Source organism: Cydia amplana, chromosome 25 (assembly GCF_948474715.1).
Source record: "Cydia amplana chromosome 25, ilCydAmpl1.1, whole genome shotgun sequence".
In the NCBI taxonomy this organism is placed as follows: domain Eukaryota; kingdom Metazoa; phylum Arthropoda; class Insecta; order Lepidoptera; family Tortricidae; genus Cydia; species Cydia amplana.
Genome location: NC_086093.1, coordinates 98,736 through 602,228, shown reverse-complemented (window position 1 = coordinate 602,228; position 503,493 = coordinate 98,736). Strand labels below are relative to the sequence as shown.

Here is a 503,493-nt window from a genome sequence, read left to right as displayed (position 1 = left end):
ATTGATTAAATGTAGAGGCAGACAACAGGTGGTCTTATTGCTAAATCTCTTCCAGACAACTTTGAGTTAACTAAGAATCGAAGTTACTATGAAATTAGAGCGAGTAGGCGTTTTACATACAAAACTTCAACTCGCTCTATTGCAAGTCGCACATTCTTACCGCTACGCCGCCATACCAAAAACAAAAAAAACACAATTTTTACAAAAATATATACCTCATTTTGTAAAACAGCTGACACTTCTCAATCCACTGGAACGATATTTTTATCCAACAGAGCTAAGAATCACTGCAAGGAAACTTGCTTTCACGCAAAAAAAAAACCGCACGACTGGCGCGCGTCACCACTCAGCATTGAGCGATCAAGCTCGTATCAAAACCAGTAAGAATCCATAACAAATTTGCTAAATCTGAATCGGACACTAAGAGTACTTTGATGCAGTAATACAAGTCACTACAATACTTTCTGAGAGCGAGCTGTTTTATTACAGTCGCCATCAGATATATCGGAGCGGCCAAGGTGTTCACAATATCTGAACACGCACTCTAACGCCTTGACAATAGAGGCGTGTTCAGATATTTGTGAGCGGCTTGACCGCTCCGATATATCTGATGGCGACTGTACGTATCAACCTATCATCAAACTTCAACCTCAAACTTCAACATTTATTCAGCAAATAGGCCACAAGGGCACTTTTACACGTCAACATTGAATTTACATACAAGCAAAAAAAAATCAACAATAATAAAATACAACTAACAGCAACTACCAAATCAAACTAACGTATTACAATTACTTAGAGATGTATAAGGTCTCTTAATGTCGAATTACATAAAAAACTATAATATAATAATATTATTTAAAAAAAAGATACATGGAAAAAAAAAATCTAAACTTATTTAGAGGTGTAAATGTTTCTAAGTGTCAGAACTAGGTATAAGATAATATAGTTTATCGAATAAAGGCGGAGTGTACTTTTAGTTACTGACATAAATGGGTGGTCAAACTATTAAACAAAGATAAAATCATTAGTTTTGTTATTATTAGCTTAATGGTTATGATTATGATGGTCTTAAATAAACGTAAATTATCTTTTGTATTAGATATGGCCTCTCAAACGCAAAGGTGAGTCTCAAATGCCACCGATAATTGCACTGCATGTATTTTGCAATGCGTGGCGGCATTTGATCGAAAGATTGAATTCGGTGGACCAGGAAATCATCTAAAATATAGTTTGTCAAACCAAATATATCAGTAAATAAGAACAAAAAATACTATACTCATCCTTTTCTTTTGGGTGCTAGTACTAGTGTAAGACGTTACAAAGATAGTATGATTCTCATAATCATAATCATAATCATTTATTTGCACATAAAAAGGGTTTTACATACAGGTGTTATAAAGTTACATTTCCAAGCCTTTTCTCGCTGTCTATGTTTGAATTAACAAACTATATCGTACCATTTTGCAGAAGTCTTTATACCTATGTAATGTTCACCAATTCTATCTTCGCAAGATATTAAGCCGTTGCCTGAATATACGTGTTGGACTGTTCCGAAAATACAAACGATGACCCCACAGTCTTATACGCGATAAAATACCTAATTAATTAATAATAGTGTATAAATTTTCCACGCCACGCGATACATATAGCTAATCTAAAATTCTAAAATGAATTCTTTTTTAAACATGATAGTGTTAAGTATTTTTTCATAATTTAATAATATTTTGTCCTTGATTGAGGGTGCTATTAACTCAATCCGTCACCCCGACCACATCTCACGCTTATCGATACCAAATAAAAGTATCGATACCTTTATTCATGCCCCGCGCAGCAATAAAAACTTAAAAATGGAACACGCAATCCGTCGGGCCCGAACAGGCGCAACGTCAAAACAGTTTCGTATTTCGAACGTAAAAAATTAAAAACAAACCTTTGTTCGCTCAGAACGATTCCAATTTGAATTATCGCTTTTGTTCTTTGTTTTAAATGTGGCCGTTAATAAAAGACGGTGTCGGTTGGCATTTTGTTATTTTATTTATTGCCGTGGGTAGTTAACACTTCTAATGGCAGTAATGACGATAAGTTTCATTAATTATTGACAGCGTTTTACACAAAAATAAAACGCTAATTAAATAACTTACCATATTCGGAACCTAAAGTAATATATTGAGAGTGGCAACACTGTAGTTAGTCGTATTGTCCTTTTCTAGCATATACGTCCATCTCTCTCCCACACCCCCACCACTTCAGGCAGTTGCGTTTGACAATTTTGACAGTTAGAAATAAACGCAAATTACCTCATTGTCTCAAAATTATACATATTTACACCAGGCAGGATTAAAACTTTAGGTTCCGAATATGGTAAGTTATTTAATTAGCGTTTTATTTTTGTGTAAAACGCTGTCATTAAACAACTGTACCGATATTCGGAACCTAAAGTAATATATTGAGACGTGTTTGTTATCGCCTGGTGGTGGGAAGACGCCAAGCCAATGTGATTATACATGTACTTACATATTATGTATATGTAATATTATTATATTAGGAGTGTTTAATTAATTAATAAATTATGTAGTACACCCTTTATTTTAATACATGTGAGGAGAGAGGTATTTAGTAAAGCATACAATTTTATATACCATTATATTATGATACTAACTTTCCATTTTATATACGTATTTAATGTAGGTACTTATAAATTTTCAACGAAAATAAGTGAGTCACCACAAGGGTGCTATAGTACTTAATTATATGTATGTGAGACTATGTAAAAGAAGATAAGTCAGTCTACTCTTCAGGGAGCATACAACATCTGTGATATGGAGTGATGTAATTAAAATATGAAAAGATAAAAATCATAAAGTACTCGAGTAGTTTTTATTTATAACTCCCAATTATTGACAAATTTGATAATAATTATCTAGTAAGGTAAGCAGTTGCAGGATATAACAAGGACAAGACCTTTCTTATTTCCAGAATCCCTCAGGATTAAGTAGACGAATATTTTAAATATTCGTTATATCACTATCACTACCCACAAAGTTGATGTCTGACTGTGAGCCAGTGTGAGCTATTTATTTGGTTATAGCTATAAAATGCATTTAATCGTTTGTACGCTTTACTAACGCAACGCGAGCTAATGGACCTAAACAAACCTTACTTAAAATTGTGAAGGTTACTTTGAGAGCTTAAGCCATATCATAATACTCATGTGGGCACTAGTTACGACGCTTTTTGGTGCTCTTGGCGTTCAAATGGTAAATGTAGAATTGCCACAGAGCTTTATCAATGATATTTGTATAAGTGCAGCTCATTCTGCTTATATTCATGTTTAGCTATCATCAAGTGACCTTAATTGTACTCATTATTGTCTATATATGCAGTATGAGTAGTTTACCTTATCTGGTGCCTACTAGTAGACATAAACTTGATTGTTTCTGAACGCTAAAGTGGCTTAATTTATGTAAACCATTCATAGACATAGCTTAATTCTGAATATTCAGTCTTCTCTTTCCAGATTAAGAATAAGGTACTTAATTCGAAACCTTAGCTCATCGCATATGTGTTTTTAACCAAAATGAAAATTTGTGTTTATTTTGTGATTTTACATTATTTGCAATAACTGTGCGGAACCATGGGGTCCCCGACCTTTTGCCGGGCACCCGTGGGCCCAAAGCCAACAGCGCAGATGCCGTTTAAGAGGAACCTATTTTATCCAATGCTAGGGTCAACACTTTGTCGAATATATTTGATATTTATGTATATTTATCCTCCTTATGACCTAAGGGTAGGTAATTGTAACTTTTTGATATCAATTATACGCAGAATAGTCAATTATTTTGTATTCTGAAGTGCATATAATATTACTGGATTTGGGCCAGTGTGCTTTTGTATACTATATCTCTGGCCTACTATATAGGCTAGTCTATTAACATCCCGCCTCCTGGAAGGCAGTATACAGACTTCTTAGATATATTCACGGTAGTGCTAAGAGTGTGGACCTGGTTTTCCGACACTTGACTGCATGAGATTATTTTTTCAGGTCTCGAGCAAGAAGGGTGCCTAGATAGGTTGAGGTCCTCAACTTGTGGATTTGGTAGGAGCAAGACACAGACGGGGTGTAAATTAGTTAATCCACCATGTTTCAAGAGATTCATGTGCATTCATGCCTTCAGGTTACACTGTAGAGACAGACTAACACTTTGGCAGAGTTTTGCTAACATATAATAAATGATTGCATTTGTTTGGGTGTACAATTACATGTTCCACACCAAAAACATAATTATTTATATATTTCAATCTATTTTTGAAAGGTTTGCGTTTCAAAATAGCTTCGCCTTTTCGCAAAGCGTGCTCCTGTTCCCCTATTTTATTGTGCAAAGCGAACAGTATCACAATGCTATAATTTTGTATAAATTGAGAACTAGAGGGTCATGCCCTAGACGTGACCGCCCAGAAACTGTGCTAGAACCGTTCGTGCAAACCATTCAGTCACTATTTTTAAAAACCTTTTGTAGTGGGTACATTCCACGGTCTTAAATTTATTAAACGTGTAGTATCAAACTATGACAAGTCATGATAAGTGAAATAAGTGATAACAGTATCTGGTCCGTGCATAGAAGCACTTGCCCTTGAGGTTAGGGCATGGGTAGTTTATTATAAACTTAATCCGTGCATAGGAGCACTTACGATACAGGTGGTTTAAAACTTCCAGGGTCACAATACAGACACAAGGGTGTAAAATACATAATTCATAAACGCCCGTTAGGCCAGTTTTGTATATTTTATTTCAAACATGCTTGTGCAGCACCGCCAGCACATGATAATTTTCCTAATATACCATGGCAGTCAGGGATATAATAATTATGTAAAAAGGTAGGTAACCTTGGTCATGTCGTGTACATAGGTAGGTACTCGTAAACATGTTAACTGAAAGACAAGTGCTCTCCAGCCAAATGTAATTTATGCATCTGTGAGCTGCTCTTACATTGGGATCATATGTATTTATTTCTAGTCTGTCATATTGTAGCAGGCCTAGACTTCAAAGGTTTGTAGATGTTTATAGGGCCGTTAAACGGACCCTTTGTACACCTTGAGCAGGCTGTTTGTTTCACACCATGGGTAATATATATTGTAAACATAGCTTATTTCAGAATGGAATCGTAAGCTCTGTCGTGTCGTGAGCTTACCGAGCCTGATTTAATTAGAGTCCACAGATTGTATGGACCTTGGAGGATTGACCACTCCTTATTCTAATTATCAATATTCTGCCTGGGCTTATAGTCGAAATTAGGTGACTAAATCTCTTAGTATTATCTATGCCACCCAAGTTATGAGGCTTAGCGTCTCCAGACCACAATTTTATATTAGGGTGCAAAGATTTTTTCATCTTTAAAATAAAAATGAGTCGAGATAGGCCTGGAATCTTAGGTTTTTATTTTACCTATTATAATCTTAGAAATGTTATGTAAATGGAAAGCAGTTTTCACTTTTACCACAGTTAATTAGCCCAATTTCGGGTTTAGCCAATAGGGTGTTCAGGACCCTTGAAATAGATTGGTAAACAAAAATGAAAACTCTAATAACGAAGCCTTGCCTATTTCGACTGATTTTTACCCAAAACATTATTTTAAACCATTTTTACTTTCTCTAAAAAGAGATATTTACAACTTAATCTTTGTAATATTTTTGTGATTGTGGTCTACTCGCATGCCTGTGTTATGACCATATCATTTATATTTCTGTGAATATGTCTGACGTGCCTTGCGCAGGCTTACATAGGTTATAATATCATCATCAATAACTTGACGTCAGTTTGTGAACGAATCAAAGATTCTTTTGGCACACCTTACGCAGGTGTAAACATGGCAGCCTTGCGCAGGTTTAGATAGGTACATAATATATTGGTTTCATCACAAATAACTTGACGTTAGTTTGTGAACGAATCAAAGATTCTTTTGGCACACCTTACGCAGGTGTAAACATGGCAGCCTTGCGCAGGTTTAGATAGGTACATAATATATTGGTTACATCACAAATAACTTGACGTTAGTTTGTGAACGAATAAAAGATTCTCTTAGGCGCACCTTAGCAGGTGGAACCATAACAAACGTAAGTTTAAGAATAAGTATCATTCAAATCAAATACCCTGAGTTTATGGGTAATATTCCCTAAGTTACGGGTTCCTTGCTCGACAAGGTGAAAGGCTTTACGCAGGCTTTAACAGGCACTTTTAGAAAGTGTCATTCACGGTGACGTGCAGATTTGCCAAAACTAAACTTTAACTCTACAGTTAACTAATATAATTTGACAATATAAACCAAACCATGCGTCTTCGTCAATGAATCAATCTAAAGATTCCCGTATCGTTAATGCCCTTCCATGTCACAGGCTTCCGATTTTATTTGAAACGTTTAATTTAAGTGTACTATTTATGTAGGTAGGTAAGTAGGCTTAAGAATTGACCCTCTTGTATGTAGTTACGTATAGAATTAATAATCAAGTTATTCAAATTCAAAATAACACAAGCACATATAGCACCTACATGCAAGAGTTCTTTTCCTTAACCTTTAAAGCTGTAAGTACCTGCTAAGTTATATATTTAAGTAGGTACCTACCTACATAAATCAAAGATCTAGTTGGAGAGATATAAGTTGATAGATACAGAGTGAAATACTTCACGAATGCGCATGTCATTCTTGCGCAGAGCCATGCTAATCTCTCTCTATGAGTCAGATTTAAGTTTATGTACTGCCGAAGTACTCACTTTCCACAAAAATAAATGCAATGTTTGCGATGTAGGTTTGTTCGTTACCTTGTGTCCCTTAGAGCGGAAATATCGTCGACTCCTATTCGGGTACACGTTATTTATCAGCAAGTTTATTACCAAAAAATTAATTTTGCAATATTATATTAACCCGGAACGGGATAAAAAGATAAATTGCTGATAGATACTTGGACAGATAAAAACCCTACACGTCTATAAGCTGCACGCTTTACCAGCTCGATGTGTTTTCTACCATGTGATTTTAGTATTTTCATTGGCATAGCCACGGTGCGCGCAGGCAGCCTTTGAAAACACTTGCACATCACTATTCCGGATCATTTTTATTTGCTAGATAGTTTAACGGACAACTAAATTTAAATATTTATTTCGAACGGCAAAAGCCGTTAGAAACTGTTTTTCAATATAGTCAGCTAAACTGGGGTACAAATTCAAAAACTCACCAGCAGTTTAGCTTCACGACCTTCCAGATGGAAAAACAGCAAGCCAATGAGGTAATTTGCGTTTATTTCTAACTGTCAAAATTGTCAAACGCAACTGCCTGAAGTGGTGGGGGTGTGGGAGAGAGATGGACGTATATGCTAGAAAAGGACAATACGACTAACTACAGTGTTGCCACTCTCAATATATTACTTTAGGTTCCGAATATCGGTACAGTTGTTTAATTCTCTATAAAACTTAAGTATAGCTCTCGCATCGAATGACGGTCGCTATGACAGTTCATTTTTACAAGCTTTTATTTAACTTTCAATGGTTTTCGGGTCAAATCTTGCAAGCTATTAGTTTAGTATCGTATAATTGGCCGGATTTAGGTATAGACAAATTGTCTACTAGCATATGTGGTATTTATTGATTATGTTACCGTATCTCCTTGTATTTCGTATGGTAGGTGTATAAGGTTTAGATTTGTGTATTTTCAAAGTTGCAAATAATATGTAGAGTTTTCTTACTGTTAATACATCAGAAAGCTTACTTAGGTCTACATATTACATAGCGTTACCTAAGCTAAATGTTTATGAAATTCAACCTAAGAATTACCTTTAAAAAGAAACCTAATCCGCACTCTCCGCTCGACACCCGAGCGCTGTCACTTCAACGGCTCTTAAAATACCTTTTAAAAAACGAACATCAATTAAATCGACAAACAACGAAAATGCAGCGTAAACACAACCCTAGAGCCCTCAAATCCGAGGGGGAAGCGGAGATAGGGCACGTTCGAGCGGCGGCTGTGATTGGTCGAGTCGTGAGCTCCGCGCCCCGCCGGCGACCAATCGGCGCCCGCCACCCTGGGGTGCGAGGATTTTGAAAATGTTTGTCGTTTTAATTTTTAAAGGTGTTCTTTTTATGACGGGTTATGCTGGGGACACACTGCGTCTTGCGCGATTTTCTTTAATGTTATCCGGTTATCCACTGCACTTTTTAGGGTTCCGTACCTCAAAAGGAAAAAAACGGAACCCTTTTAGGATTACTCGTACGTCTGTCTGTCGGTTTGTCCAACATTATTTCTACTCAGACGAGCTCTTTCAATGCTAATAGGAAAAGAAACTGTCCCAAAACTACAACACATTGTTCAATACCTTGTCCCCTGTCATAGTCTATGAAAAATGGTAACGGAATGGAAATAAAAATTTTGGGGCACTTTTTGTCTTCTATATGTATACCTAACCGAAAGGGCTCTAATCACTTGAGGCTTCCGTACCCTAATAAAACACAGCAATGTAACAGTAGTCGATTAGATAACGTTGACAGGTGACAGGTGTCAAAATTGTGACACTGACACTCACGTGCCAGCACTTCCGTATCGAGGTCGATGTTCTGTGTTCTGTTCTTACAAGTGTCCATCGATATCGATAAAAATTTGGCTTAGCACTATGGGGATTTCAGACCATTGCGGTTTTTGCAGTTAGTAATAATTTTTGAATGCCAACAAAGCGTACAGTTACACTAGCTTTTCGGTGAAGGAAAACATCGTGAAGAAACCTGCATACAATCGTAAAGAAATTAAATCAAATCAAAAAATCAGTTAAATCAGTGAAATTTTAATGTGTAATAGGGTATTTGACTGTATTTAACCTCTAGCCGCCGGCAAGGTTTGACCTTGCCAACCAAAATGAAAGGCCGTGGCAGGATAAGGGACCATCTTGTGCCTTAACAGCTTTTCGGCCTAATTTTTTTTCTGATGATGGGTCACGCCATTAGTAAGTGTTATACTAAATTTCAGCATTAGCCTCGTCATATTTTTGAACAAAAAAAATAAATAAGAAAAATAAATTTTCATGAATAGTTCCGTTTAAATGTAACGAATTACTTCATGCTTTGCACATATAGTACACTTAGTTAATACCCGGCATTTGTCCATATAAACCGGATAACACTCCATATAAAAAAAAAATGTTGGTCATCATTTTTCAATTTTTTTTTCTAACTTGTGAAACAGAGACACCTCCAATTTTTTTATTTATAATAGGCTTTTTAATGAGCTATAACATATATTTAATTCAAGCTTCTAAAAATGGTGCATCACAATGAAATTATTTATAAAAGTTGGTAAGTCTCCTTGACATAATTAAAATTGAATCTAAAAAAAAATACATATGGAACATTAAATAAAATAATAATATAAACTAAATTAATTGAATTAATTTAATCATATTAAACCTTCTTGCAAATGTGTATCAATACTAAAATACCAAGACCAGCCGAGAAATTAAGCAAGCTTTTTAAAAATGACTTAAGACGAAACAAGAGCTGAGATTTAAATATTTTAGGTAAATATACCCGTCTCGCTAACGGAAGCGGCTCCTAAAAGTAGTGCGATAAGGACAAGGCGAAAAATCCTGCGTAAAAATCTCAAAAATCGAGGTTTCGTACTCGACTGTTTCCTCCTCCAAAACTTAAAAAAATCGTAACCAAATTTGGAAATCTAAATGATTATTAAATTATCTGTGGCGGACCGTTTTGCTTTTTTGGCTAATTGATATCAGTATTGAATACCACGCCTCTCATTGCGGCATAGTCAATTAGTTCATTTTGGCCATTTTTGAAGGGCTCTAGCGACTTAAAAAACAAAAATATCAAAAAAAGCAAAACGGTCCGACACAGATATTGACAATATTAATCTGTGTTAAAAAATCATTGCTCTAGCTTAAAAACCCACGGAGGAAACAGTTTGTATGGAGAAATGACCACTCCTGTTGGCTCTTAAAGATAGTAATTCATGAAAGTAGTGATGAGGACGATTGAGTCTAGTCTTACTTTTGTTATGATGCACCATTGTTAGAAGCTTGAATTAAATATATGCTATAGCTCATTAAAAAGCCTATTATAAGTAAAAAAATTGGAGGTGTCGCTGTTTCACAAGTTAGAAAAAAAAATATTGAAAAATGATGACACATAAATTTTTGTTTTTTTATATGGAGTGTTATCCGGTTTATAGAGACAAATTGCGGGTATTAACTAAGTGTACTATATGTGCAAAGCACGAAGTAATTCGTTGCATTTAAACGGAACTATTCATGAATAATATTTTTTCTTATTTATTTATTTTTGTTCAAAAATAAGACGAGGCGAATGCTGAAATTTAGTATAACACATACTAATGGCGTGACCCATCATCAGAAAAAAAATCAGGCCGAAAAGCTGTTAAGGCACAAGATGGTCCCTTATCCTGCCACGGCCTTTTATTTTGTCAACACAAAGTTCAAATTAGAATGGAACAGGAGACCTTTTTATAGGTCTCTGGGCGGCTAGAGGATAAAATAAATTATTTCACACCATCTATGATGAAATAACGCACCAGATAATTACTAGAAAAACATAGATAGCAGTTATTTTTAAACACAAGTTCTATTTAATAAATCGGATAGAAATATAAAAAGTAGGCGAGTTAACCGTGACGTCACTGTGCAAATGTTTCATATATACATTCCATAATAGCAAAATCGTTTTGACAGTTCGATAATAATAGAAACCCAATATTGGAAAAAGTGGAAAATTTACCGTCTCGAGTGAGACTTGAAAACTCACGGCCTCTGAATATGCATAGTTGACCTAAGTTGTTGACAATTCAAACCAGTTGTTGACCAATTATTAAATAGTGTTTGTTGAGCGGGATGCCGGTTTTATTGATTGGTTTAGATATATTCGCTTACCTACTTGGGACAATATTTGAAAGATGGCACGCGCCTAAGTGGTCTTATAATATGCTCAGCAGAATCAGAATCAGAATTGTTTATTGCACTCATATTCAGGGCCGGATTAAGCATGTCGGGGCCCCTAGGCAGTGCAATGCTCGGGCCCCCTTGCAGTTAATTCTGCATACATAAGTTCAGTTGTTCAGTACAGGGAAGTAAGTTTGCGGTTTTAATTTCAACCTTCAGGTGTCGGTTGAGCCGATCCGAACATGCCGAACGATGTCTTTTTCGCTCTTGCGTGGACATAAAGGTTTTTTATATTAGTTTTTGCTGATTCCTCCTTGCGTCCAGTGTGGGGAGAGCTCTTTTTTTCTCAATAAATAGTTAAATATTTAGCGAGGCTGAACAGCGGTTGTCCAACCATACCAGCCACATAATTAAAATTAACCTAATAATATAAATAGGTATTTGACATGTGTTTAAATGATTATTCATTAATCAGTCAAACTAGCATGTGTACAGGGTAAATCGGAGAAGCAATAAAAATCGCGAGCGCAGCGCGCGCGAAATGTTTTGTGAAAAAATTGTGAAAGCGTGTTAAAAAAGCCTAAAAATCCGAAGTTACCCAGTGAGGCGAGCTTTCATGCGAGGTAAAAGCCGTGCTTCAGGGTAAGCTCAGCTAGATCACAGACGCCAACCAATGTCCATTGTATTAAAAAGCGAGACCGCAGGCCAAGCTTGGCGCAGCGAGGCCAAAGGCTAAGCTGAAGAAGAGATTTGGTAGACGAACCAAAAATTGAGGTAAAAAAGTGAGGCTGAAGGTCGAGCTCAGCAATCTCCACATTACTGAACAAGCCCGAAACGTACTTATAACCAGCGAGGTGAGCTTTCATGCGAAGCAAAAGGCTATAAGCTTCTGAAATCAATGTTTATAAATTGATACGAACCAATCGTCAAATGTTACTCAACAATAATATATTATATGTGTCATACAAGAGTTACTCGGAGGGCCGAAGTTTCATTAATGAGGTTTTAGGTGCTCGGGAGCCTGAAATTCGAGCTCGACTTACAGACTTTAAAAGCGATAAAATAACATAATTTACATAATCATTTGATGATTGTGTGTCTGAGAAACTGATATTGGACATTAGGTATAAGTAGGTACCATAAAAAAATATTTATGAATTTTGGCCATATGAAACACATTTTTTTTGGCGCGCGCGGGGCCGCCGGGGCCCCCTAGCAGAGGCGGGGCCCCCTAGCCGAGGCGGGGCCCATAGGCAGTTGCCTACTCTGCCTTAGGGTTAATCCGGCCCTGCTCATATTAGTATACCTACAGATAGTACAGATCTTAAAAACTAAAGCATGATTGTACGAGTATTACTAGTTGAGGGGTTTGTTTAAAGAATCTATAAAACTTTTTTGACCGAGCCAAAGCAAACGTCCATTTCAGCTTGGGCTTAAAATACTTAATTGTTTTTAACTTTTCTGTTGGATTCAACAATAAACCGAGGTTTCATGAACAACTGTAACACAATTAATTTTCACTAATAAAACTTATTAGCGTTAAATCATTTCGAAATATTTTAACATACCTATTCATGCCTAGTTTACTAGATAAACAAACAAAGTTTATTTTCAAGATAAAAACTGTAATTTATTAAACAACAACCATAATTTACAGTAATATGTACTTATAATAATCATGAATTTCGGTGGCGCGGCGCGGGTAGACATTTGCAATCGATGTCAGGTGCGGGGCGGTGGGCGCGGCCCTGGCCCCGCCCCGCGTTTAAAAAGTAACCTGGCCTTGTCTATGCGCGGTCGTGCGTTGTGGATGCCGCTTAATGCTTTTGAAACAATATTTGTCATTGAAGGATTTATTATAAATAATAACATCAGCCTTTATTCGATGTCTTAGGCTAAAATTTTCTAATTATTTCAAAACTAGGCAAATATGATTTTAAACAATTATCACATAAAATTATAGCTGTTAGTAATATTATGGAGTTTTAAATGTAAATATATATATGTAAACATACCTACTGAGTTAACATAACATTTTTTCAAGTCCACACAATCTTCACAATTCACATATGCTTTCTTTTTAATTAGCTAGGTATTAATAATTAGTATTCGTAATTCAAAAAATATAAAATATATGCATATCAAGAGCAGCTGTTATGTTGTTACAGGGGGGAGGGGGGAGTCACAAACTTTAACTTATTTAAATTATTTAATTCGCTGTACAGTTCAATAACAAGTTTTTGGAAAGATAATAATTTTTATTTGTTTAATTTTCTTTCCTAATCAGTTTTGGGTTATAAAATGACTAATATTTTTTTTATCAAAAATATTTTGATAAAATATTAATAATAGGTACAAAAACCTACTTCGATTTGCAGATTTCGTTGAAAAAATGTGACGTCACACCAGGGGGAGGGATTTGCCAAATGTGACCAAGTGTGACAATGGGGGAGGGGGGGTAAAAAAACCTAGAAATTCGTGTGATGTAATTAATGGATGACCCCTCAATGCATGATTTTTTGTATAATTTCCTAATAAATTGAAATAGATGGGTAATGTTGTATAGATTGTGGGAATAATAAAGAATAAAATCGTATTACCTAATAAAAAAATAATATCCGCATATGAACCACGGGCCATCAAAATATACGATGTAGATCTACATCATAATGCATTTAAGGGTAAAACTATCTACCAATGAGGCTTAAAAATATAGCTTTCCAACCCAATTTTTAAATTTTAGATCGTATCACATTTACCGCAATTAAAAAATGACGAGCACAGACAAAACCAGTTTATTTTTTAATCGTCGTTATCCATAGTGAGATCGTAAATGCACACAATGCCGTGCGTGCGGCCGAATAATGCGCCGTAGCCGTGACGTTTGCGAAAAAAAAAACAAAGTTTCGACCTCTTGATAGCAATGCGCCAAAGAGAATATTCAAAAATTGTAAAGTTCCCATGAAATGTTCTCGTTTTTTTATCTGAAAGTTTATTGCCACACCTTCTTATACAGTAGGTTTCAATTTCTATACAGGGTGGTCCAAACCACGACGTCTAAAAATTTTTTTTAGATTCCTCACTTCGTGGGCTATCAGAATCTACCCCATGTATGTTATCCGATTTTTCGTAGTTTTCGACTTATGAATTTTTGAACTTTTAAAAAAATTCCGGGATGAACCAATTAATTTATTGAAAAAAAAAACTATAGATTGTTTTTATTTTTCCTTTTTTTTAACATAATCCTTTCCAAACGGCTAAAAAAATCAGCATCCTCACTTGACTGCGAGTTGAAAACAAAAAGACAAAAGTCTAAGTTTTACGTTCAAGCATGTAAAGTTTAGATTTTGCGCTTACCTAAATAAATAAAATTACAAGCGATTTCAAGAACTTTTGGTTATTTTAGAAACTGCTAGACCCTAAGTTATTTTTAAAAGTCAAAAAAGTGACACTTAATAGTCATCATTTGTCATGCTTGAACGTAAAACTTTGACTTTAGTCTACGAAAAATCGGGTAACATATATTCTGATAGCCCACGATATGAGGAATCAAAAACAAATTTTTGGACGTCGAGGTTCGGACCACCCTGTATATGACAGTTGAAAATGTTGAAATAGACGCTAATTAGCTCGGCTAATTAGTGACGAAAATGTTAAATGAAACAGTCGTCTACAGTTGAGAAAATTGAGTAACAATCCCTAATCTGAACGGGAACTTTTTACCTGCTTGAGAATTTTCAGAAATTGTGGTTTCATGAAATGAGGGTACTCCCATCTTAAAGGCCTGCAACGCACTTAGAAGTATATCAAGAACGGCATTTCGTAAGCGACACTCGTGGAATGCCTTAACACGTAACAGTGACATCTACCGGAACAGTATCCAACACCATTCTATACAAGGGTTTCACGCCCCCGCGTGGGAACTGTGCTGGCCATTGTCTCGTCACGTACAGTACAGGATACCCCTCCAGGGGTCCATGTGACTCACTCTTTAACGATGCTTCTCATTTGTTTTCTACTAATTGACGATATTAAGCGGGTAAATCGGAAACTAATACGGCCTTGCGGTAACGGTAAGAGCGTGCGACTTTCAATCTCCGGGTTCAAACCCCGGCTCGTATCAATGTGTTTTTACGGAACATAGGTATGTACGAAATATCATTTGATTTGATATTAACCAGTCGCTTTTGGGAGAAGGAAAACATCGTGAGGAACTGGACTAATCTCGATATAAGGGCTTAGTTTACCCTCTGTAATATTTTTTATATAAATTTGACATTAACGATGACTGTACATAAGGCGCATGACACTCTTCTATACCAAACTAACTATCTACCCCTGCCCACAAAGCGAGGGCGTGACATTTAACACATAACTAATCACATTACATACATTACAAAAGGCCATACACGTTCCGTTCATTCACATCGCATTAAAATGGGACAAAACACCGAGCGATAAATCAGACTCAGTACAAAACTGCCGTGCTCACTCCAGCAGGCTCCAAAAAGGTTGCACATCCCTGGCGCATGTTACTTTTTTAATTTAGTGGCGGGAAAAGGTTCGCGGTGCGTGCCGTGGCAAGCGCGAGCCGCATTATTGTCTATGACCCATTTCGTTTTGGCGGGAATCGATAGTGACGTAGGCAATCCGATTATGAGGTTTTTTTGGAATGAGTCGAATCGAATAGTCACTGCGCGTAGCGTAGAGAATGTTGAGGGCTGGGGCTCATTTCTCAAAAGCTTGTAACTTGTAATACAAGTGGAAGTCTCTTTCTAACAAAAGCTGTCAAAAAGTGACATTCGCTTGTATTACAAGTTACAAGCTTTTGAGAAACGGGCCCCAAGTCTCAGTTTCAGGCGATTTTATCGATGAATTGTGAGCTTTGTATGAAAAATATCCAGGTGTTTTAAACAATTGGAAACGTAAGAATGTTTTTTTATGAGGAACTTTAACGCGGTAAGGGACTAAAGGATAACTCACGCTAGACGGGTCCGGGGCCGGGCCGGAGCTTCTGCGCTTCGTTTTCTGTGGAAAGCATACGTGATCACCGATCACGATCAACCTTCATAGAAAAGTACATGTCGGACGCCTCGGTCGGTCTAGCGTGAGTTATCCTTAACTCTAAAAGAAACCTAATGAAACCACACAGTAGAGATGCCCCGAATAGTGGTTTTGGACGAATACCGAATATTCGGCCCCTCTCTCGGCCGAAGCGCCGAATATTCGGCATAACAAGTCCATATTGACCGTTTGGAGAGAATTCAAAACATTTTCTTAAAATCGTTAAGTTATAGAACAGGCACTTATTTTGTAAATTCTGCCTTGGCTGCAAAACATATTCGTGTACTTACCTTCCCTTTCTAACCGTAGGATATACTTGGACGTTAAGTTTATGTTTAAAATTCTTAAAAATATTATTAATTGTCCTAATCTCCTAAGATTAGTTGCTTTCAGTTGTCCGCATCACCCCTTACGCCCTCGATCGCTGTTTCATATTAGTTTTTCTGTCAAGAACTATTCCAGGCATACCTTTTTCAGACGAGTTCCTAGTTACACTAATATAATAAACATCTTTCGGAAATAGATTGCTTTCAAAATTCGATGTCTAGTCTGAAAACCATAGTTAAACGTAAGTTGTTTTAGTACCTAAGTATTGATAGCAGTTTTTTTTTCTATCTGATATGTCTATATGCACTAGTTATAATTGTACTTACCTACACAGTTAACATAATTTATAATTTATGAACCCCAGGTCTTTTTTATTGTACCTTTTGTTGCAGTACATCTTTTGTATTGTAATTTTGATATGTTTATATGACCGTTTGGTTTTCTAAATAATAAAAAAATAAAAATAACATTTGTACATTTTGAGTCACATTTCGCTAACAAGGCACAACGTTTGCTAAGATTTAATTTTTGTTGCTCAGAACTATCAGAGTCAATATACATATAAAATCGAACCCCTGATAAAAAATAAAATTATTAGTAACCAACAAATGCTCAAAAAAAATCGTATTTAACTACTTTCCAAGAAAACAATTTAGTGGTCTGCGGTTATTTTAATTGTGTAATTTATCTTTTTAGGTACATACTTAGGTGTAAGAGATATTCGGTATTCGGCCGAATAGTAGGCAACATTCGGCCGAATACCGAATATTCGGCAAAGTGGCCTAATAGGCCGAATACCGATAAGTTGCCGAATATTCGTGGCATCTCTAGAGCACATGCTTTCTAACTGGGTAATATTTCTATAAATTTTTATATTAGGTAATTTACACTTAACATGCCTCTACTCTACCTCTTGAAATACCTAGTGAAATCCCCTGAAACCCTTTGAAAATACCCGCTGTCCTCTCCATAAATACCTAATAGTAATAGGTTACAATTATTAAAACACAATAATATGGCTTCAAACGTTGATAATGCCGTATTTCCGCATAGGTACTATTGCACAAAGATGATTAATAAAGAATTCCGAGCATATATTCACTATACCATTATTGAGGGCGGCAGTTCCATTGTGTAACAAGTGCTGACAATACAAAACTCAGTGACATTGGTTAAGATTTGCAAGCTGGATAATCTGTGACACAGTTTTTTCAATTTGCTCAAACATCTCGGTGCGTTTAGACAATGCGGATTAATCGGACGTTCGGTTTTTGAAAATTTAAATTTCGTGTTAAAGCGTTCCTTTGTTTTTGGTTGTGAGTGTGTTTTGGTGTTGTGTAACGGTTTCGGGCAAATGAAAATGAAAATGTCGGGTGAGTCCTAATGTTATTCAGTCAAGCAGAGGGTTAGACGTTGCTAAAGTTTAAATAATTGGTTATTGGTAAACATAAATAACGTAGTTTGATACAAATTAACTACTTTAAGTGGCAAACGTAAGATGGGTGCCAAAAACGATTAGCTTTTAAGCGTAAATAACACACTCGTAATGTGAAAGGCGCTCTGCCCACGAGTTGCCATTTAAAGATTTTTGGGTACTTATATCCGAATGCTGAAAATAGGGGTAGGTAATTCCGAAATTATACCCTATTTCGATGGAGTTGAGGCTGACTTTCGGGTTTACTCGTGCGGACTTAGTGTGGACTGCAAAAGTCCAGTTGACTTGTAAGTTGTTTGCCTTAAGGTTGACTGGTAGAGAATGCTTTTGGCATTAAGTCCGCCTTTTGTACGATAAGTTTTTCTTTTGTGCAATAAAGTTTAAATAAATAAATAAATAAATAAATAAGTTGTAACCTAGAATATATTGATGTTGAAAATGATGAAATTCTAAGACATATTTTCTAGAAAAAGAAATACATGTTACTGTTGGTTCTGGTGCTATTATCTAATCTAGATTATGCATTTTATTTAACATTTTACTTTGTATAATGAAACCAAGTCCATGCATTTAGACACAATGATTTATAACTATTTTATATAATATCATTGTTTAGACATCGGTGTTTCGTAGCACTTTGCGACAGATGTTGCCCAATGAATCTATGAAATTAATAGTAACTGCATAGACAAAGCAAAGCTTATCTTTATTGGAGGTATATTAATATTATATGTTATCGTAAAACCCTGTTTTAGGTGTGTTCGCGTTTTACCTTGTTGTTAAAACTAGTTTTCCGTAACGCCTTGGTGAAAACGCATTTTCAATAGATTAAACTAGTTTTTAGAAACGCCTTAGTGACAACTGCGATTTTTCAGTCAAAACTACATTTGAAAAGTGGCTTCGTGAAAACTAGTTTTGTCTAATTGTTCAAAATTTATTTCAGTTAATAGGTACTAGTTCACATAACACATTTTTTTTCTAAGTTTTCGCAAAATGCCTTGGAGTCGCGTGGTATTTCTGGGCTGATACGACCTTCAACCTTCAAGAAAAGTTCGTTCTCCCATATCAAAGGCTATCGTCGCACTTGCAACCCCTCGCCCTCTAGTGTTGCAGATGTCCTTAAGAGCCAACAGGAGCTAAGATTTAAATATTTTAGGTAAATATACCCGTCTCGCTAACGGAAGCGGCTCCTAAAACTAGTGCGATAAGGACAAGGCGAAAAACCTGCGTAAAAATCTCAAAAATCGAGGTTTCGTACTCGACTGTTTCCTCCTCCAAAACTTAACCAATCGTAACCAAATTTGGAAATATAAATGATTATGACATTATCTGTGTCGGACCGTTTTGCTTTTTTGACAAATTGATGTCAATTTTGAATAGCACGCCTCTCATTGCGGCATAGTCAATTAGGCCATTTTGGCCATTTTTGAAGGGCTCTAGCGCCTTAAAAAACAAAAATATCAAAAAAATCAAAACGGTCCGACACAGATATTGACAATATTAATCTGTGTTAAAAAAATCATTGCTCTAGCTTCAAAACCCACGGAGGAAACAGTCGAGTACGTTTGTATGGAGAAATGACCACTCCTGTTGGCTCTTAAAGGGGCCCACTGATTACCAGTCCGCCGGACGATATTTGCCTGTCAGTTGTTCGGAGCTGTCAACTTTTTGTTCTAACTGACAGGCCGATATCGTCCGGCGGACTGTTAATCAGTGGGCCCCTTAAGGACCATAAGGGCCGATTCAGACGGACTGCAACCCGACTGCAATCTGTATGGGAACTGCACGCCAACTGCAACGTCTAGGTGGCGGTATGCTAAACATCAGGCGACTCGTCTGTTCGTTTGTTTTAAACGGGGTCCCTTTGTTTCCCATAAAGTTTTAAGTCATAATGTATTGTTTGTCATATTATCATTAGTCATAAAACTGAAACCGTTAACTTTTCAGGATTTTCGTAAGGTCCTATAGATAGGTCAGGTTGGGTCAGGTTTATTTTATGGCAATCCTGAAAAGTGACGCGTTTCTGAACCAAATGAATGATGACTGACGAAAATGCGGGCAAACAATACAGACACGAAACAATAGACACACGTTTTATATCATTAAAAAAATTATACACACTAACACGAGCTATGAGTAACGTAAACTTGAATCTTACAATCTTACAACTAACCTACTCCACTTTAAACTGGGCTACGCGCCACCGAAGTCAGCACTATACCCACAGCCACCGAGGTCAGCAGAAAACCCGTCAACTGTCAATTCTCACCATGCGTCACACCTCACACCACGCGGGCACCGAAGTCCGCGCTATTACGTAATAAAAGTTTGTAAACCATTTACGCAAATTTAAAATGGCTGCAATGACTATACATGTCTGTGTTTTTAGGCATATCCTACTGATCAAATGGTAACGTGATTGACTTAAAAAACAATAAATAAAAAATATTAATATGCTGTGTGCCGTGTGTGTGTGTGAAGCGCTGGTGGCCTAGCGATAAGAGCGTGCTAGTTGCGACTTGCAATCCGGAGGTCGCGGGTTCAAACCCGGCTCGTACCAATGAGTTTTTCGGAACTTATCTACGAAATATCATTTGATATTTACCAGTCGCTTTTCGGTGAAGGAAAACATCGTGAGGAAACCGAACTAATCCCAATAAGGCCTAGTTTCCCCTCTGGCTGGAAGGTCAGATGGGAGTCGCTTTCGTAAAAACTAGTGCCCACGCCAATTTTTGGAATTAGTTGCAAGCGGACCCCAGGCTCCCATGAGCCCTGGTAAAATACCGGGACAACGCGAGGAAGATGATGCAGATGCTGTGTGCCGAATGTCGCTCGAGTGACTAAAAAACCGTATATTAGCTTAAGTTATGATTTCACTTAATCACTGAAACAGGTATAAAAATAGGCCTATAGGCCTGTATTTTATACTTTAGGTACAAACAGAAAATCAGGTGTGGGAACCCCTTATTACTACACCACTGTTTACTAGGTATAGCTAATTATATAAGTTATGTAGAGCTTAAATTATACTAAAAGTCTTTAATTCATAGTAGAATCACATAAAAGCAGTAAGTATGTACCTACTCTAAAAGTTAATGGACGAATATAAGACGTAAGTACAAAGCGGATAACTATGTGTATTACCATAACCGGTCACTTCGTCCAGTTAAACTCCGAACACCCTCTATAACAGCTCACACACAATTTTAAACCGTAACTGTTAATGTTACGGTTTAAATTACTATGACCATAATCCTGTTAAATGTAAATGTGAATGGTGGCCGGTTTATTATTTTGAACGTTAATGCGAAAGGGGTAGAGTAGAGATTCGAGTGTCGAGGCTGTGAGGGCCAAAGTTTACAAACCATTTCTTTCCATTAGCGCTGCGATCAGAATAATAACAATAAAGGGGTTTTAGGGTTCCGTGCCACTAATATGGAAAGCGATTTTTTTAATCGTATGTGCTTTTGAGCTTATAAGGCAATCAAGATTATTTTTTGGGATAACTAACATGTCAAGAGTTGGGTAATAGATACTAAAAGTTTTTTGGTAGGTATTAAAAATTTGTACCTAAGTGTTCAAATTAAGTAAATCTGTTTTATATGTATAAAAGATTTATTTTACCAAATTGTGCAATATTTATTAATAATGGCTACAATTAATTGTTTAAAATTCTAAAAGTAATAAAACAAATAATAAAAAGCCTTCAAAATAAAAATTACAAACTAAAATTAAAAACTAGAATTAAAAACTAAGCATAAAAATAAACTATAGAAAAAAAAATTTGGCCCAAATCGCCGTCCATTGGCAGCACAGACTTGTAATATTGGCAGCGTGCCCAGAAGGCTGGCAGCATTGCCATCCGCTTTACCAAATATTTAAAAGATTCCAGTAGTAAAATGGGATGTTTTTATGTAGGTATATACACAGTACACATACGAGTATACAGGATGATTCTCTCTGTCTATGTTTCACTGACAAACGACTTTGGTTCTGTCTGTAGAAAAGGGCAAATAAAATGTAAGCAAAATTTTGAGTTTTGTGCCTTGTTCTACTGACAAAGTTGGCTTGCCAGAGTTAGGTATCACTTAGGTACACCTTATAAAACAAAGTCCCCCGCCGCGTCTGTCTGTTTATTAAACAGGTAACTTAATCGTATTTAATTAAATCTAGAAGAATATATTTTAATAAAAAAAGTTTTGAGATTGTTACTAACCGAATTATTTATTAAGTACGTTGCGAATGAACTAGGAAACAAATTAATTTTGAAAAAAAAAAAACAAGTAACAAACAACAAAAACCCTTAAAATAAAATTTAAAAACTAAGCCTTCTGTTTATTTGTTTGTATGTTCGCGATAAACTCAAAAACTACTGAACGGTTTTCATGTGGTTTTCATCACCTATCGATAGAGTTCTTGATGAAGGTTTGTGTATAATTTGTTAACCCGTGCGAAGCCGGGGCGGGTCGCTAGTATAAGTATATAACCTGTATCAAACTATAGCACAGAACTATGACAGAACCACAGGCAATAAACTCTTTTTTAAACCAAAACCAAACCAGTTCGTTGAGCAAACTCACGCCCGGTAGCAATATGGCGGCCGGCGGCGGACCCTTTCCGAGAAAACCAACTTGTTGTTTTGGACACAAATGTTCCGTTCAGTCAACAGACCTGGAAAGTAGGCAAATAAGACTGATAGCAGCGGGGAGACACTCCTGACTCCTGACTTCGGGCAAACTCGGCTCCGTTCGGCTCAGAATTGCTCCGAGCAATTACATATTAGGGTTGACTAATGACTTGAATTTTAACAACCCTAAACAACCGAAAGGGATAGTGGCATAAGTTAGAAAGGGATATCATGATTGGACCCTGAATTGCTGTCAAACTTCGGTTTTGTAGGAAGTATCCTTTCTGTACGGTAGTACTATTACTTATTCTGTGGTGATAGAACTGTGTCCTGATACAGGTTGCTCAAGATCATAACATTCGCTAGCCCTTGTCCCATTCACTTGGGGTCGGCGCAGCATGTCTTTCTCTTCCATACCTCTCTGTCACCCGTCATCTCATCATTCACTTGCGTTCGTTTCATATCATCTGGCTATAGAGAAATAAGCTACGGCGTACCACAGGGTAGTGTTTTAGGCCCGCTTCTCTTCCTGACGTATATTAACGATTTGCCTAGAGCTACAAATCACCCAATGGTATTGTTTGCCGATGACAGCACAGTTATATTTACAGAAACTGACATAAATTTACTCCAGACCAATATAAATCAGACATTGCATATTATAATTGAATGGCTTCACAAAAACAATCTTCATGTTAATCTTGAGAAAACGAATATTATGAACTTTAAATTACGGACCAATACACCTGATTTAATTATCACTTATCAAAACCAAAGAATTAATGAAACTGACTCTACAAAATTTTTAGGATTAAGCTTAGACAATAGTTTGACATGGAAAAATCAGATTGACAATATATGTAAGAAACTGAATCAATTTAGCTATGCGTTGTATAATTTAAGGAAGGTTGTAGATCAAACAGCAGTGCTGACTGCTTACCATGCACATGTAACGGCTACTTTAAGATATGGTGTAATGTTTTGGGGAAATGCCACTGATCGTGAAATGGTGTTTTTGAGTCAAAAGAAATGTTTAAGATCAGTATGCGGTATTCGAACCTTGGAATCATGCAAAGAATTATTTATAAAACTCAAAATTTTGACTCTACCATGTTTGTATGTGTATGAAATTTCAATGTATGTCAAATGTAATATGAACCAGTTTACGACATTCAATAGTTTGCGGCAACATGGGAAAATTAATTATAAATTTTCTAGAACCGCTTTTGTATCAAAAAGTATATTTGGTATGGCACCACGAATATTTAATAAATTGCCAATTAATATTTTAAGACTAGAAAACATTAATGAATTTAAAATTGCATTATATAATTTTTTGACATCCAAAGCCTACTACACCATTCAGGAATATCTTAATGACATATATTCATAGTTATAAGAACTAGTTAGTAAGTACTTAGATATTAATTAATTTCATTTAAATATGATGCATGCGACACACATGACATGACATCACACAATATTTGCATGTCTCTATGACCAAACATGTAGCTCTATTGTATTAGTATTTAAGACCTGTATATACCATGTTTAAGCAAATAAAACTCTGAATCTGAATCTGAATCTGAATCTCTCACACAGTCCTTCCACCTTTTCCTCGGTTTTCCTCTCCTCGTACTTCTCTCCACATCACCCACTGACTGGTTACATAGAATAACCATGGTAGAATGGTTATTCTATGGTGGGTCTCTATTGTTTCCCATAAAGTTTTAAGTTATAATGTATTGTTTGTCCGCATTTTTGTTAGTCATAATATTGTTTTTTCAGTAACGCGTAACTTTTCAGGATTGCCATAAAACAAATCTAACCTTACCTAACCTGCCAGCCTATTATGGATAGCTTTATCCATCTTTATCCACGTGATAAAATAACTGTCACTGTTTAACACCGTGGGAAAGAAAGTGACGGACACCGTTTTATCACGCTGTCACGTAGACAAGAACGACCATCATATCCGTACTGAAAAGTTAACGGTTTCAGAATTATGACTAATGATAATCTGACAATCATTACGTTATGACTTTCAATCATTATGTCAAACAAAGGGATCCGTGATTACACACATGATTGATTTTACATGACTATGGTTGTCTGCTAAGCGAATAAGAACCTAATTGCGCTAACCGACCAAATGAAACAAGGCATACAATTGCTTAATCTCCATTCCACATCTACTCCTATCTATTTCGGTCGGTTAAATCGCGAGGCCGTCGGATGCCGACGGACGCCCCGCGGCCCGCCTGCGCCACGCTCCGCCCATCGGACGCATATCTCAGGACGATCCAATCTGAAGATCCACCATTGACGTATATCTCACGGGCCCTACGGGCAATAAAAATGGTAGTTCAGCGGCGTCACTCAGGAATTCAAGCCAATCGTGCAGTCTAAAGCAAGTAGTTGCGACCAATCGCGCGCATGATTAGAACTCGTCAACTAATCGCGTTGTAGCCTTATCACACCGCTGTACTGGCCATTCATGCCCCATTCTTATTGCCCGCAAGGCCAGTCCACACCAAATTGTTTACAATATACACGCAAGGCAATAAATCATATTAATATAATCAACCAGCGACCCGCCCCTGCTTCAATCAATCAATCAATCAAATCTTTTATTTCAGGCAATGGTACCCATACATAAATGTGCTTCGCACGGGTTAACAAATTACACATAAACCTTCCTCTTGAATCACTCTATCTATTAAAAAAAACCGCATCAAAATCCGTTGCGTAGTTTTAAAGACCAAAGCATACATAGGGACAGACAGACAGCGGGAAGCGACTTCGTTTTATACTATGTAGTGATTTTTTAAATATTCTAGAAATCTATTCGATACGCATGGACTATAAATATGAATAGGTAACCATGAAACATAACTAATGTAATTACATTAAACCTAAACCCAATTGATGGTTAAATTTATACTACACAATGCATTTAATACCAGGTATACCACTCACCATCACGTACACCCATATAAGTATCAACCGCAAAAAACCCACTCGATCCTATTTTTCTAACACCCGCTAATCCTATAACAAAATAAATAGTCCCATTAAACAATTAAGAGCCCCTACGTGCTTCCACCGCCCCCATAAATAGATCATAGATCATAACGCCAAAAAAAGATCGAAAAAATCCATGTAACGTCACGCACGAAAACGATCTATAAAGATCCAGTGCGCGCGCGACGGTTTTCGGGTATTTTTTGTATTTGAGTCTATATTTGATTTTATTGCAATGGAATGCATTCAGGAGGCACGGAGTTGCCATTAGCGACTTGCAGGAATGTTTACGAGTAATGGTGGCGAATTGCTTTCGTAATGTTGGCTGCGTGACGTCATTTGGTTTCTAATACGTGACATTTTTCTAAGTATTGTCCAAACACTGCCATTTGCCAACATACTAAATCTATAGCTCATTGTATCTATTTGATGCAATAACTATAATACAGATGTAGTGTATAATTATTTTCCATCGAATTTTCACGGAAACGTGCGAACGTGTCTTGCTAGGTAAATTTCAGTCAGTCTCGGCACAGAATAAATAATAGTACTAAGTACAGAAGACTCACTCTCTAACAAAACGCGTCTGTTACGATCAGCACAGATATGGCCGCTAGGTGGCGACAGCGCCACGCGCGGCTTATGGCTTTCCCCAAAATTGGGGCCGAACGGATGTACTTTTAGCTACCTGTAGCAAAGCGACGAAATCTCGGAGTGAGACACGCTTGAGTCTCGGTTAAAGTACATAAAGTACTGAGGTTGACTGAAGAATAGTAAGTTGACCAATACGATGAAAATACGATGGGAAAACAATTATGCACTATAGGTGAACCAGGATCTATTGAGGGTGCGCCATGTTGCGGAATTTCACTGGAACTAATTTTTTCATACTACACTGAATTGTCACCCTATACATGAGAATAACAGCGCCCTCTTGACAATTATCATATATTACTGGTCAGGCTATACATCTGTAACACAATTTGTGATTTTAAATGTATAATTTTGTAATTGTAACCTTTATTGCAGACAAATAGTCCATATTATACACATAATAAATTAACAAACAGTATTTAAAATAAATAATTAATCATAAATTCATAACACAAGTAACACAACACACACTAAGTTAAATAAATTAAATTAACACTTAAATCGTAATAAATAAAATTATTAATTATTAAAATTCAAAATCACAAAATTAACATATGTATAAACATTACAAATTTAAGATTTAAAACTATTTAACGTAGCTTTGACAATATAATAATAATAATAATTTGACAGCTGCCACGCAAAAATTTTTTCACATATTTAAAATACATTTTAATTTGTAAATATTGAATAATTACAACAAATCAAGTCTCAGGAAACAGTCTTTACGAAAATCATCTGTGTTAAATAGTATATCTTTGTGAAAATATTCTTTTAAAATGGAAATACGCTCCGTGTTATAAATTTGGCTTGTGACACTCAAACGAACAATGCAGGATTTCTGCACTACGGTTTTAAATTGTATCACGAGTTCACGATCATATCGAAGTCACTGTTTCCCGATGTCCCCGAAGCTCCTGTAAAGAACTAAGCCTGCCGTTTGTGCCGGTTTTCGCCTTTTCATCTGCCCAAAGACCAAGACCCCTTTCGACGCCCCGTCTCTGCCCAGCGCTCCGGCTGATCGTGACGGTACACCGTGCACCACACATCGAAAGATTATCAGACTCATCAGTATCGTGCAAGTCTTTAATTGTGAAATTGTTTAGTTTTATATACTGTGGTTTTTTGTTTGTTAATTTATATACCTAAGTATCTGATTTACTATGTTGTTAGTTAGCGATGAGTTCTCTGTCTGAGTCGACGTGCCCCCACTGTCCTGACTCGTCGCGTGTGTTCACGTCCCGAGGTCTTAAGTCCCATATTACTCGTAAACACAAAGATGTCCCCCGCCTTATACTTCCGCAACCCACCGACGATACCTCTGTTGGCTTTAATGTCTCTCCACCAGCTCCAACTTCACAAACATATAGCTGTAGCCTGGAACAACTTGCCTCTTTTAAAGGTTCGGTGCGAGTTCTTCGCCACATTCCAAAAGGGGCGAGGAGTATCGCCGCTAGTAAGTTATGTAGTATAATTGACAATTGCATTTCAATTAATGGTGTAAACGAATGGTTCGCCCTCCTTTCTTTTTCCTACAGAGCTCTACGAACTCCTGAATCGGAAAAAGCAGGATCTCTTACCGCTAAAGTTAAGGCCAATATAGATGCTTTCTCTTACTTAGCATCCGCTGAATGTACGGCGGCTCACCGGTCGCTCTCACTAACTAAGTTGATTGAAGCCAAGGTCCATGAGGGCGATTTGAGAGGAGCTGTCCGAATACTTATGAGTGAAGACACAATCGCTCCTCAAGGACCTGACACTCTTACAGCTCTGCAATCGAAACATCCGACTCCATCTCGTCCTCTCTCTTTCCCAGCGGAGCCAGATATGAACTGTCAAACCCTGTCAGTTAAAGTGGACGATGTGACTTGGGCTATAAACTCCTTCCACAGTGGATCAGCAGCAGGCTTGGATGGCATCCGGCCAGACCTGTTGAAGGAGCTGACATCTGGCTCGGCCGGAGACAGCGGTGTACGTCTGATGGAGTCCTTAACCAAACTTTGTAATTTTTTACTTAGCGGAAAGTTACATGCCGAAGTTTGTCCTTATTTGTATGGGGCAACTCTTTGCGCGTTAAAGAAGAAGGAGGGAGGGGTGCGTCCAATAGCAGTAGGGAGTACTTTTCGCCGACTCGTCGCTAAACTTGGGTGCCGCGCGGTAAGAGAGCAGATGGCTTCCTACCTTCAGCCAGTTCAGGTAGGTTTCGGGACACCGTTGGGTTGCGAAGCGGCGATACATGCAGTGCGTAGTTTTGCTTTAGATCCAGAAAATGCAGGTAGTGTGATAGTCAAACTGGACTTAAAAAACGCCTTCAACTCGGTTGAAAGGGACGCCTTATTAAACGAGGTAAGGGAGAATATTCCAATTCTCTACCCCTTCCTCTATCAGGTCTATCACCTTCCTTCCAACCTCTTCTATGGTTCCAGTCGCATTATGTCTCAAGTGGGTGCTCAACAAGGAGATCCGTTGGGCCCCCTCACGTTTAGCCTCTCAATACAAAAAGCAATCGCTGAACTTAAGTCCCCACTCAATATCTGGTACCTCGATGATGGGACCATTGGAGGTAAACCAGAAGAGGTAAAGCGAGACTTGCTTATTTTGCTTTCGCGCCTTAATGATTTGGGTTTAGAAGTTAATGCGTCCAAATGCGAGTTTTTCGCTTGCGGGTTGGAGTCATCTTCTTTCCTTCCCTCCTTCTCATCGATATTGCCTGGGCTTACGGAACTTAACTCCAACTCTTTCACCTTACTCGGAGCCCCTATATTTCCATCTGCAGTTCCCGAGGCTCTACTATCGCGCAAAGAGCTCCTCCTGCTTGCCGGCGAACGCCTCAAGGATATTAATCCGCATGTAGCTTTGGTCCTTTTACAAAAATGTTTCGCCGTGCCTAAAGTAACCTATCTTATGCGTACGGCCCCGGTTTGGTTATTTCCCGACGACATCAGTTGCTTCGATGCCACTATAAAGTTAACAATTGAGTCCATCGTAAACATCTCGATGAACGATAACCAGTGGACACAAGCAGCTCTTCCAGTCCGTCACGGTGGCCTTGGTGTGCGTCGTATTCAAGATGTGAGTCTACCGGCCTTTTTGGCGTCGGCCCATGGGGTGGCAGACCTCGTTGCTCGTATTTTACCTAAAAATGGCGACAGGGTGTGCATTCCCTTTGTGGCTGACGCCTTAAGGGAATGGTTGTGCATCAACCAGGGAGCGACTGTGCCAGAGAATCCCAAAATACAGCGTGCGTGGGACGACACCCGCTCTAAAGCCTCGATTGACAACCTTATTGAGAGTGCCGCGGGTGTAGACCGTGCGAGGCTTCTGGCAGTATCACAACCAGAATCAGGGGCATGGCTCCACGCATTGCCTTCGCCCCAATTGGGTACCTTACTCGACGGCAACTCGTTGCGCGTGGCCGTTGCTCTCCGCCTGGGCTGCGATGTATGCCAACCACATTTATGCATCTGCGGTTCCATGGTGGGTGCTGACGGTCATCACGCACTGAGTTGTCGCCGATGTGCAGGTAGGCATCCGCGCCACCATGCCCTAAACGATACGATCCAGCGGGCCCTTAGATCAGCTGGTGTGCCATCGGTACTTGAGCCACCAGGTCTTAGTCGTACCGACGGTAAACGGCCTGATGGCCTGACTTTGGTACCTTGGGAAAGGGGGCGGTGTTTGGTATGGGACGCTACGTGCGTCAGCACCTTCGCCGCCTCCCATGTCAGCCGTACCTCACGCGTGGCCGGAGCGGCAGCGGAAACACAAGCGGATGTGAAGCGTCGTAAATATGATCCCCTCTCCCCTGCCTACATAATCGTCCCTTTCGCAGTTGAAACGGCGGGTTGCTGGGGAGCCGACGCGAAACGCTTCACACGCGACTTAGGACGTCGACTCAGACAGAAAGGGGAAGGCCCCCGCTCCGAGTCGTTCCTCGTGCAAAGGCTGTCCCTGGTGATCCAGCGTGGCAATGCTGCGAGCATCATGGGCACCTTTGCGCCGGGAACGACTTGAAGCGTTGTCTTTTTTTTAAATTTATAATTTTAATTTGTAATTTTAGATATAAATATTGTACAGGATATAATAATAATATAAGCGTGTCCTAATAACGATAATTTTGAAGTTATGAAAATTAAAATAGTATATATATATTATAATTAAAATTCTTAAATTAAACTAAACTAAACTGTGTTATGCAGTCCGGGAGTTTCGGGGCCTGTATAGGTACTCGTAATATATAGGTAAGTGTAAATGTGCATTCTCCTAGTTTCTTGAAACTTTGAGAATGCAAAATTCTCATGCAAGTTTTTTTTTTGTTATTATAAATGGGCTTACTCATGGCCACAGACTAGCCGAGGCGAAGACGTGGCCTACGATGGAGCGAGCCTGCCCAGAAGGTACTTTATAATTTCCACTTATAGAATGTTCTTCAGGTTAGGGATTAAGTATAAAAAAAAAAAAAAAAATAAATAAAAATCGTTTATTTCAGATCATTGATCCATAGCGTTATTAGTAGGTATAATCTTAAAAACTATGTTAATTACTAAAAATAATAGAACGAAATAAAAATATGTATAATATAAAAATAAAAACTTATGACTAAAAACTAAAAGCTACGTATTTGGCAGATGTGTGGCCATTGCGAGACGAGGAGCGCAGGTTGCCATGCTCTATTTAGCTCTCCCAATTGCCACCTCCACCCAAAACTTTGTAACCGGGCAGTCGAGGCGCTCGGCCAACACCCTGAGAAGACTGTTGCTGCTGCCGCGCACCCGTCTCAGCATGGAGGCGATTCTTTTCCGCCTAATGGCGAAAAAGTCATCTACTCGCGCCTCAGCGAACATGCCGGACGCACTGCAGTGCTTCGGCAGCCGCAACAGCATCCTCAAGATGTTATTATATTGAACGCGCAATGCGTTATAGGCTCGTTGTGTAAACTTCACCCACAGGCTGCACGTGTAGAATGTCTGACAGTAAGCTCTAAAGAGCGTCAATTTAACTGATTTATTACACCGTGCGAACCTGCGGGCGAGCATGTTGCCTCTCACTGCCGTCGCTCTTCTCTCCCTTTCCAGATCCTGATCATCATTCAACTCGTTTGTGAGCATATGCCCCAGATACTTGAAGCGATCTACAACTTTTAGGGGTGCGCCGCACAACATGATCTTCGGCTCCGTAGACGGGTTATACTTACGAGCTCTGAAAATAAGAAGCTCACTTTTGGCCGTGTTGTATTTTAGACCATGCTGCTCGGCATATTCCTCGCATATATTGATGAGCTGTCGTACCGCGTCAGCCGAAGGCCCCAGCAGGGCCATGTCGTCCGCGTAACTTATATTATTAAAACACACATCACCTATATGATGGCAACCGACATGTGCCCTGCTGAGTGCCTCGATCAACTCGTTTACGTAGAGGTTGAAAAGGAGAGGGGATGTTAGCCCTCCCTGTCTCACCCCACATTGTAGTCTGTACTCGTAGTCGTGTCGTGTTGTAGTGTGTGTCTGTCTGTATAAGTATAACTCAATTTTCTTAACTGTTGACGACTGTTTCATTTAACATTCACGTCATTAATTGGCAAAAAAATACCTTCTCGGTATTTTATCCCTATTACTATTTGTTTCTAGCAAATTAAGAAATTTAATGAATCGAAACTTCTACATACTCGCTTTATTTTTTATAACAATTTTTAGCAATGAAAACTGCTGGTACCACTGTGAAGTCAAGTGTAAAAAATGTAAAAAAACTGGTGCATGAACTTACTATAACTCGCTGACATAAGAGCTATGGGACATATTTTTGAGTATGATGTGTGCACCCATATTTTTACACTTGACTGTACTAGACATATGTAGATATATACTTACCAAGAAAGAGAATATGAGATCCATAAAGCAAAGACTCTACCTCTTTCTTTATTTGCATCGTTTTGGTATGTGTGTGTAGGTACTACTTTTACCACTAGTACGTAATAGTACTCGTAAGCTAAACTGTTTACAATAAATTATATTTCTAAATGGTATTTTCTTTCTATTTGCAAGTGTTATGTGCAAATTACAATGTTACTAACACTGACGCAATACACAGATTCTAGACAGTAGTGTGTTGCAACAGGCTAGTGATATAGCAAGGGATTATTTTCTTTGTATTCCTAATAACAATCCTCTGGTTTTTGCCAACTATTAATCTTATTGACAAAAAATTATGTCCAAATAACATAGCCGTGCTATGCTAGACTTCCAAACATTTTCATTAGACGAAAAAAAAACAGTTTTCGTTTATAGAGTACGAGCGGAAAGAGATGAGTCGTGAAATATATGGGATCCAATACATTCTACGACTCTTCTCTTTCCGCACAGACTCTAGTTCAAAACGTGTCTAGGTACTTGTTACTTGTCAAATAAATCCACATATTTTCTCACAGTACCTTGTTAAGATTTCGTCTATACGTGACTGCGCGTCTCTCACCAAATTTTACAACTTCGCAAAAACTCATTTACGTTACGCCGCCCGCTGAGCCATTTTGTGTGTTTCAACCTGTTTTGTAAATGTATTTAAAATAAGTGAATGAATGAGTGATGGAATGAGTGAATGAATGAATGGAGATTGGAATGGCTTTTGATGATGTTTCCCACGATCGGCGCCGGGCAGTCTGCCGTGGTTTGTAAAAACTAGCTTTGTACCTTTCATTCCTACAGGTAGTGTCACCTCCCACTACCTACTTACTTACTTACTTAACTAACCATAATATAAACCCCCCCTTTAGATTTACCCTTAGAATATGGCCATGTGATTTAGTCGTGATCGTCTAGTCTAGCGTTAGGACCCCTCGAAGTGAACCGCGGTACCCTAAGTTCTTTAATGAGTATCAGCTAAATTTTGGACTCTGATTTTACTTACAATTACCTGGACTTTAGGAAAAATATATTACAATATTGAAAGCGCGTTTTGTTATGATGTTAACGAATAACTTACTAGAATAATTTATTAAAATACAGAAATAGTACCAAAAGTTACCAGAATTTATTATTGTAATGTAAATGGAGTTATATTTTACTTGAAGTGATATTATTTAGGTAAATGCAGCATATATGATAATATGAATATAAAAGAAATATATTTGTTAAAATGAGTTTAAAAATGGGGTTGGTAAAAGCCTGCTACAATCTATTAAGCCTCCGGGATAACATATGAGTAGCACTCCTGGGGTAAGCCCATTTACACCCTAGCATTTAATATTATTATCTACCAGCTTCTATTCAAAATATGCTACCCATACGCTCGATGCAGGATTGGGGGCTCCTAGTCCAATCAGCAAGGTCAATTGGAACTCCTACCCTACCTCTTTAGCCAGACGGGCTATGACCAACACTTCGGAACCTATGCGTGCCTAGATGACTATGAAGAGAAGTGTCAAAGTATCCATCAGTCATCAAAATTACTATTCTTTTTTATTTCAAAAGCTAGGGATGCGAATCCCATTTCCATTCCCCAGAACTAAAATATAAACTGTATTTCTAGTTTTTTAGAAGTATGAACGAAGTACTAAGTTTATTTGTTAAACTATATACTAAATTTTATGAGACTGAAATATCAAGATGAGCATTATTTCACTCAAATTATCCTTTGGATTACTCTTGCCTGCGAAAGGTTCCCTAAAACAGCTAGACGTCGATTTTCTATCTCCGAATAGACTGTGTTCCTAATCCCAACTTGATATTTAAGATTTAATTGTGTAAATACCTTAGAAACATGATTGTAATACTCAGTACCTCGTCTTTACACCAGAAAACCAGAATTTCATAAATAAAAATAGAGATAAGATTTTACATTAATTATTTTCCCCAAATAAATTAAATATTGGAAGATCTAAGCAATTCAAACCCTATACCTATTTACGCACAATTTTAGTATAGCGAGACCGTAGTTGGAAGTCCCTTAAGAAGAAAATTACATCAGTTTTACAGACCAAGACTAAAACGAACTCTAAATTCCGAATAATTAGTGTGTGAATTTACCCTAAACCTACCCTTGTCCCTACTCTAGTATAACCAAAGCACAGTTCGTACTTACCATCGACCTGGTACTTTGGAATATACGCAAGTGTATCCCTACTAAGAAGCTGTAAGAGTTCGGCGAGCGATTCCGAGAATGCAACCTAACAGCTCGTGGACTTGTCTCCCCCCATGGCGGGTTGCACAAAGGCAGGGTGGCAACATGGGTAAGACAGGGCCCTATTATGTATATAAGTGGTATAAATAAATATATTTAATATACGAAGCCTCCAAATACTGTAGATTTCAAATGGGCCCAGATTACTCCGGATGATGCGCACGTGACATCCCCATTATTCATCTAACAGCTGGACATTGGAGAGCTAAGGAGGGAGACGTTTTTCACCTTCTATGTTGGTAAAGAGAAGGTGCCAAGATAACCCTCATCTTGGAGCAAAAAGACTCCTAGACAGCTCACATTTAACACCGCAAGGGGTGAGCGGTCCAGTCGGACAAACAGTCAGTCCAAACAATGATCTGGTTTTAAACTATATAGCAAAAGACCCCATAGTAAAACACTAAAATAACTAGGTTCAATTTTACGAACCAAACTACTCACAAAATCAAACTAACTAAACACAGAAGTGAAATTCCCTTAAACACCGCTATCTAAGTTCAGTTTTATGACGATATTGTCCCCACAAAACCAAACACAGACACGCTTTCCAAGCCCCTGTTATGCAACGATATTGTCCCTGCATAACGTGACGGCACTTAGAAAACACAGTGTAGAAAACTTCACTATAACACCACACAGTAGCAAAGAATCCCCGCAATAGCCCAAGTTCAGTTTTACGACGATATTGTCCCCGTAAAACTAAACACAGACACGCTTTCCAAGTCCCTGCTATGCAACGATATTGTCCCTGCATAACGTGGCGGCACTTAGAAAAACACTGCGTAGGAAACTTCACTATATTTAAATCCCGTACACGGTAACAAAGAATCTCCGCAAAAGTCTAAGATCAGCTTTACGACGATATTGTCCCCGTAAAACCAAACACAGACACCATTTCCACGTTTAAATTCACCAGGATAATTCCCGGCAAAAACAAACATAGTAACAGTAGTAGATGAACTTTGCTCACCGAATATTTAAACGCCCGAGAACCAGAGTCACTGCTAGCCGATGGTTGAAGAATGAATCAATACCGGCGGTCCGCTCCTGCCTTTTATACTCTTTTACTGGCGACATACTGGCGACATAATGGCGACATACTGGCGACATAATGGCGACATACTGGCGACATACTGGCGACATAATGGCGACATAATGGCGACATAATGGCGACATACTGGCGACATAACGGCGACATACTGGCGACATAACGGCGACATAATGGCGACATACTGGCGACATAATGGCGACATAATGGCGACATACTGGCGACTGGCGACATACTGGCGACATACTGGCTACATACTGGCGACTGGCGACATAATGGCAACTTACTGGCGACATACTGGCGACATAACGGCGACATACTGGCGACATAATGGCGACACAACGGCGACATAACGGCGACATAATGGCGACATACTGGCGACATAACGGCGACATACTGGCGACATAACGGCGACATACTGGCGACATAACGGCGACATACTGGCGACATAACGGCGACATACTGGCGACATAATGGCGACATACTGGCGACATACCGGCGACACAATGGCGACATACTGGCGACACAATGGCGACATACTGGCGACATAACGGCGACATACTGGCGACATAATGGCGACATACTGGCGACTGGCGACATACTGGCGACTGGCGACATAATGGCGACACAACGGCGACATACTGGCGACATAATGGCGACATAACGGCGACATAATGGCGACATAACGGCGACATACTGGCGACATAACGGCGACATAACGGCGACATACTGGCGACATAATGGCGACACAATGGCGACACAATGGCGACATAACGGCGACATAATGGCGACATACTGGCGACATAACGGCGACATACTGGCGACATAACGGCGACATAACGGCGACATAATGGCGACATACTGGCGACATACTGGCGACATAACGGCGACATACTGGCGACATAATGGCGACATAACGGCGACATAACGGCGACATAACGACGACACACATTAATCAGAAAGTACCAGGACACCATGACTGAGGAAGAGGTTATTTGCCCCGTACCTATTAGCGATATGCAACCGACGACCAGTGATTTATTAAGACAAATGTTTACCAAAAGTACCAGGCTACCATAACCGAGGAAGAGGTCAAAAGTCGTAAAGTTCGATGCTACCAAGATCTATCCCTTTCACGCTTGCGTCTTAGAGAAAGACGGAGATATTCTCAATGACGTCTACGCACACATTCACAGGCAATAATCGGGTAGTCAGTTTGAGTAGACTAAATTGTAATAAAAAGGAACGCTTTATGGCCCCTCTACACGCACGAACCTGCAAGCATTATTTTACTTTGGGATACTTTTAGTCTCTTTCCGAAAAACACTCCTGTGTGGAAGTATTTTACGTTCACCAGTAGCAAACATACTCAAAACATAGCGGGAAGTTTAAAATCTTAGGAGTTTTGGACTGTTTGTATTAACGCTGTACTAGGAGTTCAGACTTCAATACGACCGAACGTCACGCTGTCAATGTCACTGTCATTCTAATGCCAAAAGTTCACATATTTGGGTTAGTTTCAACTTGTGATGGTTATTTTACGCAAGTTATTAATCTAAATAGCAAAAAAAATTTATAGTGGGTTATATATTTAATGAAACCACAAGTGGTAAAATATGAAAACGTGTGCTTCAAATTGTAATTGTTACACTATTCATTGGAATCATGTATGAAATACGCGACTGAAAGGGATTTTACTATTCAAGGTATTTCTTTCTAGTTTGTGTGTTTTGTAATGAACAAATTAGGTTAATACTAGGTATGTAATAGGCATACGACCAGTCACAGTAGTATTGTTACTATACGCATAAAACGCCATTGTCTAAATGTTTTTAAATTATGCTTACCAATACGTTTGTAAATTATACTTACTTAATTTCTAAGGCACCGATGCAATTAGGCAGAGTGCAAGTTATGTTCATAACATAATGTTAATTCCAACAGTTTATATTGGCATGTTTAATAAGTAGGTACGAAATACATATAGGTAGGGCAAACCTTGGCTTATCGGTGATACTTGGTAATTCGGTGATACTGCGTTATAATCTTACACAGTTCTCACCATGAGGAAATGCGAGCTATAAAATTGTTGGCAGCTGTTAGTTTTGATGCTTGTAATTGGGTTGGCAGCGATTTAATTGCTTACATTTCAGCATTGTAAGCTCAGCGTAAGATAACAACGCATCATCACCGAATTACCAAGTATCACCGATAAGCCAAGGTTTGCCCTAATATTTTTTAATGTGTGAATTCTGCCTTACATTCTAAAATGTTAGGCAAAATAGGATCGCAGCATAGATGAGGCTGATCCGTTAATTTTCCTCTATTTCAAAGGATCGTCAACGCGCATATATGTTATACACTTATGAAGTTTCAAGCGTCCATACGTCACGGTAACCTGCACCTGGCGAGCTTTCTGCTTGTTCACCACCGACGTGGTACAAAAAAACAGTTAACGACTAATAGTTACTGTATTACTATTCAAGCTTCTTGGTTAACAAATATTCTTTCTTTTTTTACATTCAGGCAAATACCAATTTGGCATATTTATGTCAGTTTCCGTACTGCCATAATGCGAGCACTGGCGTACGTGCCTTTCCCGATAAACCTGCGCTATTTACGCGCGCGGCACGTCCGATACGTTTCACACATTGTTGCACCCGCGAGGGCGTAAACGACGTTCTGTAGGGCACTTACGACGTTTTGTACGGCACATACGACGTTTTGTACGGCACTTACGATGCTTGGGTTTGACGCATTGTTGCGAGGTGACGTTACATTTGTAGCGGGGTTCGTAGTCTACATGCTGCGCTTTTTGTAGCTGAACTAGATCTGTAAATCAAATGAGATGAAAATGGCTACGTATAATATAGAAACTAAAGCGAAAGGTACCTATATATACTAGTTAATATAGTTGGTAGCAAGCCAAGGCATCCAAAAGTATGCCGAGCTTGGGGAGTTAGTTATAGTTGGTTAAACCATGGTTAATTGCAATTTGTCAGTAAATATGAACCAAAAAAACAATACTAATCCTTTTCTTTTGGGTGCTAGTACTAGTGTAAGACAAAGATAGAATGATTATCTCTGTTCTTGTTTGAAATGAGACAGTCCTTTGACAAACTATAATTTATTATAGTTATATGGCACTCAATACAATATCATCAGCGAAACGAAATCTCGCTGTCGTTCGGCCATCTACGGAGTGATTTGGAGGACAAAATTGTTTGTATGGAAGTAAAAAGGGAACATATCGGCGAATGATCAATAGCACTCAAATCAATTGTCGAATCTGTGAAAGCATCTTTAGATTTAATTTTTTGAATACTCAAGGCGCATGAAACCTATATAGGTATAGGTACCTATTATAAGCAAGTTAGTTGCTAACAACAGGTATACCTAATGGAAATTGCTCCACACATCGTTAGCTTGTAAACATCGTCCTAAATACGAACCCTCACCTCGCAAAGTGCTGCTTACATTGTAAATGTTTCCCCAATGAGCGCGCCCTACGCGCATATAAAATGAACATGAGCGTAGTACTTGTAAGGAGCGGTTAGGTCATTTCGCGTCGAGAGGGTAACGGGTTGTGTGGGTTATAGAAGGGCGTAAGTGCGGGTGTTTTGGGTGCGCGTGCGTCGTTTTGCGTGTGAGGTTGAAGGGAACGTGCAGACACAAAAGGCTGGCGGTCGATTAGCAGAAACAATGTTTGCGGCGATTACTGAGCTAATGTGGCGAACTATTGATTTTTACTTAGGGATATATGTTTTTTGTGTGTTTATTTAAGCCAAATAATACTGTATTTTTTTACCCATGTATTTTCTGTAGGTATATGTATAATAAATGCAGCCTATGTGAGACAATACCTTACAAGAAGCGCCAGCGTTTTTTAAACGTAAGTTAATTGGGTAAAACGTCCGTTCTTTACAAAAGTAGACAATTCGGATACGAATTTTAAGACTTTCATCATACAAATTTGATAAATAGAAGGTTTTAACATGCCGACAAGGATAAAATACGAAAATTATTATTCTTTCAAGTCCGTTTAAATAAACATTACCTAAATTTCAAAAAATTATGATGTCCTCAGGAAACCAAGTCGCATAACCATACCACTCATACCAAATAAGTTTTTGGCCCAAGTGAGACACTTGCCCTTGCCTCCTCATTAAAATACTTCGGTAAATACATGCACGTATGTGACTTATGTGTTTTCTCAAACAATAGCAATAAGCTACAGTAGTTGCTATCGGTAGCGTCGGCAAAAAACGCCAGATGCAGCCGACGCTAGGACCCCACCGCCGTCGCTCACAACACCGTAATCCTATAATCACAGGAAAGTCAGGAAGCACTCATTCTTCCACATTATATTCTTACACGTAAGCGTACAAAGTGTTCATAAGTATCTTATAATGATGATCACTTTAGCCGTTTTTGAGTTATTACACTTATTACAGAAAGTTTTCTCTTAGAAATATTCGTACAAAGCGCTGCGAAAGTACTCCCTTGTGCTTCTAATGTATTGTATCAAATGTATGTACATACATGATACTTGCTAATAGCCCCCGTTTAGCCTATGACAGAATGGTAACTACGGAACCCTACACTGAGCATAGCCAGACATGCTCTTGGCCAATTTTTTATTAGTTGAGGCTCAAGTACTGAAAAAATGTATCCCGCCTGTAAAGGCGCCGCGTAAAAATTAGCTTTAGGTTCTCTTAACTTTGCGATGTCTACAGGAAAGACGCGATAAATAAGATATGACCCTATCGTGTAAAAAATATGGACTAATTAAATTAGTTCTTTAAGAGTCCTTGCCAATAAATATTTATTTATTTAAATTGCACAAAATACCATAATGCACAAGTGGCGGATAAATAACAATATTAATATACTATACTAACCCTACTCTCCAAAACACTTCCGTAAGGGCTGATTTAGACGGCGCGCGAACTCGCATGCGATTTTAGTTACATTGCGGACTGTTGGTTACGTCCAATTCAACCGACCGATCAAAACCCGCAATGTAATGAAACTCGCATGCGATTTCTCGCCTCGTCTAAATGAGCCCTAAGACTGGAGGCAATTATCGCGGGGGCCAGATGTGCGTCGCCCGCGCAACTCTAATTCCTAAGCTTAAGCTTAATCTATCGTTGGAGCTCGAATGAGTTATGAGCACCTCCGTACTGTGGTCGGGTGATAAACATACATCTTAAACTCAGTATCAGGGATCGGATACCGGTATTTTTTGTATGGGAACGAAAACGGTATTTTTACGTTCTTTGCTAATTCTTCCATTTCTAATTGGGCAATCTAATAGTAAAAAATAGTTAAACACAATTAACGTCATATAAGCAAATAAACAAATTTTGTTATAAAAAACTGATGTCCGACTAACCATTAAGCAGAAGTTTTTTCAACCCAACTCATCGTATTTCAGCAAACAATTTACTTACTCTTTAAATAAGCGTTTTCAACGACAAAATAAAATGCTGTGTGCGCAGGCGCACCGCGGGCCGCCATGAAGAAGTATTTAGCGCGCAAGTTTATTTGTTCCAATTTTAAAACGGGGTCAGGGTCGGTGGAGGTTTAAATAACAAGTTACATTAGGTACAGCGAGGCATTTACACATAATCTGTAGATACATACACACCTATATAGCAAGCATAATACTTATAATACAGAATATGTGTTAAGGATGACTCACGCTGGAACGGTCCGGGTTCGACACGAGGCTTAAGACACTTCTTTTTCTTTATCACTGATCACGTAATGCTCTCTATGAATGAAATGTAAGACGCCTCGGCCCAGTCCCGGACCGTTCTAGCGTGAATTATCGTACTATAGGTAAGCGACATCAAACATTTCGGTATTTTCTACAGCAAGTAGGTTTTTTTTTAGATACAAGTTACTGAAGTAAAGTTCATAATTACACATATTTAAAGGACATTTTAAAATTTAAAAAAAAATGTGTAGATAAAATTGACTTTGTCGTGGATGTTTCGCCATAATTAAACCAAATAATATGAATTGCATTTATTTAGCTATTTCAAATGCAAAAGGAAAACAAAGAGATATAAAAAAACAAAATCCATTTTTTTTAACTATAAGTATACAATCCAATTATGTACTGCATGCTTATTTCTTTATTAAAATTCTCGTCAAAATACTGTATCATATCATATGCATAAAATAACATTAATAAAGTCCGTCAACCAAATCTTGTCAGTAGTAAAAGGCGGCAAATTTGAAAAATCGCGGGTTAGCAACACTGTGTTCGAATAATTCCAAAATGCGTGTCATCTGTGTTTTATCTGTGGAATGTGGATCGTGAACGACAGCCGTCACCTTATTTGTTTTCATTTGGTTTTCATTCTGAATCGTTTCTGTTTCAAGAGATATTTCTGCTGTCACCATTAAATACCAATACATTAAATAAGAATAAGCAAAGCTAAGGGGCCTACAATGTACAATCATGCTCGTTGATGGTAAACATTACTAAAAATTGAGGTTATGACAAGTACATACTGGAAGAACTCTTTCGAACTTTTAAGATTATGTTCAGTTTTTTTGTTTTAGGGTTAAAAGGCATAAATAAAATTAAAACGTATGCCTAAATCTATCCAACAAGACCATAAATTGTGTCCTGGAAACCGTCCATAGGCCCACATGTCTAATATTTTCAGCAATCAGTTGTGACTATTTACAAAGGTAAACCTTTTAAACAGTATTAAGAGCCTTGATTATATCGCCGTTCTTTCGCAATATCTACCTAATCCATACATGTTTGTTGCAGGATTAAATCTTGCCCAATATAAGGCGTTCGTAGTAGAAAGTATCTCTTCAGACAATACTTACCTATGGCGGTTTATATACGTGTACAACGCAACCAAGTCGAAAAGTGCCCCTTATCTTATTTACCTTTAAATTAAATAAACACCCAAATATCAGTTGTTTTATTTTTAATATGTATATTGTACAATATATACCAATCAAAAAAATTACACAGGTATGTCATATTCATTCAGAACAGTACACTAATTTACATTAACAAGTGGCATATTATATTGTAAATAACAAATATATGCACTATCTAATTATCTGCATTTTGATATGATTTTATTTTAGTAAACTTAGAAGACATAGGGAACAAAGAGAATATAAGCACTACGATAGAGAGTTGTTTTTGATATCTTTAAATTTGTTCATCATTTTGATTAACATTGTTTTAACATCGCTTTTAAATTGTCCGTCCATGTTTCAATTTTTTTCAATAAACCGCGAGTGACAATTTGAATTGACGTACGCAGGGCGCGCTCAGCGGAAAAAAAATCTTATGGTTCGATGTACATTGCTGCTTTTCTTAGCGCAATACTGCTCTTTGAGTGTTGCCCTACTTTAGTTTGCTTTACATTGCTACTGACAAGATTTGGTTGACGGACTATAACTAGGCAAATCGTGAGAACCGAAGTGATTATGAAAAAAAGCGGAGGCGGCATTGTTTAATGACTCGTTCCCGCGCAAAACAAGGCCCTCCCGCCGAAACGTCACCCGTTCGCCCATAGACATTAAAAAAAGACGCCTTGTTGCGAATAGCGGACAATTGTCGCATAGAGGTGCGAAAAGTAAAAAAAAAAACATTATTTTCGTGAGAAACTTTCTCGGTTTAAAATAAATTCAGTTTTTTGAAATATTTGTAGATCGCAAGGCGTGAGTCATGTTTCCGAAATGACGCACATATTAACAATGAGAGTACGTACGTTTTTATTGCAATTCGTGCTTTGGGCTTTCCCTATTCAATTTTGTAAAGTGACTTTAAATAAGTTACGTTTGTAAACAGATCAAAGAACACTGTATCGACCCTTCCTGTCTGCAAAAGTAACTGTAAATTTTAAAATAAGGCTCTTATAGCTGGTCAACCAAATCTTGTCACTAAAAAAAGGCGCTAAATTCAAATTTTCTATGGGACAATATCCCTTCGCGCCTACATTTTTCAAATTTGCCGCCTTTTTCTACTGTCAAGATCTGGTTGACCAAGTATAAATATTTAACCTCAATGTAGGCTCTCTCTGAAATCTGACTAGCAAATTCTATGTTTAAGGAAATCTTTTTACTCATTTTTATTTTTCGTTACAAACGTTATGATTATGACTGTTACTTACATAATTGCCAACGAGACAATTTATCGTTCGAGCCCCTGAAAATATTGCATGTACTCATTTACAATAGGGAACGTGACACTATAAATATCTCCACAAATCCGCAACTCATTCATTACTACGCTTCATTCACGTAATCAGAAACAAAAGACACCTTACACCCTCACCGGTTCCCATGCCCACGATGCAAATTATTGAACGATTACAAACGAATGAATGAATGACACAGCAGGTGTCTTAAACCTTACGGCGTAAACAGAAAAACCCGTGCCATAGACACGTGCGTTGCGGCAAGAGACAATGGCGTTTAGAAAAAAAAACAAAGATGACTTTTGGCGCGTTTTATTGACTTGTCCGTTTCCCACGAGTTAGTTCGGTTTTCGAATGAGACTTATTGTTTCTAACGGTTATTTACAATTAGAGCCTTTATTTCTTACTAATTAGGACGTATTTACTATAAAGGGTTTAGCACTTACGCCTTTTTACGACGGATAGTGGATAATTGTAATTTCTTACGAAGATTAAGGTGTTAGGATAGTAATCCTTTTTAAATCCTTTTCAGGTGATGGATGTCGCAACAGCATCTGTAGCGTCTTATGGTTGTGATTATTAACTTTTGCTTTCGTATAATTATCTTTCCTAAGGAAAATAATATATAATAGGTACCTGCTTATAAAAGACTACATTGCTCCCACATAAAAGCTGCGTGTAGAGACTGTAGAGATGTAATGTTCGCGCACCTACCGCTGGATTATTAGCAATTGTCATAAAGAACGTTGGATAAACGTTGTAAAAGAAATACTTTCTTGAATACATAACCGCTTACATACAGTTACTTATTTGTAAATTAAGTGATGCGTAACATATTAATATTTAATTGTACAGTAAGTATGCACGCATACAATCATAATCCGCCATAAATGGTTTCGTATGTGGTAACGGGTTAAAAAAATACCTGTATAATTTTAGTCTATGTAAGTACCTACTTCATTCATTAAATTCGCTCCATTGGCATCTTAAATACCTATATGAGGCATATACTGGAACCATACATATATTTGTGTGTGTCTATATCTACACGAGCGCAAAACGCTACAAATCTCTAATGTTTACTCAAAGCACATCTCTCAAACGTTCTTTTTACAACTAAACCTCATAATCCCGCTCCAAAATGCATCATAAACACTCCAAACTGCAGAATACAACATAAATTACTCTTGCGCAACAATAATAGTCTCCCGCTCCCCTTTAAAACAATACGTGTCAATCTGGCGATATTCCTAGCGCTATGCGAGTCTGAATTCTACAGAACCAATCTACTATGAACTCATACAACTATAATAAATATATGGCTAATTCTTTGCATATCTGTTGCTACAAAAGGGAGGAGGGGGGAGGTATTTTATTTTATTTTAGAAGTTTTTTTTTCAATCGAGCTTTTATTTTAGTAGTTCCCGCTGGAGTTTCTATTTCGACAGGTTTCGGCATAAAAATCATGTTTCGGCCAAAAAACTGCCGAACCGGTGTTGTCCGACCGAATCTCGCCATAAAAACCATGTTTCGTTTCGGGCAAAGGTTCGGTTTCAGACAAAGTTTCGGTTTCAGACAAAGTTTCGGTTTCGGCCAAAACTAGGGTAAAACCGAATAGGTTTCGGTTTCGGAAAAAAATCCGCTTTTGGTCCGACACTACATTTTACTCATTTTAGTAATAGTATTAAACAAGGGCAGACTATTTCACTGGTTTAAGCAATGGGAATGACATCTCTCGAGAGTTGCGGGGTGAGGGGGTGAGGGGATGACGGGAACAGGGGGACCACCGGGAGGACCCGGATCCTCGGATGCGAGGATTAGACGCACGTGCATATCTTTGTTTTGGATGCGACCAGTTTTTGCCAGCTATGATGATTTTAACTCTATTGCCTACGCAATAAGGATGACGTCTGGTTGATATTTAGAGATATATAAAAGACGACTGGTAGCTGGAGTTTTTGAGCTCTCAAAATATGGTGCCGATTATTTTAAATGGATTTAATCGTGTTTAAATATGTTTTGGATTTATTTTCCTTCCCCTTCGTGACCCTGTGAGACGGTGTTTTGTTAAAATAATAAAGGGCCTAATAAATATTTCATTTTAAAAATTATTTACTTTCTTTTTGAGATTTTATTGTAACACAAGTTTAGTAGAATACTGTGCATTTATGACCTCTACCATAAACTCTACTCTACCCTTCGCATAAGAACGCAATTCGGCATTATTTTTGACATCTTGTTATATACATCGCTGTTTGACATGTAATGATATGACACCGTGAACTTTATCATAAACCCACCTCTATTTTTGATCATATTTCGAATAATTTATAACTTATGACACTAATTAAATAGTACCTACATTTTAATTCAAAAACCATTCCGTTTTTTGAAATTTAAAAATGCATTGTATTCTCATTAAAAATAGTGCCATAATAAAATGACATCTGGTCAACCTTCACGACCGTTATCTTCAAAATCATATTCCATAGACAACTTGGCAACTCAAGTTACATTTTTAATTTTTTCCGCGACTCAGGTGACGACACAAACAGCCAAGATGGCAGATATGCAAATCGCATTCATGCCATTTTATCGATTTGTCCTTTTGAGTTGAGTATTAAATATGGTTGTGACGACGCATAATGAACCATTGATTTTAGTTATTATTGTTTACGATCAATTTGAATGGTTGATAGAGCGATTAATGTTTTGTACGTTTATTGAATGGCCTGTTGAATTTTGTTTTATACCTCTCGGTGATAAGACAAGCATACATGATACAACATAAGGCTTCTAAAGACCTTGCAACAAATACTATGCGACTTTAGATACCTAATTGCTGGCCAAGGGGGACCAACGTAACTATTCAATTGATCGATTGATGTTACATGCGTTGCTGAGTTGATTAGAAACTAATAGACTTCTTTTTTGAAGACCTTTAAAAAACCCTTGGTTGGCAGGACTAGAATTTTCTTACTACAATCAAGAATTGGGACCTAATTGCCAGTCTTAGCGGCAATAAACATAAAGCACATGTTTGGTACAAAGGCAGGATTAGGATTTGGTCATTTCAGTATGTGCTGAGATATAAAAACAGTGCTTAAGATAAAGTAAGGCTAAAGTAACGGCACTACAAAAGAATCCTGCGGGATAGATTGCAATCTTAACGGTCGCGAATATGACTCTTCAGTTATGAATCTACAGTTATTCTTTTGTTGACACGACCTGTCAATCGTAAACATCTTTATCAAAACTCCATGAAAACAAACACTATAAGCCCCCGTAAAGAAACATGACGTAACAATACTATCAGCCACAATGGCGACCAATCGCCGCGCAGATATACGGGCTCTTTTATTTGACAACTTGTGGTCCACCATTATAGTACCTGTCGTTTGTTTTTTTTTACGGAAACGGACATAGGAAGGAGGTGTTCTGCCAGTATGCAACTGAACCTGTTCGAGTGAGGTGCAATTCTATTTATGAAATAATCAGTTACGTATTTGAGTGCGGATTAGAAGTTCGATGTTTTTTTTTAACTTTTAAATTTGAAAAAATGAAGTACCCGTGCAGGAAGAACTTGACGAGATTCACGAGCGAAATTTTTGTGGATTTACGTAAGTTTTTTAATATTTTTTTTAATAACCTAAGTTATTTGATACCTACGTCAACTCCTACTATGTACTACCACTACCTATACCTACTTTAAATTATTTGCTATAATTTCAATTGATTTTAAGAAACAATTTTTTATCGATCGGTCTTATAAGAAAATAGAATGTTCTTATTTTTCTTTTTGTCCAATTATAACCAATGTAACGCTGCATTTCCACCAGAGACGTCCGATGATGCTAGCAAGGGGTGTGTTTCTTAAGAACCAGTAGAATTTCTTCATTTACCTATCCTCGCGCAACGCAGCTCTAATGGACAATATTCTATTGGTTCTTAACAAACCACTGGACCTTACTGAAAATCGTGGCTCATACCAGTCATACCGTGACACCTAGCTGAGTGAGGACACAGACAACATATGTGAGGACCATTTAGCGCTACCTCTCATTTTGTGTTGTCTTTGTTAGTTTTTAAGGTTATGTTATTGTGCTAATAAATGCTTTTCTTCTTCTTCTTCATCTTCAAATACATCCATCGCTTCGCATCTGGTGGAAACTAAACCTAAAAAAAACTGTGATCTCGGTGTGCAACGGGAACAGAAGTTTCATACAAATTGCCACCATATGTTGTATATTGTCGCACTCTAGGGTTAGCGCCTCCGCTCCAGAAGGGCGTATGACTCTCAAACTTAGAAGGGGTTTGGTCGTTCAGTTCTGAGTGTATAGTGTAAGCCGGTGAGGTGATTTGTAAGCATTAAGTTCCCGTTCTAAAAGCTTTCAGAGGTGTTCCAGAGCAAAGGCTCATGTTAACCAGTGTAACCGAAATTGACAAATTGCGGAGATCTTTCTCTTTTACTCCAATGAAGGCGTAATTAGAGTTACAGGGAAAGTTGCCCGTAATTTGCAAACTTCGATTGGAGACTGTCACTATAGTTGCCATTTTTGTGGGCTCTCAGATTACCAAGAACGAGAGTTAATAGAGCGGCCGATTTGAATTTTTCGTCGATATATTTTTGTTAAATTGTTACATTTCGATAAATTTTGTCCCATTGTAACACATTTAAAGTCGATTTGATGTCCTTGAGGCAAAGCGCACGCACGAACAGTCGAACATAGAAATGTGGAAATATAATTCGATTGGAGTCGAATTTAAAACAATTTTTCGAAACGCTTTATTTTAGAGTTATCACCCACTTATTTATGTACATTAGCTGCATAGAGGATGACCCCCCGCAAACAAATTTCTATGCAGGGGGGAGGTATAGTTAGCATAGCAATATGTTTTCGTCAGTTGTTCCATTCGCCTCTTAAAACACGACTTGAGGTCTCGTTACCTTGGTTGTCGAATCACCTCGACCGCTCGACCAATCAGAACACGGCGAGGTTGCTATTGGATGGAATAATTCATCAGCGCTGTTGTTTTCCCGCCAAATGTAGAGTGCTGAGAGCCAGGGTTGCCCGCGTTGAGAGTCAGGGCTGGCACAAACGAATTCCCTGCAGCTGCGATCTGTATTGAAAATTCGCAGTTGGTGTAATAATTTGACTCTAGCATTAGTAGTCTTTGAGTGTAACTTATAAAACTTTGGTATTGACTACAGAGCTTTATTTATTTTTACATTTCTTTCCTTTTTTATATATTTTTATTTTTAAATTTATTGTGTTTTTATTTTAAAATTATGTAATGGGTCTATTGCCTGAATAAAGAAACATTCATTCATTCATAGCTTTTTCATACGGTCTATATTGAAACTAATTAAGAACAAGGCCGTACTCATTATTTTTCAAACAATGGGAAATGGGAATATTTCACATCACCTGTTTGACATCGTGGACAACGCTATATTGAATTGTTGTTCGATTAATAGGAACGAATAAGAAGTTTAAGTATCTACTTAAAAAAACAACTATAGAAAGCTGTAAGCATTTGAAGTTTAGGCAACACGACACAGAAAATTAACATTCACTTTTGATGTTTAGATGTGATTAATGAGAGCCAGGCATTGGTATTTTAATCGCATTTTGACGTTTTAATTCTTTTCTTTCTTTCTACACTGAAAAAATTTAAATTAACAAGTGGGTAGGTACGTATAATTTTTTAGGTAAAATATTATGTTTAGTTTAGTTTAATATATTGTCTAAATTCGTTGACAATCTTTATATTGCAGCATTTTGACTTTCGTTTATTCACGCTTGCAATTTCACAATTTTGGCAACCCTAGCAAGCTGTTGAACTCAGGTACGCGCGGGCGCATGAATATGCATCGCGTTACGTTACGCGAATAATTCCTGAATTTGTAATGCGCTGGGGCGTGGGGTAGGTCAGAATGCCCGTGTTGTAAAATAAAAACAAAACACTGGCTGGAAACTGCGGTACTCTAGACTCATATTGTACAGTCACCACACTGGATTGTTACGCCATTTAGGGTCCTAGCTAAATTGGTTGTTCCATACTTACGCTATGGAATGTCCAATTTTGCTGGAACCCTAAATGGCGCCATACGTACGTATATTCAAAGGTGTACTTTTTTGTATTGTGCAATAAAGGTTAAATAAATAAATATATTCAACGGCGTAACTTCTGAGAAATATTTTTATTAGTAAACGTATGTTTCACTACCATATTGACATGTTATAGCTAAATAATAGAGCCAACGTGCCTTATCACTCGCTAGAAACAAAAGCGTTGCTCATTGAGTATTTTATAGGATTGTCTTTAGGTACAGCTATTATAATATTTATCTGGAAAGTTAGGTATTTATGTCTACGTACCTAATTCCAAAGCCTCATGTACTTGAACATATTATTTTATCAGTAGCACGACGATATTTTCAAACTCTACTCTACTCTAGTCTATTGTACTCAGTGCTATATTTGTCTACCGTTCTTCATCAATTCTCATCTACTCAAAGGTTAACTGGAAGAAATCCCTTAAAGGGATAAGTTCGCCTTTGTACTGCCTATCCTGTGCCATATATTTGTGTTCTGTGTTTTGTACAATAAAGAGTTTATACATAGGTCCATACATACAATATACTTTATAGTGTTTGATTCGTTTTTCTGATCAGATTTTTTTAAATTTATATAAAGTATTGTGACTACTTAAAAACACAAATAAAAAAATATTTCAAAAACAATTGCCTAAGTCAAGACTGAAATTAGAACACCAAGGTATTTCAAAAGACCTAACATGTTCGTCTTCCACAGCTTGCCGCAAAGACCAGCGGCCCGCGCCGCTCGACGCGGCGGCCATCATGAAAGAAAAGAGCAAGAATGCTGCCCGCTCAAGAAGAGAGAAAGAGAACGCAGAGTTCCTCGAGCTGGCTAAGCTCCTCCCCCTCCCGGCAGCCATTACGTCACAGCTGGACAAGGCTTCCGTCATCAGACTGACTACCAGTTATCTGAAGATGCGACAGGTCTTCCCAGATGGTAAGTTTCTAGTCTACTGATGGCCATGATGATAGAAAGAGTAAGAATGTCACGCTCCCGAAGAGAGAAAGAGAACGCAGAGTTCCTCGAGCTGGCTAAGCTCCTCCCACTTCCGGCAGCCATTACGTCACAGCTGGACAAGGCTTCCGTCATCAGACTGACTACAAGCTACTTGAAGATGCGACAGGTCTTCCCAGATGGTAAGTTTCTAGAGTCTACTGATGGCCATGATGATAGAAAGAGTAAGAATGCTGCCCGCTCAAGAAGAGAGAAAGAGAACGCAGAGTTCCTCGAGCTGGCTAAGCTATTCCCCCTCCCGGCAGCCATTACGTCACAGCTGGACAAGGCTTCCGTCATCAGACTGACTACAAGCTACTTGAAGATGCGACAGGTCTTCCCAGATGATAAAGTTTCTAGAGTCTACTAGTAGCCATGATTATAGAAAGAGTAAGAATGTCATGCTCCCGAAGAGAGAAAGAGAACGCAGTTCCTCGAGCTGGCTGAGCTACTGGGGTCCCAGCAGCCATTCTTGCAGATCAGACCAGATTGACTGCCAGTTTATTATCTGAAGATGCGACAGGTCTTCCCAGACGATAAGCTTCTATAGACAACACGTTTCTATCTGGTAATGTGCCTCTTTCGTCTTATTCTTTCATTTGAAAATAGTGAGAAGTTGAACTTGTAAAGGATAACTCACACTAGAACTGCCCGGAAGCGAGCAGAGGCGTCCAACACGTTTTCTATAGAAATCATCACGTGATCCCATTATAGAAACCGAAGTGTTGAACGCTTCGGCCCGGACCCGTACCGTGCGTGTGTCTACCTTAAAGCTGTTTCTCTTTCGGTCGTCATTCGGTCGTTTGTTGAAAATGACGTCCCACATTTTGTAGCGAAGCTCCTTAGTTTAGCATATAGGAAACATAAGACATAACCTATTACGGAACACTAATGCCGTATTTTTTCAACAAAATAACATATACTCGAGTATGACACTTATTTAAAACTGTAATGTACCTTCTCAGCTGTAGGTTGATTAGGATAGAATAGAATAGAATATGTATATTTATTTGTATTATTTGTACATCGTCAGATTCCAGCATCCAAAGTCATGTGGTTCTTTGAAGCCAGTTTCTAGGACGAGCCTATGAGAGCTATGTCAATACGCGGCGGGTTGCTGCAGCACAATTGCTTAGCTCCAGGACCACTGCATCACTTAGCACTTTGACCACAGGTCTGGGTGACGCGTGGGGGGCATCACCGCCACCACCGCAGCCTCGAGAACTCTCCATCCGGGAGCTGGGCAGCCATCTGCTGCAGACCCTGGACGGGTTCATATTCGTGGTGGCGCCTGATGGCAAGATCATGTACATTAGTGAGACGGCGTCTGTACATTTAGGACTTAGTCAGGTCAGTATCACAAGCTATAGTCCGACAAACACAACTTGTCAGTCATTAAGAGCCAGGAAAATTATACTCATCCCTTTCTTTGCAGTGATAGTACTTGCGTAAGACAAAGAAAGCATTTTTCTGTCTATGGTATCTGTTTGAAATAAGACAGTTTTGGTGTACTAGGATTGTACACCAAAACTGTCGTAGGGTAGCCATACTTCAGGATTTTCCCTGACATGTCAGGATTTTTGGTCCTTTGTCAGGATTTTGGGAGGACCAGGCGAGTGTTTTTTAGAAAGCTCTAGAAGCTAGACGAAAAAATCCAATTATCATGTGGAACTAATACTTATGATAATGTCTGATTCAGGTGGAGCTGACTGGCAACTCGATATACGAGTACATCCACCAGAACGACCACGAGGAGATGAGCGCTGTGCTGAGCTTACAACACCAACACTCCTACCTCGGACACCAGTACCCAAGCCTAGGGTAAGGCACCTACATATAATTTGTGCTTTGACCCAACATCATCAACAATCAACATACACGTGACTAAAGGATGACCCACGTTAGACCGGGCCGTGTCTGGGCCGGAGCTTCCGGCGCTTACTTTTCTATGACAATGACAGGTGATCACGTGATGTTTTTCATAGAAAACGAAGCTCCGGAAGCCCGGACACGGCCCGGTTTAACGTGCAGTCATCCTTTATGCGGCAAAAAGAGTCTTGCAGATATAGGCTTGTTTAGCCATAAACGGAAATGCATTGGCCGTCTCACTCAACCGCTCTTGATACAGCGTTGCAACAACCAGCCGTCAGGGATGCAGTGGCTATTGATGATGGGCATGACCCGAAAATAAATAGGTAACTCTGGTTTAGGACAGTTTTTACGGGGTCGTATCTCGTCGCATAATAATTGATTGTCCTAATGTAATGTTACGCATAAAACTCTCGCATAATTTTTCTCCAGCTGAAACAGAAAGTATTTTCCAAAATATTTTGCATAGGTTGTGTAGAACACGGTAGGTTAGGTTAGGTTTCTTTTATAATTTTTCAGAAATGTTAATAGAGTCAGACCGAGAAAAGTCTGCAGCGATTTTGATAGCCCACGCAGTGCAAGTGTCATTTTAAACGTCAAACTTCTATGAATTTCTGACGTGTAAATAACACTTGCATTCCGTGGGCTATCAAAATCGCTGCAGACTTTTCTTGGTCCAACTCTAGTTTCAGCACAATAACAATTATGCGAAATGAGTTTTATGCGTAACATTACATTTAAGGACAATAAATTATTATGCGACCCAATATGGACCCCCTATTTATACTGAGACTTCTGAGATATACCATCGTCCATCAGCCGCAAAAGTGCATGGCGACTTTATCAATGAATTCATTCATAATTTCTCCATGCAGTTTTGCAGCTCACTGTACTTATGGCAGCGACTCAGCTCAGCTGGCGATGGTTTATTGACGATGTTGAAATATAACTACGACGTCGCCATATCGTCTCGGTGAGGCAGGACTCTACTTTCATCAGATCCTTAAGGTGACAGTCCATTTCCAACCCCAGCTGCACTACTGTTCATTTTACTATGGAAATTGACAGTAACAGCGACGCGTTCAGTACCAGTAGTGCAGCTGCGGTAAGAAATGGAATGTTACCCTTATAATTTTTCAGAACCATTATATTAAAATTAGGAATTCCGAGATTGGAGCGGGAAACTTCGGGAAATGTAAAAACTGGGTCCATATTGGGTCGCATAATAATTTATTGTCCTTAAATGTAATGTTACGCATAAAACTAATTTTGCATTAAGTACCAGCTACTGGCAACGTCGCCATTGGTATCCCAGTGAGTACTGTCTCAGATTTGTTAAAATTCCCATGTGGTGAACAGAATAAGGTTAATTTTGTATATTTTTGTGGCAGGTACCCCGTGGGCGGTACGTGGGGTCCCGCCGTGGACATCGAGTGCGAACGAGCGTTCTTCATCAGAATGAAGTGTGTTCTGGCGAAGCGGAACGCTGGACTCACCACTTCTGGATATAAGGTAGGCGCAGGGAAACAACACTTACCTGTGTCTGTCCTTTGTACAGTCATCAGATATATCGGAGAGGCCATGGGACTCACAAATCAGGGATGTTGCGGATGCAGATTTTTTGACATCCCCGGATGCGGATGCGGATATTTAAAGGCTCACATCCGCGGATGCTGATTTCAAGATTAGGTACTTAGAAAACGTCAAATATTACATATTTAGTATTTTTTTATTTAAAAAAAACGAAACGTTTATTATTTGAGCAAGAATATAGTTGCGTTATATTAAATAAACAGTAACTTGGCCGACTTTTCTGGATCTAGACGATTTCGTTACATGACGAAATTACCTAGCACTTACGCCGCCGCTAAGACGTTCCTGTACCGACTTGTTCGACATCCGCATCCGCATGAGCTCCGCATCGATTTTATGCGGATGCGGATGCAGATGCGGATGTTGAAAATAATGCGGAAGTTCCGCGGTTGCGGATGCGGATGTTCGCAACATCCCTGTCACAAATATCTGAACACTCCACTATTTCAAGGCGTAGAGTGCGTGTTCCGATATTTTTGAGCACCTCGGCCGCTTCGATATATCTGATGGCGATTGTAGTAGGAAGAGTTCTGGAGTGCGACACAGGGGATTTTGATCTATTTTGATATGACCTTAAACATCGCTAGATGTAGTGAAAGTTGTACATCACATACGTGCCAATCACTAAGACGATCGTCAAGGTCGTATCAAAACCAAATTTATTACGAGACTAAACCTATCTTTATTGAAGTGAATGATATTTTCAACACATACCTATAACCTATAACCCTATAATTATTCCAACGTCCATAGATTACTAAAATTAACCTTAAATCTAAAGCAATAAGATCGTTAATGAGAATGACTGTACCAAGCCACCCTCGTTCGCGTGCGATGTTAATAAGCTCTCGCATTGTTTGTATAATTGAGCACCCTGTATAATTAGGTGGTTGAAGACCACGCTGTATAATTTTCGCGCCTAGAATATGTATGTCTATTCAGACTTCAGACGTTGGTATATCTCAATCTAGGAGGCATATTGTAATTATTTTTTTCTACTCCCGTACTTTTATTTGTCATTTAAAGGGTCGTGCACACACCTTTAAAACCGTACCTTATAGTTGTCAAGACAAGTCTTTAGTCTATTCCCCAAAAAAGAATTTGTGCATACACGCAGTATATTTTTGGCTATTTTACGATACTTCGTGTAATGAGCACTTAAAAAATATTGAATGAAATACAGTGTTGCCAACCTTATTTTAAATGTCATCTCTGACAAATAAGTGAACCATAGTCATGTTTTATTTTTTATTAATTTCATTCATTCATTCATTCTTTTCCCGCCCGTACCCTCAATTTTTGCTACTTCTTGAATTAAAAATATTTGTTAAATTTACAATTTTATTTCAAAGTAAATCAGCTGTCTTTTAGTCTTTAAGGAGACGAATCCCTATTCGCAAAAAAATATACGGTAAAACCTAAAAGTACCAGAAGAGAATCGCTAGAAACGAAACTAAATCGCAGTATATAACTAAAGGTTCCGTCACACAGGCGCGTTTTGCGGGCGGGGCGTGAGCGGGGCGCGCCGTTTTTACATATATAAAACGCTCACGCCCCGGTCAAGCACCGCCCGGAAAACGCGCCTTACGTGTGACGGAACCTTAAAATCGATGACATAGATAGCCGAACGAAAATAACCCAAAGCCAGGGCTAGAACCGAACCAGCACTTACCCAAGTATCTCTCCAGGTGATCCACTGCTCCGGGTACCTGCGCGCGCGCCGCTTCGGCGAGGGCGCGGCGCCGCTCGGCCTCGTCGCCGTTGGACACTCCCTACCGCCATCTGCCGTCACGGAACTCAAACTACACTCCAACATGTTCATGTTCAGAGCCAGTCTGGACATGCGGCTTATATTCCTTGATGCCAGGTGAGTGTCGACCTTGTGTGCTAGATATTAGTGTCTACAGTAGACTGTAGGACCCTTCCTACCGCCATCTGCAGTGACCGTGATCAAACTAGACTCCAACATGTTCATGTTCAGAGCAAGTTTGGACATGCGGCTTATATTCCTTGATGCCAGGTGAGTGTCGACCTTGTGTGCTAGATATTAGTGTCTACAGTAGACTGTAGGACCCTTCCTACCGCCATCTGCAGTGACCGTGATTAAACTACACTCCAACATGTTCATGTTCAGAGCCAGTTTGGACATGCGGCTTATATTCCTCGATGCCAGGTGAGTGTCGACCTTGTGTGCTAGATATTAGTGTCTACAGTAGACTGTAGGACCCTTCCTACCGCCATCTGCCGTCACGGAGCTCAAACTACACTCCAACATGTTCATTTTCACAGCCAGTCTAGACATGCGGCTTATATTCCTCGATGCCAGGTGAGTGTCGACCTTGTGTGGTAAATATTAGTGTCTAAAGTAGACTGTAGGACCCTTCCTACCGCCATCTGCCGTGACTGAACTCAAACTACACTCCAACATGTTCATGTTTAGAGCCGACTCGCACTTGATCAGTTTTTTAAAGTTTATCGCGAACATACATACAAACAGACAGACGCGGCGGAAGACTTTGTTTTATAAAGTGTAGTGATAGTAAATATAGTAATACAGGTTTAAAGAACCGTATCGTAACCGTACGTAGTTTAAATAATTAGCATAGTATCGTCTAAGATCTTAGCGTATATTATTATCAAAACTTTATCTTTTATTGTTAAAGTTAATGCATTATCAAGTGAAGTTAAACGTCCCGCTGACGCCATTAGCGAGTGATTTAAGCGGCACTAACGCGTGCGCCGGCGCAAACCGATTACACGCGCTAGCGATGTGACATCTCGCCACGTGCGCTTTCTTATAGCGAGCAGTGTACGGACACCTACATTCTATGTGACCATCGGTGGTTCTTCATATGTGCATTAAGCTTTATGAATAAATAAAAATGAATGATCAGTTTAGAGATTAGGTGCAACAAGTTCAGGGTGCCTAATATGCCTAGCCAAGGTGACAATCGTAATCGCTTGCGCTACGACAACGATACGCTTTCCTGTATCTCTATCTTCTCAAGAAAGGCCTCAAGGTTGCTATTTCATATTTTTTGGCAACTGTACTTGGTACTTTGTGAAGACCTTGTTGAATATTTGCTGCATTAAATACAACTTATTAAAATTAAAACTAAAATTAAAAACTAAAATTAAAAATAAAATTAAAAACTAAATTAATCTAAATTAAAATTAATCTAAAAAAGGCCCCCGCGGCATTGTGCCAAAGATGCTGGCAGCGTTCCCTCGCTGAATCGCAATACTGATGCGCTGCGAGAGAAAGCTGCCAGCTCTCTGGTTGGTGCTACGATTTTTCAAAAACTGCTGGCTGAAACGCATTGAGCCTTATTAGAACTTAGAATGGAAACCTAGTTCGGTGGTTATATACTTGTATACAGGGTGGCTAAAAAATAAAACTGCATTCCCGTTACCAGGGAGATTTTGGGATTATACCGAGCAACTTCTACTATGGGACCAACCCCGAAATCGCGAAAAAAGAATTTGGCTGTTTCATACATTTTGGCTGGTCCATTTGCTATGGGTATTTTAGTAAAAGTTGTTCAGTATAATCCCAAAACCTCCCTGGCAACGGGAATGTAGTTATTTTTTAGCCATCGTGTATAGAGTCAGACCAAGAAAAGTCTGCAGCGGATTTGATAGCCCACGCAGTGCAAGTGTTATTTTAAACTTCAATTGAACTTCTATGAAATTATGACGTATAAATAATACTTGCGTGGCTATCAAATCCGCTGCAGACTTTTATTGGTCCGACTATAGTGGCAGGTTCATATGTTTATTAGTCGTAACATATACTACAACGCTCTATCATGAAGGTAGTTAAAAGTATTGGCAATACTTTAGAATCGCTGCTTGGTCCGGCACTGGCCGTGGAAAACCGTTCCGGGAACCGGCAACAATACCGGCGGCCGGCTCCGCTCCACACTGCACTCACATTTAAAAAAAATATGGGTGTAAAGTCGGTTTGCGGACGATAATTTTGCGTGATAACGAGAGAGAGAAAACTAGTGTGTTAGCGCTAAGTGTACATTTTTCTCTCCTGTGGGCAATAATTGACAGCTTGTGGGCATGTAAGTAATGATTTTATCATAGTTCTCTAAATAAAAGGAGGACCTTTTCACGTGGATAAGGGTTAAATAAGAAAATTAACCTTTATAGCCCTTAACTCTTGCGTATGTCTACAGAAAGACGTGAACACAGTTTTCTGTTTGACCCAAGAAAACATTTATGAAAAATTGCATAAGTACTTTTATACGTTACCATGGAGATCTATCCACAACGTTACCATGGAGATATGATGTCCACAACGTGACACTTTTTCGTGTATGCTACCGGTGTTCATCGATTTATAAGATATCACGTCAAATAATCTTTAATAGAAAAAACCGACTTCTCTAACTACTAGCCTAACCCACTTAACGGCGCTTATACTTTATTTGGTAATATGTACCTATACATTTTATGGTAATCATAGTGTTTTTTTAGTTTAAGTATCATAGTGGTTTTCCGGGTCAAGATCCGGGTCCGGGTCCGGATCCGAGTCCGGGTCCGAGTCCGAGTCCGGGTCCGAGTTCGAGTACGGGTCCGAGTCCGAAGTCCGGGGCCCAGTCCAAGTCAAAATCGAAATTCAAAATCACTAAACGTGTAGGTACTATGCGTCGTTGAAGAGTTCTGTTCTGATCATCATCAGCAGTTCCACTTCATCAAATCCCACAGTTTTTAATGTAAATGCTTGATTTTCTGATGAAAATATATAAAATTCTATACATATGCCTTTAAAATTTGAGGAGTTCCCTCGATTCCTCATGGATCCCATGTTCAGGACTTGAGATTGACATAAATGTGCCTAAAAACCTAAATTGCTTAACAAACATAACGAAAAGGATAAATCGCCAAATGCGAACTATGCGTCGTTGAAGAGTTCCGTTATGATCATCATCAGCAGTTCCACTTCATCAAATGCGACAGTTTTTAATGAAAATGCTCGATTTTCTGATGAAAATACAAAAACCTCTATACGCATGCCTTTAAGATTGGAGGAGTTCCCTCGATTCCTTGTGGATCCCATCATCAGAACTCGAGCTTGAAAAAAATTTGGCTTAAAAACTTAACTTGCTTAACAAACATAACGAAGAGGACAAATCGCCTAACGTGAACTATGCGTCGTTGAAGAGTTCTGTTCTGATCATCATCAGCAGTTCCACTGCATCAAATGCGACAGTTTTTAATGAAAATGCTTAATTTTTTGATGAAAATACAAAAATCTCTATACGCATGCCTTTAAGATTTGAGGAGTTCCCTCGATTCCTCATGGATCCCATCATCAGAACTCGAGCTTGACAAAAATGTGGATTAAAAACTTAACATGCTTAACAAACATAACGAAGAGGACAAATCGTCAAACGTGTACTATACGTCGTTGAAGAGTTCCGTTCTGATCATCATCAGCAGTTCCACTTCATCAAATGTCACTTTTTTGAATGTATATGCTTGATTTGTTGATAAAAACACAAAAATCACTATATGTATGCCTTTAAGATTTGAGGAGTTCCCTCGATTCCTCATGGATCCCATCATCAGAACCGGGTTTTGACAAAAACGGGACCAATCTGTATGCATATACATACAATAAAAAAAAAATTTCAAAATCGGTCCAGTAATGACGGAGATATGGAGTAACAAACATTAAAAAAAATAAAAAAAATAAAAAAAAAACAACCGAATTGATAACCTCCTCCTTTTAGATTTGGAAGTCGGTTAAAAAACAGAATTAAAATACGTAATACATATTTTTTTAACGCCACAATATATTACAATAAAAAATATTATTTAGGATTAAGATTAGCATACTAATCACATATGTACAGTTACCTCCAATAATATGTTACACAACGAAGGCCGCACAAATATGTGACACGATCTACGTATCTAACGTAGAATCATAAGAGCGTGCCACATATTTTTACGGCCTTCGAAGAGTAACATATTATTGCAGGTGACTGTACTCATGAGTTTTTCTCATGTTTTCTATCCCAAAATACTGATATGGCAGGTCGATTTGCCAATATATGTAGGTAGGTACTTACTAGTTACTACTCAATATTTACTCTTGCAACACCAGGGTTATAAGAACGTTTCCGGGATTTAAGATGGGAGTACGCTCTTTTCTTGAAGGTTTGAAGATCGTATCGGTCCGGAAATACCGCAGGCGACAGTTCATTCCACAGTTTGGCTGTGCGAGGCAGGAAGTTTCTGGAGACACGCACAGTTGAGGACTGCCAACCATCCAAGTGGTGAAGATGATAATGTTGTCGCGTAGGGCGATGGCGAAAAGAAGCGGCAGGGATTAATCCGAACAACCTACATTGCAAGTTAAAAAAAGCTTGTAAAAAGACATGAGCTACAGTTTGTCAAAGGAAAAGGGCTGTCTCATTTCAAACATAGACGAGAATCATACTATCTTTGTCTTACACTAGTACTAGCACCCAAAAGGAAAGGACGAGTATAGTTTTTTTTGTTCTTATTTACTTACATTTTGGTTTGACCAACTATAGCTAAGTTTCAAGTTATTCAAGTCGAGTGTGGAGCGCGCCTTCCCTTTATTAGTTCACGCCAATCAGCGCCGTCGTTTCGCAGAAACAGACATACATACAGCCTTTACGGGATTTATATGAGGCCCGTTGACCAAATAAAAATAACGTTGGCGGCAAACAAGCATACGGCCGGCCTGCTGGAAAGCGGTCACCGCAGCCTATGGACGCCTGAAGCCACAGAACCTTCAATCTTTCGTTCTTTACATGTGTGATGTGTGTGTATTTTCAGCGAAACCTATGCCATTCATTCTTTTCGCTTTTAGGGTTCCGTACCCAAAGGGTAAAAACGGGACCCTATTACTAAGACTCCGCTGTCTGTCCGTCCGTCCGTCTGTCACCAGGCTGTATCTCACGAACCGTGATAGCTAGACAGTTGAAATTTTCACAGATGATGTATTTCTGTGGCCGCTATAACAACAAATACTAAAAACAGAATAAAATAAAGATTTAAGTGGGGCTCCCATACAACAAACGTGATTTTTGACCGAAGTTAAGCAACGTCGTGCGGGGTTAGTACTTGGATGGGTGACCGTTTTTTTTGCTTGATTTGCTCTATTTTTTGTTGATGGTGCGGAACCCTCCGTGCGCGAGTCTGACTCGCACTTGGCCGGTTTTTTTTTTAATTGCGCGACATGAGTGACGTTTTTATGCCAACGAAAAGTACCTAGAGTTGGACCAAGCTAACCCTGCATGGCATTTGCAATGACAGAGTGTGAAAGAGTCATAATAAATATCAAATTTTAGGAAAATATAAAATTGATATTTATAATGACACTCCCTCACTTTTTTTGTCCAAATCGGTGTAAAGTTAGCACAGTAGGGCTCTACCATAGACTAGGAATCCACTAGATGGAGTTTAGAGCAATTATTTCATGAAACTGATGCTGCCAAAAATACGGGGGTGCGGGGGACGAGGTGAGCGAGTCCCGTGCCGTGATTGGTCCGTTCAAAGACACGGACGTCACGCAAAGACAATCTGACTCGAAAATGGAGTAAAACTACCGTATATTTGTGGCAGAGGGGGTAGCGCTACTATGCTCAGTCTAGAGGATGTCTTGTCTGTGGGCTCTACCAAGCCCCCACCTGACACTATAAAAAACATCGAGTACGTTTTGTAAACTTTTTTATATCAATTTACTATTTTTTGCGCCTATATCAATTTGCATTGTATTCTTTGTCAATCGGACATCCGACACTCTCAAACAAGAGGCAATTACTCGTACGCCCCCCGTGTGGGGTCGGAACATCCCGTACAGAACATTCTAACTGAGGGTAGTGTATGGGTGACATGTTACTTTTGGTCTACGAGGGTAGAATAAGTCTTGGACTAACAATGACGATGGCGACTAGTAAATTACAAAGACTGACAATTACAAACATTTCGAGCGTCGCAAAATTGATATACTTAGACTTAGGTAAACAACGCTACATGAAATAACAACAAATAACGCAATGAGTTAGGTATACCATAGGTTAGGTATATCTTTATACCAAATTGTGTGTATGAAAGTAGGCTACTATTTTTGTTTAATGCTTTGTTTCAATTGTTTCCGCTACCCAAGCGTTGTAAGGAAGAGATCGCTCTTTAGCGATAAGACTGCCTCACCTGTTGTATGCCTCTATCTCTAGTCAATTGTTTTTCTTTAAGCTGTATTTTTTTACTGAGGTGCACTGAAAGAAATATGATATCATTAAGATTAACTGCTTTAAATACAATATCAACAAATGTACGTACGTATCGTACGAACAGTCAAATTTACTGCTTTGTTCGATAGGCTCATATCGAACTGTTTAAAGCATTCAACGTTAATGCAATTTCAATTGTTTTTAATGGTTTTTTTTTCTCAGTACAGCCTATAAAGAGTATACAGACGACTACAAGAATTTGTTTTAGAAGTTGATAAATTGTTTCTACTTGCAAGAGAACTGAGCTTGTATCACGGGTTGATAGCATACAAATTCGTAGGTACACATGGGTTATCTGTTCTCTTGTGTGAGCGCTCGGACCATGAGTATCTAGTATGAAGCTGTGTTCGGCGTCGAGACCTCTATACTTGGTCTTTATATGTTGTCTTTATTATTTGCGGGTCTCTAATGTTTCACATTACTGTTGTTTGGTTAGTTCGCAATAGTTTTCGGGAGTTGGTTGTGCAATCTTATGATTTCGCAAGCTTATATTATTCTAATAAGATTAGTTAGAATAACGATGACGTTGCAATCAATAGAATAAGTAAGGTAAACGCAGCTATTAACGACCCCTCGAAAAACTGCAGGTATTACCGATCTATTTAGGTAATTAGATGTATTTTCGATACCAGAACCATTTCAGCGGTAGGTAGGTAGACTTCTACAAGCGTTTGTTCCTTGGGTATCGGGTAGGTTAACGTTATTTTGAGTGGTGGTTCGAAAAAAAGATAAATTACGTCAATTACGGCGCGGGTAGCGTGGACGCAGGTTATGTAGTACTGGCGCTTGTACTTTCAAGTAAGTACGTAACTTTTCTGCTTAAGACATTTATTGAAATAAATGACTACTGTACTTTACCTTTTATTACTAAATGTATCAATTCAATTATAAATTCTTGTTTTAACATCACAATTTATCTAAAAAATTACATTGAAAACCATAAAACTTTAAATTAAAATAGAACGGTGATAGCATCACCACTTTTAGTTGTAGCAGCTATCAACGATCCGTAAGTCGGTAACGGCCACAACGTAATATTTAATTTTTGCGTTATTTTATATTATCATAACATACCAACACAAGTATTTTTATGGACCCGAATAAACTCAAACAATTAGTCTTTTTAAAAATCTATTACCGACATACACTTCATCATCTAGTTTTCTTATTTTAACCCTGTAAAATTACTTATTTTATCACCGATTCAAAGGGATCGGTAATAGTAGTAACTATAAGAAGCTATTACCGATCGTAGATATATAATTTAATTTTATACTTACTCTTGTGACACGATAGGTACCCATTATTATAAATACACACACTCAAACTGACACAGATCAATCTCCCCAAACTAAGCAATGCGTGAAAATTCCTAGAAATTTTCGTTCATATTGGAAATATAAAATATTTACCTTATAAAGTGTTAGAAATGTTTAAAATAATTCACTATGGAAACTATGTCACCACACCTGCCCAGGTATATACATATATGTATAAAATATATATATGAGTTTCACTGCTGGGCACATACTTTCTCTTATCAGCTTATCACGATCGGAAATAGCTGCTTAAAAATCGTTAATAGCTTCACAGCCATTATTATGGGTCGGCAATAGTAACAATCGACTCAGTAACTTTATAAATTAATTTTTACATCATAATCCTTTATTTAGGTACAGGTAGCTTTGTAATTACCTTTTATAAACATAATATTAGCATATAAAAATTGAAAAGTATACTTGAGGGCAACCTGTATACTTAAAAACTATGGTCGATTCTAAAATAACCTTAAGGGGGGCGTTAATACCTGCATTTACCTTACATACAAATCCTCTATATTGGACAACCTTCTTATTTTATAACGTCAGACGCTGCCAACTTAAATGTAAGTATGTAGTACAACGTTAAAATTACCTCGTTTTCGAAGTTACCTCAATGCACCTTATACCTATTATACCGATTTTTACTATACCGAGCGATATCCAGGTCATCCCCAAAATGAGTCACCAAGTGGCCACATTCTACTTGTCATCATTTACGTCAGCTGGCAACATGGCTGACTGCGCGGAAGACTTTCGCGGCATTTCGCACGTACCTGATATTAGATAATGTTGTATTTGTTTTATAAATAATTTGATGACTAGGGTTGTGTTCAAGGTTAGATTTAATATTCAATGGACTTTGGAACATTTTATACTTGACTAGCGACCCGCCCCAGCTTCGCACGGGTTAACAAATACATAAACCTTCCTCTTGAATCACTCTATATATTTAAAAAAACGCATCAAAATCCGTTGCGTAGTTTTAAAGATCTAAGCATACATAAGGACAGAAAGACAGCGGGAAGCGACTTTGTTTTATACTATGTAGTGAAACTTTGGCTGAATCCGTAACCCGCGCGGGACCGGTGTGGGGACTTTCCAAGTTTCCACTTCGTCGTATCAATGTCGGTGCAGAGACTGCAGAGTTAGGTTAGACGGGGTCTATAACTATACCTATACCTGTCAAATGATAATCCCTATACCTATAGCTATGACAGTTCTTTCAAATATCTTTCGCTTGGGCTTCATTTAAAAAAATTTAAGAAATATATTTTTACCGTATTTTTATTACTAATATGTTACATTTTAAATCCTACTATGCACATTATCTGTCCCCGTGGACCACTAAAATGTCAAAAAGAAGTACCTACTTACTGCAATCCTATGAGGTACAGAACATTACGGCCCGAAGAATCTGGAATTTCCTGGATTCAACGGGCATTAGTAGTGAACTTTAAAGGGTCGTCACAATAATATCAATGCTTGGTCAACGTGGCACTCAAAGGCCCACAACACCCCAATAATAATAAATAAATTTTAAATATTAAATTTTATTAATTTTTTACTAAGTTTTATGAATTAGGTGGGATTTTAAGACTAGATACATAGGTCCAAGAGCATGACACAGGTGTTAAGCAATTAAATTAGATGCAACCGCCCATCTTTTCTAAGAATATTCGTTTAATAGTAAATTAGAATTGTCATTTAATACACATAGGTAGGTATAAACAAATGATACGTTTATAACAACTAGCGGTCATTACATTACCGCGAAGTGTGACACAACTTACGGATAGGATTTCAAAACTTTACATTTTGTATTGAAGAATAATTTGCCACGCGATTGTATTCTTTAAGTAGTCTGCTTAAGGTGGCAGATCTTTGTTGGTGTCATAGATTGCCTCATACACGATAGTGCATTATTATATAACCCTAAGCGTGCCTGTCATTTGCACAGAAATGGCAGGAACGCTTAACTCGTCACAATACGCTGTAGCTAGTAGCTAGTAACCTTGCCTTTTATCTGCCCAAATCCAATGTTTTAGCTAGATTGAAGTGGCTATATAGTTAAGGTTTTTAAAAAACCCTGACAACCTCCAAGGGCGCCAAGTCCTTACATGGCAGGGGAACTCCTGATGTTTGACAACTCTAGGAACAATAGCGCTAAGAACAATAGAAGTTGTCTCTGACACAGCTGTGTTTTTGCTGCAGTTCAGAGTGCTGTATCTAATGAGAGAAATCTATGAACATTGCTGACGATGTATTGGAACATCTGGCAACACACGTGGCCTGTAACTCAACAGTTGCCTTTTTCGTGAAATGCTTCTTAGAGGCCTTAGGGCTACTTGCATCATCCCACTACCCCGGAGTTAACCGGTTAAACCGGTAACCCAGTGTCAAATTCTTGGTGTCTGGTAACCATGGTAACTCCAGGTTTAACCGGTTAACCCCGGGTTAGTGGAATGCCGCATGTGGGCCTATCTAGTGGAGGGAATCCATGAACATTGCTGACGATGTATTGGACCATCTGGCAACACACGTGGCCGTAACAGTAGAGTTCCCTTTTTCGATTAATGCTTCTTAGTGTATCTAGTGGAGGTAATCTTCGGCCAATGCTGACGAAGTATCGGAACATCTGGCAACACACGTGGCCTGTAAGAGTAGAGTTGCCTTTTTCAGTTCTTGTTCAATATTGTTGATAGGCGACGCCATTGTTTTGAAACTAGAGCTGTGCGATAATATTACAATCGGTAGCACTTATTGGTAAAGAGAAACAAAGGACATCCTTGGACTATGGACGTAGTTGCTAAATATATTTACCTATAGCAGTGGTTCCTAACCTGGGGGTAATTACCCCCATGGGGGTAAAACTAGTATTTTACGGGGGTAATAAGCTAACCTAATATAACAATACAACAAACGTACACGTTTTATTTTTTATTACCATTGGGAGGAGGGGTAAAATCAGGTTCCCTAGTTAGTCATAGGGGTGACCGGACTGAAAAGGTTAGGAACCACTGACCTATAGGGAAAACTTTTAGCGTAGAGATATTGTAAAATATACGTGCATGTTACACCTCTGCAGTTGCAGGCGTCCATAGGCTACGGTGACTGCTTACCATTAGTCGATTCGTCTGCTCGGTTGTCTCCTATATGTATCAAAAAAATGAATTGGGAACCAATTTTTGAACTTCAAAAGCTCGACTCTGTCACTCAAAAACACCACTCACTCGTACACAGCAACACTGTTAATTGTCCATCGGTAGACCTTATGCCTTTTGGTAATAAGGTCTACCGATGGACAGTTAAAACGAAACAGGAGCTGAGATTTAAATATTTTAGGTAAATATACCCGTTTCGCTATTTCGCTAACGGAAGCGGCTCCTAAAACTAGTGCGATAAGGACAAGGCGAAAAATCCTGCGTAAAAATCTCAATTTCGAGGTTTCGTACTCGACTGTTTCCTCCTCCAAAACTTAACCAATCGTAACCAAATTTGGAAATCTAAATGATTATGAAATTAACTGTGTCAGACCGTTTTGCTTTTTTGGCTAATTGATATCAGTTTTGAATACCACGCCTCTCATTGCGGCATAGTCAACTAGGCCATTTTGGCCATTTTTGAAGGGCTCTAGCGCCTTATAAAACAAAAATATCAAAAAAGCAAAACGGTCCGACACAGATATTGACAATATTAATCTGTGTTGAAAAAATCATTGCTCTAGCTTCAAAACCCACGGAGGAAACAGTCGAGTACGTTTGTATGGAGAAATGACCACTCCTGTTGCCTCTTAACAGTGTGGGCGATGGTATTCCAATATTCCACCGGCCTCCTGAACGCTTATTTTACGGATTTTCGCTTTAAAAGCAACAATGGAGGCATCAAAAGATCGTTAACAAGCGGTGATTAAAGAACAATACAACCCCTCAGCCCTCGACCGGAAAAACTGTTGACAGAGCTTCCGCCAATTAAACCCCTTATTGCAACGCCGGGGGTAGCGACCCCCAACCTTTGTGCAGAGTTGATTGCGTGGAAGGGATGTGTGATTGTTTTACAATAAAATTGAATTTAATGTGATAGTATTTTTGTTTTGTATTTGATTAATGATAGTTTAATCTGAATACTATTAAACTAGGAACATTTTTAGGAAGAATTGGATTCACTGTGAATGAAAAAAAAATGTGTTAAGTTTGTGTTAATCTTTAAAAAATAAACGTTAATTGAGAAGAATTTCTATTAAAAAGAAATATCACAAGATGACAGTGCACCCCCTTAGCTTGCAAGGGCAGGCTATGAGGCATTTATTTATTTTGAACTAGCGACCCGCCCCGGCTTCCGGGTTAACAAATTATACATAATCCTTCCTCTTGAATCACTCTATCTATTAAAAAACCGCATTAAAATCCGTTGCGGAGTTTTAAAGATCTAAACATACATAGGGACGGACAGACAGCGGGAAGCGACTTTGTTTTATACTATGTAGTGATAGGTTTTAGGGTTTATCATTATCAACTAAAATTATTCAATTTATTCCTGCAAACTTATTTGTAAATTCGATTTTTACTAAAATTAGCAGAGTGCTACCCGTCACTAGATGGCGCTAGTAGTTCCGCATTCAGTCTATACTCTATACAACTGATCCTAATCCTAACGTTGTTCTTGTTTGTATACAGGGTGGCGTCGCTGACGGGCTACGAGCCGCAGGACCTCATCGAGAAGACCCTGTACCACTACATCCACGGCACGGACGTGCTCCACATGCGGTACTCGCACTGCACATGTAAGTACTTATCACATTTAAGTCCGATTTGTGAAAACGGTGTCATTTTTTTCGACAGCACATGTAGGACTATTGAAATTAATTGTAAGCGGGTTAACCAAGGGGCTGGTGGTGGAAACAGCACCTCTTTTCACTTTTCAGCCTGGCAACTCCGAGTTTCTTAAAGCCTAGAAACACCACTACATGGTACGGGTACGACACAGTTCTAGAGATCCTGCCCAACTAGCAAATTATGTCGTAAGAAAGGCACGGTGGCTAGTCTTTTCTGCTCGAAACATGTTTATTAAAAATTTTTTACACCACAATACATCTATTCGTGTCTTTATGTAACCCAACATTTCATCTCTCTCAACATTTCATTTCCAATCCTTCCCTTTATTATGTCCATGCATCTTCTGAGTTGGTTGAAAATATACAGGTAATTAGGTACCTTTAACCTTTAGAGTTTATCCTATGATCATTCCATGCTATAACATTATATTAATGTTCGCAGTATTAACGAAGGGCCAAGTAACGTCCCGCTACTACCGGTTTCTGACGAAGGCGGGTGGCTGGGTGTGGATGCAGAGCTACGCCACCATCGTGCACAACAGCCGCTCTTCCCGGCCACACTGTATAGTCTCCGTCAACTATGTGCTCAGGTAATTACAGCTACAAGACTATAACCGGTGACTATAGACTACAGTCTACTACCGGTTCCTCACAAAGGCGGGCGGCTGGGTGTGGATGCAGAGCTACGCCACCATCGTGCACAACAGCCGCTCTTCCCGGCCACACTGTATAGTCTCCGTCAACTATGTGCTCAGGTAATTACAGCTACAAGACTATAACCGGTGACTATAGACTACAGTCTACTACCGGTTCCTCACAAAGGCGGGCGGCTGGGTGTGGATGCAGAGCTACGCCACCATCGTGCACAACAGCCGCTCTTCCCGGCCACACTGTATAGTCTCCGTCAACTATGTGCTCAGGTAATTACAGCTACAAGACTATAACCGGTGACTATAGACTACAGTCTACTACCGGTTCCTCACAAAGGCGGGCGGCTGGGTGTGGATGCAGAGCTACGCCACCATCGTGCACAACAGCCGCTCTTCCCGGCCACACTGTATAGTCTCTGTCAACTATGTGCTCAGGTAACTACAGCTACCAGACTAGCCAGTGACTACATTTCCATCTTCACCACTAGACAGTTGGCAGTCCTCAACTGTGCGCAGAACCTTCCTGCCACGCACAGCTTAACTGTCGAATGGACTTTCACCCGCGGTATTTCTGAACCGATACTACCTTCAATGTCAAAGTTCAAACCTTAAAAAAATAACTCCTATTTTAAAAATGCGGCGTCTTAAAGACCCCTCTGGCGTTGCGGGTGTCCATAGGCAATAGTAATGTTTGCCTCTTATACCATTAAAAACTACAGAACTATGTATAAAACCAGCAAGGGACAAAGATCACAAATCCAACCTAGCCTCATGACTCCTATACGATGCCAAATGAAAACATCAGCTAAAATTCTTCAGTTATTAGATTACCCTGCGACAGCGTCTACAAATTGTCTAACAGCACCTTTCATTTCAGCGACATCGAGGAGAAACACCTGATCCTGAACCTGGAGCAGGGCCCGCCCAAGCTGCACGCGGAGCCCCCCGCGCACCCCGCACCGCCCGCCCCCTCCCCCCACGTCCTCCGGCCGGACAAGCTCAACCACGTGCAACTAGAAAACGAGTTCAATGGGGATTCGAGTACAGGATACCAGTACTCTGAGTACTTACCTGTGTTGCCTCCGTATGAGGAGGACTATCATCAGAATGGTACGTATCACGAACTGTTCTACAACGAAAACTATACGGAACCAGAGGTGACCCCGAATTATATGCTTCCACAAAACCAGCGGCCGTATTCGGCCAGTTCTTCGTCATGCTCATCAATGGAAAGTTCAACAGAGGTCGCGAATCAGCAGTATAACTACACGAATTTAATATCGTTTTATCCGAATCAGCCGCAAAATGGCCGACCGCTTGACAATTTCGGCGGGAACTTTAGCAAGATGGCGGCGAGCCCCGCTGTCACGGAGGGTTACACGTCTGTCATCGTGGACAACACGCAACAGTTCCACCATCATGGCGGGGGAGTGAATGAGTTCGTGCACTGATGACGCGGAATTAGTTTTGAGGTTATAAAATTTGAGGTAGAGACCAAGCTATGCATAGCATTGGCAAAGTGAGGTAATGTCATTAATGCCTTTATCGTTTATAATGACAAGTATCACACTTTGTTCTGTTCAAGTTGGTGCAAAGTTGGTCTAAACGGACTCTAAGCGCGGATTATCGAGATATTTGAGGCTATGTGTCGAACGACGACGCGACGATTGTACATACAGACTTACAAAATTGCCAAATTGTACTCTTCTTAGTTTTCAATTTTCATATATTGATTTAGGAAGAAATTTAGAAATTAGGTACTATATAATTTTAAAAGTACTGCGAGTTTTAATAAAATTTGGATACACTTAGATAGTAACCTTTTCCAAAGGAAAAATCGGTTGTGTAACTGAAAATATAGGTTACAAAATATAAACTGTAATGTAGGTATGTGCGAAAATGTAGATTTATTGTATCGCATTAAGTATATTTTAAATTACGAGTATATCTTTTATCTTGCCTGATTGTTGTAACGTGTAAGTGACTTGTAAATAGTGTTGTAAATAGATTTTAGGTTTAACGTAATAATATAAGCCATATATTTATAGAAATAAAATATAATATTATTAGATTTGGATAATAAATACAATAAAAGAGTGAACGAATCGCACCATAACTAGTTACCTACCTATTTCTTTGAAGAGAAAGTAGAGGTTGATTCTGATTTACCGATTTGTCATGGTTTTGAACTGGTTTTGATATAGCATATTAGCTTTCACTTTCGCATGCACCAATCGGCGTAAGCGATGTTCAAAGTGTCAAAATAAGATCAGAACAGTAACAATTTGTTCATCTGAATCGGGTTAGAGCTTTTGTAAAAATCTGGCAGGGAATTTGCCGACTTTAAATCCGTAATAACAGCGATTTGTAATGTTAAATGTAAGATATCTATTAAATTAAATAGAATCAAGTGATGTTTTGGAACGTTTGCGCTCACAGCTCAGGAGAGTACAACTCTAGGCCGAACTATTCAACAACAAACAAACTACGCGGTGTTTCTCATGTATTCGCTTATAACATGGTATTAAAAAAATAAATAAAAAAAACGTACAACGGAATTGATAACCTCCTTCTTTGAGATTTGCAAGTCGGTTAACAATCCATAAGAAATAGAATGGTACGTACCTACAAAAATGTATTTCGTAGAAAATCCAAAATAAATTGAAGGCCTTGTTGAACGTTTTGATGTGGAATCTTGAGCGTAGCGAGAATATGTGACGTTCTACGGCAAAAGGCACCTTATGGCGGCTGGCGCTTACGTCGCATAGCACCGCAATAATATTGGAGCGGCGTTAATAATAGCGTAAGCGCCAACCGCCATAAGGTACCTTTTCTCACACGGACGTCACATATTTACACTCTGCTTTTTAGCCCTCATACAAGAGAAATTGCCGCTCACATTAATATTTATATGAGTATCGTGGATTTACTGATAAATACGGTCAATCTAAACATAGACAATAATAGTGTATTTATCGTAGTGTACATACATTAACATAACCCTAGACCGTAGACACTTTCCGGAGCTTTGTATTGGCATATTGGTATTATATTTTTTATATTTTATCAACCGTAGACCCAAAGTCATGTAAGGTTGTAAGAGCTAGGTCTGTCTCATTTTATCGAGATGTAAGTTTTGCATTGCAGAGAGAGAGACATACGGGTCATACCTTCACATTTTATAGTTCCTATGCTAGGATACTCGTAACTTCAATTGCTTAATATAATTCACAGTTCAAAGAATTATTTGCTTAATTTTACACTTTTTAATTTTATTTTTCGAAAGGTAGGTACTTAAGACTGTACCGTTAACTTTTATTGTATTATCCACAGAAAATATATCTTTTTCTAAAATGTATTTGACATTATGTGACTCACTAACAACAGTCGTGTAAAGACACGCGTGTATGATTCCGTTCCATTTCCGTTCATTCATTATTCATATAATTTGCTTCTCTCATTCAATTCCTACACAATATACAAAGACGTTTGAAAATAGAAAATTTTCATCATTTTGGGCCAAAAAACTTTGCAGAATCTCAAACAGCATATTGAATAGAGAATTTGATTGGATAGGTAGGTTGTACCTAATCTATCCGTAAAAATAGAAAAATATTCAATTTTACTAATAATTTTAATTGTAATCCGTTATAAAATGTAATAGGATCTTAAACTGTTGAAATGAAATATACTTGGAAATTAAACGAACTTACCTGTAAGTGAAGTTCATTTCAATTATATTAGCTGCACAAACTTCGAAATGATATATAACTATGTAGTACGCGCTTATCATTTTAGCCTATTCCATGAATGTTACAGAGAGGCAAAGCCAAAATTAAAAATATGTATCTGATTTATGAACGTAACTCCTACGTTGAACGGTTCCCGCGCTGTCAACTGTCAATGTCATTTAGTTTAGAGTAACAAGCCAAGACATAACACTTTCACTGCCAGTAGCCCGCTAGGGTTCTCTATTCTTAGGTACTTATCGCTACAAAGCGGAAAAAACATATAGTATCCGCTATGCTTGTAGCTCACGCTGGCAGTGAATATGCCAATAGATGGAACAACTTGGCCCCCAATTCAGCAAAGCCAATATTACCATAACTTTGACAGGGATTATAGGTACACGAATCCCTGGTTGTCTCAGGACAACGTGGGTACTGGGTGGGATGGGTTATCATTTCGAAGTTTGTGCAGCTAATATAATTGAAATGAACTTCACTTACAGGTAAGTTCGTTTAATTTCCAATTATTATTACGCTGCACAAACTTCTTCAATGATATATAACTATGTAGATGTTTAGAGATAAGTATTCAAAGTTTGTTTTGGCTTTGTATTATAACAATGAAATCGTTGATTAACAATGATTTATTATTTCATTTTAAATTGGGTACCTTTTTAGTTATCTGTAACTATTTCCAAAATATAGGTAGGTATGTATATTTAGTTTACAACATTATTTAGAGATCTAGTGATATCATTTCATCAAACTGTCTATCGTATAGTATATAGATAGTTGAAACAAAAATAATTTGATCCTTATTTAGTAATAGGTAAGTATTTTCATTTATACCACCAAATACCACATAAAAACTTAATTATTATAGGAATATCAAAGAAATCAAAGGATAGCATGAGATGCAATTATTGGCGAATACAACAACTAAGTATAAGCAACTCTTGGCAGTGTGTTGCTGGTTACACCTTTAAGTAACACTTATTTTCTCATTTATCATAGTAAGGATTTACCAAAATTATTGGATGGAACCATGATTATGAAATTGAGAAATATCATTAAGTACAAGAATCACTCCACCTTGATGTTTTTCTTCCACTAATATTAACTCCTAAACGATTTACGGTTGACACCAACACATAACAGGTTAAATAGGTGGTGAAAATAAAAATAAATCTTTTAAGAATTGACTTAATCCCTCTACAAATCGTTTGGGAAGTGATTTTTTCATGATTTTGAGGGCAATAAATAATCACTAACAAGTTAATAACTACCATCACGAATATTATTGTTCATTATTTATATATAGGTAATCAATGTTTTACACCTCATTCAATTTAAAATTAGTGTTTTCCCTGAAAAAAATAATGCTATGGATAGCATGGGTTGCTGAAATTTATCAATCAGAATAACAGTAAAGTTTGATGTTTTATCAAGGACAGGGTTTTGCACGTTGTGTACAATCACAACAGCTAATAAAAGTGATAAAGTAATTTCTTACTTTTTCTTAATACTGTAATGAATAATTTTCATTAGTTGGTGACATTGTTAATCAATAATTTAAGACCGATTAAGGGTACTAGGTCACACTTTAAGGTTGAGTTTTGTGTAATCGAAAAAACGTTCTTCATAAAGTGTTCAATTCTATCATTTGAGGAGAGCCTATTCTCCAATAAAAGCACAAGAGCAGATTTACAATTATTTACACATCTATACCTAGCTCCCTCATTACATAAGTAATGCTATTAAAACGGCAAGCACTTCTGAAACAGATGCCATAAAATAATTAATGTAATTATTTTTACATAACATACACCAGTATTTCAAGTGTGTGTGTGTGTGTGTGTGCTTGACGGTGTAGGGCGCAAGGGATTACACTGTACTGTACTCCTTTCTCCTCTTCCTCTTCTCCTTCAGTGATGGCTGATGGCACTTCCTGGATAACACTAGGGTAACCAGGATAAAACGCTGTTGAAACTTGAAACCAGTTAATAAAATATGCTTTTATATATGAGAGCTGGGGCGCAAATCTATACAATTATATGTAAGTACATAGGTATGCATATAAATATTTCGTAAACTGAGTAGTTACAATGACCGTGCCTTGATGCCTTCTACTTTTCCTAAATTTTAATACCTTAGATTTCGTTTCAGTTGGAAGGAAAACATAGATAAAATATTTTTTGCAAAAGCATCTAAGTACTTATGTAGAAAAAACATCTGGGTTACTTCACCAGGATATTTGTATAATATCCAATAACTCGGTAGGTATATGGATTTCCAAAATGTTGTAAGAAATTTCAAATTTAATTTTCGTTAAATCTGAAATCTTACATTATTTTCTCTCAATCAGCTTATGACACTTGAAGCACATATAGCATTTAAGTAGAATATTGTAATGTCTCTTTTCACACCACTGCTAATGTTCCTAGACATAAAAATACTGTATTTCATTTCACCGGTTTATAAATAATTGCGATAGCTGTGTTGTCTTCTCTCAGATGTATCTCAGTGTGGTAAACCGGAAAAGAGGGTCTTTAAACATAAACAAGACCACCATAACCTGAACAAAATTAATGTACCTAATGCATTCTATTAGGCTCATTTAATAATTTCCACACGGGTGTAAGTGTTACTGTAAGTAATTAAATATCTGCAAAAAATATATATTTATAACCCTTTATTTTAATTAGCCATCAATATACGAAATTCAGTATAGGTACTTTTATCTATTCAGCTCTTTAAATACACACATAACCATATTCATTGGCCAAACTTGTAGCTATAGGTACAACAACCCATTTATATGAGCAAAGTTCATTAAAACTAATAACAATGCGACCAATATATAAAGGACTTTATCTGTTGTTTAAGTTTGTATTTGTCCTTATCGGCTAAAGAAATAATTCTAGTATTACCCAGCTTTCTGAGGTAAGTACTAAGGAGCTAGTTTCATTTGATTATAGCTGCATATAGGTAATGGTATCAAGACTAATTAAGTGTATTTTGTATATGTATGCACCTACATAGTATAAAAAACATTTATAATAATGAGCTTCAACAATAGATATATAATCTAAACAATTGCTCATTATGTGACCTCTAGATCTTAGACACTTCATGAAAGGTCTGACACATATCGACACCTAGTCTAATAGTCTAATAATTGGACTTATGTTGTCATTACTTCATTAGTTTCATAACAGTTCCAATTCCCTGTTGACAACCTGTCAGATCCCACGGCTCAGATTTGAGCCAGAACGCTTATGGGTGACGTCACACCTGGGAGTTGACGGGTTAAACTGCTTAGTTGCAATAAATTGACTTCTTAAATATATAGGTATCTGTATTTATTTCTCTTAGGATTTGGTAGAGAAAATATTAAAGTCAATATTAAACTGTATAAAGTGTACATTATTTTATAAGAACATCATAGGCATATACACACAGTATATATCACAGTCACATAGTTTTCTAGTATTTGACTATCAATTTCACAGAATTGATCATATTTCGGAATTGTAACCTTCGGTATTGGCACTGACAAAAATTTAATTTTGTATGACAAAATCCTTGTAAATATTGAATATGATGTCACTGCAATTAAAGAAGTGTATTTAAATAAACCACAGCTTTTGAGAATTTGTTCTAAATGAACACAGGCTGTTGTAATGTCACTTGAGTGCGACCACATTGTGACTGCAGAGAGGAAAGTGTTGCTCCGCTTCTTTATCGCTGCTTTTGACCAGGGTTTTTGTATGTTGTAATGTTAAATGAATACTTTATTATATGAAACAAATACAAGTAACAGCAAAACATACATTGGAAAATATGATTGATAATTGAGCCCTTGAAGTTGAAGTACCGGGCCGTAAGCCATTCGTTTTTCTGCTAGATTTTCTTATAATATCACTTGTCGACAGCATGTTTAAAAATAAAATAAAAAATCTCTAATGCCATTTATTGTGCTTTAGTATTTAAAGGACCACTGCCTTAGCGAAGATTCTCAGTGATGATAATCACACAAAAGACGGTCAGTCACTTAAAAGCGACACCAGCTTGTCATAGCCGGTTTCAGCACAAAATTGATTGAGAGCTAAATCATCACAGTTAGCAAACAAATACTTAGCCTTGTTCCTTACTGACAAGCATCTCACCAATAGAGCACCAATAAAATTTTTACAGCGCAGATTATTTTGCATAATCTTGTTTGGGTCATACTGGTTTTGTAATGTTCTTAATTGTACATCTGAAAACAAACAACGAGGTTGTCCTATTAGGATTTTTCCATATCCAAATTTCTGGTGCCTCCGTCCCATGATGTCAAGATTTACTCGCTTAATTCCTTGCTTGCTGAAATAAGAATAAATGTTTTAATTCACCTACTTGAAGTCATAGTACATACCAAGAGACGGCCTAATTTTGCATACCACATTGATTAACTCATGGGGTTAAGAGCCGTGTCTAGTCTACAAAACCCAGTTCTAGCAAGACTTGTGGCCTTCCACTGCCATTGGCAGGTAGGATATGAGCCATATCTCAGTGCTGTTAGTAAGGAATAAGTGACAACACCACAATGCCCCAAAGATACTGGCATTGAATGCACCTAGTATTAGTATGTGAAAGCCAAGTCCAAATATCATCAGAGATACCTAGGTTAGTACTCCAAAAAGCTTAGTATAGCTATTTTGCAAACAGATGCACCTAGAATAGTGCTCCAGAATGCAGTGCACAGCTCAGTCACCATGTGCAGTTAGCAGACAGACACACCTATAATAGTGGCCCAGAATGCACAGTGCACAGCACAACCACCGTGTGCAGGTAGCAGACAGATGCACCTAGAATAGTGCTCCAGAATGCACAGTGCACAGCACAACCACCGTGTGCGGTTAGCAGACAGATGCACCTAGAATAGTGCTCCAGAATGCACAGTGCACAGCACAACCACCGTGTGCAGTTAGCAGACAGATGCACCTAGAATAGTGCTCCAGAATGCAGTGCACAGCTCAGTCACCATGTGCAGTTAGCGGACAGATATACACCTAGCTAGAATAGTGTTCCAAAAAATCCAGAATGCACAGGTTAGCACAAACGTCGAAAATCATGAACAAATATTTCTTACCTTGCGTTTATTTTCTTTCGGAATTTTAGATATGTACATTCGGTCGCTGGCGAGCGAGGAGGGCACAGATTGCTTTTTATACGCCACGCGAAAATCGCTTTTTTCTCTACGCCGCTGGCGGAGATGGAGATGATGATGCTGCTAGATTCTTATTTTGATATGCAACATGTCCGGGTGGATAGTCATGCTATCCACGAAACGACGCCGCCTTTGACCTTGGTCGCGAAAGTAGCATTTTCTTCTTCAATCTTCTTGTATTTTCTTCCAATTTTGTAATTGGTCGGACTGTCGTACACTAATATTTTATTTTTTCACATATTTATTATATATTTACTATTATTTCCTATTAAAAAAGTTATATTTTATTAAGCCCTAATGGTCTAGGCTAACATGAATAAACACAATGACATTGACAGTTGACAGCGCGGGAACCGTTCAACGTAGGAGTTACGTTCATAAATCAGATACATATTTTTAATTTTGGCTTTGCCTCTCTGTAACATTCATGGAATAGGCTAAAATGATAAGCGCGTACTACATAGTTATATATCATTGAAGAAGTTTGTGCAGCGTAATAATAATCGTATTGTAACAACCATAAGCGAGTTACACGATTCGTATGTAATCTCAAATCTGTCAGAGTAGAGAATTGTACAATGTAGGTACAGTCGGCAAAACTATTAGCTTAACACCCCTCCATACATACATACATAGTTGTATGCGGGTGTTAAACTAATTGACTTTCTGACTGTACATGTAAAGACAGACGCTTCACAGAAACTGGCATCGAAAGTTTTCATGTTGGCAACTTTTGATCGCAATGCGACAACATTTCTACCTATCCGTACACACAGCGGCCGCATTATGGTTCCATTTTTATCATCTGTCACTAGCTATGCCCGGCACTTTCGCACCTACATACTTGTTATTAGAACGTGACAGGTATGGTGACAAGCGATAAAAATGCGACCGTGCTATCGCAGCTGGAAGGTGGTTAGACACAAGTATGCCAAAAATGGTTTAATAAAAGTCTCATGTTAGTATTTGTGGATCAATATGTTACTAATGTTATCATACTTATCATTAGGTACGTAGCAAGTACCTACGTAAGAAGTGCCATGATGAGGCGAGTCTCCTAGTCGGTAACGTTACTTATATATTTGATTTCTCGTCACTTTACCTGCCGATTTAATACTTCTAATGTCCAAGTTTCTCTAAAAAGTGTACCGTCAACCGGGGTGAATAGGGAAGGCTGGGGTGAATAGGGACAAAATTTAAACGGTGATTTACCTGACAATTTCTTAAAAAATACGCATACAAATTGTATCACTCTATTGATTTGATCAGAAATGAAATTGGCGTCAATCTCCAATTTACTCACCAATTTAAAATTTATGGTCAATAGTCAAAGTCAAAATATACTTTATTCATGTAGGCCTAGCAACAAGCACTTATGAATCGTAACATACTCATATGGTGATATTTGAGCCCTTTAAGTTAAATTAAATGCTCCATAACGAAAATACTAGCGTCACAAATAGGTATTCTTGCGTCCGCACCCCATTTTATATCGGTAATATCGGTCATAATCGGCGGTCGCATTCGGCGAGCCAAATTGGCGTTTGCGTCCGCACGTCCTGATTTGATCGGACAATTTCATCAGATTGGCAAAAAACTGTCTCGTCTGGACACGCCTAAAGTAGATGTTATATGATACAATTTGTGTAAGTAGTTATTAAGGAATTGTCATGTAAATCACATTTTAAGTTTATGTCCCTATTCACCCCAGCCATCCCTTTCACCCTGGTTGACGGTACCTATCCAAAAGTGTATGTATAGGTATATGGCCAAATCATTTGAGTTTTTAAAACATCAATGCTTTAAAAAACCAAATGATTTGGCCAAGAACGTAATCTAACACTTTTTAGGCGGTATATTAATAAAACATCCGTATAAGTAAATAAATAACGAAAACGAAAATTTATTGAAATGAGTATCAAAACATAGTTTTTAAGATTTTTATAGAACTCTATGTAAACAGTAGCCTACTTATTTTATTTTTCTTAAGTATACCTAAATGTATTTACGTAGATATTTCGGCGAGTAAAGAACAAACAAATTGTGATATACCAAACATATTATTTATGATACGAAATAATAATAAAGTGCATTAAATGAACATAATACAATAACAAACGTGTTTAATTATGAATTCCTGACGAAGCTAAATCATCAACATTATCTAGGTTAAGGTTAACTCCTCTACATCTTACCGTTTTTACTCTGCATATTAAAGTGCCTGTGGTCAGCTATGGCAACCTAATCCCAAGAATTTAGGTACAGTAGGCCAAGAAAGTGGTCTACCAGTTTTGACAAAAGTTTCAGCGAGATCTAACGATCGCTAAGGTTGACTTTTCTAACGGAGTTTAAAGTAAATCGACCTTGTTGTCTCATGACGTTCAAACGAACCTCAACCGTAGGGTGGTAGACCACATTTTTGGCCGACTGTACCTATTTTAACCTTTTCGACGCCGCGTCAAACACAAAAGCTGTCATTCGGACGACACGTCACCGAAGTGTCAAAACTGAAATTGAACTTTATGCATGTGCACGTAGGTCTATGTTGCTCTGTGGTATGTGACCGATTAATACGTCTTTGGCGTTGCCCCTGCGGTGCTGATATATTCGTCATTGGCGTCCTAAAGGTTAATTAAAGAATAAGTACATTCATTATTGGCCATTCACGGTTGTTTAAGGAATCATTACATTTCATGGTTCAATCATTACATTTCATCAAATTTAATGGTTAAAATAATTGAGTAAAAGGGACTTTTATGTACATATTAGTACTTTAATGAATAAAATTATTAATACATATGTAAAAAATCTAAAGAACATCTTATGACAAGAAGCCATCTATTGTCGAGTAGTGAAAACCTACTTAGAAATGATTCTGCTTACATTGAAAGTGCCATCTGTTGATGAGTAGTCGTAACTTTGTAAGCTAACACAAACATAGATCAAGTTGTCTAAATAGTGTGTCATGTCTCTAATAGATGGCGTTTTTAAACTGATAAAAGTCATGTAGTACTCTTTTATATTTCGTAAAGTAGGGACAAGGAGAATTTGAAACTAAACTCTATTTTCTTCGCATGCGATTTTAGTTACATTGCGGACTATTGGTTACGTCCAATTCAACCGACCGATCAAAACCCGCAATGTAATGAAACTCGCATGCGAGTTCTGCATCGTCTAAATGGGCCCTAAACGCTTCGTCACACAGGCGCGTTTCATTTCATTTATTCCTTGCTCAGTGTGTGTACAAAAGGTCTTATGTGTAAAATTGTAAATCATTACATGTCTCAACACAACCCTGTTCCGGCGTTTTCCGGGCGGCGCGTGAGCGGGGCGCGCCGCTTTTACATATAAGATGCTCAAGCTTTGGTTTCCTCCGAAAGCGGTGCCGTCATATAGCGGCCGTCTCCATACAAATACTACGACATCCATATTTAGCCGTATTATTTAGTATGGAGACGGCCGCTATATGACGGCACCGCTTTCGGAGGAATCCAAAGCTTCACGCCGCGCTCGGAAAACGCGCCAGTGTGACGAAGCCTTAATGGTGGTAAGTAAATGCATAGAGAAAAAAATACATAGAGTGCTCACTCCATACATCAGTTCAGACTATTAATTTCAGTGTCTACATCTAGCATCGAGTAGCGGAACTATCAGTACTGCTACTTGACAATAGATGTAGCACCGACCGGAAAGTCTTATCTCAACAGCATGACTTTCCGGTCGGTGCTACATCTATTGTCAAGTAGCAGTACTGATAGTTCCGCTACTCGATGCTAGATGCTAATAGTCTTTTTGGTACTAAAAGTGATGTATGGAGTGAGCACTCTATGTATTTTTTTCTCTATGGTAAATGAAAGGCGGCAGGCAGTAAAGTGAACACGTGTATTGTTTGCTAGTCGAGCTCGAATTGGATGATGTCGTCGAGGCGCACGTCGTCGTCGTCGCTGTCGCTGCTGCCGCCATCTGCCGGCTGGAAACGGGAGCGAGTTAGTAAAGGGGAGAGGAAGCATGTGGCGCCATCTAGCGGCGAGTAGCTGGGGCTAATAGCTTAATGTAAGAATGTAATAACGCTGTGCGCGTTGGAGTCTGCCATCTTGTGGCCTGAATCGGAAACATAAACATGTAAGCAAAGCAAGTGCCGCCATTTACCGTTCTCGTAAGTGTTTTATGCATAGCAGGTTCTGACATCTAGTGGGCTACATCGGAAGCTTAAACTTCACATTTAATGGTCTCGCGCCAAAAATCTGACGGATCCTGTGCTGCCCCCTACAGTTCATGCACGCTCCTAATACAATTAAAATAGAGTACAAGTTATACATACAAAACTTTTATTCGCTGCCTTTTTTTGTATTATATTTTAAGCAACAAAAACTAGTACCAGACATATACTTATATGCAGGGTGCTTCCTGTAACAGGAGCAATAAATTAAACTGCAGGCTGTACTCCTTAAACTGACCAACATTTGTTCAGCAACTTTTGAAAATAACTCATGTTTTGATTTTTATTACACTTTAAAGTTTATTCCAAACCGCAATGTATTGCAAATTTTGTTATGTTTAAAGCGTGACAAGCAGGGATGTTGCGAACATCCGCATCCGCATCCGCAACCGCGGAACATCCGCATTATTTTCAACATCCGCATCCGCATCCGCATCCGCATAAAATCGATGCGGAGCTTATGCGGATGCGGATGTTGAACAAGTCGGTACAGGAACGTCTTAGCGGCGGCGTAAGTGCTAGGTAATTTCGTCATTACCTATAACGAAATCGTCTAGATCCAGAAAAGCCGGCGAAGTTACTGTTTATTAAATATAACGCACCTATATTCTTGCTCAAATACTAAACGTTTGGTTTTTTTAATAAAAAAATACTAAAAATGTAATATTTGACGTTTTCTAAGTACCTAATCTTGACATCCGCATCCGCATCCGCATCCGCGGATGTGAGCCTTTAAAAATCCGCATCCGCATCCGCATCCGCGGATGTCAAAAAATCTGCATCCGCAACATCCCTGGTGACAAGCAACGTCAAACACTGATGTCAGCGTACATTGAAGGCAATATTTATTTTGTATGAAAAAGAAGTCTAAAGGGTTCATAATTTGCAAAAGTCGCTGAACAAATGTTGGTCAGTTTGAGGAGTACAGCCTTTAGTTTAATTTATTGCTCCTGTTACAGGAAGCACCCTGTATACGAAGTTATATACGAATATGTCTATTGTCTTTGCTTATATGTTACTCTAATGTCCATGCCAAGTTGCATGTAAAGTCAGCATTTCGTTATGATTGTATGGGAGCAGTGTTGGCATCAATCTGAACTAAATCAATCCGGATTGATCAATCGAATTGACGCGTCAATGCGAATTGATCAATCCGAATTGATTCAAATCAAATAGATTCAATTCTGATTGACGCGTCAATCCGATTGAATCAATTCGAATTAACGATTAGTAAACGTCAATCTTCAATCAGTAGATTTAGAATTAGTTTCGTCAATCGTCAATTCGAATTGATCGGTCAATCCTCAATCATCAATCGTCAATTCGAATTGATTTTTTGCCAACACTGTATGGGAGCGTCATTTTGGCGTCTGGTTCGGCGGCGCGCACTCACCCGTCTCCGGCGCTGGCGGCGGCGGCGCGGGCGCTCATTGTCATCGTGCGAGCTGTCTCCGGAGCTCGCGCCGGCTAACTCCATCACAGCGTTGCGGAGCAGGTTGGAAGCTGCACAATTACAGATTATGAGAACACACGGCGACAGATGGTAGAATCCTATAGGTATGGTCATAGAGAAAAAAATACGAGTGCTCACTCTATACATCAGTTTTAGTACCAAAAAGACTATTAGCATCTAGCATCGAGTAGCGGAACTATCAGTACTGCTACTTGACAATAGATGTAGCACCGACCGGAAAGTCTTATGCTGTTGAGATAACACTTTCCGGTCGGTGCTACATCTATTGTCAAGTAGCAGTACTGATAGTTCCGCTACTCGATGCTAGATGTAGACACTGAAATTAATAGTCTGAACTGATGTATGGAGTGAGCACTCTTGTCTTACTATATTTCTCTATGACAATTATAAAATATACTTGGTCAACTAGATCTTGACAACAAAACTTCCGTGAGACAAAGACATTAAATATATTAGAAACGGGTCACTCGCGTATTTTAAGTCGAAAAACGCTCGACATGTTTCGGCGCCGGTCCGCCGCCGTAAACGCAAGCTCCTGATGACACTTCTAGGTACGAAGTGAAACATGTCGAGCGTTTTTCGACTTAAAATACGTGAGTGACCCGTTTCTAATATATTTAATAGATCTTGACAGTAGAAAAAGGCGGCAAATTTGAAAAATGTAGGCGCGAAGGCATATCGTCCCATAGAAAATTTAAATTTCGCGCCTTTTTTTACTGACAAGATTTGGTTGACCAGCTATATAAGCCTGAGCGTAGTGAGGAATTCAAGTTTTAACGCCCAACGTGGCAACAATGTTGCTATCATGTGACACATGCGGCTTCTCACATCACCTGGGGGTCATCCATCAATAGGGATGACGACACATGTTGAATTTTATAACAAAATCTAGTAAAATAGATAGCAAACCAGCAATTTATCACAATAATGGAGATATTAAAATAAAATATTGAAAAAATACAAAAATACAGGGCCTGATAGTTTCAAAATTTAAGTTTTTTTTAAATTCCAAAAACGATAAAAGTAAGGGTACCATTCGATTCCTTACATTTCATCCAAAAAAAATATTGTATTGCAACTATATACATAAACGCAATATTTCACCGACAAAAACGCAATTTTCATGTTTTGTCCATACTACAAAATGGGCGATGACGTCACGGCTTCTGGCCGTTTTGTATAGGGCGTTTCGCGAGTGAAGTGCGACTGTCGGCCTTTGACTACAATTTCTGACTTTTGTGTTACTTTAATGCAATGGGTCCCATATAGACATTTGATCCTAAAAACAAACCCCATCGATTGATACCATAAATGAAAATTAGTCATGTAGCCTATTACAGATTATGAGAACACACGGCGACACAGATGGTAGGATCCTATAGATATGGTATACGCGTGCGTCCGTGAGGGACAAAACATAGGCAATGCGACGGGGTCCCGTTGTTTCCCATAACATTTTAAGTCATAATGTATTGTTTGTCATATTATCATTAGTCATAAAACTGAAACCGTTAACATTTCAGGATTTTCGTCAGGTTATCCTATAGACAGGTTAGGTTAGGTATGTTTTATGACAATCCTGAAAAGTGACGCGTTTCTGAACCAAATGAATTATGACTCACGAAAATGCGGGCAAACAATACATTATGGCTTAAAACTATTTGGGAAACAATAGAGACCCCAATGCGACACTATGATTGGTCGAATTTATTTGTTACCCACCATAATCCATACTAATTTACGGTGGGGAATAATAAAAAATGTGAGACTGTGACAAGGACAGACAATAATAGCGTTTTCGCTGCTACTCCTACTGAAAGATACATAAGACTATCCCATTCGGTCATTTCCCCCACCTGTCATGCCTGATCCAGTTAAAATACTAGATTCATGCACGGCGATGGTATTCTAAAATACAGGGTGTTTGGTACATCGTTCGCCAAATTAAAATGGCAGATAGGTTGCCTAATTTGCTATCTTTTCATGCCTAAAAAATAAACGTTAAATAATGTTGCTATTATGCGACACGTACTGCTTCTCACATCACCTACGAGTATAAGGAAGCTATTATGTTTCAAAATATTCATTAAGTTGAAAAAATCGCGTTCTTCCACGCGTTGTCCCGGCATTTTGCCACGGCCCATGGGAGCCTGGGGTCCGCTTGACAACTAATCCCAAGAATTGACGTAGGCTCTAGTTTTTACGAAAGCGACTGCCATCTGACCTTTCAACCCAGAGGGTAAACTAGGCCTTATTGGGATTAGTCCGGTTTCCTCACGATGTTTTCCTTCACTGAAAAGCGACTGGTAAATATCAAATGATATTTCGTACATAAGTTCCGAAAAACTCCTTGGTACGAGCCGGGGGTTGAACCCGCGACCTCCGGATCGCAATTTGCAAGTCGCACGGTCTTATCGCTAGGCCACCAGCGCTTTAGACCCCCGCTGAGGAAGCTATTATGTTTCAAAATATTATTTAAGTTGAATAAATCGTATAGAATAAAAATATAAATCCCTAGAACAGAACAGAAAGGGTCCCCCCCCCCCCCTAGCAGTGAAGAAAAAGCCCTTTTCCGAATAAGTGACGTGGCGTGGCGTGACGTGACGTGACGTGACGTGACGTGACGTGGCGTGACGTGACGTGACGTGACGTGACGTGACGTGACGTGACGTGACGTGACTCACCTTCGTCGTCGCCGGAGCCGGAGTCGGAGTTGTCGTCGTTCTCGGAGCCGCCCGCCATCTCCTCCTCGTCCTCCTCCTCCTGAACACAACACATTATTCAAATTAAATTCAAATTCAAATAATTTATTTCAGAATAAAATTATTGACATAGAAAAAAATTTTTTTTTCCTTATTTTCTCGTAATGCATGTTAATTATAAGATGTAATTATTTTTGAAAAGATGTGTCCCGCCGAGGTTGTTGCCGGTCCCATAATGGGATACCCTCCTCCAATTGAGGGGGGATTTAAATCTTCTCGGGGCAGAGGTGTAGGGTTGGAGCCGGTGTAGCTTTATTTGACGTTCATAAGCGCATTGTAATTATGCCTACTTGAATAAACTATCTTTTATCTTTATCTTTTATCTTTAGCCTCCTAAGGCCCAAGCTCCTACCTATAGTACCTATTCAGTTCGATGTAATTTAAACCATGTTCGATTGGAAAAGAGTCGCTTTTGCTTTGTTTCGTTCAGTTTTCAAACAGCGCATAATCAACTCTATTTCCTACAATTTAGGTTCAAATATCAGTGGCAAATTTTGGATGTTTGTGTTTGTATGGCTGCTTAGGAGGATAGACAGATTTTTTTTATTCAACAGCACATGAAATGAGAAGGTTAAAAGTGGTATTGTTAATTCATTCTTGCGACTAAATACTTCGGCAGTCGCGACACTCGTGACATCTATTGTCAAGCAATGATTTATAACTCAAGATAGGTTATAGGCGTTCGAAGCGCTTGTGACAGATTGGACAAGTTTCCTTTAGACGCGGCTGGACAAGCGAGAAATGTGCACGTGCTAACGAGCTCCCGCACACCGAAAGAGAAAGAAACGACCTTATATTTAACAACGAGTGTGACAAAGATGGATGTAATGAGAAAACTAATCATTAATAACAAAGATTTCTTCGTAGGCACAGAAATACATATGGAAGTATTTTTTGTGCTCCTCAAGTATGAGTATAACCTATCTATGGTTATATAATATCATTGTTGTCAAGTAGCAATACTGATAAATCCGCTACTTGACGCTAGATGTCGACTACGAAAATAACCCGCGTTTTGGTAAGCAAACTGATGTATGGAACTATGGAGTTAGTACTCTATCCTTATTTCTCTATGGTGGTGACTAACCATCGTCATCACTCATCACTCATCGTGGTTTCTTTTGCGCCCCACGTCGTATATCTTGACGGCCGATTCCTGCATCAGGGGCCCGTTTCTCAAAAGCTTGTAACTTGTAATACAAGCGGATGTCACTTTTTGGGCCCCTGGTCTCAGTCGCCATGTTGCCGCCTATGGTCGTTCTCGGCGCTACACTCACCGCGTCATCGTCGTGGTCCCGCTTGCGGCCCACGTCGTATATCTTGACGGCCGACTCCTGCCCCTGGTCTCAGTCGCCATGTTGCCGCCTATGGTCGTTCTCGGCGCTACACTCACCGCGTCATCGTCGTGGTCCCGCTTGCGGCCCACGTCGTATATCTTGACGGCCGACTCCTGCCCCTGGTCTCAGTCGCCATGTTGCCGCCTATGGTCGTTCTCGGCGCTACACTCACCGCGTCATCGTCGTGGTCCCGCTTGCGGCCCACGTCGTATATCTTGACGGCCGACTCCTGCCCCTGGTCTCAGTCGCCATGTTGCCGCCTATGGTCGTTCTCGGCGCTACACTCACCGCGTCATCGTCGTGGTCCCGCTTGCGGCCCACGTCGTATATCTTGACGGCCGACTCCTGCCCCTGGTCTCGGTCGCCATGTTGCCGCCTATGGTCGTTCTCGGCGCTACACTCACCGCGTCATCGTCGTGGTCCCGCTTGCGGCCCACGTCGTATATCTTGACGGCCGACTCCTGCCCCTGGTCTCAGTCGCCATGTTGCCGCCTATGGTCGTTCTCGGCGCTACACTCACCGCGTCATCGTCGTGGTCCCGCTTGCGGCCCACGTCGTATATCTTGACGGCCGACTCCTGCCCCTGGTCTCAGTCGCCATGTTGCCGCCTATGGTCGTTCTCGGCGCTACACTCACCGCGTCATCGTCGTGGTCCCGCTTGCGGCCCACGTCGTATATCTTGACGGCCGACTCCTGCCCCTGGTCTCGGTCGCCATGTTGCCGCCTATGGTCGTTCTCGGCGCTACACTCACCGCGTCATCGTCGTGGTCCCGCTTGCGGCCCACGTCGTATATCTTGACGGCCGACTCCTGCCCCTGGTCTCGGTCGCCATGTTGCCGCCTATGGTCGTTCTCGGCGCTACACTCACCGCGTCATCGTCGTGGTCCCGCTTGCGGCCCACGTCGTATATCTTGACGGCCGACTCCTGCCCCTGGTCTCGGTCGCCATGTTGCCGCCTATGGTCGTTCTCGGCGCTACACTCACCGCGTCATCGTCGTGGTCCCGCTTGCGGCCCACGTCGTATATCTTGACGGCCGACTCCTGCCCCTGGTCTCGGTCGCCATGTTGCCGCCTATGGTCGTTCTCGGCGCTACACTCACCGCGTCATCGTCGTGGTCCCGCTTGCGGCCCACGTCGTATATCTTGACGGCCGACTCCTGCCCCTGGTCTCGGTCGCCATGTTGCCGCCTATGGTCGTTCTCGGCGCTACAATCACCGCGTCATCGTCGTGGTCCCGCTTGCGGCCCACGTCGTATATCTTGACGGCCGACTCCTGCCCCTGGTCTCGGTCGCCATGTTGCCGCCTATGGTCGTTCTCGGCGCTACACTCACCGCGTCATCGTCGTGGTCCCGCTTGCGGCCCACGTCGTATATCTTGACGGCCGACTCCTGCCCCTGGTCTCGGTCGCCATGTTGCCGCCTATGGTCGTTCTCGGCGCTACACTCACCGCGTCATCGTCGTGGTCCCGCTTGCGGCCCACGTCGTATATCTTGACGGCCGACTCCTGCCCCTGGTCTCGGTCGCCATGTTGCCGCCTATGGTCGTTCTCGGCGCTACACTCACCGCGTCATCGTCGTGGTCCCGCTTGCGGCCCACGTCATATATCTTGACGGCCGACTCCTGCCCCTGGTCTCGGTCGCCATGTTGCCGCCTATGGTCGTTCTCGGCGCTACACTCACCGCGTCATCGTCGTGGTCCCGCTTGCGGCCCACGTCGTATATCTTGACGGCCGACTCCTGCCCCTGGTCTCGGTCGCCATGTTGCCGCCTATGGTCGTTCTCGGCGCTACACTCACCGCGTCATCGTCGTGGTCCCGCTTGCGGCCCACGTCGTATATCTTGACGGCCGACTCCTGCCCCTGGTCTCGGTCGCCATGTTGCCGCCTATGGTCGTTCTCGGCGCTACACTCACCGCGTCATCGTCGTGGTCCCGCTTGCGGCCCACGTCGTATATCTTGACGGCCGACTCCTGCCCCTGGTCTCGGTCGCCATGTTGCCGCCTATGGTCGTTCTCGGCGCTACACTCACCGCGTCATCGTCGTGGTCCCGCTTGCGGCCCACGTCGTATATCTTGACGGCCGACTCCTGCCCCTGGTCTCAGTCGCCATGTTGCCGCCTATGGTCGTTCTCGGCGCTACACTCACCGCGTCATCGTCGTGGTCCCGCTTGCGGCCCACGTCGTATATCTTGACGGCCGACTCCTGCCCCTGGTCTCGGTCGCCATGTTGCCGCCTATGGTCGTTCTCGGCGCTACACTCACCGCGTCATCGTCGTGGTCCCGCTTGCGGCCCACGTCGTATATCTTGACGGCCGACTCCTGCCCCTGGTCTCGGTCGCCATGTTGCCGCCTATGGTCGTTCTCGGCGCTACACTCACCGCGTCATCGTCGTGGTCCCGCTTGCGGCCCACGTCGTATATCTTGACGGCCGACTCCTGCCCCTGGTCTCAGTCGCCATGTTGCCGCCTATGGTCGTTCTCGGCGCTACACTCACCGCGTCATCGTCGTGGTCCCGCTTGCGGCCCACGTCGTATATCTTGACGGCCGACTCCTGCCCCTGGTCTCAGTCGCCATGTTGCCGCCTATGGTCGTTCTCGGCGCTACACTCACCGCGTCATCGTCGTGGTCCCGCTTGCGGCCCACGTCGTATATCTTGACGGCCGACTCCTGCCCCTGGTCTCGGTCGCCATGTTGCCGCCTATGGTCGTTCTCGGCGCTACACTCACCGCGTCATCGTCGTGGTCCCGCTTGCGGCCCACGTCGTATATCTTGACGGCCGACTCCTGCCCCTGGTCTCGGTCGCCATGTTGCCGCCTATGGTCGTTCTCGGCGCTACACTCACCGCGTCATCGTCGTGGTCCCGCTTGCGGCCCACGTCGTATATCTTGACGGCCGACTCCTGCCCCTGGTCTCGGTCGCCATGTTGCCGCCTATGGTCGTTCTCGGCGCTACACTCACCGCGTCATCGTCGTGGTCCCGCTTGCGGCCCACGTCGTATATCTTGACGGCCGACTCCTGCCCCTGGTCTCGGTCGCCATGTTGCCGCCTATGGTCGTTCTCGGCGCTACACTCACCGCGTCATCGTCGTGGTCCCGCTTGCGGCCCACGTCGTATATCTTGACGGCCGACTCCTGCCCCTGGTCTCGGTCGCCATGTTGCCGCCTATGGTCGTTCTCGGCGCTACACTCACCGCGTCATCGTCGTGGTCCCGCTTGCGGCCCACGTCGTATATCTTGACGGCCGACTCCTGCCCCTGGTCTCGGTCGCCATGTTGCCGCCTATGGTCGTTCTCGGCGCTACACTCACCGCGTCATCGTCGTGGTCCCGCTTGCGGCCCACGTCGTATATCTTGACGGCCGACTCCTGCCCCTGGTCTCGGTCGCCATGTTGCCGCCTATGGTCGTTCTCGGCGCTACACTCACCGCGTCATCGTCGTGGTCCCGCTTGCGGCCCACGTCGTATATCTTGACGGCCGACTCCTGCCCCTGGTCTCGGTCGCCATGTTGCCGCCTATGGTCGTTCTCGGCGCTACACTCACCGCGTCATCGTCGTGGTCCCGCTTGCGGCCCACGTCGTATATCTTGACGGCCGACTCCTGCCCCTGGTCTCAGTCGCCATGTTGCCGCCTATGGTCGTTCTCGGCGCTACACTCACCGCGTCATCGTCGTGGTCCCGCTTGCGGCCCACGTCGTATATCTTGACGGCCGACTCCTGCCCCTGGTCTCAGTCGCCATGTTGCCGCCTATGGTCGTTCTCGGCGCTACACTCACCGCGTCATCGTCGTGGTCCCGCTTGCGGCCCACGTCGTATATCTTGACGGCCGACTCCTGCCCCTGGTCTCGGTCGCCATGTTGCCGCCTATGGTCGTTCTCGGCGCTACACTCACCGCGTCATCGTCGTGGTCCCGCTTGCGGCCCACGTCGTATATCTTGACGGCCGACTCCTGCCCCTGGTCTCGGTCGCCATGTTGCCGCCTATGGTCGTTCTCGGCGCTACACTCACCGCGTCATCGTCGTGGTCCCGCTTGCGGCCCACGTCGTATATCTTGACGGCCGACTCCTGCCCCTGGTCTCAGTCGCCATGTTGCCGCCTATGGTCGTTCTCGGCGCTACACTCACCGCGTCATCGTCGTGGTCCCGCTTGCGGCCCACGTCGTATATCTTGACGGCCGACTCCTGCCCCTGGTCTCAGTCGCCATGTTGCCGCCTATGGTCGTTCTCGGCGCTACACTCACCGCGTCATCGTCGTGGTCCCGCTTGCGGCCCACGTCGTATATCTTGACGGCCGACTCCTGCCCCTGGTCTCAGTCGCCATGTTGCCGCCTATGGTCGTTCTCGGCGCTACACTCACCGCGTCATCGTCGTGGTCCCGCTTGCGGCCCACGTCGTATATCTTGACGGCCGACTCCTGCCCCTGGTCTCGGTCGCCATGTTGCCGCCTATGGTCGTTCTCGGCGCTACACTCACCGCGTCATCGTCGTGGTCCCGCTTGCGGCCCACGTCGTATATCTTGACGGCCGACTCCTGCCCCTGGTCTCGGTCGCCATGTTGCCGCCTATGGTCGTTCTCGGCGCTACACTCACCGCGTCATCGTCGTGGTCCCGCTTGCGGCCCACGTCGTATATCTTGACGGCCGACTCCTGCCCCTGGTCTCGGTCGCCATGTTGCCGCCTATGGTCGTTCTCGGCGCTACACTCACCGCGTCATCGTCGTGGTCCCGCTTGCGGCCCACGTCGTATATCTTGACGGCCGACTCCTGCCCCTGGTCTCGGTCGCCATGTTGCCGCCTATGGTCGTTCTCGGCGCTACACTCACCGCGTCATCGTCGTGGTCCCGCTTGCGGCCCACGTCGTATATCTTGACGGCCGACTCCTGCCCCTGGTCTCGGTCGCCATGTTGCCGCCTATGGTCGTTCTCGGCGCTACACTCACCGCGTCATCGTCGTGGTCCCGCTTGCGGCCCACGTCGTATATCTTGACGGCCGACTCCTGCCCCTGGTCTCGGTCGCCATGTTGCCGCCTATGGTCGTTCTCGGCGCTACACTCACCGCGTCATCGTCGTGGTCCCGCTTGCGGCCCACGTCGTATATCTTGACGGCCGACTCCTGCCCCTGGTCTCAGTCGCCATGTTGCCGCCTATGGTCGTTCTCGGCGCTACACTCACCGCGTCATCGTCGTGGTCCCGCTTGCGGCCCACGTCGTATATCTTGACGGCCGACTCCTGCCCCTGGTCTCGGTCGCCATGTTGCCGCCTATGGTCGTTCTCGGCGCTACACTCACCGCGTCATCGTCGTGGTCCCGCTTGCGGCCCACGTCGTATATCTTGACGGCCGACTCCTGCCCCTGGTCTCAGTCGCCATGTTGCCGCCTATGGTCGTTCTCGGCGCTACACTCACCGCGTCATCGTCGTGGTCCCGCTTGCGGCCCACGTCGTATATCTTGACGGCCGACTCCTGCCCCTGGTCTCGGTCGCCATGTTGCCGCCTATGGTCGTTCTCGGCGCTACACTCACCGCGTCATCGTCGTGGTCCCGCTTGCGGCCCACGTCGTATATCTTGACGGCCGACTCCTGCCCCTGGTCTCGGTCGCCATGTTGCCGCCTATGGTCGTTCTCGGCGCTACACTCACCGCGTCATCGTCGTGGTCCCGCTTGCGGCCCACGTCGTATATCTTGACGGCCGACTCCTGCATCTGGTCGAAGTCTCCCATGTTCTCGACGACGCTGATCTGCGTGCCCCACCGGTTCACGCTCAGCGCGTAGATGTTGCGTTTCACGTCGATAGTCGCTGTCGAACAAAATATATCATAAACCGTCATTGAAATAGGCAATCAAAAACCAACGCAAATGGCGTTTCAGTGAAAAGGTTTTCATTGAATTTTGTTTTTTTATTTATTTAACACGTTCACTGTCCCGTGCCCCACGCCTGTCACGGCAAGCCTCTATTAAAAGGCCGTAAGGTTGACAGTTGACAGTTGGGACAGTGAACGTGTTATAAGATTAAGGACTTGAACTCACGTAATAAAACAAAAAAAAAAAAAAATTTACTTCACTAGGTATTAATAAATTTACTACTACATACCTATTATGATTTTAGCACAATTATTTATGTTCTGTTTGTCTCAACGAATTGATGTTGTATTATGTTATTTTATGTGCAAATAAATATTTCTTATTCTTATTTTACACTGCTAAAGTTACAGAAATGGCGGTGTGAATCCGAATGAAAAATCCCCAAACATCACATTTTTTTTTGTTTTTTACCTATACTGGAGTAGTCGAAGGGGTCGAGCGTCTTGAAGCTGGTGTCGAACTGGCTGCGCTCCTCCGAGTCCTGGTCGGAGCACACCGCGTACAGCGCCGACACCGACGGGTTGAAGATCACCTGCAATACCACATCATGTAGGTGTTAACCACAGACAATCCAACCTCTAGACATAGCATAGTCGCGCTACCCCCTCTGCCACACATACGGTAGCGTTAAGCTTTGGATTCCTCCGAAAACGGTGCCGTCATATGACGGCCGTCATATAGCGGCAGCAAAAGACGGCCGTCTTTACGGTGGCGACATGTGGAAAGTACCACGGCGTCATAACACACCGTCAGCCACCAAGGTCAAAGCGGCAAATTTGAAAAATGTAGGCGCGATGGGATAACGTCCCATAGAAAATTTGAATTTCGCGCCTTTTCCTACTGACAAGATTTGCTTGATCATCTATAATTTACTTGGAGGATGAAATATCATCAGAAGAGGAAAATAATCGTAGTACGGAATCATTTATTCAAATCTCGTGTCATTTATTCAAAATGGCGTCACCGCTATCTAATAAAACGTTCACGAAACTATCGACAAGGTCATGACGGCCGTCATCTTACGTTACGTTGACAATCAACGTAACGTAACGCCGTCTAGGAAACCGCGCCATCTTGTTTACATAGACAACGTTCTAGTGACGTCAGTCAACGCTATATAGCGGCCGTAATATGACGGCACCGTTTTCGGAGGAATCCAAAGCTTTAAGCTATGTTGCTCTGTGGTATGTGACCGACTAATCGGTCTTTGGCGTTGAACCTACGGTGTGGATATATCGGTAATTGGCGTCCAAAAGGTTAATGCCAAGAACGACACGTGTGCGTTATCACACAATCAATACGACACATACGTGAATGCCAAGAACGACACGTATGCGTTATCATACAGTGTCTCTTGTGAGGTGCAGAGGACACGTAATAATACAAGAAAATAAGGTATTAGGATAAAATTATGGTGGGAGTACATCTTCGAATTATTAACAAAGAAAAAAAGAGAAATATAGCTAGTCAAGTAAAAAAAGGCGCGAAATTCAAATTTTCTATGGGACGATATCCCTTCGCGCCTACATTTTTCAAATTTGCCGCCTTTTTCTACTGACAAGATCTGCTTGACCAAGTATATCATAATATTAGCGGGTTTTCATTCAAGTTTCAACATATTATTTTTATTTCATTTTTTATAAATAAACTATAATTTCTCTCACCTCTGATTTATCTAAAGTTGGCACTGTCCTAAGTAGATGGAATGTTCTTAAATCCCATACTTCTGTATTTGATATTACCTGTAAGAAAAAAAATGAGTTTATTTTATATACCTAATGGATTTTGTTAAAAAAGACTAGATGAAAAACTTACCGTTATCATGGAAAGCTGCCTAAGGATTGTGGGCTATGATATTTGTATTTGTACAGTCAAGTGTAAAAATATGGGTGCATATAATTTTAGTTCTTAATTTGCTGACATAAGAACTATGGGGCATATTTTTGAGTATGATGAGTGCATCCATATTTTTACACATGACTGTACGAACATTTGCTCTAAGTAAATTTCGTTACTAACAACTATGGACATGCTTTACTACATAGTGTAAAACAAAGTCGCTTCCCTGTCTGTCTGTATGCTTAGATCTTTAAAACTACGCACCGGATTTTGATGCGGTTTTTTTTAATAGATAGAGTGATTCAAGAGGAAGGTTTATGTATAATTGGTTACCCGTGCGAAGCCGGGGCGGGTCGCTAGTTAATCAAACAGCAATGCTTACTTCCAGCGAGTTTGGATGGAAGACACCGCTGTGCGTCTGGTTGAGCTTGTCGAACTTGTGGATCTCCTTGCCAGAGTTCACGTCCCACAGCACGCCATCTGAAAAGACATACATACAGATAGATGAATAACCAACCTCGTATTAAAAATAAATTGGAACCCTTAGATTTGTCCCCAATCTTGGTTTGACAACCCTGGAGCGAAGAAGACAGTGTGGTGACCTCATTGAATCATTCAAGATCATACATGATTATTATGACCATAGAGAAAAAAATACATAGAGTGCTCACTCCATACATCAGTTCAGACTATTAATTTCAGTGTCTACATCTAGCATCGAGTAGCGGGACTATCAGTACTGCTACTTGACAATAGATGTAGCACCGACTGGAAAGTCTTATCTCAACAGCATAAGACTTTCCGGTCGGTGCTACATCTATTGTCAAGTAGCAGTACTGATAGTTCCGCTACTCGATGCTAGATGCTAATAGTCTTTTTGGTACTAAAAGTGATGTATGGAGTGAGCACTCTATGTATTTTTTTCTCTATGTTATGACTTACCTGAACTAAAGGACCTGTTTGTTATGAGCTATAATCATCGTCTAAGAGGCCACAGCTCAAAGATTATTCGAGTTCCCAGTACAAGCAATCCTAGGAAGCACTTTCTATCGAACCGCGTCGTACGTGAGTGGAATAAGTTACCAGAAACAGTGATATGTGCTCCTTCAGTGAACAGTTTTAAAAACAGACTTGACAAACACTTAAAACAACAAAAAAATGAACATTAATCGTTAAAAAAAAACAAGTGCAGTGATATACACGCATCAGCTGCTAGTGTATTAAACAATATAATAATATAACTTATAATAATTAATTTTAGGTTTTAAAAACCGGCCAAGCGCGAGTCGGGGTCACGTTCCAAGGGTACATTAAGTCCGACTCACGCTTGACTGCACATTTCTAATACGTTTTCCTGTCATCTATAGGTAAAGAACTATTTTGTGTATTTTTTCAACATTTTAAACCCAGTAGTTTCGGAGAGTAAAGGGGGGAATGGCCGGACAGATAGACAGACGTACGAGTGATCCTATAAGGGTTCCGTTGTTTCCTTTTGAGGTACGGAACCCTAAAAACGCGTCTAAATTGATTTTTCCGTTTGGGAGCAACGATGCCATAGAGACAGTAGGAGGTTACAGACACAACTACCTACTAATAAAGGAGTGAGATTGTACGTCTGTCCATCTGCTTTGGTCATATACGATCGTATGTCACCAGTTGGGTTGATAGTTACTGCTATAATAATAATTTCCGCAAGAGGATTCGATGTAACTGTCTGTCTGTCTGTCTGTGTGTGTACCTGACAGCACCAGCTCGTCGGTGGGGTTGAAGGTGGCTCTGTTCTTGGCGTACTGGTTGGAGATGCTCGGCGCGAGGTCAGCAGTTCCCTTCCCGTGCGGGCCTGTATGTCTGTCTGTCTGTCTGTGTGTGTACCTGACAGCACCAGCTCGTCGGTGGGGTTGAAGGTGGCTCTGTGTTCTTGGCGTACTGGTTGGAGTTGGTGTCTGTCTGTCTGTCTGTCTGTGTGTGTACCTGACAGCACCAGCTCGTCGGTGGGGTTGAAGGTGGCTCTGTGTTCTTGGCGTACTGGTTGGAGTTGGTGTCTGTCTGTCTGTCTGTCTGTGTGTGTACCTGACAGCACCAGCTCGTCGGTGAGGTTGAAGGTGGCTCTGTGTTCTTGGCGTACTGGTTGGAGTTGGTGTCTGTCTGTCTGTCTGTCTGTCTGTGTGTGTACCTGACAGCACCAGCTCGTCGGTGGGGTTGAAGGTGGCTCTGTTCTTGGCGTACTGGTTGGAGATGCTCGGCGCGAGGTCAGCAGTTCCCTTCCCGTGCGGGCCTGTATGTCTGTCTGTCTGTCTGTGTGTGTACCTGACAGCACCAGCTCGTCGGTGGGGTTGAAGGTGGCTCTGTGTTCTTGGCGTACTGGTTGGAGTTGGTGTCTGTCTGTCTGTCTGTCTGTGTGTGTACCTGACAGCACCAGCTCGTCGGTGGGGTTGAAGGTGGCTCTGTGTTCTTGGCGTACTGGTTGGAGTTGGTGTCTGTCTGTCTGTCTGTCTGTGTGTGTACCTGACAGCACCAGCTCGTCGGTGGGGTTGAAGGTGGCTCTGTTCTTGGCGTACTGGTTGGAGATGCTCGGCGCGAGGTCAGCAGTTCCCTTCCCGTGCGGGCCTGTATGTCTGTCTGTCTGTCTGTGTGTGTACCTGACACCACCAGCTCGTCGGTGGGGTTGAAGGTGGCTCTGTGTTCTTGGCGTACTGGTTGGAGTTGGTGTCTGTCTGTCTGTCTGTCTGTGTGTGTACCTGACAGCACCAGCTCGTCGGTGGGGTTGAAGGTGGCTCTGTTCTTGGCGTACTGGTTGGAGATGGTGTATGTCTGTCTGTCTGTCTGTGTGTGTGTACCTGACAGCACCAGCTCGTCGGTGGGGTTGAAGGTGGCTCTGTGTTCTTGGCGTACTGGTTGGAGTTGGTGTCTGTCTGTCTGTCTGTCTGTGTGTGTACCTGACAGCACCAGCTCGTCGGTGGGGTTGAAGGTGGCTCTGTTCTTGGCGTACTGGTTGGAGATGCTCGGCGCGAGGTCAGCAGTTCCCTTCCCGTGCGGGCCTGTATGTCTGTCTGTCTGTCTGTGTGTGTACCTGACAGCACCAGCTCGTCGGTGGGGTTGAAGGTGGCTCTGTTCTTGGCGTACTGGTTGGAGTTGGTGTCTGTCTGTCTGTCTGTCTGTGTGTGTACCTGACAGCACCAGCTCGTCAGTGGGATTGAAGGTGGCTCTGTTCTTGGCGTACTGGTTGGAGATGGTGTCTGTATGTCTGTCTGTCTGTGTGTGTACCTGACAGCACCAGCTCGTCGGTGAGGTTGAAGGTGGCTCTGTTCTTGGCGTACTAGTTGGAGTTGGTGTCTGTCTGTCTGTCTGTCTGTGTGTGTACCTGACAGCACCAGCTCGTCGGTGGGGTTGAAGGTGGCTCTGTTCTTGGCGTACTGGTTGGAGTTGTTCGGCGCGAGGGTCAGCAGTTCTCTTCCCGTGCGGGCCTGTATGTCTGTCTGTCTGTCTGTGTGTGTACCTGACAGCACCAGCTCGTCGGTGGGGTTGAAGGTGGCTCTGTGTTCTTGGCGTACTGGTTGGAGTTGGTGTCTGTCTGTCTGTCTGTCTGTGTGTGTACCTGACAGCACCAGCTCGTCGGTGGGGTTGAAGGTGGCTCTGTTCTTGGCGTACTGGTTGGAGATGGTGTATGTCTGTCTGTCTGTCTGTGTGTGTGTACCTGACAGCACCAGCTCGTCGGTGGGGTTGAAGGTGGCTCTGTGTTCTTGGCGTACTGGTTGGAGTTGGTGTCTGTCTGTCTGTCTGTCTGTGTGTGTACCTGACAGCACCAGCTCGTCGGTGGGGTTGAAGGTGGCTCTGTTCTTGGCGTACTGGTTGGAGATGGTGTATGTCTGTCTGTCTGTCTGTGTGTGTGTACCTGACAGCACCAGCTCGTCGGTGGGGTTGAAGGTGGCTCTGTGTTCTTGGCGTACTGGTTGGAGATGGTGTATGTCTGTCTGTCTGTCTGTGTGTGTGTACCTGACAGCACCAGCTCGTCGGTGGGGTTGAAGGTGGCTCTGTGTTCTTGGCGTACTGGTTGGAGTTGGTGTCTGTCTGTCTGTCTGTCTGTGTGTGTACCTGACAGCACCAGCTCGTCGGTGGGGTTGAAGGTGGCTCTGTGTTCTTGGCGTACTGGTTGGAGATGGTGTATGTCTGTCTGTCTGTCTGTGTGTGTGTACCTGACAGCACCAGCTCGTCGGTGGGGTTGAAGGTGGCTCTGTGTTCTTGGCGTACTGGTTGGAGTTGGTGTCTGTCTGTCTGTCTGTCTGTGTGTGTACCTGACAGCACCAGCTCGTCGGTGGGGTTGAAGGTGGCTCTGTGTTCTTGGCGTACTGGTTGGAGTTGGTGTCTGTCTGTCTGTCTGTGTGTGTACCTGACAGCACCAGCTCGTCAGTGGGATTGAAGGTGGCTCTGTTCTTGGCGTACTGGTTGGAGATGCTCGGCGCGAGGGTCAGCAGTTCTCTTCCCGTGCGGGTCTGTCTGTCTGTCTGTCTGTCTGTGTGTGTACCTGACAGCACCAGCTCGTCGGTGGGGTTGAAGGTGGCTCTGTTCTTGGCGTACTGGTTGGAGTTGGTGTCTGTCTGTCTGTCTGTCTGAGTGTGTACCTGACAGCACCAGCTCGTCAGTGGGATTGAAGGTGGCTCTGTTCTTGGCGTACTGGTTGGAGATGGTGTCTGTATGTCTGTCTGTCTGTGTGTGTACCTGACAGCACCAGCTCGTCGGTGAGGTTGAAGGTGGCTCTGTTCTTGGCGTACTAGTTGGAGTTGGTGTCTGTCTGTCTGTCTGTCTGTGTGTGTACCTGACAGCACCAGCTCGTCGGTGGGGTTGAAGGTGGCTCTGTTCTTGGCGTACTGGTTGGAGTTGTTCGGCGCGAGGGTCAGCAGTTCTCTTCCCGTGCGGGCCTGTATGTCTGTCTGTCTGTCTGTGTGTGTACCTGACAGCACCAGCTCGTCGGTGGGGTTGAAGGTGGCTCTGTGTTCTTGGCGTACTGGTTGGAGTTGGTGTCTGTCTGTCTGTCTGTCTGTGTGTGTACCTGACAGCACCAGCTCGTCGGTGGGGTTGAAGGTGGCTCTGTTCTTGGCGTACTGGTTGGAGATGGTGTATGTCTGTCTGTCTGTCTGTGTGTGTGTACCTGACAGCACCAGCTCGTCGGTGGGGTTGAAGGTGGCTCTGTGTTCTTGGCGTACTGGTTGGAGTTGGTGTCTGTCTGTCTGTCTGTCTGTGTGTGTACCTGACAGCACCAGCTCGTCGGTGGGGTTGAAGGTGGCTCTGTTCTTGGCGTACTGGTTGGAGATGGTGTATGTCTGTCTGTCTGTCTGTGTGTGTGTACCTGACAGCACCAGCTCGTCGGTGGGGTTGAAGGTGGCTCTGTGTTCTTGGCGTACTGGTTGGAGATGGTGTATGTCTGTCTGTCTGTCTGTGTGTGTGTACCTGACAGCACCAGCTCGTCGGTGGGGTTGAAGGTGGCTCTGTGTTCTTGGCGTACTGGTTGGAGTTGGTGTCTGTCTGTCTGTCTGTCTGTGTGTGTACCTGACAGCACCAGCTCGTCGGTGGGGTTGAAGGTGGCTCTGTGTTCTTGGCGTACTGGTTGGAGATGGTGTATGTCTGTCTGTCTGTCTGTGTGTGTGTACCTGACAGCACCAGCTCGTCGGTGGGGTTGAAGGTGGCTCTGTTCTTGGCGTACTGGTTGGAGATGGTGTCTGTATGTCTGTCTGTCTGTGTGTGTACCTGACAGCAGCAGCTCGTCGGTGGGGCTGAAGGTGGCTCTGTTCTTGGCGTACTGGTTGGAGATGGTGTATGTCTGTCTGTCTGTGTGTGTACCTGACAGCAGCAGCTCGTCGGTGGGGCTGAAGGTGGCTCTGTTCTTGGCGTACTGGTTGGAGTTGGTGTCTGTCTGTCTGTGTGTGTACCTGACAGCACCAGCTCGTCGGTGGGGTTGAAGGTGGCTCTGTTCTTGGCGTACTGGTTCGAAATGCTCGGCGCGAGGGTCAGCAGTTCTCGTCCCGTGCGCGTGTCGAAGATGGTCGCCGTCTCGCCCTTCGTGCCGATGATGCGGTCGTCAGACATCTTTGAAAATTCTACGTATTCCTCGTTGTCTAGTTGGAACCTAGAAATAGAACCATTTATAATCTGTCAAGCTGGATATGTCAGTAGCAATGTAAAGCAAACTAAAGGATGGTATGGTATCCCTAGGAAACGAACAAAAAGCAGCAATGTACAGCGAACAACGATGAAATGTAAACCAAACAGTGCCGCAGGTAAGATATAAATGACACGCGATTTTCGAACAATTGACTTGACGCTAGATTGTCGACTACGAAATAACTCGCGTTTTGATAAGAAAACTGATGTATGGAGTTACCACTCTTTCTTTACTTATATTTCTCTATGGTCAAAATTAATAATAATATCGTCACAAAACGGGTCAAACGGGCGGTATTTGTGCACAAGCCCTTACTTACATTTGTTCGAATTCCTTCATGTTCCAGAGCGCGGAGAGCGGCCGCCACGTCGTGGTGGCAGACGCCAGCAACAGTAGACCATCTCGACTAGCCTGTTATGTGAAACAAACAGTTGTATAAGGCGTTATTTTGCCTAGTATCGCAATTACTAAAATATTGCTTCACTATTCTACCAAAATTAGGTCCCATAGTAAAAGTTATTTAGTTTGACCTATATATTCAACAAGCAAAATATGGATAAATGTTGGAAAAAAGCAGCCTCTCGGCTTCACTGTCTTAAACCACAAAAAAGCGAGCCAATACGCGAGACAGGTCGGCTGCAGGAATCTGCCGCTTATTTCAGGTTGGACCCTACTCGCGCCTTACGGTAACTCCATACCGGGATTTAATTTTGGAGTATCCTTCTCCTAGATGGATTGCAAGCCAATGCTAAGAGGGCCATCTCCCTGTGACGAAACAGCTTTCTGCTTCGTTTGTGGACTCCTTCCTTTAGTGGTTATCAACTCACAGTAAAATAATCGTGTAGTTGCTTGAAAATGATTTATTTGACTGTCGACTTACCTGCATGTGGTAGATGTAGGACTCGTGCACCTGGTAGGTGTGCTCCTCGGGGGTAAGTAATAGAACGTATACAAACCTATAATATATTGCTCAGAATATATAAATTCAATTAGTATAATTTTGAATGGCATAACGTGCAATAAGTATAACGTGCGATACGTATAACAATGAATTCTATAATTTTATTATGTATAATGAACTTTACATATAATATCGTTTATGATAAGTATAAAAAGGTATAACGTTGAAATAATATACAAAACAAATTTCAGATTGAAGTTTCTTTTTCTTTGGGGGGGTTACAGTTCTAACCTAACCCACTTTTCTGGTAGCAGTTTCTTCTTATTTCTACCATGGGTTTCACCGCACTGTTTAAAAAAAACATTTCCTTCACAACTAAACTAGACGGAGCCCCGCTTCGCGGGGCTCCTATTTCTGGGCTGTTTGCCCTTCGGGCATCTGAAGCTACCTAACGAACCTAACCTACCTATTGATTTAGTGTGACCTCCGTGAAAACCTCGGGAAAAAAGCGTAGGTAGGTACTTATATGAGATGTTATTTTATTTTAATTTTTATGCGTAATGAAAGTTACATTAAATGTTATTCGTTTATTTGTATGTTATACCAAACAGCGATATGTATATTGTATGTTATATTATTTTTATGTTATACTAATTGAAAATATAGATTTAGTGCATTATACATAAGATTAGTATACGTTTTGAACGTTTGTAAACTGAAATTATACCAAAAGTGCGTATTCATTATGATACGCACCCGCTCCTCGGCGCCGCTGAACAGGTTGAAGATGCGGATGTCGCCGGTGGCAGCTGCCGTCGCGTCGGCTGCGATACAAACGTGGTGTCAACAGTGAAGTTACCTGCATGTGGTAGATGTAGGACTCGTGCACCTGGTAGGTGTGCTCCTCGGCGCCGCTGAACAGGTTGAAGATGCGGATGTCGCCGGTGGCAGCTGCCGTCGCGTCGGCTGCGATACAAACGTGGTGTCAACAGTGAAGTTACCTGCATGTGGTAGATGTAGGACTCGTGCACCTGGTAGGTGTGCTCCTCGGCGCCGCTGAACAGGTTGAAGATGCGGATGTCGCCGGTGGCAGCTGCCGTCGCGTCGGCTGCGATACAAACGTGGTGTCAACAGTGAAGTTACCTGCATGTGGTAGATGTAGGACTCGTGCACCTGGTAGGTGTGCTCCTCGGCGCCGCTGAACAGGTTGAAGATGCGGATGTCGCCGGTGGCAGCTGCCGTCGCGTCGGCTGCGATACAAACGTGGTGTCAACAGTGAAGTTACCTGCATGTGGTAGATGTAGGACTCGTGCACCTGGTAGGTGTGCTCCTCGGCGCCGCTGAACAGGTTGAAGATGCGGATGTCGCCGGTGGCAGCTGCCGTCGCGTCGGCTGCGATACAAACGTGGTGTCAACAGTGAAGTTACCTGCATGTGGTAGATGTAGGACTCGTGCACCTGGTAGGTGTGCTCCTCGGCGCCGCTGAACAGGTTGAAGATGCGGATGTCGCCGGTGGCAGCTGCCGTCGCGTCGGCTGCGATACAAACGTGGTGTCAACAGTGAAGTTACCTGCATGTGGTAGATGTAGGACTCGTGCACCTGGTAGGTGTGCTCCTCGGCGCCGCTGAACAGGTTGAAGATGCGGATGTCGCCGGTGGCAGCTGCCGTCGCGTCGGCTGCGATACAAACGTGGTGTCAACAGTGAAGTTACCTGCATGTGGTAGATGTAGGACTCGTGCACCTGGTAGGTGTGCTCCTCGGCGCCGCTGAACAGGTTGAAGATGCGGATGTCGCCGGTGGCAGCTGCCGTCGCGTCGGCTGCGATACAAACGTGGTGTCAACAGTGAAGTTACCTGCATGTGGTAGATGTAGGACTCGTGCACCTGGTAGGTGTGCTCCTCGGCGCCGCTGAACAGGTTGAAGATGCGGATGTCACCGGAAGACGTGGCCGCTAGGAGCTGCTGTTGCGTCGGCTGCAATTAAAACATTACTTTTGCATTATATTGAGTAGTTCCTAGGAATTTGTTGTTTTAAATTGTTAGTAAGTGACTATGATTTTTGGGAAGTTGCAAGCGTAAACACAAACACAGAATAACTAATAGTACTAGATACAGAAGGTTCACTCTCAGACAAAACGCGTCTATTAATAATGACTCCACGGCCGATTCGGCCACGGCGACTGCTTCAACTTCGTTGCTGCCTTTGGTGTGCTCGCAAGTGGCTGACGTAGCCTATCTTGTTACAAAAAGTTTGCGAACATTGCGGGCATGTGAGCACACCATTCGTGTAATACGACAGATATGACCGCTAGGTGGCGCAAGCGCAAGCAGGCGTCCGCCCCGTAGCGGTGCGCGGCAACTATTATAACTAGACCACAGAATAAATAATAGTCACTCACTAACAAAACGCGTATGTTACGATCAGCACAGATATGGCCGCTAGGTGGCGACAGCGCCACGTGCGGCTGATGGCTAGCCACCAAAATTGGTGTTGAACGGATGTACTTTTAGTTACCTGTAGCAAAGCGACGAAATCGCGGAGTGAGACACGCCTGACTAGACATCAAAATTGGGTTACGGTACGTACGTTAGTACAAATAGCATGTAGTCACCACACGGGATCGTTACGCCGTTTAGAGTCCTAGCAAAATTGTTTATTCCGTACTTACGATACGGAATGTCCAATTTAGCTAAAACCCTAAATGGTGTAACAATCACACGGAGCGTGACTGTACGAATGTCGAAGATGGTGTGAAAATAATCGACTGATGGTCGTTTTTTCGCCGCCGCTGATGTCATGCTGGTTTGGGTGGTTGTTTTTATTGTGACGTGTGTGTGTGTGTGTGTGTGTGTGTGTGTGTGTGTGTATGTGTATGTGTGTGTGTGTGTGTGTGTGTGTACTCACGTGGAAGATGGTGTGCGTGAAGTAGGCATCATCGTCCTGCAGGCGCAGCGTGCGCGCGGCGGCGAAGTGCGCGTGCGCGAGCTTGGCGTCGGCGCGTCTACTGGCGGCGCACGGAGCACCCAGTTCTCTGCGCAGGAGTCGCGCGCACACGTTGGGCGCCGGCGCCGCTAGGAGGGAACCCAGCCCGCGCGGGTCGGGGCACTTGTGCGGCCTGCAGACGAAATTAGTAGTAGTAGTAGTAGTAGTAGTAGTAAACTCTTTATTGTACAAAAAGACATATTAAAAATAACATACAATTAGTAAGAAGTACAAAGGCGAACTTATCCCTTTGAGGGATCTCTTCCAGTTAACCTTTGAGTAGATGAGAGGAGAAAGTGAAAAGAGGGTGACAAATGCAGCAAAATGTACAACAAGGTACCAGAAAGATAAAGGATATAAATACATACAAAATGTATAAGATAAACATACATATATTACACAAAAAGGAATGGGGAAAATACACTAAAAATTGGAAAGAATTAGAAAGAAATAACATAAGAAATTACATGTTTATAACAATGATATATAACCATAGATAGGTTATACTCATACTTGAGGAGCACAAAAAATACTTCCATATTTATATCTGTGCCTTACGAAGAAATTTGTTATTTTTGATTAATTTTCTCATTCCATCCATCTTTGTCACACTCGTTGTTAAACATAAGGTTGTCTCTTTCTCTTTTGGGTGTGCGGGAGCTCGTTAGCACGTGTGCACATTTCTCGCTTGTCCAACCGCGTCTAAAGGCAACTTGTCCAATTTGTCACAAGGTACGCGCTTCAATTTTGGAACACCTATAACCTATCTTGAGTTATAAATCATTGGTATATAAACGCTTACCGACCACAGATCGTTCGGTTTAACCCTTTAATCCGGAGCGGTAACATACTAAAACGGTGTCAACTATAGGTATCGTGCCACCTATCTGCGGGTAGTCAGTGATGTCAGTATCGACAATTTGAAGTGTGCCAACTACAGGTCGACGGTGTCGACTATAGGCAGGCTACCGGTAAGGTACTCACTGGAACAAGTTGAACTGCGGACACGTGACCACCGGGTTCTTGCAGGTGGCGTGCTGGTTGTAGAGGTACTCGGTGATGATGGAGTGGAGCGTGACCCGGTGCGCGGTGAGGGCGGGGTCTCCGGTGGCGGCGCTGAGCTGCTACAAGGTACTCACTGGAACAAGTTGAACTGCGGACACGTGACCACCGGGTTCTTGCAGGTGGCGTGCTGGTTGTAGAGGTACTCGGTGATGATGGAGTGGAGCGTGACCCGGTGCGCGGTGAGGGCGGGGTCTCCGGTGGCGGCGCTGAGCTGCTACAAGGTACTCACTGGAACAAGTTGAACTGCGGACACGTGACCACCGGGTTCTTGCAGGTGGCGTGCTGGTTGTAGAGGTACTCGGTGATGATGGAGTGGAGCGTGACCCGGTGCGCGGTGAGGGCGGGGTCTCCGGTGGCGGCGCTGAGCTGCTACAAGGTACTCACTGGAACAAGTTGAACTGCGGACACGTGACCACCGGGTTCTTGCAGGTGGCGTGCTGGTTGTAGAGGTACTCGGTGATGATGGAGTGGAGCGTGACCCGGTGCGCGGTGAGGGCGGGGTCTCCGGTGGCGGCGCTGAGCTGCTACAAGGTACTCACTGGAACAAGTTGAACTGCGGACACGTGACCACCGGGTTCTTGCAGGTGGCGTGCTGGTTGTAGAGGTACTCGGTGATGATGGAGTGGAGCGTGACCCGGTGCGCGGTGAGGGCGGGGTCTCCGGTGGCGGCGCTGAGCTGCTACAAGGTACTCACTGGAACAAGTTGAACTGCGGACACGTGACCACCGGGTTCTTGCAGGTGGCGTGCTGGTTGTAGAGGTACTCGGTGATGATGGAGTGGAGCGTGACCCGGTGCGCGGTGAGGGCGGGGTCTCCGGTGGCGGCGCTGAGCTGCTACAAGGTACTCACTGGAACAAGTTGAACTGCGGACACGTGACCACCGGGTTCTTGCAGGTGGCGTGCTGGTTGTAGAGGTACTCGGTGATGATGGAGTGGAGCGTGACCCGGTGCGCGGTGAGGGCGGGGTCTCCGGTGGCGGCGCTGAGCTGCTACAAGGTACTCACTGGAACAAGTTGAACTGCGGACACGTGACCACCGGGTTCTTGCAGGTGGCGTGCTGGTTGTAGAGGTACTCGGTGATGATGGAGTGGAGCGTGACCCGGTGCGCGGTGAGGGCGGGGTCTCCGGTGGCGGCGCTGAGCTGCTACAAGGTACTCACTGGAACAAGTTGAACTGCGGACACGTGACCACCGGGTTCTTGCAGGTGGCGTGCTGGTTGTAGAGGTACTCGGTGATGATGGAGTGGAGCGTGACCCGGTGCGCGGTGAGGGCGGGGTCTCCGGTGGCGGCGCTGAGCTGCTACAAGGTACTCACTGGAACAAGTTGAACTGCGGACACGTGACCACCGGGTTCTTGCAGGTGGCGTGCTGGTTGTAGAGGTACTCGGTGATGATGGAGTGGAGCGTGACCCGGTGCGCGGTGAGGGCGGGGTCTCCGGTGGCGGCGCTGAGCTGCTACAAGGTACTCACTGGAACAAGTTGAACTGCGGACACGTGACCACCGGGTTCTTGCAGGTGGCGTGCTGGTTGTAGAGGTACTCGGTGATGATGGAGTGGAGCGTGACCCGGTGCGCGGTGAGGGCGGGGTCTCCGGTGGCGGCGCTGAGCTGCTACAAGGTACTCACTGGAACAAGTTGAACTGCGGACACGTGACCACCGGGTTCTTGCAGGTGGCGTGCTGGTTGTAGAGGTACTCGGTGATGATGGAGTGGAGCGTGACCCGGTGCGCGGTGAGGGCGGGGTCTCCGGTGGCGGCGCTGAGCTGCTACAAGGTACTCACTGGAACAAGTTGAACTGCGGACACGTGACCACCGGGTTCTTGCAGGTGGCGTGCTGGTTGTAGAGGTACTCGGTGATGATGGAGTGGAGCGTGACCCGGTGCGCGGTGAGGGCGGGGTCTCCGGTGGCGGCGCTGAGCTGCTACAAGGTACTCACTGGAACAAGTTGAACTGCGGACACGTGACCACCGGGTTCTTGCAGGTGGCGTGCTGGTTGTAGAGGTACTCGGTGATGATGGAGTGGAGCGTGACCCGGTGCGCGGTGAGGGCGGGGTCTCCGGTGGCGGCGCTGAGCTGCTACAAGGTACTCACTGGAACAAGTTGAACTGCGGACACGTGACCACCGGGTTCTTGCAGGTGGCGTGCTGGTTGTAGAGGTACTCGGTGATGATGGAGTGGAGCGTGACCCGGTGCGCGGTGAGGGCGGGGTCTCCGGTGGCGGCGCTGAGCTGCTACAAGGTACTCACTGGAACAAGTTGAACTGCGGACACGTGACCACCGGGTTCTTGCAGGTGGCGTGCTGGTTGTAGAGGTACTCGGTGATGATGGAGTGGAGCGTGACCCGGTGCGCGGTGAGGGCGGGGTCTCCGGTGGCGGCGCTGAGCTGCTACAAGGTACTCACTGGAACAAGTTGAACTGCGGACACGTGACCACCGGGTTCTTGCAGGTGGCGTGCTGGTTGTAGAGGTACTCGGTGATGATGGAGTGGAGCGTGACCCGGTGCGCGGTGAGGGCGGGGTCTCCGGTGGCGGCGCTGAGCTGCTACAAGGTACTCACTGGAACAAGTTGAACTGCGGACACGTGACCACCGGGTTCTTGCAGGTGGCGTGCTGGTTGTAGAGGTACTCGGTGATGATGGAGTGGAGCGTGACCCGGTGCGCGGTGAGGGCGGGGTCTCCGGTGGCGGCGCTGAGCTGCTACAAGGTACTCACTGGAACAAGTTGAACTGCGGACACGTGACCACCGGGTTCTTGCAGGTGGCGTGCTGGTTGTAGAGGTACTCGGTGATGATGGAGTGGAGCGTGACCCGGTGCGCGGTGAGGGCGGGGTCTCCGGTGGCGGCGCTGAGCTGCTACAAGGTACTCACTGGAACAAGTTGAACTGCGGACACGTGACCACCGGGTTCTTGCAGGTGGCGTGCTGGTTGTAGAGGTACTCGGTGATGATGGAGTGGAGCGTGACCCGGTGCGCGGTGAGGGCGGGGTCTCCGGTGGCGGCGCTGAGCTGCTACAAGGTACTCACTGGAACAAGTTGAACTGCGGACACGTGACCACCGGGTTCTTGCAGGTGGCGTGCTGGTTGTAGAGGTACTCGGTGATGATGGAGTGGAGCGTGACCCGGTGCGCGGTGAGGGCGGGGTCTCCGGTGGCGGCGCTGAGCTGCTACAAGGTACTCACTGGAACAAGTTGAACTGCGGACACGTGACCACCGGGTTCTTGCAGGTGGCGTGCTGGTTGTAGAGGTACTCGGTGATGATGGAGTGGAGCGTGACCCGGTGCGCGGTGAGGGCGGGGTCTCCGGTGGCGGCGCTGAGCTGCTACAAGGTACTCACTGGAACAAGTTGAACTGCGGACACGTGACCACCGGGTTCTTGCAGGTGGCGTGCTGGTTGTAGAGGTACTCGGTGATGATGGAGTGGAGCGTGACCCGGTGCGCGGTGAGGGCGGGGTCTCCGGTGGCGGCGCTGAGCTGCTACAAGGTACTCACTGGAACAAGTTGAACTGCGGACACGTGACCACCGGGTTCTTGCAGGTGGCGTGCTGGTTGTAGAGGTACTCGGTGATGATGGAGTGGAGCGTGACCCGGTGCGCGGTGAGGGCGGGGTCTCCGGCGGCGGCGCTGAGCTGCTTCTGCAGCGAGCGCCGGTGCTCGCCGCCGCCCAGGGCTCCCGGGGACATGCACTGGGTTTGGACTTTTCTGGAAACAAATTAGGTGGTGTAAAGTGATCAAAAAAAAACCGGCCAAGTGCGAGTCGGACTCGCGCACGGAGGGTTCCGCACCATCAACAAAAAATAGAGCAAATGTATGGGAGCCCCACTTAAATCTTTATTTTATTCTGTTTTTAGTATTTGTTGTTATAGCGGCAACAGAAATACATCATCTGTGAAAATTTCAACTGTCTAGCTATCACGGTTCGTGAGATACAGCCTGGTGACAGACGGACGGACGGACGGACGGACGGACGGACGGACGGACGGACGGACAGCGGAGTCTTAGTAATAGGGTCCCGTTTTTACCCTTTGGGTACGGAACCCTAATTAACGCCATCTACTCAACAGTAGGCCAAAGGTATGGCGCCATCGCACGAAAAGATGCATCATACATTTGGCGTAGTCTCGAGTAGATGGAGTTAATTTTTAATATTTAACAAATGAACACGTATGAGTGAAAGAATAAGGATCAAAGTCAAATGGCGTTGTAATAGTTTTAATCTTCTCTCGAAAGATGACAGTAAATTTACTGTGGCTACATAATTTACTTTTACAACCCGCCTCTATTTCAAATTCTCTTTGGTACAGCTCGATTCAGGAAAAGTGGCGTTAAGGGCCACTTCACACTAGCGTCTCCCGAGCGTCGGCGTCTAGTCAACTCTATGGCCGCTGCTCGACGCACCGTTGACACAACTGCGCAGCGACGCCATGTTCTATAGCGTTGAGCGGACAGCTGTGCGTGCCCGGGATCACAGATCATCATCCTCGCGTTGTCCCGGCATTTATCCACGGCTCATGCGAGCCTGGGGTCCGCTTGGCAACTATCAGTTCTACTAGTTGACAATAGATGTCGCGGCGAACGGAAACCCTAATGCTCAACAATTTTCAGCTAATATTGTATGTATGTATGTATAAACTCTTTATTGTACAAACACAAAACACAAATTTATGGCACAGGATAGGCAGTACAAAGGCGAACTTATCCCTTTAAGGGATTTCTTCCAGTTAACCTTTGAGTAGATGAGAATTGATGAAGAACGTAGACAAATATAGCACTGAGTACAATAGACTAGAGGAAAGTCAATAAAATTATAAAAGAGGGCGAAGATAAATAATATAAGATAAAAATTAGAAGTAACAATATTTCAAATATAAAGAATACCTACGTTATATATAATAAATATAAAATATATATATATATAAAATATCTATAGTCACGAACAAGTTAATTCCGGTCCGATAGCCACAGCTTTTTTAACTGCCCCTTAAGCGACGCAACGGACTGTGATTGCCTTAAGGAGGGAGGCAACTCATTCCAAAGTTGAACAGCTCGTACCGCAAAAGATTTTACAGTACATATGGGGCTACTTTTCCGCACTAGTGCGTAAAATTGCACTTTTCGTGCGTATATCGAAACTTTAAAGTGCCATATGTACTGTAAAACGTTGTTCGATACACGTGCGAATAGGTAATTCGCAACTCGTGTCGATTTAAAACACTCCCTTCGGTCGTGTTTTAATTTATCGCCACTCGTTTCGAATTTCCTCTTTTTCGCACTTGTATCGAAAATAACTATACCATACGCACGAGATTTGTGATGAGGTGTTGCCAGTGCAAGATTGGTACTCGATCGAAGGCGATGGCCACTACCATCTGCCAAAAACTTGAATTTTTGTAAGAGATAGAGAGGAGAAGAAGGAATAAAAAGAACATTAAAAAGAAGAGAAAGAATGTGCAGATCGCTGCGACGGCGGATGGGAAGCCAATTAAGTTGAGTACGAAATAGAGAGACATGATCGTATTTCCTTAGACCAAATACAAATCTTATGCACATATTCTGCAGGCGTTCAAGCTTGTCAAGCAGTTCCTGTCTCAGATCGAGAAACGCAATATCGGCGTAATCGAGAAGTGGAAGTAGAAGAGACTGAGCCAACATAATTTTAGTTGGAAGCGGGAGGAACTTCTGCAGGCGCCTCAGGGAATGGAGAGAAGCAAAAATCTTTCGGCTGATTTCAGAGACATGAGAATCCCATGAGAGCGTCTGGTCCATAGTAATACCGAGGTTTTTGACAGTGGAAGAGAAAGGAATAGGAGTTCCGTCGAACATAATATCTGGTAAGACCTGGTAAGACAGCCTAGAGATGGAGTAAGGACTACCAATGATTATTGCCTGCGACTTTGTGGTGTTAACTTTCAGACCGAAGGATGAATATTATAACCGGATTCACCGGAACTCCAATTTCAACTTCTTCTGCTTGTAAGTTGTAAATGGTTTTCAAAGTACATTTTTCGTCAGTAGCGACACTTGTGACATCTGGTACCAACCAGCGGTACTGATAATGTCCGCTACTTGACGTTAGATGTCGACTATGAAATAACTGACGTTTTTGCTAAGAAAACTGATATATGGAGATTATGGAGTTACCACTCTTTCGTTACTTATATTTCTCTATGATCGTGCGCGGCGCGTCATCGTGAACCTTGTCGAAATGCAGGTCAGATGACGTCTTTGGCAGTCAAAAGTTAGTGTTGACTGTTTTTTCTCTGATGATATTGTGACAGTACAGCTAGACTACCCTCCCTCTCCCTCTTTATAGTTAGAAAAAGACGGGTAGTTTATCTCGCCGCGAGATATTGAAAATGAAAATGAAAATGAAAAATTATTTATTTAGGTAAATGTTTCGTTTTAACAATACAGTTAATGGAGTCTCCTAGTAAGTAAAATATACCTGTGACAGGAGACCCCACAGGTATATTTTACTTACTAGGAGACTCCATTAACTTATTGTCGCGGCAATCATGTGCTAGCCCTACAGTTGTATATAAATATGTGTAATACCTTAGTTTAATGACTTGCGGCACGGGGCTCTCCTCGGCGCTGTTGTTGAACAGGTCGTGGTGGTCGCGCGCCAGGGACGTCGTGCTAGACCGCGCACCTGACAGCCGCGACTGAAAATAACATCACTGTTGAAATTGGGACTTCGTAATTACACTGATCAACCTAGCCCCAGACTAAGCAAAGCTTGTACTAATGGTATACATACTTACATACATAGAATACACTCATGACTCAGAATTAATATTTGTGCTTATCACACAAATAAATGTCCCTATCGGGATTCGAACCCGGGACCATCGGCTTCACAGGCAAGGTCACCACCCACTAGGTCGGCCCGGTCGTCCATATATTCCAGGGCCGGTTCACATTATTCTAGCAACATATGAGTCGATTAGGGCCACTTGCACCATCCCACTAACCCAAGGTTAAGCGGTTAAAACGTTAACTTAGTCTCAAATTGTACTGGTAACCATGGTAACTCCAGGTTTAACCGGTTAACCCGGGGTTAGTGGAATGGTGCAAGTGGCGCTTAGTGTAGTATACCGACTCGTGTATGACAGCCTTTACGGCTGTCTGTCTCGTGCTTGCCTCCCCGACCAAGATGGCGTCTAGTTAGTAAGATAAAAACACAAGGAATACAGCATTATTAATTGCGTAACCTGCGTTTTATTTCAAGATATTACAATAGGCTAGATGACTAATTTTTTTTTATGGTATCAATCGATCGGGTTTGTTTTTAGGATCAAATGTCTATATGGGACCCATTGCATTAAAGTAACACAAAAGTCAGAAATTGTAGTCAAAGGCCGACAGTCGCACTTCACTCGCGAAACGCCCTATACAAAACGGCCAGGGGCCGTGACGTCATCGCCCATCTTGTAGTATGGACAAAACAAGAAAATTGCGTTTTTGTCGGTGAAATATTGCGTTTATGTATATAGTTGCTCTACAATATTTTTTTGGATGAAATGTAAGGAATCGAATGGTACCCTTACTTTTATCGTTTTTGGAAGTTAAAAAAAAAACTTAAATGTTGAAACTTTCAGGTCCTGTGTTTTTGTAAATTTTTAATATTTTATTTTAATATCCACATTATTGTGATAAATTGCTCGTTTGCTATCTATTTTACTAGATTTTGTTATAAAATTCAACATGTGTCATCATCTCTATTAGACTGCTGGAGTAGCTACCCTGTGCGGAGCGGCGACGGGCGTGGCCGGGGCGGCGGGGGTGTAGACGGGCGGGGGGGGAGGCGCGAGCTGCGCGGGCGCGGGCGCGGGCAGCGCCGCCTCGCGCTGCAGCGTGGCCGCGCTCTCGCCGAGCCCGCGAGCGGCTAAATGCGCCGCCACTAGCTGCAGGAGCTGCCGCTCGTTGTAGTGGATGCGCGTCTGCGCTACCACGTTCGCCTGCAATATAGATACTTGGTAATATTAGGAAATTACATTGACTAGGAATCCTCTAGACGGAGTTTAGAGCTATTGTTTCATGAAACCGATGCTGCCAAAAATACGGGAGTGCGGGGGACGAGGTGAGCGAGTCCCGTGCCGTGATTGGTCCGTTCAAAGACACGGACGTCACACAAAGACACTTTGACTCGAAAATGGAGTAAAACTACCGTATATTTGTGGCAGAGCGGGTAGCGCTACTATGCTCAGACTGGAGGATGTCTTGTCTGTGGGAAATTACATTTGAAGTGTCAATTTCACAGCTCCCGATCAACAATCGAACGATCTAGCCTCTTCGAAGCAGTTTAGAGTAGATTCAAACGCTATTTAGTTGACACACAATAGCTTCACAAAGAAAACTTCTATACCTGGTTACTTTTTCTTTACAAAAAATTTAAATATAACAAAAACATGAAATCAAAACGGAATTGTGTTTGCTCTTCCCGGAGACTCGCTCCAGCAGTTCCAACGCGTACTTCTGGAACGACAACCCTTACCCGGTGTATATTAGCTAGTGAGGTCTCGAACTCGGCACCCATTATGTGCTTGCTCTTCCCGGAGACTCGCTCCAGCAGTTCCAACGCGTACTTCTGGAACAACAACTCTTACCCTGTGTATATTAGCTAGTGAGGTCTCGAACTCGGCACCCATTATGTGCTTGCTCTTCCCGGAGACTCGCTCCAACAGTTCCAACGCGTACTTCTGGAACAACGAACCTTACCCGGTGTATATTAGCTAGTGAGGTCTCGAACTCGGCACCCATTATGTGCTTGCTCTTCCCGGAGACTCGCTCCAACAGTTCCAACGCGTACTTCTGGAACGACAACCCTTACCCTGTGTATATTAGCTAGTGAGGTCTCGAACTCGGCGCCCATGTGTTTGCTTTTCCCGGAGACTCGCTCCAGCAGTTCCAACGCGTACTTCTGGAACAACAACCCTTACCCTGTGTATATTAGCTAGTGAGGTCTCGAACTCCGCGCCCATGTGTTTGCTTTTCCCGGAGACTCGCTCCAGCAGTTCCAACGCGTACTTCTGGAACGACAACCCTTACCCTGTGTATATTAGCTAGTGAGGTCTCGAACTCCGCGCCCATGTGTTTGCTTTTCCCGGAGACTCGCTCCAGCAGTTCCAACGCGTACTTCTGGAACATCACGTGCTCCTGCCGCTTCTCTTGCAGGATCGGGTCTCGCATCAACACTGAAATGAATAAATAACTATTATAGGACATTCTCACACAGATTGACTAAAATTTTGGTTTCCTCGGAAAGCGGCGCCATCATATAGCGGCCGTCATATTGGCAATGTGCGAAGTCGATGGAAGGGGAAGTGACGCTGATCGTCACAAACACAGGTAATCTTATGGAATGTCCGATATTAGTACTAACGGCAGCCGCTTGAACTAATTTTACTCCATAAGATTTAACGTAGAAAGTCCGACAAAATGAGGGCAGCACCAGACGCAAAAAGACGGCCGTCTTTACGGTGACAACATGTGGAAAGTTCCACGGCGTCATAACACACCGTCAGCCACCAAGGTCGAACGAAACGTATCCAGGAGAGAAAATGGACGACCTTGATTTAGCTTTAATACACAGTAACAGACAGTAGCACCTGCAGACGGACACTCACCCTGTATCTGCGAGGTGGTGAACAGGGGTAGCTTGGAGATGATCTGTCGCACCGTGGCGCAGCGCGCCAGCCCGGCCAGCGCGCGGCACGCAAGGCCCCGGAGCCGGTCCGCGTCCGTGATGGGTTGTTTCACCATCATCAGGGATAATAACACCTAAAGAAAAGAGGAACACATTATACAACATAGACATAAAGTGTTATTAAAGTATAGATGTAAAAACCGAGCTTAGGTTCGGACCTCAGTCGCTTAGTATGTCGCTCTACATATGACTCACCATAATTCCGTTATTGGAGCGCACGATCTCCCAAACTTTCTGTACGACGGCCCCGTATGAATACATGTAAAAACAACTTTGTTGACCCAGTCTCGCTCAGTATGTCGCTCTACATATGACTCACCATAATTCCGTTATTGGAGCGTACGCTCTCCCAAACTTTCTGTATGACATCCTCGTACGACTTGAGCGCCGTTTTCTTCTTACTCGACCCCGATATTGAGAAGCGCGTCGTCGATGAGCCTGACTACAAATAGATAGAAGATAGAATACTCTTTATTGGCACACCTCAGTAAAAGACACAGCTTAAAGAAAAACAACAGTTAAAGATAAAGGTCTTATCGCTAAATAATAATGGTTGTCAACAATAATATACATCATCGACTAGACTAGAAGTCTGAAGCTGAGAGTAGATATGCTTTTGTTACAAATAACTTACTCTATGCACGGGTGCGCACACGCAGTTGACGAGCACGTTGAGCGCCGCCTTCTGCACTTCCGGTTCCGGCGCGATCTCGCCGTCCGCCGCGCCTAAAACAACACAACACTGAATCAATTCAATATTTATATAATGTGCCTATATTCCTATCCTACCTAGCTGTGCAAGTACAAATACAATTCGACGCCCCCTACTCAAAGTTTCGCGTAATATTCCCTATTCAAAAGCGCAAACATCCCCCACTGATATCGCGGTAGGGATAGGTGGAATGGGGGAAATGAAATAAAATGAAAGTTTATTCACGAGAACATATGGTACAGTAGATGTTATTAAGTGTACATATTGACCCATGATATGTTCGGCCTTATGGCATGTGAAAATTATTTGTATTGACATAGTTCATGCATGTCAAAAGAAAATACGTTACAAAATGTCGCGTTTACTAAAATATTATCAAAATTTAAATTATTAAATACAAACATCAAGTTTCAAGCCTCAATCTACAGTCAGTTAGTCATTCAAATTCAGTGCATAAGTTCATCAAACAAAAAAAGCGGCCAAGTGCGAGTCGGACTCGCCCATGAAGGGTTCCGTATTTAGGCGATTTATGACGTATAAAAAAAAACTACTTACTAGATCTCGTTCAAACCAATTTTCGGTGGAAGTTTACATGGTAATGTACATCATATATTTTTTTTAGTTTTATCATTCTCTTATTTTAGAAGTTACAGGGCCGGACACACATTTTACCACTTTGGAAGTGTCTCTCGCGCAAACTATTCAGTTTAGAAAAGAATGATATTAGAAACCTCAATATTATTTTTGAAGACCTATCCATAGATACCCCACACGTATGGGTTTGATGAAAAAAAAAATTTTGAGTTTCAGTTCTAAGTATGGGGAACCCCAAAAATTTATTGTTTTTTTTCTATTTTTGTGTGAAAATCTTAATGCGGTTCACAGAATACATCTACTTACTAAGTTTCAACAGTATAGTTCTTATAGTTTCGGAGAAAAGTGGCTGTGACATACGGACGGACAGACAGACGGACAGACGGACAGACGGACAGACAGACAGACAGACAGACATGACGAATCTATAAGGGTTCCGTTTTTTGCCATTTGGCTACGGAACCCTAAAAAGGAAAGGAAAGGGAAATATTGGTCTGGGTTTTACGAGGATAGATAACGACACAAGAGTTGAGGTAAGGCATACAAAAATATTATCATGATATTGATACTATGACTAAAAATATTAAAAAAAATACCTTGATGGAAGGTTTTGTTAATCTTGTAGTTGCCTATTGAACTTGCTATAGGTACGAAAAGAGAGCTTTAATTTATAATCCTGCTGGCAGTGCATTAGCGTTGTCATTGATGTGTGTATTACTTAAATTATTTATTATTTTTTATTATCTTTAAATTGTATATTCACCTATATGTGAGTATTCATATCGGCGTCTCGCATGTCCACTTTTTCCGTTAGTAATAGGACTCTTGGAGCGACGTAGCATACGGACACCACGTCGAGGGCTGACCGAACAGTTTCCGACCTAGAGGGGCTATCCCCTCTATATCTATATATAAGGTCCATATTTACCTAGCACGATGTTGACGCCGGTCGTCATATCGGCGTCTCGCATGTCCACTTTTTCCGTTAGTAGTAGTTGGACTCTTGGGGCGACGCAGCATACGGACACCACGTCCAATGCTGAGCGAACAGTTTCCGACCTAGAAGGGAAATAAATAAGATTTATTTTAGATTGACGGATAAAAAGATAAAAAAGATTAAAAGATAGTTTATTCAAGTAGGCATAATTACAATGCGCTTATGAACGTCAAATAAAGCTAGGTAGACCGGCTCCAACCCTACACCTCTGCCCCGAGAAGATTTAAATGCATGAAATGATTTTAATGATTTAGATGCATGTTTTGCTTTAGAAGCAAAATGAAGAGGAGGGTAGTCAGTTTTATTTAAACAAAATTGTATCTGTAATGAGCATAAGAGGTGAAAATACATATACCAGCCGTTGAAGTTCCCCTCATGGGCCACCAAAATCTCCTACTAGGATTGGAGCAGTTCTATTTATCCTTGTATCTTTAGGATGATATACAATATACATAGAGCATATACCTCCCGTTGAAGTTCCACTCGTAGGCCAGGCCGACCACCTGTAGCAGTAAGGAGATGCCTCCCAGCTCTACCAGCTCGTCCACAGGCGCCCAGCGCGACCACGCCACCGACTGCAACAGCTCTATCTGTTCTTGGATCTCCTCGGGTGATGATTTCGATGCCTGCAATTTTTGTATTGACCTATTATGTAATACAGTTGTTAATGAAGTAACTATAATACTATCAGGTTCGAACTTGGAGGATATAATCAAACGGAGACGCCATGTCTGTAATTTTCTGTACAAAACAGTCTGCCGATTTTTGCGGGGGAGGGGAACGTCAAATGTATGCGTAACGTAAAAATAGCCATGTCAGATAAACGTCAGTCCATACATTGTGTATGACCGTTGGCCGCCTATTTTCGACAGAGGGGAAAGCCTGTTAATGGCTACTCCGTTTAGTTGTATCCTCCAAGGGTTCGAAGGACCAAATGTTAATGATAAGGGCGCACTGGCTCTGATAGTATGTTTATTTCATGAAACCTAAGAGTACACTGCCAAAAATGGTATATCAAAAAGAACATCAAAATATATAAAAACAAAGAAATTCAAATTGCAATAAAAGTATAAAAGTAAACGTATAAAAAGGTGCGTCGCCAACAACAGTCACCTGCAATAACATGTTACACAACGAATATGTGAATATGTGACACGCTCTTATGGCTCTACAAATAAGATCGTGTCAGATTTTTTTTGCCTTCGTTGTGTAACATATAATTGCAGGTGACTGTACATAAACAGTTATTGATTTTCACTATAGAGATAAATTAAAACGATGTACAATAGGGAGAACCTTGTCGACCCCGTGCTTAAGGGCTGATTTAGACGGCGCGCGAACTCGCATGCGATTTTAGTACCATTGCGGACTGTTGGTTACGTCCAATTCAACCGACCGGTCAAAACCCGCAATGTAATGAAACTGGCATCGTCTAAATGGGCCCTAACTGTCGTAATATCTATGGCACTGTGAAGAAATGGAAGGTCTTCTTCAGTCGGTCCCTCAATACTGAGGATCGTGACATTTTGTCCTTCTGTTAAAGACCAGGTTCCTCCATAGAGTTATGTTCCCCGCCAAGCGCATGGCCTGGTGCTGTTTTAATTGCATAGGTGCCGAAATTTGAGAACACCATCTATTTGAGAACACCATCTATTTGAGAACACCATCTATTTGAGAACACCATCTATTTGAGAACACCATCTATTTGAGAACACCATCTATTTGAGAACACCATCTATTTGAGAACACCATCTATTTGAGAACACCATCTATTTGAGAACACCATCTATTTGAGAACACCACCTAAGGTATGAAGGTCGTGAAGAAAGGCGTACCTTGTAAGGTGGTGGCTCCGGCACGGTGTCGCCCTGCGCGCGCGCCACTTGCGCCGCGCGCAGCCGCAGGTGCGCCTCCAGGTACCTAAGGGAAACAGATGGATTTATAGCCTTCAAACGTAACTTCAATTAAATTCATTGATTTTTAAGAATGATTGATTGACTGACAAAAAGACGTTAACACATTCAGTGCCAGCGCGAGCTATGCGCTACGATCGTAGCCGATAACACGGGAAAAACCGTATGTAGCGAAAAGCGTCTACGAACAGTGAACTCCCCTAGCGAGTCACTGGCAGTCACAGACAAGACATCCTCTAGACTGAGCATAGTAACGCTACCCCCTCTGCCACTCATACGGTAGTTTTACTCCATCTTCGAGTCAATCCCGTGCCGTGATTGATCCGTGTCTTTGAACGGACCAATCACGGCACGGGATTCGCTCACCTCGTCCCCCCGCACCCCCGTATTTTTGACAGCATCGGTTTCATGAAATAATTGGTCTTAACTCAGTCTAGAGGATTCCTAGTCTATGCTGGCAGTTAATGTATTAATAAAGTACCTTCTAAGCGCGACACAGACGTGTCGCACAATCTGTCTCGCGGCGCACGTCTCATCTTCAGAGACGCGAGATTCCTCCTCGTCTGAACCCAGTATTGGTAGTGTTGATATTACGTTATACAGCTTTCGGAGACCGTCCTGAAACGACATAGAACTACATTAACATTTCGTCAATAACTGGTCACTACTAAGGGCACTTCTAACGATAGTACAGTCAGCGTGAAAATATCGTAACACACCTTTGTTACCGTAGAAGTAAGATGTGTACCGATATATTTGGTGCTGACTGACACCTAGCGGTGTAGTCGATCCACATTAAATGGTACATAAGTTTAAGCTGTTTCTATTAGGCCGTAGATTAACCACTTATCCGTAAAACTTAGTAAACATCTGTTACAATGCGTCTCTTCCTAAAAAACTAATAATCACAAAATGTCAGGGACACACGATTATCAAAAACCAGTTAGAGTTTATGGATAACGTCAATAATCTAGACAAAACTATTTGTTTACCTGATTGTCGAACTCTTCTAAGATGACTCTGAACTGGAAGGAGAGGCCGAAAAACATGGTGGCGTGGCAGCGCCCCGAGTCGTGCGAGCACTCCAATAACCATAGAGCGTATCTGCAAACACATTTACACATCATACTTAGAATCAAACACAATAAGTCTTTGGCAAAAAAAAATATTTTTGGTCCAAGCTTTTATCGCTGACTGTACTTTTCTTACGACAGACAACTAATACTCATCGAGACAATTCTAAAAACCCCTACCACAATTAGGTTGCGTTGTTTCATCACAGAGTTCCTATGGCCATCTCCTGTCTCCATCATCAGATCGATGGTACTATAATATTGCATTGTCACTCGACTTACATATGCAAATTTGTAGCTTCATTGTAAGTCGGGAAGTGGATCAAATTTAACTTGCAACATTTGACCCGTACAAACATACATAGGTACGAGGGGTGTTCAAAATATTCTCGGTATGAGAATGAAAACAAACAAGTACGAAAAGTTTGATATTTTTATTTTTCAATATACTCCCCCCCTATGTTCATACACTTAAAAGATCGATCAATTATTTTTTTTAATCCCTCGTAAAAATACTTTTTATCTTTCGTGTCAAAATGCTCCTCCACTGCCGCCTTCAATGCTTCATCGTCAGAAAATTTATTTCCACGCAGATCCTTTTTAAGATTGGGGAGCAAAAAGAAGTCGCTGGGGGCTAAGTCCGGACTATACGGTGGGTGAGTAACAGTTTTAAACCCACATTCAACAATGGCAATATGATCAGTATGGACGGGGGCGTTGTCATGCAGAAGCAGAATACCTTTGGTGAACTTTCCTCGCCTCTTTTCTTTAATTACATCCTTTAATTAACGTAGAATGTTAGCGTAGTACTGTCCTGTGATATTTACACCTTTTTCTTTATAATCGATTAGTAATACTCCTTCACAATCCCAAAATATCGTGGCCATGACCTTGCCAGCTGAAGGGATGACCTTGAACTTCTTGGGATGAGCTGAACCCTTAATGTGCCACTGCATGGACTCTTGTTTACTCTCTGGGTCATAATGATGAACCCAGGTTTCATCTCCAGTAACTATACTTTGCAGCACCTCATCAGGATTTTCACCGCACAGGTCAATAAAATCGGAACAACAAGCTACACGCATGTCTTTTTGAAGCCGAGTCAGCATTCGCGGAACCCATCTTGCACTTACTTTTGACATATTAAGATGGTCATGTATAATATCATGTACGGTACCAATAGAGAGATTGGTTACTTGTGCTATAGATTTTACCTTCACTCGACCATCTTCCAATATAAGTTTTTCCACTTTATCAATATTTTCTTGTGAAGTAGCTACTACAGGCCGGCCAGGTCTAGGGTCATCTTCAATACTCTCCCTTCCGCGTTTAAACTCGCTTGACCACTTTAGAATGGTAGATAAAGAAGGAGCAGACTCACGGTAAACACAATCCATTTCCTCTTTTATGGTTTTTTGATTTTTACCCTGTTTTGTCAAGAATTTTATCACGCATCGATGTTCTAATTTAGTTAACATTGTCAATTCGCACATGATGTTCATGTTTGTTCAGCAATTGCAGAAAAACAAAAGACTATCTCGGTTCGAATTATACTTTTTTTAAATGTCAATGAATAAACCTTAGCGGCCAGTAACGAAAGAAATTTTAGAAGAGGTCGTAAGATATCAATACCGAGAATATTTTGAACGCCCCTCGTACATTGCAAGTTAAATAAAAGCTTCTAAAAAAAGGCTTTTAAGAGCGGTTTCGCACTACGTCCGATCCGAATCCGTGAAAATATGGTCTGAAGTAGCCGTAGAACTATTTCTATGGAAATCAGACGGATCTAGTGCGTAAATCACCATTGAAATAGTTCTACGGCTAATTCGAACCATATTTTCACGGATTCGGATCGGATTCGGATCGGACGTAGCGCGAAACCGCTCTAAATAATAGCTTCCGTTCCCGAAAGCATTTCCAACCATTCGGATAATTCCCACTATATTTCATTGGTATACAATCACGGAAGAGTGTCATTTCATAGGTGCGACGACGAGTTAAGCGAGGAGGAGCGTGTTAGGTGAACTGCACCAGGCGATTGATCTTGGGATGTTTGTTTTATCATAGAGAAAAAAATACATACGAGTGCTCACTCCATACATCAGTTTTAGTACCAAAAAGACTATTAGCATCTAGCATCGAGTAGCGGAACTATCAGTACTGCTACTTGACAATATATGTAGCACCGACCGGAAAGTCTTATGCTGTTGAGATAAGACTTTCCGGTCGGCGCTACATCTATTGTCAAGTAGCAGTACTGATAGTTCCGCTACTCGATGCCAGATGTAGACACTGAAATTAATAGTCTGAGTGAGCACTCTTGTCTTACTATATTTCCCTATGGTTTTATCGATACTCACTTAACAAGATCGGCAAGCGTGGCTCGGGGCAACAGGCACACTCGTTCCATAGCGTCCTCGCAGTAGGCCAGGTAGTACAGACAGATGGACACTCCCGTCGCCGCCACCGACGGTCGGGGTACTTCCAGAAATTTCTGGGAAACATACAAAACAATATCGTGCGTCACAAAAATGCTCTATGTGCATACCATAGACAAATATAAGTAAAGAAAGAGTGGTAACTCCATACATGTTTTCTTACCAAAACGCGAGTTATTTCGTAGTAGACATCTAGCGTCAATTATGAGTACTGCTAGTTGACAATAGATGTCGCGGCAAACAAAAACTATAATGCTCGACAATTTTTAGCTAACATTATAACCGGATTAACCGGAACTCTATTCTCAACTCCTTCCGCTTATAATATTAGTTGTAAATTGTTTCAGTAGTACATTTTTCGTCAGTAGCGAAACTTGTGACACCAGTACGGTTACCATCAGTTTGTCACTGACATAAACGCCGTCGAGAACGTAATTTACTTTCTATACATCCCGTTTGCACTAATATGCGAGTGCGAGCGAGATGTATAGAAAGTAAATTACGTTCTCGACGGCGTTTATGTCAGTGACAAACTGATGGTAACCGTACTGGTGTCAAGTAGCGGTACTACGGTCGACTACGAAATAACTCGTGTTTTGGTAAGAAAACTGATGTATGGAGTTACCACTCTTTCTTTACTTATATTTCTCTATGCTTGCAAGCTACTTTGGCGACATCTATGATTGGATCTTGTTTTTGTTTAACTGCTTCTATCTCTCTCTCACCTGTAGCCCGCCCATGTGTATGAAGTCGATGGAAAACTTCTTGTGGCACAGCAAGGCTGCCAGATACTTTAGAGCCTCGAAGGCTGGACTATCTCCCTCTCACCTGTAGCCCGCCCATGTGTATGAAGTCGATGGAGTCTTGTGGCACAGCAAGGCTGCCAGATACTTTAGAGCCTCGAAGGCTGGACTATCTCCCTCTCACCTGCAGCCCGCCCATGTGTATGAAGTCGATGGAGAACTTGTGGCACAGCAAGGCTGCCAGATACTTTAGAGCCTCGAAGGCTGGACTATCTCCCTCTCACCTGTAGCCCGCCCATGTGTATGAAGTCGATGGAGAACTTGTGGCACAGCAAGGCTGCCAGATACTTTAGAGCCTCGAAGGCTGGACTATCTCCCTCTCACCTGCAGCCCGCCCATGTGTATGAAGTCGATGGAGAACTTCTTGTGGCACAGCAAGGCTGCCAGATACTTCAGAGCCTTGAAGGCTGGACTATCTCCCTCTCACCTGCAGCCCGCCCATGTGTATGAAGTCGATGGAGAACTTCTTGTGGCACAGCAAGGCTGCCAGATACTTTAGAGCCTCGAAGGCTGGACTATCTCCCTCTCACCTGCAGCCCGCCCATGTGTATGAAGTCGATGGAGAACTTGTGGCACAGCAAGGCCGCCAGATACTTTAGAGCCTCGAAGGCTGGACTATCTCCCTCTCACCTGTAGCCCGCCCATGTGTATGAAATCGATGGAAAACTTCTTGTGGCACAGCAAGGCTGCCAGATACTTCAGAGCCTCGAAGGCGAGCCTGGAGTCTCGGGACTCGCGCACGTTGAGGTAGCCCAGGATGAGCCCGAGCGCGTTCTGTGCGAACACGTGCGATAGGAACTGCAAACAGACGAACAATAATCGAATTTTCATCACACCAGCTCGGAAAGGCTTACTTTGCACTTCAAAGTGCACTTCACTTTGCAATTCACATGTGAGGCAAAGTAATCAAATGCAAATTTTGAGTTGTTTTCTTATGTTTGCTGGTAGAATTGACTTTTAAATGATCATTTTGGATGATAAATATTTAATAACATTCATTTGGATTTGATTTAGTTTGATTTTGTTTGATATTTTACATTTAATATTTGCTTCGGGTTGGTGTGGTGAAAAATTTTGTTTCACTCAGGGGAAAATTTTGTTTAACCCTCGTGCTTTGAAACCCTCGCAACGCTCAAGATTCCATTTTTCGAACCACTCGCTACGCTTGTGGTTCAATTTAGGAATCTTTCGCTTACTCGGATATCAATATTAGCACGAGCGGTTAAACAACAACTTTGCCCCCTTGTAAAACAAATAACTATTAAACTGTTGTGAGACATACTAACATTGAATAATTTTACGGTTTAGACTCACTTGTTTTAAGTCACTCGCGCGACATGTTTCGGAGAGCCTAGGTCTCCTTTCTCAAGCACTAACACCCGCCGGCCGTCGTGAACTCTACTCGCACTGTTAGTGCTTGAGAAGGAGACCTAGGCTCTCCAAAACACGTCGCGCGAGTGACTTAAAACAAGTGAGTTAAGACAAACAATAATTCGTTGAAATAAGTGAACACTGTGGGATTCAGAATTTTATCTACCCAAATATCATAAACCCTCCATGATGCGTCCAAGAACCACACATTATGACCACCATAAAAATATACTGTTTTGTTAGAACCAATTTCTTATCTGTAACAATGTTATTATTGCTAAATAATAACATCGATTTCGATAATATTATGCATTCAAATTACGAACATCTTTGAAAAACAAAGAAATTTGATTTGACCTCTATTCTAATATCAGTCGAGATGACGTTTAGTTCGAAATGAATTGTTAATTTTCAAACAAATTTGACAAATGTCGCACGTAAGTAAGATATCGAACGATATGATAGTTGGGGCCGACTCTAGTTTGTCTCTGAATTAAAAAAAAAACTATGACAGCTGCCAGAAAACTTTTCAATACTGCCATTACAGGTTAAAATTTGTTTTGTTGCATAAAATTGTTCAATTTGTTGAATTTAAACCATAAAATGAGCGATCAAGATGATATAGATATTTCGGCGACGCCTCCTGATATCCGTGACAAAGCAACTAACGTTATAAATGACTTATTACCAGCTAAGTCAAGGAAACAATACAAAGGAACATACTTCTCTCCGAGCTGGGCAAGTGAATTATAATAATTGCACCATCCAAACTGTAGGTAAATAATTATGATTGTTCTAAATCAATTTCTTCATTTTCGCATTTGTTTTCTGTTTTATTTTACTAATAATTGTTGTTAGTGGCCCTGAACACCGCGATGCCGGTCATAATATGCGGCTCCTGAATGCATCATGAAGGCTTATGATATGTGGGTAGATAAAGTAGTGTATGTAACTGTACATAATTAGGCATTAAAACACTCGTGTGATCCTTTTAAGAAACTCACTTCGTTCGTTTCTTAAACCCACACTCGTGTTTAATGCCCTTCATTATGTACAGTCACATAAACTACTATGATAGAGAAGTAACATCAATAATCATCTTCCTCGCGTTCCGGCATTTTGTCACGGCTCATAGGAGCCTGGGGTCCGCTTGGCAACTAATCCCAGGCATTGACTTGGGCACTAGTTTTTACCAAAGCGACTGCCATCTGACCTTCCAACCCAGAGGGTAAACTAGGCCTTATTGGGATTAGTCCGGTTTCCTCACGATGTTTTCCTACACCGAAAAGCGACTGGTTCAGTTCAGTTCACTTTATTGGTAAAAAATATTTACAGGTTACACAGGTACATTTGAAATATGATAGGTAGTTACAATTCTAGACTGGTAAATATCGAATGTTATTTCGTACAAAAGTTCCGAAAAACTCATTGGTACGAGCCGGGGTTCGAACCCGCGACCTCCGGAGTCCGTGAGTTCAAGTTTCACCCAAGGTAGTAAGTTATCCACTTTTAAATTTATTTCGTAGTAAAGTCTATTTTGTAATTCGGTAGACTGAAATGACAGTTCATAGTATGAACATAAAATGTTATTTCATACTATGAAATGTCATTTTAGTCTACCGAATTAAAAAATAGACTTTAGTTTAAATGTAAATATGAGGCATTATCTATGAAAAGGGACCTTATTGCCGATGGCGCTTACGCCGCACAGCGTCGCGCGGCATTGTATTTATATCGGAGCATAGTTAATAATGGCGTAACCGCCATCGACAATAAGGTCCCTTTTCATAGATAACGTCATATATGGTTGTTGTATAAAATAGGTTACCTCTTGGTACTCGCCCATGGGCGTGAGGTATCGTAATATGAGCATCTGTTTGGTCGCGTCCGTCGGCGGGTGGATTTGGATATTTCCTGTAATATACAATCACAATCAGAACTTATTTGTATAACATAGGTATGGTGCAATCTTTTCCAGCGATGGCGCCATAACATTTAGCCTACTGTCGGGTAGACGGCGTTAATTTCAATATTTAACAAATTAACACATATCAGTGAAAGAAGGGTCAAAGTCAAATGGCGTTCAAACAGTTTTAATCATCTGTCCAAAGATGGCAGTAAATGTACTGTGGCTACATAATTTACTATGACAGTAACTCTCTATACACTATTCTTTTTGGATTGTCATAAACTTTTGCCAACAGGATTTTTGTCATGTCAGTTTTTAAATTTTATTCACAACGGTGAAGCTTCGAGGATGAGCGAGGCAATGCATGTTACACAACGAAAGCCGCAGAAATATGTGTCACGATATAACACTTTAAACTCTCGCGTTTTGTACATGACGGAGGCACAAAGCGCTGGCGGGTGGGCGTGGTACCTCGATGTATTATTTCACAGCCAAAATATTATGCTAGCGGTGCATGAAATAAACTTTCGGACTCGTTAACCATGCCAGTGCCTAACTACTCACAATTGGAAAGTATTGAATTGAGCTCAAATAAAAGGATCACAAAATCGTTCAAAACTTTATTTAAGTCAAGCTATGCCGGCTCCAACCGTACACCTCTGACCCGAGAAGATTTAAATCCTTCTCAATTGGAGAAGGGTATCCCAATATGGGACCGGCAACAAACTCGGCGGGACACATCTTTTCAAAACAACACGTCTTCTCTTTACAAAAGTAAGCTTCTAATGACACTTAAGAAATCAAAATAACACTTGGAAATAAACACTTAGCTAAATGGTTAAAGAACGTGAGAATCTATAAGCTTTCAGAATAATCCTTCAGGTATAAGCCTTCAGGAACGTGGCGAATTAGGCACGAGGTTGGCTAAAGCTTTGGATTCCTCCGAAAACGGTGCCGTCATATGACGGCCGTCATATAGCGGCAGCAAAAGACGGCCGTCTTTACGGTGGCGACATGTGGAAAGTACCACGGCGTCATAACACACCGTCAGCCACCAAGGTCAAAGCGGCAAATTTGAAAAATGTAGGCGCGATGGGATAACGTCCCATAGAAAATTTGAATTTCGCGCCTTTTCCTACTGACAAGATTTGCTTGATCATCTATAATTTACTTGGAGGATGAAATATCATCAGAAGAGGAAAATAATCGTAGTACGGAATCATTTATTCAAATCTCGTGTCATTTATTCAAAATGGCGTCACCGCTATCTAATAAACCGTTCACGAAACTATCGACAAGGTCATGACGGCCGTCATCTTACGTTACGTTGACAGCCAACGTAACGTAACGCCGTCTAGGAAACCGCGCCATCTTGTTTACATAGACAACGTTCTAGTGACGTCAGTCAACGCTATATAGCGGCCGTCATATGACGGCACCGTTTTCGGAGGAATCCAAAGCTTTACGTTCGATCTCTAGCGCGGTCAAATCAATTCTCCCGGCGGAGCCTCACCGCTCCCGCCTCGAAGTCCAGTTGGCAAACCTGCTCGACAAGTCTACCATCATAACAACAAAAATGCCTTGTACCTACGTTCACCCAAGTTAAACTACTTGACGTTCCAAAGCCTTCTACCTGCCATCTTAGTTCAACAATACACCAATAGATGGCGTTACTTTTTACGCAACTTTATTATTCCGTTATAACCAAGTAATACGTAGCCAAACATTGCTAATCGACTTTATCTGAAGCGTTTAAAGCTATGAACTGTAACGCTGCAATACGTCCTTCTGGAGTCTCGCTCCGACATACACATATTTAACACATAGTTGCACCATCTGTGGTCACCACAGCAACTCAGCTGAAACGTCGGAATTTAAGGTAAAAACGATGAAAATATATCGCGTTAGACCCGTTTGTGAAATTAAATATGTGTCACGATCTTATCTGTAGAGCTATAAGAGCGTGTCACATATTTTTGCGATTTTCGAAGGTACAGCTAACAGAATCTAGTATTATAGTTTAGCAGGGTGTAGGATAGTGTGTGTGTGTAGTACCTATAACGTAAGTCTCCATCTCGGCCCAGCTGGAGTTGGACTCGGTCTCGTGGCTGGGGGCGAGCGCGAGCGGCGGCGGCCGCGGCGGCGGGGACATCATGCCGCCGCAGTGCAGGGGGGGGGACGCGTGTGCTGACAACACAAATACAAAACGTTAAATAACGATATCGCATGCCAATAGTACTTTTCACCACACCAACTGGTAAAGGCTCTCTTGATTGTTCAAAAACTGATAGCAAAGTTGCATTTTATTGACATGTGAGGCAAAGTAATCAAATGCAAATTTTGAGGTGTATTCTTATTTTTAGAATAGAATTGACTTTTAAATGATACATTTTTAATGACATTCATTTGGATTTGACTTAGTTCGATTTTGTTTGAAATCTTACAGTTAATATTTTGTTCCGGTTGGTGTGGTGAAAAATTGTGTGTATCACTCGGGGGCAAAGTTATTGTTTAACCCTCGTGCTTTAAATATTAGCACGAGCGGTTTAAAAACAACTTTGTCCCATTGTCAAACAAATAACTGTTATATCAATAAAGCTAACATCCAATGTTCCAATTTTTTTACTTCAAATGGTTTTTGAAAGCAACCATAATGATCATCATTAAAAGTTGTACATGTTTAGTCAGGCGTGTCTCACTCCGCGATTTCGTCGCTTTGCTACAGGTACATCCGTTCGGCCCCAATTTTGGGGAAAGCCATAAGCCGCGCGTGGCGCTGTCGCCACCTAGCGGCCATATCTGTGCTGATCGTAACAGACGCGTTTTGTTAGAGAGTGAGTCTTCTGTACTTAGTACTATTATTTATTCTGTGGTTTAGTCAAGATCTAAAAAACAAACAGACAGTAAACATCTTACAGTTACAGTTCTTGACAGGTGTAGCGGGGTCGGCCGCCGGCAAAGGCTCCATATCCACGTCGCCGCCTCCGCCAGAGTCTTTTTCCCGGTCTGAAAACAAAGAATAAATGTTTAGGACTTAATGACGCAATCACACTCGGTCGTTCGCAGGAAATTATGTCGGTGAACGACCCTGTGAAGGACCCAGTGTGATTGCACCGTAAAAAGTGTACAGATGTATACTTGGTCAAGCAAATCTTGTCAGTAGAAAAAGGCGGCAAATTTGAAAAATGTAGGCGCGAAGGGCTATATTCCCAAAGGAAATTTGAATTTCGCGCCTTTTTTTACTGCCAAGATTTGCTTGACCAGCTATATTGCATAATTGTTTTCATGCTACTTCAGTCAACCCCAGTACTTACTAGAACAAATTAAATTATTTTCAGAAAATATTTTATGTAATTTCTTATTATTTCATCGCCATCTCTCTCGCTAACTCGGTATCACCTGAGACACAGAAAATCCAACCTCTAGACAGCATAGTCGCGCTACCCCCTATTGCCACACATACGGTAGCGTTACTCCATCTTCGAGTCAATCCCGTGCCGTGATTGGTCCGTGTCTTTGAACGGACCAATCACGGCACGGGACTCGCTCACCTCGTCCCCCCGCACCCCCGTATTTTTGGCAGCATCGGTTACATGAAAGAATTGGCCTAAGCTCAGTCTAGAGGTTGGATTGTCAGTGACCTGAGATGATCCAGTTAGAAGGCGCCATAAGCCTTCAGTATGAAGTGCATATACTTGGAAAAATTCGACCTATTCCGCTGTCCCCCGGTGGCCGACAGGTAACAGGCACCCGCCGCGATAGCAGAGGACGCTGGTTCGATTCCAGCCTGGGGCACTAGAGGCTTGGGTCACTTTTTCTGAGTATATGACATTTATTTCAGTTTATATCCTCAGTACTTTTTGTATCAAAACTGTCTGAAATAGCAAGACACGTTAGTACGTTTCCGTGAAAATACGATGGAAAATAATTATGCACTGTACGTACGTGTTAAAAATATTGAAAATGACCTGACATTCTACTCTCAGTTAAAAAAATGGCTCACTAGAAATGCTTTTTATGACATGTCAGAATATAATAATAATGATTTAATTGTAATTTTTTATTTATTTATTTGAATTGTGTTGATTATTATAATAGTGTTTTATTTCCACTTTTAATTTATTTCGAAGCTTAATAGCATCATTCGCAGACGTTTCTGCTTAATAAAAAAAAATTAAATTAATTTAGTGATTTATTTTACTGTAACTGATGAATATTATATTAATGAATTGAAATTGACTAATTATAAGTATTAATTTTTGACATATAAAGTTTGTAATTTTATGAATAAAGAAATATGAAATATATGAAATATGAAATATGTATCTGTAGGTAACATGGAGTATCCTTGTGCCGCCCACTATGCAAAATTATAGCCAAGGAAGTTAGAACCTTGTTGTATTTTCAATTCGGTTGAATTTCATTAGTTTTAAATTTACGAGACAAATGAAAAGCTACCTACTGTCAACCTCAGTACTTTTTGTACCGAGAGTGACTGAAATAGCAAGACACGTTCGTACGTTTCCGTGAAAAAACTATTGAAAAAAATTATGCACTACATCTGTAAAAATACATGTAGCCAAAGCGAGACTTGTGGCTAAGCAAAACTAAACCAAATTAATCAAGTAAACAGAAACACAATGATCAGTTATGGAAACTCTTTATGTTATATTTATAGTCAAAAACATTTTTTAATGTGTCAATCGCAAGTGAGATATGAATTTCGAATAGGGGATATTACTGCAATGTTCTGCCGCCAGAGTGCACCCATCGTAAACCATAGAGTAACTTATATAGCTGGTCCAGCAAATCTTGTCAGCAAAAATAGGCGCGAAATTCAACTTTTGTATGGGACGATATCCCTTCGCGCCTACATTTTTCAAATTTGCCGCCTTTTTCTACTGTCAAGATCTGCTTGACCAGCTGTACATACTGTGCCTCAAATTGTTTTTGGCAAGTTTTCACAGACAATAAAATATGACATTGATACATCAAGGCGGTTTGTTTACAAAGGGTCCACCGGGAAACTCGAAATAGAAACTCGGCTATCCGCCTCTTTATCGCTCGAATACGCAAGAGTGATAGTGAGGTAAGATAACAAAATTTCGACTCTCTTGTTTGCGGATTGTGACGGATTGTGGAAGTGGCGCCGCCTTATGCAGAGTTTCGCGTAATAACCCCTAATGGCTTAAGCACCGCCAAATAAAAAAAGACTTGTTAGTTATTGATTAGATGTAAAATTGTAATACCAGATAATATAAAAAAAACCTGTGATAATAATTTGCGCCAAATCTGGTAGTGCAACTGTATTGTAGTGCAAATTATTTTGTAGCAGGAGAATCACGCAGCTTTTAATGTTTTACCTCAATAACTATAAATGTGCCGCTGTGTACGTCAGATTCCTATCACTAGCCGTTTTATACTAAGATTATACTGGTACTACGATCATCATCATCTTTCTCGCGTTCATGGGAGCCTGGGGGTTCGCTTGGCAACTAATCCCAGTAATTGGCGTGGGCACTAGTTTTTACGAAAGCGACTGCCATCTGACCTTCCAACCCAGAGGGTAAACTAAGCCCGTATTGGGATTAGTCCGGTTTCCTCACGATGTTTTCCTACACCGAAAAGCTACTGGTAAATATCAAATGAATTCAAATGATATTTCGTACATAAGTTCCGAAAAACTCATTGGTACGAGCCGGGGTTCCAACCCGCGACCTCCGGATTACAAGTCGCACGCTCTTACCGCTAGGCCACCAGCGCTTATATACTGGTACTACGATATACAACTAATAACAAAAGAAAAAGACATGTTTTTGTATTTTTTTCTGGTTTCAGAATTTAGCCCGACACATGATTTGTATGCCGAAACCGGCCACTATAGGGTATTTGACCACTAGTCAAATCAGTGTCTCTTTTAACGATTTTGCTACTATGGAATTTATATGAAACACTAGCATGTGACGTCACAATCAAATTACCTACTCTTAATAGTTCTATACGTGTTTTAAAATAGAAATTGTGTCTAAAAATAACTGCTGTCTACATTTCTCTATTAATGTTCTGGTGCTTTATTTCATGCATAGTGTAAAATAATTTATTTTAATACAGTCAAATACCCTATCCTCCCGAGGCCCAAGCTCCTACCTATAGTACCTATTCAGTTCGATGTAATTTAAACCATGTTCAATTGGAACAGAGTCGCTTTAGCTTTGTTTCATTCAATTTTAAAACAACGCAAAATCAACTCTATTTCCTACAAGTTAGGTTCAAATTTCAGTGGCAAATTTTGGATATTTCGTTTGTATGGCTGGGTTATTCACACTAGTAGTGTGTTACCTTTCTTGCCGGGCTTGTCGCTGGGGCCGTTGCACTGGGCCTCGCCCTGCCGCTTCTTGTCGAAGCGCGCGAAGTGCCGCGTCTGGCTCGGCGTCGTGTTCTGGTTGCCTGCTGGATACAGTCTAATACCGTATTCACACTAGTAGTGTGTTACCTTTCTTGCCGGGCTTGTCGCTGGGCCCGTTGCACTGGGCCTCGCCCTGCCGCTTCTTGTCGAAGCGCGCGAAGTGCCGCGTCTGGCTCGGCGTCGTGTTCTGGTTGCCTGCTGGATACAGTCTAATACCGTATTCACACTAGTAGTGTGGTACCTTTCTTGCCGGGCTTGTCGCTGGGGCCGTTGCACTGGGCCTCGCCCTGCCGCTTCTTGTCGAAGCGCGCGAAGTGCCGCGTCTGGCTCGGCGTCGTGTTCTGGTTGCCCTGCTGGATACAGTCTAATACCGTATTCACACTAGTAGTGTGTTACCTTTCTTGCCGGGCTTGTCGCTGGGCCCGTTGCACTGGGCCTCGCCCTGCCGCTTCTTGTCGAAGCGCGCGAAGTGCCGCGTCTGGCTCGGCGTCGTGTTCTGGTTGCCTGCTGGATACAGTCTAATACCGTATTCACACTAGTAGTGTGTTACCTTTCTTGCCGGGCTTGTCGCTGGGGCCGTTGCACTGGGCCTCGCCCTGCCGCTTCTTGTCGAAGCGCGCGAAGTGCCGCGTCTGGCTCGGCGTCGTGTTCTGGTTGCCTGCTGGATACAGTCTAATACCGTATTCACACTAGTAGTGTGTTGTCGCTGGGGCCGTTGCACTGGGCCTCGCCCTGCCGCTTCTTGTCGAAGCGCGCGAAGTGCCGCGTCTGGCTCGGCGTCGTGTTCTGGTTGCCTGCTGGATACAGTCTAATACCGTATTCACACTAGTAGTGTGTTACCTTTCTTGCCGGGCTTGTCGCTGGGGCCGTTGCACTGGGCCTCGCCCTGCCGCTTCTTGTCGAAGCGCGCGAAGTGCCGCGTCTGGCTCGGCGTCGTGTTCTGGTTGCCCTGCTGGATACAGTCTAATACCGTATTCACACTAGTAGTGTGTTACCTTTCTTGCCGGGCTTGTCGCTGGGGCCGTTGCACTGGGCCTCGCCCTGCCGCTTCTTGTCGAAGCGCGCGAAGTGCCGCGTCTGGCTCGGCGTCGTGTTCTGGTTGCCCTGCTGGATACAGTCTAATACCGTATTCACACTAGTAGTGTGGTACCTTTCTTGCCGGGCTTGTCGCTGGGGCCGTTGCACTGGGCCTCGCCCTGCCGCTTCTTGTCGAAGCGCGCGAAGTGCCGCGTCTGGCTCGGCGGCGTCGTGTTCTGGTTGCCCTGCTGGAATTATTCAAACGTTTATTATGATGATTTATTCTATAGTTTAAGGAGTTACAAATAAACTTTACAATATACGTAAAACAACTTATAATTAAGTTAAAAACTAATCTAAATTAAAATAAGGCCCTGCGGCATTGTGCCAAAGATTCTGGCAGCATTCTCTCGCTGAATGACAATATAGGGTCTCGCCGATAAGCCGATAGGAAAAAGCTTTATGCTGTGGCGATTGGCAGGGCCAAGTAGAGCAGATGGTCGGCCAGGCTGCCTTGCTTGCTCCTGGCAATGGCTAGCCTATATCGTGTAGGTAATATATTTAGTTTTTTTTTATTTAATTTATTCTATATTAGTCTTTTATTTCTTTGTCTTTGTATTGTGCCACTAACATAGTTATTAAGATACCTATATAACTAACATACTATGGATCGAACTTGGTCTGAAATAAATGTTTTTTTTTTAATGCCAGTGATAACACGGGCACCCTGTATATGTTATACAGTGGACACCAACCTTCTCCTCCTGGTTCTTGTTCCGCAGCACGTGTAGCCGCCGCAGCATGAGCGGCACCAGCACCGCGTTGATATCCCTGCAACATTACATTCCTATAGTTCGTGCATTCTTATTTGGGCGTTTTCTAAAATAAATATTGAAAACCCGATTCTCACAGATCCTGGTGTTTTTGGGTTCTTTCAACTCAGAATCACTAGCATATTCAATCCTGATGATAAAAAATTTGTATGTAAATTGTACATTCCACTACGTCACGTCCATACAAGTGAAAAAATTTCTCATAATAAAACGTGACGTAATGGAATGGTCATTTTGGGACATCTTTTTTTAATGGAAGGATGGAGAATGCTGTCGATTCTGAGTAGAATGAGCTCAAGAATGTCCAGATTTGAAAGAATCAGGTTTTCGATATTTATTTTAGAAAACGCCCATTTGCATTATTTGACATATTATGACTGACGTTTATAGAGATGTAACTAACCCAAATCGATTGTCACAGCAAGCGATTACGATTGGATGGCACCTAAACTGCGGTATCGAATTGTGACGTATAATGAATTTTTATTTGAGATTTAAATAAAGCTAGAATTATATGGTTAATAAATAATAATAAGAAGATATAATAAATTTAATAATGCTTTGTTATAAATATCTAATAACTATTGTAATATGAATGATTTATAACAAAATTTACCCAGATGAAATAATGTTTAAAAATTTGACGTGTAAAATGTATATTTTATGAATAAAGCATTGAATTGAATTGAATTGTTGCGCCCTAAAATGAAAAATTTATATCGATTTATTTAGACGACTACCGATTTATAACGGTAGTGTCCGGCCAACCCTACATTTAAAAAAAAAGACGTAGAACGTAGCATTTAGTTATTTTTTTTGTTTGTTATTGTGCTTTGTAAAATATACATTTCTGAGATGAAAATGATATGTATTTTATTTTGGTTCATATTTTTATGGGTCATTAAACTGAAATTAATTATCTTGAAATTTGAAAGATTTTTTCTGATTAATGGTTATTAAATGGAGATTCTGTTGAACTATTTTTTTTTTGTATTTTTGTTCCATTTTACAAGCTTTTATTTAATTTAACCTGTCCAGAATTCTGTCTGTCTGTAATCAAATCTTGCAAGTTAAGTTTGACCCACTTCCCAGTTTCCAATGAAAATTTGCATACATATTGGTACCATCGAGCATCAGGACAGGAGGTGGCCATAGGACCTCTGTGATAAAACAACGCAACCGAATTGTGTTTGGGATTGTTAGAACTGAGTCGATCGAAAAGTACAGTACAGCAATAGTTTGTAAATGAAAATTTCTGAATATCAACGCAGAGCCGAAACTACAAAAGCTAGACTATAGAAATTTAAATATTAGGTTCAGATTATATTATTACGTACAGTCGACGTCAAAGAGATCTTTACGACTAACGTTACAAAAAATTATTTACACGACTTTATTGTCATAGCATTTAGGTCGTGTAAACATTTTTTTGTTACTTTGGCTGTAAATTTCTCTTTGACGTCGACTGTACAAGAAATAAGAAGCGGGTTTGAGATATTCAATCCCTAAGGGAAGGGAAAGGACGCCCTAGAGATCGCTGGGTTAATGATATTAAAAAAACTGCCGGAGAAAACTGGATACAGAAAGCCCATTCAAGGTCAACTTGGAAACTGTTGGAGGAGGCCTTCACCCGTCAGGGGCCTTAATTACCACTAATATAATTTACAATTAATATTCATTATGTAATAGTTAAGGTAGATTAAGGATAAAAATAAAGGCTTAATTATTATTATTATTATTTAAGGGGGTTGAACAGGGGATAATAATTTGTATGGGGAGCTTATAAGCGAGGAACTTGAAACTTCGTAAAAAGACATTTTCATAAAATACAAGAAAATTAATTTCAGCGTGTTTAAAAAATCATCCCCTAAAGTGGTGAAAAAGAGGTTGAAAGTTTTTACCGGGAACGATTTTTTTTGTGAGTGAGGGACTTGAAACTTGTAGAAAGACACAATATTAGAAAGTAAAAGAAATTGTGCTTTTGAAAATTCATCCCCTAATCTAATACCTTTAAACGAGCAATTCTTTTATATTTATATGTATATTTCGGGGATCTCGGAAACGGCTCTCACGATTTCGATGAGATTAGCTATATGGGCGAAAAATCGATCTAGCTAGGTCTTATCTCTGAGAAAACACGCATTCTTAAGTTTGAGGAAAGCTAGGTCTCCCAGATATTAGGTTTGAAAAGGGGTTAAAGGTGTCTATCGGTAAATAAATCTACGCGAATGAAGCCGTGGGCAACAGCTAGTTTAGGTACAATGAAACCAAAGCCACATTTATAGATCTGTGTAAAATTTAAAATTTTATTAATGCGTAATTTAACATTAACACAGCCAGTGCCGAAAACCCGACTATCGGGTATTTTATGATTTCGTTCCCAGGCCGGACAACCCGATAGTCGGGATCGTGGTACTACAGCTTTGTAGCAGCAGTCACATAAACTAATATTATTTTATTTGACTAGAACTGTAACAAATTCATTATCTACGAACAAGAAAAAAATAACTACAACTGTGAAATTAATATTTTATCTAAACAAGATAGTTTTAATCTGTGACATAGTCATTTCATGCACTATTAAATATACAAGTGCAATAAATAAATATAAAATGGCACCTTCCATATATATGAACCTCGACATCGTAAAAACACTCCACATTTACGTATAAACGCTTAACGAAATCCAATATAACAATGAAATTCAAAACGCTTTTGACACTGTGTCTACTAGTTTTAGTAATGGCGGAGGCTCAGACGGAAGACGCGGAAGGAAGAACAGGTTTGACGTTTTTGGACCCTCTGAATATATTTGGATGGATAAAGAATATGATCAAGAATGACGGAATTCCTAGCGTTCATGCTGGCGCTGTCGGGGCATCGGAAGGTACCGCCACAACCGGGAAAACGGGATAATCATAATATGCCGAAAACAGTGACTGTTCTTATTTTTTTGTTTTGGTTACTATATGTACGGGTTTCTAATGTTTCCCAAAAAGTTTTATAATGTATTGTTTGCCCGCATTTCCGTTAGTCATAATTTATTTGGTACAGAAACGCGTCACTTTTCAGGATCGCCATAAAACAAACCTAACCTAACCCATCTGATAACCTTACGGAAATCCTGAAAAGTTAACGGTTTCAGTTTTATGACTTATGATAATATGACAAACAATACATTATGACTAAGAACTTTATGGGAAACAAAGGGACCCCCTATATGTATATTGTTTTCGTGGCTATCCTTAGAAAATACTGAAGACAGTGTAAAATTTATGGAAGTACATATTATTAGAACAACAAGTCTAAGTATATGACATTTATTTCAGTTTAAAATTTATTGTATTATTTTAAAATATTGTTTTATTAGTGAAACGTTGGCTGTTCCTTTTTGTTGTTATTGTTACCATATTGTTTTGATTATGTATATTTAAAATATGGTTCGGACACGACCCACCAACGGAAGACAACTCGATGAAAAGTAGTTATTTTCGATACAAGTGCGAAAAAGAGGAAATTCGAAACGAGTGGCGATAAATTAAAACACGACCGAAGGGAGTGTTTTAAATCGACACGAGTTGCGAATTACCTATTCGCACGTGTATCGAACAACGTTTTACAGTACATATGGCACTTTAAAGTTTCGACATCGCACGAAAAGTGCTATTTTACGCACTAGTGCGGAAAAGTAATTTCCCCCCCAGTAAAAATGTAATGTAAAATATATTTATTATTATTTTATAGTTTTTCTGATCACTATTTTGTCTCAAATGAAAACATAAAAGTGCCTAAAATATAAATACTAGTGTATGGGCAATAAGTAATTTAAATTGTATTATTTTTTCCTTATTTTCTCGTAATGCATGTCAGTGGCGTAGCTAGAGGATATGGCGCCCGGGGCAGGCACCAAATTTGCGCCCCAACCCCCCCCCCCCCCCCCCCCAAACCAAATGAACTAACGAAAGGGTTACTTTTTACTTATTAAAGTTTACTTTTGATTTAGACAAATAAGTGTTTTTTTAGTCCATCGGTGGCTAACAAGCTTACGACTCACCTGATGGTAAACGGTCACCGCATCCTATGGACGTCTACACTCCAGGGGCGGGTAATGCGCGTTGCCGACCATTTTAAAACTTATACACTTCTTTTTGGAGATCTCCTTAGACTTGAAGATTCAATATCGCTTGTAAGTTTGGGATCGTAGACTATTCATAGCGCGCCTTTGGACTGATTTGAAGGGACCAAGGTGGCATCTAGGTGCTCCTGCCCAAAGGTGACATTGCATGTTAATTATAAGATGTAATTTTTTTTGAAAAGATGTGTCCCGCCGAGTTTGTTGCCGGTCCCATATTAGGATACCCTCCTCCAATTGAGGGGGGACTTAAATCTTCTGGGGGCAGAAGTGTAGGGTTGGAGCCGGTCTACCTAGCTTTATTTGACGTTCATAAGCGCATTGTAATTATGCCTACTTGAATAAAAATTCTTAGCACTTTATCGATATAGGGTAATTCGCCAGTAACTCGCCACCCTGAACTGAAATGAATTCTATTCACCCACTGACTTAATATAAAAGAAATAGACACACAAAGCAGAACAAAAACGTCAAGAAATGTGGATCCCAATGACGTTTCGCACCATTTGCATTGATGATAAAAACGCTTACGTAAATTTTGAGTCAAGATAAATGTTTCGTACAGAAAAGAGCTTAATGTCGTAAGCACTAAGTGTCAAATTTGCATACATAAGTACCAACACTGTTAAAAATTTTAGTCCGATGGCACTAAACGTAACGTATTTACGTCAAGCAACGTCAAACGAGAATAATGAACGAATGGAGTCACTTTGGTACACTTGAATAGGTATTACTGTACAGAAAAACCAATTGAAGTAATAAATAAAACAAATTTAATTTAATCGGGAGTTTAAATAAAATTAATTCGTGGTTCAAATTCAAACAAATTAAATTTTTAATAAGTAAGTATACGTCTTTAAATACTAATTTCCTTGAAATAAATTCAACTTATTAAATAAAATAACTGTGTATTTTAGATCTACATTTACTCATCGCACGGGTGCACGGGGACATTTAGGTACTGATTGGATTTTTTTTATAAAGTCCATACTTTATAAAAAAAATCGGGTTGTTCCCACTAGTTACCACCAAGTTGATATCAGTGGTAACTACTAGGATTTTTTTTTTCCACCTTTTACCACTGGTAACTACTGGGAAAAATAATTCCCACTAGTTACCACCAAAGCGAGTTGGTGGAAATAACCCAAAAAAATCCTGTGGTTGTCACTGTGTTCAGACAGGTTTAGCATTTACAGTTAGTCGATATAAGCCCTTATTGGTTGTCGGAAACAGGGAAATGGGCCGATCACACAAGTGCCGTTTTGCTTTGTTTAAAACTGCATCACCCCTATCTCTTGCTATAATTAAATAGCAGTCCACTTTGCACGTCGCATAGGTTTTCTTGGAAATCTTGAATTTAAACATAATATTATTCCTTACGAATTCCATATAAAAATAAAAATAAATATTGACCTCACATCGACTCATTAGATTTTTGTTCCTTGACATCCCTTCTTTGGTACTAACAAATTAATTTATTCAAAACCATAAAATTACCACCAGATTACATAAATTATGTAATGCTATCCAAAGAACTAACCGAAAGAAATACATTCCATCCTTTTTCCTTGTTTTATCATTGTTATTTTTACATATTTTAACGGCACATTTCGTAATTGTTGACAACTTCACATTTGAGCGTTTCAAACAAGACTAAACGAAAAAGTAACGCGTGATCTGTTTCAACGTTACTTTTGTGGGGCCATTTTTTGCGGCTGATTGGGTATCCAGTTCTTTATTCTATATCAATGTATTCACCTATAAACAGTATTCATTTTAGTATAAGGTGGCTAGTTATTGAAGGCTGGCCAGTTATACTAAAATGAATTCTGTTTATAGGTGAATAGAATTCATTTTTAGTTTATGGTGGCCAGTTACTGGCGAATTACCCTACCCTTTTATTTTTTCTATTAACCCTTCGAACGCCCCTGGCGCGAACAAAAGAAATGCAACTCTGTTTCAATTGAACATGGTTTAAATTTCATCAAACTGAAGAAGTACTATTCGCTCGTGCAAACAGGGTTGGGCAAAATACTGGCTTCCACGTATTTGAAATACAAATTACAAAATACATTTTTAAAAGTATTTGAAATACAAAATACAAACTACTTTGGTGACGGGTATTTGAAATACAAAATACAAATTACAGTGTTTAAAATAATGTATTTCAATTACAAAATATACCTTTATTTATTTTTTTGTTTAGCATTTAGTTTTAACGTTAACGAATATCCTTTCATATAAACTTATAGGGTCATTGCGCTAGTTTTCGTCCAGCTCTAGTTTACGTCCACTTGACGAAATTTGAATATATACCTACATTCCTGCACAAATTTGGACTGATTTCAATCCTTATGTCTAAGGCGTCTAAGCAATATATTTGTCTACATATAACAATGATATTTCGCAATGGGGTTTTCGGAACTATGTACGAAATATCATTTGATATTTACCAGTCGCTTTTCGGTGAAGGAAAACATCGTGAGGAAACCAGACTAATTCCAATTACGGCCCTAGTTTACCCTCTGGGTTGGAAGATCAGATGGCAGTCGCTATCGTAAAAACTAGTGCCAACGCCAATTACTGGGATTAGTTTCCAAGCGGACCCCAGGCTCCCATGAGCCGTGGCAAAATGCCGGGGCAACGCGAGGAAGATGAAGATTTCGCAAAAACTAGTAAATTAAAAATGAAATATATATTTGATAATCCGTCAAGTCGTCGAAAACTAGTGCAAGGACGGAAACTACTGCAATGACCCTATCCCCTAGATTTAAACGAAAAGTTCCACGCAGAAGTTGACCTAATATAGATCCAGTATCCAGCCAATGAAAATTGTATCTCGGCTGGATCGGAGGTTCGCGGTCGGCTCACAGCTTGTGCGAGAGAGTAGACATTTTAGGATTATAGAATTTAATAAAATGTATTTATAGAAATGTATTTTGAAGCTTGAAGTATTTGGAATACAAAATACTAAATACATGTGAGTGCAGTATTTGAAATACCAAATACAAAATACTTTTGAGGTAGTATTTGAAATACAAATACAAAATACTAATTTGTATTTCAAATACGTATTTCAAATACATGTAATTGAAATACTGCCCAACCCTGCGTGCAAAGCACCGCCGAAACGATCGCAGCGCTTGATGTGGCCAATACTGACAAGTTTGGTAACTTTGTTTCTGTCAATTCCCATACTTCTCAGTTATTTTAGCTTTATAATCACACTTACGATAAAAATGGGTCACGATAGCTATTGTGTGGTAAACTGCAATAATACTGGACGAAACAGTAATATTAAATTTTATATATTTTCAACACCGAGCTAGATATTAGCCTTTTATATCATATAGTACTATTCCAGGCTTAACAACGTAATGGCTAAACATTTTATCTAGTCTATGTCAAGTGTCAACACAGAGTTTTTCTTGTATGTTAATAAAATAGTATGGCTAATACAGTGTACCAACATTAAGTAAATGTAATATTAGTTATTGAAAGCCCGTCAAAAGCACACTTTTGGCACGTAGGGTTATCTGTCGTCTGTCACAAGTGTCACAACAGACATTGTGCCTAAAGCGGGAGAACATAAATTTTTTACACAAAATATGTTGATTAAAACCTGTGAAAAAGGTCAAAGTTTTTATAATTGCAAGCATCGTACGTATCCCCAGGATGAGGATCACTAAGTAAGTCATCAAAACATAGCGAAACATACATTTTTTCATTGAATTTGTAACGAAACAACAACGAAGAAAATTGACCGAATAATATAAAATACACAGATAATTCTTACCGTTTTCACTAAAGCAAAACACCAAGTGTATTTAACATGAAATAGGAATAGATTCCGCACATTGTTAAGTACATTATAGTAAATATTTTTAAGGAATAATCTTTATTTTGTTGCGCTCGTTATTTGACAGCGCCGACCACGTTGCGAACACTAGGCGGCGCTGCCATCGTGCACGGTCCCAATAGGCTATAGGTTGAACCTTGGGCCTTAGGACGTTATATCTGACCTGACTGTTGCCTTTGGCCTTCGATCAACACGGAAGGGATGCGGCATTCACACTATTTCCCCTCTGCCTAGGTACAAGATCAACTGATCTAGCGCGGGTAATAAAACTAGTTGCGCTCGGATTTTAAACTAGACCGAGTCCAGACGCGCGAGTGAACACAGCGGCAGAAAAATGCCTAATTGCTCGGTTTTTTGTTGTAAAAAGAGGTCGGGGACATCAATTTTTTTACATGTCATACGTTTAATTACATTTAAACACAATTATTATATTTTAGTCTCATGTAATTGCTGGATTTATCGATTTTCCTCGCCCAGTACAAATTGCGGATCGGTCGAGCGACAAATCCGATTTCTCATCTCTCAGAAAACGATAAAATTCTTTGACGAAAATGTGTTAGTGTGCGTGTTGTGACACTTGTGACTCGTCCGTACACAAAAACAGATCGAGGTGTGCAAGATTTGTCTGTGTAGGGTGTCATTTTATATGTATTTGTGTCGACATTACAGATTAGAGTGCGACTGTGTACGTTCCCCCCCGCGAAAAATGGCAGAATGATTTGAATGTCAAGATATCGCTTGGGCCTATCCCTTCCGTGCCGGAAGCTCGTGTTGATGGAAGCCTTTGGCTGTCAAAGGGTTTTTTTTTTTTTTTTTTTTTTTTTTTTTCGGGTCAAAGGGTGTACGAAACAAAGTAAAGGTACCTAAAGTTGGTGGCGATCTCCTGCACCTCCATGGCGGCGGCGAGCAGCCCCGTGGCGTAGCACTGGAGCGGCTCCGTCGAGCTGGTCGCCCAGCCCACCAGCCGGTGGATCAGGGCGTCGTTATCCTGCAAGCGTACACACATATACTTAGGCCATTGCTCCATTCCACTAACCCGGGGTTAACCGGTTAAACCTGGAGTTACCATGGTTACCAGTACAATTTGACACTAGGTTAACGGTTTAACCGCTTAACCCCGGGTTAGTGGGATGGTGCAAGTGGGCCTTAAGAGTTCCCACCGTAGCGATCGAGCGTCGGCGTCTAGTCAGCTCCACCATTTTATATGGTGCTGACTAGACGCCGACGCTCAATAAACGCTAAGTAGTGTGAGGGTGAGGTGAGGTCTCTAACCTATAAAAAATAAACACTAAGTTTTTATACTTGGTCAAGCAAATCTTGTCAGTAGAAAACGGCGGCAAATTTGAAAAATCGCGGCTCAGCAACACTACGTTTGAATTGTTCGAAAATCGCGTGTCATTTATATCTTATCTGTGGAACTGTTTTGTTTATATTTCAATCGTTGTTCGATGTACATTGCTGCTTTTTATTTTATTTTATTTTGGTTCGTTGCCTAGGGATACCATACTTTAGTTTGCTTTACATTGCTACTGACATATCCGGCTTGACAGACTATAACTACAATTTTCATGAAATAGTATTGTAGAATTTTCCCAAATTATAATGCCATAAGTGACAGTAGTAATTATGAACATATCTTATCTTATCATATCATATCTTATCTGTATCTTTTGTTTTTTTTTTTTTATTCAACAGGCAAACGAGCAGACGAATTGCCTAATGGTAATCTATTACGGTCGCCCATGGATACCTGTAGCACCAGACGATTTGCAAGTGGCCTTTAAGATGGGAGTACGCTTTTGCTTGAAGGTCGGTTTTGTAGTGACACTAGCGACCAGCCCCGGCTTCGCACGGGTTAACAAATTATACAGAAACCTTCCTGTTGTATCACTCTATCTATTAAAATTTAAAAGACACCGCATCGTCCGCATCAAAATCCGTTGCGTAGTTTTAAAGATCTAAGCATACATAGGGACAGACAGCGGGGAAACGACTTTGTTTTATACTATACTAGCGACCCGCCCCGGCTTCACACAGGTAGTTCAACGACAAAACCTTTACAAATTATACACCAAAACCTTCCTCAAGAATCACTTTATTAATAGGTGAAAACCGCATAAAAATCCGTATAGTAGTTTATGAGTTTATCGCAAACATACAGACAGACAGACGCGGCAGGGGACCTTGTTTTATAATATGTATTGATAGTGATGTAGTGATTACCTGGAACACGACGCTCATCTCGAGGCCAGGCATCAGATCGAGCGTGAGGCGGCAAGCTGCCACATTAAGTTTGTGCACGTCTCGGCCGGTGATGCTCTGCCGGGAGTAGTACGTGTCGCGCACGTAATCGTTGACTAGCTGTAACACGATGCATAAGTTATTGGCTATTACTTCATACGATAACCGGACATAAGGGGTCAGCCATTAATTATATCACACGTTTAGGAGGGGGAGGGGGGTCAAGAAAATGTGACATGTGACAGGGGGGAGGGGGGAGACAAACTTTGTGACGTCACTTAAATTTATTTAAATTATTTAAAATAAAATATTAATAATAGATATGTACAACCTACATAATTCGATTTCCAGATTTCCTTAAAAAAATGTGACGTCACACCAGGGGGGAGGGGTTTGCCAAGTGTGACAATGGCCCCCCCATTGTCACACTTGGCAAATCCCTAGAAATTCGTGATTTAATTAATGGATGACCCCTAAGAAAGCGACCACACAGTCAATAATTCGAACAAAAGTTTCCGTAAGCACCCTAAATAGGAATTTGCGTAAAACTGGTGAAAAGCTTATGGTAAATATTTGCTGTTGCTTTCTTTTTGCCCTGTTTTTCTGTCACCCACTAGTCGCCGACGGCGATTGACTACAAATGAGGCCGGATAGTCGGCTTTCCCGACTAGTTGATACATCGCTAATAAAGACCACTCTGTACACCTCTGTACACGTGGTCTTACTGCCCTTGTCCTACGTTCGGACCACATAAACTTTTTTTTCCGACTGGTCTGATTAACTAAAAGAAGAAAGAAATACAGTTATTTTCACGTCACAACAGTACATGAAAACAAAGAAAAGAGAAAAGCATGCAGACATAAAAGACATTTAGACGCTAAAATAGGACCCCCGCTCAGCATAATGCCGCGGCAAACCGTGGCGCTGGTTTTCTGTGGGGACCTGATTTAATCTAAAAGTTGATGGCGACACGTACGCCAACTACGTATGTACCTTGGTCATGAAGGAGTCCTTCTTGAACATGACCTTGAGCGCGTGCCCGAGCGCGCACTCCGGGTCGGTCCGGGATGGGTGCCTCTCATCAAACGGGTCGGGGTCTTTCTTCATGAAATTCTCTGTCTCCGCTTCTATTATTTCTGCTATCCTGAGAAAACAAATTCTAAATTGAAAAACTGTAAGCGAGATGCCTTAATCAAGGTGTTGCATACACCACAACCTTTATTTATTTCATGTAATTCCATATCACATGCAAGATGGCAATAAATACCCTTGAGTAAGAGGCTTTTGACATTGCATATGCCAGGCCTTGAGGAGTTAGTTAGAACTAGCCTATTTATGGCTGATACAAAATACAAAAAAAAAATACAAAAAAATTATTTAATTACCAGGCATATGAAACATATAGGATAAAACAAATCAGTTTCACTTAAAATGTTACAATTTGGTTAGCAGTAGCCCTCACACTAGGTCAAGCCTGTGTCGTGAGGACTCTAGGAAATTCCAGTAGATTTATCAATAAGACGATGCGACGATGATAAGAGTGCGATATTGAATTCTGCCAAATATTTGACTATATGGCTGAATGTTTGTATAAGGTACAGCTGACAATTCAATAAATGACCATTTCTGCTGCAGTTTATTTTTTACTAAAATTGTAAGGGCTGTTTAGTCCAACATATGCTTAAGGTATGGAGCTATGAAGTTTTTATCAAGCTAAGGGTTAAGTACCTAATCATCAGTGGCGGATTTGCAGTCTTGGCTGCCCTAGGCCCTGCAGTAAGTACTAGCCACTCCTTTCTCAGCACCCATAATTTAGACTGTGGCCCTAGGCCCGGGTCTACTGGGCCTCAGGGCAAATCCACCACTGTTAACCATGACTTTAGTTGGAAGATGAAGTTCCGCAGTAGAACCATGCAGTAAAAAGTAATTTTTAGTATTCTGAGTTTGTGGTAATTATTGAGAAGTTTGTATTGTATTTCACAAAGACACATTTGTCCAAATATCAATACATTCTTAACATAAGGAGGTAGTCATTTTTTTCAGCAGAATAAAAAATTAATATTAATTACAGAATAAGGTACATTATGTAATTAAAAGAATATTCTAGATTTTTCTATACTTTAATTACACAACATGGTGTTGCAATTTATATCTGCAATCTAATCAACAAGTTTTAACTTGTAAACTTGCAAGACAATACTTTGATAAATTATCGGATGAAAACTAGGGTTAAGTAGCTACGCTATAACCATGAAGCATATGGAACTCGATTTCAGTAATTTGGCGAACATACGGCCAGCTAGAGCAGGGTACATGTCTTCCCGACCAAAAATAACAAATCTCACGTTGATTTCAGTTTACAATGTGCCAATTTTGACGTTTGTCTCTCTACCCTCTGCAGACGTCTTACCTCGTCAAAGTGGGTATGGGATCGTAGTTCGGCGTCAAGTGCTGGTCCTCCCATTGCTTCAGCAGCTCCGTGACTTCCTGGGCAGGAGCCGAATCCATTATTTTCCACTAGAGCGTATCTAATTCACAAAATTATTAATTTATAACCTTGCTCACAACTGTCACGGACATGAAAAACGAAAACACTATTTGTCACCCTTTCTTGTATACAGCGATTTGTGTAATTAATTTGTACATTATTTTATTTACAATTGTATAAAATTATATCTTATTTTACAAATAAATTTGTTTTATCGTTATAATCACAAACGCATTGTCTTTATACCGCGTACTGCTTTTTTTTTATTTTCATATTCGAATGACCCTGACTAGGACTAGGGCATTCTGCCATTAATCACCAAAATGTTTTAAGTGCGTAATTTTGTGTATAAGGTTTTATTTAAGAAAAATACGAAAAACGTCCCTGAAATGTCATTACTATTTTGTAAAGTTGCCAGGAAAAACGAGAAATCCACAATTTGTAGATTAAAATCACCTTGTTGTCTTAACACACTGCTCTATTTTAGCTGTTACCTATGCCTATAGGTATTTCTGTTGTTTCTTTATCTTTAGGTTACAAAATGGTAACTTGTGACTTCCATTTACAATATGTAGAAATGCAACACAAGTATTACACAACACAAATATTTTGGAAAATAAGGCAAAAGTATTGTACGGAACAAATTCAGCATACAGACGCACGGAATTTTCCGTAAGGAATGACATGCGCAAGCGAGACAGCGCTATGCATGTGTAGAGCGACGTCTCATTCCCATATGTCATTCCGTATGGAAACCGAATGAAAATTCCGTGCATCTGCGCATGCGGTTAGCCTTGGGCCCAATTGGGTTTCATTTTATAAAGCTACAAGTACAAAAACCATAATTATTTTTTAGAAAGAGAGGCATACAACGAGCTTGTAGCTTGTATATGTCTATATCTGGGAATTTTAACAAGCACGCTGGTAACAGTTCCGTCAAGTAAAAAAATCGTGTCTGCCCGCCCGCCATTGTTGGTATCAAAACAAAAATTTAAACAATTTAGAAAATGAGCAAGAGAAAGGACAAGAGCTCCTCGGGGCCGAGCCCTAGCTCGTCGATGACGACGCGGAGCAGGATGAGCGTCGACAGAAAAGTGCAGTATCGGAATTTCCTTGAAGGGTTTTCAAAACTCGGTAAGCAAGCGTAACGCGCCAAGATCTGTTATTTCTGAAATTAGTGGCCTCTTATCACCGAAACGTTAAGCCAGAGGCGGCAGAGTCAAGAGCATGGCATTTTCAGCCTCTGATGAGGCAGGATTTCTTTATAATTTGGTCAAAGACTAGTACATAGTAGAATTGTTTAGTGTTTGTTACTAGACAGTAACAATACCGGTATTTTTTGTATGACCACTGAACTAAAGGACCTAAAGACTGATTAAGAGTATGCAAAAAGTTTTAGTTGCTATCGGTCCTTCACGGGATTTCATTCCTAACAGTTCTTAGTTCGCAACCGACACAAGCCTAATATCAGGCGTGGCTCACTCCGCGATTTCGTCGCTTTGCTACAGGTAGCTCTGTTCCGCCTCAATTTTGGGAAAAGCCATAAGCCGCGCGTGGCGCTGTCGCTACCTAGCGGCCATATCTGTGCTGATCGTAACAGACGCATTTTGTTAGAGAGTGAGTCTTCTGTACTTAGTATTATTATTTATTCTGTGCTAATATTAACTTTTTTTATTTGCAGAACTGGAAGGTGCCAGTATGGATGAGAAGATGGAGTACACCACCAACGTCATCAAGGAGGCCGACGAGCTGCTGCAGGAGGGCTCCATGGAGGACAGGGTCAAGAACCCAAGTAATTTATTACATAAAGCCCCGTCTCCATATCGCGCGGCAAACCATCGAACATTGGCTCGCGCGGCAGCCGCGCGCAATGCGTACCGGGCTGCCGCGCGAGCCAACTCGATGCGCCCGGTATCCATTGCGCGCGGCTGCCGCGCGAGCCAATGTTCGATGGTTTGCCGCGCGATATGGAGACGGGGCTTTACACTAGCAATGGGGTTGGCTTTATTATTTAGCTGTTAGCAGATGGCGCCATCATAGCTGGCCTGTCAATCCCTTGAATTGTGATTTTTTTTAATGCCCTGGATGCCAGCCCTTTAAGCCAAATCGTATAGAAAATAGCAAACTATGATAGCACTATGCAAACCTTTTGCAGTTCTATTTCAGACCTGTGGGGTACTACTCTAGCCGCCCCCACTGGGAAAAGAACAGACCCTGCAGGAGTTAAATACCTACTATTAGTTGGTAACTCCTGCAATAAATAAATAAATAAATATTATAAGACATTTTTACACAAAATTGACTAAGCCCCACTGTAAGCTCAAGAAGGCTTGTGTTGTGGGTAGTCAGACAACGATAGATATAATATACAAATACATAAATACATAGAAAACAACCGTGACGCAGGAACAAATATCTGTGCTCATCACACAAATAAATGCCCTTACTGGGATTCGAGCCCAGGACCGCGGCTTCACAGGCAGGGTCACTACCCACTAGGCCAGACCGGTCGTCAAATAAACTCATTAACTCAAAACATTCTGTACCTAATAGCGTTATTGTTTTATTTATTTATTTAAACTTTATTGCACAAAATATATACAACAATGTACAAATGGCGGACTTAATGCCAAATGGCATTAATGGCAATTTGTTTTGCTGCAAATTAACTTCTCTTCTCCATTCTTGCTTTTCTTATTTCTAAATTTCCTTTCCCTTTCACCCTTGGTGGTGACGTGGCCCTTTCGGCTACGTCACCAATCTTCTCCCAACAAAAGCAGTCGCTGGTCACAATGTCGACCAAACTGTGTACTAATAAAATAAAATAAAGTTCTGTTACTTCTGCTAACTGTGCGCCGTTTATCATTCAGCGGAGAGCTTCCTAGCGTCCCGGGTGCTCCGGGCGGCCAGCCAGATGGCGGCCACGTGCGCCGCCGGCGTCTCGGGCGCCGTGCACGTGTACGACCGCCGGGACCTCGCCGCGCATATTGTGAGTGTAGCATACTTAGTAGCATAGAGAAAAAAATACATAGAGTGCTCACTCCATACATCAGTTTTAGTACCAAAAAGACTATTAGCATCTAGCATCGAGTAACGGAACTATCAGTACTGCTACTTGACAATAGATGTCGCCACCGACCGGAAAGTCTTATGCTGTTGAGATAAGACTTTCCGGTCGGTGCTACATATATTGTCTCGATATATATCGATGCTAGATGTACACACTGAAATTAATAGTCTGAACTGATGTATGAAGTGAGCACTCTATGTATTTTTTTCTCTATAGTAGTAGGGAGCACCACAGGAGGCCCCTTTTCAATGGCGCGAAGTGTAAAAACTTCTAAGAAACAGTGTGTGAGCTGTAGTGGCACAGAAGTAATAGTATTATCATACAGAACGGCCACGCATCGCCCCGCCCCTACATTACCTCGCCCCGTGACATAAATCTGCCGGACTTCTGGCGTCCTCTCAGTATAGCGACTTACCCACACATACACAATGACGCGTGTACAGACGTGCCGCGCACTCATTTAAACGCAAATATTTTTTTATGTATGGCGTGTCCGCCCTGTGGTAGTGGGCAGCACTTGCTTATTGGCAAGTCTAGTTCAAGTGTCGATTTAAGACACAAAAAAGGTTTTTTTTTTTCATTTTCTACTTATAGATGGTCAAGCCGATCTTGTCAGTAAAAAAAGGCGGCAAATTTGAAAAATGTAGGCGCGAAAGGGATATCGTCGCACAGAAAATTTGAATTTTGCGCCTTTTTTACTGACAAGATTTGCTTGACCAGCTATATGTAGGTATTTATAATTAAAAACTTTTCTTACTATTACGCAAAAAACCGCAAAAAGATCACGTTTGTATATATATAACATTTATTAATAATATTTATTTTATTTTGTTTTTAGTATTTGTTGTTACAGCGGCAACTGTAATACATCATCTGTGAAAATTTCAACTGTCTACCTATCATGGTTAATGCGTTACAGCTTGGTGACTGACAGACAGACGGAGGAGTCTTCGTAATAGGGTCCCGTTTTTACCCTTTGAGTACGGAACCCTAAAAAGAATATCGCAAGGTTACATTTACATTACATACAGAAGATAAATACTATCAAAGTCAAGAGAGAGTATTTAATGGAATACCTCTCAAAACCCTCAAAAAAGACATAACATCTGATTATGGCTAAAACAGCCGATTGCAGATAAAAAGAGAGAAAAAAAAAGCGGCCAAGTGCGAGTCGGACTCGCACATGAAGGGTTCCGTATTTAGGCGATTTATGACGTATAAAAAAAACTACTTACTAGATCTCGTTCAAACCAATTTTCGGTGGAAGTTTACATGGTAATGTACATCATATATTTTTTTTAGTTTTATCATTCTCTTATTTTAGAAGTTACAGGGGGGGGGGGGGGGACACACACATTTTACCACTTTGGAAGTGTCTCTCGCGCAAACTATTCAGTTTAGAAAAAAATGATATTAGAAACCTCAATATCATTTTTGAAGACCTATCCATAGATACCCCACACGTATGGGTTTGATGAAAAAAAAATTTTTGAGTTTCAGTTCGAAGTATGGGGAACCCCAAAAATTTATTGTTTTTTTTCTATTTTTGTGTGAAAATCTTAATGCGGTTCACAGAATACATCTACTTACCAAGTTTCAACAGTATAGTTCTTATAGTTTCGGAGAAAAGTGGCTGTGACATACGGACGGACAGACAGACGGACAGACAGACAGACATGACGAATCTATAAGGGTTCCGTTTTTTGCCATTTGGCTACGGAACCCTAAAAAGGTTACATTTGATTCCACAGAAAGAGAAGCCCGAATTCTGGAGCGTGGTGTTTCCGCTGGAGGCTCCGGTGACGTGCTCGCTGTTTGGGGCCTTCGAGCCCGCGCCGCCTCAGGAGCGCCCGCGCGCGGAGCGCCGCCGCGTCGAGCGGCAGGCGCTCGCCGAGAAGAAAGCCCCGGCCAACGTGGACAAGTGAGCGACCAATACCATAGAGAAAAAAATACATAGAGTGCTCACTCCATACATCAGTTCAGACTATTAATTTCAGTGTCTACATCTAGCATCGAGTAGCGGAACTATCAGTACTGCTACTTGACAATAGATGTAGCACCGACCGGAAAGTCTTATCTCAACAGCATAGCTTTCCGGTCGGTGCTACATCTATTGTCAAGTAGCAGTACTGATAGTTCCGCTACTCGATGCTAGATGCTAATAGTCTTTTTGGTACTAAAACTGATGTATGGAGTGAGCACTCTATGTATTTTTTTCTCTATGCCAATACGGATGATGACACATGTTGAATTTTATAACAAAATAGTAAAATAGATAGCAAACGAGCAATTTATCACAATAACGTGGATATTAAAATAAAATATTGAAAAGTTACAAAAATACAGGACATGAAAGTTTCAACATTTAAGTTTTGTTTTTAACTTCCAAAAACGATGAAAGTAAGGGTACCATTCGATTCCTTACATTTCATCCAAAAAAATATTGTAGAGCAACTATATACATAAACGCAATATTTCACCGACAAAAACGCAATTTTCTTGTTTTGTCCATACTACAAGATGGGCTCCCGGAGACCTTGACGTCACGTTCCCTTGTCGTTTTGTATAGGGCGTTTCGCGAGTGAAGTGCGACTGTCGGCCTGTAACTACAATTTCTGACTTTTGTGTTACTTTAATGCAATGGGTCCCATATAGACATTTGATCCTAAAAACAAACCCGATCGATTGATACCATAAATGAAAATTAGTCATGTAGCCTATTAGTAGAATACATAACTGATTTTTTGTCAGAAACAGGCAAAAGAGTTATATTAAAGCAAAGAGAAGTACTGATAATTCCGCTATCTGACGCTAGATGTCGACTACTAAAATAATAGTCGTTTTGATAACAAAACTGATGTATGGAGTGAGCACTATATCTTTTTAAGTCTCTAACAAGTTTTAATCCCTTTGTAGACTTCGGTTTCAGCGATACAATCGCGATTCAATCTGGATGCAGAAATGACATTGAGTCGCTGCAAAATGTTTCAATTTATATGACACCGTACAATTGTAAACACTCGTCAGTTTATAATCTCGCTAATTAAATTATAAAGTGACGGCAGGGAGATTATAAACTAACCTAACCTACGTTAGATTATAAACTAACAGGTTCACAATCTTACGGTGTCATATACAAGCTTTTACTGTAATTTTTTATTTTTCGGTTTTTATGTCAGTGATAGTGATAGTAAATAACTATGAATATCCTTTTCAGAATGGACAAGACAGAAGAGGGTGCAGAGATGGTGGCCCGCGTGAAGCGGTTCGTGACGAAGAGCTGCCAGCGCACCGGCGCGCCGCTCAGCTACTTCCACACCGTGCTGGACCCGGGGAGCTTCGCCCGCTCTGTGGAGAATGTCTACCATCTGTCCTTCCTGGTCAGAGAGGGGGCTGTGTCCTGCTACGTGGGTAACTATCACACACACACACACACACACACAGAGGGAGAGAGCTGCCAGCGCACCGGCGCGCCGCTCAGCTACTTCCACACCGTGCTGGACCCGGGGAGCTTCGCCCGCTCTGTGGAGAATGTCTACCATCTGTCCTTCCTGGTCAGAGAGGGGGCTGTGTCCTGCTACGTGGGTAACTATCACACACACACACACACACACACACAGAGGGAGAGAGCTGCCAGCGCACCGGCGCGCCGCTCAGCTACTTCCACACCGTGCTGGACCCGGGGAGCTTCGCCCGCTCTGTGGAGAATGTCTACCATCTGTCCTTCCTGGTCAGAGAGGGGGCTGTGTCCTGCTACGTGGGTAACTATCACACACACACACACACACACACACAGAGGGAGAGAGCTGCCAGCGCACCGGCGCGCCGCTCAGCTACTTCCACACCGTGCTGGACCCGGGGAGCTTCGCCCGCTCTGTGGAGAATGTCTACCATCTGTCCTTCCTGGTCAGAGAGGGGGCTGTGTCCTGCTACGTGGGTAACTATCACACACACACACACACACACACACAGAGGGAGAGAGCTGCCAGCGCACCGGCGCGCCGCTCAGCTACTTCCACACCGTGCTGGACCCGGGGAGCTTCGCCCGCTCTGTGGAGAATGTCTACCATCTGTCCTTCCTGGTCAGAGAGGGGGCTGTGTCCTGCTACGTGGGTAACTATCACACACACACACACACACACACACAGAGGGAGAGAGCTGCCAGCGCACCGGCGCGCCGCTCAGCTACTTCCACACCGTGCTGGACCCGGGGAGCTTCGCCCGCTCTGTGGAGAATGTCTACCATCTGTCCTTCCTGGTCAGAGAGGGGGCTGTGTCCTGCTACGTGGGTAACTATCACACACACACACACACACACACAGAGGGAGAGAGCTGCCAGCGCACCGGCGCGCCGCTCAGCTACTTCCACACCGTGCTGGACCCGGGGAGCTTCGCCCGCTCTGTGGAGAATGTCTACCATCTGTCCTTCCTGGTCAGAGAGGGGGCTGTGTCCTGCTACGTGGGTAACTATCACACACACACACACACACACACAGAGGGAGAGAGCTGCCAGCGCACCGGCGCGCCGCTCAGCTACTTCCACACCGTGCTGGACCCGGGGAGCTTCGCCCGCTCTGTGGAGAATGTCTACCATCTGTCCTTCCTGGTCAGAGAGGGGGCTGTGTCCTGCTACGTGGGTAACTATCACACACACACACACACACACACAGAGGGAGAGAGCTGCCAGCGCACCGGCGCGCCGCTCAGCTACTTCCACACCGTGCTGGACCCGGGGAGCTTCGCCCGCTCTGTGGAGAATGTCTACCATCTGTCCTTCCTGGTCAGAGAGGGGGCTGTGTCCTGCTACGTGGGTAACTATCACACACACACACACACACACACAGAGGGAGAGAGCTGCCAGCGCACCGGCGCGCCGCTCAGCTACTTCCACACCGTGCTGGACCCGGGGAGCTTCGCCCGCTCTGTGGAGAATGTCTACCATCTGTCCTTCCTGGTCAGAGAGGGGGCTGTGTCCTGCTACGTGGGTAACTATCACACACACACACACACACACACACAGAGGGAGAGAGCTGCCAGCGCACCGGCGCGCCGCTCAGCTACTTCCACACCGTGCTGGACCCGGGGAGCTTCGCCCGCTCTGTGGAGAATGTCTACCATCTGTCCTTCCTGGTCAGAGAGGGGGCTGTGTCCTGCTACGTGGGTAACTATCACACACACACACACACACACACACAGAGGGAGAGAGCTGCCAGCGCACCGGCGCGCCGCTCAGCTACTTCCACACCGTGCTGGACCCGGGGAGCTTCGCCCGCTCTGTGGAGAATGTCTACCATCTGTCCTTCCTGGTCAGAGAGGGGGCTGTGTCCTGCTACGTGGGTAACTATCACACACACACACACACACACACACAGAGGGAGAGAGCTGCCAGCGCACCGGCGCGCCGCTCAGCTACTTCCACACCGTGCTGGACCCGGGGAGCTTCGCCCGCTCTGTGGAGAATGTCTACCATCTGTCCTTCCTGGTCAGAGAGGGGGCTGTGTCCTGCTACGTGGGTAACTATCACACACACACACACACACACACACAGAGGGAGAGAGCTGCCAGCGCACCGGCGCGCCGCTCAGCTACTTCCACACCGTGCTGGACCCGGGGAGCTTCGCCCGCTCTGTGGAGAATGTCTACCATCTGTCCTTCCTGGTCAGAGAGGGGGCTGTGTCCTGCTACGTGGGTAACTATCACACACACACACACACACACACACAGAGGGAGAGAGCTGCCAGCGCACCGGCGCGCCGCTCAGCTACTTCCACACCGTGCTGGACCCGGGGAGCTTCGCCCGCTCTGTGGAGAATGTCTACCATCTGTCCTTCCTGGTCAGAGAGGGGGCTGTGTCCTGCTACGTGGGTAACTATCACACACACACACACACACACACACAGAGGGAGAGAGCTGCCAGCGCACCGGCGCGCCGCTCAGCTACTTCCACACCGTGCTGGACCCGGGGAGCTTCGCCCGCTCTGTGGAGAATGTCTACCATCTGTCCTTCCTGGTCAGAGAGGGGGCTGTGTCCTGCTACGTGGGTAACTATCACACACACACACACACACACACAGAGGGAGAGAGCTGCCAGCGCACCGGCGCGCCGCTCAGCTACTTCCACACCGTGCTGGACCCGGGGAGCTTCGCCCGCTCTGTGGAGAATGTCTACCATCTGTCCTTCCTGGTCAGAGAGGGGGCTGTGTCCTGCTACGTGGGTAACTATCACACACACACACACACACACACAGAGGGAGAGAGCTGCCAGCGCACCGGCGCGCCGCTCAGCTACTTCCACACCGTGCTGGACCCGGGGAGCTTCGCCCGCTCTGTGGAGAATGTCTACCATCTGTCCTTCCTGGTCAGAGAGGGGGCTGTGTCCTGCTACGTGGGTAACTATCACACACACACACACACACACACACAGAGGGAGAGAGCTGCCAGCGCACCGGCGCGCCGCTCAGCTACTTCCACACCGTGCTGGACCCGGGGAGCTTCGCCCGCTCTGTGGAGAATGTCTACCATCTGTCCTTCCTGGTCAGAGAGGGGGCTGTGTCCTGCTACGTGGGTAACTATCACACACACACACACACACACACACAGAGGGAGAGAGCTGCCAGCGCACCGGCGCGCCGCTCAGCTACTTCCACACCGTGCTGGACCCGGGGAGCTTCGCCCGCTCTGTGGAGAATGTCTACCATCTGTCCTTCCTGGTCAGAGAGGGGGCTGTGTCCTGCTACGTGGGTAACTATCACACACACACACACACACACACACAGAGGGAGAGAGCTGCCAGCGCACCGGCGCGCCGCTCAGCTACTTCCACACCGTGCTGGACCCGGGGAGCTTCGCCCGCTCTGTGGAGAATGTCTACCATCTGTCCTTCCTGGTCAGAGAGGGGGCTGTGTCCTGCTACGTGGGTAACTATCACACACACACACACACACACACACAGAGGGAGAGAGCTGCCAGCGCACCGGCGCGCCGCTCAGCTACTTCCACACCGTGCTGGACCCGGGGAGCTTCGCCCGCTCTGTGGAGAATGTCTACCATCTGTCCTTCCTGGTCAGAGAGGGGGCTGTGTCCTGCTACGTGGGTAACTATCACACACACACACACACACACACACAGAGGGAGAGAGCTGCCAGCGCACCGGCGCGCCGCTCAGCTACTTCCACACCGTGCTGGACCCGGGGAGCTTCGCCCGCTCTGTGGAGAATGTCTACCATCTGTCCTTCCTGGTCAGAGAGGGGGCTGTGTCCTGCTACGTGGGTAACTATCACACACACACACACACACACACACAGAGGGAGAGAGCTGCCAGCGCACCGGCGCGCCGCTCAGCTACTTCCACACCGTGCTGGACCCGGGGAGCTTCGCCCGCTCTGTGGAGAATGTCTACCATCTGTCCTTCCTGGTCAGAGAGGGGGCTGTGTCCTGCTACGTGGGTAACTATCACACACACACACACACACACACAGAGGGAGAGAGCTGCCAGCGCACCGGCGCGCCGCTCAGCTACTTCCACACCGTGCTGGACCCGGGGAGCTTCGCCCGCTCTGTGGAGAATGTCTACCATCTGTCCTTCCTGGTCAGAGAGGGGGCTGTGTCCTGCTACGTGGGTAACTATCACACACACACACACACACACACACAGAGGGAGAGAGCTGCCAGCGCACCGGCGCGCCGCTCAGCTACTTCCACACCGTGCTGGACCCGGGGAGCTTCGCCCGCTCTGTGGAGAATGTCTACCATCTGTCCTTCCTGGTCAGAGAGGGGGCTGTGTCCTGCTACGTGGGTAACTATCACACACACACACACACACACACACAGAGGGAGAGAGCTGCCAGCGCACCGGCGCGCCGCTCAGCTACTTCCACACCGTGCTGGACCCGGGGAGCTTCGCCCGCTCTGTGGAGAATGTCTACCATCTGTCCTTCCTGGTCAGAGAGGGGGCTGTGTCCTGCTACGTGGGTAACTATCACACACACACACACACACACACAGAGGGAGAGAGCTGCCAGCGCACCGGCGCGCCGCTCAGCTACTTCCACACCGTGCTGGACCCGGGGAGCTTCGCCCGCTCTGTGGAGAATGTCTACCATCTGTCCTTCCTGGTCAGAGAGGGGGCTGTGTCCTGCTACGTGGGTAACTATCACACACACACACACACACACACAGAGGGAGAGAGCTGCCAGCGCACCGGCGCGCCGCTCAGCTACTTCCACACCGTGCTGGACCCGGGGAGCTTCGCCCGCTCTGTGGAGAATGTCTACCATCTGTCCTTCCTGGTCAGAGAGGGGGCTGTGTCCTGCTACGTGGGTAACTATCACACACACACACACACACACACACAGAGGGAGAGAGCTGCCAGCGCACCGGCGCGCCGCTCAGCTACTTCCACACCGTGCTGGACCCGGGGAGCTTCGCCCGCTCTGTGGAGAATGTCTACCATCTGTCCTTCCTGGTCAGAGAGGGGGCTGTGTCCTGCTACGTGGGTAACTATCACACACACACACACACACACACAGAGGGAGAGAGCTGCCAGCGCACCGGCGCGCCGCTCAGCTACTTCCACACCGTGCTGGACCCGGGGAGCTTCGCCCGCTCTGTGGAGAATGTCTACCATCTGTCCTTCCTGGTCAGAGAGGGGGCTGTGTCCTGCTACGTGGGTAACTATCACACACACACACACACACACACAGAGGGAGAGAGCTGCCAGCGCACCGGCGCGCCGCTCAGCTACTTCCACACCGTGCTGGACCCGGGGAGCTTCGCCCGCTCTGTGGAGAATGTCTACCATCTGTCCTTCCTGGTCAGAGAGGGGGCTGTGTCCTGCTACGTGGGTAACTATCACACACACACACACAGACAGAGGGAGAGAGCTGCCAGCGCACCGGCGCGCCGCTCAGCTACTTCCACACCGTGCTGGACCCGGGGAGCTTCGCCCGCTCTGTGGAGAATGTCTACCATCTGTCCTTCCTGGTCAGAGAGGGGGCTGTGTCCTGCTACGTGGGTAACTATCACACACACACACACACACACACACACACACACAGAGACACACACACACACAGATAGATAGACAGGCGGACGTTTCATCTCGTGTCTTGCTTGATATCTTTACTACTTTTAGAGCTTTTTCAACTTTTCACAATATGCGATCTGATGTCGAATGACCCGTGGGAAAAAAACCCGCCAGAGAGTGCCTTTATGGTGTAGTCCTTATTTTTGAACGAACTATAAAAGGCACTTTAAAAAATTTACTTCGTTGTGGTCGTAAGCCGTATCCAGACGAGCTGGGCAAATCGACCGATTTGATCAGGAAAATAATTGGCGCCAATCTCATTTAGCGTCCACACGTACACAATTTAATCACCAATTTACATTCCATAGATACTAACTTCGAAAATTGGCATTTTTGTGTCCGCACGGCCCGATTCGATCGGACAATTTCATCCGATCGGCGAAAAATTGTCTCGTCTGGGCTCCACTGTATCCGACACCAGATTTCGCACCTAATATTTAGTAACTAAACATCGTGACATTTCAGAAAGAGTAGCAGATTCCATTACTACTAAAACATGCATTCGTGTGTTTTCAGATGAAGAGCACGGGCTCCCATTCATAGCGCCCGTGACTGAGGAGGCTCGCGGCGGCGGCCTAGCCAAGGAACACCAATTCATAGTCAGCCTGGACATGCAGCGGTGGCAGGTATGGACCCTATGTCCTAGTAGTAAGGATCACTTCAGCTCGGCACAGTTCAAAGTCAGCCTGGACATGCAGCGGTGGCAGTATGGACCCTATGTCCTAGTAGTAAGGCTCACTTCAGCTCGGCACAGTTCATAGTCAGCCTGGACATGCAGCGGTGGCAGGTGTGGACCCTATGTCGTTGTAGTAAGGCTCACTTCAGCTCGACACAGTTCACAGTCGGCCTGGACATGCAGCGGTGGCAGGTGTGGACCCTATGTCGTTGTAGTAAGGCTCACTTCAGCTCGACACAGTTCATAGTTAGTCTAGACATGCAGCAGTGGCAGGTGTGGACCCTATGTCCTAGTAGTAAGGCTCACTTCAGCTCGACACAGTTCATAGTCAGCCTGGACATGCAGCGGTGGCAGGTATGGACCCTATGTCGTTGTAGTAAGGCTCACTTCAGCTCGACACAGTTCATAGTTAGTCTAGACATGCAGCGGTGGCAGGTGTGGACCCTATGTCCTAGTAGTAAGGCTCACTTCAGCTCGACACAGTTCATAGTCAGCCTGGACATGCAGCGGTGGCAGGTATGGACCCTATGTCGTTGTAGTAAGGCTCACTTCAGCTCGACACAGTTCATAGTTAGTCTAGACATGCAGCGGTGGCAGGTGTGGACCCTATGTCGTTGTAGTAAGGCTCACTTCAGCTCGACACAGTTCACAGTCGGCCTGGACATGCAGCGGTGGCAGGTGTGGACCCTATGTCGTTGTAGTAAGGCTCACTTCAGCTCGACACAGTTCATAGTTAGTCTAGACATGCAGCGGTGGCAGGTGTGGACCCTATGTCCTAGTAGTAAGGCTCACTTCAGCTCGACACAGTTCATAGTCAGCCTGGACATGCAGCGGTGGCAGGTATGGACCCTATGTCGTTGTAGTAAGGCTCACTTCAGCTCGACACAGTTCATAGTTAGTCTAGACATGCAGCGGTGGCAGGTGTGGACCCTATGTCCTAGTAGTAAGGCTCACTTCAGCTCGACACAGTTCATAGTCAGCCTGGACATGCAGCGGTGGCAGGTATGGACCCTATGTCGTTGTAGTAAGGCTCACTTCAGCTCGACACAGTTCATAGTTAGTCTAGACATGCAGCGGTGGCAGGTGTGGACCCTATGTCGTTGTAGTAAGGCTCACTTCAGCTCGACACAGTTCACAGTCGGCCTGGACATGCAGCGGTGGCAGTATGGACCCTATGTCCTAGTAGTAAGGCTCACTTCAGCTCAGCACAGTTTATAGCCTGGACATGCAGCGGTGGCAGTATGGACCCTATGTCCTAGTAGTAAGGCTCACTTCAGCTCGACACAGTTCATAGTCAGCCTGGACATGCAGCGGTGGCAGTATGGACCCTATGTCGTAGTGATAAGGCTCACTTCAGCACAGCACAGTTCAAAGTCAGCCTAGACATGCAAATATAGTATTTTTCAAACAGGGTACGCTGACAGAAGTCATCTCAATATAATTTTACTTATTTCTCTATGGGTATAGCGGTCAAATAAAAAAAAATGTATTTGTTTCAGGACCTGATAAAGGCTTTCGACATCGACCAACCAATGATGGTGCTGAAGCGATAGCGGCCATGAACAATGAATGACTACCATTCATAGTTTAACCACAAGTTAATACTGAGGAACATGCGCATTAAACGAAACTGTATACAGCGTGGGACGTGTAACCCGACAGGTTTTAACTGCGCGTAGCACGGTCGCAGTTTTATCGCCTGTCACGTTCTAAGATGTATGTAAGTGCGAAAGTGGCGGGCATAGTGACTGGCGATAAAAATAGAACCATGCTCCGCTGCGCCCGCTGAGGTCATAAGGACCAGAAAATGTTATGATTTTTGGTCGAATACGGCAAAAAAAATTGTGTGTGTTTTCTGCACACGACACGTTAAATATTTCTTTTTACACCCACCAACAAACATTACAATGGTTAGGTTTTTTTTTCATTTCAGATACATTTTGCCAGTTTCTTTTAAAACTTTAATGTCTGTCAGTAGACTCAGTACAGTAGGTACGTCTAAACCGAGTAACATAGTGGCAGCGTCGCAGCCGAGAAGGCGTTTTTTCACTGAGTTATTTCACAAACAAATTTTCACAAGAATTGTCATTTACTTATCTCTAAAACAAGACTGATTTCGGATAATTTTGTATGACATTTTAGTCACTAAATGCGGTCAAGAATACACGTTTAAAATCTGTCGGACAACTCGTTCCCACGGTGTATAATAATAATAATAATTGAACGATACCAAATAACAAATGTGACGTTTGTGAAAGGTTAACTGGAAGAGATCCCTGAAAGGGATAAGTTCGCCTTTGTACAAATGATGTGTGTTTTTTCCATGTTTTATGTGTCGTTTTGTACAATAAAGTGTTTTACTACTACGTTTTTAGCCAAAAGGTGGTTTTGGTTGCCAACTATAACGGTACTTACGGTACGCATTTTCATCTTTATGTTGGAAGCGTCTTTTGTCAGGCGTGTCTCACTCCGCGATTTCGTCGCTTTGTTACAGGTAGCTAAAAGTACATCCGTTCCACACCAATTTTGGGGAAAGCCATAAGCCGCGCGTGGCGCTGTCGCCACCTAGCGGCCATATCTGTGCTGATCGTAACAGACGCGTTTTGTTAGAGAGCGAGTCTTCTGTACCTAGTACTATTATTTATTCTGTGCTTTTGGTTGAGAACGACACAAATTATCTTGAAAATGTAAAGTTTTGATATGGTTAGCACTGAATTGAATCGTGCATTTTTGTATTTGGTTCGTCTGTTGATTTCTTTTGACTTTATTGATAGTTATTACAGTAAGTATCTAAGCCAAATATGAGCAAATAAATCGAGGGATTTAACCTTTTAACCGCCGTAGACTGATATAGGGTAATTAAGGGGCCCACTGATTACCAGTCCGCCGGACGATATTGGCCTGTCAGTTGTTCGGAGCTGTCAACCTTTTGTTCTAACTGACAGGCCGATATCGTCCGGCGGACTGTTAATCAGTGGGCCCCTTTAGCCAGTAACTGGCCACCGGCCAATAACTGGCTACCCTAAACTAAAAATGAATTCTATCATCTATATATATAAACGTGAAAGACCTGACTGACTGACTTAAATCAACGCACAGCCCAAACCGCTGGGACTAGAAAGTCCAAATTTGGCAAGTAGGTTCCTTATAAGGTCTAGGGGGCCACTAAGAAAGGATTTTTCAAAATTCATCCACTAAAGGGGTCAAATGGGGGTCCAAAATTAAAAAAAACTCGCCTGAGCGTGCGAAGCCGCGGGCAAAAGCTAGTTTTAGTATAAGGTTTCAATAACTGGCCAGCCTTCAATAACTAGCCACTTTATACTAAAATGAATTCTGTTTATAGGTGAATAGAATTCTTTTTTAGTTTAGGGTGGCCAGTTACTAATACCACAGAGAAAAAAATACATAGAGTGCTCACTCCATACATCAGTTCAGACTATTAATTTCAGTGTCTACATCTAGCATCGAGTAGCGGAACTATCAGTACTGCTACTTGACAATAGATGTAGCACCGACCGGAAAGTCTTATCTCAACAGCATAAGACTTTCCGGTCGGTGGCGACATCTATTGTCAAGTAGCAGTACTGATAGTTCCGCTACTCGATGCTAGATGCTAATAGTCTTTTTGGTACTAAAACTGATGTATGGAGTGAGCACTCTATGAATTTTTTCTCTATGCTAATACTAACAGGTGGCCAGTTACTGGCGAATTACCCTACGACATACAAAATCGGTCTCATTTCGCCGCGGTCTGATGAATAAGACGAAAGTCCGTGTGACTTCGTACCGGCGGCGACACGAGCACGCTCGATGAAAAATTCCATGGCGGTTAAAAGGTTAAAAAAGGTAACCTCTTTCCTAAAATTCGTTTCTAGTTTTATGCCTATATTTCGGAGATTTAAAAACAGAAACGAAAGTTTTCGCACGCACATATTTGGGTCATGCACGTTTTATAGTATTCTTAACTCGTCCACGTCTTTCCTGTAGACATCGCAAAGTTAAGATGATCGAAAGCAAATCTTTACGCTGCACCCTACACACGGGATACATTTTTTCAGTATTTGGGACTCGGATAAGAAAAAAACGTGATTTAATTGTACCCGGCTTGTTATTTCTTAACGTTTGTTGTTCTGTCCACAGAAGGGACCTTTTTCCAAAATACGTTTGACCCATTTACCTAAAGTGCAAAAATAATATAATAGCGCCATCTACAACATAAAACACGGCGTTATATGGGGCATTATCAACGAAAAGGGACCTTATCGTCGATGGCGCTTACGCCGCACAGCGTCGCGCGGCATTGTATTTATATCGGAGCATCGTTAATAATGGCGTAAGCGCCATCGACAATAAGGTCCCTTTTCATAGATAACGTCACATATGATATTTATAACTCGATAAGTATACTCTTTTCGTTAGACTTAGATTATGTGATTAATTGATTATAGTTGTATTCATTCCAAGTAATGTGTTAGACTGTCTCATGTCTCATATGCTACGTGAAAGCGGTATGACGCCGCCGCCGGTCATATTTTTATAAGTACTTATTCATATTTTTTTATCTTGAATTTAAATAAGGTAAATACTGTGGCTGGTCTTCACATTTGGCCCTGTTTACACTTTACACATTAATTAGTGTTTAGGGTCATCCATCAATTACATAAACTACATCACACGTTCGAAAAACCTAGAAATTTGCGTGACGTAATTATACTTCGTTTTTTTTAGCATTAGAAATTTGGTAAACAATCTTGATGTGTCTTTTAATTGAAAAACACTTTAAAAATAAGTTACGGTACATATGTAACAATTATGAATCTAATACAATCTTTTATAGTCTTCTGCTTTCATAAGTAATAGTTTTTCAATTAAAAGACATGTCAAAATCGCTTATCTTCTTTCAAGTTCTTTCTAATGCTAAAAAAAACGAACTATAATGGATGACCCCCTATTGTGAGTTACATTACCCGTATGCCACATTAATCCATATTGGCCTTAACAAATTACCCAGTGACAGTATAAATCTGAGCTGTGAAATAGATAAGTCAATTATATGTCTGTAAGTAAGTATTTGTTCTTTGTAATAATAAAAGTTGATTTTCATAATACTTTGTTTATATTACCCACTGTCTAACAAAAGCACATAATAGGGTATTTGACTACTAGTCAAATCAGTTACTTTTTTCGAACTGTCAAAACGATTTTGCTACTATGAAAATCTAATACCTTTAAACGAGCAAGTCTTGCATATTTATTTATAAATATATTTCGGGGATCTCGGAAACGGCTCTAAGGATTTCGATGAATTTTGGTATATGGGGGTTTTCGGGGGCGAAAAATCGATCTAGCTAGGTGTTATCTCTGGGAAAACGCTAATATTTGAGATTTTATGTTTTCCGAGCAAAGCTCGGGCTCCCAGATATTGAAATTTATATGAAATACTAGCATGTGATGTCACAATCAAATTACCTACTCTATATAGTTTTATACGGGTTTTAAAATATAAATTTTGTCTAAAAATAACGTTTCTCTATTAATCTTCACTTGCACATCTACGCTCACACAGCCGGTGTGTTCTGACGCGTAGCCAACATGCCAATCGCTTACGCTCCGTAGCGGATGAAACGTAACTGTCAGTCTGTCACTGTCGCACTAATATGGAAGAGTGATAAAGACGAAGCGTTTCGTTATCGTAGCGCAAGCGATAGTCACTTGTCTAGGCACCGTGGCCTTTATACAGGGTGGCTAAAAATAACTACATTCCCGTTGCCAGGGAGGTTTTGGGATTATACTGAGCAACTTTTATTATGGGACTAACCCCGAAAAGAAATGGCTGTTTCATACATTTTGGCTGGCCCGTTTTCTATGGTAGAGTAATTTTTTTTTCGCGATTTCAGGGTTTGTTCCAATGTAAAAGTTGCTCAGTATGATCCCAAAACCTCCCTGGCAACACGAATGCAGTTATTTTTTAGCCACCCTGTATATAACGCGTCATTGTAAACCTTCGAATTCAGTCCAGTGAACAGAGAGGAAATAAAATGCAGACGGAATGCTCAAAATATAATTCACATAAGTAATATAAACATCTCGTTAAAATTCCACACTATACAACAATACTTCACCACTGGGTTACACAAAGATATATACATGTCATTTCATTATACTGCCTTTTACGACTAGTTTTTGACGGACTGATTTTGTCATATTTTAATTTTTAACAAGCAGAAACGTCTGCGAACGATGCTATTAAGCTTGGAATAAATTTAAAACTGGAATAATTATTGTATTGGGTGAGGTTTAAACTCACGGCCTCTGGATCGATACTCCAGCGCTCTGCCATCTGAGCCACCAAGACCTCATCCATAGCCAGCAAATCTTTCCACCATATGGGTCAAGGGGACACTAGCGACATCTACCGTAAGAGCGTTACACCACTGAGACAGTAATTTTTTCACTTTTAAATTGATTTTGCTATGTCTGACATTACTCTGAAGAGTAACCCCGAAATCTATGATTGGTTAAAAAACAGAAATTATGACCTTGATTGCTGATAGTTGACTTAGCTAGTGTTTCTCCGAGACCAAGAAGACAAAGTCGTCTTCGAAACGTCGGAGGTCATTTTGCCAAGCTTCCTTACGCGATTAAGTCCCATTTCAGTTAATAATTCGTTTCAATAAGTAATTATAACCTTTTACATTTAATGTTCCACTGAAAATATTGACAAATAATAATAATGTGAACAACATTTTAACACTAATGTCGTTTCATCATAATTTAATTAGGAATGGTTTAAGTTTAGTTTTACATGGTTTTATGGGCGTTTTTTTTTTGTTGTCCCCTACACTTTTTTTTTCAAATTTGGGATTTTTTATGTTATTTCTACTCAGAATCACGAGCTCTTTCTATCCTAATAGGAGAAAAAAAGTGTCCCAAAATTTCCATACATTTTCCGATCTTTCCAATACGCGACCGCCATACAAAGTCTATGAAAAATGGTGACGGAATGGAAATAAAAACCTTAGGACACTTTTTTTCTCCTATTAGGATAGAAAGAGCTCGTGATTCTGAGTAGAAATAACATAAAAAATCCCAAATTTGAAAAAAAAAGTGTAGGAAACAACAAAAAAAAAACGACCTTATGTAAATTCTGTTTTTACATTACAGCTAAGTACTAAAAAATAACAGTTCGGTTGGCCAATCTGTTATAGTCTGTTTTTTTCAATACTTATTTTAAAACAAAGTCCCCTGCCGCGTCTGTCTGTCTGTATGTTCGCGATAAACTCAAAAACTACTGTACGGATTTTCATGCGGTTTTCACCTATTAATAGAGTGATTCTTGAGGAATATTGGAAAGGTTTTGTGTAAACGCGTGCGAAGCCGGGGCAGGTCGCTAGTTAACTATAAAGTACAGTCAGCATCAAATATTTAATAACGGCCAAAGTGGCCAAATATATCGGAACACATCCTTATTTCTATGGTGTCAAAGGTATGTTACGATATATTTGGCCGACTATTTTGATAGTATAGGCACGCGTGTCTCACTCCGCGATTTCGTCGCTTTGCTACAGGTACATCCGTTCGGCCCCAATTTTGGGGAAAGCCATAAGCCGCGCGTGGCGCTGTCGCCACCTAGCGGCCATATCTGTGCTGATCGTAACAGACGCGTTTTGTTAGAGAGTGAGTCTTCTGTACTTGGTACTATTATTTATTCTGTGGTATAGGCCAAGTACACTGTCACTTTAGTATCTCGGATATTTTTATAATATAATACTAGTTTACATAGTTTATTACAAATAAACAATTTTATTATACAACACACACACTTTCACTATATGTAAAACGAAATCATTTTCATTCGGAATACGCAAACATTGAAAAATATAAATACCGATAAATACATCATTTTTACTTATGAGTTACGTAATTTTGTTCCAACGTCATCTTTTACGGTAAAATGTTAAGGCGGAAATATAAATTACTCCATATACAGGATGGCCCATTTAGATCGATCAGTATGGGAAAATCTGTAACCAAAAGACATACGGCGATCTCTTCTTAGGAACCATGTCATCGATTTTACTAAGAAGAAAAACTAGATTCATACAATTTAAAAAAAATGTGTACCTACTCAGCTCGGGAATCGCACCCGGACATTTTGAAAAATAAAACTAACACTATTTCTATTTAGATACTGTTCACGTGCGTTGAACATACGACTACATCAGCAGCAGAGCAAATTGGGACAACAAAACCGCCGACTACGGAAACGCACACGAACGTAACTTTTAATTGTATAGAATCACTCATATGCAGAATTTTTGTATAAATAGAATAATCATTGTAAATAAACGCTCTTTTCTCATTTGGACTCCGTGTTTACTTCATCAACCAGGTTACTCTCCGTCACTGTGGCATAAGACACCTTCACGCCTTAATTAGTTGCATGAGTCTGTGTAACTAGCAGTGACTATCCAAAACCCGTTTACCCATATCCTTCCAACCTTCCGTCTGTACCCGTAGGTCGCAAAGGTGCAGACATCCCTGTTTATTATATTTATTTATATGTAAACTGAATCTATGGTAGGGCTAGGGAATTAGGGTTGTTTAGGGTTGACTAGGGCAGTAGGAGTTAGGCATAATAGGTTTACAGCTCTCCCATAGATAAAGTTGGTTGAATCCCTTCCGGATTTAACAGATACCTATCGATTATATAGGTCTTAAGCAGTAAATGTTACTATGAATGCATTGTTTTCATCTCATATACTTTAATTTATTTTAGTATGTTTTCGAAATTACGACCATATTTTTCATTACATTTTACATACATTTTTTTTAAATGTATGAATGCAGTTTTTCTTGTTACTAAAATCGATGACATGGTTCCTAAGAAGAGAATCTTCGTATGTCTTATAATTTCAGGTTTTTCCATACTGACCGACCTAAATGGGCCATCATGTATACTATACAAGCTGAAGAAATGTAAATAAATAAAATGCAGTCATTTTTCCCATTGAAAATAAATTATACAAGTACATTTAAAGCGATTGCAAGTACCGAAGTTTTTAACCAAACAATTATGTATGAATAGTAGAAGAGATATAATCTATGGTATTTTTCAAATAGCTTGGGTACGGTGACAGACGTCATCTCAAAACATTTTTTATTTTACAGCTAATTTGACAGCTAAAGCAGATGTCACAGTCGTGTCTTTAAATTCTAACTGTCAAAGCGCCGTATAACGCCATCTAGTTCGGCTGTCAAACACTGGGCCACAATTTATTCTTATAGTTGACATAATCCTAACTACAATTTTTGATATTATATTACTTTTTTTATATTAGTATATTATATAACTATAATTTGATTTATCCATAATTTACTGTAATTTTTGCCAAGCGGTTTTTAATATTTATTATTTTTTATAGAAACTCTGAACATGATTTTGATTCTCATGTTTTGTTACACGACTCCTTTTTGGTTAACTTTCCCCCAAAGAGAATTTGAAATAGAGGATTGTCAAGGTAAATTATGTAGGCACAGTAAAACTGCCATCTTTCGACAGAAGATTAAAACTGTTAGAACGCCATTTGACTTTGATCCTTATTCTTTCACTGACTCTTTAATATTTAACACATATCAGTGAAATAATAAGGATCAAAGTCGAAATGGCGATCTAAAAGTATTAGTCGACGACTGGTCTGGCCTAGTGGGTAGTGACCTTGTCTGCTAAGCCGATGGTCCTGGGTTCGAATCCCGGTAAGGGCATTTATTTGTGTGGTGAACACTAATATTTGTTCCGGAGTCATGGGTGTTTTCTATGTATATAAGTATGTATTTATCTATATAAGTATGTATATCGTCGCCTAGCACCCATAGTACAAGCTTTGCTTAGTTTGGGGCTAGGTTGATCTGTGTAAGATGTCGGGGGTATTTATTTATTTAGTCTTCTGTCGAAAGATGGCAGTAAATGTACTGTGGCTACATTACCGTGACAGTAACTCTCTATACACTCATTTTCTCTTTGGTTTCCACACAACTTTAAAGAGCTTCGTTTTAGGATAATTTCGGAAGTTATTTAGTGTTAGTGTTCTTCTGAGCTTTTAGCCGCGCGATCTCTTCTCCCAGTGTGTCCATGTTTTCCTGGAAAATAATGCAACTATTAAACTTACTGTGTCAGTCGACTTGACAAATTAGATACAGATGTAGTGCATAATTATTATCCTTCATATTTTCACGGAAACGGACGATCGTGTCTTGCTATGTCAGTCGGTCTCGGTACAAATAGTAGTTTATGTGACTGCTACATAATTGGAAATTAAACGAACTTACCTGTAAGTGAAGTTCATTTCAATTATATTAGCTGCACAAACTTCGAAATGATAATTTTAACTTGTAGTACGTGCTTTATCATGTAGCCTGTTCCATGAATGTTACAGAGAGGCAAAGCCAAAATTAAAAATATGTATCTGATTTATGAACATAACTCCTACGTTGAACGATTCCCGCGCTGTCAACTGTCAATGTCATTTAGTTTAGAGTAACAAGCCAAGACATAACACTTTCACTGCCAGTAGCCCGCTAGGATTCTCTATTCTTAGGTACTTATCGCTACAAAGCGGAAAAAACATATGGTATCCGCTATGCTTTTAGCTCACGCTGGCAGTGAATATGCCAATAGATGGAACAACTTGGCCCCCAATTCAGCAAAGCCAATATTGCCATAACTTTGACAGGGATTATAGGTACACGAATCCCTGGTTGTCTCAGGACAACGTGGGTACTGGGTGGGATGGGTTATCATTTCGAAGTTTGTGCAGCTAATATAATTGAAATGAACTTCACTTACAGGTAAGTTCGTTTAATTTCCAATTATTATTACGCTGCACAAACTTCTTCAATGATAATTTTAACTTGTAGATGTTTAGAGATAAGTATTCAAAGTTTGTTTTGGCTTTGTATTACAACAATGAAATCATTGATTAACAATGATTTATTATTTCATTTTAAATTAGGTACCTTTTTAGTTATCATTAACTATTTTCAAAATATAGGTATGTATATTTAGTTTACAACATTATTTAGAGATCTAGTGATATCATTTCATCAAACTGTCTATCGTATAGTATAGATAGTTGAAACAAAAATAATTTGATCCTTATTTATTAATAGGTAAGTATTTTCATTTATACCACCAAATACCACATACAACTTAATTATTATAGGAAAGAAATCAAAGGATAGCATGAGATGCATCTGTTGGCGAATACAACAACTATAAGCAACTCTTGGCAGTGTGTTATTGTTGGTTACACCTTTAAGTAACACTTATTTTCTCATTTATCATAGTAAGGATTTACCAAAATTATTGGATGGAACCATGATTATGAAATTGAGAAAAATCATTACAAGAATCACTCCACCTTGATGTTTTTCTTCCACCAACTCCTAAACGATTTACGGTTGACACAACACATAACAGGTTAAATAGGTGATGAAAATAAAAATATATCAATACAAATCTTTAAGAGTTGACTTATGTAATCCCTCTACAAATCGTTTGGGAAGTGATTTTTTCATGATTCTGAGGGCAATAAATAATCACTAACAAGTTAATTACCATCACGAATATTATTGTTCGTTATTTATATATACAGGTAATCAATGTTTTACACCTCATTCAATTTGAAATTAGTGTTTTCCCTGAAAAAATTAATGCTATGGATAGCAAGGGTTGCTGAAATTTATCAATCAGAATAACAGTAAAGTTTGATATTTTTTCAAGGACAGGGTTTGCACGTTGTATAGGTACAATCACAACAGCTAATAAAAGTGATAAAGTAATTTTTTACTTTTTCTTAATCCTGTAATGAATGATTTTCATTAGTTGGTGACATTGTTAATAAATAATTTAAGACCGATTAAGGGTACTAGGTCACACTTTAAGGTTGAGTTTGGTGTAATCGAAAAAACGTTCTTCATAAAGTGTTCAATTCTATCATTTGAGGAGAGCCTATTCCCCAATAAAAGCACAAGAGCAGATTTACAATTATTTACACATCTATACCCTCATTACATAATGCTATTAAAAACGGCAAGCACTTCTGAAACAGATGCCATAAAATAATTAATGTAATTATTTTTACATAACATACACCAGTATTTCAAGTGTGTACTGTGTGTGTGTGTGTGCTTGACGGTGTTGGGCGCAAGGGATTACACCGTACTGTACTCCTTTCTCCTCTTCCTCTTCTCCTTCAGTGATGGCTGATGGCACTTCCTGGATAACACTGGGGTAACCAGGATAATGGATAATGGGGTAACCGCTGTTGAAACTTGAAACCAGTTAATAAAATATGTTTTTATAAATGAGAGTTGGGGCGCAAATCTTATACAATTATATGTACATATGCGTGTAAATATTTTGTAAACTGAGTAGTTACAATGACCGTGCCTTGATGCCTTCTACTTTTCCTAAATTTTAATACCTTAGATTTCGTTTCAGTTGGAAGGAAAACATAGATAAAATATTTTTTGCAAAAGCATCTACTTATGTAGAAAAAACATCTGGGTTACTTCACCAGGATATTTATATAATAACCAATAACTCGTGAGGTATATGGATTTCCAAAATGTTGTAAGAATTTCAAATTTAATTTGCGTTAAATCTGAAATCTTACATTATTTTCTCTCAATCAGCTTATGACACTTAAAGCACATATAGCATTTAAGTAGAATATTGTAATTTCTCTTTTCACACCACTGCTAATGTTCCTAGACATAAAAAATACTGTATTTCATTTCACCGGTTTATAAATAATTGCGATAGCTGTGTTGTCTTCTCTCAGATGTATCTCAGTGTGGTAAACCGGAAAAGAGGGTCTTTAAACATAAACAAGACCACCATAACCTGAACAAAATTAATGTACCTAATTCATTCTATTAGGCTTATTTAATAATTTCCACACGGGTGTAAGTATTACCGTAAGTAATTAAATATCTGGAAAAAATATATATTTATAACCCTTTATTTTAATTAGCCACCAAATTATGTCACACTAGGTGATATATTGGCATTGTATTTCTTTAAAATATACGAAATTCAGTATAGGTACTTTTATCTATTCAGCTCTTTAAATACACACATAAGTTATAGGTACAACAACCCATTTATATGAGCAAAGTTCATTAAAACTAATTACAATGTGACCAATATATAAAGGACTTTATCTGTTGTTTAAGTTTGTATTTATCCTTATCGGCTAAAGAAATAATTATAGTATTACCCAGCTTTCTGAGGTAAGTACTAAGGAGCTAATTTCATTTGATTATAGCTCCATATAGGTAATGGTATCAAGACTAATTAAGTGTATCTTGTATATGTATGCACCTACATGGTATAAATAACATTTATAATAATAAGCTTCAACAATAGATATATAATCTAAACAATTGCTCATTATGTGACCTCTAGATCTTAGACACTTCATGAAAGGTCTGACACATATCGACACCTAGTCTAATAGTCTAATAAAAGGACTTATGTCATTACTTCATTAGTTTCATAACAGTTCCAATTCCCTGTTGACTTAAACTGCTTAGTTGCAATAAATTTACTTCTTCTATAGGTATCTGTATTTATTTCTCTTAGGATTTGGTAGAGAAAATATTGAAGTCAATATTAAACTGTATAAAGTGTACATTATTTTATAAGGACATCATAGGCATATACACACAGTATATATCACAGTCACATAGTTTTCTAGTATTTGACTATCAATTTTACAGAATTGATCATATTTCGGAATACCTCTAGGTATTAGCACAGACAAAAATTTAATTTTGTATGACAGAATCCTTGTAAATATGATGTCACTGCAATTAAAGAAGTGTATTTAAATAAACCACAGCTTTTGAGAATTTGTTCTAAATGAACACAGGCTGTTGTAATGTCACTTGAGTGCGACCACATTGTGACTGCAGAGAGGAAAGTGTTGCTCCGCTTCCTTATCGCTGCTTTTGACCAGGGTTTTTTGTATGTTGTAATGTTAAATGAACACTTTATTATATGAAACAAATAGTAACAGCAAAACATACATTGGAAAATATGATTGATAATCGAGCCCTTGAAGTTGAAGTACCGGGCCGTAAGCTATTAGTTTTTCTGTTAGATTTTCTTATAATATCACTTGTCGACAGCATGTTTTAAAGAAATCTCTAATGCCATTTATTGTGCTTTAATAGTATTTAAAGGACCGCTGCCTTAGCGAAGATTCTCAGTGATGACAGTCACACAAATGAAAGTCAGTCACTTAAAAGCGACAGCCGGTTGCAGCACAAAATTGATTGAGAGCTAAATCATCACAGTTAGCAAACAAATACTTAGCCTTATTCATTACTGACAAGCATCTCACCAGCCGCAGTTCAAGTCGCTGCCAATAAAATTTTACAGCGCAGATTATTTTTGCATAATCTTGTTTGGGTCATACTGGTTTTGTAATGTTCTTAATTATACATCTGAAAAAACAAACAACGAGATTGTCTTATTAGGATTTTTCCATATCCAGATTTCTGGTGCCTCCGTCTCACGATGTCAAGATTTACTCGCTTAATTCCTTGCTTGCTGAAATAAGAATAAATATTTTAATTCACCTACTTGAAGATGAGTACATATCAAGAGACGGCCTAATTTGGCATACCACATTGATTAACTCATGGGGCCACAAAACCCAGTTCTAGCAAGACTTGTGGCCTTAAGTCCACTGCCATTGGCAGGTAGGATATGAGCCATATCTCAGTGCTGTTAGTAAGGAATAAGTGACAACACCACAATGTCCCAAATATACTGGCATTGAACACACCTAGTATTAGTATGTGAAAGATTGCCAAGTTCAAATATCATCAGAGATACCTAGGTTAGTACTCCAAAAAGCTTAGTATAGCCATTTTACAAACAGATGCACCTAGAATAGTGCTCCAGATTGCAGTGCATAGCTCAGTCACCATGTTAGCAGACAGACACACCTATAATAGTGGCCCAGAATGCACAGTGCACAGCACAACCACCGTGTGCAGTTAGCAGACAGAGGCACCTAGAATAGTGCTCCAGAATGCACAGTGCACAGCGCAACCACCGTGTGCGGTTAGCAGACAGATGCACCTAGAATAGTGCTCCAGAATGCACAGTGCACAGCACAACCACCGTGTGCAGTTAGCAGACAGACGCACCTAGAATAGTGCTCCAGAATGCAGTGCACAGCTCAGTCACCATGTGCAGTTAGCGGACAGATATACACCTAGCTAGAATAGTGTTCCAAAAAATCCAGAATGCACAAGTAGCACAAACGTCGAAAATCATGAACAAATAAGCACTTGATACTGGGTCCACTGTATTTCCTACTTTGCGTTTATTTCCCTTTCGGAATTTTAGATACGTATTAAACATTCGGTCGCTGGCGAGCGAGGAGGGCACAGATTGCTTTTTATACGCCACGCGAAAATCGCTTTTTTCTCTACGCCGCTGGCGGAGATGGAGATGATGATGCAGACCTAAAATAAAAAGTAGGTACCTACGTCCATGCCCTGCTAGATTCTTATTTTGATATGCAACATGTCCGGGTGGATAGTCATGCTATCCACGAAACGACGCCGCCTTTGACCTTGGTCGCGAAAGTAGCATTTTCTTCTTCAGTCTTCTTGTATTTTCTTCCAATTTTGTAATTGGTCGGACTTTAAAAAAGTTATATTTTATTAAGCCCTAATGGTCTAGGCTAACATGAATAAACACAATGACATTGACAGTTGACAGCGCGGGAATCGTTCAACGTAGGAGTTATGTTCATAAATCAGATACATATTTTTAATTTTGGCTTTGCCTCTCTGTAACATTCATGGAACAGGCTACATAATAAAGCACGTACTACAAGTTAAAATTATCATTGAAGAAGTTTGTGCAGCGTAATAATAATGAGAGGCATTAAAATACGAGTGTGGGTTTAAGAAACGAACGTTAGTGAGTTTCTTAAAAGGATCACACGAGTATTTTAATGCCTAATTATGTACAGTTACATACACTACTTTATCTAAACACATACTTAAAACTAACTAAAAGATAAACTGTACGTCAAATGGCGGTGAATGAAAACTTTTTTCACGCATGTCACACATCCGTAGTTTTTTTAATTCCTAGACAAAAGAATGAAGTCCCTATTCTCATGTCACTCGAGATCAAATATCGTGCGGTTTATATTAAAAAAACATACTAAACTGACGTTTCATATCGATAACTGTTTTAATATCTATGGATACTAGAATAGAGACCCACTTGAGTTTTGACTGCTGTTCCAAATTTAAACTCATAACCTTATAAAAATCTATAAAGTTATCTATGTACTCGTACATTAAAGTACAAATTTTCCTACTACCACAGATAAGAAAGTTCTCATAGTAAAATTGGTTGTAATAAAGCTTGTCATTTCCTACGGTTTATAGAGAACGCATTATAGAGCACTAATGACATGTGTGTAGATAAAAGTACTTACGTTGACTGAAGTAGCATGACAAACACGAACATATGTAGATCTCTATCACTACTATAGTTGTTTTTAGCATTAGAAATAAGGTAAACAATCTTGACGTGTCTTTTTATTGAAAAACACGTTTTAACCTTTTGGCCGCCGGACCTAGTCCGCAAAGACGCTCACTCACACGCCAGAGCAAATTTTAAGTAAACAACTAATAAAAAGTTTAGGGATTGCAAATAGTGATATCGATATTTACAATTTATGGTAAAAATCTTCCCAATTTGGCTTTGTTCTTATCCAACTTTAATTTATTTCGAAAATGCCAAAAATTAACATATTTTTTTACACACGATAATGTTAAAAATAAAGGTCTTTATCATTAAAAACAACCACTAAACAATATCGATTCATGACGTAATCTCACCGCACTAGGCTGTTCAAGAAGTCGTTTATACAAGACAACGGCGCGCATGGACTATCCGCAGTGCAGACCGACAAGGACTGTTTCCGTGCGGATTAAGTAATAATAGTCTCTAGGTCAACGGCGTAAGCGCTTGTCGGTACGTAAACTTTATAAGCGTAACGTTAGAGCCGCGCATCGTGTGTCGATAATATAAATGTAAGTACCGGAACTGCATTGGGGAAAATTGCACGTGGGTTAATTGAATTGTCAATGAGTGAAGAACAATAATATTGGAAAAGGGTGGGGATCGGAAATGTTCGGGAATGCATGTTTCACATTCGACATGTTTCTTAGATGAGCTTCTCAGTTCCCGTATTACATCCTCCCTACCATGACAATTTTTCGTCAATTTCAAATATATAACATTCTCATAGTTAGGCGACTCTGACTATATAGTCCTAGCGTCTGCCTGTACCATTCTTGTGCGAAGCGGTCACTGCAGGGCATCACTCCCCACTACACTATCATCTTAAAATGAATCTTTTGTTCTGCAAATAAACCACAACAGATTTACTTGTCTGACTCTACTATCAACAGCTGAAGAAGCTCCCTGAACTTCAGCTATAGTTAATGCCTGTCTCTCTCGTCTCGTTTTACGTATTCTAGTTACTAGTTACCACCAATTGGCATTTAACAAGTGTTCAAATGCTTAAATAAAACCAGATTTGCGATTTGATATTTATTTTGAATATTCTCATATCGAGTTAACATTCCCATCCCTAGCTGTCTTGTATACAAGACAACGGCGACGAGGAACAAGAAAAACGTTGAAATCTGGAGCAATTTTTTTGAGAGCCTTATTATAAAAAAATGAATTTCTATAGCTGCAATAAATGCAAATTTTTTTTAAAACAAGGACCTAAAACATTAACATGAGTGTAAAAAAAATATAATTGATATTTTTTCCACATTTACCGAGCGGTTGAATTTTTGTCTTGTATACAAGACAGCGGCGCCAGTGTATCGTTCTATCGTTGTCTTGTATACATGCCAACGGCGGTCAAAGGGTTAAAAATAAATAATGGCAAATATGTAACAATTATGAATCTAATGCGATCATTTAAATTCTTCAGCTTTCAATGAGCTTTCATAAACAATAGTTACTGGTTTTCAAAAAGCGTTTTTCAATTAAAAGACATGTCAAGATCGCTTACCTTCTTTCTAATGCTAAAAAAAAACGAACTATAGGGGTTTTTAGAACTGTCTCGATGAGTATTAGTTGTCTGTCGTAAGAAAAGTGCAGTCAGCGATAAAAGCGTGTACCAAAAACCGGCCAAGTGCGAGTCGGACTCGCGCACGGAGGGTTCCGCACCATCAACAAAAAATAGAGCAAAACAAGCAAAAAAACGGTCACCCATCCAAGTACTGACCCCGCCCGACGTTGCTTAACTTCGGTCAAAAATCACGTTTGTTGTATGGGAGCCCCACTTAAATCTTTATTTTATCATGCTTTTAGTATTTGTTGTTATAGCGGCAACAGAAATACATCTGTGAAAATTTCAACTGTCTAGCTATCACGGTTCGTGAGATACAGCCTGGTGACAGACGGACGGACGGACGTCCCGTTTTTACCCTTTGGCTACGGAACCCTAAAAATGAAATTTTTGCCAAAAACTTATTTGTTTAGTTACCTTGAGTGTGATGTTCTTAAGTAATGTGTCTTCTAGAACGCTCTGCAGCCGCCTGTTCATTTCCAGGGACAGTTCCAGCGACAGGCCTCCGTGCTCGCCGCCCCAGAGCGCCGCCATGGCGCCGCCGCCCAACTTCGCTATCTCTTTCTGACAACATATGACAAACAAGATATATACAGTGTATTACTAAAAGAAATTAAAAACTAGCTTAAATCTAAAATAGGGAACTATAGGTCTATAAATAAATCAATTTGTAGCTATTAGCTAAGTTGCTCTTATGTTTATTATAAGACTGTTTGTTTCTCAATAATAAAAAAAAAAAAAAATATGAGTGTTATATGTCAATTATAGTTTTAGGCATAGAGAAAAAAATACATAGATTGCTCACTCCATACATCAGTTTTAGTACCAAAAAGACTATTAGCATCTAGCATCGAGTAGCGGAACTATCAGTACTGCTACTTGACAATAGATGTAGCACCGACCGGATGCTAGATGTGGACACTGATATTAATAGTCTGAACTGATGTATGAAGTGAGCACTCTTGTCTTACTATATTTCTCTATGGTTTTAGGTAAAGGCGTTACACATTTAATGAATTCACACGTCGCTGGAACAATGTAGTAGCATAGAGAAATATAGTAAGATAAGAGTGCTCACTCCATACATCAGTTCAGACTATTAATTTCAGTGTCTACATCTAGCATCGAGTAGCGGAACTATCAGTACTGCTACTTGACAATAGACAGTAGCAGTAGCATTGCTAGTAGCAGTACTGACAGTTCCGCTACTCGATGCTAGATGCTAATAGTCTTTTTGGTACTAAAACTGATGTATGGAGTGAGCACTCTATGTATTTTTTTCTCTATGCTATTACTGTCCTGACTCACCTTAGTTAACCTCCGAGGCGGCTATCAATATGAATGCAGCGTGAATATTCACAAAATTATTTTACAAAGTAGGTACTTTTAAATATGTCAAGAATAAATACTGTGGACATCATCGAAGGTAGCATCCCATAGGAGTGGTATACGCGTGCCTCCGTGAGGGACAAAACATACACAATGCGGCACTATGATTGGTCGAATTTATTTGTTGCCCACCATAATCCATACTAATTTACGGTGGGGAATAAAAAAAATGTGAGACTGACAAGGACAAACAATAATAGCGCTTTCGCTGCTACTCCTACTGAAAGATACATTAGTTCGGTAATTTCCCCCGCCCCTCATGCCAGATCCAGTTATATACTAGATTCATGGTGGACATCCAAGTAAGATTTAAAGGAAATAAGAAAATTTATATATTTTCTTAATAGAGAAAATATGTAAAAATTACTGCCTCGGACAAGATTCGAACTCGCAGCCTCATGATACCGGAACCCCTCCATTGAATTTAAAAAGACAACGATTTTCAATTTTTCTATACAAAATTATTTCGCAAAGTTGTTGCAGGCTATTGCGAAGAGAATAGAAGCTAACATGAACCGTATTACAAGTAAGTAAAGCATGTTTTACCTTGTTGGAGTCGCTGGCGGTGGAGGCGAGCGCCTGCGCAGGTAGGTTGGGCAGCAGGTGCCGTAGAAGCCGTGACTGCAGACAAATAATAAATATATAAATAAATAATAAATAAATATTATAGGACATTCTTACACAGATTGACTAAGTCCCACAGTAAGCTCAAGAAGGCTTGCAAATAAAACCAGATTTAACCAAAATTTCGCCAAATAAGTATATGGATAACAGATCATAGATGCGAAGTCACGTGATCGTATTTAAGTTTCGAATTCAGGGATGTTGCGAACATCCGCATCCGCAACCGCGGAACTTCCGCATTATTTTCAACATCCGCATCTGCATCCGCATCCGCATAAAATCGATGCGGAGCTTATGCGGATGCGGATGTCGAACAAATCGGTACAGGAACGTCTTAGCGGCGGCGTAAGTGCTAGGTAATTTCGTCATTACCTATAACGAAATCGTCTAGATCCAGAAAAGTCGGCGAAGTTACTGTTTATTAAATATAACGCACCTATATTCTTGCTCAAATACTAAACGTTTCGTTTTTTTCAATACAAAAATACGAAAAATGTAATATTTGACGCTTTCTAAGTACCTAATCTTGACATCCGCATCCGCGGATGTGAGCCATTAAATATCCGCATCCGCTTTCGCGGATGTCAAAAAATCTGCATTCGCAACATCCCTGGTTTCGATTAGCAAGGCTCAGGCTTAGCAAGGAAAAACGCTTGTCATTTTGAAAAGATAACCTTGTAGACATCCTTATACCAGTGTTATATTGTAATGGCGTTATTATACAGGGTGTCTCATTTAAATCGGTCAGTATGGGAAAGTCTGAAACTATACGACATACGAAGATCTGTTCTTAGGAACCATGTCATCGATTTTAATAACAAGAAAAATTGCATTCATACATTAAAAAAAAACCTGTACTCAAAATAATAAAAATAAGGCGGTGGTCATTTCGAACACTTAAATAAATTAAATAATATGAAAACAATGCATTTTATTCATTTTAGACATCACGTTTCATAGTAAATTTTACTGCTTAAGACCTACACAATCGATATCTAAATAGAAATAGTTTTAGTTTTATTTTTCAAAACGTCCGGGTTCGATTCCCGAGCTGAGTACAGGTTTTTTTTTAATGTATGAATGCAATTTTTCTTGTTATTAAAATCGATGACAGGGTTCCTAAGAACAGATCTTCATATGTCTTATAGTTTCCGACTTTCCCATACTGACCGATTTAAATGAGACACCCTGTATAATTAACGGCTGCTGACTTAATCAGTTGATGACCGTCGTTTGTCCCTACCTGTCGTTTTGTCATTGAGAGGGAGAAACGATGATCATCAGCTGATTAACTTAGCAGACGTTTATAAATAAGGGGGTAATTAAATATGCCCAAATGACGTCCGTACACTATGAACTAACATTTATAAAAAATAAAAATCTTAAAAATAAAATAAAAAGTTATACATTTATAAATGGTTGTTTTATAAATGACGGGCGTTTTTAGGGTTCCGTACCCAAAGGGTAAAAACGGGACCCTATTACTAAGACTCCGCTGTCCGTCCGTCTGTCCGTCCGTCCGTCCGTCCGTCTGTCACCAGGCTGTATCTCACGAACCGTGATAGCTAGACAGTTGAAATTTTCACAGATGATGTATTTCTGTTGCCGCTATAACAACAAATACTAAAAACAGAATAAAATAAAGATTTAAGTGGGGCTCCCATACAACAAACGTGATTTTTGACCGAAGTTAAGCAACGTCGGGCGGGGTCAGTACTTGGATGGGTGACTGTTTTTTGCTTGTTTTGCTCTATTTTTTGTTGATGGTGCGGAACCCTCCGTGCGCGAGTTAGACTCGCACTTGGCCGGTTTTTCAATCCTTGGTCACTTGACGAGGCCCCTAGGAGGCCAGAGAGCGTCGCATGCTCTTCGAGGATCTCGCACCGCTCGGCGCGCCTCGCTGTAGAGATAGTCTGTTCTGCACCTTACTACACAGACTTAAGGTCCACAGTATGTATGTGAGTACCTTCCCCCGCAGCTCGTCCGTCAGCTGTCTCGCGTGTTCTTCAAGGAACTCGCATCGCTCGGCGCGTCGCTGTAGAGATACTATACGTTCTACTTGCCGGTCTGTTCTGAGCCTTACTGCACAGACTTAAGGTCCACAGTATGTATGTGAGTACCTTCCCCCGCAGCTCGTCCGTCAGCTGCCTCGCGTGCTCTTCAAGGAACTCGCATCGCTCGGCGCGTCGCTGTAGAGATACTATACGTTCTACTTGCCGGTCTGTTCTAAGCCTTACTGCACAGACTTAAGGTCCACAGTATGTATGTGAGTACCTTCCCCCGCAGCTCGTCCGTCAGCTGTCTCGCGTGTTCTTCAAGGAACTCGCATCGCTCGGCGCGTCGCTGTAGAGATACTATACGTTCTACTTGCCGGTCTGTTCTGAGCCTTACTGCGCAGTCTTAAGGTCCACAGTATGTATGTCAGTACCTTCCCCCGCAGCTCGTCCGTCAGCTGTCTCGCGTGTTCTTCAAGGAACTCGCATCGCTCGGCGCGCCTCGCCGCCGCTCGTTGTAGAGATACTATACGTTCTACCAACGCTTGGCGGTCTGGCTCTCGCACCTGTAACATCACATTAAATATAATATAACAAGCCACTAAAGTCTATTTTTTTATTCGGTAGATTAAAATGACATTTCATAGTATGGAATGACACATGATGTTCATACTATGTAATGTCATTTTAGTCCACCGAATAAAAAAATAGACTTTAGTAATATGGCAATTAACCACTTTCAGGGTTTAACACTAACGCTTTGGTTTACTGTGACATAAACACATATGCATATAGCTTTCTTGTGTCAGCGCAACCTAACATGTATACAGGATGGCCCATTTAGATCGGTCAGTATGGGAAAATCTGAAACTATAAGACATACGACGATCTCTTCTTAGGAACCATGTCATCGATTTTAGAAACAAGAAAAACTGCATTCATACATTTAAATTTTTTTTATGTAAAATGTATTGAAAAAAATGGTGGCCATTTCGAAAACATACTAAAATAAATTAAAGGATATGAAAACAATGCATTTTATTTATTACAGACATCATGTTTCATAGTAACATTTACTGCTTAAGACCTACACGGTCAATATCTAAATAGATTTTTTTTTTCAAAACGTCCGGGTTCGATTCCCGAGCTGAGTACACTTTTTTTTAAATGTATGAATGCAGTTTTTCTTGTTACTAAAATCGATGATATGGTTCCTAAGAAGAGATCGTCGTATGTCTTATAGTTTCAGATTTTCCCATACTGACCGATCTAAATGGGCCACCCTGTATACAGGGTGGATTTTCTTTTTGGGTCAGTGAGGGCAGCTACCAGATCCCGTGCTGCTACGAGAAAACGGTCTTAGAAGACCTTCTCTCGATTTCAAATTAATGAAGATTGGCTTTTACAGATTTTGGAAAAAACATACAGGGTGCGAGGAAAAGGTAATTTTTGACAAACTTTTTTTTTTATGCCAATCTAGCAAAGCGTTTTGATTGCCCTTCAATGTATTTTTTTTTTCAGTTACAAATAACTCTTACCCAATGAACTACTTATAACAAGTTATATTTTTAAATATCTAAACTAAGTAAGGTATTAATTGGTCTAACTAACTAAATAAAAAGAAACTATAAATAGTAAAATACAATATAAGAGTTTGTGACACAACACCTTATTCAGTAATTTATTCAAAACATTCGGGGTTTTAATCTGAAAAAGACGAAACGTTTATTTTAAAACTTATTCTTACCGTACTACTTGGAGGAGTCTCCTTGAAGGCAGAAAATAAAATGATAATTAAAATAAATAACATAATACGTAGGTAATTTTTTTAGCCTAAGATACTGAGTCCCATCGCTGGGAATATGCCTTTGTGCACTTAGAGGATATAACCAAACGGAGTAGCCATTAGCATGCGTTCCCCTCTGTCGAAAATAGGCGGCCAATGGTCATACACAGTGTATGGACTGACGTTTATCTGACACGGCTATTTTTACGTTACGCATACATTTGACGCATACATACCCCCGCAAAAATCGGCAGACTTTTTTGTATAGAAAATTACAGACAGGGCGTCTCCGTTTGGTTATATCCTCTAAGTTTGTGCATGTTTAAACATGTAATTTTTTACTTGTTTGGTGGAGTTAGCACTCTATCCTTACTTGTTTCTCTATGTTCTTCATCAGTCGGTACGAGGAACGAGGCGCCTCAGAAATCAGAAATTTATTTGCTTAAATAATGATCAGTACAAAGGTATTTACAACCGAGGAAAGAGGAAATTGCTTCGCGCGGCGCCTCGTACTGCGTGGACCCGTCTAATTACGTTTTATAAACCTGTAAATTACACATGTGTTGTTCGCGAGTGAGTGACTTAAATGAGCTATATCGTTTGATTCAACTCACTCACTCTTCAACTCACTGATGATTTAACTCACTGATGATTTAACTCGCTCAGTAACTCAGTCGCTCAGTGCTCCTTGCGCGCTCTTTCCCACTCATGAATCGATGAGTCGGCCGAGCGCGAGGAGCGAGTGAGACTGCGAATAAGTTTCGGAGCGGTTCGGAAGAATTCGGAGGGTTTCGGAAAAACATGGCGGGATCGTATCGCGTGATTCGCCATCTTGGTCGCACTTATGGCTGTATGTATCCTCAAACTGAGCAACATTTGTTCAGCAACTTTTGAAAATAACTCCGGTTTTGATTTTTATTACACTTTAAAGTTTATTCTAAGACGCAATGTATTGCAAATTTTGTTATGTTTAAAGCGTGACAAGCAACGTCAAACACACTGATGTCAGCGTACATTGAAGCAGGCGTGTCTCACTCCGCGATTTTGTCGCTTTGCTACAGGTAGCTAAAAGTACATCCGTTCCGCCCCAAGCCATAAGCCGCGCGTGGCGCTGTCGCCACCTAGCGGCCATATCTGTGCTGATCGTAACAGACGCGTTTTGTTAGAGAGTGAGTCTTCTGTACTTAGTACTATTATTTATTCTGTGATTGAAGGCAATATTTATTTTGTATGATAAAGAGGAAGTCTAAAGGATTCATAATTTTTAAAAGTTGCTGATCAAATGTTGGTCAGTTTGAGGAGTACAGCCTTTAGTTTAATTTATTGCTTCTGTTACAGGTAGCACCCTGTATATCAACGCGAGCGAAAGATATGAATCACTCTTTTCAACTCACAATCAGTGAACGGTTTTGCGCATGTCTACTGTAAATAAAATAAAACATGAGAAAGAGTAAGTGTAAGGTCTGAGTGGACGCTCGCTCGGCGACGCGTGCAGCGTGGCTGTGGGCTCACGCGTGACGCGAGCAGCGTGCACTAAGGCCGCTCCTATACGTGCGCATTTGTTTAACATGCACGCCGCACGCCCCGACCCGCTGCACGCACAACAAGGGCGTCCACTCACAAATTTGGCACACAATTGGCACTTACATATTTTTTTTTTTTTATTTTATTTATTTGGGATCACCAACAGACAATACATCATGGAAAATTATTTGTAGCTTATATAACATTAAAGGTGGATGCTTGTCCAATTATAGGTAACCACAGCTTGTTCCAGTATCTTAGGACATACAATATAGGTACATTAGGACATTTAGACTTAAGCTAACAATAAATATAATTTTGTTTTTGTATTTTATTTTTATATCCATATTATAAAATAACCTAGCGTAAGAGTTCAAATAAATAAAGAGAATAATAATATAATTAAAATAATAATAATTAAAATTAAAATTTAACAAATTTTAAAAAGAATATAAGGAAATTGTGAGTATTAATTTGCACTTTGCAACAGAAAAGTGACAAAATTACATAATATCATTAATGTTAACATAATTTAAATAGGAAGAAAGACAATATTATGATGAAAATACGCAGGGAGATGAAGATACAATAAAATTGTTGTAGACTAAACCTAACATATATCCGCATGCTTAACTCATACCACACACAGACAGTACACAGACACACACAATCACACACACAGATACACGCACACACAGACACACGCACACAAGTTTTATATATTTATATTGGTTGAGTATGTTCGGCTTACTAGTACGCATAGAATGACACTTATTTTATTTTATTCGTTGCACTTATTTATTCTACTCTTGTTGATTTTATTGTAATTGTTAAGGGGACGGTATATGACGTTTTCGATTTAGACCTCACTTTGTGCAATCAATTTGTTCAATGAATGATTAATAACTGCATTAAATTATACGCAAATCTGTTCACGAAGAAGCCGTGTACCGGCTCTTCACGCCATATTTTTTTTTATTTCCTGTAATTCTCTACAAATCGACACTAAAAGTGTCCAAAAATCAAAATATGGAGTTCCGTTTGAGCAAGACGCATTACAGTTTTGTCTTTGACAGTAATTGAGTTGTTGTGGGATTTTGAAGGCTAGATAACTAAACTACCAGATTATTATCTACTTATATTTTTACTCACAAATACAACACAGAAATTCAATCCCAAATGTAAACTTTCGTATAATTTCCATACATTGACGACATCACTCAAAACTCTTCTTCGAGTCAGATGGCCGTTGGCCTTGCATCGAAGCAGACGTGTACATCGTCATAGCTCGTTTTTGACATTAATAAAGACATTTCATCATATACGCATACGAAAATGTATACCAGTAGATAAATTGTATTTCATAAAATAGGGTAAATAAATATAATCACGTCGAGCTCCAGTCAAATTTTAAATGTGAGTTGTTGTTATTTACGGGTCGTAACGGTCGAAAACAGCAGTAAATTATCCTAAAACAATACGATTACAATCGAATTTAAGTAACTTGTTCCTTCAAAACCCGCTTAAAATGAAAAAAGTTTAAAGACTCGTTTTACTGATTGGGATTGATTTTCATTATGCTGGTATCAATTTTGCGTCATTATAAAAATGTATATGACTTCTGTACGTCAATGACTTTTGATGTCAATTAATTGTAATCTTGTATTTATGTTAGAGAATATTATATGTTCATTTAAATATTACTCATCTATTAATACGAAGCGTAATTCGTTTAATACCTAAAGACTTGCAGTGTCTACACCTACTTTGTTGACGTTCGTTCCGTCTATGTATGCGATTACGTAACGTGCTGTTCTGATAATCTTCAAGAATCAAGATAATTAATAACGGCAAGACCAGCATTTAGTACCAGCGAGTTTTGCGGATTTGGAGACCGAGATGAAGCTTACAGGCCAATATCGCTGCGGCCTGGCCTGCTTATTGTTATGTGTATAAATCGAATGTTATATTAATTTACTATAAAAAACAATGTTTTATTTCAATGACATTCTGTGCGTAGAGGTATGTATGTTTCGGTGATTATAAGAATTATGTCCACACAATAATCGTGCAAAGCAGAGACTGCATTATTTCTTTACGGTATAAGCGGTAAGGAAAAACTCATTGGTATCCTGGCTCGTACCAATGAGTTTTTCGGAACTTATGTACGAAATATCATTTGATATTTACCACTAGCTTTTCGGTGAAGGAGGAAACATCGTGAGGAAACCTGCATACTAGTAGTGCATACATTTGCGAAGAAATTCAAAGCTGTGTGTGAAGTCCCCAATCCGCATTGGGCTAGCGTTGAGATTATTGTCTATACAGGGTGGTCCAAACCGTGACGTCCAAAAATCGTGGGCTATCATAATGTACCCCATATGTATGTTAGCCGATTTTTCGTAGTTTTCAAGTTATGATTTTTTAAGCTTTTAACTTTTCCTATGTAGGTAATATTCTCCGACCGTCCTTAGTCTGGGACCGGTCTGAAAACCAGCGCCGGGCACCTAGGCCCGGCACACGCTGAGACTGGAACCCTGTGCCTAATACAAAGATCTTCTCACTTTTGTTTTGTATATGATAACAACTGTTTTATTTTATTATGTAAGTAATTCTAACTCTATTTTATGTTCATGTATGTGGCAATAAACAATTCTTATTCTTATTCTATTCTTATTCTTATTCCTATGAAATTCCGGGGTTCCCATACAGAGTGGCTGAAAAATAACTGCATTCCGTTGCCAGGGAGGTGTTGGGATTATACTGAGCAACTTTTATTATGGGACCAACCCCGAAATCGCGAAAAAAAAATTGGCTTTTTATACATTTTGGCTAGTCCATTTTCTATGGAAGGGTAATTTTTTTTCGCGGTTTCGGGGTTGGCCCCATTGTAAAAGTTGCTCAGTATAATCCCAAAACCTCCCTGGCAACGGAAATGCAGTTATTTTTTAGCCACTCTGTATGGGAACCCCGGAATTTCATATGAAAAGTTAAAAGTAAAAAAAAATCATAACTCGATAACTACGAAAAATCGGCTAACATACATGGGGTATATTCTGATAGCCCACGACGTGAGGAATCTAAAAAAAAATTTTTGGACGTCAAGGTTTGGACCACCCTGTATATAGGCTGAATTATTATTATTATTTATAGGCGGTACGGTACCGTTATTATTTATCAATACCGCTTCGTTTTGAAGGTACTATACCTGTTGAAATATAAAGTACGGTACCGGTATAAAATTGCAGCAGGTACAACAATTTTTTATAGGTGTACAGTCAGCTGCAGAGAAAAGGTACCACCCCTGCATACAATCTTCTATGCAGGGGTGACCTGCAGCTGACTGTACCTAAACCATCACTGACCGAGCGTAGGCGAAGGTCTCCGTTTCAGCTTGGGCAAAAATACTTTCGTTTGTTCGAATGTTCTCCTTTGCATATCACATTTCTCAAATATCTCGAGAAAATTTGTAAGCAGGTTCGGTAGTTGGATATAATTACTCGGTTTCTTTTTTTTTTATAAGTTCTAATAGGCAGAGATTGGCATAAAGGACTTAAGCGACAGTAGGGTCTGTGGTACTTAAGACCATTGTGATTATTCGTAGTGTCCGACCGAAGATTCGGTTTCGGTTTCGGTTTCGGCCATAAAATCATGTTTCGGCCGTAGTTTCGGTTTCGGCCAAAAAACGGCCGAATCTTTCGGCCTGGCCGAAACATACGAAATAGTACTTCGTATTATGAAACTAAACTATGTGACAAAGACCAAAAGTTGGCGAGCAAGTAGGACAACAATATTTATATATACAGAAATTTGTGTTTCGGTCGGACACTAATTATTAGGTACTTACTGATTACGCTGCGCCGCGTGGAACGTGAGGTGCGTTGGGGTAAGTACATACAAATCATTCAAGAAAAAAATCCCTTTTAAGATCACTCGTGTGTCTGCCCCTAATAGACTAATTCAATTGAAATTTGGTACACATTTTTCACATATGACAAAGAGTCGGTGATCCAAAGATGGACTAGTAACGTAAATAAATAAACTTTTAACTTTGCGGCCATTTTTAGGGTTCCGTAGCCAAATGGCAAAAAACGGAACCCTTATAGATTCGTCATGTCTGTCTGTCTGTCTGTCTGTCCGTCTGTCCGTCTGTCCGTCTGTCCGTCTGTCTGTTCGTCCGTATGTCACAGCCACTTTTCTCCGAAACTATAAGAACTATACTGTTGAAACTTGGTAAGTAGATGTATTCTGTGAACCGCATTAAGATTTTCACACAAAAATAGAAAAAAAACAATAAATTTTTGGGGTTCCCCATACTTCGAACTGAAACTCAAAATTTTTTTTTTCATCAAACCCATACGTATGGGGTATCTATGGATAGGTCTTCAAAAATGATATTGAGGTTTCTAATATCCTTTTTTTCTAAACTGAATAGTTTGCGCGAGAGACACTTCCAAAGTGGTAAAATGTGTGTCCTCCCCCCTGTAACTTCTAAAATAAGAGAATGATAATACTAAAAAAAATATATGTTGTACATTACCATGTAAACTTCCACCGAAAATTGGTTTGAACGAGATCTAGTAAGTAGTTTTTTTTTATACGTCATAAATCGCCTAAATACGGAACCCTTCATGGGCGAGTCCGACTCGCACTTGGCCGCTTTTTTTTGTATCGTGTGATATATCAGATATTAAATTGTAAGATATTTACTAATAATAAGCATTGGTCACGTAAATTATTTTTAGTCTTTTTTTGCAAGTATGAATGATATAGAACATTATTTCAATTATTTTTAAAATTAAGCCTATCCAAAGGCGACTTGGAAGATGTGTCATGGGGATCTATATTCGTTGGGTGAAAAACAAGTTTTTTTGTCTAATTATCGTTTAAAACACAATCGATCGGCAATAACGCGGGCACATAAAACAAAAAACTTCTTTTTTCACTCATAAAACTCCTTAAACCTAATAAGAGCTAAACAAAAACAAGTGCGAGTCGGACTCGCATTCTAAGGGTTCCGTATATTAAGTCCGTCTCACGCTTGACTGCACATTTCTTATAGATTTTCCTGACATATATAGGTAAAGAACTACTTTGTGTATTTTTTTCAAAATTTTAGATCCAGTTGTTTCGGAGAAAGTGGGCGGAGAATGATCATTTTTTGCCTATTTTCATGAATAACTGCTGAACTATTAATCCTAAAATTATAAAAAAAGTTATGTTTGAGATTCTTACAATGAGCTCTTTTATTTGATATGTAACACTATATAGTTTAAAAAACATATTTTTTAATTTTTTCATTTACCCCCCCCCAAAAATGGCTACCGTATTTCAAATTCTCTAAAATACATTTTATTTACGTTACACGTCCATCTTTGGGTCACAAATTTACATTTGTGTGCCAAATTTACATATGTGTGCCAAATTTCAACTGAATTGGTCCAGTAGTTTCGGAGAAAATAGACTGTGACAGACGGACGGACAGACAGACAGACGCACGAAGAATTATATGTATATGCACTTATCCCAACGCACCTCTCGTTCTACGCTGCGCGGGGTTCATTGCCGCTCCTACCGCCGTAAGTGTAAGTACAACTACATCATCAAGGCTACGATCGAAGATAATCAGTTCAGCACTGAAATAATAGCGGTGGAATGCCAGTATAATATTTAATTATTTATTTTAATTTTATAAATTTAATAGCAAAATAAATAGCGAATATAGGATACTCGTACAAGTAAATCTGTAAAGATCTTAGGGGTACATCAGCCGACATATATTATTAAATTTTATTTTGTCGGCCTTAATTAAATTTCCACCCTGCCGAAACTTTATTTATTTAAATTTTTAATTGAATTGATTTTTCGCCTTATGAATAACCGTATAGAGTAGTAAATAACATTTTACATCTGACTTAATGACATCTGGGTTTATTCGGTTTAACTTTACAAAACGCGTATCTCGACAAAGCCATAATATGCAGAAAATAGTTAACAATCAAATGAATTAAATTAGAATTTAAATACGTCACGTGTGACATGAACAGACAAGGAGAGCAAGATTTAATGTATTGTTTCTCTTTCTTCTTTCAATGGAACGTTTTTACAGTTTCTGTTCCTCAAAAGAGGTCAGTGGTTAACACTAAACTCAAAACGCAATCTTAAAAAAACTTGATGGGTCAATGACCTGTCCCAGTAAAGTGAGGTAGTGTGCGTGAAGTGCGCTTGTGTGTGAAATGGGGTAAATTGACAGAATCTGAAAATTTACCCACCTCTACCGTCACCTAGCAAAGCACGGTAATTTGTTAAACTGCGACCGACCGATCTCAAGGGTCCAGTCTGAAAACCAGCGCTAGGCCCTCTGCTTGGAGTGCTTGGCATATGCTGAGATTGGAGCCCATTGCCCAATCATTCGTATATTATTATAATTACCTATCTTTTTAATTAATTTGAACCTATTTTAGTATTTAAGTTTTATATATTGTACTTATATTGGATCAACCAAATCTTGTCAGTAGTAAAAGGCGGCAAATTTGAAAAATCGCGGGTTAGCAACACTGTGTTCGAATAATTCCAAAATCGCGTGTCATCTGTGTGTTATCTGTGGAATGTGGATCGTGAATGACAGTCATCATCTTATTGTTTACATTCTGAATCGTTTCTATTTCAAGAGAAATTTCTGCTGTCACCATTAAATACCAAGATTATGCATGACCTCAAGCAAAGCTAAGGTGCCTACAATGTACAATCATGCTCGTTGACGGTAAACATTACTAAAATTTGAGGTTATGATAATTCACTCGAACTGACGTATGAAGGGTGGAAAAATAAACACGTTTTGGTACGATGTACATTGCTGCTTTTCTTAGCGCAATTCTGTTCTTTGAGTGTTACATGGTGTTACCCTACTTTAATTTGCAGTACATTGCTACTGACAAGATTTGCTTGACGCACTATAGTTGATAAGAAATTTTTTGTGGCAATAAATATTTTTCTGATTCTGATTCTGATTCACTCGGGCCCTACACTAACCTGCACGTCGGGCAGCGCGCCCTCGCCGCGCCCGTCGGCCCGGCCGCCGTCCTCGTGCGGCGCGCTCTCGCCGCTGCTCAGCGACGTCACTGAACCTAATGTTTATTTATTTAAACTTTATTGCATAACATACAAATCAAATGTATAAATCGCGGACTTAATGCCTAAAGACGTTCTCTACCAGTCGCCATAGGGCTAAAGCTTTGGATTCCTCCGAAAACGGTGCCGTCATATAGCGGCCGCAAAAGACGGCCGTCTTTACGGTGGCGACATGTGGAAAGTACCACGGCGTCATAACACACCGTCATCCACCAAGGTCAAAGCGGCAAATTTGAAAAACGTAGGCGCGATGGGATAACGTCCCATAGAAAATTTGAATTTCTCGACTTTTCCTACTGACAAGATTTGCTTGATCATGTATAATTTACTTGGAGGATGAAATATCATCAGAAGAGGAAAATAATCGTAGTACGGAATCATTTATTCAAATCTCGTGTCATTTATTCAAAATGGCGTCACCGCTATCTAATAAAACGTTCACGAAACTATCGACAAGGTCATGACGGCCGTCATCTTACGTTACGTTGACAATCAACGTAACGTAACGCCGTCTAGGAAACCGCGCCATCTTGTTTACATAGACAACGTTCTAGTGACGTCAGTCAACGCTATATAGCGGCCGTAATATGACGGCACCGTTTTCGGAGGAATCCAAAGCTTAAGGGGTCGTCCAGAAATCATGTGATCATATTTGGCCTATTTCTGGGAAAACAAGGAAATTGCGATTTTGTCGGTGAAATATTGCGTTTATGTATATAGTTGCAATACAATATTTTTTCAAATAAAATGTAATGAATCGAATGGTATCTTTTTTTTCCTATTTGGAAGTTAAACAAAATTTTTTTTTGAAGCTTTAAGGCCTTTATTTTTTTATTATTCTTATATATTTTTTACATTTCCAATGTATTGTAATAAATTGCTCATTTTCTATCTATTTAACTAGATTTAGGGTCGGTTGCACCAAACTGTTCGTATCGTTGAAGAGTTCGCAAAATTTTTATGTACCTATAGATAGTTTCATAGTAAAGCGCCGGGGCGCGCAGGCTAACGTTGATCAGTCTGTCAAATGTGGTTGGTGCAACTGGCCCTTAGTTATAAAATTGAACATGTGTCAAATACCCTATTATATGGCGTGTAATGTATTACCTGTGCGTGTGGAGGGCTGCGTTGGAGGCTGTTTGGCTTCTAAAGCCTCCATGCGTTTCAGCGCCCGCGCTAGTTCACGGTTCAGCTCCTGATACAAATTAATATAATAAATATTACGAAATTGGGTATTTTCCTATACTTAAAATAAATGATTTCACACCGTGCACGAAATAAAGCACCAAATAATTATTAGAAAAACAGATAGCAGTTATTTTTAAACACAATTTCTATTTAATAAATCGGATGGAAGTATAAAAAGTAGGTGAGTTGACTGTGAGTCTGTGACGTCACTACACACGTTTTCATATAAATTCCATATTAGCAAATCGTTTTGACAGTTCTAAAAAAGAAGCTGATTTGACTAAAGTCTATTTTTTTATTCGGTAGACTAAAATGACAGTTAATAGTATGAACATGAAATGTCATTTCATACTATTAACTGTCATTTCAGTCTACCGAATAAAAAAATAGACTTTAGTAGGAAAGTAGCCAATTATATTACACATGTCGACCTAGTCCCACGGTAAGCTTCAACATGGCTTGTGTTGTGGGTACTAGACGACATAATAATTTGAGCCTATATACGTCCCACTGCTGGGCACAGGCCTCCTCTCATGCGCGAGAGGGTTTGGGCTAATATAGTCCCCACGCTAGCCATACATTTCTTCGCAGATGTATGCAGGTTTCCTCACGATGTTTTAGAAAAGCTAAATTCCGAGAACTCTTTGGTACGCGTGAGGCTTCGATCAACACGGGCTTCCGACACGGAAGGGATAGGCCCAAGCGATATCTTGACATTCAAATCATTCTGTCATTTTTCGCGGGGGGGAACGTGCACACAGTCGCACTTAACACACACGTACAAAATCCAATCTGTAATGACGACACAAATACATAGAAAATGACACACGTCAAAGACAAATCTTGCACACCTCGATCTGTTTTTGTGTACGGACGAGTCACAAGTGTCACAACACGCACACTAACACATTTTCGTCAAAGAATTTTATCGTTTTCTGAGAGATGAGAAGTCGGATTTGTCGCTCGACCGATCCGCAATTTGTACTGGGCGAGAAAAATCGATAAATCCAGCAATTACATGAGACTAAAATATAATAATTGTGTTTAAATGTAATTAAACGTATGTCATGTAAAAAAAATATTACATGTGAAATGTAACACCTTCTTTTTGTAAATTTGATTACCCCGACCTCTTTTTACAACAAAAAACAGAGCAATTAGGCATTTTTTCTGCCGCTGTGTTCACTCGCGCGTCTGGACTCGGTCTAGTTTAAAATCCGAGCGCAACTAGTTTTATTACCCGCGCTAGATCAGTTGATCTTGTACCTAGGCAGAGGGGAAATAGTGCGAATGCCGCATCCCTTCCGTGTTGATCGAAGGCGTGAGGTATACCCACCTTGACGTGGCTGGCGTGTTTCTTCTTCAGCACGCCGTTTTCGCCTTTTTCCCACTCGAGCTGTTTGGCCGCCTCCGCCATCTCCTCTTGTAACTCCGCGACCTGAACAAACATTACATTTATTTACTTACTAAATATAAATATAAATGATGTTGTTTAATGATTGTTTACATATTGAAAACAGAGGATGGCGAAGATGTGATACAGTTTAATACTAGTACGGGGAACAGATGTAACTTACTTCATTCATAAAACGTTATAAGTAAATATATTATTTTTTATAGTAATATTACCTAAAGAGTGCAGTTAACCGACCAATTGTACACCTTATTCTAACGACTTAGGGACTGGGATTGGTCACTTAACTGTGCCGTGCCTACATGGTAACTATGACATTATTTCTTGTACTTAGTGACTAAGGTTACTAATCCAAACTATAATTATAGTTCTGAACATAAATGTAAGCAACTATGTGTCCTTTATTATTGAATAAAGATATTTGTATATTTTGTATTTTATTTGTACTACCACACTTAGAGCGGTTTCGCACTACGTCCGATCCGAATCCGTGAAAATATGATCCGAAGTAGCCGTAGAACTATTTCTATGGTAATTTACGCACTAGATCCGATCTCCGTCATCCGATTTCGGAAAGAAATCAGTCGGATCTAGTGCGTAAATTGCCATAGAAATAGTTCTACGGCTACTTCGGACCATATTTTCACGGATTCGGATCGGATTCGGATTGGACGTAGTGCGAAACCGCTCTTAACCTTCTGTACCAGTTAACTCCAGTATGTTTTCATAAATAGATATGTTTTAATCCAGTATAAACTTCAAAACGGTTCTCAATTCCTTGAGATTTTGTGTTTTTTTAGGGGTTCGTATCTAAAGGAAAAAAAGACAGGACCCTTAGAAGACCACTCGTGTGTCTGTTTGTCTGTCTGTTACTCCGAAACTAGTGTCCGATTGAGTCAAAATTTGGTACATTTTAAGGTAGATAATTTTGAAGTTATTTATGAAAATAGATGAAAATTCTGTAATCTATAGCCTATAACGTTATTTCTTTTCCTTTTTTAGGGTTCCGTACCCAAAGAGTAAAAACGGCACCCTATTACTAAGACTCCTCTGTCCGTCCGTCTGTCTGTCTGTCACCAGGCTGGAACTTCACGAATAGCTAGACAGTTGAAATTTTCACAGATGATGTATTTCTGTTGCCGCTATAACAACAAATACTAAAAAGTACGGAACCCTCGGTGGGCGAGTCCGACTCGCGCTTGTCCGGTGTTTTACCTTTCTCGCGAGCACCCGGCTCTCCTTGTGCCTCCTTTCCACTTCTTCTGCGAGTGAGGTCTGCAGTTTGACCACTTCTGCTTCCAGCTCTGAGATGCGTTCGCGAAGTGCCGCGTTGTCTGCACTCAACGCAGACGCCTGGGAACAATAGCATAATTGTTTTTTTCTACTCCCGTACTTTTATTTGTCATTTAAAGGGTCGTGCACACACCTTTAAGGATCTTATAGTTGTCAAGACAAGTCTTTAGTCTATTCCCCAAAAAAGTATTTGTGCATACACGCAGTATCTTTTTGGCACTTTTACGATACTTCGTGTAATCACCACTTAACAAATATTGTATGAAATACATTGTTGCCAACCTAATTTTAATTGTCATCTCTGACAGATGAGTGAACCATAGACATGTTTTTTTTATTTCATTCATTCTTTTCCCGCCCGTACTCTCCATTCTTTGCTACTTCTTGAATGAAAAATATTTGTTTACAATTTTATTTCAAAGCAAGTGCTTGGTCGTAGAAAAAGTATTGTATGCAACGTTGTTTAACTGAGTCATAAAATACTCGTGGCGTCTTTATTAACAATTTTCGGCTTCGCCTCAAATTGTTACTCACGCCACTCGCCTTTTTTGACCTCTCTTAAACAACGGTTGCATAAAATACTATTTTCTACTCCCGTACTTTTATTTGTCATTTAAAGGGGCGTGCACACACCTTTAAACCCCTATCTTATAGTTGTCAAGACAAGTCTTTAGTCTATTCCCCAAAAAAGTATTTGTGCATAAACGCAGTATCTTTTTGGCACTTTTACGATACTTCGTGTAATCACCACTTAACAAATATTGTATGAAATACATTGTTGCCAACCTAATTTTAATTGTCATCTCTGACAGATGAGTGAACCATAGACATGTTTTTTTTATTTCATTCATTCTTTTCCCGCCCGTACTCTCCATTCTTTGCTACTTCTTGAATGAAAAATATTTGTTTACAATTTTATTTCAAAGCAAGTGCTTGGTCGTAGAAAAAGTATTGTATGCAACGTTGTTTAACTGAGTCATAAAATACTCGTGGCGTCTTTATTAACAATTTTCGGCTTCGCCTCAAATTGTTACTCACGCCACTCGCCTTTTTTGACCTCTCTTAAACAACGGTTGCATAAAATACTATTTTCTACTCCCGTACTTTTATTTGTCATTTAAAGGGGCGTGCACACACCTTTAAACCCCTATCTTATAGTTGTCAAGACAAGTCTTTAGTCTATTCCCCAAAAAAGTATTTGTGCATAAACGCAGTATCTTTTTGGCACTTTTACGATACTTCGTGTAATCACCACTTAACAAATATTGTATGAAATACATTGTTGCCAACCTAATTTTAATTGTCATCTCTGACAGATGAGTGAACCATAGACATGTTTTTTTTATTTCATTCATTCTTTTCCCGCCCGTACTCTCCATTCTTTGCTACTTCTTGAATGAAAAATATTTGTTTACAATTTTATTTCAAAGCAAGTGCTTGGTCGTAGAAAAAGTATTGTATGCAACGTTGTTTAACTGAGTCATAAAATACTCGTGGCGTCTTTATTAACAATTTTCGGCTTCGCCTCAAATTGTTACTCACGCCACTCGCCTTTTTTGACCTCTCTTAAACAACGGTTGCATAAAATACTATTTTCTACTCCCGTACTTTTATTTGTCATTTAAAGGGTCGTGCACACACCTTTAAACCCCTATCTTATAGTTGTCAAGACAAGTCTTTAGTCTATTCCCCAAAAAAGTATTTGTGCATAAACGCAGTATCTTTTTGGCACTTTTACGATACTTCGTGTAATCACCACTTAACAAATATTGTATGAAATACATTGTTGCCAACCTAATTTTAATTGTCATCTCTGACAGATGAGTGAACCATAGACATGTTTTTTTTATTTCATTCATTCTTTTCCCGCCCGTACTCTCCATTCTTTGCTACTTCTTGAATGAAAAATATTTGTTTACAATTTTATTTCAAAGCAAGTGCTTGGTCGTAGAAAAAGTATTGTATGCAACGTTGTTTAACTGAGTCATAAAATACTCGTGGCGTCTTTATTAACAATTTTCGGCTTCGCCTCAAATTGTTACTCACGCCACTCGCCTTTTTTGACCTCTCTTAAACAACGGTTGCATAAAATACTATAAATTGCCTTAGAACTAGTTAAGGAGCTAAAGCTAATACCTAAACCACAGGTCAGCTCATAAATGATTTATAAGGAAAACTGAATGCTGAAAAATTTGCATGAAAACTTTAACAATGTTAATTTTGCTCTGTCCCCTCATGGGCCACCAAAAAATGTCACCATATTGCTCTGCAGCCCGTTAACGTGATTGTGCTGGTCGGAGCGTCCAGCGTTGTTATAAGACTCCGGTGTATGCAGCAGAGGCCCGTATTCAAACAACTAGTTAAGAGAGACTAATCCAACCCAACTGATCGCACGTAGATGATAGTTTGTTGAATTAAACACAAGTCTAAAGAACGAAAAGTAAGAACTCTATGTTTTAGTGATTGTATAAATATGTTTTTTTCAATTCATTAAGATATTTTAGCTTGAAGCGAATAATGTAAAAAATCTCTTGTTTTTTTTTCGGAACTTGACAAACAAGCAGTTTTGGCGCTTGAATAATGTTTGATCACATTACATCGCTCGCTACTTTTGCTCATTCATCATTTATTTTTAAATGTTAAAGTCAATTAAATATACAATTATACAGACCTGGTCGTCGGTATGTTGTCTCTGCTGCTGTATGGCGACGTGTTGCGCCGTCAGTCTAGCCGCGTGTTCCAGCGCGGCAGCCTCGCGTCGCGCGCAGGTCTCTATGGCAACAAGTCGCAACTAGTGCTGTCTCTGTCCCTCTTTACTGTAGAGTTGAGTAATACCTGGTCGTCGGTATGTTGTCTCTGCTGCTGTATGGCGACGTGTTGCGCCGTCAGTCTAGCCGCGTGTTCCAGCGCGGCAGCCTCGCGTCGCGCGCAGGTCTCTATGGCAACAAGTCGCAACTAGTGCTGTCTCTGTCCCTCTTTACTGTAGAGTTGAGTAATACCTGGTCGTCGGTATGTTGTCTCTGCTGCTGTATGGCGACGTGTTGCGCCGTCAGTCTAGCCGCGTGTTCCAGCGCGGCAGCCTCGCGTCGCGCGCAGGTCTCTATGGCAACAAGTCGCAACTAGTGCTGTCTCTGTCCCTCTTTACTGTAGAGTTGAGTAATACCTGGTCGTCGGTATGTTGTCTCTGCTGCTGTATGGCGACGTGTTGCGCCGTCAGTCTAGCCGCGTGTTCCAGCGCGGCAGCCTCGCGTCGCGCGCAGGTCTCTATGGCAACAAGTCGCAACTAGTGCTGTCTCTGTCCCTCTTTACTGTAGAGTTGAGTAATACCTGGTCGTCGGTATGTTGTCTCTGCTGCTGTATGGCGACGTGTTGCGCCGTCAGTCTAGCCGCGTGTTCCAGCGCGGCAGCCTCGCGTCGCGCGCAGGTCTCTATGGCAACAAGTCGCAACTAGTGCTGTCTCTGTCCCTCTTTACTGTAGAGTTGAGTAATACCTGGTCGTCGGTATGTTGTCTCTGCTGCTGTATGGCGACGTGTTGCGCCGTCAGTCTAGCCGCGTGTTCCAGCGCGGCAGCCTCGCGTCGCGCGCAGGTCTCTATGGCAACAAGTCGCAACTAGTGCTGTCTCTGTCCCTCTTTACTGTAGAGTTGAGTAATACCTGGTCGTCGGTATGTTGTCTCTGCTGCTGTATGGCGACGTGTTGCGCCGTCAGTCTAGCCGCGTGTTCCAGCGCGGCAGCCTCGCGTCGCGCGCAGGTCTCTATGGCAACAAGTCGCAACTAGTGCTGTCTCTGTCCCTCTTTACTGTAGAGTTGAGTAATACCTGGTCGTCGGTATGTTGTCTCTGCTGCTGTATGGCGACGTGTTGCGCCGTCAGTCTAGCCGCGTGTTCCAGCGCGGCAGCCTCGCGTCGCGCGCAGGTCTCTATGGCAACAAGTCGCAACTAGTGCTGTCTCTGTCCCTCTTTACTGTAGAGTTGAGTAATACCTGGTCGTCGGTATGTTGTCTCTGCTGCTGTATGGCGACGTGTTGCGCCGTCAGTCTAGCCGCGTGTTCCAGCGCGGCAGCCTCGCGTCGCGCGCAGGTCTCGGCGCGCGCTCGCTCGCGCCCTAGGGCTTCTTCGGCGGCAGCTGCGCGTTCCGTTTCCCTGATATAATAAGTTACATAAAATAATGTAGTAAATCCAAAAAAAATAGTAGCATATATTTATTAATAAGCGGTCATCCATTATCCTCTTAGGGATCATCCACATTTATATAGCTCTAGCTCATGTTATTAGTGTTCCGTACAAAACTTTGTTTTTAAGTTAAATTTAGTTTGTAGTTAGTTAGTTGTAAGTGTATGGACTCAAGGTCTGAAATAAATGATTTTTTTTTTTATTACGTTAGACGAATTTCTAAGTTTTTTTACCCCTCTCCCCTTCCCCCCTTCTTGTCACACTTGTTCACATTTGGCAAACCCCCCTAGAGTGAAGTCACATTTTTAGTAATTTTATAATCCAAAACTGAGTAGGAAAGAAAATTAGGCCCCTCGCCCACTTTTTGTAGCGATGCAGTAGCGATGCTGAATTAAATGAATAAAAATAATTATCGTTCCAAAACTGTCTTGACCCCCCTGCCCCTAAACGTGTGATGTAATGGGGTTGGCCGGTCGAAGTATTTAGCAGATAGTGCCATCATAGCTCGCCCTGTCAGTCCCTAGAATTGTGTCCATTTTTTTAAATGCCCTGGATACCAGCCCTTTAAGCCAAATCTCATCGAAAAAGGTGCAAGCTATGATGGCGCCATCTATGCAAACCTGTGCTAGTTGCCAACCCCATTCATGGACCCCTTAAACTAAGTAGTAGTAGTAGTAGTAAACTCTTTATTGCACAAAAAGACATATTAAAAATAACATACACTTAGTAAGAGGTACAAAGGCGAACTTATCCCTTTGAGGGATCTCTTCCAGTCAACCTTTGAGTAGATGAGAGGAGAAAGTGAAAAGAGGGTGACAAATGCAGCAAAATGTACAACAAGGTACCAGAAAGATAAAGGATGTAAATACATACAAAATGTATAGGATAAACATAAATATATTACACAAAAAGGAATGGGGAAAATACACTAAAAATTGGAAAGAATTAGAAAGTTATAAAGCAACTATACAATAGAAATATAGACAAATTAAACAGTCAGATCAGATGACCATAGCTTCTTTAACGTCTCCTTGAACGACGCAACCGATTGTGCCTGCCTGAGCGAAACAGGCAGCTCATTCCACAGCTTCACTGGACGCACTGCGAAGGACTTGTTGTATCCTCGAGATTTGTGAGGAGGGATGGCAAGTGACCTAAGTGAGTGGCTAAGTGTACCTGTGCAGTTGCGCGCTGAGCGTGTCGGCGAGCGCGGCCTGCGCGCGCAGCGCGGCTAACTCCGCCGCCTCCTCTTCTAGCCGCGCGTTGTGCGAGCGTAGCCGCGAGATCTAACAACATTCATTCAATTAAGGGGTCATTCATTCATTCATTACATCACACTGTTGGTTATACCGTGGACTACATTGATGTATAATATCAAAGGACGGGCTAATGGGGCACTAAACATCGCACTAGTTCAGCGGTGCTACCCACGAATTCCAGCCGATCGTGCAGTCTAACGCGACTAGTTGCGACCAATAGCGCGCGTAATGCGAACTCTTCAACCAATCGCGCGCGTGATGCGAACTCATCAACCAATCGCGTTGTAGCGATTTCACACCGCTGTACTGGCCCCTGTCATGCCTCATTATTATTGCCCGTAAAGCCAGTCCCTAGATATCTATGTCAATGGTGGACTACTCAATAAAATAACATAGTTATAGTTCCCAAAATGTATTGTGCATCCGCACAGGCAAACGTTCAGAAGAGAATGACATATAGTAAATGTGACATCTGTCTTAGAAGACCACTTCTATATAGCCAAAGTTTACGTTGGTACATATAAGAACTATACAGAGTGATTCACGAGAAGTGAGCAGGACTAACACTGCGCATTTCGTAAATTATAAGCAACTGTTTCGTATCAGTACGAGGGCTGTTTGATAAGTACCCGTTTTCCAAATGTATTAATATCACGGGCCGAAAATATGTATACAATCGTTTTAAGCCATTTTTCAGAGGTGGGAAATTTTTTAAAAAAACAGCATTCTTTTGTTTTTTTCTCATTTGACAGCGATTCAGTGAAAGCGTGAACTTAAAATTGTGAAAATGGAGAAAGAGCAGTATCGGTCTGTAATTAGATTCTTGTTTTTGGAAGGAAAAACATGTGATGAAATAAAAGTAAGAATGCAAGCGGTTTACCATGAATGTGCTCCTTCTATGACAACCGTCAGATACTGGTTTAACGAGTTTAAGCGGGGGAGAACAACCGTCTTTGATGAGGATCGCCCAGGCCGCCCAATTGAGGTGACTACAGACGATATGGTTAAGAAAATTGAAAATATCGTTTTAGCCGACCGCCGAATTGAACTTCGAGAAATCGTTGATGCTGTAAATGTTCCAATCAAGCGGGTACAAAACATATTAGAAGAAAAATTGGGTATGAAGACAGTATCGGCGAGGTGGGTGCCGCGTTTACTCACGGAGGAGCAAAAACGGAACCGACTGACTACTTCGGAGCAGTGTTTGGCCGTGTTCAAACGTAACCCGAAGGAGTTTCTGCGTCGTTTCGTGACCGTGGACGAAACGTGGGTCACCACTACACCCCGGAAATAAAAGGGCAGTCGAAGCAGTGGATTTTACCGGGTGAACCTGCGCGAAAGATAGCAAAAATCGTTCCATCGGCTGGAAAGGTCATGGCGATCGTTTTTTGGGATTCGCAGGGTATTATACATATTGAGTTCTTAGAAAAGGGGAAAACGATAACAGGGCAGTACTATGCCAATTTATTGGATGAATTTGACGCTGTGTTGAAGGACAAACGACCCCATTTAAAAAATAAAAAAGTACTGTTTCATCACGACAACGCACCAGCTCATTCGTCTAGAGTTGTGATGGCTAAATTAACACAATTACGCTACGCCCTATTGCCTCACCCCCCGTATTCTCCAGATTTGACCCCATGCGATTTATTTTTGTTTCCCAACCTGAAAAAATGGCTCGGTGGTAAGCGATTTGGATCAAATGACGAAGTCATTGCCGCCACAGAGGCCTATTTTAATGACTTTCCGAAATCATACTTTTTGGATGGTTTATTGAAGCTTCAATATAGGTGGAACAAGTGTATTGAGTTAAAAGGAGACTATGAAGAAAAATAAATGCATATAAACAAAAACAACTGATTATTTTTTTCATAAACGGGTACTTATCAAACAGCCCTCGTATTAGTGAGGTTAACGTTAATTTTCTAGTCGTGTTGAAAAAAAAGTTAATAATTTATTTAAGACATGCATGGTCACCCTAAAATTAAAATACTAAACTACCGATATTCTGTGTCAAATTAAATGTCATCACTGTCATCACGGTCTGGTTACTTTTGAAAACTCGTATCTCACTCAAGTTTGACAGTTTATTTTCTTCGTAATCAAAATGCTGTCATTACGGCTAAAGAGGTTTTATGTTTATTAACCTGTCGAATCCCACGATATGACGTCACCATAAGCGTTCTGGCTCATATATGAGCCGTGGGAGCTGACCAGTGAAAGCATATAACTGGAAACCGCCTTTGGGAACATTACCGTTCAAATTCTCGGGCCAAATTAGCACACATACACAATTACGCCTACATTTAAATAAGACGATACGTTTACAGAGCCTGTCTCTATTACACTAACGTACACAGCTATGTGTAGATGAAATGCATATAATGTCAATAACTACCAATCAGCGACATTAATCCGCTAATAACCTTCTTGCTGTACGTACTGGCCGCTGAGAGTTCGCGGTTCATATTTGATTAGAATATGACTTGGACAGGGATAGGTTTATGCCATACATTGAAGAACCAGTCAAATAATTCACGTATAATAATTTAATGCAGATTAAAAGATAACTAGTTAAAATGTTGTTCTGAAATTTAGTGTTGAGTCGCTCACTCGTGAGGCACCTCATTTGTACCACTCATTTTGTTAATTTGTCGCAGTACTTCGTACCGCAAAAATGTCTTACTTCACTTCTCTATTCATTCACACACGTCAAATTTCAAAAAAACTCTTATCCGTTCAAATTCACTCGCGAGTCTCGCGACCCTCAAAACTCATACACTCCTCACAACTCACAAGAGAGTCACTGGATCGCGCGAGGCGCTAGGTGCTCGCGTGCGTAAAGGAAGTGATGAATACATAAATATGTATATACATAAAAAAAATGTCGCTGTTGGAATTAATAGAATAGTCGACGCTGAAAATATGCTAGTACCTCACCTCATTTGAAGTAAGACATTGTAACACCTCATTTTAGAAAATGAGGTACTCATACAAACTCATTTTAAATTGATGTCCTACCCATCACTACTGAAATTAAATGACAGACTAACTCAACATAATTAAATATTCATTGTTGTAGGTATAAATGTATTCCGCTATAATAAGTATTTTGTATATTTTATTATCAATCTGTATGGCAGTGCGAAGTCACGTTCAGAGCCCGTATAGTTTGTAGCTTTCTAGTAGACCCCGAAGGCTTATCCTATTGTCTATTGTTCAGTAAAACCGCACGTGCTACTTACCTGCAAAAAAGGGTCCTAATTATTCTGTTTGGCACCTGAGCGCGGGCTAGTCCAACGCTCAAAAAACCAGTGTAGGTGCGCTCTCCGATAACGCGCCTTTGTTACGCATCTCGATGACACATTTTAGACTGGTTCTGTAGTGTTCGACTCGCCGGCACTCAGTAACCGAAGTACCGATTTTTTATGCAGGTGGTTGTGGCACGTGGCACGAGCGGTTTTTCTTAACAATAGACAATAGGATTAGCCTTCGGGGTCTATTAGAAAGCTACAAACTATACCATGAGTCACTGACAGTGTCAAAACTACGTAATTACGTTCTCGACGGCGTTTGTCAGTGCCAAACTGATGGTAGCCGTACTGGTATAGTCTGTCCGTTTTTCTAAGATCAAGTACGCCATAGTAAATGTATGGCGAACTTGATCTTAGAAATCGGACAGGCTATACAGCCTGCAAAATTTACATGGGTACACGAATCGGGTCAACAACATTTGAACAGGCGGAGTCACAATAAATCCCCACTTTCAGTTCCAATGGAAATATTTTATATGTATATAGCCGGTCAAGCAATTTTCTCAGTAGAAAAAGGCGCATAATTACAATTTTGTATGGGACCATAACCGTTCGCGCGCTTACATTTTCTAAATTCGCCGCTCTTTTCTACTGACGGAAATGGCTTGAGAGAGAACCTACATATATGTGACAGTAGAGGGTGGATTAAAATGATCAACATTTTGAGATAATGTGTGTATTTGTTAAATTAATTCAGTGAAAGCGTGATAGAAAAAAATGTATCTACATATAGGAGACCGGGTATGATTATCTCACGGGTTATCTCCTGAATAGAACATTATATATCTTGCCAGGCATCCACTCAATTTCATGTCTCTCTAATTGGACAGCTTTTTTCCATAGTTCTCTGCGAATAGCATCTTGTGGGAATCTGAATGGAAAGTAATGTAAAATGACAATACCAAATTTGATTATTAATTTGAAATAAATAGGTAGTTTTTTTATAGCTCCATCTCATGAAATAAAAAAGGAAAATACAAATCTGTAAGAAGGAATTTATTACTACATTTATAATTACAGTGGAATCCGTTTATTATCCGTTTATCCGTTTTTTTTTAATTTATTTATTTATTATGACTCCGCTTATACTGACCAACCGCTTACTATGACGCAATTACTGTGCGAAGTTTGGTTTTCATATGAAATTCTTTGTGAGAAAGTCGGATAAGATGACTTCGACCTATAAATACTATTTTTATAGAATTATGTCCGGTTATACTGACAAATTCGCTGGTTTTCGTGGCCGACCCCACATCTTTCCCTGCGAGGACGTCTGTGGCGTTTAAATTGTTTTAGTTTTTACTCTAGGTGAAAGTTGATAATTGGTATAAGGTTAATAAAACTCATCTCTCACCAAATATTTTGAGATTAATTTGGAAAACATAAAATAAAAAGTTGATCAACTATGCTTTATATGACATCCGCTTAGTATGACATGTTTGTTACTTCCCTTCAATGTCATTATAAGCGGATTCTACTGAATATAGAAAATACCTAAACCAATCATAAGTTAATAAAATAGTCTACTTCATTTGGCATAAAACCATCCCTATTATCCTCGCAATTTAAAAAGTCGTATGTTGTTATGAAAGTCGTATGCAGTTGTTACGTTTTAGCTTAGCACGGTAGTATTGAAAAAATGTCGTCATGTTTATTCCAAATTTTACTGAAGTTATCTGTTTACTACAAGTGAAAAGTGATTCCACTGTCCTTGATATGAACTAAAACAACTTCTGCACCACTTCACGACACATGAAGACATTTTTAATTACAAAAAAACGTAGTTTTTATAAACCAATTTAGCCATCCGTCACTGACTGTCATCTCGGCCGCACTGAAGTTGCCAATCGAACAGTCTGTAAGCACCGCCTACAATCGAATACTTTACGTTGGGTCATAATTGAGCGGACAGAATACTTCCATGGTTTATATGCGTTCACTGGAGCTGACAGATTAATTAGGTCTTGTAGGGTGACCACTGACCATGATTGTAGAGAATTAAATTTGCCCTCACCAAAAAGTAAAAAATAGGAAAAAGTGTGGTTGTTTCACCTAAATACGACGGTGATCGATCAATTACCAGTTACTGAGTGTGCAGGATTAGTCCTGCTCACGTCTCATGAATCATCATGTATGTAGGTACGAACTATATTAGACACACGCCAGCATCACTGTTGTAACTAAAGTAAGTTCCAACACACACATTTACATTTTTAGACCCCCCCCCTCCTACCCCCCTTGTCACACTTTTGTTAAGCTTTGGATTCCTCCGAAAACGGTGCCGTCATATAGCGGCAGCAAAAGACGGCCGTCTTTACGGTGGCGACATGTGGAAAGTACCACGGCGTCATAACACACCGTCAGCCACCAAGGTCAACGCGGCAAATTTGAAAAATGTAGGCGCGATGGGATAATAAATGACGGCACCGCTTTATTACGTTACGTTGACAATCAACGCCGTCCAGCAAACCGCGCCATCTTGTTTACATAGACAACGTTCTAGTGACGTCAGTCAACGCTATATAGCGGCCGTAATATGACGGCACCGTTTTCGGAGGAATCCAAAGCTTTACTGGCCACAGCCACGTCTCGTTCCTTCACGGTACTTTTTCAAGCCGAGTAGTATGAGCGAGACAAGCCGCTAGCGACTATCTCTGTTACACCTCGACCACGTGACTGGCATTAATAGGTACTATCTCTGTCTCTGTCACTCGCCTCAGCTAAGTGACTGGTGTTACTGGCCACAGCCGCGTCTCGCTCCCTCACGGTACCGTCGAGTTGTTGTATGGTGTGAGCGAGACGCCGCTCTAGCGACTATCTCTGTCACTCACCTCAGCTAAGTGACTGGTGTTACTGGCCACTGCCACGTCTCGCTCCCTCACGGTACTGTCGAGTTGTTGTGTGGTGTGAGCGAGACGCCGCTCTAGCGACTCTGTTTCTGTCACTCACCTCAGCTAAGTGACTGGTGTTACTGGCCACTGCCACGTCTCGCTCCCTCACGGTACTGTCGAGTTGTTGTGTGGTGTGAGCGAGACGCCGCTCTAGGGCCTCTCGCTCGTGGCGACACAGGATCAGAGCGGCCATACTTTCCTTCAACTCGGTCTCTGAAAAATATAGTTTGTCAAAAGACTGTCTCATTTCAAAGACAGAGAGAATCATACTATCTTTGTCTTACACCAGTACTAGTATCCAAAAGAAAAGGATGAATATAGTTTTATGTTCTTATTTACTGACAAATTGGTTTGACCAAATATAAATGACTGGTGAAACCTTCAGAAATATCAACGCACTGTCAAGTTAGTTTGCTATTGTGTTGTTAAAGTACATGTATTATGTATTGTGTAATTTGTCTTTGTTTTATAGGCTAAAAGCCTGAGATACCTAAATGATTTTTTTTTTAATTTCTACGCCACCCTGAAGATCATTAGTGAGAAGCCAGACTACCCCATTTTGCGGCACTGGGTACGATCATAGAGAAATATAAGTAAAGAGTGGTAACTCCATACGTCTGTTTTTTTACCGAAACGCGAGTTATTTCGTAGACGACATCTAGCGTCAAGCAGCGGACATTATCAGTTCTGCTAGTTGACAATAGATGCCGCGGCAAACAAAAACTCTAATGCTCGACAATTTATATCTAATATTATAACCGGAACTATATTTTCAACTCCTACTGCTTATAAAACTCTATTTCCAACTTCTTCTGCTTATAATAATATTAGTTGTAAATTGTTTTAGTAGTACATTTGTCGTCATTAGCGAAACTAGTGACAACTGGTGTCAAGTAGCGGTACTGATAGTTCCACTACCTTAACGTTAGATGTCGAGTACCAAATACTCGCGTTTTGGTAATAAAACTGATTTATGGAGTTACCCCTCTTTAAATAAACTTTAAATAAATGTCATATACTAAGAAAAAGTGACCAAGGCCTCCAGTGCCCCAGGCTGGAATCGAACCAGCGTCCTCTGCTATCGCGGCAGGTGCCTGTGCCATTCGGCCACCGGGCCACAGCGGCAGAGGTCGAATTTTTCCAAGTATATGCACTTCTTACTGAAGGCTTATGGCGCCCCCTGGCCACCTCTAAGGTAGAACAGTATGGTTCGACCTTTCTAACTGGATCATCTCAGGTGATACCGAGTTAGCGAGAGAGATGGCGCTGCCAATCAAAAAAAAATTAATCAAAAAATATTTTCTGAAAATAATTTAATTTGTTCTAATACATTACCACTCTTTCTTTTCTAATATTTCTCTATGGTTTCAGGCAGGGATGTTACAGAGCTCCGTTTCCGTTAAGTCGGAACTTCCGTTTGGTATTACACATCCGTTTCTGTTCCGGTTCCGTTACTTTTGAAACGGAAGTTATATCGGATGTCAATGCTTAGCGCGGCAGCGGGACATGAGCGGTGTACATCAAAAACAAACAGATTTATACCAGTCATTCGCTCATAGCCCCGCTTGCCACGTGCTGCAGTAATTAGATGTTCTGGTTTATCCGTATTTTCGAATTTAAAGTACCTATTCGTATGTGTTGTGTTGTGTAATGTATACCTACTGATAGTACTGACTCAGGTTCCGGTTCAGTTTTCGGTTCCGATTCCGTTTCTGGTTCCGATAAACTAAATTTAAAACATCTGTTTTAAATTAGCCGTTTAAGAAGTGTAACACTCTTACGGTAGATGTCGCTACGGTCCCCCTTGACCCATAATATGGTGGAAAGATTTGCTGGCTATGGATGAGGTCTTGGTGGCTCAGATGGCAGAGCGCTGGAGTATCGATCCAGAGGCCGTGAGTTCAAGTCTCACCCAAGACAGTAATTTTTCCACTTTTAAATTTATTCTAAGCTTAATAGCATCGTTCGCAGACGTTTCTGCTTGTTAAAAATTAAAAAAAATTAAAAATTAAAATTAAAACATGTGGTTCCGCTTTCGGTTCCGATAAAACCACATCCGTTACATCCCTGGTTTCAGGTAACGTACCCATCTGTTGAGCGGCGCGCGAGTCGCAGGCGCCGGCGACGGCCGCTTGCAGCTCGGCCACCTGTGCTGTCAGTTTCTCCACGCGCTCCGCGCTGTCCTGAAACGTTCATGTATTTAGAATAAAAAAACTCGGCCAAGTGCGAGTCGGACTCGCCCATGAAGGGTTCCGTATTTAGGCGATTTATGACGTATTAAAAAAAAAACTACTTACAAGATCTCGTTCAAACCAATTTTCGGTGGAAGTTTACATGGTAATGTACATCATATATTTTTTTTAGTTTTATCATTCTCTTATTTTAGAAGTTACGGGGGGAGGACACACATTTTAGAATAGAATAGAATAGAATAGAATATAATTTATTCGTAAGCACAGACAATACATAATATAAAAGAAACACAAAATAAGATTAAAGTGCCACGAAATGGCCTCATCTCAGCATGTTGCTGGTGGCTTCCAGCGCTGGTCTTCCGATGAGACCATCAAGTGAGAAGAATCACGGAGGGTAACAGACAAGAAGAAAAAGACATCAAATAACGTAAAGTGAACAAATAGTAAAATAAAAGTTACACAGAAGGAAGATACAACATAACGACTATATTAAATTAAATTAAGACTAATTTATACATATAAAACAACATTAAAACAAGCATCGTGCTCGCAACACTGTATTGATCCGGTCCAACCATACCTTGGCTGTACATTACAGCTGCATATGCAGCTAGCGCCAACGGTGGCTACACTAACTAAAAAAAAAAAAAAAAAAAGGCAATGACAGACCAGACCAATATCCACAGTGTTTTCAGTTAAAAGAAACAGTGAATCTGATGTACTCGGATATGCTTGGGGAAATTAATGACAGAGGGCGTGAAAACCAATTTTATAAGTCTTTCAAATCTTGTATAATCTGTGATGCCACTTTCATCTTTTTCGTTACGCGCAATTAACAAAAGGAAAGAAATAACAAAATAATTTGGTTTTATTTTTTGCTTGCCTTTAAAATATTTTTGATTCATATATCTAATAATAAAATATTCATCGAGTGTTTTTTCTTTAAATTAGTCCATTTTAAAATCTTAATTTGCATAAATTTTAGGATACAATTTAGATAAATATGAAAGGAACGGAACGTTATTGACAGACCCGCCATAACGTTTTTATTTCAATACTTTACTTTCTTGTTATCCTCGATGCTTGAAAGTGCTCTGAAACGATTCTCTTGTGATTTTATACGCCTGTGCTTGCCCTGGACCCCGATAAATCTGTTTTTATGTGAATAGTATGGTGTACTCAACGGACTCTGATTTGCTGCTTGGATTGGTTATTTGTGACAATGGTTCGAAACAGTGCGATGTGTTGTGTACCTAATTGCGGTAAAACGCGTAAGTATTCATATTAATATTTTTCATTTTCAACTGTGGAGCAATAATACTTAACCCTGAAATATAAATATGGAACTATGACCCCAGTAAGGTCTACTTCATGTGCAATATGACTCGGCGTTTTCGAATATAACTTTGACAAAATTGTCGCGATTTATTAGCACTGCGTGGTATTTTATTGACATGTAATCAAACCTAGATTATATTTCTTTAATATAACACTATCTGTATATACACAGTCTGGGTATTTTTCCAAATAAGGGTTATAAGTTATATAAAGTAGAGGTATTTCCCTATTAAGGACCGGGTCCTTCAAAGGCCTTTCTTTAGCATGGTTAAAGAACACAAAATCAACTGTAGGTTTTTATCATTTCATACCTTGACATAAGTGCAGTTATGAATGTGGTATTTTTTTTAACTTATTTAAGTTAATATAGGTATTCATTGAACATCCAAAGTTCATTCTGTTAGTGTACCTACTTAAGTCTGTACTAGTGTTACTGTAATTATACATACCCATTTCTTTTTTTTTCAGGATTAGATAATGTGATTCTTCACAAATTTCCCTGTCCAATTAATGAGGCTGACCGGTTTCGTACTTGGATTTACTCTGTTAGTGGAGTTGTGTTATCTTTGGATAATCAATTTATTCATAAGTACCGAAAAGTGTGTCATGTTCACTTTGAGGAAAAATTTATTAATCGAAGCGGAAGACTCAGCGCTATTGCAGTTCCAACACTACATTTAAAAGGTACATACACAATTTTAGCCGAATTGCACACTTGTCTTGTACAATTTAATTGTTGTGCCATTGAGGGTTCATATTACATTGGACATATCATAGTTTAGTTTATTTATTTCATAATGATAAATTACAGTATAAATTATTTTATTTATTATAGTGTTAGTATCCCTATGTCCCTGATGAGGGATAACAGGATACCATCATAGTGTTAGTATTAGCCCCCAATGACAAAAAAGGGCTGTCATAAGTTCAATGTGTATGTGTATGTAGTAGTTATATATCTCTGTGTATGTAGTTGTATGTCTGGCTGCGGCAATCTATGTAGCACTCAAACGGTATGTGAACTAATTTGAGTGCAGTTTTTTAATCAAAAGCCTTGTTTATTGGAATCATCACTTACATTACAGATCACTTACTATTCTAAAATATGGCTTAAGTTTCATGTACTAGGTACCTATTATTTTAATGTGTTTTAGAAAAAAAAATTGCCCGTTGCCCTCTAACTTAACTTTTGGTCTTTCATTGTGATATAACAATACTTTTTAAGGGCAAATATTTCTGTAATAAAATGGTTAAATTTTCAGGAATGGCTACGCAAACCGCATCGGTGCAAATTGCAAGCAATTTCCAACAACCGTTGCAAGATGATCATGTACCCCGAGCCCCATTGATGAACATCACGAATCAGTACAATGCAGGTGGTGACGACACTTCTCGGCCCTCAACTTCAGGTCAGTATGAAAACTATATATTTTCTTACAATAATATATCTATTTTTTTATTTCATTATATATTTGATACATAATTTGGAAGCTTTTTTAAAGTTTTTATTAAGGAGGAAATTCTTTACAGATCATTTAGTATTCTAAATTATAGCTTAATTTTTATGTGACTAATTATCAATCTTCCCATTCCATTCTTCTTCTTCTTGTTAGGTTAGGTTAGGTTAGGATTATTTAGCTGTGGCGCTAGGTGCACGTTGATGAACTCTTCATAGAAAGGCTTTGATCGGACTTTCATACATTTGCGACCTTTTATTATAGAGCATCGATTTTTTTTTTGTGGTTAGCACATCTAATGGTGTCTATAATTTTGCCCAAGTCTCTTATGTTTGATAGTTTCCGACTTACGTCATTTCTAAGATTTATTGAAAATAATTATTATCTCACAAACTACCCACACAATTTTTCTTTAAATCTTAGTCAATGTTCTATAAATTAAGACTCACCTCTACAAAAAAAAAATAATATTACTTGTTTAAAAAAATTTGATGTGTAACAAATTATGTCAAAATGTTTTCAATTATGTAAATATCCAGAGAGGAAAATGAGTACTACGTTTGTATGAAAAGGCGATTTCACACGGGTCCTCCACTTTCGTCTTAACTTTACAAAAATCAAATGTTCTGTAGGTATTAAATTGGTGAAATATATGATTTTCAGGGATGGCTACGCCAACCGCATCGCTGAAAATTGCAAGCAATTTACAAGAACCATTACACGATGTACCCCGAGCCCCATTGATCAACATCACAAATGCGGCTGCTCACGACGCTTCTCGGCCCACAATTTCAGGTGAGTTTGATAATAAACCTGTAAAGTTTCTTACAAATAATATATGCATTTTATTATACTACGTCGGACCGTGGGTGTCAAAAAAGCATACGGCCCGCCCGATGGTAAGCAGTCTCCGTAGCCTATGGGCACCTGCAACTCCAGAGATGTTACATGTGCGTTGCCGACCCTAACACCATAGAGTAATATAAGTAAAGAAAGAGTGGTAAGTCCATACATCAGTTTTCTTACCAAAACGCGCGTTATTTCGTAGTCGACATCTAGCGTCAAGTAGCGGAATATATCAGTACTGCTAATCAACAATAGATGTCGCGGCGAACAAACACTCTAATGCTCAACAATTTTCAGCTAATATTATAACCGCATTACTCGAAACTCGATTTTCAACTCCTTCTGCTTCTAGTATTAGTTGTAAATTGTTTTTAGCAGTACATTTTTCGTCAGTAGCGACACTTGTGCCATCTGTTGTCAAGTAGCGGTACTGATAGTTCCACTACTTGATATATGTTACATGTGGACTACGAAATAACGCGCGTTTTGGTTAAGAAAACTGATGTATGGAGTTACCACTCTTTCTTTATTTATAATATCTGGGAGACAACATATAAAAACTCAAAAATGCGCGTTTTCCCAGAGATAAGACCTAGCTAGATCGATTTTTCGCGCCTCAAAACCCCCATATAGTAAATTTAATCGAATTTTTTAGAACCGTTTCCGAGATCCCCGAAATATATACAGTGTGTGGCCTATAACGCGGGAGAATAATTAAAACGTAGATTCTACTCCTCAAACTAGACAATGTTTGTTCAGCAACTTTTAAAAATAACTTGTGGTTTGTATTTTAAAACACTTTAAAATTTAATCGAACACGCAATGTATCACGAAATTGATTATGCCTGTACGGTGACAAGACTGACGGGCGATGTCAATTAGACGGAATTTAAAGTACATTGAAAATATTATTTAGTTTGTTTGAAAAAGGGACAATTTTAAGACTACATAATTTCAAAAAGTTGTCGAACAAAAGTTTTATTGTTTGAGTAGTAGAATCTACGTTTTAATTATTCTCCCGCGTTATAGGCCACACACTGTATATAAATAAATAAACAAGAATTGCTCGTTTAAAGGTATTAGATAGATAGATAGATAGATTACTCTATGCTAACACTCCGCACTATTTCGCTTACCATAAAGACGAATTAGCTAATATGTTTATACGAATAACCTGACAGTGTCCTTATGGCAAATGGCAACCTTTTGATTGAGAATAAATAAGTGCTATAATAACTGCTAAGTATTTCTTCCTACAGCTACTTATATTATAAAATTTATTTCAGATCATACGCCACCCTACACGCCACAATTTTGCTCTGAAGCTAGTAGTTTAGCCAAACATATAAAAAAACTTACCGAGACGAAGGACAAATATGCCGTCAGACTAAAAAAAGCTATGTCTCTCTCAACCAACACGGCTTTTCAGAAAGCCATCGGTAAATTTACCACAATGGCATTGCTATTTGTCATGATGCAATTTAGGGAGATAAATAAAAAGAAAATGGGAAGGAGATTCACAAAGCAAGAAAAAATAATGGCATTATCTCTTTATAAGCAAGGACCTAAGGCGTATAGATGGCTGAGGCACATTTTTGTACTACCATCGCCTCTCACATTATCAAGGATGATATCCGCTGCAGCCTTAAAAGCCGGTATAAATGATAACATTTTCGAAAATCTTAAAAAAAAGGCCAGAAAAATGTCGATATCTGAAAGGCTGTGTATTTTATTCTTCGACGAGATGGCAATTAAACCTCATTTTGAATACAATTCAAAAAAAGACATGATCATCGGATTCGTTGACAACGGAAAAAGGAGGGTCAAAAAAATCGCTGACCACGCGCTAGTTTTTATGATAAGAGGCATCACAAAAACTTATAAACAGCCCATTAGTTACAGCTTTTGTTGTGGAGCCACCGAGAAACACGAATTAGCGCAGGCCATAAAAGACCACATATGCCCTGACCAACCAAATCATCGACTTATCTTGTAGGTTTTTCCTGCATCACTGGTGTAAAGACACAAATAAATTATTAAAAGGAACGCGATCAGACTTCGATCCAGAAGATAGAATGCGAGAAATGACGAGGAACTATTATTTAAAACGAAGGAAATGCTCCAATCGATGAACAGTGTGCATAATCGCTTTTTTCCATAAGAGTGTAGTGTAGTCTGATTTGATGAAAGTTTTTACTTATTTCTTTGCTTTTAATGGATAGATTGACTAAAAGCGATGATTATGAATGAATATTGTCAATTAGCATTGATTTTGTAATGTAAAAATAAAACTGTAATCACATTTATTGTTTTATTGTTTTTCAATTACTTGTCTGGGCAAACTGAACTAGGTCACATCATTGTGTGAACTTCGTTAGCGGTTTCCTGGTGAGGACTGCAATGGAGGTTCACACTTGTGATCTGGTTCCGTTTGCTCGGACTCAGAACGCAAACCTTAGCTATTTAAAAAGCCCGCCACTGCTCGTATAGCTGTATTAATAGGTATGGATATATACACATTTGAAAAGTTGCAGTAAACTATCAATAGATGGCGCTGCATCCGAAAACCTTGACTGATAACTCTATACCCTATTATTCAATATACTCTATGCCAATATCGAGCGTTCATGAAATCAATTTTATAAGATTAGTTTAACAAGACAGCATCGTAGGATTTGTAGGTAAACGAATACTAACATAATAATACTCTACTAAGTATGGCGTATCAGGAATAATGAACTCTTGCCAGGCTGAAGGAACAAAACACTTGTGGTAAGCATAAGTAAAAGTACTTACAAACTACAGGCAGCTCGTATCAAGTCTGTAGGCTTCCTGGTTAAGTTGGTGATTAAATAAATACTGTTTAAGCTTTGACTTAAAACTATGAATACTTTGCAGGTTTCTCAATGGCGGAGGTATATTATTCCAAACCTTCGACGCGGCGTAGCTGAAACTACCACGAAAAGCTGCTGTGGCATGGCGCGGCGTCAACAATTGAATCCCACAGTTACGGCGTTCGCGGAGCTTAATACAAGATAGCTTATTGAAGAGATATGGGGGCGTTCTATACTTCAGCACACCAAAGAGCAAACAGGCCAGATGAAGTTTACGACGGTGTTGCATTTTGAGGATCATATGACTATTCAGAAACGGAGTCACGTGGGCTCTCAACGGAATATTGAAACAGAAGCGAGCACAGGCATTTTGAACACGTTGAATGAGTCTCTTTGTTTTAGCAAGAAGTCTAGGCCCAAACACTACATCCACATAATTTAATTTTGATAGGACAAGTGATTCAACTAGTTGACATCGCAGGTTTTCGCTTAAATATGGCCGAATTTTATATAAAACCTTAAGCTTGTAAAAACAACTCCTAATGGCTTCAGAGATATGCTTCTCATAACGTAGTCCACAATCCATTATGAGACCTAAATTACGCGCCTCATACACTCTCTCAACCGGTGTGTTCATTAACATAACATCCGCTGATATACTGACACCAGCCAGTTGTTGCCACTTTACCACTTTGGAAGTGTCTCTCGCGCAAACTATTCAGTTTAGAAAAAAATGATATTAGAAACCTCAATATCATTTTTGAAGACCTATCCATAGATACCCCACACGTATGGGTTTGATGAAAAAAAAATTTTTGAGTTTCAGTTCGAAGTATGGGGAACCCCAAAAATTTATTGTTTTTTTCTATTTTTGTGTGAAAATCTTAATGCGGTTCACAGAATACATCTACTTACCAAGTTTCAACAGTATAGTTCTTATAGTTTCGGAGAAAAGTGGCTGTGACATACGGACGGACAGACAAACGGACAGACAGACAGACATGACGAATCTATAAGGGTTCCGTTTTTTGCCATTTGGCTACGGAACCCTAAAAATGAATAGCATTTCAGTATTTTTGTATAAGTAGTTACGCTACCCAAAGATTGTCTAAAAAAAATAGCTATTTAGCGATAAGACCGTCTGTTATCCGTCTTTATTTTTAATAAATTGTTTCTTATGAAAGGTGTGGAAGAAAGAAAGTTTGTGTACACATAGCGAAATACACATAACATGAGAAAAAGATATCGACTACGAAATACCTCGTGTTTTGGTAAGAAAACTGATTACCCGAGACCACGGGGACAACGCCGTCCTTGAAACGTCGGAGGTAAATCTTAAAACTTAGATACGCGATTAAGTCCCGTTGTATAATTTAATAATGTGTAAAAATCGTGAAAGTTTAAATCAGTGTTAAGAAAACTGATGTTATGGAGTTACCACTCTTTCTTTACATTTCTCTATGCTTTACAGTAGAGATGCCACGAATATTCGGCAGCTATTCGGTATTCGGCCACTTTGCCGAATATTCGGTATTCGGCCGAATGTTGCCTACTATTCGGTCGAATACCGAACATCTGTTGCATCTACTTAAAAAGAAAAATTGCACAATAAAAATAACCAAAAAGTATGTAGGTATATTTAGAATGTGTTCTTGGAAAGTTGTTAAATACGAAGACCCTTTTTTGAACATTTGTTGATTAAAAACATTTTATTTTTATCATGAGTCTGTTTTGTTTAATTCTATTCATTAATGCTGTTCAACAAAAATATATCTTAGCTAACGTCATCTAACGTTGAGCTTTGTTAGCGATCAGTTTTTATAATAATTGTGACTCAAAATGTTCGCATGTCATGCCGAATATTCGGTATTCGGCCGAGAGAGGAGCCAAATATTCGGTATTCGGTATTCGGCCAAAACCACTATTCGGGGCATCTCTACTTTACAGTACCTTGTACGCGTCCATCTCCAAGCGCAGCTTGCTCTGCGTCCACTTGAGCCTCCCTTCTAGCTCCTTCACCTCTCGAACCTTCGCCAGCTCGCGCTCGCTGTCTCCCAGATATTAGTTTCTTATGAAAGGTGTGTAAGAAAGAAAGAGTATTCTATCTGTCTATGTATCTCAGTGTCTGCTTCGTACCTTGTATGCGTCCATCTCCAAGCGCAGCTTGCTCTGCGTCCACTTGAGCCTCCCTTCTAGCTCCTTCACCTCTCGAACCTTCGCCAGCTCGCGCTCGCTGTCTCCCAGATATTAGTTTCTTATGAAAGGTGTGTAAGAAAGAAAGAGTATTCTATCTGTCTATGTATCTCAGTGTCTGCTTCGTACCTTGTATGCGTCCATCTCCAAGCGCAGCTTGCTCTGCGTCCACTTGAGCCTCCCTTCTAGCTCCTTCACCTCTCGAACCTTCGCCAGCTCGCGCTCGCTGTCTCCCAGATATTAGTTTCTTATGAAAGGTGTGTAAGAAAGAAAGAGTATTCTATCTGTCTATGTATCTCAGTGTCTGCTTCGTACCTTGTATGCGTCCATCTCCAAGCGCAGCTTGCTCTGCGTCCACTTGAGCCTCCCTTCTAGCTCCTTCACCTCTCGAACCTTCGCCAGCTCGCGCTCGCTGTCTCCCAGATATTAGTTTCTTATGAAAGGTGTGTAAGAAAGAAAGAGTATTCTATCTGTCTATGTATCTCAGTGTCTGCTTCGTACCTTGTATGCGTCCATCTCCAAGCGCAGCTTGCTCTGCGTCCACTTGAGCCTCCCTTCTAGCTCCTTCACCTCTCGAACCTTCGCCAGCTCGCGCTCGCTGTCTCCCAGATATTAGTTTCTTATGAAAGGTGTGTAAGAAAGAAAGAGTATTCTATCTGTCTATGTATCTCAGTGTCTGCTTCGTACCTTGTATGCGTCCATCTCCAAGCGCAGCTTGCTCTGCGTCCACTTGAGCCTCCCTTCTAGCTCCTTCACCTCTCGAACCTTCGCCAGCTCGCGCTCGCTGTCTCCCAGATATTAGTTTCTTATGAAAGGTGTGTAAGAAAGAAAGAGTATTCTATCTGTCTATGTATCTCAGTGTCTGCTTCGTACCTTGTATGCGTCCATCTCCAAGCGCAGCTTGCTCTGCGTCCACTTGAGCCTCCCTTCTAGCTCCTTCACCTCTCGAACCTTCGCCAGCTCGCGCTCGCTGTCTCCCAGATATTAGTTTCTTATGAAAGGTGTGTAAGAAAGAAAGAGTATTCTATCTGTCTATGTATCTCAGTGTCTGCTTCGTACCTTGTATGCGTCCATCTCCAAGCGCAGCTTGCTCTGCGTCCACTTGAGCCTCCCTTCTAGCTCCTTCACCTCTCGAACCTTCGCCAGCTCGCGATCGCTGTCTCCCAGATATTCGTTTCTTATGAAAGGTGTGCAAGAAAGAGTATTATATCTGTCTATGTGTCTCAGTGTCTGCTTCGTACCTTGTATGCGTCCATCTCCAAGCGCAGCTTGCTCTGCGTCCACTTGAGCCTCCCTTCTAGCTCCTTCACCTCTCGAACCTTCGCCAGCTCACGCTCGCTGTCTCCCAGATATTTGTTTCTTATGAAAGGTGTGCAAGAAAGAGTATTCTATCTGTCTATGTGTCTCAGTGTCTGCCTCGTACCTTGTACGCGTCCATCTCCAAGCGCAGCTTGCTCTGCGTCCACTTGAGCCTCCCTTCTAGCTCCTACATCTCTCGAACCTTCGCCAGCTCACGCTCGCTGTCTCCCAGATATTTGTTTCTTATGAAAGGTGTGCAAGAAAGAGTATTCTATCTGTCTATGTATCTCAGTGTCTGCCTCGTACCTTGTACGCGTCCATCTCCAAGCGCAGCTTGCTCTGCGTCCACTTGAGCCTCCCTTCTAGCTCCTTCACTTCCTCTCGAACCTTCGACAGCTCGCGCTCGCTGGTCGCGAGCTCGTGGCACTAAAAAAAATGAATTTAATAACTGTATGAGGCCTTGCACTTAGCCAGAGACATAAGATAAAGATAAAAGATAGTTTATTCAAGTAGGCATAATTACAATGCGCTTATGAACGTCAAATAAAGCTACACCGGCTCCAACCCTACACCTCTGCCCCGAGAAGATTTAAAAATAAGTATTAAGACTACTCCTGGATACTTCCCGATCACTTCTGGATGAGATTAGCTCAGGACCGGGTCAAGTGGCGTACTAGAAGAGAGGTTTATGCTCAGCAGTGGGTGATAAAGGGCTGATATGATGATGATGATAAGACTACTGAGAATCGTGGTTTTTAGCCGCAGCTTTTCCTACCTAGCGGAGCTCGACCGCTGCCACAGAATAAGTAATAGTATTATCATACAGAAGGGCCACGCACCGCCCCGCCCCGACTCGCATTACCTCGCCCCGCGACTGCAATCTGACGGACTTCTGGCGTCCTCTCAGTAAAGCGACTTACCCACACCACAGAATATATAATAGTACTAGGTACAGAAGATTCACTCTCTAACAAAACGCGTTTATTACGACAGATATGACCGCTAGGTGGCGCAAGCGCGAGCAGGCATCCGTTCCATAGCGGTGCGCGGCAACTACTATGGCTAGACACCAAAATTGGTGTGCGCCGCATGTACTTTTAGGTACTTGTGGCGACGCGACGAAATCACGGAGTGTGCCACGGCTGCCCATACATACACAATGACGCGTGTACAGACTTGCAGCGCATACATATAAACGCAAGTGATTTTTGATGTATGGCGTGTCCGCCCTGTGCCTCCGTTGTGGCCTTCTCTGCCATCTTGGCTCGTTGTATACTGCAGTCATAGAGAAAAAAATACATAGAGTGCTCACTCCATACATCAGTTCAGACTATTAATTTCAGTATCTACATCTAGCATCGAGTAGCGGAACTATCAGTACTGCTACTTGACAATAGATGTAGCACCGACCGGAAAGTCTTATCTCAACAGCATAAGACTTTCCGGTCGGTGCTACATCTATTGTCAAGTAGCAGTACTGATAGTTCCGCTACTCGATGCTAGATGCTAATAGTCTTTTTGGTACTAAAACTGATGTATGGAGTGAGCACTCTATGTATTTTTTTTCTCTATGCTGCAGTACAGTACCTTGTCGTCATACATCTGGCAGACGCGCAGTTTATCCTCCCTGGCGGCCCGGAGCTTCCCGGCCGCGAGCTCGGCCTCCGCGGTCGCCGCGCGCTCCCTCACCGCCCCCTGCTCCGCCATCTTGCGCGCTTCGATGGCGGCTCGCTCAACGCTCGCGTAGCGCATCACGGCTGCGTCTTTTTCGCGCTCCGCGTGTTCGACGCGCTTTGACATCTGAAAATACATAAATACAGAACAGAGCCTCAGAGCCTAAGGACCCCCAAAGGGCCCGAAACATGCAGAACAGTATGATTCGTCCTTCTAACTGGATCATCTCAGGTGATACCCCCAGGTGGTAAGAAGTGCATATACATGGAAAAATTCGACCTGTGCTGCTGTGGACGGGTGGCCGAATGACATGGGCACCTGCCTCGATAGCAGAGGACGCTGGTTCGATTCCAGCCTGGGGCACTGGAGGCCTGGGTCACTTTTTCTTAGTATATGACAACAAACTTCCTGAAGATGTGGTCTCAGCACAAAATGTGAACCAATTTAAAAATCAACTAGACAAGCACACCTATACATCTACTTATCAATGACAACTGTCAATGATTACTGGATACAGCCAATATCAGTTGTCACAACTGCCTGCCTGCTTATAGAATAATAATAATAATAATAATTTATTTCAGTTTATAAAATGGCTGTGATATACAGACAGACATAATAAAACTATAAAGGTTCTGTTTCGTCATTTGATTATGGAATCTTAAAAAGCCCATAGTATAGTATGATCAATTTTAAAATCCAACTTACCAAATCCATTTTAGTCTCCAACTCTCTAAAGGTCTGGTCTCTCTCCGTCAGCTTGTCTGCCTGCTGCTTCACCGACTCCCTCAGCGCCGTGTTCTCTTTCCTCAGCTCTGCTAACACTCGCTCCAAGGACTCTATCTGTAGCCGTAACACATCTCCCTTTATGTCATCTTCTAAATTCGTATTTAACGTCTCAGTCTCATTAGAAATCTCGGCTTTGGTTTCTATCCCGTTGGTAATCTTCTCATCGTGTTGTTCATCTTCAAATATATCATTCATTACTTTTCCATTCGGCATCGGTTTAACAGTTTTCATATATGGTATATGGCCTGCTCTATGTGTGTATGCGTTCTTCAAACTGCCGCTTACAGATGAGAAGATCCCGTGGACATTCTTATAGATACTTCCAAGGTCTTGTGACAGTAGTTCTTTAGGTAACCGTGTGTATCGGACATCTAGGTTTGTATTCGCGTTAGTCTCCGGGATTGCCTGAGTAGCGCTAACTTTAGTCTTCTGGCTTGTGAATTGGGATAATACTGCATCCTTATCTACACTTTGGTTCATTTTAACGTCCAATGATATGTTTTCTGCGCTCCGACTGTACGGCGACTTATTTATTGTTACATTAGATTCTATTGTGTCATTTAAACTTACGGTTGATGTTGCTAAGTTTTTATTAGTGTCAAGATTTGGTTGATTATTTAAAGAATCATTAGAAGCACTGTTTGTATTGTTATCCATGGTAATTTGGGTATCTAAATTATCCTCGTTTTGTGACGTTACTAATTTGTGAGCTGTTAGCTCTTCAGAGTTATTTAAATTATCATGCGGGCAGGCTGAGAGCTCTTCAAGGTTGGAGAGGTTGTCAGACGTATTAGCGCCAGGAGAGCTAGGGCCTGAGGACGAAATGGGAGACGAGACTCTGGTGTCACTGACATCCACCAAAACTTTTGTCTCGCCTTTTTCATCATTATTTTTTAGCTCCCTGGCTGAGCTAGCTGACTCGCACGAAGTTACATCCTCTGTCAATACTGAGGAATAAGCCTCCAGTCCAGAATCGGTCGCCAGATCGCGTTCAGAGCCATCTCCTTTAGTAGTTTCGTCGACGTCGACGTCCGCAATATGGGCAGGGTCCTGCTGGACCCCCGCGTCTCCGGAGGACATTGCTACGGCATTAAATTAATTGAACCGTCGAACTAGTAATTTTAAAAGCATAGGATAAAATGCGTAAGCCATTTAAGCTAAGATTTAGACAAACTTGTGAACGAAAATAAACATCTCATTTGACATTTTCTTTCAGAGGTATTTTATTTAGTAGATAAGATACTCGATCTCGATTACACGATGATAAAAATCTAAACATATTTACGTTTATTTATCACTTATAAATCTCTTAAAACGTTTATTTTATACATAATTGACTAGAAAAATATAAATACGATGTTCACATTTGACTAAATTTGTTAATTTTAACATTTTAGTACAGATTTGGGATATACATAAAAATGCCCTATAAAATACCTATTTCTAAAGGTCAGTACAGAAGTATGTAAAGTAATTTAGTTTTTCTAATAATATTCGCTATTTCCTTTCAGTATAAAACCATTCAACAGTTTACTGCATTGATAAAAAAATCATGAAAAGCACAATATTGACAATGAATTTCGCAGTAATTACTAAATTTCGCATTCTATTTAAATAATTAATTAAATGTACGCTTGTGTGATTGATGCTTTATGGGCCCCACATACAAGCGGATCCAAGTAGAAATACCAACTTCCGGTGCGAGTGCTGCCATTATTTGAGAAGATACGTTTCGTATCTGTAGGAATAATCATTACAAATCATGATTTAGGAACTTTTAGATTAATAACAGGCTAAAACAACAAAAATTTTACATTATAATTTGACGTATAATTTTATTCTTATTGGTTTTATTCATATTCGTCTTATTAGAAACAGCTTGTTTGTTGTGAACCCTTTTCTTTTTTTCATTTTACATGGCAACAGAACCGAAAACGTCTTGTCATTCCGATTTCATCATTTCAAAAGGAAATAGCAAACCCTGAAAAACTAGGTCGTGAGTATTGATTTTTACCTAATATCCGACAAACGTACGCGTTGCGCGGCTTTGTGCTAACCGATTTATTGTGTTCGTGTTCGCGTCGAGGCGGAGTCGTCCAAAATGCCCGTAAGTATAAACCGTTGGCTATCATGTGATTTCCGGAAATCATGTCACGATGATTTCATAACTCGTTTCCTTTCATTTGCAAAAACCACATGTGGTATAAAGTTGCACGTTTTTTGCAAATTCTCAAGTCTTTCAAATAGTATTAGTAATAATAGTAATTATAGCTTTTCTGGGTATGACTCATAACGTATTTCGCTTCAGGGTCACTTACAAACCGCCTACGTTTGCGACATAGTAACTGCGCACTGGCGATTGATTCGGTTTAGAACGTAACAGGAGCCCGTGCGGGGCGGACGTGTCGAGTGTTGACGTATTGTCTGTTGGCAGGATGGGGAGGCTCAGTCAGGGGCGACGGTGGAAAATGTCCGCGTGGTGGTGCGGGTGCGGCCGATGGACGAGCGGGAAAAGCTGGAGGGGGCTCCGTGCTGCGTGTCGGTGGACGCCGTGCACGGCACGGTGGCCGTGACGCGCTCCAACGCGGCGCCGCCCGAGCCGCCGAGAGTCTACGCCTATGATGCCGTTTTCGACTGGACCACCAGCCAGGTACGTGCTAGGGCTGCGCCCGAAGCTCCAATAACCTTCTAGAGTATTCTAGACTTATTAGAATTCAGTCTAACCTGAAGATCTTAAAAGTCTTATACAAATTTCCATTGTCTTGCAAATTTATTTATTTCCTATTAGATTTTCAGTCATAATGTGAATCTGATGACAATGCATTAGCAAATTACAGAATTTGTATTATTAACACCTGGTCTTTAGGTTTTTTTTACACATAAGTATTACATTTTCTCGATCAACGCGGTTCTTTGTAGTATGATATGTTATCAGTGGTTGTAGACTGATAGTACATACTTGCTGATAGTATATCACACTATTTGACACAGTTTTGCCAGTTACATTATTGAACTTGTGATCCTTTGATACAGAGGGTCTACCACGAACACAGGTTTGCAAATTACTTCATTTTCTCTTTTACTTAAAGGCGTTATTAGAGTGACAGAGATAGTTGCTCCAAATTTAGGAACTTCGGTAAAAAAATAAGATATATTGAAAGAAAGATAAGAAAGGAAGATATATTGGGGTGCATCCACACAGTTACTTTTTGTAGAATGTCCAAGTGTTATTGCAATTTATTTATTTATATTGCAACATTAGGTATCAGTAGCCATAAGTTACCTAATGTTACTATGTTAAGTATGTTACTAGTAGCATAGAGAAAAAAATACATAGATTGCTCACTCCATACATCAGTTTTAGTACCAAAAAGACTATTAGCATCTAGCATCGAGTAGCGGAACTATCAGTACTGCTACATCTATTGTCAAGTAGCAGTACTGATAGTTCCGCTACTCAATGCTACATGTGGACACTGAAATTAATAGTCTAACTGATGTATGGAGTGAGCACTCTTGTCTTATTATATTTCTCTATGCTAGTAGTGATCTCTTCCAGTTAACACACTGCCAGCGAGTCACTAGGCATGTTCTTTGTTCGTAGATTTTCTCTACATACAGTTTTTTCTCCTGTTATCGGCTACACTCACTGGCACTGAATGTTTAAACTAATGTCGTATTATTTTATTTGGTAGACTAAAATGACATTTCATAGTATGAAGTCTACTGAATAAAAAAATAGACTTTAGTAACCTTTTCCAGCATTGCTCTACAAAAATGAGCTGCAGTGTGGAGGCACCTTTAGTTGATGCCCCAGATACCTCTTTTACTTTCATTTGGCCGACTGTTACATCAACATGTGAATGTTTTCACTTTCTAATAAGAATCTACTACACTACACTAAGGAGTGCCTTTAAATTTCATTATGTGTTTACAAATAAAAATATTTCTATTCTATTACTGGGTCATTTTTTATTTTGTCGTTTTTTAACTTTCTCCGTTTTTGATAAATCAATCAATCAATCAATCAATCAAATTTTTATTGATAAAATAGAAGTATTTTACATGTCAATACATTATTTCTATTACAACACACATTATTATTTTATACATGAAAACATTAACTTACACAGAATATCATAAAAATTTTGGTGGATAGATAGAGTTCCTTATTCTGTACAACATAAGCGCAATTTTCCAATTTCACTGAGTGTCCTACAAAATCTTCCACTGAGTTACGGAAAACGTATGGAGCTTTCCGTAACTTAAATAACTCAATAGACATTTTCATACATTGTTTTTGTCCCCAATTTGGATTTCGTGATTATTCCGACCAGAATAAGGAGCTTTTCAAACCTACATACAATTTTTTTTACAAAATCTGACAACAAAATGGTCCTTCTATGTTGTTTAAAATATTTGTTTGTATATTTTATTTATATTTTAGTTTATGTACACATATTATATGGGAGATATAAAGGAGAAATACTTATTTGCATAAACACTATATTATAACTAATTTTACTATACTAAACTAATTATACCAGTAAATATAATGCAATAAAATGCATTATTATTACGCTGCACAAACTTCTTCAATGATAATTTTAACTTGTAGTACGTGCTTTATCATGTAGCCTGTTCCATGAATGTTACAGAGAGGCAAAGCCAAAATTAAAAATATGTATCTGATTTATGAACATAACTCCTACGTTGAACAATTCCCGCGCTGTCAACTGTCAATGTCATTGTGTTTATTCATGTTAGCCTAGACCATTAGGGCTTAATAAAATATAACTTTTTTAACAGGAAATAATAGTAAATATATAATAAATATGTGAAAAAATAAAATATTAGTGTACGACAGTCCGACCAATTACAAAATTGGAAGAAAATACAAGAAGACTGAAGAAGAAAATGCTACTTTCGCGACCAAGGTCAAAGGCGGCGTCGTTTCGTGGATAGCATGACTATCCACCCGGACATGTTGCATATCAAAATAAGAATCTAGCAGGGCATGGACGTAGGTACCTACTTTTTATTTTAGGTCTGCATCATCATCTCCATCTCCGCCAGCGGCGTAGAGAAAAAAGCGATTTTCGCGTGGCGTATAAAAAGCAATCTGTGCCCTCCTCGCTCGCCAGCGACCGAATGTTTAATACGTATCTAAAATTCCGAAAGGGAAATAAACGCAAAGTAGGAAATACAGTGGACCCAGTATCAAGTGCTTATTTGTTCATGATTTTCGACGTTTGTGCTACTTGTGCATTCTGGATTTTTTTGGAACACTATTCTAGCTAGGTGTATATCTGTCCGCTAACTGCACATGGTGACTGAGCTGTGCACTGCATTCTGGAGCACTATTCTAGGTGCGTCTGTCTGCTAACTGCACACGGTGGTTGTGCTGTGCACTGTGCATTCTGGAGCACTATTCTAGGTGCATCTGTCTGCTAACCGCACACGGTGGTTGCGCTGTGCACTGTGCATTCTGGAGCACTATTCTAGGTGCCTCTGTCTGCTAACTGCACACGGTGGTTGTGCTGTGCACTGTGCATTCTGGGCCACTATTATAGGTGTGTCTGTCTGCTAACTGCACATGGTGACTGAGCTATGCACTGCAATCTGGAGCACTATTCTAGGTGCATCTGTTTGTAAAATGGCTATACTAAGCTTTTTGGAGTACTAACCTAGGTATCTCTGATGATATTTGAACTTGGCAATCTTTCACATACTAATACTAGGTGTGTTCAATGCCAGTATATTTGGGACATTGTGGTGTTGTCACTTATTCCTTACTAACAGCACTGAGATATGGCTCATATCCTACCTGCCAATGGCAGTGGACTTAAGGCCACAAGTCTTGCTAGAACTGGGTTTTGTGGCCCCATGAGTTAATCAATGTGGTATGCCAAATTAGGCCGTCTCTTGATATGTACTCATCTTCAAGTAGGTGAATTAAAATATTTATTCTTATTTCAGCAAGCAAGGAATTAAGCGAGTAAATCTTGACATCGTGAGACGGAGGCACCAGAAATCTGGATATGGAAAAATCCTAATAAGACAACCTCGTTGTTTGTTTTTTCAGATGTATAATTAAGAACATTACAAAACCAGTATGACCCAAACAAGATTATGCAAAAATAATCTGCGCTGTAAAATTTTATTGGCAGCGACTTGAACTGCGGCTGGTGAGATGCTTGTCAGTAATGAATAAGGCTAAGTATTTGTTTGCTAACTGTGATGATTTAGCTCTCAATCAATTTTGTGCTGCAACCGGCTGTCGCTTTTAAGTGACTGACTTTCATTTGTGTGACTGTCATCACTGAGAATCTTCGCTAAGGCAGCGGTCCTTTAAATACTATTAAAGCACAATAAATGGCATTAGAGATTTCTTTAAAACATGCTGTCGACAAGTGATATTATAAGAAAATCTAACAGAAAAACTAATAGCTTACGGCCCGGTACTTCAACTTCAAGGGCTCGATTATCAATCATATTTTCCAATGTATGTTTTGCTGTTACTATTTGTTTCATATAATAAAGTGTTCATTTAACATTACAACATACAAAAAACCCTGGTCAAAAGCAGCGATAAGGAAGCGGAGCAACACTTTCCTCTCTGCAGTCACAATGTGGTCGCACTCAAGTGACATTACAACAGCCTGTGTTCATTTAGAACAAATTCTCAAAAGCTGTGGTTTATTTAAATACACTTCTTTAATTGCAGTGACATCATATTTACAAGGATTCTGTCATACAAAATTAAATTTTTGTCTGTGCTAATACCTAGAGGTATTCCGAAATATGATCAATTCTGTAAAATTGATAGTCAAATACTAGAAAACTATGTGACTGTGATATATACTGTGTGTATATGCCTATGATGTCCTTATAAAATAATGTACACTTTATACAGTTTAATATTGACTTCAATATTTTCTCTACCAAATCCTAAGAGAAATAAATACAGATACCTATAGAAGAAGTAAATTTATTGCAACTAAGCAGTTTAAGTCAACAGGGAATTGGAACTGTTATGAAACTAATGAAGTAATGACATAAGTCCTTTTATTAGACTATTAGACTAGGTGTCGATATGTGTCAGACCTTTCATGAAGTGTCTAAGATCTAGAGGTCACATAATGAGCAATTGTTTAGATTATATATCTATTGTTGAAGCTTATTATTATAAATGTTATTTATACCATGTAGGTGCATACATATACAAGATACACTTAATTAGTCTTGATACCATTACCTATATGGAGCTATAATCAAATGAAATTAGCTCCTTAGTACTTACCTCAGAAAGCTGGGTAATACTATAATTATTTCTTTAGCCGATAAGGATAAATACAAACTTAAACAACAGATAAAGTCCTTTATATATTGGTCACATTGTAATTAGTTTTAATGAACTTTGCTCATATAAATGGGTTGTTGTACCTATAACTACAAGTTATAGGTACCTATAACTACAAGTTATAGATATTTAAGTTTGGCTAATGAATATGGTTATGTGTGTATTTAAAGAGCTGAATAGATAAAAGTACCTATACTGAATTTCGTATATTTTAAAGAAATACAATGCCAATATATCACCTAGTGTGACATAATTTGGTGGCTAATTAAAATAAAGGGTTATAAATATATATTTTTTCCAGATATTTAATTACTTACGGTAATACTTACACCCGTGTGGAAATTATTAAATAAGCCTAATAGAATGAATTAGGTACATTAATTTTGTTCAGGTTATGGTGGTCTTGTTTATGTTTAAAGACCCTCTTTTCCGGTTTACCACACTGAGATACATCTGAGAGAAGACAACACAGCTATCGCAATTATTTATAAACCGGTGAAATGAAATACAGTATTTTTTATGTCTAGGAACATTAGCAGTGGTGTGAAAAGAGAAATTACAATATTCTACTTAAATGCTATATGTGCTTTAAGTGTCATAAGCTGATTGAGAGAAAATAATGTAAGATTTCAGATTTAACGCAAATTAAATTTGAAATTCTTACAACATTTTGGAAATCCATATACCTCACGAGTTATTGGTTATTATATAAATATCCTGGTGAAGTAACCCAGATGTTTTTTCTACATAAGTAGATGCTTTTGCAAAAAATATTTTATCTATGTTTTCCTTCCAACTGAAACGAAATCTAAGGTATTAAAATTTAGGAAAAGTAGAAGGCATCAAGGCACGGTCATTGTAACTACTCAGTTTACAAAATATTTACACGCATATGTACATATAATTGTATAAGATTTGCGCCCCAACTCTCATTTATAAAAACATATTTTATTAACTGGTTTCAAGTTTCAACAGCGGTTACCCCATTATCCATTATCCTGGTTACCCCAGTGTTATCCAGGAAGTGCCATCAGCCATCACTGAAGGAGAAGAGGAAGAGGAGAAAGGAGTACAGTACGGTGTAATCCCTTGCGCCCAACACCGTCAAGCACACACACACACACAGTACACACTTGAAATACTGGTGTATGTTATGTAAAAATAATTACATTAATTATTTTATGGCATCTGTTTCAGAAGTGCTTGCCGTTTTTAATAGCATTATGTAATGAGGGTATAGATGTGTAAATAATTGTAAATCTGCTCTTGTGCTTTTATTGGGGAATAGGCTCTCCTCAAATGATAGAATTGAACACTTTATGAAGAACGTTTTTTCGATTACACCAAACTCAACCTTAAAGTGTGACCTAGTACCCTTAATCGGTCTTAAATTATTTATTAACAATGTCACCAACTAATGAAAATCATTCATTACAGGATTAAGAAAAAGTAAAAAATTACTTTATCACTTTTATTAGCTGTTGTGATTGTACCTATACAACGTGCAAACCCTGTCCTTGAAAAAATATCAAACTTTACTGTTATTCTGATTGATAAATTTCAGCAACCCTTGCTATCCATAGCATTAATTTTTTCAGGGAAAACACTAATTTCAAATTGAATGAGGTGTAAAACATTGATTACCTGTATATATAAATAACGAACAATAATATTCGTGATGGTAGTTAACTTGTTAGTGATTATTTATTGCCCTCAGAATCATGAAAAAATCACTTCCCAAACGATTTGTAGAGGGATTACATAAGTCAACTCTTAAAGATTTGTATTGATATATTTTTATTTTCATCACCTATTTAACCTGTTATGTGTTGTGTCAACCGTAAATCGTTTAGGAGTTGGTGGAAGAAAAACATCAAGGTGGAGTGATTCTTGTAATGATTTTTCTCAATTTCATAATCATGGTTCCATCCAATAATTTTGGTAAATCCTTACTATGATAAATGAGAAAATAAGTGTTACTTAAAGGTGTAACCAACAATAACACACTGCCAAGAGTTGCTTATAGTTGTTGTATTCGCCAACAGATGCATCTCATGCTATCCTTTGATTTCTTTCCTATAATAATTAAGTTGTATGTGGTATTTGGTGGTATAAATGAAAATACTTACCTATTAATAAATAAGGATCAAATTATTTTTGTTTCAACTATCTATACTATACGATAGACAGTTTGATGAAATGATATCACTAGATCTCTAAATAATGTTGTAAACTAAATATACATACCTATATTTTGAAAATAGTTAATGATAACTAAAAAGGTACCTAATTTAAAATGAAATAATAAATCATTGTTAATCAATGATTTCATTGTTGTAATACAAAGCCAAAACAAACTTTGAATACTTATCTCTAAACATCTACAAGTTAAAATTATCATTGAAGAAGTTTGTGCAGCGTAATAATAATTGGAAATTAAACGAACTTACCTGTAAGTGAAGTTCATTTCAATTATATTAGCTGCACAAACTTCGAAATGATAACCCATCCCACCCAGTACCCACGTTGTCCTGAGACAACCAGGGATTCGTGTACCTATAATCCCTGTCAAAGTTATGGCAATATTGGCTTTGCTGAATTGGGGGCCAATTTGTTCCATCTATTGGCATATTCACTGCCAGCGTGAGCTAAAAGCATAGCGGATACCATATGTTTTTTCCGCTTTGTAGCGATAAGTACCTAAGAATAGAGAATCCTAGCGGGCTACTGGCAGTGAAAGTGTTATGTCTTGGCTTGTTACTCTAAACTAAATGACATTGACAGTTGACAGCGCGGGAATTGTTCAACGTAGGAGTTATGTTCATAAATCAGATACATATTTTTAATTTTGGCTTTGCCTCTCTGTAACATTCATGGAACAGGCTACATGATAAAGCACGTACTACAAGTTAAAATTATCATTTCGAAGTTTGTGCAGCTAATATAATTGAAATGAACTTCACTTACAGGTAAGTTCGTTTAATTTCCAATTATAGTTATTTTAAATTTATTTTTTAAATATATAAACAAAAACTACTAACACACCTAGTGGCTTCCTGATATTTTTTAGGGATGAAACAAAAATCGTGTTAACAATACATTTTCAGTTATTGTACTAATTGCTTAGCCACCAGTGAGTAGTGACTCACCATTTAAATTTTTGTATAACCAGAATTAGAAGCACCAATAGTACATTACGATACAAGTGCGAAAGGTTGGAAATTCTTTTCGCACGTGTATTGTACAACGTTTTACAGTACGTATGGCCCTTGATATTTTCTACATACGCACGTATAATGTTACTTACTGCACTAGGGCGGTAAAGTAGCATCATATGTACTGTAAATATGTTTTACAGTACATATGGTGCTACTTTCCCGCACTAGTGCGTAAATAAGCATTTTTCGTTGCTATTTCAAATATTTAAAGGGGCATATGTACTGCAAAATTCCCTTCGGGTGTGTTTTAATATATCGCCACTCGTTTCGAATTTCCTCTTTTCCGCGCTTGTATCGTAAATAACTATTATGTATCTTGTGTTCTCTTGTATCCTTAGGTCTTTCTAAGTATCCTTTTAGGTATTTTAGGAAGGCTTTACAATGACTTAGTCATGGTTTGCTAGATATTCTAGCTCTTTATTTCCTCTGAAATAAAGATCCAGTACATCTAGATTAGCTCCAATAGCCAGCGACAGTCGGAGACCGGGACGTGTTCAGCTCAAGATGATCGGGGACTGGCATCCCCTGTCCATCATTTGGCTTGACTGCTGCTGTCCATGCATCAGTCTTGTCGAATGGTGGGTGGGTGGTGCCTCATACTACGGGCATCGCCTTCAACAACATGGGTTTTTTACTTTTTGTGTTTTTAGTTATACCTCGAATCAAATGATGGCCCCTATGGCAGTTAATCTCGTTCCGCCAACCATACAAAATTATAGCCAAGGAAGTTAGAATCTTGTTGTGTTTTCAATTAAGTTGAAATTCATTTGTTCGAAAATTTTATGAGACAAATGAAATGCTACCTACTTTGTTATTAACCTGTCGAATCCCACGATATGACGTCACCATAAGCGTTCTGGCTCATATATGAGCCGTGGGAGCTGACAGATTAAGGTTGACATTCCATCGACACTGAGTGTACATTCTAATGTACATTGGGCGGCACGAGGTTATATATGGAGTAGCTTTCACGTAGTGTTTGAACTGTTGATATTTTTGGAAGCACGTTTGTTTAGAAATGTAACATTTATAAAACATATTTTTTTAATAAGCCCAACCAATAGAGATTTGAAGGGACTGTCATAGGGACCATCATTCTACGCGCGAGGTATAGTACAATACACATATAATATTTGTGGTTTTCCATCAGAGAAGGGTTCTTATGCTTGAAGTGCCTTAAGGACGTTTTATCAGAATTTCTGTTAGAATTTTAGATTAAAAGGACCTTATTGCTCTTAAAGCATAAGGACCCTTCTGTGATGGAAAGCAACATAAGTGGGATGTGGGATATAAAAACTAGGTTAACTTAAAATATTATTAGTAATATTTGTTGTTACACTTCAGCTAACTAAAAAGTACTACTTTTTTTTTACTCTGAGGTAAATCTTTTCAAGATGAAATCATTTCGTAAACTTGATAGGATGTGTTTTTTAAATTTCCAACTTGGAAATTCTAAACTATTTCACAATCATTTTCCGTTTCTCGAGAAGATTTTCCTCATAGTTATGTAATGCATTATCCTTGTCAGGTAATCTTGCAACGTGAGGTTTTTATTGTGTTAGTTAATTTACAAGCTATGTTGACATGCACAAGGTTGCCAGATGAACCACATGCAGTAGTTATTACCAATACACAATTATTTGTATGTTTAAACACTTGTTGCCTTGCTGTTTTAATTACAGACTTAGAAAATTGGGTGTTTTTAAACCTAAATTAAAAAAAAATAGTTGGCAAATATTTATATGGAAGTGTGTGTATTAGTGAGTTGTTCTTTTGAAAATTTGCAGTAATGTATCGGTATGTATGACAAATGCTAGGAAAAGTCACGTGACTGTTTGCGTATACTAAGTTTCAATGGGCGTTTTCTAACTACGATTGTCGTCTTATTAAATTGTACGACGGGACTTAATCGCGTATCTAAGTTTTAAGATTTACCTCCGACGTTTCGAGGACGGCGTTGTCCCCGTGGTCTCGGAGAAGACTGGCTAAAGTTGACATCAGCACCTTCTAACCGCGCGAGTTTTTCGAACTACCCGCACTTGGTCTTGTTTATCAGCTTGAACGTCTTGCGCACTAGGGATGTCACTCTGTCGACACACAACACTAACGATATTCGATTTATCGACTGTCGATATTCGATTACGCTTACATTTACTAAAGACTGGATTCCATGTGGATGAGATCTTGAAACCCTCGTCCCGATTGAAATTACTATGTTTTTTGATTTCAATGGCTTCCCGTACTTTCCTGCTGTAGAAATGTCGATCCGTGGACAGGATTTTAGGGTTATGCAGCTCAATCCAGTGGTTTAGTCCTAATTCCAGTAAATGCTCAGCCACACGGCAGACTTGTTCACCTGACGATTTTTGACAGCTGCAATATGTTCCTTAACTCTTTCTGCTATTGCTGATTGTCGTCTTGGCTAAGCTTGTACGGCGCTCACAAATATCTGAACACGCCTCTATTGTCAGGGACTCAGGGCGTTAGAGTGCGTGTTCAGATATTGTGAACACCTTGGCCGCTCCGATATATCTTATAGCGACTGTACACTTTGTTTTAAAGAATCACTGTAATCAAGTACAGAGTGGACAGTAATGGTGGAACTAAAATTCCTCTTGCATAGCTAGTTGTCGTGTACTGGGTACGACGGCGCGTTATATTCGTGGTGGCGACTTGGCGCGCCGCCAACGATGGAATTATTTATCTGGTACGGCCTTTGTCTGGCTTACGTGATTCATTATGTATTAAAGTGTCGCGAAGGCTTTGTAGAACAATAACATGGTGACATGACAGTTACCATCATATGTATCGTTTGTACAGTCAGCAGTAATAGTTGCTAAGCGGGCCAGGTGTTCAAAATGATCTTGTTAAGAGAATAAGAGCGCGTCAAGGTAATTTTGAACACCTCGCCCGCTTAGCAACTTCTGCTGACTGTATACTAATAACAAGTAGGTATAAAGAGTAGAAAAAATTAACAAGACTACGAACCTGCTTTTTTAAAAATAAAATAAGACTATTGCTAAAAGCTAGAACTGTTGTTAAAAAACCCTAAAACGAGCTTGTTTTATGGAAATGAAGTTTTTCATAAACTTGCTTATAATAATAATTTTCATGTGGAATATGGATTACCTAATTTGAGCGGTATTTCTATGACGTCATAATAACACTCGATCCTACTTCCTACCGTCTCCGGTTTTTGTGAGTCATTTCTAAACATTACGCATTATTCAGACAGTATATGATATCATTTATACAACAAATATACAGAAATAAAACTATGTTTGACGCCCATGTCTGTCTGTGGTATCGTAGCTCTCCAACGGATAGGCCGATTACGATGCGGTTTTTTTTGGCTCAAATTGGTCCTAATATAAATATATTAAATAAATATTATAGGGACATTCTTACACAGATTGACTAAGTCCCACGGTAAGCTCAAGAAGGCTTGTTGTGGGTACTCAGACAACGATATATATGACGAGGAGAGATAAACGATCATGTTAATTAGAGATGCTCAATGTACGGCATAGGTAAAACGATAGATTTCATAAAATATTAATTATAGGAATGTAGTGAGGTTGACTGCGACACTTTTCCAATTCAAATCTGACTGACGGTTCCACTCATGATGCCATCTCATTTCGGGCTGTCCGCAGAATCAGCCAGGAACCAATCCATTAAAGAAGCTGTTCAGGTCATTCAAATAAAAGTCACTGTATCGCAGTCAAACACACTCAAGCATAGACTATTTCAATACTTGACATTCCATCAAACGCAGCCGTCATAAATCACAATAGACGGTCTGCGACATATATAATATGCAAATACTTAAATACATAGAAAACACCCATGACTCAGGAACAAATATCTGTGCTCATCACACAAATAAATGCCTTTACCGGGATTCTAATCCGGGACCATCGGCTTCACAGGCAGGGTCACTACCCACTAGGCCAGACTGGTCGTCAATATATAACAATAATTTTAAATAATCTGGAATCTGCACATACATATAATATCCCTTGCGATTTTTAAATCAAATCTTAAAACATATTATCTGTCCCTTCCTTAGTATGCCTGTTCGCGTTACTAGTTATCACTTTTGGCAAGAATTATAGTATTGTATATATGTATTATAATATATGTATATGTGTTGTGTGTATATATACGTAAAGTCTAATTTTCATTCGGTAGACTGAAATGACAGTTCATAGTATGAACATAAAATGTCATTTTAGTCTACCGAATAAAAAAATAGACTTTAGGTATAAATAATTTTAGTAGTATGTATGTTTATGTATTGTATTATTGTTGTAGAATTAAAATTTAAAGGTATTCTTTCTAGTTTATATTTAGTTTTTTTGCACCTCCTAATTATATCATTTTTCATTTCTCCACTACCTAAAGGTTGTCTGGAAGAGATCGCTCTTTAGCGATAAGACCGCCTGTTGTTTACCTCTGTCTTCATGTATTATTTGTGTTTCCATGTACATTTATTCTGAGGTTGTGCAATAAAGAGGATTTGTATTGTATTGTATTGTGTATAATACACGTGGTCGCTCGAATACAGATTTCAGGTTATTAGGTCAATATTATTTAACTGCTAAAATATAAACATACAATGTTGTGCGTGCTGGTATAATAACTATTTCATGTGTTCAACTGTTTAGTCATGGCGCTCATGGCAGACGGTGACGTCACCGAGTGTAGCGTCGAGTCTCGGTTGTTATAAGCTCATTTTAGCAGAATGCGAATATTGCAATGTTTTATACGAGTGTTACGAACGATATCTATGTAGGTCAGTATGTAGGTACACTACTTGTAAGTCAAACAGTCACCAAAAAACATTGGTAATTTCATTACTTTTCTATATAAAGTTTTCAGTCAAACTAAGAAATTATACTTTTGTTAAAATGTGTATAAATGATGTCCTAGAACGTTTTTTGAACACATAGTTAATTACACAAATGGGTCAACGGGTTTTTGAACATTTAAACATCTAAAATTACCAGTTTTGACCACCTTCAGAAATGCCCTAAAATGTAAATATGGTCTGCAGCAACTGTAGCGTTTAGGGGCATATATGTATGTCAAAGTGTCAAAACGTCTAGAGTCACAATGCCCTACGGCCAATAAGTCCATATGTATTATTGCCATGTTGCCAGGAAGTCTAGGTAACCTTATTTCATTGCATTAATGTCTACGAATGGGGAGGCAACTGTCAAAGGTTAGCATAGATGACGGCAGCATAGCTTTTCTCCATCCAGACCATCAAATAAAAAACCGGCCAAGTGCGAGTCGGACTCGCGCACGGAGGGTTCCGCACCATCAACAAAAAATAGAGCAAATCAAGCAAAAAAACGGTCACCCATCCAAGTACTAACCCAGCCCGACGTTGCTTAAATTCGGTCAAAAATCACGTTTGGTGCATGGGAGCCCCACTTAAATCTTATTTTATTCTGTTTTTAGTATTTGTTGTTATAGCGGCAACAGAAATACATCATCTGTGAAAATTTCAACTGTCTAGCTATCACAGTTCGTGAGATACAGCCTGGTGCCAGACGGACAGCGGAGTCTTAGTAATAGGGTCCCGTTTTTACCCTTTGGGTACGGAACCCTAAAAAGTTACTTGTCCGTCTTTGGGTCACTAATGTGTACCAAATTTCAACTTAATTGTTCCAGTAGTTTCGGAGAAAATAGGCTGTAACAGACAGACAGACGCACGAGTGATCCTATAAGGGTTCCGTATTTTCTTTTTGAGGTACGGACCCTAAAAATACACAATTCTAAGGATTGACAGGACCAAGAGGTAAACCTATGCTGGCGCCATGTAAAATACTTCTAAGTCCAACCCCATTGCCATTTAGTTCTACCATAGTACTTCTGACACGCAATAGACATTAGTTTCGATCTGAACTAATATTGAGCAAGAAGAAACCTTCGGCTCCCATTGTTTGCGTGCTTGGTCGAATTTACCATGACCCCGAGGTACTTTAACTATAACAACCTTTAAATCAGTCCCACCAACATTATTAAGATTCATTTGTATCCAAAGATCAAATATTTACTTGGAACTCAAATGACCGAACGCGTTTTTTCTCAAAACCGTTAAAATAATTTTAACCGTTTTTGAAAAAACGCGTTCGGTCAAATGAAAATTCGGCCAACATCGAGCAAACATATTGTGAAGTAGAGATACCGCTGTTGGGACACGTTAACCAACTAAACTGCCGAGTCTTCGCTCGACGCCGATGAATATTTCCATATATTTTTTGTGTATGTTTGTGTAGCAGCACTTTTGATGCAACATTCCGAACGCACCAGCGTCACGGCGTCTGCCGACGTTGCGTCCAGAATGTTGTGTCTAACACGACGAGGGAAGACAACACTTATTATAAGAGTTATAATAATTATAATAAGCACTAGGATAAGGTGTGACTGTGGTGTAACTGGGTCATTCTCTAGATTTCCTGCGTCTAAACTCCGTCAAACCACATCAAACCATACTATAGTTCGTTTTTTTAGCATTAGAAAGAAGGTAAGCGATCTTGACGTCTTTTAATTGAAAAACGCTTTTTAAAAATCAGTAACTATTGTTTATGAAAGCAGAAGAATATAAATGATCGCATTAGATTCATAATTGTTACATATTTGCCATTATTTATTTTTAAAACGTGTTTTTCAATAAAAAGACACGTCAAGATTGTTTACCTTATTTCTAATGCTAAAAAACAACTATAAGTGTCACTTGCTCCAAACCGCCTGTCACCGTTAAATCGCTCGTTTAATTTTATTGTATGGGAAGTTTCATAGTTCACTGCTGAGTGACGTTGATCAGTCTGTCAAGTGTGGACGGTGCAACTGGCCCTAAGTGTATAATTTTTTTTTTACGAAGTTCAGGCAGACGGCAGATTATTGGAGAAAGACCCAACTATATAGCCTCCTGACGACTTGGTATCAAAATTTTGATAGGTAGTTTATTAAACTGTGTCAAGTTGACAAAAAGTCAAAACCTGCGGGCTCAGCACGGTTCCATTTTTATCGACTATCACTATGCCCGTCACTTTCGCACTTACATACTTGTTAGAACGTGACAGGCATCACAGGCATGGTGACAAATGATAAAAATGTGACCGTGCTACTAGGGTTGATTGAGGGAGGCATTGACGTATATTAAAACTAAATAAAACTTACACTATGAGCTAACAGCATATGTATGTATACTATTTACCTATGATTACGTATATAACGTGTATTATATCTGTATTGTATGTTTTTTCATAAACTGTTTTAGGTTCCAAATGTATTAGGTATTTTTGTTCAGTCAGCAGCAGAAGTTGCTAAGCGGGCGAGGTGTTCAAAATGATCTTGACGCGACTTTATTGTTAAGGTTACCTATAAGAGCGTGTCCAGGTAATTGTGAACACCTGGCCCGCGTAGCAACTTCTGCTACTGACTGTTCCTAAAGTTTTAAGGGCGCTTTAAAAACAACTATCATGTCATGCCATTTTTTTTTTAATATAAATATCTACTAAAATATGTACTATAAAACTATTAAAGTAAAACTTTGTTAGCAGTAATATTAGCCACCTTTTATTTTTCTTTGTGCTTATAGCTGCAATGCAACATCCAAACATGATGTCCATCAATCAGGACCGCTCGGGCGGGGCCGCGGGCCGTGCCCCAGTTTCCCGACCCGACCTATTTGCGACGCCCTAATATAATAATTTACTGCTCCTATTTACCCACTGCTACTAGGACATGGCTAATAAGTACCTAATATAATAACACAGTGATCTCTTGCATACATATTGTGTCTTTGTTGCCAGATTTTTGACATAATCTTGAGAATAGAACTCGCTCAGTCTGACTCAGTTTTACAAGTATTAAGTCAGTATTTTGTAGAGATGCGCCGAATAGTGGTTTTGGTCGAATACCGAATATTCGGCCCCAAGGCCCTCGGCCGAAGAATATAGAAGAAATAGAAGAATATTCGGCATGACATGCGATCATTTTAAGTCACAATTATTAATTATGAAAACTGATCGCCAACAAAGCACGTTTGCTAGATACCTGTATTTTTTGTTGAACAGAATTTATGAATGTAGTGATTACCACTGATTACCAGTCCGCCGGACGATCTCGGACTGTCAGTTAGAACAAAAAGTTGACAGTTCCGAACAACTGACAGGCCGATACCGTCCGGCGGACTGGTAATCAATCAAGCCGGCTTCCCACGGACCGTGTTAATTACAGGCCAGGCCGGATCGCGCCACGCCTGTGGATGCCAGTGCGGTTGATTAAGCCGGCTTCCCACGGCCCGTTTTTTCGCAGATCTGACCGCGCCTCTACAGGCCGACAGATCGTGGGAACGGTCGCATCCGACGAGGCCTGTGCGCTGTCCCAGGTGAAATGAACCGACGCAGACGCGCCCCTACAGGCACCGTCGCGGCGCGCCGCGACGCGCCTTTGAAGTTACAGACTCCCGACGGATCGGACGGGTGACGACAGGCCTCGTCGGATGCGACTGTTCCCACGATCTTCGGCCTGTAGAGGCGCGGTCAGATCTGTGAAAAAACGGGCCGTGGGAAGCCGGCTTAACCGCACAGGCATCCACAGGCGTGGCGCGATCCGGCCTGGCCTGTAATAAACACGGGCCGTGGGAAGCCGGCTTCAGTGGGCCCCAAAGTCAATCAAATCAAAATCAGACCCCCGATGAAAATAAAATATCTTGTAATCAACAAATGCTCAAAACGGGCCTTCGTATTTAACAACTTTCCAAAAATACGTTTTAAATATTAAATAGGTATAGGTTTATACTTACTTACCTAGTTTATGGCTTTTTTTTTATTGTGTAATTTTTCTTTTTAGGTAGGTGCATCAGATATTTAGTATTAGGCCGAATAGTAGGCAAAATTCGGCCGAATACCGAATATTCGGCAAAGTAGCTGAATACCGAATAGTTGCCGAATATTCGTGGCATCTTTGTGTTTGAAGGGCCATGATTTTTTTCGGCGCTTACGTTTTGGCTCCGTGGTACAGGTTTAATTTTGTTAACTTCTTCCCTTGTTAGCCTCTGGATGTAGCTCTAAACTTACTGAAATTGGGTACTAATAATGTTGCCAGCGTCGGAGTTTTTCTTTTTTTTTTAGCTTTGTATTTCGCGACGTTCTAAGGCAGAACTGAAGACAACTACAATAGTTTACCACGGACTAAGTACTTCATATAATCAGGATAGAACTTCACTTCAGGTAAGTTCGTTTAATCCTGTAATTGTGACAATTTCAATGTTTGCTATCTTCTCTTACTTCTCTATAGTACCATCGCCCACACTGTTAACTGTCCATCGATGGACCTTATGCCGTTTGTAATAAGGCCCACCGATGGACAATTAAGTGTTGCTGTTTTTACAGTCAGCAGCAATAGTTCCTAAGCGGGCGAGGTGTTCAAAATTACCTTAACGCGCTCTTATTCTCTTAACGATAAAGTCGCGTCGAGATCATTTTGAACACCTCGCCCGCTTAGCAACTGCTGACTGTACCTAATAATATCTCAATGTCAAAAACGATATCTCTATGATCAGAAACAGTTTCCAATAAAGAGTAATTTATGTATCACTAGCGACCCGCCCCGGCTTCGCACGGGTTAACAAATTATACATAAACCTTCCTCTTGAATCACTATCTATATAAAAAAACCGCATTAAAATCCGTTGCGTAGTGTTAAAGATCTAAGCATACATACCGACAGACAGCGGGAAGCGACTTTGTTTTATACTATGTAGTGATTTAGCCTGAAAACACGCAAACTAGGCGTGTAGTTTAAGTACGTCATCATTTCTTCGTAGGCTAGGTTCAGGCACGTCACGGTCCTAGAACAAAACCTAGGTACAGGCGCCATCGCCATCAGATAAATCGGAGCTGCCACAAGGTGCTCAAAAATATCTGAACACGCACTTGCGCGTGACAATAGAGGCGTGTTCAGATATTTGTGAGCACCTTGGCCGCTCCGATATATCTGATGGCGAATGTACATAACCCTAAGTACATAAAACAGCGTCTATTGAATAATGGAGATAAGTGATAATGCGTCGCGGCCTTGGCGAGTACGCTCACGGCCGATTCAAAATGGCCGCCACTACGCCCTGATTATACTATTTATACTAGACCGTATCTCGTTGGAACAAGGTATAATATCAGTCGAAAAAACTCCAATCGAACAGCGATATACACTGACTATTAGTGCACCGTATCTAGTTGGAATAAGGTTGGAAATGAGTTGAATTTCAAGCGTTGTGGCGTTGCTATGAGAGTTATAATTGAGTACCAAACTAATACATGCGCGTAGTAAATAACCTTGGGAGTTAGACGCTGGGACTTTTAAATATTGCGATAGGAAATTACATTTAGGAGTCGGAGTACAGTCGCCATCAGATATATCGGGGCAGCCGAGGTGCTCACATATATCTGAACACGCACTCTAACGCCTTGAAAATAGAGGAATTAATTAACTGAATAGTAGATTGTTAACCAAGGGATGAAAGGCACTCATTTCTGCCGAGGTTGTTTGGTGCTCGAACGTAGTGAGAGCGCCAAATAGTCCGAGGCTGAAATGATACCTTTCACCCGAGTTAACCACTCTACTTTTCATTTCGAATACTTACGAGGAAAGTAAAATGCATGTGTTTTTTTAAAAACATTACTAAATATAAAATTTTATAGTAAATCTTGAAGATATACACCGTGTTTTTTTGATTTCCGTTAATTTCAAGGGTGCATTCCTGAGCTTAAATTAAGTAACTCTCTCAAAGACACCGATATTCCAATTAACTCCATTTTGGAGATAATCAATAATTTATTTTTTTCCTATAAGGCCTAAAGCGTGTACACTTGCCTTAGGGCCGGTTTACATATTGATTAGTGTTTAGAATGAGTTCATACATTTGCTACTAAACTTAAGTACAATCTCGGTCGATCGATGTTCGAAATGACATTGATATGTCACAGATTTCAATTGTTTGGTTGAGTTAAATGTAATACCCGTGTTACAACAACGCTATATGCTACATTTAATTACTTTTTAAACTATTTTTTTTGTAAAAAAACAAAAAAAATTTTTTTTTGAAAATTAACTATGCCATTTAGTTCTCTTAAACGTACTTAACCATACCCCGAAGTTAACGGAATTCAATAAAAACACGGTGTATATACTTTCAATTAACAATTTAGGCAAAAGTATCGTTATTTATGAAATGGAGAGTTAAAATAAATATGAGAATGGAAATTGTATAACAAATCCATTTAAACCCAAATTTCAGTGCTTATCGTAAACAACATAAAATCGTTCTTGGAACAGTTGGAAGTTGGAAGTTCCAACTTGGAACGTAGAATGCTATAGTGCAGAAACGTATCATTTCCTGCACACCTTTTAGAACAACAATGACCCTCTTTCAGAGCATGAGAAATCATCCATAATTCAGGAACAAATATTTGTGATGAACACAAATAAATGCCCTTGCCAGGGTTTGAACCCCGGACCTCCTGCAGATACAACGACAACATAAAATTGATCACTTAGATATCTTAGTTAGATGATGAACCATCACCAGTTGGTAGATTGTAGGCAATAAATGTGTTATTGGGGCGCTCCAAATAGGTCAGGCCGGGGAACTAGGCCACGCTCCAAAAAGACCTACCTACTAGCCCCGATGCAGTGGAGTTTGTCTAGTGATCAATGTTTTATTTATACACATGAATAGAATGAATAAATGCCCTTGCCAGGGTTTGAACCCCGGACCTCCTGCAGATACAACGACAACATAAAATTGATCACTTAGATGTCTTAGTTAGATGATGAACCATCACCAGTTGGTAGATTGTAGGCAATAAATGTGTTATTGGGGCGCTCCAAATAGGTCAGGCCGGGGAACTAGGCCACGCTCCAAAAAGACCTACCTACTAGCCCCGATGCAGTGGAGTTTGTCTAGTGATCAATGTTTTATTTATTTTAATACACATGAATAGCAAACGATCTGCAATGTTTAATTTAGTTTATTCTGATCGTACTTATAATAAAATTGCATAAGAATTTGCGGCAGGAAAGAAAATAGGTAAAAACATTTCGCTCCTAATTCTTATAATAATCAAAAAACCGGACAAGTGCGAGTCGGACTCGCCCACCGAGGGTTCCGTAGTTTTTAGCAGGTATTTGTTGTTATAGCTGCAACAGAAATACACCATCTGTGGAAATTTCAACTGTCTAGCTTGAGATACAGCCTGGTGACAGACAGACGGACAGAGGAGTCTAGACATCAGGTCCCGTTTTTACCCTTTGGGTATGGAACCCTAAAAATCGAAAAGAGAAACGATACAGCTCTGGTCAATATGCATAAAATTATGTAAAAATATTGTCAATAATGTAGAGAGGAAAATGGGGACTACATTTGTATGGAAAAGGGCGTTTTTTTTTTGTTGTCCCCTACACTTTTTTTTCAAATTTGGGATTTTTTATGTTATTTCTACTCAGAATCACGAGCTCTTTCTATCCTAATAGGAGAAAAAAAAGTGACCTAAGGTTTTTATTTCCATTCCGTCACCATTTTTCATAGACTTTGTATGGCGGTCGCATAATGGAAAGATCGAAAAATGTATGGATTTATCTCCTATTAGGATAGAAAGAGCTCGTGTTTCCGAGTAGAAATAACATAAAAAATCCCAAATTTGAAAAAAAGTGTAGGGGACAACAAAAAAAAAACGCCCAAAAGCGGTCGTCCCCTTTCCTCTTAACTTAACCAACTAAACTAAACCAACACTATTTGAGACGCAGACGATTAAAATTTAACAAACAGTACATAACTGTAGTAAGTAGCTAACACCTGCCGCAATAGATGGCATTGTGGTGTCCTCGGCTACTTCCGCAACAGCAACCTTGCACACTACGTAGTCACTAGCTGAACCTTATCTCAATGCAGTAAGGTTTAAAACAACTCAGTTAATTTATGGTACCATCGTGACGACGCACTAGGTAGTTACTATTTGAACTTTATGTCGATGCAGTAAGGTTGATAATTGATTTATTTGTTCAGATAACTGTCGACCATGGTGTTGCCGCGGCTGTTGGTTTTACAATGGTATTTAGAATTACATAAACTTGGTAAGAATGATAACTCGCCTTGAGTCTAAAGCCCGTCACAGACTGAGCGATAATAATATATACCAAAAGATATCTTATACTTCGCTGGTGGCCTAGCGGTAAGAGCGTGCGACTTGCAATCCGGAGGTCGCGGGTTCGAACCCCGGCTCGTACCAATGAGTTTATCGGAACTTATGTACGAAATATCGTTTGATATTTACTTACCAGTCGCTTTTCGGTAAAGGAAACATCGTGAAACCAGACTAATCCCAATAAGGCCTAGTTTCCCCTCTGGGTTGGAAGTTCAGATCGCAGTCGCTTTCGTAAAAGCTAGTCCCCACGCCAATTCCTGGGATTAGTTGCCAAGCGGACCCCAGGCTCCCTTGAGCAGTGGCAAAAATGCCTGGACAATGCGAGGAAGATGATTATATCTTGTACTTCTTATAGCAAGGCATCTTATGATATATCTTACGTACTATTTACTACAGGCCTATGTATAGAGACTGCAGTCTTCACCACACTCGTCCGTCATTGGCCTAGTTTCAGCGCCGAGGCTGCGTTGCCCCGGATTGTATGGTTACCTATATTTGTTCTATTTTTTCATATTTTTTACATGGTTTTTACAATTCTAAATCAGTGTTACGGCCGCCCGTCACTGTTAGGCCGCGGTTCCACCAGAGATGTGCGAGGTTGCATAGCGAGGAATATGTCTGTTAATAATAATAACATTAATAACTCTATTGGTTTGGTAGTCACTTCATTCACCTATCTTCGCGGATATGGCTATTTCCCACTCTGTGAGGTATAAAATAAATGTAAATTGATGATGATGATGATGATGACGCCAGACAATGGGCGCAGGTATCCATATCCACTGTCTTTGTCTAACAAGAATGTGATGTCATCGGTGAAATGGTCCGGATTTTCAGAAATAAGTACTACCTTTAATACTTACTACGTCTGTGGCAAACAAGCAAGCCTGGTAAGCGGTCACCGTAGCTTGTGCTTGCAACTCCAGGGGTGTCACATGCGCATCGTTTTTAAAGGCTCTTTAAAAACCTGTACACTCCTTTAAATAAGTCTTGGTCTAACTCTAAGTACAGTCGCCATTTTCAAGGCGTTCGATTGCGTGTTCAGATATTTTTGAGCACCTTGGCCGCTGCGATGGCGACTACCAAGTACTATGTTTAAAATAACACCGTAATACATAATATTATACTATTTGACATGATCACTATAATAAAACTGCTACTTTATACATAAGGATTACTAATTCTAATTACTATACAAACAGACCCATTTATTCCTCTCGAGTGTATTTCCTAATCCTACAGTCTTGTTACACAGAAACAAAAGACTGAATTCATCAAAACGTGCATCCACGATCGATACTCGCATCTCTTTGTTCTCGCGTCCCCCTCACTCCAGCGCGGTGTGTGCGAGTGCGAGCGAGACGGCTGCGACCTACATGGTCGGCCGAGTAACCTAGTTGGATTGGAAGTGGCACACGCCTTGATATCTGACCCTGCACGTGGTAGTACTGGTAGTAGTATAGTTTTTACACTAGTATAAGTATAGTCAGCATCTAATACAAGTGACCAGTATTTGTCATGCTACTTCGGTCAACCTCAGTACTTTTTGTACCGAGACTGACTGACAAGACACGTTCGTACGTTTCCGTAAAGCTATGTATCTATGTTTACGTCACCCTAGGCCCGTAAAGCTTTGGATTCCTCCGAAAACGGTGCCGTCATATGACGGCCGTCATATAGCGGCAGCAAAAGGCGGCCGTCTTTACGGTGGCGACATGTGGAAAGTACCACGGCGTCATAACACACCGTCATCCACCAAGGTCAAAGCGGCAAATTTGAAAAATGTAGGCGCGATGGGATAACTTCCCATAGAAAATTTGAATTTCGCGCCTTTTCCTACTAACAAGATTTGCTTGATCATCTATAATTTACTTGGAGGATGAAATATCATCAGAAGAGGAAAATAATCGTAGTACGGAATCATTTATTCAAATCTCGTGTCATTTATTAAAAATGGCGTCACCGCTATCTAATAAAACGTTCACGAAACTATCGACAAGGTCATGACGGCCGTCATCTTACGTTACGTTGACAATCAACGTAACGTAACGCCGTCTAGGAAACCGCGCCATCTTGTTTACATAGACAACGTTCTAGTGACGTCAGTCAACGCTATATAGCGGCCGTAATATGACGGCACCGTTTTCGGAGGAATCCAAAGCTTAAGTGGGTTTTTCTCCCCGCTACTCGAGGAGAAAATATCGCTTCCTGGCCAAGGCAAGACGTAAAACTTTAGACAAACCACGGGCGGTAATTCGTAAAGCCCCAGATCGCATATTTATGGCCCTCGCCTTCGGTTCGGGCCACAAACACCTGCGATCTGGAGCATTCACGAATTCACCTCCCTAGGTATGTACTGTACTATAACATTCAATGAAAATAATAAAAATGTTTATAAGAATTGTTGTTTTAGTATCTAACTACATACCCTAATACCTTGTCCCTATACACGTTTCACATAATATGCTCAAGTAAATGCTAATACCACACAAAGTAAGTAGGTAAATAGCCTTGATGAATCTGGGTTCGAATCCCGGTCAGATATGTATGCGTCTGGCTGGCATAGGCCGACCTCCACACGGAAACAGTGCTAGTATTTTAGAAAATGTCAAGAGCAAATGTGACGTTATCTATGAAAAGGGACCTCATTGTCGATGGCGCTTACGCCAATATTAACGATGCTCCGATACAAATACAATGCCGCCCGACGCTGTGCGGCGTAAGCGCCATCGACAATAAGGTCCCTTTTCATCATAGATAATGCCCCAAATGATCAATGCCCCGGTAATTTAGCCACGAATCACGAATAAAGGCTCTCTATTCTATTCTAGATAGCAATGCAATAATTTAATAATTGAGATATAAGCACCATACTCGAATACCTATATCGGATTATTAATAGTACGAAAAGTATGAAATTCGCAACGAGTGGCGATAAATTTTGACACGACGAAATTGAAACACGACCGAAGGGAGTGTTTTAAATCGCCACTCGTTGCGAATTACCTTTTCGCACGTGTATTGTACAATACATATGGCCCTTTAAATTTTCGACATAGGCAATGTATTGTGGGTTTGTGGGTAACTACCGCACTATAGGGCGTAAAATCTAGATGAACTGTAGGTTCTTAGAAAAGCAACATTATAGGCACTGGCTGATAGTCGTTTATATTTTCTTAAAAGCTCTTCTTGCAAGATCAGACGTTGACTTAAGCAAGGTGCTGACGTGGCGTTCCGAGAATGCATATGTCAGCAGAAATAAGAGGTTGAGGCCGAAAATTATAAACAATAAGGTACAGTTAGCATCACACCTTTGCTACCATAGAAATAAGATACTTATATACTAGCGACCCGCCCCGGCTTCGCACGGGTTACAAAACCTTAACAAATTATACACCTAAACCTTCCCCAAGAATCACTCTATTGATAGGTGAAAACTGCATGAAAATCGGTTAAGTAGTTTTTGAGTTTATCGCGAAAATACACACACAAACAGACAGACGCGGCAGCGGAGTTTGTTTTATAAGGTGTAAGTAGTGATTTGAATTAGCTGTCACTATTTGATGCTGAATGTAACTTCAACTACCGTCAGGTATAGGGGAGCGGCTAGGGTGCTTAAAAATATCAGAACGTCTAACCATTAAAATAGATGGCGCTGTGTCCGAATTGTGGTACAGTCGCTGTCAAATATATCGGAGCGGCCAAGGTGCTCACAAATATCTGAACAAGAACATATTGTACAAAATGCATTCTATCCAATGCATTGTCATCAGATCACGAAGTGTTAGGTTTTGATACTTTTGATAGGATAGTGTGGATTTAATATCGTCAGGTGACACCCAAAACTCACTAATTACTAAACAAAAATCAACCTTATTTCGGTATTAATATGGTTCATTACGGCTATTAACTTGTGGTAGTAATTAGTGAGTTTTGGTTGTCACCTGACGTTATATTTATTCAAAAACCAAGATCTTTAGGACTTTCTTTGGTATAAATATATACATATATTATATCTATTGTATATACCTAAACATGATCTGCAGCATACTAAAACACAACTCTGTTGTTAAGAGAACAAGTTCAAATAAATTTAGCCCCTTATAGCTACAGAAACTAATAAAGGTGGTACATTTTCCATTTTTTGGTGTATTTCCATTTGTCCCTGTCGACAGATGGGAAATAGACCATTCATATTAATTATTCTCACCACTCCCTGTCTTATCCATGGCGGCAGTTCATGTGGAAACAACATGTTTCTCTTTAGTAAAAAAAGTATAACTCAAAAATATAAAAATAACATTCCCAGATGGACATCTACGTGCAAACAGCTAGCCCGATCGTCGAGCAAGTCCTGAAGGGATACAACGGCACCATCTTCGCGTACGGCCAGACTGGCACCGGCAAGACGTACACCATGGCCGGGGCCACGGCCGCGCCCGAGCTAAGAGGCATAATACCCAACTCGTTCGCACATATCTTCAGTCATATCGCCACGGCTAAGGATGATGAGAAGTGAGTATAATACGCCGTGATGCCTATAGGCATCATACATTACATAAGGTACTATCGTCGTCTACGGCCAGACTGGCACCGGCAAGACGTACACCATGGCCGGGGCCACGGCCGCGCCTGAGCTAGAAGGCATCATACCGAACTCGTTCGCACATATCTTCAGTCATATCGCCACCGCTAAGGATGATGAGAAGTAAGTGTAACAATTGTAACATATTATGGTGCCTTAAGGCATCATACATAAAGAGAACATCATACGGCCAGGCGGGCACCGGCAAAACGAACACTATAATATGGCCGGCGCCACGGCCGCGCCCGAGCTGCGAGGCGTCATATCGAACTCGTTTGCGCTTATATTCAGTCATATGACGCCACGGCTAAGGACGATGAAAAGTGAAAAGTAAGTGTGGTGTGATGCCTTAAGACGAAAGCGGAGGACCCGCGCGAAATCGCCTCTTCATACAAACGTAGTCCTTATTTTTCTCCCCGGATATTAATTATTGAAAATATTTTGACACAATTTATTGTATATCAACCACAGCTATATATATGTTTGATTGTAATATGTCGTGTAAGGGAGTGTAATATGTCGCGATGCCTTAAGGCATCATACACTATAACGGTTACATAGTCGCCTACGGCCAAACGGGCACCGCCAACACATACCTACAGCCGTGCTTTTAGGTCCGAGGCATACCATTATATGTATATCCCTAGATTTATCAATTCATTTTGCATGATTTATAAAAACTTCCGACCATCTTGTGCCATGGACAAATCGAGGGGGACTTTTTGACTAGGCTTAAGCTAGTCTTAAGTCCTACCTTAGGCCTTAGGCCAGGGGACGCCATAAGCCTTCAGTAAGAAAGTGCATATGCTCGGAAAAATTCGACCTATGCAGCTGTGGCCCGGTGGCCGAGTGGCAACAGGCACCTGCCGCGATAGGAGAGGACGCTGGTTCGATTCCTGGGTCACTTTTCCTTAGTACCATATGACGTTTATTTCAGTTTGTAGTCTTAAGTTGTTATTGATTTTTGTATTTTTATTTTTATATTGACTTTTATTGAATAAAATTTAAAACTTCTGACTAAATATTGTTTGTGAAAGGTTCCTGGTGTGCGTGACGTATCTGGAGATCTACAATGAAGAGGTGCGGGACCTGCTGGGGAACAACCCGCACCAGTCACTCGAAGTGAAGGAGAGACCGGACATCGGGGTCTTCGTCAAGGACCTCACAGGTGAGTGCCGTCACAGAATCACTACATAGTACATATAGGAGGATTCGGCCGGGATAAAAAAAAAAAGTCATTTATTGTCGCAAAACACAGTAACAAAATAAAACAAACAAGGAAAAAGAAAAAAGACACAATAAGCACATAAGTCCAATAGGGTTGCTGACTGTATAAATATATATAAAAAAAAAAATTTAAACTGTTTATTTCAGTAAAAAGACATTGTATTGCATAGTAAACTTAACTACTAATCTTAACTTAAAAAGATTTTTGAGTTAAGGAGTCTTAAATTATTTACAAATTCATTTTTAATGGTTAGGTACATAGTAGACAAGACCGTAATTAAGTGATTTCGGTGCACTGCTGTGGTGTATATGTTTACGTGTAGACGTTTCGCATCAAGGTCAAATGAGACGAGCGTCTTCAAAGTTCTTTACGCCCATATTAACACGAGAACGCCATTCTGGCCGCTGAGAAGCAAACTCTTCCCATTTACACTTATATCTGCCCCACCTGCGATAGAGTTTTTAAAAGTGAATTCGGCTTTGCCAGCCATATCAGAGCTCACATATACATAGTATAAAACAAAATCGCTTCCCGCTGTCTGTCTGTCCCTATGTATGCTTTGATCTTTAAAACTACGCAACGGATTTTGATGCGGTTTTTTGACTTTCAAAAGGAAGGTTTATGTATAATTTTTTAACCCGGGCGAAGCCGGGGCGGGTCGTTAGTGTATCATAAAGTGTGAACGTAAAGGACTGTCTCATTTAAAACCTAGACAGAGAAAATCATACTATCTTTGTCTTACACTAGTACTAGCACCCAAAAGAAAACGATTAGTATCGTTTTTAGGGTTCCGTACCCAAAGGGTAAAAACGGGACCCTATTACTAAGACTCCGGTGTCCGTCCGTCCGTCTGTCACCAGGCTGTATTTCACGAACCGTGATAGCTAGACAGTTGAAATTTTCACATATGATGTATTTCTGTTGCCGCTATAACAACAAATACTAGAAACAGAATAAAATAAAGATTTAAGTGGGGCTCCCATACAATAAACGTGATTTTTGACCGAAGTTAAGCAACGTCGGGCGGGGTCAGTACTTGGATGGGTGACCGTTTTTTTGCTTGTTTTTTTTGCTTGTTTTGCTCTTTTTTTGTTGATGGTGCAGAATCCTCCGTGCGCGAGTCCGACTCGCACTTGGCCGGTTTTTTTGTTCTCATTTACTGACAATTTGGTTTGACCAACTATATTTATTCTTTCATCCTCAGGCTACGTGGTCCACAACGCAGACGAGCTCGAGAAGATCATGTTCGTGGGCAACAAGAACCGGCACATCGGCGCCACCGCCATGAACACGGAGTCTTCTAGAAGCCACGCCATCTTCTCTATCACCGTAGAAAGCAGCAAGAAAGGGGCCGACAAAAAGGCTCATGTCAAGATGGGGAAACTACATCTCGTGGACCTTGCCGTGAGTTTATTACAGTACAGCATCCGCTTAAGTCTCTCTTTCCCGCTTAAAACGCTCTTTCCCGCTTAAGACGCTCTTTCTCGTTTAATACATTCTTTCCTTCTTAAGACGCTCTGTCCTGCGCGACGCGCTTTTGGCGTGGTCACTTTAGAATCGTCTTAAGCGACTTAATATACATGATTAGAGTCACCGTAGCCGGCAAGTCCAGAGGTGTCACATGCACGTTGCCCCTAAGAACTAAAGTGAGTAAGCCATTTCCGTGGCCTCTAGCCGCCACATCGACGCCACCGCCATGAACACAGAGTCTTCTAGAAGTCACGCCATCTTCTCTATCACCGTAGAAAGCAGCAAGAAGGGGGCCGACAAAAAGGCTCATGTCAAGATGGGGAAACTACATCTCGTGGACCTTGCCGTGAGTTTATTACAGTACAGCATCCGCTTAAGTCGCTCTTTCCCGCTTTAGGACGTGTTTTCCCGCTTAAAACGCTCTTTCCCGCTTAAGACGCTCTTTCCCGTTTAATACACTCTTTCCTTCTTAAGACGCTCTGTCCTGCGTGACGCGCTTTTGGCGTGGTCACTTTAGAATCGTCTTAAGCGACTTAATATACATAGATAGAGTATAATAGCTAGGCAGAATCTTCTAAGCGGTCACCGAGGCCGGCAAGTCCAGAGGTGTCACATGCACGTTGCCCCTAAGAACTAAAGTGAGTAAGTCATGTCCGTGGCCTCTAGCCACCGCCATGAACACGGAGTCTTCTAGAAGCCACGCCATCTTCTCTATCACCGTAGAAAGCAGCAAGAAGGGGCCGACAAAAAGGCTCATGTCAAGATGGGGAAACTACATCTCGTGGACCTTGCCGTGAGTTTATTACAGTACAGCATCCGCTTAAGTCGCTCTTTCCCGCTTTAGGACGTGTTTTCCCGCTTAAAACGCTCTTTCCCGCTTAAGACGCTCTTTTCCATTTAATACATTCTTTCCTTCTTAAGACGCTCTGTCCTGCGCGACGCGCTTTTGGCGTGGTCACTTTAGAATCGTCTTAAGCGACTTAATATACATGATTAGAGTCACCGTAGCCGGCAAGTCCAGAGGTGTCACATGCACGTTGCCCCTAAGAACTAAAGTGAGTAAGCCATGTCCGTGGCCTCTAGCCACCGCCATGAACACGGAGTCTTCTAGAAGCCACGCCATCTTCTCTATCACCGTAGAAAGCAGCAAGAAAGGGGCCGACAAAAAGGCTCATGTCAAGATGGGGAAACTACATCTCGTGGACCTTGCCGTGAGTTTATTACAGTACAGCATCCGCTTAAGTCGCTCTTTTCCGCTTTAGGACGTGTTTTCCCGCTTAAAACGCTCTTTCCCGCTTAAGACGCTCTTTTCCATTTAATACATTCTTTCCTTCTTAAGAAGCTCTGTCCTGCGAGACGCGCTTTTGGCGTGGTCACTTTAGAATCGTCTTAAGCGACTTAATATACATAGATAGAGTATAATAGCTAGGCAGAATCTTCTAAGCGGTCACCGAGGCCGGCAAGTCCAGAGGTGTCACATGCACGTTGCCCCTAAGAACTAAAGTGAGTAAGCCATGTCCGTGGCCTCTAGCCACCGCCATGAACACAGAATCTTCTAGAAGCCACGCCATCTTCTCTATCACTGTAGAAAGCAGCAAGAAGTGGGCCGACAAAAAGGCTCATGTCAAGATGGGGAAACTACATCTCGTGGACCTTGCCGTGAGTATTTCTTTATTTGGAAATAGCTGTAAGGGTATACACTAGCGTCTTGCGCGCCGGCGTCTAGTCAGCGCTATGGAAAATGGCGCCGATGTGCAGTTGCGTTGCGTCGAGCAGCAGCCATAGAGTTGACTAGACGCTGACGCTCGGGAGACGCTAGTGTGGGGTGGCTCTAACGGTTTATTGGCTTCAAATAACCTGTGTAAAAGAATCACTAGCAGAAAGAAATATATAAGAAATAGACAACGAGAAATCCACGGAAGAACGAAAGAGCGCGCCGCGCTCGAGAAATCTATTGGATTTATTATTCGGTCTCATTACTACAAAATGTGCGAGTTGAATTTAAACTGTCGTTAGTGAAAATCGAGACCTAGGCTCTCCGAAACAAGTCGCACGAGCGACTGAAAATACCGTATAATTAGCTTAGTGTTCTGTCAGCATTTCCAAAAAGTTTGAAAACATTTGAAAGCTCGACGAACATTTTATAAAAGGATAAAACGCACGTGTCAGCTACCTGTGTATATAAGCTGCCTGTGCATTCATATATAATAAAATAAAAGTTGTAGGAAATTTCAGGAAAATCTTACTGAAAAAAAAAGGATGTTTTCATCTTGGAAATGGTCAATTTCGATTATACAAATCAAAAAGGGTTTTCTGAAATTTTCCCATGTGAAACTTTCGCAATTTTGCAAACAGACAACGCATTTTCGGTGTCAAGCCCAATATTTGAGATTTCTTCCTTATTCCCAGGGCTCCGAGCGGCAAAGCAAGACGCAAGCCACCGGCACGCGGCTCAAAGAAGCGACCAAGATCAACCAGTCTCTGTCCGTGCTCGGCAACGTCATCTCGGCCCTGGTCGACGGCAAGAGCACCCACATACCCTACCGGAACTCCAAGCTCACCAGGCTGCTGCAAGACTCGCTCGGAGGCAACTCCAAGACCGTCATGGTAAGTACACCCATACTGTCCGTGAAACACACACATTCGACCAGTCCCCGTCCGTGAAACACACACATTCAACCAGTCCCTGTCCGTGAAACACACACATTCAACCAGTCCCTGTCCGTGCTCGGCAACGTCATCTCGGCCCTGGTCGATGGCAAGAGCACGCACATCCCCTACCGGAACTCCAAGCTCACCAGGCTGCTGCAGGACTCGCTCGGAGGCAACTCCAAGACCGTCATGGTAAGTACATCCATACTGTCCGTGAAACAGACACATTCCACCAGTCCCTGTCCGTGAAACACACACATTCAACCAGTCCCTGTCCGTGAAACACACACATTCAACCAGTCCCTGTCCATGCTCGGGAACGTTTTCTCGGCCCTGGTCGACGGCAAGAGCACCCACATCCCCTACCGGAACTCCAAGCTCACCAGGCTGCTGCAGGACTCGCTCGGAGGGAACTCCAAGACCGTCATGGTAAGTACACCCATACTGTCTATGAAACAGACACATTCCACCAGTCCCTGTCCGTGAAACACACACATTCAACCAGTCCCTGTCCGTGAAACACACACATTCGACCAGGCCCTGTCCGTGAAACACACACATTCAACCAGTCCCTGTCCGTGCTCGGGAACGTCATCTCGGCCCTGGTCGACGGCAAGAGCACCCACATCCCCTACCGGAACTCCAAGCTCACCAGGCTGCTGCAGGACTCGCTCGGAGGCAACTCCAAGACCGTCATGGTAAGTACATCCATACTGTCTATGAAACAGACACATTCCACCAGTCCCTGTTCGTGAAACACACATTCAAGCAGTCCCTGTCCGTGAAACACACACATTCAACCAGTCCCTGTCCGTGAAACACACACATTCAACCAGTCCCTGTCCGTGAAACACACACATTCAACCAGTCCCTGTCCGTGAAACACACACATTCAACCAGTCCCTGTCCGTGAAACACACACATTCAACCAGTCCCTGTCCGTGAAACACATTCAACCAGTCCCTGTCCGTGAAACACACACATTCAACCAGTCCCTGTCCGTGAAACACACACATTCAGCCAGTCCCTGTCCGTGAAACACATTCGACCAGTCCCTGTCCGTGAAACACACACATTCAACCAGTCCCTGTCCGTCCTCGGCAACGTGATCTCGGCCCTGGTCGACGGCAAGAGCACCCACATCCCCTACCGCAACTCCAAGCTCACCAGGCTGCTGCAGGACTCGCTAGGAGGCAACTCCAAGACCGTCATGGTAAGTACATCCATACTGTCTATGAAACAGACACATTCCACCAGTCCCTGTCCGTGAAACACACACATTCAACCAGTCCCTGTCCGTGAAACACACACATTCGACCAGTCCCTGTCCGTGAAACACACACATTCGACCAGTCCCTGTCCGTGAAACACACACATTCGACCAGTCCCTGTCCGTGAAACACACACATTCAACCAGTCCCTGTCCGTGAAACACACACATTCAACCAGTCCCTGTCCGTGAAACTCCAAGACTCGCTCGGAGGCAACTCCAAGACCGTCATGGTAAGTACACCCATACTGTCCGTGAAACACACACATTTGACTAGGAAACTTTGGACACGCGCCTCGATGAAGCCACCAAGCCTAGACCGTTCATTAAAAACCGGCATCTAATTAAATGGCTGAGTAACAGTAACAGCCAGCCAAGTCATTGAGCGCAACGTATAATCAGATGGCTGAACGTCGTGTAGTCATTTACTTAAATTGGATATTGATGATTTTTTAATGATATAGGACAGGGGTCACCAATTTGTTTCTTCAGGGGTCCGGTTCTTAAAATAAAATAACCATCGCGGTCCGTTTCTCCTTGAGTTTATTAAATAAGCAAAAAAATAAAATAGGTCCGCGGTCCGCCATTTGGTGACAACTGATATAGGAAGTAAACGAGCAGACGGATCACTTGATGGTAAGCGATTACCGCCGCCCATGGACACCCGCAACACCGGAGGGGTTGTAAGTGCGCTGCCGGCCTTTAAGATGGGAGTACGCTTTTCTTGAAGTTTAGAAGGTGAAAGGTGGTGATGATGAATTTGTGGCTATTGTTGTTTAATTGTTTCATAATATTAATTTTTAATAATTTTTGTGCAGATTGCAACAATCGGACCGGCGGAGAGTAACTACGTGGAAACAATCAGCACTCTGCGCTACGCCAACCGCGCCAAGAACATCGAGAACAAAACGCACGTCAACAGTGAACCAGGCGACGCTCTACTTACCAGGTATGACACGTTGTAGTGTACGTGTAGATCACAAGTATAGGGCCATGAACATCGAGAACAAAACGCACGTCAACAGTGAACCAGGCGACGCTCTCCTTACCAGGTATGACACGTTGTAGTGTACGTGTAGATCACAACTATAGGGCCATGAACATCGAATACGAGACGCGCGTCAACAGTGAGCCAGGTGTCAACAGTGAACCAGGCGAGGCTCTCCTTACCAGGTATGACACGTTGTAGTATACGTGTAGATCACAACTATAGGGCCATGAACATCGAAAACGAGACGCGCGTCAACAGTGAGTCAGGTGTCAACAGTGAACCAGGCGACGCTCTCCTTACCAGGTATGACACGTTGTAGTGTACGTGTAGATCACAAGTATAGGGCCATGAACATCGAGAACAAAACGCACGTCAACAGTGAACCAGGCGACGCTCTCCTTACCAGGTATGACACGTTGTAGTCTACGTGTAGATCACAACTATAGGGCCATGAACATCGAATACGAGACGCGCGTCAACAGTGAGCCAGGTGTCAACAGTGAACCAGGCGAGGCTCTCCTTACCAGGTATGACACGTTGTAGTGTACGTGTAGATCACAACTATAGGGCCATGAACATCGAAAACGAGACGCGCGTCAACAGTGAGTCAGGTGTCAACAGTGAACCAGGCGACGCTCTCCTTACCAGGTATGACACGTTGTAGTGTACGTGTAGATCACAACTATAGGGCCATGAACATCGAAAACGAGACGCGCGTCAACAGTGAGTCAGGTGTCAACAGTGAGCCAGGCGGCGCGTTGCTTACAACGTATGGGCTAAAATTGGCTTTGTAGTATTTAACTTTAACATGTTGATTATAACTAAAAGGCCATGAACATTGAAAACAAGACGCGCGTCAACAGTGAGTCAGGTGTCAACAGTGAACCAGGCGACTGGCTTAATTCTAAACTGAACTGTATGTTGCAGGTTCCAACAAGAGATTGATCAACTCAAGAAACAGTTGGAAGAGAACGAAAATGGTAAGCGGACTCTTTACGACCATAGAGAAATAAGTAAGAATAGCCTCCTAAGGCACAAGGTCCTACCTACAGGACTTAATCAGTTCAATGAAATTTAAACCATATTTTATTTATTTTATTTTATTTTATTTAAACTTTATTGCATAAAAGAAAAACTTATCGTACAAAAGGCGGACTTAATGCCAAAAGCATTCTCTACCAGTCAACCTTATATATATTCAATTGGAATGGAGTTGCAATTGTTGTTTCGTTCAATTTTCAAACAAAAGAAAAATCAACTCTAGTCCCTGCATTATAGGTTCAGATTTCAGTGGCATATTTTGGATTTTTCATTTGTATGGCTGGACCTTAGGAGGATAGAGTGCTCACTCCATACCAGGGATGTTGCGAATATCCGCATCCGCATCCGCAACCGCGGAACTTCCGCATTATTTTCAACATCCGCATCCGCATACGCATAAAATCGATGCGGATTTAATGCGGATGCGGATGTGGAACAGGTCGGTACAGGAACGTCTTAGCATCGGCGTAAGTGCTAGACTGTTAGGTAATTTAATCATTAACAAAAAAAAAACTATTAGAAATGAGCAGTCAAGCGTGAGTGGGACTTAATGTACGGAACCCTTGGAACGCGAGTCCGACTCGCACTTGGCCGGTTTTTTTTAAATAAAAATTACTAAAATGTAATATTTGACGTTTTTTATCGTACTATCTTGACATCCGCATCCGCATCCGCATCCGCGGATGTGAGCCTTTAAAAATCCGCATCCGCATCCGCATCCGCGGATGTCAAAAAATCGGCATCCGCAACATCCCTGCTCCATACATCAGTTTTGCTACCAAATCTACTATTATTTTCCTATAGTTCATTTTTTTAGCATTAGAAAGAACTTGAAAGAAGGTAAGCTATTTTGACATGTCTTTTAGTTGAAAAACACTTTTTAAAAATCAATAACTATTACTTATGAAAGCAGAAGACTATAAAAGATCGTATTAGATTCATAATTTATACATATTTACCGTAACTTATTTTTAAAATGTGTGTTTCAATTAAAAGACACATCAAGATTGTTTACCTTATTTCTAATGCTAAATAAAGCGAACTATAGCCGACATCTAGCGTCAAGTAGCGGATTTATCAGTACTGCTACATGACACTAGATGTCGCGACAAACGAAAAGTCTAAATGCTCAACAATTTTCTGCTAATATTATAACCGGATTAACTGGAACTCTATTTCAATTCCTTCTGCTTGTAATATTAGTTGTACATTTTGAGCAATACACTTTTCGTCAGTCGCGACACTCGTGACATCTAGTGTCAAGTAGCGGTACTGATAAATCCGCTGATGATAGATGTCGACTACAAAAATAAGCAGCGTTTTGGGAACAAAACTGATGTAAGCATATGATTACGAGTATTACGGCAGATCTAGAAAAAAAGGTCCTATTAGAAACTTTCCAAAATGTACATACACATCACATACATACATACATACATACATATAATCACGCCTATTTCCCGGAGGGGTAGGCAGAGACCACGGATTTCCACTTGCAACGATCCTGACATACCTCTTTCGCTTCCGTTACTTTCATAACATTCCTCATACACGCTCGCCAGTTTAGGGTGCTCTTGACCTGGCCTTTCTTCAGGATTTCCCCGATCTGATCGGAGAAAGTCCGCTGAGGTCTGCCCCTTCCAACTCTTTCTACTTCTCCCTTATACACTCTCTTTGTTTTTCTTTGTGTTATTTCTTATACCGTAAAATGGGGTGAGTAGGCGCAAAACTGACATTCAAACCTCGATAACATTTTATTTTTACACATGCAAACTGAATGGTGTATATAATAAGTGTTCCGGACGTTTGTATTTTAGTTTTTATTTTATTTTGGGTAGTTCCATTTCATAACTTTGACGGTAAACAGGAAAACCCACCTCACCCCGTAGTCCCTCGTATTTGGGGTGAGTTGGGTTTTCATACAAAGGTGATTTTGGAGCATTTTTGGATCGATTTTTTTTTATTATGAGTATTACTATAGCTCCATTTTAAATTGGAATACATTATTTTTGTAGCAGTAGCCTTAAAAAACCATCTCACCCCCCTTTCAACCCTTCTCTCCCCATTCATAACCCAACTCTCCCCGCGAACCCTACTCACCCCATTTTACGGTACTGTAATTTATTATACAGAGTTGGAAGAGGAGGGGGAGGCCGAACTGAGCGAGGGCGAGTTTACCGACGACACGCTCACCGAGGCCGAGCTGGACTCGCTCGGCCCCGACGAGCGGAAGGAGCTACGCAGGCTCAGGAGGGAAGAGAAGGTAACATATACAATAAAACCAGACAAGTGCGAGTCGCAGTTTTGAATTAGTCACGGTTAGTTTCACTAGACTTAGAATATCGGGAGCTCGAAAACAATACAACGGTTCATATAGCCCACCGAGGTTTCCGTACTTTTTAGGGTTCCGTACCCAAAGGGTAAAAACGGGACCCTATTACTAAGACACCGCTGTCCGTCCGTCCGTCCGTCCGTCTGTCACCAGGCTGTATCTCACGAACCGTGATAGCTAGACAGTTGAAATTTTCACAGATGATGTATTTCTGTTGCCGCTATAACAACAAATACTAAAAACAGAGTAAAATAAAGATTTAAGTGGGGCTCCCATACAACAGACGTGATTTTTGACCGAAGTTAAGCAACGTCGGGCGGGGTCAGTACTTGGATGGGTGACCGTTTTTTTGCTTGTTTTGCTCTATTTTTTGTTGATGGTGCGGAACCCTCAGTGCGCGAGTCCGACTCGCACTTGGCCGGTTTATTAGTATAGTTTTTGTTATAGTATAGCGGCAACAGAAATACATCATCTGTGAAAATTTCAAGCTATCACGGTTCATGACATACAGCCTGGTGACAGACAGACGGACAGTGGAGTCTTAGTAATAGGGTCCCGTTTTTACCCTTTGGCATCCTTTGGGTACGGAACCCTGAAAACGAATTCGTCCTGTATCATGAATATTACAAGACCTAAAGAAAATATACGAGTGCATTTTACAATCATGAAAGTAGTTCTATTTTAATTAAAATTCTATTTTTAGATTATCTGTCAGTCAGCAGCAGAAGTTGCTAAGCGGGCGAGGTGTTCAAAGTTATCTTGACACGCTCTTATTCTCTTAACAATAAAGTCGCGTCAAGATCATTTTGAACACCTCGTCCGCTTAGCAACTTCTGCTGCTGACTGTATATGGTATTCGACATTTGTGTAACTATGTCACATTGTGACCCTAATCCTTTATTTCATTTTAGTGAGTCATCGTTTATTAACATTCAAAATCGATTTTTTGTAGACCTTAATTTAATGCCTTACAATTAAATTAAGTAAATACTTTTCAATTAAATTAAGTAATTGTTTATATTTATAGGAGAAACTGAATCGAGAAAAAGCGAACCAAGCGAGGAAGGTGTTGGAAGAGAAGAAGGCCGAGTTGCAGAGGACCAAGTACGTATCGTAATTATAGAGAATTTGATGGAGAATATATTACTCTTTGGAAGTTTTTTGTAATTTCAACTTTATTTCTAAAAATATTAAAAAACAAATGAGGAAAATACAACCATTTGACGAGTACAACGATATTTTTTTTTATAACTTTAAGATAAATAGTTAAAAAAAAATAAATAACAAACTAAAATTAAACACTAGAATTATAAACTAAGCTTAAAAACTATTAAACATTGTTTCTAACGAGTTGTTTCTTCACATCTTCCAAATGGGACTGTTTTCAAGCCAGAAAAATGCAGTTATCCCTTGAAAGTTACTCACAGAATAAATATTTTAATACAACGTTATCGTCTAACTCTAACCGACCAGAGACTTATAAAAAGGTCTCCTATTCCATTGTATTTTGAATCTTTAAACAAAATTGCATTGTCGTCGCAAGTGGGTACTTGACCGAGCGTCAGCGAAGGTCTCCGTTTCGGCGATAAGTCTGCCGTCTCGGGATCGCGTTAGTTTTTATTAGGCTAGATATTATTTTAAACGATTGCAGTGCCATCTGTATTAAGCATCACGCGTTTATCCCCATCTTTACCTCCTCAGGAAACAGCAGGAGGAGCTGAAGGACAAGCTGCAGCGCCTGGAGTCCAAGGTCCTCGTGGGCGGCGAGAACCTGCTGGACAAGGCGGACGCCCAGCGCAGGCTGCTGGAGCAGGCGGCCAGGGAGCTGGAGCAGCGGAGGCTCATCGAGCTGCGCCTGCAGGAGGACCTGCAGAAGAAGGAGGTAGGACCTGCTGGACAAGGCGGACGCGCAGCGCAGGCTGCTGGAGCAGGCGGCCAGGGAGCTGGAGCAGCGGAGGCTCATCGAGCTGCGCCTGCAGGAGGACCTGCAGAAGAAGGAGGTAGGACCTGCTGGACAAGGCGGACGCGCAGCGCAGGCTGCTGGAGCAGGCGGCCAGGGAGCTGGAGCAGCGGAGGCTCATCGAGCTGCGCCTGCAGGAGGACCTGCAGAAGAAGGAGGTAGGACCTGCTGGACAAGGCGGACGCACAGCGCAGGCTGCTGGAGCAGGCGGCCAGGGAGCTGGAGCAGGCGGCCAGGGAGCTGGAGCAGCGGAGGCTCATCGAGCTGCGCCTGCAGGAGGACCTGCAGAAGAAGGAGGTAGGACCTGCTGGACAAGGCGGACGCACAGCGCAGGCTGCTGGAGCAGGCGGCCAGGGAGCTGGAGCAGCGGAGGCTCATCGAGCTGCGCCTGCAGGAGGACCTGCAGAAGAAGGAGGTAGGACCTGCTGGACAAGGCGGACGCACAGCGCAGGCTGCTGGAGCAGGCGGCCAGGGAGCTGGAGCAGCGGAGGCTCATCGAGCTGCGCCTGCAGGAGGACCTGCAGAAGAAGGAGGTAGGAACTGCTGGACAAGGCCGAGGCCCAGAGCTGTTTTATAATCCCTTGGCTCGATCTTCGGCCTCGCACGCACGCCTCGATTAGGCGAAAGCTGTATTTGACCTTCGCAGAGTTTATTGGACACTTTGTTAGTAGTCCACTTAGACTCGCATGTGGCGATTCTCTCAGGTGACGCTCCGAGTCAACGATATTTATTTACACATTTTAGTAAGGTTAGTTGTTTGTGTGGGCTCGCCGTGCGGGCCTTCGGCCTCCATGCGAGACTTACTGACTGCAATTCAGCCTCAAAGGTGACGCTCTGGACCTTCGGCCTTGTTTTCTGAGTTTTATGAAAGGTTAGATTATACAGGTAAGCATGTGGTGTGGCGTGTACAGCGTGTCTGCGTGTGGTTAAAAATTATCTACGTATCCTCTTCGATTCTCTTAACATTTAAGTCTATTACACTACAATTCTATGGCAAACTCTACTGTCCTGTTAAAAAATCCTGGACAAGTCATATTTTACGCTTCTCATTAACTTTAACTTTTTGTTTATTTACAGGCCGAACGTCTCGACATAGAAGAGCGTTACTCCTCCCTCCAAGAAGAGAACGCAGCCAAGACCAGAAAACTGAAGCGCGCCGTCCAACTCCTCAACTCCGCCAAAGCGGAGCTGGCTGACCAGCAGCGGGAGCAGCAGAGGGAGATGGAGGGGATCCTGGACTCCGTCAGGGCTCTCAGGAGGGAGATACAGCTGGCAGACCTGGTGCTGGACTCGTACATACCCAAGGAGTACCAGGTGAGGACCACCAGAACAGTAGAGTAAGATGGAGGGGATCCTGGACTCTGTCAGGGCTCTCAGGAGGGAGATACAGCTGGCAGACCTGGTGCTGGACTCGTACATACCCAAGGAGTACCAGGTGAGGACCATCAGAACAGTAGAGTAAGATGGAGGGGATCCTGGACTCCGTCAGGGCTCTGAGGAGGGAGATACAGCTGGCAGACCTGGTGCTGGACTCGTACATACCCAAGGAGTACCAGGTGAGGACCATCAGAACAGTAGAGTAAGATGGAGGGGATCCTGGACTCCGTCAGGGCTCTGAGGAGGGAGATACAGCTGGCAGACCTGGTGCTGGACTCGTACATACCCAAGGAGTACCAGGTGAGGACCATCAGAACAGTAGAGTAAGATGGAGGGGATCCTGGACTCCGTCAGGGCTCTGAGGAGGGAGATACAGCTGGCAGACCTGGTGCTGGACTCGTACATACCCAAGGAGTACCAGGTGAGGACCACCAGAACAGTAGAGTAAGATGGAGGGGATCCTGGACTCCGTCAGGGCTCTGAGGAGGGAGATACAGCTGGCAGACCTGGTGCTGGACTCGTACATACCCAAGGAGTACCAGGTGAGGACCACCAGAACAGTAGAGTAAGATGGAGGGGATCCTGGACTCTGTCAGGGCTCTCAGGAGGGAGATACAGCTGGCAGACCTGGTGCTGGACTCGTACATACCCAAGGAGTACCAGGTGAGGACCATCAGAACATGCCGACGCTGAAAATAATAGTCTTTTTGGTACCAAAACTGATGTATGGAGTGAGCACTCTTGTCTTACTATATTTCTCTATGCTTATAGCACTATCCCTTTCGGCTATTTAGGGTTGTCAAAATTCAAGTTATTATCTTATCCTAGGGTCGTGCATGCAAAGGGACGCAAAGTTGCGTCTACCCTAATAATTGCTCGGAGGAATGCTGAGCCGAATGGAGCCGAGTTTGCCCGAAGTCAGGAGTGTCTGCCCACTGACTGAAGTTAAACGTTTTATTTTTACAGGCGCTGATCGAGCAGTACGTGCACTGGAACGAGCAGCTGGGCGAGTGGCAGGTGAAGTGCGTCGCGTACACCGGGAACAACATGAGCGCGCCCGCACCACCGCGCCACCACAGACACGTGAGCTCACACTAACAGGTTTACACAGTGTCACGCTAGAGGGCGCTGATCGAGCAGCACGTGCACTGGCACGAGCAGCTGGGCGAGTGGCAGGTGAAGTGCGTCGCGTACACCGGGAACAACATGAGCGCGCCCGCACCACCGCGCCACCACAGACACGTGAGCTCACACTAACAGGTTTACACAGTGTCACGCTAGAGGGCGCTGATCGAGCAGCACGTGCACTGGCACGAGCAGCTGGGCGAGTGGCAGGTGAAGTGCGTCGCGTACACCGGGAACAACATGAGCGCGCCCGCACCACCGCGCCACCACAGACACGTGAGCTCACACTAACAGGTTTACACAGTGTCACGCTAGAGGGCGCTGATCGAGCAGCACGTGCACTGGAACGAGCAGCTGGGCGAGTGGCAGGTGAAGTGCGTCGCGTACACCGGGAACAACATGAGCGCGCCCGCACCACCGCGCCACCACAGACACGTGAGCTCACACTAACAGGTTTACACAGTGTCACGCTAGAGGGCGCTGATCGAGCAGCACGTGCACTGGCACGAGCAGCTGGGCGAGTGGCAGGTGAAGTGCGTCGCGTACACCGGGAACAACATGAGCGCGCCCGCACCACCGCGCCACCACAGACACGTGAGCTCACACTAACAGGTTTACACAGTGTCACGCTAGAGGGCGCTGATCGAGCAGCACGTGCACTGGCACGAGCAGCTGGGCGAGTGGCAGGTGAAGTGCGTCGCGTACACCGGGAACAACATGAGCGCGCCCGCACCACCGCGCCACCACAGACACGTGAGCTCACACTAACAGGTTTACACAGTGTCACGCTAGAGGGCGCTGATCGAGCAGCACGTGCACTGGCACGAGCAGCTGGGCGAGTGGCAGGTGAAGTGCGTCGCGTACACCGGGAACAACATGAGCGCGCCCGCACCACCGCGCCACCACAGACACGTGAGCTCACACTAACAGGTTTACACAGTGTCACGCTAGAGGGCGCTGATCGAGCAGCACGTGCACTGGCACGAGCAGCTGGGCGAGTGGCAGGTGAAGTGCGTCGCGTACACCGGGAACAACATGAGCGCGCCCGCACCACCGCGCCACCACAGACACGTGAGCTCACACTAACAGGTTTACACAGTGTCACGCTAGAGGGCGCTGATCGAGCAGCACGTGCACTGGCACGAGCAGCTGGGCGAGTGGCAGGTGAAGTGCGTCGCGTACACCGGGAACAACATGAGCGCGCCCGCACCACCGCGCCACCACAGACACGTGAGCTCACACTAACAGGTTTACACAGTGTCACGCTAGAGGGCGCTGATCGAGCAGCACGTGCACTGGCACGAGCAGCTGGGCGAGTGGCAGGTGAAGTGCGTCGCGTACACCGGGAACAACATGAGCGCGCCCGCACCACCGCGCCACCACAGACACGTGAGCTCACACTAACAGGTTTACACAGTGTCACGCTAGAGGGCGCTGATCGAGCAGCACGTGCACTGGCACGAGCAGCTGGGCGAGTGGCAGGTGAAGTGCGTCGCGTACACCGGGAACAACATGAGCGCGCCCGCACCACCGCGCCACCACAGACACGTGAGCTCACACTAACAGGTTTACACAGTGTCACGCTAGAGGGCGCTGATCGAGCAGCACGTGCACTGGCACGAGCAGCTGGGCGAGTGGCAGGTGAAGTGCGTCGCGTACACCGGGAACAACATGAGCGCGCCCGCACCACCGCGCCACCACAGACACGTGAGCTCACACTAACAGGTTTACACAGTGTCACGCTAGAGGGCGCCGATCGAGCAGCACGTGCACTGGCACGAGCAGCTGGGCGAGTGGCAGGTGAAGTGCGTCGCGTACACCGGGAACAACATGAGCGCGCCCGCACCACCGCGCCACCACAGACACGTGAGCTCACACTAACAGGTTTACACAGTGTCACGCTAGAGGGCGCTGATCGAGCAGCACGTGCACTGGCACGAGCAGCTGGGCGAGTGGCAGGTGAAGTGCGTCGCGTACACCGGGAACAACATGAGCGCGCCCGCACCACCGCGCCACCACAGACACGTGAGCTCACACTAACAGGTTTACACAGTGTCACGCTAGAGGGCGCTGATCGAGCAGCACGTGCACTGGCACGAGCAGCTGGGCGAGTGGCAGGTGAAGTGCGTCGCGTACACCGGGAACAACATGAGCGCGCCCGCACCACCGCGCCACCACAGACACGTGAGCTCACACTAACAGGTTTACACAGTGTCACGCTAGAGGGCGCTGATCGAGCAGCACGTGCACTGGCACGAGCAGCTGGGCGAGTGGCAGGTGAAGTGCGTCGCGTACACCGGGAACAACATGAGCGCGCCCGCACCACCGCGCCACCACAGACACGTGAGCTCACACTAACAGGTTTACACAGTGTCACGCTAGAGGGCGCTGATCGAGCAGCACGTGCACTGGCACGAGCAGCTGGGCGAGTGGCAGGTGAAGTGCGTCGCGTACACCGGGAACAACATGAGCGCGCCCGCACCACCGCGCCACCACAGACACGTGAGCTCACACTAACAGGTTTACACAGTGTCACGCTAGAGGGCGCTGATCGAGCAGCACGTGCACTGGCACGAGCAGCTGGGCGAGTGGCAGGTGAAGTGCGTCGCGTACACCGGGAACAACATGAGCGCGCCCGCACCACCGCGCCACCACAGACACGTGAGCTCACACTAACAGGTTTACACAGTGTCACGCTAGAGGGCGCTGATCGAGCAGCACGTGCACTGGCACGAGCAGCTGGGCGAGTGGCAGGTGAAGTGCGTCGCGTACACCGGGAACAACATGAGCGCGCCCGCACCACCGCGCCACCACAGACACGTGAGCTCACACTAACAGGTTTACACAGTGTCACGCTAGAGGGCGCTGATCGAGCAGCACGTGCACTGGCACGAGCAGCTGGGCGAGTGGCAGGTGAAGTGCGTCGCGTACACCGGGAACAACATGAGCGCGCCCGCACCACCGCGCCACCACAGACACGTGAGCTCACACTAACAGGTTTACACAGTGTCACGCTAGAGGGCGCTGATCGAGCAGCACGTGCACTGGCACGAGCAGCTGGGCGAGTGGCAGGTGAAGTGCGTCGCGTACACCGGGAACAACATGAGCGCGCCCGCACCACCGCGCCACCACAGACACGTGAGCTCACACTAACAGGTTTACACAGTGTCACGCTAGAGGGCGCTGATCGAGCAGCACGTGCACTGGCACGAGCAGCTGGGCGAGTGGCAGGTGAAGTGCGTCGCGTACACCGGGAACAACATGAGCGCGCCCGCACCACCGCGCCACCACAGACACGTGAGCTCACACTAACAGGTTTACACAGTGTCACGCTAGAGGGCGCTGATCGAGCAGCACGTGCACTGGCACGAGCAGCTGGGCGAGTGGCAGGTGAAGTGCGTCGCGTACACCGGGAACAACATGAGCGCGCCCGCACCACCGCGCCACCACAGACACGTGAGCTCACACTAACAGGTTTACACAGTGTCACGCTAGAGGGCGCTGATCGAGCAGCACGTGCACTGGCACGAGCAGCTGGGCGAGTGGCAGGTGAAGTGCGTCGCGTACACCGGGAACAACATGAGCGCGCCCGCACCACCGCGCCACCACAGACACGTGAGCTCACACTAACAGGTTTACACAGTGTCACGCTAGAGGGCGCCGATCGAGCAGGACGTGCACTGGCACGAGCAGTCCACAAGCGAAGCAAGAGGCTATTTTGTCACAGGGGAGATGGTCATCTTAGCATTGGTTTGCAATCCATCTAGGTCATCTAGGAGAAGGATACTCCAAAATAAAACCTGGAATGGAGTTTCCGTAAGGCGCGAGTAGGGTCCAACCTGAAATAAGCGGCAGATTCCTGCAGTTGACCTGTCTCCACACATATTGGATCGCCTTTCCTGTGGGTTAAGACAGTGAATCCGAGAGGGTAATGCAGGTGCTGGGCATCCTTGCGTTTCCTTAATTCCGTCGGAGTGTAAATGTCTTACACCATAAATCGTCTGCAATAGACGCTAAGGGGTCATCCATTAATTACGTCACACGTTTAGGGGGAGGGAGGGGGTCAAGAAAATGTGACATGTTGTGACATGGGGGAGGGGGGAGTCACAAACATTGTGATGTCACTTTAACTTCATCAGTAACCGAAAATTAATTTATATTTTTTATTCGCTGTACAGTTAAATAATGAGATTTTGGATGTAACTTTCGTGTGTTATAAAATTGCTAATATTAATATATCAAAAATATTTTTTTATTAAAAAAATAATGCCGAGTTAATATTGTCGATGGAAACAAAATTGCCTAAAATGTGACGTCACACCAGGGGGGAGGGGTTTGCAAAATGTGACCAAGTGTGACAAGGAGGGGGGGGGGGGGTAAAAAACCTAGAAATTCGTGTGACGTAATTAATGGATGATCCCTAAGGTCAGTGATGATTGTCGCAGATGGATCCCCCGGACCTGTCTTGTCGCTACCTGTCGTACTCGGCCGTCAACGCGCGCGCGCGCCCCGCCGCCTCCGCCGTGCCGCGCCCAAACACCGCCGCGCCGCGCGCCCGCCAGTAGGGACAACCGTATTACCACCGCATTACAGCTCAAAATTGGGTGGCAGCTTTTAATGTTAGAAGTTACGATACTCCGATATTCGCTGTTAATGCTGGTATAGGGTATTTGACTATTAAGATCGATTTTCCTAGGATAGCGGTGCCGTCATATAGCGGCCGTCTCCATACTAAATAATACGGCTAAATATGGATGTCGTAGTATTTGTATCGAGACGGCCGCTATATGACGACACCACTTTCGGAGTAAACCAAAGCTTTAGTCAAATAAGTTTCTTAATTCAACTGTCAAAACGATTTTGCTTCTATGAAATTTATATGAAACACTAGAATGTGACGTCACAATCAAATGTATAACCTACTCTTTATAGTTTGATACGGGTTTTAAAATATAAATTGTGTCTAAAACTAATTGCTTTCTACGTTTCTCTATTAATCTTTTGGTGCTTTATTTCATGCATGGAGTAAAACAATTTATTTTAAATACAGTCAAATACCCTATTGAGCATTGTCATGGCAGAGGCTATTTAGCGACCACATGTAACATTAGATACACATGTTCTATATATTCAATGAGTAAAACGAGCATTTCATTTTCATTGCTCAACTTTCGACAACGAAAAACATTGGTCAAACGATTTTCACCAACAAAATATGTAAATTCTATCAGATATTATGTACAGATGTAGTGCATAATTATTTTCCATCATATTTTCACATAGTCGTACGAACGTGTTTACTATCTCAGTCAGACTCGGTACAAAAAGTACTGAGGTTGACTGAACCAGTATGATAAATACGAAAGTTTCTGAGAAAATTCGAAGGAAAACATTTATGCACTACATCTATAATATTATCTGGAACTTGCCCTTAGTAAACGTAGTTATACCATTTTGATTTAGAACAAAATGTTTAGTGAAACTAAAAGTATTTTTATACATAACCAAATGACATTTGTATTACTAGAATTAATTATTAATCTGTAGTATTCTAATACTAGTCGCATTCCAGTGATTTTATTGTTTTTATTTCATGATTATTATATTTTAACTTACTTCTACGCTTAATTCAAGTTTCTTCATGTTTCGAAAATATTTTAATGCTCAAATTTCCAAAAGCTGGTCACATTGACGTATAATATCTAAGGACGGGCTAATGCGGCACTAAACATCGTACTAGTTCAGCGGTGCTACCCACGAATTCCAGCCAATCGTGCAGTCTAACGCGACTAGTTGCGACCAATAGCGCGCGTGATGCGAACTCGTCAACCAATCGCGCGCGTGATGCGAACTCATCAACCAATCGCGTTGTAGCGATTTCACACCGCTGTACTGGCCCCTGTCATGCCTCATTATTATTGCCCGTAAAGCCAGTCCCTAGATATCTATGTCAATGGCTGGTCATCAATGTCAGATATGAAGAATGATCTCTGTATTGTTTGTGATTTCGATTTTATCGTGTGATTTCGCACGATCGATTTGTATTTTTACACTTTTAATTGTAACACACTAATATATTCAATAAATATTAATTTAAATAACCTACTCTAGTTGTTTTATTTTTAGTAAACCTCTATCACATACGTAGTTAGATTTTTTTAACTTTTTATGACTAAGAGAGTAAAGATCGGTTTTCCTAGGATAGCGGTGCCGTCATGTAGCGGCCGTCTCCATACTAAATAATACGGCTAAATATGGATGTCGTAGTATTTGTATGGAGACGGCACCACTTTCGGAGGAAACCAAAGCTTAAGCCTGAAAATCGAAAACTATAAAAAGTATTATAGTTATTAAGTCAAGGACTGTCTCATTTCAAACATAGACAGAGAGAATCATACTATCTTTGTCACTTTGTCTTACACTAATACATGCTAAAAGAAAAGGATGAGTATAGTTTTTTTTGTTCTTATTTACTGACAAATTATTAGGTTACCGGTCTATGTTTGACCTTGCCTATCTTAAGACTTGACATGACATAAGTCAAAACATAGCTAAGCCACATAGATTTCTTGTTGCAATGACATAAATTCTAGTGCATATTAATTGTTCATCATTTACTTATTTTTTATTTTTAACGGGCTGTGTACAGTAGGTGAGTAATAGTACGTAGTAGTAGTAGTAAGTTATAGTAGTAGCGGTACTGATAGTTCCACTACTTGTCGTTAGATGTCGACAACGAAATAACTTTTGTTTTGGTAAGAATGATGTATGGAGTTACCACTCTTTCTTTACTTATATTTCTCTATGGTGGAACCCAACAGGTCTTATTTAACTATGGTATTCCACCTGTCCAATTTCTTAGTCCAATGTGCATTGCGTCTCACTCTCTCATTAAGCAAAATGTGAGACGCAAATACCTACACCGGACCAAGATAATGGACAGATGGAATACCACCCTAAGCTCCTTAAGATCGGTTTTCCTAGGATAGAGGTGCCGTCATATAGCGGCCGTCTCCATACTAAATAATACGGCTAAATATGACGGCACCGCTTTCGGAGGAAACCAAAGCTTTAATCCAGGGTTATCACTTAGCAGTAGCATAGAGAAAAAAATACATAGAGTGCTCACTCCATACATCAGTTTTAGTACCAAAAAGACTATTAGCATCTAGCATCGAGTAGCGGAACTATCAGTACTGCTACTTGACAATAGATGTAGCACCGACCGGAAAGTCTTATCTCAACAGCATAAGACTTTCCGGTCGGTGCTACATCTATTGTCAAGTAGCAGTACTGATAGTTCCGCTACTCGATGCTAGATGTCGACACTGAAATTAATAGTCTGAACTGATGTATGGAGTGAGCACTCTTGTCATTATATTTCTCTATGGCAGTAGCCATGAAGCTAGACACGATACTCAAGAAGGTGCAGTCCCACGAGTCGATCCGGTCCCCGCCCCCCGCCGAGCCCCTCGCCCTGAAGAAGCTACTGCGGAAGAAACCACAAGACAAAGTGAGGCCACGAATAAAACGACTTGAAATTGATTTTGATTAGAGCGCCCTCTGTTGGCGAGTAAATGAACTACGTTAAAAAGTTCTGTATAATAAACTGTTGAAAAGGGGCGCTTATATAATCTGTGGCCTGGCTAAGATGCCAATCGTTTGCGCCGTATTGAACGAAACGGTAACGTGAGAGACGTTATCGCACTAGATAGTGATAGAGAGATATATACCAACCAGAGGGTTGGATGGTCAATAACTTGCCAACAGGTCGCGCTTTTTTCAAATTTATCTTCTCCCATAATATTATTCGAAATGGATTGGAAAGGAAAGTTTTAATGGAATCTATATACATTTTGTCGGTATCGTCTTGGGTCGTCCCATTCGTTTTTCGTCAAGTTCTTAAATTAGTCCTATTCTGCTTTCGTCACTCATTCTACATTGAAAGCCACTGACGATTGTGACGAATGTAGAATGGGTGACGAAAGCAGAATAGGACTAATTTAAGAACTTGACGAAAAACGAATGGGACGACCCAAGATGTCCAAGATGATACCATTTTGTCGAAATAAGAATTAAATTTTAAGTTTTCTTCAGTTCGCACACGTCCGCTGCAAAGTGGACACGACGGCGCCATTGTTGCGGCTCGCTCCTCCGCTGGCGGTGCGCAGCACGGCGGCCGCACTGCGGCTGCAGCAGGAAAACATGATGCTGCTGCGCATCATCAGGAACAACCACTTCACCCGGGTATGTGCACGCACACGGCGCTACCACTACGGCTCGCTCCGCCGCTGGCGGTGCGCAGCACGGCGGCCGCACTGCGGCTGCAGCAGGAAAACATGATGCTGCTGCGCATCATCAGGAATAACCACTTCACCCGGGTTAGCAATTTTGGAAGTAAACGCCACCTTATTTTCCAGCCCGCACCAAATTACAACGTTTTCCCAAAAAATCCAAATATAAGTATATATTTATGTGACGTTATCGATAAAAAGGGACCTTATTGTCGATGGCGCTTACGCCATTATTAACGATGCTCCGCCGCGAATAAATACAATGCCGCGCGACGCCGCGCCGTGTGCGGCGTAAGCGCCATTGACAATAAGGTCCCTTTTCATAGATAATGCCCCATATTTCAATGAATCAAGCTATGATCATTCATTTGAAGACAAGTCACATTTCCAGAAAGTCCAATCTAATTAGAACCTTAAATCGGATTGCTATTGATATTGATGAGTATAGTTTTTTTGTTCTTATCTACTGACAAATTGGTTTGACCAACTATATGTTATTCGTCATCCGCAGGGTCGCGTGGACAGTCGATGGCGCGTCCTGCCGGCCGGTAACCGCCAGTACCACGCAACCAGAGTGGACTTCAGCAAGAGAACGTACGCGGAGAACATACGCTTGTACAAGATCTTCACCACAACGGTATGTATTTAATATTACCCACCGAATAGTGAAAGAAACCACACTACAAACAAAGTAAGGCCACGAACAAAACGGATTATACCTAATGCTTAAATTAAAGACTTATGATTAAAGCGCCATCTGTTAGCGAGTAGACAGTCTATACTACAAGGTTCTCTAATAGGTACCATAGATAAATAAGTAAGCATAGAGTGCTTACTGCATACATCAGTTTTCTTACCAAAACGCTTATTATTTTCGTAGTCGACATCTAGCGTCAACCAGCGGATCTATCAGTACTGCTACTTGACAAAAGATGTCGCGACGAACGAAAAGTCTAATGCTCAACGATTTTCAGCTAATATTATAACCGGATTAACCGGATCGGACCGGACCGGGTAAGAGAGACAAAACAATCTATTAAGACGCTCCCCTCAGATACTGACGGAGACGGAATAGTGACGGGATGTCGTCTATTGCCATACTTACCTACATCACGAACTTTAACTATCAGCTTTGTTTTTATGCCATAAGGTACAGCCGGGCTAGCACATGATTGGCGCGGAACATAGTTTGAAAAAGACGGGTAGTCTATCTCGCCGCGAGATACTGTCGCGCAGTGGCGTAGCGTGGGTCTCGGCCGCTCGGGGCGGATGAAAATTTTGCCGCCCCCTAGCTTACGTATTTCAATATAATAAGTGCGACTGAAATAGTTCAAATATTTATACGATATTATTGGTATTTATTCTGAAATTTTGCCGCCCCCTAAAAGTGCCGCTCGGGGCGGGCCGCCCCCCCCCCCCCCCCGCCCCCACTACGCTACGTTACTGCTGTCGCGCCAATCATGTGCTAGGGGTGCTGTCAGCATATTATATATCTTGTTTGTTGTTGTGCAGCCCGCTCGCCTGACTCCGACCGCGGAGCTAGAGCAGTGGTGGTCGCGCATACGACGCGAGCGCGGGCGGCGCGGCGGGTGGCTGCTCGCGCCGCCCGCGCCGCAACTCGACCCCGCCTTCCGCGCGCCAGAGGGCGTCACTAGACCAAGGTAGCAGGTGAAAACCAAACAGGATCACGTGGTTGGAGTGACAGGACCTAGGGCCCGTGGTTGCTCACGCCGCGGCTAGACCCCGCTTTCCGCGCGCCAGAGGGCGTCACTAGACCAAGGTAGCAGGTGAAAACCAAACAGGATCACGTGGTTGGAGTGACAGGACCTAGGGCCCGTGGTTGCTCACGCCGCGGCTAGACCCCGCTTTCCGCGCGCCAGAGGGCGTCACTAGACCAAGGTATCTGGCAGAAACCAAACAGGATCACGTGGTTGGAGTGACAGGAGCTAGGGCCCGTGGTTGCTCACGCCGCGGCTAGACCCCGCTTTCCGCGCGCCAGAGGGCGTCACTAGACCAAGGTAGCAGGTGAAAACCAAACAGGATCACGTGGTTGGAGTGACAGGAGCTTGGGCAGCCCGTGGTTGCTCACGCCGCGGCTAGACCCCGCTTTCCGCGCGCCAGAGGGCGTCACTAGACCAAGGTAGCAGGTGAAAACCAAACAGGATCACGTGGTTGGAGTGACAGGACCTAGGGCCCGTGGTTGCTCACGCCGCGGCTAGACCCCGCTTTCCGCGCGCCAGAGGGCGTCACTAGACCAAGGTATCTGGCAGAAACCAAACAGGATCACGTGGTTGGAGTGACAGGAGCTAGGGCCCGTGGTTGCTCACGCCGCGGCTAGACCCCGCTTTCCGCGCGCCAGAGGGCGTCACTAGACCAAGGTAGCAGGTGAAAACCAAACAGGATCACGTGGTTGGAGTGACAGGAGCTTGGGCAGCCCGTGGTTGCTCACGCCGCGGCTAGACCCCGCTTTCCGCGCGCCAGAGGGCGTCACTAGACCAAGGTAGCAGGTGAAAACCAAACAGGATCACGTGGTTGGAGTGACAGGAGCTTGGGCAGCCCGTGGTTGCTCACGCCGCGGCTAGACCCCGCTTTCCGCGCGCCAGAGGGCGTCACTAGACCAAGGTAGCAGGTGAAAACCAAACAGGATCACGTGGTTGGAGTGACAGGAGCTAGGGCCCGTGGTTGCTCACGCCGCGGCTAGACTCCGCTTTCCGCGCGCCAGAGGGCGTCACTAGACCAAGGTACCTGGCGAAATCCAAACAGGATCACGTGGTTGGAGTGACAGGAGCTAGGGCCCGTGGTTGCTCACGCCGCGGCTAGACCCCGCTTTCCGCGCGCCAGAGGGCGTCACTAGACCAAGGTACCTGGCGAAAACCAAACAGGATCACGTGGTTGGAGTGACAGGAGCTAGGGCCCGTGGTTGCTCACGCCGCGGCTAGACCCCGCCTTCCGCGCGCCAGAGGGCGTCACTAGACCAAGGTATCTGGCAGAAACCAAACAGGATCACGTGGTTGGAGTGACAGGAGCTAGGGCCCGTGGTTGCTCACGCCGCGGCTAGACCCCGTCTTCCACCAATTTCCACGTACCAGAGGGCGTCATAAAACCAAGAGGTCAGTCAAAACAATATGTCGGTAAAAAAGCCGTGAATTTCACGTTTTTGACCGAGCGGAGCAAAAGTCTCTTCAGTCAGCTTGGCTTTCATTTAATACCCCACACGTGTATGTGCAATGCATATATAGTTTGGGTGCAATATGCAATATTCGCAACGAGGCGGGAGTCATTTTGATGACGTCATTCCGCTGAAGTAGATGGCCGGCGCCGCTGTCTCCCGGCAGTTTTGGAGACTAAATACCATGCCTAACAACATACTAAAAGTTGGTAGCGGTTTCCGGATCTGAACTATCTCTTCGACCGTTTCCCATAAGGCATAGTACTACTTAGGCAAAATTGCTTTTCGTATATCTGTCCGGAAGTTTTTCTTTACAAATCACTATTTTCTCAACCGATTCTCGTGATTTTATGTGAGCAGGTTTGATAATTACTTATATGTATTAAAATTTTCTTCGGTTCACGAGGTCTACAGCTCACGGAGTGCTGCTCTCCAAAGGCTTTAAATCAGCTAGTATTAGGTACCTACGCTCTTGTCGCTGACATGACTATTTGATTTCAAAATGCTGTGTGTAATGTATATTTCATTACGCTATCACGGAAACACCTTTTAAACGAAGCACTATTTTATTACAGAGAAAAATATACACGAATAGGTCTTGGTAAGACGAGGATGTTTTATCTCGTGTTTTGTAGACTACTATAGCAACGTAACATTCAAATTGTTCTACAGTGACAAGGTTCTAAAACCAAATATAAAATAACACTGTATATAAAACCCCTTAGAGCAGAATACGTCACACTGTGTATAAGCATAGAGAAATATAATAAGACAAGAGTGCTCACTCCATACATCAGTTCAGACTATTAATTTCAGTGTCGACATCTAGCATCGAGTAGCGGAACTATCAGTACTGCTACTTGACAATAGATGTAGCACCGACCGGAAAGTCTTATGCTGTTGAGATAAGACTTTCCTGTCGGTGCTACATCTATTGTCAAGTAGCAGTACTGATAGTTCCGCTACTCGATGCTAGATGCTAATAGTCTTTTTGGTACTAAAACTGATGTATGGAGTGAGCACTCTATGTATTTTTTTCTCTATGGTATAAGGTTGTAAACTGTGAACATGTATGCAGGGTGTCGCTATCGCTGCGCGTCCGCGGCGGCGCGGCGCTGGGCGATCTCAAGCTGGAGTTGTTCTCGGAGGCGTGCGCGCGCACCGCCGCCATCTTTATTGCGCTACTGCCGTACTACGTCGGCTCAGCCTTCCACAGGTAGTCTGTCTCCAAGTCTGTACCGACTTCGTAAAATTTCGAATTTCTATGAAATTTTACTTCTTTTGTCACTGCTAAGTCTGTGCAGACTTGCACATTTAGCAGCCGAACTCAGGGATTTATACGTACTGGTGTCAATTTTAATCCTATCAAAATTGGAGGAGATTCGTAGTTTAGAATCTAGTTTCAATCATGTTTTAACATAATTTTCTAATAATTCGTCGTCGTCGATAAAATTCTAATATCTATTAGGTACTTTAGGTACCTATATAAAACCTTTTTACATCGAAGACGGCGACCATCGAAAAAAAAATACATTTATGACAATAATAATGACAATGCCAATCAAATCGAACGACATTTATATTTACACTTCTAATTTTTGTTAAATTTATAAACTTTTAACGACCAACCAATATTAAATCGATTTAAAAATAAATAGACAACCCGGCGTGAATAAGTACTATACAAAAGGTGTGTAGATAAAGCGTCATACCAGTGATTGTGAAGTGAAGTGACCTTGAGATGCTGGTGCCGGAGGCGGGCGCGACGGGCGAGCTGGTGCTGAAGGTCATCGGGCCCGAGGGGCAGGCGCTCGTCGCCTACTACCCTGACGACACGCTGGTTGAAGAGCTGAAGAACCGGTGAGTTTAGATTATAAACTTTATTTCGGCTTGTTGTAAATCGTGTCTTTTCGACAAGAAAGACCTTACTCAAGTCGGATGTCCCTATTAAATTATTTATTTGTTTATTTTATTTTATTTTAGTACATGGAAAACCAACAGCGCTACATATATCCAGAAATTACAATAGAATCACAGAGCCAATTATAGGTTCTCACTTATAGAAATACAATAAATTATAAAAAGTTTTTGCCCAACTTACGTTACACATACAAGTTCACAAAGCATAAGAACAGATGATCTATATGTATATGATCTATGTTTACAAAAATAAGTAAAAAGAAGAAAAAAGAAAAAACTTTTGCGAGTAATACACATTCAATAATGCACCGAGCCCTGACCTGCGCCAGAATTATTGTCACCCATGAAGTATCTAGTTAATTTATTTTTTATTACTGGTATGATATCACTATATATGTCAAATTGTGGCGGAAAATGTTGATATTAATGTCTAACCTGTCATATCCCAAGGGCTCAAATATGAGCCGTAAATAAATTTTCCAGATTTCCCACGATATTCAAAATTTCAACTCCCACGGCTCAAATGTGAGCCATACTGGGAGACAACGACAAAATTAGTTTTCGGGTCGCGGGATCGGACAAGTTGTCACTCGTTTTGCATCTCTTTTTGCGAGGTGATTCTTTATAATGTAGCAAGTTCATTCAAGTTACAATTATTTTGCGATTAATGGCAGGAGAGAGAGTGCACCAAGAACTTGTGTTCCCTTTGAAGTTTCAACATAACAATCTAAGGTGAGGATGAGGACTCCAATTAAGTTTAATGTCCATAGTCAACTCAAGATCTGTCGCCCAAGTTCCATTCCACGGCATTTCGTATTTCTTTTTTTAGGGTTCCGTACCCAAAGGGTAAAAACGGGACCCTATTACTAAGACTCCGCTGTCCGTCCGTCCGTCCGTCCGTCCGTCTGTCACCAGGCTGTATCTCACGAACCGTGATAGCTAGACAGTTGAAATTTTCACAGATGATGTATTTCTGTTGCCGCTATAACAACAAATACTAAAAACAGAATAAAATAAAGATTTAAGTGGGGCTCCCATACAACAAACGTGATTTTTGACCGAAGTTAAGCAACGTCGGGCGGGGTCAGTACTTGGATGGGTGACCGTTTTTTTGCTTGTTTTTTGTTGATGGTGCGGAACCCTCCGTGCGCGAGTCCGGCTCGCACTTGGCCGGTTTTTTTTAGTTTTCTGTTAGCAAGTTTACGTCGTCTTGTAAAAACATGCTGACTCTGACAGGGCCATCGAGCACTTCTACCGCGGCGAGGCGGGCGCGGCGCGCTACAAGCTGGTGCGCGTCTGCGACTCCTCCACCCTGCACGACTTCCTGACCCTCGCGCAGCAGCAGCTGGAGCCCCAGGTCAGTTCCACCGTCACACTGTCATAGAGAAAAAAATACATAGAGTGCTCACTCCATACATCAGTTTTAGTACCAAAAAGACTATTAGCATCTAGCATCGAGTAGCGGAACTATCAGTACTGCTACTTGACAATAGATGTAGCACCGACAGGAAAGTCTTATCTCAACAGTACTGATAGTTCCGCTACTCGATGCTAGATGTCGACACTGAAATTAATAGTCTGAACTGATGTATGGAGTGAGCACTCTTGTCTTATTATATTTCTCTATGACACTGTTGAGGAGATCAGCACCTAATTAACCCACCATCATTCACCAAACCTAAGCCAACTGGTGACGTCAGATGTAGAGTTAAACCAAGATAACTCTGCACGATGTTGATAGCCCATCAGACTGTGCAAGTTTTATTTACACGTCATAATTTCATAAATTTGACGTTTAAAATAACACTTGCACAGTCGGGCTTTCAAAATCGCTGCAGAGTTATGTTGGTCATAATTTCATAGAAATTTGACGTTGAAATTAACACTGGCACAGTTTGGGCTATTAAAATTGCTACAGACTTATCTTGGTCTAACTCTATCATAAATATGATTAGGGTAACAGCACCAGTGGCCAGCCGGGTACCAGTGGTCAGCCTTTTGAGTCATTTATTGGCCATAAATATCTGGTATATTCGTTTAAACAAATCGCGAGTACTCAAATAGGAGCTTTGATTCCTTATTGGTTAATACGTCACACGACTGGTGCGGTGAGGGAACGGGGGGAAGAAATATACTCGTTCATAGTTCATACAGGTGCTGTTTGTCGACGAGTGCAATTGTGTCATGTCCGCCATATTTTTTACTGCACGTGGTGTTCTCTTAACAGGCAAGAAAAACTATGTTGTAATGTTAAAAGTTATTGTTTTTGTTAATGATTGGTTTATTTATTAGTTTATCTATTAAATTGCATTATATTTGAATGAAAATATCAATAATTTACTTATAAATTGTGGGGGTTGGCCACTGGATAACGCTTTTTTCCAAAGAATCCAGTGCCCAGCCCCCCACGGCTGACCTTTGGGTTATTCGTTTATTTTATTATTTTCGAGCCAATGCGACCGTTAGGACCGTTAAATTTACATTTTCAAATTTAGTTAGGCATGCCCTAGTCAATTTAAAGTAAAACCCAGTAGTCAGCCGCATTTGAAATAACGTTTTAATGCGGCTGAGCACTGGGTTTCGCGGATCCAGTACTCAGCCATTGACCTTGCTTGGTACGTCGCCGCCAAAAATATGTCTACATTTTTAAACCCTATCCCATTGAAATAAGGTTCAAAAGTGTATACATATTTTTGACGTTAACTATACTGTACAGGCTTTGGAGCCTATGTCAAAGCGACAGTGATAAGTGTGTATAGTGAAATTTGCTCATAGCTATCGTCAGGCGCTTACAGTGCTTCGAACATTTTTTAATTGTCATCGTTCACTTCCAATCTGATCTTTGTACAAGCTATACCTTTTTTAATTAAATTAATTTTGCATGTATTTGGGCATTTGATTTACACCATCATATCCTCTAAAGATATGACATGGTGGCCCACGAGGGGAATTAAAGAAGAATCCGCGAAATAATCAATAAAATGTACAATAATTAAATACGACATCGGCCGGCGCGACGAGTAACGGATCTTCAACATCGCAGTTCAAGTCTAGAGGATTGCTGTTGTATTCTGGAGCTACCAGGGGATGTCTAAAGTCACCAGGCTTCAAGAAGCGAAGATCTCCAAACCAGGGTTCGACCAGTGAAACGGCTAAAGTTCACATCGAGCAGTTACGTTCGTACGCCGCCACCAAAGATAAGTGTCTATCCTTCATACAAATTCCAATAATCCTAACAACAGGCAATATAACTATTTAAAATATATCTTCATTTGTGTAAATCAAGTGATTTCAAAGCTATAATTACGTATAAAAACCTTAAATTAGTGCAAAAGGTGCATTGCATCAGATTCTATATCTACCCGAAACATAAAAAAGTGAACAAAGAACTTTGCATTTAACTTTGCAATTTTAGATTATTTTACGTAAATTCGATATAAAAGTCTTTAAATTTTACAAAGTTAACAATAAATTTTAATAATCATCATTATATTTACAAGTTTTGAACGTTCACAATAGTATAACTAAAGTTAAAGTTAAAATATTTTACGTATTGAGTTAATTTAATAGGTTCCGTTTTCCTTATCTTTGTTTACAAGATATTTAGCATTATTTGCCGACTATTCCAGGGCAATTAAACTCCGTGGCTCGGCACCGGCCGGGAGGAGTCTGCTGAGCGTGCGCAGCCGGTTTCCCTGTCATCGGCAAGTACCACCAGAACGAGGAACGTGAGCCATTTTATATTTTTTATTGCATTACTATCTAAATAACTAAAGTAGACACAGTTATTAGCAAAAATGACGAGCGAAACTGAAAAGGCAGATAAGTTAATGCTGCTTCAATTATGTAGAAAAAGAGCGTCCGCCAAAGGACAAATTACTAAATTTGGAAAATATTTAGATAGTATTGCACCAAAGACGGAGTTGGATAATGTTCAATTAACCGAGTTAAATTTAAAACTCGCAAAGTTTGAGGCTTTGTCCGTCAAGGTTGATGAGTTGCAAAGTGAAATAGAGGTTTTAAATTTTGAAAATATTTCGGCTGAAATTGAAGAACGTGACCTCATGGAGCACGAAATCATAGTAAATATTGCCACGGCAAAAAATTTAGTCGAAAGATTTTCTAAACAATTTGAATGCGAAAAAAGGCGCAGTTCCGCGCATAATACGTCATGTTGTGTAGATGACCCCAATCACCCTCACGAAATAGGTTTGAAATTACCTCAAATACAGATTGCCAAATTTGATGGCGCATATTTTCGTTGGTTAGAATTCCGCGATACTTTTGAAAATTTAATACACAAAAATGAGCGTATTTCAGACATACATAAATTCCATTATCTCGTGTCATATCTACAGGGTGATGCGGCTAGGATCATTTCAAATTTGGAAGTGTCAACTAATAATTATGCTGAAGCGTGGAAAATGATTTGCAATCGATATGATAATAAAAGAATATTAATTAATCATCATTTAAATTCATTGTTCAATATTAAACAGCTTCCACGTGAATCAGAGCGATCTTTGCGATTTTTGGTTGATCACGTGACCAAAAACTTGCGCGCCTTAACCAGCCTAGGCCAGCCCACAGACAAGTGGGACGTATTGATAATATTTATGTTATCTTCTAAGTTAGATACCAATACTTTGCTAAAATGGGAAGAATACCGAAACAATTTGGAGGGTGATGTACCCACTTTAGAACAATTTTACAAGTTTATGATCGATCGTGCTGATGTACTCGAATCGTTAAATCGTAACAATAAATCAGACGTTGTTGGTGTGTCAAAGCCGCCTAGCGTCCCTTCTCGTTCTACAACAAATAATAATTACGGTCAAAGACCAGTTCAAAATAATTACGTCAAATCATTTGCAAGCTCAACCAATAATAATAACAATAAAAAACAAAACATATTTGCATGTGTTATCTGTAATGAGCGTCATAGGATTTATGATTGCCCTACTTTCAAGGCGAAGGGGGTTGACGAGAGAATGATGGATGTGACAAAATATAAATTGTGCATAAATTGCCTGAAGCAAGGTCATAGTGAGAGTGAGTGCCGCATGGGTCCATGCCGCGAGCTCGGCTGCACCGAGCGACACAATAGTCTGATCCACAGTCCATCTTCCTCCTCAAGCCACCTCGCTCAAGTAGACGAAGAGGACGCAGTACACGTCAATTATGCTTATCAAAATACTAATCAAGGCCGTCGAGGTTGGTTATCCACAGCAATTATTGAGGTTGAGAATCCCATTGACCATCAAAAGTTAAAAATTCGTGCATTTTTAGACAATGGAAGCGAGTCGTCTTTTATTACTGAGTCTCTCAAGGCCAGACTGTCGTTGAAACCGCGGTCACTTGAAACATTAAATGTTATAGGCATGGGCGACACTCCTTCTAAACATACAATAAAGGGAACTTGTGATGTTCAATTAAATTCAACAAAAAATAAGTTTAGTGCTATATTATCTTGTTACGTCATGGACGAACTTACCGGTCGTATACCAGAGGCGCCCGTCGATATTACCTCATTCAATTTACCTCAAAACATTGAGTTGGCTGATCCAATGTTTTATCAGCCAGGCCCTATAGATGTTGTCATAGGTGCTGACCTGTTCTGGGATATTTTAGGACACGAAGAAATTTCCCTAGGACCAAATAACCCAAAGTTGAGAAGTTCAAAGTTCGGCTGGATAGTATGTGGCCGTATAAACTCAGCTGTATCTAGCAAAAAGATACTCTGCAATCATGCTATAGTTTCTTCTACCCAAAATGAAAATATTGAGAATTTAGTGTCAAGATTCTGGGACTTGGAAGAAGTTCCCAAAAAACAAAACTTAAGTAAGCAAGAAAGTGAATGTGAAAAACACTTCCTCACTCATACTATAAGGGATGAGGAAGGACGATTTTGTGTCAATTTACCATTAAAGGAATCTGTAGATTGTTTAGGCGATAGCTATAATACTGCCAAAAAGCGATTTCTTAACTTAGAGAAACGTTTTAAACGAAATCCTACACTTAAATGTGAGTATACAAAGTTCATTAATGAATATGCTGATCTAGGGCATCTTTCAATTTCTAATGTTGTGCCAAGCCCTAGCCCATCGTACTACCTTTGCCACCATGCTATTATTAAAGAGGAAAGGGAATCTACCAAGCTTCGGGTAGTCTTTGACGGATCTTCCCCCACCACTTCCGGTTACTCTCTTAACGACGTTTTGATGGTAGGTCCTAATGTTCAAGATACTCTATTTTCCATTTTAATTCGTGCAAGACAATACAAGTACCTACTAACTGGCGATATTGAAAAAATGTACCGACAGGTTTTAGTAAACGAGAGTGACAGGAATTTGCAACTCATTTTGTGGAGAGAGGACGAGTCACTGCCTATTCAGACGTTAGAGTTAAACACGTTAACTTATGGCACAGCTAGCGCAAGTTATCTCAGTACACGTTGCTTGTGGGAGCTAGGGCAGCAACAGGATGATGAGTTAATCAAAACCATCATTCAAAAGGACTTTTATGTGGATGATTTAATCACAGGGGCAAATGATCCTCAACAATTAATATACATTCAAAAATCTGTTTCAAACGCATTAAAAGCAGGTTGTTTCAATCTTAGAAAATATAAAAGCAATCATCCATCTATTTTTGACAATCTTGATATAAATAAACAAGATAATTTAACTATCAGTGAGTCTTCAAGTACTTTGGGCCTCGGATGGACCCCTTCAAGCGACACGTTGCATTTTCCTATAAAAATGTCTAATGAACCTGACGCTGTAATAACAAAGCGATTTATAATGTCAAATTCCTTTAAAATATTCGACCCGTTAGGTGTTCTGAGCCCAGTTATTGTTATACCAAAAATTATGCTTCAAAAACTGTGGGAGAAAAAATTAGATTGGGATTCGCCAGTCCCATCAGAAATAAAAAATGAATGGATAAGGTTTTCTGAAAATTTAAAAATACTGTCTAATTTAAACATTCCAAGATGGGTGTTAGGCGATTCATCTAAACGTATAGAAATTCATTCTTTCAGTGACGCCTCTCAATCTGCTTACGGGGCATGCATTTATGTCAAGTCGATAGGTCCGAATGATGATGTTACGGTCAAATTGTTATGTGCAAAGTCTAAAGTTGCACCCATTAAATTCACCAGCATTCCACGGCTTGAATTGTGTGCTGCGCTGGTCGCCGCCAAGCTCACACAATCTGTGTTAGAGTCTCTCAGATATAAGCCAGATAGAATAGTGCATTGGTGTGACTCGAGCGTAGTCTTAGGATGGATCAAGGGTGATATTAATAGACTAAAAACATTTGTTGCCAATCGTATTGGTGAAATAGTAGAGCTTACTTCGCCTCAATCATGGAGGTACGTTCCTACAGATTTAAATCCCGCAGATTTCATTTCGCGAGGTGTTGACCCAAAAAGCATAATGTCATTGGATCTTTGGTGGTCAGGTCCCAACTTTCTACTCAGAAATGAAGACGATTGGCCTGTCTTGAAAATTAAAGATTCCGAACCACTGCCTGAGTTGAAAGTGCATTCCGCAGTAGTAAGTGAGCCAATAGTTGATTTCGAAAGATTCTCTTCTTGTAATAGACTTATCAGATCGTTTGCTTACGTAAAAAGATTCATATTCAACACAAAAAATAGTATCAAACGTACTGGCATTTTAACAGCTGACGAATTGCGTGAATCCTGGCATTCGTTATGCATTATTGCTCAAAGTGAATCTTTCTCAGAAGAATATGAAGCACTTTTAAATAATAAGCCTTTAAGCAATAAAAGCAAAATATTGTGTTTGTCCCCATTTTTAGATAATAAGATAATGCGTGTTGGAGGGCGCTTAGACGCCACAGATTTTTACTCTTTTGATAAAAAACACCCCATTTTGCTTCATGCATCGCATAGACTAACAAGGCTTTACTTCGAAAGAGAACATATCGTCAATATGCACGCTGGTCCTCTCCTGTTATTTTCAACCGTAAGAGAAACAGTGTGGCCAGTGAATGGACGTCACCTAGCCTGGCGTGTTGTAAATAATTGTGTTAGGTGTAGACGTCTACGAGGTACAACCCTACAACCTAAAATGGGTAACTTACCATCCCAACGGATTACTCCCGATTATCCCTTCTTGTCAGTCGGGCTGGACTTCGCTGGTCCTTTTACTATTATTAATCGCAAGGGCCGTGGAAGTCGTTTGATTAAGTGTTACTTGTGCTTGTTTGTCTGTCTTCGTTATAAATGCATCCACCTCGAAGCTGTTAGCGATTTAACTAAGGATGCGTTCATAATGACTCTTCGACGCTTTATAGCGCGCCGAGGCAGACCAACTGAGATTTTTAGTGATAATGGTACTAATTTTGTAGCTGCCGCAAGGGAATTAGGGTCATTTATTAAACAAAACCAAGAACCTCTTTTTGATTTTGCAAGTCAAAACCTTATAAAGTTTAGGTTCATTCCGGCTTACACTCCTCATTTTGGTGGACTATGGGAAGCCGGCGTCAAATCGGCTAAACATCATATAAAGCGTGTTATCGGTAATAGCCACCTCACCTTTGAGGAAATTTCCACTTTATTTGCACAGGTGGAATCTATTTTGAATAGTCGGCCATTATGCCCGTTGTCGTCGTGTCCCAATGACCTCCTTTCCCTATCCCCCGGACACTTTCTTATCGGACGGCCGCTAACTGCTCCACCAGCGCAATACTTGGGTGACTCTAAGGAAAACTACCTCCAACGCTATGAACGCCTGGAAAAAATACAACAGCATTTCTGGCAGCGATGGCAGCGCGACTACCTATCAGAGATGCAGCAAAGGACTAAATGGAAGAGCAATGCTGCCAAACTGAGCGTCGGAGATATGGTGCTTCTGGCAGAAGATAACTCTCCCCCTCTGGCATGGAGGCTCGGCCGTGTTCTACGCCTCATCACTGGGTCCGATGGATTAGCCAGAGTGGCAGACGTCACCACAAACAGAGGCTGTGTGCGCCGCTCTCTTGTGCGTCTGTGTAAGCTTCCGACAGCCGAAGAGCTTCGAGGTTGAAAAGCGAGTTTTCAACGGCCGGGAGTATGTACAGGCTTTGGAGCCTATGTCAAAGCGACAGTGATAAGTGTGTATAGTGAAATTTGCTCATAGCTATCGTCAGGCGCTTACAGTGCTTCGAACATTTTTTAATTGTCATCGTTCACTTCCAATCTGATCTTTGTACAAGCTATACCTTTTTTAATTAAATTAATTTTGCATGTATTTGGGCATTTGATTTACACCATCATATCCTCTAAAGATATGACAATACATAACTTTCTTTTTGCTTTTTCCTGGTCGGTATATGACTTTGTTTATTAATGATAATTAGTAGATCTGCATAGACTCGATTAATTATTTTTTACCGAATACTTACTAGGAACATAATTATATATTACCTGATTTACCTCGTTAATTTTTGACGGATTAATTATTAGAAAATAAATATTGCGATTCTTAGTTTGCAAGAATAGTGTTAGTTAATTAAGTACCTATGGCCAACAAATTTCGTGTCATAAAAATTGTATGTACCTATAAGATTTTTTACAATAAGTAAACAAGTAGGTAAGTAATACATATAATATGCAAAAAAATTATAAACTAAAATTAAAAACTAGAACTAACTACAATAACAATAACTAAAATTATAAATAAAAAATAGATATTATAACATTGTTGATTTTGATATATGCAAAAAATTATAAACTTAAATTAAAAACTACAACTAACTACAATAACGATAACAAAAATTATAAAGAAAAAATAAATATTATAATATCGTTGATTTTGATATAAATATCAGTGATTTTGATCTAATTATTATGAATAGTTTATATAGGCTGAGTACTGGGTACACAGAGGCTGCTTACTGGATTTTGGAGGCTGACTACTGGAGAAAAGTGCCACTTTTTGTTTAAACTTAATTAGAGATATTATAAAGAGGATTGTTATTTTTTTAAATATTTTGTTTTAAAACTATGATAAACAATTGATCTAACCATGTCATCTTTTTAATTATCCGACTAATCCTGTAGAAATGCCGAACGTTCAAACTTAAAAAAGTCGTTATAAGGCTGACTACTGGTGCCTTTACCCTACACATGCAGTCCACATTGTTTATTATGTCCTATGTATTGATTGTTATGTTGTGTGAGAGAATCCGAGAAGATCGTTAAAAATCCCACGCTGCCAGTCCATGACGATTTCTGCCATCCACCTCCCCAGTGACTAAAATCTCGAAATCCACCCTGTTCTGCAGCCCAGACTCTGAACACCTTCAATATCTCAGATCGGTGGAAAGCGGAGTGGTCTTCTGCTACAACAGGGCTGACCGCCCGGTTAACCGACCCGACAAAAAAACCAAAAGGTTTTAACCTCCCTCGCAAACTTTGGTGTCGCCTAAATAGGCTAAGAACCGGGCATGGCCGCTGTAATTCGCTGACATGCAAATGGGGTTGGAAAGATTCTCCACTCTGCGAGTGCGGTCAGGAAGAGCAGACCACAGATCATATATTCCAACGCTGTCCCCTTCACTCGTATTCTGGACCAGCTGAAGATTTGGACTCAGTCCCGCCTGAGTTGGTTGCCTGGCTTAGCGACCTCAAAGCTATACTCTGATTGTCCTTCTTTATTTATTTATTTATTTATTTAACATTTTAAATCAGGCAACAAGGCCCATATTACAAATACCTTACAGACTAACATGTATATGCATTTTATATAAACTTAAAAAACTAAACACTATTTAGGCGACAAAACGGCGTGGCTCCGTTGAATCGTCTGGTCTTGTGTCGGATTCGACAGTTTGCCCCGGAACCTCCGAAACACGACACCCTTCGGCCATACATGCCATACGATTAAATAAATAATTATGTCCTAGATTTTCTGTGTCTTGCTGGATCAGTCTTCTGCTTCTTCAAGTAGCATCTAGAGACGTGTCGTTATCCCGAGTGAGCTGTTTCTCTCGTTGTGTTTGCCAGGAGGAGTTGCTGCTGGTGGAGCTGCGCGTGCCGATGGCGGGCGCGCTGGACCTGGGCGCCGTGCGTGCGCCCGCGCCTGCCGCCGTGGCCGCCGCCACCGCCGCGCTGCCGCCGCCGCGACACCAGCCGCGGCAGCCTAATCTACAGGCTCTGCTGTCCACCAACGAGCTGTCTCACGAGCTGAGGAAGGTACTGTCCTTGTCACTCTTACCTGCCGCCGTGGCCGCCGCCACCGCCGCGCTGCCGCCGCCGCGACACCAGCCGCGGCAGCCTAATCTACAGGCTCTGCTGTCCACCAACGAGCTGTCTCACGAGCTGAGGAAGGTACTGTCCTTGTCACTCTTACCTGCCGCTGTGGCCGCCGCCACCGCCGCGCTGCCGCCGCCGCGACACCAGCCGCGGCAGCCTAATCTACAGGCTCTGCTGTCCACCAACGAGCTGTCTCACGAGCTGAGGAAGGTACTGTCCTTGTCACTCTTACCTGCCGCCGTGGCCGCCGCCACCGCCGCGCTGCCGCCGCCGCGACACCAGCCGCGGCAGCCTAATCTACAGGCTCTGCTGTCCACCAACGAGCTGTCTCACGAGCTGAGGAAGGTACTGTCCTTGTCACTCTTACCTGCCGCCGTGGCCGCCGCCACCGCCGCGCTGCCGCCGCCGCGACACCAGCCGCGGCAGCCTAATCTACAGGCTCTGCTGTCCACCAACGAGCTGTCTCACGAGCTGAGGAAGGTACTGTCCTTGTCACTCTTACCTGCCGCCGTGGCCGCCGCCACCGCCGCGCTGCCGCCGCCGCGACACCAGCCGCGGCAGCCTAATCTACAGGCTCTGCTGTCCACCAACGAGCTGTCTCACGAGCTGAGGAAGGTACTGTCCTTGTCACTCTTACCTGCCGCCGTGGCCGCCGCCACCGCCGCGCTGCCGCCGCCGCGACACCAGCCGCGGCAGCCTAATCTACAGGCTCTGCTGTCCACCAACGAGCTGTCTCACGAGCTGAGGAAGGTACTGTCCTTGTCACTCTTACCTGCCGCCGTGGCCGCCGCCACCGCCGCGCTGCCGCCGCCGCGACACCAGCCGCGGCAGCCTAATCTACAGGCTCTGCTGTCCACCAACGAGCTGTCTCATGAGCTGAGGAAGGTACTGTCCTTGTCACTCTTACCTGCCGCCGTGGCCGCCGCCACCGCCGCGCTGCCGCCGCCGCGACACCAGCCGCGGCAGCCTAATCTACAGGCTCTGCTGTCCACCAACGAGCTGTCTCATGAGCTGAGGAAGGTACTGTCCTTGTCACTCTTACCTGCCGCCGTGGCCGCCGCCACCGCCGCGCTGCCGCCGCCGCGACACCAGCCGCGGCAGCCTAATCTACAGGCTCTGCTGTCCACCAACGAGCTGTCTCATGAGCTGAGGAAGGTACTGTCCTTGTCACTCTTACCTGCCGCCGTGGCCGCCGCCACCGCCGCGCTGCCGCCGCCGCGACACCAGCCGCGGCAGCCTAATCTACAGGCTCTGCTGTCCACCAACGAGCTGTCTCATGAGCTGAGGAAGGTACTGTCCTTGTCACTCTTACCTGCCGCAGTGGCCGCGCCGCCACCGCCGCGCTGCCGCCGCCGCGACACCAGCCGCGGCAGCCTAATCTACAGGCTCTGCTGTCCACCAACGAGCTGTCTCACGAGCTGAGGAAGGTACTGTCCTTGTCACTCTTACCTGCCGCAGTGGCCGCCGCCACCGCCGCGCTGCCGCCGCCGCGACACCAGCCGCGGCAGCCTAATCTACAGGCTCTGCTGTCCACCAACGAGCTGTCTCATGAGCTGAGGAAGGTACAGTGGGCCCAACACGGGAACGGCTTGATATGACACAGTTAATAAGCTTTACAGTTACAGCTTTTTAGTGATAAGACCGCCTGTTTTTAACCTCTTCTTTTAGTAGTAGTAGTAAAACACCTTATTGTACAAAAATCAGAACAAAACAGGAAAAATAACATTCGTCATTAGTACAAAGGCGAACTTATCCCTTTAAGGGATCTCTTCCAGTTAACCTTTCTTCTATATTCTTTTCTGTATTCTTTGTATAGTTTTCTGTAATGAGGTGTGCAATGTATGTATTTGTATTGTATTGTATGTATTGTATTGTATGTATTGTATTGTATGTATTGCATTGTTTGTTTTGTATTGTAGTCTATCCCGCGGGCGAGACACAATGCCCATCTATAGTTTGTCCACTGGTGTGTATTTGTGGTCGTAGATCCTGATAAGCCTGGTGGAGGCGGGCGCTCGGCTGGCGGCGGCCGGGCCGCACCACGCGCGGGCCCTGGCGGAGCTGCGGGCCGCGCTGCAGCCCCCGCGCCCCGCCACACGCCCCGTCGTCGAGGTAACGAGGGGAGAACGTAAAATATCTGACGTAAAAGCTGTAAAAATAGTTGCTCTTCCTGCATACCTACAAACTTTTTTCCAGGATAATTCATTTTTTTTTAGAGGTAAACTAACTCTGCTCAGCTGACTGCCCTAGTGACAACCATCAGGAGACACAGGCGGTTAACGTCCCACAGCATGTACGCTTATAACTCTGCCGGCCTGAACTGTTTAGCTGTATATGTGTGTCTGTAGGTAATTACGCCGGAGGAGATCGCTCGACGCATCGCCGAGCAGCAGGAGCAGCCCCGTACACCGCCTCCCGTGGCCGGCAGCGGCGCCTTCCGCCGCGCAGAACATCTGCAGAGGTCTGTTTAAGAGCCAACAGGAGCTAAAATTTAAATGTTTTAGGTAAATATAACCGTCTCGTTAACGGAAGCGGCTCCTAACACTAGTGCGATAAGGACGAGGCGAAAAATCCTGCGTAAAAATATCAAAAATCGAGGTTTCGTACTCGACTGTTTCCTCCTCCAAAACTTAACCAATCGTAACCAAATTTGGAAATCTAAATGATTATGACATTATCTGTGTCGGACCGTTTTGCTTTTTTGACTAATTGATGTCAGTTTTGAATAGCGCGCCTCTCATTGCGGCATAGTCAATTAGGCCATTTTGGCCATTTTTGAAGGGCTCTAGCGCCTTAAAAAACAAAAATATTAAAAAAAGCAAAACGGTTCGACACAGATATTGACAATATTAATCTGTGTTGAAAAAATCATTGCTCTAGCTTCAAAACCCACGGAGGAAACAGTCGGGTACGTTTGTATGGAGAAATGACCACTCCTGTTGGCTCTTAACTGAACCTTCTCTCTCGTCATCACACCCGTCACGTGTTAATATCACACTTACAAATACTATCGGTCACACGCACCCCACTGTCAACCCTACGTCATCAGCGAGAGGGAGTAATGTTTCAACAAAGACAAGAAACTTCCTCGAGTTCCCACTTTTTTTTTCAATCGCTTTTAATTACATCGGTGTGTTAAATTCAATCGAAGAGATGTTTACAAAAACAACAACTGCTTAGAGCGGTTGACACTTTTTTAAGAACATTGTTAACCGTTTCAGGTGTCAACCAGTGTAGCCAGTTGTGTTGTTTTTGTAAACATCCCTTCAATTGTTCGTCATCGGGCGCGACGGTGAAAATTGGCTCGCACTTAAATCTTGACCGCGCGCAGAAATCGAAACTTCAAAACGTTTTTATCGCGTAATGACACCCGATTCACTTATTCAAAAAGCGGCCAAGTGCGAGTCGGACTCGCCCATGAAGGGTTCCGTATTTAGGCGATCTAAGACGTATAAAAAAAACTACTTACTAGATCTCGTTCAAACCAATTTTCGGTGGAAGTTTACATGGTAATGTACATCATATATTTTTTTTAGTTTTATCATTCTCTTATTTTAGAAGTTACAGGGGGGGGGACACACATTTTACCACTTTGGAAGTGTCTCTCGCGCAAACTATTCAGTTTAGAAAAAACATTTTTGAAGACCTATCCATAGATACCCCACACGTATAGGTTTGATGAAAAAAAAAATTTGAGTTTCAGTTCTAAGTATAGGGAACCCCAAAAATTTATTGTTTTTTTTTCTATTTTTGTGTGAAAATCTTAATGCGGTTCACAGAATACATCTACTTACCAAGTTTCAACAGTATAGTTCTTATAGTTTCGGAGAAAAGTGACTGTGACATACACGGACAGACGGACAGACAGACATGACGAATCTATAAGGGTTCCGTTTTTTGCCATTTGGCCATCCCTAAAAAAAGGACTTAGCCTTTGGTTTTCACGCGTCCAGCGTCAACGAGAGATCAGAGGTGGATATTCGTCAGGTTTCTGGAGGAGTTCCGCGCTTGGCGGTTGTCGTGCGCGCCGGCGGCGGGCGCGGAGGCGCTGGGCGCGCTGCGGGAGCTGGGCTGGGCGGGCGCGGCGGCCGAGCGCGCGCTGCGGGCCACCGGCGGCGCGCCGCCCGCCGCCGCCTGCTGGCTGCTGGGCGAGCGCGGCGCCAGCGTGTGCGAGCTGGTGGACGGGCTGCCGGACGGCGTCGTGCTGCAGGCGCTGCTCAAACAGCCGCAGGTCTGCGAGCCGCCGCAGTAGCACAGAATAACTAATAGTACTACCGTACAGAAAATTCACTCCTTCACAAAAGTCAGATTTAGGTATAAAATTACACCTATATCGCCGCCTGCAAGCAAAATTGAAACTTATAACCGCGCATGAACCGTGAATCTCCTTTGCGCGCCGCAGTTTTATGACCGAATTGTGAGTGTCGACACGGAGTTATCACTTGACAAGTTTTTATACCTAAAGTCTATTTTTTTATTCGGTAGACTGAAATGACAGTTCATAGTATGAACATAAAATGTCATTTCTTACTATGAACTGTCATTTTAGTCTACCGAATAAAAAAATAGACTTTTATACCCACTGATTTATTATTTTTAAAATAAATATGTAGGAATTACAAACGTTGACTATGTAAACATACATTTTTTATCCGGAGATAGTATGTCTGATTCTCACGGAAGTAAGTTTCGAAGCCATTGTGTATTTTCAATTTTGCGCGAGCGCCACGTGACACGACTATCGTGCGCGCCGAGCGGCAGCCCACTGCCATACGCCTGTCCGATGGGCGCGCCGGCCAAATGTACCTAAACTGCGGAGTGAGCACCTTGGCCGCTCCGATATGTCTGATGGCGACTGTACTGCTTTACTCTCAGTTGGTTTATAATTATAGTTTTATCATAGAGAAAAAAATACATAGAGTGCTCACTCCATACATCAGTTTTAGTACCAAAAAGACTATTAGCATATCTAGCATCGAGTAGCGGAACTATCAGTACTGCTACATGTATTGTCAAGTAGCAGTACTGATAGTTCCGCTACTCAGTGCTAGAAGTAGACACTGAAATTAATAGTCTGATCTGATCTGATGTATGGAGTGAGCACTCTTGTCTTACTTATTTCTCTATGGTTTTATCATAGAGAAATATAATAAGACAAGAGTGCTCACTCCATACATCAGTTCAGACTATCAATTTCAGTGTCGACATCTAGCATCGAGTAGCGGAACTATCAGTACTGCTACTTGACAATAGATGTAGCACCGACCGGAAAGTCTTATGCTGTTGAGATAAGACTTTCCGGTCGGTGCTACATCTATTGTCAAGTAGCAGTACTGATAGTTCCGCTACTCGATGCTAGATGCTAATAGTCTTTTTGGTACTAAAACTGATGTATGGAGTGAGCACTCTATGTATTTTTTTCTCTATGGTTTTATTCAGATTCAACGCGGGCTGCTGAACACGCGCATGCTGGTGGCTTTCATCGGCATGGTGGGTCCGGCGAACAGCGCGGCGCTGTGGCTGTCCTCGCCCCGGGGCTCCCCCCTCCTCTCGCAGATCTCGCGCACCTACCACTCGGAGAAGTACTGCCTCGCCGTCAACCAGTTCAGCGAGGAACACAACACCCGCCCGTCTACTTCCAGACAACGATAACTTGCGTATTTTAAAATAGCCTACTGCATTGTAGATGAACTTATAGGAATTTCTTAGTAGTTCGTCTACTCGCTAACAGAGGGCGGTTTAATTAAAAAAAAATAGAGTTCTCATGCCGCTGATTTATTCTACAATTATACGGAAACTGGCCTAATTTTATTTATGGCCAATATAGTTAATAAATTATTTAATTGGTATGTCTTATGATTCTCAGCTCAATAAAAATTTAATCACCTTTATTGATCTAGGTCTAATTGACACATTTTAATCGCCTCAAGGTATGTAGATGTTTGCTATTTTGTTGACTGGGTATAGGTACCTACTACTACATTTATACGATAAAATTAATTCATCGCCATAATCATAGAGAAAAAAATACATAGAGTGCTCACTCCATACATCAGTTGTAGTACCAAAAAGACTATTAGCATCTAGCATCGAGTAGGGAAATATCTGTACTGCTACTTGACAATAGATGTAGCACCGACCGGAAAGTCATATGCTGTTGAGATAAGACTTTCCGGTCGGTGCAACATCTATTGTCAAGTAGCAGTACTGATAGTTCCGCTACTCGATGCTAGATGTCGACACTGAAATTAATAGTCTGAACTGATGTATGGAGTGAGCACTCTTGTCTTACTATATTTCTCTATGCCATAATCATCGAATCTCCTCCAAATTTAAATTTAAATAAAAAATAGTGGTAAAATCTGCAAAAAGATATAATGACCCGAATATGACCCGATCTTTAAAAACGTCGTGTGATGCAGGAAGGTGGCCGGGCTGTTCTGGTCCGGAGGCGCCGTGTGCCGCGCCTGCGCCTTCCCACCAGAAAACTTCCACTTTCCTCACAGCGCGCCAGGTGAGTGTCGAAGTACATATAGGTAATATCATAGAGAAAAAATACATAGATGGCTCACTCCATACATCAGTTTTAGTACCAAAAAGACTGGAATGTAGGTATAAGTAACTTGATACATTATTATTGGAAATTAAACGAACTTACCTGTAAGTGAAGTTCATTTCAATTATATTAGCTGCACAAACTTCGAAATGATATATAACTATGTAGTACGCGCTTATCATTTTAGCCTATTCCATGAATGTTACAGAGAGGCAAAGCCAAAATTAAAAATATGTATCTGATTTATGAACGTAACTCCTACGTTGAACGGTTCCCGCGCTGTCAACTGTCAATGTCATTTAGTTTAGAGTAACAAGCCAAGACATAACACTTTCACTGCCAGTAGCCCGCTAGGGTTCTCTATTCTTAGGTACTTATCGCTACAAAGCGGAAAAAACATATAGTATCCGCTATGCTTGTAGCTCACGCTGGCAGTGAATATGCCAATAGATGGAACAACTTGGCCCCCAATTCAGCAAAGCCAATATTACCATAACTTTGACAGGGATTATAGGTACACGAATCCCTGGTTGTCTCAGGACAACGTGGGTACTGGGTGGGATGGGTTATCATTTCGAAGTTTGTGCAGCTAATATAATTGAAATGAACTTCACTTACAGGTAAGTTCGTTTAATTTCCAATTATTATTACGCTGCACAAACTTCTTCAATGATATATAACTATGTAGATGTTTAGAGATAAGTATTCAAAGTTTGTTTTGGCTTTGTATTATAACAATGAAATCGTTGATTAACAATGATTTATTATTTCATTTTAAATTGGGTACCTTTTTAGTTATCTGTAACTATTTTCAAAATATAGGTAGGTATGTATATTTAGTTTACAACATTATTTAGAGATCTAGTGATATCATTTCATCAAACTGTCTATCGTATAGTATATAGATAGTTGAAACAAAAATAATTTGATCCTTATTTAGTAATAGGTAAGTATTTTCATTTATACCACCAAATACCACATAAAAACTTAATTATTATAGGAATATCAAAGAAATCAAAGGATAGCATGAGATGCAATTATTGGCGAATACAACAACTAAGTATAAGCAACTCTTGGCAGTGTGTTGCTGGTTACACCTTTAAGTAACACTTATTTTCTCATTTATCATAGTAAGGATTTACCAAAATTATTGGATGGAACCATGATTATGAAATTGAGAAATATCATTAAGTACAAGAATCACTCCACCTTGATGTTTTTCTTCCACCAATATTAACTCCTAAACGATTTACACATAACAGGTTAAATAGGTGGTGAAAATAAAAATAAATCTTTTAAGAGCTGACTTAATCCCTCTACAAATCGTTTGGGAAGTGATTTTTTCATGATTTTGAGGGCAATAAATAATCACTAACAAGTTAATAACTACCATCACGAATATTATTGTTCATTATTTATATATAGGTAATCAATGTTTTACACCTCATTCAATTTAAAATTAGTGTTTTCCCTGAAAAAAATAATGCTATGGATAGCATGGGTTGCTGAAATTTATCAATCAGAATAACAGTAAAGTTTGATGTTTTATCAAGGACAGGGTTTTGCACGTTGTGTACAATCACAACAGCTAATAAAAGTGATAAAGTAATTTCTTACTTTTTCTTAATCCTGTAATGAATAATTTTCATTAGTTGGTGACATTGTTAATCAATAATTTAAGACCGATTAAGGGTACTAGGTCACACTTTAAGGTTGAGTTTTGTGTAATCGAAAAAACGTTCTTCATAAAGTGTTCAATTCTATCATTTGAGGAGAGCCTATTCTCCAATAAAAGCACAAGAGCAGATTTACAATTATTTACACATCTATACCTAGCTCCCTCATTACATAAGTAATGCTATTAAAACGGCAAGCACTTCTGAAACAGATGCCATAAAATAATTAATGTAATTATTTTTACATAACATACACCAGTATTTCAAGTGTGTGTGTGTGTGTGTGTGTGCTTGACGGTGTAGGGCGCAAGGGATTACACTGTACTGTACTCCTTTCTCCTCTTCCTCTTCTCCTTCAGTGATGGCTGATGGCACTTCCTGGATAACACTAGGGTAACCAGGATAAAACGCTGTTGAAACTTGAAACCAGTTAATAAAATATGCTTTTATATATGAGAGCTGGGGCGCAAATCTATACAATTATATGTAAGTACATAGGTATGCATATAAATATTTCGTAAACTGAGTAGTTACAATGACCGTGCCTTGATGCCTTCTACTTTTCCTAAATTTTAATACCTTAGATTTCGTTTCAGTTGGAAGGAAAACATAGATAAAATATTTTTTGCAAAAGCATCTAAGTACTTATGTAGAAAAAACATCTGGGTTACTTCACCAGGATATTTGTATAATATCCAATAACTCGGTAGGTATATGGATTTCCAAAATGTTGTAAGAAATTTCAAATTTAATTTTCGTTAAATCTGAAATCTTACATTATTTTCTCTCAATCAGCTTATGACACTTGAAGCACATATAGCATTTAAGTAGAATATTGTAAAGTCTCTTTTCACACCACTGCTAATGTTCCTAGACATAAAAATACTGTATTTCATTTCACCGGTTTATAAATAATTGCGATAGCTGTGTTGTCTTCTCTCAGATGTATCTCAGTGTGGTAAACCGGAAAAGAGGGTCTTTAAACATAAACAAGACCACCATAACCTGAACAAAATTAATGTACCTAATGCATTCTATTAGGCTCATTTAATAATTTCCACACGGGTGTAAGTGTTACTGTAAGTAATTAAATATCTGCAAAAAATATATATTTATAACCCTTTATTTTAATTAGCCATCAATATACGAAATTCAGTATAGGTACTTTTATCTATTCAGCTCTTTAAATACACACATAACCATATTCATTGGCCAAACTTGTAGCTATAGGTACAACAACCCATTTATATGAGCAAAGTTCATTAAAACTAATAACAATGCGACCAATATATAAAGGACTTTATCTGTTGTTTAAGTTTGTATTTGTCCTTATCGGCTAAAGAAATAATTCTAGTATTACCCAGCTTTCTGAGGTAAGTACTAAGGAGCTAGTTTCATTTGATTATAGCTGCATATAGGTAATGGTATCAAGACTAATTAAGTGTATTTTGTATATGTATGCACCTACATAGTATAAAAAACATTTATAATAATGAGCTTCAACAATAGATATATAATCTAAACAATTGCTCATTATGTGACCTCTAGATCTTAGACACTTCATGAAAGGTCTGACACATATCGACACCTAGTCTAATAGTCTAATAATTGGACTTATGTTGTCATTACTTTATTAGTTTCATAACAGTTCCAATTCCCTGTTGACAACCTGTCAGATCCCACGGCTCAGATTTGAGCCAGAACGCTTATGGGTGACGTCACACCTGGGAGTTGACGGGTTAAACTGCTTAGTTGCAATAAATTGACTTCTTAAATATATAGGTATCTGTATTTATTTCTCTTAGGATTTGGTACAGAAAATATTAAAGTCAATATTAAACTGTATAAAGTGTACATTATTTTATAAGAACATCATAGGCATATACACACAGTATATATCACAGTCACATAGTTTTCTAGTATTTGACTATCAATTTCACAGAATTGATCATATTTCGGAATTGTAACCTTCGGTATTGGCACTGACAAAAATTTAATTTTGTATGACAAAATCCTTGTAAATATTGAATATGATGTCACTGCAATTAAAGAAGTGTATTTAAATAAACCACAGCTTTTGAGAATTTGTTCTAAATGAACACAGGCTGTTGTAATGTCACTTGAGTGCGACCACATTGTGACTGCAGAGAGGAAAGTGTTGCTCCGCTTCTTTATCGCTGCTTTTGACCAGGGTTTTTGTATGTTGTAATGTTAAATGAATACTTTATTATATGAAACAAATACAAGTAACAGCAAAACATACATTGGAAAATATGATTGATAATTGAGCCCTTGAAGTTGAAGTACCGGGCCGTAAGCCATTAGTTTTTCTGCTAGATTTTCTTATAATATCACTTGTCGACAGCATGTTTAAAAATAAAATAAAAAATCTCTAATGCCATTTATTGTGCTTTAGTATTTAAAGGACCACTGCCTTAGCGAAGATTCTCAGTGATGATAATCACACAAAAGACGGTCAGTCACTTAAAAGCGACACCCGGTTTCAGCACAAAATTGATTGAGAGCTAAATCATCACAGTTAGCAAACAAATACTTAGCCTTGTTCCTTACTGACAAGCATCTCACCAATAGAGCACCAATAAAATTTTTACAGCGCAGATTATTTTGCATAATCTTGTTTGGGTCATACTGGTTTTGTAATGTTCTTAATTGTACATCTGAAAACAAACAACGAGGTTGTCCTATTAGGATTTTTCCATATCCAAATTTCTGGTGCCTCCGTCCCATGATGTCAATATTTACTCGCTTAATTCCTTGCTTGCTGAAATAAGAATAAATGTTTTAATTCACCTACTTGAAGTCATAGTACATACCAAGAGACGGCCTAATTTTTGCATACCACATTGATTAACTCATGGGGTTAAGAGCCGTGTCTAGACTACAAAACCCAGTTCTAGCAAGACTTGTGGCCTTCCACTGCCATTGGCAGGTAGGATATGAGCCATATCTCAGTGCTGTTAGTAAGGAATAAGTGACAACACCACAATGCCCCAAAGATACTGGCATTGAATGCACCTAGTATTAGTATGTGAAAGATTGCCAAGTCCAAATATCATCAGAGATACCTAGGTTAGTACTCCAAAAAGCTTAGTATAGCTATTTTGCAAACAGATGCACCTAGAATAGTGCTCCAGAATGCAGTGCACAGCTCAGTCACCATGTGCAGTTAGCAGACAGACACACCTATAATAGTGGCCCAGAATGCACAGTGCACAGCACAACCACCGTGTGCAGGTAGCAGACAGATGCACCTAGAATAGTGCTCCAGAATGCACAGTGCACAGCACAACCACCGTGTGCGGTTAGCAGACAGATGCACCTAGAATAGTGCTCCAGAATGCACAGTGCACAGCACAACCACCGTGTGCAGTTAGCAGACAGATGCACCTAGAATAGTGCTCCAGAATGCAGTGCACAGCTCAGTCACCATGTGCAGTTAGCGGACAGATATACACCTAGCTAGAATAGTGTTCCAAAAAATCCAGAATGCACAGGTTAGCACAAACGTCGAAAATCATGAACAAATATTTCTTACCTTGCGTTTATTTTCTTTCGGAATTTTAGATATGTACATTCGGTCGCTGGCGAGCGAGGAGGGCACAGATTGCTTTTTATACGCCACGCGAAAATCGCTTTTTTCTCCACGCCGCTGGCGGAGATCGAGATGATGATGCTGCTAGATTCTTATTTTGATATGCAACATGTCCGGGTGGATAGTCATGCTATCCACGAAACGACGCCGCCTTTGACCTTGGTCGCGAAAGTAGCATTTTCTTCTTCAATCTTCTTGTATTTTCTTCCAATTTTGTAATTGGTCGGACTGTCGTACACTAATATTTTATTTTTTCACATATTTATTATATATTTACTATTATTTCCTATTAAAAAAGTTATATTTTATTAAGCCCTAATGGTCTAGGCTAACATGAATAAACACAATGACATTGACAGTTGACAGCGCGGGAACCGTTCAACGTAGGAGTTACGTTCATAAATCAGATACATATTTTTAATTTTGGCTTTGCCTCTCTGTAACATTCATGGAATAGGCTAAAATGATAAGCGCGTACTACATAGTTATATATCATTGAAGAAGTTTGTGCAGCGTAATAATAATTGTAATACATATAAGGAGAGGCATGTAATATGACTCTCCTCCATATTAGGTTAGGAATGTATCCATATACGGAGAGTCATGTAAGATGACTCTCCTCCACATAAGGAAGGGAATTTAGGTCATGCTACTGGACACCATCCACGTGTAAGTCTCCCCACCTAAACACGTGTAACCTAAATTCCCTAGGTTTATATATATACCAGTTTTTAATAAATAAATTACAGTATTTACTCGGAACTCTGGTGTTTCACTACTGTCCTGGGTCCCATCCTTACAAGACTATTAGCATCTAGCATCGAGTAGCGGAACTATCAGTACTGCTACTTGACAATAGATGTAGCACCGACCGGAAAGTCTTATGCTGTTGAGATAAGACTTTCCGGTCGGTGCTACATCTGTAGTCAAGTAGCAGTACTGATAGTTCCGCTACTCGATGCTAGATGTAGACACTGAAATTAATAGTCTAACTGATGTATGGAGTGAGCACTCTTGTCTTACTATATTTCTCTATGGTAATATGCAGGAAGGTAGCGCCGTCTGTGCTGTCACCGAAAAATTTAAGAGGCAACGATAACTTCCCTATGTATGATGCTACACTCAACGTGCGGCGTCTATGAGAGGCCAAATCCTAGTAAAATAAATGTCACTTAACCTTCTATGCAGTGATGCATAGTTAAAATCGTGGGTTGTTATATTGTAGGTGTGAACATGTATAGAGCAAAAAAAAGTTCTACCTACCAGTGGCGGCGCGTCCATAAAAGCCGATTCCCACCGGCTTGCCTGTTTTTGTACGTTTGAGCAGAGTTGTATAGGAAAAATGTAAGCCAAATTAGCCCCGGCTTGCCTATGGATATGTTTGACGCGCCGCCACTGCTACCTACTCTCTCTAAAAAAAGCACACTACTTTCTGTGGGATTCATGTGGGAATAAAGGCGCTCCTTAGTAAAATATACTGTTGGTTATTTCGTCAGGTTTGCTGACGATGCAGGTGTCACCCGACGACGAGGTGTGCGGTATCTTCAGCATCATCTTCAAGCCGCTGCATCAGTTCGACCTCCGCAGCGTCGTGTTCGGTCGGGTACGACTCTTCACTAACTAGTGCCGCTACTCACCGACAGATGGCGTGGCGGTTATAGTTGTAGATTTATCATCGATACAACTTTCATCTTCATCCCACCAAATCCCACTCGCCAGCTGATCGGCTAGGGGGGCAATTGCTGTGGCCGATTGTAGAAGGGAGGGGGTGGACATACATTTAGTCCTATCCAGAATATAGAGAATATACTCGTAATTCGTTAGACCATAGAGAAAAAATATATAGAGTGCTCACTCCATACATCAGTTTTAGTACCAAAAAGACTATTAGCACCTAGCATCGAGTAGCGGAACTATCAGTACTGCTACTTGACAATAGATGTAGCACCGACAGGAAAGTCTTATCTCAACAGCATAAGACTTTCCGGTCGGTGCTACGTCTATTGTCAAGTAGCAGTACTGATAGTTCCGCTACTCGATGCTAGATGTCGACACTGAAATTAATAGTCTGAACTGATGTATGGAGTGAGCACTCTTGTCTTATTATATTTCTCTATGGTTCAAAAACTAGTAGTAATGTAATAACAGATAGACTTACATAGTTTACACAATTGTTAAAATTAGAATTAGGTATCTTTCTCCTCTTAAGTTAACTTGCATGACATACAATGTACATCTGGTCTCCCGCGATACAGGCCTAGCCTAGTGCGGGGACTCCTGGAATTTCGGCATGTCAATTTAGTTATGCACAACTCTTACCAGTAACTCGTGTTGTAACCACTGTTGTATCCTTTCCGTGCAATAAAATATATTTTTATCTTATCTTATCTTAATTATAGAATCGAAATATAGAGATCGACTATCTCTATATTTTGATTTTCGTGACGATGATCGTTTGCAGGTAGTGCTCCCTTCTCGCACGTTCGAGGCCATGCGCGGTCTCGGCTCCGCTCTCAACTCGCAGCCCGTCGTCGAGATCACCGCCGCGACGCTGCTGCCGCGCCGTCGACCAACCAAATAATTTATAGCCGTTAAGCTTTGGATTCCTCCGAAAACGGTGCCGTCATATTACGGCCGCTATATAGCGTTGACTGACGACACTAGAACGTTGTCTATGTAAACGAGATGGCGCGGTTTCCTAGACGGCGTTACGTTACGTTGATTGTCAACGTAACGTAAGATGACGGCCGTCATGACCTTGTCGATAGTTTCGTGAACGTTTTATTAGATAGCGGTGACGCCATTTTGAATAAATGACACGAGATTTGAATAAATGATTCCGTACTACGATTATTTTCCTTGTCTGATGATATTTCATCCTTCAAGTGAATTATAGATGATCAAGCAAATCTTGTCAGTAGGAAAAGGCGCGAAATTCAAATTTTCTATGGGACGTTATACCATCGCGCCTACATTTTTCAAATTTGCCGCTTTGACCTTGGTGGCTGACGGTGTGTTATGACGCCGTGGTACTTTCCACATGTCGTCACCGTAAAGACGGCCGTCTTTTGCTGCCGCTATATGACGGCCGTCATATGACGGCACCGTTTTCGGAGGAATCCAAAGCTTAACAGTAACCTACCTAGTTTGTGATTATTTATGTACCCATGAGAAAGACTTTTAGGAGGATTAAATCAAAATGAATAAGCGAAGTTTTAAGTTTTATTAGCCTAAACAACTCTACATCGGTAACTATAAAGTTATTATAGTTAAGTGTGGCTGTGGACGATGGTACTTAACCAGTGGCCCGATGCTAATCAAATTTTTCTTGCACGCCGGGACTACAAGGCTGTGGATAAAAGGGTCGAGTGCCGCTGCTGGCCTAAAAGTTATAATTCGGTAAATATTTATAATTGGTAATTAAACGAACTTACCTGTAAGTGAAGTTCGATTCCAATTATATTAGCTGCACAAATTTCGAAATGATGTATTAATAACTAGGTAGTACGCGTTACACGAAGCCTTCAGCCATGAGTTCAGAGTTAAAAGTTAAAAAACTTCAACGAGAACTATATCAGATTTCCGAACGCAACGTCTGCGCTCGCGCGCATGACGCTACTATGAAGCTCATTTAGTTTAGAGTAACAAGCCAAGACAACACTTTCACTGCCACTAACCCGCTAGGGTACTCTATCATTAGGCACAAAAAAAAAACATGGTATCCGCTATGTTTGTAACTTGCGCTTGCAGTGAATATACCAATAGATGGAACAGTCCGGCCCCCGACTCAGCAAAGCCAGTATTACCTTAAACTTTGGAAGGGATGCACTATTAGAATCCCTGGTTGTCTCAAGACAACGCGGGTACTGGGCGGGAGGGATCATCATTTCGAAATTTGTGCAGCTAATATAATTGGAATCGAACTTCACTTACAGGTAAGTTCGTTTAATTACCAATTACTATTACGCTGCACAAATTTCTTCAATGATGTATTAATAACTAGGTAGATGTTTAGAGATATACAAAGTTTATTTCTGGCTTTGTATTACAATCAATGATTAGCAAACCATTGCTTAATTTAAAAAGAAAAATGTCCTTCTAAGGTATCATTAACTATGCATTTTAAATAAAGAGGTAACTCTTACAACATACTTATAAGATCTAGTGAGATCATCATTTACTAAAATAGTCGTAATAATAGTTGGCTATATGAAACAAAAGATGATTTGTTCCTTATTAATACTCAATTAGGACTATTTCAAAAACTTAATTTTTCTTTTTAGAACTATAACAATTATTTAACACAGACAGCATAAGCTGCTCTAGCAAAATCAACAATTATAGCAACACATGATGGTGTGTTTCTGCTTAAAACAATTTAAGAACACTTATTTCTAATTAATGAGATACTAAGGATCTTGCAAAATCATTAGTTGGCACTATGGGCCTATTATAAAATTTTGCGAAAACTTTGGAAGTGCCACTCCAACCAGCTGTTTTTCTGATTACATCAATGTTCACTCCCAAGCGATTTGCGGCTGACACCGATGCATGGCGAGTTGAGTGGGAGGTGAAAATGGAGGTATCAATACCACTATCTTTTAGTGTAGTCTTAATCCATCTGCTAATTGTTTGGGAAGTGATCTCTTTATGCGGTTTTTTGAAGGCGATAAATAATCGCTCACAACCACCACGAATGTCCTTTGTCATATTTATATAGTCTAACAATGCTTGACCTGGGCAAATATCAGGTTTTTCTTTGAAAAATGGTAAAGATAACACAGGTTGATGCGAACCTGGTCTGGAAGTTTTGATCAAGTCTGATATTTTTATAAGAACTTTATCAGAATAATGGTAAATGTTCGATAATTTTATCAGGGACAAGGTTTGCACTCGGTGTGCAGTAACGATAGCTAATAGAGTTACTAATTTTTTACTTAAATTTTCCAATGAAAGATTTTTATTAGGTGACAGTTTTGACAAATGATTTAAGACTAATTGAGGGTCCCAGGTTGTATTATATTTAGGTTGTGGTGGGTGTAACCGAAAAACGCCCTTCATGAAGCGTTTTACCCTATCATCTGATGAGATCTTATTTCCCAATAAAAGCACCAGAGCGGATTTACAACAATTTACACTTCCATACCCAGCTCCCTCGCTACACAATTCTGTTAAGAAGGTAAGCACTTCTGGAATAGTTGCCTTAAAATAATCAATATTATTTTTCCCACAAAACATATACCAGCGTTTCAAGTACGTGTCATACTGCTTGACGGTGTTAGGCGCGAGGGATTCCAACATAATTTCGGCCGCACCAGACGACACTCCTCTCATTGATAGCGCTCCCCGGATAGCACCGCGGCAACCAGGATAAGACGCCGTTGAAACCGCTGGTTGCTGGAATAATATTTAAATAAATGAGAGCTAGGGCCTAATTCTATATATTTCGTTTTGACCAGTTTTGTAAAAATGGGGTACCACACCTGAGCTTGCCACATAGGTACAATAACAATGCCTTCTGATTTTTCTAAAATAATTTTTTGCAATACCTTAGGTATCAGCGCAAATGGGGGGAAAGCATAGAAAAAATAGGGTGTCCATGAAAATGTGAAAGCATCTATTTGGAAAGCATCAGGATCCCTTGTCCACGATACATAGCGCTCACATTTTGCATTTGCGCGACTCGCAAACAAGTCTATATCTGGATTTCCAAAATACTGCAGAACAGTTTGAAAATATTCATCATTTAGTTCACATTCAATTTCCGAATGAGCCTTCCTTGATTCCCTGTCAGCTATGACATTGAGTTCTGATTGAATATATGAGGCAAATATTGTGATATGTCTCTTTTCACACCATTGCCAAATTTGCCTAGCAATTGAATTAAGGTGTAAAAACCGTGTTCCTCCTAGGCGGTTAATGTATGAGATAGCTGTGGTGTTGTCTATTCTTAAAAGTATCTCACAGTCAGTTAATTCAGAACAAAAAATCTTTAAACATAAAAATGCCGCTTTAAGCTCCAGATAATTTATGTGATGTTTCCTCTCAACATCATTCCATAACCCAGCAGCTGTCTCTTCTCCACATGAACCGCCCCAGCCTGTCAATGAACTATCACTATAAATTTCTCTGATAAAATTGTTGCTCTTTATTTTACATTTGGCCTCATTTATTGTTTTCAACCACCATTTTAAATCACTTTTCACACTAAGTGATATAGGCATATTGCAATCATAGTTGTCATTATGTTTCTTTAAATATATATATTTTTGTCTTTCCAGTTCTTTAGTATACATATAACCATATTCAGTAGCAGGACAAATAGAGACAAGTAAACCAGTTAAATGTGCGAGGTCTCTTATATAACAATTTGACAAGCGTATAAATGACTTAATTTCTTGTTCAACTTTGGACTTTTTCTTATCAGGTAATGACAGTTGCCACTCTTTTGAGTCTAATATGAAACCTAGATATTGGACCGCTTTTTGTGGTACCAGGGAGCTTTTTTCATAGTTTACTTTGAGCCCCAGATATTTAATGGTATTAAGTGTAGCTTGTATACTATTTAAACATTCATTATAAGTACTTCCTACAATAAATATGTCATCTAAATAATTACTCAGTATGTGACCTTTGGATCTTAGATGCTTCATGACAGGTCTGAGTAGCTTAGTATATACATAAGGAGAAACATTTAATCCAAATGGTAAGACCTGAAACTGAAATATCTCCGTTTTCCACATAAAACGTAGGTATTTCCTACATTCAGGGTGTATGGGTATCAAGAAAAAAGCATCTTGGAGATCTAAAGTGCTCATAAAACAATTTGGTGTCATTAGCTTTATTGCGGTTCTAACATCTTCTAATTTAAAGTGTTCAGTTGCAATAAATTCATTTAGATTTTTTAAATTTAAAATAAACCTGTATTCACCATTAGGTTTTGGCACACAAAATATTTTAGACAGATATTGACCTTGGCAAGGTGAACATTTTTTAATAGCGCCTTTAGTTAACAGCTCAGAAACAAGTTTATCGAGTATTTCAGTGTCAAAATCAGGAAAATGATCATTTTTTGGAGTAACTGATTGTGTTGGCCTAGATAAAAAGGGGATTTTGTATCCCGATATCCAGGACAAGACCCTTTGGTCATTGGTGACATTTTGCCATTGCTCCAAAAAATATTTAAGTTGACCACAATAACTGTTACCAACCTGGTCATTTAACGGCGGCTGTTGTGATGTCGGTGAATGCGACGCTTCTGCTGATGGTGTGGCTTGGCAGAAGAAGTGTTGCTCGGTTTCTGTCGGTGGTATTGCTTCTGGTGACCTCGGGCTCTGGGTTTGTGTGTGTTGTTGGTTGGGCCCTTGTAGTTTAAATTACTGGCCTGTATCTTCCTAGGTCTTTTTGTGCTTTTAAGGTCTTTGCTGGATTGTTCAATGGCTTTAGAAGCCTTTAATTTTTCAGCTAAGTTTTCTCCAAAAAGCCACTGGTCTACCTCACAATCTCTTAAAGTCTCACGTGCCATTTTGTTTTCAATACCCGATATTATAAACATCTTCCTCAGCTGGGATTCCCTGTGTTGATAATCACACAAGAGACGGGCAGAGTCACTTAGGAATGTAATTACCTCCTCATTACCAGCTACAAGGCACAACTTGTTAAGGGCTAAACCGATTGCGGTCAGAGCACAAGAAACTTCATTTTGTTTCATTTCGATTGCTTTGTCCCTGTGAACAAGAGTCTCACCCGCTGCAACTTGAGCTTCTAGATTCATTCTCGGGGCTCCAATAACTTTGCAATTTTCTGGAGCGGGATATTTTTTCATAGTCTTGTCTCTATCATCTTTGTTCATACCTTTCTTAATTAGATCTTGCCAACGAGAAGCAAGCTGTCCAAGAAGGTTTGGACCAAATGCAACCTCTTCTGGTGCATCTCCGAGCAAGGCTAAGATGTTTTCACTTATTTCTTCAATTGCTGAAAAATGAATAAAGCACTTGAATGCACCTACTTGAAGATGAGTAAATACAAAGAGACGGCCCAAGATGGCATACCACTTTGACAACTCAAGGGGTAGAGCTGTGCCTAGCTGAACACGCCACAAAACCCAGTAGGTATATCTAGCAATAGGCTTAACATCCACCACCCAGTGGTAGCGGGCATGAGTAATAACTCAGTGCTGTTGGCAAGGAATGTGTCTAGTATGACAGCACCACAATGCCGATGACTGTTGGCAGTGAACGCACCTAGTATAGTACGCCAGATTGCCAAATGCAGTTAGCTACAGAGATGCCTAGTATAGCACTCCAATTAGCTCAGCACAGCCTTTATATACGATTAGCAATAGAGATACCTAATATAGCACTCCAATATGTTCAACAGAGCCATCCTATGCAGGTATTGCAGCAAACAAAGATGCGTAGTGCGCCGTTGCAAAATGCTTATTACAAACATCAAATAACATACACAATTTTCCAATATCTTGCTAGCAGTCAGAATGAGCTTAATAAAACACACACCACTATCACCTTGTTTTAAGTAAAAAGTAACGTACCTATGCAAAAGTTTGTTAGAATATTAAAAGACTTATTATTTCTTACCTTGCGTATCTTCTTCCTTTCCGGTATTTTTCTTCTCTGGCGCTGCTTTCTCTGGTTCACGAGGGAGATCGTCCTCAGTTTCAATAACAATTATGGGAGTTTGAGATCTACTTTTCGATGCCGAGCGAGATCTAGTTCTCGACGCCGCTGGCGGAGATAAGGATCTTGATGCGGACCTAGAATAGGTCCAAGATCGTGATCTCGATCTCGACACATAACGCGCCCGGTCATACCGGCCATATCGATGAGAGGACGCCGCACTCGATCTTGACCGTGAACGTATCTTTTCCTCTAGTTTTCTAATTTTTGCTCCCAATTTTTCAATGGAGTCAGTATTTTCTTTTCTTCTTCGCATATTTAACGTATTTCCGTTCCCTTTATAAACCAAAAAACCACTTAATATTCTTAAAATACGGATTCGCGTAATGGCCGTCGGCTGCATGAAAACGACAATGAGCTTCATAGTAGCGTCATGCGCGCGAGCGCAGACGTTGCGTTCGGAAATCTGATATAGTTCTCGTTGAAGTTTTTTAACTTTTAACTCTGAACTCATGGCTGAAGGCTTCGTGTAACGCGTACTACCTAGTTATTAATACATCATTGAAGAAATTTGTGCAGCGTAATAGTAATAGCTGTCTAAGCCCGATCACCCAAAAACTTTGAAAATTGCGCCACAAAACTTACGTTTGAAAACCGGGATTTGCGTTTTATAAAAAGCAAGTATAACAACTATTACAAGCTGAATCTGTAACTGATGTCTGTATTACTATAATATCTAACAAATATGTATATGATGGTCGTTATACAAGATATATAAGATCAAACAAGGATTTCAGGTTACTGGGTTACAGACTCAGGAAAACGGAAATCAGGTACAAGAATTCTGGAATAAATACAGGAATCCGAACGCTCCTCTTCTAGGGTAAGCTGTCAATTCAATGTCAAATTCTTGTTTAGTAAAATTGCGATTCTGCCGGTATCTAAATAAATCAACTGCCTTTACCAGAAAAGCCTGATTTTTAAAACGCAAGAACGTGATAATGGCAGCTGTAGAAATGTCTGAAGCGTTGAAGCCGATCAGCTGGCTCGCCGGCCGGTGGAAAACTGAAAACGGCTCCGGAAAATACCCGAACATCCCCGAGTTTCACTACCACGAAGTTTTGGAGTTCACCTGCATAGGTATAATTATTAATTATATGATACCTTTGCCTGCCACTTACCTAGTAGTACCTACTCTTCTACCTAGTAGTAGTAACTACATTCAATTTTAACAAATAATTCGTCGTTTATTATGTAAATCTGGGAGACCGACCTTTGCTCGGAAAACATTAAAAACTCATAAATCCGCGTTTTTCCGGAGATAAGACCTAGCTAGATCGACTTTTCGCCCCTGAAAAGTCCCATATAGCAAATTTCATCGAAATCGTTAGAGTCGTTTCCGAGATCCTCAAAATATATTATACATATAAATAAATATACAAGAATAATTTATTAAATAAATAAATTAACAGGTAATTGTACATTAATAAAGAAATAAACTAACTTAACTAAATTAAAACAAAACTAATACTTAATAAAATTAAAATAAATCTAAAAAAGAATTGCTCATTTATTTGTATAAGATAAGATTAAATAAGAGTATTATCAAATAGCTATACTATGGATATTATATATTATCCACAATATTCTTAGATTTTCGTAGCCAACATCTACGAGGGGCGTTCAAAATATTCTCGGTATTGATATCTTACGACCTCTTCTAAAATTTCTTTCGTTACTGGCCGCTAAGGTTTATTCATTGACATTAAAAAAAAGTATAATTCGAACCGAGATAGTCTTTTGTTTTTCTGCAATTGCTGAACAAACATGAACATCCTGTGCGAATTGACAATGTTAACTAAATTAGAACATCGATGCGTGATAAAATTCTTGACAAAACAGGGTAAAAATCAAAAAACCATAAAAGAGGAAATGGATTGTGTTTACCGTGAGTCTGCTCCTTCTTTATCTACCATTCAAAAGTGGTCAAGCGAGTTTAAACGCTTTTTTTTGAAGGGAGGTTTAAAAGGGAGAGTATTGAAGATGACCCTAGACCTGGCCGGCCTGTAGTAGCTACTTCACAAGAAAATATTGATAAAGTGGAAAAACTTATATTGGAAGATGGTCGAGTGAAGGTAAAATCTATAGCACAAGTAACCAATCTCTCTATTGGTACCGTACATGATATTATCCATGACCATCTTAATATGTCAAAAGTAAGTGCAAGATGGGTTCCGCGAATGCTGACTCGGCTTCAAAAAGACATGCGTGTAGCTTGTTGTTCCGATTTTATTGACCTGTGCGGTGAAAATCCTGATGAGGTGCTGCAAAGAATAGTTACTGGAGATGAAACCTGGGTTCATCATTATGACCCAGAGAGTAAACAAGAGTCCATGCAGTGGCACATTAAGGGTTCAGCTCATCCCAAGAAGTTGAAGGTCATCCCTTCAGCTGGCAAGGTCATGGCCACGATATTTTGGGATTGTGAAGGAGTATTACTAATCGATTATAAAGAAAAAGGTGTAAATATCACAGGACAGTACTACGCTAACATTCTACGTCAATTAAAGGATGTAATTAAAGAAAAGAGGCGAGGAAAGTTAACCAAAGGTATTCTGCTTCTGCATGACAACGCCCCCGTCTATACTGCTCATATTGCCAAGGCAGCTATTGTTGAACGTGGGTTTAAAACTGTTACTCACCCACCGTATAGTCCGGACTTAGCCCCCAGCGACTTCTTTTTGCTCCCCAATCTTAAAAAGGATCTGCGTGGAAATAAATTTTCTGACGATGAAGCATTGAAGGCGGCAGTGGAGGAGCATTTTTACACGAAAGATAAAAAATATTTTTACGAGGGATTAAAAAAAATAATTGATCGATCTTTTAAGTGTATGAAAATAGGGGGGGAGTATATTGAAAAATAAAAATATCAAACTTTTCGTACTTGTTTGTTTTCATTCTCATACCGAGAATATTTTGAATACCCCTCGTAGCGTGTCCAAACCAAACTGATGTATGGAATGAGCACTTAGTCAAATTGTACAATAACAATTAGTTACATTGAAAAGTTTAATACAATTTCATTCCACGTCCCACAGGTCAACCAATGTTGAACTTCACCTCCACATCTCGGCACCCCGAGAAGCAGACTCCAATGCACCAGGAGCGCGGTTTCCTCCGCATCAAGCCCGGCTCCCACCAGCTCGCCTTCATGGTCAGCCACAACTTTGGACTGACATCACTCGAGGAAGGCCAAGTGGAACCGGAAACACAACAAGTTGTTTTAACTTCAACTAGTATCTCACGGATGTCATTTGCGAAACAGCCATTTGTTAAGAGCTTGAAACGGGTGTGGAAGCTCCTGGATGCGGGCACTCTGGAAGTGACCATTTATATGGAGACTGATGATACGCCACTTACTGAGCATCTGAAGGCTGTTTATACCAAAGAATGTTAGTGTAGTTGTAGGAACTTCAGAAAAGCTGAATCTCTCAATGTATTCACACAAACATTAGTGAATTGAGCCAGTGATACACTAGGTGACAAATGTTGCGCGACACATGTTGCCATCCACGTCAGTGAAGTGGCACAACGTTGCCGAACTTCACTCAACATGTCTCGCACACGTGGGGTCACTGTTAGTTGTGGGATAAATAAAATAAAAATTAAAAAAATGTGGGATGTCGCCAAATATGACTGGCGAAGTTTCTCGAATTCTTACGACTCCGCCCGACACGTGTCGCGAGTCGCGACACATTTGTCCCTAGTCCCTACTGTATCCCTGCCCTCAAATCTGATTTATATCAGTGCCCTCTTTACTTGTAAGTCCCTTTCTAACAAACGCTGTCAAAAAGGGACTTCCAAGTTACAAGCTTTTGATTGAACAGGGCACTGGAGATCATTCAATCACAACATTGCAAACTTTCATGCATATTGTTAGGTTTTGTAATGATTGCAGCACACTCATTGGAACTTCTGGAAGGAGTTGATCTCTGAATAAATGAAAGACTATCACTTGTTTTATTTCATAGATTGGTGTTAAATTAGTACATTCACATAAATAATAACTATAACAATATTATTGCTATATGAGACCTATAAACTAAAGCGATCCTTTTATTCATTATCATAATAAGATGGGTATTTATAAAAATAATTTATTTTAGAATTACACCAAGATAAGTCTGCAACGATTTTAATTTTTAATAGCACACGCAGTGCAAGTGTTATATTAAACGTCCATTAAAAAACGTATAAATAATACTTGCACTGCGTGTGCTATTAAAAATTAAAATCGTTGCAGACTTATCTTGGTGTAACTCTAGCAGAGTTGAACTAATAATGGGGATGTCATACTCAAATAAAATGATTAGGTTATCAGAAACTTATGTTATTATGACTGTATACTACACCTTATACAACAAAGTCCCCCACCGCGTCTGTCTGTTTGTATGTTCACGATAAACACAAAAACTACTGAACGGATTTTCATGCGCTCTTCACCTATCAATAGAGTGATTCTTGGGGAAGGTTTGTGTACAATTTGTTAACCCGTGCGAAGCCGGGGTGGGTGGCTAGTATAATTAAAGGACATTTAAATGATAGCAGATGAATGTGAAGAAATGAAGATATTTTGATGAATAGGAAGTTTTCTTATCGGCTAAGCTTATGCATTTTAATTAGTTGCTCAAGTAACATATGTCATGTAACCTGGGTATAAATATTGAGCATTGAATAAGGCAACATAATATTGCTTCCTATTGCACTACTTGGTAAATACAGTGACTCCTAATACGGGCCATCACTACACCTTATAAAACAAAGTCGCCGCGTCTGTCTGTTTGTATGTAACTACTGAACGGATTTTCATGCGGTTTTCACCTATCGATAGTGATTCCTGGGGAAGTTTTATGTGTATAATTTGTTAACCCGTGCGATGTCGGGGCGGGTCGCTAGTTGTATTAAAAGTTGTACACAAAAAAAAACATTAGCCTCCTAAGGCCCAACGAAAAATTGAGTATGTAGTCAGTACGGCCCGTAGTCCTTCCAGTAGAACTATTGTTTTATACTCATTCAGACCCAAGTACTTAAAATACTTTTTTTAATGTTATTGTACTTATACAGCACTTTGATTTTTTTTTCGAACTTGTTAAGGGCTCACAGACAAAACAAAACAGTCCTTTAGAAGTTCGTACACGCCAATTTCGATAAGCGCAAAATTTTAAATGGGTTTTCTATTAAGTCCTACTGGTAGGACCGTGGTACGCTATGACTACACAATTATTGTAGGAGCTGGGTCTGAATAAGAAAGTTAATAAGTACTATGGGTATGACCTTGGGCCTTAGGAGGTTAGTATGTTATTTCTACGTGACTCTGAAATCACGAGCTCTAAAATGTCCCAAAGATTTATATTTCCATTTCGTTACCATTTTTTCCTAGACTAGGCACCTGGCAGACTGGAACACCTGGCCAGCTTAGCAATTTCTTCTGCTGACTGTACAACTTTAAATATGACCCATGTAAGCTAGTTATTTGTAGTTTTTCATAAATTTGGATACGATACGAGATCTGGCGACCGAATTAAAATACCGTAATTCTTTTAATTGAACCATAGCGACTGCTAAAACTTTAAAACATTATTCGAAAGACGAAATACGACAGCAAGTAATCATCTATTCTAGTGGCAGTACTATTTACTTGAAGGCAATTTTGTGATAATCATTAGTTTTCGGTATTTCAAATTTTGTTGCGCCACCAAATTTTTGACTTGAAACCAGGCGGCGAATAACACGGTAGCTTTATAAAACATTTATTAGCAAAATGCTTATATCAAATAACCTATTTATTTTGGAGTATTTTAACCCATATGATATAATAATTTAAAAGAATGACCGTCAAAAAGGTACAAGGGTTTGATCCTTCTAAAAATTTGCCGATGGCAATTTTCCAAAAATCCGAAAGTACCATGTGAATAAAATTTTAAACCTCGCAAACCTCTTCTGGAAACTCAAGCGCCATCTGCACTAAGCTTTAACTGTTCAACGTTTCTTACACTGATATTTTTTACCCCATTTGCTTATTAATAATGATCTATAATTATCTCTAATAACATCCCGTTTCATTTTCATGGTGTTTCAGGAATGGGTTCAAGCAGTTTTTCCATAAATGTTAGTCCCCCTACGTTTCAGTCAAAGTCAAAATATACTTTATTCATGTAGACCTAGCAACAAGCACTTATTATGTTTTTAATCACCGCAGAAAAAAATATATAATTGAACTGTATTTTTTTCAAACAACGATTTAAGAAAGTTAACAAACAATAGTCTTAATTTATTATTATATAGATTTTAATTAAGTTATTAATTAGCTCTACTCATTTGTAGAACCCAAATCAACTGCCATGAAAATGAAACGAGACAACTGATCACAAGAGTCCATCCAAGCCAAAACTTGCACAGTGAGGGGGTGTCATTACAAACAAGTATGTGACTTTCCACCACAGAAGGATCCTTATGCTTCAACGGGGTTGGCAACTGTCAAAGGTTTGCATAGATGGCGCCATCATAGTTTGCCCCTTTTTCTATGAGATGGCTGGCATCCAGGGCATTAAAAAAAAACAAAAATTTGACATAATTCTAGGGACTGACAGGGCAAGCTATGATGGCGCCATCTGCTAAATACTTCTACCGGCCAACCCCGTTGCAATAAGGAGTTTTTCGTCTGAAATTCCAACAAAAATTCTGATAGAATGGTCCTTATTGCACATGAAGCATAACACCCTTCTCTGATGGAAACCCACGTATTTTCATAGAATTTTTCACACTTTGTCATCACAAATGGCATGCAAAGTTAGCTTGGTCAGACTCTATAAACAGCAACACTCTTAACTGTCCACCGGTGGACCTTATGCCTCTTGTAATAAGATTCACTGATGGACAGTGAACAGCACAGAACATATTAAAGAGGTTAGAACGGCTATCGCGCGCAGTTAGTATCGGAACCGGTGTCGCCGCTCGTTCCTCTCCACATATACTAACACTCGCGCAACGGTAGTAAAAACTTGTGTGCGTGGTGAATGGATACGCCTCCTTTAGACAGATTTGATGTCTGGCTTCTTAATCTGAACGTTATTGTGGCGCAAAAAGGCATGTTTACTTCGTTTTTCAGTCAGCGCGGGCGAGTAGCATGCGAGCGTTTGCTCAAAACCGCGGCGACACGTACCCTGCTCGCATCGCCATTCTAACCTGATTACTTGTTCTGTGCTACAGTCATACATAGCCCTAGACCATAGAGAAAAAATACATAGAGTGCTCACTCCATACATCAGTTTTAGTACCAAAAAGACTATTAGCATCTAGCATCGAGTAGCGGAACTATCAGTATTGCTACTTGACAATAGATGTAGCACCGACCGGAAAGTCTTATGCTGTTGAGATAAGACTTTCCGGTCGGTGCTACATCTATTGTCAAGTAGCAGTACTGATAGTTCCGCTACTCGATGCTAGATGTAGACACTGAAATTAATAGTCTGAACTAATATATGGAGTGAGCACTCTTGTCTTACTATATTTCTCTATGCCTAGACGTAGTAGTGCGGCTTGCGCGCCACGATGCCGTACTCCTGCAGCGCGGGCACCAGGTCCTCCATCGTCATGATGTACTTTTTCTCCTTCGGACCCTTCTGGCTCTTCGAGCTGGAGCTGACCTGGTACAGACAAGTCATTCATTTAAACTGTTGTGAGACATGCTAACATTGAATAATTTTACGGTTTAGACTCACTTGTTTTAAGTCACTCGCGCGACATGTTTCGGAGAGCCTAGGTCTCCTTTCTCAAGCACTAACAGTGCGAGCAGCGTTCACGACGGCCGTGTATCGCCGTCGCGTCGTGTGTACGCGATACACGGCCGTCGTGAACGCTGCTCGCACTGTTAGTGCTTGAGAAAGGAGACGTAGGCTCTCCGAAACATGTCGCGCGAGTGACTTAAAACAAGTGAGTCTAAACCGTAAAATTATTCAAAGTCATTCATTATTATTACCAGAGCCCGGAATTCTCGTTGCATTTTTGAGCTGTCATAGGGACTTCTCGTTTATCGACTTCCGATTATACATATGTATATCGATAAATACAGAATACAATATGTGAAATATGATCACGAGTAGAAGTAAACAACATGCAGTCTTATCGCGAATGAGCGATCTCTTCGAGATAACCTTTGGATACCAACTTTTAGGAAATTATAAATAGAAATTAAAATAATAATAGTGAAGTCAAAAATTCCGGCTTTCGTCCAGCTTTAGTTTTCGTCCACTTGACGAAATTTGAATATAAACTTTATAAACCTGCATTGCTGCACAAATTTTGACTTATTGCAATTCTTAATGTCTAGACAATATATCTAACTACATACAAATGATATTTTGCAAGTAGCAAATTAAATATCAAATACATTATTTGCTAATCTGTCAAGTGGACGAAAATTAGAGCATGGACGGAAACTAGCTCAATGTCCCTATATTGTTTAACCTTTTGGACGCCAATGACCGATATATCCGCACCGTAGGTTCAACGCCAAAGACCGATTAATCGGTCACAGACCACAGAGCAACATAGACCTACGTGCATATGCATAAAGTTCAATTTCAGTTTTGACACTTCGGTGACATGGCGTCAGCGTGACAGCTTTTGTGTTTGACACGGCGTCGAAAAGGTTAATAGTGTATTTTCGGTGTGCAGCACTTTTTTAATGATGCAATTTGGTGACAAGGACAAAACTGAACAAGACTTATCCAGAGGCCGTGAGTTCAAATCTCACACAAGGCAGTTTGTTCCACTTTTAAATTTATTCTATGCTTAGCAGACGTTTCTGCTTGTTAAAAATTAATTTAAACAATAAGTGCTTAATAAATGTTTAGTATGATTTGGGTTAAAATATTTTTATGTAAGAAATTTATGTACTCCTTACGTCCGGAGATGAGTAAATACAGATACTTATGTAGTTTTCATTATGGAAGTGGAGTAAAACCTATAGTTTAAATCCAAAGCTCCCAACTATGGTGAAAAATTTACTGTAAATAAACTGTAATTTTTTTACTGTATTTTTTGTAGTTCTAAGGCAAGGTATATTTATAAATAGAAGATAAAACTGTACCTAAATCAAAAGGTTGGGTACCAAACATTGGTATTGATACTTATGATGCAACTTGTACGGCTTGAACCCTTTAACCATTTGACATTCCTTTCTAGTTATTCCGTTTCAAACCATATTTTCTTATAGTAGAGATGCGTTTTTGTTTTAAGTAAAACTAAAGGGGATAAAGGATTCTTGGTATTCAAAAGATTGATTAATAAAATATTACCTGGCTGGAGGTGCGCATCTTGCTGTGCTGCAGCGCATCGTTGGCCACGTCTGACAGAAACTTTTGGGAAGCCAGGGCTATCAGCCGAACCAACCTGTAATAAATAAGCCATCCTATAGTTTGCTGCTATTCAGTGAAATTCCCCCTGCAGTGCAGGGCCTGCACCCCTCCCTCTTAAAATTTTTCAGTATTCTTTATTTCATGGTATGTAATTCCATACAAACTAACCATGGACTGGGGGGTAGCCCCCTCCCCCTTACTGCCCCCAAAATCGGTGGTTTATATTGCAGATGTAGACAAAAAACTAGAAACTCTAAAGTAATGGGACATTTAACTGTTTGCAGTTTATTTTGTCAATAAAACATTAGGTACGTATTTTTAGTTGGGTTAATTTATGCATTAGTCGGGCCACGTACTCACCTAGGGTCTTGAGACTCGAATCCAGCCATATTCAGGTAATGAGCAACGACTGAATCAGGAATAGAAGGATTGTAGTTCTCGAGCTGCAGAAGAAAATCGCTGAGTGCATGCCCCGCGCCGCTGTCCTCGTCCATTCCGACGGACGGAGAACCCATGCGACCCATCTGCATGTTATTAAACTTAAATTCCATCCAATAGATTCCAACTACGTGAAGATACTCGTCAAAATTGGAAAATAACACTTGTTTTTGGAAATTGAAATTGCTAGAATCAGTGAAGCATGAAAATGATCGTTACCACAGATAAATAAATAACGCAATTTGACAACGTCAAACTGACGTCATTTTCATTGGCCAAGCGTTGTTCGCTACTCCACAACAGATGGCGTCACAACTTCGTCACAATGAACTGTTGAAAGGAATATAATAAAATCAAAATTGGAAAATGATAAGGGATATGAATATGAATCATTCAACATGTACCTATAGCGACTGATTAAATTTTCGGAAAAGTTATTGGTTGTCAAAATATTGAATTCTGAGCGCAGCGAATAATTCAAATCAAACAAGAAAGCAAAAAGTGAAAAAGTAACTCTTGAAATTTTGACTTGAATTTTTTACGTGCCACACGAAGTGTATATTTTTATTATTGGCCACGTAGAAAAAAATATATTTAAAAATTAGAACGAAGCCAATTTATTTGTTTTTAAATAATTTAGAACGCAACTTTAAGCCAACACATCGATGGAATGATTGCATAACGACCTTATTGATTTTTTCAAGCAATAACGAAACGCATTTTCTGCACGTCACGGAAGTGTTACTATTATAATTACTTTTACCCGGACTTTGAGGAAAAAATATTTATATATTTTTTTTGTAGAGATTTCTGTTTTTTGTGATTCGTTAAATATGTACCGTGACAAATATAATTCGAAGAAAAATTATAAAACTAGGAAGATAAAAAAGTAATCATAGTTAGTGTTACTGATTTTTATGTTTACTCATTAGAAAAAAATTGAGGTGCATGTAAATATTTGTCTATTAGTGATCCTTGAAATATTTATGGATAAGAAACATTTTAAAAATAATGAAGTGCAAATTTACAGGCGGGGAGATTTATAGTTTTTGTAATGGCCACACCGGCCTCGTGGTACTTCGTCGCTAGGTTGGTAACATCGGCCCCCTTCCTCCTTCTTTTGCGCCGCTCCACGAGCAGAACAGCGAGAGAACGTGATCGATCGAATTTCAAAAAAGGCACACACCTACCCCTGTGCTCCCGCGATCACGAAACTACTCAAAATCTCCTGATAACATATATCGGGAGTTAGTGTTTCGTGACTCCACCATCCCGTGTGTGACCTAAGTAGATTACACCTCTACGCCCGCGAGGCATTCAACCAGTGTAGAACCCTATTCAAAATGTCGAACCTCGCCGATCCGGTCGCGTTCGCGAAGGACTTCATCGCCGGAGGCGTGTCCGCCGCGGTCTCCAAGACCGCCGTGGCGCCCATCGAGCGCGTCAAGCTACTGCTCCAGGTGCAGCACGTGAGCAAGCAGATCACCGAGGACCAGCGCTACAAGGGTATCGTCGATGCCTTCGTGCGCATCCCCAAGGAGCAGGGCTTCACCTCCTTCTGGCGCGGTAACCTCGCCAACGTCATCAGGTACTTCCCCACGCAGGCGCTCAACTTCGCCTTCAAGGACAAGTACAAGCAGGTGTTCCTCGGCGGCGTAGACAAGAAGACCCAGTTCTGGCGCTGGTTCGCCGGTAACCTGGCGTCCGGCGGCGCGGCCGGAGCCACCTCGCTGTGCTTCGTGTACCCGCTCGACTTCGCGCGTACCCGCCTCGCCGCCGACGTCGGCAAGGGCGCCGGCCAGCGCGAGTTCAGCGGCCTCGGCAACTGCCTCACCAAGATCTTCAAGTCCGACGGCCTCGTCGGCCTGTACAGAGGCTTCGGCGTGTCGGTGCAGGGTATCATCATCTACCGCGCGTCCTACTTCGGCTTCTACGATACCGCGCGTGGCATGTTGCCCGACCCCAAGAACACTCCCATCGTCATCAGCTGGGCCATCGCTCAGGTCGTCACCACCGTGGCCGGTATCATGTCGTATCCCTTCGACACGGTCCGTAGGCGCATGATGATGCAGTCCGGCCGCGCCAAGGGCGACATCCTGTACAAGAACACCCTGCACTGCTGGGCCACCATCGCCAAGTCTGAGGGCACGTCCGCCTTCTTCAAGGGCGCCTTCTCCAACGTGCTCAGAGGCACCGGCGGCGCCTTCGTGCTCGTCCTATACGAAGAGATCAAGAAGGTCCTGTAAATCTACTGTAAGAATTGTTACCATCTCTATTGTGATTCCGATCACCGCAAACCGCTCCCTGAAAATCATGTATTATTAGAAGCGAAAAACGAACCTAGTAACTTATTTTTAGTTAAATAAAGTGTTATACATTGATTCCAATATGTATTGTTTTATTAAATTATGAAAAATGTCGAGTGTTACATAAGCTTGCTCCACCTCGCTCAGTTATATTTGTAAGCGCAAGTCGTAGACTTTGGAATCACATCATTTTTACTATAATTTGGTTCAGAGTGATCACTTTCAGAGCCAGTGTCATTATGTAACGGCCTCATTTCATACCACCCATTGAGGGCAAGGCCAGTGATCTATTTCCAGTGTTGTGTTGTGAGTTAAGAAGTGCTCTAGCAATATATCATTGTATCTCCGGCAGGAACACTGAGTGAGTGTGTCCTTGTACTTTGGAAGTGTATTTTAACCGTGTTATGTAATGCTAACATTATACTTGTGATTTGTTTTAAATCATGTGATTCTCAAGCTGTTATGTAACGTAGTGTCTGCAGTGTGAATGGCTAGGGACGAACTATTCTTGTCGCGTTCTGAACGCTCGAGACAGCACTCTGTATCTGTAGGTAACATTCAGTTAGGTCGAAATTGTCGAAAACATCTCGATTTTAAGAACAATCTTGTTTCCTCGGTGTGAGTTTTTTGTGAGAAAAATTCATGCGTAAATACGAGTGATATAATATAGATAATGTTAAAAATCACTTTGATTTTTTTTATCCCTTTGCTTCTTACATTCAGGTGATCCAGGCGCTCCATAGCAGTTCCCCTTGCTTCATCACATCATAATTAATTGTGAAATTAATTAAATATTTAACTTTATTAAATATAAATTAATTTCTTGTCCATTCTGTCATGTCTGACATTGACATGAAGTAAAAAGAACTTATACTGCCAGTGCCATTTTCTACAAAAAGGATTAACATCAGAAAAAAATAATTTCTACAACGTACAATCAAATCTTTGAACTTTGAAAAACGATTTTTGGAAAAAATTAAACAAATCTGTCCAAACCTAGCAAGTAGCTGAAATGTCTACTCTTGTATTTGCATACTGTGGCTATTATAATACTTTTATTATAATAGCCACAGTAATTATGCAATGCCCGTTTCTCAAAAGCATGTAGTTACATGCTTGTAATAAGTATAAGTGGAAGTCCCTTTCTAACAAGTGACATCCGCTTGTATTGCAGGTTACAAGCTTTTGATTTCTCAAAAGCTCTTACTTTACTCTTTTACCATTCCTAAATTTCAGCTGTTTGACTATAGGCACAATTTTTTTTCTAGCAAATTACACAAGTTGCATAGGTCATCTTATGTAACGCGGAGCGAGAAGGAGGATCCGGTCCGTTCAGCGATGACGTCACACCGAGTGAATGGCCGCCGTGTGACGTCACAATACTTGGGCTTGGGTAAAGTACTCTGCTCTAACTGCAGTGAACTGACCCGAACTGGGTTTAGTCATGTTTAGTGAGACTAATAGCACTTGGAATGGAACTGGTAAGCACAATAAGTGACTCGGTATTAGGATTTATATTTTAGACATAATTTTAGCACTTCCTATTGAATATTAGAAAGGCGAAAACACACTTATCCCACGTACGTAAGTAACGTATGCAATGCATTATGACAATCTGAATCCTGAAAGTTGTATGCTTAGAAGTCTTAGAACCATACTTGTCATGCGTTGCGTTGCGTATGACAAGTATGTTTCTAAGCATACTTTCAGGGTTCAGATGTCATAATGCATTGCATACATTGCGTACGTGGGATAAGTGGGTTTTCGCCCTTATGATTGCTGCGGCTGGGCACTGGACATCGCACCCTCATAAATTCAAACTATCTAGTACCGTAAAATGGGGTGAGTAGGGTCAAAACTGAAATTCAAACCTCTATAAGATTTTATTTTTACATATGAAAACTGAATGGTGTATACAGGGTGGCGCATTTAGATCGGTCAGTATGGGAAAATCTGAAACTATAAGACATACGACGATCTCTTCTTAGGAACCATGTCATCGATTTTAGTAACAAGAAAAACTGCATTCATACATTTAATTTTTTTTTATGTAAAATGTATTGAAAAAAATGGTGGCCATTTCGAAAACATACTAAAATAAATTAAAGGATATGAAAACAATGCATTTTATTCATTTCAGACATCATGTTTCATAGTAACATTTACTGCTTAAGACCTACACAATCGATATCTAAATAGAAATAATTTTAGATTTTTTTTTTTCAAAACGTCCGGGTTCGATTCCCGAGCTGAGTACACATTTTTTTAAAATGTATGAATGCAGTTTTTCTTGTTACTAAAATCGATGACATGGTTCCTAAGAAGAGATCGTCGTATGTCTTATAGTTTCAGATTTTCCCATACTGACCGATCTGAATGCGCCACCCTGTATAGTAGTAGTAGTAGTAATCACCTTATTGTACACAACACAGGTATATAATAAGTGTTCCGGACGTTTGTATTTTAGTTTTTATTTTATTTTGGGTAGTTCCATTTCATAACTTTGACGATAAAGAGGAAAACCCACCTCACCCCGTAGTGCCTCGTATTTGGGGTGAGAGGGGTTTTCATACAAAGGTGATTTTGGAAGATTGTTGGATCGATTTTTTTTATTATGCGTATTACTATAGCTCCATTTTAAATTGGAATAATTTTTTTTTGTAGCAGTAGCCTTAAAATCCCTTCTCACCCCCCTCAAACCTTCTCTCCCCATTCATAACCCACGTCTCCCCGCGAAACCTACTCACCCCGTTTTACGGTAGTACAAGATAAGTCTGCAAATATTTTGTTATATAACATAAAGTTCAAATTGCCACACAATAAATGTTATGATTTGTTTCGCTTCTCGTCCGTAATTCATTTTAGCTGCATTGTAGGTACTTCTACAATTTTTATTAAACAAAAGAAGGTAGACTTAAAATTCGTAATCCGTCAAGCCCTATTATTAAAAAAAATATGGCGCCACCGTCTACGCACATCACTAAGTCTCATTCTAGTTCCAAATTTTACCACTAACGTAACTACCTTTGCGATTCAACATCGCGCTATTAGTTTTTAAAATTGTTACATTTAACGTAGAATATTGGTCACGTCGGGGCCGTCGGGGGTCAGTCATCTCATGGGCAGTCAGTGGCAATCCAGCTGAGCTGAATGGGTTTACTCGACAATGAGCTTCACACATTCCAAACGGTGCGGTGCAACATAAATACTCAGTCCCTGGGCCCCGGCCCGGGCCCCAAAGAGCATGACACCGCTATCCTTTGGATCACCTTGACCCCCTTTTTAACCGACTTCCAAAAAGGAGGCGGTTATCATTTAGACCGTATTTTTTAATTTTTTTGTCTATACTTAAAAATACTCCGTCATTTTTGAACCGAGTTGGAAAATTCTGTCATAGATAGATAGAATACTCTTTATTGGCACACCTCATTAAAAAGATACAAAAGAAAAGAACAATTGATTAAATGTAGAGGCAGACAACAAGCGATCTCTTCCAGACAACCTTTGGGTAGCGGAAACAGAGAAATAATCGAAAAGGTAGGTGTTGCAAAAGCATTAGTTATAGACGTCATAGTAAAGTAAGCGCCGGAAGCTCCGGCTCTAAACGGCCCGGTCTAACGTGAGTCATGCTTTAATAATATATGTATTAAGTTGACTGTACCTTGTTCCAAGCCTTCAAATTGGAGATGGCGACATTCGTTTCATACTGGCAACACCACAGTTCCGATGACGTCAGGCGCAATACCGGCTTTTATAACGGGTTTTCCATGTTTTTTCGAATCCAGCTGGCGGGCTGCGCGCCAATGCTCAGACCATTGGCGATTTGTTTCTGGCAGAGGAAACACCTATAAGTTTAGAAAAATTTCGAAGTAATTTTCTAAACAATTTCAGTTCCATTATGGAGAGTTCAAATCCTAATAATGTTCAACATGATCCAGGTGCATCGGGTTTAACTGAGCATGAACGCATGACCAGGTTAGAGGATGTAGTGTCCAATTTGGCCCACGAGGTAAGGTCTTTACGTGACAATTTTTCTACTCGTTTGCGGGAATACTCCAGTGATTCGGACGTGCTATCAATTGTCGCGCCTGAAGATCTGGAGGTTCCAGAGGCTCCTCCGGTGCCTGTCCCGGGGCCTGCAAAGGATATTAGTTTCAAACTTGAGACTACCCTCAAGTCGTCGGGCGCGATAACCTCAAAGGAGCATGCTGATATTTTGGACAAGTTGCAGCATTTCAATTCGAACGACTGGTCGCAGGTACGGTACATAGATGCTCAGAATACGTACGTGTCATCACCTGGCTTTACTGATTTGGAGAGTAATGACATGATAAAGTCTTTTGATCGTAACCGTGCCCTCGCCGTTACAGAAAAGACTCTAGCCGCTGTGTCTCATGCTCTCATTATACAAAATGAGAAATTGAAAGCTGGCTTTGAAACTTTCGTGTCTTGGATAAGTTCGCAAGGTGATTGCACGGTTGAGGCGGTAGCAGACAAAATCAACGAGGTGTTCTCGGAAGGTGACTATTCTCGCATTCACTTGGACCTCTTGCAGATGGTTTGTGGCCGTCGCGCAGACATTATCCAGCAACGGAGAGATGGAGTATTGCACTTCGTCAAAGATCGCTACATGAAGGAATCTCTTCGGAAGATCCCTCCAACACAGGAGCACCTCTTCGATGACAAGCGGTTTTCTGACTGTATAACGAAGAATGGCGGAATTGACAAGGTATTTTTCTGTCCACGCACTCCTGCGCAGGGAGTTGCTAGCAAACGAGCTCCTGCGCAAGGAGTCTCACAGCCGGAGCAGAACAAGAAGGCTGCGGACTATTCTAGTTTCCGCGTGTATCCAGGGCCTTCTGCTGCTCCCGCCCAGGCTCCTCAGGACAGAAAGCGAAAAGCCGGGCCATTTCGATCCAATCAGCGAAGCGACAAATATTACAGGAACAGGCAAGGTAAGCGATCTCGCAGGCGCTACGACTGACTATCTCAGCTTCAAAGCGGGTCAACTGGAGCTTTTTATAAACCAATGGAAAGCCATGGGGGCTCCAGACTACATAATCAAGATTTTGTCTGGGTACCGGATACCCTTTGTCAAAAAACCGCCTCTAGTTCACCCCTCCAGACTTTCATCAAAATTTTCCACGAAGGAAAGTCCGGAAATGATCGTTCAAATGAAAAGCATGATGGAACAGGGTGTGCTAGAGCCGGCTTCGTTGACCCCAAGTTTTGTATCGAACATGTTTTTGGTTCCGAAAAAAGGTGGGAGCGTACGCCCAGTCTTCAACCTAAGACAACTAAACAAGTACGTATATGTGGCCAAATTTCACCTCATCAATATGTACAAGGTCCCAGACTTTCTTCAACCACGAGATTGGCTCGTCAAGCTCGATCTCCACAACGCATACTTTCATATTCCGGTCACGGCATCACACCGGAGATTCCTGAGGGTAATGTTTCAGCACCGGCTTTGGCAGGTGACCTCCTTGCCATTCGGCCTCGCATCATCTCCGAGGACATTTGCTCTAGTCACCAATTGGATTGCGGAAGTGCTGAGATCTCGCGGTATCAGGGTCATCGTATATTTGGACGACTTTCTTCTTGCATGCCAGAGCCGATCATTGCTTCAGAATCAAGTAAGACTCACCCTACAGATCCTCGAGGGTCTAGGCTGGACTGTAAATTACGGAAAGTCCGTCCTAACCCCCCAGAAGTCCATAGAGTTCCTGGGAATTCGTTGGGACCCTTGGAGCAACCTGAAGTCCCTCCCAGAAGCAAAGATTCAGAATGTTGTGCAAAAATGCCGAATGCTGGTAAATCGCAGGTGCGCTTCATTAAAGCAGGTCCAATCTTTACTGGGTCTAGTGAATTTCGCCAGCTTCGTTGTTCCGAGGGGTCGACTCAACAGCAGGCTGTTGATGACGTTTTGCAACCAGCTGCTGCACATGTCCCCAAGAACGAAGGTAAAGCTTCCAGTAACTCTATACACCGAGCTGGATTGGTGGATCAACCACGTAGCTGCCACATCTCCTCTTCACCCTCCAGCGCCCCAATTCTTTCTGACTACGGATGCGTCTGGCCAGGGCTGGGGCGCTCTACTCAACAACAAGCAGTTAGCTGGCCAATGGTCGCTATGGGAGGCTCGTCAACATTCAAATCTCCTAGAGATGATGGCAGTACAGAAGGTAATAACATCGCAGAGCCGGTTACTGACGCAATCGTCTCTAATGATTATGTCGGACAATCGGACGGTTGTGTCATATCTGCGCAACGAAGGCGGTACGAGGTCACAGCAGATGATGGAGATGACTTACCTGGTGATGGATGCGTTGGACCGCTATCACATTCACATGACAGTCCAGTTCATTCCCGGCAGATACAACACGGAAGCAGACAGACTCTCAAGGTTTCGCGGTCAGTCGGAGTGGCACCTGCTGTCTCCAGCAACGCACCAGATATTCCAGGTTTGGGGTACTCCGCAAATAGACCTTTTCGCATCGAGGAGAGCCCATGTGGTGCCGACATATGCGACTCTAGACCAGACGGATCCAGATGCGTCCTTCGTCGATGCGTTCAGTCGGAGATGGGAGTATCAACTGGCGTGGATATTTCCTCCCCCGTGTCTAATCCCGAGAGTTCTTGGTCACCTGAACGACGCAGAGGGTATGTACCTATTGATCGTGCCGAATTGGGAGAAGGTGTTTTGGCGCAGCGACCTGAAGAGCCGATCCCTGGCCCCTCCAATAGAAATTCAGGACCTGGAGAACCGCTTAGTAGACATACAGACTCGGAGACCTCCGATCGATGTCAAGCGGATAGCTTTAGAAGTCTGGCTGATACAGGGTGGGCCGCATTGTTAGGTACGTGGAACGATAAGCAAAAGGATTTACTTGCAAGCGGTTGGCGAAAATCTTCGTTAGCTTCTTACAAGCCAGCGTGGCTAAGGTGGTGTAGGTGGTGTACTGCCCATAATGTCGCCAGAGACAATCCAGAACCGCAAGATTTGGCAAGATTTCTTACAGACTTGCACCTGGTAGAAAAGTTATCCCATAGTACAATTTGCTCACACAAATCGGTTGTCTCAACTTTTTGTCCCGTACGTGCAGGCCCACCGCTTAGCTCGCATATAGTTGTCCGCCAGGCTTTGAAAGCTATAGCTTTGAGTAGACCCATGCCTCGTAAGGCAAGTATATGGGATGTTAGAGATTTATGTACTTATTTGGAGAATAACGAACCTTTACATACCAGTTTATTTGAGGTGTCTAAGAGATGTGCGATTTTGTTATTGCTTTGTTCAGGGCGACGCGTACATGACCTGACGTTATTGAGTATAAATGATTCCAGTTGTAAGATTGATTCTGACAGTATTATATTTTGGCCCGAATTCGGTTCCAAGACAGACAGTGCTTCACGCAGGCAATCTGGTTGGAAATTGTTATCATGTGATTACAATAAAAATATAGATCCCGTTTATTGGATAAAATTATTAATTTCCTTGTCTCAGAACCGAAGAGGGAATATAAATAATCTATTTATTTCTATATGTGGTCCTGTGAAGCCAGCTTCACGAACCATCATTGGTGGATGGATAAAGGCGGTCCTTAAAGACGCTAATATCAATAGTAGTGCGGGCAGTGTCCGTTCCGCGGTTGCTTCGTCGGGCTGGCTTGATAACCATAACATTAATGATATCTTGGAAAGAGGTAATTGGCAAAGTGCTAATACATTTCATAAGTTTTATAGAAAAACGATTAGTACTCGTGATTCGCATTCTAATCCTTTAGATAGATGTTTTGAGACGATATAATTCACTTATTCTAATCGATGTTAATATAAGGTCATACCAATCAGGTTTATTATAGAAGTTGGTTTTTATGTTAATGCAATACAGGTTTTCTTTTAAGTCTATCTAGTCTTTTATTCACATTGGCGATCTATTCAATATTATCAATCCTCACTCATCCAGCAGTCGATAACAAACACTTCTCAATTTGAAGGCTTGGAACAAGGTACAGTCAACTTAATAGACAAATTTTACCTAAAAATAAAATTTATATTAAGTTACTTACCTTGTTCCAAGCCTGATTTCATTGCTGCCTGCTGGCAATTTGTAAATTTGATACTTGTACACGATTAATTTCATTCACATACACATTTTATCATAATCATAATACTTATATTTCAGCAAAAGTAAGTATTATCATAATAGAGCTTTTATTTCAGCAGTAGGGTTTAGTTTTAAGCTTGTCTTTTCAGCTGTCAATGAAATACCGTGCTACCTCTGTAAACAAAACAAGTACCTACAGCTGCGCTGAATACTGTGTTTACATGATAAAACTTCGCCACCTGTCTACCCACAGTGGCAATTTTGCCACCTGTCTATCTACAGTGGCTAACTACCGTCCACCGTCATAACATTGGACGGTAGGTCAAGATAATCAAATTGAGAGTCCAATGGTCTGAGCATTGGCGCGCAGCCCGCCAGCTGGATTCGAAAAAACATGGAAAACCCGTTATAAAAGCCGGTATTGCGCCTGACGTCATCGGAACTGTGGTGTTGCCAGTATGAAACGAATGTCGCCATCTCCAATTTGAAGGCTTGGAACAAGGTAAGTAACTTAATATAAATTTTATTTTTAGGTAAAATTTGTCTATTAAGTAGCACCCCTCTTTTTGCGTCGGGGGCTAATAAAAATCGGCCCGAATGAGGGTTTGCCAAGTTTGCTGTTTCCTGCTTCAGTCGGCGGGGCGCCTTACGTACGAGGGGCGTTCAAAATATTCTCGGTATTGATATCTTACGACCTCTTCTAAAATTTCTTTCGTTACTGGCCGCTAAGGTTTATTCATTGACATTAAAAAAAAGTATAATTCGAACCGAGATAGTCTTTTGTTTTTCTGCAATTGCTGAACAAACATGAACATCATGTGCGAATTGACAATGTAAACTAAATTAGAACATCGATGCGTGATAAAATTCTTGACAAAACAGGGTAAAAATCAAAAAACCATAAAAGAGGAAATGGATTGTGTTTACCGTGAGTCTGCTCCTTCTTTATCTACCATTCAAAAGTGGTCAAGCGAGTTTAAACGCGGAAGGGAGAGTATTGAAGATGACCCTAGACCTGGCCGGCCTGTAGTAGCTACTTCACAAGAAAATATTGATAAAGTGGAAAAACTTATATTGGAAGATGGTCGAGTGAAGGTAAAATCTATAGCGCAAGTAACCAATCTCTCTATTGGTACCGTACATGATATTATACATGACCATCTTAATATGTCAAAAGTAAGTGCAAGATGGGTTCCGCGAATGCTGACTCGGCTTCAAAAAGACATGCGTGTAGCTTGTTGTTCCGATTTTATTGACCTGTGCGGTGAAAATCCTGATGAGGTGCTGCAAAGAATAGTTACTGGAGATGAAACCTGGGTTCATCATTATGACCCAGAGAGTAAACAAGAGTCCATGCAGTGGCACATTAAGGGTTCAGCTCATCCCAAGAAGTTCAAGGTCATCCCTTCAGCTGGCAAGGTCATGGCCACGATATTTTGGGATTGTGAAGGAGTATTACTAATCGATTATAAAGAAAAAGGTGTAAATATCACAGGACAGTACTACGCTAACATTCTACGTCAATTAAAGGATGTAATTAAAGAAAAGAGGCGAGGAAAGTTAACCAAAGGTATTCTGCTTCTGCATGACAACGCCCCCGTCCATACTGCTCATATTGCCAAGGCAGCTATTGTTGAATGTGGGTTTAAAACTGTTACTCACCCACCGTATAGCGGACTATCCGCCCGGAGACTTAGCCCCCAGCGACTTCTTTTTGCTCCCCAATCTTAAAAAGGATCTGCGTGGAAATAAATTTTCTGACGATGAAGCATTGAAGGCGGCAGTGGAGGAGCATTTTTACACGAAAGATAAAAAATATTTTTACGAGGGATTAAAAAAAATAATTGATCGATCTTTTAAGTGTATGAACATAGGGGGGGAGTATATTGAAAAATAAAAATATCAAACTTTTCGTACTTGTTTGTTTTCATTCTCATACCGAGAATATTTTGAACACCCCTCGTAACTGATGGCTGCGGGAATTGCGATTGACCTACATTCGCAGAAAAATATCTGCATATTAGCCGTTAGCTGAGAAACTGTCTCGATAGGATTCCGTGAATCGCCGTCGGTATATTTATATTTGTAGCTTATACTTACCGGCATTGAGTCACGAAGGTTACGTAACTTTGCCGGTTACTAAGCCGCGCTGGGGCGTAGAATTAGGTTAGGAAGTAGTTTAATTACGTCCAATATCAATCACTATCAATAAACAATAAATTAATAAAATAATCTTTTAAGTTTATCTCAGGGTGCCATTCCCACCGGTTCAATATTTGATCACAAGTATCGTCTCACATTTTGCAATGAAACCGCAAGTTGAATTGAAACATACAGTACCGTAAAACGGGCTGAGAAATGGAACTACCCAAAATAAAATAAAAACTAGAATACAAACGTCCGGAACACTTATTATATACACCATTCAGTTTTCATAATGTAAAAATAAAATGTTATCAAGGTTTGAATTTCAGTTTTGACCCTACTCACCCCATTTTACAGTACTGTACAGTACCGTCAAGCGGCATCAAAGTGAGTCAAGTGTAAAAATATGGGTGCACACATCTTACTCAAAAATATGTGCTCTTAAATATGTCGGCAATATAAAAACTATGGGACATAGTTTTGGGTATTAAGTTGTATGCGCCCATGGATATTTTTACACTTGACTGTACTGTACATTCGCCATCAGATACATCGGAGCGGCTAAGGCGCTCACAAATATCTGAACACGCCTTTATTGTCAGGGCGTTAGAGTGCGTGTCCAGATATTGTGAACACCTTGGCCACTCCGATCCGATATATGCAGTGCCGGCCCGAGCCTTTGGCGCCCTTCGTTGAAGTTTTCAAGCGTATTTAACCCCCCCCCGCGCGTCAAAACTTTTTTTTCTCATTTGCCATTTTGGCGCTTCTTGCCATCCGGCGCCTAGAGCGGCCGCTCCACTCGCTCTACCCTAAATCCGGCCCTGGATATTTGCGACCGTACGTCCATTCAAGTTGAACGCTTGAGCGTGCTTGATGGAAGCTGAGGTCATTGGCATCTCTGACGTCACTGACCTCGGCCGAACTGCGAACCTTTTTTAAGTAACCACGTGGCTAGGGAACCTCCCAACCAACTCAACCAAGCCACAAGATGACGATGACGCTCAGATAGGTGGATAGTGGCCATTTGTCAAATATAAATTAATACAAATATAAAATAGGAATTTAGATTTTATTTAGCTTCCCCGTTCCTGAAAGGATAATATGTTCCTCTGCAGCATTGCAGAAAATCCATTGCATTGCATTGTATCCTCATGCATATGAGGATAGTGCAGATGTTTCCTTGTAAGTAGCAGTAGCAGTCAATACTCAATATTAGCTGAGCGTGCGTGGTGGTCGTCTCGACGTTCTCCGAGGCCACGCGGACAACGTTCTCGAAACGTCGGAGGTCATCTTAAAACTTAATTATACGCAAAATGACAAACCCAAACGCTACAGATCTTCTGTTTGGATTAAACCGAGCTAACATGCAAATCGGGCATGTTCATTTGATTGAGTAGAACAAAACCGTCTGCGTCAGCTCTCCTCCAATTCAAACCGGCCGGTACCGACCGCAGGTGGTCTTATCAATTTATGCACCGCACAAATGCCCCACAAACAACTTCCACTCCCTTTACATAAAACTAGTGTAATTTGGCCCCTACATGTGTACCAACTGTGTGAAATTGGGGACCGGAGTTATGCTGGTCAATGTGTGCTGTACGTTGACCAGCATAATTGGAAATTAAACGAACTTACCTGTAAGTGAAGTTCATTTCAATTATATTAGCTGCACAAACTTCGAAATGATAATATAACTTGTAGTAGGCGCATCATGCCGCCTTCGGCCATGCTATTTAGAGAGAGAAAGTTTTTCTCAAATTCAGACTTCCGAACGCACGTCACGCAACCCACGCGTGACGCTTCTGTCAAACGTCATTTAGTTTAGAGTAACAAGCCAAGTCAAAACACTTTCACTGCCAGAGACCCGCTAGGCGGGTTCTCTTTTCTTAGGCGCTTGGCGCTACAAAGCGGAAAAACACATATTATCAGCTTCGCTCGTAGCTCGCACTGGCAGTGAATATGCCAACAGATATAACAGCTTGGCCAACTCGGCAAAGCCAAAATTGTCTAAAACTTTGACAGGGATTTTTCACTATTAGAATCCCTGGTTGTCGCAGGATAACGCGGGTACTGGGCGGGAGGGATTATCATTTCGAAGTTTGTGCAGCTAATATAATTGAAATGAACTTCACTTACAGGTAAGTTCGTTTAATTTCCAATTATTATTACGCTGCACAAACTTCTTCAATGATAATATAACTTGTAGATGTTTAGAGATAAGTATTCAAAGTTTGATTTGGCTTTGTATGGGAACAATGAAAGCAATGATTTTTGATTTCATTTTAAAATACCTACCGTTTTAGTTCGGTATGAGTAACTGTCTATTTCCAATATGAATATAATTTTAATTCTTACACATTATTTAGAGATCTAGTGAGATCATCATTTCATCAAACTGCTTATCATATGATACCTAGTTGAAACAAATAATACATTGTTCCTTATTAAAGGGTATTTTATTAGTACCACTTAGTACCAAATAAAAAACTTAATTATGAAGTATAGGACTATCAAAAAATCTAAAGATGGCATAAAATGAAAGTTTTAGAGAATTCAATAGCTATAAGCAACTCTTAACTGTCTCTTAACAGTGTGTTGCTGCTTTTAGCAACCCTTATTCTCTTATTAACTAGATAGAAGAAAGAATAACTAAGGATCTAACAAGATCATTGGATGAAACTATGGCCCTATTATTATGAAATTGGGCAAAATCGTCAGAAGTCTTACTCCAACGTAATGTTTTTCTTCCATCAATATGACACCAACGCATAACAGGTTGAATGTTTGTTGAAAAATAGAAATATCAATACCACTTAAAGTATCTTTAAGAGTCGACTTAATTCATCTACGAATCGTTTGGGAAGTGATGAGGTATTTTTCCGGCAATAAATAATAACTAATGAATAACATTCTTCGTTCTTATATATCAGTAACATACAGCTAGGTAATGTTTTGGCCTGAGAACAAACCTCATTCAATATCAAATTAAGTAGTTTTTTCCCTACAAAATGTTAAAGATAGCAACATTTCTCAAATTTAAAATCAAGGATAGGGTTTTAGCGCGCTGTGTGCAATCACCATAGCCAGAATAATAAGTAATTTTTTACTATTTCTTAATCTTGTAATGAAAGATTTTTATTAGATGGTGAAATTATTGATAAATAATTAAATACTGATTTAGATTAGGTACAAGCTCACACTTAAGGTTGAGGTGGGTGTAGTCAAAAAACGTTTTTCATAAAGCGTTCCACCTTATCATTTGAGGAGAGCCTATGCCGCAATACAGGCATAAGAGCAATTTATAAAAAAATATTTCTATACCTAGCTTCCTCATTACATAATTCTATTAAATAGCAAGCACTTCTCGAACAGCTGCTATGAAATAATTAATGTAAGTATGCTTAATTGTTCCACAAAAAACATACACCAGTGTTGACGGTGTTGGGCGCAAGGGACTCCACCGTACTGTTGGTCGCGCCAATCGGAAGTTCCTCCTCTCTCCTCCGCTCCTTCAGTGATGGCTGAAGACACTTCCTGGTTAACACAGGGGTAACCAGGATAAGACGATGTTGAATCTTGTTAACCCGGTGTGAAACCGGTTAATGGAATAAGTTTTTATAATTGAGAAGCTAGGGCTCAAATCCATATAATTATATGTATGTAACATATAAATATTTTGTAAAACTGAGTAGGTACAATGACCGTGCCTTCTGCTTTTCCTGGAACTTTAATACCTTGAATTTCATTTCAAATGGAAGGAAAGCACAGATAAAATGTTTTTTATAACCATGAAAATGTGAAAGCATCTATGTAGAAAAACATCTGGGTTAATTAATTACTTCACTAGGGTAAGTATATGTATAGCGTTCACATATTTCATCTGCACGACTATTAATAACTCGATCAGAGGAGTTCCAGAATGTTGCAACACATTTCAAAATATTCATTGTTTAATTTATATTAAATCTCCGAGATCTTGATACTCGAGGTAAGCCAGTGCTGTCAAACTGGTTTAACTTGACAGACAATCAGACGTACTCATTTGAGTAACCACTGTTGAATTGAAACTCGTATGACAATCTCAGATTGATTTCTAATACCTATAGGATTCTCACTTGCATATTTGGCAGGTTTTTATCAGCAAAATCGAATAGTTTATTTCATAATTTCATAATTTCATAATTTCATAATTTATTGCATAATAATAATCATGTGGTACGAGTACAGGACAGATATTACATCAGGGTAAGTTCACACATGAACCCTGTTAGGGCACAGCAAATGTTTCTTAAAACTAAACTATAACTAGGAGGTGCAGTGCAGGCACATGTGTAGGTACATAATTTAAAATAACGCATTTTGGTACTTATGTTCAAGGCATAAGATTAAAAGCTAATATTTATTATTTTATACTTATGTTATTACATTAATTACTTATCTGGGTATGATTTTTGATAGGTACCATTGATTTATTATTGGAAATTAAACGAACTTACCTGTAAGTGAAGTTCATTTCAATTATATTAGCTGCACAAACTTCGAAATGATAATTTTAACTTGTAGTACGTGCTTTATCATGTAGCCTGTTCCATGAATGTTACAGAGAGGCAAAGCCAAAATTAAAAATATGTATCTGATTTATGAACATAACTCCTACGTTGAACGATTCCCGCGCTGTCAACTGTCAATGTCATTTAGTTTAGAGTAACAAGCCAAGACATAACACTTTCACTGCCAGTAGCCCGCTAGGATTCTCTATTCTTAGGTACTTATCGCTACAAAGCGGAAAAAACATATGGTATCCGCTATGCTTTTAGCTCACGCTGGCAGTGAATATGCCAATAGATGGAACAACTTGGCCCCCAATTCAGCAAAGCCAATATTGCCATAACTTTGACAGGGATTATAGGTACACGAATCCCTGGTTGTCTCAGGACAACGTGGGTACTGGGTGGGATGGGTTATCATTTCGAAGTTTGTGCAGCTAATATAATTGAAATGAACTTCACTTACAGGTAAGTTCGTTTAATTTCCAATTATTATTACGCTGCACAAACTTCTTCAATGATAATTTTAACTTGTAGATGTTTAGAGATAAGTATTCAAAGTTTGTTTTGGCTTTGTATTACAACAATGAAATCATTGATTAACAATGATTTATTATTTCATTTTAAATTAGGTACCTTTTTAGTTATCATTAACTATTTTCAAAATATAGGTATGTATATTTAGTTTACAACATTATTTAGAGATCTAGTGATATCATTTCATCAAACTGTCTATCGTATAGTATAGATAGTTGAAACAAAAATAATTTGATCCTTATTTATTAATAGGTAAGTATTTTCATTTATACCACCAAATACCACATACAACTTAATTATTATAGGAAAGAAATCAAAGGATAGCATGAGATGCATCTGTTGGCGAATACAACAACTATAAGCAACTCTTGGCAGTGTGTTATTGTTGGTTACACCTTTAAGTAACACTTATTTTCTCATTTATCATAGTAAGGATTTACCAAAATTATTGGATGGAACCATGATTATGAAATTGAGAAAAATCATTACAAGAATCACTCCACCTTGATGTTTTTCTTCCACCAACTCCTAAACGATTTACGGTTGACACAACACATAACAGGTTAAATAGGTGATGAAAATAAAAATATATCAATACAAATCTTTAAGAGTTGACTTATGTAATCCCTCTACAAATCGTTTGGGAAGTGATTTTTTCATGATTCTGAGGGCAATAAATAATCACTAACAAGTTAATTACCATCACGAATATTATTGTTCGTTATTTATATATACAGGTAATCAATGTTTTACACCTCATTCAATTTGAAATTAGTGTTTTCCCTGAAAAAATTAATGCTATGGATAGCAAGGGTTGCTGAAATTTATCAATCAGAATAACAGTAAAGTTTGATATTTTTTCAAGGACAGGGTTTGCACGTTGTATAGGTACAATCACAACAGCTAATAAAAGTGATAAAGTAATTTTTTACTTTTTCTTAATCCTGTAATGAATGATTTTCATTAGTTGGTGACATTGTTAATAAATAATTTAAGACCGATTAAGGGTACTAGGTCACACTTTAAGGTTGAGTTTGGTGTAATCGAAAAAACGTTCTTCATAAAGTGTTCAATTCTATCATTTGAGGAGAGCCTATTCCCCAATAAAAGCACAAGAGCAGATTTACAATTATTTACACATCTATACCCTCATTACATAATGCTATTAAAAACGGCAAGCACTTCTGAAACAGATGCCATAAAATAATTAATGTAATTATTTTTACATAACATACACCAGTATTTCAAGTGTGTACTGTGTGTGTGTGTGTGCTTGACGGTGTTGGGCGCAAGGGATTACACCGTACTGTACTCCTTTCTCCTCTTCCTCTTCTCCTTCAGTGATGGCTGATGGCACTTCCTGGATAACACTGGGGTAACCAGGATAATGGATAATGGGGTAACCGCTGTTGAAACTTGAAACCAGTTAATAAAATATGTTTTTATAAATGAGAGTTGGGGCGCAAATCTTATACAATTATATGTACATATGCGTGTAAATATTTTGTAAACTGAGTAGTTACAATGACCGTGCCTTGATGCCTTCTACTTTTCCTAAATTTTAATACCTTAGATTTCGTTTCAGTTGGAAGGAAAACATAGATAAAATATTTTTTGCAAAAGCATCTACTTATGTAGAAAAAACATCTGGGTTACTTCACCAGGATATTTATATAATAACCAATAACTCGTGAGGTATATGGATTTCCAAAATGTTGTAAGAATTTCAAATTTAATTTGCGTTAAATCTGAAATCTTACATTATTTTCTCTCAATCAGCTTATGACACTTAAAGCACATATAGCATTTAAGTAGAATATTGTAATTTCTCTTTTCACACCACTGCTAATGTTCCTAGACATAAAAAATACTGTATTTCATTTCACCGGTTTATAAATAATTGCGATAGCTGTGTTGTCTTCTCTCAGATGTATCTCAGTGTGGTAAACCGGAAAAGAGGGTCTTTAAACATAAACAAGACCACCATAACCTGAACAAAATTAATGTACCTAATTCATTCTATTAGGCTTATTTAATAATTTCCACACGGGTGTAAGTATTACCGTAAGTAATTAAATATCTGGAAAAAATATATATTTATAACCCTTTATTTTAATTAGCCACCAAATTATGTCACACTAGGTGATATATTGGCATTGTATTTCTTTAAAATATACGAAATTCAGTATAGGTACTTTTATCTATTCAGCTCTTTAAATACACACATAAGTTATAGGTACAACAACCCATTTATATGAGCAAAGTTCATTAAAACTAATTACAATGTGACCAATATATAAAGGACTTTATCTGTTGTTTAAGTTTGTATTTATCCTTATCGGCTAAAGAAATAATTATAGTATTACCCAGCTTTCTGAGGTAAGTACTAAGGAGCTAATTTCATTTGATTATAGCTCCATATAGGTAATGGTATCAAGACTAATTAAGTGTATCTTGTATATGTATGCACCTACATGGTATAAATAACATTTATAATAATAAGCTTCAACAATAGATATATAATCTAAACAATTGCTCATTATGTGACCTCTAGATCTTAGACACTTCCTGAAAGGTCTGACACATATCGACACCTAGTCTAATAGTCTAATAAAAGGACTTATGTCATTACTTCATTAGTTTCATAACAGTTCCAATTCCCTGTTGACTTAAACTGCTTAGTTGCAATAAATTTACTTCTTCTATAGGTATCTGTATTTATTTCTCTTAGGATTTGGTAGAGAAAATATTGAAGTCAATATTAAACTGTATAAAGTGTACATTATTTTATAAGGACATCATAGGCATATACACACAGTATATATCACAGTCACATAGTTTTCTAGTATTTGACTATCAATTTTACAGAATTGATCATATTTCGGAATACCTCTAGGTATTAGCACAGACAAAAATTTAATTTTGTATGACAGAATCCTTGTAAATATGATGTCACTGCAATTAAAGAAGTGTATTTAAATAAACCACAGCTTTTGAGAATTTGTTCTAAATGAACACAGGCTGTTGTAATGTCACTTGAGTGCGACCACATTGTGACTGCAGAGAGGAAAGTGTTGCTCCGCTTCCTTATCGCTGCTTTTGACCAGGGTTTTTTGTATGTTGTAATGTTAAATGAACACTTTATTATATGAAACAAATAGTAACAGCAAAACATACATTGGAAAATATGATTGATAATCGAGCCCTTGAAGTTGAAGTACCGGGCCGTAAGCTATTAGTTTTTCTGTTAGATTTTCTTATAATATCACTTGTCGACAGCATGTTTTAAAGAAATCTCTAATGCCATTTATTGTGCTTTAATAGTATTTAAAGGACCGCTGCCTTAGCGAAGATTCTCAGTGATGACAGTCACACAAATGAAAGTCAGTCACTTAAAAGCGACAGCCGGTTGCAGCACAAAATTGATTGAGAGCTAAATCATCACAGTTAGCAAACAAATACTTAGCCTTATTCATTACTGACAAGCATCTCACCAGCCGCAGTTCAAGTCGCTGCCAATAAAATTTTACAGCGCAGATTATTTTTGCATAATCTTGTTTGGGTCATACTGGTTTTGTAATGTTCTTAATTATACATCTGAAAAAACAAACAACGAGATTGTCTTATTAGGATTTTTCCATATCCAGATTTCTGGTGCCTCCGTCTCACGATGTCAAGATTTACTCGCTTAATTCCTTGCTTGCTGAAATAAGAATAAATATTTTAATTCACCTACTTGAAGATGAGTACATATCAAGAGACGGCCTAATTTGGCATACCACATTGATTAACTCATGGGGCCACAAAACCCAGTTCTAGCAAGACTTGTGGCCTTAAGTCCACTGCCATTGGCAGGTAGGATATGAGCCATATCTCAGTGCTGTTAGTAAGGAATAAGTGACAACACCACAATGTCCCAAATATACTGGCATTGAACACACCTAGTATTAGTATGTGAAAGATTGCCAAGTTCAAATATCATCAGAGATACCTAGGTTAGTACTCCAAAAAGCTTAGTATAGCCATTTTACAAACAGATGCACCTAGAATAGTGCTCCAGATTGCAGTGCATAGCTCAGTCACCATGTTAGCAGACAGACACACCTATAATAGTGGCCCAGAATGCACAGTGCACAGCACAACCACCGTGTGCAGTTAGCAGACAGAGGCACCTAGAATAGTGCTCCAGAATGCACAGTGCACAGCGCAACCACCGTGTGCGGTTAGCAGACAGATGCACCTAGAATAGTGCTCCAGAATGCACAGTGCACAGCACAACCACCGTGTGCAGTTAGCAGACAGACGCACCTAGAATAGTGCTCCAGAATGCAGTGCACAGCTCAGTCACCATGTGCAGTTAGCGGACAGATATACACCTAGCTAGAATAGTGTTCCAAAAAATCCAGAATGCACAAGTAGCACAAACGTCGAAAATCATGAACAAATAAGCACTTGATACTGGGTCCACTGTATTTCCTACTTTGCGTTTATTTCCCTTTCGGAATTTTAGATACGTATTAAACATTCGGTCGCTGGCGAGCGAGGAGGGCACAGATTGCTTTTTATACGCCACGCGAAAATCGCTTTTTTCTCTACGCCGCTGGCGGAGATGGAGATGATGATGCAGACCTAAATTAAAAAGTAGGTACCTACGTCCATGCCCTGCTAGATTCTTATTTTGATATGCAACATGTCCGGGTGGATAGTCATGCTATCCACGAAACGACGCCGCCTTTGACCTTGGTCGCGAAAGTAGCATTTTCTTCTTCAGTCTTCTTGTATTTTCTTCCAATTTTGTAATTGGTCGGACTTTAAAAAAGTTATATTTTATTAAGCCCTAATGGTCTAGGCTAACATGAATAAACACAATGACATTGACAGTTGACAGCGCGGGAATCGTTCAACGTAGGAGTTATGTTCATAAATCAGATACATATTTTTAATTTTGGCTTTGCCTCTCTGTAACATTCATGGAACAGGCTACATGATAAAGCACGTACTACAAGTTAAAATTATCATTGAAGAAGTTTGTGCAGCGTAATAATAATTATTAATTTGTTTCTAAATACACTTCCATCTTCTTCTTCTTTATCATCTCTCACTCATCTTATGCTAAATGATCCTAGACATAAACATACTGTATTTCATTTCACCTAGTCGGTTTTTAATTAGTTGAGATAGCTGTATTATCTTCTTTCAGTAGTATCTCACACTGATAAATCTGAAAGGAATGTCTTTGAACATAAAGACGATCGACAATCGACATATTACTGAAGAGATAAGTTGACAATGACAACCCATGGATTTGACAGTGACAGCGACGTTCCGTTCGCGCTCCGATTATTCTGAAGCAATTCTTAGAGCTGCGTCAAACTTGGCAATTTTTTTCTTCTTGCATTCTTCAAATTCAAATGCGTAATATTTAGCCATCAATTTATATTACACTAGGTGATATTTATTGGCATTATATTTCTTTAAAATATATTAAATTCAGTATTTAGCTCTTTAAACATACATGTGTATGCCATATTCATTTAGCCAAACTTATAGCTATACAAACAACCCATTTATATGAACAAAGTTATAAACTTATAAAAATGTAACCAGTTTATAAAATATTGGGTAAATAAATAATCTAGATATTAGCCAGCTTTCTGAGGTATTTAGGTGCTAGTTCCATTTGATTATGACTCCATATATCTTGTATAGGTACATACATAGTATAAGAAACATTTATTGTAAGGAGTTTCAACAATGGATATAGTGTGACCTCTAGACCTTATACACTTCATGAAAGGTCCGATACATATAGCTAGAGAGATATCTATATATAATCACATAATAGTCTAATGACAGGAATTAAAATTGAAATTTCATATTTCCATATGAAACACAGATGTTTCCCAAATTCAAGAATCAGGTAAAAACAACTTGGAGCTAGTGCCATGTAACAATTTGTGTTATTAGTTTTATGGCAGTTCCAATTTCTTGTTGTATTAAAACTGCTTAGATGCAATAATTTTACTTGTCTTAGCAATATATCTGTATTTATTTCCCATAGGGTTTTGTACAGAAAATATTTTAACGAAATATTGAGCTGTATGAAATGTAGGTACCTACATTAAGAACATCATAGGCATATATTATTTTGTACACACAGCATATATCAAAGTCACATATTTTTCCAGTACTTGACTGTTAATTTTACAGAAATATCCATTTTTCGGAATACCTGTAAATACTGGCACAGATAAGATAGGAGTTTTGTATGAGATGTCCTGGACAGAATCCTTGCAAGTATGATGACATTGCTATGAAAAAAGGTATATAATTTAATTAAACCAGGGCTTTTATAAAAAATTGTTCTAAGTGAACACAGGCTGTTGTGTTGGTGCTGTCGCTGGGACTAGGTGCGACCTTGTGCCTGCAGAGAGGATAGTGTTGCTCCGCTTCCTTATTGCTGCTTTTATCCAGGCCGTGCTGTCGCTGGGACTAGGAGCGACCTTGTGCCTGCAGAGAGGATAGTGTTGCTCCGCTTCCTTATTGCTGCTTTTGACCAGGCTATTTTGTATGTTGCTAGTAAGTAGTAAATACTTTATAATAATAAATAATAATAAATAAATTCTTTATTTCATAATAGTATACATTTTTGTGATACAGGGGATGGAGCCGCCCGGTAAGCTTATGCTTGTGTTGGGAGGCACCGCTCTTCCCTAGGTTTATAAGTAGTACAATATTTATTTTATTTTATTAACATTAGGTAACTAAGATATGTAGGTAATTATACAGAATTACTAGTTAATATGTTTTAACTTAATTCTAAAACATGCATTACAACACAGCTACAAGTACACTGTTTCTGTTAATTCTTACTCGTTTCGTTTGATTTAAGGTGTGAATATCGACTGAGACAGGTGTTTGTGAGTGTGTGCGTGTGCGTGTGCGTGTGCGTGTGCGTGCGTGTGTGTGTGTGTGTGTGTGTGTGTGTGTGTATGTGTGTGCGCGTGTGAGTGATTGAGTGTATTCTAGTACTCTGTTCTTAGCAGCTTCTCTGTTTCGTCGAAGGTTTTAGTTTTAAGCCATTTAGTGAGATGTAATTTACATTCGTGGTATGTTTTTGAATGAATATCTAATTCTCTGTTAATTTTATTATAAAGGTAGGCCGACTTTGAATTAAACTGCGATCTTGCAAAGTAAGTTCTCGTACGTAAAAATTTAGCTACATTGACCATATTTCTTTTGTTTTTATAATTAGGGTTGTAGGGTATTAGTTTGTGTTTTTTCAATATTGATTGCAGAACATATAATTTCCTTACCGATAGAAGATCAGTAGTTTGATAAAGCATTTCAGTAGGATATCTAATTTTTTTGAAGTACATGACTTTTATGAGTGCACGTTGTGCTCTTTCAAGATAGATAAAGCGACTTTTCGCTGCACCACCCCAGACCGATATGCAGTACAATAAGACAGATTGCACCAGGGAGACATAAATTTCGTTTAAGATGTTGCGAGGCTTTGTAAGATTTGTTTTACCTGGTGTAATGTGCCTTAGCGACTTAAAGATCCAGAGCAGTTTTCTGACTCTACCGATTACTTGGTCAAGGTGGGAATACCAATTTAAATGCTCGTCCAGTTGTATACCTAAATATTTCGTTTCAGATACTTTTTCAATAGTTGGACAGTTACAAGTAGAAAAATCAGTTTGCTGACACGAATGAATTTTTAAATCTATTAGAGTAGTCGGTTGTGAGATGCTAAAACAAACATATTTTGTCTTATTGGTGTTTAATGTTAGTAGGTTCCTCCTTAACCACTTTGATATGTGTACCATTCCGAGTTCAGCTCCGACATTTACCTCTCCCCATGATTTTCCACTAAAAATGACAGCTGTATCGTCAGCATAAGAGAATATTTTTGCGCCAGGAATGGTCATATCGCAGAGATCGTTGATGTAAACTAAAAATAAAGTCGGACCCAGAACGCTTCCCTGCGGTACGCCATATTGGACATCCTCATCCTCGCTGACATATTCGCCCAGTTTAACCCGTTGCTTTCGGCCATAGAGATAATCTTTAAAAAGTAAAAGTGGTATTCCTCTGATACCTTTTCTCTCCAACTTTTGCACAAGAATGGGAAGAGAGACTGTATCAAAAGCTTTCTTCAGATCTAGAAAGACAGCTAGGCACTTGTTGTTGTTATCAAGGTTTTCTACAACTGAGGAGGTAAGAGATATTACTGCGTCCTCAGTTGATCTTCCGTGTCTGAATCCGAACTGTGAATTAGATAAGAGATTAAATTTGGTTAAGTATTTTAGTAATCTGTTATTCAGAATTTTTTCTAGTATTTTCGAAATCACTGGCAGGACTGAGATAGGTCTGTAGTTGCTGATGTCGTCTCTCTTTCCACTCTTGTACACGGGAGTAATAATAGACGTTTTAAACGATTTAGGGAAAATTCCTAAATTAAAGCTAAGGTTCATTATGTGAGTTATGATAGGGACTATTTCATTGGCAACATATTTAAGAAATTTTGTCGATACATTGTCCCAGCCAGGCGCACTACTTGATTTAAGATTTATAAGTGTAGTGTACACTTCGTCTTGGTTAGTAGGTAATAATACGAAGGATCCAGACTGACATGGAAGATTGCTGAGGAAAGCGTTTAATTCTTCTTGAGAGTCAGGGCAAATTTGTTCGGCAAGCTCTTTTCCTATGTTAGCAAAATATTTGTTTATAGTGTCAGCTGATTCCATAACAGTAGGTTTGACATTTAAAAGCTCAGCATTAAGTTTATTAGGTTTATTATTGTATGTAAGTGTTTTTATATTTTTCCAAAGGAGTTTATTATTATGCATAGATTTTTCTAAGAGTTCTCTTTCGTATTTTCTTTTAAGTTTTTTTAAAAGATTGTTACAATAGTTTCTGTATCTAATGTACGTTATTTTTGTAATTGCGTTATAAGGATTATTTTGAGCCTCTTTTTGTAGCTTATTGCGATTTCGAATGCAGCGTAATAACCCTGGAGTGATCCACGGCTTTATAATGCGTTTTGAGCTAGGTATTAGGGCAGTTTTAGTATTTCTTTTTATAGCTTCACTAAGCGTACTTGTAAGCCGGTCTGTGACAATGTCAGGATCAGCACAAAACATTAGTTCAGGCAGGTTTTGTTGTTTTAAGTATTTGAGGGCATTTTCAAAGTTTATAGTGTTTTTTTTGTAATCGTTAGAAGGTATTTTTTTCGATTTGGCTACAGAAAGAAATGTCGAAAACTTTATTGTATGAAACAAAGATAAGTAACATCAAAAACATACATTGTAAAAATATGATTGGTAGTTGAGCCCTGTAAGATTAAATTTCTTAGGACTTACAATAATTTGTAAGTCATTAGTTATTCTTGCTAGCACACCTTATCACATACATCACTTGTCAACAGCATGTTTAAAAGATTTTTTAAAACATCTTATGCCATTTATTGGGATTCATTATTGAACAGCTACCTTAGCTAAGATTGTTAATGATGACAATCGCACAAAAATGAGCAGTCACTTATGGTTCTGTTACAGTGCACAATTGTATTGAGAGCTAAATCATCACAGTTAGAGAACAGGTTGATTTTGTTTAATTTCAATACTTAGCCTTGTTCCCTACTGACAAGCATCTCGCCAGCCGCAGCGTAATTCTCTGGGTTCACCTCGGAGCACCAATAATTATTTACAGCGCGGAGTATTTTGTAATGTCCTTAATTATATATCTGCGAACAAACAACAGCAAAGTCCTAGAAGGGTTAATCCCATAATATTCGAATTTCAGGTGCCTTTATCCACAAGGTCAAGATTTGCTCGCTCGCTTAGTACTTCGCTTGCTTGAATTAGAATAAGTACCTACTTAAATTCAGCTACTTGAAAATGAGTATATATCAAGAGACGGCCTAGTATTGGCATACCACATGATTAACTCATTTGGTTAAGAGCTGTGTCTAGAGTGTAACACGCCACAAAACCCAGTAGGTAAGTTTATCTAACAAGACTTGTAGGTGGCTTATGGTCCACTACCTATTTGCAGGTAGGACATGAGCAATGTCTCAGTGCTGTTGGCAAGGAATATGTGACAATATCCCATGGCTACTGGCAGTGAACGCACCTAGTGTAGTACGCCAAGGTTGCCAAGTGCGAATATCAAACAGAGATGTCTAAATTAACACTCCAAAATGATTAGCACAGCCATTTTATGCATTTAGAAACAGATACGCCTAGAATAGCGTTCCAGAATGCATGTGTACAGCACAACCACCAAGTACAGTCAGCAACCAGAGTTGGCTAGTTATAAAACTCCAAAACCACATCACCAACACTAAATAGAAATAACAAATTAGCATTTGGTACTACCACTCTATTACTTACCATTTATGTTCCTTTTTGGAATGTTACATGTTTTAAAAAAGTAACTATTCGAATGCTGGCATTCGATGCTAATTCAGAGAGCGAGGCTTACTGTGGATACCGAGCGAGATCTAGTTCTCGACGCCGCTGGCGGAGATAGGAATCTTGATGATATAGAATTACAGACCTAGAATAGGCCCAAGATCGTGATCTCGATATGTACCGCGTCCGCGCATAGCGGCCCATGGCGACGAGAGGTCGCATTCAGCCTTGATCGCGTACGTTCTTGTATCTTCTTCTCCAATCTTCTTATTCTTCCAATTTACAATTGGGTCACTTTTTATCCTATTTTCCACGTATTTTAAGGAATTTCTTGTCCTTTTATAAACAAAAAGACTTTTTATTTTAGGACACGTAATGGCCGTCGGCTGCATGAAAACGACAATGACGTTTGACAGAAGCGTCACGCGTGGGTTGCGTGACGTGCGTTCGGAAGTCTGAATTTGAGAAAAACTTTCTCTCTCTAAATAGCATGGCCGAAGGCGGCATGATGCGCCTACTACAAGTTATATTATCATTGAAGAAGTTTGTGCAGCGTAATAATAATCCGTTCTGTACAGAGTTCTCTTGATTGTAGCCATATTGTAGCTCTGCTAATTCGAGTTTAAACTCTATACGTTATGTAATAGAATAGAGTATACAATTGTTTGTAGCTTACTGTAGAGTCCTGTGTCATATTTGACTTTGACCTTACAGTACTCTATTCTATAAAATTCTAGTTTAGTCATACTAATAGTACGAAACGGATGTGAGTCTTGGCATGTCTTGGGTACCTACATATGATAGTACTACTTGGTACGTAGAGGTACCGTAATCAGCTGTTATTGACATGAGATACGAGATGATCTGATGGCAGTGTTGGCCTAGGGGCCTATTTGACTAAAATTACAAAATGTAAATTAGCTAATATTTTGTAACTCACTAACTCGGCAAGGTACATTAAATACATGTCACAAATGCAGAATAACAGTAATTAAAATAACAGTATTACAGCTTACAAACGATCCATTCCAGAATACCTTATGGTAGCAGAAAAACAAGGTAAGTATTAACCAAGGGTTAATAGCAAAAGCGAAAAACAGGTAAAAGGTAAAAACAAAAAAGGTTTAGCAAATGCCACAGTATAATTTCTGCACTACTGTAGGTAGGTAGTAGGTACTAATCCCAGGTAGCATCCGATATTCAATTCAACCAAATGCGATGAAGCGGTTGGTATTTTTTCTAAAGAACAGACAGTCGATTATAATTTATGTACCTGCCTCGGAGGATGGAGATGGTACTACGACCGATATTGTGTTGTGGCGGTGGTGGCTATAAATAGTTTTTCAAGGCAATCCGTACCTATACAACGAACAACGATTGACGTTTGTTCTTTTTAGCTAATGTTAGGTGCTTTCCTACGCCAATGTAGTAAGTACACTTAGTAAAAATAATGGTTATTAAATGTCTTAGGATGGGTATAATATCTTATAATCATTTATACAAGGTGGGCCCAAATAACTCGAAATTATTTAACTATATATTCCGCAAGGTACCTAATTGAAGGTTTATTTATAAGTTTTATAATATAAACAATATACAGTGTAGAACAAACCGGGGTTTGAACCTGTAACCTCCGGATTGAAAGTCGCACGCTATTACCGCTAGGCTACCAGCGTGTACTCGCCCGAAACTCCCGAATGTGATATTTTATATAGAACTAGCGACCCGCCCCGGCTTCGCACGGGTTAACAAATTATACATAAACCTTCCTCTTGAATCACTCTATCTATTAAAAAAACCGCATCAAAATCCATTGCGTAGTTGACCTACATAGGGACAGACAGACAGCGGGAAGCGACTTTGTTTTATGATATGTATAAAGAACTCTCATTTAGTACACGAATGTGCTTTAATTCCTGTACGTAATAAACCTACGAATGCAGGAAAGTTCTATAGATGTAGTAGATAAGCGTTAGTAGGGCAAGGTTGAGTTGAGGCAGCCAATACTAGGTCGCGGTACAGGTACTAGCAACACTACTTACATGGATAGACCTTATCTCGTTGCAGTAAGGTTCAAAAACAGTCATTTAACTGTATTGACGACGCTAAGTTATCAGCTGATTTACTACTTATAGGTTTACCGGATTGCCTGGTTTTTAGCTTGTAAGGTTATTATTATTGTATGTATGTTAGTTGGTAAGGTATGTAGAGTCAGACCAATAAAAGCCTGCAGCGGATTTGATAGCCCACGCAGTGCAAGTGTTATTTTAAACGTCAAACTTGTATGAAATTATGACGTATAAATAACACTTGCACTGCGTGGGCTATCAAATCCGCTGCAGACTTTTATTGGTCCGACTCTATCTATGGGCCTTAGTTGCCTGACAATAAATGATATATTATTATTATTTTTTATTATTATTTATAAAATGGTATTATCGAATCGACGCCCATCTTTTTTCGAAATACTTAAGCTTATATTACAAGAAATTATAAACGGTAGAGTTAGACTAGGATTTATATAAGTCTGCAACGATTTTGATAGCACACGCAGTGCAAGTGTTATTTTAAACGTCAAACTTCTACATTATTATGACGTATGTATAAATACCACTTACCTACACCTATACAGGGTGGAAAGATAAGTCGGGCCCTGGAGGGAAACTACCTTAAATCCTTAAGCTGGCTCATTTTACTTAAAGGAGACATTCCTTTATTTTTAAAAAGAAACAAAACTGCATTCTAGTTCCGCGAGGCCTAGCTATAAGCTGTCAATAGACTACAGGCAGGCGTGTCTCACTCCGCGATTTCGTCGCTTTGCTACAGGTAGCTAAAAGTACATACATACATCCGTTCGGCCCCAATTTTGGGGAAAGCCATAAAAGCCGCGCGTGGCGCTGTCGCCACCTAGCGGCCACATCTGTGCTGATCGTAACAGACGCGTTTTGTTAGAGAGTGAGTCTTCTGTACTTAGTACTATTATTTATTCTGTGCTACAGACCTATCCGATGTCTGCATCGAACCGTTGTGTAACTTTAGTTTTACACATTACAAGGGTAACGTTACACATTGTCTCGTTTGCGTTTATACTGATCACCTATAGGAAAACACGATGACACCTTCGAGGTAATTTGTTACATGTTATTATAACTTCAAGGGATTTATGATTCAACTATTGCAGTCATGACTTGGGTGATATCTGCTCGCGGACGGTGTAATAGGACAGGACAGGAAAATAGGAAAAGAAAGGGTAGGTACCTGCTCTCAGTACTTTGATGAATATGTTAGGTATAGGACGCCCCTTAGCACAAATTTCTAAAACCTTGTATCTCCATATGTGTCCCTCCAGTGCAATTGTAAAAGAGATAGCATTAGTCGATCTCCGAGTTTCGATGGTAGCCCAGGACGGCGGTCTAGATTATTAGGTCGCGCGGCCTTGGGCGCATCGACCCGTACCACGATGTTACACTCGTCAGACCCAGGCATTTTGCATACAAATTCTTGGAGCCTATTCCCCCCTCTTCCCCCCGGACCACCGACTGGTGTTAACGTAGTTTTAATCCACGTCTTTTTTATTTTTAAAATAAAATAAAATTTAAAGAAATTAAATCAGTGCATAAAAATAGGACAGCATAAAATAGAAGAGATCGCGAAGCGGGACATGACGCGCTTTGCCCTGGTACCACAGCGGAGCAACGAGCGCCTTATCGCTACCTGAGCACGCGTCGCCAATTAGCGCGCTAGCTCCGCCCCCCCATTAGTGCGCTGCTACGCGATTTGCGCAGCGCGCCGAAACAAAAGACATAGCCGGCCACACAGCGGCGCACGTGCACTTACCTCCTATCTGCTTATAGACACCTGGTAGTATGGCAAGCAAAACAAATACAAACAGCGAAGTCGAGAAAGCGCTTTCAGAGGTCAACACAATGGGCCCCGAAGGCCTTAAAACTCCGGATAACACATACAGCGCAGCAAGGAGCAAACGAAAAAGAGGAACTGATGAACTTGATCTAGATAGCTTTAAAGACGAAATAACGACTTTAATATGTACAAAACTGGCAGAGCAACTTGTAGAGATTAAGAAGAACACGACGACGCTTGATGAAATAAAAGAAACGAATTGCAGCATCGATGGATCCGTGGCCTTCTTATCGGCCCAGTTCGAAAACTACAAAAATAAAGTAGAAAAGCTAGAGGCGGAAGCCCAGCAGGACAGGAAATATATCGCCTCCCTAGAAGCTAAAATCGAGGACCTGCAGCGTGAGAACCGCATAACCAACATAGAAATTAAGAATGTTCCATTACAAAAACCGGAAACCAAGGAAAATATGATTGGCATGATATCAGAACTTGGTAGCCATATTAAATGTCAGATAAAAACAGAACAAATTAAAGATATTTACAGGATTCAAAATAAAAAAACCGACTCTAGGACCTCAACGGTTGTAGTAGAAACCACATCTGCCATCCTGAAAAATGAGGTGCTTAAAAAGTGTAAAGAGTTCAATATTAGAAACCGAGATAGTTTAAAGGCAAGACATCTAGGCATAACCTCCGCTCCGGACACCCCGATATACGTTTCTGAGCAACTTACTCCCTCCGCGTCTAGACTATACTTTCTTGCTAGAGACCTTAAAAGGACTAAGCTATATAAATACTGCTGGACAAATTATGGAAGAGTTTACCTGCGGAAGAGTGATAATTCGCGGATTATATTGATAACGAGCGAAGCCCAGCTTGACCGCCTGAGAAATGAAGGCCCGCGAAGGCAGGAAGATAACTCGCAAGATAACATGGACTGTGAACCCGCGGGAGCCGGTTCCTCTAAACAAATGTGACTATTTGTATTTTTATTATTACTCTTAGTGCAAAATATGTTTAGTGAAATTAGTAAGTATAAGCTTAACCACATTACTACTGTAACAATTAACAACTCAACACGGAAACTACATATAAATTACAATACAAACACAACTTTCAGAAGTTCATACCACCCTAGTAATCACGTATACTTGAGCCTGTTTAAAATAACCATCTGGTATTTTGTAAACTATATCTGTCGATCACTGGTAAACTCATGCACCCCTGGTAAGTCTTTAAGAGAATCAAACATTAAATTAAAAGCCAAACTAAATAAAACACATAATAAACCACGCAATAATGACACATGCGCCCCTAGTGATTTGTTTCGATACATCAAGTGTCATAGTCCACTCTGTGCTTGTCCCTCCGCCACACACACACAACTCACACTAACACATAGGTTATGTCACCCTAGTACCCATGCGTACTCGAGTCTGTTTAAAATTGCCATCTGTTATGTTGTTAACCTTGACTATCGTACACTCTTAAACTTATGTACTCCTGGTAGGTCTTATATAGAATCAAACAGAAAATTAAAAACCAAATTAAATAAGACACGTACAAAACCAACCAATGATTCATGCGCCCCTAATAATTTGTTTCAATACATCAATTGCCATATCCGAGCCTGTGCTTGCCCCCCTACCACACTCACACAACTGACACAAAGACGATACGAAATAAAATGCAATTTTCTCAGAGATTTACAATTATTATATCTATCATTCATACGCAAACCTGAATATTCACGCATCACTATCCTAAAACAAAGTGTAAATACTCGTAATATCCGCACTTATAACCTTCATTTTCTAATACAACAAATAACTTTTTGCCCTACATTTTCTCGATGTAATACACACAAAAAAACCCTGCGAACTACCCCGCTTATCAGTGAAACTTTTAATAAAATATGACAAATGATACATTGGCGACCTTAAACTTAATAGATAACCTAGATATTGCTTATTCAGCCGAGTGCGAAACTGAGAACATTACTCAAAAAATATGTTTCCACCAATCAGACTTTACAATAATTTGTCAAAATATAAGAAGCGTTTATTGTAACATTGATAATCTCTTAGTTGTACTGAAACAGTTTACTTTTGGCGTTGACGTGATTATATTAAGTGAATGTCGACTGCACCCTAATAAACCGATTCCGTCGATAGATAATTATACTCACTTTGCTACCACTAGCCACCTCAACCAAAATGACGGAGTGGTTGCCTACATCAAGAAAACACACAATGTCAGGGTCCGCGAAGTAATGCTTACACATGCCTCATGTTTGGAAATAACAACTTTAGATGGAATTATACTGGGAATTTATAGATCTCCTTCCAATACTAACGCTGACCACTTCATTTTATCACTAAGCAAACACTTGGAATCTATTCGCTCAAATAAAAGAATAATCCTAACCGGTGACATTAATATTAATATTATAAACAAACTTAATGAACAACCTTTTGAACAAAGTAATAGACTCAATTACTTGAATATGTTGGCATCGCATGGGCTGTTACCGGGCCACTTGTTGCCCACAAGACAAAAAACTTGCCTCGATCACTTTATGCTGAAATTTCAGGATAACACTGCAAAGGCTGATGTCTTGGTACTAGATACTACTATTACAGACCACGCGATGATATTACTAAAACTAAGTAATTTAAAGATTCCAAAACCGCAAAATAAAACTAAAATGAAAACAGACTTGGGTAAGGCACTATCTCTCTTATCTAATGAAAACCTTTCAGGATTATATGAAATTAATGACCCTAACATGCTAACTGAAACATTTGTAAATATTATCAGAAAATGTCTGACAGAAAGCACTATCACTACCTCAGTCTCAAAACATAATCGCATACTGAAGCCTTGGATTACTAGTGGAATTCTTCGTTGCATAAGGAACAGAAATAACATGCAGAAAAAATTACGAGCTAATCCAGATGATGCTATCCTAAAAATTACCTATAAAAGATACCGTAACTTTTGTAACGGCTTAATCAAGAAACTTAAACACAAATATGAAAAAGATCAATTAATTAAGGCAAAAAGCAATCCTAAAGCACTCTGGAAAACAATCAACAATATAACAAATCGTAAAATAGACAAAAATCAAAATAGCGTACTACTAGACATTAGAAACTCGCCTATTGAATCGGTTAACGTCATAAATCAGTACTTCTCTGACATAGGAAAATCCCTAGCGGAACGGTTTTTGGCAGAAGATGGATCTCATACTATTACTCCATGTGATATAGCGAATACTAATATTAATTCTAACACGTTTGTACTTCTCGAGACAGACCCTGGTGAGGTACTTGTTATATTGTCTCAGTTAAAATCAAATAGTGCCCCTGGATGGGATAATATACCTACTGAGTTTCTGAAGCTGTCACACCACATCGTTGTCCCAATTATATCTCGACTAGCAAATATATGCTTTAATCAAGGGGCGTTCCCGGATATCCTGAAAAAAGCCGTAGTCACTCCTGTGTATAAGGGTGGGAGCAGAGACGACGTGTCAAATTATAGACCTATATCAGTACTATCGTGTATATCTAAAATTTTAGAAAAGCTCATAAACATTAGGCTCATAAATTTCTTTAATAAATTCAGTATTTTATCAAAATCTCAATTTGGATTTAGGCAAAACCTTTCTACAGAAGACGCCGTCACGGCGCTTTCAGCACTAATTGTTGAGAAAATAGATAAAAACAAAAAATGTATTTCAGTATTTCTAGACCTTAAAAAAGCATTTGACACTGTCTCGGTTCCCATCCTTATTAACATGCTAGAGAAGGTAGGTATAAGAGGTGCCTCATTGTCTCTGCTTGGCAGCTATCTTACAAACCGTAGGCAAGCCGTCAAGCTGGGGAACCACGTCAGTAGTGAACGCTTAGTTACATACGGGGTACCACAGGGTAGTGTCTTGGGGCCGACCCTATTCTTAGTGTATATAAATCAGCTATGTGATATGCAGGTTGAGGCAGGCAATATATTTACTTATGCCGATGACACTGCCATTGTATTCTCGGGAAACACATGGGAAGAGGTACGACAACACGCAGAACGGGGACTAGCTAAAATCGCAAGATGGCTACATAACAACCTACTCACCTTAAACACATCTAAGACTAACTATATCGCCTTCTCAAATTATACACGTACACAGCCGGACTCTCAATTCTCGATAAGGATCCACACTTGCGAAAATCCTACACAAACTAAATGTTCCTGTCCAATTATAACAAAAGTAGAAAGTACAAAATATCTGGGTGTTATGGTTGATCAGCGTTTGACTTGGCATGCACACACTGAAAGCATTATGGCAAGAACCCGTAAACTTATCTGGACCTTTAAAAACCTTAGACATGTAGCCACTAAAACACTCCTAAATCAAATCTATGTATCACTAGCGCAATCAGTACTCGCTTACTGCATTACCGTTTGGGGCGGTGCTACCAAAACTAAGTTCCTAGAGCTTGAAAGGGCTCAAAGAGCACTCCTAAAAGTTATGTTGTTCAAACCCTACACATTCCCTACTAGCGACCTATATATTATCTGTGACCAATTGTCTGTACGAAAACTCTACATACTTCAGCTCACACTAAAAACTCATAAAAATACCAATTATAAGCCAGACACAAAAATCTCACGCAGAAAAAATAGCAATGTTTTGATCATTCCGACAGTAAAAACTGCATTTGCTAGGAGGCAACAAACTACACAATCTGCCTACCTATATAACTTCTTAAATAAACATATTGATATTTATTCCTCTTCCAATTTCGAGTGTAAAAATAAAATAATAAAATGGCTAAAATATAAAACTTATAATGACATAGAGAAAATAATATCTAGAAACTAATGTAATCGTATTTAATTCATTCACTCACACATACACAATCAAACACACACACACACACACACACACACACACATACACATACGCCCGCGCCCGCGCGCACATATTTATTATATAAAATATTCTTACCATTATTATTAAGTACTTACCTATTTCGTACACTAGTCGCTGGACTACTGTTCAGAAAATAACTGGAATTGTACCTATTGTTGCATATACAGTTTTTAGTTTTTAGTTTAATATCAATATTTGGCATGACACCTACTGTTTTTGTAATTCTAATTCTAATGTTTAATTGTAATTTGCTTGTTATCTAATGTTAATAGCATAATAAAATAAAATAAAAAACTAACTGTAAGTTACCAACAGTGGAAGAGCGGTATTCTCTTAATACAAGTATTTACAATACTTAAAAAGAGGTACCAGCCCAATTATGAAAAATTGTATGCTACCAAATAAATAATTTTAATTTTAATTTTTTTAATTTTTTAATATTCAGGTAAACAGTTGTGTTACAGAAATAAGAAAATAAATAAATTAAACATTTGTGGACAGTCTTACACAACAGACTGATATATCCCCAAGCCCTAAACTCATTGCTGAGCACAATTATGTTATTGTTAGTATATAGGTACTTTAGTAGTAAGTACGATAGGTACTTACCTAATAATTTCCGGTGACATATGACGGTAAGACAAAATGGCTGCCGCATTGTATAAATAAGTGCTGTATTATTTTTAATGTTTCCATCCGCCTTGCCACTTGACCTCCTGGATTCTTGAGTTGCGCCCAAACGTTTCAGAAACTGTCAAAGGGCTAACCTTCACGACTAAATTAAAATTACATTGTTGCTCTATTTACTATTTAACACAATAAATATTAAACAGTCGAAAGTCTTTTGTTTTTCTAGATTCAAATGGAAATGAGTAAAAATGTAAGTTTAGGGCCCTTTTTCTTCTTAACGGGAAAGCGTAGCGCCAGCTTATTAGGACATTTTGATGTCCTAAATATTTCTAGACCATGCTGTTTCCGCTCTCCTGAGTCGCACTCAAATCTTGGGATTTTGATGCAACTATAGTTCGTTTTTTTTAGCATTAGAAAGAACTTGAAAGAAGGTAAGCAATTTCGACGTCTTTTAATTGAAAAACACTTTTTAAAAATCAATAACTATTACTTATGAAAGCAGAAGACTAAAAGATCGTATTAGATTCATAATTCTTACATAGGTATTTACCGTAACTTATTTTTAAAATGTGTTTTTTAATTAAAAGACATCAATTTAAGATTGTTTACCTTATTTCTAATGCTAAAAAAAACGAACTATAGGCGTAGTGACCTAAGCTGGGAGCGTCCGAAAAAATCGATAGGATTGATGGAAGATTGCTATAAGGTTACCTGCCTACCTACATTAAAAATTTACTAGGTACTTAGTTATTTCACCTTTGCACCCGGTACATTAACTCGCGGAGGTCTTTTAGATTAAAATATTTTAATATTTAGATAAGTATACTTATTTAAGTAATTTTTTATGTACATAATTACTCATAAATAAAATCTCTTTTTGTTATTTCTTTTAATCTAAATTAAAATGTTAAAATTAGGTAGGTACCTATGTGTCTATGTAATACACTAAAATAATAGTAAAGTAGATAGGTACCAGTGGCGGCGCGTCAATAAAAGCCGACTCCCACCGGCTTGCCTGTTTTTGGACGTTTGAGCCAGGGATGTTGCGGATGCAGATTTTTTGACATCCGCGGATGTGGATATTTAAAGGCTCACATCCGCGGATGCGGATGTCAAGGTTAGGTACTTAGACAACGTCAAATATTACATTTTTAGTATTTTTTTTATTAAAAAAAACGAAAAGTTTAGTATTTGTGCAAGAATATAGGTGCGTTATATTTAATAAACAGTAACTTCGCCGACTTTTCTGGATCTAGAAGATTTCGTTGCATTAAAAAGTAAGTAATTCTAATATTTAAAAATGTTGTTTAAACTAACAAACATTATTTATTTATTTAGGTCTTAAAGTACCTAATATATATGTTCTTAAAGTTAAGAACATATATACCTGCCTGCCTATATTAAAGATTGAATGAGATACGTTTACTCGCTAAATTGGCGTATTGCGTCAAAACTACGATATATCAACTGCGATAGGCGTCGTTTTACATACGCCCCTTCTACCTCCCATCTAATACAAATACGTGTTAAAGCGACATAAGTGCCTCTGTGCTCTGGGGCGGTGGGTCACGTTATCAGATAAAGGATTATATATACGCAGGAATGTGTGAATATGTGGGTAAGTATAGTGTGTCAAAGGTCTGTTTGATTTCAAACATAGACAGAGAGAATCATACTATCTTTGTCTTACACTAGTAATAGCACCCAAAAGAAAAGGATGAATATAGTTTTTTTGTTCCTATTTACTGACAAGATTTGGTTGACCCAGTATAATAGACATTACAACACGTGGTGCTAATTAATTTACGCAGTGCTGAGTACGACCGTGGAAACATCTCTGCTATGTCTGTTTCTGGTTCTGTTGATATATATACAGAGTACATCAGACATCGGATTTTAGGTGGCAAACTTAAATGACACGAAGATATATTATTTCTGAAGTTTGATAAACTCAATAATTACCTACTTAGCCCAGGTACTGATCTTTTTCCCATGTAGGTATCTATCTTTACCTACTTATGATTGCTCCAAGCTCCAAGTTATAATATTAATAAAAATAACTTTTAAAAATATAATAAATTCTTATTATAAAAAAACCTAATCTAAGATTTTAAATTAATAAGGTAAAAGAATAATAACATTAATAAGTAAGTGTACGGAACACTAAAAATTAATAATTAAACATAATAACTTTTTTATTTAAAAAAATGTTTCAAACATGCCATGCAGCTTCTTAGAGGGCCCTATTTGAATCGAGAACATCGAGTGAAGGTTATTTTATTAGTTACCTTTGTGTGGGGATTGGGGAACTACCATAACCAAAGTTCAAATGTTGCCCTAGCAGCTTAAAAACTTTGACTTCAGGAATCTTACAGATAGGTACTTCTGTATCATTTATACAAGAATATGAATTGCCAAAATGATAATGTACAAGTAATTTGAACTAGTTTTATTCAAATAAAACTAAAAAGAAACATAATATATATTAAAATTATTATTTTAATTTCATAATATAAGTAGTTTCATGGCCAATTCCTCTTCATTTAGTAGACGGAGTGAGCACTGATTGTATATCTAAGTCACGTCCGCGTTTGATGATAATGTTCACGGAAAGATAATTGATAAACGGCGCCTGGTTATTGTAGGTAATTTATTAGGTATTTAAATTAAAATATTAGCGTATGTAGGTACCTAATCGTCACAGCTAAACTACCAATTAGGTTAAGCATAAGCATGCATAATATATAATATCGCATTGCATATAGTCATCCAGAGACGCCAAAGTTTTCCTTTAGAGCTGAATAGCTAATATACCTACCTACATGTAGTTAGTAGTTTAGTCTGGAACCTATTTTAAAATCCTAAATATATGTATCTTCAGCACAAAATCACGGACCTAGATAACTTCATGCACCAAAATGTGTTAACTCTTTATGCACTTTTAGCACAAATGTGATAACTCTTTATAAGGCATAGAAATTATGCGAAAGTGAACCCTATCACTTTGAAACAAAGTTCAAAATCATGTGGGAAATATATTCTCTCTGCCTTATGAAGGCTTAACTTGGAGGATATAATCAAACGGAGACGCCATGTCTGTAATTTTCTGTACAAAACAGTCTGCCGATTTTTGCGGGGGAGGGGAACGTCAAATGTATGCGTAACGTAAAAATAGCCATGTCAGATAAACGTCAGTCCATACATTGTGTATGACCGTTGGCCGCCTATTTTCGACAGAGGGGAAAACCTGTTAATGGCTACTCCGTTTAGTTGTATCCTCCAAGAGGCTTAATGACAGCTACCAGCGCTACCAACGCTTTACAATCCAACCATCAAGAATCACTCTTAAAAGAAGATGTATCGTCTCTATCATTCCTTAGACGAAGAAAGGACTTGCCCTAGTAGCACGGTCGCATTTTTAGGGTTCCGTAGCCAAATGGCAAAAAACGGAACCCTTATAGATTCGTCATGTCTGTCTGTCTGTCTGCCCGTCTGTCTGTCCGTCCGTATGTCACAGCCACTTTTCTCCGAAACTATAAGAACTATACTGTTGAAACTTGGTAAGTAGATGTATTCTGTGAACCGCATTAAGATTTTCACACAAAAATAGAAAAAAAACAATAAATTTTTGGGGTTCCCCATACTTCGAACTGAAACTCAAATTTTTTTTTTCATCAAACCCATACGTGTGGGGTATCTATGGATAGGTAGGTCTTCAAAAATGATATTGAGGTTTCTAAAATCATTTTTTTCTAAACTGAATAGTTTGCGCGAGAGACACTTCCAAAGTGGTAAAATGTGTGTCCCCCCCCCTAACTTCTAAAATAAGAGAATGATAAAACTAAAAAAAATATATGATGTACATTACCATGTAAACTTCCACCGAAAATTGGTTTGAACGAGATCTAGCAAGTAGTTTTTTTTTTAATACGTCATAAATCGCCTAAATACGGAACCCTTCATGGGCGAGTCCGACTCGCACTTGGCCGCTTTTTATCGTTTGTCACCATGCCTGTCACGTTCTAACAAGTATACGTAAGTGCGAAAGTGACGGGCACAGTGATAGTCGATAAAAATGGAACCGTGCTGAGCCCGTTGGGATATTTAAATCCCAATCCCAAGGCCGCTACGGACTTGGTAGTGTCAAGTACGCTCCGAAAATATCATGGCATTAGGGTTACATAAGGGAACGCGCGGCTGGCGCGCCGCCAACGCCGGCATTACTGGCGCAAGGTCGTATCGCTCGTAGGTCAACCGATATTTTAAAATAATTACTTATGTAATGGGAAAATGAGGGGATTTGTTGTATTGTTTCGTAACTTGTACAGTCAATGTGCCAAAAGTGTTAGACTTAGACCAAGAAAAGTCTGCAATGATTTTGATAGCATATTACGCAGTGCAAGTGTTATTTAAATATACGTCATAATTTCATAGAAGTGTGACGTTTAAAATAACACTTGCACTGCGTGTGCTATCAAAACCGTTGCAGACTTTTCTTGTTCTAACTCTACCCCCAATTGTTCTACAGAATAACTTTCTTCCACGTTTACCTACAAGTTGTTTTTTTCATCACACTTGCTAGGCGATGCGGTCCGTAAATCCTAAATTTCGACCTAGGGCTGTAATCTAAAGTCAGCAATACCATACCACGCATTTGACGCATTAATGTATCGCTTATTTTCTTATGCACCTTTGCATACAAAGTTCGAATATACAGGGGGGGGGGGGGGGGGGCTTTTCTCTGCAGCTGACTGTAAGTACGTCCGAAAGGCAGAAGTTTTATCTTTCCCTTTTTTTTCTCACAAGTATGATGAAAAACATTGCGTGTGCCACGTGCGGTATAGGAATTAATACGACGTCGAGGGCCTTCGGCTTCAATTCACACTCGTTCGTAAATTCTTGTTTACCGCCCTTAATATACAAATTTAAAAGTACCTATTGTGTCACGCGCATGCAAATACGTTTCAAGATAAAGATGCCGAGAAAATACCGATGCTGATTACGGCTGTCACGTGTATCTTATGTATCTGTCTACCTAAAGTCTATTTTTTTATTCGGTAGACTAAAATGACATTTCATAGTATGAAATGACACATGATGTTCATACTATGAAATGTCATTTTAGTCTACGGAATAAAAAAATAGACTTTACCTTACATATGCCCTACTATACATGCAGATAACTATAATAACGATTCGATAGTTCAGAAGATAGGTACTGAGTTTTCTCTTAATGCATGATGTAAAACGTGTCATCAGTTCAAAAAAAAGCTTATAGCATCTGGGTTTAGCCTAGCCTGTTTATAAGTAGGTATTTCAAATTGATGGCTTAATTAAGTATGTTCCCGTTATATGTAACGATGTGACAGACGGACACATTGGCAGAGTCGTACGTTAAGGGTTGCCTTTTTACCTTTTTGTTACGGAACCCTAAAAAACTTACAAATTTATTTACCCATAAACGAGCTAGAAGCTTCAATTAATTCGTTAATTTATGTTTTTTTCCTTTAATTTCCTACCCATTGTGTACTTCGTCACGCGTGAAATTAAGATAATTAAGTTCTTTGACTGTACCTAAGTCACAATCACAATTAAAACGATTATTAAGTAATACGGATGTTTCCTGTATTTAAAATAAATTATTTCACGCCATGCACGAAATTAAGCAGCAGTAAAATAAAAAATAAACTTAGACCGCAGTTATTTTCAGACACATTAATTTCTATTTAATAAATCCGAAAGAACTATAAAGAGTAGGTAATTTGACCGTGACGTCATTGTTCTGTATTTTATAGTGGCTAATAATCGTATTGACCTGACAGTTCGAACAACTTAATGTGCGTTAATAAGGAGGGGGTTAACCTATTTACATATAAAGTTCGTAATGAAACGGAAACGACTTAATTCATATAACTTTATTGAAATAAAATATCTACAATACATTTAAACAGAGCTTCATACAGTTTACACTTGGCGAGAACGCGGAATGGTCTTTAAGATTGAACATTTCATACTTTTCACTTGAACGATCTTACACTTACATTAATGTTTGTTTATTTTATCAAATTATTACATTACATTCAACAGTCCCTCGATACATATGGGTACTTAAATGTTTTTGATGTTATTTAACGACCCCTCGATGGAGATATTCAAAAATAGAATTAAATGTTTTTGTATTATTTTTATATTAAATTCAAGTCCCCCGATGTTAGGGCGGTATTCACAAATATACGGATTTAAATAAATAGAAGTGGCCGCTGACCTATGCAGTCATGTTGATGGGGTTGCCCTGAAACAAAAACGGGTTTAATTAAATAAAGCAACACAATTGCCCTGGGGTCTTACGAGTTACAATTCAATGAAAACAAGAGCGAAGTGATCCCAGTGTTCCGTGAACAAAGTTTTGTACGGAACACTAAAAACTGTATACGAACAGCAACACTTAAGACTGTCTTTGCAATAAGATTTACAAAATATCACCCGTGTACCTAGTACCTACCACACAAAAGTAGTAGTAGTAGTTAGTAAACTCTTTATTGTACAAAAAGACATATTAAAAATAAGTTTTTGGCAAAAATTTAATTTTTGGTACAAGCTTTTATCGCTGACTGTACTTTTCTTACGACAGTTGTCTGTCGTAAGAAAAGTACAGTCAGCAATAATACTCATCGAGACAATTCTAAAAACCCCAACACAATTAGGTTGCGTTGTTTCATCACAGAGTTCCTATGGCCACCTCCTGTCTCCATCATCAGATCAGCTCAATGGTACCATAATATTGCATTGTCACCCGACTTACATGTGTATGCAAAATTTCAGCTCAATCGGAAACCGGGAAGTGGATCAAATTTAACTTGCAAGATTCCATTACATGTTAGTTACATACAGGTCGAGTTCCTATGGCCACCTCCTGTCTCCATCATCAGATCAGCTCAATGGTACCATAATATTGCATTGTCACCCGACTTAGATATGTATGCAAAATTTCAGCTCAATCGGAAACCGGGAAGTGGATCAAATTTAACTTGCAAGATTCCATTACATGTTAGTTACATACAGGTCGAGTTCCTATGGCCACCTCCTGTCTCCATCATCAGATCAGCTCAATGGTACCATAATATTGCATTGTCACCCGACTTACATGTGTATGCAAAATTTCAGCTCAATCGGAAACTGGGAAGTGGATCAAATTTAACTTGCAAGATTCCATTACATGTTAGTTACATACAGGTCGACCTAATAAAAGCGTGTTAATAACATACAAGTAGTGAGAAGTACAAAGGCGAACTTATCCCTATGAGGGATCTCTTCCAGTTAACCTTTGAGTAGATGAGAGGAGAAAGTGAAAAGAGGGTGACGAATGCAGCAAAATGTACAACAAGGTACCAAAAAGATAAAGGGTATAAATACATACAAAATTTATAGGAAAAACATACATATATTACACAAAAAGGAATGGGGAAAATACACTAAAAATTGGAAAGAATTAGAAAAATGTAAAGCAAATATACAGTAGAAATATAGACAAATTAATCAGTCAAATCAGATAGCCATAGCTTCTTTAACGTCTCCTTGAACGACGCAACTGATTGTGCCTGCCAGAGCGAAACAGGCAGCTCATTCCACAGCTTCACTGGACGCACTGCGAAGGACTTGTTGTATCCTCGAGATTTGTGAGGAAAATGAAAGACATTTCGAGCGAGATTCTTACTATCACCGAATGTTTTTGAGCATAAGTATATCGGGAAAGTCTTATTTTAAAACGAGAGCATTTATTTAAGAGTTGGCATTATGCTCCGCAGACAACACCATTACATTGTGAAGCCCTACCTACACGGCTACTGTGAAAACCACAATATGTTTTATTTTCCTTTCGTAATAAATATTGCCTACGCTAACTCTTAGGATTGCGGACCCCAGGCTCCCATGAGCCTTGGTAAAAAGCCGGGACCGAAAAAAGGTGGAAAACCGAAATTCCCAAATTGCGGGGATCTTTTCTCTTTTACTCCAATGCCCGCAATTTGCAAACTTCGATTTTCGCGGTTGTAGCCCAGGAAGATGATGATGAGAGCGGATTTTTAATCGGGTAGGGAAGGGTAACTACCAAGTCTCGTGCTGTTACGCGAGTAGTTTTAGGAGATCTCCCTATAACTTTTTAATTAACAGTAGTAAATGTAAATAGTAAATGTACAGTAGGCGACAAATAAATTGTGAAATGTGAGACTGGACTGCTAACAATGCTAATATTTTGAAATAAAACCGGCTAATTGCGAGTCTGACTTGCGCACTAAGGGTTCCGTACCATTATGTATAAAACGACAAAAAAAAACACGTCTGTTGTGTGGGAGCCCCACTTAAATTTATTTGATGTTATAGCGGCAACAGAATACCTACATCTGTGAAAATTTCAACTTTAAGCTATCACGGTTCATGAGTTACAGCCTGGTGAAGTGGTGACAGACAGATGGACGGACAGCGGAGTCTTAGTAATAGGGTCGAGTTTATACCCTTTGGGTACGGAATCGCAAAAACTGACAATCGACTTTATTTCTATGCTTAGGATTAAATCAGGAACCTAAAATAATTGGTCGTCTATGATATATTTCTTTGCTTTTGGCATAGGTATCTATTTTTCTACCGATTGGCGCGCCATCTGCGCTAAACTTTGCGCGTTTCTCCCATTTACAAATGTCAGTGGCCCTAGCTACACAGCTTCCCAAATTGCCCCTCGACAGACTTGGCAGTCAGCGCGCCCATTTTGGCAGCAAAACGGGTGCTATAACGCCGTGCTATACGAACGCGCAGTTGAAATAGGCCGCAATGTATTTGTGGATGATAAAGTGTGGAATTTCAACAACAAAACGCATGTTGTTCAAGTTTATGGCAATTTCTTTGGCACGCTAAAACATGTGATTAAAATAATAGTTCCGTTGAGGCAGCTGTTACCTATATCAGTGGCAAAAAAGGATTATTTTATGCATTAAAAATGTACTTGCACGCGTACAGTAGGTAAGCAGCGGAGATAACTAAGCCCACCTGCATAGAAACTTGTTTGCGCAGTTATCTCTACAGCTTCCTGTAGATGCTGCTGTATATTCCTACTGCCTTTGAGAACTTTCTCTAAGAGCATAACACTCGTTCACAAATATTTGCTCATCGCTACTCGCTTCTCGTCGGCGGTGGGACATCTGCCCAACCTGATAACTTTAACACATTCATTGCCACCCAGTCAAACGAGACATCCGCGCCAGGCCACAAAAAAATCGTCATATCAAGCTGTAGTACCACGATCCCGACTATCGGGTCGTCCGGCCTGGGAACGGAATCATAAAAAACACGATAGTCGGTTTTTGGGCATTGAATGTGTTAAATTGGTCTACAATTTTGGCGTGCGGCGCTTCCGCGTGCGCGGCGTGAATGGACGCCACACGTGGCGTGTGTTACACGTGTTGTGGCGTCATTTATAGCACGTACAATGTCGAACTTGATTTCGTGTGCTAAATGACGAGAAAAGCATTGGGACCTCCCAAATAGGGAATATTACGCGAAACTCTGCGTAGGGGGCGCCACTACCACAATCGGAGGGTCTACCGCGAAGCAAGAATATCGAAATTTAATTATCTAACCTCTCTATCACTCTTAATAGAGAGGTTAGATAACGAAATTCAATTTAGATTTTCACGTATTTTACCTTTGAACACAGGAGTTATTCCCACTAGTTCTTACCAGTGGTAACTACTGGGATTTTTTTTTCCCGCCTTTTACCACTGGGAAAAAAAAATCCAAACCGAGTTGGTGGTAAAACTACCCGACCACAGCTAGTGCAACCTGGCTGAAACGTCGAAAAAAAAACGTAGAATAATGAAATTTAATCGCGTCAGACCTGACATGACATTAATTATGATGAGTTGTTATAAAGTTGAACATGTGTCATCCTTATCATAGAGAAATATAAGTAAAGCAAGAGTGGTAACTCCATACATGAGTTTTCTTACCAAAACGCTAGTTATTTCGTAGTCGACATCTAACGTCAAATAGTGGAACTATCAGTACCACTACTTGACACCAGATGTCACACCTGTCGCTACTGACGAATACAATTTACAACTAATACTATAAGCAGAAGCAGTTAAAAATAGACTTCCGGTTAATCCGGTTATAATATTAGCTAAAAATTGTCGAGGATTAGAGTTTTTGTTTGCCGCGACATCTATTGTCAACTAGCAGAACTGATAATGTCCGCTACTTGACGCTAGATGTCGACTACGAAATAACTCGCGTTTTGGTAATTAAACTGATGTATGGGGTTACCACTCTTTCTTTACTTATATTTCTCTAAGTCCTTATTACGGAGTAGTATCAAGTGTGTGGTGCATTCTAGCGCGGGTCGCGGGTTATCGGGGCTTAGTACATAAGTGGGCCGCGGTAACTGACCTGTGTGCTTGTTTACTAACACGTGCACGTTGCCAGTTGGTTATTATTGTGACTGGCGACCCGCCCCTAGCACGGGTTACAGAAAACCTTAACAAATTATACATCTTAACCTTCCTCGGGAATTACTCTTATTGATAAGTGAAAACCGCATGAAAATCCGTTCAAAAGGTGAGTTTATCGCACTTGGCCGGTTTTTACAAGCTTATATTTAGTTTCACCTGTCCCGTTGTTGGTCTGTAATCGAATATTTCAAGTTAAATTTGATCCACTTCCCGGTTTCCGATTGAGCTGAAATTTTGCATACACATGTAAATCGGGTGACAATGCAATATTGTGGTACCATCGAGCTGATCTGATGACGGAGACAGGAGGTGGCCATAGGATGAAATAACGCAACCTAATTGTGTTAGGGGTTTTTAGAATTGTCTCGATGAGTATTAGTTGTCTGTCATAAGAAAAGTACAGTCAGCGATAAAAGCTTGTACTAAAAATGAAATTTTTGCCAAAAACTTATTATATTAAGAGCATAGAGAAATATAGTTAGACAAGACTGTCACAAGAGTGCTCACTCCATACATCAGTTAGACTATTAATTTCTGTGTCTACATCTAGCATCGAGTAGCGGAACTATCAGTACTGCTACTTAACAATAGATGTAGCAGTACTGATAGTTCCGCTACTCGATGCTAGATGCTAATAGTCTTTTTGGTACTAAAAGTGAACTAAAACTGATGTATGGAGTGAGCAATCTATGTATTTTTTTCTCTATGATTAAGAGAGAAGAGTTTCCTGAGCGTCGGCGTCTAGTCAACTCTACGGCTGCTGCTCGACGCAACTGAAACGTTTTTGCACAATCTGTAGAAGTGAATGAGAATGTTATTTACCCATTTGTGCGCCATCCAGATGAGCGTCTCGTTGCTGAGCCTGGGCCCGATGAGCGGGTTCATCTGCGCCATGTATGCGCACAGCCAGCTGGAACCACAACGAGACACAGTTCAGGACATTGAATTAATTTTTAACAAGCAGAAACGTCTGTGAACGATGCTTTTAAGGGGTCCCGTTGTTTCCCATAAAGTTATAAGTCATAATGTATTGTTTGTCATATTATCATTAGTCATAAAACTGAAACCGTTAACATTTCAGGATTTTCGTTAGGTTATCCTATAGATAGGTTAGGTTAGGTTTGTTTTATGGCAATCCTGAAAAGTGACGCGTTTCTGAACCAAATGAATTATGACTATAGTTCGTTTTTTTTAGCATTAGAAAAAAGGTAAACAATCTTGATGTGTCTTTTAATTTAAAAACATGTTTTAAAAATAAGTCACGGCAAATATGTAACAATTATGAATCTAATACGATCGTTTATATTCTTCTGCTTTCATAAGTATAAGTTACTGATTTTTAAAAAGCGTTTTTCAATTAAAACATGTCAAGATCGCTTACCTTCTTTCTTATGCTAAAAAAACGAACTATAACGAAAATTCGGGCAAACAATACATTATGACATTGAGCAAATTTCAATACAACAGTCGTAATTTTTAGCAACTTACAGTCAATAGATGGCAAATTATAGGTTTTAAGAAACAAATATTAGGATAATGGCAACACATTGGTCATTGAGCAATCTGGAGTAATGGCCTGTATTGTACAGTCTCTTCTGAGTCAGAAGAAACCTCGAACAAGATGGAGAAGAGTGGCCCACGACAGACCCCAATGGAAAGAGCTAGAGGAGGCCTTTGCCAAGCGGCACACTGAGCTTAGAGACATACTCTAACTCAGGACAAAAGGGCTAAATAGATAGATAGATTGTACAGTCAGCAGCAGAAGTTGCTAAGCGGCTGAGGTGTTCAAAAGTACCTTGATACACTCTTATTCTTTAACAACAAAGGCGCGTCAGGATCATTTTGAACACCTGGCCCGGTTAGCAACTTCTGCTGCTGACTGTATGACTTGTACATGGCCATAGAGAAAAAAATACATAGTGCTCACTCCATACATCAGTTTTAGTACCAAAAAGACTATTAGCATCTAGCATCGAGTAGCGGAACTATCAGTACTGCTACTTGACAATAGATGTAGCACCAACCGGAAAGTCTTATGCTGTTGAGATAAGACTTTCCGGTCGGTGCTACATCTATTGCCAAGTAGCAGTACTGATAGTTCCGCTACTCGATGCTAGATGTAGACATTGAAATTAATAGTCTGAACTGATGTATGGAGTGAGCACTCTTGTCTTACTATATTTCTCTATGACATGGCCGTAAAGGTTGGCAAATAATAAGTAATATTTAACCATAGCTGGAGTTTTGGGTATGGGAATGATTTTCTGTATTTAAAATTTTATTTATGGTGAAATAGTTACCAATCTTTGAATAAAAATTGGTAGTGAGCTCCACTGTGCTTAAAATAGTTATGGTTGATATGGGATGAAATGATAGCATGGACTTATAATATTTCCAACATGTTTCAAATATTTGAACCATTGAGGGTTTATTAGTAGTTAGCCGTAAACCGTAAAGAGGTTGATTTAATCTCAACAAAACGAAGGGTGTCTTTATAACAAGGATAACCGCTTTTTCCAACGAGAAATGTAAGAATACTTACAATAACCAACATGTGGCAGCTGTTAGCATCAACACCACCTGAATGATCCTGGAAAATAGTGGTGAAACGTTAGCTTTATCACTTTGAGAGCCACATATAGGTGAATCATTAAGTGCTTGGATAGCCATAAAACTTACCCTCTGTTAGGACCCTTAGGGGCAAAGAAGGGGCACACAATACCAACGACACCCCATAGGATGGTGAAAACAGCAATAGGAATCGCAGAGGCACCCATTTTGAGCGAGTGTTTGCTATATTCCCGTGGTTTTCTTCTCGCAAACAAATGTCAGCTGCCCCCAGCAAGATGGAGGACGCCTGTAATGTTGGTAATACTGTTCACAGTCATATGACAATTCGACGTTTTGATACTGCACGTAAGTACGAAATCTTACTTTACTTGGTCCAGCAGACCTTGTCAGTAGAAAAAGGCGGCAAAATTGAAAAATGTAGGCGCGAAGAGATATCATCCCATAGAAAATTTGAATTTCGCACCTTTTTACTGACAAGATTTGCTTGACCAGCTATATGCAAAATATAATATAATTTCTATTTTAACAGTAAAATAATATTATACTTGGTCAACCAGATTTTGACAGTAGAAAAAGGCGGCAAATTTGAAAAATGTAGGCGCCAAGGGATATCGTCTCATAGAAAATTTGAATTTCGCGCCTTTTTCTATGACAAGATCTGCTTGACCAACTACAATTTCTATTAACAATAAAATAATATCATAAATCCTCTTTAGCTCGAGCAGATAAAATTTAAGAAGAAACAACTCTGTCAAAAGATTCTCTGGACCATCAAAATAATGATGTAATTTCGGCTGTCAAAATTCAATATGTTTAAATAATTAAAATTAAATCTTAAAAAATATAACAAAGTGATATGAAATGAAAAGACATAAATTTATCTAATGTTTCACCCAGTTGGTGTAGACGTAGATAGTTACTACACCTTATTTCTTTTTTGGCTTCAAATTTTCGGTGTCTATACTACACTTCTCGTTGTTACTGCACTGATTGTCATTTATATTTTGTAAGTATTACTGTAGAAATATTGGTACTACATTAGTAGTTTATGTCACTGCTACATAATGAAAGGCATTAAAATACGAGTGTGGGTTTAGAAACGAACATAGTGAGTCATTAAAATTTTACTCTTTTCTCTTATCACAACAGTAACCCTCTTTTTGCTTCTCCGTAGTCGGGTAAATCGAGTAATAACTAAAAATATAATATGTATTTAGCTTTCTTTGCCTTCTGAAATGAAACGAAGGTTGTTCCTTGGTTCAAGTAATGAAGATTTTTTGAAATAGGTTTTTTGTAATACTGTTGTAATAATATTTGTACAATATTATTACAATCATTAAATTAGAGAAATTGTAGTCTTTGCGGAAAGATAATATAAGTCGGAATGTACGAGCTCCCCTACATTTAACGATTCTTTCCGCACAAGCCCCCTCCACACTCGTGTGTGATTTCGCAGATCTGAGCGCCTACCGCGAACCACGTTCGACGTGTTGCCTCTCTGTCGCACTTGTAAATTCGTGCGTAAGTGTGACAGGGAGGTAACACTTCGAACGTGGTTCGCGGTAGGCCCTCTGCGGTCTCTGCGAACTTGCGAAGTCGCGAACACGAGTGTGAAGTCGATTTCACAGATCTGCTACCTTGACTCCACACTCGCGTTCGCGGCTTCGCACCGCGAATCGCGCACGAGTGTGGACGAGACATAAATAAAATAAACTGGTCAAGACCATTGGCTAAATTCTCTGCATGTGAGGCATGAAAAAAAAAACTGAAATGCCAATGCCAGGGTGCTGTCAAAATTATTTGAAAATTGTACGTTGATGTTTGTGTTGTGCGTGCTTTTTTATTGAGTTAGTTTGTTTATAATTTGTTAAAAGTTTCAAACAAATAAAAGAGAGGAGTGTTGAACAATGCTTTAGTGGTCACTGTATAGTTTTTATGTTATTGGTTCTTAAATAAAATGGACGACTCAAAGTCAAGGAAGTCCGATGCTGCGGCGACGTAAGTGATTTATCACTTATTCGTGATATAAAAAAAATCTATATAACGGTAACTTAGTTAAATACCAAATGGATCTTTAATCTTCGGATATAGAATTTACTCTAGGAACAGAACCCTGGTTTCGTAATTTCCAGTTAAGAAGAAAAATATTAGGATTGTTTGCTCAAGTACTCATTCAACTGGTTCTGATTCTAGTTAGCAGAGGTCAGCAGAGGTCAGCAAAACGCGGCTGCATACATGGGGACTGTACCTAAGGAATAAACAATCTCCTTTCTTGTATGTATATTATTGTCTGCTGACCGACATAGTGTTGTGCTAGCGAGAAATCGAGCCACTGTTAGAATGAGTATTGTTATATGACCATTTATTGCAGGAGGAAACGTCGCTCGTCAATCCTGAAGAACCAGCGCTGCGTCCGCGCACCGCTGTCCGAGCTGGAGTTCAACGTGGCCACCCCCGACCAGGCCAAGAGCCGCCGTGTGAGCTTCAGCCGCCGCACCGGCGTGGCGTGAGTGCACTACTGTTACAGGCGACACTGAGCTGCTGAGCTGTGGCCACCCCCGAAATTACTTGAGATAACGAGCTTGCACATGAGCTACATGCACTTCTAATATGTAATTTTTCTGGTTACAGAGAGTTCGAGATTACTGAAGCAACAACTGCTTGGAAGAATGTTTACGAGCAACACAACAAGTCGCTGGAGTCGTCGGCCAACGAGTCCGGACTGAAGGTAAATAGCCTCCCTTACTCCTATTACCGCGTTCCTACTTCGCGTTCAAGTGGCGGCCTCAGCGGAAAGCGAGCCCCCAAACGCCCTGTACACACCTCGAGGCGCAGCATAGAGAACGAGCTGACAGCTGAGCTGGAACGAGGCCAAGACGGTTGCTCAAGACAAGAAGGCGTGGAAGGATCTTGTGGAGGCCCTATGCACCTATGCATGCTATGAGATGTCTAGAAATCGGTATTTTGTGTTATGTAATTAATGGATGCCTCCTTACTTGCACTTGCCTCTAATACTCCCACTTACGGTTCACAACAAACTCAAGCCTCTTTAGTGCTTTCAAAGTCAAAGTCAAAATATACTTTATTCATGTAGGCCTAGCAACAAGAACTTATAAACCGTAACTAGATTCATACTTTTGACTTGTAGATACAAGATTTACCTTAAAACTAGGTCAAAATTTTGCTCACTGTTTTCAAGTGGCAAAAAACGTGAAACTTGTTATGGCTCCTCTACACGATGGGCCAGCGCCGGCCACTCCAAGGGACGCAGCCATGCGGTAGAATGAGATAGCAATATCACTTGCTCCCTCTAACGCATAAATGCGTCCCTTGGAGTGGCCGGCGCTGGCCCATCGTGTAGAGGAGCCATTAGAGCTAATAGGAAGAAATTTTCCTGAAGTGTGTTTCTTGTGTTATAATTGCGACTAAACATTATAAGGCGGCGCCGCGACGCGTGGGGCACCTCGGCGCGCGCGCCTCGCACTTCGAGGACGAGGAGGCCGACGTCGTGGACGCCACGGAGCCCCGGGCCCCGCCCACCGCACAACTGGACGAACTGCCCACCAACACCAATACTATACAGGTGACACCTCACGACCCACCTCGTGTGAGGCACTCACGAGGCCGACGTAGACGCCACGGAGCCCCGGGCCCCGCCCACCGCACAACTGGACGAACTGCCCACCAACACCAATACTATACAGGTGACACCTCACGACCCACTTCGTGTGAGGCACTCACGAGGCCGACGTAGACGCCACGGAGCCCCGGGCCCCGCCCACCGCACAACTGGACGAACTGCCCACCAACACCAATACTATACAGGTGACACCTCACGACCCACCTCGTGTGAGGCACTCACGAGGCCGACGTAGACGCCACGGAGCCCCGGGCCCCGCCCACCGCACAACTGGACGAACTGCCCACCAACACCAATACTATACAGGTGACACCTCACGACCCACCTCGTGTGAGGCACTCACGAGGCCGACGTAGACGCCACGGAGCCCCGGGCCCCGCCCACCGCACAACTGGACGAACTGCCCACCAACACCAATACTATACAGGTGACACCTCACGACCCACCTCGTGTGAGGCACTCACGAGGCCGACGTAGACGCCACGGAGCCCCGGGCCCCGCCCACCGCACAACTGGACGAACTGCCCACCAACACCAATACTATACAGGTGACACCTCACGACCCACCTCGTGTGAGGCACTCACGAGGCCGACGTAGACGCCACGGAGCCCCGGGCCCCGCCCACCGCACAACTGGACGAACTGCCCACCAACACCAATACTATACAGGTGACACCTCACGACCCACCTCGTGTGAGGCACTCACGAGGCCGACGTAGACGCCACGGAGCCCCGGGCCCCGCCCACCGCACAACTGGACGAACTGCCCACCAACACCAATACTATACAGGTGACACCTCACGACCCACCTCGTGTGAGGCACTCACGAGGCCGACGTAGACGCCACGGAGCCCCGGGCCCCGCCCACCGCACAACTGGACGAACTGCCCACCAACACCAATACTATACAGGTGACACCTCACGACCCACTTCGTGTGAGGCACTCACGAGGCCGACGTAGACGCCACGGAGCCCCGGGCCCCGCCCACCGCACAACTGGACGAACTGCCCACCAACACCAATACTATACAGGTGACACCTCACGACCCACCTCGTGTGAGGCACTCACGAGGCCGACGTAGACGCCACGGAGCCCCGGGCCCCGCCCACCGCACAACTGGACGAACTGCCCACCAACACCAATACTATACAGGTGACACCTCACGACCCACCTCGTGTGAGGCACTCACGAGGCCGACGTAGACGCCACGGAGCCCCGGGCCCCGCCCACCGCACAACTGGACGAACTGCCCACCAACACCAATACTATACAGGTGACACCTCACGACCCACCTCGTGTGAGGCACTCACGAGGCCGACGTAGACGCCACGGAGCCCCGGGCCCCGCCCACCGCACAACTGGACGAACTGCCCACCAACACCAATACTATACAGGTGACACCTCACGACCCACCTCGTGTGAGGCACTCACGAGGCCGACGTAGACGCCACGGAGCCCCGGGCCCCGCCCACCGCACAACTGGACGAACTGCCCACCAACACCAATACTATACAGGTGACACCTCACGACCCACCTCGTGTGAGGCACTCACGAGGCCGACGTAGACGCCACGGAGCCCCGGGCCCCGCCCACCGCACAACTGGACGAACTGCCCACCAACACCAATACTATACAGGTGACACCTCACGACCCACCTCGTGTGAGGCACTCACGAGGCCGACGTAGACGCCACGGAGCCCCGGGCCCCGCCCACCGCACAACTGGACGAACTGCCCACCAACACCAATACTATACAGGTGACACCTCACGACCCACCTCGTGTGAGGCACTCACGAGGCCGACGTAGACGCCACGGAGCCCCGGGCCCCGCCCACCGCACAACTGGACGAACTGCCCACCAACACCAATACTATACAGGTGACACCTCACGACCCACTTCGTGTGAGGCACTCACGAGGCCGACGTAGACGCCACGGAGCCTCAGGCCCCGCCCACCGCACAATGGTCGGACAGACAGACGTACGAGTGATCCTATAAGGTTCTGTTTTTTCCGTTTTTGAGGTACAACCCTAAAAATAGTTGTATTCTATACTAGCTGTTGCCCGCGACTTCGTACGCGTGGATTTGTATATTGGTGGTTATATATTCTACATTAGCTTAGAACATTATGCAGCAAAAGATCGCAGTAAGACGGTTAATCATTTGTTAATTATTAATATTACAACGCATGATACTTGTCTTTCACAACCTACGAAGCTTCAAGCCCCTAACTGAATAAAATTGTTCTCGATATAATCCCTCTCAACCAGAAGATTTTCATGTCCTCTATTTAATAAAACCTACTACTTAACTACCTATTTACGAAGTTTGAAGTTCCTAGCTTTAAATAAAATTTGAACCCTATACAAACTTTCAACCCCTTTTTAACCATTTTAGGGGATGAATTTTTACAAACGCTGAAATTACTTTTCTTGTATTTTAATAATATGCCTATATACAAAGTTTACAACGATTAAAGTCCCGCACTCAAATGAATGTTTGACCTCTATACAAATCTTCAACCCCTTTTTCACCACCATGGGGATGAATTATCAAAAACTCTGAAATTAGTTTTCTTCTCTTTTGATGAAATACCTTTTTACGAAGTTTCAAGTTTGTTTGCAACTTTACAAACTTTCAACCCCCTTTCGACCCTTTAAGAGATGAATTTTAAAAACGCTGAATTTACTTTTCTCGTTTTTTAATAAAATTCCATTTTACAAAGACTCACAAAAATGTTTGATCTCCATACAAACTTTTTACCCTTTTTCACCACTTTGAGAGATGAATTTTCAAAAACGCTGAAATAAGTTTTCTTCTCTTTTAATAAAATACCCTTTTAAGAAGTCTCGAGTTCCTAGCTTAAAATAAAATTTGAACCCCATAAAAACTTTCAACCCCTTTTTAACCCTTTTAAGGGATGTACTTTTAAAAACGCTGAAATTACTTTTCTTGTATTCTAATAAATGCCTCTGTACAAAAATTCAAGCCCCGCACTCACAAAAATATCTGATCTCCATACAAACTTTCAACCCCTTTTTCACCACCTTGAGATATGATTTTTCAAAAACGCTGAAATAAATTTTTTGCAGTTTTAATTTAATACCTTTTTACGAAGTTTCAAGTTCCTAGCTTAAAATAAAATTTGAAACCCGTACAAACTTTCAACCCCTTTTTAACCCTGTTAGGGGATGAATTTTACAAAACGCTGAAATAACTTTTCCTGTCTTCTAATTATATCCCTAAATACAAAGATTCAAGTCCCGCACTCTCAAAAATATTTGATCTCCGTACAAACTTTCAACCCCTTTTTTACCACCTTGGGGGATGAATTTTTAGAAACGCTGAAATTAGTTTTCTTGTATTTTAATAACATATATTTTTACGAAGTTTCTAGTTCCTAGCTTAAAATAAAATTCGAACTCCATACAAACTTTCAACCCCTTTTTAACCCTGTTAGGGGATTAATTTTACAAAACGCTGAAATAACTTTTCCTGTCTTCTAATTATATCCCTAAATACAAAGATTCAAGTCCCGCACTCTCAAAAATATTTGATCTCCGTACCAACTTTCAACCCCTTTTTTACCACCTCGGGGGATGAATTTTTAAAAACGCTGAAATTAGTGTTCTTGTTTTATAATTTAATACCTTTTTACGAAGTTTCAAGTTCCTAGCTTAAAATAAAATTTGAAACCCGTACAAACTTTCAACCCCTTTTTAACCCTGTTAGGGGATGAATTTTACAAAACGCTGAAATTACTTTTCCTGTCTTCTAATAATATCCCCAAATACAAAGACTCAAGTCCCGCGCTCGAAAAAATATTTGATATCCATACAAACTTTCAACCCCTTTTTCACCACCTTAGGGGATGAATTTTCAAAAACGCTGACATGAGTTTTCTTGTATTTTAATTTAATAACTTTTTACAAAGTTACAAGTTCCTACCTTAAAATAAAATTTGAACCCTATACGAAATTTCAACCCTATTAGGGGATGAATTTTACAAAACGCTGAAATTACTTTTCTTGTCTTCTAATAATATCCCCAAATGCAAAGATTCAAGTCCCGCGCTCGAAAAAATATTTGATATCCATACAAACTTTCAACCCCTTTTTCACCACCTTAGGGGATGAATTTTCAAAAACGCTGAAATCAGTTTTCATGCATATTAAAAATATATCTCTTTACGAAGTTTCAAGTTCTTAGCTTAAAATAAAATTTGAACCCTATACGAATTTTCAACCCTTTTTTAACCCTGTTAGGGGATGAATTTTACAAAACGCTGAAATTACTTTTCCTGTCTTCTAATAATATCCCCAAATACAAAGACTCAAGTCCCGCGCTCGAAAAAATATTTGATATCCATACAAACTTTCAACCCCTTTTTCACCACCTTAGGGGATGAATTTTCAAAAACGCTGAAATTAGTTTTCTTGTATTTTAATTTAATAACTTTTTACAAAGTTTCAAGTTCCTAGCTTAAAATAAAATTTGAACCCTATACGAACTTTCAACTCCTTTTTAACCCTATTACGGGATGAATTTTACAAAACGCTGAAATTACTTTTCTTGTCTTCTAATAATATCCCCTAATGCAAAGATTCAAGTCCCGCGCTCGAAAAAATATTTGATATCCATACAAACTTTCAACCCCTTTTTCACCACCTTAGGGGATGAATTTTCAAAAACGCTGAAATTAGTTTTCTTGTATTTTAATTTAACACCTTTTTGCAAAGTTTCAAGTTCCTAGATCAAAATAAAATTTGCACCCCAAGACGAACTTTCATCCCCTTTTTAACCCCCTTAGGGGTTGAGTTCCAAAAACGTTGCAATTACTTTTTTTTGTAATCGGCTATTATGCCTTTCTAAGAAGTTTCAAAGCATTTGTAATGGATTTAAACTTTCAACCCCTTTTTAACCCTGTTAGGGGATGAATTTTCAAAAACGCTGAAATTACTTTTCCTGTCTTATAATAATATCCCCATATACAAAGTTTCAAGTCCCACACTCACAAAAATATTTGATCTCCATACAAACTTTCAACCCCTTTTTCACCACCTTGGGGGATGAATTTTCAAAAACGATGAAATTAGTTTTCTTGTATTTTAATTTAATACCTTTTTGCAAAGTTTCAAGTTCCTAGATCAAAATAAAATTTGCACCCCAAGACGAAGTTTCATCCCCTTTTTAACCCCCTTAGGGGTTGAATTTCCAAAAACGCTGCAATTACTTTTTTTTGTAATCGGCTATTATGCCTTTCTAAGAAGTTTCAAAGCATTTGTAATGGATTCAAACTTTCAACCCCTTTTTAACCCTGTTAGGGGATGAATTTTCAAAAACGCTGAAATTACTTTTCCTGTCTTATAATAATATCCCCATATGCAAAGTTTCAAGTCCCACACTCACAAAAATATTTGATCACCATACAAACTTTTAACCCCTTTTTCACCACCTTGGGGGATGAATTTTCAAAAACGCTGAAATTAGTTTTCTTGTTTTTTAATATAATACATTTTTACAAAGTTTCAAATTCTTAGCTTAAAATAAAACTTGTTCCCCATACAACCTTTCATCCCCTTTTTAACCCCCTTAGGGGTTGAATTTTTCAAAATCGCTTCTTATCTCTTGTACACTTTATAAATGCAACCTAGTGTGCAAATTTCAACTTTCTATCTTTTGTAGTTTCGGCTCTGCGTTGATGAATCAGTCAGTCAGTCAGTCAGTCAGTCAGTCAGTCAGGACACTTGCATTTATATATATAGATCTACTTCAAAAAGGCTCCTCCTTTTTCAATTACGCATTATTTTTTATTAGTGTAAGACATTTGAATAAATATGACACATTGTATAAACATCACATATTTAACTTGTTCCAGCTCTTCCGTCTAGAATTGAACCCGGGCCTCCGCGAGCTGACGGACAACCTCGACGTAGACTTCTCCGCCATGGCGCCCCCCGCCGACGACCTAGAAGCCCTGCGGCGAGACCTAGAGCGCGAACCTAAGCGCGCCAACATCTCCGACGTCAGTATCGACGTCGACTTCAACGCTACACACTTCAGCCTGAAAGTTGATGATGATGATATGTCCATCACCGATACTATCCGCAGCCCCGCTGTCGCTGCGACTAAAAAGCAAGTCGATGATTGGACGGTTGATAAAGAGAATATAGTTGTTAATCCGTACATAGCGCCTCCGCCAGCGGAGTTCCCTTGCGAGGATGATATATTAGTGTTTGATGGGAAAAAGTGCAAGTTTCAATCGAAATTGGACCTTAGTGATGCGCCTTTAGAGTCTGAAACGGAGAATATTCCACCCAAAACAGTCTTTCTTGATGATATGACAGAAACGCAAGCGGTACCCGTGCAAATTATACGAGATAAGAGTGTCCTGAATACAGAGCGGAGAAAAACTGTAGTGTTTGGTGACGATGGGGATATGTCGGTGACTCAGGCTGTTGCTGATAATATTATAGCCCCGAGAGCTTCACAGGAAGATAAGGAGAATCAGAAAACTATGTACTTCGATGATTTGCCGGACATGTCAGTTACACAAGTAAGCGTTTAAACCTTTTATTTATAGAGTCTAAGCGAAATTTGCACGGACTTGAACAGAAGTGAGGGAGTGTGATATTATAAACGTCATTTTAAAAATTTGTTTGGTTGGGGTGTCAGTTATCTCTGCAGCTTACTGTACTATCGTCAACACAAGTGACCACTAAAAGCTCGTGTGGTGTCGAGAATGAAAAGCAAACTATGTATAACTTGATCAAACCAAATTTGTCAGTAAATAAGAACAAAAAAATATATACTCGTCCTTTTCTTTTGGGTTCTAGTACTAGTGTAGGACAAAGATAGTATGATTCTCTCTATGTTTGAAATGAGACAGTCCTTTGACAAACTATAATTTGTTTTTTTACAGGCCTTACCAGCGGATATCATTCAAAGCGAACCCGAGCGCAAAACCATATTATACGAAGATGACGCACACATATCCATGACCGAAGCTGTGCCAGCTCGCATACTCACAGGGTCTGAACACCTTCCCTTAGAAAACTTAGAAAATAAAACAACTATTGTGTATGAAGACGCCGATGTGTCCATGACTGGCGTGGTATCGGGAAATGAAGTAAAGGGTAGTGCAGATCGTAGAAAAACTCTTGTTTATGGGAATGATGGTGGGAATGTCTCCATAACTGGTGTATTGCCAGCTAATTTAATTGATGAAGTAAAAATTCAATCTAACGTAGATCAAAGGAAAACTATAGTTTTTGGTGATAAAGATGGACATGTCTCTATGACTGGAGTTTTGCCGGAAAATATAATAGATGCAGCTAAATTAGTTCCACCAAATACGGAACGAAGAAAAACTATTGTCTATGGTAATGATAATGGAAATTTGTCTGTAACTGGCGTTTTGCCAACTAATATAATTGATGAAGCGAAATTAACACAACTTAATACGGATCGCAGAAGAACAGTCGTTTTTAGAAATGGTGATGGTAATCTATCAATGACTGGTGTAGCACCAGTGAGTATACTCGATGGAGCAAAAGTTACTCAAGAACCTAATACAGACAGAAGAAAAACCATTGTGTATAATAATGATGATGGTAATGTGTCCATGACTGGGGTTCTACCGGCCAATATTATTGATGAAGCAAAAGTAAGGCAAAGTATGGATCACAGAAAAACAGTAGTTTTTGGAAATTATGATGGAAACCTATCTATGACTGGTGTAGCACCAGTGAGTATACTCAGTGGAGCAAAATATCCTAATGCAGATCGTAGAAAAACCATAGTTTATGAAAATGATGGGGGTAATATCTCAATGACTGGAGTGGTACTTGCCAATATACTTGATGGAGCGAAAGAAACTCAAGAACTTAATACAGATCCTAGAAAAACCATAGTTTATAATAATGATAACGGAAATGTTTCTGTCACTGGGGTAGTGCCAGTTAACATTATTGATGTAGCAAAGGAAACCCAAGAATCAACTGCAGATCGCAGAAAACCCATAGTTTATGGTAATGATGAAGGTAATATTTCTGTAACTGGAGTAGTCCCAGTCAATATACTTGATGAAGCAAAACAACTTCCTACAGATCATAGAAAAACTGTGGGGAATGGTAAAGATGATGGTAATATGTCTAAGACTGGTGTCTTACCTCCTAATATCCTTGATGATGGTGCAAAGATGCAACCGGTAAATGCAAAACGCAGACAAACAGTTGTTTATGACGAAGATAATGGAAATTTATCCATGACTGGTGTAGCACCAATTAATATACTTGATGGAGCAAATAAGCAAAATATAGAAGATAAAACTGTAGTATATTCAACTGATAGTGGACATTTGTCTCTAACTGCTGCAGAATCAGAGATATTTGAGGATGCTAAGGAACAACTCGTTGAACAAGAAAATGAGCCAGATACAGAACACAGAAAAACTGTTGTTTTTGGTGATGATGATAACAATGTTTCTATAACTGGAATGATACCAGCTAATATTGAAGAAGATGCCAAATTGATCCCGTCCCTAAATGAAGAACGCGGAAAAACTATTGTCTATGGAAATGAAGATGGAAACGTATCTGCGACTGGAGTCACACAAGAAAATATGATACAACAGCCTGAAACCAATCGTAAAAGCATTGCTCATGGCGTTAATGATGGAAATATGTCTATAATAGGTGTTCTGCTGGCTAATATGCTTGACGAAGAAGATGCAGTTAAAATTACTTCTAATCGCAGAAAAACCGTTGTTTATGAAGATGATGACGCAAATATGTCTATTACAGGAGTTGTTCCCAATATTATTGGTGTAGAGAAATCTACGCAAGCTCCATATGAACGCAGACAAACTGTCGTTTACGAAAATGATGTTTCAATGACGGATATAGTTCCGGCAAATATAATGCCTGAAGATACCAACATCATAGTACCAGAGACACCAACAAGTATTATATGTGAAAATACTGAAACTCAACAGAATGAACTTGAGGTTTTCTATGTAAAGGATGAACAGGTTGAAATGATAGAGGCAGTTACAATTCCAAAACTCATTGAGTCAGATGAAGAAGGAGATGTTTCTATGACGCAAGCCGACGGACCACAGTCGCTAAATAATCTTTGTCCAGCCACATTTAATAAGTTATCGGCTAATCAGGATATAACCTCACTCAACAAATCGCAGCTTGATCCACATTCAGCCACATTTAACAAATCTTTGGCCAACCAGGAGTTAGCCGCAAACAAATCATTAGCTGGCCAAGAATCGGCCACATTCGAATCCACAGTCAATAAAACTTTCACTGCTCATTCAATGTCGATGAATAAAACTCTAACCAGCAATGTTTTAGTCTACGGTGCCACAACTGAGCGTGATGCTAAGGATGGTGATAATTCATACATAGTTGAGGGCTTGAATTTAGAAGACAACCAATCTCAAGAGTCCCCAAACGCCTCACTGGGTCTGTCTAAGAGCTTCACTGAGCAGTTGGCCAGGTCTCGGGTACAAGCAGTGATGACACCACCAAAAGAGTCTATTCTCGATGTATTACTTGATATGTCGCAGGCTTCAGGAGAAGATATATGGAATAAACCACAAAGTAGCACTGTAACTGGACCTGTCAGCGATATAACTATGACTGACAGTGTGCCTACTTCTGAAAGCTACATCCTGGTCAAGGACGAAGGACCAGATGGACCAGCGCTGGAAGCCACCGAACCTGTACAATATAAGAAGCCAAAGCATGGTATAGTTTGTAATCTCCAAAGGAAACTCAACGAGCTAAAAGACACGCTGCTTGTAAAACAGAAATCTCCTAAAAGAGATAAAAATAAAAGTGAAAATCAGGATCTGACGCATAACACCTCAAATTTGGGTACTTCTAAAATTACTAATAGTTCCGAGGGGAGTAAATCGCCAAAGAATTGTTTAAACTCCACAAGTTCAGATTTGGATCCTCCTAAAAGTAATGAGAGTTTAGAAAAGAGTAAATTGCTAAAGCCTTCCTTAAACTCTCCGAGTTCTCCAAATAAGGATTGTCAAGAAAAGAACAAGTCATTGAAGATCGATTTGACTTCCGAAATGTTTATACGGGACAAGAAAGAATCTCCGGTAGATAATCAGATACAGGTGGATTTGACTTCTATTGAAGACAAGGAGATGACTCCTATTGAAGACGAGGAGCGAGCGAACACAACTAAATGCCAAGCAAATGATACTAAAGCCATTTTAGACGCTCTGTCTGACTTTACCAATACAAGACGCTCCGGAGACTTCGAACCCGCTCCAAACCGAGATAGGCCTAAACGCAGCTCCGCTCCGGACAGAAAATCCATGCCCGTATCAATGGAAGACCTGCTTCGAGAGATCTCCACGGCCCAAGCGCTTATGAAAACTGAAACGGCACAGACAGAGATAGACTTAGATGCGACCGAAGACAGTTCGGACGATCAGGCTAGCCCGCTTAGACTCAGCCGAGAGGTCGTCAAAACTCTACGTTTCGAAGACGATGACTCCATTCTAGAGTCTAAAGTCCTTCAAAAACCTATATCATCCGATTCTCCGCCTCCCCGAACCTCCTCGGTCATACCGACATACGAGATCAGCGATCCGGTGAAAGAGCTCATGAAGGACCTTATAAAACCGCTAGCGGACGTGGAGAGACCCGTACGGAGCGAGCCTTGTCAGAGCTCCCAAGCGAACCGTTTCGATTCCAGCCAGATCGATCTAATTCCCGCCAAACCCTTTCTAGTATCTCCTCACTCCTGTTTAAGAAAGGAAAAAGAGGCTCTAGAACCAAGGAAAGAACCGGAGCCTGTAATAGTCTTCGACCCGTCCAATCCGCTGAACAACGTTGTGATTCCACCGCTGGATCGAGCGGTGGTGCACAAGTACAATCCGGTGCAGTCGGGGCACAGCATGAGCCCGAGCACCCCGAGCGTGGAGAGTGAGTGTTGCCAGACGGAGTCCGAGGCCTTGTCGAGGAACATGGATGTGGGCGTGGTGCTGGTGAAACCCGCAGTGGAGCGGGGCGTGGCGTCCCGCTCCAAGCTGGGCGCTGGCGCGGTGGACCGCGCCACCGCTACTCACGCTTCCGTTAAGGATTGTGAAGTTAATACGTCTATAGTTATGAAAGGTAATTGCAATATTTTTTTTAATTTACTTATTTAGATAGTGCTGGTTCGTTGCACCGTTTAGTTCTCGAATCATTTCAAAATATTCGTACGCAATTATTTAATAAAAGAAATGCTAACTTTGGATAACTTTTGTATGCTGTTTCCTAGATTACTACAATATAATTAAAACACTTCGTTATATTGTAGTTTCGGGCCCTTGCACACCGCCACTTTTTAACGCGCCGTCTTCGTGCATTTGTACTGATACACACGCGTTTCGCACGCAAGTCAGACGCAGCTTGTAGACATTTGCAAATGCGCACCTACAGCGATGCAGACGCGCTGGCCAAATGCGTTTTTTAGCAGACTCTCTAGGAAACCACGGCAGCCAAGACAACACGCGCCGTCAACGCGCGTTTGAGATGTTTGCATCGCGACAAACAAACTGCATCGTGGAATGAAAGTCGCGGTGTGCCAAGCTCCTACCTATAGTAACAGTACCTATTCAGTTCATTTGATGTAATTTAAATCATGTTCAATTGGAATAAAGTCGCTTTTGCTTTGTTTCGTTCAATTTTCAAACAACCCAAAATCAACTCTATTTCCTACAATTTAGGTTCAAATTTCAATGGCAAATTTTGGATGTTTCGTGTTTTATGGCTGGGCTTTAGGAGGCTAGAACCTTTGACTACCATTTTTGTACAATAACGTATAACCTTCGATCAACACGGGCTTCCGGCACGGAAGGGATAGGCTCAAGCGATATCTTGACATTCAAATCATTCTGCCATTTTTCGCGGGGGGGAACGTGCACACAGTCGCACTTCTCACACACTTACATACTTACTTGTAATGTCGACACAAATACATAGAAAATGACACCCTACACAGACAAATCTTGCACACCTCGATCTGTTTTTTTGTACGGACGAGTCACAAGTGTCACAACACGCACACTAACACATTTTCGTCAAAGAATTTTATAGTTTTCTGAGAGATGAGAAATCGGATTTGTCGCTCGACCGATCCGCAATTTGCTATCCGGTGGCGAATGCACTAGTCCCAAAACGCACTATTAGTCAATACACTCTAATTTCGAAAGCCCCTCTTCTCATAAGAAACTAGGCCCAAAATACCATATTTCCAAAAAGGCTCATTCTCGATTTACACGAGAACCATTGAGAACTAGTCCCAAAATACACCTTTCCCAAAATACCCCAAATTGTGTTCACCTGTGCGTGGCGTAATACTTTATTCTCATAATGCGTAGGTCTCAAAACACTCTAGTTCCAAAATACCCTATTTTTTTGGAATGTCTCTTTGTGACTGCTTTCAGCCGTAATCATTACCCGTTTGATGCCTAAAATATTTTTTTCAAAAATAGGATTTACGTATTTAATTATTATTTTGAGCTATACAGGGTGTAATCGTTAAGTGTTGCTCGGCGATAGTTCCGTAAATATAGCAGATATCAGAAAATTTCAAATTGATATCGAAAGTGCATATAGTGATGACATTATTTAATTATTTAATGCCATAAATGAGGGTAGTTTCTCGCCCACCTAATTATGATAGTTCCATACACTGCTTTATCAACACAGGCATTAAAACACTCGTGTGTATATTGCCCTTCACTTTCACTATATGCACTTTCGATATCAATTTGAAATTTTCTGATATCTGCTATATTTACGGAACTATCGCCGAGCAACACTTAACGATTACACCCTGTATAGCTCAAAATAATAATTAAATACGTAAATCCTATTTTTGAAAAAAATATTTTAGGCATCAAACGGGTAATGATTACGGCTGAAAGCAGTCACAAAGAGACATTCCAAAAAAATAGGGTATTTTGGAACTAGAGTGTTTTGAGACCTACGCATTATGAGAATAAAGTATTACGCCACGCACAGGTGAACACAATTTGGGGTATTTTGGGAAAGGTGTATTTTGGGACTAGTTCTCAATGGTTCTCGTGTAAATCGAGAATGAGCCTTTTTGGAAATATGGTATTTTGGGCCTAGTTTCTTATGAGAAGAGGGGCTTTCGAAATTAGAGTGTATTGACTAATAGTGCGTTTTGGGACTAGTGCATTCGCCACCGGATAGGCAATTTGTACTGGGCGAGGAAAATCGATAAATCCAGCAATTACATGAGACTAAAATATAATAATTGTGTTTAAATGTAATTAAACGTATGACATGTAAAAAAAATATTACATGTGAAATGTAACACCTTCTTTTTGTAAATTTGATGTCCCCGACCTCTTTTTACAACAAAAAACCGAGCAATTAGGCATTTTTTCTGCTGCTGTGTTCACTCGCGCGTCTGGACTCGGTCTAGTTTAAAATCCGAGCGCAACTAGTTTTATTACCCGCGCTAGATCAGTTGATCTTGTACCTAGGCAGAGGGGAAATAGTGTGAATGCCGCATCCCTTCCGTGTTGATCGAAGCGTATAACTATAGCTGGTCAACCAAATCTTGTCTGTAAAAAAAGTACATTTTTCAAATTTGCCGCCTTTTTCTACTGTCAAAATCTGGTTGACCAGTATATGTCTACTACATTTCTAGACAACCGCGAGCTCCTAGCCGACAGCTCTTCCCTCACGCTGGTTGACGACGCGCTGTCCCGGTCGCCTGTTCGTGTCATCTTCAAGCTGGACGAGCCGTACTCGTCGGTCGTGCTGGACTCGGACCTGTCGTCTGTACACGACTCGGAGCACGGCCGGAAGAGGGGACATGTCGCCGCTAAAGGCCCGGAGGTGAGATACCCGCTGTCGCCTGTACACGACTAACTGTAACACTAGTGGTCGCGCTGCCCCGGTCGCCTGTTCGTGTCATCTTCAAGCTGGACGAGCCGTACTCGTCGGTCGTGCTGGACTCGGACCTGTCGTCTGTACACGACTCGGAGCACGGCCGGAAGAGAGGACATGTCGCCGCTAAAGGCCCGGAGGTGAGATACCCGCTGTCGCCTGTACACGACTAACTGTAACACTAGTGGTCGCGCTGCCCCGGTCGCCTGTTCGTGTCATCTTCAAGCTGGACGAGCCGTACTCGTCGGTCGTGCTGGACTCGGACCTGTCGTCTGTACACGACTCGGAGCACGGCCGGAAGAGGGGACATGTCGCCGCTAAAGGCCCGGAGGTGAGATACCCGCTGTCGCCTGTACACGACTAACTGTAACACTAGTGGTCGCGCTGCCCCGGTCGCCTGTTCGTGTCATCTTCAAGCTGGACGAGCCGTACTCGTCGGTCGTGCTGGACTCGGACCTGTCGTCTGTACACGACTCGGAGCACGGCCGGAAGAGGGGACATGTCGCCGCTAAAGGCCCGGAGGTGAGATACCCGCTGTCGCCTGTACACGACTAACTGTAACACTAGTGGTCGCGCTGCCCCGGTCGCCTGTTCGTGTCATCTTCAAGCTGGACGAGCCGTACTCGTCGGTCGTGCTGGACTCGGACCTGTCGTCTGTACACGACTCGGAGCACGGCCGGAAGAGGGGACATGTCGCCGCTAAAGGCCCGGAGGTGAGATACCCGCTGTCGCCTGTACACGACTAACTGTAACACTAGTGGTCGCGCTGCCCCGGTCGCCTGTTCGTGTCATCTTCAAGCTGGACGAGCCGTACTCGTCGGTCGTGCTGGACTCGGACCTGTCGTCTGTACACGACTCGGAGCACGGCCGGAAGAGAGGACATGTCGCCGCTAAAGGCCCGGAGGTGAGATACCCGCTGTCGCCTGTACACGACTAACTGTAACACTAGTGGTCGCGCTGCCCCGGTCGCCTGTTCGTGTCATCTTCAAGCTGGACGAGCCGTACTCGTCGGTCGTGCTGGACTCGGACCTGTCGTCTGTACACGACTCGGAGCACGGCCGGAAGAGAGGACATGTCGCCGCTAAAGGCCCGGAGGTGAGATACCCGCTGTCGCCTGTACACGACTAACTGTAACACTAGTGGTCGCGCTGCCCCGGTCGCCTGTTCGTGTCATCTTCAAGCTGGACGAGCCGTACTCGTCGGTCGTGCTGGACTCGGACCTGTCGTCTGTACACGACTCGGAGCACGGCCGGAAGAGGGGACATGTCGCCGCTAAAGGCCCGGAGGTGAGATACCCGCTGTCGCCTGTACACGACTAACTGTAACACTAGTGGTCGCGCTGCCCCGGTCGCCTGTTCGTGTCATCTTCAAGCTGGACGAGCCGTACTCGTCGGTCGTGCTGGACTCGGACCTGTCGTCTGTACACGACTCGGAGCACGGCCGGAAGAGGGGACATGTCGCCGCTAAAGGCCCGGAGGTGAGATACCCGCTGTCGCCTGTACACGACTAACTGTAACACTAGTGGTCGCGCTGCCCCGGTCGCCTGTTCGTGTCATCTTCAAGCTGGACGAGCCGTACTCGTCGGTCGTGCTGGACTCGGACCTGTCGTCTGTACACGACTCGGAGCACGGCCGGAAGAGGGGACATGTCGCCGCTAAAGGCCCGGAGGTGAGATACACGCTGTCGCCTGTACACGACTAACTGTAACACTAGTGGTCGCGCTGCCCCGGTCGCCTGTTCGTGTCATCTTCAAGCTGGACGAGCCGTACTCGTCGGTCGTGCTGGACTCGGACGTGTCGTCTGTACACGACTCGGAGCACGGCCGGAAGAGGGGACATGTCGCCGCTAAAGGCCCGGAGGTGAGATACCCGCTGTCGCCTGTACACGACTAACTGTAACACTAGTGGTCGCGCTGCCCCGGTCGCCTGTTCGTGTCATCTTCAAGCTGGACGAGCCGTACTCGTCGGTCGTGCTGGACTCGGACCTGTCGTCTGTACACGACTCGGAGCACGGCCGGAAGAGAGGACATGTCGCCGCTAAAGGCCCGGAGGTGAGATACCCGCTGTCGCCTGTACACGACTAACTGTAACACTAGTGGTCGCGCTGCCCCGGTCGCCTGTTCGTGTCATCTTCAAGCTGGACGAGCCGTACTCGTCGGTCGTGCTGGACTCGGACCTGTCGTCTGTACACGACTCGGAGCACGGCCGGAAGAGAGGACATGTCGCCGCTAAAGGCCCGGAGGTGAGATACCCGCTGTCGCCTGTACACGACTAACTGTAACACTAGTGGTCGCGCTGCCCCGGTCGCCTGTTCGTGTCATCTTCAAGCTGGACGAGCCGTACTCGTCGGTCGTGCTGGACTCGGACCTGTCGTCTGTACACGACTCGGAGCACGGCCGGAAGAGGGGACATGTCGCCGCTAAAGGCCCGGAGGTGAGATACCCGCTGTCGCCTGTACACGACTAACTGTAACACTAGTGGTCGCGCTGCCCCGGTCGCCTGTTCGTGTCATCTTCAAGCTGGACGAGCCGTACTCGTCGGTCGTGCTGGACTCGGACCTGTCGTCTGTACACGACTCGGAGCACGGCCGGAAGAGGGGACATGTCGCCGCTAAAGGCCCGAAGGTGAGATACTACCTGACACGACATAGGATACAAGAAATATTAGAAAAATTAACACAATTTATGTTGTCATTAAACATATTATACTCTGGCAAGGCAACTTTGTCAGTAGAAAAAGGTGCAAAATTCCTTATTTGTATGGGAGATCTATCCTTCGCGCCTTCATTCTTCAATCTTGCCGCATTTTCTACTGACAATGTTGGCTTGCCAGAGTATATATGCCATATCCAGAATAATATATAATCTGTGGGTTTTAACCTCATTAACTTAACAAGACTTCCGTGACACATAGACATTAAATATGTTAAAACGGGTCACTCACGTATTTTGAAGTCGAAGATCGCTCGAGATGTTTCGCTCTAGCGAGCAGCTCCAATGGGAGCCCTCGTTGGTCCCACGGTTGGTTGACCTGCATCAGTCCGCGCACGAGTGCTCCCGTTGAAGTTCCTCATTACTATAGTTGGTCACAGTCAGTTTGTCAGTAAATAAGAACCAAAAAAACTATACTCATCCTTTTCTTTTGGGTGCTAGTACTAGTGTAAGACAAAGATAATATGATTATCTCTGTCTATGTTTGAAATGAGACAGTCCTTTGACACACTATATATAATTAACTTATGTCATAGAGAAAAAAATACATAGAGTGCTCACTCCATACATCAGTTCAGACTATTAATTTCAGTGTCTACATCTAGCATCGAGTAGCGGAACTATCAGTACTGCTACTTGACAATAGATGTAGCACCGACCGGAAAGTCTTATCTCAACAGCATAAGACTTTCCGATCGGTGCTACATCTATTGTCAAGTAGCAGTACTGATAGTTCCGCTACTCGATGCTAGATGCTAATAGTCTTTTTGGTACTAAAAGTGATGTATGGAGTGAGCACTCTATGTATTTTTTTCTCTATGCTTATGTACTTGTATGTAGGTAACCCCGAAGCCCGCCCTGAAGGTCCAGAAGGTGTCCAACAGTACCAAGGTGTCCCGGAGACAGCGAAACCAGTCTAAAGGGAAAGAGATCATAGAAAGCAGTCAGTCTAGCAGAGGTTTGTGCGGATATATTATACTAGCGACCCGCCCCGGCTTCGCACGGGTTAACAAATTATACATAAACCTTCCTCTTGAATCACTCTATCTATTAAAAAAAACCGCATCAAAATCCGGAGTTTTAAAGATCTAAGCATGCAAGGACAAACAGCGGGAAGCGACTTTGTTTTATATTATGTAGTGAAGTGTGTCAATAAATGTTTGTAATATGCAGCAGATTCGTCGGTGACGGTGGCGCAGCTGTACGCATGCGCGCGCAGCGTGGCGTCCGCGTCGGCAACCGACTCGCGCTGCAGCAGAGGTAAGGGCCTCCCCACACGCACCGACTCGGAACTTTTTGCCCATGCACTAAAAGCATAGAGAAATACACAGACAAGACATCCTCTAGACTGAGCATAGTAACGCTACCCCCTCTGCCACATATACGGTAGTTTTACTCCATCTTCGAGTCAATCCCGTGCCGTGATTGGTCCGTGTCTTTGAACGGACCAATCACGGCACGGGATTCGCTCATCTCGTCCCTCCGCACCCCCGTATTTTTGGCAGCATCGGTTTCATGAAATAATTGCTCTATACTCCGTCTAGAGGATTCCTAGTCTATGGAGAAATATAAGTAAAGAAAGAGTGGTAACTCCATACATGAGTTTTCTTACCAAAATGCGTTATTTCGTAGTCGACATCAAGCGTTAAGTAGCGGACATTATCAGTTCTGCTAGTTGACAATAGATGTCGCGGCAAAGTAAAACTCTAATGCTCGACAATTTTAAGCTAATATTATAACCGGATGCACCGGAACTCTATTTTCATCTGCTTATAATATTAGTTGTAAGGTTGTAACTTGTATAAGTAGTACATTTTTCGTCAGTAGCGACACTTGTGACATCTGGTGTCAAGTAGCGGTACTGACAGTTCCACTACTTGACGTTAGAATTTTTGTAAGAAACTGATGTATGGCGTTTCTAACAGTTTTAATCTTTTGTCAAAAGATGGCAGTGTACTGTGGCTACATAATGTACTTTGACAATCCGCCTCTACTTGAAATTCTGCATGACATCATAGAGAAAAAAATACATAGAGTGCTCACTCCATACATCAGTTTTAGTACCAAAAAGACTATTAGCATCTAGCATCGAGTAGCGGAACTATCAGTACTGCTACTTGACAATAGATGTAGCACCGACCGGAAAGTCTTATGCTGTTGAGATAAGACTTTCCGGTCGGTGCAGTACTGATAGTTCCGCTACTCGATGCTAGATGTAGACACTGAAATTAATAGTCTAACTGATGTATGGAGTGAGCACTCTTGTCTTACTATATTTCTCTATGATGACATACAATGTACATGGTCTCCCGCGACACAGGCCTAGCCTAGTGCGGGGACTCCTGGAATCTCTGAATGTCTAGTTAGTTATGCCATAGAGAAAAAAATACATAGAGTGCTCACTCCATACATCAGTTTTAGTACCAAAAAGACTATTAGCATCTAGCATCGAGTAGCGGAACTATCAGTACTGCTACTTGACAATAGATGTAGCACCGACAGGAAAGTCTTATCTCAACAGCATAAGACTTTCCGGTCGGTGCTACATCTATTGTCAAGTAGCAGTACTGATAGTTCCGCTACTCGATGCTAGACGTCGACACTGAAATTAATAGTCTGAACTGATGTATGGAGTGAGCACTCTTGTCTTATTATATTTCTCTATGGTTATGCACAACTCTTACCAGAAACTCGTGTTGTTATCACTGCTGTTTTCTTTCTGTGCAATAATAGTTATTTTCGATACAAGTGCGAAAAAGAGGAAATTCGAAACGAGTGGCGATAAATTAAAACACGACCGAAGGGAGTGTTTAAATCGACACGAGTTGCGAATTACCTATTCGCACGTGTATCGAACAATGTTTTACAGTACATATGGCACTTTAAAGTTTCGACATACGCACGAAAAGTGCTATTTTACGCACTAGTGCGGAAAAGTAGCCCCACTCGTTTCGAATTTCCTCTTTTCCGCACTTGTATCGTAAATAAATGTTTTATCTTTATCTTTTTTATCTTTGGTCGGTAGTGTCGGACTGGCGTCCGGAGCTGCTCCACGAGGCGAGCTCCAAGAACCTGGTCTCCGAGCAGGAGTCGGGCGTCAACGTGGTGGCCAAGATCGACGTGCTGCCCTTCATGGGGTAAGTCCGGGCCATACACTAGGAATCATCTAGACGGAGTTTAGCGCAATAGGCTACATGACTAATTTTTTTTTATGGTATCAATCGATCGGGTTTGTTTTTAGGATCAAATGTCTATATGGGACCCATTGCATTAAAGTAACACAAAAGTCAGAAATTGTAGTCAAAGGCCGACAGTCCCACTTCACTTGCGTAACACCCTATACAAAACGGCCAAAGGCTGTGACGTCATCGCCCATCTTGTAGTATGGACAAAACAAGAAAATTGCGTTTTTGTCGGTGAAATATTGCGTTTATGTATATAGTTGCTATACAATATTTTTTTGGATGAAATGTAAGGAATCGAATGGTACCCTTACTTTTATCGTTTTTGGAAGTTAAAAAAACTTAAATTTTGAAACTTTCAGGTCCTGTATTTTTGTAATTTTTCAATATTTTATTTTAATATCCACATTATTGTGATAAATTGCTCGTTTGCTATCTATTTTACTAGATTTTGTTATAAAATTCAACATATGTCATCATCCCTATTATTTTATGAAACCGATGCTGCCAAAAATACTGGGGTGCGGGGGACGAGGTGAGCGAGTCCCGTGCCGTGATTGGTCCGTTCAAAGACACGGACGTCACACAAAGACACTTTGACTCGAAGATGGAGTAAAACTACCGTATATTTGTGGCAGAGGGGGTAGCGTTACTATGCTCAGTCCAGAGGATGTGTTGTCTGTGGTCCGTGCTATCTCATGGTCCTCTTCAGCAGTTTCATGTCGCATGGTGTTGACTTAGAGCAGCGGTCGGCAACCTGCGGCCCGTGAACATGTCACTTGCGGCCCGCGAGCCTCCCTGGCTATTTTGTATGTAATATTGACAAACGATAATGTCTGATAAAGTCATTAATATTAACAAAGTGCGGCCCGCGTCAACTTCGTTAACTACTATGTGGCCCTTGGCTGCTAAAAGGTTGCCGACCGCTGACAGAGCAAATCCATGTAAAAAAATATTAATAACTAGACTCAGACCAAGCCTTGACCTCAAGATTAACAAATGGATTCCTATCTTTCGTTTCATTTTCTGTAAAGAAACGTTACACTTTTGTATCTTGTGTTACAAATAGAATGATTCGCTAGGTTTGAACTAAATTACTTATTAAAATACGGATGATTTTAGATCTGTAAAGGTGCCCACAGATTACCAGTTCGCCGGATATATATCATATCGCCTGATAGATCGCATATCGGCCTGTCAGTTAAACGCAAAAGGCGACAGTTCCGAACAACTGACAGGCCGATATCGTTCGGAGAAATGGTAATCTGTGGGCCCCTTAAGAGCTCATTTCACAATTCTATTTCAAATTGTAGCACCTACGAATGCGAGTGGGAGTCCCGCGCGGCCGACACGTGGTCGTTCCGGCTGCTGCGCGCGCGACTACGACTAGTGATACGACTAGAACACCGAGCGACTAACAACACTAGAGTGCTAGTGCGGGCCGATACCCCCGTCAGACTAGTGACCGTACAACATGCCACCGTCGACCAAGGTAGGATACACTTGTACTAGCGACTACGACTAGTGATACGACTAGAACACCGAGCGACTAACAACACTAGAGTGCTAGTGCGGGCCGATACCCCCGTCAGACTAGTGACCGTACAACATGCCACCGTCGACCAAGGTAGGATACACTTGTACTAGCGACTACGACTAGAACACCGAGCGACTAACAACACTAGAGTGCTAGTGCGGGCCGATACCCCCGTCAGACTAGTGACCGTACAACATGCCACCGTCGACCAAGGTAGGATACACTTATACTAGCGACTACGACTAGTGATACGACTAGAACACCGAGCGACTAACAACACTAGAGGGCTAGTGCGGGCCGATACCCCCGTCAGACTAGTGACCGTACAACATGCCACCGTCGACCAAGGTAGGATACACTTATACTAGCGACTACGACTAGTGATACGACTAGAACACCGAGCGACTAACAACACTAGAGGGCTAGTGCGGGCCGATACCCCCGTCAGACTAGTGACCGTACAACATGCCACCGTCGACCAAGGTAGGATACACTTATACTAGCGACTACGACTAGTGATACGACTAGAACACCGAGCGACTAACAACACTAGAGGGCTAGTGCGGGCCGATACCCCCGTCAGACTAGTGACCGTACAACATGCCACCGTCGACCAAGGTAGGATACACTTATACTAGCGACTACGACTAGTGATACGACTAGAACACCGAGCGACTAACAACACTAGAGGGCTAGTGCGGGCCGATACCCCCGTCAGACTAGTGACCGTACAACATGCCACCGTCGACCAAGGTAGGATACACTTATACTAGCGACTACGACTAGTGATACGACTAGAACACCGAGCGACTAACAACACTAGAGGGCTAGTGCGGGCCGATACCCCCGTCAGACTAGTGACCGTACAACATGCCACCGTCGACCAAGGTAGGATACACTTATACTAGCGACTACGACTAGTGATACGACTAGAACACCGAGCGACTAACAACACTAGAGGGCTAGTGCGGGCCGATACCCCCGTCAGACTAGTGACCGTACAACATGCCACCGTCGACCAAGGTAGGATACACTTATACTAGCGACTACGACTAGTGATACGACTAGAACACCGAGCGACTAACAACACTAGAGGGCTAGTGCGGGCCGATACCCCCGTCAGACTAGTGACCGTACAACATGCCACCGTCGACCAAGGTAAAGGAACGTACTTATACTACGTGAACCGTAGGGGTGGGGGGGGGGGTCTTAGAGGGATGTTTTTTTAAATTGATTTAGAACACAAACAGTCAGATAATACAAATGGTTACTCATCATCATTACGGAGGTACTTTAGACTTGAATTTTAATTGTCATTTTGGACGTGACATCGCGTTTGTGGGGCTCAATCTAGTGCCTCACACCATAACTGCATGTGTTTGTCTTGTAACACGTATTCTGTGTACTTCTTGGTACTGTTTTTAGGGTTCCGTACCCAAAGGGTAAAAACGGGACCCTATTACTAAGACTCCGCTGTCCGTCCGTCCGTCCGTCCGTCCGTCTGTCACCAGGCTGTACCTCACGAACCGTGATAGCTAGACAGTTGAAATTTTCACAGATGATGTATTTCCATTGCCGCTATAACAACAAATACTAAAAACAGAATAAAATAAAGATTTAAATGGGGCTCCCATACAACAAACGTGATTTTTGACCGAAGTTAAGCAAAGTCGGGCGCGGTCAGTACTTGGATGGGTGACCGTTTTGCTTGTTTTGCTCTATTTTTTGTTGATGGTGCGGAACCCGTGCGCGAGTCCGACTCGCACTTGGCCGGTTTTTGATGTTATTCTAATTATAAGATTATTATATATTAATTATAAGATGTAATTATTTTTGAAAAGATGTGTCCCGCCGAGTTTGTAGCCGGTCCCATAATGGGATACCCTCCTCCAATTGAGGGGGGATTTAAATCTTCTCGGGGCAGAGGTGTAGGGTTGGAGCCGGTGTAGCTTTATTTGACGTTCATAAGCGCATTGTAATTATGCCTACTTGAATAAACTATCTTTTATCTTTATCTTAATGTTTGTTGTCAGAGCGCGCAGAGCCGGTGGCGGCGCTGTGCCTGTGCCTGGCGGCGGGGGCGCTGCAGCGCGTGTGCGCGCGCGGCGTCGCCCGCGCCGGCGCCGTGCCCGCGCTGCTGCGCCGCTGCGCTGCTATCGCCCGGGTGAGCGCACACACACACACACACACGCACACACACTGTGCCTGTGCCTGGCGGCGGGGGCGCTGCAGCGCGTGTGCGCGCGCGGCGTCGCCCGCGCCGGCGCCGTGCCCGCGCTGCTGCGCCGCTGCGCTGCTATCGCCCGGGTGAGCGCACACACACACACACACACGCACACACACTGTGCCTGTGCCTGGCGGCGGGGGCGCTGCAGCGCGTGTGCGCGCGCGGCGTCGCCCGCGCCGGCGCCGTGCCCGCGCTGCTGCGCCGCTGCGCTGCTATCGCCCGGGTGAGCGCACACACACACACACACACGCACACACACTGTGCCTGTGCCTGGCGGCGGGGGCGCTGCAGCGCGTGTGCGCGCGCGGCGTCGCCCGCGCCGGCGCCGTGCCCGCGCTGCTGCGCCGCTGCGCTGCTATCGCCCGGGTGAGCGCACACACACACACACACACGCACACACACTGTGCCTGTGCCTGGCGGCGGGGGCGCTGCAGCGCGTGTGCGCGCGCGGCGTCGCCCGCGCCGGCGCCGTGCCCGCGCTGCTGCGCCGCTGCGCTGCTATCGCCCGGGTGAGCGCACACACACACACACACACGCACACACACTGTGCCTGTGCCTGGCGGCGGGGGCGCTGCAGCGCGTGTGCGCGCGCGGCGTCGCCCGCGCCGGCGCCGTGCCCGCGCTGCTGCGCCGCTGCGCTGCTATCGCCCGGGTGAGCGCACACACACACACACACACGCACACACACTGTGCCTGTGCCTGGCGGCGGGGGCGCTGCAGCGCGTGTGCGCGCGCGGCGTCGCCCGCGCCGGCGCCGTGCCCGCGCTGCTGCGCCGCTGCGCTGCTATCGCCCGGGTGAGCGCACACACACACACACACACGCACACACACTGTGCCTGTGCCTGGCGGCGGGGGCGCTGCAGCGCGTGTGCGCGCGCGGCGTCGCCCGCGCCGGCGCCGTGCCCGCGCTGCTGCGCCGCTGCGCTGCTATCGCCCGGGTGAGCGCACACACACACACACACACGCACACACACTGTGCCTGTGCCTGGCGGCGGGGGCGCTGCAGCGCGTGTGCGCGCGCGGCGTCGCCCGCGCCGGCGCCGTGCCCGCGCTGCTGCGCCGCTGCGCTGCTATCGCCCGGGTGAGCGCACACACACACACACACACGCACACACACTGTGCCTGTGCCTGGCGGCGGGGGCGCTGCAGCGCGTGTGCGCGCGCGGCGTCGCCCGCGCCGGCGCCGTGCCCGCGCTGCTGCGCCGCTGCGCTGCTATCGCCCGGGTGAGCGCACACACACACACACACACGCACACACACTGTGCCTGTGCCTGGCGGCGGGGGCGCTGCAGCGCGTGTGCGCGCGCGGCGTCGCCCGCGCCGGCGCCGTGCCCGCGCTGCTGCGCCGCTGCGCTGCTATCGCCCGGGTGAGCGCACACACACACACACACACGCACACACACTGTGCCTGTGCCTGGCGGCGGGGGCGCTGCAGCGCGTGTGCGCGCGCGGCGTCGCCCGCGCCGGCGCCGTGCCCGCGCTGCTGCGCCGCTGCGCTGCTATCGCCCGGGTGAGCGCACACACACACACACACACGCACACACACTGTGCCTGTGCCTGGCGGCGGGGGCGCTGCAGCGCGTGTGCGCGCGCGGCGTCGCCCGCGCCGGCGCCGTGCCCGCGCTGCTGCGCCGCTGCGCTGCTATCGCCCGGGTGAGCGCACACACACACACACACACGCACACACACTGTGCCTGTGCCTGGCGGCGGGGGCGCTGCAGCGCGTGTGCGCGCGCGGCGTCGCCCGCGCCGGCGCCGTGCCCGCGCTGCTGCGCCGCTGCGCTGCTATCGCCCGGGTGAGCGCACACACACACACACACACGCACACACACTGTGCCTGTGCCTGGCGGCGGGGGCGCTGCAGCGCGTGTGCGCGCGCGGCGTCGCCCGCGCCGGCGCCGTGCCCGCGCTGCTGCGCCGCTGCGCTGCTATCGCCCGGGTGAGCGCACACACACACACACACACGCACACACACTGTGCCTGTGCCTGGCGGCGGGGGCGCTGCAGCGCGTGTGCGCGCGCGGCGTCGCCCGCGCCGGCGCCGTGCCCGCGCTGCTGCGCCGCTGCGCTGCTATCGCCCGGGTGAGCGCACACACACACACACACACGCACACACACTGTGCCTGTGCCTGGCGGCGGGGGCGCTGCAGCGCGTGTGCGCGCGCGGCGTCGCCCGCGCCGGCGCCGTGCCCGCGCTGCTGCGCCGCTGCGCTGCTATCGCCCGGGTGAGCGCACACACACACACACACACGCACACACACTGTGCCTGTGCCTGGCGGCGGGGGCGCTGCAGCGCGTGTGCGCGCGCGGCGTCGCCCGCGCCGGCGCCGTGCCCGCGCTGCTGCGCCGCTGCGCTGCTATCGCCCGGGTGAGCGCACACACACACACACACACGCACACACACTGTGCCTGTGCCTGGCGGCGGGGGCGCTGCAGCGCGTGTGCGCGCGCGGCGTCGCCCGCGCCGGCGCCGTGCCCGCGCTGCTGCGCCGCTGCGCTGCTATCGCCCGGGTGAGCGCACACACACACACACACACGCACACACACTGTGCCTGTGCCTGGCGGCGGGGGCGCTGCAGCGCGTGTGCGCGCGCGGCGTCGCCCGCGCCGGCGCCGTGCCCGCGCTGCTGCGCCGCTGCGCTGCTATCGCCCGGGTGAGCGCACACACACACACACACACGCACACACACTGTGCCTGTGCCTGGCGGCGGGGGCGCTGCAGCGCGTGTGCGCGCGCGGCGTCGCCCGCGCCGGCGCCGTGCCCGCGCTGCTGCGCCGCTGCGCTGCTATCGCCCGGGTGAGCGCACACACACACACACACACGCACACACACTGTGCCTGTGCCTGGCGGCGGGGGCGCTGCAGCGCGTGTGCGCGCGCGGCGTCGCCCGCGCCGGCGCCGTGCCCGCGCTGCTGCGCCGCTGCGCTGCTATCGCCCGGGTGAGCGCACACACACACACACACACGCACACACACTGTGCCTGTGCCTGGCGGCGGGGGCGCTGCAGCGCGTGTGCGCGCGCGGCGTCGCCCGCGCCGGCGCCGTGCCCGCGCTGCTGCGCCGCTGCGCTGCTATCGCCCGGGTGAGCGCACACACACACACACACACGCACACACACTGTGCCTGTGCCTGGCGGCGGGGGCGCTGCAGCGCGTGTGCGCGCGCGGCGTCGCCCGCGCCGGCGCCGTGCCCGCGCTGCTGCGCCGCTGCGCTGCTATCGCCCGGGTGAGCGCACACACACACACACACACGCACACACACTGTGCCTGTGCCTGGCGGCGGGGGCGCTGCAGCGCGTGTGCGCGCGCGGCGTCGCCCGCGCCGGCGCCGTGCCCGCGCTGCTGCGCCGCTGCGCTGCTATCGCCCGGGTGAGCGCACACACACACACACACACGCACACACACTGTGCCTGTGCCTGGCGGCGGGGGCGCTGCAGCGCGTGTGCGCGCGCGGCGTCGCCCGCGCCGGCGCCGTGCCCGCGCTGCTGCGCCGCTGCGCTGCTATCGCCCGGGTGAGCGCACACACACACACACACACGCACACACACTGTGCCTGTGCCTGGCGGCGGGGGCGCTGCAGCGCGTGTGCGCGCGCGGCGTCGCCCGCGCCGGCGCCGTGCCCGCGCTGCTGCGCCGCTGCGCTGCTATCGCCCGGGTGAGCGCACACACACACACACACACGCACACACACTGTGCCTGTGCCTGGCGGCGGGGGCGCTGCAGCGCGTGTGCGCGCGCGGCGTCGCCCGCGCCGGCGCCGTGCCCGCGCTGCTGCGCCGCTGCGCTGCTATCGCCCGGGTGAGCGCACACACACACACACACACGCACACACACTGTGCCTGTGCCTGGCGGCGGGGGCGCTGCAGCGCGTGTGCGCGCGCGGCGTCGCCCGCGCCGGCGCCGTGCCCGCGCTGCTGCGCCGCTGCGCTGCTATCGCCCGGGTGAGCGCGCACACACACACACACACACACACACACACACACACACACTTTAACACACACACACGCACTTTAATACACACACACAGACACACATATGAAATCGGAGGCACTATGTATTTTTCACACCGCCTATTCGGAAAAGAGCCTTTTCTTCCCTGCTAGTAGGGATCATAGTGGCACTTTTCCTCCCTGCTAGGAGGGATCAAAGTAACACTTCTGTTTTAGCACACTATTTTTACATTTTTTTGCACATTATTTTTTTAGCTTAAATAATCTGTTTAAGCATCAAATTGTAGTGTCAACACTAAGATTTTTTTTTATTTTCCTCATAATTGATGTGAAAAGCAGTATGTGTCACACGGTATCAAAATTATTTCGTCTTGGGCATTAACACTTGAATCCCTCATTACGCTCAGGATTCTACTTTAGAATCCATCGCTTCATTCAGGATTCAATGTACGCCCTTGACGGAAATATATCATTTTGATCCCTTGTAACACAAACTACTATTGTTCAGCACATCCTGTCTGAATACGTTGTGGCTCGGATTAGTATTATCATAGAGAAATATAAGTTTAAAAAAAAAGTGGTAACTCCATACATCCGTTTTCTTACCAAAAAGAGTCGAGTTATTTCGTAGTCTACATCTAACGTCAAGTAGAGGAACTATCAGTACCGCTACTTGACACCAGGCCCCTATTTCACCACGGCGACAGGACAATTCGACAAATGTCACTATTGCTGACGTCACAGGCATCCATGGGCTACGGTTACAGCTTACCATCGGGCGGGCCGTATTCCTGTTTGCCACCATCATTGTATTATATAAAAAATCTTTATTATATCGGCAAAAAACAGGTATTTCTCTTTCGAAGTTTATGATGATGATGATGATGACAATTGTTACACGATTTAATAGAACTTTCGGTAATTCTTGACAGAAAATGAGTTCTGTGTCGGAATTTCGTGACAACTGTCGTGTTTCTTGTGACAATTGTCATTAGCTTCGCAAAATTAAGTGCTTATTTATTGGCGATATAATGGAGTTTTTTTTATAATTAATATGTTGGTGGCAAACAAGCACACCGCCCGTCGGATGGTAAGCGGTTACCGTAGTCTATGGAGGCCTGTGACGTCAGTAACAGTGATGTCGACAATTGTCGCACCTGTCACCGTGGTGAAATAGGGGCCTGATGTCACAAGTTTCGGTACTGACGACGGTTTCAGTTTTATGACTAATGATAATATGACTAACAATACATTATGACAAAACTTTACGGGAAACAATGGGACCCCGCTTTATACACGTTGCTACGTCATTAATCATTATACCTAATTGAAATAAATCGGGTAAATGTACTAGAATAACTAGAATAATAAAATGTTGTTTGTGTATAGGTGGCGCTGCACTGGGGCCGCTGCATGCGGAAAGCGAGCGCCGCACTCGCCTTCTCGCTCTCCGAAGATGGCTGTCTCTCTCTCAAGGTACGGTCATAGAGAAATATAGTAAGACAAGAGTGCTCACTCCATACATCAGTTCAGACTATTAATTTCAGTGTCTACATCTAGCATCGAGTAGCGGAACTATCAGTACTGCTACTTGACAATAGATGTAGCACCGACCGGAAAGTCTTATCTCAACAGCATAAGACTTTCCGGTCGGTGCTACATCTATTGTCAAGTAGCAGTACTGATAGTTCCGCTAATCGATGCTAGATGCTAATAGTCTTTTTGGTACTAAAACTGATGTATGGAGTGAGCACTCTATGTATTTTTTTCTCTATGGCACGGTAATCCAAACCAGGGATGTTGCGAACCTCCGCATCCGCATCCGCAACCGCGGAACATCCGCATTATTTTCAACATCCGCATCCGCATCCGCATAAAATCGATGCGGAGCTTATGCGGATGCGGATGTCGAACAAGTCGGTACAGGAACGTCTTAGCGGCGGCGTAAGTGTTAGGTAATTTCGTCATTACCTATAACGAAATCGTCTAGATCCAGAAAAGTCGGCGAAGTTACTGTTTATTAAATATAACGCACCTATATTCTTGCTCAAATACTAAACGTTTCGGTTTTTTAAATAAAAAATTACTAAAAATGTAATATTTGACGTTTTCTAAGTACCTAATCTTGACATCCGCATCCGCATCCGCATCCGCGGATGTGAGCCTTTAAATATCCGCATCCGCATCCGCATCCGCGGATGTCAAAAAATCTGCATCCGCAACATCCCTGATCCAAACGCCAAGCGCTAATTATAGCTGGTCAACCAAATCTTGTCAGTAAAAAAGGCGCGAAATTCAAATTTTTTTATGGAACGATATCCCGTCGCGCCTACATTTTTCAAATTTGCCGCCTTTTTCTACTGTCAAGATCTGGTTGACCAAGTATATATAAATTATTTAAAAAAAAATGACTTAGCATTCATAGTACGTTTGGGCAATGAGAATTAAGAAGACATAGAGTGCTCACTCCATACATCAGTGTTGTTACTAAAACGACTATTATTATCGTAGTCGGCATCTAGCGTCAAGTAGCGGAATTATCAGTACTGCTACTTATAACTAACTTAAGACTAACATTTTTTTGAGTTTATAATATTACTAGCGACCTAGCTTCGCACGGGTTAACAAATTATACGTAAACCTTCCTCCTGAACCACTATCTATTTAAAAAACCGCATCAAAATCCGTCGCGTAGTTTTAGTAGTTTGTGTTACAAGGGATCAAAATGATATATTTCCGTCAAGGGCGTACATTGAATCCTGAGCGTAATGAGGGATTCAAGTGTTAACGCCCAAGCCGAAACAATTTTGATACCGTGTGACACATACTGCTTTTGACATCAACTACGAGGAAAATGAAAAAATCTTAGTGTTGACACAATCTGATGTTTAAACAGAATATTTAAGCAAAAAAAAAATGTAAAAATTGTGTATTAGAAGAGAAAAGTGTTACTTTGATCCCTCCTAGCAGGGAAGAAAAAGCTATTTTCCGAATAGGTGGTGTGAAAAGATCTAAGCATACATAGCGACAGACGGCGGGAAGCGACTTCGTTTTATACTATGTAGGGATAAAATAGTACGTACAGGCATAGAGAAAAAAATACATAGAGTGCTCACTCCATACATCAGTTCAGACTATTAATTTCAGTGTCTACATCTAGCATCGAGTAGCGGAACTATCAGTACTGCTACTTGACAATAGATGTAGCACCGACCGGAAAGTCTTATCTCAACAGCATAAGACATTCCGGTCGGTGGCGACATCTATTGTCAAGTAGCAGTACTGATAGTTCCGCTACTCGATGCTAGATGCTAATAGTCTTTTTGGTACTAAAACTGATGTATGGAGTGAGCACTCTATGTATTTTTTTCTCTATGGTACAGGTACGGAATTGCACGTAACATGGAACAATCTATCACTTGAACAAAACTTTGAAACAGACATATTTAGTATTTCTATGCAAAATTTGAAGCGCAGAATGCTCAAACAAACTTAATGCTTATAGTATGAACATGAAGGTAGTTATAGTTTTTTATTGTATGTTTTATTTACTTAATCTATTAATGTATAGTTATATCTAGTTAAGAAGTAGTAAAGTAGTGTAAAAGCCTCAAACTGCTTGAATGTTATTGGTGCATAAATATTATACGTGTCTACTGTACTTATGTAACTTTACTTGCTCTGTTTATGTACTGTTGGTGTGTCTAATGAACATACCTCGCAACCGAGCTAGCAAATCTGTAGCAGTTGTACGTCAGGGTTAAAGTACAAAAAATATTTTTTCTTTGTTTTCAAACACACCAATATTTTCAAGCAGTGAAAATTCCATGTTAATATTTGAAAGAAATGCGTAAAAAAACGTGATTTTATAAACAAAATAACAGATACATTGAAACGCATCTAATATTGACATTGACCTGTTAATTTATATTATTTTGACAGTAAATTAAACCGGGTTATATCGGAAGAGGGTCGACAAGGTTCTCGATCAATTTTATTAATCTTACATACAACAAAGTTAAAGCAAAATGGTTCATCAGAATCGCCAACCCTGACACAAAACTGTCATATGCTACGGTTTTGCTAGCTCCGTTGCGGGGTATGCTAATGAAATAAAAAATAAAAATAAAATACACTGACCTGCAGGTGGCAAATATCCCGCTCCGCTCCGTATGGGAGGTGACGCTCCGCATCGAGCTGTGCGAGGACGAGCGCGGCGGCGCGCGCCCCCTGGCGGCCGACGTGGCGGTGCGCGCCGTGGTGGCCGCCTGGGCCCCGGCCCGGGCCGAGCTGCACGCCGCGCTCGCGCCCGTGCCCCGGGACTGGGGGCACGTGCCGCGCACCGTGTGGTCAGTGTCTACCGACTGTGCCCCGCGCCTAGGGCTTGCACGGCCATAGAGAAATATAGTAAAATAAAAGTGCTCACTCCATACATCAGTTAGACTATTAATTTCAGTGTCTACATCTAGCGTCGAGCAGCGGAACTAACAGTACTGCTAATTGACAATAGATGTAGCACCGACCGGAAAGTCTTATGCTGTTGAGATAAGACTTTCCGGTCGGTGCTACATCTATTGTCAAGTAGCAGTACTGATAGTTCCGCTACTCGATGCTAGATGTAGACACTGCAATTAATAGTCTGAACTGATGTATGGAGTGAGCACTCTTGTATTATTATATTTCTCTATGCCCATACCTAGGGTTTGCACGACGGATCTGAAAAGTATGGGAATATCCGCGGATCCGGATCCGGATAATTTCATACATTTCGGATCCGGATTGCAAACCCCATCTGTACCTCAAGCTCATATCGTAGAGAAGTAACTAAGCGTATACTCAGTCCGTGCATCAATTTTCTTACCGAAACGTTTATTATTCTAGTAGTCGACATCTAGCGTCGAGTAGCGGAACTATCAGTCCCGTTCCTTGACACTAGATGTCACGAGTGTCGCGACTGACGAAAAGTGTATTGCTCAACAATTTTACAACTAATATTACAAGCGGAAGAAGTAGAAAATAGAGTTCCGGTTAATCTGGTTGGTTATAATATTAGCTGAAAAAATGTTAAACATTAGACTTGAAATTTAGAGTTAGATTTGCAGTGACAAAGTGTGCCAGTGTCATCGTTAATATCAAGTTTTTTTATGAAAATATGACGTTTATAATATAATGGCACCCCCTCACTTTGTTCTGTTCAACGCAATGCAACGTTCGCTTAGTCGGACTCTAATTATTATTTTTATTACAGGAAAATATTCAAATATCTGAAGAACAAGACGCCTGAAAACGACCTGTTCATCGTGTAACACACACACACACACACACACACACATCCACACAAATGACTATACCACAAAACATGCTACACTAGACCGCGAGCCAGAAATTGACTTCCTACCTTAACCCACCAACGGAGCGGCAGCTGACGTCTACTAGGACTCAGCCACTTACACATCGCCCTTAACTTCAGAAGTTACCGCCCGGGATGCGATGACTGACGAAATTTGCACATGGCCTGCGGTCTATACGTAGGTCTCTACATATAGAATGGACCACTTAGAGATCATGTAATCAGTTAAAAATCAGCAAAAACCAGTTTCCAGCCTAAGGCACAGTAATTTTGGCTACGGCGGTACAAGGCCATAACATTCCCACATAAATACATATAAATCTATTTAGATTCTAGAACTAAGTGATATAAACTTAAGCGCATTTGAGCTCTTACCACAAGACTGATTGTCAAATAGATTTTATACTAACATTAGAACATTACCACCATCCCTACTAATATCACGCGAAAGTAACTTTGTGTCTGTCTGTTCCTCTTCACGCTTAAACCGCTGAACGAATATATATGAAATTTGGTTTGGAGGTAGTTTGAAGCCCGGGGAAGGACTGAGGATAGTTTTTACCAATCATCATCATCACCCCACGTAGTAATTACTTTAAAAAACCTTTCCAAATTGTCCGTTATATTACGAGACTAATAATTAAGGTGCACCCACACTGTAGCAAAACTTCTGGCACGTAATGAATGGACGACCCCCATGTATTTTTGTATGTGCGTTACGTACAAAATGGATTCAAACTCCTCTGTACATAAGATTTAGTTTTAAAATATAAAGAACGAAAATGTAGCGCGCATGAACATACAATATATGTAGTTAAAGTGTATTGTTTTATTCGGTAGACTAAAATGACATTTCATAGTATGAACATCATGTGTCATACTATGAAATGTCATTTTAGTCTACCGAATAAAAAAAAATAGACTAGATGTTAGATACAAACAACACTCCTAACTGGACATCAGTGGACCTTATTACAGAAGGCATAAGTACAGGGCGGACACGCCATACATCAAAAATCATTTGCGTTTATATGTGTGCACGGCACGTCTGTACACGCGTCATTGTGTATGTGTGGGTAAGTCGCTGAACTGAGAGTACGCCAGAAGTCCGTCAGATTGCAGTCGCGGGGCGAGCGCGGGACGAGGTAATGCGAGTCGGGGCGGGGCGGTGCGTGGCCGTTCTGTATGACATAGAGAAAAAAATACATAGAGTGCTCACTCTATACATCAGTTTTAGTACCAAAAAGACTATTAGCATCTAGCATCGAGTAGCGGAACTATCAGTACTGCTACTTGACAATAGATGTAGCACCGACCGGAAAGTCTTATGCTGTTGAGATAAGACTTTCCGGTCGGTGCTACATCTATTGTCAAGTAGCAGTACTGATAGTTCCGCTACTCGATGCTAGATGTAGACACTGAAATTAATAGTCTGAACTGATGTATGGAGTGAGCACTCTTGTCTTACTATATTTCTCTATGTGTATGATAATACTATTACTTATTCTGTGGCATAAGGTCCACCGATGTATAATGTACAGTTAACAGTGTGGACGATGGTACTACGAAAGAACAATATAAACATTTTGTATTCTGTATTTAATTGTGTTTGATTCGTACAATTATTATGTTGAATTTTGATAAGAGAAATATACTGTGTCAACGTAAGTAATGTTTATTTTTTTTAAGAATCCATTTATGTTCTTAGTTAATCTTAACATACTACCAAATATTACTAATTAGTTTTAATTAAAATCATCATTTAAAAGTCAATTCCACCAGCCAGCTTGAGGAAATAACTCAAAATTTGCGGTAATTACTTTGCCACTCTTTTGGATAAATGCAACTTTCTCACCAGTTTTTGAAGAATAAAGAGAGCTGGTGTGGCTGTGGTGAAAATAACTATATCTACTTCATTGTATTTACAATTTTATTATTTATTTAGTGGAAAACTAGTAAAAACAATTGTTGAAATTAAGTTACTTGATTCGCAACTAGATGGCGTTGTTTAGTGGACTAGCACGGGCTTTCTGAAACTGTAGTACTGCTACTCGCCGACAGATGTCAGAATTGTCAATTAAATCACACGTGTTCAAAATATTTTTGCAGAAGTTTATATTCGTGTTAAAATGTTACGTTATTATTCATTTATTCAGATATTATATTTAGTAAGATTATTTAATCTAGGCTATTACTATTTTTATTAATATTGAACGCATCCATGACTAAACGTCAAAATGGTTCCACGTGATTACATAACTTCCGTCAATGGCGCTCGCTTCGCCCCTGCATTTCCTTTAGCACTGTGCGTCAGGCGCGGTGTGGAGTGTTGAACGGGGAATATAGGATTTTAAAACATGTAAGTAACAAAATTTCCTTTATTTTTATTTCGTGACAAGTCTAAGAATAACTCAGGATTAAGTTTAAGTCAGTGATTGAGATATTTTTAGATTAAACTTGAGTTTTTCCTTACGTAATGTGGTAATGGACTTATTCTCACGTGACCTTGCCCTATATTTTAGGGTTTTATTCTAATTATAATAAAGTAACTATTTTTATAAAATACCTTTAAATGATTTGACGGTTAATGTATTTAATTGGCGCAATATCTAGACGGCCACTGGGTTTACCCGGTTACAAGCAGTATTGATTTAACGCCAATATTTTTTTCTTATAAAATTTGCTTTTTTATTCATATTACTTAACCAATTAAGTTTGGGAAATGAATAATCAAGCTTCAAACAGTGTTTTAGTGAAATATATAAGTTAATATTAACAAAAGAAGGTTAGTTATTAATTACCTAACATTTTGACAGAACGTCTTACGGTGATGACACGAAAGGTTTCAATGTTAGTGTGTCAAATCGATTTCATAAAGTATTTTTGGAGTCTAAAGACAATATTGTACGGTGATGCCTATACCTGTTCTTAGTACTCATTATGGGGTAACTGAAGTAGGTATTCTATAGATAAAGAAGAAACGACGCTTACCACAGTATACAATATACATGTAGGAAATAGGTACCATGTGACTTAGGTACTAACATAGGTGTCATAATCATGTTTATTTACATTGTAATGAAATGGAACAACTAACTCAACTAAGCAAGTCATTTTAAATGAAAAAGTACTCATAAAATTTAATACCTACAGATAAATTGCAGGAGGAAATACCCTTGTTAAAATAATTTCTTTTATTATTATTATATTAGTAATAGTCAATTCGTCAAAAGTTTTGAAATATTCTTGCAAAAATGTGGTCTGTGCAATGTCTATGCGTGTTTTAGTGGGCTTAATCTACATACAGCACTGCCCCACTATACATCTATTAGAAGTTCCACTACAATTTTTACCATACCTATTCACAAAAAATATTGTTATGAAGGGTGGGGTAGAGTAGCTATGTATACCTACACTAAAAGCAGGCTAAAATTTAGTTATAAAATATTTGATAATTTAGATGTGAAAAAAAAAAATGAAAATGAAAAAAGTTTATTGTATAAATTTAGACATAAAGTAAATCACGTCCCTGTGTCCTGATTAGGGTTTGCACGACGGATCCGAAATGTATGGGAATATCCGCGGATCCGGATCCAGATCCGGATAATTCCATACATTTCGGATCCGGATCCCTAGTCCTGATCTAGAAAACCCTGTGTTACAGGTCTTTGGTTTTTCTTGATTATTTAGAAACTTATGTAGAATCATGTTGAACTGTGATTTAGAGATGTTGAATGGTGTTCCAGAATAATGTTTTCCTCACTGCTGGAGGCGGCGCGCAGCTCGCCGTTCCACGGCCCGCTCACTCCGGCTAAATGTGATGCCATCACTGCCCCCTCACAGGTTTGTACTATTCATATTAACAGCAACATGCTTAAATGCACACCTTTTAAAGTTCAGGAAACTTCATTCTCTTAATGCAGCGGTCGGCAACCTTTTAGCAGCCAAGGGCCACATAGTGGTTAACGAAGTTGACGCGGGCCGTACTTTGTTAATATGATGGTACGTTTACACCCTTGGCAAATCTCTACAAGCTTCCACAAACACAAGCGTGTGAATGGGGTTGTTTGGCTTGGCTTGCGTGAGCTTGCAAGAGCTTGTCGCGATCCGGGCTAGTGTCGGTTTTTGGAGACAGATCAAAGGGAGCTTGCGGCAAGCGCTTGCGACGTATTTACACGTTGGCGCGTGTTTAGTGTTTACTTAGAGCAATTGCCGACACAACTTCAACGTCCACGTTTGCCATGCTTGCTTGTCCGGAACTCAGTAACGCACTCGCAGGCATGTAAATGGCATCCAAGCGTTTGTAAAGGCTTGAAGCTTGTAGACGCTTGCCAAGCCTCTGCAAGCGTGTAAACGTACCATGAGACATTGTCGTTTGTCAATATCACATACAAAATAGCGAGGGAGGCTCGCGGATCGCAAGTGACAGGTTCACGGGCCGCAGGTTGCCGACCGCTGTCTTAATGTATTCAATCTGATTAGGAAAAGATGTGCCTGATGATGAGAACTCATGCCAGAGGGCCAGCGCCGCTCGGCGCCGCCCGTCGCGACTCTGGTCGCAGTCTCGTTTATTCTGGAGTGCTATCTCTAGCTCACACCGCGAGGTGGCCGAGGCTGGCGGGCTGCGCGGCGCGGCGGGGGGCCCCGTGACCAGTGATTATGAGATCTGAGGGCTTCAGTATGTGATAAGATTGTCGTGGACTTTTAGAATTTAGAGGATACGGAAATTCATATATCTAATACCTTTAAACGAGCAATTCTTGTTTATTTATTTATTTATATATATATTTCGGGGATCTCGGAAATGGCTCTAACGATTTCGATGAAATTTGCTATACGGGGGTTTTCGAGGGCGAAAAATCGATCTAGCTAGGTCTTATCTCTGGGAAAACGCGCATTTTCGTGTTTTTATGTTTTCCGAGCGAAGCTCGGTCACCCAGATATTCCATTATAAAGGGCCTTAACCTTTTGATCGCCAGATACCTAACGCGTCCTGTTACTGCCCAATATCAATGCTTTCATTACGCCATGAAGGGTTAAGAGCTACTGATTTGACCCCCATGTGTGTTAAGCGAAAATTTATGATTTGGGATTGATGGATTGATGAACGTATTATTTCAACTTGTAATTAATTATAAAAAAATATACGAAAAATATGAATGTTAGTCGAATATGTCTTTAGAAAGTAGTCCAGTATTAACTGAAAACTGATTTAAGGCCCACTTGCACCATTCCACTAACCCGGGGTTAACCGGTTAAACCTGGAGTTACCATGGTTACCAGTACAATTTGACTGGGTTAATGGTTTAACAGCTTAACCCCGGATTAGTGGAATGGTGCTAGTGGGCCTAAGTGGAGTAAGGAGCCAAATTTCGATGATTTCTCCAAAACTTATTTTCGCTAAATATAGGTACAGTCGCCATCATATCAGAGCGGTCAAGGCGCTCACAAATATCTGAACACGCCTTTATTGTCAAGGCGTTAGAGTGAGAGTTCAGATATTTTTGAGCACCTTGGCCGCTCCGATATATCTGATGGCAACTGTCCATGGGGTCAAAGTAGCTCTAAAGGCCCCTATTATTGGTCTCCGTTTGATCCATCCATGCTTAAAGCACCACTAGGGGAGCCCGAGGTGAGTTGTGTTGTGACATTGTCGATTTTTCGGAATCGACCGGGGATGTTGCAAATATCCGCATCCGCATCCGCAACCGCGGAACATCCGCATTATTTTCAACATCCGCATCCGCATAAATTCGATGCGGATTTAATGCGGATGCGGATGTGGAACAGGTTGGTATAGGAACGTCTTAGCATCGGCGTAAGTGCTAGACTGCTAGGTAATTTAGTCATTAACCAAAAAAAACCTATTAGAAATGAGCAGTCAAGCGTGAGTGGGACTAAATGTACGGAACCCTTGGAACGCGAGTCCGACTCGCACTTGGCCCGTTTTTTTGAAATAAAAATTACTAAAATGTAATATTTGACGTTTTTTATGGTAATATCTTGACATCCGCATCCGCATCCGCGGATGTGAGCCTTTAAAAATCCGCATCCGCATCCGCGGATGTCAAAAAATCGGCATCCGCAACATCCCTGGAATCGACTAATAACGAGCTCGCAATAGCGCGCGTTTGTTAGTTCAAGCTACTCTAACAAACACGCATTGTTGCGAACTCGCTAACAGTTAATAGGTTAAAATCGCCAATGTCACAACTCTCCCCTGTCACAACTCCCCTATGTATAATTGCATATGTGCTTTTCATTATTAAATACAGGGAAACTCGCTTAAAAGTCATTCTCTTCTTCCACGCGTTATCCCGGCATTTTGCCACGGCTCATGGGAGCCTGGGGTCCGGTTGACAACTAATCCCAAGAATTGACGTAGGCTCTAGTTTTTACGAAAGCGACTGCCATCTGACCTTCCAACCCAGAGGGGAAACTAGGCCTTATTGGTTAGTCCGGTTTCCTCACGATGTTTTCCTTCACCGAAAAGCGAGTGGTAAATATCAAATGATATTTCGTACATAAGTTCCGAAAAACTCATTGGTACGAGCTCCGGTTTGAACCCGCGACCTCCTGATTGAAAAAAGCTTTAAAGTAATTATTAGTAGTAATAATTTGATATATGAATGTTTTGTATTGTGTACAGGCCATGGCCGCCAACGCGGCGACGGAGCTGGGCGACTCGTGCGAGTTCGGCTCCACCAAGTACTTCGCGCTCTGCGGCCTCGGGGGCATCCTTTCCTGCGGTGAGTCCTTTCATTCATTATAAAATAGCGATGTGACGAGTCCACTTTTTTTCAATTCGAATCATTCGAATTGATTCGGCCGCTGATTCGAATTCAAAATCGAGTTAACTCGACTCGACGATTCGCGTGGTTCGCGACAAGGTCACAGGCACAGGCGCGGAGCGAGTTGAGACGGCGAGTTACGCGGCAGTTGTTGTAAAAGAACCTTCAGAGCACGGAATTAAGGTTTATTTTTGAATGGCCATACTAGCAGTGAACTCGAGTTGGTATACTTGGAATAGCGAATCAAGCGGCAGTTGTTGTAAAAAGAACCTTCGGGTTACGGAATTAAGGTTTATTTTTGAATGATCATAGTACCAACTCGAGTTGAGATGGCGAATCGAGCGGCAGTTGTTGTAAAAAGAGCCTTCGGGCTACGGTATTAAGGTTTATTTTTGAATGGCCTTAGTAGCAGTGTGATAGCGTTGGCTCGGCGAGTTGGCGATTTCGCCGAGTTAGCTAGTGGTCGAGTTGATTCGAATTGCCAATAGTCTTGATTCGAATTAACTCATCTGTAGACTGATTCGAATTATTCGAATCAGATAACTCGACTCGCCCATCGCTATTATAAAATAACTAGCGACCCGCTCCAGCTTCGCACGGCAGAACAAATTATACATAAACCTTCCTCTTGAACCACTCTATCTATTTAAAAAATTAAACCGCATCAAAATCCGTTGCGTAGTTTTAAAGATCTAAGCATACATAGGTTTGGCACCGACTTCAAAAACTAAGTAATTACCCGGATGATTATTAATTTTCTTATTATTAGGTATTAATTACTTTTTGGTAGAAATTTGCTTTACGACGGGATAGGGACTGGACACGTATAGGGGTGCCATATAAAAATTATTTTGTGCTTTTCAGTGGGTTGGTTTTTTTAAGGCGGTTCCCTTTTTTTCAAAAAGAAATTATATTAATTTATTTTGTTTTGGTTTTCTTTTTGTTTATTTTTAATTTTTTAAATCTTTTTTATTCATTATATTTTTTTTTTTACTTTTTAGTGATAGGTACTTCATTTATTTTAGGTTTTGGGGTAAAATACTAGTTTGTTAGGCTCTCCATTTAGTTTTGGGCTAGTAATTACATGTAATGTTTTTGATGGGATCAACCTTTCCGCCAAAATTCACGATGACGCGGCGTTCAAAGGGTTAAATCGGCATATGTGTCAACATATACCTAACACAGTATAATAATTTTAAAATTTAATTTAAATCTTGAATTGTGGAGCAAAGTAGACAGACAACATTCTCAACAATACCACTTTCGCTTAGTTCATAAGGTTAATGTCCCAGCGCGTGATACGCGGCCGCCTATCTCGATGTTATGTCTATAGCGAATAAATCAAGGGCTGAGAAGCATCAATTGTTAAAGTTAAGTCATAATCACAGGTCTAGAATGTCGCTAACGCTTAACCCTTCTGAAGTGTCCGGCGGTCAGGGGTTATAATAACAACACGAGTGGAGTAAATACTGAATATATTGAGAAAACGCTGGGCTTATATACTAAGGTTTTAACAGGCTTAATCGAGTGGAAGTTATGGCAATGGTCGTTAACCATTGTATATCAAATTACAGTAAGTCAAGGTTTATGGCATCGTTAACTTAATGTTCTGTAAAGCAGTGAAATACTTATGGGAGATAGGTATCAAGTGTATCAGCTGATAGCAGCTGTGTATGAACTGTGACGACACTACACTTCGAACGCCACGCCTATCGCGGCGTGTCTTATGTTATGTGTAAAAAACCGGCCCAGTGCGAGTCGGACTCGCGTTCCAATTCATAGAAGCACAACAGATGAGCTCTCGTAATGTTAGACAGCAATACAAACATAAATTACACAAACCAGCTACCAAACTAGAACTAGCGTCTAAAAATTCATACATCATGTGCATTACAATTTATAATAAGTTACCGGATGAATTTAAAGGGAAAAGCAATACAACATTTAAGAAAATGATGAAAGCTTGGCTGTGTGAGAAATGTTTCTACAGTGTGGGCGAGTTCCTTAATAGATAAGTTAATTATAATGCATGTAATAGGGATGTTGACATGAATCGCGAATATATAACATGTTATGTTTTTACCATAGCAGGGAATATTAGAACGCAGAAAATCATATTTTGCAAGTGTAAATATGCGTAATAAATTAATTAAAAATAATCAAAAGTATTTAAAATAATGCCCAGTATCACGTGACTGTAAACGCCAATCGGAGCGCGTGACGTAATCACAGTGGAATCACCAAAGACAAGTTATAAAACCTGCCTAAGTGTCTACAGATTATCGTACCGAAACGCAATCTTGGTGCGGTGCGGCGCACGAATCGATAGTGTGTAAGGTGGTGCGCTAAGGACGCAGCTATAAGTTAGAGCGAGAAAGAAGGTCGCTGTCCGATGCGGTAGTGTGTTAACGCTTTAAAAAATATTGTCAGTTGCCATATAAAGAATTTAAAAAAATGACTCACAGCAGTTTGTTTAAAACGCCGTTACGTCATCAAGGTCACGTGACAGTTTGGAGCGTTTAGGCGCGAAATTTAAACACGAAACTTATTATACATGTTTTTTTATTCAAAATTAATGAATATATTTTTTTAATATTTTTTTCTGTAATTATTACGTGTCTATCTACAAAATAAAACCAGTTCCAAAAAATTGTCAACATCCCTATTAGGCTAGTTTAATTAAATTTGTATGCCAGTTTGTAGGCACAATGTGGAGATCCTAATGTACTTACATATTGTAAATAGTTTTAAGACCTCTTTGTGAACCCACTATTGACAAATAAATTATCAATCAATCAATCAAGGGTTCCGTCCATTTAGTCCGACTCACGCTTGACTGCACATTTCTAATAGGTTCTCTTGTCATCTATAGGTAAAGAATTATTTTGTGTATTTTTTTCATCCAGTAGTTTCGGAGATAAAGGGGGGAAATGGTCGGACGGCCAGACAGACGCACGAGTGATCCTATAAGGGTTCCGTTTTTTACCGTTTTGCTTTTGAGGTACGGAACCCTAAAAACTGAATTGTAAAATGTCAACGTTTAATGGCTCCTCTACACGATGGGCCAGCGCCGGCCACTCCAAGGGACGCAGCCATGCGGTAGAATGAGATAGCAATATCACTTGCTCCCTCTAACGCATAAATGCGTCCCTTGGAGTGGCCGGCGCTGGCCCATCGTGTAGAGGAGCCATAACAATCAGAGTTAACACGTATTGTGCTGCGCCATGCAGCGACAACTTGCATGAGCTTTTATTCATATTCAATCATTTATTTGGATAAAACACATAGAAATGCATGCAAATACAATTTTTAAAAATACATAGATCGCAACAATACAGAGATCAGCCCTAGTAGCACGGTCGCATTTTTAGGGTTCCGTAGCCAAATGGCAAAAAACGGAACCCTTATAGATTCGTCATGTCTGTCTGTCTGTCCGTCTGTCCGTCTGTCCGTCCGTATGTCACAGCCACTTTTCTCCGAAACTATAAGAACTATACTGTTGAAACTTGGTAAGTAGATGTATTCTGTGAACCGCATTAAGATTTTCACACAAAAATAGAAAAAAACAATAAATTTTTGGGGTTCCCCATACTTCGAACTAAAACTCAAAATTTTTTTTTCATCAAACCCATACGTGTGGGGTATCTATGGATAGGTCTTCAAAAATGATATTGAGGTTTCTAATATCATTTTTTTCTAAACTGAATAGTTTGCGCGAGAGACACTTCCAAAGTGGTAAAATGTGTGTCCCCCCCCCCCTGTAACTTCTAAAATAAGAGAATGATAAAACTAAAAAAATATATGATGTACATTACCATGTAAACTTTCACCGAAAATTGGTTTGAACGAGATCTAGCAAGTAGTTTTTTTTTAATACGTCATAAATCGCCTAAATACGGAACCCTTCATGGGCGAGTCCGACTCGCACTTGGCCGCTTTTTTATCATTTGTCACCATGCCTGTCACGTTCTAACAAGTATGTAAGTGCCATGGTCTAATAAAACATGGTCTTCTCTTCCCAGAGTGTCACTTGCCTACGTCACAATAACATTGCCACTTTATTTCAACATAACATGTTACATGGGTACATTATATCTATGGTTAATAAGTTAATTTATTTCTTTATAATTTAATAATTTTCATTTATATGTATTTTATCTTAAATTTTACAATAACACGTCATTTTTAATTATTCATTCGCAATATCTTCCGATTCACGAAAGAAATTTCAGACGTTCGGGTAATTCTGTTTAAACTACTGGCAACACAGGATAGCGCTTTCACATTTGACAATCCGCCATTTTGTCCCTGACCGACCGTCCTTGTCGAACGCGTGTTAATTGTTATTCCCTTCTCGCTCAGTGTCAGCAGTCGCAGTGTTTTCCAAACTTTTCACGTCGTAAGCTTCGTAATTAATGTTTTGTTACGAAAATGGTTGGCTGCTCTATTCGGAACTGTAAGAGTAGGAGTGAAAAGTGCAGTATAGATTTGTTTTATTTTACTATGTTTCTACATGAATAACTTAAAATTAATGCCGTTAAAATAATTTTCACTGTTGGTTAAAATTCTCCCACATTTTAAAGTTTGAGAACCTGTAAACAGTATGATGACGTAGGCAAGTGCCAGTTAGGTCATTCGCGAATCTCGGAATAGAGTACCAGGCGGAGTATATTATTATACCATGGTAAGTGCGAAAGTGACGGGCATAGTGATAGTCGATAAAAATGGAACCATGCTGAGACCGCAGAAATAATAAAACACACATGGCTATAACAGAAAAAAAAAACAATAATACTAAGTCAAATGTCAGGTACAATGATCTAGTACAATTTCTACGACGTAACTTAAACTAAGGCAGGTAGGTTTAAATTAGAAGGACGATTAAAGAAATTGCCTTAGACTTGACAATGACATCTAAAGTGTCATTCTATGGAACTTGCTAACTATGTAAACAAAAGTCACTAGTAAATTGACATTCAGAGACAATTTTAATATGACTGTTTGTTTACATAGTTTTTCTACTCCAGCACTTAAATGTGTCAATTAAATGACTGACAGTGATATCTAAAGCAATGTCATTTGAATGCTTTGTCTATAGGCTCATAAGATGACTGCTAGCAGTCATCTTATGAGTATAATACAACTGCTTTATTTTTTTTAAAGATACAAGTTCCGATCATCTTGATTGAAAGAGGTATGTTTTCATTTACAATAATAACTCTTTTTTTTTTTAAATAATAACTCTTTTTTTTTTAAAATAATAACTCAATTTTTTTTAAATAATAACTCTTTTTTTTAATAATAACTCTTTTTTTTTAATAATAACTCTTTTTTTAATAATAACTTTTTTTTTTTTTTTTGCTGCAGCTGTCATAGAAAAAGTAATGTATGCAACAGCTCATAATTGGTTCTTAAAATTCTCGGGTCTTTTTTTACAAAACTCGACTACGTCTCGTTTTGTAACTTCGACCCTTGAATTTTAAGAACCCTTATTATATCACTGTTGCATAAACTACTATAGCAAGTTCCATAGAATGACACTTTATGTACTATGGTACAGTCTAATAATTTAATTTCCGACCCATTTCGTACCTTGTCACAGTGACAATCAATATGGAAGTCGCTAGAGACCTCATACTATTGTCACAGTGACAATCAATATGGAAGTCGCTAGAGACCTCATACTATTGTCACTGTGACAAAGTGCAAAATGGATCGGAAATTAAATACTTCGACTGTACAAAAAATGAATCATTACATTTTAGTATCTGGGATGTAGCAAGAAGCTTTAGTAACCCTTTGAACTTTGAACCTAGTCGTAATGCGCGAAGATTGATTTTGGGTTGAAGCCGCGCGGGTCAGATGGCGGTCAAAGGGGTAACACGTCTAATCGTGTGGCGGTTACGTCTCGTTATATTAGTATGAGCCACTGACAATCCAACCTCTAGACTGAGCTTAGGCCAATTCTTTCATGAAACCGATGCTGCCAAAAATACGGGGGTGCGGGGGGACGAGGTGAGCGAATCCCGTGCCGTGATTGGTCCGTTCAAAGACACGGACCAATCACGGCACGGGATTGACTCGAAGATGGAGTAACGCTACCGTATGTGTGGCAGAGGGGGTAGCGCGACTATGCTATGTCTAGAGGTTGGATTGTCTGTGGTATCAGCGTACATACAAGTGTGACGCAACGTTCACGGCGACGCTCACGTAACGGTATGCGGCCGTGAACTTTTGGGCGGCTGCCATCACATACATGTTAGCGTGCAAAGTCACTGACAATGACTATCATGTACTTATAGTTTTGTAGCCAAGCAATGCGGATAATGGTTTAATACGAGACAAAATGGAATGAACTGTCGCCTGCGACATTTCCGGACTGATACGACCTTTAAGAAAAGAGCGTACTGCGTATCTTAAAGGCCGGCAACGCACTTACAACTCCTCTGGTGTTCCGGGTGTTCATGGGCGAACGTAAAATCGTACTATCGTCTTTTTTTCTTTTCTTTACAAAAAAATACACACAGCAGTCTTAGAAAGGGAGAAAAAATATAATTTTTGGTCACAAATTACTTTATATCATAAAAAAATTTGTCAAAGCATAACTCTATATTGCATTCCTTTTCAAATAGATAGGTATATTATTGTTAAATAGCCAGTTCAATCTAAGCCAAGGACATGACTGAATCAATGCCATGTACCTAACTAAATTCAATAAATAAAATAACATAATAGGTCATTCTTACACAGATTGACTAAGTCCCACAAGCTCTAGAAGGCTTGTGTTGTGGGTACTCAGACAACGGTATATATAATATACAAATACATAGAATACACCCAAGACTCAGGAACAAATATCTGTGCACATCACACAAATAAATGCCCTTACCGGGATCGAACCCAGGACCGCAGCTTCACAGGCAGGGTTACTACCCACTAGACCAGACCAGTCGTCAAATTCAATGCAATGTAAATATAATCAGGACAGTACTATCACAGATAATGTTCGTGTACTGCACCGTGACTGCACCCAATATTCACTATTCACTTATTTCCCGATAAGAAGGCGAGGCGATTACCCGATGTAAATAATTCCGCGCTCAATCACTGACAAGGGCAGATACCGTTATCTACAGACTTGTTTTTACACACTTATATGATTCAGTTAAAATTTAGAGTAATAACATTCAGTGCTAGCGTGAGCTACGCGCTACGGGCGTAAGCCACAACATGGGAAAACCACGGCTCGGAACCGGTTTTTTTTGTAAAACCCAAAATAGCCTAATGTTTTTAATTATTTTATGCTCTTTACGTAGGACTAAATCATGTATTTAGGTAACAATTTCGTATTGTTAGATTGTCCCATTAAAAGTGAAATAATAAACCAAAGAACGAAAAAGAACGTAATTATACCGGTAATTTTTGTATGAAGAAAAAACCGGTCCCGAGCCTTGGGAAAAACCGTATGTAGCGAAAAGCGCCCCCGTCTGATGATGACGCACGAGTATATATTATACTACTCTTTGGTTTACTCGAACGATTGAAAAATACATACTTCAGAAAATTTAAGAAATAAGTTGCGCACGAAACATAACGTAACGTATGATTTTATTCCCCATTTTCATGTATATGAAAATCGATTATATATGAAAGTCGATTCGGAGTAAACTCCAATATTCTTATTGTCATCCTGTTACCCTCTGCTGGGGCGTAGGGCTCCAATCATATTCCTCCACCGACTCCGATCCTCGATTAAACTCTAAAAATAGGCGGTTGTTATATGCCAGCTACTAAATTGACAAATCAATTTCCCAATCCAGATCACAAAGATTTCCAATGATTATAATAAATACCAATTGTTCCTACCGAACACTCATGTAGACACACATCTTATGAGCCCCCTCCCCACCAACCTCAACCCTTCTCTAACAGACCTATACTAAAAACCGGCCAAGTGCGAGTCGGACTCGCGCACGGAGGGTTCCGCACCATCAACAAAAAATAGAGCAAAACAAGCAAAAAAAAAACGGTCACCCATCCAAGTACTGACCCCGCCCGACGTTGCTTAACTTCGGTCAAAAATCACGTTTGTTGTATGGGAGCCCCACTTAAATCTTTATTTTATTCTGTTTTTAGTATTTGTTGTTATAGCGGCAACAGAAATACATCATCTGTGAAAATTTCAACTGTCTAGCTATCACGGTTCGTGAGATACAGCCTGGTGACAGACGGACGGACAGCGGAGTCTTAGTAATAGGGTCCCGTTTTTACTAATAAAATACTCTGTCGACAGGTATCACCCACACGGCCGTAGTGCCCCTCGATCTGGTGAAGTGCCGCCTCCAGGTTGACGCCGACAAGTACAAGAATGTGGTGAACGGGTTCAAGGTGTCCGTCCGGGAGGAGGGCATGCGAGGCTTGGCCAAGGGCTGGGCTCCCACCTTCATCGGGTACTCCCTGCAGGTACAGTGCATTAGCAGACTGCCTAGTGTGTCCAGTGGTGTCTCGACCTGGCCCCAATTTCACCACGGTGACAGGCGCGACAATTGTAAAACATCACTGTTGCTGACGTCACAGGCATCCATGGGCTACGGTTACCGCTTACCATCGGGCGGGCCGTATTCCTGTTTGCCACCATCAGTGTATTATTTAAAAAAAACTTTATTATATTGGTAAAAAACAGATATTTCTCTTACCAAGTTTCTGACAATTGTCACAAGAAACACGACAATTGTCACATAATTCCGACACAGAACTCATTTCCTGTCAAGAATTGCCGACAATTCTTTTAAATCTTGTGACAATTGTCAGAAACTTGGTAAGAGAAATATCTGTTTTTTTTTCGATATAATAAAGTTTTTTTAAATAATACACTGATGGTGGCAAACAGGAATACGGCCCGCCCGATCGTAAGCGGTAACCGTAGCCCATGGATGCCTGTGACGTTAGCAACAGTGATGTTTTACAATTGTCGCACCTGTCACCGTGGTGAAATTGTGGCCTGCGGGCTCAGCACGGTTCCATTTTTATCGACTATCACTATGCCCGTCACTTTCGCACTTACATACTTGTTAGAACGTGACAGGCATGGTGATAAACGATAAAAATGCTACCGTGCTACTAAGGCTGGTGAAGTGCCGTCTCCAGTGGCCTATTTTATAAAGCTACAAGTTACAATATACAAGCGAAGTCTCGTTCTAACACAGGGTTAGAAAGATACTTCCGCTTGTAAATTGTAACTTGTAGCTTTATAAAATAGGCCACTGGTGTACGCCGACAAGTACAAGACTTTGAACGGCTTCAAGAAGAGAGGAGAAATCGCGTTTCAGTTATATTATATCTTATCTGTGGAACTGTTTTGTTTACATTTCATCAATGTTCCTAGGGATACCATACTTTAGTTTGCTTTACATTGCTACTGACATAATCCATCTTGAAAAACTATAAATAACATTTTTTTTATAAATAAAAGAAAAATGAAGACATTCACCGATATAATATTTAAAACCTTCGCGTTTTGAACACATATTAACTCACATTTATAGACGGGTCTAACGCGAAATTTATTCAATTACCTTTATATACCGACGTTTCGACACAGGTTTCACTGGTCATGGTCGCGGCCAACTAAAGTCTCAGCAAAATGTCAAAACAGAGATTTGTGCAACTACCCGACGAAAAGTGTATGAAAAAGTTTGGGGTAGACATCACATTTTCAAACCACCCACTACACATAATGTTAATTATTGTCTTTTTCATACACTTTTCGTCGGGTAGTTGCACAAATCTCTGTTTTGACATTTTGCTGGGACATCAGTTGGCCGCGACCATGACCAGTGAAACCTGTGTCGAAACGTCGGTATATAAAGGTAATTGAATAAATTTCGCGTTAGACCCGTCTATAAATGTGAGTTAATATGACATTCACCGACTTCAACAAGACTTGAACTCGCGACGGGATAACAGCCTGCTAAGGTTTTAAATTTTAATTTATTTGTTATGTTTCCAATGATTATAATAAAATACCAATTGTTCCTACCGAACAACCTTGTAGACAAACTTACTATGAGTTCCTTCGCACAAAGTCCCCTGTACAAGCACAATCGCCCCCCGCTTACATTCCTCCTGTTCCAGGGTCTGTGCAAGTTCGGCTTGTACGAGGTGTTCAAGGTGGGTTACAACAACCTGCTGGACGAGGAGACGGCCTACACGTACCGCACGTTCGTCTACCTCGCCGCTTCGGCCTCGGCCGAGTTCTTCGCCGACATCGCGCTCTCGCCCCTTGAGGCCGCTAAGGTAAACTATTCGTGTAACTTTTGCAATAAGGTATTTTAGTATATATATATATATAAATAGAAGCAACTTAATTATAAAACAAAATGGTTTTTTTATATTTTACTTTAGAGATTCTTGCTTTTAGAATTCAGATCAATAGCCGAACGCACTAACTCGTCTCTAGATCAGGATATACAGGGTGCTTCCTGTAACAGGAGCAATAAATTAAACTGTAGGCTGTACTCCTCAAACTGACCAACATTTGTTCAGCAACTTTTGAAAATAACTAATTTTTTTTTTTTATTACACTTTAAAGTTTATTCTAAGACGCAATGTATTGCAAATTTTGTTATGTTTAAAGCGTGACAAGCAACGTCAAACACACTGATGTCAGCGTACATTGAAGGCAATATTTATTTTGTATGAAAAAGAGGAAATCTAAAGAATTCATAATTTTTAAAAGTTGCTGAACAAATGTTGGTCAGTTTGAGGAGAACATCCTTTAGTTTAATTTATTGCTCCTGTTACAGGAAGCACCCTGTATATTATTATGTATACATAATGTGTGTATGTTTGTGTGTAGGTCCGCATCCAGACCATGCCCGGCTTCGCCAACACACTCCGCGAGGCGTGGCCCAAGATGGTCCAGAATGAGGGCTACGGCACCTTCTACAAGGGCCTGGCCCCGCTCTGGGGCCGACAGATCCCCTACACCATGATGAAGTTTGCCTGCTTCGAGAAGACGGTCGAGCTGCTCTATAAGGTAATACAGGATGGTCCAGAATGGGGGCTACGGCACCTTCTACAAGGGCCTGGCCCCGCTGTGGGGCCGACAGATCCCCTACACCATGATGAAGTTTGCCTGCTTCGAGAAGACGGTCGAGCTGCTCTATAAGGTAATACAGGATGGTCCAGAATGGGGGCTACGGCACCTTCTACAAGGGCCTGGCCCCGCTGTGGGGCCGACAGATCCCCTACACCATGATGAAGTTTGCCTGCTTCGAGAAGACGGTCGAGCTGCTCTATAAGGTAATACAGGATGGTCCAGAATGGGGGCTACGGCACCTTCTACAAGGGCCTGGCCCCGCTGTGGGGCCGACAGATCCCCTACACCATGATGAAGTTTGCCTGCTTCGAGAAGACGGTCGAGCTGCTCTATAAGGTAATACAGGATGGTCCAGAATGGGGGCTACGGCACCTTCTACAAGGGCCTGGCCCCGCTGTGGGGCCGACAGATCCCCTACACCATGATGAAGTTTGCCTGCTTCGAGAAGACGGTCGAGCTGCTCTATAAGGTAATACAGGATGGTCCAGAATGGGGGCTACGGCACCTTCTACAAGGGCCTGGCCCCGCTGTGGGGCCGACAGATCCCCTACACCATGATGAAGTTTGCCTGCTTCGAGAAGACGGTCGAGCTGCTCTATAAGGTAATACAGGATGGTCCAGAATGGGGGCTACGGCACCTTCTACAAGGGCCTGGCCCCGCTGTGGGGCCGACAGATCCCCTACACCATGATGAAGTTTGCCTGCTTCGAGAAGACGGTCGAGCTGCTCTATAAGGTAATACAGGATGGTCCAGAATGGGGGCTACGGCACCTTCTACAAGGGCCTGGCCCCGCTGTGGGGCCGACAGATCCCCTACACCATGATGAAGTTTGCCTGCTTCGAGAAGACGGTCGAGCTGCTCTATAAGGTAATACAGGATGGTCCAGAATGGGGGCTACGGCACCTTCTACAAGGGCCTGGCCCCGCTGTGGGGCCGACAGATCCCCTACACCATGATGAAGTTTGCCTGCTTCGAGAAGACGGTCGAGCTGCTCTATAAGGTAATACAGTGTTTCGGAACAAAGGCAGCATTGCATCTGGAACCACCAGGAAGATTTTTGTGCAATGTTTCTACTTCGATCTTGAGCTTGACTTAAGTTTCTGGCAAAACATCTTGAATACTTCCTTAGTTTAAGCGCTTCAAAATTCGAATTAACTACCAGTTGTCAAACGTGATTGAATTTCGGCAGATTATTTTAGTTTAGTGTAATTTTAAGTCATCAGACAGGCTTATGTCAAAAGCAACTAGACATCTGAGGAAAATAGGTGTTAGTAATCAGGTTTATTTGCGTAAGATCCCCTGAAATTATGTATCTAAATCAGGGATGTTGCGAATATCCGCATCCGCAACCGCGGAACTTCCGCATTATTTTCAACATCCGCACCTGCATCCGCATCCGCATAAAATCGATGCGGATTTATTGTATTGTATTGTATTGTAGTACGGGCGATTTTCCGCAACTCGACGTCCTGCGCCTATTTTGCGTGATAGGGGCTAGTCCTGCCAGCCCAGCTCCTCGAGGAATCCTATCAAACCTTTGATGTTGAGTAGGACCTCGGGGAGATCTCTCGGGGATCCGAGATGTTTTGCCCTGTATGGGGCCACTCCGCTGCATTCCAGCACCACGTGAGAGGCTGTTTCTTCCTTCTCCATGCATCCACGGCATAGGGGACTGTCTGTGACACCTGTTATAAAAAGATGTTTGTTAAAAAGTCCATGACCTGTTATGACACTGGTTACCATACTCAGACGGACTTTTCCTAGTTGAAGGAGTGCCCTTGTGAGCTTACCGTTGATGCTAGGCATGGCTTGTTTGGCCTGTCTGCATCCAGTCTGGTTTAGCCAGTGTTCTGTGTGTAGTTTCCCTGTGCGTGCCAGCAGCATTGAGCGTACCTTGCTAAACGGTATCGGGAGAGTCGGTTCCGGGCCAATCGCCCCCGCACCCGATCCTTGTCTGGCAAGCTCGTCCGCAGCATCGTTACCTCGGGATCCACTGTGTCCCTTGATCCATTGTAAGGTGATCTTGTTGTTCTGACATACCTCCATTAGTCGTTCGTGGCATTCGTGTATGAGTTTGGATGTAACTATATGGCTTTTTAGGGCCATTAAGACTGCTCTACTGTCGGAGAGTATGCGGATGGAGGATCCTACTACCTTCCTTGCAGTGATGGCAGCCGCCGCGTTTATGATACCCATGCACTCAGCTTGGAATACCGAGCTATGGGATCCTAGCGGAGTGGTGATTGACATGTTCAGGTCTTCTGAAAAGGTTCCAGAGCCCGATCCGCTGTCTGTTTTGGACCCATCAGTGAAGATTCTCAGCTCCCGGGGATTGAGTCCTTCGTAGTTGTCGTCCTCATATAATTGTATTTTGTACCTTTTGTCGAAGATGGCTTGTTTGTGAATTCGATCCGTGCCTGCCGTGAGCACTGGAAATTCGTTGTATACCTTTTCCAGGCATGTTGTGTGAAGAGCTCCTGTGATGTTAGACCATATATTGAGGGTTCGCAACCTTACCGCTGAGAGACTGGCCTCTTGTTGTATGTGTAGGTGCAGCGGTGGAAGGTTTAGCATGACCTCCATGGCTGCAGTCGGAGTGGACCTCGTGCAGCCAGTGGTGGCCGCGCATGCGAGCCTCTGGAGTCTTTGTAGCTTGTCACGTACGTTGCCTAGGTTTGTTCTTGGCCACCAAACCAAAGCACCGTAGCAGAGTAGGGGGCGGATTATAGTCTTATAGAGCCAAAGGGTAATTTTCGGGTTGAGTCCCCACCTCTTACCAATCATCCTTCTGCACTGCCAAAAGACTACTCCCGCCTTGTCTATGCGTCTGTTGATGTGATTGTTCCAGTTGAGTTTACTGTCGAGAGTTAGCCCTAAGTACTTAACTTCATCGGTCAGCTGTAGCTCAGTCTGGAAGAGTGTTGGTCTGGTAAAGTTGCCGAGTGCCCTTTTATTGGTGAACATTACCATTTCTGTTTTGGTGGGGTTAACTGATAGGTCAAATTCTCTACACCAGCGTTCTACGATCCGAAGAGCTGCCTGGGTGAGATCGCATACTGTACTGTACTGGCTGATGCGGATTTAATGCGGAGGCGGATGTGGAACAGGTTGGTACAGGAACGTCTTAGCATCGGCGTAAGTGCTAGACTGCTAAGTAATTTAGTCGTTAGCCAAAAAAACCTATTAGAAATTAGCAGTCAAGCGTGAGTGGGACTTATTGTACGGAGCCCTTGGAATGCGAGTCCGACTCGCACTTGGCCGGTTTTTTGAAATCAAAATTACTGAAATATAATATTTGACGTTTTTTTATGGTACTATCTTGACATCCGCATCCGCATCCGCGGATGTCAAAAAATCGGCATCCGCAACATCCCTGGTACCTACAAGATATCTTCGGCGTTCATCCTCAAACCCTCGATAAATAAGTGAGGATTTTCTTGGAAAAGGTTATTAAAATAGAGTGAAACGCATGTGACCAGCACAAATGTCAAAAGGGAATGCTCTTACCAATTGACGGGTCGTTTGCTCCCATTGGCTACGTGGGACTTAGTCAATTTGTGTAAGAATGTCCCTATAATATTTTATTAAAATATTATTTATTGAATAATATTTATCGTAATTTCTTCATACATACTGTAAGGGTAAAAACACCAGAGCACCATTTATAACAATATTTATTAGAGAATCACAATATATGAGAGTTAGGGACTTAGGTAATACGCGACGCCGTTTAGGCGCAAAAACCGATCTTCTAGATGACAGACGTCATAGTGCTGTCGCAGAGGTTATTGTAGTGATGTGAAGACCGCTAAATTACGATACCGCCTTTTAGCTCGGCCATCGCCTGACCCGACCAGCGCCCCGCAGGTCACTGTCATCAGTGCAGCCACTGAAGTCTGCCACAGCCAACGCAGTCGCAGCAAGCTGGGTCTTCACCAGGTGGATGTAGCCTCCACCAGTTCAATATTCTGCGAATTGAACAAGCACCTTTTACGCTCAGCCGATATACAAGCCTTGGTCCTTATGTGTAATTCGACTCGAGTTCCGTTGAAACGGTCTATTTCGTTATTGTCAACTTACACCAAGATATTTAGTTCTATTTCAGTCGAATTGGAGTAAGGGCTTAAGCCGACTGAACCAAATGTAAGAAAGCATGACCAGGCTAGGTACCAAATAATCCGTGGTATGAGAGGTGTTAGGATATGCAAGTCTGCTCAGCACTTGCTTGAAATACACAAAAGGCTTAATTCACGTGCATATGACACCAAGAGGATATAAATACCAATTAATTATGCAAAATAATAAAATATTGCGATGAGCGTGACATCTAGCGGCAGGTAGATAAACCACCCCCTTTTTTGTAACACCATCTAACATAAATTATTTTCTTGTGAATAACGTCATATAACTTTCAAGGATTTATTAGATTTTGATAAATTTCTAGCATGTATACCCATGCAGCTAGCCCAAACCTTCCATTGAGCGGTGCGTTCATACTGACCGCTTAACGTAACAATGACTATTTGTGTCGTTTTAAAAGCAAAGACTTGGAACAAACTCACAATTGGCTTCTCCGTTGTAGGATGTAAGACTCCCTCGCATGCACGCACAAAAATGCGTACAACTCGTGAGAGGCTAACATGGGACACGTCTCATGCATGTGCGGAGCTGCCTAGGCTAGGACACCACTGCCCTTGTAGGCGCAACGACCGTAGAAGTCGGCCCTTCACGATAAGGTTGTCACGGAGCCCGGTGCACGCACTCGCTCCAACTGGGTATTTCGAACAGGCACTCCCTCCAACTCTACTGGATCCGGTACTTCGCCAGCGATCCCTAGAAGGTATAAGTGCAAGCAACCCTTTCAAGGTAACCTTGAGATCATCAGTCTTAAGGTCATTAAAATATCCTTTTGTAAACAAGGTCTCAAGCCAACCTCTCAAGGTCAACAACAAATAGTACGATACGATATAGATAAAACATTCATCGGTAGTAGAAATAATGGTCCTCTTAAGGATAATATCATTTCACATGCAATGGTCCGCCTCTTAAAGCCTGCACTGCAGATACCAGGAACAAACTAGCCTGTTAAAGATAGTCTTGTATCACATGCAATGGTCCGCCTCTTAAGGCCTGCACTGCAGATATACCAGTAACAAAATTAGCCTATTAAGGATAATCTAAGCTCACATGCAACGGTCCGCCTTTTAAGGCCTGCATTGCAGCAAATACCAGTAACAACCATCCTCTTAAGGATAGTCTTATATCACATGCAATGGTCCACCTCTTAAGGCCTACACTGCAAATACCAGTAACAACCATCCTCTTAAGGAAAGTCTTATATCACATGCAATGGTCCGCCTCTTAAGGCCTACACTGCAAACACCAGTAACAACCATCCTCTTAAAGATAGTCTTATATGACATGCAATGGTCCGCCTCTTAAAGCCTACACTGCAAATACCAGTAAACAACCATCCTCTTAAGGATAGTCTTATATCACATGCAATGGTCCGCCGCTTAAGGCCTGCACTGCAGATATACCAGTAACAAAATTAGCCTATTAAGGATAATCTAAGCTCACATGCAACGGTCCGCCTTTTAAGGCCTGCATTGCAGCAAATACCAGTAACAACCATCCTCTTAAAGATAGTCTTATATGACATGCAATGGTCCGCCTCTTAAAGCCTACACTGCAAATACCAGTAAACAACCATCCTCTTAAGGAATGCAATGGTCCGCCTCTTAAAGCCTACACTGCAAATACCAGTAAACAACCATCCTCTTAAGGATAGTCTTATATCACATGCAATGGTCCGCTTCTTAAAGCCTACACTGCAAATATCAGCAACAACCACCCTCTCAAGGATAGTGACAAGCAACAGGCCGCTCCTTAAAGCCTCTGTTGCGATTACCGGCGCCAGGAAGTAGCCTATTAAGGATAGCATCCCTTGCCAAGACTAAAGTAACAGCCCTACTTAAAGAGCACATATTAATTAAAGCTCTATAGCAGACATTGAAGAGAGTAAGTAATATAAATAAAATAATCACTCAGTTCTCAATCCGAGTGTCTAATAAAATTAATCAAGCACAATGTGTTTATTTTAGTCGGCAAACCTGTTAACAAAACACATAAGTATGACAACAGTAACCCAGTTCTAAATCTGGGATAAAACAAAATCACAACTCGATTCCAAACTCGAGAGTAAGTAATATAAATAAAATAATCACTCAGTTCTCAATCCGAGTGTCTAATAAAATTAATCAAGCACAACGTGTTTATTTTAGTCGCCAAACCTGTTAACAAAACACATAAGTATGACAACAGTAACCCAGTTCTAAATCTGGGATAAACAAAATCACAACTCGATTCCAAACTCGAGAGTAAGTAATATAAATAAAATAATCACTCAGTTCTCAATCAGAGTGTCTAATAAAATTAATCAAGCACAACGTGTTTATTTTAGTCGCCAAACCTGTTAACAAAACACATAAGTATGACAACAGTAACCCAGTTCTAAATCTGGGATAAACAAAATCACAACTCGATTCCGAACTCGAGAGTAAGTAATATAAATAAAATAATCACTCAGTTCTCAATCCGAGTGTCTCATAAAATTATATCTCAGTTCCTAATCTGAGAATATACTCGTAGTCAGTTCTTAATCTGAAAACGGTACCTGAAATAACAGCATTTGCCCTTAACATGGGAAATATAAAATAATAAGCAGTTGCTACTATGCAACCAATTGTAAATGATCATGTGCAACTTGGCTTGCCTCTTCCGTGCCCCTAAATAAAGGCAACACTCTTACTATACCAACATTGAACTACAGTAGAGCCTGAACAGAAGTTCATGTTATCGAGGTTCCTCTCTTACCCAGGTTCGCCTTATCGAGGTTTCACAAATTGTATTTTTCAACCATCATGAAGTGTATATTGATAATGACCAATCAGTCAAATCATGGCACATATGCTTAAACCATAAAGCTTCCAATCCCAAGACACACATGGTTGATTTTCTCCAGCTGTGCATGTGCATTTTATGTGTAGATAACTCAACACATCATCATCCAGGTTAACTTATACCTGCACAAAACTAAATAATTTTGTTAAATGCCATGCAAGCACACATTGTAAGATAAATGAGTTCATAACATAATAAACCACAATTTATGCATTTTTCAAAACAATGAAATACATACTTAGTGAACCCACAAAATTTGTGAAACATATTATTATTTATAACTTCTGATTTATGAAACCCAGAAGTAATAAAAGTGTACTGTTTATTAATGCAAACGGTACCATAACACACTACAAGTTCAGACGAAAACCGTCAATAACTTCAAACAGTAGCTCATGACATGATATTCTTCGGTCAATGTTCATTAGCAGTGAATGGGTTAAAATAGTTATTTGGAAAGCTTTAACCAAGCTGTTTACCTTCGTTTAATATTCACCCATAAAACACTTATCGGACTGGAACGTTTAGAGTCCAGTCGCACTTGTATGTAAAAGACATGTATCATGTAGACCGTCAATATCCATATTGACTCCTGAAAGTATTTACCTCGCTTACCATTAGCAACAACCTGCTTTACCAGTGTCATACTCAGCTCAGTAAATATCTTGTTCAATATGTCCATCTCTTTGACAAGATTTTAACCTTGGAAATTCATCAAACTTCATCAGTAATAAAGTTTTGTTATAATGAAATGCATCTGAAACATACTGTTAGAACACAAATGATTATCATTGTCAATAACTCAAACACTTGACAATGTCATGCCAATAACTTTCATTAGTTTGGTAAGTCTGTTTAAATATATGTCTTTGGTTCATTTTATAACATGACATTTTGTGAAAAATATTTGCAATGCAAACTTAAACCAACATCCCAATGAACAAAACAACAACCACAACATACTATAAGCTGTATGCAATTAATTTGTATAAACATTCATAAGATTTTTCATACATAGAACCAATCAATAATATGTACAGACAGAAATTTTCTCAACATCTCAAATGATTTACTGCCTTATTTATCAGTACGTCTGCAGCTTAATGTTAATTGCAAAGATGCAGGAGGTTATATGTGATATGAACTGTCTTTTAAAATATTCAGTCCGAGGAGGCTCCGGAAACATGGAGCGACTACTTTTGTCACAGACAATACTAACCAGCTACAAATAACTGTCACCTTTCGCTTATTCACAAAGCGCACTTTACCAACCCACAGTCAATGTAACACATGTACAACATGAACAAGCATTTTATTTCTAAATAAATAGGTACCTCATTCTCCATGACATCAGAGATTAAGTATCAACATATTTTCTCCATATAATGAATTAGTTGAACACTTGGACATATTATACCTGGCATCCATAACCAACTAACTTTGAAATATTATCCATGTCCATCCAGGCACATTATAGAGGCCTGACCCGATAGCCACTCTAGTACCTTCAACGACGGTATGGTTGTTCAATTCAAGAATCATTGCTGTTAAATTTCTGGAAATTACACAAACCAAAAACACACCAACAAAGCATTATGTCAGTTGCAATAAGCATGTGTAATATCATACACACACACATATGAAACAACAAGTAATTTCTCCTTATTGTTGTTGTAACCAATATTCCAGTGTTTTTGAAAACTTGTAATCTATTTTAATTTGACTGAAAGGATAAAGTATTAAATAGCACTCATTGTTAATCATGAAAGCATAATACCACCATACATATAGCATCAATCAAGGCTAAATTTACATTACCAAACTTGTTTTATATGCTTTTTACTTGAATGCAAATCTCACCACGACACAAACTTTAGAAAATGTTCATAGCATTTTGTTAACATGTCATGTAGACATACTTAATCACATTATGTTATGTATCTGAAAGCACATACATTACAAAAATAACACAACAGGCAGTGAATATTTACCACTATGGCCCCGGAGCACTGTTAGGTGTTGGATCAACAGACTTCTTACCTGAGTTAACTTTTACCTGAGTTACTCTGTAATCCCAAGGATTTATTTCATTCATACCAATATCAAAATTCAATTGTACCTAATGGTATCTGTCAGCTTATATCTTGTGATCTTCTGCTGTGAATATTGTAATACATACATGCCAGCAGCTTTATTACACTGTCAATATGTATTATTTTTGACAGTCATGATCACTGATGTACATAAACTGAAATAACTAGGTATCTGAAAGCAAACACAAAACACACAAAACACACGGCATAGGCTCGGTACGCCAACAGCCAATAGCCGGCACAGGTTAGTTTTTAGGTTATTCTTGTAGGTATGATTTTGACACCAATCTTGGACTTTGTATATTTAAGTCCCTAACTGATGAGTGGTGTTGGTGCATTTACTCATTACAATCAGATTAACGATCAGAACAATGAAACAAGAAAGGACTACGCGCGGTAAATTTCGTAATGTCAATTTCGACAAATTATATCGTAGTAGGCGGGAATCCACTATCGCACTTCTGAAGCTGTAAGGGTAAAAACACCAGAGCACCATTTATAACAATATTTATTAGAGAATCACAATATATGAGAGTTAGGGACTTAGGTAATACGCGACGCCGTTTAGGCGCAAAAACCGATCTTCTAGATGACAGACGTCATAGTGCTGTCGCAGAGGTTATTGTAGTGATGTGAAGACCGCTAAATTACGATACCGCCTTTTAATACTTTTGGTTTATTTGTGGGATAGGTGTTTACTAACCTTGTTGTTTTTTTCCAGTACGTGGTGCCCAAGCCCCGCGCGGACTGCACCAAGGGCGAGCAGCTGGTGGTGACCTTCGCCGCCGGTTACATCGCCGGCGTGTTCTGCGCCATCGTGTCCCACCCCGCCGACACCGTGGTCTCCAAGCTCAACCAGGTCTGTATACAGGGTGTCCCTAGCCATTGCACAAGGGCGAGCAGCTGGTGGTGACCCTCGCCGCCGGTTACATCGCCGGCGTGTTCTGCGCCATCGTGTCCCACCCCGCCGACACCGTGGTCTCCAAGCTCAACCAGGTCTGTATACAGGGTGTCCCTAGCCATTGCACAAGGGCGAGCAGCTGGTGGTGACCCTCGCCGCCGGTTACATCGCCGGCGTGTTCTGCGCCATCGTGTCCCACCCCGCCGACACCGTGGTCTCCAAGCTCAACCAGGTCTGTATACAGGGTGTCCCTAGCCATTGCACAAGGGCGAGCAGCTGGTGGTGACCCTCGCCGCCGGTTACATCGCCGGCGTGTTCTGCGCCATCGTGTCCCACCCCGCCGACACCGTGGTCTCCAAGCTCAACCAGGTCTGTATACAGGGTGTCCCTAGCCATTGCACAAGGGCGAGCAGCTGGTGGTGACCCTCGCCGCCGGTTACATCGCCGGCGTGTTCTGCGCCATCGTGTCCCACCCCGCCGACACCGTGGTCTCCAAGCTCAACCAGGTCTGTATACAGGGTGTCCCTAGCCATTGCACAAGGGCGAGCAGCTGGTGGTGACCCTCGCCGCCGGTTACATCGCCGGCGTGTTCTGCGCCATCGTGTCCCACCCCGCCGACACCGTGGTCTCCAAGCTCAACCAGGTCTGTATACAGGGTGTCCCTAGCCATTGCACAAGGGCGAGCAGCTGGTGGTGACCCTCGCCGCCGGTTACATCGCCGGCGTGTTCTGCGCCATCGTGTCCCACCCCGCCGACACCGTGGTCTCCAAGCTCAACCAGGTCTGTATACAGGGTGTCCCTAGCCATTGCACAAGGGCGAGCAGCTGGTGGTGACCCTCGCCGCCGGTTACATCGCCGGCGTGTTCTGCGCCATCGTGTCCCACCCCGCCGACACCGTGGTCTCCAAGCTCAACCAGGTCTGTATACAGGGTGTCCCTAGCCATTGCACAAGGGCGAGCAGCTGGTGGTGACCCTCGCCGCCGGTTACATCGCCGGCGTGTTCTGCGCCATCGTGTCCCACCCCGCCGACACCGTGGTCTCCAAGCTCAACCAGGTCTGTATACAGGGTGTCCCTAGCCATTGCACAAGGGCGAGCAGCTGGTGGTGACCCTCGCCGCCGGTTACATCGCCGGCGTGTTCTGCGCCATCGTGTCCCACCCCGCCGACACCGTGGTCTCCAAGCTCAACCAGGTCTGTATACAGGGTGTCCCTAGCCATTGCACAAGGGCGAGCAGCTGGTGGTGACCCTCGCCGCCGGTTACATCGCCGGCGTGTTCTGCGCCATCGTGTCCCACCCCGCCGACACCGTGGTCTCCAAGCTCAACCAGGTCTGTATACAGGGTGTCCCTAGCCATTGCACAAGGGCGAGCAGCTGGTGGTGACCCTCGCCGCCGGTTACATCGCCGGCGTGTTCTGCGCCATCGTGTCCCACCCCGCCGACACCGTGGTCTCCAAGCTCAACCAGGTCTGTATACAGGGTGTCCCTAGCCATTGCACAAGGGCGAGCAGCTGGTGGTGACCCTCGCCGCCGGTTACATCGCCGGCGTGTTCTGCGCCATCGTGTCCCACCCCGCCGACACCGTGGTCTCCAAGCTCAACCAGGTCTGTATACAGGGTGTCCCTAGCCATTGCACAAGGGCGAGCAGCTGGTGGTGACCCTCGCCGCCGGTTACATCGCCGGCGTGTTCTGCGCCATCGTGTCCCACCCCGCCGACACCGTGGTCTCCAAGCTCAACCAGGTCTGTATACAGGGTGTCCCTAGCCATTGCACAAGGGCGAGCAGCTGGTGGTGACCCTCGCCGCCGGTTACATCGCCGGCGTGTTCTGCGCCATCGTGTCCCACCCCGCCGACACCGTGGTCTCCAAGCTCAACCAGGTCTGTATACAGGGTGTCCCTAGCCATTGCACAAGGGCGAGCAGCTGGTGGTGACCCTCGCCGCCGGTTACATCGCCGGCGTGTTCTGCGCCATCGTGTCCCACCCCGCCGACACCGTGGTCTCCAAGCTCAACCAGGTCTGTATACAGGGTGTCCCTAGCCATTGCACAAGGGCGAGCAGCTGGTGGTGACCCTCGCCGCCGGTTACATCGCCGGCGTGTTCTGCGCCATCGTGTCCCACCCCGCCGACACCGTGGTCTCCAAGCTCAACCAGGTCTGTATACAGGGTGTCCCTAGCCATTGCACAAGGGCGAGCAGCTGGTGGTGACCCTCGCCGCCGGTTACATCGCCGGCGTGTTCTGCGCCATCGTGTCCCACCCCGCCGACACCGTGGTCTCCAAGCTCAACCAGGTCTGTATACAGGGTGTCCCTAGCCATTGCACAAGGGCGAGCAGCTGGTGGTGACCCTCGCCGCCGGTTACATCGCCGGCGTGTTCTGCGCCATCGTGTCCCACCCCGCCGACACCGTGGTCTCCAAGCTCAACCAGGTCTGTATACAGGGTGTCCCTAGCCATTGCACAAGGGCGAGCAGCTGGTGGTGACCCTCGCCGCCGGTTACATCGCCGGCGTGTTCTGCGCCATCGTGTCCCACCCCGCCGACACCGTGGTCTCCAAGCTCAACCAGGTCTGTATACAGGGTGTCCCTAGCCATTGCACAAGGGCGAGCAGCTGGTGGTGACCCTCGCCGCCGGTTACATCGCCGGCGTGTTCTGCGCCATCGTGTCCCACCCCGCCGACACCGTGGTCTCCAAGCTCAACCAGGTCTGTATACAGGGTGTCCCTAGCCATTGCACAAGGGCGAGCAGCTGGTGGTGACCCTCGCCGCCGGTTACATCGCCGGCGTGTTCTGCGCCATCGTGTCCCACCCCGCCGACACCGTGGTCTCCAAGCTCAACCAGGTCTGTATACAGGGTGTCCCTAGCCATTGCACAAGGGCGAGCAGCTGGTGGTGACCCTCGCCGCCGGTTACATCGCCGGCGTGTTCTGCGCCATCGTGTCCCACCCCGCCGACACCGTGGTCTCCAAGCTCAACCAGGTCTGTATACAGGGTGTCCCTAGCCATTGCACAAGGGCGAGCAGCTGGTGGTGACCCTCGCCGCCGGTTACATCGCCGGCGTGTTCTGCGCCATCGTGTCCCACCCCGCCGACACCGTGGTCTCCAAGCTCAACCAGGTCTGTATACAGGGTGTCCCTAGCCATTGCACAAGGGCGAGCAGCTGGTGGTGACCCTCGCCGCCGGTTACATCGCCGGCGTGTTCTGCGCCATCGTGTCCCACCCCGCCGACACCGTGGTCTCCAAGCTCAACCAGGTCTGTATACAGGGTGTCCCTAGCCATTGCACAAGGGCGAGCAGCTGGTGGTGACCCTCGCCGCCGGTTACATCGCCGGCGTGTTCTGCGCCATCGTGTCCCACCCCGCCGACACCGTGGTCTCCAAGCTCAACCAGGTCTGTATACAGGGTGTCCCTAGCCATTGCACAAGGGCGAGCAGCTGGTGGTGACCCTCGCCGCCGGTTACATCGCCGGCGTGTTCTGCGCCATCGTGTCCCACCCCGCCGACACCGTGGTCTCCAAGCTCAACCAGGTCTGTATACAGGGTGTCCCTAGCCATTGCACAAGGGCGAGCAGCTGGTGGTGACCCTCGCCGCCGGTTACATCGCCGGCGTGTTCTGCGCCATCGTGTCCCACCCCGCCGACACCGTGGTCTCCAAGCTCAACCAGGTCTGTATACAGGGTGTCCCTAGCCATTGCACAAGGGCGAGCAGCTGGTGGTGACCCTCGCCGCCGGTTACATCGCCGGCGTGTTCTGCGCCATCGTGTCCCACCCCGCCGACACCGTGGTCTCCAAGCTCAACCAGGTCTGTATACAGGGTGTCCCTAGCCATTGCACAAGGGCGAGCAGCTGGTGGTGACCCTCGCCGCCGGTTACATCGCCGGCGTGTTCTGCGCCATCGTGTCCCACCCCGCCGACACCGTGGTCTCCAAGCTCAACCAGGTCTGTATACAGGGTGTCCCTAGCCATTGCACAAGGGCGAGCAGCTGGTGGTGACCCTCGCCGCCGGTTACATCGCCGGCGTGTTCTGCGCCATCGTGTCCCACCCCGCCGACACCGTGGTCTCCAAGCTCAACCAGGTCTGTATACAGGGTGTCCCTAGCCATTGCACAAGGGCGAGCAGCTGGTGGTGACCCTCGCCGCCGGTTACATCGCCGGCGTGTTCTGCGCCATCGTGTCCCACCCCGCCGACACCGTGGTCTCCAAGCTCAACCAGGTCTGTATACAGGGTGTCCCTAGCCATTGCACAAGGGCGAGCAGCTGGTGGTGACCCTCGCCGCCGGTTACATCGCCGGCGTGTTCTGCGCCATCGTGTCCCACCCCGCCGACACCGTGGTCTCCAAGCTCAACCAGGTCTGTATACAGGGTGTCCCTAGCCATTGCACAAGGGCGAGCAGCTGGTGGTGACCCTCGCCGCCGGTTACATCGCCGGCGTGTTCTGCGCCATCGTGTCCCACCCCGCCGACACCGTGGTCTCCAAGCTCAACCAGGTCTGTATACAGGGTGTCCCTAGCCATTGCACAAGGGCGAGCAGCTGGTGGTGACCCTCGCCGCCGGTTACATCGCCGGCGTGTTCTGCGCCATCGTGTCCCACCCCGCCGACACCGTGGTCTCCAAGCTCAACCAGGTCTGTATACAGGGTGTCCCTAGCCATTGCACAAGGGCGAGCAGCTGGTGGTGACCCTCGCCGCCGGTTACATCGCCGGCGTGTTCTGCGCCATCGTGTCCCACCCCGCCGACACCGTGGTCTCCAAGCTCAACCAGGTCTGTATACAGGGTGTCCCTAGCCATTGCACAAGGGCGAGCAGCTGGTGGTGACCCTCGCCGCCGGTTACATCGCCGGCGTGTTCTGCGCCATCGTGTCCCACCCCGCCGACACCGTGGTCTCCAAGCTCAACCAGGTCTGTATACAGGGTGTCCCTAGCCATTGCACAAGGGCGAGCAGCTGGTGGTGACCCTCGCCGCCGGTTACATCGCCGGCGTGTTCTGCGCCATCGTGTCCCACCCCGCCGACACCGTGGTCTCCAAGCTCAACCAGGTCTGTATACAGGGTGTCCCTAGCCATTGCACAAGGGCGAGCAGCTGGTGGTGACCCTCGCCGCCGGTTACATCGCCGGCGTGTTCTGCGCCATCGTGTCCCACCCCGCCGACACCGTGGTCTCCAAGCTCAACCAGGTCTGTATACAGGGTGTCCCTAGCCATTGCACAAGGGCGAGCAGCTGGTGGTGACCCTCGCCGCCGGTTACATCGCCGGCGTGTTCTGCGCCATCGTGTCCCACCCCGCCGACACCGTGGTCTCCAAGCTCAACCAGGTCTGTATACAGGGTGTCCCTAGCCATTGCACAAGGGCGAGCAGCTGGTGGTGACCCTCGCCGCCGGTTACATCGCCGGCGTGTTCTGCGCCATCGTGTCCCACCCCGCCGACACCGTGGTCTCCAAGCTCAACCAGGTCTGTATACAGGGTGTCCCTAGCCATTGCACAAGGGCGAGCAGCTGGTGGTGACCCTCGCCGCCGGTTACATCGCCGGCGTGTTCTGCGCCATCGTGTCCCACCCCGCCGACACCGTGGTCTCCAAGCTCAACCAGGTCTGTATACAGGGTGTCCCTAGCCATTGCACAAGGGCGAGCAGCTGGTGGTGACCCTCGCCGCCGGTTACATCGCCGGCGTGTTCTGCGCCATCGTGTCCCACCCCGCCGACACCGTGGTCTCCAAGCTCAACCAGGTCTGTATACAGGGTGTCCCTAGCCATTGCACAAGGGCGAGCAGCTGGTGGTGACCCTCGCCGCCGGTTACATCGCCGGCGTGTTCTGCGCCATCGTGTCCCACCCCGCCGACACCGTGGTCTCCAAGCTCAACCAGGTCTGTATACAGGGTGTCCCTAGCCATTGCACAAGGGCGAGCAGCTGGTGGTGACCCTCGCCGCCGGTTACATCGCCGGCGTGTTCTGCGCCATCGTGTCCCACCCCGCCGACACCGTGGTCTCCAAGCTCAACCAGGTCTGTATACAGGGTGTCCCTAGCCATTGCACAAGGGCGAGCAGCTGGTGGTGACCCTCGCCGCCGGTTACATCGCCGGCGTGTTCTGCGCCATCGTGTCCCACCCCGCCGACACCGTGGTCTCCAAGCTCAACCAGGTCTGTATACAGGGTGTCCCTAGCCATTGCACAAGGGCGAGCAGCTGGTGGTGACCCTCGCCGCCGGTTACATCGCCGGCGTGTTCTGCGCCATCGTGTCCCACCCCGCCGACACCGTGGTCTCCAAGCTCAACCAGGTCTGTATACAGGGTGTCCCTAGCCATTGCACAAGGGCGAGCAGCTGGTGGTGACCCTCGCCGCCGGTTACATCGCCGGCGTGTTCTGCGCCATCGTGTCCCACCCCGCCGACACCGTGGTCTCCAAGCTCAACCAGGTCTGTATACAGGGTGTCCCTAGCCATTGCACAAGGGCGAGCAGCTGGTGGTGACCCTCGCCGCCGGTTACATCGCCGGCGTGTTCTGCGCCATCGTGTCCCACCCCGCCGACACCGTGGTCTCCAAGCTCAACCAGGTCTGTATACAGGGTGTCCCTAGCCATTGCACAGGCAACACCACCATTTGCAAAATGGCAAAATGTGTGCCCCCCGCACACATTTTGCCATTTTGCAAATGGTGGTGTTGCCTGTGCAATGGCTAGGGACACCCTGTAACTTCTAAAATAAGAGAATGATAAAACTAAAAAAATATATGATATCATAGAGAAATAAGTAAGACAAGAGTGCTCACTCCATACATCAGTTCAGACTATTAATTTCAGTGTCTACATCTAGCATCGAGTAGCGGAACTATCAGTACTGCTACTTGACAATAGATGTAGCACCGACCGGAAAGTCTTATCTCAACAGCATAAAACTTTCCGGTCGGTGCTACATCTATTGTCAAGTAGCAGTACTGATAGTTCCGCTAATCGATGCTAGATGCTAATAGTCTTTTTGGTACTAAAACTGATGTATGGAGTGAGCACTCTATGTATTTTTTTCTCTATGATGATATAAATTACCATGCAAACTTCCACCGAAAATTGGTTTGAACGAGATCTAGTAAGTAGTTTTTTTTTATACGTCATAAATCCCTTAAATGCGGAACCCTTCATGGGCGAGTCCGACTCGCACTTGGCCGCTTTTTTATTTATGAAACTAATAAGATTCTGACTTTTGCAAATGTCATCATTGCCGCATATTTTAGAACAAATTGTCAAAAGCATTGCCAATGATAATGATTAATACTTAGAGAAATAAGTAAGAATAGAGCGCGAACTCCATACATCAGTTTTCATACCAAAACAAGGGTTATATCGTAGTCGACATCTAGCGTCAGGTAGCAGATTTACCAGTACCGCTACTTGACACTAGATGTCACGCGTGTCACGACTGATGTAAAGTGTATTTCTCAACAACAACAAACAATTTTAAATAAGCCACAAAGACCTAAGTTACTAATATATTATGAAAATTGAATTTTTAAAATAAATAATTATTTAACTTAATTTAAAGACGTTTTTAGTAATTTGCTTAAAGGTGACCACCACCACCTAAAAAGCCTGGCTGTCCGCAGATTGAGTATTATGGCTGATCTAAAAGTTTCCCTACATCAGGCGTGGCTCACTCCGCGATTTCGTCGCTTTGCTACAGGTAGCTAAAAGTACATCCGTTCGGCCCCAATTTTGGTGAAAGCCATAAGCCGCGCGTGGCACTGTCGCCACCTAGCGGCCATATCTGTGCTGATCGTAACAGACGCGTTTTGTTAGAGAGTGAGTCTTCTGTACTTAGTACTATTATTTATTCTGTGCCTACATTAACTCACGTATTATGTTATGTTGACAGGATAAGACCGCCACTGTCGGCTCCATCGTGTCCAAGCTCGGCTTCGCCGGAGTGTGGAAGGGTCTCGGGCCCAGGATCATCATGATCGGTACCCTCACCGCGCTGCAGTGGTTCATCTATGACGCCGTCAAGGTAAGGCGTCCGTAGGCTACGTAGTCAGATCTGTACCCTCACCGTCAGAAGCCAGAGCCTCCAAACTCACAGTAAAATGTGAAAAAAAAAATACTTGCCATTATATTTATTTCCTAATTAACTAAAGCGTCGACTGTAGCCGTTCCGCTGCTGGCTGCTTTAGGCTGCGTTTCCACCAGAGATGCGTGATGAAGCGTAGCGAGGGATGTATTTTTTAAGAACCAATAGAACCACACGCTGAGCGAGGAAAACAGATAAAGCGATTCTATTTGTTCTCGACAAACACATCCTGCGCTACGTATCCTCGCATATCTTTGGTGGAAACACAGCCTTTAAATACACTGACGCTAGGTTTTAACCAAAGAGACTAGAGTGTATAGAGAGTTACTGTCACGATAAATTATGTATCCACAGTCATAGAGAAATATAGTAAGACAAGAGTGCTCACTCCATACATCATTTCAGACTATTAATTTCAGTGTCTACATCTAGCATCGAGTAGCGGAACTATCAGTACTGCTACTTGACAATAGATGTAGCACCGACCGGAAAGTTTTATCTCAACAGCATAAGACTTTCCGGTCGGTGCTACATCTATTGTCAAGTAGCAGTACTGATAGTTCCGCTACTCGATGCTAATAGTCTTTTTGGTACTAAAACTGATGTATGGAGTGAGCAATCTATGTATTTTTTTCTCTATGCCACAATGCACAGTACATTTATTGCCATCTTTCGACAGAAGATTAAAACTGTTAGAATGCCATTTGACTTATGGATCACATAATAAGGATCAAAGTCAAATGGCGTTCTAACAGTTTTAATCTTCTGTCGAAAGATGGCAGTAAATTTACTGTGGCTGCATAATTTACTTTGACAATCCACCTCTATCCTCCTAAGCCATACAAATGAAAAATCCAAAATTTGCTACTGTAATTTGAATCTATACTGTAGGAAATAGAGTTGATTTTGCTTTGTATAAGAATTTAACAGAACAAATACAACTCTGTTCCAAATTGGATATGATTTAAATTTCATCAAACTGAACAAGTACTATATGTAGGACCTTGGGCCTTACGAGGCTATTTCAAATTCTCTTATGTCATAGGGAAATATAGTATAGTAAGACAAGAGTGCTCACTCCATACATCAGTTAGACTATTAATTTCAGTGTCTACATCTAGCATCGAGTAGCGGAACTATCAGTACTGCTACATCTATTGTCAAGTAGCAGTACTGATAGTTCGGCTACTCGATGCTAGATGCTAATAGTCTTTTTGGTACTAAAACTGATGTGTGGAGTGAGCAATCTATGTATTTTTTTCTCTATGCTTATGTTTAACTCTAGTTATTTCAATGATTAATAAATTTAACCAATTGTTCCTACCGACTTCTCTGTGGACAACATCACTATGAACTATCTTCTACGACTCATAATTTCCAACATTTCCCCTATAAATACTAATGAACATGTATAATTAACAGGTGTGGCTGCGCATGCCTAGGCCGCCGCCCGCCGAGATGCCCGAGTCCATGCGCAAGCGGCTCGAGGCCGAGGGCAAACTCAACTAAACCACACACCGCCCACTGTACCAAATAATGGACAAGACTCCAGTACTCTAGGGTAGCCTCGCCGACGGATCAATTATACAGGATGCTTCCTGTAACAGGAGCAATAAATTAAACTGTAGGCTGTATTCCTCAAACTGACCAACATTTGTTCAGCAACTTTTAAAAATTATGAATCCTTTAGACTTCCTCTTTTTCATACAAAATAAATATTGCCTTTAATGTACGCTGACATCAGTGTTTGACGTTGCTTGTCACGCTTTAAACATAACAAAATTTGCAATACATTGCGTCTTAGAATAAACTTTAAAGTGTAATAAAAATCAAAACCTGAGTTATTTTCAAAACTTGCTGAATAAATGTTGGTCAGTTTGAGGAGTACAGCCTACAGTTTAATTTATTGCTCCTGTTACAGGAAGCACTCTGTATGTTTTATTGGCTGAAGTAAATTAACACATTTGCCGACGTTTTCGTAGCGTAGACGATCCAAGTGTTTTCCCGCTTTGTAGAGGTAAGCGACTACGATCAGAACCCGCCGAATATGAAAGTAGAGTTCGTATAAGGTATGCACCGACTTGAACAGAACAAGGTGAGGAGAGTCATTATAAACGTCATATTTTCATAGAAATTTGACTTTATGACATTGCCACACTTGTGTAATTTCAACTGCCATTCTTAGCTTGGGTCGACTCTAGAGATGTATTCATGCCGATTTGCGGTATTTTCTATTAAATATATAAAATCGACATGGACCCATGAATGAGACTAGGTACTTTAAACAGTAAATTTACTTCAGCTAAATTAAAATACATCGCGCCGAGGATTCCGTACCACACTGTATTAATAGACCCGATGTGATTATTAAATACCATGTTGCAGTATAAGTGAACGATCATGTTAATTTATTTTTAAATAAATTATATTTTTATTTATTATATGTATTCCGTTTATTTGATGGCTGCGATAATGTAAGTAGTTGATCGTTGAATGAAAAACGATAATAAAAATCCATCTCAACGTGTGTTTTGTTTCAATTTAACCCTAATTAATAATTAACTAATTATTAACCTTTTGGACGCCAATGACCGATATATCCGCACCGTAGGTTCAACGCCAAAGACCGATTAATCGGTCACTGACCACAGAGCAACATCGACCTACGTGCATATACATAAAGTTCAACTTCAGTTTTGACACTTCAATGATGTGGCGTCTGAGTGACAGCTTTTGTGTTTGACACGGCGTGGAAAAGGTTAAATTTGATCCACTTGAATGAAGCTGAAAATTGCATACATATGTAAATCGGGTGACAATGCACTATGGTATGTACCATCGAGCTGATCTGATGATGGAGACAGGAGGTGGCCATAGGAACTCTGTGATAAACAACGCAACCTAATTGTGTTTAGTGGTTTTTAGAATTGTCTCGATGAGTATTAGTTGCCTGTGGAAAGAATAGTACAGTCGGCGATAAAAACCTGTACCAATTTTTTTTTTTACATAAACATTTGTTTACATTGTTTTGTAACGGTCTCCTATACAGCTTCGACGATTTATTTGAAGGTAAGTGTCATTTTCAGGAAGCGAAATCTAATTTGAACCTTAAATCGGAATGATACTCGTAATGTTGAAATACTATTGACGCGTATGTGGTCGATAAATCGTACTATGCCTGGCGGCCTAGCCAAGGTGACAATCGCTTTGTGTCTCTGTATCACTCTTCCATATTAGCATAGAGAAATAAGTAAGACAAGAGTGCTCACTCCATACATCAGTTCAGACTATTAATTTCAGTATCTACATCTAGCATCGAGTAGCGGAACTATCAGTACTGCTATTTGACAATAGATGTAGCACCGACCGGAAAGTCTTATCTCAACAGCAAAAGACTTTCCGGTCGGTGCTACATCTATTGTCAAGTAGCAGTACTGATAGTTCCGCTACTCGATGCTAGATGCTAATAGTCTTTTTGGTACTAAAACTGATGTATGGAGTGAGCACTCTATGTATTTATTTCTCTATGATATTAGTGTGACAGTTGCGTTTCGTCATAGAGAAAAAAATACATAGAGTGCTCACTCCATACATCAGTTCAGACTATTAATTTCAGTATCTACATATAGCATCGAGTAGCGGAACTATCAGTACTGCTACTTGACAATAGATGTAGCACCGACCGGAAAGTCTTATCTCAACAGCATAAGACTTTCCGGTCGGTGGCGACATCTATTGTCAAGTAGCAGTACTGATAGTACCGCTACTCGATGCTAGATGCTAATAGTCTTTTTGGTACTAAAACTGATGTATGGAGTGAACACTATGTATTTTTTTCTCTATGGTTTCGTTCGCTACGGAGCGTTAACGATTGGCATGTTGTCTACTACGGGGCCTGGAACAGGGTTATCAGTAGTTTTTAGGGTTCCGTAGCCAAATGGCAAAAAACGGAACCCTTATGGATTCGTCATGTCTGTCTGTCTGTCCGTCTGTATGTCACAGCCACTTTTTTCCGAAACTATAAGAACTATACTGTTGAAACGTGGTAAGTAGATGTATTCTTTGAACCGCATTAAGATTTTCACACAAAAATAGAAAAAAAAACAATATTTTGGGGGTTAGAACTGAAACTAAAAAAAATATTTTTTCATCAAGCCCATACGTGTGGAGTATCTATGGATATATCTTCAAAAATGATATTGAGGTTTCTAGTATCATTTTCTTCTAAACTGAATAGTTTGCGCGAGAGACACTTCCAAAGTGGTAATATGTGTGTGTGTGTGTGTCCCCCCCCTGTAACTTCTAAAATAAGAGAATGATAAAACTAAAAAAAATATATGATGTACATTACCATGCAAACTTCCACCGAAAATTGGTTTGAACGAGATCTAGTACTTAAGTCAATATCTGGGTGACCGAGCTTCGCTCGGAAAACATATAATAACTCGAAAATGCGCGTTTTCCCAGAGATAAGACCTAGCTAGATCGATTTTTCGCCCCCGAAAACCCCTATATACCAAATTTCATCGAAATCGTTAGAGCCGTTTCCGAGATCCCCGAAATATATATATATATATATAAATAAATAAATAAACAAGAATTGCTCATTTAAAGGTATTAGATAAATCCGCTAAATACGGAACCTTTCATGGGCGAGTACGACTCGCACTCGGCCGCTTTTTTTGAGTTAACCGTGAACATATATTAAATAAATGAATTGAAATTGAATAGACAGACGGACGAGGCGGGGGTATTTGTTTTATACGATAATACTTCTCGCCATATTTGAGAGATGGTTCAGGTTTGCAAAAAATAACGTCAAAGTAGTCACACTACTATACAGTCTACTATATATAAGTCAGTCAGATGATCCGCCTCGGCTACCGGTGGACTTGGTCACTTTTTCTTTAGTGTATGATATCTATTTCAGTTTATAAAGTTTTTTTCTCTGTAAATTACATATTTTGCAAGAAAATGGTTTCTCTCTAATAACACTCGTGTTGACAATTGCAGACTAATTTTATTTTTAAATATACCGTCAACAGATGGCAGCACTAGTATACAATAAACAGCAGCTTGCACAGTGGTTTAATGCCAACGGTCTAGCGCTAAACCTTAAGAAGACCCACTACCAGGTCTTCAATCTATCAGGTCGCAGCACGAGGCCGCTTGCTGTTTCTGCAAATGGGACCGCTTTAGACCAATTAAGTAGTACCGGTTTCCTAGGGTTCGAAATTGACACCTGTCTAAAGTGGGACCATCATATTAACAGACTCAGCGGAAGAATCGGCAGTGCGTGCTTTGCATTAGGACGAGTAACTAGGTTGGTGTCGGATGAGGTCGCGCGCTCGTGCTATTTTGCCACGGTGCACTCGCTGATCCAGTATGGTGCGGAGCTATGGGGACGCTGTGCCGAGTGGGAAAGGGTCTTCAGTCTCCAGAAGCGCGCGGTTAGGATAATCGCCCGAGTCCCGCACAACACTCCTGCACGACCCTATTTTAAAAAACTGGGGATACTGACGTTACCAGCAATAGTCATCTCGCAGGTGGCTGTGTATGTGAGGTCAAATCTTTCAACTTACAAGACGCATAGCATGGTACACAATTACAACACACGCAACGCCCACAAGCTCGTTGGCGTGGGCTGTAGAATGGCCAGGTCGACCAAGCTCACCCACATCATGGGGCCCGCCGTCATAGAGAAAAAAATACATAGAGTGCTCACTCCATACATCAGTTCAGACTATTAATTTCAGTGTCTACATCTAGCATCGAGTAGCAGAACTATCAGTACTGCTACTTGACAATAGATGTAGCACCGACCGGAAAGTCTTATCTCAACAGCATAAGACTTTCCGGTCGGTGCTACATCTATTGTCAAGTAGCAGTACTGATAGTTCCGCTACTCGATGCTAGATGCTAATAGTCTTTTTGGTACTAAAAGTGATGTATGGAGTGAGCACTCTATGTATTTTTTTCTCTATGCCGCCATCTACAACAACCTGCCCGATAGCATCACCAGCGCCCAGAGCTTGGGCAGTTTTAAATGTCGCCTCAAACGCTGGCTTGTTGAGCACCCGTTTTATGATTATGACGAGTACCTTAATTTTCAGAAAAAGGATGTCAAGTAATGCTTATTTTTATTTATTTATTTTTTATTATTTATTATTATAAAATAATGTGATGCTATATTTACTTCGAATTTAGTTTATTTATTGTTAACGGCATGTTGTAATATATACCTAACGTGTAAATTAGCTTTATGAATAAATGACTTATGACTTAAATGATGATTTTGTTACAAATGTAACACTCCCATATTCGTATAGGCATAGAGAAAAAAATACATAGATTGCTCACTCCATACATCAGTTTTAGTACCAAAAAGACTATTAGCATCTAGCATCGAGTAGCGGAACTATCAGTACTACTACTTGACAATAGATGTAGCACCGACCGGAAAGTCTTATGCTGTTGAGATAAGCTTTCCGGTCGGTGCTACATCTATTGTCAAGTAGCGGTACTGATAGCTACTCGATGCTAGATGTAGACACTGAAATTAATAGTCTAACTGATGTATAGAGTGAGCACTCTTGTCTTAATATATTTCTCTATGGTATAGGTAAATGATCGATAATGAGAACTTGTTCTAACTCGTCCCGCTCTTCCTTGTGTGCGCCCGCTCGTGGTCCCTCAGATGGCGCGCCGTTATAATGTGTTTTTTAAATTTCCCGCACGGATAAAGTTTTTCATCTATGTGAATACGTTCATGCCTTTTTAAACTATTATTAGTTTTGAACCCTTTTTTACACACTTCGCAGGAGTATGGCTTTACTTTAGTGTGAACGAGCTGATGTTCGTTCAGGTGAGTCAAACGCGAAAATTCTTTTTTACATATTTCGCATGAATATGGTTTCTCACCTGTGTGGACTCTTTCGTGGATTTTCAAAGAGCTCCACTGGCTAAATCTTTTGTTACACGTTTGGCACACGTGTGGTTTTTCCCCGGTGTGGGTTCTTAGGTGTACCTTCAAACCGTTGGAATACGAGAACTGCTTGTGGCATATGTTGCAGGTGTATGGTCTCTCCCCGGTGTGTGTTCGCTTGTGTATCAGTAACTTGTTGGCTTTCGTGAACTCCTTGTTGCATACGTCACACAGGTGAGGCCCGGGTTGCCTTTTTTTTACTTTCTTTGCAGAGTTTTCGCCGTTTTCTTTTGTTTTCTGCCGCCGCTCGGGAGACGCCTTCACACCAGGGCGTGTACCCGTTACAACGACCTGCTCGACACCAGGGCTGGACACCGGTCCACCTTGCTCCACAGGCCTCTCCGCCTCCCATCGCTCCACCGTGTTGTCTATGCGCTCAACTTTGATCTGATAGACGACATCCTGCGATATCTCCTGCGTTAAGTCCTCCTGATCGATCAGCTCTTGCTTGACGCGATCTGTGGCGACATCCGGTTTGGCTTCTCTGGCATTCGCTGGAATCAAACACCAGCGAATAAATAAATATTACGGGACAAATACACATGTCAAACTAGCCCCAAACTAAGCAAAGCTTGTACTATGGGCACTAGGTATACATAATTTTATCGGCAGTCCATGTGACTGTTTGTAAAGGCTATGCAATTAATTAATTAATCATATTTTATTTATTTTTTATTATTTTATTTTTGACATGTTTTTTATAAGTTATATATTAATTTTAAGTTCGTATGGGTATTTGTAGGTTTCAAACTATTATGAGCCATGTTGCTTGATTTAAATAAATACAATACAATAATAGCTGTCTTGCTCTAAGAGTACACTTTTGATATTGGCAAAATCGTCATATAATTTTGCTCTATCTACTTTGGATTCTGGCTAAATTATCCCAATGGACAGAAGCCATTGATTAAAAAAATACTAAATTAGCCAATAAAATAAATTACTTACCACAGAGGTTATTACCCGTGTCAGATTGCCACAGGGTTTCTGGTGCCACCACATGCTCCTTGACCGCATGGTTCTGCGGGCCGGTGGTCGGCGAGACATCAGAACCCTCGCTGTCTGAGCCAGGGGGCTCCTCTTTTACATCCACCATCACTTCATGCTCCACAAGTACTAGGCCACTGACAGCTGTGACAATGAGTTGCCATTAGTTATTTATTAGCAACACAATTCATAACATACAATTAAGTAGGGCTCGATACTTCATAAAAACGAACCCTGTTCGGACTCGGGGAGCATTTGGATATAGTATATTTGATATAAAACAAGTCATCATATTCCTTGCACTGTCCTGGCATTTTACTAAGCTCATGGGAGCCCAGGGTCCGCTTGGCAACTAATCCCAGGAGTTGGCGTGGGCAGTGGGCACTAGTTTTTACGAAAGCTACTTAAGTCAAAGTGATATAAAACATAAGTATACTATGATTTTTTTTTAATGAGACTCCAAAATTACAATAACAAATAAACTTACTAACACAGTAACTTCACATTATTGTGAAATGCGAAATCATTTGAAGACCTCATGTAATTTACTCTGTCAGGTTCTATTTATTGGCCAAGCAACGACTTTGTCCCTTATAGAAAAGGGTCAGTTCAGAATACAGCGACGTTCGGATTAGCTTGTGTACGGAATATCGGGATTATTAAGGCATAATGCCTAACAAATACATTTTATACCATAAATACCTTCATACTTCATACCTTACATCATTTTGGAAAAACGTTTCACCGAACCATCGCAAGATTCGCAAGGACTGTCGATCACTTTTTTTAGCGAGATGGATTCTGCCAATGCCGAGGTGTAGACTTTTAACTTGTGAGGAGATAATGTTCTGTTATTTATTGGTTTTCGTAGAATAGAGGGATCACTTACCCTGATCACGCTGCTCCTTAACGCGATGCTTCAGCGACATTCCGCCGCCTCTTCCTTATATTCTCACAGCGACCAGTTGATAAGCTGTTGTAAGTCAACTAAATAAATAGTATTGTTATATCTATGTCATGTCTGAGAGTTTTCATCTAACATCTAAATTAATAATAACATGAAAATAAAGAAATACAGGAGTTTAAATACGACGCTTGGCAGTCTTCGGATTGTCACTGTCAAATCAGGATGCTGCTGATGAGTGGAGATTCACAGATAAGAAAGAAAGTAATTCATAATAGTCCTCACAGACAGGTGTACAGGACCGCGATTTTTGTCCGGTCAGCTTATTTCTTTCTCGCTTTCATCCATAGCTGCGTCCTTAACGGACTGTACGGTGGATTAAGGCCAGTCCAGACGGGATGATCAAATCGACCGATTTAATCAGGAAAAAAATTGGCCTTCAATCTAAACGCCATAACAGACTACCGTACCGCACCGCGATCTTGTGCGCCACACCCATAAGTGAAAGAGATATTTCTTTCTCGCTCTCAATTATTACGCATCCTCGCACATCTTTGGTGGAAACGCAGCCTTTAAATACACTGACGCTAGGTTTAACTCTTAGTTACTACAATGATTAATAAATTTACCCAATTGTTCCTACCGACATTTTTGTGGTTACCATGATTATGAGCACTCTCTTCGCATCGGTAATAACAGTTCATCTCAGCATGTGTTTTGTTTCAATTTTACACTTTTTATTTAACCCTAATTAATATAGATGGTCAACTAAATCTTGTCAGTAGAAAAAGGCGGCAAATTTGAAAAATGTAGGCGCGAAGGGATATCGTCCTATACAAAATTTGAATTTCGCGCCTTTTTTTACTGACAAGATTTGGTTGACCAAGTATAATTAAGTAATTATAGCTGGCCAAGCAGATCTTGTCAGTAAAAAAAGGCGGCAAATTTGAAAAATAAAGGCGCGAAGGGATGTCGTCCCATGGAAAAATTGTATTTCGCGCCTTTTTTTACTGACAAGATTTGTTTGACCAGCTATATATTAACCTTTCGTATGCCTCGTCCCGTATACGCGGTCATAGAGAAAAAATACATAGAGTGCTTACTCCATACATCAGTTTTGATACAAAAAAGACTAATTATTATCACAGTCGACATCTAGCATCGAGTAGCGGCATTATTAGGCAACTTTGCGTACTACGGCAACACAGCGGTGGATTTATCGGCGGGCGTTCTGCGTGGTCGTCCACACGGAGGTGTCGCGCTCCTATGGCGTAAAAACCGGTTTCCGTGCGTTTCAATTATACAGTGCAAGAGTGTTCGACTCGTGGCTATAAAAATTGCTATGGGTAACAGATCCATCATAGTGTTTTCGGTTTATATGCCTACTGACGAGAGTGATAACCTAATTGAATTCACGGATTGCTTGAGTGAAATGCATGCGATCATAGATACTGAACAGGTGAACTTGATTTATTTGTTAGGCGATTTTAACGCTCATCCGAGTACGTCTTTCTATAATGAATTAAATATCTTTTGTGTGGAGCAACAAATGTGCATAATAGACTCAGAGCTTTTGCCTTCGGACTCGTACACATATGTCAGCGATAGTCACGGGTGTAGAAGATGGCTAGACCACTGCGTAGTATCAGCAGCCGCTAGACAAACAGTTCTATCCGCCAAAATACACTATAATGTGTACTGGTCCGATCACTTTCCCGTAGAGATTATATGTAATGTAAATAAAAGTGTGCCAAAAATGAGTGAAAGTGAGTATAGTGAGGCTAGCAAGGATAATAATATATTGAAGGGTGTAACATGGGGGGAAAGGGACCTATCACAAATAAAAGAATATGTAAACAAATGTAATAACAAGTTGAAACACATTGATTTTCCTAGAGAATTGGAGGCATGTTGTGATAATTTATGTAATAACAATTTTCATAGGAAAATCATTGACAAACTGTATTATTCTATTACGGGGGCACTCATTGAAGCTTCGGTTGGTAGTTGTGGCAGAGAGCGGACCGGGGGACGTGGTTATGTGACGGGCTGGAACAAACATGTCCGGGGGGCTCACTTGAAGGCGAGGCTTTGTTTTCAGGAATGGTGTGCACACGGTAAACCTAAAGCCGGCCGCTTATATGAGGAAATGTGCAGTTCCAGGAAAGAATTCAAAGCCAAACTGAAGTTCTGTCAAAACAACAAAGACCAAATTAGAATGGATATAATTGCCTCACACCATAAGTCAAAAAACTTCGTTCAGTTCTGGAAATCCACTAATAAAGTAAATCCTCGAGTGAGCCCACCGGCTAGTGTTGAGGGTATTAGTGGGCCCAGTGAAGTTGCCAACCTTTTTATGAATCACTTCAAAGTGGAACCAATGTCAGCTGTCGGGGGTGGACAGGTGCTTGATGCTGGGAACCGCGGGCCTGGTGACAGCCTGATCAGAATTACGCCAGCAGAAGTGTCTAAGGTAATCCGACAGATGACGAGAGGTAAGTCGCCCGGGCACGACGGCCTCAGTATCGAGCATCTGCAATATGCAGGCGTGCATCTCCCTAGAGTTCTGGCCATGTTTTATACATTCTGCTTACGCCACAACTACTTGCCGGATGACCTCATGAAGACTATAGTCGTACCTATCATAAAAAATAAGACAGGTGATGCCTCCGACAAGTCCAATTATAGGCCAATTTCTCTGGCTACTATCTTGGCGAAAGTACTGGACAGTGTGCTTGACACGTATATGAACAAGCATATTAACCTCCATGACGCCCAGTTCGGTTTCCGACCGGGACTATCCACTGAGTCAGCAGTTCTATGTCTCAAGCACACTGTTCGGTATTATACTGAGAGGAGCACGCCGGTATACGCATGCTTTTTGGACTTGTCGAAGGCATTTGACCTGGTGTCATACCAAGTGTTGTGGAACAAGTTAAGCGTGAGCTCGAGTTTACCAACTGAAATCATAAAAATTTTCAAATATTGGTATGACAACCAATCAAATATGGTTCGATGGGCGGGGGGATACTCTGATGTCTATAAAATGCAGTGCGGAGTCAGACAGGGAGGGTTAACTTCGCCCACTTTATTCAACATGTACATTAACAGCTTGATTGAGGAGCTCAGCAGCGCAGGTGTCGGATGTTCGGTGGATGGTTGTTTTGTTAACAACATAAGCTATGCAGACGACATGGTGCTGCTGAGTCCCTCAGTCAACGGCCTTCGGATTCTGCTGGATATATGTGAAAGATATGCGGTGGCCCACGGTCTAAAATATAATGTGAAAAAGAGTGAGGTATTACTGTTTAAGTCTGGCACTAAAACATATCCCATTCCGCCAATAATGCTCAGTAGTTCTCCTCTTCAAACAGTAACTAAATTCAAATACTTGGGTCACTGGGTTACTGATACTCTAAAAGACGATGTTGATATAGAAAGGGAGCGCAGAGCACTGTCGGTAAGGTGTAATATGCTGTCTCGCAGGTTTGCGCGTTGTTCGACAGAGGTAAAAATAACCTTGTTCAAAACGTATTGTCAAACCTTATACACGTGCAACCTGTGGAGTCACTACACCAAAAAAGCCTACAGTGCTTTGCGCGTCCAATACAATAACGCCTTCAGGGGGTTGTTGGGGCTGCCCTGGCGCTGCAGCGCGTGAGGAATGTTCGCCGCGTGGAGAACCGATGGTTTCCAAGCCGTGCTGCGCAAGCGGGTGGCGTCCCTGGGCGAGCGCGTGCGGGGCAGCGCCAACACTCTCCTGAAGGTGATAGCCGAGAGGATGGACAGCCCTATCCTCGCTCACTGGATGTCCTTGCATGTTAATTGTAATTATAATTATACTTTTTACTAACACACCTATCTTAATTTTACTAACATAATATGGATGTATTTGTATCCGAAATAAATGCTTTCATTTCATTTCATTTCATTTCATTTCATTTCATTATCAGTACTGCTACTTGACAATGGATGTTGCACCTAACCTAAAGTCTAATGGTCAACAATTTTCAGCTAATATTTTTTTTCTCTATGGTACCACACAATTTTTTACGGGTCAAATCTTGCAAATTAAATTAGGCCCACTTCCCGACTACCAATGAAGCTGAAAATTGTATACATATATAAGTCGGGTGACAATGTACTATGGTACCACCAAGCTGATCTGGAGGTGGCCATAGGAACTCTGTGATAAAACAATTTAACCTAATTGTGTTTGGGGTTTTTAGAATTGTCTCGATGAGTATTAGTTGCCTGTGGAAAGAATAGTACAGTAGGGCCAGTAGGCGATAAAAGCTTGTACCAATTTTTTTTAACTCATTTGTTTACATTGGTTTGTACCGGTCTCCTATAATATTTTTCAAATTCGAAGGGTAGAATGACAGCTGTCATTTCAACCAGTACTTTTGAGATTATCGCGATTTGTTTTATAAGGTGTACGATAATACTTCTCGCCATATTTATTTTATTTTTATTTTCGTTAGTAAGTAACATAGTTTTTAAAGTTTATAACGTTATGGATCAATGATCTGAAATAAACGATTTTTATTTATTTTATTTATATTTGAGTGGGTTCAGGTTCGCAAAAAATAACGTAAATTTTTATAATGATGAAATTTTTTATGAAAATGTTATGCGGGTAGGTATCTAAGGGCCTACCGCGAAAACCGGAATTTGCAAATTGCGGGGATCGTTCTCTTTTACTCCAATAAAGGCCTCATTAGAGTGACAGAGAAAGATGCCCGAAAACTGCGTGCTTCGATTTTCGCGGTTAGAGCCCTGAGGGCCTACCGCGAACCACGTTCGACGTGTTGCCTCTCTATCGCACTTGTAAATTCGTGCGTAAGTGTGACAGGGAGGCAACATGTCGAGCGTGGTTCGCGGTAGGCCCTCTGTTCTGTGTAATGCAGCGAAGTGCGATGCGCCAGGAACGCCACGTGGCGGTTCACTGAATGTCAGGAGTGGGCCTGCATGTTGATACTATGCAAGTATGCACTATGCGTATGCATGCATTAGGCAAAAAACGTCGGTTCTTCAGTGTTTACTCTCAATTCTCGTCTTCTTTGGTATAAGTTAGTTATTGTGTCTGTAAATTACATATTTTGCAAGAAAATGGTTTCTCTCCAATGTTCGTATAAATGATCGACAATAATAACTTGTTTTAACTCGTCCCGCTAGAATAATGCCTTCTCGTCCTCGTGTGCGCCCGCTCGTGGTCCCTCAGATGGCGCGCCGTTGCAAAGTGTTTTTTACATTTCCCACAAGGAAAAAGTTTTTCATCTATGTGAATCGGTTCATGTCTTTTTAAACTGTTATTATCTTTGAACTCTTTTTTACACACTTCGCACGAATATTGCTTTATTTCAGAGTGAACGAGTTGATGTTGGTTCAGGTGAGTCAGTTGCGAAAATTCTTTTTTACATATTTCGCACGAATATGGTTTCTCACCTGTGTGGACTCTTTCGTGGATTTTCAAAGAGCTCCACTGACTAAATCTTTTGTTACACGTTTGGCACACGTGTGGTTTTTCCCCGGTGTGGGTTCTTAGGTGTACCTTCAAACCGTTGGAATACGAGAACTGCTTGTGGCATATGTTGCAGGTGTATGGTCTCTCCCCGGTGTGTGTTCGCTTGTGTATCAGTAACTTGTTGGCTTTCGTGAACTCCTTGTTGCATACGTCACACAGGTGAGGCCCGGGTTGCCTTTTTTTTACTTTCTTTGCAGAGTTTTCGCCGTTTTCTTTTGTTTTCTGCCGCCGCTCGGGAGACGCCTTCACACCAGGGCGTGTACCCGTTACAACGACCTGCTCGACACCAGGGCTGGACACCGGTCCACCTTGCTCCACAGGCCTCTCCGCCTCCCATCGCTCCACCGTGTTGTCTATGCGCTCAACTTTGATCTGATAGACGACGTCCGGCGATATCTCCTGTGGTAAGTCCTCCTGATCGATCAGCTCTTGCTTGACGCGAACTGTGGCGACATCCGGTTTGACTTCTTTGGCGTTAGCTGGAATGAAACACCAGCGAATAAATAAATATTAGGAGACAATCATACACATGTCAAACTAGCCCCAAACTAAAAAAAGCTTGTACTAGGCATACATAATTTTATCAGCAGTCCATGTGACTGTTTGTAAAGGCCAACTATGCAATTAATTAATTAGTCATATTTTAATTATTTTTTATTTTTAAGCCCCGTCTCCATATCGCGCGGCAAACCATCGAACATTGGCTCGCGCTGCAGCCGCGCGCAATGGATACCGGGCTGCCGCGCGAGCCAACTCGATGCGCCCGGTATCCATTGCGCGCGGCTGCCGCGCGAGCCATTATTCGATGGTTTGCCGCGCGATATGGAGACGGGGCTTTATATTTTTGACATGTTTTTTATAAGTTACATCAATGTTTCAACGCTATTATGAGCCATGTTGCTTGATTTAAATAAATACCATACAATAATAGCTGTCTTGCTCTAAGAGCACACTTTTGATATTGGCAAAATCGTCATATAATTTTGCTCTATCTACTTTGATTCTGGCTAAATTGTCCCAATGGACAGAAGCCATTTATTAAAAAAAACCTAAATTAGCCTATAAAATAAATTACTTACAACAGAGGTTATTACCCGTGTCAGACTGCCGTAGGGTTTCTGGTGCCACCACATGCTCCTTGACCGCATGGTTCTGCGGGCCGGTGGTCGGCGAGACATCAGAACCCTCGCTGTCTGAGCCAGGGGGCTCCTCTTTTACATCCACCATCACTTCATGCTCCACAAGTACTAGGCCACTGACAGCTGTGACAATGAGTTGCCATTAGTTATTTATTAGCAACACAATTCATAACATACAGTTAAGTAGGCTCGATACTTCAAAAAAACAAACCCCGTTCGGACTCAAGGAGCATTCAGATATAGTATGTTTGATATGATTTGAAGAAGCTGGAAGAGGCCTTTGTGTCACAGGACACGCTGGACATTAAATCAAGAAAACATGCGTGATAAAACTGATAAACAAAGAAGTGCAGTTTAGTCTGCAGCAATAAAGGCTATAATAATAAAAAATAATAATAATGGCTTCTCTATAGTAATAATAACTCAATGCCTATGCTACGTTTCGTGGTCTCACTGTCGATCCCTTTTTTTAGCGAGATGGATTCTACCAATGTCGAGATGTAGACTTTTGAGAGAAGATAATTCGGTTATTTATTGGTTTTCGTGAAAGGATCACTTACCCTGATCAGGCTCCTCCTTAATGCGATGCTCCAGCGACATTCCGCCACCTCTTCCTTATATCACACAGCAAACAGTTGACAACCTGTCGTCAGTCAACTAAATAAATAATATTGTTATATCTTATGTTTGAAACTTAAGAAATTAGTTTTCATTTAACATGTAAATTAATGAAAATAGAAAAATACAGGGAGCTTGGCAGTCTTCGGATTGTCACTGTCACTGTCAAATTAGGATGTCACAGTTGTGTCACAGAGAAGAAAGAAAATACTCTAGCCTCGTAAGTCCCCGTGTACTTGTACAAGTACAAATTAAATTCGAGTTTAGAACTCATATAGAAATAAAAGAAAGTTCCAAATTCAAAAGCACCAAAATTGCCCTGGATCTTACGAGGCTAGAAGGTAATTCATTTCATAAGGCCATTACACACTATCGCACCGCACCGTGACCTTAGAGCGGTTCTAGGAATAGCTCATACTGGCGTGGGCTTCCACACGTCAAAACGGTGCGATCCTAGCTGCTTAATTTACACACTAACGATACGTACGCCGCACCGCACCAAGGTCGCGGTGCGGTGCGATAGTGTGTTAAGTCCTTAATAGAGTCTGGCTAATGTAAGTTGAGCCCACAAACTACTAAGAAGTTGAGCCTGAGATAACGCGGGAATTTCAATAACAACCGCACCTGGCAATAAAATTACTATGAAATTAAATGACAGCTTATTTGATAGGAAAAAAAGTTGCCATATAAAAAGTTTTAAATAAATCTCAGGCTCAACTTTCATTAGAAAGACTCTAGTGTTAAGTGAAGTCCAGACGAGACAATTTTTCGCCAATCTGATGAAATTGTCCAATCGAATCAGGCCGTGCGGACGCAAATGCCAATTGGATTCCACGATCAAATCAGCAGGTATCTATGGAATGCAAATTGGTGATTAAATTGTGTACGTGTGGACGCTAGATGAGATTGGCGCCAATTATTTTCCTGATCAAATTGGTCGATTTGCCCAGCTCGTCTGGATACGGCTTTACTCGCTCTCATCAAGATCGCGGTGCGGTGCTGTAGGCTGTTATGGATTTAATCTAACTATATTCATCCTTCTCTTTTGGGTGCTAGTACTAGTGTAAGACAAAGATAGTATGACTCTCTCTGCTATGTTTAAAATGAGACAGCCCTTTCACTAACTATAATTGCTAAACCGGTTTGCGGGTCACACTGAAAACGTCACTTTCATCTGTCAATCAATAGCTGAACAGTGAATTGTGATTCCACTGTAGAGCTCGTAATATTCTTATAATATTATGTTATTACTCTGATTACTCCGCTGTTATTCAGTTTATTGTTAATTTCATCTATGAATATGCCTTTCGTTAATGTGGACCCGTATTTCACTCTCATATTATATCATATCCGTGACAATCTTCACAATAATTCAGTAGCGTGAAATCCTGACTATTTTCGGGATGGAGGTGGTGTGGGTGAAGGAGGAGCTCCCGTGGGAGAACGCGGTGGAGCCCGAGGGCTCCCCGGGACGCGCAGAGCCTCCAGCCCCGCATGGTGAGTCGCATTATATTGTCATAAGACTGTGAAAGATCTCGATATCTGGGAGACCGAGCTTTGTTTGGAAAACATATAAAAACTCAAGAATGCGTGTTTTTCCAGACATAAGACCTAGCTAGATCGATTTTTCGCCCCCGAAAACCCCCATATAGCAAATTTTATCGAAATCGTTAGAGGCGTTTCCGAGATCCCCGTAATATATAAATATATATATGTACATATATACAAAAATAGCCACGCTACGCGAGGAGAAAATCTCACTTCCTGGCTAAGGCAAGACGTAAAACTTTAGACGTGCTTTAGACAAACCACGGGCGGTAATTCGTAAAGCCCCAGATCGCATATTTATGGCTCTGGGGCTTTACGAATAGTGGCCAGTAAATTTTCGAATTTGGAATGTTCTACATCGCGCTATCGAAATTTTTCCTGTCGCGTATATATACCTCTGAGTCACTTATAGGGAGGATGGTTGGGGAGGTGGGTTCTGGATTTCGGTCGCGGGCCGCTGGCATATAAAAACCTTGCACGCTCTCATACAGAGCATACACACTAACAGGTCGGGCGAAGCCCGACGTTCAGCGCGCTTCGCGCGCTCTAACGTACAGGGCGCCTGCGGCGCCCTGCACACTAACAGGTCGGGCGAAGCCCGACATTCAGCGCGCTTCGCGCGCTCTTAAATGCAGGGCGCCCGCGGCGCCCTTCACACTAAAAATGCAGGGCGCCCGCGACGCCCTTCACACTAGCAGGTCGGGCGAAGCCCGACATTCAGCGCGCTTCGCGCGCTCTTACATGCAGGGCGCCCGCGGCGCCCTTCACACTAGCAGGTCGGGCGAAGCCCGACATTCAGCGCGCTTCGCGCGCTCTTACATGCAGGGCGCCTGCGGCGCCCTTCACACTAACAGGTCGGGCAAAGCCCGATATTCAGCGCGCTTCGCACGCTTTTACATGCTTCACCCTAACAGGTCGGGCATTCAGCGCGCTTTTACATGCAGGGCGCCTGCGGCGCCCTTCACACTAACAGTTCGGGCGAAGCAATCAAACTACGCAAAGTAATCAAACTCGTATGAGAGTTTTCGCCCCGTTTAAATAGGCCCTAACAGGCGACATTCAGCGCGCTTGGCGCGCTATTACATGCAGCCCTTCACACTAACAGGTCGACATTCAGCTGCACTATTCATCGTGAGCACCTTCCACCTTGGGTGGTGAAATAAAATAAAATAGCCTTTATTACTGAGCAAATGTACCATAACAGTGAAAAAAATGTATAACTATATATATATATATTTTTAATATATTTTTTTTTTTTTTTTTTTAACAAGCAGAAACGTCTGCGAACGATGCTATTAAGCTTAGAATAAATTTAAAAGTGGAAAAATTACTGTCTTGGGTGAGACTTGAACTCACGGCCTCTGGATCGATACTCCAGCGCTCTGCCATCTGAGCCACCAAGACCTCATCCATAGCCAGCAAATCTTTCCACCATATTATGGGTCAAGGGGACCGTAGCGACATCTACCGTAAGAGTGTTACACTTCTTAAACGGCTACCGGAGTTCCAAGTCATATTGGAAATTCACCAGTTACGATGTGCTACCCATACTAATTTTAATTTTTAACAAGCAGAAACGTCTGCGAACGATGCTATTAAGCTTAGAATAAATTTAAAAGTGGAAAAATTACTGTCTTGGGTGAGACTTGAACTCACGGCCTCTGGATCGATACTCCAGCGCTCTGCCATCTGAGCCACCAATGTTTTACTGAAATATTCAAACTAGATTTAGGTTTTTAGATGATGTCACGTAACTCAGTTTGCCTCCTGGCAAAGGCCTCCTCTAAATTCCTCCAGTCTGTTCTGTCCGTAGTCACGTGGTGTCCAGTGAGTTCTGTCCGTAGTCACGTGGTGTCCACTGAGTTCTGTCCATAGTCACGTGGTGTCCATAGTAGTTGGGTGATATTAGAAAGAAAAGAAAGAAAGAAAATACATTTATTTACGTCAAACCAAACCAGCTAATTGTTCATTACATCATTGATCTCTTTAAATGTATGTACATTATGACAATTTGCAGATGGTGTTACTGAGGCTCCACCTCCGGAGTGTGACATTGTGGGAGTCAAGCAGGAGCCTGTATGGGAGGACGGCTCGAGCGCACCCGGCGAGACCAAGTGTGGTGAGCAGCCACATGACGAGGTGGATGAGGAACACGGTGAGCAATAAATAATATACATAATACACATTTTATGTACTGTCAGCGGCAGAAGTTGCTAAGCGGGCGAGGTGTTCAAAATTACCTTGACACTCTTATTCTCTTAACGATAAAGTCGCGTCAAGATAATTTTGAACACCTCGCCCGCTTAGCAACTTATGCTGCTGACTGTATTAAAGAAAGTTTTTTTTTGTTAGTTAGATATATAGACAAATAAGTCTTAAAAAATTACTTAAAATAGGCCTAAAGTTTCATACGTTACTAAGTTGACTATTACAATGAAAAGTAAATAGGTTACTTAATTATAAATTACCCGTTAATTATATTACTAGAAACAATATTTCAATTACTAGTAAACAAAATACGCCGCACTTTATTCTTGAAAACGGACAAACTATGAACAAAATTATTATTATTCAGTTATATCTTAGTGTTAGCATTAGTCAAACATCTTTGTGGATGGATCAACTCACCCTGATGCGATTGTGGCGCCGGATCGCAAACTGTCCAACACATGGTACAGAGTACAGAGCCGACCCTGGAAGCCCTGGTGACCTGTTCTCACTTACTTCTGACGCAGCGTAATGGCTGAGAATCTTGGGGCTTGTGCACAAATCACGCGAGGTTCGATGGAGGGGGGGAGGGGGGGGGGGCACGAAAAATTCCACATTATCATACAGAGCTGGTTCCTACACTAGGGCTTGCCTGTATCGTAGGTAACCAAATCAGAAGAAAAAAATTACATATAATGCGCGAAGATATACAATAGCCTAAAATGTTATATAAACAGGTACCTGCCAGCCTATTATGGATAGCTTTATCCATCTTTATCCACGTGATAAAATAACTGTCACTGTTTAACACCGTGGGAAAGAAAGTGACGGACACCGTTTTATCACGCTGTCACGTAGACAAGAACGACCATCATATCCGTACTGATGTATTTTCGATTAGAAATGATATTTTTACCAAAAGCTTATTATTTTAATTGAATAGTTTTAGTATTGGTAGTGGCTCTGGCTTGTTACAGTTCGAGTCAAGATTGAGGTGGAGTGCGTTAAACAGGAGTCCGAGGGGGAGGGGGCGGGGGCGGGGGGCGGGAGCGGGACAGCGAGCGAGTGCGAGAGAGAGACTGCGAAGGACGTGACACAAACACCGCAAGGTAAATATTAAACTTGTAGTCAGGGGGGTAAGAGAAACATAGTTTGTAGAAAAACCGTCAAAGGGAAGTCCTTGTACATTCGCCATCAGATATATCGAAGCGGCCAAGGTGCTCACAAATATCTGGAAACGCCTCTATTGTCATGGCGCTAGAGTGCGTCTTCAGATATTTTTGAGCACCTCGGTCGCTAAGTATTTTTAAGATAATTTCATTTATGTATTAGTTTTATTTTTAGTATTATCACATATTATAGTTATTAATATGTTTATGTATCTCTACCTAACTATTTATTTTCCCTACAAGTGTTTATCTAATAACCACACATTGTCATACGCGGTAAACGCATTGTCATTTTGCCTACGTTCCGTTGGTCTTACGCGTTAAACGCTGCGTTTATCGCATAAAACAAACGCGCGATTAAATGGGCCATCATGTAAAACGAATCATACTCATACTAGGCATACTTAGGGTTGATTTAGACGGCGCGCGAACTCGCATGCGATTTTAGTTACATTGCTGACTGTTGGTTACGTCCAATTCAACCGACCGATCAAAACCCGCAATGTAATGAAACTCGCATGCGAGTTCTTGCATCGTCTAAATGAGCCCTTACTCGTATTAGAGCGTCTTCCCATTGTCCGATTCAATATCGAATATAGTCCAATAAAGGAGTGCTTTCAGGCCACGGGGCATTCTGTTATAACACTGAAGTGGGACCGGTATCGGAGAGAGGGTGGTTTATGAAATAAAACAAGCTTGCAGCGATGCAATATTTGTCCGCAAACTAAAAGCCGTACTACTGGAAATGGCTTGCTATACCATTGAAGAGTTCTTTGATGGCTGTGGGTCATTGGCTCAGTCGCATATTTACTAAATTATATTAGGAATATAAATTAAATGTTATTAATAATTGTAATATATTTTGAAATTTTAAGAAGGATAATTGTAAATAAAATGACTTGTAAATGTAAATATTTACCAATAAATATCATATCATATCATATCATTATGAGTGATACACGCAACGGTTGGACATCAATTGTAATCTATAAATAAATGTGCGGGTTTATATTGGAAAGCATTTCCTTTGTTCTCTACACGAGGTCTAAAGTACAAGGTTGAAGGAAATGTAGCATTATTTTAATGTTTGCAATATCGGATTACATGGTATTATATTACATTCGGAAATGAACAATTAATTTATTAAATCGATTCGCGGTAGGTGCTCTCAGCTGTGTGTGAGTCACTCCATGCTACAACACTAATAACTATCTTTCCCTTGGGCCATCCGACTTATATCTCTATCTCATAGTGCGGCCTCTCAGTTATTGTAAACTCACTTTTACGATTTGATTGTGTTTCAATAAAAATGGCATTTAAAAGCATACTGGTTGCTGACGCTTTCGTCCGCTCTTGTTCCAGAGTCTGGCCAGCCACAAGATCAACCGACCAATCACGTCCAAGTCAGCCGCGGGCCCAACTCGTGCGAGATCTGCGGCAAGGAGTTCAAGCAATCCTACAACATCAAGGCTCACATGAGAATACACAGCGGCGACAAACCCTACGCCTGCGATATGTGCGACAAACGATTCATGACGCCGCGTGACCTGAAGACACACGAACGGACGCACACTGGGGAAAAACCCTACATGTGCAAGATCTGTAAAAAAGTGTTCTCACAATTGGGTAATTTAAAGACACACGAGCGGACACACACGGGCGACAAACCACACTCCTGTAAAATATGTAACAAAGAATTTGCGGAGACGGGCAGTTTAAAAAAACACGAGCGTATTCACACTGGTGAAAAGCCGTATTCGTGCGAAATATGTAAAAGAGAGTTCCGGTTATCAAGTATGTTACATAAACATAAACGTGTTCACATGGAAGAAAAACCATACGCCTGTGGAATTTGTAGCAAGCAGTTTGTGCTACAGGGAGATCTACAAATACATGTACGTATACACACGGGTGAAAGACCCTACGTGTGCGGAATATGCGAAAAGGAGTTTACACGACCGAATACTTTGAAGCGACATGAACGAATTCACACCGGAGAAAAACTGTACCGCTGTGAAGTTTGTAAAAAAGAGTTCACTAGTTTCAGTGATTTAAAAAAGCACCAGCGAATACACACTGGTGAAAAGCCGTACTCGTGTGAAATCTGTAAAAAAGAGTTTACGGGCTCAAGCAGTTATCACAGGCACAAACTGGTTCACTCAGGGGAGAAGCCTTATTCGTGTGATATTTGTCATAAGGAGTTCCGGCAATCGAGCAGCTTGAAGGATCATTTACGAATCCACACTGGTGAGAAGCCTTACGTGTGTGCGTTATGTGACAAACACTTTAGGGAACTGAGCGGTTTAAGAAGGCATGAACGGACTCACGCGAGGTAAACATGGCGGACAGTTAATAAAATGTACTTTTGACAAATGACGAAGGTTTGAACGACGCATCATTTGTAATTAGCTTGTCTGTAACTATCTGTTTACGATGATGAGTTACAAAATTATATTTAAACTTTTACAAAAATATACAATATAAAAATAAAGCAGCCGTCTTATTTTTTTGTTTCATTTTATCCCTGTATCTCATACGATTTGCTATAAATTGTTTGTTTAACTGCATATTAAAGATTATTCGTACGTCATATTATTAATCTGTCAGCTCCCACGGCTCATATAAGTCATATATGAGCCAGAACGCTTATGGTGACGTCATATCGTGGGATTCGACAGGTTAATGCTCTGTCTCTTTCTTCGGGGCTCTATTAATAGGAGCGGTGCACTCGGTGCGCCCAGTCGAGGAAACTCAAAAACGAATCATGTCGAGCGTTTATTCGAATTAATAATAGGTAAGTAATACCAGTGGCAGTATTGATAATTCCAATACTCGATGCCAGATGTCAACTACGAAAATAAAACTAGGCGTTTTGGTACCAAAACTGATGTATGGAGTGCTGATGGAGTGAGACTCTGTGTACTTTTTTCTCGATGGTAATACATTTGACGACCGGTCTGGCCTAGTGGGTAGTGACCCTGCCTGTGAAGCCGCGGTCCTGGGTTCGAATCCCAGTAAGGGCATTTATTTGTGTGATGAGCACAGATATTTGTTCCTGAGTCATGGTTGTTTTCTATGTATTTAAGTATTTGTATATTATATATACCGTTGTCTGAGTACCCACAACACAAGCCTTCTTGAGCTTACTGTGGGGCTTAGTCAATTTGTGTAAAAAAATGTCCTATAATATTTGTTTATTATTATTTATTTATTTATTTAAAATAATTTCAATATGTTCTAGTCTCACCAGAGTTTTATAAAAGTAAATTATACAAAAATAAAAGTCGTGTTTTATGTACAAAGATTTTTATTTGTAGAACAAACTCGACACTGTTAGCTGACTATTTGTGACCCTTATTGCAACTGTATAAGGGCGACCAATGGCCAGTCAGTATGTACCCACATTAACTTTAGTAATACAACTGATAAACCTTCCTCGGTTTTTATTACCAAATAATCAAACACTTAAACATACACCCACACCTCAGTTAAGAGAGGATACACTTCGCTTCTCCAAACAAACGTAGTCCCCATTTTCCTCTCTGGATATTGACATTATGGAAAATGTTTTAACATATTTTGATGTATATTAACCATAGCTAGGCCTCTATTATGTTTAACTTTTGTCGATCTTCCTCGCGTTGTCCCGGTATTTTGCCACGGCTCATGTGAGCCTGGGGTCCGCTTGGCAACTAATCCCAGTAATTGGCGTGGGCACTAGTTTTTACGAAAGCGACTGCCATCTGACCTTCCAACCCAGAGGGTAAACTAGGCCCGTATTGGGATTAGTCCGGTTTCCTCACGATGTTTTCCTTCACCGAAAAGCGACTGGTAAATATCAAATGATATTTCGTACATAAGTTCCGAAAAACTCATTGGTACGAGCCGGGGTTCGAACCCGCGATCTTCGGATTGGAAGTCGCACGCTCTTACCGGCCACCAGCGCCTATATCGATTTTGTTTTTAAATAAACGAAAGATTAGGAGCGAAAAACTGATTTCATACATATTTTTTTTAAATGCTCCTAAATCTTATAATAATATACAGCGTGGATTTTCTTTTTGGGTCAGTGGGGGCAGCTACCAGATCCCGTGCTGCTACGAGAAAACAGTCTTAGAAGACCTTCCCTCGATTTCAAATTAATGAAGATTGGCTTTTACAGATTTTGGAAAAAACATACAGGGTGCGAGAAAATGGTAATTTTTGACAAACGATTTTTTTATGCCAATCGATCCCATTCCTATTGAGGATCAAAAGCTTGTATGGAAGCAAAAAAAAAAAATTCCGGCTAGAAAAGCCACAAATCGAGGAAAACTTTTCCCATTCAATTTGTATGAAAATAAAAACTTTTATTTTTCACATGCTATTTTTGTATGCCAATCAATTCCATTCCTATCCAGTATCAATTGTTTCCTAGGGGTCAACTTCCGGTAATGTACTAAAAAGCCACAAATTAATAAAAACTTTCTCCATACATTTACAGTGAAAATTTATTCACAATTTTCTATCTCGCCCATCAGTCCTACAGCAATGTCTTCATACAGTATTATGGTTCTTAAATGTAACAGAACTGATTGGCCAGATAGAAAACTGTGTATTAAATTTCACGTTTTCTCCATAGTAAATGTATGAAAAAAGTTTTCTTTAATTTGTGGCTTTTTAGTACATTACCGTAAGTTGACCCCAAAGAAACGATTGATACTGGATAAGAATGGAATCGATTGGCATACAAAAATAGCATGTGAAAAAGAAAAGTTTTCATTTTCATACAAATTGTATGGGAAAAGTTTTCCTCGATTTGTCGCTTTTCTAGCCAGAAAATTTTTTTGGTTCCATACAAGCATTTGATCCTCGATAGGAATGGGATCGATTAGCATAAAAAAAAAAGTTTGTCAAAAATGACCTTTTCCTCACACCCTGTATGTTTTTTCCAAAATCTGTAACTGGCAATCTCCATCAATTTGAAATCGAGGGAAGGTCTTCTAAGACCAATTTTGCGTAGCTGTACGGGATCTGATAGCTGCCCTCATTGACCCAAAAAGAAAATCCACCCTGTATACAAGATTCGAAAAAAATCAAACATAGGGGCATAACTGACAACAAACTGTCAAAATATTTTTAATAATGTTAATACCTACATATTATAATTTAATAATATAAACTTTATTTCAGAATTTTAACTATTCCTTATACAATTATACACTCAAAATCTATACACATTAATATTAATTATGAGAAAACTGTGTAGGTACAGTTCGGATGAACACACAAGTTTTCTCTCCTGTGGGCAATAGTTAACAGCTTTGCTTTTGGGCATGTAGGTAATGATTTTATCATACTTATCCAAATAAAAGGATTACCTTTTCATGTGGATAAGGGTTAAATTAGAAAATTAACCCTCATGCACCTTAACTTTTGGGCATGTCTACAGGAAACCAAAAACCTCACCAAATATCACCAAGGGGAGGGAGGGGTCAAAAAGTAGCCGAAAACACCTCACGTGATTTGTGTACAACCCCTTGCAAAAAAATAAGCCTCGATCTTTGCAACGAGGTAAACTCCACCCCCCTCATACAGATAACCAATTAGGATGCATTCTAGAGCAATTGCAAACTAAGATAAAGGAATCCTAAATGCATCTGTATAAGAAGAAAACCTTATAGTTTATCACCCTGTATAAACTATAAGGTTTTCTTCTTTTTTTTATTAATATATGAATGCAGTTTTTCTTGATACTAAAATCGATGACATGGTTCCTAAGAAGAGATCGTCGTATGTCTTATATGTTTCAGATTTTCCCATACTGACCGATCTAAATGGGCCACCCTGTATAGTTTAGCCTTTTCATAGTTTTCATTATTAGGATAAGGAATCGTGAATGCTTCCGAATTGGTTATCTGTGTGAGCGGGCGGAGTTCAGCTCGCTGCAACTCGATCGAGGCAACTCGCGCGTATTCTTTTTCGCTGGATCACTTTTTCCTGAGTCCATCGTGTCTACTCCGTATCCTGAGCTCGAAGTTGTCGCAGTGCTTCATCATGACGTCGAACTTGACCCTGAAGGGGGCCAGCAGCTGGTCGGGCGGCACGCTCAGCGGTGGCAGCACTTCGTAGCGACGCAGCAGGTTCGATAGGTTCGTCTTCGTTGACATTATGGCGTAGTTACCACCTGAAATCGACGGTTGCAGTTATTTACAATTTAAATGAGACGGATGTTAGTGTGGGATGCTACCTGCGTAGACACACTGGCACCGTCCCACCTCCAACGGACTAATGTAAAAGCGGGCGGGGCGGCGGAAAGCGCTGAAATTTTAAAACGTAACAAATATAAGAGCCTCGGTAGAGAGTACCATTTTGTACCATTTGGAGTTGAAACTCTAGGTCCATAGGGTCCCAGCGCGCATAAGTTGTTCGCATAAATCGCGAAGCGTCTGGTTGACGTAACTGCGGTGACCGAAGAGCTGGCGGCTACCTCGCACAACGTATCAGCATTGCGATATAGCGAGGAAATGTCGCCAGCATCCTTGGTACAATGTCTCAAGGGCTTATTTTAGATTTAAGCTAGTTATTAATTTCTTTTAGTAAATAAATGATTTTAATATTTAAAAAAAAAACATTTACAGGATCGCATGCCACCAACGACATTTTTTAACCACAGGTCTCTTGAAGCCTCCACCATCAAGTACCTACGCCCCACTACTGGGCAAAGGCCTTCTCTCAAATGAGCTCATGTGCTTGCTCAGGGGTCGGCAAACTTTTGAGAAGAGTCAACCGCAGTAGAAATCACTAGTTTTAGGAACCTTAAACAGCCGCAAACGTTGTTTTTCTTGGTCTGGGAACTTCAGTTAATATTTTGAGTGACTTGAGCATGCGGCTCGCGAGCCGCAGTTGGCCGCAGATCTCCTGCGTTAGCTAAATCGTAGAATCGTAGAAATACCAAATGTATTCAAATTGCTGCCCTTAAGCTGCATCATCCGACACGTGAAGATGGTCGAACATTACTTGGTGGGGGCATTAGAAAGGTGTCGGGTACGATCCGTACGAGTACGAGACGCTATTATTTTATCACTTCTGAAGTTCTGATAGAGCTATGAAGCCGATATTTAGTATGATAACGTTTAATAACTTAGTTTTAAATTCAACGGTACATGTAATACAGAAGTCTGCTGGTTATCGGTTTTCTGGAGCAATACTTGGTGTTGCGGTGCAGGGGACCAACATGTACGTACCGATGCAGTTTCTCAGCGAGTAGCTGAAGGCCGCGAACTGCGCGGGGTGCTTCAGGGGCCCTTCCAGGAACCTCTCGGGCCGGAACTGCTCCACGTCGTCGCCCCAGTACTTGGTGTTGCGGTGCGTGGCCCAGAAGTGCAGCACCAGCCCCATCCCGGGGTGTAGGGTCGCGCCGTTCGCTGGAAACAGAAGGAGGGAACTTAAAATACTTAATTACTTATTTCAACCCGGTATCCGAGTTCAAATCCTGGTATGGGCATTTATTCATGTGATGAGCACGGATACCTATAAGTTTCTTGTGTGCTGTGTCGCTACATGCGACGAGATAAACGACTTCTTCCCCAACGCTGAGATTTATCGCCAGTATGTCGCTATTAGGTCGCTAGTCGCCGGTACGTTTGGGTTTTTAGGGTTCCGTAGCCAAATGGCAAAAAACGGAACCCTTATAGATTCGTCATGTCTGTCTGTCTGTCTGTCTGTCCGTCTGTCCGTCTGTCCGTCTGTCCGTCTGACTGTCCGTCCGTATGTCACAGCCACTTTTCTCCGAAACTATAAGAACTATACTGTTGAAACTTGGTAAGTAGATGTATTCTGTGAACCGCATTAAGATTTTCACACAAAAATAGAAAAAAAAAACAATAAATTTTTGGGGTTCCCCATACTTCGAACTGAAACTCAAAAATTTTTTTTTCATCAAACCCATACGTGTGGGGTATCTATGGATAGGTCTTCAAAAATGATATTGAGGTTTCTAATATCATTTTTTTTTTAAACTGAATAGTTTGCGCGAGAGACACTTCCAAAGTGGTAAAATGTGTGTCCCCCCCCTGTAACTTCTAAAATAAGAGAATGATAAAACTAAAAAAAATACATGATGTACATTACCATGTAAACTTCCACCGAAAATTGGTTTGAACGAGATCTAGTAAGTAGTTTTTTTTTAATACGTCATAAATCGCCTAAATACGGAACCCTTCATGGGCGAGTCCGACTCGCAGTTGGCCGCTTTTTTTTATTTATGAAGGATTCTACACCGTGTTTCTGTGTTCGGTTTTACGGGGATAATATCCTCGTAAAGTTGGAATTGTATTTTTGTTTGGTTTTAAGCGAAGAGTATCCTCGCTAGGTTAGACTTAGATAATGTATGTATGTATATACTTTATTGCACACGGAAATAAAAAACACGAGAAACATAGTTACAGAGTAAATTAAATACAACAAAGGCGAACTTATCCCTGTATGGGATCTCTTCCAGTTAACCTTTGAGGAAACGAATAAAACAAAACCGAAGTAACGATGAATGACAAACAAAAACAATAGTGTAGAATCACTAAAATTAATGAAATGCAAGTTTTGAATACACATTGCTACAAATAATATATATACACATAAATAGAAATACTTAAATAAATAAAAATAAAGCGTACATATATAAATATAACCTAAATAAAATAAATAAATAAATACTCGATATATATTGAGTATTTATATATATAAATAAATAGATATGAGCTCGAACCAGAAAAGTAAAGGAAACTAAAGAAGTAGGTACTAATCGAGGAAAACCAAATTACTTAATGTATCGGAAAGCCACAATTTTTTAAGCCTCTCCTTGAGTGATGCTACAGATAATGGTGTCTAAGGGAACTTAATTCTTCTGTTCATTTTGTTTTATTTTGCGAAGGGTTTTCTATTCGTAAAACAAAACTTAATAGGTACTAGTACTTTTCTAAGAGGCCATTTTGCTATTTTTTTTAAACCCATAACATTGTTTGCATAGACAGTTGGTCCTGCTAAACATTTTTATACATAGGAGGCGAACATACACTCACTGATCTCAAGGTCCAGCTGTCGGTTCGATACGAGGGCATCAAATGCGGGCCATTGGGAGTAATCCCTGCTCGTTGAAGTCTGCAGTACTTGAGACTTAAGTCTTGTTACATGTGTTTATGTGTTTAATATATTCCAGTGCTCCAGTTCGAACTCGTGCTGGTTGCGGAGGGACTTTTGTTGTGATTGATACATTGCACAAAAAAAAAAGTCTTAGATATATACGCGGTTAGGGCGGCTTATTCTCTGCCTGTCTTTCGGACGCAGAAAGGGGAGTCGAGTACACTGGCTGTTAGGTTGCTTCTTCGTTTTCGCGAGCCGAACTTTATAGTTTATTGTTTGTCGATGGCACAAACGGTATGTGTTGCAATATTAAAATTGAATTAGATACGCACGTAATACAACAGTCTCATGCACGTCCCTGACTACGACGGGCGCCGGGGGATACAGTCGGAGGGTCTCCTTGATGACGGCCTCCATATATTTCAGCTTCGGCAGATCCTGCCACGTCACCGGCCGGTCCGAGTCGCCAAATACCTCCTTTAATCTAGTGAAAACATTTTATAAGATTACATTACATTACATGGACATAATAACTAAAATGTCATCGTTCAGGGCTGAATCATGCCATCTTATGGCATTTAAGATATAGACTAATGATTACGTCAAATGATTCGTTGATCGTGCCATCTTCGACAAATGAGTTACTGAGTAATAATAATAACACCTGAGTAGCGTTCATAAGTGTCGTCGAATGCTCTGTCGAGATAGAAGAAAGATGACATCGACAACAATTGAAGCGATGCTAATGATGCTATCAATCAATCTTCAGACGAGAAGGAACGATAGGTGTTGAAATAGGGGAGGAACCCCAAAAAATTTTTTTTTCTAATTTTTAGTTTAGCATTTTGTTGGTATGATTGATTTAACTATATACATGCAAAATTGCAGCTTTTTAGCACTAACGGTCATGGGCAAAGCTGCTGACAGACAGAAGGATATGGCGAAACTATAAGAAATTGGTAAAAAATGGAACTGCTAATGAAAACCACAAAATGCGTACTCTTCGTAGACCTTGTCCTGCACCCTGGGATGGCGGGTCAGCATGAGGGCGACGAAGGCGGTGCCGACGGCCGAGGTGTCCGTGCCGGCCGACACAATGGACATGATCTCCTCGCGCAGCTCGATGTCCGTGTAGCCCCGCTCTCCCCCGGAAGCCACGATCATCATGTCTAGGAAGGTCTTCTTGCGGTCTTTGAGATCTAAATTCAATATCAAAAAATTATCTTGTTATCGTATGAAGGGATCATAACTAAAAAATACTCTAAGATCAAATTAAATTACTTTCTATGAAAATATTTTAATTTGTGTTATTCCAAGTACGAGTAGATACACTACTATTAGTTAAATTACAAACCACAATAAATGTAATATACGTTTCTCCTTTCCTCTTAGTACTCAATGAGGTACTTACCCTCGTCAGCCCCCTGTTCTGCCAGTTGTTTTCTTCTGTCACGTATAACCTATAACAAACACAAAATAGCCATTACTAATTATAGTAATAACTTAGCTGGTGTTGGAAGGAACTCGAGACTTTTGAGTTTTGAGACTGCGCTAAAAAAAAGCGGCTAAGTGCGAGTCGGACTCGCCCATGAAGGGTTCCGTATTTAGGGGATTTAAGACGTATTAAAAAAAAACTACTTACTAGATCTCGTTCAAACCAATTTTCGGTGGAAGTTTGCATGGTAATGTACATCATATATTTTTTTTAGTTTTATCATTCTCTTATTTTAGAAGTTACAGGGGGGGACACACATTTTACCACTTTGGAAGTGTCTCTCGCGCAAACTATTCAGTTTAGAAAAAAAAGATAAGAAACCTCAATATCATTTTTGAAGACCTATCCATACGAGGGTAATTTGAGAAGTAACTTGTTTCGCCTATGTATAGATGGCGTTGGCGTCAACTCTGTATGTATTGATTTAGTCATAGAGAAATATAATAAGACAAGAGTGCTCACTCCATACATCAGTTCAGACTATTAATTTCAGTGTCGACATCTAGCATCGAGTAGCGGAACTATCAGTACTGCTACTTGACAATAGATGTAGCACCGACCGGAAAGTCTTATGCTGTTGAGATAAGACTTTCCTGTCGGTGCTACATCTATTGTCAAGTAGCAGTACTGATAGTTCCGCTACTCGATGCTAGATGCTAATAGTCTTTTTGGTACTAAAACTGATGTATGGAGTGAGCACTCTATGTATTTTTTTCTCTATGATTTAGTTTAGTAATTAAACATATTTAATCGCGTCATGTCATTTTTGGCAGGAATTTGTTATTTGACAGTAGTTCAAACCAAACTGGTCTGAGTTACGGGGGAATATTGAGAAAATTGGAATTCGTGGAGTTCTTCATTTTTTTTTTGGAAGGCAAAACTGTGAAACAAATCCATTAAAGGATTTTACCTACGTTGGGTAGTTCGTGTCCTTCCTAGGGAACGGTTTGACTTTGGGTAAATGAGTTTAAGCGAGGCAGGACACGCATTAAAGATGCACCTCGCCCTGGAGCCCCGAAAACAGCACTTTTACCCGAAATCATCGATAAAATCCATGATTTAGTTTTAGCCGACCGAAGATTGAAAATACGCGAATTAGCTGAAGCCACAAACATCTCTTCTGAGCGGGTGCATTTTATTTTACACGACGATTTGCACAATAAAAAGCTTTGTGTAAGGTAAGTGCCGCGATTACTGACTCCACAACAAATGCGTATTCGCATGTGAACATCTGATGAAGATTTGCAGGTGTTTAAAAAAATCCAACAGATTTTATTCGCCGTTTTGTCACTATGGATGAAACCTGGATCCATCACTACATCCCGGAGACGAAACATCAGTCGAAACAATGGGTTGGTCATGGTGAGCCAACTCCAAAGAAAGCCATATGCATTCCGTCTGCTGGAAAGGTGATGGCGTCTGTGTTTTGGGACGCAAAGGGATACTTTTCATTGACTACCTGGCCAAGGGAAAATCTATAACTGGAGCATACTACGCATCACTTTTGGATCAGTTACAGGCGGCAATAGCTGAAAAAGTCCAGGTTTGGCAAAAAATAATGTGATTTTTCACCATGACAACGCTCCGGTGCATTCAAGCCGTGTCGCTGCACAAAAATTGTCGTAGTTACGATTGGAACTTCTTCCACACCCTGCTTATTCACCAGATTTGGCTTCGTCGGACTATCACCTCTTCCCGAAACTGAAAACATTTCTCTTAGAGCGAAATTTTAAGTCCGATGAGGAGGTTATACGGGAGGTCAATGCGTATTTCGAGGCCCTTGAAGAGACGCACTTCCGTGAGGGCATAGAGATGTTGCAGACTCGTTGGGACAAGTGCGTAGAACTTCGGGGGGATTACGTAGAGAAATAAAATAAATACATTTGCAATATTATTATTTTTTCATATGAAACCAAGTTACTTCTCAAACAACCCTCGTAGATACCCCAAAATGGCAAATGAGAAAAAACAAGTTTTAAAAGACGCGAGTGGGGCGAGGGGGGGGGGGCAAAATGGCAAATGAGAAAAAATAAGTTTTAAAAGACGCGAGTATGGGGGGGGAGTGAAGTGGTGAAAAATACGCTTGAACACTTCAACGAAGGGCACCAAAACCCGATTTCGCTCTAACCTGATCAAGGGCTCGGGCCGGCACTGTGGGGAACCCCCAAAATTTATTGTTTTTTTTTTCTATTTTTGTATGAAAATCTTAATGCGAACATTTTTGGTCAATATTCCGAGAAAGGCACCTATTTTAGGTCGCACAATTTAGGTGACCAAAATGAGGTACCTCGAATCGACGTCGAGTCGACATAAATGGGGAAAATAAAAAAAGCACGTGCCGGCGACGTATTTATTGACGGCAATTTAGTGATTACAACCATTAGGTCAACATTAGGTCATGTTTCTGACGTGGATTCGACGTCGCCACGACGTGCCGCGTAGTTGAAATGTACTAATTTGGTAATCTTTACTACCTTTAGACGTGGTGGTGACATATTTATTACCATATAATTACTCTGCGAGGCAATGTTTACATGAGACGCGATGATGAGAAAAAGAGACACAAACATTACGCTTATATATTGTTTTCACTCAGAAACAAAATGTCTGACAAGAAAACAACATGAAGTTTTGCAATGATAATGGCGGCCACAGTCATGTAAAATAATTTACTTAGGCCGATTACGCAGATGAAGAACGATGAAATCTAGTGCGCACAAATTTTTTTCGTGCAGTATGTTAGGTTTACATACAAAACTATTGATGGGCTCTTGAAATATTTAAGTTTTCAACATTTTATAAAATCAAAATGCATATATTTGCTTGTAATTGAGTGTTGTAATTGAATATTTGTGTGTGTGAGTGTATTGACTCGATCAAAAATATTGTTTTATTTTGAATATTAGCAATATGAAGTGCCGTGCGATGGCACCATTCAAGATATAACAACTTAAATTATGCAATTTCATATTTTGCATCGCGTTATCATGAAAGAAAATGGCGGCACAACCTAATGGTATTTATAGTACTTTACAAGTGTTTTTAACTATATGGTCGCAATTTGGTATCTATTTTAAGTAACATTTACCTAAAATTAGTAGCTAAATCGACACAAAACCGACGACCTAAAGGTCTGCGTATAAGAAATAATTACGTCGCAAATACACCTTTAATGTCTTATTAGTACATTTGACCTATTGGTCAGAGTTTGAAGTTAATTTTACCTAATATTTCGACTTATTTCCAACCATTAAGTCCCTGACTTCATGGTCCCCGTATAAGAAATTATTACGTCGCATATACACCTAAAATGCCTTATTAGTACATTTGACGTATTGGTCAGGGTTCGAAGTTAATTTTACCTAATATTTCGACTTATTTTCAACCATTAAGTCCCTGCCTTCATGGTCTCCGTATAAGATATAATTACGTCGCATATACACCTAAAATGCCTTATTAATACATTTGACCTATTGGCCAGGTTTCGAAGTTAATTTTACTTAGTAATTCGACTTATTTTCAACCATTAAGTCCCTGACTTCAATATAAGTTCAATATCTTATAGTCCCCGTATAAGAAATAATTACGTCGCTAATACACCTAAAATGCCTTATTAGTACATTTGACCTATTGGTCAGGGTTCGAAGTGAATTTTACCTAGTAATTCGACTTATTTTCCAATATTAGGTCCGTGACTTCATGGTCCCCGTATAAGAAATAATTACGTCGCAAATACACCTAAAATGCCTTATTAGTAGATTTGACCTATTGGTCAGGTTTTAAGGTAAATTTTACCTAATATTTCGCCTTATTTTCAACCCGTAAGTCCCTGACTTCATGGTCTATTTATGAAGTGAAATTTACGTTTTATTGTCCCTATATTTTGACTTTGAAGTAAAAGTGTACAATACGTAAAATAATTGGTGACTTAGGACGTAATTTTTAGTTAAATTGGTAAAATCTTCTTCGAGCCTAGGAAAAAATACTTAAAATGTTTGCTGGGCAGAATACATCTACTTACCAAGTTTCAACAGTATAGTTCTTATAGTTTCGGAAAAAAGTGGCTGTGACATACGGACGGACAGACGGACAGACGGACAGACAGACAGACAGACAGACAGACATGACGAATCCATAAGGGTTCCGTTCTTTGCCATTTGGCTACGGAACCCTATAAACTTACGAGTCTTTTAAGTCCCGAGTCGAGTCCTTTATTGAGTTTTTTTAAGCGTAATTTAAAAGGACTCGAGCGTCCAAATAAAGTCAACAATTTTATAAATAGGTTTTGGGAATGACTCCGTGCGCGAGTCCGACTCGCACTTGGCCGGTTTTTAATGTTTGTTACTCCATATTGTCTCCGTCATTTCTGCACCGATTTAAAAAAAAAAATTGTATGTTTATGACGGAACTCCTCGAATCTTAAAGGCATAGATATAGTGATTCTTCTGGTTTCTTTTTTAACAAATCAAGCATACACATTCAAAAAAGTGACATTTGATGAAGTACTTCATCAAATGTCACTTTTTTGAATGTGTATGCTTGATGGAACTGCTGATGATGATCAGAACTCTTCAACAACGCATAGCTCACGTTTGGCGATTTGTCCTCAAATACAAATTTATTCGGTTATAGGTGTAGTACAACATGATATTGTATATGATGGTAAAAAAGAAAAATTGTTCCACTGTGTCGTATCGTACCCAAGGGCATACATCCTCTTTCTTATATTTGTTATACCGGCCCGCCCCAGCTTCGCACGGGTTAACACATTATACACAAACCTTCCTCTTGAATCACTCTATTTAAAAAATCCGCAGGAAAATCCTTTGCTTAGTTATTAACTAATTTCGGGTAGTTTAGTGGTGTTTTATTAATATCTCCGTTGACATTTGTTGAGACGTCAGTCTTTCCGTGACCACAGCTGGTGCAACTCAGCTGAAACGTCGGAATTAAAGGTAAAAACAATGAAATTATATCGCGTTAGACCCGTTTGTGTAATTAAATATGTGTACAAAGCGCGACAGTTTAAAGTGTTATATCGTAATGCAGCTTTTAATCAGCCCCAAGCTATATAAATATCACTGAGATCTATTATACAGCTGTAGGACCACGAGTGTGCTCTTATAAGTGTCATAATACGCACAGAGCGTAAGATAGAACTAAAAGTGAGTAGTTATAGAGCTATCTGTGCTACTTGGGTAGCGCATATAAACCGGCATAATATTGTAATTTATATTTATTGAAATCGATTTTACTTTTTTTTTAAGGTAAATTTTATTTCAACTAAGCCCAACCAAAATAGACTCTAAGGAACTGTCATAGGGACCATCATTTAACGCGAGATGGAGTAGATGGAGTGCAGTAGATTGTGAAAAAAATCTATCCAACCTTATCAAAAAAGTCGTGAGCTATCTTCCTCTGCGTGGTGAAAGGTTTGTAGTGGGGCGTGAGCCTGAAGACCCAGTCCCAGTAGAGCCAGGGCGACAGCATCCGCTTGGCGAGGATCTGGATCATCACGTCGAAGGCCGTGATGAACAGGTGGTGTCGCTCCTTCTGCGCGTTCAGCTCGATGCCCAGGACTGTCTCTGAAATTTGACAAGGGAGATCCGTCTAGAAGAGGAAGCCAGCTTTTGATAAGGTGCAGGCCCTTCTCCGAACGCAGCTCGCTAAGCAAGCTGAGCTGACTGCTGTGCGTGCCCGGGATCGCGGATATCATTGTTAGTGAATTGTTCTTTTTTTTTATTGGTTCACCAACAATTGTTTACACTTTGTAAAACATAACTAAACGTTTTGACTATTTTCAGGTGGGATCAGACGGTTCATTTCTTGTTCATTTTCTAGTTTCATTATTCATCTTTCACTCAAAGTGCCACGTCTGAACACAAAATGAACCAAAAGTGAAAAATAAATTCATTAGTGAAAGAATCCAACAATGTTGGATATTTTCACTCGGCATCATTCACTCGCACTCCGAGTGAACAAAAAATGAACAGTGTGAACACAGAAATGAACGTTCATTCAAATTATGCATATTTTTCTCGAATTCTGTGGATATACCACAATCTAGCTAGACAAAGATTACAATTTGGAGTTTTATTCGGCTAGGTATAGTGTTTTCTTTCGCTATTAAGGGACCTACTAATAGTAGAAGTTCTTCAAAATTATTTTTAGTCATCCGCAAATGATTGCAATACGATTCCGGATCTTCATCTGCTATTAGTTATCTCTGCAATGTTTTCGAGGCTCCAAATAATTTTTTTCTTGCGATCCAAGGTAGCACACACCACCGACGACGCTTTCGCACAACTTCATTCGACGCCATAGTGAACGAAAATAAAAAATGACTAATCTTTCAAGCAGTCGTGTGAACGTGAAATGAAAGGAAAATGAAACATTCACTCAAGTGAACATTCTTCCGAGTGAACCGTCTGATCCCACCTATTACTTAAAGGTAAACACCACTTGTATTGAATAAAGTAATATAGTTGCATTTACGTAACATACATTACCGTTTACGTTTGTACGCAGGTGCATTTTGACGAGCCACAGATAAAGCACATGGCCTAACCTAACCCGCGATTTTTCAAATTTACCGCCTTTTACTACTGACAAGATTTGCTTGACCCAGTATACCTAGGTTATTATGATCCTATATAGACAAGCGCCGGCTCGCCCCACGCGCTGCGCTTCTAATGAATTTGATTTAGATTTTTAGATTTTACTGGCAGTCGTTTAATTGAGAAATAGAAATGCTGGAGTAAAAAAATAAAAATAGTACTTATGTTTGATGTGTTTACCGCAGATAGCGTCGAAAGTGTAGGCAGTGATGAACTCCCAGAAGGAGAAGTCCCCCCCGCCGTCGTGCGCGCGCAGCTGCGCCACCATGATGCGGCTCTGCTTGTCGAACACCGTCACGAACTCCTGCAGGTTCTTCATGCTGAACGTCGGCGCCATTACCTTGCGGCGGGGGCGCCAGATCTTAACTGTGGAGCCAGAGTACATTAAATATAAGGGTAAAGGCCGGGAAAAAGGAAGCATGAAGTGTGCAGCACATATATAAGACCCCATAAATAATGCCATAGCGTTAACAGGCTTGAACGTAAGAGTGGTAGGCAGACAAAGCGCACTCAGTATCTAATAATGCTACATTACAACACCAGTTGCTATAGTAAGCACATAAAAAAGGATATTACGTAACTACGTCGAAAATTTAATGGTCCATATTCATAGTAGCTTAGGTACTTACTGTAAAACGTTGTACGTGTATCGTGCGAATAGGTAATTTGAAACTCGTGTCGATTTAAAACACCCTTCGGTCGTGTTTTAAAATTACTGTTATTCGCACTTGTGTGTCATAAATGACTATTTGCAGTCAAGGTAAGAGTGTATAGTAATTCCTAAATAGGGTGCATTCAGAATCCTCTTCTTTGTTTTGGTCTAGCAGCAGTGGTGACAAATCGGTAGGCCTTTTTTGATAGGGTCTAAAATTCTAAATTGTAGTATTATTTTTGTTTTGGTTCTCTTCTGTTCTAATAAGTTGAACTTTTCTAGGAGGTCGATCAGCCATGCATCATTCAAATATTTTTAAGATTGTGGGTAGAACAGGGTTTTAGGGTTCCGTACCAAAAGGTACAAAAAGAATCCTTATGGTGCGACTCTGTCCGTGTGTCTGTCTGTCTGTCACATTATACTCGAGACTACTGAAGCTATCGATTTGTAATTTGGGGTAGTTATGAAAATCGCTAACCCAAACATTGGAAGTGTAATTTTTTTCATTTTATTTTTATAAGTATGGAAAATACCCAGTATAAATAGTTACAGTCTAGTTACTAAGGTCGAGTGGGATATCATAAAATTATATATATAAAACAAAATTGTTGAAATCGGTTCACATGATAAAGAATTATCCCTGAAAACCCAACATACATACATATATCACAAATTAGTTAATAGTCAATTTGCCGATAGATGGCGCTGTACTTGAAAGTTTGTACGATGAGCGAGTTAAACGAACTGTTTTTTTTAATTGGTTTGATATCTACTATTTTTAATTTGTCTAGAAATAACAAAATAAAAACAACATTCGTGGAAGGACTGATGGTAACATAATAATGTAATCGTCGTGGTATCTCGTCCACGCCGCAAGTCTGTATAACTTTTTGAACTTCTTGTTCAATCACGGGTAACGGGTTGAAGGAACACTGATTTGACAGAGAGAAAGGGGCAATCGCGACCTCTGGCCTTATTGACCTACAGAAGTAAAGGCCCTAATCACATTTACGTACAAACACATGATTGGTGTTTTTTGCGAGTTTATATATTTTGCTACTTGCATTTACAAGGAAGGGTACCCAACTGGTCAGCTCCGATTTGATTTATTTTTAAATATGTTATAGAGTAGACTAAAAAAACGGACACGTATTTATTTTAGCTGCCCATACTCAACTTCCTGGGAGAAATTGGCCTCCAAAGTACTGAAAAGTGTCAAAACGCACTAACTTCTGTAGAGAGTTTTGTTCAAGAAAATTGTTAGTTAATTACTGGTTTTAATATATGTTGGAGGATATGAAAAAATAACGGACACGTATTTTGTTATTTTGGCTCAAACTTATATTTTACAAAAAAAAACACTTCAAAGTTTCATACTTCTCATCCTTTCACTCGAACTTCACGTCGGTTACCTATTTTATTCGTTTTTTTTTATTATGAAAACTAAAAACTTCCCGATAAAGTGTCATTCAATAGAACTTGCTAACTATGTAAACAAACCGCCATACTAAAATTGACACTGAATGTCAGTTTACTAGTAACTTATGTTTACATAGTTAGCAAGTTCTATTGAATGACACTTTAGTGAAGAATGTTGTCATGGTTGTTAACCGGTTTGGACATTAAGTCCTAGCATATTTTAAAACATCAAAGATCCTAAAAGTATACATTTCAAATATTTGAATACCCTGTTAGGCGCGTGGAATCGTGGTGAACGCGGAGCTGCAGCTGCAGGCGCGCGGCAACGTGTTGGCGGCGCCGGGCGGGCGACGTGAACACACGGTACTGAAGTACCTAAGGCGCGTGAAACGATGACAAGTATGAAACTTTAAAATGTGCTTTTTTTTGTAAAATATGAATTTGAGCCGAAATAGAAAAACACGTGTCCATTATTTTTTCATGTTCTCCAACATATATTCAAACAAGTAATTAACTAGCAATTTTCTTGAAAAAAACTCTCTATAGAAGTTAGAGCGTTTTGTCACTTTTCAGTACTTTGGAGGCCAATTTCTCCCCGGAAGTTGAGTATGGGCAGCTAAAAAAAATACGTGTCCGTTATTTTAGACTACTCTATAACATATTAGGTGGTTCGACTAGGTTACTCAAAGCTTAACCCTCGCTAGATGGCGCCACTTTCGCAAAATTTCATGTTTTATTTTTTTGTGGAATGGTCTTGGTATTTGTATACTTAAAAGTATGTTTAGCGAACTCTTTAAGTAAATATTGAACTATTAAAATAAGCATTGAATACTTCATTGTGCAAAAACCACCCTTTAAAGTCGACGGAGTGTTGCTGTCATGCTTTTTCCTACTATAACTCATACATACAAACAGTGTTTCCGTGATGCTTGTAGTAGACAATTTCACACAACGTAAGTATGCTGCAATAGCGTTACGGTATGTTCGTGGAAATACGTGCAAGAGGATTGGGGTTCAAGACTGGTGCGAGTAGGTAATTTCTTTTTGTTTATTTTTGTCCTTTTTAGGGTTCCGTACCCAAAGGGTAAAAACGGGACCCTATTACTAAGACTCCGCTGTCCGTCCGTCCGTCCATCCGTCCGTCCATCCGTCCGTCCGTCCGTCCGTCCGTCCGTCCGTCCGTCCGTCCGTCTGTCACCAGGCTGTATCTCACGAACCGTGATAACTAGACAGTTGAAATTTTCACAGATGATGTATTTCTGTTGCCGCTATAACAACAAATACTAAAAACAGAATAAAATAAAGATTTAAGTGGGGCTCCCATACAACAAACGTGATTTTTGACCGAAGTTAAGCAACGTCGGGCGGGGTCAGTACTTGGATGGGTGACCGTTTTTAGGGTTCCGTAGCCAAATGGCAAAAAACGGAACCCTTATAGATTCGTCATGTCTGTCTGTCTGTCTGTCCGTCTGTCCGTCTGTCTGTCCGTCCGTATGTCACAGCCACTTTTCTCCGAAACTATAAGAACTATACTGTTGAAACTTGGTAAGTAGATGTATTCTGTGAACCGCATAAAGATTTTCAGACAAAAATAGAAAAAAAAAAAAATTTTGGGGTTCCCCATACTTCGAACTGAAATTCAAAAATTTTTTTTTCATCAAACCCATACGTGTGGGGTATCTGTTGATAGGTCTTCAAAAATGATATTGAGGTTTCTAATATCATTTTTTTCTAAACTGAATAGTTTGCGCGAGAGACACTTCCAAAGTGGTAAAATGTGTGTCCCCCCCCCTGTAACTTCTAAAATAAGAGAATGATAAAACTAAAAAAAATATATGATATACATTACCATGTAAACTTCCACCGAAAATTGGTTTGAACGAGATCTAGTAAGTAGTTTTTTTTTATACGTCATAAATCGCCTAAATACGGAACCCTTCATGGGCGAGTCCGACTCGCACTTGGCCTCTTTTTTTTGCTTGTTTTGCTCTATTTTTTGTTGATGGTGCGGAACCCTCCGTGCGCGAGTCCGACTCGCACTTGGCCGGTTTTTGTGTTATCTTAACGAGCAATTATTATATAGGTTTTTTTTTTGTAGATATTTGGATGATATCAGAAACGGCTCTAACGATTTCGATGAAATTTGCTATAAGGGGTTTGATCTCTTAGCTAGGTCTGATCTGTGAGAAAACGCGCATTTTTGGGTTTTTGTATGTTTTCTGAGCTTTGGTCGGTCTCCCAGATATTCAATCTCTTCTTCCTCGCGTGGGGTCCGCTTGGCAACTAATCCCAGAATTGGCATGGGCACTAGTTTTTACGAAAGCGACTGCCCTGACCTTCCAACCCAGAGAGTAAACTTATTGGGATTAGTCCGGTTTCCTCACATTGGTTTCTTTCACCAAAAAATAGGTATCGGTATATAAATAGGTTCCGGTAAATAGGTATCAAATGATATTTCGTACAAAAGTTCCGAAAAATCATTGGTACGACGGTACGAGCCGGGGTTAGAACCCGCGACCTCCGGATTGCAAGTCGCACGCTCTTTCCGCTAGGCCACCAGCGCTTCCCCCAGATATTCAGTATCATCCATCATCATCACTATCACTATCACTACATAAAAAAAATAAATAAAAAAAATAAAAATAGTTTTATTTGCCAAAAAGTTTACAGGTTTTACTTAACCTATGACTGCCACACTAGGCTACGCCTGTATTGTGTAGTCAGATTGAAAACATTACTACATTGAGTTACCTACATCCTACGCTGAAGTTTTATTTTCTAATAAGCATCTAGTACTAACTAATATGTTTAATTATGTTTAATTATGTATAAAACAAAGTATAAACAAAGTATAAAACAAAGTCGCTTTCCTGTCTGTCTGTCTGTATGCTTAGATCTTTAAAAGTACGCAACGGATTTTGATGCGGTTTTTTTTAATAAATAGAGTGATTCAAGAGGAAGGTTTATGTATAATTTGTTAACCCGTGCGAAGCCGGGGCGGGTCGCTATTATCAATAAATTACTTTATCAACGTTTTCATAAAAAAAAACAATACCTGATTTTCACAGATTATGATCTTTTTGGGTTCTTCCAACTCAGAATCACTAGCATATTCTTCTTGAATCCTGAAGCTAATATAAAAACTATGTCCCAAATATTTGTATAGAAGTTTTAGTTTCCGCTACGTCACGCAGGCTGGGAAACATTTTTGATACTAAAACCTGACGTGATGACCGACATTTTAGGATATCTTTTTATGCTAGGATGGAGAATACCTACTGACGATTCTTAGTATAATGAGCCCAAGGAAGTCCAGGTTTGTAAGTGTCAGGTATCCGTTTTTTTAAAGCGCTAATAGTTTGTTCTACAAGTAAAGCAATCCCTTACTGCCCAGCCTTTAATAAAATCAATCTTCCTCGCGTTGTCCCGGCATTTTTGCCACGGCTCATGGGAGCCTGGGGTCCGCTTGGCAACTAATCCCAGGAATTGGCGTGGGCACTAGTTTTTACGAAAGCGACTGCCATCTGACCTTCCAACCCAGAGGGTAAACTAGGCCCGTATTGGGATTAGTCCGGTTTCCTCACGATGTTTTCCTTCACCGAAAAGCGACTGGTAAATATCAAATGATTGTAAAATAAAAGGAAAACATTTATTTTAATTTTGAATTCAAGTACCTACAGTAAATTTTTTCATATTTGAAAAAGATATAAAGAAAGAAATATAATATCATGAATCATGATAGTTGATAGGAAAAAATCTCTAATGTAATAGGAAGAAAGATGATGCAACAATATGGATTATAATAAAGTTATAATCAAGTTATAATTTACTTACCTGGTAGTAACTAGTAATAATTGTGTTTTTCATTCATAGACAAAATTCCATTATTTTCAACCACAGGCAATTATATACATTTCTTTTTTATTGCTGTGAGGATGTCCTGATTGTCAAAATCAAAGAGATTAGGTAGAGTATAATTTCTAATTATCTTTGTAGAAATTAAACGAATACGCTTTGCCCATACTTAATCAATCGATTTTTGAAAATAAGAAAAATTCAATAAAAAAAAACGAAATTTAGGTGTAAAAAAAACACAAAAAGTTATGTCCCAGCATACAATGACTGAGGATTGAACCGGGAACCTCCCGTTTGTAAGCAAAAAAGCGACTGTTTACAAAACGCACCGTGATAGTTCTTAGCTAAGCTGACGAACGTCGGGTACTTATTCAACAAAATCGGGTAGGTCAACAAAATTGCACTAAACATGACGGCACTTCAAATTCACGCCGTGGTCAGCCCGGCAACGACGGAAATGGTATGGCAACGTCGCAAATACACGACATTTGTGACGCACACATACGTAAAATTTATGAAAAGTTAACTATGATTTTTGCATGATTTCTGTATGAAACATTGTTTTCCTATTCATTTAGCGAAAATGAATATTCGAAAGAAGATAAATGCGGAAATATATATGTAGTAGTAGTGTGTAGTTACTTAATGAAAGTCGATTGAATTTTGTATGAAAATCGAACCACCTTTCAAATCGGAGCTGACCAGTTGGGTACCCTTCCTTGTTAGTGGCAAAAGGCCAGAGTCCACGGGATGATCAAATCGCCCGATTTGGTCAGAAAAGATATTGGTGACAATCTCCAATTTAATCACCAATATTAGATTTATGGGGATATTTGAGCGCTCTAAATCAATAAAATGCCCCTAAACGCGAATGCTAGCGTCCCAAATTGGTACTCTTGACTTGACGGTGCTCTTATTTTCAATCGAGCCAACTTTAACTTTGCCCTCGCAATATAGTCTAGTTTCCGAGTGAAGTTTTCATGCCATTTACCCTTGATTAGTTTCAATACAAAACTGCAAATTTTCGTTAGCCCCCTTTTAATTTCAGACCGTGTAGGGTGCGCAAGCTAGGGTACTTACTCGGAGCGAATATGAGTCCGTTGCCGAGGACTGACCTCAGGTACTTCATGGTGGTGGTGTCCTTCTCCAGGCACGCCTTGGCCGCCACCTCCAGCAGCTCGGGGTCGCTGATGGCTGCCGAAATGCTCACATTTAGTCACTAATTACGAAAGAGCACCTTAGGGGCTGTCCATAAATTACATGGATGCGTTCAGTTTTAGGAGGCCGTGCCGTACAGCTGCGATCGTGGCCCACAATAAATGGACTCGCCGGAAGATCAGCGCCGACTCTCGGGTCAGCATTATGCTGAGGCGAGCCCATTTCGTGGTAAACAATATGTAATTATGAATTTATAACCTTTATCATGTTACTTTTGTATGTTTAACTCTGTTTAACTAGTTTATCACGAAAAATTAATGATTTATGATTTATGATTTATGATTTACATCATCGATTTTTGACCCCCCCCCCCCCCTAAAATCATCCAAAAATAATGCTTCGAATGACCCCGTTTCCTCCTACGTCAGGCTACCATCATCCGATGTCCAGACCCCCCAATTTGAAATGACGTAATTTATGAATGGCCCCTTAGGTATATTAGGAGAACCCAGAAGCTTATCAAAGGCCAGGCATGCATTAAAAATATAGTAAATTAAAACATGCATTATCAGTTATGAAAAATAGGGTTCAAAATTGTCATTTGGAGCTTGAAATTAAGGAATCAAATTTCCAGAAGTTACATGCCGATATAAATAGGTTAAAAGATGAGCTTCTGGTAATAACCACCATGTATGAAACCACAAAAAAACAAGTTGAGGAGCACATCAAGGCTTTCAATAAATTGCTGCAGGAAAACCAAAATTTAGAGGAGCGATGCAAGTAGACTTGTGCGCCGATTAAAAATTGATCGGCGGCGGCGTTTGCCAAAAAATCGGCGGCGGCAGCGTATTTTCGGCATGAAATCGGCGTGACCTTGACTTTCAGGTTTCTTAAGTAAAATCATTAATTTGTTGTTTTTCTTGACAATTTGATCAATCTAAAATGACCCGTGGCTGCAGTAATGAGAGGCGTATATATTTTTCTTGACAAGACTCCTACATATATACGAGTTGGACGGAATGCTTACTGGACAAAATGTGTGTTGGACTAAATCCATGTTGGACGACTTGCTGTTGGACGAAATACGTGTTGACGTAATACGCGTTGGACGAAATGCTGTTGGACGAAATGCATGTTGGACCAAATACGTGTTGGACGAAATGCGAATTGAAATATCATTTGGACGAACTGCGTATTGGACGTACAGCTAACAAATCTTCAATATAGGATAGGCATGATAACTTGATTTCCCTAGTAACTGGCTTGCATTAAGGGGTTACCTGGTCCCAATGACCTTCGATCCTATCTGTAACTCTCCATTTTCTCATGATTTCCATGGCTTGTCGTATTAAAAATGACGAACTTTAACAAAACAGAACTCCAAATATCCTAGAAATTTGCTAGATATAGTGGACTGCTATAGTTTCCTTTTAACGGTTCTCTTGTCGTACAAGCACCAGGCTTACTGAGACGGATCTTCTTTCTCGTTTTCTCATTGCTGAGGATCGCGACCACATGTAATTTGTCTCCATTACGCCCGGTCATAAGCTGTGTGCATGCAGCACACTGCCGCAAGCCGACCTCTTCATAGCGTTCGACCATCTCATACATGCTCCAAGTCGAGCACGTTTGCCATTCATTCGGCCTAATTTCATGCGTTTCTCTACATCATGCAATGGAAACCGCAAAATATGTCCGAAGAATCTAAGGGCTCACCATGGCATATTGTGAAGAGCTGAGTGGCGATATTGAGATCTGAGCTCTCTGAGAATGGAGGGGTTTGTTCTTCTAGCTTTCCAAGGTATAATAAGTCTTCGTTAACACCACATCTTAAAAGCGCCTACCTTTGCCACTGCACTTTTTGAGGCTTAAATATGTACGAGTATTCTTTTTAATCGGAGGCCTCCAGGAAAAGGATATCATCACTAATTACTGTTGAATATTTTATGTTCATTCTTTCCATTCGCCCACTCTACTCGTCGGGAAGAATGGTGAAGCTATCGATCCCATATTACGCACAAACAAACGTACGTTTCGGCATCATACTGGAATATTGAAAACACGACAGCTCGTATCAAGCGCACTTTAGTTGCATTCGAATACCTCTGTTCTTCCAGATTTTGTCGAGGTTAGCCATATCAGTCTTAGCCATGCCAGCTCTGCGGCGTTTCTCGGCGGTGCAACCACTAGCACTGGTTATCAACCCAAGATATACAAACTAGCTCGCTTATTCGTAATCGCCGAGTGCGTCGTGCGTCGGTAAATAGGAGTGCGTTTGCCCTGTCTACTACCATTACTTTTACTTTGGTCTTGAAATGGTTGATCTTAAGACCTAGAACTTTCATCTTCAATTTTCTTCAGAAGAGCCGCCATTTCGATGTATTTCTTGTTGTTACACTACCTTGAGGTCCTATGGTAAATGAGCCCTGTGATTTCGTTGCCTAGTCAATTGTAAAGCCTACTTCATATATCGCTCCCTCATCTTTCTTGACGCTGAATATTGAGGTTTACTCAATTACATTAATGGGTGTGTCAAAATTGATGTATAATTGACCACTGTAACATATATAATTCCAAATAATCCATATTGTAATCAAAATACCAACTTGCAATAGCTAATTAACAACACTCAAGGTCACGCCGATTTCACGCCGATCATTTATCGGCGGCGGCGGCGTGGCAAAAAAGCCCGGCGGCGGCGGCGCGCCGGCGCGGCGCACACGTCTAGATGCAAGTCATTACTTAATGGAAATATTTGTAATTGTGGCCAAATGCCACCGGCAAAGGTTATTCAAGCCGATGTGGCCCTCAACACTTCTGGGCCAGCTGTACCAGTAGTCACACAGCCCCCTAGAGCAGTCAGTAAGACTGTTATTTTTTCAGATCAGATTGGGTTAGGAATGGGCCCATTATTAAGCTACAGATTACAGCAAAAAGTCTCAAATTACTGTTATCAAAACATTACTTTGTCTCACTTATGTGACCTTATTTCAAAGGGATGTTATGATAGCAGTACTACACTAGCAATTTTATTAGGAAATAGTCTTAATGTAGATAAGCTTAGCATAGATAAGTTGATGTCTACTTTAAATATTATTGAAAAATCTGGTGTGGGCAAAATCATTTTATGTGCACTGCCTTATGCAGAGAATATGTCTTATGACAGTTATGACTATAATAGTAAAATAGCACACTACAATTCTTTGATGTACCATGCCATATCTGTCAATAAAATGTACCATTTCTTTGACTTAAATAAATTCATTGAACGCTTCATGCTAGCTCCAAGGAAGGTATTTTTGCCAAAGAAATATTTTGTATACCTAGTGGATATATTGGCCTTTAATATTGAGCCAAATAAATTTAGTAGTGTTATAGCTAATTCTCAGTCAGCTGACAAAGTCAAGGACCCCGTGCCACATTTAAACTAGGTTGTAAGACAGCGGAAAAACGCCTGAGTATGAACATTATTCACCAGAATATTCAAGGTTTTTCCAGCAAAGAATTAGAAATAGGTTTATTTTTAGATAATAATAATGTTGAAGTTATGTGTATTACTGAACATTGGCTGAAACATGGACAGTTTTTATTTGATTTTGTTAACTTTAAATTAGTCAGTTTTTTTGCTAGAAAGTCTGCTGTTCATGGTGGTTCCCTGATAATTGTTAAAAATTGCGTGAAATCTAAAGAGCGTAAAGATATTGTAAATTATTCCATAGAAAGAATTATAGAAATTTCCTGTGTAGAATTAGAAAAATATATTATTGTTTGTGTTTATAGACCACCATCAGCTGACTTCAGCACATTTGAAACTACAATGGAAAGTGTGCTGAAGTTATGTAAGGGCCAAAAACATGTTATAGTCTGTGGAGATTTTAATGTTAACTTGCTCGAGTCCTCTAGTAATACTCTTAAAATGCTGTGTTTGTTTAAATCATTCAATTTATTTAACTTGTTTCTTGAACCTACCCGGGTAGGGGTAACTAGTGCAACATGTCTGGATAATATATTTTGCAGAGATGTGACTTATTTGAAATACTTGTATTTAAAATGCAAATACTAAATGCAAAATACCTATTTTGTATTTTGTATTTAAATACCTTTTGAAGAAAACTATTTTGTATTTTATTTGAAATAGTTTTTGGGACCTATTTTCTATTTTCAAAATACAAAATACTTTATAGTAGGTAATGTAGGTAGGAGTTACAATCTCTTCTGATGTTACAATCCTGGCAACTCTCTCATACTGTTGAATCTGTTTAGTAACGTCGCACATGACCACAAGCGTAGCGAGTGGTTAAAAAAGTGGAATCTTGAATGTTGCGAGGGTTTCAAGGTACGAGAGGAGAACAAACTTTTCTGCCCTGATGAAACTTTTCTGCACAAACGAGACGTTTTCATCACACTAACGAGAGGCATTATACTAGCTGTAAAACATTACAAATCTAAATGAATGCTTTTAAAAATTGTCCGTTATAAACCATCATCCATCCATCCTTCCGGTTAATATGAGCAAACAACTAGAAATTTGCACTTTAGATAGAGGACTGATTGACACACTGTTTTCAAAGAATGAAGAGAGTCTTTTCAATTCGGATATTCTGAGTAATACTTTTTAATTCAGACTAGGTATTCACTATTCAGAGTACCTTTTATCGAAAAGTATTTGTATTTTTAAAAAGTATTTTGAAAATACCTATTTCGTATTTTGTATTTTAAATACAAATTCAAAAACTATTTTGTATTTTGCATTTGAAATAGTATATCAAGGAAGTATTTGTATTTTGTATTTAAATACTTTTTATAAAGTATTTTTCACATCTCTGATATTTTGTAATTGTGAATGTATAGATAAGCAAATATTTAACTGTTTTCATTCTGATCATAGCGGTCAAAGGGCTGTTTTCTTAAGCGATATTCATGATACTCCACAAACAATAACATACAGACCCATTACTAGTAGTCGCTTGGAATCATTCAAAAATGAAATTCAAAAAAATCTCTGTATGTTACCATTTTCACATTATAACTGTAATAGTCTATATGAAGTTTTTTTTAGTGTAATTCTTTATCATTTTAATCAAAATTTCAAGGAAAAAACTATTAGTGGGTCAAAAACTAGAACAAAGTTTAGTGAATGGGCTACTACAGGCATTTATAAAAGTAGAAACAGGCTTTATGAACTTTATGGTGAGAGAGAGCTGAACAATAATTCTGATTTCCTGGACTATGTAAGGATCAATCAGATTTATATAATATGTTTTCCCATTTCTTTTAATAACTTTATTTTCTTTTCCTTTTGTAATTTAAGAATTTGATATGTTTTCTGAAAGAGCTACGAATTTGTATGATTCCATGTACATATATGTATATTTTCTAAATCAAATTTCTATTACACCTTATGTGTATAATTGCATGAATTCTATAGTAATTTAAATTGTATTTTTTCCCTTATTTTCTCGTAATGCATGTTAATTATAAGATGTAATTATTTTTGAAAAGATGTGTCCCGCCGAGTTTGTTGCCGGTCCCATATTGGGATACCCTCCTCCAATTGAGGGGGGATTTAAATCTTCTCGGGGCGGAGGTGTAGGGTTGGAGCCGGTCTACCTAGCTTTATTTGACGTTCATAAGCGCATTGTAATTATGCCTACTTGAATAAACTATCTTTTATCTTATCTTTATCTTATCTTTATCTAGAGTCTCTAACCCAGTGGTCGGCAAAGGACGGCCCGCGCCGCCCGCGAATGGATTTTATCTGGCCCGCCGCCGGTCCGTCTAAAGAAAAGAAAATACTACTTATTATGGCCCGCAAAATAATAAAAACCCGTCAAGTGCGTGTCGGACTCGCGTTTCAAGGGTTCCGTACATTACCCAATTTATTATAATGTATTTTTTATGTGGAACGTGAATGAAATGTCTTTAAAAAACCCGTAGGGGCCGGATCAAAAACTAAAGTAATTAATTCCGACTCGCGCTTGACTTCACATTTCTAATACCTTTTCCTGTCATTTATAGGTAAAAAGAATTACTATGTGTATTTTTTTCAAAAAAAATTTAGATCCAGTAGTTTCGGAGATAAAGGGGTGGGGCGGGGGGTGGGGGGGAAAGTCGGGCAGACAGACAGACGCACGAGTGATCCTATAAGGGTAACGTTTTTTCCCTTTGAGGTACGGAACCCTAACAATGCATTTTTGCAGCAATTCTGGCCCTATGAAATTTAATAAACTTTCTGGCCCCCCATGAAAAAGTTTTCCCACCACTGGTCTAACCTCTCACGTCGAAGAATGGACTGATGGTCCCTCTCATCCCTATGAGATTTCCGTTTTTAAATCTCTTTTGGTTGCGCTTAATTCAAAAAGTAATTGAAGAAGGCTTTTTACTTTACAGTTTACAGGTATTAATTAATATTAATATCTGGGAGACCGAACTTTGCTGACTTCACAGCCTCATCGTTGTGATACCTCCTTTTTAGGGTTCCGTAGCCAAACGGCAAAAAACGGAACCCTTGTGGATTCGTCATGTCTGTCTGTCTGCCTGTCCGTCCGTATGTCACAGCCACTTTTTTCCGCAACTATAAGAACTATATACTGTTGAAACTTGGTAAGCAGATGTATTCTGTGAACCGCATTAAGATATTCACACAAAAATAGAAAAAAAAAACAATACATTTTGGGGGTTCCCCATACTTAGAACCATAGAGAAAAAAATACATAGATTGCTCACTCCATACATCAGTTTTAGTACCAAAAAGACTATTAGCATCTAGCATCGAGTAGCGGAACTATCAGTACTGCTACTATGTAGCACCGACCGGAAAGTCTTATGCTGTTGAGATAAGACTTTCCGGTCGGTGCTACATCTATTGTCAAGTAGCAGTACTGATAGTTCCACTACTCGATGCTAGATGCAGACACTGAAATTAATAGTCTGAACTGATGTATGGAGCGAGCACTCTTGTCTTACTTATTTCGTGCTTATTTCTCTATGCTTAGAACTAAAACTCAAAAAATTTTTTTCATCAAACCCATACGTGTGGGGTATCTATGGATAGGTCTTCAAAAATGATGTTGAGGCTTCTAATATCATTTTTTTCTAAACTGAATAGTTTGCGCGAGAGACACTTCCAAATTGGTAAAATGTGTACCCCCCCCCCCCCCTGTTACTTCTAACATAAGAGAATGATAAAACTAAAATAAATATATGATGTACATTACCATGCAAACTTCCACCGAAAATTAGTTTGAACGAGATCTAGTAAGTAGTTTTTTTTAATAGGTACGTCATAAATTACGGAACCGTTCATGGGCGAGTTCGATTCGCACTTGGCCGCTTTTTTTTTATTGAAAATTTAATAGAGATTACAACATTGGTACCTTAATCGAATGTGTCGCCAAACTGTAAAATAATCTTTTTAAACTAAAAATCAAGTAACTAATGAAGTACGTTATATTATAGCATTAGGAACATATGAACATACTTATAAATACATATCTTAAATCTATCTTGTGAGACAGCATCACACTCAACTGTCCATGCGTAGTCGAACGTAGCCCAACAACATTAAATCGTTGCTAACAATAATTATCAATAATTACTTAAGTATATATGTATTCAAATTACCCTTAATTTACGGTCTAGTCTAGTGAGGTTTGATTCAATTAGAGAGATAGCCTAACATATTAATACCTACGTGACATTTCATAACATAAGATAACTTCATAACATGATAACTGTTCATTCATAACATGATAATTGGTTTATGACTTACCTGCGTATGGTTTGGTCCCCATCCACACAGTTGTGATACCTCCGTTTGTTAACGACACATCGCCAATTTTTATAAATGCCTTCATTCGATCTGAAAAGGAAAGCAATAACACCGACTTAGTGCAGTTGCACCATCCCACTAACTCGGAATTAACCGATTAAATCTGAAGTTACCATGGTTACCACAGTACAATTTGACACTAGGTCAACGGTTATAAGTGTTATAACCCCGAGTGGGATGGTGCAAATAGCGCTAATTAATGTAAAGAAATACCTAAGAGATACCTAAGTTATATAAGTACAGATTAATACTGTTTGCCCAAAAATTTTATGTGCTACACACAGGCGAGACACAACACAAACAAAATTTTCAGATTCTGTCAAATTACCCCATTTCACACACAAGCACAGAGCAAGCACACTTCACGCACACTACCTCACTTTACTGGGACAGGTCAGTGACCCATTCTGGTTTACCCCCTTGTTCATAAAACTTTACAAGCCTCAATTAGTTAATTTATGTTTTATCCCTTTCTTTAAAATATATACATAATAAGTCAAAATGACAGTAGTAATTAAAACAAAAATATTACTTTGCTAATCCGCGAAATAATAACATGCTAATCAATCAGTGCTAATCCATTATACTTACTTGCATACTAGCTGTTGCCCGCGACTTCGTACGCGTGGATTTGTATATTGGTGGTTATACATTCTACATTAGTTTAGCTTTAGAACATTATGCAGCAAAAGATAGCAGTAGGGACGGTTAATCATTTGTTAATTATTATACAACGCATGAGATTTGTCTTTCACAACCTGGCTACGAAGTTTCAAGCCCCTAACTGAATAAAATTGTTCTCGATATAATCTCTCTCAACCCGCAGAAGATTTTCAAGTCCACTATTTAATAAAACCTACTACCTAACTACCTATTTACGAAGTTTGAAGTTCCTAGCTTTAAATAAAATTTGAACCCTCTACCAACTCTCAACCCCTGTTTAAACTTTTAGGGGATGAATTTTTAAAAACGCTGAAATTACTTTTCTTGTATTGTAATAATATGCCTTTATACAACGATTCAAGTCCCGCACTCAAATAAATATTTGGGTTCCATACAAATTTTTGACCCCCTTCACCACCTTGGGGGATGAATTATCAAAGACTCTGAAATTAGTTTTCTTTACCTTTACCTTTTTACAAAGCTTCAAGTTCCTAGCTTTAAATAAAATTATAACCTATACAATCTTTCTACCCCTTTTTAACCCTGTTATGGGATGAATTTTTAAAAACGCTGAAATTAGTTTTCTTGTGTTCTAATAATATGGCTTTATACAAAGATTTAAGTCCCGCACTCTCAAAAATATTTGATCTCCATACAAACTTTCAACCCCTTTTTCACCTCCTCGGGGGATGAATTTTTAAAATCGCTGAATAGGGTTTTTTGTTTTTTAATAAAATACCTTTTTACGAAGTTTCAAGTTCCTAGCTTAAAATAAAATTTGAACCCTATACAGACTTTCAACCCCTTTTGGATCAGGGGATGGATTTTTAAAAACTTCTCTTTTAATGAAATAACTTTTTACGAAGTTACAAATTCGTAGCTTAAAAAAATTTAAACCCTATACAATCTTTCAACCCCTTTTTAACCCTTATAAGGGATGAATTTTTGTAAACGCTGAAATAACTTTTCTTGAGATCTAATAATATGGCTTTATACAAAGATTCAAGTCCCGCACTCTAAAAAATATTTGATCTCCGTACAAACTTTCAACCCCTTTTTCACCACCTCGGGGGATGAATTTTTAAAAACACTGAAATTATTTTTGTTGTTTTTTAATTTTATACCTTTTTACGAAGTTTCAAGGTCCTAGCTTAAAATAAAATTTGCACCTCAAGACAAAGTTTCATCCCCTTTTTTACCCCCTTAGGGGTTAAATTTCCTAAAACGTCGCAATTCCTTTTTTTTGCAATCGGCTATTATGCCTTTCTAAAAAGTTTCAAAGCATTTGTAATGGATTCAAACTCTCAAACCCCTTTTTAACCCTGTTAGGGGATGAATTTTCAAAAACGCTGAAATTACTTTTCCTGCCTTATAATAATATACCCATATACAAAGTTTCAAGTCCCACACTCACAAAAATATTTGATCTCCATACAAACTTTCAACCCCTTTTTCACCACCTTGGGGGATGAATTTTCGAAAACGCTGAAATTAGTTTTCTTGTTATTTAATATAATACATTTTCACAAAGTTTAAAATTCCTAGCTTAAACTAAAACTTGAACCCCATACAATCTTTCAACCCCCTTTTAACCCTTTTAAGGGATGAATTTTTGGAAACGCTGAAATTACTTTTCTTGAGATCTAATAATATGGCTTCATACAAAGATTGAAGTCCCGCACTCTAAAAAATATTTGATCTCCGTACAAACTTTCAACCTCTTTTTCACCACCTCGGGGGATGAATTTTTAAAAACACTCAAATAAGTTTTGTTGTTTTTTAATTTCATACCTTTTTGCGAAGTTTCAAGGTCCTAGCTTAAAATAAAATTTGCACCCCAAGACAAAGTCTCATCCCCTTTTTTACCCCCTTAGGAGTTGAATTTCCTAAAACGTCGCAATTCCTTTTTTTTTGCAATCGGCTATTATGCCTTTCTAAAAAGTTTCAAAGCGTTTGTAATGGATTCAAACTTTCAACCTCTTTTTAACCCTGTTAGAGGATGAATTTTTAAAAACGCTGAAATTACTTTTCTTGTCTTATAATAATATACCCATATACAAAGTTTCAAGTCCCACACTCACAAAATATTTAATCTCCATACAAACTTTCAACCCTTTTTTTACCACCTTGGGGGATGAATTTTCGAAAACGCTGAATTTAGTTTCCTTATTTTTTAATTTAATACATTTTTACAAAGTTTCAAATTCCTAGCTTAAAATAAATCTTGAACCCCATACAACCTTTCATCCCCTTTTTAACCCTTTTAAGGGATGAATTTTTAAAAACGCTGAAATTACTTTTCTTGAGATCTATTAATATGGCTTTATACAAAGATTGAAGTCCCGCACTCTCATTAATATTTGATCTCCGTACAAATTTTCAACCCCTTTTTCACCACCTCGGGGGATGAATTTTTAAAAACGCTGAAATTAGTTTTCTCGTTTTTTAATTTAATACCTTTTTGCAAAGTTTCAAGGTCCTAGCTTAAAATAAAATTTGCACCCCAAGACAAAGTTTCATTCCCTTTTTTACCCCCTTAGGAGTTGAATTTCCTAAAACGTCGCAATTACTGTTTTTTGTAATCGGCTATTATACCTTTCTAAGAAGTTTCAAAGCATTTGTAATGGATTCAAACTTTCAACCCCTTTTTAACCCTGTTAGGGGATGAATTTTCAAAAACGCTGAAATTACTTTTACTGTCTTATAATAACATACCCATATACAAAGTTTCACGTCCCACACTCACAAAAATATTTGATCTCCATACAAACTTTCAACCCCTTTTTCACCACCTTGGGGGATGAATTTTCGAAAACGCTGAAATTATTTTTCTTGTTTTTTAATATAATACATTTTCACAAAGTTTCAAATTCCTAGCTTAAACTAAAACTTGAACCCCATACAACCTTTCATCCCCTTTTTAACCCCCTTAGGGGTTGAATTTTTCAAAATCGCTTCTTATCTCTTGTACACTTTACAAATGCAACCTAGTGTGCAAATTTCAACTGTCTAGCTTTTGTAGT

At 41.5% G+C, this 503,493-nt stretch overlaps 16 protein-coding genes, 1 long non-coding RNA gene and 1 pseudogene across 17 annotated transcripts; 10 read left to right on the top strand and 8 right to left on the bottom strand.

The window, feature by feature from the left end:
• Positions 1-6,664: 6,664 nt before the first annotated feature.
• On the bottom strand, positions 6,665-6,765 carry LOC134659908 (U6 spliceosomal RNA; annotated as a pseudogene).
• Positions 6,766-30,748: 23,983 nt separating this feature from the next.
• Positions 30,749-31,396, bottom strand: LOC134659852 (uncharacterized). The gene has a single exon (XM_063515560.1). It carries the CDS (start codon positions 31,394-31,396, stop codon positions 30,749-30,751), a length of 648 nt encoding a protein of 215 aa, XP_063371630.1.
• Positions 31,397-50,302: 18,906 nt separating this feature from the next.
• On the top strand, positions 50,303-70,619 carry LOC134659555 (single-minded homolog 1-like). The gene is made up of 8 exons (XM_063515221.1): positions 50,303-50,524; positions 51,756-51,931; positions 52,281-52,402; positions 53,842-53,962; positions 55,732-55,910; positions 68,318-68,424; positions 68,918-69,065; positions 70,003-70,619. The coding sequence occupies exons 1-8, from the start codon at positions 50,350-50,352 to the stop codon at positions 70,574-70,576; spliced, it is 1,602 nt and encodes a 533-aa protein (XP_063371291.1). The 5' UTR covers positions 50,303-50,349; the 3' UTR covers positions 70,577-70,619.
• An 11,309-nt stretch (positions 70,620-81,928) lies between these two features.
• Positions 81,929-149,417, bottom strand: LOC134659547 (protein mahjong). Its single transcript, XM_063515213.1, has 34 exons — positions 149,058-149,417; positions 147,641-147,791; positions 146,630-146,767; positions 145,270-145,394; positions 136,338-136,413; positions 135,716-135,830; positions 131,076-131,165; positions 130,215-130,346; positions 128,079-128,164; positions 125,510-125,677; positions 123,999-124,132; positions 121,558-121,669; positions 121,047-121,183; positions 120,488-120,572; positions 119,118-119,278; positions 118,584-118,714; positions 116,984-117,075; positions 116,669-116,791; positions 116,270-116,423; positions 115,692-115,837; positions 114,386-114,601; positions 113,196-113,305; positions 110,133-110,342; positions 105,506-105,716; positions 104,455-104,574; positions 102,020-102,111; positions 101,468-101,664; positions 95,926-96,023; positions 95,369-95,446; positions 94,116-94,236; positions 93,482-93,639; positions 86,443-86,521; positions 83,678-83,787; positions 81,929-82,035 (listed from the first exon to the last, which is right to left on the bottom strand). The coding sequence occupies exons 1-34, from the start codon at positions 149,153-149,155 to the stop codon at positions 81,958-81,960; spliced, it is 4,332 nt and encodes a 1,443-aa protein (XP_063371283.1). The 5' UTR covers positions 149,156-149,417; the 3' UTR covers positions 81,929-81,957.
• Positions 149,418-150,083: 666 nt separating this feature from the next.
• LOC134659568 (non-structural maintenance of chromosomes element 4 homolog A) lies at positions 150,084-163,519 on the top strand. The gene is made up of 7 exons (XM_063515235.1): positions 150,084-150,269; positions 150,817-150,927; positions 152,006-152,124; positions 153,957-154,126; positions 155,423-155,616; positions 161,807-161,916; positions 163,466-163,519. The coding sequence occupies exons 1-7, from the start codon at positions 150,143-150,145 to the stop codon at positions 163,517-163,519; spliced, it is 885 nt and encodes a 294-aa protein (XP_063371305.1). The 5' UTR covers positions 150,084-150,142.
• An 8,471-nt stretch (positions 163,520-171,990) lies between these two features.
• On the bottom strand, positions 171,991-225,988 carry LOC134659552 (coiled-coil domain-containing protein 186). Its single transcript, XM_063515218.1, has 15 exons — positions 224,688-225,988; positions 223,893-224,105; positions 222,612-222,731; positions 212,230-212,326; positions 210,202-210,356; positions 203,856-203,965; positions 202,490-202,649; positions 198,429-198,566; positions 197,136-197,237; positions 195,719-195,806; positions 194,513-194,607; positions 184,605-184,736; positions 182,099-182,173; positions 180,581-180,727; positions 171,991-172,106 (listed from the first exon to the last, which is right to left on the bottom strand). Exons 1-15 carry the CDS (start codon positions 225,846-225,848, stop codon positions 172,038-172,040), a joined length of 2,862 nt encoding a protein of 953 aa, XP_063371288.1. The 5' UTR covers positions 225,849-225,988; the 3' UTR covers positions 171,991-172,037.
• Positions 197,899-323,805, bottom strand: LOC134659540 (transcription initiation factor TFIID subunit 10-like). Its single transcript, XM_063515205.1, has 4 exons — positions 323,510-323,805; positions 323,090-323,183; positions 321,296-321,436; positions 197,899-197,911 (listed from the first exon to the last, which is right to left on the bottom strand). The coding sequence occupies exons 1-3, from the start codon at positions 323,698-323,700 to the stop codon at positions 321,311-321,313; spliced, it is 411 nt and encodes a 136-aa protein (XP_063371275.1). The 5' UTR covers positions 323,701-323,805; the 3' UTR covers positions 197,899-197,911; positions 321,296-321,310.
• Positions 219,496-364,865, top strand: LOC134659572 (uncharacterized). The gene is made up of 2 exons (XR_010097816.1): positions 219,496-219,608; positions 364,782-364,865. It is a non-coding gene; the product is annotated as an uncharacterized LOC134659572 (long non-coding RNA).
• On the top strand, positions 226,709-273,168 carry LOC134659554 (kinesin-like protein KIF3A). The gene is made up of 14 exons (XM_063515220.1): positions 226,709-226,888; positions 227,222-227,418; positions 252,882-253,087; positions 254,195-254,325; positions 255,590-255,789; positions 258,265-258,462; positions 260,596-260,726; positions 261,696-261,748; positions 263,942-264,072; positions 265,169-265,245; positions 265,843-266,023; positions 267,179-267,415; positions 268,445-268,561; positions 273,049-273,168. The coding sequence occupies exons 1-14, from the start codon at positions 226,870-226,872 to the stop codon at positions 273,166-273,168; spliced, it is 1,998 nt and encodes a 665-aa protein (XP_063371290.1). The 5' UTR covers positions 226,709-226,869.
• Positions 281,749-307,598, top strand: LOC134659565 (uncharacterized). Its single transcript, XM_063515233.1, has 10 exons — positions 281,749-281,926; positions 283,223-283,343; positions 293,001-293,189; positions 295,236-295,361; positions 295,598-295,710; positions 297,237-297,480; positions 298,689-298,879; positions 299,676-299,763; positions 306,591-306,697; positions 307,556-307,598. Exons 1-9 carry the CDS (start codon positions 281,808-281,810, stop codon positions 306,597-306,599), a joined length of 1,200 nt encoding a protein of 399 aa, XP_063371303.1. The 5' UTR covers positions 281,749-281,807; the 3' UTR covers positions 306,600-306,697; positions 307,556-307,598.
• Positions 309,460-312,409, bottom strand: LOC134659526 (uncharacterized). The gene is made up of 2 exons (XM_063515190.1): positions 312,306-312,409; positions 309,460-310,491 (listed from the first exon to the last, which is right to left on the bottom strand). Exon 2 carries the CDS (start codon positions 310,426-310,428, stop codon positions 309,493-309,495), a length of 936 nt encoding a protein of 311 aa, XP_063371260.1. The 5' UTR covers positions 310,429-310,491; positions 312,306-312,409; the 3' UTR covers positions 309,460-309,492.
• On the top strand, positions 314,680-317,210 carry LOC134659485 (peroxynitrite isomerase THAP4-like). Its single transcript, XM_063515129.1, has 2 exons — positions 314,680-314,870; positions 316,829-317,210. Exons 1-2 carry the CDS (start codon positions 314,732-314,734, stop codon positions 317,185-317,187), a joined length of 498 nt encoding a protein of 165 aa, XP_063371199.1. The 5' UTR covers positions 314,680-314,731; the 3' UTR covers positions 317,188-317,210.
• LOC134659773 (ADP,ATP carrier protein) lies at positions 324,696-326,577 on the top strand. The gene has a single exon (XM_063515474.1). It carries the CDS (start codon positions 324,931-324,933, stop codon positions 325,831-325,833), a length of 903 nt encoding a protein of 300 aa, XP_063371544.1. The 5' UTR covers positions 324,696-324,930; the 3' UTR covers positions 325,834-326,577.
• A 2,412-nt stretch (positions 364,866-367,277) lies between the features above and the next one.
• LOC134659545 (V-type proton ATPase subunit e 2-like) lies at positions 367,278-374,450 on the bottom strand. The gene is made up of 4 exons (XM_063515211.1): positions 374,253-374,450; positions 374,116-374,163; positions 372,396-372,483; positions 367,278-367,366 (listed from the first exon to the last, which is right to left on the bottom strand). The coding sequence occupies exons 1-4, from the start codon at positions 374,348-374,350 to the stop codon at positions 367,340-367,342; spliced, it is 261 nt and encodes an 86-aa protein (XP_063371281.1). The 5' UTR covers positions 374,351-374,450; the 3' UTR covers positions 367,278-367,339.
• A 578-nt stretch (positions 374,451-375,028) lies between these two features.
• LOC134659851 (uncharacterized) lies at positions 375,029-410,643 on the top strand. Its single transcript, XM_063515559.1, has 29 exons — positions 375,029-375,150; positions 376,516-376,650; positions 376,776-376,872; positions 377,584-377,727; positions 383,664-384,341; positions 384,708-388,935; positions 391,490-391,680; positions 391,767-391,871; positions 391,958-392,062; positions 392,149-392,253; positions 392,340-392,444; positions 392,531-392,635; positions 392,722-392,826; positions 392,913-393,017; positions 393,104-393,208; positions 393,295-393,399; positions 393,486-393,590; positions 393,677-393,781; positions 393,868-393,972; positions 394,059-394,163; positions 394,250-394,354; positions 395,282-395,399; positions 395,618-395,701; positions 397,467-397,578; positions 398,937-399,115; positions 401,194-401,324; positions 406,727-406,813; positions 409,484-409,686; positions 410,586-410,643. The coding sequence occupies exons 1-29, from the start codon at positions 375,029-375,031 to the stop codon at positions 410,641-410,643; spliced, it is 8,037 nt and encodes a 2,678-aa protein (XP_063371629.1).
• Positions 410,644-412,983: 2,340 nt separating this feature from the next.
• LOC134659689 (phosphate carrier protein, mitochondrial) lies at positions 412,984-448,157 on the top strand. Its single transcript, XM_063515376.1, has 9 exons — positions 412,984-413,046; positions 414,434-414,530; positions 417,337-417,436; positions 425,772-425,941; positions 427,613-427,774; positions 428,337-428,516; positions 438,358-438,495; positions 446,384-446,515; positions 447,998-448,157. Exons 2-9 carry the CDS (start codon positions 414,438-414,440, stop codon positions 448,082-448,084), a joined length of 1,062 nt encoding a protein of 353 aa, XP_063371446.1. The 5' UTR covers positions 412,984-413,046; positions 414,434-414,437; the 3' UTR covers positions 448,085-448,157.
• Positions 448,158-464,138: 15,981 nt separating this feature from the next.
• Positions 464,139-470,107, top strand: LOC134659695 (zinc finger protein ZFP2-like). Its single transcript, XM_063515382.1, has 5 exons — positions 464,139-464,232; positions 464,792-465,142; positions 466,301-466,438; positions 467,469-467,600; positions 469,023-470,107. The coding sequence occupies exons 1-5, from the start codon at positions 464,139-464,141 to the stop codon at positions 469,994-469,996; spliced, it is 1,689 nt and encodes a 562-aa protein (XP_063371452.1). The 3' UTR covers positions 469,997-470,107.
• Positions 470,108-473,622: 3,515 nt separating this feature from the next.
• On the bottom strand, positions 473,623-492,009 carry LOC134659563 (cytochrome P450 4C1-like). The gene is made up of 8 exons (XM_063515230.1): positions 491,899-492,009; positions 485,073-485,258; positions 483,664-483,860; positions 478,192-478,240; positions 477,781-477,979; positions 477,113-477,264; positions 474,887-475,066; positions 473,623-473,826 (listed from the first exon to the last, which is right to left on the bottom strand). Exons 1-8 carry the CDS (start codon positions 491,945-491,947, stop codon positions 473,630-473,632), a joined length of 1,209 nt encoding a protein of 402 aa, XP_063371300.1. The 5' UTR covers positions 491,948-492,009; the 3' UTR covers positions 473,623-473,629.
• Between the last annotated feature and the right edge of the window lie 11,484 nt (positions 492,010-503,493).

Bases quoted from the DNA above. Each gene is read 5' to 3' on its own strand.
- LOC134659851 (XM_063515559.1), top strand. From the start codon at position 375,029: ATGTTTCACCCAGTTGGTGTAGACGTAGATAGTTACTACACCTTATTT. The intron at 391,872-391,957 runs GTGAGATACCCG...GTCATCTTCAAG, and splicing joins TCGCCGCTAAAGGCCCGGAG to CTGGACGAGCCGTACTCGTC. The intron at 393,591-393,676 runs GTGAGATACCCG...GTCATCTTCAAG, and splicing joins TCGCCGCTAAAGGCCCGGAG to CTGGACGAGCCGTACTCGTC.
- LOC134659547 (XM_063515213.1), bottom strand. From the start codon at position 149,155: ATGGATTCGGCTCCTGCCCAGGAAGTCACGGAGCTGCTGAAGCAATGG. The intron at 117,076-118,583 runs GTAAATATGGAC...GTGTTGTTTTAG, and splicing joins CGGCGTCAACATCGTGCTAG to GCGCGGCGGACGGCGAGATC. The intron at 82,036-83,677 runs GTGAGTGCGCGC...TCCCGTTTCCAG, and splicing joins GCCGCCAGCGCCGGAGACGG to CCGGCAGATGGCGGCAGCAG.
- LOC134659563 (XM_063515230.1), bottom strand. From the start codon at position 491,947: ATGAAGTACCTGAGGTCAGTCCTCGGCAACGGACTCATATTCGCTCCG. The intron at 478,241-483,663 runs GTTGGATAGATT...TGTTTGTTATAG, and splicing joins CTCACGACTTTTTTGATAAG to GTTATACGTGACAGAAGAAA. The intron at 477,265-477,780 runs GTACGCATTTTG...TGTTTTCACTAG, and splicing joins CAGGACAAGGTCTACGAAGA to ATTAAAGGAGGTATTTGGCG.
- LOC134659773 (XM_063515474.1), top strand. From the start codon at position 324,931: ATGTCGAACCTCGCCGATCCGGTCGCGTTCGCGAAGGACTTCATCGCC.
- LOC134659485 (XM_063515129.1), top strand. From the start codon at position 314,732: ATGGCAGCTGTAGAAATGTCTGAAGCGTTGAAGCCGATCAGCTGGCTC. The intron at 314,871-316,828 runs GTATAATTATTA...CACGTCCCACAG, and splicing joins TTTGGAGTTCACCTGCATAG to GTCAACCAATGTTGAACTTC.
- LOC134659689 (XM_063515376.1), top strand. From the start codon at position 414,438: ATGTTTTCCTCACTGCTGGAGGCGGCGCGCAGCTCGCCGTTCCACGGC. The intron at 425,942-427,612 runs GTACAGTGCATT...CTCCTGTTCCAG, and splicing joins TCATCGGGTACTCCCTGCAG to GGTCTGTGCAAGTTCGGCTT. The intron at 446,516-447,997 runs GTAAGGCGTCCG...TATAATTAACAG, and splicing joins TCATCTATGACGCCGTCAAG to GTGTGGCTGCGCATGCCTAG.
- LOC134659565 (XM_063515233.1), top strand. From the start codon at position 281,808: ATGCTGGTGCCGGAGGCGGGCGCGACGGGCGAGCTGGTGCTGAAGGTC. The intron at 295,362-295,597 runs GTAACGAGGGGA...GTGTGTCTGTAG, and splicing joins CCACACGCCCCGTCGTCGAG to GTAATTACGCCGGAGGAGAT. The intron at 295,711-297,236 runs GTCTGTTTAAGA...GATATTCGTCAG, and splicing joins CGCGCAGAACATCTGCAGAG to GTTTCTGGAGGAGTTCCGCG.
- LOC134659555 (XM_063515221.1), top strand. From the start codon at position 50,350: ATGAAAGAAAAGAGCAAGAATGCTGCCCGCTCAAGAAGAGAGAAAGAG. The intron at 52,403-53,841 runs GTAAGGCACCTA...TTTTTGTGGCAG, and splicing joins CACCAGTACCCAAGCCTAGG to GTACCCCGTGGGCGGTACGT. The intron at 68,425-68,917 runs GTAAGTACTTAT...TAATGTTCGCAG, and splicing joins GCGGTACTCGCACTGCACAT to TATTAACGAAGGGCCAAGTA.
- LOC134659540 (XM_063515205.1), bottom strand. From the start codon at position 323,700: ATGGAATTTAAGTTTAATAACATGCAGATGGGTCGCATGGGTTCTCCG. The intron at 323,184-323,509 runs GTGAGTACGTGG...TATTTATTACAG, and splicing joins TTCGAGTCTCAAGACCCTAG to GTTGGTTCGGCTGATAGCCC. The intron at 321,437-323,089 runs GTAATATTTTAT...TGTCTGTACCAG, and splicing joins AGATGCGCACCTCCAGCCAG to GTCAGCTCCAGCTCGAAGAG.
- LOC134659526 (XM_063515190.1), bottom strand. From the start codon at position 310,428: ATGAGAGGAGTGTCGTCTGGTGCGGCCGAAATTATGTTGGAATCCCTC.
- LOC134659695 (XM_063515382.1), top strand. From the start codon at position 464,139: ATGGAGGTGGTGTGGGTGAAGGAGGAGCTCCCGTGGGAGAACGCGGTG. The intron at 465,143-466,300 runs GCAAAGCCCGAT...GACAATTTGCAG, and splicing joins CCTTCACACTAACAGGTCGG to ATGGTGTTACTGAGGCTCCA. The intron at 467,601-469,022 runs GTAAATATTAAA...CTCTTGTTCCAG, and splicing joins CGTGACACAAACACCGCAAG to AGTCTGGCCAGCCACAAGAT.
- LOC134659552 (XM_063515218.1), bottom strand. From the start codon at position 225,848: ATGTCCTCCGGAGACGCGGGGGTCCAGCAGGACCCTGCCCATATTGCG. The intron at 222,732-223,892 runs GTACTGTACTGC...CATTTTTTTTAG, and splicing joins GCCAGATGTATGACGACAAG to TGCCACGAGCTCGCGACCAG. The intron at 210,357-212,229 runs GTACGTTACCTG...TATATTTTTCAG, and splicing joins GCGCGCCGCTCAACAGATGG to AGACCGAGTTGAAGGAAAGT.
- LOC134659554 (XM_063515220.1), top strand. The intron at 255,790-258,264 runs GTGAGTTTATTA...CCTTATTCCCAG, and splicing joins TACATCTCGTGGACCTTGCC to GGCTCCGAGCGGCAAAGCAA. The intron at 265,246-265,842 runs GTACGTATCGTA...TTACCTCCTCAG, and splicing joins GCCGAGTTGCAGAGGACCAA to GAAACAGCAGGAGGAGCTGA.
- LOC134659568 (XM_063515235.1), top strand. From the start codon at position 150,143: ATGAGCAAGAGAAAGGACAAGAGCTCCTCGGGGCCGAGCCCTAGCTCG. The intron at 150,270-150,816 runs GTAAGCAAGCGT...TTTTATTTGCAG, and splicing joins TGAAGGGTTTTCAAAACTCG to AACTGGAAGGTGCCAGTATG. The intron at 152,125-153,956 runs GTGAGTGTAGCA...TTGATTCCACAG, and splicing joins GGGACCTCGCCGCGCATATT to AAAGAGAAGCCCGAATTCTG.
- LOC134659852 (XM_063515560.1), bottom strand. From the start codon at position 31,396: ATGGCCCTGCTGGGGCCTTCGGCTGACGCGGTACGACAGCTCATCAAT.
- LOC134659545 (XM_063515211.1), bottom strand. From the start codon at position 374,350: ATGGGTGCCTCTGCGATTCCTATTGCTGTTTTCACCATCCTATGGGGT. The intron at 374,164-374,252 runs GTAAGTTTTATG...ACTATTTTCCAG, and splicing joins CCTAAGGGTCCTAACAGAGG to GATCATTCAGGTGGTGTTGA. The intron at 367,367-372,395 runs GTAAATAACATT...TTTTTGTTTCAG, and splicing joins TCTGGATGGCGCACAAATGG to GGCAACCCCATCAACATGAC.